This window comes from Pleurodeles waltl, chromosome 5, assembly GCF_031143425.1.
Source record: "Pleurodeles waltl isolate 20211129_DDA chromosome 5, aPleWal1.hap1.20221129, whole genome shotgun sequence".
NCBI lineage: Eukaryota > Metazoa > Chordata > Amphibia > Caudata > Salamandridae > Pleurodeles > Pleurodeles waltl.
Genome location: NC_090444.1, coordinates 1,133,943,748 through 1,134,520,463, shown reverse-complemented (window position 1 = coordinate 1,134,520,463; position 576,716 = coordinate 1,133,943,748). Strand labels below are relative to the sequence as shown.

General features: G+C 45.6%; 1 protein-coding gene across 1 annotated transcript; it reads left to right on the top strand.

Annotated features, from left to right (window-relative positions):
- Positions 1–201,712: 201,712 nt before the first annotated feature.
- Positions 201,713–565,525, top strand: LOC138297360 (amine sulfotransferase-like). The gene is made up of 8 exons (XM_069236753.1): positions 201,713–201,869; positions 277,992–278,200; positions 353,619–353,673; positions 396,734–396,766; positions 411,773–411,814; positions 472,930–473,024; positions 478,299–478,482; positions 565,270–565,525. Exons 1-8 carry the CDS (start codon positions 201,713–201,715, stop codon positions 565,377–565,379), a joined length of 885 nt encoding a protein of 294 aa, XP_069092854.1. The 3' UTR covers positions 565,380–565,525.
- Positions 565,526–576,716: the final 11,191 nt, after the last annotated feature.

The window sequence follows — 576,716 nt, the reverse complement described above, 5'->3', positions numbered from 1 at the left end:
ACCAGTGGAGTATCACATCCACTAACTCAGTCCTTGGCAGGATGAAGCACTCTGGGCACCAGGCCCCCTCCAGAACCAGTGGATAAAGGCATCCACTACCTCAGTCCTTGGCAGAATGAAGCACTCTGGGCACCAGGTCCCCTCCAGAACCAGTGGAGTATCACCTCCACTACCTCAGTCCTTGGCAGGATGAAGGACTCTGGGCACCAGTCCCCCTCCAGAACCAGTGGAGAAAGCTATCCACTACCTCAGTCCTTGGCAGGATGAAACACTCTGGGCACCAGGCTCCCTCCAGAACCAGTGGAGAGATACATCCACTACCTCAGTCCTTGGCAGGATAAGCACTCTGGGCACCAGGCCCCCTCCAGAACCAGTGGAGAAAGGCATCCACTACCTCAGTCCTTGGCAGGATGAAGCACTGTGGGCACCAGGCCCCCTCCAGAACCAGTGGAGAATCACATCCACTTAAGAGACTGTGGCTTTGCACTCTCCCGGGTAAAGCAGTGGCAAACCCACCCACTGGAGAGGCTTGAGAGACTGTGGCTTTGCACTCCCCAGGATAAAGCAGTGGGCAACCCACCCACTGGAGAGACTTGAGAGACTGTGGCTTTGCACTCCCAAGGATAAAGCAGTGGGCAACCCACCCACTGGAGAGACTTGAGAGACTGTGGCTTTGCACTCCCCAGGATACATCAACTGGCATGGAGCCCCCTCGTGCAGCATTGGTGTTGTGCGTTCATCTGGCTGAGGTGCCCCCCTCCCTCTCCCCCTGAGGTGCCTGTTTCCTTTTGATCTAATGCCCCTGCAGTGTTCTTTCCGTTTACAGTCAGGGATCAAGTGTGGGCTTCGCCCGTGCATTTTGGACCCAATGGTCCACAGACAATGATTGGTGCACTATCTGGACTTGTGTAGTTGGTGTACATAATTGCGTTTACTGGATTTTGAACTTTGACAATGAGATTTCACCTGATTATATTTGTTCAAATCAATTCCTTTTGTCATTGCGTTCTTCCAGGGGGGTAGGTGGGGTGTGTGTGTACTGTTGCTGCATGTATTTGTGTGTATGGTGTTGTGGGTGGGGGTGGGGGTGTTGCATGTTGTGTGTGTGTGTGTGTCACTCTCTTTTCCCTCCCCACTCCCCTGTGTTGTAGGTGCAGTACTCACGTGGTTTCCACCGCCATCGTTGGTGTTCCTGATAGAAGAGAAGGAAGACCAGCATTGGCAGTATCTGCAATTCGGGCTCCATGGCGTCCTGGTTCCTCTTGGGGTGTGGAGAGGTGAGTGTTTTCCCTTCTATGTACTGTTTCTGCCGTGTTTTTGTTCGTGTTGGTTCCACCCCGGAAAAGATGGCAGATAGGCACCTTGTGATAGGGTGGGCGGTACATTGTCTTCCGCCTGTCTGTTGGCGGTTACCGCCGCGCAGTTTGTTTGTACCGCCATGGCGGTCGCAGTGTTAAAGTGGCTGTCTATGTTGGCAGTTTCCGCCACGGTCGTAATCCCATTTTTTTTCCACCAGCCTGTTTGCGGTATTACCGCCGCTTTAACACCGAGCGCCAGGGTTGTAATGAGGGCCTAAGTCTTTTTGGCCCTGAGACTTCAGAAAACAGGAGGCAAGCTCAATCCAAGCCGTTGGAGAGCACTTCTCAGCAGAGCCAGAGGTCAGCAAGGCAGCAGGGAAACAGAAAGGCAGCAGTCCTTTACAGCAAAGCAGTCCAGGTGACTCCTTTGGACAGCCAGGCAGCTTCTCTTGGCAGGTTGCAGGTTCTGCTGCAGAATGTCTTGCCAAGAAGTGTCTGAGTTGGTAGGGTCAGGGACCCAGTTTATATACCCAAAAGTGCCTTTGAAGTGGGGGAGACTAGAAAGAGTGGTTTTGAAGTGCACAAGGTCTCCTTTCAGAACAACCCTGTCTGCCAGGGTCCCAGTAGGGTGTTTGGTAGTCGTTTGTGTGAGGGCAGGACACTGTCCTTTGAAATGTAAGTGTCAGACCCTCCACCCTTCCAGCCCAGGAAGACCCATTCAGTATGAAGATATGTGCAAGTGTGACTGAGCATCCTGTGTTTGTGGTTGTCTGGATGAAATGCATAAGGGAGCTGTCAACCAGCCCAGCCCAGATGTGGATTTTAAGTGCAGAGAAATGCTCACTTTCTAAAAGTGGCATTTCTAAAGTACTAATATAAAATCCAACCTCGCCAATCAGCAGCATTGTTCATTACCATTCTGGCCATACTAAATATGACCTGTCTACACCATTCTGACCAGAATCTACCACTCAAACAATATATGAGGGTAGCCCTAATGTTAGCCTATGAAAGGAGCAGGCCTCACAGCAGTGGAAAACAAATTTAGGAGTTTTCCACTACCAGGACATATAAAAGTCACATGTATATCTCCTGCCTTTTACCTACACAGCGCCCTGCCCTATGCGTTACCTAGGGCCTACCTTAGGGGTGACTTATATGTAGAAAAAGGGGAGTTTAGGCCTTGGCAAGTACTTTTAAAGGCCAAGTCGAAGTTGCAGTGAAACTGCACATACAGGCCTTGCAATGGCAGGCCTGAGACATGGTTAAGGGGTTACTTATGTGGGTGGCACAACCAGTGCTTCAGGCCCACTAGTAGCATTCAATCTAAAGGCCCTGGGGACATGTAATGAACTTTAAACAGGACTTGTAAGTAGATCAAATATGCCAATTGGGTGTAAACCAATGTTACCATGTTTTAGGGTGAGCATATGCACTTTAGCACTGTTTAGCAGTGGTAAAGTGCGCAGAGTCCTAAAGCCAGCAAAAACAGTGTCAGAAAAGTGGACGAGGAAGGCAGAAAGTAGGGGGATGGCGACCCTAAGTCTGTCAGGTCTAACACTCTCACACCCAGTGGCACCCTCTCACCCCTATTCTCACACCCAGAGAGACAGGCCCTGTGGCCAACTCCCACAGCACACAGCCAAAGGCCGTGCACAGCGCAGGGTTTGGTGGTTATGGGTTTGACTGCAGGGACTGGTCACGACATGGGGTTAGGTGGTTATAGGGGGTTGGTTGCAGGGTATGGCTGTAGGCAAAGTCTTGCAGACATCCCCCACTGTGCACGGCCAAAGGCTGTGCATGGCGGTGGTTAAATTAACATGTAGTAATGAAAATTAGTTTACATTAAAAAAACATAGATATTCACAGAAAAAAACAAAGGTTACACGGGCTTTATAGTGAGGTTCTGAATTTACTCTCACAAAACCAGAGAAATTCAGCAGTTATAGTTAGAGTAATTTCAAGTAACTATAACTCGCACACAGGGTCATACTTATACTTTTTGATGCAAAACTGAGCTAATGCAGTTTTGCATCAAAAACCTTAGCGCCATTCCTGAGCACAAGCTGGGCACCGTATTGATGGAATGCCAGAAGCATGCGCAAAGGATCGGTTAGTGTCAAAAGAAAAGACGTTATCCGGGTTTTGGCGTGACTGTAGGAGAAAATGGCATTTGAGCACCAGAAATGACGCTAGGCTGGTTAACGCCAATATATATGGTTAACCAGCCTAGCTTCATATCTTGACGCAATACCACCCAAAAATGACTTCTGTCTTAGTAAGGACAGGAGTCATGCTCACCATCCCAATGACCATGCTCAGGGCACCAGTGTCCTCTGGGCATGGCCATTAAACCCAGTGCCATGCAGGGGGCCACATATAAGGGGCCCCCTATGGCACAGTACATTTGTTTTTTATATACTGACCTATACTTACTTGTATTTACCCAGGATGGGGTCCCCCATTCTGTGGTGTCCCTCTGGTGTGGGTGTTGCTGAGGCTTGGAGTGGGCATCTGTGGGTCCATTCCATGGTGTTTGGCCATTGAAATGGGTCCACAGGCCCCCTACCACCTGGTACGGCCCAAGCATTAAATAATGGCGCTAAGCAGGCTTAGCACCATTATTTAACTTTGCTACTCCGTGCTCGTCTTTTTTGCGCCGGAGTATAAATATGGTGGTAGGGGGTTAGCATCATTTTTAGGACAGGAACGCCTACCGTGAATCTCATTGACGCAAGGTGGGCTCACGCATCCTAGAAATGGTGGTATATATATTTTGATGCTAGACGAGTCTAGCATCAAAATATAAATATGGAGTTAAGCTTTTGCCATGTTAGCTTAAAAAACGTTGATGCTAACACGGCGCAAACCAAGTATAGATATGCACCATGGTCTTTTAACTTATGTAGAAATTGTCATGCTTGCTCGATTCTGTTTAATAACTCACGGCTGCTTGCAAAGGTTCATATTACTACATAGAATATTTCTACTGTGTAAAACTTTTGCTGCTGTACCATAAACCTTATGTGGAACATAATGAACACAAGTCATCAGTTATCACCTGCACACCGAGTTACTCTTGAATACAAAGGGCATATTCATACTCTGTTTGTGCTGAATTTGCATCATTTTTTTCACCCAAACATAACTCCATATTTATATCTTGACGCTAGACCCATCTAGCATCAAAATATACGAGTTAACGTTATTTTTTGGATGCGTGAAACCACCTTGAGTCAATAAGATGCAAGGTAGGTGTTCCCGTCCCAAAAATGACTCTAAGGTGGTCATTACGACCCTGGCGGATTACTTTCGCCAGGGCCGCGGGACGCGGTGGCACCGCCGACAGGCCGGTGGTGCCCCGCGGGGCATTCTGACTGCGGCGACTTAGCCGCGGTCAGAGAAGGGAAACCAGCGGTCTCCCGCCGGTTTCCCGCTGCCCCCAAGGAATCCTCCAAGCCGGCGCAGCTTGCTGCGCCGGCTTGGGGATTCCGACTCCCCCTCCCGCCATCCAGTTCCTGGCGGTTCTCCCGCCGGGAACCGGATGGCGGGAGGGGGAGTCGCGGGGCCTTGCAGACAGTGAAATACGCGACGGGTGCAACAGCACCCGTCGCACCTTCCCACTCCGCCGGCTCTATTACGAGCCGGCATCCTCGTGGGAAGGGAGTTTTTCCCTGGGCTGGCGGGCGGTCTTTTGGAGACCGCCCGCCAGCCCAGGGAAAAACTCATAATACCCTCCGCGGTCTTCTGACCGCGGAGCGGTATTATGGAGGGCGGAATTCTGGCGGGGGGCCTCCGCCGCCCGCCGGAATCGTAATCAGGCCCTAAGTCTGTAGTGCCATATTTATCCCCCATGCTAAAATGACGCACGGGTGGGAGGCGGACCCAAAAATTATGTTAACCCCAACCATTCGTTAAAATGAGGCACATACACCACTACATAAGGAAAATTTACAGAAAGAACATTTGCTACCTCCAGGACAACATGGAAGTTGCCCTGCTCCAACTAGGGACACGAAGCAGATATCCGCAATGACAGCAGCTCCCTCCACAACATCAACCCCAAACACCACCGCAGCACCCAGAAAGGCAATGCAGAAGGCACAAGAGGATATTTCAGCAAAGGACAACCCTCTTTGGCCTCAGGGAGCAAGACATCATCAGGACTTACCGTCTCAACTGGGAGTCCATTCTATGCCTGCTGAACCAGATTGCACCAGACATTACAGCCAGGCTGTAAACTCCCAACAACATACCACACATCACAAAGCTCCTCACTGTTCTGCACATACTGGCTTCTGGATCCTTTCAGACAACAGGGGCACTAGTGGCTGATGTCTCCCAGCCATCAATATCACTTTTCCTGCCTAAGGTCCTAGATGCCATCATCCGCCTCACACCCCACCACATCTGCTTCCCAAAAACCCAGCAACTGCAGCAGGAGACCTATCAAGGTTTCTATCAGATTGAAGGCTTTCCGCATGTGCTGGGTGCAATGGACTGCACCCATATACAACTGGTGCCACCTGCTGACACAGAACAACTCTACAGGAACCGCAAGCACACACATTCAATCAATGTGCAGGCCATCGTGGACCATCGTGGCTCTTCCCACACATTAGGCCAAACCAACAAAAGCTCTGCCATTTCAATGACCTATGGCATGGCCATGTAAAGAAAGTTACACCTAGGCACACCACACCTCATTCATGGCGTGAAAGACTCAGGCACAATCTTCATCAAATGCCACCCAAGTGGTGCCAACAACAACTACATCTTACCTACACATACCTGACATACCTGTAGGCTGCACATACATCTGTCTAATGCATTGTATTGCATACATAGGAAGACTAATGTACCCGCCATTAAAGACCATGGGGCAGAATCATGAGAAATGGTGCCACAACTACTCAACTGACACCTCACATGCCCCACTTAGCACCTTCTAACACCATCATGCCTGTACTGTAGACTATCAATAGTTCACCATGGTGCTGATTCACTGCTAAACTGTAATGTACATTGATGCCATAGTAGGGCCCTGTAGGAGTATGGAGGACATGATTGGGCATACATGCACCTTACTGTGTGACACTTCAGAAAAATAGCTGGCCAACCTCCCAAAGTCTACACTGTGCATGTATAGTAAGTCTGGCTAAAAATACAATTACTAAGAAGCTAGAACATACACCTGTACCAAATGTGATCATCATACTAATATGTGATATACACCTTTGGATACCTGGGCACTCATCATGAGCTTGTTGTCCGGCGGAGGTCGCTCGGCAAACTTCCACTGCCGTAAGACCGCCATTGTAGTCTAAACCCTGCCATCCCTATTAGGAGAACACTGATAGGTTCCGCCATCTCTGGCCCAGCTGCGAAGAGGGCTAAAACATCACAACCAGTTCATAATTGAGCCAGCTGCAATGTGGCATTGGGGCTGGTGCCGCAGCGCCGGTTGCGCTTTCTACTGCCTGTAATTGGTGCAGTGGAAAGCACTACAGGGCTGTCCATGGGGGCCCGCCACTGCCCATGCCAAATGCATGGCCAGTGAAGGGGCCTCAAGGGGGCACCTGACACCCGCATTCCATTCTGCCTGCAGGCGTGCCCTGGCAGATAAAGACCGCTGGGACTGCCAGGCTGCTGTCTGGTGGCAACCTGCCTATGTTGGCGGTCCAATCGTGGTAGGTCTACCATGGTCATAATGTGGCAGTCATACTGCTATGACTGCAGTGGTCCAACTGCCACTCTGAGTCAAGCATTCTTGAGGCCGCTGGATTTGTAATGATGGCCCAGATGGCTGACACAACCATAATCCACCACTAAGGCCTAAGTGTTGCACTACATGCGTAATGCCACATGCCAACATCGATGGAATAGGCTGGCTTTGTAGGGCAACTATCGTGGCTACACATCTGACACCATTGTGCTGCAAGGTGATGGTAGCCTCCATCTAATATAAGGACCCTGCTACTAATATGGACTACACAAAACATGTTACATACATGATGAGCATACGTATTGGAATCCAGATGGTCACATACAGGTCCTTGAGTCACTACCCAGGAATGTCATGTACATCAACACAGTCAAATTGAACCATATTACAGGACCAGGAACATACATAATACCACAATCACCTCTGATTCACCACTCAAAGTACAACCAACTACTGCCATGGAATATTCCAGATCCCTCTCAAGTCATCACTAAATTTCACCCTTTTATCTTTGCAGCTGACCAAGGTTATGTCCTACAGCAGTGGGTCATGACCCCATTTGCAAATCCAACAACCAATGAACAGCGTGCCTGCAACGAAGCACACCGGAAAACATGCAATGTGGTAGAGAGGACTTTTGGCCTTCTCAAATCCAGGTTCAGGTACCTGGATATGACAGGAGGAAGCCTCCTGTATGCTCCCCCGCTAGTATGCAAGATTATACTAGTGTGTGCTATCCTGCACAACATGTGTGTAAGAAACAATGTCCCCTGGGATAGACAAGTTGATATCCACAATGAGGAGGAGGATGATGGGGCTGAGGACCACGAGGTGAAATAACCAAACACAGCGGCAGGAGTTTGCAGGAGTCTGACCATTGTTCAGAACTTTTTCACCTAGTCAACGAAAAAAGTAATTTGTAATTGCCACCAATAAAATATTGTTTAACAATAGAATCCTTGGCCTACTCATTGTCCAATACATACACCAATGGAACATAACTCTAACCCCAGGGAGTGTGTCAGAAACACAAAAACAACAAGTATGGTACACACATCTTTGTTGATGTAGGGGGTTCTACAGACTCCATCTCACATATCAGTGACACCCAAATTCCTGGTATGTGACTTCTGAAGGCCTAGCTCCATGCACCACTACATATATTGTGCCATCATGTGGGCAAAGTACAATTTTATAGGCCATTCACCATCACAACACCATGCCTAACAGGTTGTATGCAAGGGGGCCACACATAAGAAAGGGGCTCTCAGGAAATGGAGGTTAAGCAAGGTAAGAACTGAACATGGTCACTACTCTGTGTGATTGTAGTTTTGCCTGCAGGGTACATGTGTGTCTGGGGGGACATCATAGGTAATGATGCTCCTTCAGTAATTGCTCATGGAATGTGACCAATGTTGGAAGCTGAGCCTGAACTGTGTGTCCATGGGAATATGTTCTGGCACTGCATTTGGCCACATCCCTGACACATGGAAGACTGTAAATAATGTATGGCTCATACACATTGGCTTGGGAACGGCCAATGGATTGAAAGTGACACAAAGCAGCTAGGGCTGGTGAATCCATATACAAACACATAACAGATTGTATGGTTCCATGAATTTTAAAGGGAGAATGCATCAGCCAAATGATAGTCTGGCTGGAATGTAGGCAGACACTCTATCTACATAGGATGCCCACCTATCTACATAGGTGTCACACAAATTGGCTTGATTCACACATGGGTACTGCTAATAATGAGCAATATATGAAGACATATGTATGGATGTCAGACCTTGGTAGCAATGGGTATACCATTATCCACAATGATTGACTTGTGTCTGCATGTGTACACAGTATGCCCTGTATAACAACATTACACAGCACATAGCAATACTAACCACTCATTGTCACTTACATGACAGATCCATTGTATGGTACCAAATGTAACTAAATAGCTTATACATGTACTTGCCTCCAATATCACAATCAGGTGTGGCATATGCGAACATGTACAGCATTGCTCTATACTGTCAGACACCCACATCACACTGAATGGGAGTAGACACAGCCATATCGGTAGCATCTGGAAAAGGATATATACAGAACTAACTAGATAATACACCTCAACATCATGCAGTCGTGGTAAGAGTCAGCTAGGTTGTGGCATGCTTGGAGAATTGCTTTGCCATGTTCAACGGTGGATGTGGATAGACAGCTTTGAGATACCCACAAATTCTTGCTGATACAGCACGCCATGTAATGTGGAGACTACTCAAGTGCTGTGGCATGTGTAATGTCATGTGTGTCTGAAGCTCATTACATCTCACTAATATCACCAATGGGACATCAACTACTAAGTTGACAGTTATAGGAGAAGGGAATATCTCCACATTCAACAAGTCACATGTTGTATCCTGTTCCTATATCGCCAGACAATGTTGCTGTAGAAGATGTGTACAAGGTGCTAGCAGACAAAAGACTGGGAGCAATGGAGGACACTATACATACCTCACCAGTGAAGGCAGGAAAAAGGGATAATGACCAGACATACACCAAAACAGACACTGTAAGACACCAATGTCTAGATGTCAAACTTTAACTGATGTACAGAGAGGGTGGCCACATTCGTACATGACCCAGACATGTTTGCCACTAGCATACCATGGTATTTGCCCTTCGCATGGTACCAGAAGAGGAGGCAACTCCATCTGTACCATGTCATTTGTCCAACCTTGACATCACAAGAGTTGTACAACACCTAAGCAGGCTGAACATGAGTACAACTTTGGATTCCAAACATACATACATTTCCTACATGTCTAAGGACACCACCGCTGTACCTGAGAGGGGAAGGCTGGCATCAACTACTGCATTGGAATTCATTACAACCAGGTATGTATTGCCACATTTGTGCATGTCTCCATCTAGTAAGGAGTGTGCACTGGCTGGAAATTAGCTATCATTAATGGTAGAGATCCCAGCTTAATAAACCCACGTACCACTGCTCTGACAACATCAACGTATGATAATGTCAGATGCTTCATGCATGTGCACATGGGGCAGACTAAAGTGGATTACCATTTACCTGCACCCTCTTATGCAACCATGGGTTTATGTTGGCCCACAAACTCACACATTGATAAAGATGAGTAGGCCTGCCATCTATGCCACACTGCAACACAGTGGTATGGCATTCTATGTGACAGTCATGACTAACATGATGTTCTCAAATCTGAATATACATTTGGAGGCAGGCACACATATTCCAATGATCTCTGCACACATGTAGCACCATAATGGGCCAGCCATGGCAACGTGAATTGATTCAGTAAAACAGCTAACCTAGCAGCAAAATAATTGCATATGTATCCCAAAAACCTGTAAGAGTAAACATTTTCTCATCAACTGTGTAATGACATACAGAATATAGGTGCCAGAGATGTGACTACACAGGCAGCAGAAACAAACTTCTGTCTAAGCAGGAAGATATCAATGTGAGCTTGCACATCCCCTTGACATAGCAATGTTGTTATGTATGACACAAATGACACAACACGTTTATACAGACACATGGCATATAGCGTTGGTCACCAACACCCGTGTCCATAACATCTGTAGCAACTAAGATGCATGGGAAACTCCATAGCACATGTGTAGCTGACCTACAACTAGTTAAATACGATAAGTAGCTAGTGAGTAGACACACATGCACACACAACTTGACAGAGGATACATGATGTCAGTGCAGTCCCAGTCCACTGCATACTCTGAGTACAAAATGTTATGGTTGGCACATGATTTAGCATGTGTTTGAGACAGAGCCAAAATACAAATATGTTTGTAGGTATGTAGACATATATTTCCCACAGACATAACTATGTACTCCCCCTGCTACTCACTAGTCAAAAAAATATGTATACACATAGCACACATGTGCCTACCCACATGTGGACACAGTGTAGGGACACATGCACATATGCCCAAAGGATGAGTGAGTGCCTACAGCTGACACATGAATACACATATAGGTTGCACATGCCAATGACACCGTAATGACATTCGTGCATAGACTTGCATATGTAGCCAAAAACATATACCACATAGTAGGACAGCCGATATAACATGTGAATTGAGACAGGGCGCATTCAAGGGCTAGAATGAAAAAAATGACGCTAATCCGGAATGTGTAAAAAAAATGACGCAAATGCATTAACACACCCCAACGTAGAGAAGATGGCCCCTGAGCAGCAATTCAACGTTACCACTACTCTCAGTGCACCATGGAGAAAAATGGACACATGACTATCATGCTTAAAAAAACACTCATGACACTAAAAACATGATGCACACGGCCAGGAAGTGATGTACCAGGATTTCCTGCCTATAAGCATTGTACAGTAAGTGTACATTCACTTCACAGTCTGTTCCCCTGTGACTGTGTGTGGTTGTGTTTTGGAGGTGCTGGTGGATTTGTGGTGTGTTTGGAGGTCTTCTTGTGCCCCTTGTGCTGTGTTTTTTGTGTCTAAGTTGTCTATGTACTTGTGATTTGTATTGATAGAGTACTGTTTTTGTCATTGTATTGTGGGGTGTCTGTCTGGGGTAGTTTAGTTGTTGGGGTAGTATGGGGAGTTTGAGGTAGTTGTTGTGCTTAAGTTTCATTTCACATTTTATTTTGGGTGACGTCCTTTCCCATTGGAAATGTCTGGGAAGGGTAGGATGGGGAGAATGTTGTCTGATGAACTGGGGGGTTCATTTAGTTGGTGGCCTATTACCTGTCTCTGATGATGCAACTGGGTGGCTGGGTGATCCTTGGCTATCCCACCAAGGACAGGCGAGTGCTGTGGAGCAAGGTGGTCTAGCATCTGGGACACATATTCAAGTCCGGACGAAATGAGCACCAGCTCAAGCATCGGTGGGCAGATCTGATGGCAAGGGAGAAGGATCTGCTGGACCATTTAAGAATCGAAATCGGCAGAACTGTTGGTAAGTCTCCCTTTGCCATACTATAGGCTGCATTAAGCATTTGACTGACAGTTGCAGATAAGTCTGAATGCTGCATGTAATGGTTCTGAACATGTTGTATGCAACCTGTATGAAGAGTCTCTACGCCGCTTGAGGCCTGCAGTTCAAATGTAAAACAATTCAGCCAATGCAGTACACATGTATGATGACTCCTGCATAACCATCATGAAGAGGCAGATGTAAGAGCCCCTAGCGCATCCTTTGCACTGCCATAGTGCCATATTATTGGCGGTATGGTGGCACAGACCTGCCATTTACCCCGCATTGTCATTACAAAGTGGCGCAATGCATTCATTGCACCACTGTGGAAAGGCTTGGCACACATCATGGCTGTGCCAGGTACAATGTATGCAAGGGGGTTGTTCATGCGCAAAGTGGGCCTCCAAATTAGCATACAGAAGTTAAGGAGATTGCTGAACCCCATTTGTGGCTGATTTCTGAATGCCTGCTCTTTGCAGGCTTTGAAAATATGCTCTCATAATGATAAATGGGTGCCTAGCAGAACTAGCAAAAAAACGTTTGATGCTAATCCTGCAAAGCTCCTGACTACTGGCACACAATTGTGGCACTACTCCCCCTAGCAACTGCCATGGTGCGCAGTCTATTGGAGATGGCGCACACATAGTGGTATCAGGAGTGCGCTAGGGCCCTCAAATCAACAGGCGTAGCAATAGGTGCTGCGCCACTTCCATATATGTGGGCCCAAGTGTAGTGATGCATGCATAGTTAGATTTATCAGACAACAGCTAGGAATTATGCCTGTGCCATGAAACAGGCATGAAAGGGTGTGTAAAAATAAGACAGGGAGGGCAAATTCCAAACCTCAGAGTCACAACATGTTTTCCTATGTATGAATTCTATACAATCTGTAAGGCTAGTGAGTGCAGGTATGGAGTTTGGGCATAGATATATATGAGAAGGGCACCTATGTACTCAGCTGAAATTTCTGTGATCTGTAGTATCTCCTGCCAAGTGCATAATTGGCCTCTACATGTATACATGATGTTGGACCACACTGCCATCATGCTGTGACTTAAGTATGACTATGCACACACATGGATGTGAGTAAGGGGTGCACTAAGGCCCACAAGGACAGTATATATGCAATAGGTGCTACAATACTGTAGTCCTATAGGCTTCTTTGTGTCATTATACAAGGCCTTGTTAGGGAGCTTGACCATGCACTGGGTCCAGACTATTGGCAGTTACATTTCACCTTTGCATTGTGTATCAGAGTCAGCCTATACAATCATTACCACACACATGTGCTGGTCTGTTCCACTGGCCTGCTGCTCCTCACTGACAGTATGGGGCTGCACTGCTTCAGCTCCATCACTGGCACATCACTCACTAACCTGCAACACCAGATGCATCCTCTGACCACTGAGCAAGTGTGCCTATGTTGAGCCATGTTCCTATGCCCATATACTCATCCCTCACTGGTTCAACAATGGTATACCATGGCAACAATGGCAGGGCACACACCATTGGCAATACATCCATGTTTCAGATCAGTCAATGTGCAGGTCGTTACAACTATGTTCACAGGAGTCCACTGCCATTGCAATTATCATAATGTGAGTGCCTTGTGATGGCACACACATTTCGCTTACATGACTAAAGGATGTTCATTGTCAATCCTCAACACCTTGGAAAGCCCACGCAACCCAAGGGTAGCAGTTCATCAGTTTGCTTTAACCATGACATAGATGTATACCACATCTGATGCAGGCTGGCATGCTATGGTTGTGATAGTGGGCCAGCCACTGCAACAACTATAGCATGGCCCTCAGGTGGGATACACAATTTCAAGCTGGCCCAAATGGTCATGGAGGTGCTGTGCTAACAGACAGCTGCATGACAATGCCACGTAGACATGGTGCAGTAAAGTGCATCACAGGAGTGTCATGGACAGTGATGGTTTGTAGATGTGTGGTGTTGGAAAATGGGTTATTGGTAAGGGTAGGTAAGTACCTACCCTTAGCAATAGGGGACTAACTTCCACTTAGGTCCAGTTAAGTCTCAGTAAATTAAACCCAGCTCAACCCTTTGTAGCTTGGCAACGAGCGACAAGGCTTAACTTAGGAGACAAAGCGTAAAACATTCAAATATCACAAAACAGTAATATAATAAAACACAGGAAACAGTTTAAAAATCCAAAATCAATTTATAAATATAGATTTTATCTTTAAAATGACACCAAAACAAATAAAATCAGATACGGGGAACCAGAGATATTAATTTTTAAAGGATTAATGCTTTCTAGCGCATAGAAGCAACTAGCGCTCAAATGGTTAAAAAAGGTCACACTGGAAAAGGAACAAAGTCCAGAGTTCAGGCCACCCACGAGGTAACACTGTCACACTTACTTTCAGAAGTGTTTGATTCAGGAAAGTGGTCCACAGCACCAGCCAAGGCTTCAGAGGCTCTGGTATGCCTCTTGGGGGTCTGGGACTACAACTCCTACAATGCACCTCTTCAATTTATGGAGTTGCTCCAAATGTCTCCAAACTTCTGGATCTTATTCCAGAGGTCCTTTTTTGTGTCCTTGAAGTGTCCACAACTTGATCCAAGGTTCCAGAAGCTCTGAGTTGCTCCTTGGGAGTTGGGACGACAATTCCCAGAATGCACCTGGTCAGAATCCTCAAATGGCCACTGGACACTGGTTAGATGGGCTCTGCTTGCAGGACTTGATGGAGGGGACTCTGGGAAGCTCCTTTGTACCTGTAGCAAACAGAGAGTCCCTTCTTGAAGCAGTAGAAGACAGGTAAAGTCCTTTTAGTGGTAAAGCCCAAGTGTGAAGCTCGTGCAGTCCTCCAGAGTGCAGTGTCCAGATGCAGGTCAGGGGTCCAGCAGGGCAATCCTTCTTTTCCTGTACTTCTTCCTTGTTGGAATCTGGTAGGGAACTGAGGTGTGGGTGCAGGTCTGCCCGTTATATCCATGCTCCTGGGTGAAAAACAGGGGGGTACCTAATTGTCTGGGTTTGCAGGATGTAGGGGTGTTGCTGGGTTGCTCCAAATGTCCTTCTCTGCCTTTGAAGACCAGTTTGGCAGCCCTCCCTCTTCCTGCCTCACCATCTGCTGAGGGGAGATCTCCTCCCACAGGCACATCTCTTTGTGTGAAGCCAGGCCACTTTACAACTCATCAAGGCAGCCTGTCCAGGCTGCCAGAGGCTGGCCAATCAGAGCACAGCAGCAAAAATACTGCAGGGCTGAAGTTGGCAACTTTTCAGGTAAAGTTTAAAACTCTTTACCTGAACAAGTTATATTAAACCCAACAACTGGAAGTTGTGGTATTTATTATAACTAGTAATTTGATACCAAAACTCTGGTGTCTGTTACTTAAGGGGACTTTTAAAATTAAAACAAAGTCTCCCCATTCTATGCTATGGAGGCCATTCACTACAATGAGGGAAAAATGAATTTGGCTGTTTTTACCTCACCAGGGCTTCAAAAGCTATTTTTTTATAAGGTCCCTGCTTATAGTTACATGGCACCCAGCCCCAGGGGCACATAGGGCACACCTTAGGGGTGACGTATATGTAAAAATAAGGTAGTTTAAGACTTTGGAACTACTTTTAATTCCAAAGTCGAATTTGCATATAACTTTATTTTTAAAGCAGCCAGCAAGGCAGGCCTGCCTTTAAAATGACACTGGGCACCTCAGCAGTGCATCTATGGGTGCACTGCCTATGCTGGGGTCCCTAAACCTACATGCCCTATCATATACTAGGGACTTATAGGTAGGTTGACTTAGCCAATTATAATTAGCCTAATTTGCATACTGATTTTACACAGAGCACAGGCCCTGGGACTGGTTAGCAGTACCCAGAGCACCATCAGAGTCAGGAAAACACCAGCAAAAAGTGGGAAATGGTGGCACAAAGTTAGGGGTCCTGTGCGATCAGCCCTGTTCTCTTACATGTGGGTCTACCTCATCAGAGAGTACGTGTGATTGAGTGATCATAGTAGTCTGTCATATCTACTGATCTTCCATTAGGATGACTTCTTCACACAGCCTAACAAGTTTACACTGAACTATGATGTCCATTTGCTTTAACTAGGACTTACACTAAGCAATTTTCAACATTCATGTCTTACAGGTGGACCTGCTCCATACACCATCGGAGAGGTGGAGAGATTCAAAGACCAGTAAGTGTCATATTGTGCCTCATGTTAGCTACTCCAGGGTTGGGTGTGAGTCAGTCAGAAGTGTGGAATGCAATGAGTGAGGTAGGTTTCTGGACCTATGATCAGAAATCATAGGAGGATGGATGGTGACATCATGGGGCATGTGAAAGAGGACCAAGCACCACCACAGCTTCAATATTTGTGAGGCTCTGGGGACTCTATGCCCTGCACTGTGTATACAAGGTGGGCTTAGGACACACTTTGTAGCTTCACATCAACTTGTCAATACGGCCCTTTACATGCAGTAATTTGCATGGAAGGAGCGTGCAATGGGTCTTGCTGTGGCTGTGCCATTGCAACAGCCATAGCAACTAGACTGTGTCCCAGATCTACACATTTTCTTACACTAGAGGCTGTTGCAAATCCTGAAAACACACCAAGGTGTGGCGTTAGCAGGCCACAACGAGCTAACATATATGCTGTTGTACCCTCCATATTTTGCTCTTTAAATGGGTGCTGAATTGGGCAGCACACACAAGGAAAGTGCAATGACCCTTTGAAGATTTTGTTGTGTAGGAAGGTGTCCCTCCATGCACAATGACAATCTCCACCTCAACGCAGCCAGCTATGCACCATGAGGTAATGGTGGCTGGGTCAAGTTCTGGAAGCAATATTAGCGCCGTTGTAGGTGACAACACAGTGATGTGCCCTCTCCTATTAAATACGATGCATTTCTGAATTGTGAATATGGCAGAGTGCTGCGCTGCCAATTGTTCGTCAGCATGGTGCTCTGTCACATTCTCATCATGTATGTTGTGGGGTTGTGCAATGAGATTGGCTTGCATGTAGTTCTAAGGGCAACATGTGCTAGCATGGAATTGTATTCATGGAGGTCATAGGCCAGCTGTATGTGTACATAGCATGCCTGATGTAAACAACCTTGTCACAGCACCATAATCAGCAATGTGTACCACACATATCTCACACTTATTGACAAGATGGCACAGATGTTTGGTTCCAACTGCATTACGCTCTAGGGGGATTCTGTAGGAGACATACCCAAACCACAGGTGCCATAGTACCCTCCAGAGATGATGAGGTAGTGGTACAGCAAGGAGCCATAATGCCCAGAACTGCAGTAATCAGTGTATACAATGTGTGGACAACTCCACTCAAGATGTTTCAGGTTAAAGTCTATTAATATCCTAATGCCAGATGTCAGCAGTGTAACCAATATGGTGAAGCCACCATGTAAATGGTGACTGATGTAGGTCACATCACAGATGCATAAGAAGGCAGTGCTGTGTGTGTAGCTAGTGCTGTGAGGATATCTGACATGCATCGGCTGATAATGTAAGGCGCTACTGGATACAGTTGCAGCACCCAAAGCTGTGAAACAATTACTGTGGCTATCAGGGCATCCATACAGCCACCATGTGTGTACTATTGAGCACACATAGGACTACATGGCACAGGGTAGGGGGCTCCAGTGCTGTTATGTCTTGACAACAGTGATGTGCAGCTCAGGGTTTGCCCAACCTTTCTCATGGCAAGATAGCATCAGTTGTACATGTGGCCACAGCCTGGCAAATGCAGCTGCACCCTAGTAAAGTAGGCTCTGGCCTGGTTTTACACCTGGACACATGAATGTAGATATACTACAACATAGAATACCAGCTTTGTAGTTAGTTGCCCCCCTAACAATTGCCCCATTCCTTCACTCCATGATGAGTGCTCAGGCCTTGGTGCATCACCAGGGGAGTTGAGCTGATGGATTGCATGCCCAACCCCCCTTCTGCTCAGGGAGACAGGAAATCCAAACTTATTGAGACACAGTATAGATGTGAGTGATGTTGAGCATTCCATTGTTAGTCACTATCAGCTGTGGCCCCTCTTGATTTACAATGGATTGACGTCATTCCACTGACATGTGCAATATACTGTTGATGAATGGTTGGACATAGACACAGATGAGGAGCAATTCAGTTTTTGGAGGAATGTGTGTAGGACTGTATGTGTAATCAGTTGTAGCAGTGCAAGTTACAAATCTGCACATACTCCACCCAGTGCTGATACTGATGGTTGTTTGTCCTCATTTTACAGCTGCCAGCATGACCAATGATGAAAGGCATCAGTTCAACCGGAGGTCCAAACGCTACAGCCTTCATCCTGGAGGTGCACACAGGATACCGCCACATAGCACACCATTTCCATGCTCAAAAAGCTTCTGGGGAATGGCAAGCATTCCCACACGGGAGACCCACACAGCCACCCAAGAAAAAGGATGGAGCAGGGACATCAACCATGCAGGGGCACCCAGCTGCGTCCACCAAATTCACATCTGCAGCACCAGTCACCACACAGGCACCACTGAACTTGACCTATGTTGGGACAACAACCTGATCTGCAGGTGTTTGGACAAGTTGGAGGAAGATTTGGCAGACGACTGTAAACTGTTAACATACATAAAGAAGAAGGTGAAAAAGTCCAGGAAATGAACTTGTACAGCAATGGACTACCTCTCAGTTCCTCCACTCCCTTTTAAAGTTGTACCATATTTTAGTTTGGGTTTATGTAGTTAGTGGTAGGTTAGTGTAGTGTAGCTATTAGTTAGGATAAGTGTAGTGGGGGTGGTTTACTATTCTTATGTTTTTATTGGTTGGTTGTTGGGTGGGGGGGTCATGTTAGGTTTTATATGTGTTTCTACTTAAAAAAAATTATACAAAAAAATAATATATATATATATATATATATATATATATATATATATATATTTGTTTAGGACATAGGATTAGTTTGTGCATGTGTAGTTGTAGTAATTGTTGTCCTACTTGTTTCTTAAGTGGGGTGGGGGGCCAATGTTTGGAGTGTGGTGTTTTATGTGTAAGTTAAGTTTAGCATAGGTTTGAGAGATGTAGTTGTATGATAAGTATAGTTAGTATAGGTTAGTTTAGGATAGGGTAGGTTTTCGTTTTTTTAGACAGATCATTTTAATAACAAATATCTTGTTATATTTGCATACAGTTTGTGTAATTAGTGTGAGTCTCAGAGTTCTCCCCATGAGTACAATGGGTAAATTGGGGAAATGGCCTAGGGAATCTGTCCTGCCTTCAAAACCCTCATTTACCATGTGCTACCCCTATTGACAACGGAGCTGACCCATTGACTGCAACATCACATCTACTAGTTCACGCATCTGCCATCTAGTGTACCCACCATTCATGATGACTATGTATTCTTTGTATTGGACAGGAAAGTATGGTACTTCAGCTGTCAGGGTTGGGGTCCTGTAGTGACAATTTTGGGAACTGTGACACATCTGACAATAGCCACAATTGGAACTCTATCCTGCGAGACTGCCCGTGGCATGAGGTTAGCTACCTCTGTACCACACCAATAAGTTATTCTGGTACTCCCAGATGAGGATATTGGCCTAGACTTGCTTTTCAGCCATTCCTGCTGTATATTGTAATTGTATTTGTACTTACATAGTGCTTACTACCTCTGACGAGGCGTCAAATCGCTTTTCGGTGAGTAGCACGCTAATCCGGAACCCAAGAGGAATCAGTGGTGGATTAATATAGGGAGATATGAGTACAATATTAGTATTATTATGAGTTAATTTGAGCAGAGGATATGTGAGTTTGTTAGTCGGATTCACTGGAGTAATGGAGGGATAGAGGGGGAACAATCAAGAAGTGTTAATTGGGAGTTTATAGTAATAGGATGAGGATAGGGATGAGAAAAGGAGAGATAGAGGAGGGAAGAGTCTGTGCGAAAGGTTCGAGAGATCATTGTAGCAGGAGGGGTTTTGGATTAGTCAAAGGTGAGATAAATGACGGAGAATTTAAAAGGATTGTTGGGAGATCATGGTAGTAAACTGAGGTTTGGGGTGAGCTAGCTGCGGTACAGGAGGGAAGAGCTTAGGCAGGGTTATTTTGGAGATGAAGGTAGTAGAATGGGTGTGGGATACGTCAGAGTGGGGATGGAGGATAGATTGAGAGAGACATAAGAGAGTAAATTTAGATTGTTTTAATTTATTTATTATTTTATTTATATATATATATATATATACATATATATATATATATATACATATATATATACTTTTTTATTTTTATTTTCATTTTTCTTTCATTTATACATTATCGTTTTAATTGAATTTAATTGTATATCATTTTAATTTTATTTTTAGATTTTATTTAATTTATTTTTATTAAATTTTTCTCTAGTACAGTAGGACTAGAGTAATAGATATGTAAATACATAGTAAGGGATTAGATGTGCAAGGAATATAATAATGGGTATAATCATATGAGAAGAAAAGTAGTATTCTATGAACAGACTTTCAAGATTTGTAATATTTGCACTTAATTAATAAGTGTACTTTTCTAACATTTATTTATCTTTCCTCAATTTGTGAATAGTGAAATGCTTATGATAATAAAACATTTGATCATTGTGATATAAAAAAAGAAAGCAGGGATTCTATCTAATATAACAACTTATCTAGGAACTATGCAATGACCTATGAACATATTTTAACCATAGAATAATAATATACCCATATATATGTATATACACACACACATATATACATACACACACACACACCAACACACACACACACACACATATATATATATATATATATGTATCCGTGATTCCATTGCTGTTTGAACATGGTGGTTATGAAGGAAAGAGCCAACTCTTGAGTAGTCTTCTGAAGGTAAGATAGTTATCCATGGACCTTATATTTGGGGGTAATGAATATCATAGTTGGCTGCTTGAACGGAGAAGGATGAACCACCTATTGACTTTTTCTTCTATGGTGGTGTTCTAAGGCCGGGTGCCAATCTTGAGCGCTATTTCTTTGTTGAATTTCTTTGGTTATTTTGTTTCTGATAAAAAGCGGTCCTGTTCCATCTATAGCTTTGTGGGTGATACAAAGCAGCTTGAAGGTGGATCTTCTGGCAACGGGTAACCAGTGTAGTGTAGTATGATGAGGAGTTTGAGCTGAGTTTGCGCAGTTTTGCATCAAAAAGTATAAATATGGGCCAAAGTTTTATAACATGTTCAATACCTTTACAAACCTAATTGCATTAGGAGTAGATTTGTTTTGTAAACAGTTACACCTATTAATAGGACCCATGTTGTGCAAAGTTAGGTAGACAAGTAGTATAGCACTTACCCACCACTGTGTAAACTATGAAACAAACTAGCACACTCCTTGGATGAGGGCATCAGTGAAATCATAAGTGATGTCATAAATAATGTCATCAATTATGTCACTTGAGATATCATCAGTGATGTCATAAATTATGTCATAGAACATGTTTGATGCCATGTGAGTTTTTTAAGCAGTGCTTGGTAGGACGCAAGTTATAGTTGGCACTGCTAACTATAACTGGTAGATGTCTGTGGTTAGCGCCATTATTTAGGCCCGCCTCTCTCCTGTGCACCTTTTCTGCACGGGAGGATAAATAAGGCAGTAGGGCCTTTGAGTAATTTTTTGCCCGGGAATGGCTACCTTGCATCTCATTGACGCCAGGTATTTTTCCGCAAGCAAAAAATGACTTTAACTCCAATATTTTGGCGCTAGACATGTCTAGCACCAAAATATAAATATGGAGTTAAGTTTGCGCTGATTAGCATGAAAAAAAGGATGCTAATTCAGTACAGAGTATAAATATGCCCCTTTGTTTTCCAGATGCTTGTAATGTGATTTGTGTCACATGCATGGTTTCATGCCTATACTCGTTGTTTTGTTATTTGTAGAGGTGCCTTCACCATCTTCATGTGAGCATTTCAGAGTTAGGATATTGGCAGGTTTGTAATGCGAAGTGGACATGGATTATTCCAGGGAATCTGGGTCACAGAGTTTGGGTGTAGGAGACCTCTGCCAAGACAGCTTGCAGATTGGTGAGATGAAAGTTTAGAAGACTTCATTGGACATGTTTCATGTCCTGTGGAGGCCTTGATGCATGATGTGCTCTGAAAATACCTATTGCTAGGCCACAATCATGTCAGTTACCCTTCAGACTGGCTAAAAACTCTTTTTGTATGACCTGTACGTAGCTGTTGATGTGTTTCATCATTGTAAGCCACAGTGCCTGTACCAAATAACTTGTAAAAAGAACAAATGATGGATGGAATGCCGAACAATGTCAATATTCACCCCCAGCACAGAAATCTGGACATAAATCTATTGGTTGTTTTTGCTACCCTTGTCATTCCATTATGGACCCAGCCATATGTAAATCAGTTTTGACCTACTCCCTATAGGAACAGTCCTGCCCAAACTGCTAAGCCAGGTCTTCTCAGGACTGAAAACCACCATCCTAGAATAAGTTTCAGAATATCACCCTTCATCAACCAGGCTAGCTTGACTCAAGTGGCATGGGTGAGCAAGGGGCCCACGTCTGGGCATACCCTTCCCACTTAGGGCAACAAATGCAAAAAGAACAAATGATGGACAGAGTTTGGTCCTAGCCATGTGCAAATCAGTCTTGACCCTGCTCCCCATGAGAACAGTCCAGATTGAGCAGCCAAGCCAAGTGTTCCCTGGACTAGAAACAAACATCCTGGGACCGGTTTCAGGAAATCACCCATAATCAGCCAGACTAGCTTAACTCCAGTGGCATTGGGGGGTGAGGGGGGGGGGGTAGCAAGGGACCCAGTTCTGGGAATACCCTTCCCACTTAGGGCAACAAATGCAAAAAGAACAAATGATGAAACCAATGCTAAACAATGTCAAACATTCCCCCCCAGTACAGCAGTCTGGGCCTAAATCCATAGTTTTTTTGCTACCCATGCCATTGCAGTTTGGACCCAGCCATATGCAAATCAATCTTGACTCTGCTCCCAATGGGAACAGTCCAGCCCAAACTTCCAAACCAGGTCTTCCCTGGTCTGGAAACAAGCATCCTGGGTCCAGTTTCAGGATACCACCCTTCATCAGGCAGGGGGCATACCCTTACCACTTAGAACAGCACACGCAGAAAGAACAAATGATCAACAGAATGTTGAACAATATCAGACATTCACTCCCAGTACAGAGATCTGGGCCTAAATCCATTGTTTTGTTGCTACCCACCCATACGCACATCAGTCTTGACCTCTGCTCCCTATGTGAACAATCCAGCCTAAACTACCAAGTCAGTTTCTCCCTGGACTGAAAACAAACATACCGGAACTAGTTTCAGGATATCACCCTTCTTCAGCCAAGCTAGTTTTACCCCTTTGGCATTGAGGAGCAAGAGACCCACGTTTGAGCATACCCTTCCCACTTAGGACAACAAATGCAGAAAGAACAAATGATGGACGGGATGCTGAACAATGTCAAAGATTCACCCCCAGTACCGACATCTGGGCCTACAATCTATTGTTTTGTTGCCACCCATGCCATTCCAGTTTGGACCCAGCCATATGCAAATCAGTCTTGATCCTGATCCCCATGGGAAGAGTCCAGCCCGATCTGTCAAGCCAGGTCCTCCCTGAACTGGAAACAAGCATACTGGGACCGGATTTAGGGCATTTTTGCCTATTCTACAGGACAACATCTAGAAAATCCCTTCCTTCCATGTTCTGGAAGTATGTACCTGTAAATATGTTTATTTACTCAGTATGATTACATCATTTATGATTTGCAATATTTCAGACATATTGACAGACTATGTGCTAAACGCTGTAATAAAATTTGTCTACATGCAACATATCCCATCTTGAACAAGCACCTTGGATCATCACCGTATAGTACACATGATCTGACTTATCTACATGGATAAATCTGAAATTAAAAACAACAGACAATGAGTAAGTGATAGGTGATTTTTTTGGGAAGCTACGGCTAACAGAAAATATATGACATGACTGAACAAAAAAAGAAATGTGAAGGGATCATTCATAGTAAATAAAATCATTGGCCAAGATGCCTCACCATTGGATTGGGTTATTTGACATGCCATATGTGAAGCATGCCTAACCTATTTGACTCAAGCAGCTGATGAGCTGTGCAGATCAGTGGCACTTTGGAAGATGGCCTGAAAAGGACATCTTACCACCAGTGGAGCCAACACAGTGGAGTGTCAACATGTGGCTTTGACCATTTGGAGGCCTTGTTGAGTGGGATGCTGGCAAACAGAGGACTTTGTTGTATATGTGACTGGAGACATCATGTCTACAGTGCTGTGTCAATGTGTCTGCTGCCAATACCAATCTGGCGATGCAGCTTGAGGCCTTAGGAATACTTGTTGTACACAATTGGTAAGGTGTCATTCCTGTCCTCAAAAGTTTCATCTTGGGTTAGCAGGTGAAGGTGGAGCTAGGTAGACAGACACATCTCTGAGTTGAACATGATCTGTGTCTTGGTTACTCCCAGGTGAGTAAACTTCAATTGTGAGATACCAAACAAGGGTATTTGGGCAAATGACCACTGGGCTGGTGGTTGGAATTATAGAAACATGGCCTCCTGGGAGTGGCAGTCAAGTGAATCTCTCAACTACACACACTCTACACAAATGGTATCCTCCCAAGTGAGTACACTTCAATCAAGAAGTACCAAACAAGGGAATTGGACAAGTGCACAGTGGGCTGATGGTTGGAAATACAGAAATGTGGCCTCCGGGGATTTACAATCAGGCCACTACCTCTGCTTCCCAACACTTGACATATGGTATTTTCCAAGATGAGCAAACTTAATTTGAGAGTTCATTAACGGATGTATTGGGACTAGTGACCACTGGGACGGTGGTTGAAGTTACAGGAACAGGGACTCCTTGCAGTTGAAATCAGGTCACTAACTCTACTTCCCAACACTTGACATATGGTATCCTCCCAGGTGAGCACACTTCATTTGGGAGTTCACTAACAGATGTAATGGGGCAAGTGATCACTGGGCTGGTGGCTAGAGCTCTAGAAACAGGGCCTCCTGGGAGTTGGAGTCAGGTCACTACCTAGACTTCCCAACACTTGACATATGGTATCCTCCCAGGTGAGTACACTTCATTTGGGAGTTCCCTAACAGATGTGTTGGGGCAAGTGACCACTAGGCTGGTGGTTGGAGTTACAGACACAAGGCCTCTTTGGAGATGCAGTCAGGTCACTCCCTCTATTTCCCAACACTTCGCAAATGTTGGCTATTATATATTTGTAAACAGACTACATTTAGTTTTGAGCATACATTTACATTTTGGGACATACCATGAATCCTGGAATGTTTTTGTTATTGTGAAAATTACAGGTACCATTTGGACATATGGTATATGATGGCCCTTGGTAGCTGTGATGCTGGGTCCAATAATACACATTGACAGTGTTAAAACTCAGATACTCTGAGTACTAAATGTTGGTGAGGTACTTGAACAAGACAGTGGTGGCAAAAGCTGAGCTGTGAGCATGCATGACACTGCATTTTTGTGACAGTTTTTGTGTTGTAACTTATCAGGCTTCACTCCACCAGGTATTCCTGTCAAGCCATCTGGATGTAGCATGACCAAGACCTTCTTCTCCCAAGGAAAGATTCTTAATGGGACATGGAAGGGCCACTGCCAGTCTTCTTGGCCTCCAGCTGCTGCCTGGAGACCAGTGAACGGACCCTGTCTCTGAAGTCATTCCACCTGTTCCTAATGTCCTCCTTTGTGCGCTGTGTGGTTCCTACAGTATTCACTCTTTCAACTATCCTGTCCCACATTTCCATTTTCCTACTGAGAGAAGTGTGCTGGACTTGGGCTCCAAACAGTTGTGTCTCTACTCTTATGATTTTGTCAACCATGACTCTCAACTCATCTTCAGAAACACGGGAATTTTTGCAAGTGATATGGTGGACAACTAAAGTGGCTGATTGGGACTTACTTAAATGGGGAAGTGCAATAGGGAATGAATGGACAAAAGTGTGTGTAGGGTGTTCTATGGGATGGTGGAAAAAGGGGTGCCTAATCTATGAAAAATTCAATAAATGGTGGTTGGGTTCTTTGGCTCCCTTTGGAAATGCAAAGGATTGTGGTCTGTGAAGGGGTGTGTTTTATAGTGAGATTTGCAGGTGTGTTCATTGGACCAATGTGTATCAGCAATGTTGTTTTTGGATTCATCTAATGTGTACTTGTTTGTTAGTTTGTTGGATGCGTACAGCGGTGGTTGACCACCATTGCCTAACACCTGCAAGTAGACCGCCACAGCGACTGTGTGTTTGTAATATGCTCAGTGGGTGGCCGGGGCACTGGTGGCACTGGAGATCATACCGCCTGGATACAAGCCACCGTCCGCTGATAGTCTGCCTTTTATGCTTGGCGGTCCAGCCTGTTTGCATTGTAATACGGTGGTCTGGGAACCCCTGGCGCAGTAGTCTTTTTAGGACTGACATGGCAGTCTTGTGGTTCGACTGCCAAACTCGTAATCAGGCCCTCACTCATTTATGGGGATTTGTTGGATACTAAAGGGGTCACATTTACTATTCCCACTCCAATCTAAACTAATGTGGGGAAGATGTTTGACACTAAAGATATCAGATTCTATATTCAACAGTCCATTATAACAAATATTTTACACTTTCAGGACCAAATAAAAATAATTTAATATCAAATATAATTAACTTATATGAAGGAAAACCAAATGAATTCAATTGAATAATATAGCTTGCAAATTACAAATATACATTAATGATATAATATCTACTACTAATAATAATGAAATAATAAATATATTTAAAATTTAAAATTAAATAAACACCAGACGTGTTAGCACAAAAAAAAACAGTAAAACATGGAACTAAATATACAGTAAACTATAACCAACATAACAATAAAAGTCTAAAATATTTTGTTCTAAAACATTTTGGCCCTGATGTATACTTTTTGATGCAAACCTGCGTTAGCGTTCATGTTAGGTAGTAGAGACACTAGTATTATGCTGGAGATAGCACACCCGAAGCCACCAGTGAACATCGATTCACTAGCAGGGGGTTACTCACTGGCTCGTGGGAGCTCTCCCATCATGTAATGAATTAGCGGTTGGCAAGATGGGCAGAAATCATGGCCTCCTTTAGTGCCATGTCGGGAGGTCAGTGCTTCAACACCTGGAATGGAGAAGTGAACAAAGCGCCCCCAGATTCCAGAGTTATCTGGGCAGGAGGAGTGGAGTAAACAATGTATGACACCGCAGGGTGCAGTCACTCAGATTCGGGTTGCAATAGCCCAAGGGGTCCTTGGATGTCCCATACAATTGCCCCAGTAAGTCCATGGGGCATACTGCCCTATATTGTACCCCCTCCAGGCACACAGAGCATTCGGGCTGGGTGAGGGCATTTAGTGCTGCTGAAGCAATTATAAATGGGTCCAGGTGGGGCATTGAAGCAGGGCATAAGGTGAGTGCCTCCTCAGCCCCAAAAGTCATTTACACAGAGATCGGAAGCACAGCTACCAGCCCTCAGTATCAAATAATGCTTTCAGTAGTAAGTCCCCACCGGTAAGTCCAGCACCAGGATGTCTGGGCCTATGGATTCCTGGGCAGCAGTGAGGTCTAGAAAACATTCAGGCAAGCAAGCATGCTGCCAATGCTGTGCTTGGAGGATCTCCAGCAGCAAAGTCACAGAAAGAAGGGGAAGCGTGCATCTCATGTGGAATACACAGCAGTTCGAACTCACCAGCATTCCAGGATCGAGTGCCGCATGGCAATGTGCAGTGTCCTTAAGGAGCCTATGCATGATCACTGCAGGCCCAACAGTAAAAGGTGCCCGTACAGGCATGACTAGGCTCCTGCGCGGGGTGATGTTTGATGGCACCTTGTTCTGTCCGCAGTAGTGATTGCAACCAGAGGGTTTCGAAGGCCCAAACACTGAACCGTTGCTGGAGAAGTGTCTCACATCAATGGTCCTGGCCACTATGGCCCCAAAAATATTTTCCATCAAAAGGGTGCACAGGATTCAAGGGTGACCACCCTTCCCCCCCCCCCAGAGCACTGATGCACCCCATTATAGCACACCTGCTTACCCTTAGAGACCGTGACCTACTGCTGCAGATGTTCAGGGTAAAAGGTCCCTGGACTAACAATGGCAAAATGATAACTGCATATCCTGACAGCAGAGGTTCCTAGGAGATGAAACACCTTCAGAGCAGTCAAGGTGCAACTTTGCACATTAGGGCTCTCCTATGCCTTGCTGTTTCTGGCCTGACTACAAGTGGTGGACTCAGCTTCAACTCATTTCTTCCCGACCCTGGACGAGGCCTGGATATGGTTGTGCTCTAAGGAAATTGTGGAGCAGCTGGAGTCATTCTGAGATGCCGTGCAGGTTTGACCTGACGGGAGACTCAAGTGCTGGTGCCACCCATACAAGATTCCATCCTGCCTGACTGAGAAAGAGGCTGCCCAAGAGCAAGTGTGGGATGTTGCTGCGATCTCTACGTGCAGTACAAACAGATTTCAGGTGCTGGCCCTGGACACAGATTGCACTCTGAGCAGGGAGCCCCCGATACGGCCACCTCTGAGGAGGGATCCCTGATTACACCATTCGGTTTGCCTTGAAGGGAGATGCCGGATCCTTGATGGACTACAGGCAGAGAGGGCATAAGGGCACAGGGAAGTATATTGAACATGGAGCTGGTTGGCTGACAGTCTCCTGGCTGGGCCTAGGTGTGGTTGTTTCAGGGAACTTAGCCTTGTTCACTGGGTATGACCCGCCCTCACAGAGACTTTCACACGGACTTATCAGTGATGCAGGTGTACTATGCATGTTGGTTCACCTACATGGGACTTTGTGGCATGATGCCCGTTGGCGTCCAAGCCTGACATAAGGGAGTTTCTCCTAAGTTTCTGTTTTTCACTCATGTTGGAATGGAAGGGCAGCAAGAGAAGGGTTGGGATGCAGTCCATTCAAGTGGTAGGATGAACTGGGGACTTTATACATCTGGACTTCTTTAGGTACACATGGCGACCTGCTATATTGAACTGACATGGAACGCCCAGGGTATCGTGACTCCTGTGCAATGGCACAGAATTTATACATTTCTTAGGTGCAGGTATATACACATTGCTTGTCTCCAGGAGACACACCTCACTAAGGGAGAGCTAGAGAAGACGTGCAGGCACTTTAGTGGGTAGGTATATGGTACAGGAAACTCTGCATACATGCAGGTTTATTTTTATAAGGGTAGCTCCTAGAGTACCCTTTGTAAAAAACAGGGAGGTCATTGACAGAGGAGTCCGCTGTGTGATACTGGAATGATCCCTGGATGGGCAACCCATTTAATTGATTTCATTGTACTCGCCTAACTCACAAAGTTTCTTCACATGCTCTGATCTACATTACTGCGAAATCCATAGGCCCCAGGGTTATGGGAAGTAGAGTTTAACTGTGTGCACAATACCAACTTCACTTCCGGGAACTCAGGGTATTCAGGCCGCTAAACATTTTCAGCAATGGTGACAAACACTAAGGTGGTAATTAAGAGTCTGGCGGTCCTTGGACCGCCACAGTGGAGGTGGCAGTCGCACCCCCGTCACCTCAGCGGAATGGACCGCCATATTAGGAGCAAGAGGAGAAACAACAGAACAGAGCCAAGTCGCTGCCTGAACCACCACTGCAGAGGGACCGCCATGGCCAGCAGTAGGCATATCCAGGCCGGCGGTGAGGCTGTATTCCACTACCCTGTTACGAGGTTGCACACCAACAGGATTTCCGGGGCAGTCGCGCTGCCATGAAAAGCCTGGCGGAAACAAATAATTCAAAAGGGAACACTCACCTTCAGGAGCACAGGCACGTCCGCAGGCGTCATGGCACACGAATTGCACGTCTTCCCAATGCTCCTGCTGGCCATTGAACTGCAGGACCAGCAACGGCGATGAAGACACCAACTGTAAGTACACCTGCCTAGCAAACACTGGAGGGAAGGACATTAGTACATACACACAACACACACACAGCACTGCAAGGCACACCCGCACACACGCAAACACTGGTACTAACACACACACACTCACACATGCCAAATCGCATATATACCACACATGCATGTGGAAGGAAAGCCAGGACAATGTTGTTACCATCGACACCAACTGTGCAGTGGTGTAGATATATTAAAAAGAATAGTAACTGAAATAAATAACTATGTAGTAAGGGGCCCAAGGGCTAGTCCAAAATGTTCATATTGCCCCTTGCAGGTGGGGACAGAATAAGGGCCCAACTTGACTCCTGATTGCAAACTGCCAGCCTCCAGTGGACAGGGGCATCAATGGGGCATGCAGGCACCTCAGAGATGAGAGGGGTGGGTTTGGAGGGGGGTCCTTAGGTTTTGTTTTGGTGGGGGGGCTTTAGGCTTGGATGGGGGGAGGTTTGGTCTTTAACTTAGATTTGGGGGGAGTGGGCTTGGGCTTGGGAGGGGTGACTGTGGACTTGATGGTGGTGGAAGTCTTAGGTGGGGGAGGGGCATGGCGACGACCAGGGGAGGACTGAGAGGTGAGAGGCAGTGGTGTGTGGAGGGTAACAGGATGCTTGGGGAGTCAGGGATGAATTCACAGGTAGGGAACAGAGAAAATTCTCAAAGGAAACATTTCTTGAGGGCACGGGGATGGTCATGGCAGAAATGTTTGGGAATGGAGGGAGAGGGGGTGGTTGAGAGGTATGTACGTGGAGGTGATTTGGGTGCGTGTGCATGCTTGGATGCCATATGTGCGCTGCATGACTGTTGGGTGGATGACGGTGGGCGTATAGATGTAGTGTGAGGAGGGGAGGAGATTCAGGGAGATGGCAGGGGGGATGTGTGAATGAATGTGTTGTGATGGTGTCTGCAGGTAGGGTGGGTATGCTGCCTCTGGGGATGTTGACAGTTGTGTTGAGTGCGCATGTGATGTGTGGGGTGCATGAATGTGGGTCTGATGTTGTGGTGGCGGTGGACGTGACTGCACTTGTGGCAGGATCTGGGACTGATGAGATGGAGACTGCAGGTGTGAGTGGGGTAGTGCGGTTCTCAGTGTAGGGAGTGGATGTTGTCATGTCTGCATCTGAATGCTGTGTGTGTGCATGGCGGTGGTGGTGTTCGTGGTGCTTATGTTTGTTCTTGTGTACCGTAAGGTGTGCCTTGGAGGGGAGAGGGATGTGGGATTGGGGACAGCTGGCTTGTAGGGGAATGGAAGAAGAAGTGACTGGCTACCGTCAATGAGGAGGCCAGAGCCTGAAACAATCCCTGCAGGTCTGCCAGGGCACAGTGAAAGCCTTCCAGGAATGCATTGATCTGCAATGCCAGTCCCTGGATGGCATTCACAATGGTTGACTGTCCCACAGAGATGGACTTCAGGAGGTCAATAGCCTCCTCATTGATGGCAGCAGGGTTGACTGGGGCGGGGTCAGAGGTGCCTGTGGCAAAGGAGATGCCCACCTTCCTGGGTGAGTGGGCACAGGCAACTGGGTGGGGTGCCACAGGGAGGGCAGTGCTGGAAAGAGGGGTGGTGGACAAGGATGTAACTGGAGTGGTCCCAAATGGTTCCTACCATCGCCAGGGAGCACCCATTGGAGGGGGAATCAAAAGATGGTGTGGTCGATCCTGTCTCTTCCGTGGCACTCCCCTCGCCCTCCATCCCACTGGTCCCCTCAGCTTGGCTGGATTCAGCCTCCTGGGTCCCGTGGGCTGCAGCTTCCACACTCACCGGTGCCCCTTCTCCTTCGTCAGATGATGATGATGCACACAAAGACAGAGGGGGAGAGGGAGGCAGGGAGGGAGGGTGACAGCGGCACGATGCAAAGGGTCAATGCCAGCACAACAGTCACACAGAGTAACAACATCATTATCTGCTGCCATGCCATGCCACGCTGTGCTCTCACCTATACATGCTACAACAGTGGGACACCTTAGAGGGAACTACATCTATGCTGATGTGTACTGCTGATGGTGGTACAATGGTACCCATGTACTTGATGTTGTCGCGTAGGCTCTCATTATTCTAATGACACTACTGGATTTTGAGCAGCAAGATCGTCCACAGTGTGGGGGACTGAGTCTGACCCACGGTGGGTAACCCCTGACACTCCAAATCCGGGCTTTGCTCCTGCTAACTAGCAGTGCCTCATCTCTCCCGAATGGTAGGGATGATTGGGCAGCCAAGCGCATGACATATCGTACTTCTCAGGGAAGTTGTGGTCACTCAGGTTGCATCCGGTTCTCTCATTCACAATTCGGTCTCATATATAAATGACAATAAAAGCAGTATACGTTTTAAAGATTGGTTTAATAAAACGACTGCATTTTAGATAGCAAAGCGTGAGCTGCAATAACCAGAACGACACAACACAACAATATTAAAATGGTGACGATGAGAGTGAAGCATAAGAATAATGCTATCATATTGCCACTAGAGTCGATGGACTATTTCCCATCTAAATCATATTTTGAGCAAGGCATGTGAAGCTCTAATCCTGCCTTTCAGGTTCCCTTGGGAGGGCAACAACCCTCATACCTGAGCAAAGGCCTGTAATCTGTGTCAGCATCAGAAGCAAAGCATTCAGCATACAGTTGTGGTTCCCTGGCTGGAATCTCCCTCTTGATGTGTAATGGAACTAGAAAGTGTTTTAATAATTAACACAGCAGATGTTCTAAGAAAATGTCCCTACGTAAGGATGTGTATTTTCTACGAATGTTGGAGACTAAACTTCTACCACGTTTACCGGCAATGTACCAGACTGTAGCCTTGACTGAAGCAAAGAGTGATCAAGAATGTGTTGTTTGAGAACACAATGCTGAACTGAGCAAAACAGTTAGATAGAAGAAATTAAAACAATACAGTAAAACTGGTTATTGTAAAAATAACAATGCAAAGCTGAATAAAATATATCTAGGTTGAGGTGCACAGCGGCCTAGTGTATCAAACTCACGTGCATGGAGCTATAACTAAAATGGCTACACAACAATGTGAGACACACTACTCAAACTTGCCCAGTACTTTCCAAATCCACATGGTCGTTTAGGAAATCAATTCCTGGACTCCTGTAACAACTGAATCCTGCATGGGTAGGTGGCATGCCTACTAAGCCATTGACAATTAGAACACTGACATCTTGCCCCACTTTGCCTCACTACACATACAGTACATGGCAGCAGAATTTGGACTCACAAATATCCCCTGGCACAGTGGTAGGCAAATACAGGTGACAATGCCCTGACACCTCAGGTGTAGTGATGACATTGGCAAGAGCTGGGTACCAAAATTTGGTTCAGGGTGACCACACAAGATACACATTGGAAGTACTTGCTCCATAAGTTACTGCCTGCATGGTATGGGCACAAATCTGTGATACCAATCCTGCCTGGGTGATTGATACCCATAGTGGACAGGCATCTACCTAGTACTTCTGCTACAGCTACCGACTAGTCCTCAACCCAAACCCACCTAAGCAACTCATTATAGAGGTGAAAGTGTGTACTTACCACCTTGTGGCTGCTGTGCTGCCCTCAAGTGCCCATCCACCTAAGGGTAGGCCACCACCAAAATGTGGGCCATTAGGGGGGTCAGGGTCCGACAGGCACCCCTTCCTCGTTGGGAGGACGTCCCCAGCTGGGCCTCTGGTGTCTTCTGGGCCCAACATCTCAGGTCCTCCCACCTCTTTCTGTATTGGGTGCTCGGCCTGACATGGAGGCCCCAGGGTCCGCACTAGTTTGCCGATGGCCTGCCAAATCCCCTTCTTCTGATGGGTGCTGATCTGCATGGGTGATAAAGACAGAAGGGCAAAGTCATGTAGAGTGACATCACAGGGACAGCAGTGGACAGCACACATCTCACACATCTCATACCCACACTTGCATGTCTTCACACCACTAACGTTCTGACTCCTCACCCACCTCCATGCATCCACTCTATCTGCCTCGTCCCAAAGCCTTACATCCACATACACATCACTATCAGACAGGACGGTGACATTAGACTTACCTGCTGCTCTAGTGCCCCATACAACTGTCCATTCAGGGGTGGGACCACGTCCACAAGCTTCTCGAGTTCCTCCTGGGAGAAGGCTGGGGCCCTGTCACCTGCAGGACATGAGATCTTGGCTACCAGAGTCACAACACAGCAGCACACGCAGTTGAGATCTTGTGTGCGGTAGTGTCAGGAGTCAAGTGAGAATTGCCACATGAAATGGTGGCCACATCTGCTGCAGAAATCACAGTCACCATCGGCAGAGATCACCATTTGCTCCAGTCTCCCATAGACAACCATTTTATCCAATGAGGAGTTGCACGGCCGGTGGTATTAGGTCACTTACATCTGTCCTGTGCATGCAAGACAAACAGCTGCCATTTTACATGTATTTAGTGAATAGTGACTGAATGTTAGTTGCGTCATGGTTGAAATGTTGTGACTATTGCACAGCTTTACTATATTCACACAGTCAATGCAGTTTATTCTGACTTCTTCCTCTCCAATTCCCCGATATGGTGCGGTGTTGAGGATGAGACATGCACCTGTGTACCGGCCCCTAGTCGACCTTCCCACCCTGGAAAAGCGTTATGTCATTCAGATGTATCACCTGGATGGTCAGACCATTATGGATCTGCTGTCCCAGATGGAGCCTGATCTGTTGCCTGCCATCCGTCATCCCACTGTCATCCCTCCCACAGTACAGGTATTGTCAGTCCTCTACTTTTTTGCCACAGGGTCATTCCAGATGACTGTGGGCGTGGCAGCAGGGATCTCACAGCCGATGTTCAGTAATGTTTTGACGGATGTACTGTGTGCCCTGCTAAGACATCTGCTCTGCTACATCAGGTTCCCCCAACGCGATGACTTAGTCACTGTCAAAGCTGCCTTCTACAATTTGGCACATGTCCCTCACGTGATAGGGGCCTTAGATGGCATACACATTGCCTAGGTACCACCCAGGAGAAATGAACAAGTGTTCAGGAACTATAAAAAGTTTTATTCGATCATTGTGCAGGTGGTATTTCCCGCTGACCAAAGCATCTCCCAAGTTACAGCCAAGTTCCCTGGTTTTGTGCATGACTACTTAATTCTGCGGAACAGCAACGTCCCACACATGATGGCACCGCTACAGAGGGACCGGACCTGGCTCATTGGTATGTATACATTCGTCTGTGTACCCCTGTACACACAGCTCTCTTCACACCCTACCCTATATCCCTCTCAGTCTTGACATCGGTCCTACCTCTGTGCACACAGGTGACTCTGTCCATCCAAACCTTCCCTGGCTACTGATACCTGTGAGACATCTAACTACAGATGCTAAAAACTGTTTCAATGAGGCCCATGGTAGGGCAAGGCATGTGAGTGATAGAACCTTTGGGTTACTGAAGGCCAGATTCCATTGTCTACATATCTCAGGAGGTGCCCTACTCTGCAAACCACTGAAAGTGTGCCAGATCGTAGTTGCCTGCTGCATGCTACACTATCTGGCCCTGAAATGTCCCATCACATTGCTGGATGTAGAGGAGGTGGCAGCTGGACCAGTGGCTGAATAAGGAGACATTGGGAGTGATGAGGATGAAGATGATGAGGATGCACCTGACTCCAGAGCATAGTTGATACGACAATACTTCAAATGAGCTACAGGTATGTGTCAGATGTATGGTGTGTGACCTGTACTCCTGGCTGCCTTGTGACATAGATCCTCCTGTTGTCTGTTAACACTGGTGGAATTGGGTGCAGCTTTGCCTCTGGGTGGGTGTGTGGGGGTCACATTTCCTCATAAGTGGAGTTGTTACTGTACAAATTTCAGTTCAATTATCAGCCTGCTGTTGTGTTGCTTCACATGTGACATGTTTGTGCTTTTACATTGTTCCCTGCACTGCCATATCAACTGCAATATGTGTGCTATACATTGTGGTGTCAACAGTATTGCTAACTATCCTAAGAGCGCACAATGGGAGGGAGTGCAACATTACGGTTTTATTATGGGGCATGCCTTAGGTTCAGCTTTGTCTGCTGTGATGGAAGTCCTATTGGGGATGGCTGTTTTGGGAATGTGGGTCTGACATGGGCATTTGGTTAGAGCTGACACTTGCCACCTCACCCTTGGGAGTATGTAATTGTAGTGCATGTGTTGTGTGGGCATTTTTGACTCCTATAGTGATTGTTGTCCCTGTCCTGTTCTTCTTGCAGGGTATTTGTCTGGCGCAGTCTGGTTCCTGCATCATCTGTTGACTCCCTTGACACATGTGTCCAGTCTCTGCCTGCTCCACCATCATCCATGCTGTATATTGCTCCCCCTTCTGTCACTCTCACAAACTTTGATGAGACAATGGGTTGACAGTTAAACATGTTATGCCACAGTAAATGGTACTTCTTGCAATAAAGGATGAAGGCAGTAGCTGTGCTCAATAGTGTTTATTTGTGACTGACACGTGAAAGGGGTGATGAGTGTGGTCATGGTGGGTGAACTCATCAGTGTAGTCAGCACACCTGTGTGTAGTCTGGGTCCATCATAGGGGGCCATGGGAGAACAGAGACATGACAGTGGACAGTCAACAGGGTGTCTCCGTGGCACACAAGGGAGGATGTTCAGGAGAGGGTCACTGTCTGGTTGGATGTCCTTGTTTGCATTGGGTCACTCAGCTGCAGGGGGAGGGGTGCTGGTGGTCTGTGGGTCCTCAGGCAGGGCGTCCATTCCACCAGCTGCTGCTGTAGTAGAGGGTTCTGTTGGGATGTGGCTAGTGAAAGGAGTTTGCTGGTGGGTGGAGGACTCATGCAGGATGTTGGTCAGTTCCTTCAGCACCCCTGCAATGGATGCCATGGTGGCACTGAGGACCTGCCACTGCTGCACTGGCTCCTGATGGTGTTCCCTCTGCAGCCTCTGGTTCTTCTTTACGGTCATGAGTATGTGGCCCATCGTGACCTGGGTTTGGTGGTATGCACCCGGGACTTGGGTGAGGGCCACCTGGGCAGTCTGTTGTTGTAGCTTCCCCATCCCAGGACCCCTCCCAGTATCCCCTGGTTCCCTGTGCCTGTGCCCCTGACACAGTGTGCCCACTCCCAGTAGTACCTGGACCCTCATTGTCTTGACTGTGTCCCCTTGACTGTGGCCCCTGTACTGTGGGGCACATTTCTGATTGACCCATCCGAAGGGCACTGGTTTGGGTGTGTACGGCTGGCTACGGTGTCGTTGCCACATGGGAGGGGAGTCTGGTCTATCCAAGGTGGTGTTGCTGGGTATGGACTGACCAGTCATCCCTGTTGGGTCAGGCAAGTCGTCACTATCTAGACATCCACTGGGGCCTTCATTCTGGGAAGGACTGTCTGACCCTGGCAGCCGCTGATGGTTGGCAGTGGCAGCGGGACCTGTGGATAGAAAGAGAGTGAGTACCATTTAGGAGTTTTACTTGTCGGCCACATCGTGTGATGCATGGTGTAGCATGACTTGCTTCCCAGTGATGGCAATGACAGCTGCAGTAATGCAGAAATTGATTGTACTTGTTGGCCACATCGTGTGATGCATGGTGTAGCCTGACTTGCTTCCCAGTGATGGCAATGACCGCTGCAGTAATGCAGACATTGATTGGGGGATGCGGATTGTGCCATTGTTTCAATGTGCCATAGAGGGTTGAGGATAGTGGATGACATTGCTGCCATTGCCATGTGCTGGAATGCAGTTGAGGTTGCCAGTTGGTGTGGCATGTGGTATGGTTTTCTATGCAGGTGTTCCACTGTGTTGTGGGACTGTGATCCTCTGATGTGTAGCGAGTGTTGCATTCTGGGAGTTGTGGTGCTTGGCATTGTGCTTGGTATGCATGCATTAGGGGGTCACTGTGTGGGGATGGTGACAGTGGGGTGGTGTGGCATGCAGGGGAGGGGTGTAGGGTGCCTGGGGGTGCAGAAGTGTGGGACGAGGTGGATTCGGTAGTGATGGGTGGTGGGGACGCATGCTGGGCAGGAGTGCTTGGTGGCTGGGTAGTGTTCTTGACTCACCAGAGTCGAGCCCTCCGATGATTCCAGTCAGGCACTCAGGATGCCTGATGTCCAAGACCTTCTCCTCCCAGGATGCTAACTAAGGGGTGGAGGTGGGGGCCTACCGGCAGTCTTGTTCAGGGGGATCTGGTGCCTGGACATCATGGAACGCACCTTCCCCATAGGTCATTCCACCTCTTCCTGTTGTCTTCGCATGTGCATGGGTGTGTGCCCACTGAGTTGACCCTGTCAATGATCTTCTGCCATATCTCAGTTTTCCTTGCCAACAATGCTTGGTGGACCTGTGCTCTGAAAAGGTGTGGATCTACCCTAACGATTTAATCTACCATGACCCTCAACTCATTGTCAGTGAAACGTGGGTGCTTTTGACATGTCATGTTGTGGGGGGGTGTAGTGCGTGTAGGGTGCATTGTGGGGTGTTTGGATGTGGGTGCAGGTGGGTTGTGATGTTGGTGTGTGTGTGTGTGTGATGTGTGCCTAGTTCAAAATGTGCAGTTTTGTGGTGTGTGCTGAGTGTGCAGGTCCCTATGGTGTATGGGATCTGTGTGAATGGGTCGTCACTATATGTGCTGTTCATAGGATTCACAAGGGATTGTGGGTATGTGTGGGGGGGTGTTTTATAGTGCCGTGAGCAGGTATGTGTGGTGTGTGTATGTGTCTCAGGTGTGGGGTATTCAAACTGTCCAATGTGGTGTTTCCTACTATTGGCGGTACCTTTTGGAACTGTGGCGGTGAGCACCGCCAATCGTGTTCTCCCATGCATGGACCACTGGTCAGGAAACTGATTAATAGGGCAGATGGAATGGTGTCGACGTGGCGGGACTGGTGGTTAGACAGTCTGTTTTTTTACATTGATCGGCCTATCGGAGTTGATTTGTGGCTGTATTTTAGCTGTTTCCACTTTGGGACTCATAATACGGCGGCCACTGTACCGCCAGTACTGGTGGCATGGTAGCAGTGTCTGCACTGCAATCTTGTCTGAAAACCACCAAAGTTGTAATGAGGGCCTAAATCTTTGCAATATCTGGTGCATAGATCACCCCAGGGAGGCTAGATTCTTCTGGCCATCAGACTCAACTATTTATTCTTCAACTCCAACTTTTGGTCCCTCATCCAAGACTATGAATACTTTGGCAGAACCTCTCTGGACATAGCCCCCTTAATGTTACGTTTCAATGGGGTACTTCCTGAGTGGCTGTACTGACATGGATTTTGTGGCAGAAGTGCTCAGTGATGTGGCTTACAGGGATGCTGTCGATACCCACCTAACATAATACTTTACGGAAAATGTTGGCTCGGGGGCACTCGAGGGCTAGAATAAAATGCCATGAAGGTGGTCATGAGGGGACACTGCATACATATGTTATGGGGATAGGGTTCTCACTTCTCCCCTGCATGGTAGATCTAGAATCACGCTTGCGGAGTGTGGAAATCGAGGTGATGACAGTGCCAGGCACATGACCTCACTTAACAGAACTCTATTGCCCATACTGCGAGGAGGTGACACGGTTGAGCGACCTCGAATATAGGACCTGCCTGACCAACCAGCACACACCTGGGCACATGCTGGCTTGGTTACTGCAATCGTAGATTCCTAGAACTGTGGTTGGCATGGTCTGTGACATGGCAGGGCACCTAGTCAATACACACACTGACATCAATGAGGTGTTTGTTTGGTTATACCAGGACCTGAACTCTTCCCCCCACTCCCCCCCTGAAATCTCCCTGAATGCTATCAGGAACCTCCTATGGAAGGTGATGCTTCCTCACCAGTCTGCACTGCAATTATTACAACTGGATCACCCCTTGTAGTTAGAGGAGATACAACTGGCAATTTGCCAGAGGACGCAGGGTAAGACCCTGGACGTGGTTGGGTTTCCCGTGGAATATAATGCAACGTATTGAGTCATCCTTGCCCCGAAGTTGCTGGAGGTATTTTAGGAGATCCACCAGAGAGGCATGCTTTCGGCGTTGCTCCATGAAGCACTCATTGTAGTGTTACCGTAAACAGGCAAGGACGTACTCTTGAAGGGGGCGACCGACCTTCTGGTGGTTATCTCTTTGAATTTTGAAAAGGTCTTTGACACTCTGGGTTGGTTGTACCTGCTTGAAGTGTTTGAGGCCATGGGGATGGGCCCGGCATTCCTTAACTAGATTAGACTTCTATACAAGGAGCCACGAGCCAGGGTGCGCACGGGACAACATATCTCACAACAGTTTACCATAGGACGGAGAACCTGCTAAGGCTGCTCCCTCTCAATCATAATCTTTGTGTTAGCTATGGAGCCTTTGGCTGCATTATTGCATGCTAAAGGCCCTGCTTGGGGCATCTGAGTCTATGCTGACTGGCATGCAGTCTCACTCTACGGCAATGATGTCCATACAACAGTCCTTGGCCTTCTGGATGCGCAATCCGTTTGTCTAGCATAGCTGCAGTTACCAAAATGTTAGTCCTCCTTAGGTTATTATTTTTCATTGTGGATTTAACAGTGATGCCATCTAGGCATTTTTTTCAAGATAATGAGTGGACTGATGTCTGACCTAGTGTTGGGACCTGTCCGTAAATGAGTTTTGGTCCAAATGCTCCAACGTCCGATGACAGAGGTTTGCCTGGAGGTACCTGACCTTGAATTCTATTTTGCAGTGGTGCAATTGCAATGGCCCCATGAGCTGGATTGCGGGGGACAAAATACGAGAAGTGCTGGCTTCACTAGGTAACACAGGCCTACTAGAGTGGCTGTTCATGCCTGGCGGGCCATCGAAAGACCTTGGGAAGCTTACGTGGGAAGCCTTGCTGTTTGGAATAGATACATTCAGCCCTGATGTTAACAGGTCTTGTATGCACCACAACTCCTGATATGGGTGGTTCCCACTGCAAGAGTGTTACTAGAGATCCATGATATGATACCATGGCAAGAGCCTGGGATAACTCCTTTGAATGACCTATATAATGAGGGGACCCTGCCCTCGTTCCAGGACCTGCAAAACCTCTATGGGTTAAAAGTGAGCTTCTTCCTCTCATGTCATGTACTCACACAGACCCTTTGTAATACATGGGCAACAGGCGCAGATGAGATGAGTTTACGCCAGGGATTGCAATGTTTCCTCATGAATGACATAGGGCGTAGGGTGATAACGGCACTCTACTCAGCATTGTTCGTGGGGGGCTGAGTGGGCTATTCGTAGCTAACCACGCTTGGATAATTGGGAGTTGCACTCACCACCAAGCAGTGGGGGATGGCTGTGGATCATGTGAAGTGAATAGTGACAGTTTAATCATGTACATCAAACATACATCACACCACACAGGCTCAGCATGATGTTTGCAACAGTCTCCGCGGCCTGCCCTAGATGTGGGTATGGAGGCGCCACTTATTTACACATGGACTGGGGCTCCACGCCTTTAGCAAGTGCATGGAACCAAGTAACAACAAATATATCTGAGGTGGTTAAAATCGAAGTACCCCCAGATCCCCTTCTATGTCTTCTGGGGATCACAAAATGCACCAAATGCTTCAAACACTACTTGAGAATGGTGGAACTTATACTGGCCCTGTTTAAATGCTTGGTACCCATGGAATGGAAAGCCACACAGCTGGCCAACATTAACAGCTGGCTTCAGGCAAAACATATATGTGTACGTGCAGATGTGGATGCCATGGAGTTTGACAAGCAGTGGCATGGTGGCGAGGGTGCTGCCACAATTTGGGAAAATTATTTTCTAAGGTGGTTGGACAAAGTGAAACCATCTCCTCCAGAGCCTGTTTCACTCAATGGGGAGACATACTCAGTGATGTAAATTGTATACACAACAGGCTCCTGATGTGACTGAGTGTTGCAGTCAATACCCCTACATGACACTGTGTCGTGGTCCAAGCACCTTATCCATCCTACCATTCTTTTCTTCCCCTGTTTTCCTCCCCCATGAGGACCACATGTCACTGACACATATTGCAGTTCTCCTACACATTCACACCCTTGGTACACAGTGCACCACATACCTCCACTCAGTTGTTATTGTATATGTAGTATTGGGTTTTTAGAAATGTAATACTGACTACTCTTCTGTTGGGTAGAATGCAATGCCTCAACTTAAAATGTCTCTTGCTTCCACTGCTATGACACATGACAGTCTTTTTGTATGTCATCACTGTGACATTACACACGTAAGTTGTTGTAATTTTTATGAGTATTGGGCTATTGAAATCACCGGAAATGCACCTATCCCTATACAATGTTTAAAACCAATAAAGAAATGTGAAAAAAAAGTATAACAAGGCTTCTCAAAACATAAAAAGTAATAATAATCATTAGAAAGGAAACAATATTACATTTTAATTGAAAAACATTATCAATAAATATTTTTTAAAGTAGCATACACATTTTAGAAATTATTACAAAAACCTATACTAATTACTTCTAATTCGACAACAACATAAACAAATACTTCAATAGTCATAAAGCAGTTTCAAAACAATAAAACATAATTTACATAAAATCAGCCCTTAAACAATTTATGCTACATAATAAGCATATTAACATATTTTTCTCAATGTTCTTTATAAAAATCAACAAAAACAAGCTATATAAAAATCCAAATTAAAAGATGACAATATAAATCAATCACATGTGATAAAAATAATTAAAAATGAGAAAGATTCCTAATATACTAAGTTATAAATATATCAAACATACATAATATATATAAACAATGAAATATAATATTTAATACATTTTCAGGCAATGTGAGATATAAGATATTCAAATACAAAGTTAAACAAGTATATAAAATGTTTATTTATTCTTACAATAGTCACATAAAAATAATGACAACAAACATTTTGAAAATCTCCCCACCCTTTTCCCCTGGAAACCCAACATCCTGTTCCTAATAATTAAAAAAACAGAATTAATTCCCTAAGGTAACTATAACTTGTGCCCTCGCCAAGCACTGCTAATGACCCCACACATTACAGCACTCATGACATCTTCTATAACATCATTGATAATATCAATGTAATATTTGCACTGACATTTTGAATGAAAAAACTGTGCATGGTGAGGGTGCGAGTTATAGGTACCTTAGGGCATGAGTTATAGTTACTTGAGGTAACCCTAACTATAACTGGTGAATTTCTATGGTTTCATACGTTTAAAATCTGAGCATAACTATAACGTCCCTGTAACTTTTGGCTTTTTAAGTGAATATATATATACACATATATTTGGTTTTAATGCAAAAAATAAAGGTTTAAGGGATGCTACAGTTATGTGAAAATGTTAGTTAAAGCATACCGTTTTAAACAAAATCACTGAAATTCACCAGTTACACCTATCGTAAATAACCATTTTGAAGTTTTTTTTTAATGCACAGTAAAATACTAATACCATACATAGCTATAATCAGTGCGAATGGAATTATGCAACTGTGCAACTACTGCGTTTTTCACAATATTATGGATCTGCTGTATTGTGTACATAATCCATCATCTGCTGCTTAATCTGCAGATTTCATCAAAAAGAATTTGGTTTCTAGCTGAAATGGTTCAAAAGTTACTAAAAATGCAGCAACACTTAGGGTTGATTACGAGTTTGGCAGATAGAAAACTCTATCTGCCAAACTCCTGACAGAGTGGCCTTTGCATACGTGGCGACCTCCCATTGGAGCTAATATGGGTTTCCTGCTAGGTCGGCAGAAAATTTAGGTCTAACGGGAAGCAGGCTACAGCATTGTCTCTGCCTCGTAATCGAGCCAGCGACAATGCTATTGCCTGCAGGATACACCAGCACCATTGCAAAGTAGACAGTGAACAATGCGATTGTGATGGACAGGGGAGCACCTATACTGCCCATGCCAAGTGCATGAACAATTCAGGGGCCACCCTGTGGATCCCTGCACCTGTTCTCCACCAGCCTTTTCATGGCAGTGCTACTGCCATGAAACCACTGGCAGAGAACGAGTTTGTAATCCCCAGGGCAGCACTGACCTGGCGGATTATGACCTCCGCTGGTGGAGCTGGCGGTTCCCTGGCAGTCTGACCACCAGGGATGTAATGTGATTGTCAGACCGCCGCATTGACAGCAGTCCAGACCACCACCGCAAGTGTGGCATTCTATAGACTGCCACACTCGTAATGAGGTCCTTGTTGTTGCGAAGTGGAATGCCCTTTGCAAAAGTTCACTGGTCACCATCTGCTTATTTCTATATTTGGGTGTTAAACTGGTACTAATGAGGTGCAAGCTATGCCTCACCAGTGTTAACAAGTGAAAAATGTAAGAAATACACAAAATGTGCTGTATTATGCACATAATGTGCCTTTTTTGTAGCATAATTTAGTCAACTCTGCCGCATAACTTGGCCCTCTCCTGCTGCATAACTATAGTGGCCGTGACTATAAAGTAACTTTGACTTTTGTTTTTTTCAGCGAATTTCTAGTTTTTTTTGGATAAAGTAATATTTTATTACCATACATAAAGCCAACACTCGCCCTCTACTGCTCTTGTTCATGCATGGTCTGGGCTTGGCTGCCAACCACTCACAAGCAGCCCACCCACGCCGTGCATTAGTTGGTCTTATAGGTCCTTGCTGAGTTGAGTGAGACTTGTTGAGTTATAGCGGCTCCTCGCATACACCCTACCCAGGTGCATTGCTCATGCCTGAAGGGAACGGGTGTTTTTGATGGCTCCCACTGGGCAAAAGCGATTTAAGTTTCCTTGCCCTTTAGAGCATGTGCAGGGAAATATATGTCTGCTCCTACCCAGCTGGAGTGCTTTTTAAGTTCCCACCGGATGGGAGCAGACATGTCTTCTCTGCTGACGCTTCTGCCGGCAGGGAAATTACAATGTAGAGTGATGCCCCTGTTAGGAGGGTAGCCTCCAACCGAGCATACCCAACACAGAGAAACCAAGATGTGTGAGCTTTCTGGACCTAATGTAATTAGCCACACTGAAGAGTGATCAGTGGAATTAGAGAAGGCTTCCACTGTCTGAGAGAACGCCCTCACCTCCATTTCATGTTCAATGACAGGCTAGAGGTATCCAATACGGATTTCACAAGCCTCCATTTACTCTGGTTCATCTCACTATGCATTATGTGTGTACAAAACAGGTGACACACGCAATCATGCACAACATTCACTTGGATTGTTAGAGCTAAATTCCAATTCAGCACATAAAATCCAAACTTTACATGGTTGAATCAGTATGCCTCCCTCCTATGGCACAAATATAAAAAGAACAGGTCACAACTATGGATTCACAAAATATGATACTCTGTCATCACTGATCCATATGCTAAACCCATGAAAGTGGTGGTAGTTCATTGTTAGTTCAATGAGGTCCTCTTGATGTGCCACTCCACATCAATCACAGGATAGATGCAAGACTTCACTCAATTTAAGGAAAGGTTTAGGCCTATGCCACAGACTGGGTTAGTGTGAGTCTTAGGCAAAAATCAGAAATCAAAAAATCAAAAATCACAATGCAAAATGCATCCAGTCAGGCACTCAAGACAGGGAACATAAGTGTACATCGTGCAAGGGATATTCTATCACAACATCGCTCAAACTGTTTCTTCTAAGATATTCCACTCCATCCATGTTGGCCTGCAGCAAAATCTGTAACTACAGCAAGCAGGAACACTTGACAAGCATGGGTTTGGCCAAAGTGTTTCTTATGCTCCTGCCACATTAAGTCAAAATCCATGAATCTGGCCTGTTTAGCAAAACTCACATTGCATAAAAGAGGGCAGTCAAAAGCAATTTGAAGAAGCAAAATTGGAGTGCCATGCCAACTACCATGCCGTCACCAAATTTGTGTTCTCTATTGTCATCCCCTTCTTTCTTTTTCACACCCGCACTAAACTACAACTTTAATGTTTATTGTTTTTAGGCTGTTTTTTGCTCCTAACTGAACTGACTATCCCTACAGACCACCACTGGTTTTCCTTTTCAATTCATTTTATCTATTTCTCACCCTCTATTTTTGCCCTCCAATTGCTCTATGCGCATGTGCTCGTTGCCTTTGTCATCTTACATTGCCAATTTACATTGCTCCTTGCTGTCAGAAATGTCATTTGAGTTGGCTTTTTTTTTACTCCAGAATGCTGCACCCCTTGATTTAACTTTTTTACATTAGGATCCCCTGTATTATTGTATTATTCCTTTAATTATTTATCATTTACTTGCTTCTTGAATTTATGCCCATCCTGATGTTGCTTGACCCAGTGGAAATTTCCCTGAAAGTAATATGTAAAATCACCATCTTTCACTCAGAGACTACGTGTATAAATAACTTTATGTAATGAAGAAGTACCGGACTAGCCCCATATGCAGTACAGGTACTGAAAACTGATCTGCGGCTGAAAGAAGAGTGGAAGGTGAAGAGACAAATGATAAATATGATCTAGCTTTTAAGTTGAATTAGGCTACTTGACAAGCCACAAGAAATATCCGCCAAAAATTCTCCCCCAAACAATACCAATACAGACGACAGTTTTATACTGTGTTGATGCTGTACTCTGAAAGTCTTGTATATTCCTAGTTTTAATATGCACTGAGTGTGTTTTATATTTCCTTTGTGATGAACACATCCTGTGCAATGTATGCTTCCTTTATCTTCTTTGAACTATTTTTTGTGCAAAAGCTCTGTTAAATTGAATGGAATAAAACTGAAATTGAAATTGAGAAGCTCTTCAAAATATAGGTGGATGGGCATGCTGATAGGCGAACAGTGCATGGGTGAGTTGACACTTCACACAGTCTGGGGCCGATTCACAGTGGGCCTCCACACTCGTGGTAGAGGGCCCACATTGGTGGCAGAGAGGCCACACCCATGGTGGGACCTCTGCAATCAGTAACTGCAGTGAGGAGGTCCTGCCACAAGTGCGGGCCCTAGTATTACTGCAGGGCCTCTGCCACGAGTGTGGAAGCCCTTTGTGAATCAGCCCCTCTATGTTTTCTGCATTCTCTATTTCTGTTGCATTGTTTCCATTTGATTATGCCCCCATGCTGCCATGGATGACAGTCATCTAGTGAAGCAACCGGACCAGCATCCACAAATATTGGTCTTGCCATTACCACCTTATCAGCCTATGTGCAACCACAACCCCACTGACTTCAAAGGGGACAGTATTGTTGTGGTGCCAATTGCAAAATATGCATCAGGTGTGCTCAATCGACGTGGAGAATCTGGATCTTGCATTAGCAGTGAGAGGAAAGGAGAGCATGCTCAGTTGCTTTAAGGTGAATACACAACTGCACAGGAATGCAGATAAACAAATGCAGACAATGGCTTCTGAAGTCTTGGTAAAACCCCTGCATAGGTTCTGATAGGGGTGGGTCTCTGTTTTTTGTGTATCACTGATTGTACTCAATATAGAAGTGAAGGAGATCTGAAAAACAACCCCGCCAAGGCTGTTTGGGAGCTGACAGATCGAATAAACCAACCTCATGACCCTGAGTTAATGATCATTTTTAAACTATGCCTGTTACTAGAAGCACAAAAATGGATGTGCCACAGAATGTCTTGCTGGATCAAGTGGACTCTGAACACTACTGTGATATTGTCAAGGTAATAAGTGTACGTGCAAGATATTTATAGCCACAAATAGATAAGAAACCTGGGCCTAGATCATCTGTAAATATGGTATCAATACTTGCACCACAGGCACCAATAGACTCAAGTTCAGAAACGGCTATAATTGCACTAGCAAAAAACATCAAAGTGCATGTTTCCTCAAACACATGTGCAGCTGATAACCATCCATTAGATGGGATGAGGGGTGCATGAGGGAGGTAACTCCCAAGCCTACAAAGTGAATAAAGAGGATAATAGTGTGACTTACGCTAAAGACTGGGATTCACAAGTTCTAAGTGGAACAACATCTGTAGTTCTGCCATTTGCATGTAACACTGTATGGCCTTGCAAACAGCTTCAGGGGACAAAGACTGACTCCTTGTATACCAAAACCATCCCCACTATAACAAGTATGCCTCTTGACCAATGGACAAAGTGCTGACCATCACAGCTCACACCTAGGCCTTTCTGCTTTTGTCCACCTAGATTGGAGCCAAACCAAGGAAAAGGGGAATGTTAGGCAAAGGGGGTATCCCCCTCTAACAGACTGGCACTGAACATAAGAATGGCACACTCAGAACCTTCCATCAGAACACTCTGGACATGTGGAAGATTCAGATGAAGGACTGTCCTGGTGTCTGAAGAAGGAATGCTTAACTTGCTTGGCTTGAAACCAGAACCCTGAGAACTGACCTTCTTTTCGAGAGGACACAACAAGCTTCTAGAGAACTTCCCTGCAACTGCCCGACTGAACTGCACCAACTGGACCTACTTGAGCCCTGTGAAACTTTGGCTGGCATCAGAGTGCACTTCCCCTGTCTTAAATCTAAACTGCAGGTAAAAACCCAGAAATGTGAGGCTCCTCACAGCTGCAATCAAGCTCCTCATATCACCTATGATTAGTACATTTCCTCCAACATGAATGTTTGATGGCGACCTGCTCTTCTCGCCAAACAGCAGGCACTGTAAAGAACTGAGGAGGTTCCTTTGTGATGTCCTAACCAGCTGTACTTGTAAACCTATTTTCCCTCATAGATGTGTTCCAGGCGGCCAAGCTTGGGGGAATAGTGACTCTGAAATACAGGTACAATGGAGAACTTTTTTACAGCTAAGATAAAACGGCACACTGTAGAGCCTGCATTAAATGCTGCCTACAAGTTTGTGTGGTGTGATACTTTCAGACTTCTGATGTGTTTCATTTGGCATTTTGCTGGATATGTTAGGAGTCCACTTGTGTCAAATGTTACATTTGTAAGTCCACAAGATGTCTATTTGGTAGAAGTCTAAAGTGAGGTGGTCTCAAGTGGATAAGAGAATTGCAGCAGACACGGAGAATGACTTGGCAACTAGCACAATGGTCTCACTCAAGATAGTTGAAAGCACACTTGAACTAGAAAAAAGGCATAGCAACAAATGTTATCAGATAGGATCACTGGTAATGAATATAACTTGACAGCCCCATCCTACAGTACAAGAACTACAGATCCAAGTTAGGCCCCTGAAAGGTATACCTTGGAGTGTACTTTGGGGAAAGACAGTGCAGGAATACCCTCAGACAAATGATTGTTACTGAATTTTAGGCATTGTGATCTAATACTGGCTACTGCTCAGGAACATGCCCACAGGATATTGGGAACTCCAAAGGCAATATTTTTCCAGACTATATGGTGCTGGTGCAACAAAAGCGCAGAGTTTATTAGGAAATCAAACTATGTCTGTGAGAACATGATGTCCAATTTGAACTCCTTTAACCAGTTAGGTTGCTAGTGGATCAGAATAACAAAGCACCATTCTTTGAACCCCAAGAGACTGCATGGAGCAGAATAGAGATAGAGGAGATTTTGAAACCAGAGACACTAGCAGGTGAAAGCAGAAATTCCAGGTGATGCAGAAGAGACTGTGTGGTGCTCTGGGGAGTTGCCCCACCCATTACTATTCTACTTGAATGTGCCTTTTTGTAAGATACAGAGGTTTCAATAGTGCCATGATAAAGGGACTCTAGTGTGATTTAATGGTAGGACAGGAGCAAGTCAGAGTGCAAAACTGTTTTGTTATGTTTTTTTTTTCCTGATTCACACGCTCAGTACGTCGAATTGGTAAACATTGTTCAAGTTTGCTTTAGGGTAATATAAGGGCAATGGCAAGATAGTTCTACATACCTCATTGGAGGGTTGGTTTGCACTATTGTCCTAAAACACAAGCCGTCAGTTGCTTATATCATGGATCGTAGTACTCATGAAAGCATTGATTGTGGAGCTCTGGACTACCCCTCATTCAGTGTCCTACATAGCTATAAATACCTTAGTACAGAGTGAGTGCTGAATTGGATTGTTTGATTCTCTTAGTATACCGATTAAGCAACACAGAGAGTTAACTTACTTAAAATGAAGGATTAAATTGCATTCCTGCAGGAAACTAACAAGTCCAAAGTAGAGTCAGAGAAACTGGAAGGGTTGTCAAGAGTACTAGCATTTGGCAATGTTTGTTTGGTGTTTTTGAGGGGAGCGCTGATATGACTCTCTTTTGAGGTGATGAAAATACATGCAGATACTAAGGGATATGTCATTGTTCTGCTTTCCTACTTATCTCATATCAGAGCTTACAGAACCTCTCTGGAATGCACTTCTGAGTTCAAAGAAGACCTTTATTGTTGTTAATTCTTCCCCACCCACAAGTTCTTGAGAGACGAATTAATAGATTTCAAGCACAAAAGTAGTCGCAGCAAGAAAACAAAATATATCACAGTACTTCTCAGTTGCAATGTACACAGCATATATATATATATACCTTTATATGATTATACTAGCAAAGCATGAAAATCAAAATTCATCACCGTATGAGCTAGTAGGACCTATCTTCAGCTTCATCTTTCTGGGGTCTGCAAGTTGATGACTCCGGTCAACTGCGAGAAAGAGATTATCTACCCACACGGGAGACTGGCAACTGGCGCCTAGTTCCAGCCTGAAGTCAAGCAGATTCGAATCTAACTCACTGTAGCCCCGAGTCATCCTTACAATAGCGTGCCCCCTCCTCTCAGACTCGGGAAAACTACACAATCCTTTGGAGACTGGCCAGATCTCCTAGACTTCTCCTCTTCCCAAGCCTGAGCAAAAAGGAAAACACCAAATGTACTCTCTCTTATCAGGTCTAGTCTGGTGTGAAGAAAACAGCTTGGTTCATCTTGTGGAAAAACACAGCTTGGAAGAATACAGCTTGGATTCTCAACTGCAATGTCTAACTCCACGTTAAAGGCAATAGGCAGCTAACCTAAATATCAAATGTAATGTCTAATGTCATGTCAAAGCCAATAGGCAGTTGAGCTGAATACAAAATGTAATGTCTAATATCATGTCAAAGCCAATAGGCAGCTGAGCTGAATACAGAATGTAATGTCTAATATCATGTCAAAGCCAATAGGCAGCTGAACTGAATACAGCATGTCAAAGCCAATAGGCAGAATACAGAATGTAATGGCTAATGCCATATCAAAGCCAATAGGCGGCTAAACTGAATACAGAAAGTCATTGGTCAAACACAATTAATAGCATCACAGTCATCCTAGATGGTATTATGAAGGGTAGGTGCCTAATAAAAGTGAGTATATATGACATCAATACTAATCATTCTCAAGGATAGGCCTCTACCCCTGTTGCATGGTTTGACATGTATATGGCATTTCCAGCATTTTGCTGATTGGAGAGAACACTGGGAGTAAGTAGAGTCTTGAAAGGAACCTCAACCAGATACTACTGAATCCTCATTTTTTTCCCTAGTACATGGTATACCTACACAGCTTGATATGTTTCTTGTGAGACTGGGAATATTTATGGAAATTGGTGAAACTGAATGCCTCAGACATTCTTTTTCGTATCACAAGACACTTGTGCTTGTGATTGTTGTGGATGAGAATAGGTCAACTATCTCCACTTGGCAACTCCTCTTGGAAGTAGGTCATGCTGTAGATCACTATTTTGGGGTGAATGAGGATTCAAAGGTTAAGCTGGTGATTGAGTGGGAAGCATATCAGAGGCATCTGTGTTGAGACAATGTATGGAGTCAAAAAGGTCAAACCTCGCCAAACCGTTGAACTAAAAGAACTGGAAAATTATGCTATCTGAGATTACACTGCTCATGCTGAGAAGATAAGAGATGTAAAGGTGCTGGCTGAGTTTGAGAGCGTATTAGTAGGGCTTCAATATAAGGAGCACATAGCCAGATAGCACTCTGAGTCAGATAGGGCTGGTAGTTTGCTTGCGTGATAACTGCGTATTGAAATAGAGGAGAGGCAGATATGTGCTGATAGAACATTGAGAGGGGATTTGGTGCAAACACAAACAGAAGTAAACAAAGGGGCATATTTATACCTGGTTTGCACTGAATTAGTGCCTTTTTTTAATGCTTATTCAGCGCAAACCTAACTCCTTATTTATACTTTGGCACTAGACCCGTCTAGCGCCAAAGTTATTGAGTAACTGTGATTGTCTGGACGTGAAAACCTACCTTGCATCAATGAGATGCAAGGTAGTCTTCCCCGTGCAGAAAATGACGATATGGCCTAAACGTCATATTTATCCCCGTGCTAAATTCAAGCATGGGGGCCTTAAATAATGGCGCTAAGCCTGCTTAGCACCATTATTTAATGCCTGGGTATGGGCAGGCGTTAGGCGACCTGTAGGCATATTTCCAAGATCAGAGACCATGGAAAGAACCCACAGGTGCCCTTCCCTGGCCCCAGGGGCACCCCCACCCACACCAGAGGGACACCACAGGATGGGGACCCATCCCAGGTAAGTCGAAGTAAGTATTTTTTTTGTTTGATTTTACCTGCTTGGGGGGGCCTGACTTGGGGCCCCCTGCATGGTGCTGGCCCTAATGGTCATGCCAGGGGGCATTTGTCCCCTGGGCATGGCCATTTGGGTGGTGGCCATGACTCCTGTCTTTACTAAAACAGGAACCATGTCCATGGGGGTTGTGTGCCAGGAAACAGCGTTACTCTGCTTAGAGGCATTTTTTTGCCACTGAACAGTGAAGCATCATAATCCGGCGCACAACCTCCAGTTCCCCCTACGCCTCCACCACCTAGTTAGGGTCATCTAAAATAACGCTAACCAGGCATTACCGCCAGCTAGCGCCATTCCATAGATGTGGCACCCAGCTGGCATCCAGGAATAGCGCTAGCCATCGCCATACTTCTACACGCAAAACTGAGCTAACTCAGTTTTGCATGTAAAAGTAGAAATATGGGCCAAAGTGCTTGTCACTTTTTATGGACTCTTATACTCTGTCACTTCTCTGTAAAATACTCGGACAGTAGCACGATATCTGGAGATGGTGAATATGGCTAAATTAAATACACTGCAAAGGGAAGATTTGGATCAGCCATTGTCATCCCAAGAGGTTAGTGCTGTAAGAGATGAACACGCTAAGAGGAAAACATGAGGTACAGATGGTGTTCCTGTGGAATTTTATGCTATATATAAAACAAAATAAATTTCCATGTTGCAGGTAATGAGACCCATTAGATACAACATCCTATAGGCCACTGTCTTTGTCAAATATATGTATGCATTCTTGGGCAAGGTAATTGGTATTGGAGATGAAGCTGGAACCTCTAATTAGGACTCTGGTGCCATGGACTAGAATGGGCTTATCCCAGGATGAAATATTATTAATTATTAATTATTCTTATATAGCACCACCGGCACCTTTTAGGTATCCTAGTTCCAAATGAACCTTCTCAGAAACTTGGAAAACTGCCAGGAGACCCATCCCTTAGTTTTAGTTCCCTAATGCACAGCCAGCTTTTTGGGAAAGAAACAGGTTTTCAAGTCTTTCCTAAATTGAAGGAGGCTCTCGCTGGCTCTTAAAGAGGCTGGCATTTTAGCCCTCACTGAGAATGGCAGGCCTCCATATCTAATTTTCTGAAATTTTGGAATGCATAATAAATTAGCTGAGGAGGAGTGTAGATTCCTTACTGGAATGTAGTGTTTAAATAGTATTTGTAGCAGCCTAGGTCCTGTTTCCTTTATTGCCTTGTACATAATACACATTGATATAAATGTGGTCACTGGGAGCCAATGGAGTTCCTTAAGAGTGCCAGAAGAGGAGGCGTGTCTGGGTTTATCTAGTGCAAGTTTTGTCACTGCTGCCTGCACTCTGTAGAGCCATTATATTAAATAATCTGGAAATCCATTCAGCAGCGCATTGTGGAAGTCAAGTCTACTTACAACTATACTTTGCACTACTAGCTTTCTTGCTGGTTGTGGCAATATTGGTAGAATGTTACATAAATCCCAGAGTAGTCCAAAGCAGGTAGCTGCTCTCTTTTTGACACATGTCTCTATTGAGAGCATGTCATCTATATGTTCTTCTAGATTACACACTGAATTTGACGTCTCTTGAATGCCTGTGCATGTCCAAGGCCAAAAATGATTTGAGAGTAAATGAGGGTTTTTTGAAAGTGAGCAGCATAAGAAATCTGTTTTCTCACCGTTGAATTTTAATGAGTTCAACCTCTCTGCTACCTTTCAAAAACAATTATGTAATGCTTCGAGTGACATATGCCTATCTCAATCTAGCAAAAAGATCAGCTGTCTTTTATTGGTGTAGTGCACAAATGCTGTACCGCAGAATAATTTTCAGCAATGGACATAGGTAAATATTAAAGAGGATATGAGTAAAGGGCAGAACACTGATGTAACCCATGTTCTACTTTTTTAATTCTGAAAGGAACGGGGGAGGGGAGATTGCTTGTTCCGATTAGAGTTAGGATTCTATCCATTGTAATAATGTCCCATCCACTCCTATATCCTCTAATCTACTTAGAACTATTGGATGGTTAACAGTGTCAACCATAGTTGATAAGTCAATCAATATCAGAACTTCTGTTCGACCTCTGTTAACCATCACCTGAAGCTCACCCATGGCCAGAATCAATGCTTTCTCCATTCCATAAACAGGTCAAAAACCAGTTTGTTCTTATTCTAGGAGGTTATGATCTTACAAATAATTTGAAAGTTCTTTGAGGATATTTTTTTCTACTATTTTTACCAGGTAGTGGAGTTGTGATATTGGGCGATAATTAATAAGTACTGAAGGATCAACTGAGGATTTTTTAGTAGATGTGTTATTAGTGCTTTCTTCCTCATCTATGGAACTCTGCCTGTAGTTAAGGACTGACTACATATGTTTAAAAGTCTCGTGTATAGCTCATTTATTCTACATTTTGGGAGGCACTAGGTCCAGTAATGACCTTGAGGAGATACCTTTTTCAACCTATTTTTTGAATCTACAATTGCTTTAGTATAATAACATTCTTTAGCTTTCCTTATCACTATTTTATAGGTATTTAATGCCTTCTTTATTTGTTGCGTATCACTGGCCAAATAAAGCCTCCACCATTGTCTTTCTAGTTGTTTGTAATTTATTTTAATTTCTTTTAGGATTTTCCTGCACCACGGTGCTGATGGCCTTTTTTTTTAATCATTGCATCTAATGTTCTAGTGATTCTTTCCTCGCAAGTTATCATAGTTCTCATCGACTGTCACCCTTTCACTAAAGCAAGTCTCTATTTCAAAGAGTTTTCCCACCTGGTTACTATATAACTTATGTCACACTCTATTTTGTGTCATTTTTCCTGCCTGCCTATCTTTGCCTGTCTCTCTTCACCTGTGGTGCTAAAGGCTTTTTATTTCAAAAGCTATCAATGTGTGATCTGACCAACTAATACACATGTGAATCTGCGTGTGTTGCCTATAACTCAAATAATTCCTACTAGGCATAGAGTGGCCTCCTTAGACATAAAAAAGTCTTTGGCACCCTTCTGTGGCCTCTCATATTTGAGTTTATCAGCAAATTGGGGATAGGTGGTATTTTTGTAAAGGATGGTAAATGCTGTATTGAAAACCAATGGCAAGACTAAGAAATGAAAGGCAACATAGGTGGTCAATGGCAAAAAGCTGACTCTTGAAAAGTAGGGGAATTCCAGATATTACAGCAATACAGAATCTATAACATGTGGTATCTCTTTAGTAAAAGATGTTCGAAAACACAAGGAAAGGTGCTATTTGGCTGACACATACTATGCTCACCCAGCCAGCAAAAGACCATGTCAGATTGTATCCAGTCAAGTTCTAACCAAGAACCATAAGAGATACCAAATATCATAGCCCATATCAGCCATTATATTTGGCATCCCCCAAAAGAACCGGCTGTGAAAGCTTGTGGAATGAAATAAAAAATATGATAAGATACTATAATCTGCTATAAAATGGATTGCAACTTCAGTTTGCTAATGGTTAAAAGGTGACCCTTGAAAAATAGGGCATAACAGATATTACAACACTTCAGGAGTCGTATTATGTGGTATCCCCATAGTAAAAGATGTTGGAAAACACAAGCAAGTGTGCTATTTGGCAGAAAAATACTATGCTCACCCAGGCAACATAAAACCATATCAAATTACATCTTGTCAAGTACTAGCCTGTGAAACATAAGAAATACCACATATTATAGCCCATATGAAGCGTCATATTTGGTATCCCCAAAGTAACTGGATGCAGTAGCTTGTAGGATGCAATAAAAAAAGTGAAAAAATACTGTCATCTGATATGAAAAAAGGGCAATTTCAGTTGGTCAATGGCTAAAAGGTGACCCTTTAAAAGTAGGGGATACCAGATATTACAGGAGCCGTAATATGTAGTATCCCTAAAATAAAATATATTGGAAAACACAAGGAAGGGTGCTGTTTTGCAGAAAAAGACTGTGTTCACCCAGCCGACATAAATCCATGTCAAATGGATTCCTGGTAAGTTCTAACACGAGAAACATAGGGGATACCAAATAATATAGTACATATAGGGCATTATATTTAACACCCTCCAAAGGAATTAAATGTGAAACCATGGGAATGAAATTAAAAATTTGACAAGATACTGCAACCTGGTATCAAATCAAAGGCGACTTCAGTTGGTCAATGACTAAAAGGTGACCCTTGAAAAGTAGAGAATAGCAGATATTACAGCATAGCAGGAGCCATAATAGGTTGTAGCCCCATAGTAAAATATGTTGGAAAACACAACGAAGAGTGCTTTCAGCAGAAATAAACGCTGTTCACTCAGTCCATTTAAGGCCATTTGAAATTAAATCCTGGTAAGTCATACTGAAAAACATAAGGGATACCAAATATTATAGTCTGCTTTGGCCCTTACCTTTGGTATCAAATCAAATACAACTTCAGTTGGTCAATGGCTAAAAGGTGACACTCGAAAAGTATGGGATACTAGATATTACGGCATTGCAGGAGCCATAATATGTGGTTTCCCCATAGTAAACGATGTTGGAAAACAAAGAAAAAAGGTGCTATTTGGCTGGCAAATACAGTGCTAACTCAGTCAACATAAGCTCATATCAAATTGTATTAAATATCGCAGTACAATATTAGGCTTTAAATTTGGTATCCCACAAAGGAATCAGGGGCCAGATGTAGGTTGATATGATTTTGCGACTCGCAATTTGCGACTCGCAAAATCATATGCAGAATGGTGTCCATGACACCACCTGTGAATCGCAAGGGGGTTGCAAAGACCCACCTCATTAATATTAATGAGGTGGGTTGCAATTTGCGACCCCCTTGCTATTCCCTGCATTCCCAGGGATGGTGGCCTGCTGGAGACAGCAGACCTCCATGTCTGTGACTGCTTTTTTAATAAAGACATTTCTTTTTGTATTGCAACCCGTTTTCCTTAAAGGAAAACGAGTTGCAATACAAAAGAAAAAATGAAACCATTTGGTTTCATTTTTTCAGAGTAGGCAGTGGACCATTTTGCGAATGAGTTAGCACCCAATTCACATGGGTGGTAACTGCGAATTGCTTTGCGACCGCATTCGCGGTCACAAAGCAATTCTGCATCGCGTGCGAATCGCACATAGGAAGGGAACACCCTTTCCTATTTGCGAGTTGCATTCCCATTTTGCGAGTCGGTATCAACTCGCAAAATGGGAATGTGCATCGCGATGCCCGTTTTGCATGGCACAAACTGCTAATTTTGCAGTATGCGCCATGCAAAACGGTTGCTACATCTTGCCCCAGGTGTGAAAGGTTGTTGAATGAAATAAAAATGTGAAAAGATACTGTATTCTGGTAGCAAATCAAAACCAACTTCAGTTGGGCAATGGTTAAAAGGTGATCCTTAAAAAGTAGGGGATACCCGATATTACAGCAATGCAGGAGCCATAATATGTGGTATCCCCATAGTAAGTGATGTTGGAAAACACAGGGAATGGTGGTATTTGACAGGAAAATGCTTTGTTCACACAGAAGACAGAATGCCACGACAAACTGAATCCTGCTGAGCTCTAACCTTAAAAGCAAAGGGGATACCAAATATTCTAGCCCATAGGAGGCATTTTATTTTGTATCCCACAAAGGAACCGGATATGAAAGCTTGTGGAATGAAAACAAAACTGTGAAAATATAGTGTAGTCTGCAATAAAAAAAAAGGCAACTTGGGTTGGCCAGTGGCTAAATGGTAACCCCTGAAAAGTAGGGGATGCCAGATGTTACAGCAGTGCTTGAGCCATAATTAGTGGTATCCTCATGGTAAAATATGTTGGAAAACAAAGGGAAAGGTGTTATTTGGCAGAAAAATACAGTTCTCACCCAGTCAACATATCATGACAAATTGTATCCTGTCAAATTTTAACCTGAGAAACATAGTGGATATTAAATATTACAGAACAATATCAGGCTTTATATTTGGTATCCCACCATGGAAACAAATGTGAAATGTTGTGGAATTAAATCAAAGATTGGAAAAGATACTAAATTCTGGTATCAAATTAAAGCCAACTTCAGTTCAGCAATGGTTAAAAGGTGACCTTTGAAATGTAGGGGATAGCAGATATTACAGCAATACAGGAGCCATAATATGTGGTTTCCACATAGTAATAGATGTTGGAAAACTAAGAGAAAGGTACTATTTAGCAGAATAATACAGTGCTCACCCAGTCAACATAAGACCACATCAAAATGTATACTGTCAAATTTTAATTCCGAGAAACATATGGGATGCTAAAAATTATAGTATAATATCAGGCTTTATAGTTGGTGTCCCACAAAGGAAGCTGAAGTGAAATGTTGTGGAATGGAATCAAAAATGCGAAAAGATACAACACTCTGGTATCAAATCAAAGCTAATTTCAGTTGGACAATGGTTAAAAGGTGACCTTTCAAAGTAGGGGATACCAGATGTTACAGCACTGCAGGAGTAGTTAAATGTGGTATCCCCAAACTAAAAGATGCTGAAAAACAGAGGGAAGATATTTGGCAGGAAAATACTTTGTTCACCCAGACAACAGAATGCCATGACACACTGAATCCTGATAAGTTCTAACCCAAGAAACAAATGTGATATCAAATATTATAGCCCATATGAGGCATTATATTTGGTATCCTTCAAAGTAAACAGATGTGAAAACGTGTTGAATGAAATCAGAAATGTGAAAAGATAGTGTAGTAAAAGGCGTTGGAAGACACGTGGAACAGCGTTATTTCTAAAGAAAACGCTGTATTCACCCAGCCAACAGAAGCCATTGTGAAATTGAATCCTGTAAGCTCTAACCTGAGAATAATAGGGAATACCAAATATTAGAGCCCATATGAGGCATTATATTTCGTATCCTCTGGAAGGAACCGGATGTAAAAGCTTGTGGAATGAAATCGAAATTGTGATAACAGAGTGTAGTCTGCTATCACATAAAAGGCAGCTTGAGTTGGTCAGGGGCTAAATGGTAACCCCTGAAAAGTAGGGGATACCAGATATTACATCACTGCAGAAGCCCTAATATGTGGTATCTCCACAGTAAAATATGTTGGGAAGCATGTGGAAGGGTGGTATTTTGGCAGGACAACAGAATGCCACGACAAACTGAATCCTGGTAAGCGCAAACCCGAGTAACATAGAGGATACCAAATATTATACCCCATATGAGGCATTATGGCCCTCATTATGACCTTGGCGGGCGGCTACAGCCGCCCGCCAAGATCTGACTGCCGGGCTGCCGGCAATGCGGCTGCACCCCCGCCGCAGTCATTATGAGATCCCCGCCGGGCCGGTGGGGATCTCGCCGCAACATAGGAGCCGGCTCCAAATGGAGCCGGCGGTGTTGCGGCCGTGCAACGGGTGCATTTGCACCCGTCGCGCTTTTCACTGTCTGCTATGCAGACAGTGAAAAGCTGCATGGAGCCCCCAGGGGCCCGGCGACTCCCCGTACCGCTAACCTTTTCCTGGCGGTTCAAACCAACAGGAAAAGGCTGCCCGTAGGGGGACTCGTAATCCCCTGGGCAGCGCTGCTAGCAGCGCTGCCCTGGCAGATTACTACTGCTGGGGCCATTGTGGGGGGAAACCGCCGGCCCAGGCAGTGCGACCGCAGCACTTCTGCCGCGGTTGTAATGACCAGGGAAGCACCGCCAGCCTGTTGGCGGTGCTTCCATCATTTCAGCCCGGGCGGTCTTGTACTGCCAGGGTTGTAATGACCCCCGATATTTGGTATCACCCAAAGGAACTAGATGTCAACGATTCTGGAACAAAATCAAAAATATGAAAAGATAGTGTGGTCTGCTATCAAATAAAAGGCTAATTTAGTTGGTAAGTAGCTAAATTTTAACCCTAGAAAGTAAGGGATAGCAGCAATGCAGGTGTCATAATATGTGGTATCCCTATAGTAAGTTATGTTGGAAGATACAGAGAGAATCTGTAAGGAAATACTGTGTTCACCAAGTAAACAGAAGGCAATGTCAAATTGAATCCTCCTAGTAAGGTCTAACCTGTGAAAAATAGGGGACACCAAATATTATAGCCCACATGAGGCATTATACTTGGTATCCCCTAAAGGAACTAGATTTGGAAACTTGTGAAATTAAATAACAAATATAAAAAGATAGTGCAGTTTGCTTTCAAATAAATGGCAACTTGAGTTGGTCAGTGGCTAAATGCTAAACCCTGAAAAGTAAGGGATACCAGATATTACTGCCCTGCAGGAACTGTAAAATGTGGTATCCCCCCAGTAAAAGATGTTGTAAAACACAGAGGGTAGTATCTGTCAGGAAAATACTTTGTCCACTCAGACAACAGAATGCCATGACAAAATTAATACTGGTAAGTTCTAACCCAAGAAACTTAGGGGATATCAAATATAGCTCAGATAAGGCATTAATGCCCTCAATATGACATAGGTGGTAAATGCCCCCTACCACCACTGCGACGGCCGCCAAAAGACCGTCGCCGCGGCTACCAGCTGACGTCCATATTATGACCGTAGCTGGAATTCAGCCAGAAGGCTGGCGGAATTCCAGCTACGGTCATGGCAGTGGACAGTGGTAAGGTGGCGCTACTGCCAGCAGCAGTGCCACGCCAGTAGACCACTGTTGATCATATCATGATCCATAATACAGCCTGGTGGTGTTCTGCTGGCGAATGCTGCTGCTGGCAACAGCGCCCGTCCCGTCTCCTACCGGAAGACCCCCTACAAGCAGGTAAGTCGGGTGCTCTGACAGGGGAGGGGGGTGGGGGTGTTTTGTGTGTGGTGGGGATGTGTGTGTATGTATCTGTGTGTGTGCATGCGGGTGTGGGGCACGTGGAATGCGTGTGGGCATGAATGGATGTGAGTGTGCATGTATGTTGTGAATGCGTGTGTGCTTGTATGTATGCAGCCGCACCCCCGCCGCTGCCATTTGGAGATCCCAACCGGCCCAGCGGGGATCTCGGCCGCAACACAGGAGCCGGCTCCAAATGGAGCCGGCGGTGTTGCGGCCGTGCGACGGGTGCAGTTGCACCCGTCGCGCTTTTCACTCTCTGCATAGCAGACAGTGAAAAGCTGCACGGGGCCTTGTCAGGAGGCCCCAGCACTGCCAATGCCAGTGGCATGGGCAGTGCAGGGGCCCCCAGGGGCCCCGCGACTCCCTGTACCACCAGCCTTTTTCCGGCTGGCGGTAGGGGGACTCGTAATCCCCTGGGCAGCGCTGCTAGCAGCGCTGCCCTGGCAGATTACTATCGCCGGGGTCATTGTAGTGGGAAACCGCTCGCCCCGACGGTGCGACCGCAGCGCTTCCGCCGCGGTCGTAATGACCTGGGAAGCACCGCCAGCCTGTTGGCGGTGCTTCCGTCATAACAGCCCTGGCGGTCTTCTACCGCCAGGGTTGTAATGACCCCCATAGTGTAGTCTGCTATCAAATAAAAGGCAACTTGAGTTGGTCAGTGACTAAAAGGTAAACCTAGAAAAATAGGGGATACCAAACATTACAGCGAAGCAGGAGCCCTAACATGTGGTATCTCCACAGTAAAATATGTTGGGAAACACAGGGAAGGGTGGTATTTGGCAGGAACATGCTTTGTCCACCCAGACAACAGAATGCCATGACAAATTGAATCATGGTAAGTGCTAACCCGAGAAACATAGAGGATACCAAATATTATAGCCCATATAAGACATTATAATTGGTATCCCCCAAAGGAACTGGATGTGAACAATTGTGGAATTAAATAAAAAATGAGAAAAGATAGAGTAGTCTGCTATCAAAAAAAAAAAAAAAAACTTTATTTGGTCAGTGGTAAAAGGTAACTCTAGAAAGTAGGGGATAGCAGATATTGCAGCAATGCAGGAGCCATAATATGTGGTATCCCATAGTAAAAGATGTTGGAAGACACAGAGAAGAGTGGTATTTCAAGGCAAATACTGTGTTCACCCAGCCAACAGAAGGCAATGTCCAATTAAATCCTTGTAAGCTCTAACCTGTGAAAAATAGGGGATAACAAATATTATACCCATGTAAGGCATTACGGCCCTCATTACGACCCTGGCGGTTGTTGATAAAGTGGCAGTAATACCGCAAACAGGCCGGCGGTAATTACCGCCAAATTATTACCATAGCAGAAAGATCTCCGAAAGACAGTAAATGTACCACACCGACCGCCAGGGCGGAAACAACAGGCCCTATGGCGGTAGCTGCCTACAGCCAGGCGGAAGTCAAAGTTCCGTCCACCATATTAAGACCAGACAATCCGCCACCTTTTCCAGGGCTGGTACCAACAACATCAAAAGCCTGGCGGAAACAGGGCTCAGAAGTGAAAGGACTCACCATTGGAGACACAGGGAAGAACCAGGCCGCCATGGAATCCGAACTGCATGTATTTCCGATGATATTCTACGTTCTGCTCCACCACGAACACCAATGCCGGCGAAGACAATGATGGTGAGTACAGCCACCTAGCACACAAGAGGGGGGCAGGAAAACGACAGTGACACACACATGCACAACACGCACCCCATACACACACACCATACACACAACCAGATGCGCAAGAAAACAAGTCAATCCCCTTAAATCGGGAGAATAATGCAAGGACAAGACAAATTTACTAAAGCGAGTGTAATAATATTAACACAGTATAAATAATAATTTAGCCAATCTTGCAGATACCTACAAATGTACATAAAAAGGGACACTGCCCAGTCCTCAGTTCACGTGGGCCATATGGCCACAGGCCAAAATCCAAGGCCCCAGTTGTCACCTGCATCAACATGGAGAGAACACTACAGGGGCAAATAGGCAGGCAACTCAAGGGGAGGTGGTGGGCACCTCAGCTGGGAGCAGAAACAAGACCACTGGTTCTGGAGGGGGCAAAATGCCCTGTGCTTGGTCCTGGGGAGTGCAAGCCAACAGTCTCTCAGGTGGGTGACTTGCCCACTGGTTCTGGATGGGGCAACATGCCCTGTGCTTGGTCCTGGGGACTGCAAGTCCACAGTCTCTCATGTGAGTGACTTGCCTACTGGTTCTTGAGGGGCAACATGCCCTGTGCTTGGTCCTGGGGAGTGATAGGCCACAGTCTCTTATGTGGGTGACTTTCCCACTGGTTCTGGAGTGGGCATGCTGCACAGCAGCCCATGGAGGCAGGATTACAATGCGTCTGCCGGCGTTGATGGCTGCACTGTGTTGGTGGTGGTGGGAGGCTCCTGCACATCCCCTGCATTCTCAGATGGATGCACTGTGGTGGTGCTGGTGGTGGTGGGAGGCTCCTGAACATCCCCTGCACCCTTGGATGGATGCACTGTGGTGGTGCTAGTGGTGGTGGGAGGCTCCTGCACATCCCCTGCACCCTCGGATGGATGCACAACTATGATTGGTGGTGGGGGCTCCGTGACAGCTGCTGGCGCAGGCTCCTGGCCCTTCTTGCCTGCTGGTGTAGGCTCCTTGCCCTTTCAGGAGGCAGGTGCAGGCTCCTTGACCTTCTTGCCTGCTGGTGTAGGCTTCTTGACCTTCTTATTGCCTGCTGGTTCAGGCTCATGGCCCTTCTTGCTTGCTGGTGCAGGCTCCTTCCCCTTTTGGCTGACTGGTGCAGGCTCCTTCCCCTTCAGTATATGTGGTGTGGACTTCTTTCTACCACGAGTAGGTGTGGATGGAACTGGGCCCGTAGACTGTGCGGCTGAGGTGCTTGGCTGGGTTCATGACACCCTGGCCATATGTGCAGGACGGGGGAGGGGTAGGGAAGAGTTCAATGGTGGATAAGAAAAGTATCTTAGGGACATTGGGGTGGGAAGAGTGAGAAGAAATGGGAGTGGAGGATGAGGGAGTGGTTGTAGGAGGTGTCTGTCTGCTGGATTTGGGTGCAGGTGCATGGGCTGTATGCTGTTGTGAGGTGGATGGCTGTTGGGTGTCTGAGTGCTTGCGTTTGTGTACTTTAGGAGGGAGGGACAGACAGTGGGAGAGGACACAGGGGACGTGTGCATGTAGCATGGCTGTTGTGGAGGTCTCTGACTGTGAGGTGTGTGTTCTGCTTGGTCTGGTGATGATGCTGTTAGTGGATGATGATGTAGTGCATGCACGTGTGAGTGGGGACATGACTGGGAGGGAGGTGGTGGTGGAGGAGGGGGAGACAGTGGAGGCAGTGGATGTTGTAGTCTCTGCAACTGTATGGTGTTTGTGTGTGTGCTTGTAGGATGAAGTGTGGTGCGTGTGTTTGCCTGTGACACTAGTGGGTATTGTCCTGTGTGCATGCTTATCTTGCTGTGTACTTGGGATGGGTTCGGGTAGAGGAGAATGGGACTGGGAAGTGAAAGTTGGAGGGGGATGGATGAAACAGGGACAACGGCTGCCATCAGAGAGGATGCCAGAGCCTGAATCGATCTCTGTTGGTCCGCCAATCCAGTGTGATTGCCCTCCAGGAATGTATTATATTGTTGCATCTGGGCTGCCAGCCCCTGGATGGCATTCAAAATGGTTGACTGCCCTACAGAGATGGATCTCAGGAGGTCAATAGCCTCCACCAGGGAGCTTCCTTTGAAGGAGGTATCTGTTTCTGAATTGTCCCCTCCAGTCTCTGCTGTGGTGCTCCCATTGCCCTCTGTCCCACTGGTGCCGTCAGCGTCGGTCGACTCTGCCTCCTGGGTCCTGTGGGATGCAGCTCCCTCCATCGCCGGTGCCTCTGCTCCTCCACCAGATGATGCTAATGCACATAAGGACAGGATGACAAAACAAGAAAGGGGGGAGAGAGACAAAGGATACACTGGGTCAGTGGCTACACCAACACCACCGTTGGTGTACACAGCACCCTCACACAGAGGGAACAGGCCTTCGCACTATGCATTATACTACCACTGATCCTGATACCCACTAAGGCATGAGGAGGGGCACACACTGCCAACCGCAGCACACCTGAGACCCACACAGCCCTGACCAGTAGTGGATGCTTACAAGTTAAGTAGACAGGATTATCCCTTCAGACCCTAGCCACTAGAGGACCTATGCTGCTATGTCAGGCCTGGCATAGGGACACTTTGGTTGTAATCTGTGTGACAATAGCATGATGATATTTCCCACTTCTATGCCCACTTACTGTTCCCTCTGGCAATTCATTTTGCAGTTGTTGGTGACTTGACATATACTTCTGGTGTGATCACTACAGCCAGTTACAGGTCAATAATCTATGATCATTCTATGTACAGTTAATTTGGAATGTTTGTACCTGTTTCAAAGAACATATATTTGATATACATGACATACTCTGAGTGGATATTTTTCAAAGTGTGTTTATTGAAGTGCTAACATATAGGGGGTAAGTGCAATGGGATGGGTGATGATGGAAGAAAGTCCAGGTTATTGTTCGAGTCTGTTTGTAGCACAGGTGCATTGTCCAAGGGGACATAGGAGGGGAGTAATGGCAGTTCAAGGTGGACAGGGTGACTGAGTGGGACACAAGGGTGACATTCAGGAGAGTCTCATTTCCTGGCAGTGGTCTTGGCAAGTGTCTCTGGCTTCTGTCAGGATCGCGGGGAACGTTTGCGGGGGGAGGGTTTACTGGTGGCCTGTGGGTCCTATAGGGGGGCCTCCTGGCCACTAGCAGCAGCCGAAGTGGAGGGCTATTCAGATGTCTGGCTAGTAGGGGTCTACTGCTGTGAGACTGCCTCGCTCATTATGTTGGCCATGTCTGCCAGCACCCCTGCTATAGAGATCAGGGAGTTGTTGATGGCCTGCAAGTCCTCCTGATCCCCTGGTACTGTCCCTCCTGCAGCCATCTGTTCTCCTGCACGCTGTCCAGGATCTGGCCCATCGTGTCCTACGAATGTTGATAGGTTCCCAGGATCTCTGCGAGTGCCTCCTGGAGAGTCAGTTCCCTGGGCCTATCCTTCCCTTGGCGCACAGCAGTCCTCCCAGTTTCCCTGTTGGTCTGTGCCTCTGTCCACTGAACGGTGTGCCCACTGCCACTGACCCCAGATCCCTGATTGTCTTGTTTGTGAGGTATGGCCTGTGGTCCCTGTAGAGGTGGACATACTGCTAATTGATGTGTCCTGGGGACAGAGGTGTGGGTACGCTGGGTGGGTGCTGTGGGGGTGTTTCCTGATGGGGGAGGCTCTGTGGTGGTGTGTGACTGGGCTTGTGTAACCGGCTGTCCAGTGGTCCCTGATGGGCCAGGTAGGTAGTCCAGATCCTGAAGGCCAGAGTTTCTGTCATCACTGTGGGTCCTTTCAGTTGGGGGACTGGATAGTGCTTGCACCTCCTCTTTGTTGACATTGTCTGGGGTACCTGTGGGGATGTAAATGATGTGTTATGGTTTAAGTGTCTGACATATTGTACATCCATGGCTTCCCCTCTATGGTTGGTTTTGCCCTGCCAGCTTACACTTGTGTATGTTAGGGTATGGTGGGAGTGTTAATTCTCTATGGTGTGCATGCTTTAGTGAAGAGTGTCCATGCAGGGCTGTGAGGGGTGTCCATGCATTGGTACAGCATGCAGGGCTTGGCTTTAGGATGAGTGAAATGTGATGGTTTAATGTGTGGGATGTAGTGGAGTGATGGGAGTGAAGGTGAGGGTATGTGATGGCATGCAGGTATGGGGTTGATAGTAGTAGAGAGTTGACTTACCAGAGTCCAGTCCTCCTCCGACTCTAGCCAGGCCGTCAGGATGCAGTATTACCAAGACTTGCTCCTCCCATGCTGTGAGTTGTGGGGGAAGAGGTGGGGTCCACCGCCAGTCCTCTGGATACTGTGCTGGTGTCTTGCTATGGAATGTACCTTTCCCTGTAGGTCATTCCACCTCTTCCTGATGTTGTCCCTTATTCTTGGGTGCTGTCCCAGGGCATTGACCCTGTGGACGATTCTCCGCCATAGCTCCATCTTCCTGGCTATTGAAATCTACTGCACCTGTGCTCCAAACAGCTGTGGCTCTACCCTGACTATTTCCTTCACCATGACCCTTAGATCCTCTTCTGTAAAACGGGGGTGTCTTTGTGGTGCCATGGGTGTTATGTGTGGTGTGTTGGTGAGGGTGTGTGGGTAATGTGTTGGGGTGTTTGATGTGGAGTGCGTGAGTGGTGTATGGGTGTTAGTAGTATGTGGCTCTAGTTGTGTCAGTGGTCTTGGTGTCTCTCTGGTGGCAATGCTTTGTAGTCGTAAAGGGTTGTGGGTAATGTGAGTGTGTGCTTTATAGTGTGTGTTTTAATTCTTTAAAAATCATATCTCCAGTCCCCCTTATCTGATTTTATTCGTTTTGGTGTCATTTTAAAGATAAAAATATAATCTGTTTTTATAAATAGATTTTGGATTTTACAACTGTTTCCTGTGTTTTATTTAATTATTGTTTTGTGATATTTGAATGGTTTATGCTTTGTCTCCTAAGTTAAGCCTTGTCGCTTGTTGCCAAGCTACCAAGGGTTGAGCTAGGTTTAATTTACTGAGACCTAACTGAACCTAAGTGGAGGTTAGTGGCCTATTGCTACGTGTAGATACTTACCTGCCCTTACCAATAACCCATTTTCCAACATAATGGTTTACCGGTGTTAAGTGTCCGCTGTGGTGATTCGTGGGTCATAATGTGATAGGTGTGGTTCTGTTGGCGTAACGGTGTGGGTTTTGATACCACCACTTTATCACTGACCTTTGGTCTGGCGGATTTCAGTATGTGGCTGTATTCTCTCGGATTGGTGGGTGTGTTTCATAATATGGTGAACGCATATCCGCCGCCGCTGCAGTAAGTTGGTGACCATCAGCGTGCCAGTAAGTGGGATTTACCGCCAATGTCATAATGAGGGCCTATATTTGGTATCCCCCAAAGGAACTGGATGTGAAAGCTTGTGGGATAAAATCAAAAATGTGAAAAGATAGTAGTCTGTAGTCTTGAAATGATCAGTGGCTAAACGGTAACCCCTGAAAAGTAGGGGATACCGGATATTACAGCATTGCAGGAGCCCTAATTTGTGGTACCCCACAGAAAAATATGAAACACAAGGTAGTGTGGTATTTGTCAGGAAAATGTATTGTCCACCCAGACAACAGAATGCCATGAATCCTGGTAAGCTCTAACCCGAGAAACATAGGGACACCAAATATTATAGCACATATGAGGCATTATATTTGGTATCCCTCAAAGGAACAAGATGTGCCAGCTTATTGAATAAAATCAAAAATGTGAAAAGATAGTGGAGTCTGCTATCAAATAAAAGCAACTTGAGATGTTCAGTGGATAATTGCTAACCTTAGAAAAGTAGGGGATACCAGATATTACAGTAATGGAGGTGCAGTAATATGTTATATCCCACAGTATAGGGCATTGGAAGATAAAAGGAAGAGTGGTATTTCCAACGAAAACACTGTGTTCACCTAGCCAACAGAAGACAAAGTGAAAATGAATCCTGGGAATCCCTAACCAGAGAACAATATTGGATACCAGATATTATAGCCCATATAAGGCATTATATTTGGTATCCCCCAAAAGAACCGGATGTGAAAGCTAGAGGAATAAAATAAAAAAATGTATAACATAGTGTAGTATGCTATCAAATAAAAGACAACTTGAGTTGGTCAGGGGCAAAACGGTAAACCTAGAAAAGTTGGGGATACCAGATATTACAGCACTGAAGGAGCCATAATATGTGGCCTGCCCATAGTAAAAGATGTTGGAAGACACAGAGAAGAGTGGTATTTTCAAGGAACATACTGTGTTCACAAAAGCAAACAGAAGGCAACTGCAAATTGAATCCTTGGAAGCTCTAACCTGTGAAAATAGGGTATACCAAATATTATAGTCCATATGAGGTAATATATTTGGTATCCCCCAAAGCAACTGGATTTGAAAACTTGTGGAATTAAATCAAAAATGTGAAATGATAGTGCAGTTTGCTATCAAAGAAATGGCAACTTGAGTTGGTCAGTGGCTAAATGGTAACCCCTGAAAACTAAGGGATACCAGATATTACTGCACTGCAGGACCTGTTATATGTGGCATCACCACAGTAAACGATATTGGAAAACACAGGTGTGCCAAGTGAAGCATCGGAGGTACGGCACAGCAGTACCCCGGGGGCGTCATCAGGTCTGGCCAGGTTGACCCGGATATAGATGATACAGCAGCCAATGAGGAGACGAAACCTGAAGGAGGAGGGGTTTTTAAACCCTTGAAGACCTCACAAGGGGGGTCTGTGGATTCTCCCGGGGAAGACGGCGAAGATGGGCAAAAATAGCAGAGGAGCGGAGCGGAGGTGTTGCGCCGGAACGAAGACGACGAAGCCCGCAGCAGCTCAACAACCCTTGCGACCTACTGTGGGACGGACAGGAGGTGACGAGGCGAGCAGACCGGCCACGCTCTGGTAAGGGCGTGGCCCAGTAAGGTACGGTCCTAAGTCAGGACGGGTATCAGGAATAGCGGGAACGTTGGGAGGAGGGCTTTGGGATAGAGGGGGGGAGAAAGAGAGAATGGAGTGAGCACAATAGGATCACAACCACAATATAGTTACGTTCTGTCTTACAGTTTAGTTTAGTCTTGTTTATGTTTTTTTAGTATTCTCACACTATCTCACGGTCACCAAGGAAATAAAAGACCGAGCAGACTATTTAAAAAAAAAAGGCAGAAACGGCAAGCAGAGAATGTAGAAGAGAGAAAGACTATACAAACAAGAGGGAGAACCAGGGAAACAGGAGAGAACAAAAAGAAGAAGAGAGAGAGATACAGTGAAGAAAGAAACCGGAAGGAAACTATAACACAGAAAGAGAAAGATAAAGCCAGCAAGAAAGAGAAAAGAAGACCCAACGATGGGAAGAGAGGGACAGACCAGACAAAAGGGAAAGAAAGAGAAAGTATATCAGTAGTAATACTTATCATCCAAAACCAACATTTATGTATTCTTCTTTCCTTCCATGTGCCTCCTGAGTGAACTGCTGGGGAAAGAAGAATAAAGAGGGGGAAGACCGTACAAGAGCACAGAGAAAAAAAGGAAAAGCAAGTGAAAGACAAAGAGGAGAAGAAAGGAATTGTAGAACTGTTACTTACTTATGTTAAATTAATAAACACCATACACTACAGTATCGCCTGTGAGCCTCCATTACTGTGACCCTGTTACAACAGAGAAGGATGGTATCTGACAGGAAAATAGTGTGTCCACCCAGACAACAGAATGCAATGAAAAACTGAATACTGGTAAGCTCTAACCCAAGAAACATGGGGGATACAAAATATTAGAGCCCATAGGAGGCATTACATTTGGTATCCACCAAAGGAACTTGATGTAAAAGCTTATTGAATAAAATCAAAAATGTGAAAAGATAGTGGAGTCTGCTATCAAATAAAAGCAACTTGAGATGTTCAGTGGTTAATTGGTAACCTTATAAAAGTAGGGGATACCAGATATTACAGTAATGGAGGTACCGTAATATGTTATATCCCACAGTATAGGGCATTGGAAGATAAAAGGAAGAGTGGTATTTCCAACGAAAATACTGTGTTTACCTAACCAACAGAAGACAAAGTGAAAATGAATCCTGGGAATCCCTAAACAGAGAACAATATTGGATACCAAATATTATAGCCCATACGAGGCATTATATTTGGTATCTCCCAAAAGAACCGGATGTGAAAGCTAGTGGAGTAAAATAAAAATTGTATAACATAGTGTAGTCTGATATCAAATGAAAGGCAACTTGAGTTGGTCAGTGGCTAAAAGATAACCCTAGAAAAGTAGAGGACACCAGGAATTACAACATTGCAGAAGCCCTAATATGTGGTATCCCCACAGTATAAGATGATGAGAAACACAGGGAAGGGTGGTATTTGGCAAGAAAATACTTGGTCCACCCAGACAACAGAATGCCATGACAAACTGAATCGTGGTACGGTCTACCGCGAGAAACATAGTGAGACCATATGAGGCAATATATTTGGTATCTCCCAAAGGAACCATATGTGAAAGCTTGTGGAATGAAATCCAAAATGTGAACAGATAGTGTAGTCTGCTAACAAATAAAAGGCAACTTGAGTTGGTCAGTGGCTAAAAGGTAACCCTTGAAACATAGAGATACCAAATATTACAGCAATGTATGCACTTAATATGTGGTATTCCCTTAGGTAAATTTGTTGGAAAACTCAAAGGAGGATTCTATTTAGGGGAAAAACTAATGTTTTCATCCAGCCAACATAATGCCATGTTTAATTGTATCCTGGTAAGTTCTAGCCCTATAAAAATAGGGATATCAAATATTATAGGCCATGTGGGCCATTATAGCTTGTAGAATTATATAAAAAATGCAAAACAGAGCTGTAAACTTCTAGCAAATAAAAGACCATTTGAACTGTTCAGTTGATAAAAGGAATCCTTTGAAAAAAGTGAGGACTAAGATCTATAAGTTCTTGTGCAGTTATCTTTGGTATCCGCATACAAAAATATATTGGTTTATCAGAAAACACAAGGCCCTCATCCCAACTTTGGCGGTCTTTTCCAAAGACAGCCGAAGCCGCCAGCGCCGAAATACGACTGATCTCTGGCAGTCTGGCAGTTGGTGGTGCAGAGCCGGTACCGCCCCTGGTACCGCCACGTCAAAAACTAACTGCACACCATATTACAACCCGTAATATGGTATGGCAGTGTCCAGATGGCGAGGCGCTGCAGGCGGTGGAAGCACCAGGAACCGTCCCCTTCCGGACAACCTCCTCGACGGACAAGGTAAGTGGATCGTCCAACAGGGGAGGGTGTGTGCATGTGTGTGTGCGTGTGTGAGTGTGTGAGTGTGTGTGTGTGTAAATGTCGTGAATACAGGAGGAGGGAATGTTTGTGGGTGCGCGTCTGCGTGTGTGAGTGAGTGTTTGTGATAGGATGGGGTGAGTGAGTGTTTGTGGATGGGTGTGGGGGGTGAGTGAGTGTTTGTGGATGGGAGTGGGTGGTGAGGGATTGTGGATGGCGTGGGGTGAGTTTGTGGATGGGGTGGGGGTGAGTGCGTGAGTGCATGAGTACGTGTATCGTGTGCATGTGTATGTAAGTGGATGAAAAGGGTGTTTGTGTAAGTGGACGGGGTGAGTGTGTGATTAGATGGGGTGCGTGTTTGTGTGAGTAGACGAGCAGAGGGTGAGTGCGTGTATGCAGTGCAGGGGGTAGGGAGGTGTGAATGTATGTATGCTCTGGGGGGGAGTAGGGAGTGGTGTGTGAATGTATGTATGCACTGGGGGCAGGGGGAGGGGGAGGCGGTGTGAATGTATGTATGCGCTGGGGAGGGGGTGTAAATGTATGTATGTGGTGCAGGTGGGGGTGTGAATGTATGTATGCGCAGGGAGGGGGTGTGAATGTATGTATGCGGTGCAGGGGGGGTGTGAATTTAAGTATGCGCTGGGGTGAGGGGGAGGGGGTCTGTGAATGTATGCATGCACTGGGGGGAGCGGGTATGAATGTATATATGCGCTGGGGAGGGGGAGTGAATGCGTGCGTGAGTGCGGTGTTTCTGTATGTATGTTAGTGTGAATGGGATGTATGACACCAGTGTGTGAGTGAGTGGGGGTGTGTTTGTGTGTGGGAGTATGTGAGTGCATGTGTGCGGGTATATGGACGTGTGTGCAAGTGTATGCTGGTGACAGGAATGCTTAATCCTGTTGTCAGGGTGCAAGACCGCCAGCTTTTTCTGCCGGTGCCACCGGCAGAAAATCTAGCGGTCTCACGCCTTCTGCCAGGCTGGAGGTGCATACCTCCAGCCCGGCGGAACGCGGTAATGTGGCGGGAAGGGTGGAGGCTCAGCGGTTTGACTTCGGCCAAACCACCAAACTCCTAATTTGGCAGTATTCACCACTGACCTGTTGGCGGTGACACACCACAGCGGCCCTGGTGGTCTTCGGACCGCCAGGACTGTGTTGAGGTCCAAAGTTTGGTGGACATTTTTAGAAAAAAATATTGTATTCACATAACCAATGTGGATATGTTGTGTTACTTACCCATTTTTGTTTTCAAATTGTGAAATACAAAATAAGATAGAACAAGCATGTGCTGTTACTTGAGGCACCATAGCTTGGCTGCTGGTATCTAGCACATGAACCAAACCAAGTAAAGGGCCTTTCCACCAGCAAGACCTGATAACATATTAAGTCAAAGGATATTTTTTCATTTTTAGTTCTTTTAACTTGAAATATGTTCCCTTAAATTTGGCATGCCCTTCACTTGGCACCTGAAACAACCACCTAGTACACCTATGTTTGTAACTATAAACCCTGACAGTAACTCTTATGTGTTAAAGTGAAACTGGCGCTGCAAGTACAGAAAGGTCGAGATTCTCTGTGGGTTGTTGACTTCTGCACTCTTGATTCCCACACAGCACTTTTAGTGTTACCAATCCCAGATAGTCTTCTCCTTTTACTTTTTTTTATTTTGTCAATCTTAAAAGAGAAACTACAAGTCCCAGAATGCTCGATCTAGACTAAAAAGTGAAGACTGACATATCTCACAATATAGAGCCACTTGACACTGGGGTTGCACCAGACATAAACATCATTTGGTATTTTTTACAATTCTGGAACAGCCAAGAGTTGGCACATGAAAAGGTATTGGTGTCAAATGCCCTAAATTCATCTGTAACAATCAAGATTCCTTTTAATAATCATTGGAGGAAATGACCATATTTTATGTGGTGTCCCTCCCGATATTTTTCCATATCTGCTTTGCTGACTTTAGAACTCTGTGCAATTTACTCCTGATAGTAGACTGCCTGTGTGCCATTCTAGATATGGTTAATTTGACTTATTCCTCAAATGCTTGGTGATGGTAATATTGTATTAATCGATGTCGATGCACTCAGCAATATATTCATATGTAAGAATCAAGTTGCATTACCATTATTACATTTCCCCAGAGTGAACTCCCTGCCAACCCCGACACGTAGGTACATGATCAGGCAGGCTCTGAGACCTAGGTCTGAGGTTACAGACTGACAGGTCACAGGTGCAGTGACACGTAGCCAGCAGACAAAAGCACAAACAGGAAACTTAGATAAAAGCCCACAGATAGGCACAGAGACAACACAATGGTCCCAGGAGATTGGGCCTAATAAAACACACATGGCAGGAGTGGTGCGTGCATTCCCAAAACACCAAAATGTTAGATGCAACATCGAGTTAGAAATACTTACCAATCAGAACACAGCACACACAGCACATGCAGTGACCACACACCCCTCGGTCCGGACATCTGGACACCTACTCGCTGGCCCCATTGTTCCCACGCAAGGTCAAGGTCACATGCATTTGTTATCAGGACATTATTTATGACTCCATGACAACTGTTCCCATTTTTAACCAACAAAGGAATATTTTTGCTATTCAGTGGTACTCAGAGAAATGTGTAACACCACACTCCAAACAGATATACATTGAGAGACAGTCCTCAGACCCCGGTTTTGTAACTGCGCTCCCATGCGTAATGTTTAATTAAAGGAACTGTTTCTGTTTTGACAGACACCTTTTGCCTTTTTGTTCATCAAGATAAATTTACATTCAAGCAATATTGAAACCTGGAAAGGTCCCAGCTTTTGTCCTCCTAATCAGGCTGGTACCAGCACACAGTGGAGGGAAAGCTAACTCAATAATTTGTTAGGGTGACCTCAGAGAAGGAGAGTGTTTATTAGCCTTGTCATACCTCTGGGTGGGCACACTGGATCTACACAAAGAGTAAAGGATTTCAGCCATCTTGAATCTTAACAGTGATGGGGCACTGTGGGATTGTTTACAGAAGCGCAAACAAGAGCAGTTTTAAAAGTGGGTAGGGTCACCCCTGGGAACATTTATCCATTCACTCAGGGGGAATCCAGGAGTAATACACTAGTTGGTGCCAGGCATAAATATGGCACCTCCAAACTCCCACACTTTCTGGAACTGTAGAAGAAGAGAAGAGGAATGGACCTCCAGTATGTAACCAGAGAGGAGCCTTGAAGAATTGGACCTGCTTCCCCTTGTAACCAGGACAAAAAAGTGGACTCCAAGTGTCAGTTTACTGACCTGTGTAGCTACAGGGCCAAAGCAAACTGTAAGATGACTTTTCCTTGAAGTGCTCAGGTGACCAATAACAATTGGTCCTGTCATGGAACCTGCTTATGGCCTTTGCTAGAAACTTGGGTTATGTCTAACTGCACGCATCACACTACCACTGAAAAGCTGGAACTTACAAATGTCTTGGATTTCCAGACACCTGAAGAGCTGAAACAAACAAACAAACCCAGTCTATCCACCCAAGACACAGCATTGCTGATTTTGCTGATTTGAAAAAAAGTGTTTTCACTCACTCAGAGCTTCTCGGCACCAGCAAATCAATGGGCTCTCTGCTATTAGGTGCCCTGCCTCATGGAACCCATAGTCAACACAGTCTGGAGGCTTGACCTACTGAAGAATTTTGAAGTAAATTTCCCAACATAAAACTCAATTGTGACCATAGACTATCATTGGCACATGATTGGTTTTGATGTTCTTCTCACTTTAATCTTTAAAAATTCATATCTTTGGTACACCTTGATGGATTATTCTTGTTTAGTGTCATTTTACCTATTATATTTTACTGCATTTTTCTAATTCTGTTTGGAATTTTTCTTGCTTGGTGTTTTGATTTTATTACTGTCATAACAGTAGGTAAATATGTCACACACTGCCCTAAGTTAAGCCTGCCTGCTCTGTGCCATTGATATCAGGGGGTGGAGCTCAGGTTAATTAGTGACTTTGAAGACTAACTGCTCTTATCTGGCCCAAGCTATTGTCCTGATAATCTGTCACAGCACGGGCCCATCTGATTGTAAAACGGCCTGTGGAGTGTTTAGGCTGATGTGGGTTGTCAGGACATGTGCATGAGACTGGCTCCACTACGAAGTAACTGAAACTGAGTAAAATGAAGAGCTGGGCCTTCATGATGGGCTAGACTGGGCCTGCCACGAAAGAGGGAGAAGCTCCAGGTGGTCCTGTGGAGGGCCTGGGAGCACCCTGAATGCCCTGTCACATGTTGCTCCAGGCAGAAGGAGGGGGGCTGACGCTCACAGAGATGTCAGCAGACCGTGCCTTCAGTGGCTGAAAGACAGACAAAGGGCGGGGTGATGCCAGTGGTGGCTTCGCAATTATGGTGCCTCTGGACTGCGGCACCTGGAATGGCAGTGCCTGCTGGTGTTGCTTACCTGAGGCTGTAGGCATCCTTCTACCGCTCCTGGAGGCAGGACGCCGCTGTGCCTAACCACCCATGTGGTGCAGCCTACTTACCTGCGTGACACTGGGCTTCAGGTGGCTGTAGCGAGGTGAAGCTGTTGGGACAGAGACACTTGGGCCTGGTCACCATCCACACGTAATGTAACCTGCAAGATGAATATCCTGGAACCCTGCTCTTTCAGAGGGGGATGATGGGGCCAAATACTGAGGGGTGTCCCCCCAACATCTTGAATCCTGGATGGTGATACTGGATACTTCATTACAATAAGTTGGGTGTGTATTCGCAGTGTGGAATGGGAGCCACTCCTGAGTCTCTGCTTGAGTCTTTTGATATAACACAGCGTTTTCACAAGCAAATAGTACCACTGCAGCAAACCTTACTTGATGACTTCCCCATTAGGCAACCAGACTGATGGAAGCGTGGTTTAATACAGTGCAAATCAGGCAGACTGGCACAGCAGTCCTTATGGGTGATGTCAGTGGCATTGGACTGATCCTATTTAATGTCAAGGCTCTGGAGTGGAGGTGATTACCAGGCAGGGCTAGAGTCTTAACAGCAGGAGTGTCAACAGTGCCGACTGAGACTGAACAGTGGACTCTGCTCTGTTTTGGCAGCCCAAATGAATATTCCCCAGCTTGGATGCTAATCTAACCTACTTTCCCTGCCTAGCTGGAGAAAACATCCCCATCCTCACCTGTGTGACATGCCACGAAGTGGGTATAGGGAAACCCAGGGCCAGACAGGCTATAGCCCAGCCTGAGGCAGTATACACTGTGCCAACTGAAAGAGGAGAAATGGCAGACACTGAAAAAATAGTTCCTTCAATGCAGTAGCAATTCACCACAATACTGGCTGTTATTATTGAGATGAAGACTGTCTTGCAACAGGATATAGGTTCGGTCTCGGGGGCCTGGGCCTGCTGAAGACAGAACACAATGAGCTTGCTGATAGGGTGAAAGGTCTGCATTGCAGGTTCAAAGAACTCTGACCATCACAGCTGGAGATGGCTAGGTAAATTAAGGCATTGTCAGATGGAGTGCGCACTCTGGAACACTGAGCTGAGGATGCAGAACACCCAATAGATGAAACAATATCTGAATTGTGGGCCTCCCAGAGGGAGTTGAAGGCAAGGATATGGTACACTATCTTGAACACTGGATGAAGAAAGAAATTGCCCCAAATCAACTAATGCCCTTCTAAGCCGTTGACCGTGCCCACAGGGTGCCCACCAGAACCCTAGCTCCTGGTCTGCCACCCTACCCAGTGGTGGCCAGACTACTTCCTTTAGGAACAGAGATACACTGCTGCAAACAACGAGGGCAAAGGGCCCGTATTCTATCAACAATGGCCTAGTGTCACTATTCCCAGACTACATGACCTTTCTACAGTCCTTATCACCCTCACCGGGATCTAAAATGGGGGCAACATATGAATAGGTGGAGACTTTAACTGTGTTACTGATGTGCATTTGAACCATTCTACACATCCACATCCAGGGGCATTAGCTCACAGGGTAGCACTGGCCTTCAGGGAATGGGTACGACACTGCAAATTACTAGATGTATGGTGTACACCAGTGGTTCCCAACCTGTGGTCTGCGGACCCCCAGGGGTCTGTGACACATTCCCAGGGGGTCTACAGGCCTGAGATGGCAGGAAGACACTTCTCCAGCTGGGGCCTCTCAGAAACACATGCATGTTTTTCTTTTCATCACTTTATTTATGCAGCAGTTTAGAAAGCACTGCAAATTCATCCACCATCTTTCACGCAAAAAATAAAAGCGTAAAGATAACTCATGTGATTAATGTTCCTGCAGAAGAGAGATGGGAGTTTTGACTAGTGGCAGTTTTGACTCATCTAAGGTAGTGCAGAGGGTTAACGTGCCTGCTGCAAAGAATGTATATCATGCAAAGAACAGTATTTTATGTGCATAGCACAGTGGTTTACTGCTTTTGTGACAGACATTATCTTGTCACTGTGCATTTCATAAATTACAATCGTAATGTAGCACAGTGAGCTATGAACTGAGGTCAAAAAGATGCATGCAACCTGCATGGCAGAAATTAGAAAGTTATGTTTTTACCCAGTCTTTCATTATCCTAATGCTTGTAAAAAATATTTGCTTGCACAGACATACATTCTTATTATTAAAGTCAACGTTAACCACTGTGTTATGTTCTGAATCCCGAGTTTGCATGTCTCCAAACCAAGCACTCTTAGAAAATGCCTACCAGTATAGATTACATGTGAATCTTACACTGTGTAGTCCACTGTAAAGTGCTCCGACACCCTACACTGGTATGAGAGGTGCTATAAAACAAAATAATGACATGTGAAAGAGAGGTTAAGGAGAGAAGAGAGGCCCTTATGGTTTTACTTCCTTTCCCCACCACATTTATATGTGAAAAAGCTTCTCAGATCTTATGTACCTAAAAATAGAAACAAATGACTTAGGAAATGTAGAATCTGACCTGAGGAGTCTGCTTCCCTGAGTAAAACCAAACATTTAAAAGTTAGTCATCGAGATGCAGTGTCGACCTTCCCATTATATTTTGTCAAGTTTTTGCATATTTTCAAAATAAAATAATTATATCTTTAGTAATTTGAGTATTTGTTTGGTGTGTTCTTGTTTGTGTATTTTTTGCGAATTACTGTTTTCATTCTTGAAATTTCAATTGTACAAATTGCTTGGGGGTCCCTGGCTTCCAACAGTGATTCAGTGGGGGTCCTCGGGAGTCAAAAGGTTGGGAACCACTGGTGTACACAACATGGGGAGGAGTGGCCTATACTCCCTACACACCAGGCTGGACAGATTTAGGTGAACTACTACTTTCTGTCAATATGCCACCTTCACAGAATATTAATGGCAAACACTATCTGACCACTGCCCATTGCTATTGGTGGTTAGGTTGATGGATGATAGGTCAGTGATCCCAATGTGGCGCCTTCTGCCAGCAACATTGGAGTACACCTGTTATAAGGAAGTGCTGCATGCAGCTATCAGGGAATATTTTAATTTAAATTAGAACATGACATACTCTAAACTCACAGAATGGGAAGCCTTTAAGGTGGCCGTTATTGCATGGGGCAATCCGTGGGTGTCAACAGGAGCTCCTGGAGAGTTGCGCTCCCTAGATGCCACTCTTCACTCAGTTGACAACTCCTTAGGGTTGGTCCATCTACTCACAGACTCCTGATAGATACAAAAGAGTGTTATAATGCCATACTAGGAAGGTTACGCAGTTATGATTACTGGGCCACAATTCATAAGGCAAATGGGGATGACTATTTGCATGGCTGATTCGCCCTGAACTATGAGGATCCCGAATCATACAACTGACGTTGGCTGCCGGCACACATATATGTTACCCAAGACAAATAAATGATCAGTTTCAGAATTACTATGAAACCCTATACACTAGACCTGTAGCTCTCCGAGATGATGTGCAGGACAAATTCCTGCATCATCTCACCCTCCCATCATTGGCACCAGAAGCACAGAGGACCTTAAAGGCCCTGTGACTGCACAGGAAGTCAGAGAGGCCATGAAAGACGTAGTCACGAGTAAGATCCCAGGCCCAGATGGGCTCCCAGTGGAGTTCTATAAGACCTTTGCAGATATCCTAGCCCCCAGACTGGAGACATCATATGCTGAGTCACTGAAAGAGAACCGCCTCCCCGATACAACACGAAGTGCAACCATTGCCCCGCTTCCTAAGACCACAATCCCTGCCACCCTGGTCCCCATGTTAAGCCCACGTCTATGCTCAACTTAGAATTTAAGATCCTGAGAAAAATATTAGCAACCAGACTCCTCCCGCAAATGCAGGCCCTAGTGCACTGAGATGAGAATGACTTAATTCCACACCGTTGTCCCTCTCTCAACCTCAGGAGGCTTTATCACATTCACACTTGTTGTTATAGTTGCCCTAGGTGGGAAGGGTATGCCCAGACGTGGGTCCCTTGCTCACTGTGCCACTGGATTCAAGCTAGCCTGGCTGATGAAGGGTGATACCCTGAAACCGGTCCCGGGATGCTTGTTTCCGGTCCAGGGAGGACCTGGCTTGGGAGTTCGGGCTGGACTGTTCCCATGAGGAACAGGGTCAAGACTGATTTGCATGTGCCTGGGTCCAAACTGGGGTGGCATGGTGAGCAAAAGAACAATGGATTAAACCCAGATCTGTGACTGGGGGTGAGAGTTTGCTTTGTTCAGCACTCCGTCCATCATCCTTTTGTGTTGTTAAAGTTGCCCTAAGTGGGAAGGGTATGCCCAGACGTGGGTCCCTTGCTCACTGTGCCACTGGATTCAAGCTAGCCTGGCTGATGAAGGGTGATACCCTGAAACTGGTACCAGGATGCTTGCTTCCAGTCCAGGAAGGACCTGGCTTGGCAGTTCAGGCTGGACTGTTCACATGAGGAACAGGGTCAAGACTTATTTGTATATGGCTGGGTCCAAACCGGGGTGGCATGGTGAGCAAAAGAAATGGATTAAACCCAGATCTGTGACTAGGGGTAAGTGTTTGCTTTGTTCAGCACTCTGTCCATCATCCTTTTGTGTTGTTAAAGTTGCCCTAAGTGAGAAGGGTACACCCAGACGTGGGTCCTTTTCTCACTGTGCCACTGGATTCAAGCTAGCCTGGCTGATGAAGGGTGATACCTTGAAACCGGTCCCGGGATGCTTGATTCGAGTCCAGGAATTACCTAGTTTGGCAGTTTGGGCTGGACTGTTCCCATGAGGAACAAGGTCAACACTGATTTGCATATGGCTGGGTCCAAACTTGGGTGGCATGGTAAGCAAAAGAACGATGGATTAAACCCAGATCTGTGACTGGGGGGTGAGTGTTTGCATTTTTTAGCACTCCATCCATCATCCTTTTGTGTTGTTAAAGTTGCCCTAAGTGGGAAGGGTACGCCCAGATGTGGGTCCCTTGCTCACTGTGCCACTGGATTGAAGCTAGCCTGGCTGATGAAAGGTGATACCCTGAAACCGGTCCCGGGATGCTTGTTTCCGGTCCAGGGAGGACCAGGCTTGGCAGTTCGGGCTGGACTGTTCCCATGAGGAACAGGGTCAAGACTGATTTGCATATGGCTAGGTCCAAACTGGGGTGGCATGGTGAGCAAAGGAATGATGGGTTAACCCCAGATCTGTGACTAGAGGTGAGTGTTTGCATTGTTCTGCACTCCGTCCATCATCCTTTTCTGTTGTTAAAGTTGCCCTAAGTGGGAAGGGTATGCCCAGATGTGGGTCCCTTGCTCACTGTGCCACTGGATTCAAACTAGCCTGGCTGATGAAGGGTGATACCCTGAAACTGGTCCCGGGATGCTTGCTTCCAGTCCTGGGAGGACCTTGATTAGCAGTTTAGCTGGACTGTTTCCATGAGGAACAGGGTCAAGACTGATTTGCATATGGCTGGCTCCAAACTGGGGTGGCATGGTGAGCAAAAGAACAATGGAGTAAATCCAGATCTGTGAATGGGGGTGAGTGTTTGCATTGTTCAGTACTCCGTCCACCATCCTTTTGTGTTGTTAAAGTTGCCCTAAGTGGGAAGGGCATGCCCAGACGTGGGTCCCTTGCTCACTGTGCCACTGGATTCAAGCTAGCCTGGCTGATGAAGGGTGATAGCCTGAAACCGGCCCCGGGATGCTTATTTCCGGTCCAGGGAGGACCTGGCTTGGCAGTTCGGGCTGGACTGTTCCCATGAGGACCAAGGTCAAGACTGATTTGCATATGGCTGGGCCCTAACTTGGGTGGCATGGTAAGCAAAAGAACGATGGATTAAACCCAAATCTGTGACTGGGGGTGAGTGTTTGCATTGTTCAGCACTCCGTCCATCATCCTTTTGTGTTGGTTATCACATTCTTTATCACCCCAAGGCTCCCCAACCACAATGCTCATGTCGGTAGACCTCAAACAGGCTTTTGACTTAATACAGTGGGATTTCCAGATGAAAGTATTGCATGATAGGAATAGGGGAACAATGGATGAAATGGTTGTCCCTCCTTTATAGCAAACCCACTGCGTGGGTTAGGGCAGGTAGGGCCACCTCTGATGCCTACAAAGTCTCCAGAGGTACGCAACAGCGACTTATTTTTACTTACTATTTGCACTGGCCATCGAGGCACTGGCAGAACTATTTGAGGAGAAGGGGAGAGAGGAGCTGTAACACTAGATGAACACACACATGTCATCTCCCTCTATGCAGAGGAGCTCCATCTATATCTGGCTGGAGACGTGGGACCAGGAAATGATCCGCCACCTTGACATATTCTAGAACTCTCCGTTTTAAGAATTAACTGATTCAAGACGTGCCTGTTCCCCTGTGTCCAGGACACTCCCCAACTGCCTGTTCTACCTGAAGGGCTTACCCGGTCACCTGTAACCTTTAAATATATAGCCATTCAAATATGCCACAAGTTAGGAGACCTGTGGAAGTCAACCTGGGCTGAACAATGTGCTCCCTCCGCTCCAACGTTAACTTTTGGAGGTCCCTGAAACTACTACTTATGGTCAGAGTGTCCATCTGTCACTTGCAATTCTGAGGTGCCCCACTGTGAGAGGTGACCTTGGTGCCCCGACTTCAAGCTGTATTATTTGGCAACACAGCTGTAGTGGGTGGCTAGGTGGCTGGATAATGCCCACACAACCTGGACTTAATAGGATTGCCACCACACCAGGGGTTTTAGTTGGCTATGCTACTAGCTCTGATTTGGCCACCTCACAACTGAGTGTTTTATTGCAGGTGGCAGTATATAGCTGGCGCTGTTGCAATGTGAGGACACGGAGAGCAACACTGTACGTGCCGGCCCTGCCACTGGTGGGACCATCATATGGTACCCCGGTTGGCAGCTTCATAGCAACTCAACTTCAGGCTTAGACAGAAGTATAAGTGCTCATGGTGGGGGACTGCTTCTTGATGGGCACCCTGATGCCCCCTGGAGGAGTTGACAGATCAATGTTCTGTGCCGCATGGCGAGTTCCAGATCTATGAGGCAGTGGTGCAGACATATGCAGACCTCTGGACCGCAGGGTGAGAGGAGCCTCTGCAACATGCAATGCTCCAGTGGCTGCTCTTACTGGGCTTGGTACGTAACCTGGTGATGTGGTTTTATCGCTCCTTACTTGAGATGGGACAGGACCACTGATGGCACTCAGGCCTCAATGGGATGGCATCTTGGGTCGGGCGACTGATGACAGGGATTGGATAGGATGCTAGCCTTCCTGCACAAAATCTCCCGCAACACGAGGCTGAAGTAAATACAGTTCAACATATTGCATATAACCTACCTCACTATGTACAGGTTGCAAGGTATATATGGAAGGGAGCCCCGTGAACACCCCAGATGCTGTTGGCTTAATACAGACTTTACGCATGTGATGTGGGGATGCTCGACACTACAGACCCACTGGTTTGAAATGTTGCACTGACTCCATGTGACCCTGGGGCACTCTGCCCCATGCTCCATAGAGGTGCACCTTCTTGGGAACTTCTCCAGACCCAAAATGCAGAGAGTTGGCACTAGATTCTTCCATTTTGCCTTTGCACTGGCTAGGCAACAAGTTGTGCTAGGCTTGAAATTGAGGATGGGACCTGCAGTGGGGAAATGGGCCGACGACCTCACCCAATGGGTCATAGCCAAAGAGAACATACTCCACATAGAAGATGCTTGAGGTATTAGGAGACACCACATAGCGGGTCTGTGGACTGAGGTTTTAAAGAGCTGAGAGCACCCAGAGGGAGACACAGATTTGGAGCAGGGTGATGCCGGAAGTGGTGGAGAAGTGACTGTTGAGTAAGGGGTGGCTCCAACAGGGTGCAAGTTGGCAAATACAAGGTCACACCTTATCACACATGGGCCAGCAACACCCTCATTTTGATTAATGTTGTGCACTGTACACATAACACCGACAGTAGGCAGATTGCTATATAAGCTGTACTTTCACCTTCCCGATAGGTCAAAATAGGTGCCTGTACACATGGATCCATTAGACGCGAACATGTGGTAAAAACACATACTGCCCCCCTCACACTATTAAGTACCATGATGTTCTAACCACCATAGCACAAAGACCCTCTTCTTTTGATATATTAGTTCTGGGTCTTGGCTCTTTTTCTTGATTCTTTTATTTCTCTGTTTCAGTTACTTAAATGTTCTTTGTTTCACTAAGTTGCCTATTTCTTGCTCTGGCATTGGCCAATGTTTTAGGTCATCCTTCAATATCTACAACCAACGAAGGCTATTTGGGAACAGGACTAAAACAATACTGCATAACTTGATGAGGCCTTCATAACTAGACTGATAATCCATGCTCAGATTAGAAACTAAGGTCATTAGTGCTGCGACCCAATAGGATAACTAAAGTACTGATGATCACTGCAGTACTGATTAACAACTATTCACCTCTAGAAAGTACTATGGGCCTCATTTACAAGAAACTGATGCATTGGCCCTGATGCATAAGATTTCTTGCACTGACTAACGATTCCCTTATGATGCCGTAGATGCACTGTATTTAATATTCGGATCTCCATGGTGCACTTTTTCACAGATGCTTCAGAAATTCTGATGCATCTGTGGTGCTACACTGACACATTGCTGGACTATCGTAAAAAAAAATGATACTACTCCAGCAATACGAGGAAGGCTTCCATTAGAAAAATCCCTGCGTCAGTTTAACACCTGCTCTGAGCAGGTGTTAAAATTCTGACACAGTTAAGTTGCAGAGTGACACAGTGAAATGTACATTTCACTGCATCAGTTCTGCGTGGCTTTTTGCCCAGGAAAGTCTACCTTGCATACATTATACCTGGCGCAGGTATAATGTGAAACAAGGCTTTCCAAACTGACGCATTGGGCTCAATGCGTCAGTTTGTAAATATGGAACAGTGTAAAACACTACTGAGCGCCACCGCTGCGTCAAAAAGAATGACGCAGCGTTGGAGCAAAGGCCGTGTAAATAAGACTCTGTATTTGTAAACTACCTACCTGATCTGCAAAAATGAAATAATACATGACATGTAATGTTATTGAAAAAACTATAAATGTAAAAAACGATATATTAAAAAAAAAAAAACGGTTGCATGAATCTAACCAAACATGCACTGTTATTTAACCTACTGTGCAAGTTATGTTTCTCAATAACATCTTATAACATATCTTTATACAAAGACCAAAACACTTTACTTCCAGTGGTGGCTGCCACTGAACAGGGGGCAGCGGGACAGACGGGATGGGATTAGGGGTAAGTTAAAAAAATATATATATATATATACCTTCTCCTTTGGGAGACGTGGTTTGTCTCCCCTCTGTCCCCTTCCCGGCAGCACAGAGGCTCCCAGCCAATCCCAATGCTGCTATCACTAGCATGACAGCAGTGTCATGATTGGTCTGAACGGCCCACTTCGGTGCTCAGATTGGGAGTGGGAGCCTGTGCATGTTCTACACTCGGCTGTTCAATACCACCGGGTAAAGAACATGCAAAGTGTGCATTTCTGTTTGGCCGGCCCAACACAGCCGGCCAAATAAACATGTGTACTTAATGGTGCACATACCCCTCCTCCAGCCCTCTTACGGCCCTCTCCAGCCCAGCCCTGCACCCCCTTTTACTCCCAGGAAAAATAAAATGATAATAACATAGCGCTATTATCAATTTATTTGTCCTTTTGTTAAAATCCAGTGGGGAACGATCGTCTGCTGCGCAGTTGCTTATTTCCCCGTTTTTAGGTCAAGCCTAGGCAGCGCGCATGCGCTGTCTGCAAGACCTCTTGTCTTAATCCCTCCTGCTGCATACCATAGGCTGACTGCAGTGTCACTCTCCTTTGCAGCCTCCACACTGGTACTAAAGCCGATACCTCACTTCCGTTCTTGGCTGAGGAGCACCGGCTAAGTTCAGTTTCCTAACACAATGAATTGTTTGCCTGTTGTTTGGTGGAACTCTTTTTCTTTATTTAATTGCTTCCTACCTCCGCTTGTGTTCACTTTACTTTCTCTACCCTCATTTGCAGTTTCCGTTTCGCCATTGTTAACAATTATAATGTACTTCATTTTTTTATTTCGACAAAGGTGACACCCAGACTCGAAGCCTCGGCTCGCGCTCGCTTTACTTTCTCTACACGTGTTTGCAGTTTCCGTTTCACCATTGTTTTTTTATAACAATTGTAATGTATTTCATTTTTTGATTTAGGCACCGGCGTCGCCGTGACTCAAACCTAGCTCCCCAGTTCCAAAGTGAGCAGCTCAGCATGTTACGCTACACCCTCTCTCTACGTATTGCTGGTTTTGGAAAAAATTGGGGGCTGGCTTTCACATGGCTCTCGCCCTCAATTAATCCCTGAGACAGAGTGTAAAACAAAAACTGGTTCCGAACCACACATGTCTCTCATCAATGTGCTTTAAGATATGACACAAACCCGGTATCTGAAGCAACAACACGCTGCTTATTGCCACTATTCAATTATTAGATTGCCCCTTAAATACATCAGGTTTTTATAGAATACTGGATGAGAAATATATTGAAATTGCCCCTATTTATTTTTCATTAAAGATTTCTTGGAAACATATTCATGAGAATGTTTCAGTGATGACAGTGTAAAATCATTCTGTCGTCCATTTTCTCTCCCCACAGCAGTGGTCACATCTGTGGCAAAACACAGCCTTTGTTGTTATATATCCTGAATACATATCATATATTTTTCCTACTTGTGATGTGCGTTCAGCATCATATATTTGGAATAATCAGTTGTAAATGCCAGTACTTTTGCTCTTCGTGTCTGGTCTACAGAAAACACTACTTAAATAACAGAACACAACATATCTCCTTTGGCTTGAATGGGATCATCCCCTGTCATGGGCTGAAAACTGTAAGACTTATTCACGCTTCAGACCTGTGTGCAGTTACTTCAAAGACACACAGCCACACCCAAGCGCCCACCCCTCGCTCCCCTTCCTGCTGTTTCAAGAACCCTAAAAACTACTTTGAGGGGACAGCTGAGGGGAGTGAAAGCGGATGCCAGCTCTTGTCGGAAGATGTGTGCTTGCTCTAAACGTTTCCAGACAATTGTTTGTGGAAGGTGTTGGGTATCAGTGCTGCACTCAGCATGCGGATAGCTGTGCAAACTTTAAGTGTGTATGAACAAATCATAGGCGCTATTACAGCAGAAAGCACAAGCTTGGAACATCACGGTGATGATGTCTGACATGCAAGTTTTGTTCATTACTCTTAAAACCCATCACAAAGTGAAAAATCGAGCAATTGGTAAAGTTGCTCAGTGAAGTAATATGTTCTTTTAACACCTCTGTCTGTGACCTAGAGGTAACTTGTTCTAATCTCACCGGGTCTGTTAAACTTTTCATCCTTCCGATGTGATAAAATGAGTACAGTATTGTTGAGTTGTGTTCGCTTTACTTTCTCTGCGCTTGTTTGCAGTTTCCGTTTCGCCATTGTTAGCAATTGTAATGTATACATTTTTTATTTAAGCACCGGGGACCGGAGGCTTAAACCTGGCTCCCCAGTTCCACATCCTCTCTCTACAATTTGCTGGTTTTGGAAAAAATCACTTTGCCAGCTTGTTCTGGCTGGGGGTGGCTTTCACATCGCTCTCACCTGCCATCAATTACTGAAACAGAGCGCACAGCACACTGCCCCTGCAGCCTTTTCCAGCCAGCTGTTACTATACCACACTGGTAGTACTTTTATTAAAGTTAGTGTCTTCGCCCTTCACGTCTATCAACTATGACAAATTAGCAAAACCCTTTCTCCCTTGACTTGAAGGGAATCACGCCTCTGAAAACAGACCTCTCAATCAATAACATTTTTAACATAGGGTCTTTCAATGGCTTGGCCCACAACAACTACTTCAAAGGCTAAGTGTTATTTACCTGGGGTTTGTTTTGTTTTGGCTTTGTGTAAAATGTCACCTTCTTGCATCCATAATTGGTCACTTTAAGTGCGTGGCCTACTATATTCCAAAAGGTGGTTTGGGGGAAGGACTTTTTAAAAGCAACACCAACAGCTCTTAACTCTCGCAAATGCGAGATCTATTGCATTGCAAATGCTTGTTATACCTTACTTCTCATTGTCTCCTTTCACCGGCACCCTTTAATCTTTCACACCTTTTGATTTTCGTTATTCCCTTTCTTTAGCCCCTGGCGTTGTTTCCATTCTCTTTCATTCTCCTCCTCTTTCATTTAGTTCCTTACGATTCCATATGCCCGACCCAATATTTTCCTTGCTTTCACCACGTATATTCACTTAATTGCTCTTTATAATGTTTTATTCTTTGTTTTTATCACGCTTTCTGTCACCTGCAGCAATGATGTGCTACAACATTAGACATGTTGCAGGTGATTTATAGCCATTGGTGAATTTCCACTTGAATCATGCATGACTCAACTGAGCCCGAGGAGAGGTCCGCTGTGTCTCTTTGAACCAGCCGGGGCGGAGATTTGTTTCTGAAAAAATGCCTAGGAGCAGGGGATGCACGATACAAGATATTACACAAATGTGTTGACAACAGTGTTCTAAAAGTAACGCTGTCAATCAACAGTCTCTGCCTTTGTCTCAGTTCGAAAAAAAATCTACTGGGTCTGTATGAGAAATCAGTACCTGCTTGAAGGAACCTGGTAAGGAGGTATTGTTGAAAAACCTATTGACAGTACACACGAGGCGCGGGGTAAAAAAAGGGCAGGGCCGGCTTCAGGGCGGTGCGAGCGGTGCGACCGCACCGGGTGCTGACCTGGATTTTAGGGGCAACCTCAGGGGGCGCAATGACTTACGAATTTTGCGATTTAAATCCAGCTGCCAAAAGTTCCTTGTGAGTCCAACCTTCAGGAAACAATTAAAATATCAATATACCTCTTGTGATTAATGTTCTTGATAGAGAGAGCGATTAAGTTTTGTCCAGAGGCAGTTTTGACTCTCCCTAAAGTAGCGCAGAGGGTTAATATGCACAAAAAAGACTGTCGCACAGGGTGCCACCACGCTAAAGCCGGCCCTGCAACAGGGTGAGCTAACATGAGGGAGGGAGCTGGGGTTGTCTAGAAGGCAGTATGACCCGCTTTGTAAGGAAAAGCTTGAGAGGAGAAAGAACAGCGATCAAGCTGAAAGGAGGAAGCATAACTGTCAGAGATTTTTGACGGTTTAATATGGATGGTCCCCTCTGCCCATTACCTTGATGATACTTTTGTGATCCTAAAATGTCGAAAAGATAAAAGCAAAGTTTGGTTGGTGAACAGAATGAAGGTCTTTTAGCAGGATTTAACCTTATACTATTTTAACTCGGAATTTAAGGCGTAGAACAGACTCTGGGGGTCATTACAACATTGGCGGTAAAAGGCGCTTACCGCCGTGCAGAAGACCGCCAATACACCGCCGCCGCCGCGGGAGCCCGCCACAGCTATTATGACACACATCATGGAATCCGCAGAAATTGATACACCCACACAATACCGCCACACCAAAGGTCAGCGATAAACATGCGGAAACAAATCCTCCACCTCCACGCCAACAGAAACACGCCCATGCCATTACGACCCACGAATCCACGCGGCGGTCTTTCAACTGCGGTATTCCATTGGCGGTACACACCGCCGCGCTCAAAATACACACACAGCTCCAAAACACCGCCACATTGGACAATTCCAAATACACACACCTGATACACATACACACACCACTCCCACACATCCAACACAATATAAAACACACACCCACATCACCCACACACCCCTACTACCAAAAAATCAGAGAGAAGGCAATAGAGAGACAGCACAGAATAGAGAACCCCATCACACAGAGGCACACTACACTATCACCCACACAACATCCACGCACAAAACACCACATACCACTACACTCATCACACTCATCACCACATACACCACCCCACACATCACACACACCACCGCATGTCACGCCAAAGACACCCCCGATTCTCTGAGGAGGAGCTCAGGGTCATGGTGGAGGAAATCCTACGGGTAGAGCCACAGCTATTTGGCTCACAGGTACAGCACACATCCATAGCCAGGAAGATGGAGCTATGGCAAAGAATAGTGGACAGGGTCAACGCTGTGGGACAGCACCCAAGAAATAGGGAGGACATCAGGAAGAGGTGGAACGACCTACGGGGGAAGGTGCGTTCCACGGTATCCAGGCACAACATCGCGGTACAGCGGACTGGCGGCGGACCCCCACCTCCTCCCCCACAACTAACAACATGGGAGGAGCAAGTCTTGTCCATCTTGCATCCTGAGGGCCTCGGAGGAGTCGTTGGAGGAACGGACACTGGTAAGTCAAATCTTCACTATCATATCCCCCACCCTACTTGCATGCTATCACACACCCCCACCTTCACACCCTCCCCTATCACCCAAACTCCTCACTAATGTACCCATAACACCAACCACCCATCCCAACCCCAAGACCTGCATGACACAACTAAGCATGGATACCCATCACTAAAGCATGCCCACTGCACATACCCAGAACACCCCCAACCATCAGCACACAAGCCCCCACACAGGAATGCCTGCACTGGGGTTCACGCACACCCAACCATTGCACACCATAAAAGACACACATGCAATAATCATGTACTTATACCCCCGCAGGAACCCGAAGGAACGTCACCACACCAGAGGGTCCAGAGAACACCACTCCACCCCCAGAAGAGGCCCACAGTGACAACAGCAGCTCTGCCCTACTGGATCTTGATGACCAGCCCGGACCATCGTGGGCCTCAGGACAGTCGGTTCCCCTTGCCCAGCCACAGCCCAACACCGAGCTGCCACCCTCTGGTAACACCAGCACATCACTCACCCAGCGGGCCCATACCTCCGTCCCCAGGACAGGTCAATCAGCGGTGTGTCCACCGCTACAGGGCACCCAGGGTAACCCACCACCCCAACAACAACAGGGACCTGGGGGCAGTGGTAGTGGGCACACGGTCCGGGGACGGAGGCACAGGAACATAGGGGAACTGGGAGGGCTGCTGTGCGACAGAGGGAGGACAGGCCAAGGGAACCTACTCTCCACGAGGCCCTCTCCTCCATCATGGGAGCCTACCACCACTCCCAGGAGACGATGGCAACGGTCCTGGACAAGTTGCAGGAGACCCTGCGTCTGCAGGAGGAGCAGTATTTGGGGTTCAGGGAGGAGCTCAGGACCATCGGCTCCACCCTGGGCACCATAGTAGGGGTGCTGACGGACATTCAAAAGACCTTGAGGGACACCATGGCACTCCAAGGGGCCCCTGACACTAGCCAGGACGATGAACTGCCCACCACCTCCGCCGGCACTAGTGGACAGGACGCCCCGCCACAGGACCACCACACCAGCACCCCACCCCCTGCAGACGGACAACCACCACGAAAGCGGGCCCTGAGATCCAGAACAGGACAGAGCAAGATGGCAAGACCCCCGCCAGGAAATAAGACCACCCTGATTGTCCCCCCACTGTCCCACTTGGTTACCCTGTCCAGATTGGAACGGCCCAGCTCCACTTCCAATGGCCAGATGTGCAATGTACCTCTGAGACTAATAGACTGGACTCTGCCATGGACATTCCTCCACCATAACCCATCCCCATTTCACAACCCCCCTTCATTTTTTAGCACTTAAATAAACACCCTTGAAACACTAATAAAACTGGAGTCAGTCTATGATTTTGAACTTCGTATTGTCAATTACAGTGTCAAAATGGGTTACCCATTGGAAGGCTAACATACCAATGTCACACATCACAAGCCCTTCAAGGGTGCAAGCTGTTAACACGTAGGTTACCACATTTGTGAAACTGAAATGGAAGGGGACAACTAAGTTAGCAAATAGTGAGTGAAATGTAGGTACAGGATAGAGGTAGACATGTGAAAGTTAAGATATTGTGAAACCAGAAAATGTACTCACCTCTGTTTCACTGGAAATATTGCTGTATGACTGACTCCCTGTTGTCGTTTTCTTCTTCCTCAGCTTCATCCTCATCACTGTCCACAGGCTCCACCGCTGCTACAACACCGTCATCTGGATCATCCTCCTGCAGAAAAGGCACCTGGCGTTGCAATGCCAAATTATGGAGCATGGAGCAGGCGATGATGATGTCGCACACCTTCTTCGGTGAGTAGAATAGGGACCCACCTGTCATATGGAGGCACCTGAACCTGGCCTTCAGGAGGCCAAAGGTGCGTTCGATAACCCTCCTAGTCCGCCCATGGGCCTCATTGTACCGTTCCTCTGCCCTGGTCCTGGGATTCCTCACTGGGGTCAATAGCCAGAAAAGGTTGGGGTAACCAGAGTCCCCCAATAGCCATACACGGTGCCTCTGGAGTTGACCCATCATATCAGGGATGCTGCTATTCCGCAGGATGTAGGCGTCATGCACAGAGCCAGGGAACATAGCATTTACCTGCGAGATGTACTGGTCTGCCAAACAGACCATCTGGACATTCATCGAATGATAACTCTTCCTGTTCCTGTACACCAGTTCACTCCTGCGGGGGGGGACCAGAGCTACATGGGTCCCATCAATGGCACCTATGACGTTGGGGATATGTCCAAGGGCATAGAAGTCACCTTTAACTGTAGGCAAATCCTCCACCTCAGGGAAAATGATGTATCTCCTTACGTGTTTCAGCAGGGCAGACAACACTCTGGACAACACGTTGGAAAACATGGGCTGGGACATCCCTGATGCCATGGCCACAGTAGTCTGAAATGACCCACTTGCAAGGAAATGGAGCACTGACAGCACCTGCACGTCAGGGGGATTCCAGTCGGATGGCGGATTGGTGACATCAGGTCTGGCTCCAACTGGGTGCATAGTTGCTGGATTGTGGCACGGTCAAACCGGTAGGTCACGATCAAATGTCTCTCTTCCATTGTCAACTGGTCCACCAGCGGTCGGTACACCAGCGGATTCCGCCATCTTCCCATATGTCCAGCTGACGGTGCCTAAGAAGGACAACAGCGAAGAAACAGTCACCATTCCTCCAGGTATGTACCCACAGTCACACACAAGACTACAACAGACAATTAACCATTCCTGGATATGTTTTGAGTGTAGGCCTCGGTATGTGTGACGCAGTAGTAAATGAAGCCATATGGGCCCCTGAAATGGTGGCTGCCTGACCTCTAAACTGGGACAATGGAATTGTGGGGTAACTGCGCTGGCGTTGGACACCGTCGCGGTAGGCGGTCGTAGACCGCGGGGCAATGCTGCATTGGTTAACATTGGACCCTATGTGTCCCAGGAGCCAATGAACAGGTGCGCCGCCGGTGATGATGTGCACCGCAGTGGATGTCACCGCCGTGGACGTCACCGCCGCGGACGTCACCGCCATTTTCTATCTGTTCAATCACTAGATACCTGACCTTCGACAGGAGAGGACCTACACTGCCAGTGCTGCTGTGACCTCGGTCTGGAAGCGACGATGGCTGCTGCATCTGGGGAAAGGGCCCCTGCCTTCACTGCACAGGAGTTGGAGAAACTTGTGGATGGGGTCCTCCCCCAGTACATGCTACTCTACGGTCCTCCAGACCAACAGGTCAGTACACAGGGAGCACGTTGGATGGGCTAGGCCTGGGTGGACAGGGCTGGGTGGGAGAGGGAAGGGGGCAGAGTTCTAAGAACAGAAATGCATGGGGATGAATGGGCAGAGTTGGGAGGGGGCCACTCACATTGACGGTGCAGTAGGTAATGACTGTTCCTCTTTCCTTGTGCATGTCATGTAGGTCAGCGCCCACTAGAAGAGGGACATTTGGTGTGGTATCGCCAAGGAAGTCCGGACCCTGGGGGCCCACCTGAGACGGGGCACCCACTGCCGTAAGAGATGGGAGGACATTCGCCGCTGCAGCAAGAAGACGGCGGAGGCTCAGCTGGGGATGGCCTTTGTTTGGTAGTCAAATGTAAATTTGTTCCAAAATTTTCAGAATATTAAGCACAATTCTGTGATTAAGATGAAGTGCATTTCTGGGTGTCTTAAAAAGTTACCCAGAAGTGTAGAAACAGTCATTTGAGACAGTAGCAAGAACTGTTGCTTACCCGGAGTTGGATGGGAGCTTGAGGACATCACAGCAGACACAAGGGGGTGAGTATAACCTCATTCTGCAGACTTTGCGTGCAGTGGAGGGATCTGGGTGGGGGAGGTGGGCTGTGGGTGTCCCTAGGCCAGGGTGAGTTAGGTAGGCAAGGCCCCTCCGTAATGTAGGCCATGTGGCACTCTACCCCAGCTCAGAACAGTGGCAAGTTGAGGTATAGTTGCCCCTTTGCCATCCATGTGCGCAGATTTCTACCATTGCCATGTAGGCCATATCCCAGAAATTGCATGTGCAGAGGGCAGGAGCACGGTATAATGCATGGGGCTGCTGCGTCTGTCTTGTCCGCCAATGGTAGCGGTATGCCATGCATTAAAACTCTCTTTCTTCTGTCTCCCCCCCTTTTCCTGCTCTCCCTGTCCTTTTGTACATCAGCATCATCAGGCGGAGGTACAGTGGCACCGGAGCACAAGGGAGCTGCATCCCACATGGCCATGGAGGGCCACACCACAGACTCTGAATGCACCAGTGGGACGGAGGGCGAGGGGAGCTTCACGTCGGCCACAGGATCACCAACCAGCGATACTGACTCGTCCGCCGATGTGAGCTCCCCTGTGGTGGCGGCACCATCTGTGCGCCCCACTTCTACAGGTACAGCCGCCACCTCCCCTACCAGCCCCGCCCTCCCAGCAGCACCTCAGCGTTCGCCCCGTGCCCGCTCACCCAGGAGGGTGGGCATCACCTTCGCCCCAGGCACCTCAGGCACTGCACCAGTCACCCCTACTGCCCTCAGTGAGGAGGCCATTGACCTCCTCAGGTCACTCACTGTTGGGCAGTCTACCATTGTGAATGCCATCCAGGGTGTAGAACGACAGTTGCAACACGGTAATGCATTCCTGGAGGGCATTCATTCTGGTCAGGCTGCCCTTCAGCGAACCCTGCAATCTCTGGCCTCAGCACTGATGGCAGCCATTGTCCCTGTGTCCAGCCTCCCCCCTCCAACTTCCTCCACCCAGACCCAATCCCCTGTACCCCAGCCCATCCCAAGCACACCTACAGACCAGCATGCACACAAGTCAACACCCAAAAGTAGCTCAAGCAAACACAGGCACCACGCACACCACAGGCACTCACACAAGCATCACACCCATACAGACACAGCAACATCCACTCTCTCCACTGTGTCCCCCTCCTCCTCTTCTCCCTCCTCCCTCCCAGTCTCGTCTACACACACACCTGCATGCACCACATCTACAGGCACTAGGTCTCGCACCAGGACACCCAGCACCACAAGCCGCTCACCTGCAATCACCACCTCCACTGCCATTTACACGTCCCCTGTGTCCTCTCCCAGTGTGTCGTTGACGCCCCCTCCCAAAGTACACAAACGCCGGCAGTCACTCACCCAACATCCATCCACCTCACGACAGACTCCAGTACCTGCACCTGCACCCAAAACACCTAGGCCCGTATTTATACTCCGTTTGCGCCGAATTAGCGTCGTTTTTTTCGACGCAAATTCGGCGCAAAACTAACGCCATATTTATACTTTGGCGTTAGACGCGTCTAGCGCCAAAGTATGGGCAAATAGCGTCATTTTTTTGCGTGAACGCCTTCCTTGCGTTAATGAGATGCAAGGAAGGCGTTCCCGTCTAAAAAAATGACGGCGACGCAAATGCGTCGTATTTATACTCCCGGGCAAAAGTCACGCCCGGGAGGTGGCGGGTCAAAAAACCCCGCATTTGCGCCACTATTTAACGCCTGGGTCAGGGTAGGCGTTAAGGGGCCTGTGGGCTCAAAATGAGCCCACAGGTGCCCTCCCCTGCCCCCAGGGACCCCCCCTGCCACCCCTGCCCACCCCAGGAGGACACCCAAGGATGGAGGGACCCACCCCAGGGACATTCAGGTAAGTTCAGGTAAGTATAATTTTTTATATTTTTTAATTTTTTTGGGGTGGCATAGGGGGGCCTTATTTGTGCCCCCCTACATGCCACTATGCCCAATGACCATGCCCAGGGGACATTAGTCCCCTGGGCATGGCCATTGGGCAAGGGGGCATGACTCCTGTCTTTACTAAGACAGGAGTCATTTAAATGGCGTCTGGGCGGCGAAAATAATGGCGCAAATCGGGTTGAGGCGATTTTTTTGCCTCAACCTGACTTGCCCCATTTTAAGACGCCCTAACGCCATTTTCCCCCTACGCCGGCGCTGCCTGGTCTACGTGGTTTTTTTCCACGCACACCAGGCAGCGCCAGTCTGCTAGCGCCGGCTAACGCCATTCCATAAATACGGCGCCCGCATGGCGCTTCAGAATGGCATTAGACGGCGCTAAATTTTTTGACGCTAAACTGCGTTAGCGCAGTTTAGCGTCAAAAAGTATAAATATGGGCCCTAAAGTGACACCTCCTACAACCACCTCCTCTTCCTCCACTCCCAGACCCCCTCAAGCTACCCATCCCAGTGTCCGTCAGAAACTGTCCCTATGTCAAATTGACCTTTTGTGCCCCCACCCCCCCCTCCAATTCATCAGTCCCGTCGTAGCGCCTCAGCCAAAAAGACTCCAGTACCAGTGGTGCGTGTTCCAGGTTTTTAGAGTGCACCGTCCACCAGGGCAGGCAGTAGGACCCGGAGCCAAGGCACTGTCAGCCCACCCCCTGTAAAGGCTCTGAAATCAGAGAGTGGACGACAGGACCGTGTCAAGATTCCTGGTGGGACAACAAGTGAAATGGGATCCAAGGTGATTGGTGAGTCAGCTGTAACTCCAAAGAAGGTGGGGAAGGTCCAGAGGAAGTCTCCCCAGCCTGTTGTGAGTGTCACGGCGGAGAAGTGCGCCATCATTTTCGGCGGTCCAGACACAACCGCCAGCACCGTCGTTGCTGTTAATTTAATCTAATGAATACAGTGACCCCTTTTTTCTTAATCTAATTAGATTTTTTATTTATTTTTATTCCATTGGTTCCTCGTCTGGTTCGTTGTTTATTGTATTTTTCTTTGTGGTAAAAATTATTTTTTCTTACTATGCAAATTGTGGGATAAGTCTGGCTGTTAATGAACATAATTTCGGGTTACGGGGGAAGCGCGCGTTCATAGCGTTCCCCCTACAAAGATGGCGCTTGAGTTCTGCCAGCTTGACGCTTGGAATGTCTTAAACGTGGCGGTCGCGCTCTAGCGTTCAATGCGCGCCGCACACGATGCGATTTAAAGAATGGCGGCCCTATGGAGTGTTTCTTTGGTTTCCGGTCATCGGAGCTGGAAATTTCTGCTCCGTTTTAGAATGTATTTGTTACAAGTTTGGACTCAGGTGAGAGCTTTTACGGGACACTATTATTCCTGCTGATATCACAGCCAATACCATCAGATGGCAATACCAGTATTTGTTTACTTATTGACTTAACGGTGTTTAATTTATTGCTTTAGGTATTGAGGACACTTATCAACTCTAGATGTAGTCACATTTAGAGGATTATCGGCGGGTATGTGTTCTATTTTGGATTTGGGAGTAACTCAGGGGTGTCTATATCTTTCCATTCGTTATTTCTCTTATATGTTGTACACGGTTTGTTTACAGAGTGGTTTTCGCTAATTGATCGAGTACTATGGGATACAGATGGTTTCCGTATCTTACCTTATTGAGGTATGATATAATTTGTTTTGGGTCACTGTAGATACACCTTGGAGTTTTGGTACACAAATGGTGTTTATTTTGGGTGCGCACCGCTTCGGTTTTGAATTTTGGCTCTTTAGTATTTTACGGTTATTATTTTGCTTGTGATTGCAATTGTCTGGATTCTACTTTTAAATAACATTACTATTATATGTCTTTTCGCGGGTTGTGCCTTGGTTTCTTTTATCTCACTTTAACACTGGGAGGGCCAATACATGGGTATATGTGACTATTAGTTTGTTGCAAACATACTTACTAATGGGTTCTGGATTTGAGTTTTGAAATCGATAATATAACCATTTATTTTTGTTACTTGCTATTTGTACGATGTCAATTGTTAATTAGTCCTGTTATTTATGTATATTTTGTCGTGATTTCTGTTATATATGTATATGTCTTATGTTTTGGTGTGTTTTTCAGTCTTGAAAAAGTCACAGGGAGCACTTACTCCCATGACGAAACACGTGTTGGCTGTTTCATGTTACATTAAAGGATGGATTCTTCACTCAAAAACGAATTCCAATGGATTCTGTTCACTTGCATGGACAATGTGATCTCTAATTTCTGAAAATATAGTCTACAAATGTTTGTAATATTGAATCTTATAGTCTTGAACTCCTTTCGAGTGCCTAGGTCTCTGTCATATAATTTAGCACCGTCGTCACTGGTCCGGAGACCACCGCCGGAGTCACAGCCCAGGAGGGCCCAAGTATCGTTACTGGTCCAGAGACCACTGCCAGAGTCACAGCCCAGGAGGGCCCAAGTATCGTTACTGGTCCAGAGACCACCGCCAGAGTCACAGCCCAGGAGGGCCCAAGTATCGTTACTGGTCAGGAGACCACCGCCGGAGTCACAGCCCAGGAGGGCCCAAGTATCGTTACTGGTCAGGAGACCACCGCCGGAGTCACAGCCCAGGAGGGCCCAAGTATCGTCACTGATCAGGAGACCACCGCCGGAGTCACAGCCCAGGAGGGACCAGGATCCCACAGCCCAGCTGGCCAATGATGGAACGTCATGCCACACACCAATGTCCAGTATGCAATTCGGCATGCCACACTCCAATGTCCAGTATGGAGTTCGTCATGCCACACACCAATGTTCAGTGTGGAGTTCATCATGCCACACACCAATGTCCAGTGTGGAGTTCGTCATGCCACACACCAATGTCCAGTTTGGAGTTCGTCATGCCACACACCAATGTCAGTATCCAAACCGCCATGTCAAAGCACCGCTGAACAGTCCATAGACCACCATGGCAAAGCACCGCTGAACAGTCCATAGACCGCCATGGCAAAGCACGGCGGAACAGTCCATAGACCGCCATGGCAAAGCACCGCTGAACAGTCCATAGACCGGCATGGCTAAGCACCGCTGAACAGTCCCGAACCACCATGTCAAAGCACCGCTGAACAGGGCAAAGACCGCCATGGTGAAGACCGCTGAACAGGGCAAAGACCGCCATGGCAAAGCACCGCTGAACTGTCCATAGACCGGCATGGCTAAGCACCGCTGAACAGTCCTGAACCGCCATGTCAAAGCACCGCTGAACAGGGCAAAGACCGCCACGGTGAAGACCGCTGAACAGGGCAAAGACCGCCATGGCAAAGCACCGCTGAACAGTCCATAGACCGGCATGGCTAAGCACCACTGAACAGTCCTGAACCGCCATGTCAAAGCACAGCTGAACAGGGCAAAGACCGCCATGGTGAAGACCGCTGAACAGGGCAAAGACCGCCATGGCAAAGCACCGCTGAACAGTCCATAAACCAGCATGGCTAAGCACCGCTGAACAGTCCTGAACCGCAATGTCAAAGCACCGCTGAACAGGGCAAACACTGCCATGGTGAAGACCGCTGAACAGGGCAAGCACCGTGTAGGTATGAATAGGCCGCCACATCAGGCATCCCTATCCCATGTGCAGCTGGGACAGTGACAGGACATGAACTTTCACGGGGAGACTCATCCAGTATGGGGACCAGTCCCACCCAGTACCAGTAGAGAACTGCATCTACTTGCGAAAATGTGGCTTTGCATTCCCCAGGATGGTCTAGTGGGCAACCCACCCACTTATGAGACTTGTGAGACTGTGGCTTTGCACTCCCCAGGATGGAACAGTGGGCAAACCACCCACTGTAAAGACTTGTGAGACTGTGGCTTTGCACTCCCCAGGATGGCACAGTGGGCAACCCACCCACTGTAAAGACTTGTGAGACTGTGGCTTTGCACTCCCCAGGATGGCACAGTGGGCAAACCACCCACTGTAAAGACTTGTGAGACTGTGGCTTTGCACTCCCCAGGATGGCACAGTGGGCAAACCACCCACTGTAAAGACTTGTGAGACTGTGGCTTTGCACTCCCTAGGATACATCAATGGGCATGGAGCCCCGTCGTGGATCTGGCTTTGCATTCATCTGGCTGAGGTGCCCCCCCTTCCCTTCCCCCTGAGGTGCCTGTAGTGTTTCTATCTGATGCCCCGGCTGTGTTCTCTCCGATTTTGGCCAGGTATCTATTGTGGGCCTCGCCCATGCATTTTTGGACTGTTGGTGCACGGACATTGTTGTGTACATATCTGCATTACTTCTTGTATTGTATATATAATTATGAGTTATTTAGAGATATATATCAGTATATTTTTGTATGACATGTATATTGGCACATTACAATGTTTGACCACAATTTGCTTTGTCTTTGCATTCTTCCGGGGGGATTGTGGGTTGTTAATGTGATATTTTTGACTGCATTGGTGTGTCTGTTGTCTAATGCGAGGGTGGGGGTGTTTGGTGGGTGTCCCCCTAACTTTTGCCTCCCCGTGTCGTAGATGCAGTACTCACCGGTATCTTCTGCGCCTACGTTGCTGTTGGTCGTAGAGTAGCAGAAAGACAAGGGCAGGTAGTATTTGGAGTTCCGGCTCCATGGAGTCGTCGTTCCTCGTGGAGTGTGTTCAGGTGAGCGTTTTCCCATTGCAAAAGCTGTTTCCACCATGTTTTTATCCACGGAGAATCCGCCCCGGAAAATGTGGCGGATTGGTGTGTTGTGATACTGTGGGCGGTACATTGTCTCCCGCCTGTCTGTTGGCGGTGACCGCCGCGCTGTTTGTCTGTACCGCCGCGGCGGGCGGTGTGTTAAAGTGACTGTCTTTGTTGGCGGTTTCCGCCAATGTCATAATTCCCTTTTTTTGTCCGCCGGCCTATTTGCGGTATTTCCGCACCTTTAACACCGTCCGCCAGGGTTGTAATGACCACCAATGTAATTTCATGTAATGAAATCCACATAAGAAGTAGTTCAGAATGCAGTATTGTAAGCAATCACATACCCGCAATTTACTCGCGCTCATGTAGAAAATTCCATACTTGCCGTAGCCATTGATATATATTTCTCATAAACAAACACAATTTTGGGAGTTTGCTTGTCAGAAATAAAAAGAATGACGAATGAACTGCAGTGTCATGGTAGCCCATCCTGCATTACAGTTTTGAAGAAAGCACCTCCGCCACATCTTTTGCCAAAATTATCCCCTCAAAGCCAGAAGGGATCATTAGATTGGGGATGACGGGCCGTCCACCCTACTTTTTAGTCCATTATTCATTCCACACAAAATAGTAACAATAACAATTCCTGCTTCAGTGCTAGTGTTGAGAATGTTAACAAAATTAACGTTACTTATTTTGTGCTATGTTTGCCCCGGTGGGAGTATTGTGTGCTTTATTTAGTATCACATGAACAGAAAAAAATGTTGCCAAAACATTTGTCTGATTCTTAAGTCTGGCTTCACAGCAAAGTCTGCCAGAGAATGTGACACTACTCCTCTATAATATAGACACACAGTGGGCTTCAGAAAATGACACATTCCATACGCAGTGGCGTACCAAAACTGGAAGAGGTCCCCCTGCAGAGTACCCCCCCGGCCCACTACCTACCACTTTGAGGGGGCTCCACAGGGCCTGAGGGGGCCTATGTTACTTCACTGTTCACACAACAATAGGGTTAGCTTAACAGCCAGGGGCCTCATTATGGAAAGTGACCCGAGGGCGCAAAGGGCATGTTCGCCCGCTTTGCACGCCCTGGGGCACTTTTGTGTTACAGAAAGGGACACAGGCGCTTATGTTGCTCTTTCTGTAATACAGATAGCACTGGTGCACATATATCACCAGCGCTATTACCAAAGGGTGTTCCCTCATTTGCATGGTGGTGTGGCCCCATGCAAATGAGGGAATGCCTTTGTGCACCTAAACGGTGGCGCACTGTCAGTGCGCCACCTGATGACAGTCCTCTGGAGGAGGGAAAAGGGAGTCCTGTGGACCCTTCAGACATCCCCTTGCAGGCAGGTGCAGTCACTCATTGCACCCGCCTGCAAGGGGATCTGTAATTCCCCTTAAAACAGCAGGCGGGTTGCCACTAGCACAGTGAAACACTAAGGAGGTCATTTTGACCCTGGCGGTCATGGACCGCCAGGGCCAGGGACCGCGGGAGCACCGCCAACAGGCTGGCGGTGCTCCCAAGGGCATTCTGACCGCGGCGGTATGGCCGCGGTCAGAAACGGAAAACAGGCGGTCTCCCGCCGGTTTTCCGCTGCCCTGAGGAATCCTCCATGGCGGCGCAGCTTGCTGCGCCGCCATGGGGATTCCGACCCCCTCACCGCCATCCTGTTCCTGGCGGTTTTGACCGCCAGGAACAGGATGGCGGTGAGGGGTGTCGTGTGGCCCCTGGGGGCCCCTGCAGTGCCCATGCCAATGGCATGGGCACTGCAGGTGCCCCCGTAAGAGGGCCCCTAAAAGATTTTCAGTGTCTGCCAGGCAGACACTGAAAATCGCGACGGGTGCTACTGCACCCGTCGCGCCCTTCCCACTCCGCCGGCTCCATTCGGAGCCGGCTTCCTCGTGGGAAGGGGTTTCCCGCTGGGCTGGTGGGCTGCCTTCTGGCAGTCGCCCGCCAGCCCAGCGGGAAACACAGAATAACCGCGGCGGTCTTCTGACCGCGCAGCGGTATTCTGGCGGCTCCCGCCGGCACCGCGGTTGCCGCGGTCGGCGGGAGTCAGAATGACCCCCTAAGTGGCTTTGAAACAGCCACTCCATTTGCACTTGAAATGCGCTGCCCCCAGGGCAGCAAGAGTTTGTGGCTTCCCTGAGGGTAGTGCATTCAAGGTAAGAAGGTGCGCTTTCTCTGTTTGTGCCCGGTGTCCCTGATTTACAGTGTGCCGGGTGCAAACAGGAGATCAGCGGGCAGAGCCAGAACCTTAACAACAGGAGTGCCAACAGTGCCGACTGGGACTAAGCAGTGGACTCTGCTCTGATTTGGCGCCCCAAACAAATATTCCCCAGCTGGATGCTAATCTAACCTTCTTACCCTGCCTTGCTGGGGAAAATATCCACACCCTCACCTGTGTGACACTTGACGAAGTGTGTATAGGGAAACCCAGGGCCAGACAGGCAGTAGCCCAGCCTGAGGCAGTATACACTGTGCCAACTGAAATAGGAGAAATGGCAGACACTGAAAAAATGGCCTCTTCAATGCAGTAGCAATTCAACAATATACTGGCCGTTATTGTTGACAAGAAGACCGCCTTGCAACAGGATATAGGTGACGTCTTGGTGGGCCTGGTCCTGCTGAGGGCAGAACACCACAAGCTTACTGATAGGGTGAAAGGTATGGAATGCATGTTCAAAGAACTCTGACCATCACACCTGGAGATGGTTAGGCAAATTAAGGCATTGTCAGATGGAGTGCACACTCTGGAACACTGAGCTGAGGACGCAGAACACCCAATAGATGAAACAACATCTGTATTGTGGGCCTCCCAGATGGTGTTGAAGGCAAGGATATGGTACAATATCTTGATCACTGGATGAAGACAGAAATTGCCCTAAATCAGCTAATGCACTTCTAAGCCTTTGAGTGTGCCCACAGCGTTCCCTCCAGAATGCCAGCTCCTGGTCTGCCACCCCACCCAGTGGTAGCCAGACTACTTCCTTTAGGAACAGAGAAACACTGCTGCAAACGTTGAGGGCAAAGGGCCGTATGCTATCGACAACGGTCTTGTGTCGCTATTCCCAGACTACACAACCTTTCTACAGTCCTTGTCACTCTCACTGGGATCCAAGGTGGGGGCAACATACTAATAGGTGGAGATTTTAACTGTGTTACTGATGTGCATTTGAACTTTTCTACAAGTCCCCATCCAGGGGAATTAGCTCACAGGGTAACACTGGGCTTCCAGAAATGGATACGACACTGTAAATTACTAGATGAATGGTGTACACAACATGGGGAGGAGCGTGATTACTCCTTCTACTCTTACCTATACTCCCTACACACCTGGCTGGACAGATTTAGGTGTACTACTAGTTTGTGTCAATACACCACCTTCACAGAATATTAATGGCAAACACTATCTCGCCACAGCCCAATTGCTACTGGGGGTTAGGTTGATGGATGATAGGTCAGCAATCCCGATGTGGTGCCTTCCGCCGGCGACATTGGAGTACCCATGTTACAGGGAAGTGCTGCATGCAGCTATCAGAGAATATTTTTAGGTAAATTAGAACATGACATCCTCTAAACTCACAGAATGGGAAGCCTTTAAGGTGGTAGTTAGTGCATGGAGCAGTCCGTGGGCGTCAACAGGAGCTCCATGGAGAGTTGCGCTCCCTAGATGCCACGCTTCACTCCGTTGACATCTCCTTGGGGCTGGTCCATCTACTCACAGACTCCTGACAGATACAAAAGAGTGTTACTATGCCATTCTAGGAAGGTTACACTGTTATGGTTATAAGGCCTATATAACTAGGACCCACAATTCAGAAGGCAAATCGGGATGACTATTGGCATGGCTGATTCACCCAGAACTATGAGGATCCCCAATCATACACCTGACGTCAGCCACCGGCACACATATATGTTACCCAAGAGAAATAAAGGAGGAGTTTCGGAATTACTATGAAACCCTATACAATAGACCTGAAGCTCTCCCAGATGATGTACAGGACAAATTCCTGAGTCATATCATTCTCCCATCATTGGCGCCAGAAGCTCAGAGGAGCTCGAAGGCCCTGTGACTGCACAGGAAGTCAGACAGGCCATTAAAGACCTGGCCAAGAGTAAGATCCAAGGCCCAGATGGGCTCCCAGTGGAGTTCTATAAGACCTCTGCAGATATCCTAGCCCCCAGACTAGAGACATCATATGCTGAGTCACTGAAAGAGAACCGCCTCCCCGATACAACACGAAGTGCGACCATTACCCCGCTTCCTAAGACCACAACCCCTGCCACCCCTGTCACCTTGTTAAATCCCCTGTCTATGCTCAATTTAGACTTTAAGATCCTGAGCAAAATATTGGCAACCAGACTCCTCCCGCACATGCAGGCCCCAGTGCACTGAGATGAGTATGACTTAATTCCACACTGGTGTACCTCTCTCAACCTCAGGAGGTGTGATCACATTCTTTATCACCCCAAGGCTCCCCAGCCACATTGCTCATGTCGGCAGACCTCAAAAAGTCTTTTGACTTAATACGGTGGGATTTCCAGATAAAAGTAATGCATAATGGGAATGGGGAACAATGGATTAAATGGGTGGCCCTTCTTTATACCTAACCCACTGAGTGGATTAGGGCAGGTAGGGCCATTTCTGATGCCTACAAAGTCTCCAGAGGTATACAACAGGGGTGTCCACTGTCACCCTTACTATTTGCACTGGCCATTGAGCCACTGGCGGAACTCTTTTGGGAGGAGGGAAGAGAGGAGCTGTAACAGTAGACGGACACACACGTCAGCTCCCTCAATGCAGGTGAGCTCCACCTGCATCTGGCTGGAGGCATGGGACCAGGAAATGATCCGCCACCTTGACATATTCTAGAACTCTACGGTTTAGGAATTAACTGATTCAAGACATGCCCTTTTCCTGTGTCCAGGACACTCCCCAACTGCCTGTTCTATCTGAAGGGCTTGCCCGGTCACCTGTAACCTTTAAATATCTAGTCATTCAAATAAACCACAAGTTAGGAGACCTGCAGAAGTCAACCTGGGCTGAACACTGTGCTCCCTCCGCTCCAAGGTTATCTTTTGGAGATCCCTGAAACTACTACTTATGGTCAGAGTGTCCATCTCCAAAATGGTGATGCTTCCCCGACTACTGTACTTCTTTGCAAACCTCCCAGTCAACCATGATTCCGATAGTTGGGTATCCTCTTTTGGGAGCTCATATGGGATGGCAGCCGCCACAGGGTGTCACTTGCGATTCTGAGGTGCCCCCGTGAGAGGTGGCCTTGGTGCTCCGTCTTCAAGCTGTATTATTTGGCAACACAGCTGTTGTGGGTGGCTAGGTGGCTGGATAACGCCCACAGAGGTGCTCTGGACTTAATAGGATTGCCACCACACCAGGGGTTTTTGTTGGCTATGCTACTAGCTCTGATTTGGCCACCTCACAACTGAGAGTTTTATTGCAGGTGGCAGTATATAGCTGTCGCTGTTGCAGTGTGTGGACACAGCGAGCAACACTGTACGTGCCGGCCCTGCCACTGTTGGGACCATCACATGGTACCCCGGTTGTCTGCTTCATAGCAACTCAACTTCAGGCTTGGACAAAAGCAGAAGTGCTCACAGTTGGGGACTGCTTCTCGATGGACACCCTGATGCCCCTGGAGGAGTTGACTGATCAATTTGCTCTGCCGCATGGCGAGTTCCTGACTTATGAGGCACTGGTGCAGACATATGCAGACCTCTGGACCGGAGGGTGAGAGGAGCCCCGGCAACATGCAATGGTCCAGTGGCTGCTCTTACTGGGCTTGGTACGGAACCAGGTGATGTGGTTTTATCACTCCTTACTTGAAATGGGGCAGGAACACCGATGGCACTCAGGCCTCAATGGGATGGCATCCTGGGTCAGGCGACTGATGACAGGTATTGGATAGGATGCTAGCCTTTTTGCACAAAATCTCCCGCAACATGAGGCTGAAGTATATACAATTCAACATATAGCATATAACCTACCTAACTCTGCACAGGTTGCAGGGTATATATGGAGGAGAGCCCCGCGAACACCCCAGATGCTGTTGGCTTAACACAGACTTTACGCATGTGATGTGGGGATGCTCAACACTACAGACCCACTGGATTGAAATGTTGCACTGACTCCATGTGACCCTGGGGCACTCTGTCCCATGCTCTAGAGAGACGCACCTACTTGGGAACTTCTCCAGACCCAAAATGCGGAGAGTTGGCACTAGATTCTTCGATCTCACCTTTGCACTGGCTAGGCAACAAGTTGTGCTGGGCTTGAAATTGAGAATGGGACCTACGGTGGGGAAATGGGCCGACGACCTCACCATATGGGTCATAGCCGAAGAGAGCATACTCCACATAGAAGATGCTTGAGGTATTAGGAGACGACACATAGCAGGTCTGTGGACTGAGGTTTTGAAAAGCTGAGAGCACCCACAGGGAGACATAGATTTGGAGCAGGGTGACGCCGGAAGTGGTGGAGAGGTGACTGTGGAGTGGGAGGTGGCTCCAACAGGGTGCAAGTTGGCAAATACAAAGTCACACCCTATCACACCTTGGCCAGCCACACCCTCATTTTGACTAATGTTGTGCACTGCACACATAACACCAACAGTAGACAGATTGCTGTATAAGCTGTACTTTCACCTCCCTGGTAGGTCAAAATAGGTGCCTGCACACATGGATCCATTAGATGCGAACATGTGGTAAAAACACACACTGATCCCCTCACACTATTAAGTACCAGGACATTCAAAACACCATAGCACAAATACCCTCTTCTTTTGCTATATTAGTTATGGGTCTTGACTCTTTTTCTTGATTCTTTTATTTCTCTGTTTCAGTTACTTAAATGTTCTTTGTTTCACGAAGTTGCTTATTTCTTGGTCTGGCATTGGCCAGTGTTTCAGGTCCTCCTCCATTATATGCAACCGACTAGGACTATTTGGGAACAGGACTGAAACACTACTGCATAACTTGATGAGGCCTTCATAACTAGACTGATAATCCATACTCAGACTAGAAACTAAGGTGAATAGTGCTGCGACCCAATAGGATATCTAACGTACTGGTAATCACTGAGGTACTGATAACAACTATTCACCTCAAGAAAGTACTATGGGCCTCATTTACAAGAAACTGATGCATTGGCCCTGATGCACAAGATTTATTGCGCTGCCTAACGATTCCCTTACGATGCCATAGATGCTCTGTATTTACTATTCGGAGCTCCATGGTACACGTTTCCACAGATGCTTCAGAAATTCCGATGCATCTGTGGTGTTAAACTGACACATTGCTGGACTAGCATAAAAAAAGTGATGCTACTCCAGCAATATGAGGAAGGCTTCCATAGGAAAAAGCCCTGTGTCAGTTTAACGCCTGTTCTGAGCAGGTGTTAAAATTCTGACACAGTGAAGTTGCAGAATAATGCAGTGAAATTTACATTTCACTGGATCAGTTCTGCATGGCTTTTTGCCCGGTAAAGCCTACTTTGCATACCTTATACCTGGCACAGGTGTAATGTGAAACAAGGCTTTACAAACTGACTCATTGGGCGCAATGTGTCAGTTTGTAAGTATGGAGCAGTGTAAAACACTACTGAGCGCCACCGCTGCGTCAAAAAAAATGACACAGCAGTGGAGCAAAGGCCTTGTAAATAAGACTGTGGGGGTCATTCTAACCCTGGCGGTCGTCGACCGCCAGGGCTAAAATGACAGGGGCACCGCCAACAGGCTGGCGGTGCCCCGCAGGGCATTCTGACCGTGGCGGTTGGGCCGCGGTCAGAAGTGGAAAACCGGCGGTCTCCCGCCGGTTTTCCGCTGCCCTTTGCTGCGCCGCCATGGGGATTCACACACCCCATACCGCCATCCTGTTCCTGGCGGTTCGCCCGCCAGGGACAGGATGGCGGTATGGGGTGTCGTGGGGCAATGGCAATGGGCACTGCAATGTCATGGGCACTGCAGGGGCCCCCGTAAGAGAGCCCCACAAAGAATTTCACTGTCTGCATTGCAGACAGTGAAATTCGCGACGGGTGCCACTGCACCCGTCGCACCTTCCCACTCCGCCGGCTCCATTCGGAGCCGGCGTCCTCGTGGGAAGGTTGTTTTACACTGGGCTGGCGGGCAGCCTTTTGGCGGTCGCCCGCCAGCTCAGTGTAAAACCCAGAATCACCGCAGCGGTCTTCCGACCGCGGAGCGGTATTCTGGAGGGGGAACTCTAGCGGGCGGCCTCCGTCTCCCGCCAGAGTTGAGAATCACCCCCTGTATTTGTAAACCACGCATCTGATCTGTAAACCTGAAATAATACATGACATGTAATGTTATTGAAAATACTATAAATGCAAAAAACAATATATTTAAAAAAAACAAAAAAAAAAACGGTTGCATGATCTAACCAAACATGCACTATTATTTAACGTACTGTGAACGTTATGTTTGTCAATAACACCTTATAACATATCATTATACAAAGACCAAAACACTTTTTTGGGGGTGATTCTTACCTTGGCGGGCGGTGGAGGCCGCCCGCCAAAGTACCCCCGCCAGAACACCGCACTGCGGTCGTCAGACCGCTGCGGTGATTCCGGGTTTTCCACTGGGCTGGCGGGCGACCGCCAAAAGGCCGCCCGCCAGCCCAGTGGAAAACAACCTTCCCACGAGGACGCCGGCTCTGAATGGAGCCGGCGGAGTGGGAAGGTGCGACGGGTGCAGTTGCACCCGTCGCGAATTTCACTGTCTGCAATGCAGACAGTGAAATTCAAAGTGGGGCCCTCTTACGGGGGCCCCTGCAGTGCCCATGCCATTGGCATGGGCACTGCAGGGCCCCCAGGGGCCCCACGACACCCCATACCGCCATCCTGTTCCTGGCGGCAGAGCCGCCAGGAACAGGATGGCGGTATGGGGTGTCAGAATCCCCCGCCGCCATGGAAGATTCTTTCGGGCAGCGGAAAACCAGCGGGAGACCGCCGGTTTTCCACTTCTGACCGCGGCCAAACCGCCGCGGTCAGAATGCCCTGCGGGGCACCGCCAGCCTGTTGGCGGTGCTCCCGCCAACCCTGGCCCAGAATGACCCCCTTTACTTCCAGTGGTGGCTGCTGCTGAACGGGGGGCTGGCGGGACAGACAGGATGGGGCTAGGGGAAAGTTTAAAAAAAAATAACAAACGTACCTTCTCCTTTGCGAGATGAAAATCTACTCCCATTTGTCCTCTTCCTGGCAGTACAGAGGCTCCCAGCCAATCGCAATGCTGCTATCACCAGCATGACAGCAGCGTTGTGATTGGTCTGAGCGGCCCGCTTCAGAGCTCAGATTGGGAGTGGGAGCCTTTGCATGTTCTACACTCGGCTGTGCAATACAGCCGGGTAGAGAACATGCAAAGTGCGCATGTCTGTTTGGCCGGCCCAAATACAGCCGGCCAAATAGACATGTGCACTTTATGGTGCACATACTCCTCCTCCAGCCCTCTTACGGCCCTCTCCAGCCCAGCCCCGCACCCCTCTCTTATTCTTAGGACAAATAAAATGATAATAACATAGCGCTATTATCAATTTATTTTTCCTTTTGCTAAAATCCAGTGGGGCAACGCTGGTCCGCTGCGCAGTTGCTTATTTCCCCGTTTTTATACCTTACTTCTCATTGTCTCCTTTTACCGGCAACCTTTAATCTTTCACACCTTTTAAATTTGTTTTTTTCCCTTTTTTAGCCCCTGTGGTTGTTTCCATTCTCTTTCATTCTCCTCCTCTTTCATTTATTTCCTTACGATTCCATATACTCGACCCAATATTTTCCTTGCTTTCACCACGTATATTCACTTGATTGATCTTTATAACGACTCATTCTTTGTTTTTATCACGCTTTCTGTCTCCTGCAGCAATGATCTGCTACAACATTAGACATCTTACAGATGATTTATAGCCAGTGGTGAATTTCAACTTAAATCATGCATGACTCAGCTGAGCCCTAGGAGAGATCAGCTGCTTCTCTTTGAACCAGCCGGGGTGGAGTTTTGGTTCTGAACAAAATGCCTAGGAGCAGGGGATGCACGATACAAGATATTACACTAACGTGTTGACAACCGTGTTCTACAAGTAGCGTTGTGAATCAACATTCGCTGCCGTTTTTCAGTTCGATACAATTTCCATTGGGACTGTACAAGAAATCTGTGCCTGCTTGAAGGAACCTGGTAAGGAGTTATTATTTAAAAACCTATTGACTAACAGTACACATGAGGCGCAGGGTAACAAAAGGCCAGGGCCGGCTTTGGGGGGGGGGGCGAGCTGGATTGGGGAGCGTTGACCTCAGGGTGCGAAATCTGCGATTTAAAACCAGCTGCCAAAAGTTCCTTGTGAGTCCAGCCTTCAGGAAAAAAATAAAATATCAAGATACCTTTGTGATTAGTGTTCTTGCTAGAGAGAGAGAGGTGAAGTTTTGTCCAGTAGCAGTTTTGACTCTCCCTGAAGTAGCACAGAGGGTTAATATGCCTGCTGCAAAGAAAAAAAACTATATTTTGTGTGGATAGCCAAGTTGATTAGTAAATCCAGCATGGGCTTTAAAACAAATGAATTATGCGAAGGTGGGGCGCCAAAAAAAGACTGTCGCACAGGGCGCCACCAGCGCGAAAGCCGGCCCTGCAATAGAGTGAGCTAACATGAGGGAGGGAGCTGGGGTTGTCTAAAAGGCAGTATGACCCGCTTTGGAAAGAGAAGCTTGTGAGGAGAAAGAACAGCGATCAAGCTGAAAGGAGGAAGCATAACTGTCAGAGATTTTTGACGGTTTAATATGGATGGTCTCCTCTGCCAGTTTGCCTTGAGGATATTTTTGTGATCCTAAAATGTCGGGAAGATAAAAGCAAAGTTCGGTTGGGGAACAGAATGAATGGCTTTTAGCAGGATTTAACCGTATACTATTTTAATTCGAAATTTAAGGCATGGAACAGACTCTGTACTTTAATGTAATTAAATCCAAGTAAGAAGTAATTCAGAATGCAGTCTTGCAAGCAAACACACACCCGCAATTACCCCGGGCTCTGGACAGAAAATTCCGTACTTGCCGTAGCCATTGATATATATTTCTCATAAACGAACACCATTTTGGGAGTTCGCTTGTCAGAAATAAAAAGAATGACAAATGAACTGCAGTGTCATGGTGGCTCATCCTGCATAACAGTTTTGAAAAAAAGCACCTCTGCCACATCTTTTGCCAAAATAATCCCCTCAAAGCCAGAAGGGATCATTAGATTGGGGATGACGGGCCGTCCACCCTACCTGTTTAATTCGTTATTCGTTCCACACTAAATAGTAAAAATGACAATTCTTGCACCAGTGCTGGCGTTCAGAATGTTAACAAAGGTTTACCTTTGAGAAGTGAAGAAATTATATTTTCACCAATACTTATTATGTAGACACAGCAAACATAACGTTACTTATCGTGTGCTATGTTTTCCCAGGTGGAAGTATTGTCTGCTTTCTTCACTATCACATGAACAGAAAAAAAATGTTGCAAAACATTTACCTGATTCTTAAGTCTGGCTTCACAGCACAGCCTGACAGAGTTTGTGACACTACTCTTCTATAAAATAGACACACAGTGGGCTTCAGAAAATGACACATTTCATACCCAGTGGTGTACCAAAATTTGAAGGGATCCCCCTGCAAAGTACCCCCCCCCCCCCAGCCTGCCACCTACCACTTTGAGGGGGCTCCTGGAGCTTGGGGGCTCCCTGTCACCACCGGGCCTGTGGGGGCTTATGTTACACCACTGTTCACACAACAATAGGTCTAGCTTAACAGCCCAGGGGCCACATTATGGAAAGGGCCCCGCAGGCGCAAATGGCATGTGCGCCCACGTTGCACACCCTGGGGCACTTTGGTGTTACAGAAAGGGACGCAGATGCTTATGTTGCTCTTTCTGTAATACAGATAGCACTGGCGCACATATATCACCAGCGCTATCACCAAAGGGTGTTCCCTTATTTGCATGGGGGTCTGGCTCCATGCAAATGAGGGAATCCCTTTGCCTCTGCACACCTAAACTGTGGCGCACTGTCAGTGTGCCCCCTGATGACAGTACTCTGGAGGAGGGAAAAGGGAGTCCTGTGGACCCTTCAGACATCCCCTTGCAGGCAGGTGCAGTCACTCACTACACCCACCTACAAGAGGATCTGTAATCCCCTTAAAACTGTAGGCGGGTTGCCACCAGCACAGTGAAACACCAAATGGTTTTAAAGCAGCCGCTCTGTTTTTCACTTGAAATGTGCTGCCCCCAAGACAGCTCGAGTTCTTGGCTGCCCTGAGGGCAGCGCATTCAAGGTAATAGGGCATCCTTTCTCTGTTTGCGCCCGGTGTCCCTGATTTACAGTGCGCCGGGCGCAAACAGAGAAAGGGCTCCCTAAGTGCAATCGGGCCCGAGATGTCTGCCATGCTTTTGACAGTACTCTTCTAATAATTAAACATATAGGGGGTCATTCTGACCTCAGCGGTAAAAGGCCCTTACCGCCGGTCAGAAGTCCGCCATTCTACCGCCGTGGCCGCGGTAAACCGCCACGGTCATTCTGACCACCAATGTGAAACAGCCAAAAATCCGACATCCAAGGAAGGCCGCCTCATCAGCGGGCCGCAGAAAACTGGAGATGACCAAACCTCCACCGTCACGCCAACACAAACACGCCCATGCCATTCTGACCCACGAATCCACACGGCGGTCTTTCAACCGCGGTATTCCATTGGCGGTACACACCGCCGCGCTCAAAATACACACACAGCTCCAAAACACAGCCACATTGGACAATTTGAAATACACACACCTGACACACATACAAACAACACTCCCACACATCCAATCAACTATAAAACACACACCCACATCACCCACAAACCCCCACAAGTTGGAAATCGGAGAGAAGGCGATAGAGATAGAGATAGAGAGAGCGAGCACAGCAATCGAAAACCCCAACACACACAGGAACCCAACTTCATCACCCACACCACATTTACGCACACATCACCACATATCACCACGCACATCACCACAAACACCACCCCACACCTCATCCACACCACCCCATGGCACCCCAAAGACACCCCAGGTTCTCGGACCAAGAACTCAGGGTCATGGTGGAGGAAATTATAAGGGTTGAGCCCCAGCTCTTCGGCACACAGGTGCAGCACACCACTATAGCAAGGAAGGCTGAGCTATGGCAAAGGATCGTAGACAGGGTCAACGCTGTGGGACAGCATCCCAGAAATCGGGAAGATATCAGAAAGCGGTGGAACGACCTACGGGGGAAGGTGCGCTCGATGGTGTCGCGACACATCATCGCTGTGCAGAAGACTGGCGGCGGACCCCCACCCACTCCACCCCAATTCACAGCATGGGAGCAAGAGGTAGTAAACATCCTGCATCCTGATGGCCTCGCTGGAGTACACGGAGGAATGGACTCTGGTAAGTCGAATCTCAACTACTTCACCCCCCCCCAACCACCAGCATGCCAACCCCCCCCTCACCCCCAATCTCAATCCCCCAGCACACAACCTCCCTGCCAATGTCTCACCAGCACAGCCCACCCTAAACAACACCAACCCCTGAATGCCAACACAAACCATAGACAGCCACCACCAAAGCATGACCATTGCACATACCCATACACCCCCTCCCCCACCACCCTCACAACACCTCCCACAAGGGAATGCCAGCACTGGGGGACAAGGGCACTCAAAATGCACGCCATGGCACACACAGAAACAATAACCATACTCCTTTACCCCTGCAGGGCCCGAACGCCAACACACCGCCACGGAGGGTCCAGATTTGTCCATCCCACCCCCAGAACAGCCCCCCAGCGAGGACAGCAGCTCTGTCGACCTAGAACCAGATGACCAGCCCGGACCATCGGGGACCTCTGGACAGTCGGTTCCCCACACACAGACACAGGCCACAGCAGACCCAACCCCCTCTGGGAACACCAGCACAGCTCCCACCCAGCGGGCCCATGCCTCTGTCTCGCGGACGCGTCAATCAGCGGTGTGTCCGCCACTACAGGGCACCCAGGCTGACCCAACACCCCAACAACAACAGGGACCTGGGGGCAGTGGTAGTGGGCACACCGTCCAGGAGACAGAGGCCCGGGGAAACAGGGCAACTGGGAGGGCTGCTGTGCGACAGGGGGGGGGAGGACAGGCCCAGGGAACCGACTCTCCAAGAGGCCCTCACCACCATCATGGGAGCATACCATCACTCCCAGGAGACGATGGCGACGGTACTGGCCAGGTTCACCGAGATCCAGGCACAGCAGGAGGAACGGTACATGGGGTTCAGCAATGAACTCAGGAACATCGCTACCGCTATGGGGACCATAGTACAGGCCCTCAACCGGATAGAAACCACATTGCGGGACCATGTGGCACCACAAAGGGCCCCTGTCACTAGCCAGGAACAGCCTACCACCTCCGCCGGCGCTAGTGGTCAGGAGGCCCCCACAGAACGACGGCCCACCAGAACCCCACCTCCTGCTGAAGAACAACCACCCCGCAAGAGGAACCTGAGATCTCACAGGAAGACAGAGTAGGATGCCAAGACCCCCGCCAGCATAAGATACCCCCTGATGTCATCCCACTGACCCACAGTGTCACCTTGTCCAACCTTGAACTGCCCCTGCTCCATCCTCCCACAGGCATATGGAAAATGCACCTGTGAAACTGAGAACTGGGCTCTGCCATGGACATAACTCCACCCTCACCCATCACCGTTTTAATATCATGTACCAATATCTAGCACTATAAATAAATCACTCATTGCACTGAAATCATTCAGGAGTCAGCCTGTATTATTTACAAATGTATAACACATTACTGATCAATAATGTTCTGTTATTTTTGTGATGACAACATACTGATGTCAATAAGCATTAGTCCATGGGCTAACCAAGCAGAAGTCACGCAGTGGGTCATACAGCACTGAAAAGGGAAGGGAAAATCAAACATCAGTTTAAAAGAACTGGGGGGAAATACACAAAGTAAAGATGCAGGGGGCTTTCAGTAAATGTTAAATGGCGTGGGTGATTCTTACCTGTGTGCTACTGAAAATACTGTTGGATAACTCTGTCCCTGTTGTCTGGGTCGTCCTCTTCGGCTTCCTCCTCTTCACTCTCCGCAGGCTCCACAGCTGCTTCAACACCACCATCTGGACCATCCTCCTGCAGGAAAGGCACCTGACGTCGCAATGCCAGATTGTGAAGCATACAGCAGGCCACGATGATCTGGCACACCTTCTTTGGTGAGTACATCAGGGATCCCCCTGTCATATGCAGGCACCTAAACCTGGCCTTCAGGAGGCCAAAGGTTCTTTCTATGATCCTCCTAGTTCGCCCATGGGCCTCATTGTACCGTTCCTCTGCCCTGGTCCGGGGATTCCTTACTGGGGTCAATAGCCAAGGCAGGTTGGGGTAACCAGAGTCACCAATTAGCCACACACGTTGTCTCTGTAGCTGTTCCATCACATAAGGGATGCTGCTATTACGCATCACATACGCGTCATGCACTGATCCAGGGAACTTGGCATTCACATGGGAGATGTACTGGTCAGCCAAACAGACCACCTGGACGATCATAGAATGGTAAATTTTCCTGTTTCTGTACACCTGCTCATCGTCTTTTGGGGGTACTAAAGCCACATGGGTCCCATCAATGGCACCAATTATGTTGGGGATATGTCCAAGGGCATAAAAATCACCCTTCACAGTGGCCAAATCAACCTCCTCAGGGAATACAATGTAGCTCCGCATGTGTTTCGTCAGGGCAGACAACACTCTAGACAAAATTTTAGAAAACATAGGATGAGACATTCCAGATGACATGGCCACTGTTGTCTGGAATGAGCCACTTGCCAAAAAATGGAGGACTGACAGAACCTGCACTAGAGGGGGAATTCCTGTGGGTTGGCGGATGGGGGACATCAGGGCTGGCTCCAGCTGGGCACACAGTTCATGTATGGTGGCTCGGTCAAGTCGGTATCGTAGTATGATATGGCGTTCTTCCATTGTCGACAGGTCCACCAGCGGTCGGTACACGCGAGGATTCATCCTTCTCCTCGCAAGTCCCAGCGGACGGTGCCTAGGAAGGACAACATGGAGCACAGAGTCAAGCAAATCACAGGTACGTTCACCACAGCATGCCGAGCACACGATTATCTATGTATTGAAAGGCGTGTATGTGTGGCAATGCAAGGCCTAGGCCTGTGTGACGCAGTACAAATTATGCCATGTGGGCCCTTGAAATGGCGGCTGCCTGACCTGTGAAGTGGGTCAATGGGATGTGAGGTCAATGCGCTGGCGTGGCACACCGTGGCGGTAGGCGGTCGAAGACCGCTATACAAAGCCGCATTGGCTAACATTGAAGCCTATGGGTTTCAGAAGCCAATGACGAGGTGCGCCGGCGGTCGCGGTACGCACCGCCGCGGTACGCACCGCCGCGGGCGTGACCGCCATTTTCTATCTGCTTAATCACTCGAGACCTGATCATCCACAGGAGAGGACCTATACTGCAAGTGCTGCTGTGACCTCGGTCTGGAAGTGACAATGGCTGCTGCGACTGGGGAAAGGGCCCCTGCCTTCACGTCTGAGGAGTTGGAGAAACTTGTGGATGGGGTCCTCCCCCAGTATGCGCTACTCTACGGTCCTCCAGACCAACAGGTAAGTACACTGGGTGCGCATTGAATGGGCTATGCCTGTGTGGAGTGGGGTGGATGTAAGTTGGTGGGGTGGGGGGCGAATGAGGAGTGCAACGCACGACAGATGAGAGCATGTGCCATATGGCAAGGTTGGGGAGGGGGGGCCAATCGCATCTAACATGCAGAAAATTGATGAATTTTTCCTTCCCACCCTGTACATGTCAAATAGGTCAGCGCCCATCAGAAAGTGGACATTTGGTGTGCCATCGCCAAGGAAGTCCGGGCCCTGGGGGTCCACGTCAGACGGGGCACCCACTGCCGAAAGAGGTGGGAGGACATCCGCCGCGGGACCAGGAAGACCGCCGAGTCACTGCTGGGGATGGCCTCCCAACCTAGGAGGGGTGCCAGTCGTACCCTGACCCCCCTGATGTCCTGGATCCTGGAGGTGGCCTACCCTGATTTGGATGGGCGCTTGAGGACATCACAGCAGACACAAGGGGGTGAGTATCAGCACATTCTGCTATCTCTCTGCGCAGTGGAGGCGTCTGGGTGGGGGAGGAGGGTTGTGGGTGACATTAGGCCAGGGCGCTTTCTGTAGTGTAGTCCCCTCCTTTAGGCATGGCCCTGTGCTCCCGGCCCCCACCTCTGTAGGGTGACAAGTACAGCTATCGATGGTCCAGCATCACACATGTGCGCGTTTGTCGTCTCTAGACCTGTTGTCCTAGTCAGAAGTACTGAGTAGTGTACCCCGAATGCGCGGCTTAGTGCATGAGGCTCCTGTGTCTGGTCTCTCCGCCAACGGTGTTGACATTGCATGCACTCAACCTGGTCTTCATTTTTCTCCCCCCACCCTTCTTCTTCATCTTCTTGTGCATGTGTGCATTAGCATCATCAGGCGGAGGAGAATTGGCATCGGAGCACGAGGGAGCTGCAAGTCACAAGGCCCCGGTGGGCCCAGGAACAGACACCGAGGGCACCAGTGATCCGGAGGGCGAGGGGAGCACCACAACGGGGACCGGTGGTGACACCAGCGACACCGACACGTCCTCGGATGGGAGCTCCCTAGCGGTGGCGGCAACATCCGGGCCCCCACCTCTACAGGTACAGCCGCCACCCAGCGCACCTGCCCCGCCCTCCCAGCAGCCCCTCAGCCTACGCTCCGTGCCCGCTCGCCCAGGAAGGCGGGCGTCTCCTTCGCCCCAGGCACCTCAGCGACTGCCCCTGTTACCCCTGCTGCCCTCAGTGAGGAGGTCATTGACCTCCTGAGGACCATCATTGTTGGGCAGACTACCCTTTTGAATGCCATCCAGGGGGTAGAAAGGGAGGTGCATCGGAGCAATGCCTACCTGGAGGGCATTCATTCGGGTCAGGCTGCCCATCAACGATCGTTCAATGCTCTGGCCTCAGCACTGACGGCAGCCATTGTCCCAGTTTCCAGCCTCCCTCTTCTGACTGCCTCCACCCTGTCTCTGTCTCCTGTTCCTCAGCCTATCCCATCCACACCATCAGACCAGCCTGCACACACCTCAACACCCAAGGGCAGCTCATCCAGACACAAGCACCACAGAACCCACAAGCATTCACGCAAGCAACACCCAGATGCAGACATTCCAACAGTCACTACCACCTCTGTGTCCCCCTCCTCCTCGTCTCCCTCCTCCCTCCCTGTGACGTCTACACTCACACCTGCATGCACACCACCATCAGCCAGTGCTTCCATCACCAGCACACCCTCCAGTACAGTCCGCACACATGCAGTCACCACCCCCACTACCATTTACACATCCCCATGTCCTCTCCCACTGTGTCGTTCACCCCCTCTTCCAAGACACACAAACGCAGGCAGACACCCACCCAACAGCCATCCACCTCACGACAGCCTCCAGCACAAGCACCTGCACCCAAAGACAGCACACCTGACTCTCCTACAACCACATCCTCTTCCTCCACTCCCATCACCACTTCTCCTACCCTTTACCTTGGTCCTAAAAAACTTTTCCTCGCTAATCTTAACCTCTTTCCCTCCACTGACCCACCCCCTCCATCTGCAAAGAGTCCCAAGAGCACCTCAGCCACCACCAGCCCAGCTTCGAGTGTCACTGTGGTGCATGGGTTCTGGAGTCCACCCTTTGCCAGCAGTGACACTTCAATCAGCAGCAAGGGGACAGCCAGCCCCCCCCAGGCAAGAGGACCAGGAAACTAAAGGGCCGCCGTGAGAGGACTGACACGGCTGCCCCCAAGGAGCAAAGTTCGCCCACTTCACCAGCCACAACATCTAGGGGAGGCAAGGGCCCGAGAGCCCCATCTAAGGAGCGAAAGGGCAGCACGGCGGAGAAGTCAGCCAGCAGGAGCGCGGAGCAGGAGGGGCCCACAAGCCCCATCCTGGGTGTTAGGGAGGACACCAAAGGGCCCAGGACTCCGTCACCGAAGGGTCCAGCAACAGCACGGTCGGAGGGTGACTGAGCAGGGAGTCCAGGCCAGGTCTGGCTCCCTTGACTCACTGGACGAGCACCGCTGAACAGGGCCCCGCCGTGCAGAAGGGCACCGCTGAAGAGGGCCCCGCCGTGCAGAAGAGCACCGCTGAACAGGGCCCCGCCGTGCAGAAGAGCACCGCTGAACAGGGCCCCGCCGTGCAGAAGAGCACCGCTGAACAGGGCCCGCCGTGCAGAAGAGCACCGCTGAAGAGGGTCCCGCCGTGCAGAAGAGCACCGCTGAACAGGGCCCCGCCGTGCAGAAGAGCACTGCTGAACAGGGCCCCGCCGTGCAGAAGAGCACCGCTGAAGAGGGCCCGCCGTGCAGAAGAGCACCGCTGAAGAGGGCCCCACCATGCAGAAGAGCACCGCTGAACAGGGCCCCGCCGTGCAGAAGAGCACCGCTGTACAGGGCCTGCCGTGCAGAAGAGCACCGCTGAACAGGGCCCCGCCGTCTCAAGCACCGCTCCGCTGGGCCCTTCCTGTCAAGCACCGCTCCGCTGGGCCCTTCCTGTCAAGCACCGCTCCGCTGGGCCCTTCCTGTCAAGCACCGCTCCGCTGGGCCCCGCCGTCTCAAGCACAGCTCCGCTGGGCCCTTCCTGTCAAGCACCGCTCCGCTGGGCCCTTCCTGTCAAGCACCGCTCCGCTGGGCCCTGCCGTCTCAAGCACCGCTCCGCTGGGCCCTTCCTGTCAAGCACCGCTCCACTGGGCCCTTCCTGTCAAGCACTGCTCCGCTGGGCCCCGACGTCTCAAGCACCGCTCCGCTGGGCCCTTCCTGTCAAGCACTGCTCCGCTGGGCACTGCCGTCTCAAGCACCGCTCCGCTGGGCCCTTCCTGTCAAGCATCGCTCCGCTGGGCCCTTCCTGTCAAGCACCGCTCCGCTGGGCCCCGCCGTCTCAAGCACCGCTCCGCTGGGCCCTTCCTGTCAAGCACCGCTCCGCTGGGCCCCGCCGTCTCAAGCACCACTCCGCTGGGCCCTTCCTGTCAAGCACCGCTCCGCTGGGCCCCGCCATCTCAAGCACCGCTCCGCTGGGCCCTTCCTGTCAAGCACCGCTCCGCTGGGCCCCGCCGTCTCAAGCACCGTTCCGCTGGGCCCTTCCTGTCAAGCACCGCTCCGCTGGGCCCCGCCGTCTCAAGCACTGCTCCGCTGGGCCCTTCCTGTCAAGCACTGCTCCGCTGGGCACCGCCGTCTCAAGCACCGCTCCACTGGGCCCCGCCGTCTCAAGCACCGCTCCGCTGGGCCCCGCCGTCTCAACCACCGCTCCACTGGGCCCTTCCTGCATGCACTGTTAACGGTTCACAGTGCCCACCATGCCTCCTCCTTGACCAGTGGAGACTGTAATCCACCTGATGGACTGTGGCTTTGCACTCCCCAGGATGAAACAGTGGGCAACCCACCTACTGTATAGACTTGAGAGACTGTGGCTTTGCACTCCCCAGGATGGCACAGTGGGCAACCCACCTACTGTATAGACTTGAGAGACTGTGGCTTTGCACTCCCCAGGATGGCACAGTGGGCAACCCACCAACTGTAGAGACTTGAGAGACTGTGGCTTTGCACTCCCCAGGATGGAACAGTGGGCAACCCACCTACTGTAGAGACTTGAGAGACTGTGGCTTTGCACTCCCCAGGATGGCACAGTAGGCATGGTGGCCCCTTCGTGGATCTGGCGTCGTGGACTCATGTGGCTGTGGTGCACCCCCCTTCCCTTCCCCCTGAGGTGCTTGTAGTTTTTTCATCAGATGCCCCTGCAGTGTTCTCTCCAGAGGACTCAGGTCTCCTGTGTGGGCTTTGCCCTTGTGTTGTTACACTTTGGCCCACGGACACTTCGATTTTCTTTTGATGTGCAGGACTAATTGCCTCGGTTATCCATTGCACTGTATATAGAATTATTTTGATATTGATTTTTTGGCTAGTTGACCATTACTTTTCAGAGCCTATTTTGTACATAAATTTTTATTCACAATTTAATTATGTCTTTGCATTTTTCAGGGGGGTTTGGGTGGTGTCACTGTGACTTGTTGCTCTGCATTGGTGTGTACATAGTTTGGGGGGGTGGGGGTCGCATATGTGTGTGCCGTAAGCTTTCCTCCTCCCCCCTCCCGTGTGTCGTAGGTGCTGTACTCACCGTTGTCGTCTGCGCCGGCGTTCGTACTCGTGGTAGATGAGCAGGTAGACGAGAGCAGGTAGGATGTTTAATTCGGGTTCCATGCTGTCCTCCTTCCTCGTGGAGTGCGTAGAGGTGAGCGTTTTCCCGTTCGTAGTCTGTTTCCGCCGTGTTTTTATCGGCGGGGCTCCCGCCCCGGAAAAGGTGGCGGATTGGTGAGTTATGATACTGTGGGCGGTACATTGTCTGCCGCCTGTCTGTTGGCGGTGACCGCCGCGCTGTTTGTCTGTACCGCCGTGGCGGGCGGAGTGTTAATGTGGCGGGCTGTGTTGGCGGTTCCCGCCAGGGTCAGAATTCCATTTTTTGGACCGCCAGCCTGTTGGCGGGTTGGCCGCCGCTTTATCACCGACCGCCAGGGTTAGAATCACCCCCACAGTGGGTTTCAGAGGAGTAAACATCTCTCACTACATGCAAATTGACTGTTTGATTTATCATTCAGACTGCTAGTGAGCATTTTCGTTGAAATGTGTAAAATGCATCGTCTTCAGCTTATGATAAGATCTATTTGGTGAATTCAAGCAAAACATTTTTCATGCAAAAACTGTTAAGCTACCTCTCAGTTTTTTATGAACAGACTATTTAAAGTACTCATTTCACACCTTTTAAAACACATGATGCTCTCTATCATTTTGTAAATGAGTGAAACAAAAACATTAATAATGATGTTGAACAAAATCTCATACTAGTGTTAAATAATGGTGGCTGGACAACTTTGAAATTGGTTCAGTGCAAATCCCATCCTTGAACTGGAGCAAGCCCGACTACCTTTAGAATGGTTCAGATGGTGCTTTCCTTGGAAATGTTTGAAAAAACAGGGCCCAAATTGTATTTCAGCACTTCACATAATTTAAGTACAGTTCATAGAGTTGGAAAGGAAAGACAGGAATAACATATTCCAAAACGTTTGTGGCGTGTTAGACAAACTTTAATTTCCACAGGGCTATTGGGACTCCCCCACCCACAACTCAAGTATACTTTGAACAATTAAGGCGAATTGTTTCACATGCTGTCCTAGAAGAATGGGCTTGAAAACTACAACTATTAAAGGCTGTTAAAATCTGTTTATGCATGGTAACACGAGCTTTCAAAGATCACAAAAAGCACAAATCAGACACCAGAGCTTGACAAAATCTACAAGCTTAGACCTACTTCTCAGTAAGTTAGAGATCACAAGGTCAGATAGCAGATAGACTGCACATAGACAGGACACAGAGAGCAGTAGTAATGATATCACAAAAACATTAACATTATACTTAATAGAATGCCTCCACATATGTTATGGTATAATAATTGTAGGCCCTTTAGCACCAATGACTCAAAATCAGATCTCTTAATGTACCAAGTATCTCACCTTTCTGGTTTAATGGAGAAGCTGGGATAGCATCTATTTAACCAGGACATCCAAACACCAAACTCAAGCACTACTATACAACCTAGATCTCAGATATTTTGCTCAGATGTGTCTATGCAAGATATTAAAAACGTCAGCATATAGGGGATCATTATGACATTGGCAGTGACTATTAAAGTGGCGGTAACTCCACCAACAGGCTAGCGACAATTACCGCCAAATTATGTCCATGGTGGTGATGCCTCCCATTGACATCCAAAGTACCACACCAACTGCCAGGACGTAAACACCACTGACCACAGCGTTAGCCATCAACAGCCAGGCGGAAGTCAAGATACCACCCACCATATTATGACATAGCAAACCGCCAGGATTTCCGGGGTGTTACCAACTCCATCAAAAGCCATCAAAAGCCTGGCAGAAACACTTCACAGAAGATGAAAAACTCACCATCAGGGACACCGGGAATTCTGCCATCGCCATGGAACCCGAAGTATAAGTCTTTCTGAGGCTCTACCATGCCATGGCCATCCTGGAACACCAACACCGATGAAAACCACAACAGTGACTACAGCTGCCTAGCACACAAGGGAGAGAAGGAGGGAGGAAAAGGAGAGTGACACACACACATGCATCCCAAACACCATTCACACACACACAATACACAGAACCAGCTGCAGAGTAAAACGAATGTCACATGACCCACATTAAATTAATGCAAGGACAACAATTAGAATGTATGAACACTGTAGTTTGCTGCCAACAGCCACCATAATGTAAAACTAAATAAATGTAAAGCAGGAGTCATGTCCAGATCGGGCCCATTGCCAGTCCAAAGTCCAAGGCCCAACTTGACTCCTGACACAAACCGGACTCCACTGCTCAGGGGCATCATGTTGGAAATGGGCACCTCAGGGGGAAGGGGGGCACCTCAGCTGAAGTGGGTAACATGCCCGCTGGTTCTGGAGGGGGCTCCTTGCCCAATTATCTTTGGAGGGGAGTGAAAGACCACAGTCTCTGAAGTGGGTAACATGCCCACTGGTTCTGGAGGGGGCCCCTTGCCCAACAGTCCCTCAAGGGTGGCTTACATGCCCTCTGCTGGTGGAGGGGGCTCCTTGGCTGCCTCTACTGGAGGAGAGGGCTCCCTGCCCTCTGCTGGTGAAGGGGGCTCCTTGGCTGCCTCTGCTGGTGGAGGGGGCTCCTTGGCTGCCTCTGCTGGAGGAGAGAGCTCCCTGCCCTCTGCTGGTGAAGGGGGCTCCTTGGCTGCCTCTGCTGGTGGAGGGGGCTCCTTGCCTTTCTTTGGTGGTGGAGTGGGGTCCATGTGTCCCCTCTTGTGACAGACAGGCCCCCTTGGCCTTTGACATGTGACTTGTGTCCTTGCCTCCAGGACTAGGAGGTGCCTCTACTGTCCCGCCCTCTGTCACTTGGGTTTCGCCACCCTAGTCCTCCTTTTCTGAGGCGGAGGTGTGCTCTTACTAGGAGTGGCTGTCGTCACACTCAGGGGCCCCTTTGTGCCAGCAGCTGATATTTTGGTGGGAGCAGTGACAGATTATTTGGCTGAGGTGCTGGGCTGGGTCGTTGGGACCCTGAACTTATGGGCAGGATGGGGAAGGTAGAGGGGGAGGGAGAAGGTCAATTTGGGCAGGGAAAAGCTTCTTAGGGATGTTGGTGCGGGATGTGGGAGGAGGGATGGGAGTGGAGGTAGAGGGAGTGGTTATAGGAGGAGTTTGTCTGCTGGACTTGGGTGCAGGTGCATGTACAGTGTGCATGTGTGAGGTGGATGGCTGTTGGGTGTCTGAGTGGGAGTGTTTGTGTGTCTTAGGAGGGGGCAGACAGGGTGGGAGAGGACAAAGAGGACACATGGATGGATATTGTGGAGGTGTCTGCAAGTGAGGTGTGTGCTGCATGATGTGGTAATGGTGGTTGTTGATGTAGTTCATACAGGTATGAGTGCGGATGTGACTGTGAGGGAGGAAGAGGAGGAGGGGGAGACAGTGGAGGTAGTAGATGTTGTTGTGTGTGCAACTTTTTGTTGTTTGTCTGAGTGCTTATGGCATGAAGTGTGCTGCCTGTGTTTGTCTGTGCCACTCTTGTGTGATATTTTGTGTGCATGCTTGTCTTTATGTGTGCATGGGATGGGTTGGGATTGAGGAGACTGGGACTGGGAAGTGGTAGTTGAAGGGGGACAGCAGGAACAGGGACATGATATTGTCAAACCAGGGCACACCATAAAAGTCCATTCCTTCTTGTCGTAGACATCAAAAACAATAGTTTGAGGTAAGTGTAAGGTAGCAATTCTTTATTATTCCTTCCAATAGTTCATGAGGAAAGCAGTCCAGGAATGCAACAGCCAACACGTATTTCGTCGACAATACTTTTTCAAGGCTGTAAGATGTACGTGCAAAAGAAAACATATGATTCCTCAATCAGATATGACAAACAATGAACAGAAGATCTAGTTTGCTCAAGTCAACAGAGAACAGTGCTTGAGGTGCTGCAGGTGCATGAAGCATGTGCATGCAAAAATTACAAAATCAGTGGATACACACAAACCCACATGCATAGAAAAAAATCCCGAGTGATATCACAGAAGGCAGATAGAGTTAAAAACACCAGTGACCATAGTTCAAAAATGTAAAATAAAAAAAATATAAAGAAAGAGTAAAGCCGACTCCAGGAGTCATGTCTCTATATGTACGTCACACAATATCTAAAGTAAAAGAAGAAAAGTGAAAAAGGGTAACCTACCCTGAGATTTGGTATATATGAACACGTAGTAAACTAGGTTGATAAACTGTCCCGATAAAAAGATCTATAAAACAGTGTAAAGTAGTACAGATATCAATGTGAAGATTGCGATCCAAATGTGTAAATGCCACAGAAAACATTCTCAAAGAATTTGTGTTTGGAAAACCTCTATCAAGTTCTACTTATCTACTGAGAGCTATTGAGCTCTATCAAGCATAAAATAGTCACGCCCCCTGAAATATGTATTTAAAATTAAAAACCCAAATGTAACAGCAATACAAAAGAACAAGCGTGCGTCTTACCTTAGGGCATGAGAACTAATGCATGTGAGGCAAAAATCAGCTGCACGGGTGCCGCCATTTTGTCACGTATTTCTAGAGAAATGATGAACACAGAAAGAGGACTGTGAGCATCCGTTAGAAACAAGGAAAAGTCAGATATTTTGTTTTTTAAGCATACGGAACAGCAACTAAAATATACAGAAGGTGTTTGTGGGACCAGTAGTTCAGAGACGGAAATGCACCACGTGATGTACATACGATCACTAAGTGAGGAACGCACAAAGCACGTTAGCAAGGCCAGAGAGTCAAATAACGCTCCACGTAATAGAAAGAAGAACATGTAGTGGTGCATCCACTTGAACAAAATTGGTTAATCACATGTGTGCATGAATCATGAACAACGAATGAGGCATAAAATGAACCACTAAGAAAAGGACAGTATGTAATATTTACGGGAAGCATACTACAGAAGCATACATCACACGTGTGCACAAATCATGAAAAACAAATGAGATATAAAATGGTCCACTAAGAAAGAGACAGTTTATAATATATTAAGGGAAGCATACTAGAGAGACATAATTATTGGTGACCTAAAGAAACATATTTTTTGCCTAAAATAACTGGCCAGCAAATGGCTTAAACTATATACCTGTACTGATAATGAACGCAGTTGAAAAGAATGATAACAACGTGGTGCAATAAAAAATATTAACCAAAAAAATCACATGAAACATTAAATCGGATGTATTCATTATACCACGTGATCACATCATATAAATAAACACAAATATAAAAAAATTAACCATGTGGAATTATTAGACAATTGCACATGAATTATATAGCATTACAGAAAGACATGTAAATCCTTTTCAGTATTCAGCCCTTCCTCCGCCACTCTCAATTTCAAAATCCATTTGCTTTCCATAGGTTTTTACATCAATGTCTTATTGCCACCACGTGGGCAAGTTCCCAATGTGTCAATACCATGCACCAAAATTTCCAAAATCTGTCTTTGTCCATGTATGGAATTACAATGAGCTGCGAAAGGGTAATCTGTGTTGTTATGTCTAATGGCCCTAATGTGCTCCTGAATTCTTTCTTTAAAAGGCCTAATGGTACTACCCACATAGATGAGTTTACAAGTACATTTTATACAAAATACAATATATCTGGTGTTGCAGTTGCATGAATTTCGAAATCATGTATGATGATTTGGTGTTATACTGAAAGGTCAACATTTTATCCTGTACATGGCAACAGATATTGCAATGTCCACACTTATGGAAGCCACTTGGTGGTTTAGATAACCACATTTCTTTAGTTTCAGGTGGCATGAAACTATGACATGCGGTTGCGTAATGTTCATCCCCTTCTGTGTACGATTTTGAGTCTGTTTGTAATTCCTTTTTTCAGGGTATTAACAGCCAGTTAAAGAGACCAATCTCTATTGAACATTTTATAGATTTGGGAGCTGAGAGTACTGTATGGAATGATAGGGGCTAAGTTATTATGTTGTGACATTTCCCTTTTCTGGAAGCAGTGAGGAGAGCATGTCGATCAATCTTAGCTAATCTACACTTTGTTTTTCTGAGAAGGGTTTTGGCATAATCACGAGTGGCTGACCGATCTTCCATTCCTTGTAGTTCATTAAAAAAAATGTCGTCTTGGCTACAATTACACCTAATCCTAATGGCTTCCCCGTAGGGGATGGCCTGAACTTGTGATTTAGGATGGTAGCTCGTAGCATGTAGTATGGAGTTGCAGAATGTTGGTTTCCTAAACATTTTGGAACATATTTTGTCTTGTTCAATGTATAGAGTAACATCCAAAAAATGAACACTGCTATCACTATGTGTACTTGCAAATTTGATATTGAAAGCATTGGTATTCAGATGTTGGATAAATAGACTTAACGACAGAGCATCCCCTGACCAGAATAATAGTACGTCATCAATGTATCTACCCCAATATAGAACATGTTGGATACGTTCTGCAGGGCAATTCTGCCATAGATGTTGTTTTTCAAAAACACCCATGTAAAGATTTGCAAAGGAGGGGGAAAATGTAGCCCCTATAGCTACTCCTTGCACTTGACGGTACCATGACCCATAGTGTATGAACATTATTATCTAGAACAGTCTGTATTAGATCAACAAGCATATTAGAGTACTGAAAAAAGGTGGCATCCTGTGTGTCCAGAAAATGTTTTACAGCCGTCATGCCCTGAGCTCTAGGGATGCTAGTATAAAGTAACACAACATCAAGGGTAACCATGAGATGACCTTTGGTCCATTTAAAATCACTTAGTTTATACAATAAGTCCTTAGTATCCCTGACATGCGATAGTAGATTTCATACAAAAGGCTGTAGGAAAATATCAATATATTTTGATAATCTCTCAGTAGGGGATCCTATCCCTGAGATGATTGGTCTGCCTGGTGGAAAAGCAATGGTTTTGTGTACTTTAGGGAGAATGTATATGCATGGAGACTTGGGAGTAGGATTATACAAATAGCGATACTCATAGTCAGTCAAAAGACAACTATCCCTCCAGTAACAAAGTTTATCATGAATGATTGTGTTGACTTCTTTTAATGGATTCTTGGAGAGTTTGCAATATGCCAAAGTATCAGACAATTGTCTATCAATCTCGTTGATGTAATCCCCTTTGTTCATCAGCACAATATTGCCACCTTTGTCCGCCTCCTTGATAGCTATATGATGTGCCTTGGAAAGAGAGCATATGGCGTCATGTTCATGTTTGGTAATGTTGTGTGTAATGTTCTTGCGTTTAGAAACATATAGGTCTTCCAGTTTAAACAGTTCCAAGGTGCCACGGTTATGAAAAATGTCAACTAGATTATCCAGTGGTAAGGAAGGAGTAAATTTAGAAGTAGGTTTAAGTCCACTATCAACACCAAGATAGGGGTCAATATTTAAATCTGATAGAATCTCTACCAAGGTTGGAATGGGATTCAAATTGGTAGTGTGTTTCAAAGTTAAGAGTGTCTGAATGTCTTTAGCATCCTTGATTGTAAGGTCACTAGATATGTGAATGTCTGAGATAGCTGTGATATTTTTTCCTGAAAATAATTGAACAATTTGCATTTACGAATGAATTTATATACATTAATGTGCAAGTCAGAGAAATCAGACAGTGAGGTGGGAACGAAGCCTACTCAAAATCTTTATTTGGTGTTCATCAAGTATCATATTGGACAAATTCATAATCAAGATTTCAGACCCACGTTGAGCACAGCCTAAAATGCTAGAGTTTAGTTCACTTGATCCGAGAGGCTGCTCTTGTGGTCACACCCTCCCTTTCTTACTCTCCTACTTTTCCTTTTCCTTTTGCCTCTCCTGGGTCTCTTAAATGAATCTGTGGATCTGGCCGCAATGGTTTTTGGCCCTTGCGATATCTCTGCAATTCCAACTAAAAAGGTGACTCATTAGTAGCAACAGCGGATTTCTGTTGGTTGGAGCTAATATCATCTTCGCTCATTGTACTCGAAATGCTAGAGACCTCACTATCGCTGGTGGAGGAAATAGATGTCAAATTTTCACTATGTGTCTTGTGGATATCCACCTGTTTGTTTATTTTGATGTTATCATATTTACGTGCATAAGTAAACTTCTATGATCATTGGCATCTATCCTAAGTTTACGCAATTTTTTATCTTTGATATATTGTTGGTGTTTCTGGAGAACATCCTTAAGTATCTTGTAGTTTTTCTCCATAGCCTCTGTTACGTTGGTTTCTTCAATCCCCTTTTCCAAAATTTGGATCTCCTTTAGTAATTTATCCCTTTTTTTTATAGCATCCCTAATCAGGATGTCCATCATTCCATAGGAGGAAGTAATCAAAAGTTGTTCCCACTCTTTAAGGAGTTCAGGACTCAAATCATCAAAAGAGGGGAAGAGGATCACACTAAGTCCTCTTGGTATTAGTTTGTTTTCTATATATTTCTGTAGGATTGTGTAGTCCCACCACCTAGACAACTCCTGTCTTTTCAGGTGTTCTAACCTTACAAATTTAATTCTTAATCCTTCTTTATGAGGAATGTTAGTATTCATAGAAACAGTCTCTTGTGTGTTATTGTTGAAAAGTTCTTGCAATAATCTGTCCCTGTTATCATCGACTACATCCATTGTTACGATTGTCAACTAAAACAAATGACAACAATAATAATACACTTTCGTACGAGGAGTGCAGAACCAAACAAAATGTCAAATTACAAAGAACAAGGTGGCTGTGCAGTGGGTTTGCATTTCCTATTGTATAGGTAAATTAAGAAACAGCAGAAAAAATTTACCAATATATGAAGGTACTATAGCGGGTGCCAGCACTAGTAAGCATCTAGCCACCAGGAGTGTGGTTGTGTCAGTTGGAGGCTCCAAAGACACTTGGAAACATGATATTGTCAAACCAGGGCACAGGGACACTGGCTGCCATCAGAGAGGAGGCCAGAGCCTGAAACAATCTCTGTAGCGCCGCCAAACCACCATGGATGCCCTCCAGGTAGGCATTGCATTGCTGCATCTGGTATGCCAGCCTCTGGATGGCATTCACAACGGTTGACTGGTTCCTTCAGAGATGGATCTCAGGAAGTCAATGGCCTCCTCACTGAGGTCAGCAGGGCTCACTGGGGCAGGGCCTGAGGTGCTTGTGCAAAGGAGATGTCCACCCTCCTGGTTGAGTGGGCACGGCCAATTCATTGGAGGGCTATTGGGAGGGCGTTGCTGGTACGGGTTGACGCCTGTACCTGTAGCTGGGGTGATTCCAGAGGTCTCTGCCACCACAAGGGAGCTTACATTGGAGGAGGAATCAGAGCCAGTGTTGTCACCTCCTGTCCCCGCTGTGGTGCTCCCCTCGCCCTCCGTCCTACTGGTCCCCTCAGTATTGGTGGACTCTGCCTCGTGGGTCCCGTGGGATGCAGCTCCCTTAGTCACCGGTTCTCCTGCTCCTCCGCCAGATGATGCTAATGCACACATGGACAGGATGACAGAAGAAATGGGGGGGAGAGAGAGAAAGGGATCACTGGGTCAATTACAGCGCAAACACCACAGATGGCATACACATTACCATCAGACACAGAGAACAAGATTGAGTACTATTCACCGCACTGGTATTCCATCGGCTAGGTACCACAGCAACCGCCAACCACCGTCACCTGCACCCCTCCTAGGACCTACTAAGCCTTGTCTGACATGGAATGCCACCTAGCTAGTCAACAAGATTTTGCCATACACCCATTTACCCTGAGCTGGACCATGCAGCAATGTCTGAGCTGGCATTAAGGGGCACCCACTAACTGAAACCCACCACCAGGATCCCATGCCAGGCAACAAAGATGGTTGTTACACACACTGGACTCACCCTCTTGTGGCTGCTGTGCTGCCCTCAAGCGCTCATCCAGCTCTGGGTAGGCCACTGCCAGTATGGGGGCCAGGTTCCGACAGGCACATCTCCCTCGGTGGGAGGCCATCCCCAGGTCCTCCCATCGTTTCCTGCAGGGGGTTTTCAGCCTGCTATAGACCCCCAGAGTCCGCACATCCTTGGCAATGACACACCACAATCCCTTCTTCTGACGGGCGCTGACCTGCAGAGGAAATACAGACAGGAGAACACCATTAACCATACAATTCAACCTGTCACTCATATGGCCCACAAATACAATTTCCCCTAATCTGGCACGCACATCACCCAGAGCCCTGCATGTAAAGTACCACCAGACATACCCCCCACCCAAAATACACACTGCCAGCACATACATCTCCAAGCAACCTTGTTGCATGCTTCGTTGTATGCTCACCTGTTGGTCTGGAGGCCCATACAGCTGTCAATACAGGGGTAGGACCCCATCCACCAGGCGCTACAACTCCTCTGAAGTGAAGGCAGGGGCCCTTACCCCTGTCACACGGGCCATTGTAGGTTCCAGACTCAGGTCACAGCAGCACACGCAGTGGAGGTGTTGTCCTGTGAAAAGTCAGGAATCAAGTGAAGTTATTGACAGAAAATGGTGGTCATGTCCGCGGCAGTGTAAACCGTCACCGCCGCAGGTGATCCTCATTGGACACTGTACTCCATAGAGCCCCATGGAAGCCAATGAGGAATAGCACTGTGGTGCAAAACCACCTTCCACCATGATGCCTAACGCCGGCGGAGTTACATCACTTCCACCTGTCCCCACATACAGGACAGGCGGTCACCATTTTATGGTGGTGGTCAACATTATTAAATTGAAAACTGCGTCATTGCTGTCCATTGTACATACATTGCCATTTACATTGTCAAATTACATACAAGCTCAGTTACACTGAGGTGGTGGTCCCATTGTTCAGTTTGTCACTCCCTTCTTACTCTTGTGTCCCTTAGGTACCTACCACTGCAGAGGAATAGGAGGAGGCGGCAAGCCCCCATGTACAGACCCCTTGTGGACTTGGCTACACTGCAGGACAGGCACATAATACTCACCTATAGACTGGACAGGGCCACAATCACAGAGCTGTGTTCTCAATTGGAGCCTGATCTGATATCAGCTATCCGTCATCCCACTGGGATCACCCCTCTTGTGCAAGTTCTATCTGTGCTCCATTTCCTGGCAACTGGCTCTTTCCAAGTGACAGTGGGCTTGGCAGCAGGAATGTCACAGCCAATGTTTCTCAATCACGCTGGAAACGGTTTTGTCTGCCTTGCTCAAACACATGTGTAGCTACATCGCTTTCCCCCAAGTGGAAGACTTGGCCACTGTGAAGGCTGGATTCTATGCAATGAGACATATCCCAAATATTATTGGGGCCATTGACGGAACACATATAGCATTTGTCCCCCTCGTCACAATGAACATATGTTTAGGAATCATAAGAGTTTCCACTCACTCAATGTGCAAATTGTGTGCCTGGCTGACCAGTTCATCTCCCACGTCACTGCCAAGGATCCTTGGTCTGTGCATGACGCCTTCGTTTTGAGGAATAGCACCATCCCAAATGTGATGGCACAACTACAGAGGCACAGGATGTGGCTAATAGGTGAGCCTGAGTCCCCACCAAATGCATGTCAGTATATGCCTTCAGGAGTCATCCCCCATTCCATTGTGCAGGGTAATGTATGTTCCTCAATTCTTGCAGGTGGCTCTGGCTACCCAAGCCTGTTGTGACTCTTGACCCTTGTAAGAAATGCCAGGACAGTGGCTGTGAGTAGGTATAATGATGCTCATGGGCGAACCAGGAGGATAATAAGCGGACCTTCAGCCTCCTGAAGGCCAGGTTCAGATGCCTCCATCTGACAGGTGGATCCCTCTGCTACTCCCCTGAGAAGGTCTGCAAGATAGTCGTGTGCTGCATGTTGCACAACCTGGCCATCAGATGACATGTGCCCTATCTGCAGGAGGAGGAGGGTGAAAATGCTCCTGAGGCAGCAGTGGGCCCTGAGGACAGTGAGGATGAGGAGGCAGAGGATGAGGATGTAGACAACAGGACATTAGTCATACGCCAGTACTTCCAATAACACACAGGTAAGACAGTGGAATTGGCCATTCCTCTGCTCATTTATCTTTTCAGTGTGGCTGTAGCATGATGGCAGACACTGCCTCACCATCTCAACTCACCTATGCCTTCTCATTTTTCAGATGTTGGGGTGGTTACAACTGTGTACTGATGTGCTGAATACAGATAGCTACAGGCCATTTTTTGTATGGAATCACAAAGTTCAGGACAATTGCACAAGATGAAACAGTGAAAATTATTGCACATTTTTTGTCTCATAAAGTAGTATAACTCAAGTTGTGTTCAAGGGCTTTTATTGTAGTGAAAAATATAGAAATAATAGTGCAATGAAATGGAGTGATGGTAGAGGAAAGTTCAGTGTATTGGTCCAGTCTGTTTGCAGCACAGGTCCAGTGTCCAAGGGGCCATAGGAAGGGGAGCAATGGCAGTTCAAAGTAGACAAGGTGACAGAGTGAGACACAAGGGGGACATCCAGGAGAGTCTCATTTCCTGGCGGTGGTCTTAGTCTTGGTTAGTGTCTGTGGCATCTGTCTAGGTTGCAGGGAATGTTTGCGGAGTGGTTCACCTTCTGCAGGGGGAGGTTTGCTGGTGGCCTGTGGGTCCTGTGGCAGGGCCACCTGTCCACTAGCTGCAGCAGATGTGGAGGGATGTTCAGTTGAATGGCTAGTGGAAGGGGCCCGCTGGTGTGATGTGTACTCCTTCATGATGTTGGCCATATCACCCAGCACCCCTGCTATGGAGACCATTGTGTTGTTGAGGGCCTGCAATTCTTTACCGATCTCCTGTTGGTGTTCCTCCTGCAGCCGCTGGTTCTTCTGCATGATGTCTATCACCTAACCCATCTTGTCCTGGGATTGTTGTAACCCCCCAGGACATTAGTGAGTGCCTCCTGGCCAATTGGTTCCCTGGGCCTGCCCTCCCCCGGCGCACAGCTGTCCTCCGAGTGTCCATGTCCAGAGTCCATGTCCCCCTGTGCCTGTGTCCCCTGAACAGTGTGTCCACTGGCACTGACCCCAGGACCCTGATTGTCTTGGCTGTGAGGTGTGGACTGGGATCCTTGTGCTGGTGGACAGACTGATTATTGACTTGTCCTGGGGACAGAGGTGTGAGGATGTTGGGTGGCTGCTATGGTGTTGAATACTGAAGGGGAGGCTCTGTGGTGGACTGGGTGTGGGCTGGGGTATCCAACTGACCAGTGGTCCCTGATGGGCCAGGGAGTTCATCCAGGTCCAGAAGTCCAGAGTTACTGTCATCACTGGGGGCATCTTCTGGTGAGGGACTGGGTAGCTGTGGCACCTCTTCACCCCTTGGATTCACCCACATAAGAAGCTCTGTAATCATGTCTCAGACCTGCCACTGCAGTGTCTGTGTGTGGAGTTTTTAACTGTAAATTTGACTTGGCAAGTGTACCCACTTGCCAGGCCGAAACCTTCCCTTTTCCTACATGTAAGACACCCCTAAGGTAGGCCCTAGGGAGCCCCAAGGGCAGGGTGCAGTATATGCTTAAGGCAGGACATAGAATAATGTGTTTTATATGTCCTAACAGTGAAATGTTGCTAAATTCATTCCTCACTGTTGCAAGGCCTGTCCCTCTCATAGGTTAACATGGGGGCTACCTTTAAAACTGATTAAACTGTAGATTCCCTTTGGGAGCGGATGGACAGGTGGAGTTTGTGATCTCTGAGCTCAAAATTTAAAAATACATCTTTTAGTAAGGTTGATTTTAAGATTGTGTGATGGAAAATCCCACTTTTAGAAAGTGTGCATTTTCTTGCGTATACAATTCCATGACTCTGCCTGTTTGTGGATTCCCTGTCTGGGTCAGTTTGACAGTTGGGCTGGTTGCACCTCTCACTTGACAGTGACACAAAGGGAGATGGGGTGTAGTCTGCATTTCCTGATGAGCCATCTGTGCTCAGAGGGACAGGAGGAGTTGTCACTCCCACCTGACAGTGCTGTGCCTGCCCTCACACAATGCAGTCTCCAACCCCATTGTGAGTGTCTGGGGCCTGGCCTGGGCAAGGCAGGATTTCACTTTCAAAAGAGACTTTGGGCCTGATTACAACTTTGGAGGAGGTGTTAATCCGTCCCAAATGTGACGGATATACCACCAGCCGTATTACGAGTTCCATAGGAAATAATGGACTCGTAATACGGCTGGTGGTATATCTGTCACTTTTGGGACGGATTAACACCTTCCTCCAAAGTTGTAATCAGGCCCTTTATTTTGAAGTAGGCCTACTTCAAAGGAGAAAATGGGTATAAGAAGGGCACCCAAAACCACAGACTTCAAAACACTTCTGGAAACCAAGAGGAACCTCGGCCTGGAGAAGAGCTGAAGAGCTGAGGAAGAAGAGTTGCCCTGCTTGTGACTGTGCTTTGTGGAGCTTTCCTGCAGTTGCTGCTTCTGCCAGAGTAAGAGGGCAAAGATTGGACTTTGTGTGCCTTCCATCTTGTGAACATCTTGATTTAGAGCTTGCCTCCTGTTGTTTGAGGTCTCAGGGACAGAAAAGACTTCTCTCTGCCAGCACCTGGAGTCCCTGGAGAGACTCCTACTCTGCCCTGTGGTGCCCATCTAGTTCCTGGGACCCTGAAAGGAGAAGCTGGCAGCCTAAGAGGAAGAAATCCACGCACCGACCCCTGTACAGGGAAAGGATCGAAGCAACTCTGATCTGCGGCTGAAAAATCGACGCGCCACAGGCTTCACTGCTGAAAATCGCTGCTTGCCTGCAACGCGACCGGAAGATCCCTCCCCGCGGCTGGAAAAACAATGCGCAGCATCGCTGACGGAGGTTGGTGAGATCGCAACCAGCAGTGCGTGGTTTTCATATCATCTTGCGGCTGGATTTCTGATGCAAACACCGCTGGGTGTGTAAAAACAACGCAAGGCCTTCCCGACCGAGAGTGCTGACCTGATCGATGCATCGCTCTCCTGTGGAGAGAAGAAACAATGCACCCCGACCTGACCAAAGGAGAAACAACGCAAGGTCTCGCTCGTTAGTGAAACTGACGCATCGCAAGCCCTTTTTGACACACACTCACCCGTGTGTGGTTATTTGTGATGCACCCAAGGTACATTTTCATACTAACAGTGTTAGTGTGTGTTTAAAACTACATGAAGACTCTTTTTGCATTTTAATTGATAACTTGACTTGTGTATTGTGGATTTTTGTCATTTTGGTACTGTTTTGTTTAGATAAATATTCTCTATTTTTCTAAACCGGTGTTGTGTCAATTTGTAGTATTTTCATTAGGTTACTGTGTGTGTTGGTACACATACTTCACACCTAGCACTCTGAAGCTAAGCCTACTGCTCGTGCCAAGCTAACAAGTGGGTAAGCAGGTTTAGCTGAGGGTGATTCTCTTTTACCCTGACTAGAGTGAGGGTCCTTGCTTGGACAGGGGGTAACCTGACTGCCAACCAAAGACCCAATTTCTAACAGTGGGATAAAGATTCCCCCTATCACGTAATACCAATTAGATCCCAACCCAACCTCAACCCAAATATCCAATAAAGCATAAAGCAAAAGCACCGGTGAGGGAAATCCTCACGCAGCTAGAGTACCAAGGCATAATCAAACCCTGTGTCTCACCAATGAACAATCCATTGTTCCCCATAGCTAAACTGGACCATTCATATAGAATATTCTTAGACTGCAGACATTTAAACAGTCATACAAGCACAATGCTCATAGCACTTATAAATAATATAGTGCGCAAAAAATACGAAACAACCTTGGATATTTCCAATGTTTTTTCTGCCAAAATATAGCACCTGAAAGTAGGGACTTAATAAGTTTCAGCGCTTTAGGCTCCCAGAAACAATTTTCCCAACTCCCACAAGGGTACATGAAGAGTCCAGGACTGTTTTCAGCTTGTGTTACTTCTATAATGTTAAGCTAATGGGAAATTTCCAGGAGTACTATGGTGCTGCCTGTCCACTGTGTCCAAGTCAAATGCAGTAAGTTCTCAGACAGTGCACTGAGCAGGGCAAACACACCAAATCCCAGTGGTCAGCAACAAATTGCTGATTGAAAAGTTCTGTAAACACAGGCACACATCCAACCAATGTAAATTAATAGTCCATCACAATTCGTAGTCCATCTTCAATTTTATTGCATGATGCTCATCTCTTCATAGCATGACTTTCAATAGGGTTCTGATATTATCACCAAGCGTTCCTGCCAACACGTGTTTCGTCAGGGAAATCTCCCATAGACTTAGTCATGGCTGCAATTGCACATAAGATATTTCATGATATGATATATCCTGACACCCTAGTGCCCATTAATGTACCTCTGTGTATCTTGTGGAAATCCGTACATCTTCCAAACCCAATTTTTCTTAACCTCCCAGTGAATCAAGTGATCAATATGTAATCCCTTAAAATGATAACCACTAGTAATCCAAACGTACACCTTTCTTCTTCGTGTAAATATGCCTGTAATTCTGTCACATGAATTCCTTTCAATCTGGTTATCTAAAATCGCAATTATCAATATCCTAGTATTATTAAGCGTCCGCTTTACCAAATGCACCAATTCAATAATCTTATTTAATCATATAACTTCAATTGTCAAAATAACATTGACTAGTAGTAGTTCACTTATGATACTGATATCTTTCCCTCTTTTATCTTCCCCATGACACGTGCCCAATCGTACTCTTCATTATTCTGTTAAACTGATAACTATACCCACTACAAACTAACTTCTTCCACGATTATTTATTTATACTCATTATTATGGTTAGTCTGATAAATATTCACCCCCTTAAAGTAATTTCCTGCATCATTTCTATTTTATACTCATAATTATTATTCAATTATTTATCCAAAAGTTTCCATGCCGCTCCTATCGCCCGAGCCAGTATAGCATTGGGAAATAGTTAATCAGCTTAACTGCCTCAAGTCACTTGCCTGCCTTGTTAATAAAATTCCGCAAGTACAAAAAGCTTCTCCGTTCCAACGAGAGTATGCTTCCTGTTTTCTAACCCGTCCGTACTCCCACTCTTCTCTTAAATATCCACCTGAGTGCATGTGACGCTAGCTACACTTCCTTTCCTCTCAGGGAGTCCTATTTCTATGCTATCTATTCCTCTTTAGACTATGAACATGAAAAGAGGCCTACTTAGCCATAGCCTCTCTACTCGTTTCATAATCAGCCCATATTTTGTGTAATTCGTAATTTTTATATTGACCAAGAACGCCTGGTGTTAATATCAGAACCCTATTGAAAGTTATACTATGAAGAGATGAGCATCACCCAATAAAATTGAAGATGTACTACAAATTGTGATGGACTATTAATTGACGTTGGTTGGATGTGTACCTGTGTTTACAGATCGTGTTACTTCTATTTTACACAACATTGACCCTGAGATGCTATCCTACGTAGATAACTTTTATCTTACCGATGATGACCTAATACAATATGTAAGATGGGCTTCCTGTATTGCTGAATTATACCACAAATTCAATTAAACAAAATAGCCTTCCTTAGTGTCCTGTTTTTTGGATACGAATTATCAGATGAAGACAAGAGCCTAGCACCCACATTTTTAGAAAAATGCGCACAAATACAACCTCCAAACACTATCAAAAAGCTCAAGTTGCTGTTGGGCTTTTAAAACTTTGGCAGAACATACATTCCAGACTATGCACAATGCATTAAACCATTATATGACTAAATACGTCCTGACTTTTCAAGTAAATATTGGACAGTCGAACACACATGCATTCTCAGAGCATTGCAACAAGACATTCTTGCAGATAAACACTTACACACAAGGGACAACAAAAAACCCTTGGTCATCAGAGTAATTGCTGGTGCCATTGGTTTCACTTATGTAACGTTCAATGAGGGTGAGACCATCTGGATTACATACAAATCGCATTTATATTCTACAGTAGAACAACGCTTTGCTCCCACAGAGAAAATTATCACTGCTGTTCAGATGGCTGTCATTAAAGAGAGACCTCTGGCCCATGGGAAACGTATCATTGTTGTCTCTCCGATCCCAGCCCTTGAGGCTGTCACCAAAGCTAGCGTTCCTAGCATTGGATTCACATTGGATTCAATGGACAACTTCTCTGAAGGCCAATGATGTTGACTATATTTTTGACCCAAAATTACAAACTCAAGCAATATGAACTTGAATACCCTGTTCCTGTAAACACATTGCCTACAATATCAAATAATTATGTACGCTGTGGCCCAGCCCAAACCGCAGTAGGCATAAAACATCAATACTCCACTGCTTGCGCGGTTGTGAGTGGCTACATGAAGGATGGTGGATTCCATCCTCAGCATATTCACACGCAGGCTTTAGGGGACTGAGCTGCACAATTAGTAGAGCTCAAGGCCCTGGTGATGGCTCTGAAACATACGGATCCAGAAAAGCTAACATTAATCATCTGTGATTCGTACTTTTGTGTCCAGTCCTTCAATGAATATCTCCATTACTGGCACCAGAATGGGTTCAGAGATTCAAAAGGTAACACTATCAAACACAGACTCCGTGGGGGGAAAGTAGCAGATCTGAAGGAAACACTACCCAATGTCCATATGGGACATCAGCGTGTTGGAATACACGTGGCTGTCAATACCTTGGCTGATGAAGCAGCCAAGTCAGCAGTAGCTATGGCTTCTGTTGCTGCAGTAACTCATTTTAGCACAAAATTGGATGATGAAACGCTGGCTGCAGTGAAAGCTTCGGCTGATGGCAAGCCCTTGCCAAAGGCATATCCTGCCAAATATTCCTACTGCATGTCAAGTCTCATTACTGCCCTGGTAACAATACCAGGGGTGGGTGATCGAGTGATCCCCAACCAAGATCAAAGACCAGAGTTGATCAAAGCAGCGCATGAGGGTGTTGCTTCTGCCCATGCTGGTGTAGCGGCTACAATATTATTGTTACAAGCACGCTACTGGTGGCCAGGTCTATATAAACAGACCAAGCAGTATGTCTTTTGCTTTGACATCTGCCAGCAAATAAAAGGGTCCACCGTCAGATGCCCACTGCAGACACCTCTCCTGATTTCCAACAAACCTTTACAATGTGTGTACTTTGGACCATTGTGGTCCCCTGACACCAGATAGTGCATACAAATTTTCAGTCGCTGTTGACTTATGCTCCAGATTTCTATGGGTTTGGCCACAACACTCGGCTGACGCTCGAACTGTTATTAAAGATTTGCAAGTCTTTATCAGCACATATGCAGTTGCGACTTTCCACTAGGACCAGGGTCCTGCTTTTGCTTCAAGGGCTTTCAGGGATGCCATGGCCTCATTGGGGGTTCAACTGTATTATTTGTCTCCATTTCATCCCAAGGGAAATAGTGTTGTGGAGCGAAGAAACCAGGATTTAAAGCAATCCTTAACAGCTAGAGTATTAGGCACGGGTTGTAGTTGGCTTCATCACCTGTCTTGAGTCCAGAGAGCACTTAATAATCTGCCCAGCAGGTCCCTGGGGGGGCGTACCTCATATGAATGCCTGTTTGGAACACAAATGTATGTTCCAGATCTTCATGGTCCTGGTGTGGAGGCGGCAGAAACACCTTTTGACATAAATTAACGTGTCATTGTCTTGCAGGACTTACAACAGTTCAGTGACGACAATGCATCTGCCAGTGCCGTTTCCTTGTGAATAAGGGGTGCACCAATAACACCTACCAGCTGGATTCCTAAAGTTGGGGATCTAGTGCATGAAAAGATTGCTGTGGAAAAGGAGTTCGGACCTTCCTATGGTGCACCGGTTCCAGTTCCGGGAATACAGAGTCCCAGAACTGTCATTCCACCACCGTTGCTTGGTTCTAAAGAAAAACGCTTTGTCTCCATCGACAATATCAAGCTTCACCGTATGGCCAATCATGCACAGCAGACCTAGAGGACCACTGGGTAGTACTCGAATCCCTCTTACTAAAGACCAGAATGTTCCTCTACAGGTTTTAGGCAGCAATGCGGACACCTCTGCGAGCTTGGGGAGTGTGAAAAATGATATTTCATTAGTCCCATTAACTTCTTCTGCATCAAGTAATTTCAACAATATTGAGTGGTTATACTCAAATTCAACACAAACAAATGCAATAGTCTACTATGAACAACCGAGGTAGACTTATGCCAGCTCTCCCATTTCTAACACGGCACGACTGCTTTTGGATATTTTGCCAATATCAATAACATTTTCACTGACTCATCTGCCTCTTCTGCAACAGAACTGTCAAGAGCACTTAAGCTGATAATGTGGCTCAGAATTAACTATTTTATTCTTCTATTGAACTATCTGCGGCTCTTATTAACTGTACTTGGCTTCCCCACTTGGATTGGGTTTGTCATTATCTTATTTTTACTAATACATGGTCACTACCTTCCTGAATGTTCTACAGTTGAACTGGTAAACGAGGTCCTAAAACCACATTTTTCCTCCCATAAGGTCCGCAGAGACTTGTCCCTAGTGAATATTTCAGACATATCAATTCCTGATAGGCTTGTTTGAGATAAAGTATTATTTTATATATATGCCAGACAGAGGTCATTCAAATTCCATATATGTTTAAACTTTCCATGAATGATGTAATAACACCCAGAGTTGTTTCTGATGATTGGGATGTAAAAACAGTTGAGTCTATGATGTGTGATTTGCAATATTTCACTGTATTTGAAAGTGAGGATGTTTATCCATCAAGATAAAATTATGGAGCTATGTTCAGTTATAATTATTATTGACATTATTTAATTCACAGAGCAAGTACCTAAAATACTATTTATAATTATGCACAATGGGAACACTGTCCAACTCCGCTAGTGGGGAGTTCCAAAACGTATTCTGGAAAGTTTGCATATTTTTGCTGAGCACAATGTGAAAAATGCTGAATTTTATTATTTTAAATTGCCAGTGATTGAAAGTCAACATATTTTATTAACTGATACAAAATGTATTTATTCTGATTCCTTTGTTTCCGGGTTGGCTGTAGAGGCTATGACTATTGGCTGAAGTCAATTGACTTAAAACGTGTGTGGGGAACTAAGAATTGGCAAAAAAGGGGAAAGGAAGCTTTATTTAGAGCATGCCTGATACCTGTTCAAATGATATTTTTAAATGAAACTGTACAACAGACAAGTTGTTTAGGCTTAGCAAAAATTAAGGACTTGAATGCGCCCAGTATCCCTGACCCTGCTAAATTTTACAAATGGCAAAAATACACTAATGCAACTGATTAGTTCAGCTCTATGATCGTGTGTACATTGTTATACTGGAACCACTCTCAGTAGCGCAGTCTGAGCTTACAACATTAATGAATCATAAATACAAGTTCAAAAATCATTAGTGCAGAGTCACAAATATTACCTCAACTGCAGATGTTTTCTTTCCTTTAAACTGACAGCAAGAGGGTTTGTGTTATAGAGGTTTGGGCCCTCTTGTCCCAAGTACAAACTAAATATGAAAACATGTTATCTTTGACCCCAAACAATATGTCCTGGGCATTAGGCTACAGGAATTCTACACCCCTGTGTATGTACGTATATGTGTATACAGTATATATATATATATATATATATATATATATATATATATATATATACTTCTTCACACCAAGTTGACACTTAAGTCAGGGATGCAGCACTCACAGGATTGAATCAGAATTCTTTTATTCCATAACAGGACCCTAAACAAACTGACACCAACGCGTTTCGACCTTCCCGGTCTTGATCACGGTGAATAACCAATCCATTGCAAGTACTATTTATACTATTCCTCTAAGACATGCCCTTATGTGGCATTCTGGGATATGTAGTCTTTATAATGTATACTATATCTAATCACACCACCATGCCCTTTTTGGACATCCCACTTTGTACCAAAGAAAAAGCTGAAAAATTATAACAATTAACCAACCTAATGAACATAAAGGACAATGAAACAATAAACAACAAACATAACCACAGCTACTCTACTAATCATGAACTTTGTTACTATGTTGCACTATTTACAATGTTTGTATTTCCAACTCCGCAATATCTGTTACCATTATTCAAATTTTCAACTTATATTCTCTCATTTGATTGTGGGGATACACCTCCCAATTGTTTTTGAATAAAGCAATTTGACTTATTTCACTTGATAAGCTTCATTGTTGTTTTTTTGTTGGTAATGAGAGCTGGTCCATACTATTTACCCAAGCTTAGAGATGGCAATACAGTTCCTCGTCATTATTAATCCCATATGGCATCTTGGTCTTCAACCTAATGACATATCTCGACTCCAAACGGCCTAATCTCTGAACCCTGTCGCCACCCCGTTCATGCTTTTGTATTGTTGCAACACCATAATATGTCATGGGTAGCCAATCAAATGCTGAGTGAGTTTTTAAGTGTTTAGTCATTGCATACGTAGTGTCCTTGTTTCGCACTGCCCTTATATGTTTCAAAATGCGCTTTTTCAAAGGGCATATAGTGCTGCCTACGTACCTAAGACCACATCGACATTCCAACACATATGCCACATAAGATGTTTCACATGTAATTCTGGGGGTTATTACAACTTTGGAGGAGGTGTTAATCCGTTCCAAATGTGACGGTAAAGTGACGGATATACCACCAGCCGTATTACGAGTCCATTATATCCTATGGAACTCGTAATACGGCTGGTGGTATATCCGTCACTTTACCGTCACTTTTGGGACGGATTAACACCTCCTCCAAAGTTGTAATAACCCCCATTGTCTCTAATCTCTATTTCTCTTCCTCTAAAGTCTGTTACGACTTTTTGTTGCATCCGATTTTACATGCTTTACATTTCCTGCAGCAAAAGAAAGCCTTACTGCCTTCTGATAGCCAGATTTTGGTATCTCTAGATGACTTTTAACTAACATGTCTTCCAAAGATGGTGCTTTCCGATGTGTAATTGAGGGGTCAATTTGGATCAAATGCCAGTATTTATTCAATATTTTCACAATTTATTGGTTCTCTTTGCTATAATCTAAAATTAATCTAATCTCATTCTTTTCCAACGTTGATTCATCTGGCACATTTCTGTTCTTCATCATTACCTGTGCTCTAGTCTTATTCCTTGCCTTAATCTCTCCCTGTTTGATGCATTTCAGTGTATATCCCCTATTCAGGAATCTCTGTCTGGTCTCATCAAATTTAACATTCATATCTGGTTCATTTGAGCAGTTTCTTTTAATACGAATAAACTCTCCATAAGGAATGCTTTTGATTAATGAGCTTGGGTGAAAGCTAGTTCCATGTAGGATACTGTTAGTTGCTGTGGGCTTCCTATGTAATGTGGTCTGTAATTCTCCATCTACAATGTACACTAATACATCTAGGAATTCAATAGAGCTTTCACTAATTTTATGTGTAAAATGAAATCCAACATCATTTTTGTTCAATATACCAAAGAATTCCTCAAATTCTTCCACGGTTCCCTGCCAGATTAGGAACAGATCATCTATATATCGTATAGTATAATATAATACACTGTTCCAAGAAAGAAAAAAATATTAGGGAGTCCTGATCACTAGGAGCAAGAGTCCTCACACACCATATTTGGTGTCATGCTTCATCATCGGACAGCTCCTCGTCAGACCGGTGCTGCAATGTCTGACGGGCACCCCCAAAGGGGGGCTCTTTGCCGGAGATCTTTTGTTATCGATGATGCCGCGGAGCCAAATATGGTTCCGAAGGGAAAGGAGAAAACACAAAAGTAAAGAGTAAAATTGGCTCAAGACCCTCACTAAATATTCATTTATTCTTTGATGTTGGGAAATGGCCAAGATAAAAAAATGACTAGGGAGTGAAATAGAGTTAATGCTCTAGGTAATAACTCCAACAGAGTCAAAAGAGGCGCGCACAAATCACGTTGGTGCCTGCAACAGGGAGGGACCTACTCCCATCAATATTCTTCACACCAAGTTGACACTTAAGTCAGGGATGCGGCACTCATAGGATTGAATCAGAATTATTTTATTCCATAACAGAACCCCAAACAAACTGACACCAACGCGTTTCGACCTTCCCGGTCTTGATCACGGTGAATAACCAATCCATTGCAAGTACTATTTATACTATTCCTCTAAGACATGCCCTTATGTGGCATTCTGGGATATGTAGTCTTTATAATGTATACTATATCTAATCACACCACCATGCCCTTTTTGGACATCCCACTTTGTACCAAAGAAAAAGCTGCAAAATTATAACAATTAACCAACCTAATGCACATAAAGGACAATGAAACAATAAACAACAAACATAACCACAGCTACTCTACTAATCATGAACTTTGTTACTATGTTGCACTATTTACAATGTTTGTATTTCCAACTCCGCAATATCTGTTACCATTATTCAAATTTTCAACTTATATTCTCTCATTTGATTGTGGGGATACACCTCCCAATTGTTTTTGAATAAAGCAATTTGACTTATTTCACTTGATAGGCTTCATTGTTGTTTTTTTGTTGGTAATGAGAGCTGGTCCATACTATTTACCCAAGCTTAGAGATGGCAATACAGTTCCTCGTCATTATTAATCCCATATGGCATCTTGGTCTTCAACCTAATGACATATCTCGACTCCAAACGGCCTAATCTCTGAACCCTGTCGCCACCCCGTTCATGCTTTTGCATTGTTGCAACACCATAATATGTCATGAGTAGCCAATCAAATGCTGAGTGAGTTTTTAAGTGTTTAGTCATTGCATACGTAGTGTCCTTGTTTCACACTGCCCTTATATGTTCCAAAATGCGCTTTTTCAAAGGGCATATAGTGCTGCCTACGTACCTAAGACCACATCGACATTCCAACACATATGCCACATAAGATGTTTCACATGTAATTCTGGGGGTTATTACAACTTTAGAGGAGGTGTTAATCCGTGCCAAATGTGACGGTAAATGACGGATATACCACCAGCCGTATTACGAGTCCATTATATCCTATGGAACTCGTAATACGGCTGGTGGTATATCCGTCACTTTACCGTCACTTTTGGGACGGATTAACACCTCCTCCAAAGTTGTAATAACCCCCATTGTCTCTAATCTCTATTTCTCTTCCTCTAAAGTCTGTTACGACTTTTTTGTTGCATCCGATTTTACATGCTTTACATTTCCTGCAGCAAAAGAAAGCCTTACTGCCTTCTGATAGCCAGATTTTGGTATCTCTAGATGACTTTTAACTAACATGTCTTTCAAAGATGGTGCTTTCCAATGTGTAATTGAGGGGTCAATTTGGATCAAATGCCAGTATTTATTCAATATTTTCACAATTTATTGGTTCTCTTTGCTATAATCTAAAATTAATCTAATCTCATTCTTTTCCAACGTTGATTCATCTGGTACATTTCTGTTCTTCATCATTACCTGTGCTCTAGTCTTATTCCTTGCCTTAATCTCTCCCTGTTTGATGCATTTCAGTGTATATCCCTTATTCAGGAATCTCTGTTCGGTCTCATCAAATTTAACATTCATATCTGGTTCATTTGAGCAGTTTCTTTTAATACGAATAAACTCTCCATAAGGAATGCTTTTGATTAATGAGCTTGGGTGAAAGCTAGTTCCATGTAGGATACTGTTAGTTGCTGTGGGCTTCCTATGTAATGTGGTCTGTAATTCTCCATCTACAATGTACACTAATACATCTAGGAATTCAATAGAGCTTTCACTAATCTTATATGTAAAATGTAATCCAACATCATTTTTGTTCAATATACCAAAGAATTCCTCAAATTCTTCCACGGTTCCCTGCCAGATTAGGAACAGATCATCTATATATCGTATAGTATAATATAATACACTGTTCCAAGAAAGAAAAACATATTAGGGAGTCCTGATCACTAGGAGCAAGAGTCCTCACACACCATATTTGGTGTCATGCTTCATCATCGGACAGCTCCTCGTCAGACCGGTGCTGCAATGTCTGACGGGCACCCCCGAAGGGGGGCTCTTTGCCGGAGATCTTTTGTTATCGATGATGCCGCGGAGCCAAATATGGTTCCGAAGGGAAAGGAGAAAACACAAAAGTAAAGAGTAAAATTGGCTCAGGACCCTCACTAAATATTCATTTATTCTTTGATGTTGGGAAATTGCCAAGATTAAAAAATGACTAGGGAGTGAAATAGAGTTAATGCTCTAGGTAATAACTCCAACAGAGTCAAAAGAGGCACGCACAACTCACGTCGGTGCCTGCAACAGGGAGGGACCTACTCCCATCAATATTCTTCACACCAAGTTGACACTTAAGTCAGGGATGCGGCACTCACAGGACTGAATCAGAATAATTTTATTCCATAACAGGACCCCAAACAAACTGACACCAACGCGTTTCGACCTTCCCAGTCTTGATCACGGTGAATAACCAATCCATTGCAAGTACTATTTATACTATTGCTCTAAGACATGCCCTTATGTGGCATTCTGGGATATGTAGTCTTTATAATGTATACATACTTTTTCACTGAAAAAACAAAGGTTATAGGGACGTTATAGTTAGGATATAGAATTAAAGTAAACCTTAGAAATTCACTAAAAAAACAATGGTTACACGGACATTGTAGTTAGTTTCAGATTTTAGACACACAAAACCATTGAAGTTCAACAGTTATAGTTATCACAAGTGTTAGAAATGGGTTCTTTGGTTGGCAGTCAAGTTACCCCCTGTCCAAGCAAGGACCCTCACTCTAGTCAGGGTAAAGGAGGATCACACTCAGATCTCAGATAACGCCCGCTCACCCCCTTGGTAGCATGGCACGAGCAGGCAAGCTTAACTTCAGAAGCAATGTGTAAAGTATTTGTACCAACACACACAGTAATACAGTGAAACACTACAAAGTGGACACCACACCAGTTTAAATCAAACAAGACCAAAACGACAGAAATCCAACATACACAAGTCAAGATATGAATTTTCAAAAGAATAAGAGCCTTAATCCTTTGAATACAGTGACAATGCTGTTGTTACACAAATATACTTGGTTACCGTCGGAAATAAAGCCTCACAGGCGATCGTGCATCAGAAAAGGGTAGCAATGCCTCGATTCCTTACTCACAAGTGAGGCCGTGCATCGTTTCCTTCTCCGATCAGGTCGGCGTGGCGTCATTTTTCTCCCTCGCAAGAGAGCTATGCGTAAATTTCTGAACGGGGCTCCTCGGATTCGCGCAGAGTTGGGTTGACTTGGACTCCCAAGGACGATGCATGGAAAATCCAGTTGCATGGTATCATAAAAACGCGCTGCCTGGGGTTTGCGTCTTTATCAGACTCCGGAAGTGCGTGTTGCATGTAGTTTCTCCAGCCGCGATGCATCGATCTCCCAGCTGCAATGCAGGTGGAGTGTCAATTTCAGCTGCAAAGCCAGCAGCGCGTCGTTTATAAGCTGCGTTGCAGAAGGTGCATCTAAATTTCCCAGCACAGCAGTCTGTGCATGGATTTTCAGTTCTTGTCTGTCAACTTCACTTTTCAACGGCTCAGGGACTGGATGGGGATCCACTTGGCAGGGTAGGAGTTTTAGCAGAAAGTCCTGGTGCTGGCAGGGGAAGTCCTTGATGGCCCTTAAACTTCAACAACAGGAGGCAAGCTCAGTTCAAGCCCTTGTAGATTCTTCTCAAGCAGGAATGCACAACAAAGTCCAGTCTTTGTCCCCTTTCACAGGCAGAAGCAGCAACTGCAGGATAGCTCAACAAAGCACAGTCACAGGCAGGGCCAGCACTTCTCCTCAGCTTTTCTCCTTGGCAGAGGTTCCTCTTGATTCCAGAAGTGATCTAAAGTATGGGGTTTTGGGTCCAATACTTATACCCCTTTCTGCCTTTGAAGTAGGCAAACTGTAGAGTAAAGTCTCTAGTGTCTGTAAGTTCCTTTCATGTCCAGGCCAGGCCCCAGACACACACCAGGAGGTTGGAGACTGCATTGTGTGAGGGCAGGCACAGCCCATTTAGGCGTGAGTGACCACTCCTCTCCTCCCTTCCAGCATAGATGGATCATCAGGATATGTAGGCTACACCCCAGCCCCTTCGTGTCACTGTCTAGAAAGAGGTGCAAACAGCCCAACTGTCAAACTGGCCCAGATAGGGAATCCACAAACAGGCCAGACAGACTCACAGAATAGTTTAAGCAATAAATTGCCTACTTTCTAAAAGTGCCATTTTCAAACACACAATCTAAAAACCAACTTCACTGAAAGATATATTTTTTAATTGTGAGCTCAGAGACCCTAAACTCCAAATTTCTATCTGTTCCCAAAGGGAATCTGTGCTTTAATGACAATTAAAGGCAGTCCCCATGTTAACCTATGAGAGAGATAGGCCTTGCACAGTGAAAACCAAATTTGGCAGTATTTTTCTGTTAGGACATATGAAACACATTAGTATATGTCCTACCTTAAACATACACTGCACCCTGCCCAAGGGGCTAACCAGGGCCTACCTTAGGGGTGCCTTACATGTACGAAAAGGGAAGGTTTAGGTCTGGCAAATAGGTACACTTGCCAAGTCGATTTGGCAGCTTAAAACTGCACACACAGACACTGCAGTTGTAGGTATGAGCCATGTTTACATGGCTACTAATGTGGGTGGCACAACCAGTGCTGCAGGCCCACTGGTAGCATTTGACTTACAGACTCTTGGCACCTCTAGTGCACTTTACTAGGGACTTACTAGTAAATTAAATATCAGGAAAGCCAATTAAACATACATTTTACATAGTAGTGCTTGCACTTTAGCACTGGATAGCAGTGGTAAAGTGCCTAAAGTATCAAAAACAGAGTCAAGCACACATCAACAACTTGGGGAACAGAGGCAAAAAGTTAGGGGAGACCACGCCAAGGGTGCCAAGTCTAACAATAAGAAACTATAACTTGTGCCCTAAGGTAACTATAACTCACGCCTCTGCCATGCACAGTTTTGTCATCAATAATTTTATTGAAAATGAGGCAGTGGTATTATCAATGATGTTATAAAAGATGTCATGATTGATGTATTATGTGGGATAATTAGCAGTGCATGGTGAGGGCGTGAGTTATAGTTACCTTACGGCACAAGTTATTATATAACTACTGTATAACTGCTGATTTTCTATAGTTTTTTGTATGTAAAATCTGACCCTAGCTACAATGTCTCTGTAAACTTTGTTTTGTTAGTGAATTTCTGAGGTTTTTAAAAAATTATTTTCCCTTTTCCTGAATTTCTAGGTTTCTTTTTTAACGTTAAGTAAGGTGCCAATTACAATGCATAGTGGAGGAAAGTTTGGATGCAGTGCCTGGCCTGGTATTGTGCTTCCTCCACCCAAGCGTGCTGTTCCTGCCCCCCTCCTTGCCATCCCTTGCCCAAGTCCATGCCCCTGCTCCCTGATTACATCGCCGTGTGGCAGTTTTTCTGCCATTGCCCTTCCTGTCTGCCTGCAGCACCATCCACCTCTTCCCTACCCTCTGTTCTTCAAATAAATGAACCAGCTCATTCCCTCCTGCCCTGCATGGTCCGATGTGCTGCCACTGCCCTCCATTTAGCTTGATGTCCCTCCGACTCCTCCTACGCTCCATTGCTCAATGCTATGCCCCGTCATTGCCCTCCTGCTGAGCCTTTGTGCTTAGCTTGTTCAGCCACCCTCCTCCCTCTGCTCCAATGTCTATGTGCATGCTCCTGCCCCCTCCTTTTCCATGGAACTGCCACTGCCCTTCCTATCTACTCTAAGTGTTCTGTTGAGCTGCCACAGCCCCTCTCATCTGCCTAGCATGGTCAGATGGCTGGAGCTTGTCCCTGACACCTCTACCCTGCTTGTCTGAGTTCCCTGCTCCCATCCGCTCCCTCCTGTCCTCCATGGTACATTTTGCTGCCACTCCCTTCTGACCTCAATGCTCTTTTGTATGGCAACTGCTCCTTCTGCCTGCCATGTACAGTCTATTGTGAAGCCCCGTCCCCTGCCCTCTCTTGTCTGTGTCCAGCCCCTACCCCTCTCTTCTGTCCTCTATGGTCCTTTGTGCATGCCCCGCCCCCTCCCCCTCCTCTTGCCCACCATGGACGTTGTGCTGCCACTAACTCTCTTGCTTGCCATGCATGGTCTTCTGTGCTGCCACTTCACAGAAGAAAATTCACTGAAAAGAAACAAAGGTTAAAAGGGTGTTATAGATAGGTGAAAATGCCACAACATTAAAACATACCATTTCACATCAACATAACCAGATATAGTTTACTCAAGCAACTATAACTTGTGCCCTTGCCATGCACTGCTAATTACCTCACATATTACATCACTCATGACAAATTCTATGACATAATTGATATTACTGTAAGATCTAAAATGGCATCATTGTTGACAACAGTATGATTGGCTGGCTATGAGTTACAGATACTGAAGGGCATGAGTTATGGTTACTTGGAATAGCTATAACAGGTAGATTTCAATGGTTTTGTTTGTTTAAGAACATATGTTTAACTGATATTTTCACCTGCCTAAAACGTCCATTTAGTTTTTGTTTTTTTCAGTGAATTTTCAAGGTTTTCTTAATGTAAATTAATATATTATTACAATTTGTAACTATAACATCACCTTATCCTATGTTTTTTTTAGCAATTTTGTCAGTGAGTTGATAAGGTTCTTTAAATAAAAGTAACATTGTATTACACACCTAACTATGCCGTCACTTTAGCCATTTCTTTTCTTCTTTGAAAATACATATATTTTTGGGAAAATTGTCTTTAAAGAGGAGGCCATGAAGGGGTTAAAAAATTAATATATCTGGTCTGTTGGAATACAGATATGCTTCAATTGGTCACTTTAAATGAGACTAGTGAATAATGATTGGTTGATCACAACCTGAGCAATATGTTGTGGCAACCATTACAGGACTCAGGGACATGGCCCCTGTGTCCTGAGAATGAATTGAAAAATATTCACAAGGTTGGCAGGATGAGCAAACCCTGACCCCAAAGGACATGTGGGGAATCCCAAAGGGTCTCTTGATTGACTGGCCACACCATGGAATCAATATGTTGCAGCAGCCATTACAGCAGTCGGAGTCATGAACGTTGTTGAGATGCATTGTATTGAATGACTGGTTTTGAGTGTCAGAGTGGTACCATATTTATTTTAAGAATTGTAGTTTGTTCTAAGGTACTTTTAGCCTGTGAAATATGGTAATCTTCTGCTGGCATTTGACAAATCATATTTGAGAGATAACTGTTTCTCTCATAGTTATCTCATATAGGTTATAGAAGCTGATGCAGAAGCTAAAATGAGAGCTCATTTTTTGCAAACTCACACTATTCTCCTCATGCATGTGAGAATAAAGGGCCTCATTACATCCCATAAAAAAATGGAATCATGACCATGGCGGAAACCGTCAACATAGACAGCCATTTTAACACTACGACCGCCACGGCGGTAGCAACAAACACCGTGGCGGTAACCACCAACAGACAGGTGGAACACAATGTACCGCCCACCTGATTACAAGACACCAATCCGCCAGCTTTTCCAGGGAGGTACCAACGCCATCAAAAGCACGGCGGAAACAGTCTGTGGAACGGAAACCACTCACCTCTCAACACCCAACGAGGAACCAGGACACCATGGATCCCGAGTTACAGGTCCTGCCCATGTTGGTTTACCTCCTCTTCTATCAGGAGCAGCAAAGACGCCAGTGACGACCATGGGTAGTACTGCACCTAGCCCACAGCGGAGGGGAGGAGGGAAAAGAGAGTGACACGCAACACGAAACACCCCCACCCTCCCCCAAACACCATACACAAAAATACATGCATCAACATTACATTTACACCCCGTCACCCCCTGGAACAACGCAAGGACCAAATTAAATCATTGTAACAAGTGTAATCATCAAAAAATCAGATAGGCCAAAATTTAAATCATCAGTATATACAAATATGTACACCAACTACACAAGTCCGGATAGTAATGAAATCATTGCCCGTGGACCTGTGGTCAAGTGGTCCCAAAATGCATGGGCAAAGGCCACACATGATACCTGACTCGAAATGGAGAGAACACTGCTGGGGCATCAGATCAAAAATAAACAGGCACCTCAGGGGGAGGGGGGGCACCATGAACGGACAACGCCACTGCTCCACGAGGGGGCTCCATGTCCACAGTTTGGTCCTGGGGAGTACAAAGCCACAGTCTCTCAAGTCTCTCCAGTGGGTGGTTTGCCCACTGCTTTGTCATGGGGAGTTCAAAGCCACAGTCTCTCAAGTCTCTCCAGTGGGTGGTTTGCCCACTCCTTTATCCTGAGGAGCGCAAAGCCACAGTCTCTCAAGTGGATGTCAGTCTCCACTCAGAGTGATTCATCCTGACACGGATAGGGTGAGTGGATGCTTTTCTCCACTGGTTCTGGAGGGGGCCAGAGTGCTTCATCCTGCCAAGGACTGGGGGAGTGGATGCTTTTCTCCACTGGTTCTGGAGGGGGCATTGTGCCCAGAGTGCTTCATCCTGCCAAGGATAGGGTGAGTAGATGCTTTCCTCCACTGGTTCTGGAGGGGGCATTGTGTCCAGAGTGCTTCACATGCAGTGTGGCAGGTCCCATTCCCTCACCTGGGTGTGTGTGCCACGAGATTGCCTGGGAACAGGTAGCATGATACTCCATGGAGGCAGAGACACACTCCACCCTGCTGCGACTTCGCCTGCCACCTGCAGGTACAAACAGTGCTGGGTGTCGTGCCTCATGTACTCTGTGCAGGGTCCAGGACATCTCCTGCAGCCTCAGATGGCTGGCCACTGGAGATGATAGTCATGTCAGCTGTGGTGGCACTGTCTGAGCATGTCGCGGGGCTGGTGGCGGTGGTGGCGGTGGTTGCGACAGTGTCTGTGGCAGAGATGCTGGCGGTGGTGAATGTGTCAGCACCTGTGGAGGGACACAAAAGGACGTCTCCTGCAGCCTCGGACGGCTGCCCACTGGGGATGATCCTGGGGACTGTTGCTGAGGCAGCAGACGTGGAGGTTGCCGTGCCGATGGCAGTGTCTACCACCGTACAGGTTGCTGTTCTGGTTGCCAGAAGGGGTGACTCTAGTCCCTCAGCCGGAGGCTCCGTGCCCTGTCCTGACTTGCACTTCGCCTTGTGTCCCTTCCCCACTTTTGATGTCGCTGCTCGTCCCTTGGCACTGTCCCTTTTTGGCTTGGAGGAGCCCTTGCTGGGTGGTTGGTGCGACTTCTCCCTATGGCATGTGGGCACCTTCTTCACCTTGGCAGGTGGCAGAATGGGCTGATCCTTGGCCTCGCTAGGTGCACACTGGCAGCCCGGATGGGTGCCGCCCGCAATGTGACAGGACTTGCTGAGACCACAGTGCTGGAGGATTTGGTGGCTGAGGTGCTGGGCTGGGACATGGGCATCCTGTCCCTAGGGGAAGGACAGGGGTGGGGGGGTGTAGGGAAGAGGGCAATGTTAGCCAGGAAGAGTTTCTTAGACACACTGGGATGGGAAGATGGAGGGGGTTTAGGAGTGGAGGAAGAGGTAGTGGTTGTAGGAGGTTGCTGAATTTGGGTGAAGGTGCATGGGTCGGAGGCTGTTGTGAGGTGGATTGCTGTTGGGTGGATGTGTGCCTGCGTTTGTGTACTTTGGGAGGAGGGCCCACAAACACACTGGGAGAGGACACAGGGGATGTGTGAATGGTAGTGGGGATGGTGATTGCACGTGAGCGGTGTGTGGTGATGGGCGTGCTGATGATGGATGTAGTGCATGCAGGTGTGAGTGGAGACGAGACAGGGAAGGAGGAGGAGGACTTGGAGGAGGGGGACACCATGGAGGCAGTGGATGTTGGTGTGTCTGCATGGGGATGGTGCTTGTGTGAGTGCCTTTGGGATGTGTGGTGCTTATGTTTGCCATGTCCACTCTTGTGTGTTGATGAGTGTGCATGCTGGTCTTAGGGTGTGCTTGGGATAGGCTGAGGTACAGGGGATTGGCTCTGGGTAGAGGAAGTTGGAGGGGGGAGGCTGGACACAGGGACAATGGATGCCATCAGTGCTGAGGCCAGAGCCTGAAATGCTCTCTGTTGGGCCGCCATGCCAGAATGAATGCCCTCTAGGTATGCATTTGTTTGCTGCAAATGCCTCTCAACACCCTGAATGGCATTCAAAATTGTTGATTGCCCAACAGTGAGGGATCTCAGGAGGTCAATAGCCTCCTCACTGAGGACAGCAGGGCTGACTGGGGCAGGGACTGTGGTGCCTGGGGCGAAGGAGATGGCCACCCTCCTGGGTGAGCGGGCACGGGGAACTCGATGAGGGGCTGCTGGGAGGGCGGTGCTGGTAGGGGGTGGCGGCTGTACCTGTTGTTGCTGTGGGCACAGAGGAGCCCCCAACCGCAAGGGAGCTCCCATCAGAGGAGGAGTCACTGTCACTGGTGTCTGCTCCTGTCCCAGTTGTGGAGCTCCCCTCGCCCTCCGTCCCACTGGTGCCTTCTGAATCCGTAAATTCACCCTCCAGGGCCATGTGGGTTGTAGCTCCCACCTACTCTGGTGCCAATGCGCCTCCGCCAGATGATGCTAATGCACACAAGGACAGGGTGACAAAACAGAAAGGAGGTGAAAGACAGAGGATACACATGGTCAATGCCTGCAACACCACTACTGTTGGCGGACACAACACACAGGGGGCAGCCCTAAGCACTACGCCATGCACTAACAGTGCAGGGGGAAAGCACATGCCCATGGGGGAATCTGTCTTGGCCCATTTCATGCACAGCTGGAACCCATAGGAGCCTGACTAGGTGTAGAGGGCAAATACCACCTTTGGGGTTGAAGTGGGACAGAGCCTTCAAATCAATGGATCTACCTTTGCGCGTCTGCCCTGGCCTAGGGGAACCCACAGCCCACCTCCCCCACCCAGACACCTCGTCAAGAGCGCAGAGTCAGCTGAATGAGAGTGTACTCACCCCCTTGTGGCTGCGGTGATGCCCTCAAGCGCCCATCCAACCCAGGATATGCCACCGCCAAGATGTGGTACATCAGGGGGCTCATGGTGCGACGGGCACCCCTTCCATATTGGGAGGCCATCCCCAGCTGGTTCTCTGCCGTCTTCTTGCTCCAGGGCACAGGTCCTCCCATCTTTTCCGGGAGTGGGTGCTCCATCGGTAGACCCCCAGAGTACGCACTCCCTTGGCGATGGCACACCAAATACCCTTCTTCTGGTGGGCGCTGACCTAGAGGAATAGTGAAGTAAAGAAGGATGTTACTCCCCCGTACAGTTCTTCTCACACATTGGCCACAAACCTCCCACCCTGTCCCAGAAAAACAAACACTCTCCATCCTCACATGTTGGCCTGCCCCTCCCCCGTCTCTTCCATCCACGACACTCCATACAATCATGTCCCATCCACCATGCACACTGTTCACTCACCTGTTTGTCTGGAGGACCATAGAGTAGCGTGTACTGGGGGAGGACCCCATCCACCAGTTTCTCCAACCCCTCCGCAGTGAAGGCAGGGGCCCTTTCCCCAGACACTGTAGCCATTGTCGCTTCCAGAGGCAGGTCACAGCAGCACTTACAGTGTAGGTCCTCTCCTATTGAAGGTCAGGTATCAAGTGAGGGAACAGATAGAAAATGGCGGTCACGTCCGTGGCGGTGCATACCGTCACCACCGGCATACATCGTCATTGGCTCCTGGAACCCATAGGGCCCAATGATAACCAATGCTGAATTGCGCAGCGGTCCTCGACCGCCTACTGCGGTGCTGCACAACGCCAGCGCAGTTACCTAATTTCCCCATGTCCCTCCTTACAGGTCAGGCAGCCATCCTTTCAGGGGGGCCACATGGCAGGCCAACTAACTGCATCACAGCTACTTTGGCCAGGAATATGAACAGACAAAGGCACACAGAGATAATTTCACGATTGTGCTAAACAGCCTTGCGAAACCTATGTGGTGTATGACCCTCTGCTCACCCTTCTCCTCCATAGGGCATGTCTGCTGGGGCAGGTGATGAGATGGCGGCATCCTCCGGTGTACAGACCCCTGGTGGAGCTGTCGACAATGGAAGACAGACACATCATTATCACTTACAGACTTGATCGTGCCACAATCCAGGAACTGTGTGCCCAGTTGGAGCCAGACCTGATGTCAGCTATCCGCCAGCCCACAGGAATCCCCACTCTAGTGCAGGTCCTGTCAGTGCTCAATTTCCTGGCAAGTGGGTCCTTTCAAACAACAGTGGCCATGGCATCAGGGATGTCACAGCCAATGTTCTCTAGCATGTTGTCCAGAGTGCTATCTGCCCTTCTGAAACACATACGCAGCTACATCGTTTTCCCTCAGGTGGAGGATCTGCCCACAGTGAAAGGTGACTTTTATGCCCTGGGACATATCCCCAACATCACTGATGCCATTGATGGTACACATGTGGCATTTGTCCCCATCCCGCAGGAATGAACAGGTGTACAGAAACCACAAAAGCTACCATTCTATGAATGTGCAGATGGTGTGTTTGGCAGACCAGTACATCTCCCATGTGAATGCCAAGTATCCTTGCTCAGTGCATGACGCTTACATTTTGAGGATTAGCAGCATCTCTAATGTGATGGGGCAACTCCAGAGGCACAGTGTGTGGCTAATAGGTAAGCCCAAGGTCACCCCACACAGTTTAAATAGGTGTCTGGGTATGATAGATTCCATACTGTTTGGAGGATGTCTAACAGTTGTCCCTCGATATTTGCAGGTGACTCTGGTTATCCCAACCTGTCATGGCTTCTGACCCAGTGAGGAATCCCAGGACAAGGCCAGAGGAACGCTACAATGAGGCACATTGGTGAACTAGGAGGATAATAGAGCGCACCTTCGGCCTCCTGAAGGCCAGATTCCGGTGCCTCCATTTGACAGGTGGCTCCCTATACTACTCACCGAAGAAGGTGTGCCAGATAATCATGGCATGCTGCATGTTGCACAACCTGGCTTTGCGACGCCAGTTGCCTTTTCTGCAGGAGGATGGGCCTGGTGCTGGTCTTGTGGCAGCTGTGGAGCCTGTGGACAGTGAAGAAGAGGAGGCAGAAGAAGAAGATATAGACAACCGAAACAACATCATCATGCAATACTTCCAGTGAGACACAGGTAAGAGGATGGCACTGCTTCACATATATCATACTACTGTAGGACATAGCATAAATCTGCCTTTTTCCCTCTCTATATGGACCCTGACATGTCACTTTGCCTTTCCATTTCACAGATCTGGCTCCCACTTTGTGCCCTCTGCTATGTTTACTGCTGCCCAACCACTGTGTAGCATTGGTATGTGAACATGAACATTGACATTGCTATATTTCAGAGAGGTTGCAATACACATTTGTGAAAGTACAGACTGACTCCAGATTGATTTGTGATTCAAGGGTGTTTATTTCTGTGCTATTAATTGGAGGGGGGTGTACAATGGGCTGGGGTGATGGTGGAGGAATATCCATGGTAGAGTTCAGTTCTTGGTCTCACAGGTGCATTGTCCATGGGGGCATACGAAGTGGAGCAATGGCATTTTAAGGTGGACAGGGTGACAAAGTGGGACAGAAGGGTGACAATCAGGAGGGTCTTATTTCCTGGCGGGGGTCTTGACAATGTTCTCTGTCTTGTTCCTGGATCTCAGGGACCGTTTGCGGGGTGGTTCTCCTTTTGCAGAGGGAGGGGTGCTGGTGGCACGTTGTTCCTGTGGCGGTGCCTCCTGTCAACTAGCTCTGGCGGAGGTGGAGGGCTGTTCATCATCCAGGCTAGTGTCAGGGGCACGTTTATGTGCCACTGTGTCCCTCATGGTGTTGGCCACGTCTGCCAGCACCCTGCAATGGTGATCGGGGTGGTGTTAATGGACTTCAAGTCCTCCCTGATCCCCAGGTAGTGTTCCTCCTGCAGCCGCTGGGTCTCCTGAAACTTGGCCAGTACCGTGACCATGGTCTCCTGGGAATGGTGGTATGCTCCCATGATGGTGGAGAGTGCCTCGGGAGAGTGGGCTCCCAGCTTCCCTGTTGTCCTGTGCCTCTGTCCCCTGAACCGTGTGCCCAATGCCACTGACCCCAGGTCCCTGATTGTCTTGGGTTGGTGGGTTTGCCTGGGGTCCCTGTAGTGGTGGACACACTGCTGACTGACGTGTCCTGGGGACAGTGGCATGGGCCCGCTGGGTGGGTGCTGTGGTGGTGTTTCCTGAGGGGGGAGGGTCTGTGGTGGCCTGTGACTGTGGAAGGGGTCCCTGATGGGCCGGGCTGGTCATCTTGATCCAGGTGTGCAAAGCTGCTGTCATCACTGTGGGCCTCTTCTGTGGGGGGACTGGATATGTCTGCCACCTCCTGTCTGGTGACGTTGGGTATGGGTCTTTTTAGGGTGTAAATGCAGAGTTTTAGTATCTGTGTGTGCCATCTTGTGCATTGGGTGAGTTACCCTCTACTCCTGTGCTTGCATTATTGTGTTTGCCCTTGTGTGATTAGTGTTTTCGGGTCAGAGTGGGTATCTGTACTGGACATGCTTTGCCAATGGGTGTCCATGCTTTGGTGTTGCATGCAGGGCTTGGTATTGGGATGTTTGGGTTGTGATGGGGGCATATGTGAGGTGTTGGAGTGATGGGGTGAGTGGGTTGGTGGGGGTATGTGAAGGCATGCAGGTAGGGTGTGGGGGATATTGTAGTAAAGATTTGACTTACCGGAGTCCAGTCCTCCTGCTACTCCTACGGGTTCTTCAGGAAGCAGTATTGCCAAGACTTGCTCCTCCCATGTTGTTAGTTGTGGGGGAGGAGGTGGGGGTCCACCGCCAGTCCTCTGTACAGCAATATGGTGTCTGGATACCACTGAACGCACCTTCCCCCGTAGGTTGTTCCACCTCTTCCTGATGTCATCCTGTGTTCTTGGATACTGTCCCACTGCAGTGACCCTGTTGACGATTCTCCACCATAGCTCCATCTTCCTAGCAATGGAGGTGTGCTGCACTTGTGATCCGAATAGCTGTGGCACGACCCGGATGATTTCCTCTACCATGACCCTCAGCTCCTCCTCAGAAAACCTGGTGTGTCTTTGAGGTGCCATAGTGTTGTGTGGGTGATGTGTGAGGTGATGTTTGTTGTGCTGTGTGATGTGTTGTGTTGGGGTGTGTTGTTTGAGGTACGTTGATGTTGTATGAGTGATGTTGTGGTGTGCCGCTGGATGCTGGTGTTGTGTTTGCTATTCTCTCTCTCTCTGCTTTTTGAAAAATATGTTATTGTAAGGGTTTGTGGGTAATGTGGGTGTGTGTTTTATAGTGGTGTGAGTGTGTGGGTGTGGTGTGTGGATGTGTATTAGGTGTGTGTATTTCAAATTGTCCAATGTAGTTGTGTTTTGTAAGTGTGTGTGTACCTCCAATGGATTACCGCGGTTGAAAGACCGCCGCGTTGATTCGTGGGTCATGATAGTGTGGGCGTATTCTTGTTGGCGTGACGGTGTGGGTTTTGGTATCGTCAGTTTATCACTGACCTTTGGTGTGGCGGACTTATGTGGGTGTCTGTATTGTGGCGGATTCTATGATGTGGGTCATAATACCTGTAGCAGATTTCCGCCACCGCCATGGTATGTTGGCGGCCTTCATCACGGCGGTAAGCGGGATATACCACCAGGGTTGTAATGAGGGCCAAAGTCTCATGTTCTGGGTAAAACATATACTTCCAACAGAAGCCTGCTATTTGATTCCCCAGTGTTATATTGCAGCCACTCAAAGTATTATAATGAACAAGTAGAGTGCCAACATTCTGTATTTATGACAGATATATATGGCACAACTGAAGCCGGCTTTATGGATCCAAAGTAGGCCTGAGTGAAATTTTAATTATGCTGGAGTAATTGGAGTAATTTTGATTCTTTCACGTTACTCTTTTGAGGCCAACTTACCGAAAATTACAAAATTACACCTCTTAATTATGAAGAATTTGGCTGAAAAATCCTACTGCTGAAGAACAGGAACAAATACCTTGAACAGCACAAGAGACTGGTGGATGCTGCTGTTCATATTTTAGTTGCATTTTATGCTGAGAAAACAGCACTAAATGCTGGGCTACTTTCCTCACATCATTCAGTGTAATGCTGTAATTTCAACTAATTATACTACAGCAAATTACATGAGTTACACCCTCAATCCAAATCTGTAAAACCTACATGATTTGCTCTAGAAATGAACAGATGAGGGGGGGTCATTTTGTCAAAAAAATTCTGGTAAGGTCTCTCACAAGTATAAATGAGGATACATTTTCTACAAGTTATCAAATATATTCCTCATCTATGTCTGTAAAACATTCTGACATGCAGATTGAAACATACTTTCAACACCAGCAGCATCCTTTCAGTTAATTCCCCAGTGTGGTATTGCAGCTTCCCACAGTGTCCTTATAAACAACCAGAGTGCTAAAATGTATTTATGATAATAATGTGTCACACCTGAACCAACCTGGATGCAATACAACATGTAAACCTAACACATTTCAATTAGAAATTAGCAATGTGAGGTGTTTTTTTCTTTCATAGACATTATGGGTAGTGAACTAGAAAGCTAAAATGAGGACAAGCAAGTGGCATGGGCTGTGGTGGCACAATGGACTGCAGAGGGAGGAAGGGCAGGAGAGCATAGGCACACACATGTAGGGCAGGGGAGGGGGAGAGGCAGCAAGTTAACAAGGGAGGGTGGGTGGCTGTTGTAGTAGTAGCACAATGGACCTTGGCAGGACACAAGGGGCACACAATTGGACAATAGCAGCAAGGGGGAGGGGGCAGAGACAATAAGCTAACTAAGCAGGAAATACAGTCGGACGGTGGCAGCATAACTAACAATAGAGGGCAGGAGAGGAAGGGGCGGGACTGGCATATGGGTAATAAAGGGCATAGAAGGGCGGGGCAGAGGAAGGAGCAGTAGGCTGACCAGGTAGGGCAGGTAGGCCTAGGCAGGGGAAGATAGCTGACACCCGAGGGAAGGCAGGAAGGGGCTAGGGCTTGTAGACAGTGAAGAGAGAGCAGGCAAGCGGGGCAAGAGCAGCATGTTGGTCATGGGAGGCAGACTGACCTGTGTGGGCAGCACAAATGACCTTAGGAGGCGGGGACAGGGAAGGAGGTAGCAGGCTGACTATAGAGCGCAGGCGAGATGGGGTAAGGGCACGCAGACAGAGAACAGAGGAGAGGTGGAAGGGGCCATGGCATGGACAGCCAGCTGACCACAGAGGCCAGGCTGACATTGACAGGAGAAGAAAGCTGACCACAGATAGCAGAAGGGAGGCAACGGGGGCAGAGGCAGATGGTTGATGAAACAGGGCAGGCTGGCATTGGCTGGGCAGCAGAACAGACCATGGGAGGAGGGTCAGAAAAGGCAAGGGAACTCACACTAAGGGCCATATTTATACTTTTTGACGCACAACTGCGCCAACGCAGTTGTGCGTCAAAAATTTTAACGCCGGCTAACGCCATTCCAAAGCGCCATGCGGGCGCCTTATTTATTGAATGATGTTAGCCGGCGCAGCTGACTGGTGTGCATCAAAAAAAATTACTCACACCAGGCAGCGCCGGCGTAGGGGAAAATGGAGCTTGGGTGTCAAAAAATGGGGCAAGTCAGGTCTGAGGCAAAATTTTGGCCTCAACCCGATTTTCGCCATTTTTTTGTTACGCCCAACCCCCATTGAAATGACTCCTGTCTTAGCAAAGACAGGAGTCATGCCCCCTTGCCCAATGGCCATGCCCAGGGGACTTATGTCCCCTGGGCATGGTCATTGGGCATAGTGGCATGTAGGGGGGCATAAATCAGGCCCCCCTATGCCACAAAAAAATTACGAAAAAAATACTTACCTGAACTTACCTTAAGTTCCCTGGGATGGGTCCCTCCATCCTTGGGGGTGCTCCTGGGGTGGGCAAGGGTGGCAGGGGGTGTCCCTGGGGGCATGGGAGGGCACCTCTGGGCTCCTTCCGAGCCCACAGGTCCCTTAACACCTGCCCTGACCAGGCGTTAAAAAATTACGCAAACGCGGCTGGACGTCATTCTTTAAGGCCCGCCCACTCCTGTGCGTCATTTTTGCACAGGAGTTTAAATAAGGCGCACATGCCTTAGAGTCATTTTTTAGAAAGGAACGCCTACCTTGCATATAATTAACGCAAGGTAGGTGTCCACTCTAAAAAATGACGCAAACTCCAAGATCTTTGGCGCTAGACGGGTCTAACGCCAAAGTATAAATATGGAGTTAGCTTTGCGTCGGATTTGCGTTAAAAAAAAACGACGCAAATCAGGCGCAAACAGAGTATAAATATGCCCCTTAGAATAGAGGATGGGAGGCAGGGGTAGCAAGCTGTTTGTGGAGGTGGGGCAGGCATAGGTAGGATCCGCAACTTAACCACAGACAGCATGTAGGGGGGCAGGGGCCTACAGATAGAGAGCAGAGGACAGGGGTAGGGGTAGGAAGACAGGGCTAGCAAGCTAAACCTGGAGGGAAGGCTGGCACAGAAAATGTGGTGCTCTCTATCTGCTTTATCACTAAAAGCATGTATAATGCTTCCATTTGTTGCAATTGTTAATTGTGTTGTGGATAAATTATAAGTACTGAACATGGTTGACTCTTTTATAAGCTATCATGGCACTTTATCCCTTTTCAAAGTACGAATTCCTAATTTAATTATGTTATTCCCTTCATTTAAGACTGCCCTTCTAGTAAAAGATTCACATCTTCCAAAAGATTAAGAGCAGAAAAAAATGATGGTTAAGAATGTATATATGCACTTTGTGATGGATTGAAAACCATTGGCAATCGGTTTCAGTGTGATTTTCATTATTTCTCCGAAAGTTTCTCAAATTCTTTCTACAGCTTCTCTTTCAAAACATGCTTGATCCTTTTTTCATGGCAGCTTTAAACAGAGTATATATACATTGTTTATTTTTATGGGATGAGGTCCCAGAAGGAAATACGTTACATTCTTATTTTCTCTAAGCTTAGACAGTTCTTTAAAAGCATTCAAACTAAAGTGCGTTAACTATTTGGCACAGCTTACCAACACTATACTTGGTTACCATCGTAGGGGAATTTATGTTAAATTGAGGTCTGGTCTATTCAATATTGGACTAGCATACTTAGAAATAAATATATTCAAACCCACATCAGTGTCTATTGCCCACAGCGCAACTCCTTCTGAATTAAACACAGTCAATTATAAATTGCATTTGACACCACTTCAATGAATTTATGCCCAGTGATATCTTTTTTTGCTTTTGAGACGGAAAAGTGTGTGAAATGTATTTTTGCAATTGATTATGTCTTTACAACTCTAATAGACACCATTCTCATGAATTATGTTTGCTACTCTTGTTCGAAAATATAATTTATCTGGGAATCATGCAGAACACTAAACAGGGTATCTGTGCCCTAAACTTGCCAAGATTTGGTTCCCCATACATTTTTTTTAATTTATATTTTCCTTCCATTACACATAATCATGCTCCAGAACTAAATTGATACACAGAGTAAAATAAATAAATCTGTGACTGGTAATGAAGATAATTTTCAGTGTCACTGAATCTTGAAAATAATTAAAGGAGATGGGTCAGATGGGTCAGACACGTCATCAAGATGAATGTAAGGAAATCGTTTTTGAAAACTCCTAGGACTATTTATGGGTGGGGCCCTACAATGTTGCTAATATGTGTATGTCTGGGGTTGTTTGATCGATGAATGTAATGATGTCCATAATTATGAAAACAGAACAGCTCCTAATAATTTTTTCCATTGAATTGTGGATCCTCACAGTCTAGGAGGCATACGAATGTAGGTTGGTTATCATCATTTATGTCCCATAAATTTGTGAAAAGGTTAGTAATTGTAATGTCCTCTATGGAGAAGTCTAAAACTTAGAGGATCTGAGTGATTTCTGCTCACCCATAATCTCATAAGGACCATTTCCAAAAAAACATTGTCCAGCACAGGCTACAAATTAATGTTCACAGCACAGTTATCCTATTGTGCTCTGTGAGAAGAATATGGCTGCAACTCAACTCTGGAACCATAGTAAATGGTACTGCTCTGTGACTGTCGTATTCCCCATATAGTAAATGTAAAGCCATTTGTAGCATTTTCTGACTTGAAAGTATTTCTTGTCTTTCAAAATCTGCATCAAAGTAATTTTTCTATAACACTGTTTCTTGCAGTGGTATCATTTTAATTGATTTAGGATCTTTTGGTGGTTCATAATAAATCACAGTTTCAGAAGTTAGAATTGTCAATATGTCAGCATCATGTTGGTTTGTTGCAGTTAGCACTTTTTAAATATATTTTTTATTAGCATTTCATCAAACACAGTTGCATGTACAGTATACCTAAACATAACACATTTGTGTCGGGCATCTTTTTGTTCCAACCATATTAAGTACAGTACTTTAAACACACCAAATACCATGACATAGTAGCATGCAGTACATATCAAAGGTATATAAGTAAACAATTGCAAAAACAAGTAATTAAACTGTCCCCTCCAACACCCTTCCCCATGTTTCCAATCATCCTTCTGGTTAATGCATTCAGAATACCTTCTGAGTCCAGCTACAGGTTATCCACAGTCGGACATAGCAAAAGTGTCTCTTATTTCACCCATGTTCCCGGACCTCCTTTCTCATAGACATTATTACATTGTCCCAACTTTTGACATCGACCTGGCAAGGTCTAGTATGATCCATCTTCAGGGGGTTCTATGAGGGCGTGTATCATAACTTCCCAGGAGAGCAAGCCGTCCATCAACCTCTCATCTCTATGTGTCCTTCTCATGTGTGCCTCCTCCGGCCCTGCCCACTACAGTAGATCCCTCCTTCAGTCTAGGTGCAATGGGGGTTGTGGGCTTAACCAGCTAAAAGCAATACAACTTTTGGCTAATATGAGACCTGTCACAGAGCAGACCCAATAGACATTGCTTCAACATTCAAGGGACTTTCCACCCTGTTATTCTCTTGATTTGGGCTAATACCTCCACCAAGTAGGACCAAATAACTGCACTACATGGAAGATATCCACCTCTATAATCCCACATCGTGCTCATGTCTGGTCCATGGTTGGGTATATGGCATGCAGTCTCTTAGGATAGAGGTAGGCTGTGTGGACTAAACTGTATTACATCAGTTTGAATCTCACATTTATCAACACCTAGCGGACACAGTCATGAATTTTGAGCGAGTCTTTAGGGCTTATGGGCAAGTTGCTAATGCACTGCCAGTCCTCTTCAACTCACAATGGTGTCAACCGGATATCTGCACGTAAAGTGCAGTGAATTGTGTGATCAATTTATGGCCTCCCTCTAGCAAGAGCATGGCAACCAACGTCAGTGCAGGCTCTAGGGTGTTTGGAAAAGAGGGCTGCACCTCAGGGGGCATGGCTGCTATTTTTGCATACTTGAGGAACCACCCAGGGCCCTATCCAATGAGCTCAAAAACATCCTGCATAGTTATAAAGCAGCCTGGAGGACAGAGATCAGACAACATGGTTCATCCTCCAGCTTCCCATTGGCCAACCGCCATAGTCTAGACTATTTGTGCAAAGGGTTGTACTATCCACAAGTCTAACCCTGAAGCATACACTGCCAGTTATATCACTCACTGGACTGCTCATTCCCATAGCCAGCATACCAAGTGGATCACATGAGGGAACAAAGCCAGTACTTTCCTCCTCCTCAGCAGTGGGGCTCCAAGGTGGTAGTAGCCATATGTGCCACCAAGGAGTGCCTTTTCCCAGTTGCCATTGTCAACTAACCAATGTACCGCATGTTGGAGGTGAATAGCCAGATATTAGAAGCTCCATCCCATCCTTTTCCTGTTCTCTCTTAAGAATATCTAGTCCTACTTGACATAATTTTCCAGTCCATAGGAGCTCCACCATCATCTTACAACATGATCCAATTTCCAAAGCACCCAACGGGGAATCTCATACATGTCTCCCTGGAGGATGTAGAGACACCTGGGTAGCACTACCATTTTGATGAGTGCTATTTTCCCCATCAGGCATAATTTCAACGTGTTCCAAAAGATCATCTAGGGATGTAAATTATGGACCACCTGTCTCAGATTAAGGTCAATTGTCTGTTGTATATCTTGCGCTATGTGCATGCCTAGATATTTGGCACTATCCACTCTCCAAGGCAACCCCAAGGCAGCAGCGCAAACGGTATCCCCTTCAGCTGCCCCAGTGGGAACAAGACTAACTTGGCATGTTTAACGCAGTATCCAACCAGGTCCCCAAATTTGCTCTTGATGTTCAATAGGATCAGGACAGACAAGGCAGGTTGATGCAACTATATCATCACGTCATCCGCAGTGGAACAGCGTGTATTGCCCGACCCACTGTTATTCTCATCTCAGGAGTATCTGCCGAAGTCTGCAAACTAGGGGTTCCATCGCAGGGATGAAGATCATGGGCAACAGTGGGCATCCCTGTAGTGTGCCCCTTCACAGTAATTTCTCAGTTGAGACGTATCTCCTGGTCTACACTCATGCCAGAGATCGTTCATATAATTATTTCTTCTATTGGTTATATTGATGGACTAGGCCCATCCTGTTCAATACTTGCCAGACATATTCCCAACATACAGAGTCAAAGCCTGTTCTACATCCAGGAAGGCCAATGCATATTGGTCTTGTTCTAAGTTAGGGACATGCAGGGAATGCATCAAATGACACAAATTGCACAATGTATTGCAACGTGGGATAAATCCTGACTGATCTTTGTGTACCAATTGTGGGAGATGGGGCAGGAGCCTCTCTGCAAGGACATGGCTGAGAATCTTCTGATGTACGTTTAACATAGATGATGGAGGATACAAGACTACCTCTTTTGAAACCTTCTCTGGCTTTGGTATCAGGGCAATAAGTGCCTCTCATAGAATTTGGGAGCACCTCCATGGCCAGTGCCTCTGCGTAAATTGGAAGCAATTTGTCTATCAGGGCCCTAGAGATTGCATTATAGAATTCAGGTGGGAAACCATCCCCTCCCGGTTTCTTGCCAGTAAAGTAGTTCCTGTTTGGTCAGTGGGGCTCCAAGTACTTCATGCTCCTCCGCAGAGAACCGAGGCAGTGGTTAGTCTGCCAGGTAATCAGGGAGTAAATGTGTTTTGAGGCATTGGGGCATAGCATATACCCGCAGTAGGGGTTCAGCAAAAACTTTAGTCATTGCCTGTTGGGTATAAACTACTTGCCCCAACCGATCTGTCCCAACCAAAATAGGTGATGAGTTTGTTTCAGTTGTAATCAACCGAGCCACTAGGTGCCCCGCCCTGTCTCCCACCGTGTACAGTCTCCTCCGACTTGAGAGCCTCAGTTGTTTCCACAGTTGGTCCCATAGTATATACACCTGGTGTTGTGCTCTGTTCCAGTCCTGCAAAGTCTCCAGGCAGGGCCACTCATTCTGTTTCTTTTTGCATCAATTCCTTTTCTAGCATCTGCCGTAGTCCCACAGATGTTGCCAAGCAGACTTCCCTTAGAACAATTTTCATGGCATCCCACTCTACTGCACTGCTCCCTGCACTACCCCAGTTGGCTTCAAAGTAATTCTCTATGGCATTTGTCTGCATCCCAGGAAAAACCTGGTCAGTCAGAACCTCTACTTGAGTGTCCATAACAGTATCCTTGGTGTCAGTCTAGTCAGGGAGTAAGTGATCAACAAAGAGGAATTGTCTGATATATATCAAGGTAAGTAGGCCGAGTCAACCACTTGCGGTGCCGCATCTGATAGTGTTAAAAAGTAGTCCAGCCTGTTGTACATAGCAGCCTGCCGGAGTATAAGAGGAGTATGCCAGTGTCTGCAGGTGATGTCCTCACCATATCCACCAAACCCATACTTGCCCCTGCCAGAGCAAGATCCGTCGTCATGTATGTTTAGTACCTGGCCTAGGTGGCGACCTATCCAGTGTACCGTACAATACACCGTTAACGTCATTGACCATTGCAACTTCTGCTTCTAAGTAACCCTGCATTGCAGCTAGCATCGGACCACAATAAGCACCATCATTGACATTAAGCACAAATATATTAATGAGGCATAACTCAGGTGCATCAAGTGTGCCTACCAGAATGACATACCTTTTGTTAGGATTTACCTAGAAGTTTGTAATTTTAAAGGGAACCTTTGGGGCAACCCATATCAATGCCCTCCATACATAACTGGTGTAGGATGTGGCAAATACCTGGCACCTCCATCTTCTCCTCAGGTACTTAGTGCAATCCCCCATAGATGAGTTGCCTGAAGAAAAGCCATAGCAATCCCATACTTCTATAAGTATGCATGCACTCAACTGTTTCCAGGTCTATTCAGGCCTCTTACATTTCAGGTTAGGAATTTATATTTAGTCTTCATAGTCACCATAGGGGTCATGGCAGGGAGCCAATCACCAGGTGCTGCTCGCCAGCTCACTGCTGTGGAACACCAGAAGGTGGTAGAAGCTCCCAACCAGTACTCAACAACAAATCACAACATTCCCCTAAGTGAGCCCCCAAACCCTTTCCATAAGCAGAATATACATGTAGGAGGCTGGCCTGGTTTGTAGTGGGTACCTTGGGTACTTACACATTATATCACGTCCAGTTATCCCTTATTAGTGAAATGTAGTTGTGTTCTAGCAGCTTAGGCTGATAGAGGTAGCTATAGCAGAGCAGCTTAGGCTGATCTAGGAGACATGCAAAGCTCATGCAATACAATTTATAGTTTCACAGTACTTATACACATGTAACGACAATACTCAGTGTTAACAAAAATAAAGGTATTTATTTGAGTGACACAGTACCAAAAATATCTTAGAGACAATACTCCTTCTGGAGGTAAGTATTATACACAATATATACACTAGACACCAAAATTAGACAAGTAAATAGTCATAGAACAATGCAAACAGTAGGAAATCCTATAGAATGCAATGGGTGAAAATAGGTCTAGTGGCAACACAAACCATATACTAAAAAAGTGGAATGTGAATCGCGAATACCCCCCTAGACAAGTGTAGTGTGTGCAGAATCGCTGGAAGAGTAAGAATACAGTAAATGTAAGTAAATTACCCTACCCCAGAGCACAGAAAAGCAGGATAAAGTACTGCCAGTTTCCCAAGGACAACCTACACCTCGTTTTTGGGATTTTGCAGCAGCCAACCAAGTCTGAAAAGAACAACTGCTTGAAAAGAAGAGTCCCTGGTTAGTTGAAGACTGCAGAAATGCACCCTAGGAAGATGCCAGCAGGTTCGGTCATGATGCAAAAGATGTCATATGGCGTGAAGATTGTTGCAGATGAGATTTCGTGTTGGAAGGCGCCAACAAGCCTTGGCTATGACAAAAGTGCGTTTTTCATCAAAATGGCACTGGATGTGCTGGACAGGAGGGACCTGGGGGCCTCAACTCTCTGTGAGGAGGAATAGGGGGCTCTCATTACTTTAGAGAGCCCTTGGGGTGCCAGCCAGCACCCTTAGAAGCTGCAGGATCTGGGTTCAAAGGAGGTGCAAAACACAGTTGATGCAGCACAACAAAAGAAGGTTCCACGCAGCCGGAGAACAACTCAGCAAGTTGAGTGCGCAGGATGGAGTGCTGGGGCCTTGGCCAGACTGTGCATGAAGGAATTTTACAAAGAGTGCACAGAGGCCTCAGGAGCCAAAGAAGATACAATACACAGGGGTACCGTCGTTCTCGGGGAAAGCATGGTCTTACCTCCTCCAAATTGCGTCAGCAGGACCTCAGGACAGCCTATGTCAAGGATGTCCACCCTCTGTGTCCTTAGGAGCAGGCTTGTCGCCATGAGAGGAGTCCCAGTGCACCGGTCGTAACCTTGGAAGGTGCCTGATTGGAGCAGGGGAGTGACTCAGTCACTCCACAGGAGATTTCTTCGGTCTTTCTGTCTTCTGTTGAAGACAGGTAGTCCCCAGAGCATGCACACTGTGGAAGCTGTTGCAATTGCTGACCTGGAGCTGAGGTTGCTGAAGAAAAGTGTCTCTTGTAGACACTTTGTTGCAGTTACAGCGTTTTTTGGAGCAGGTTGCGGTTGATCCGAGGTCAGAAGAGTCTGAAGTTGTTGCAGTGGATTCCTGAAGGAAACTTGCAAGCAGAATCTGAAGAGAACCCACAGTAGAGACCCTAAATAGCCATGAGAGGGGTATTGGCTACTTTATCAGGTATGGACCTATCAGAAGGGGTCTCTGACATCACCTGCTGGCACTGGCCACTCAGAGCCCTCCAGAGTGCCTCCACACCTTGCAAAGCAAGATGTCTGAAGTCTGGGACACACTGGAGGAGCTCTGGGCACCACCCCTGGGGTGGTGATGGACAGGGGAGTGGTCACTACCCTTTCCTTTGTCCAGTTTCCCACCAGCCCAGGGGACAAGGGGTGCCCGTACTGGTGTAGACTGGTTTATGCAAGGAGAGCACCATCTGTGCCCTTCAAAGCATTTCCAGAGGCTGGGGGAGGCTACCCCTTCCCAGCCTGTAACACCTATTTCCAAAGGGAGAGGGTGAAACACTCTGCTCTCAGAGGAAATGCTTTGTTCTGCCTTCCTGGGACTGGGCTGCCCAGACCCCAGTGGGCAGAACCCTGTCCGTGAGGTGGCAGCAGCTGCAGCTGCAGTGCAAGCCTCAGAGAGCTGGTTTGGCAGTACTGGGGGTCCATTGTGGAGCACCCAGGATGCATGGAATTGGCTCCCCAATACCAGATTTGGAATGGGGGGACAATTCCATGATCTTAGACATGTTACATGGCCATTTTCGGAGTTACCATTGTGAAGCTACATATAGGTGTTGACCTATATGTAGTGCACGCGTGTAATGGCGTCCCTGCACTCACAAAGTCCGGGGAAATGGCCCTGAACTATGTGGGGGCACCTTTACTAGTGCAAGGGTGCCCTCACACTTAGTAACTTTTCACCTAACCTTCAGCAAGTGAAGGTTAGACATATAGGTGAGTTATAAGTGACTTAAGTACAGTAAAAATGCCTGTGAAATAGTGTGTGCACTATTTCACGCAGGCTGCAGTGGCAGTCCTGTGTAAGGGTTTGTCTGAGCTCCCTATGGGTGGCAAAAGAAATGCTGCAGCCCATATGGATCTCCTGGAACCCTAATGCCCTGGGTACCTAGGTACCATATACTAGGGACTTATAAGGGGGGTCCAATATGCCATTTGAAATTGGTAAATGAAGTCACTGGCCTACAGTGACAAATCTAAAAGCAAAGAGAGCATAAGCACTGAGGTTCTGGTTAGTAGAGCCTCAGTGGCACAGTTAGACACTACACAGGCATACATATTAGGCCATAAACTATGAGCACAGGGGACCTGGCTAGCAGGATCCCAGTGAGACAGGCAAAACACACTCACATATAGGTTTTTAACCATGAGCACTGGAGTCCTGGGTAGCAGGATTCCAGTGACACAGTAAAAACACACTGACACACACTCACAAACAAGCCAAAAGTGGGAGTAATTATGCTAGAAAGAGGCTACTTTCCTAAAATACAGGACCCCCTACAACTCAATTCTCGGCCAAAGGGGCCTGAACCCCTCCTAAATCTCCCTCCCCTCCCTCCCATACCTATGGATTACTATAAAGCTCTAGTTGTAAGCACTGCCCGAAAAACCAGGACCTCGATGAACAGCAATATCAGTAATGGTTCTCAGCAGTCCGGAGGAAGTCAAGCTCTCGGCCGTTCCAATGCGTAAAGTAGAAACAAGTTTGTTATGCAGAATGATACCTGCAGGCCCAAACTGAATATGGAAAATATAATGTCTCTCTATTCAGACTATCCTGCCATAGCCTTTTGCCTTTCCCTTTGCACAGACCCATCTATGTCTCCAGGTTATTGACAGGCTTCCTAACATCGATGTTGTCACTTAAGATATCCAGGACAATTCTGATCTGAGAAAAGAAGTTCTAGTCTGCCAAGTCCAGTGAAGTGCTTTGCAGGGTTCCATCCAGACGGACCAAGATGTGGCCTCTGTCTGCTGTGTCCTGAGACTGAACTGCACAGTTCAAACGGCACACACCACTCACCCTAAGCCCCACTCCATTCACTGCTCCTCTGCTCATGACTCAGTCTGAGGGATTCCAGCCATTCTTCAGCCTCCTGCAGCAATTCATTGCAGTGGACCTAGCCGTCATGCTGAATCCTGAGTTCAGCTGGGAATATTAGACTGTACTTGATGTTGTAAGCCTTCTTATACCTTGGGGGGCTGTGTCTGCACCCATGCTAGAGTATGAGTCACGGTCCCTTTAATCAAATAAGACCGTAATCAAATAATCGGGCTATTAGCACTCTGGGTGGTGCACCAGGACGTGGCACTGCTGCCAGCGTCCTATGCGCTCATTCAGTTGAGAAGGACTTGGAAAGCCTCTTAGGTCTCAGCTTGTTGATAATCCAATCCTCCAACAAAAGTTCGGCAGAGAGGCCTTCTATCCACTTCGGAAAACTAATAAGATGTATTTTATTTCTCCTCAAGCACCCCTTAGAGTCCTCATGTCTTTTCTCTCTGTGTGTTGCACTACATTTAAGGCCCACCAATGTGGCTTGAAGGGACTTAGGGGCATATTTAAAAGCCCCTACCACTGCCTTGCTGTACCCTAGCACAATTCTTTTTACGCTAAGGTGGCATTAAGGAGGCCATTGCCCTGTGCCATATTTACTAAGTGGTGCCATGCATTGCACTAATTTGTAACCCCTTGTGCCACATTATTCCTGCGCAAGGTATAATATATTCAACGGGGGTGTTCTCCTGCAGGGAGGCCAGAAAAACTTAATTTTTATCTTCTGCCAAAGGCAGGCATTAAAGTGGCCCTCCTGTACTGGCCTATGGGCATCCCTGTGCTTTGCTGCACTAGCACCAAAGATTTTGATACTGTCGTGGTAACGACCGCCATAGTGCACTATATTCTAAATATGGTGCAACCATGGTGTTGTTATGGATGTGCGGGAGGACGCAAGTAAGGTGCCACATCAGGACCAATGCGCCACTTTCTTGTAAATATTTCCCTTAATTTCCTTTTTGAGGGTGGCTCTGTCTTCCTCTGTGCTTGCAAATCTGTTGGCCAGTTTGTGCAAGTCTGTGCAGAGACGGTTTACCTCTATGCGCCATCATGTCCATCTTGTTTTCAAGCTCAGTCCTCGTCCCCTGTTTTGCGGCCAGTATTTCTGCCATTGCCAGGGCTTGTTCCCAGGATTCTGGGCTAGATCCTCCTGCAGTTTCAGATGCCAGAGGTCCATGCCAAGAAACAGTGTACTGGTCCATTTTATTAGTTTGACCAGCCCTCGCACGCTTCTCCCTACCTATCTTGTGGGCAGTGCAACTAGGTCTTGTCTCCCAGTCTCAAAACAACTGTCACCGCCATGTCCCAGAGGCACTCAGGAGCTTATACGTGTTTACGGCTAACCACTCAGTGGTCACAGGTCACTTTCAAGCCATCCACTATACACTCTTGGCTGTAGTGTTACACAGCCAGTGGGTGCTGCCTATGTAGTGTTCTACCGCTGCACTGGCAATTTCAATCATACATTGTGCCCAGTGCATCAGGCATGTAGTTGATCAAGCACTGGTCCCCCCCACCAGATCTGATCTTCTTAATAACCACCACAGATGTCCCTCAGTGCCTCTCTGGGTACATAGGAACTCTCACTGTGCCACTGGTTAGCAGGGGTTCCTGATAATAATCCTTCCCTCACTGACATGCAATGACTCAGGCCGCCAGGCCTCCCCATCCACAGTTTCCCCTTAGCTCCAAGCCTGGGCAGTGCTAACCATAAGTCTTTGCTGGGGCCTCACACAGTTGTCCTTATAGTCTGGGCTGCCTTGCGGGGAGGCTCCCCCACCTAAGTCCTTGTTTTCTCAAAGAATGCCACCATTCCCAGCACGTTTCACTGGTATGCCTCCCATTGTATGCACTGTGTGGCTTCCCATGTCTTCATTTCTCATCAGACCGTGCCCCCAGAAATTTCTACGGGCCCCAGGCTGAGGGCACATTCTCTGCAGTCTCTCCCCCTTATGTGCTTCTTGCACAATGCTCCATTGCAGCCCAGGTCCTAGTCTTCTAGGTCAGGCAGTCCCTCACACTGCTATGTCAACTGCACACTTCGCACAGGGCTCAGACTTTGCCCCTCATGTCTGCGCAGCTCTCGGAGTCCCAGGGACAGGGTCTGAATGGAAGTGGCGATCGGCTGCAAATTAATCAATGCTGCAGCAGCAGGTGTTTTATGAGCATCCCACCGCTCATGGCCGCCATCTTGTATTCAGCCAAGGAGGTTGCCAGCACCAGCCAGGGCCACCCTCACATGTTGCTTAGCTGCCATATGGGAGCTGGAGGGGGTGCGTTATCTTCCACTGCACTGCATACAACAAGCAGTGCAATCACCTCAAAACCACCTTACAGCAGGTGCAGTGTCTGAGTCTTTGCTGTCACCCAGGGCCACAACTGCTCCCAAAGTTGCAGCACCTCAGGCCCAGTACAGGAGTTTTCATGGAAAAATATTACAAGCATTTGACAAATGACACCACAATATACCTTTGATTTTGGGATGTATACTCCCAATTTGCATTTTCACTTCATAAATCTTGTTTGTAGATTTTACATGTCCATCCAGTGTTACCATCTATAAATATTCTTTGGTTGGAGTCACCAGTAGATGTTCCTGGGTAAACTATTGTCATTTCTGCTGCACTGTTCAGAAGCACTATTACCAAGTATTGTTTCGCAGAAGTATCCTTAGTTTTAGAGCATGCTTTTTTTATTCTATTTTGCTATTTTTTTTTTCTTCAAGTGAGTCTTTGAATCTGAATCTTTCTCCTCCTTCTTTATGCTAACTTAAAATTCATGCGTCGGTTTAGTTTTCTGTTTGACATACTCATTGTTTCTATGACACTCAGTCCATCCACTCCTCCTCAACTTCTGCATTGCAGGGATCCATTTCTATTGTTTTGTCTCCCCTTCTGCTTCTTCTTAATCTCCAGCAGAGCTTTCTCTTTGCCAAAGCCCTCATTCTCACTTTTTTGCTTTGAGTTAAAGCTTTGAGGCTCACGAACGAATAAGTATCACAGGCCACAAAGGTTTACATTTCTGGAATAATCTTTGGAAGTTGGCATTGGTAATTATGGATAGGAACCATTGCTAGCCTCTGGTGTACTGTCAGAACTACGGTTTATTCTCAAATGTTACTCAGGACTATAATGGATACTGTCTCAAGATTACCTATGACTTTCACTCCTAAATCAAGACTCGGTGCGAATCCAGCTCCATGCCTCATTTTGTATTTGTTTCAACACATCTGGTAAAAACCACTAATGAGGGTACTCAACAAGTAGTAGTAAAATTACTCACAAATATTGTCCCTCAAGTCGTACACTATTCTACAAGTGGTACAATGACAAGTTGAACACACATAGTTAACATTCTATTTCTATCCTGGGGGCTGTGTAAGTACCTATTCTAGCTGATTTGTTTCGCAAGCAGTCCAAAATGGAATTTTAACTTTGTGAGTTCTTTGCCCCTTGTGACATTAATTCATAGACAATGAGCTGATTGCTTGCCCTGCAAGATGCACTATTAGTGTAGGACCGGGAACAAATCAGGCACCTGAAAAACACATTGCAAAAAATAAGCACTATCTGCAATGAAGGTGGCAACCAATGTTACAAAGAATATCTCAGCTAATAGCAATTATTTACATCATGAGTGAGTCATACAAATTACTCAAAGATTTAGAGGATTGAGACCCTACAAGGGCACCAATGACACATTTCCCGGATTATCTTTCCAGAGCACTTCCTGGTATTAGGCTTTCTAAATCCCCGGTGCTTCTTTCTAGCATGGTTACCCCCACTTTTGGCCTGTTTGTGAGTGTGTGTCAGTGTGTTTTTACTGTGTCACTTGAATCCTGCTAGCCAGGACCCCAGTGCTCATGGTTGAAAACCTATATGTCAGTGTGTTTTGCCTGTCTCAGTGGGATCCTGCTAGCCAGGTCCCCTGTGCTCATAGTGTATGGCCTAATATGTATGCCTGTGTAGTGTCTAACTGTGCCACTGAGGCTCTACTAACAAGAACCTCAGTGCTTATGCTCTCTTTGCTTTTAGATTTGTCACTGTAGGCCAGTGACTTCATTTACCAATTTCAAATGGCATATTGGACCCCCCCTTATAAGTCCCTAGTATATGGTACCTAGGTACCCAGGGCATTAGGGTTCCAGGAGATCCATATGGGCTGCAGCATTTCTTTTGCCACCCATAGGGAGCTCAGAGAAACCCTTACACAGGACTGCCACTGCAGCCTGCGTGAAATAGTGCACACACTATTTCACAGCCATTTTCACTGCACTTAAGTAACTTATAAGTCACCTATATGTCTAACCTTCACTTGCTCAAGGTTAGGTCCAAAGTTACTAAGTGGGAGGGCATCCTTACACTAGCAAAGGTGACCCCACATAGTTCAGGGCCATTTCCCGAAACTTTGTGAGCACGTGGACGCCAGTACACATGTGCAGTACATATAGGTCAATACCTATATATAGCTTCACAATGGTAACTCCTGAATATGGCCATGGAAGGTGTCTAAGATCATGGAATTGTCCCCCAATCCCAAATCTGGGGAGTCAATTCCATGCATCCTGGGGGCTCCACTATGGACCCCCAGTACTGCCAAACTAGCTCTCTGAGGCTTGCACTGCAGTTACAGCTGCTGCCACCTCATAGACAGGGTTCAGCCCCCCTGGGGTCTGAGCAGCTCAGTCCCAGGAAGGCAGAACAAAGCATTTCCTTTGGGAGGAGGGTGTTACACTCTCCCCCTTTGGAAATAGGTGTTACAGGATGGGGAGGGGTAGCCTCCCCTATCCTCTGGAAATGCTTTGAAGGGCACAGATGGTGCCCTCCTTGCATAAGCCTGTCTACACCGTTTCAGGGACCCCTTCTCCCCTGCTCTGGCTCAAAACTGGACAAAGGAAAGGGGAGTGACCACTCTCCTGTCCATCACCACCCTAGGGGTGGTGCCCAGAGCTCCTCCAGTGTGTCCCAGAATTTAGCCATTTTGCTTTGCAAGGTGCAGGGGCACTCTGGAGGGCTCTGAGCGGCCAGTGCCAGCAGGTGACATCAAAGATCCTACCTGATAGGCCCTTACCTGATAAGGTAGCCAATCCCCCTCTCATGGCTATTTAGGGACTCTCCTGAGGGTTCTCTTCAGATTCTGCTTGCAAGTTTCCTTCAGGAATCCTCTGCAACTACTACTTCATCCTCTGACCTAGGATCAACCGCAGTCTGCTCCAGGAACCGCTGTAATAGCAACATAGTATCCACAAGGGATACTTTTCCTATGCAACTTCTGCTCCAGCCAGCAACTGCAACAGTTTCCACAGTGTGCATGCTCTGGGGACTCCATGTCTTCATCCTGCACCAGAAGGACCGAAGAAATCCCCTGTGGGGTGACAGAGTCACTCCCCTGCTCATGCAGGCACCTTCCAAGATGGGGACCGGTACCCTTGGACTCTATTCACAACAATGAGCTTGCTCCTAAGGACACAGAGGGTGGACCCCCTCAACACATACTGTCCTGAGGTCTACTGATGCAATTTGGATGAGGTAAGACCTTGCCTTCCCTGACAGCAACGGTACCCCTGTGTACTGCATCTTCTTCACCTCCTGAGGCCTCTGTGCACTATTTGCAAAATTCCTTTGTGCACAGCCTGGCCCAGGTCCACAGTACTCCATCCTTCAATGCCTTTCCTGTAACTTCTTTCGACTTCTGGACTTAGTCCCCTTGTTTTGAAGGCTTCAGGTCCAGGAATCCAGCAGTTGTTGTTTGCAAACTTGGTTGGTTACTGCAAAATCCCAATCACGAGGTGTAGTGTGTCCTAAGGAAACTTGCAGTGATTTACTTCTGCTTTTCTGGGCTCTGGGGTGGGGTAATTTACGTACAGTTACTGTATTATTACTCTCCCAGCGATTCTGCACACACTACACTTGTCTAGGGGGGAATTTGTGATTCGCATTCCACTTTCTTAGCATATGGTTTGTGTGGCCCCCAGACCTATTTTCTCCCATTGCATTCTATAGCATTTCCTATTGTTTGCACTATCCTATGTCTAATTACTTGCCTTATGTTGGTGTCTAGTTTATATATTGTGTATAATACTTACCTCCAGAAGGAGTATTGCCTCTGAGGTATTTTTGGTACTGTGTCACCCAAATAAACTACCTTTATTTTTGGTAACACTGAGTGTTCTCTTTACTTGTGTATAAGTACTGTGGAACTATAAGTGGTATTGCATGAGCTTTGCATGTCTCCTAGTTCAGCCTAAGCTGCTCTGAAATAGCTACCTCTATCAGTCTAAGCTGCTAGAATACTACTACCTCACTAATAAGGAATAACTGGACCTGGTATAAGGTGTAAGTACCCAAGGTACCGCCTACAAACCAGGCCAGCCTCCTACACCTGGCACCAAGGACTTTGTCAATATGCCAACCTGAGATAGAAAGCCAATTGTCTGCAACCTTCCCACTGAACACTATTTGAGTGATATCCATTTTAGGCTATCTCAATCTATCTCAAGGATATTCAGTGAAACTCAAACCATTTTCATCTCTATAAAGGCGTACCCAAGAAAACTAGGAAACCATATATATTTTTAAAGATTCATTTCCAAGATCAAAATCCTATCCTAGTGTTATTCAATGTGAATAGCTGCTATTATCAAAATAAAAAATAGTGGCAATGATGTTTGTAAAAAGTCTGAACAATGAATAATATCCTATCATTGTGGAAATATCTAAAAGGTCTTCTTTATGTCAATATCTCCAACTGATATGCACTTCTCTAGGTTTACTCAGCTAATCATTAGCACAACAGTAGGCTTAATTTCAGTTTCTAATCTGGTTCACTGCCGCACACCTCCTCTGAACAGAAGGATTCATTTTGAGCAAAGTAACAGAATTTGATAATCATGTGTGTGTTGGCAGGCAGGCAGATAAGCCCACCAAGAGAAGGCTAGATGTGCCTCCAGGTAGCCTTCCTGGAAGGAAGATGATTCTGTACGGCTTTTGGATCAAGACACTTGTGCAAAGTTCCTCTTTATTTCATTACACTCTGTTTATACAATGTATCTAAGCATCATTGAACATTTTCAGAATACCAATTAGCAGAAAGGACCTGGAACTTTCCTTTTACTTACATTCAGTGAAACCCTGCTGGTCGTTCAAAAACCAAAGCTGTCAAGTTATCAGTTTCTGCATAATGTGCTCAGTGGATTAACAGTGGCACAATGTGATCAGCTGGTCAACAGAGGTATATCCTCAAGTTTTATTCCATTCATAAGCCTAATGGATCTCCCTGTGCCACTATCTCTCCTTATGCATTCACTCACAATTGTACAAAATTGTTCATGAAAGAAGTTGTTTGAATTGAAAAGAACCTTCATCTGGAGCTCATCTGTAGAAATAGTGTATTTTACATTTAGCCTTCTGGACTTTTTGCTACGAATCCCATTTCTGACAAAGTTGTCATCTACAATTTTCAGGTGAACAATACTATCCTTATGTTTCTCATATTCTCATATTCAGACAACAACATTGGTACACATAGAGATGAGAAAATGCTCTCAAGATTGGTCACAGACCTAAATGCTCTTCATGTTGTGAAAACACATCATCAGCTTTCTATAAATTACTTAGGCATTATTGGTCTAATAAACAATAATCTCAAAATAAATTATTTTCAATTTGTACAACTTATGTGTCATCCAAAACTTCCAGAACCACAACATGATATAATTATGACCATCATTTTACTTAAAAACTATGGCTACCTGGTGCTAAATTATCTCACTGTATTTTTAGATATGCATTTCTAACAATATTTTAGACCGATTTATCAATTTTATACCTTCATCATATATCTTGTAATGTAAAACTGCCCCTACATTTCTTCATCCTATGGAATATTTTATACTGTATCAGCATTCAGCAATATATACATCTCAAATCAGGCAAAAGGTGCAAGTGATGTAGCTATGGCTAAATACTGTAAATTCAGGTGGGATATTTCAGTAAAAGAAATCAATCAGTCCTGCTCAACTTACATTTCATGGAACTCTGTAGCCAGCGACCTTATTTCTAGGTCTGCAGGATCTCATCACTTTCACCTCTAGAACTCCAACAAAACAATTCTTCATTATGTGGTCCATTGTAAAATGTTTAATAAAACAGCACTGAATATTTCTTAATTCGAGAAAAGCTGCTATCAGCACCCTGACCCCCCCCCCCCCGGTAACCACCAACACCACAGATTCACCTCCGACAACCACCTGCTCTCCTGGACCCCCGTCAATGACAACGACACCATAAAAATCATGAACACCATCCACTCCAGCTCTCCATCTGACCCCTGCCCTCACCACATCCTCAAGAAAGCAAGTTCCGTCATCGCACCCCAACTACAGAAGATCATGAACAGCTTCTTCGAGTCCGCCACCTTCCCGGAGAGCTGGAAACATGCCAAGATCAATGCCCTCCTCAAAAAAACCAAGGTAGACCCAAAGAACTTCTGCTCTATCTCCCTGCTCCCCTTCCCGGCAAAAGTCATTGAGAAGACTGTCAACTGACAACTAACCCGCTTCCTCAAGGAGAACTGCACCCTTGACCCTTCCCAATCCAGATCCCGCAGCAACTAGAGTACCGAAACCACCCTCATCGCTGCCACCAACAACATCAGAACCATACTGGACAACGGCGAAACCACGGCCCTCATCCTCATGGACCTCTCGGCCGCGTTCGACACCGTCTGTCACCACACCCTACAGTCACGCCTCAGCAATGCAGGAATCCACAACAGAGCCCTGGACTAGGTCTCTTCCTATCTCACTGGCAGAACCCAGAGTGTCTCCCTCCCCCCATTTCGCTCGGAGGCCACCAAAATCATCTGGGTTCGTCCCTCAGCCCAACCCTCTTCACCGTCTACATGGCCCGCTTGCTAACATCGCCCGATCCCACAACCTCAACATCATCTCATACGCCGACGACACCCAGATGATCCTCTCCCTCACCAAGGACTCAACCAAGACCTACCTCCATGAAGGAATGAAGGCCATCGCCAAATGGGTGAAGAGCAGACGTGTCAAACTCAGTTCCGACAAGACGGAAGTCCTCATCTTTGGCTCTACCTCATCCGCATGGGATGATTTCTGGTGGTCTGGCACTCTTGGAGCCACACCAACTCCCACCGACCACGCACGCAACCTAGGATTCATCTTGGACTCCTCATATTCCATGACCCAGCAAGTCAACGCCATCTCCTCCTCCTGCTTCAACACCATCTGCATGCTCTGAACGATCTACCCACCGAAACCAGAAAAGCAGTCACCCAAGCCCTCATAAGCAGTAAACTGGACTACGGCAATTCCCTCTATGCAGGAACCACGGCCAAACTCCAGAAGAGGCTGCAATGCATCCAGAACTCCTCTGCACGCCTCATCGTGGACATCCCCGCCACTGCCACATCACAGACCACCTGAGAAACCTGCACTGGCCCTGAGTCAACAAGAGAACCACCTTCAAACTCCTCACCCACGCTCACAAAGCACTGCACAGCACCAGACCAGAATACCTCAACAGACGGCTATCCTTCTACACCCCAACCAGGCATCTCCCCTTCACCGAACTCGCCTTCGCAACCGTCCCACGCGTCTGCAGAACTACAACCGGCGGTAGATCATTCTCGCGCCTCAGTGCCAAAACGTGAACACTCTTCCCACCCACCTGCACCAGACCAATGACCTCCTTACCTTCAGGAAACTTCTCAAGACCTGGCTGTTCGAGCAGTAGCAGAACCTCCCACCTTCTCCCCCCCATCCCCCTCCTCAGCGCCTTGAGACCCTCATGGGTGAGTAGTGCGCTTTACAAATTCCTTATTGATTGATTGATTGCTATTAATGTGGTTAGGCATCACTAGTGTGTACTCAAATTAAACACTTCAATGTTATCAAGCAGTCACTGGATTTCCACCTCTACTTGGTATACTTATCTTCTCCAAAGTTCGTAATTTGATCTGGTTATTGTTGTGTCTGGGGCCTAGATAGTTGTAGCGGATAGGACATCGCAGTACATTAAAACTAGCCAGACTGGATGATAATATTGAATAAACATGCTTCATCTGAAAACACAATAGTAATGTGCAACCTCATTAATAGCACCTTTATTATAATTCAGAAGTGTAACTTGCTGTTTCTTTAAACATTTCAAGATGGGCACAAAATGCATTTGGAAAATACAATTGATCACTTTCATCCTGAACATAAGGAATGAATAAGAACTCTGAAACAGACATGCTGGAACAATATTAAAATTGAAATCAAAATATTAAAGGAAGTCTAAAAACATGAAAGTGGTTTCATTTAAACATTCTTCAGATAAGTGTACCAAAAAGATTGAAGATCACATTTGAAAAAGTTACTAGTACACAAGTGGACTTCTCAGAAAAGCAAGTGTAACTGGGTGTTTAAGATTAGGAATCCATGGTGTTAGAAGTAGTGATACTTGCCAGGTACCAGAGAATTCCACCTCCGCACCCATAACTATACTGGAACAATTATAATAAATTGAAAAGAAGGAAAAATAAAAAATAAACCAGACTTTAGGTGAAAGAGTGAGAATACTGCTATCTGGTTTGTGTACTAAAAGTGACAATGACAAGCTGTAACTCTGAGCTGGAGCTGTGTAGTATCTGAGGCACAAATTGTGCATCTGCTAAATATCAACATGGTATACTGTGTTTACTGGGTGTATAATTTATGCCCAAAACGGATTTATGCACCTTGGAAAAGAGGATTATCTGCTACTATTTTAATTACTACCACTCTGAGCTTTCCTATACTCTGACTACACGCTACATACCACTACTATTTGCACTAAGTTTTTTCTGGCAAAAATCATGTGAGCAAAAACCATCAGAGTTTGTGTTTTGCTCCCAGGTTGTAAACTTAATTTGGGCAGAAATGGGAGTCTGCATCCGAATAGGGGTGTTTTCTGTGGTGACTTGAAATGAAAGCCAAAGTTTGTAGTCAACCTACATTTTTGTATTTATGCACAGGTGAAAAACTACCTAGACCCCTCTTTCAACATGAATTAGCGGAGTATTTCTGTTGAGTCAGTCTATGCCGGTGAATATATGTTTTCGCAGTACATGAGTGGCTGTTACGGAATGCAAGATTGGAATGGTATTACATGCCTCTGTAGCTTGGTGCAAGGGATATATTAGAGTGGTTTTACTCACCTTTCTTCTCTACTTTACCAGACATGTCACTCTACCTCTTATCTGCCTCTCAGCTTATATATGGTACCTGTTGTTAGCTGAGCTCTGATTGGATGTCATGGGAACATTCCATGTTCCATTATGATGTGGATTTCACAGTGAAGGGAATGTGAAGGTTGGAGATTAAAAAACTCGGAGAGGTGGTGTACACTGTGCTGCAGCTTGGTGGAAATAAGGACCTGAACCCAGTCATTGAGAGTGGTGTCTTAACTTGACAATGGTGATAAGTAAAGCGACCTGTGAGGGGTAGGTGACATTTCCATCAACACTCGTCATGAAATTGAAGAACTCAATGTGATAAAGGCTGCTATTTATCGCACTCCTGAATGTAAATGATCGTCTAATTTGATGTTGAAGGTTGCATTTCAAACAAGTTACTGATTTTTCTGTAAGAGTTTTGCTTACCCGCACTTGTAAGGTTGTAATGAGCCTTAGCACTCTAACTGTCAGTTTGGGGCTCGGGGAGTACTTTGCTCGCACGATCGCAGCTTCTTTCTTCACTTTCCAACCAAGGGTCATAACTGTTGCTTTGTAACATCACGAAGCTTTGTGACATGATCTTTCAACTGAGACAACTAGCTGCCTACTGAGTGTTGTGTTCTGCACGATGCTCCAATATGCCGTGCTTAGCCACATTAAGGGGTCATGTGCGCAAATTTAGACTGTGCACGCGTGCTGATGGCGTTTTCTTTACTATGACGCATACAAGGAGCCCGGATGAAAAACTTCATGATGCTGGAGATCTGAATGACAAAAAATCATCAGCCACCAAGGGTAAAATGATAACCCCTACCAAGGATTCCCTAATGAAGTTTAATCTACGTATGAAATTGAGTTACATTTATTGCAAGTATTAATCAACTATTTCAGGAACTACGATTAGAAGATGGGGTTGACTTCTCAGAGTGATTTTCTTCGCACTCTTATTAAGAGTTCAACACAGCTGAGAGAATGTTAGTACTGAGTTGTTGTGTTAAATTTTTGTGTTAGTTTTGTAAATTTAGTTATTTATTATTGTCAACAAGTTTTTTTGTTTTTTTTGTTGTTTCCACAGGAAGGTAACATGGCAGTTGCAAACATTTCCCAGCCACCACAATTTCTGGTGAGCCATTGTTACCATGGAGGTGAAGGAAACAGTTGTTTGATTTGTATTTGATAAATACTGGGGAGAAAAATGCTCCATTGTAAGAAAACAAGGAGTACTGATCAATAATTTAGGTGTAGAAGGACAAAATATTTATGAAAACCTTGATGAACTTTTTATAGGCAAAGGAGAGGGAATTGATCTATCCGATATGTCTATCTCGATTGGAGAAACATTTTGGAGCTAGGTTGAATGTAATATTGGAAAGGTATTCATTTTTCACCCATAAGCAGACAAAGGATGAAAGAGAGGCAAATTACATGGCTTCCCTGAAAAGTCTGGCTCGCACATGTGATCTGGCGAACTCCCAGATTCTCTCATCAGAGATTGGTTAGTGTGTTGCACCTACAATCCTAAGGTGCAGAAAAAACTACTGGCCAAGTATCCCACCCTTAAAAAATCAGTGGAAAAATTCAAGACCGTGGAGCACATTTCCAGGTGGGTAACGGAGACGAGGGGTGGTACATCACACCATAGACAGGGTGACGACATCTGTAGAAGGTAAAGATATGAATGAGTGTTCATCAGAAAATCCAGTTAAAAAAACATGCATGATGGTTCACAGAAAGGCAAGCCAGAGAGGACAAAGGACTCCAAATTGAAGTTATTTAAATTTGAGAGTGTTTTTCATCTGTCCAGCAGTTTGAACTTTAATGCCCACAATTCCATTTGTCATAATTTCGGAAGAAAAGGGCATTTTGCCCATAAGTGGAAAATAAACTAAGTACATTAAGTGACAGAGGTGTGTGGTATACCAGAGGTGAGTCAGGAAGCAATCTTACAAGTAGTGCCTGTAAGGGTTAAGTCTGAAGGAGGCCTCGTTGGTGCTGGTGTAGCATATATATTTAACTTTTACTTGTAGTTGCCTATGCTTATTATGTGTCTCATTTATTTGACCTACCTATGCTTATTTGTTTTACCTGGTTCATTCTCCACTTACTTATTGTTATTTAAATTAGTTAGTTCCACACCGTTATGTTAGTAGAACCCTTCTTCTGAGGTTCTAGATTCCTGGTTGTGGGCAGTTGCTGATTGACCTTCGTCCTGTTCAGTCATGTGTATGTCTGCCGTGGATCCTTAATAAACATTTTTCTTGAAGAACGACTTAACCTCGTCTGCCAAGGATTTCTTCAGTGTTTCCTTAGTGTATCACTCTACATATTTGGTACCAGGAGTGGGGTGAAAGAAGATCTCAAGATACATCGCGTTTAAGGAAAAAAAAAATACTACGGAGCAGTTTCATTTCGGAGCCTATACCTTCTCGAGGGATCCACCGACAGGCACACAGCTAAATATTCATACTGGTAACGTGCGCGCTTCGCACTCATCCTTGTACTTTGCTGTTCAATTCCGGCGCTTACCTTTCCTTGTGCTGTTGAGACTTGTTGTGTTTCAAGACAACGCGCGCTGTGTGTCTCGAGCTCTGACAGCCGTCCCGTGCTGCGCTGAAGGAACACAGGACGCGCGCTGTCAGCGACGTAGTTGCCTAGGATACAGACGCGCTATAGACGTTGTCGCCTAGGAAACTGACGCGTGTGCGTACAACTGCATTTAAGAAAAAAAAAAAGAGGAAGAGTTGAGAGTCAAACTTTTACGGATGCGTATGTGCATTTCTACGCTTGCAAAAGGAGTCAACATATCAAGTTACACGGACGCGTATGTGCATTTCTACGTTTGCGAAAGAAGTCAATCTGTCAAATCGCACGCACCGCAATGTTTTTTTTAAAAAAAGGGGGGGGACACAGTTTTACTCTACTTTTAATCAACCTTTCAATAGGAACATTGACATTTCATCAACGGAACAAATACTTTATATTTTCAAAAAAACTGTTTGTTATCTCTTCATGGCTTCTAGTAACCTGGTAGTACAACCTCCACCTTTTTTAACCAAAACTGGTAAACCGGACATTAAGTGGAGGGAATGGATTAGAATTTTTGAAAATTACTTAGTGGCAATTGATGCCAATGATTTTTCTCCCTCAAGGAAGTTAGCTCTACTGTTGAATCATTTAGGGGTGGCTGGGCAGCGTGTCTTTGACAACCTGCCTGTAATTTCTCCACCTGATGGAAGTGGTGGTGATAACGTAATGTGGAATGTTTATATTGAAGCAAAAGAGAGGATTGGGAAGCAGTTCTCAGATGAGTACAATGTATTATTGGAGAGATTCAATTTTGCTATGCACAAACAAGCTGTGGATGAGTCAGTGGAGGAGTTTGTGGCTAATTTGCGGGTGTTAGCTGCGAGTTGTGATTTTGGTGCTCAAGTCGACATGCATATTAGGGATCAGTTTGTGTTCCATTGTTATTAAAAAAAAATTCAAGAACGTTTGTTAGCATGTCGTAACCCTACTTTAGAGGAAACACTAGACATAGCTAAAGCTGTCGAGAGATCCATTGTTACCTCTACAGTAGTGTCTGGACACATAGAAGGTCTGGGAGTCAATCAATTAGGAGACTCTGAGGTCAATTATAGTAAGGAACGAAACACAAAATTTAACAAGAGTATACCACTGTGTTTCCGATGTGGCTCACGCAATCACTTGGGAAACAACCAGTTGTGCCCAGCATTGGGCAAGAAATGCTTGAATTGTCAGAAACTTGGCCATTTTCAGGTTGTTTGCAGGCAGCCTAACCGTATTTACAAACCCCCCACTAACAATAGTATGAGAGTGAGAGTTAGTAATGTGTACTCCAAAACTGAACAGGCGGATGATGGAGTGAATGATTGTACTACTAACTTTTGTAATGTTGTTCTAACAGTGGATGTTACCACAGTTAGGAATATCAAGGGGCCTGTATGTCAGGCAGTCATCGATTCTGTTGAAATTTCGGTCATGGCTGATTCCGGTTCACCCATCACCATTATTGCAGAGATTACTTACCGCAGGTTCTGGCCCTCTTTTAAAGTTTTGATTGATGCTGACATTAGTCCCAAAGCCTTTGGGGAGCATGACATTGAACTTTTAGTGTATTTTTCATCTACTTTATCTATCTTGGGCAGGAGCACAGTGACAAAAAGTTATGTAGCAGTGGATGGCAGAGATTTAATAGGGTGGAAAGATCTTGCGAAGCTAGGCATTATACTACGTCCTGGTTTTGACAATCCGATAGTCTTAGGAGAAATGCCCCTAGAAGTGTCAAAAATTAGCTTACCTGCTACCAATATCTCAGATTCTTTTACAATGAAATACCCTGAAGTGTTTGCTGATGAAATTGGTGTAGTGAAAGGTTTTGAACACTGCATCAGACTCAAAAATGGCGTTATTCCTGTGGCTCATAAAGTAAGACCCATTCCTATCACTGTAAAACGGCAACTCAAAGATCTTTTGGATAAACTTGTTTTTGACGGTATTATAACCCCTACAGACTCTTCTGAATGGGTTTCGCCCATTGTTCTTACTAAAAAAAAAAAATGGGGACTTGAGATTATGTGTGGACCTAAGATCACTTAATAAAAACATAATTGTTGATTGTCATCCTCTTCCTCGTATACAAGAGATGATTGCTAGTTTGGGCACTTCAAAATTTTTCTCCACCATTGACTTGCACTCTGCATATCATCAGATTGCTCTTAGTGTAGATTCTCAAGAACTTACTACTTTCGTGACTCCTTTTGGTCCATACAAGTATCTCAGACTTCCTTTTGGTCTAGCTTCTGCAGCGAGCGTTTTCCAGAAATTAATGGATTCTTTATTTGGTGATTTTGTCAGTGTATGTGCCTTTCAGGACGACATTTTAATCCACACTAAAGGCATGGAAGAACATTACATTTTGCTAGACAAAGTGTTTTCTATTCTCAGAGACTATGGTATCACAATTAAAAAGGAGAAATGTAAGTTTTTGGTCCAGAAAGTAGAGTACTTAGGTCATTCTATTTCTGCTGATGGCATTAAGCCCAAACAAGGAAATCTGGATGCCATCTCTAATGCGCCCTGCCCATCAAACAAAGATGAGCTTTGTTCATTTTTGGGCCTATGCGAATATTACTCTAGGTTCGTTGATGGTTATGCGATGATAGTACAACCCCTTAGAAATCTGTTGAAGAAGGGTAGTAAGTTTGAATGGGATGAACAAGTGATGGGGGCTTTTAACGCCATTAAAAAACTCGTATTGTCTGCTCCGGCCTTGAAGCCTTTTATACCATCTGCTAAATCTTTTGTAGCGGTGGATGCTAGCATGAAGGGTTTGGGGGACGGTATTTGGCCAATGGGTCGATGGTCGTGAACACACAATTGCATTTGCGTCGAGATCCCTTTCAGATACTGAAGTCAATTACAGCACATTGAGAGAGAGGCCTTAGCCTGTGTCTGGGCAGTACATAAGTTTAAGACCTATACTTGGGGTATGGCCTGTACTCTCTACATGGATCACAAGCCACTGTAAGTTTTGTTGGATGGGAATGGATTAGGTAAAGCCTCTTCAAGATTGGTAAGACTGTTGTCCAAGTTACAAGAATTCAATCTAGATGTGAAATATCTTCCTGGAGGAAAAAATGTTAGGGCGGATTGCCTTTCTAGGTTGCCTTTACCTCTAACTGATACTGAACAGGAGGATATAGAGTGTGTGATTGGTGCGTTGGTTGTAGTTTCAACTTCTGAAGGTTTATTTTCTGAGCAAGATTGGATTTCTGCGATGTCAAGAGATTCAGTTCTCTCAGAAGTGTTGTTTCATATTACTCATGGTTGGCCCAAGAATCAGAAATTCTGTGGGGAACTCAACACTTATCGTCAGCTAGCTGCTGAGTTATCGAGTGAGAACGGTGTGTGCATGAGAGGTCCTCTCTACATTCCTCCCTTTGATTTAAGGCCCTTGCTTATAAAGGACACCTAGGCATATCAGCCACTTGCAGAAGGTTAAAAGAAAAATACTGGTGGCCATGCCTTGATAAACAAGTGTCGGATTTTGTGGACCAGTGTACCTTTTGTGTAGTTTCTGACAAACATTGGAAGTGCCACGTTAAACCATTACATAATATTCTGTTTCCCAATGGTGCTTGGGAAAGTATTGCTCTAGATTTTTCTGGCCCTTTTACCATCCTGCCTAGAAACATGAGGTACATGATTGTTGCCATTGATTACTTTTCAAAATGGATATATTACGACTTTGTTGAACATACTGACACGGAATCTGTTATTTCATTTTTGTCATCTCTGTTTTACTTAGAAGGCCCACCGTCCAACATTGTCACTGACAATGGGGTTCAATTCATTTCCAGTAAGATAGAAAACTTCTTATTCAAGTACAATGTTAAACATTCATGTGTAGCTTTGTACAGTCCTTCTTCCAATGGACTGGTGGAGAGAGCTAATCGTATTCTCAAAGAAGGGATTCAAACGGCTGTGGCTACCAACTGCAATGTGAAATAATTTTTAGATGAAAAATGTTGGGCATATCTGAATACGCCGCATTCCACTACAGGTTTTTCGCCCTTTGTGCTGGTCAGAGGGTGGGAATCTAGATCTAAGTTAAAACCTTCATGGTTGGCCCCCTCTCATAAGGACGTGAAGGTGGATGTTAAAGAGTTGAAACAGAGTCTCTGAAAAACAATTTGTTCAAAAACGCGATTATGATTCTCGTAAAAATGTGAGTAAAGTGATGGTTAATGTGAATGACTGGGTCCTGATTAAGAAGCCTTGTAAAGTACCCAAGGGAGTGTCAGCATATTACTTACCTGTAAAGGTTTTAAGAGTTTCCAAATCTGCTGTATTACTTGAAGGTAAGGGGTGGTGGAATAAAAACTCTATTATTCCAATTTCTTCTTCACAAGCTGACATTTTCAAACAGGTATATGCTGGACGTGAGGAGGAGACCAGTTCTGGTGCCACATTTATCGACAGACCTACCAATAGTGAAGACAAAATGTCCAACCTCATGCAAAGTAATTCCAGAGGTCAAACAAGCATTCCATATCATCCGGAAAGAGTGGATGTTCCCTGACCTTTCCTCGTCAATTGACCCAGCTTTATCGTGTACACGCAGTCATAGGATTGTTAAACTCCCTTCAAAATACAATGATTATTGTTTATATTAGTGTATGTATTTTGAGCATATGTATTTAGCTTTTACTTATAGTTGCCTATGCTTATTTGTTTTCTTTTGTTTGGGGAGGAGGAAGATGATGTAGCATATGTATTTAGCTTTTACTTGTAGTTGCCTATGCTTATTATGTGTCTCATTTATTTGACTTACCTATGCTTATTTGTTTTACCTGGTTCATTCTCCACTTACTTATTGTTATTTAAATTAGTTAGTTCCACACCGTTATGTTAGTAGAACCTTTCTTCTGAGGTTCTAGATTCCTGGTTGTGGGCAGTTGCTGATTGACCTTCGTCCTGTTCAGTCATGTGTATGTTTGCCGTGGATCCTTAATAAACCTTTTTCTTGAAGAACGACTTAACCTCGTCTGCCAAGGATTTCTTCAGTGTTTCCTTAGTGTATCACTCTACAGCTGGCCATGTGATTATGCCAGATTGTAAAGTTGTGGTAGGCAGAAAGCATATCACTGTATTAGTGGATTCTGGATCTCCTTTCACCAATGTAGTGACAAACATAGGGAGAAAACCTACGGTCAGAACAACATCACTCTGCTCGCACCAGACATAATCCTGAGGGGTATGGTGGTTTAAAAATTGATTTGCAGGGATATACAGTGATTATTATTATTAACGTAAAAGAAAGAAAAACAATAGGCAAAATCTATGTTGTCAAAAGAGGAGACAATTTACTAAGGTAGAGGCATCAGCAAGATTTGAGGATTATTCTTAGTGCCAATTCTCCGAATCAAGTGATGACAGTAACCAACATGGAAGAAGACCTTAGTTTGGTTGCAGAGTTCAAGGTATTATTTAAAGAGGAGCTTGGCTTGTTGAAAGACTTTGAGCACCAAATTATTTTAAAAAGGGATGCAAATCCAGTTATACACACAGCAAGGAAGGTACCCAATCTCATTTTGGGACCTTTAAAGGAAGAACTGGACCAATTGACACAAATGGGGGTTATAGAAATGATAGAGTTGTCAGAGTGGCTTATTCCAGTTTATTCTGGCTTCCAAATATGGGGTATCTATTTGTGTGGACCTTAAGGTCCTTAACAAGAACATTTGGGTTGATCTCCAACCCCTACCAAATATTATTGAGGCCTTAACCATGCTGAAGGTTGAAACTGTTTTTAGTTTCATGGATCTTTTTGCGGCATACCACCAGGTCAAATGGCATGAAGAATCTAAAGCTTTCATGCCATTTGTAATAACTCTAGGGGCATTTAGATTCAAGAGATTGTTGTTTTGTTTAGTCTTGGCTGCGACACGTTTTTCGAGACTGATGAAGGAAATGTTCAGGGGAATTGAGTGAGTAAGATTTCTCAAAGATGACATTCTGTTGTATGGGAAGGACAAACAAACAACAAGACGATATCTTGAAGCAAGTGTTAGTGAGACTGGGAAACAAGGGAATCACATTAAAAAAGGAAAAGGGCAAGTTTGGGGTGAGCTTTGTTCTTATTTGGGACATGATATTTTGTGTGAAGGGATTTGTCAGAGATTGGATCTGGCTAATTCCGTTATGGAGGCACCATTTCCGACCAACAAGGACCAGATAAGGGGATTTTTAGGGTTGGCAGATTGCTACTCAAAATTTGTTCCTAACTTTGCAAGTGTGGTGCAACCAATTAGGGTCCAGTTCAAAAAAGGGGAGCTGCTTGAGTGGACCAATGAATGTGACAGTGCATTTGTACACAACAAAAAGGAAATTGCCAAATTGCAGACTCTAGGTCATTTTGATGTCACAAAGAAATCTATACTTAAGACTGATGTAACTTTGTAAGGCCTGGGGCAGTACTACATGAAATGGTAGGTGGGAAGAGAGCGTGGTCACTTTTGCATATAGTTCTTGAGGGCGGCTGAAGAGCGATACTCAGTCATTGAGAGAGAGGAGCTGGCATGCACATGGAATATACACCATTTCAGGTTTTCCTTTGGGGTACCGTTTATTTTAAGAAGAGACTATAGGCTGCACAGTTGTTAAGCCGGAGCAGTGTAGAGACCACTATACCATGTATCAAGAAGTGGGTGGAAGGATTATTTGAATTTAACTACCAAGTGCATTTCCTACAGAGAATGTCCTAGTGGATTGTATGTCTAGATTGAGGTTGACTGATACAACGGAGATGGACAAGGTGAGGGAAAGTGGGTTCCTACGTGTTTTGTAAGTTCTGTAACCATAAAAAATGTCATGGAATTTCTCAAAATGGTTTTGCCTCAGATCAGAATGGGTGTCCAAGGTTATAGTTGGAGACAACGGAGACAACGGGAAGCCAAACCTCTGAGCCTCCACACGTCCTGCCACATTACCGTGTTTCACCGGGCCAGAGCCGAGCATCTTCAGCATGGCAGAATGCGAGATATCGCTAGTGGTACCACGAGGCGGGAGACCACCAGCATTTTTTTGCCGGTCACACCGCCAGAAAAAGCTTGATGTCATGCACTCTGGCGACAAGAATAAGCATTCCTGTCACCAGGATACACTCGCACACACATCCACATACCTGCACACATGCACTCACATACTCCCACACACAAATAAATACATCCCCACTCACCCACACACGTTGTCACACACCCCCATTCACACTAACATACACAAAACCACACTCATGCATGCATACACTCCCCTCCCCTCTTCCCCAGCGCAAACATACATTCACTCCCCCAGCACATACATACATTCACACACCCCTCCCTGCCCCAGCGCATACACACATACATTCGCCCCCTCTCCCCTGCACCACATACATACATTCACCCGCTCTCCCCTGCACCGCATAAATGCACTCACCCGCTCTCCCCTTCACTCACACAAACACGCACCCCTTCCCGTTCACTTACACAAACACATGCACACACATACATGTCCATTAACACAAGTACACGCATACACATCCACCTACACAAACACATGCACACGCATACATACACACACCCCTTCCAACCGCTCAATCGTACTCATGCACTCAATCGCTCACACCTGCACACATGCACCCACAAACACCCCCCAACTTCCCCTGCATTCACTACATTCACACATGCACTCACACACGCAGACACACACCCACACACACACCCTCCCCTGTCAGATGATCCACTTACGTCATCCGTTGAGGAGGTCGTCTGGGAGAGGACAGGTCCTAATGCTTCCACCGCCGGCAGTACCTCGCCATCTGGACACCGCCACACTGTATTACAGGTTGTAATATGGTGTGTGGTCTCCTTTTGAAATGGTGGTACCAATGGCTGTACCGCCTCTGCACTGCCGACCGCCAGCACAACTGGTCTCGGAATTCAACCCAATTTCGAGCCGAATACCAAAATCAGTTGTAATAGGGCGGTCTTAAGACCACCAGAAAAACAAGGCCGAAGTCGTGGCTTGCCTTTATGTTTTTCCCAAGATTTAAGTGTTATATTGTTAACCTTTCATCTTTGTTTCTTTTCTATATATTCTATTTTTGCCTGTACTATTATGCAATAGTGCAACTATAATTAGTCATGTTGTTGTGCTGCATAAAGGGGAAGATGTGTCGTAACTTGAGCTCTGATCGGGTTTCATGGGACCATTCCATGTTTCATTATGATTTAAATTCCACGGTGAGGGGTATGTGACGGTTGGAGAGGGAGGTGGTCTAAACTGTGCCACATGTTGGTGGAAATAAAGACTTGAACCCAGTCATTGAGAGTGGTGTCTCAATTTAACAGTAACATTCTTTATTCATGTGTGTCCCTTCATTTACAACTCCTCTCCAGGCCTCATTCACTATCACTTCTTCAGTTACATTTTCTCTGACCTTCTTTTTCCTTCATCATTCTCCAGTATTACACCCCTCAATCCGAGTTCCATCCTGTCATTCCAGGTTGCCTGTACAGTACTATTTGCTTGGAGACATTTGGGAGTACAGTGGCTTGTTAGAATCCACAGTGAAATGTTGGTGGTGCTCTGTGTCATTGCATTCTTCATCACTGTGTTCATCTGCCCTCTGCTTATTTTGCTTTGCCGGTGTTTCTCACTTTGTCCACCCTTTTTGAAATCACATTGATGCTGCCTTGGCATCAATGTGTGTCAATCCTCAGATGCAGTATGCTGCATTAAGTCACAGTGAAGTTGTGGTATTCACCTAATCCCATTTGCACCAGTCTACAGATTAGTCTGCACCACAGAGGTGCCTAAGATGCAAGAATGAGGTGCAGATCTAACATGTCACATATGACTTGTGCATTTGTTTTGCAGTCACCATAGTGCTTCACAAAGATGTGTAGATTTATACCTTGCACACAAAAGAGATGTGTGTAATGTATATTGTCCTGACTGAATTAGGCAACATATATATTATGCAAAGGGGCATATTTACAAAAAAGTGGTGCATCAACTATGATGCGTCACTTTTTTTTGCACCCCCCAACATTACCATGGTAGCGCCTCATTCACAATATGACACACGTTAGCACAATAGCATCAACATTTTGGACGCTATTGTGGTGCATTGGTCGACTAGCGTCCAAATTAATTGCGCTAGTCCAGCAATGCATGGGAGGCCCATTGGAAACAACGGGAGCGTTACTTTAATGCCTGCCATGGACGGGCATTAAAAATTATGGCAGAATTGGCACAGTGAAATCTCATAAATTTCACTGCACCATTTTTCTGGGCCTCCTAACAGGGGAACACCCCCCCCCCTTGCATTCATTATGTCTGGCAAAGGCATAATGTGGCACATGGGGTTACAAAGTGGCGCAATGCTTGCATTGCGCAGCTGTGTAAAACTGGCATTGGGAAAAGGCCTCCTTGCCACCACAGCGTAAAAAAATTATGCTTGGGTGGCACAAGGAGGTACTAGGAGCTTGTAAATATGCCCCATAATTTTGTTCAGATGATGTTTTTTCAATCTGTGTGACATAGGAGATAAGGTGAAAGTTCTAAGTGACAGGAACTAAATTGTAATACTCAAAAACAATTGTATTTAAAAGAAGAAAGTAAATACTTGAAACATTATTTCAGTGGTACTTATGGCTATTATTTTGAAATTGTATCTGGATAATGCGTTAAAGGTAGCCCTTGCTAAATGCTCACCCTCAACCCTGAATAAGGCCTACTGCTAAAATTGATCATAAACATATCCTTGAGTCTAGACCATGCTTCCCAAACGTTTTAGAACCTCAACCTACTTTTTATATGGATAAATCTTCATGATCCACCTACCTTTAATGGACATGGGGCGTGAGATTTTTTAACACTAAAGCATCATATGGTAGGACACTGTCATTTACAGGCAGCACATTTTCTATTGAAATTGCCACTACATTTCACAGACATTTTACTGAAAAAAACCTTTATTGCACACAAATGACAATATATGAAAATGGGGTCTTAGTGAGCATTTGTGCATTACCAAGTAAAGTGTCTTGGTTTGTTTTCACTTTATTAAAATCTTTATTTTCATCACACTTCTGAATTACAAAAAATGTACTTAATTTTAGCTTTCGTAACTGCTGAATTTGTACAGTTCATATCAGGTATTCACACTTTGTTGTGCGTTACAAAAAAAGGACAACATACAGCCTGTCCTTTCACAAGCTGCACCCCAGCAAGATTCTCACAGAATTCACTATTCTTTCTGCAAATCAAGAGAAGCCAGTGACACCAAGCTTCATGTTAAAAATAAAATGCAACAATTTGTCAAAAGACATATCCTGGCATTTGACCTCTGTCTGTGGAGCATAGAAAGTGTAATTAGATAAATAAAAAAAATAAGTACATGTTTATTTATTGCTTGGACTTTCATGACCCACTAAAAATCGGATCGCGACCCACCACAGTTTTGGAAGCACTTGTCAAAGACCAACGCTGACCCTACAGATTAATCTATGTCTGACCCTATGCCCAATTCTAGCCCTAAAATGATCTATAACCATCTGACTCTATGACTAACTAAACCACAGCCCTTAAACATAAGGCACTTACCAAGCCTTAATGACAGAACGAAGAGGTCTGCTGAAACAGCACTTCATTAGGAACAGAATACACACATGTCAGCAGGCACTCAAAGCCTGTCTTCAAGGAAAGGCCCTAATGCTCTGTTGGATATTTCTTAAATGTATGAGCCCAGCTGAAACAAAAACTATGTAAGCTAGTTTCATATTGAGTGGTTAGCTTTCTTATGCCTGCATGTGTTTGCACATTACCTATGTGCCCTAGAAGAAGTATCTTCTTTGTAGTCTTTGTCCTATGAACCAATGCCTTTTTTGACTCAGTATACAGCATGTGATGCACTTATTTCTCTGTTAAAGCAATAAGCACTTTCTAGCACTAACCAAGTAATGATGTTTTATGAGCCTTTCTGTTTTCTGTTTTATCTTTTAAAGGGGCTTTAGGTGCACCAACCTTCTTTTAACTAGTGAGTGATCAACACATAGAGAAGTGTTTATAGCTTGATCTCTTTAATTTGTGTTCCTATTTGTGTCTTATAAATTGTAAGTTTTAATTAACTCAATTATAAAGATTATTCTATTCTATTATATTCCTTAAACATGAATTCACTTGTACCCTTTGTCTTAAATGTTCATTAAAAAAAGTTTGCCAAAAATAAATGCTTTTCAACTTTACATACTTTCGTTGGAATTTGTGTTGTGGATACTTTTGTTTTATCTAGCATGTCTGTGTAGCATGACAGGCGGCACTTCACTGGCCTTCATCAAATGCTGCAAAAGCACACTCACAGTGAATTGGTAGATGCTAGCTCATTGGCCTTTTGTATTTTGTAAGTAGCTCAGAGTTAATATACGAAATATAACAGATTTCCATTAGGGTGGTATAGTGTATCTTATCTGCACAGTAGATGTGTTGTCACATATTATGAGATCCATTGTTTCTATGGTGCCTTCTAGATGAAGTTGAAGAGGGTGTACATTTTGCTCTCCACTCATTACAAACACATTTATCCTACAGCAACATGGGCAATCATTTTCTGTTGACACTACTTTATGACTATAACCCAACCCTATGCATCAGGAAGCATTCACTAGCAATCCTGCAGTAATTTGAACTGTTACCTTGATGTTTGTCACAAGTGGCAGACAACAGTTATGTGATGGGCCCATATATATTCTACAGCTGGTATTAATGTCTATTGTTATAACCATCAGTTCCAGAACTAAAAGGGGCCTTTGGGGACTCCCTTGGTTAGGTTATGCCAGCCAAATCTGCACTGAAAGCAGCTGACTAGCCTCTGGCACAGTGGGAAAACGCCAGAACTGACAGAATGGCCTGTCCAGCCTTGGATAGGCAGTATCTTCTGTTTGTTGCCCACAGTAGCAATTCTGTTCTTTCTATTCGGGCCTAAATGATTACTCAAACTTGTGAATCAGATCTCTTAGGCCTTTATTAGGCACGTCCTGGTACACACCATGTGTGCAGTAAATCCTGTTACACAAGGGCGTAGCTTGGTAAGTAAAATGAGGGATGTGAGCTTTAGATTTTCCAATAATCACACTGGCATATAATGTTACAACACATTTAATGACAAGCAGGGCGCAGAAGTGCATGGATGTCATTTGCGACCCCTATCTTGCCCTTTGCTATCCCTGACACTGCCTTTGTGACCCCAGAGGTGGCAAATTCCATGCCAGGAATACAATGACAGCTCATCCTTATGGACATCAGTTGGAACTCCACTCTCTTTGTTTTCTGTCAGTTTTTGTTATTACACTAATATTGAATAACAAATTATTACTCTCTAGTAGAGCAATGAAAATAAAGCCTAATTAGCAGGAATATTCCCTTCCATGGCAGCAGAGGTTAATAAAAATGCTTTTAAATGTATGTTGTGTGTGTGCTTGCGGGTGAGATTGTAGTTATGTGAGAGATATGTATAAGTGTGAATTTGTGTGTTTGTGTAAGTATGTGTGTGTGAGTGAAAGTGCAGGTCAAAGGGTGTATGATATCACTTCCACTACCCCAGGCATTTTAGTGAATTGACGTCCATGTATAAGTGGGGCTTAAGGAGTAGTGGAAAGGGAGAAGAATGCAGATTGGTAACGGTACTAAGTGAGAGAAAACACAATATTTTGTAAAACAGTCAACATTTTTGAGAACTTTCAAAAGAGAGAGGGAGAGTGTGTGTGTGCTTTTTTTGTCTTGTGTATGTAAACATTTCTGGTGAAATCCGACAGATAGCTCACAATACCCGACTGAAAGCACCTGTATCCAGCTATTTATCAGTATATGCATTTATTAGAGGGGTGTAACACCCCAAACACCCCCCACCCCCGAAGCTATGCCACTGCTTCTGCACAGCCCTGCTAGTGCACGTATGGGTTTTGTGATAAATATCAGCATATCAAGCCTGCTGATATTTATCAGGGAAAAGGGCCCATTTTTCCAGAACACACAGATTTTTGGCAGTAAACACCAGAATCCACACTATTCCTAAAAACTTGTGTGAAAGGTGATAAGTATTGCACACGATAAATAGTATCAGGGTGTTTTCGGATGTGATGCAAGCACCTCATAATGAATGCATTAAAGTTTCTAGAAGGGCAGTGGCAAAGGCTGTTTTCAACACGAAGTAATGTAGAAAATGAAAATTTGTAGTGGAAATCTAAATGTATTTTATGTGTCTTAAAATGCTTATATGGTAAACACAGGTGAGCGTGCTTTTTTCACACAACTTAGCTGGTGTTTTGACAGTCCTCTATCTAAAATTATCCTGTTTAAGTGAGGCACTCTTTGAATGTCTGTACAACACAGTATTCTGTATTTTAAAAACGCTGCTAAATTTACTTTCTGTTTCTATTTCAGCTCCTTAAATTATGGCTGAGGAGGCAGTTACCCGATCTCTTGGCAAAGTATTTCTGCACAGAGGAATCTATTTTGTGGAAGGGTTGACTACACCAGAAGAAATAGATTCTCTAGAGAACTTTTCAGTTAGGGACACTGATGTATTTCTAATCACTTTTCCAAAATCTGGTAAGACCAAATTCTCACTGTTGTTGATTGCTGAAATAATGGAAACATTTATAGGCATCTCTAAATCTCTAAATTGTCCTTCTTTTATTATTACGGACACATGAAGCCATCCTAGACTGCATCACAAGTTATTTGGTATACAGCCTAAAACTCATATTCATTTTATGCAGTACACAGAACTGTAATGTAATAAAATTAGTAATAAAAGTGTAAAAAGTCCTAGATATCAGGAAGTAAAGTTCGTATTCTATTAAGAACAGGGAGTCAAGGGATGTGCTCAACTTTCTTCTTTAGGTCAGAATCAGCAGCCAAATAACATACCAGGACAATTACAGGGACTACATATCACATCAGTCACAGAGAAAAGAATATTCAGTACTAGTCTCTCAGTCCACAAATAATGGATATCAAGAAAGTCAAACTTCCTTCTCTTTGTGCAAGAGCAGCTGATAAATATTCCCTTTTCTGCCTTCAAATTTTTGTTTCTGGTCTGACCTAAGTTAAACCCAAGTGACCAAATAAATGATGTAATAATATAGTCAAACAATACAAGATAATTATTGCTGAACCTGAAAATCCTAACTATCTAGTCATAGCAGACCAGACAGCAGATTTCATACTCTAGGCCGATGAACAGAACCTGATCTGCTTTAAAGAAAACGTCATAAGGAATACGTCATAGACAATGTAAAGTAAACATACATTAATCAATTAGTACGTTCAATAACCACACCAGTTTATTAAGAAGTTAAAGAAGATTTATTTACCTATATTAACAATGCTGAAGTCACGAAAATCATTCTTAAACTCAAATGATACATGTGTAGAAACAATAATGGCTGATTTAGATTGCGCATGAATCTAAGTTTAATCAATGCAAATAAACACAATATCTCAATGGTTATTACACAAAACCATAGCAATAGAATTTAGGCAAGAGAAATTGAATACATACTAAGAAAGGAAATCAAAGACCATTCATGAATATAAGAGTATCACCTCCCTGACCACTAATTAGCATCAACATGTTGGACTTCATGTAAAAGAATTTAGTAACATGAATTTAGACAACATCTAGCTTAGGTACAATACAAAATAGTAGCAATGTTTTTATATAAGCAGTTGGTACCTGAAAAAACAAAAGACAAATAACAATATGCATTTCAATCACTAAGGCATTCAGCAAAAATGTCTACTTCATCGGGGAGACAGCAACATCAGACATCAGGATCGGAACAGGAGTAAAGTGAGGGGTATGGTTTAGAATTTGGACTATAAGATTACTAAACCGTTAAAGTATTTGTTCAGTAGTGAACAGACAATGTAGACTCAAAAAAATAATAAACACCAGCATGTCAGTAGACTAGCTGGCAAAGCTTGAAATGTCAAAGTGACAGATTGTAAGAATCTCTAACACTCAGGATACACGAAAGTCCTAAAGAAGAATGAGCAAAAAAATAATGACCCCAAATTAATGGTGACTGAACATTAAATTAAACTTGTTAAATCTACTGATTGGTCCAAAGAAATATGGTGAGAAAGTTATGTCCAATCAGAACACTAACACATATCAAAATTATATAAAATGTTAGCTCAAAGTATTTCTATTTGCTGTTATTCCATTGACAAAACTCAAACTATATACATTAGTAACTTGACTTCTTTTCGTCCGCTGCATCTGTGGACTCTCTGTTCTATTACTTCAAATACGTTTACAACGGATAGTGATCACAAAATATGGAAACATTTTATATTGCTTCATTCTCTCCTCAAGGAAAAGGAACAACGATTAGAAACATAACTACAAGCAAAATATACGAATACAATGAATGAAGTCTGTTAGACACGGAAATGCAGCTAGGAAACAGAACACACTAGAAACATTTTATACAGATAACATTGCACAATGGCCTTGAATTTGCTTCTGCCTTAGACCGGCAGAGGTCACTGAATACACATTAGTTCTGACATTTATTTTAGCAAAGAAACATACTCTTTTGAAAAGACAAAATAATTTGATCATCTTGATATTATTTTCAGTTGTTCTTCAGTTGAGCTCTGTGCACTGATAAAAGCTTGTAACATGCAGGAGTCTATGTTTGGGTTAGTAAACTCAGTAATAGGTCAAAGCCCATTATTTGTGGCAACCTGCCTCTAAAGCAGGTAGTGGTTTATGTTGGAGAGAGGGTGGAAGAATCAGCACTGGAATAAAATCAAAGTAAACATCAAAACTCACATTATGCTCCACGATAACAATACCAAGGAAATAGCATTTAACTAGCTGCTTAACCAGTGGAGAAAGAGAAAGGTCTATTTCCTTGATGTCCATAATATTTGAGATGAGAGACTTTTATTGCATATTTTGTCTCAGGCACTAATGGGAGATAAAACAGCCATATATCCTATTATGTTGTTGCTGAGTCTGAGGAAAAGAAGAAAGTTAAGTTAATACAAAGCTTCTGGTCCTAACATATAATTCACAACCATCTGACATTTGTGAAATATTAAAGATCCAAGTCTTCTAATACTGGATGCACTTGTAAAGTTCATAGATCAGAAGCATTCTTAGTATGCATGGGTGGCGCATCAATGATTTATTATTGACACTTTGAGTGCCATCTTTTTATGTTGACCAAAGGAGGTTTGTCCAGGTAATTAAAATCAAGTAGAGTCATGACCCCCCTTTTGTAAATGTGATTGTCTAGAAACTGCCTTAAAGAAAATTTAGCACTCATGAAGTGCATATACAAAGTGTAGAAAAAGGCCTCTTTTTGCATGATCGGCCCCATTTTTATGAACTGATGCTATTGGTGTTTGGATTCTGTATCCAGAGATGCTGTTCACTAGGATCCAGTGCAAGTGTTCTGGCCCCTAAAAAACTTGATGATTTGGTTAACATTCCTCATTGGCACATCTATCTCACCAATAATTCCATTGTATATGGTATCTCATGTGCTCAGGGCCTGTAAATTAAATGGCACTAGTGGACTACAGCAGTTATTCATCACCAAAAGTGACCATTTAAAACATGGCTATAGACCTGCCACATCAGCCTAGTTGGGCTGTTTTAGAGATGCCATTCAACCTGTCCAAATAACCCTTTTCTAAGCCTAAGCCTTCATTTTAAATAGTATTAAGTCACCCCTAAAGTAAGCTTTATCAGCCCTAAGGCAGGGTGCCTAGTATCTATAAGCAGGATAAATGTATTTAAAAATTTTACATGCCCTTACATTAAATGAAAGGCCCTAACCTGACCTTTTTTCTGTAACAATGCTTGCTGTGCCAAGGAAAACACTGGGTTACTTTGTTACAATTAATAAATCTAACTTAAGAATAACACTAGCTAGAAAAATACTTCAAACACATATTTTCATAGTTTAACAAAATCCAATTTAATGCTAAAGTTGAATTTTGAAATATTGACTGAAGAAAGTCACTATTTTTTCTGCCTAGCGTTTTCAGAGCTAATCCTCAACAGTCACCTGGCAGCCTGATGGCACCTAGCAAGGAGGTGTGAATGGCTTTAAGGAAAGGGCACAAAAGGACCTTCTGTGGAAGGATGTGTGTCTTCCTCCGGACAGGATGGGTTCAGGGATGTGCCCACCAACTGCGCAAGCATAAAAGGGGGCCTCTCACAGGAGACGTAACTCACTTCTAGGTTTGTCCTTTCCATTATCCAGGTAGTCAGGATGCTACCATTCCTAGTGTAGGTGAAACCTGTTTCAGAAATGGCTTGCAGGGGGAGTTTTTTATATTTCCTAGACACAACTCGGAGGTGTGCCCAGAACTCTGCCCCTCGGAAGAAAGGTTGTGCCTTGTTGGGTTTTGTCAGAACAGTGCACTGTGAACGTGTTTAGGGCCCAACCCGCAGGATGTGATGTGATTGTGGGCAGGGTGTTCCCTGGGAATGTTTTCCCTATTGATCAGGGAGTTTCCCCCAATCACAATCAAATCCCATCCATAAATGTGGCACCCCTAGATGCTTTCTTCAGATTACATCTGAACCTGTAAAAGACCGAAGAAAGACTGCACCTGCTGTTGAACCAGTGGAGAGACATCTCAAGTGTTGGACCTGCTGCCACTTTCTAGGACAGAGAAGTTGACTCTAGGGGTCAGTTGGCTGACCTCCTGTTAAGCTATCAGCCACCAAAACTTCAAGAAGTCTACGTTTTCAAAGAGCATAGCTCTCCATTTCCAACTGGATTGAGCCTGGACCTTGCTGGTGGCTTCTGTGTGAGTGAATCCTAACCCTCAAGTGGAACCCACAAGGTCCTGGATCCTTGGGTGGTATTAGAGTTTGGTCTTTTGACACTATACTTTACAAAACAGGACACTTAGAATCTTTTTCTGAACTTTTCTCTACAGAAGCAGTATTGGCCAATGCCAGAACTCTAGCTGCCAACTTTGAATCACAGGTCGGACTCGACTTGCAGTTTTCACCCTGCTGAAAGGATCTGGACTTCCAGAAACTTTTCTATAATTAAGTTTGGATAGGTTGAAGACTACAAGGAACTAGGTTATTAGTTGAGAAAGGTGGAGGCCACACTCAAATAATACAAACAATCCTTGCCAAAGTGAAACACAAAGTCACTAAAAAAAACTGTACTTAAACCTATGGTACCTTGTCACATAAGCAGTAAGGCCTAATTTTGAGGTAAGATGTAAAGTCTTTATGCAGCACTCAAACAGCAATAAAGTAAAAACACATTCCAAGAAAAATTCCGAACCAATTTAGAATAATGAAAACATAATGAATAAAATGAAACCAAAATGTCAAAAATCCAATCAATAGAACCAGAGATAATTTTATTTCCAATTTTAGATGAAAATAGCACCAAAAACACAAAGTGCCACTCGTTATCTGGCTGCGCAGGACTGGGGGAAAGTCACAAGTCCAGACCGACTGCGATGAAATGCAGGTAAGATACAGAGTACAGGTCTCTCCCACTGATGAGTTGCCTTGTCAAGTCCACACGAGGAACTATTGTTGGTGTTGGCAGGGGCCACAGGAGGTCATTGTTGGTGCGAGGAGCAGGTCAGTTGTCGTGAACAGTCGCTGCTGTAGCAGAAAGAGCCGATCACCCCTCGATTTTCACTTTGGCAGTCAATGTGGACTGAAACTGCTGGTGGGAAGAGCAAATCTCGATGGAACTATGCATTGGGGTTTGTCATGTACAAAGACTAGGTCCCACAGGAGCTTCACGTTGGCAGTCATTTCGGGTGGTTGATTCTTGGCACAAGAATGCCACTTTGAAGTCGCAAGGAGCCCAAAACCTCTGTAGCTTTACATTTTCTTCAGGAGAAGTATCCTCTGATGCCAGCCAAGAGTGCAGGACCTGGGAGGCACCTCTTGAGGATCAGGCCTCAATCCAGGAGAGGTCAGCATCAGGGCTCAAGCAGGTATAGTTGGTGTTGATCAGTTGGCAATTACAAAGAGGGCTCTGGAAGCTTGTTGTATCCCTGCAGCTCAAACGAGAGGTCAGCCAACTGACCCTTGGAGTCTTCTGAGGAGCCTGGTTTCAAGGCAAATAGGTCCAGTCTTCCTCCTTCAAACAGAAGGTCAGTCCTTCTTCTGAATCCTCCACAGATCCACACTTTCATCCCCAGCTCGAGCCTGTGGGTGAGGGATCTCCCTTGTCTAATCTTCCCCCTTTCCTAGGTTTGGCTCCAAACTGTCTAGAGTAACAAAGGTCAGGCTGACCTAGGTGTGAGTTGCATTTGTCAGTGGCAGGGTAGGCAGCCCTTAGAAGTCAGGGAGGGGGTGGACAAGCTCTAACGCTACTTTTTGAAGCTCAGGAAGGGTTACGTATATTCCACCAGAACATCCTTCTCAAGAGAGCAACTTCCTGCACTATCCCCAAGGACCTTTTGTCCCTATGTCTGGAAGGAATACACAAAACATCACAGGAGAGCCATTCACAGGCATGTGACTCCGGACCATGGCATAAAGGCACATTTGGTTTAGGCAGAAAAATTACAACTTTCAAGGAGTGTCAGTTTCAGAATAGTAACTTAAAATCTGAATTTGCAAGTACAGAAAATTTCACATTACAGTTCATTTGAGTGGAAACAGCATTTCTCTATCTGACACTAAACGGAAGTTATCACATATTAGAGGACTGATTTAGGGTAATGTGAAGGATATTGAGCCTGCCTTATTATGATTTCATTATGTCCTATGGACATCATAATGCGGTGCATGGGATATCTGTCACATTTGTGACGGATTAACACGTCCGCCAACCTCTAAATCAGGCACTAATGGGGTCATTCTGACCCTGGCGGTAAAATCCGCCAGGGCCAACGACCGCGGGAGCACCGCCAACAGGCTGGCAGTGCTCCCATGGGCATTCTGACCGCGGCGGTACAGCCGCGGTCAGAAACGGAAAACCGGCGGTGTACCGCCGGTTTCCCGCTGGTTTCCCGCTGCCCTGGGGAATCCTCCATAGCGGCGCAGCTTGCTGCGCCGCCATGGGGATTCCGACCCCCATACCTCCATCCTGTTCCTGGCGGTTTTGGCCGCTGGGAACAGAATGGCGGTATGGGGTGTCGTGGGGCCCCCGTAACAGGGCCCCACAAAGATTTTCAGTGTCTGCCATGCAGACACTGAAAATCGCGACGGGTGCAACTGCACCCGTCGCACCCCTTCCACTCCGCCGGCTCCATTCGGAGCCGGCATCCTCATGGAAGGGTGTTTCCCGCTGGGCTGGCGGGCGGCCTTCTGGCGGTCGCCCGCCAGCCCAGCGGGAAACCCAGAATACCCGCGGCGGTCTTTTGACCGCGCAGCGGTATTCTGGCGGTCCTCGCCAGGCCGGCGGCTTCCCCCGCCGGCCGGGGTCAGAATGACCCCCTAACTGTAAAGATGTAAACTGGTGTTAATCTATGGGAGAGAGAGCCTTACAGCAATGAAAAATTACTTTAGGAGTTTTTCTTTGCCAGCATGGGTAAAACTGATATACACATCTCCTACTTTTTAAATACCAGACCCTAAGAGTAGTTAGAGCCTACCTTAGGCATGACTTATAAGAACTAAAAAGGAATTTTCAGGTCTGCAAAAGGTTGAATTTGCCAGGTCAAAATGGCAGTTTAAAACTACAATATAGGCTTCAGTGGCAGTAAAATATTTTAAGAGGCTACTTTAGTGGGTGGCACAGGAATTGCTGATGCTCACTAGTAGCATTTAATACACAGGCCTGATGGACCTACAAGTAACTTGAATGACCCAATTAGGTGTAGACCACTTTTACCATGTTTAAAGAGAAAGCACAAGCCCAAGCAAATTACCACTAGTTATCAGGGAAAAAATGCAGTGTCTAAAAAAAGCCAACACGTGGTCCTGCAAAGGAGAGCAAACATCGTGGATGACCCTGCAGAAAGGACCAAGTCCAACAGAAACAATGACTTCAGATTGCTTGTTCCTTTGTCAAAGTTTCTTTATTCAACTAAGAACAACGCCTCAGCCACCAGCAGCATTCAATGTAAAAAGCGTCTGCTACTGATCTGACACTCCACTTTCTATTGTAACACTCTCAGCTTCCTTCATATTACATCATTAAATGCAACGTTAACAATACTACAGTTTCTAAGTCCGAGCAAAGAGGGGGCTCACCAAGACCGACATGGAACAGCATCCAACCGCCAGTGAGTCCTATCTGTGTGCTGACTTAACCTGCTCTGACCCCTTTCCTCTGTCAACGCAGACCATGCCACGTTTTCCACCAGGGCTGAGATTCATACTGAGGACACGTGCTTCATCAGGCCATTGTCATCAAACCTGCCTTCAAGTCAAGCTTGCAACCCGTTCTGCCGAAGACCCACTCAGTCTTAGAATATTGAGACCTAACTAGACCTGGTACGGAATTGTGACCTTATTACTTGGTGAGGACTCACATCTCCACCAACTATTAATCCACATTCTCATACAAAATAACTATCCTAATTCCATTTTCTAACTTGATGGTGCTTACCATTTTTGTGGCATAATAATACACAGTTTCGTTATGGTCTCCATTAACCATTCATTAAAGCAATTTGCCTTTTGTTTTCATCTCAATTCTAATATCCCAGTTGGGCTTCAAAATAATTTAGATTTTCCAATATTTCCGATATTTTCCAATATTTTGCAATTTGTAATGTGCCTACATTCTTGTTTTATATGTCATACAATTGGGCCTTGAAATACCATTTTCTACAAATATTGTATAATTATCCTGATTCCCAGGATACCAGGTTGCCCCACCTTTTCTTTTTACACAAACAATTTACAGCACAGCCATCTCTTTTACACAAGTTACCAGCAATAGCATTAGAAAGCAGACCTATCCTTCAGGTTACACAGATCGTGCAGGCCTTAATTTCACTCAGTAAAGCTGTAGCTCAGGTCTCACAAGCTTAGGTATAACAAACTAAAGACTCCAGCAACCAAGCTCTCTTTCACTATGTTATACAGCAAGGCTATTACTCAGGATGCATTTTTCCTAATATATAACCAGTCATCCATGTCAGAACCCAGTTCAGAGGGGCAAGTTTTAAATACTGGGTCCAACCGTGGGGGTTGAGGCATTTTACTCCAGATGTGCTGGGTCCTGACCTACTATGGATCCTGAGTAGGAGTGGGCAGAACTCAAGAAGTTCCACTCCACAGAATTCTGGGGAGTTACATGAAATCTCCAAGAGATTCCAAGGAGTTCCCTAAACAGGGGGAAATTGGCACATCATGATGCTCACACTGATTTTTAGCTCCAGGAGTTTGTTCAACTCTGAGAAGTCAATGTGAACAGCACCCCATATAGTGCCAGATGGCACTACTTCTTGAGTTGGTTTTGCTTCCACTTGAGTAGATTTCCTACTCAAGTAGCAGCTTTCTCACCGCAAATTGAGGGTATCACCCAGGTTGGGAAAATCTCACTGGCTGCCCTACTAGCACCCAAAGGTCGCTTTAGAGGGTGCTCATGCTCGCCATCCTATCAGTGATGAGCCGCATGAGAGATAAAACTCTGCCACAGGGCTATTCGCACAATTTGACCAGAACTCTGCGTTACAAGCATAAAGCAGAGTGGCTGAAATTCCGCCAACTCTGCCAGCAGAGTGAAATTTTTAGCCCACCCTGAATCCTGAGCAACTTTGCCAAGTACTCCTTTAACACTTGACTCTCAGTGGCAGCGTGGGTTAAGCAGTTTAAGGCTTCTCTGGGTGGAGAAATAAGGACAGGGGTTTGAAGAGGGGCTCACAACTCAAAATATGTTCAGCAGCAGCAATAAATCATTGTTCAGTAAAATACTTGCTTTTACAAAACAAAAGGAGTATTTATATATGAACACAAGTTAAAATATGACTTTCACAAACAACACACAGTCCTATGAGGTTAGAGCTACATTGTTTTATAGGCGGTTCCCTGAGTCCCACTCCACTTGCGCTAGAGGTACTGGTTATTCCCCATTCTCTGTAGGAGACATTCTGGTTAAGCCCAATTAGTTGTCTGAGTCTCAAAAGTCCCAGTCCAACTCTTTATAAAAGTAAAAAAAAATCCAGTTCTGAGGCACTGTATGACAAGCAAGTTCTCCCAACCCTGCCTGCCCTTAAATCAGTCTTACCCACGCTAGTAGGATCTAAGCAACTGGAGTTGCAGAGTGTGTCCTGCTTTGTGGGCACAGAAGCTGCAATGGCTGTCTCTGGTATGTTCCTCACTAGCGGCAGGGAGGAGTAGCAGTCTGGTGTCCTTGAGTTCCTCACACGACCATTGCCTGATAGGCACATCGGCACTCCCTCACGGCTTCCCCACCTGATATAAGGGGTTGCCAAGTTGCACACAGGCGATGAAATGATCGGTTCCACAACGCTTACAGCTCACTTCACAGCAGCCTACCTCTAGCATACGGGCATTGCCAATTTGTCCCTACACATGCGCAATATCTCAATCGGTGCAGCAGGTAGCTCCTTAAACCTTACTACAGGGATTCAATTGACACGATTCCTCTCTGGACCTCACTGCCTCCAGTGCTCTCCTTTTACTCTCAAGGCACACAGGTATTGGCAGGCAGGTGGGTACTGGTGCTTCAGGCTCCATGGACAGGCAGCCTTAAAGTCTTTGGGTGATTTTTACTCAGCCAGCTGAGAGTTTGACAAGCCTTGGACCCCTGTCCTAGTCAGTGGCAGATGTCTTACAGAGCTTCTCCTCCTCACACTGACCACCTGGCTGCTTGATAGTTGACAATTTTAGGGGCCTGGAGCTCCCATGCTTATAGTCCATTTCCATCCACCAAATGTGATTTATGGTCAGAGTCTTCGAAGTTTGTGTAGAGGGTCTACTTCCTTTTCAAGTGCCTTCGTATATGCTCTGCTGTTCCTCCAGAAAGCAGTCTGTCATGGCAGGAGTGACTCCAAATCTCATAGTCCCACAATACACACCATGGGAGAGACTAGAGGTTCACCTGGATGACAGTTCTATTGATATCAATTGGTTACTACACGGTCTCAGCCCTAGTCTTTATGAATCTATTATCAGCCCCATCTCCTTCCTCAGATATATATCAGACCCCTTCCCAGTGGCCTCTCTCTGGAACAAAGTCCACCTTTTTAAGTGTACTGAAGAGTCTGGCTCTCTCTTCCTCCAGTGTGTCCCACCTAGCTCCCATGAATGCAGCAATCCACATATCTGTCTGAGATTCTTCTACCTCCTTATGTTGATAGTCCAGGTTTCCCAAAATGGAACCTAGAATCTGTCATGCATTGAGCCATGCACAGGAGCATATACACCCAACACATGCATATAGCATACACCCACTGCACAGCACTACAATCTTCATACATTGTACTGTTCACAGGCACACATACACCTAGCACACATATACAATATATTCCCTGCATATCACTGCTTTATCCCTGTATTGTACCACTGACAGGCACACATACACATAGAACATGTATAACGCTCACGCACTGCACAGCACTAAACACCAAACTTATGTAGGTGAAGGATTAGCACAGAACTTTAAATGAGTCAGCCTGTAGATCGTACTCCACTGGCACAGGTAAAAAGGTCTGTTCACTTCTATTGATCACTAAATGGTATGCTGCCACCACCGCACTCTTGCTGCTTAACTCCTGCAAAGGAAGCACCCCGCCTTGTTTAACTCCTCTGAAAGAAGCACCCCTCCTAGACTACAATCCCTGAGACAGGCCTACGTCATGGAACGCATGCATGGTCTGTGTTTGCCCAGGACAACAAAAATCAGCATCAGGGATGTAGATATCATTACATTTGGGGCACTTTGGGTAGGGGTACATGTCCATCACGATATGATGTCCCAACAATCCATAATATTGTTCTGTAGCCATTTTAGCTATAGCTCCATGCACGTTAGTTTAATACACTAGGCCGCTGTGCACTTTGAGCTAGATATATTTTATTTGACTTTGCATTGTTATTTTTACAGTAACCAGTTTTACGGTCTTGTTTTAATTTCATCTAAGTGTTTTGCTTAGATAGATGAAAGCAACTGTGCACTGTGTTCTCAAACAAGACATTCTTGATCACTTTGCGCTTTAGTCAAGGCTACAGTTTGGTACATTGCCGGTGAAGTCTCCAACATTTGTAGAAAATACACATCCTTACGTAGGGACATTTTCTTAGAACATTAGCTGTGTTATTATAAAAACACTTCCTAGTCCCATTACACGTTAAGAGGGAGATTCCAGCCAAGCAGGGAACCATGACTGTATGCCAGTTGCTGAATGCTTCGCTGCAGATGCTAATACAGACTACAGGCCTTTACTCAGGTATGAGGGTCGATGTTCTCCCGGGGGAACCTGAAAGGCAGAATTAGAGCTTAACATGCTGTGCTCAAATTATGACTCAGATAGAAAATAGTCCATCGATTCTTGTGGCAATATGATAGCGTTATTCTTATGCTTCACTCTCATCATCATCATTTTAATATTGTCATGCTGTGTTGTTCTGGTTATTGCAGCTCACACTTTGCTATCTAAAATGCAGTTGTGTTATTAAACCAATCTTTAAAACTCATACTGCTTTTCTTGTCATTTATATATGAGACTGAATTGGGAATGAGAGAACCGGATGCACCTGGGTGACCACGACTTCCCTGAGAAGTATGATATGTCATGCACTCTGCTGCCCAATCATCTCTACCTTTTGGGAGAGACGAGGCACTGCTAGTTAGCCAGAGCAAAACCCGGATTTGGAGCGACAGGTGTCACCCACTGTGGGTCAGACTCAGTCTCCCACACCGTGGACAATCTTGCTGCTCAAAATCCAGCAGTCTCATTAGAATAATGAGAGCCTACGCGAAAATATAGAGCAACCAAGTAAGTAGCCCACTATCAGATTGACCGTTAACATGGAACTGAGAACTCTTTACTTCAGGTCTGACCAAGGAGTCATCTGTTTACTGGACAGCCCTCTGTTTGCTGATGGAAGTTGCAACAGAGAATACTAGGGAGGCACAGGGTGCGTAAGATAACACCATAGACAAGACATTGATCCAGATGTACTAAAATATTGTTTGCAAAAGTTTGGAAACAATTTGTGACTAGTATTTTTGTAATCAGCATAGAATGTTAAGAACCAATGTATGTAATATTAGTTTGGTTCATAAATTTCCAATTCTGAGGGGGTTGTTATCAGACCTACATCAAGAAAATTGATGTAGATTTGAAATTGTGACAATGGCTTTCCTCATGCACACACAACTGGCTGTTAGGCATGTTAGGCATGCAACCTCATCCCCAGAGCGGTTAGGAGGAATCTGCTGCATTGATACTCCTTCTCTGGTTTCTACACCCACCTTTCCCCTCAATTATGATGGCTCCTCTGCTGTTTTCTCTTCACTTGTGTCTTGCTTGCTAAGCAGCCTGAAAACACAGAAGTATTACCAGCTCCCTGAAGTAATTTAAGCTGCTTGTTCTTCTGTGGCACCTGAGTTTGTCAGGAATAATGAAGGGTAAACAAGGGGCTAAGCAGAGACATCATGCAGACTCCTCTTCATAGGAAGAGGGCTCTGCTCCTATTCCTCCTGTTCATGGGGATTCTTGATCTTTTAGAGTCCATAATAAACAAGGCTGTATAGGCAGTTTTCACAGCTCAGGAGCATCAACCTTCAGCTAAGATACCTAGGCCCATATTTATACTTTTTTAGTGCCGCATTTGCATTGTTTTTTTACGCAAAATCGGCGCAAACTTACAAAATACAATTGTATTTTTTAAGTTTGCGCTGCTTTTGCATCACAAAATGACACAAATACGGCACTAAAAAGGTATAAATATGGGCCCTAGATTTTCCCGTCATACAGACCCAGGCACCAAGACTTTTGCTTCTTTAGGTGGGAATCATCACTCTATGGGGCTGCTGGTTTTCCCCTTCCTGGATGACTGATTGATATGTGCCTCCTCTCTCTCCAAGGGTCAAGAACTGGTCCTTGTTCTCAATTTCAAGAAACCTTACCGGCTGCCTTCCCAACAACTACAGGTCATCAGGACTTCAATACCAAGTTTGGAGAGTGGTTCTCCTTCTCTCACTACAACAGAGGTTGATGGAATGTTTGAGTTCTCTCCTGGATTTTACATCTGCCACAGGGAGAGAATGGTTTCGAGTTCAGGGGTACATGACAGCGGCTCTGTTTCTGATGCCCTCGGTCTATCACATTCTCTCGTTCTGTAATCTGAGTTATCAAAATTACGACATCCAAGTTCCTATTCTGGCTCTGATTTCTTTCCAGCTTGGCAAAGTGTGTGCACAAGCCATGGTCATGGTGCAATGTAAGTATGAATGAATACGTGAATGCTTGAATGTTATTTGTGACTCGTTCATTGCAATTTTCCTCCCAGTATCTGTACTACTTGTACTACTCAATAAACAGATTCTGAGAAAAAAACTGCAGTGGTGGCTCAATCCTTTGAATCTCATTAAGGAAACTCTGCAGTATCCTCCTCTTCCTTGGACAATCACCACAGATGCGAGTACACTGGGGTATGGAGCAACCTGAAAGGAGCACTCAGCACAGGGTCTTTGGTCTCCTGTGGAGGCCATGACATGGTCAAACTGGAAAGAGCTGGCAGCTGTCTAGAAAGCGCTGTTGGCTTCTCCTGCAGAAATCAAGGACACAACAGTCCACATCAGGACAGACAATCAGACCACACAGGACTATGTGAACCATCTGAGGGTGAGGGGGACCAGAGCTCCTTCCTTAGCATTTCTGGCAGAGCAGATTGGGATATGGACAGAGAGCAATCTGTTGTCTCTGACAGCGATTAATCTACTGGGTTGGGAGAATGGGCGTGCGGACCTCCTGAGCCAATCGTTTTCCTTTTCAGTAATAATGTCCCTCTCTCCCATGACCTTTCAGGAGATTGTCTTTTGTTTCGGGGTCACTTTTGCTCACTTCAACTATGCCGGCAGACCTTGCAATGGACATAAAGGGATCCAGCGGGCTGGAAGGGCTTCTTTTCACTTTTCCATTGTTTCCCTTGATCAGCAAAGTCCTTTCAAAGTTAAGGAGGGAACGAGTGGACACCTTGCTGGTAGTTGTCCATTGGTCTGACCAGCACTGATTCCCTTTGCTGGAACATCTCTTGATTCTTTCTCCTTGGGTATTTTCAGGGGTTCCATCACCTCACAGCTATTGAGGTTATTGGAGGGCCTTCAATCGTGATGTTTGTTTTTTTGTTGTTTCGTTTGCTCAGGAGTTATCATCTCAAAATGCAATTTTTTCAAGCTCCAGGTTCCCTCATGGGATCTTCCCCTGGTAATTATAAGCTTAGAATCTCAGCCCTTTAAGCCTTTAGCTACTGTCTAGTTGTTGAAGTTCTTGATGCAAAGTGTTTTTTCTGGTGACCATTACATCTGGGCATGGGCTGGGGAAGAGTGGAGCCCTTCTCTCACATCCTCCCTTTTTGGGGTTCTTTCAGGACAAGGTGTTCTTATGTCCAGATCCGACCTTTTTTCCAAAGGTTTTGACTTCTTTCCAGTTGTCATAGGATTTCATCACTCCTGTCTTTTTTCCTTGTCCCTTTACAGAGCAGGAGACCCTTTGGCAATTCTTGACGTTCTTAGTGTCATCTCCATCTACATTGACAGGACTTCTTCTTTTAGCAAAGTGGACTTTCTTTTTGTCACTTTTGTTTTGTCTAATAATGACCACCACTCTACTACAGTGACTTTAAGTTACTTGGTTTAGGACATTGACTTCCTTGACTTATCAGTTTTCCCGAGGGCTCTTCCTTCTAATATTTAGGGATGCTGTATGAGGGGTATATCATCTTCTTGGGCTGCTTTCAGGAGCACCTCTTTGAATGATATTTGTGCTGCTGAAACCTGGTCTTTCCCCCACATATTAATTTCTCACCACAAATTGCGAATAGGGGATGTGTTTTCTTTAGAGTCTGGAGCAGTGGTTTTGTCATCTGTACATTGATTCAGTTGCTGTTTTTTTCAATAAATTACTTGAGTGTGGCATTGCATCTGGTAGTCTGTGTCAATTTCTCCTTTCTCAGCTTGAGTATGTGCTCCATGGTAAGGACCTGGACATGAAAGATGGACGAGTTAGCTAATGACTCTGTTACTTACCGGTAATATTCATTACTCCGAGTCATAGTGTCCTCTTGCAAGTTCTGGGTTTTCCCCCTGAGGAAATGAAAAGAATGAGAAACATGTTTTTTTGCCATGTTACAACAGGAAGTGACATCATTTTATAGGTCATAGCTGGTTCATTTCCTGGACAGCCATATTGGCTGGGTTATAACTTGTATATTTTAGCTTTGGGTGAATTCTGTGTGAGTGACACAAAGTGTACCATGGTAAGGACTGGCATGAGGAAGACTTTGGTTCAGACTAATGAAAATTGCCTACTGCTAATTAACCAAGTCATTATTGTGTGTAAGAGTGAGGTGGAGCTAGTGGGGAACTTTCATCATCCGCAAACTCTGGCTTCTAATCTCATTTTGTCAAAGTTCAAGCTTCTTCCAGAGTAAGCCACCCACGAAGCAGCAACAGCCAGCCTGGATTTTGGTATTGCATTCAGTGACTCAACCTAACCTGCAGGCGTCATCCTCAGCTGTTGATGTAACAATCATACACTTACAGTAGCAGCAAGGATTAGTTGTTTTCAATCATGTGCAATCAAGGTATTATGGGTGTGCTTGTGGACCAATATTATTTTCTCTTTTCCCATCTCTCCTTGCTTCTTTCCATATTACTATATTTCTTCCTTGTTCTCTACCTGTCGGTCTCCCCTGTTTCCCTATCTCTTCTTCTCTAATCAAATTTCCTATTCTTTCACTCTTTGTCTTCTTCTTCTTCCTCCCTCTCCATCACCTAGTATTTGTTCACTGTAATTTCAGGTTGCCTCATGCCAGCATAATTACTTCATCCATTGCAGATTTCTTACAAGAAAGTGCTGGATCAACAACGCATTCCTGTCTTGGGAAAAACATAAAATCTATGATTATCTTCCTCCTTCCCTTCTCTCTTCCTTCCTCACGGTTCTTTGTCCATCTTCCCTCTTTGACTATTTACTCTGCCTTCCCAATTTTTATTAGAGCTTTGTCTTACTCTCCATCTTATTCTTCCATTCTCCGCCTAGTTATTCAAATTACTATTGTTTATCTCCCACCAGCATCAAAATTTATGAAATCCCCAAAGCTTGATCATCCCCTTTGCCTTTTGTCTATCCACTGGGGCCAATAATGAAGCCCAAACATTTACAACAACGACAAGGTGCCTGCAATATTGAAATTTCCATTTTCTTACTAATATGATAGTCACTATTATGGGAGGGATGCCGTCAGGAACTGCTGGTGCTCCAAACAATGCAACAGTGCATGAAAAATGTAGAGATTGGTGCCATTACAATATTTAATCAAACTTCAGCTCTCCCTCTTTTGGATGTTTTACTCATTTGCATCCTCCAATCAAGTGAGATGCCCTGTTTACCTCAGTGGGATAACCAATCTAATAAACATTCCCCACCACCCAGAAATTGTATTTTTACTTTTCATTGATTTCTGTGAGCTCACTTGCCAACTCATTTTCCTCTGCATGAAGGCTCACAAGAGGTATGGTGCATGCTGAATGCTCCTTTTTAGCTTCATGTTTGATGAGTGTCAAATTATCCACATTATTGCTAGGTTAAAATTTAGCAGACACTGACCCATCTCTCCAGACCACCTTGGCACACCTCAAGAGAACAATGGGGGTCATTCCGACCCCGGCGGGCACCGCCCGCCGGGCGGAAACCGCCCAAAGACCGCACCACGGTCAAATGACCGCGGGGGTCATTTTAACTTTCCCGCTGGGTCGGCGGGCGATCTCCAGAAGATCGCCCGCCGGCCCAGCGGGAAAGCCCCTGCAAAGAGGAAGCCGGCTCCGAATGGAGCCGGCGGATTTGCAGGGGTGCGACGGGTGCAGTAGCACCCGTCGCGATTTTCACTGTCTGCTAAGCAGACAGTGAAAATCTTTGTGGGGCCCTGTTAGGGGGCCCCTGCACTGCCCATGCCAGTGCAGTGGCCCCCAGGGGCCCCACGACACCCGTTCCCGCCAGCCTCTTCCTGGCGGTGTAAACCGCTAGGAACAGGCTGGCGGGAAGGGGGTCGGAATCCCCATGCAAGCAGCGCCGCCATGGAGGATTCCCTGGGCCAGGGGAAAACCGGCGGGAAACCGCCGGTTCCCCTTTTCTGACCACGGCTTTACCGCCGCGGTCAAAATAGCCCAGGAAGCACCGCCAGCCTGTTGGCGGTGCTTCCGTTGCCCTCCACCCTGGCGGTTTGAAACCGCCAGGGTCGGAATGAGGGCCTTTGTCTTGAATGAAATGATTGCATCTTCGATAATTTTTACTGCTGCAAAATGATGGGGGTGCACACACAATTATTTCAGTTTTAGATTATGATGCCTTCAAAACTGCCTTTTTAAACCTATGGCTTTTTAAAGGCATTCCATAATGAAAACATTCAGTAAAATGCACTATTTGGCCTTCAACTTTTCAACATTTTCTGGGTGAAGAGGAAACTACATCCACAACCCTACTCAAAACAGTTGCGCTTATCCACTTCTATTGCTCGCTTCATCAAATTTGGGATAGGCATTTATGCACCACCTTTTTCAGATGTGACCAGCCACCTCTGATTGTAGTGGAGTGCAAGGCTGCTCTCTCTCCTGTTCCACCGACATCATTCTGTATCTTCTATCACACAGCAAGTACAGTATTTATGGAGAGTACACATGCACAATGGTGAGCAAAGCGAAAGAGTTCAAAGCTTGTGGATGTTGAGCTGACAGTTGAAAAATGTAAAAGCCATCAGGGATTTCAGCATGTTCACTAATGATATTTTGATTACTTAGATAATAGCTGACATTTCATAAGGCAAGTGAATATAGATCTTCAGCTGAATGGGGCCCGGCCCAGCCATGTTACATCTGGCACTGGTCACTCTCAGGAAATGGCAGAGGAGGAAGAAGTAAAATCATGCCATGGTGAATACTTCAAAAAGAATTGTTCAGTCATCCTCTATGCTACTGACATTGATATGTCACAAAAGGTTTTGAGCTGAGGTTTAAGTGAGTGAGCTCTGATTACCAGCATCTCATGCACTCAAACCAATCTATTATTTGCCATTATTACAAGTTTTCCAGAGTGGCCAGAGATAATTAATTCTCTTGATAAAATAATATACCAAACAGTGATAACTATCACCAAAATCCACCTATCCTAGTACTTACTGGGCCTTTCCTCCCAGGGTATATTAGCGGGGGCACAAACCAGTTGTAGTAAATTTCACACTCATTTAAGATACCACTCCCTGGGGATTTGCTCAGCATGTAGATTTATCTGACCTACTTGTAATCAGGGCCTACAATGCTTCCTGGCCCTGTGTACATACAATTACTTTCCCTCAAAATTCTGGCATGTCTCATTAAGCGTCCACTGTAAAGCACTAAACTGCTTCTAGAGCCCAGTTTTGCAACACCTAAGATTTAAAACAAGTAAAACTATATAAAGAAGAACTTGAAAAGCCAATTAGTCATCTCACCTTTTAAAATAAATATGTATCTTTTAGCTTTGCTACTGATTTTTGGCACCGTGGTTTCACATAACAACGAGAAAAAAAAATTGTGCCTTAGACTTCAGAGCATCGGCAAAAGTTTCTAATAAAACAATGCGCAATGGTGTGCAAATGAACCTGAGTCATGATACTACAGTGCACTTACACATGTCAATACATGTATTACTATGCATGAGAGTACATACATTGTGACACAGCTGCCAATTTTTTAATTTACTGTTCAAAGATGGCAAATGAGTGACAGCTTTAATCTTTGCATATACCCCTGCCAGCACTTGTTGTGGATCTTTGGAGATTGGAAGGAAGCATTCAACTGATATTCCTGAAAGAATAGCAGTAACTTTTAAGATGTTTTCTTGGCTCAATGCCATCAAACTTGATAATGTTTCTATGTTGCAGTCAAATATTTAAGACCTTTAGAGGCTTTCGACATAGTGAGGAACTTTGGCAGAAAGAAAGGTACCACATACCCAAACAACCAGCCTCTTGTGGGTGTCTCTGACTTCTCTTTGAGAGGAACTATAGTCCAAGTGAAGTTACCACATCAACTCACACTACTGGCATCTTGTGGGATGTCTTGCATTTCACTTTCAAAGGTTGATTTGGGTAGTAACTCAAATACTGGAGCATTAGTTCTTGGTACATATGTGTATGCCATGCTAAGTGGACAGTTTAGATACAAACACCATATTTTCCAAGAATGAAGTCACCACTGTCACTCATTACTCTCCCCCCAACCACTACTTTCCTCACAAACTCTGCAGCACACAGTCACTCTGAGATAGAATGGTTTATTTTCACTATTAGTATCTTTCTGGTCTCAATGAACTTTCAGTCACAACTAAAACATTTTCCAAGGTCCATCAGTTGGTTCACTGTGACTATTCATTCGTATAACACATTACTGTTCTTGTATCTTGTTTTGTTCTAGCATCTACTGATGGCATTAGCATAGATGGTGTTGAATAATTATTTATGTAATTGAATAGTGCTTAGGTCTTAAGTTACATGACACATTTTTCTTATGCTCTGATTTGCTGATAAAATGCTATATTTGCTCACACCACAGTGAGTCTGCAGATTCTGTAATTTCATACGCAAAAATAATGTAAAAAACCCTTGATTTTGAGGGTGAGCCAGTGAAGAGTTTCTCTTTCTACTAGAGAGGGTCTCCATTACTTTCTTGATTTTGCTGCCCACTTTTTGCATTGTCTGTGTAATTTTCATTGAGAGCCTTCACGGCATTGACTCTGTAGTGCTTCATTTTTGAACTCTGTAATGAAATCCATTCAATTTTATTTTGATCTGCAACTCAGCTAATGGGTAGACTCATTTCACTTGAAATTGTATTTTCTGATTTTTGGTGCTTTGGGTGGTACTTTAACTGGGGAAGCATTGCCACATTGAATTGAGGCTTACCAATGTCTCCAATTCAGTAAAATGTGGCAACTCTGTCGTAAATTTTGGGGTGTCTAAATCTTTGAGTGCCACTTGCTTCTACAATGTTGGCAGCAGAGGATGGTTGCATGTTAAAGAACACAACCCTGCTTAAGTTGCTTTTCTTGTCCAGTCCTTGGTCATACTAGGTCTTCCAGTGTGGATTATCTTGGTGGGAATTGCAGACAACCTGACTGATAGTGCTTTTTCTTAATCATTTGGATTGTATGTATGAATGGAGTGGAATGATTGTGGTGTGTATGAGTGTTTAGTGTGGTGTAGAAGTGTTGAGTCTTCAGCTGAAAGATAGATTGTCATGGTGAACATGAAGCATTTGAATATGTGATGTTGATTTTGGGTTCAATTAGTGGAGTGATCACTGGTGTTTTGTTCATATTTGTGATTTATATTGAAAAGGTTTTTGTTTATTACTGGTTGTCTTGGTTATCAGATTCATCAAAATCTAAGATCTTGAGAAATTGTGTTTTTACTTATCTGCATAAGGTAGAGTTTTGCTAGGAGGCGAATACACACATAAGGATTTCTGAATTAAGAAGTGCATGGGAGCAGGTACATAATTTGAGGATGCACTGTTGCTGGAAGAGGGTCTGCTTAGTGTGAATTGGGGTTAACCAGTGCCACAAAAGTGCTGCTCTTGTTTAATTGTTTGTGAGATTTGTCTTATTTTAACTTGAGGATTTTCACACTATTTAGGTTGAACAGACTCAGTTTAGTTTAATTTATTTAGTGTAATCTTATTGAGAAAGGCTTTGCAATTGTTTTCCTTATGCAAGAAAAAGTTGTTCTGTGATTGGTTAGTCACCCAAGGAGTCATGCTAGGATTGCTGAGACATCATGCTGTGATTGTTTGTTTGATAACAGAGCCACACTGTGACTGGTTCAACTTTGACAGAGCAGCCCTAGAATTGGTTGTCATCTACTAAGTTTATTCTGTATGATGTTTGGTTTGTTTTGAACAAAAATGAGTGCTGTGTTTAAAAAAACTAAAGGCCCTGAAGTACCTTTTACAGAGGATGAGAAATTACCTGTCAGGAGAACATGTGCCTATGAGATGATGATAGACTTTGGGTTTCAAACCTGTACCCTGAATGAAATGAATATACCACTTCAGAAAAAAGGTACCTTTAACATTAGAAAGCTAGATTTCAGGAGACAAACCATGAATGATAGAAAGCTGTTACCTAGACCAAAACAGTTTGAGGCTTTGAACAAATGGGATTTATTGGCTACAGAGAAGGAGAGAAATAAAATGTTGAAATAGCCAAAAGGTTCATTTAGACAATGGCTTAAATGTAGGAGGGATTGACAGGAAAGATGCCGAAGGTATGATGGAGGAAATAAGAGTTTTTCATCCAGTAGTCAAAGAGACCATAGATAAAAAGAAAAGAGAGGAGAGAGCCAGTGAAAATATCAAGATTGAGATGATGAGGATAACTTTTTTAATGATTTTTTGAATTCCAGACCTCTTCCATATACCAATGTAGTACCTAGGCAGAGGCCCGGTTATGTTTTAGTACCAGATACCGGAGCAGCAGGAGAAAGTGGTGTAGGTGTGCAAACACAATGACCAACTACATCTGCAGATCTAAATATAATAACTTGTTCCCCAACAGAGATTGTACTGACAGCATTGACAAGTACTAGTGTACATACTACAATTGTTTCTCAAGTTCCAATTGTTTTGTCTGTTACTACTGCTGTCATTGAAGAACCTTTTAAAGTGAGAGGTATTAATAATGGGCTTTTACAAATTGAATTTGGAGAAATTGTACAAAGAAAAATTGACCCAAACACATTATTGACATATAGGGGGTCATTACGACCTTGGCGGTCACAAGACCGCCATATTGGCAGCGGCAGCGATTTTACCTCCAACAGGCCGGTAGAGAAGACCACCAAATTATGAGCATGGTGGTCTTCCTGACTGAATACAGCCAATCTACAATTGCCACCGCCATTGCGATCAACCCGCCATGGATGTCAGTAGCCACCTTCCGGCCAGCGGAGACCATGTTTCTGCCGGTCAGATTACGAGGCTGCACACTGCCAAGCTTTCTGCCACGGTCACACCACCAGGGAAACTCAGGTGGAAACCAACTTTATAAAAGGAGACACTCACCTACATGAAGCCATACCTGTCTGAAGCCGTCATTGAACTTGAACTACACGTCTTCCTGCTACTCCTGCTCGTACAACAACTCCGGAACCAGCGACGAATAGAACAACCATAAGTAGACACCCTTATCTGTCACTGTAGTAATCTGTGAATGTATCTGGGAACACACAACATACACATCCGGGACGGGTGGCGAGGCCGACACACACATGTACCCTCACACTGATACGCACATTCACACACAGCCACATACACAAACGGACACACATATTACACATACCAAGGCCAACACACACTACCAAAACACACATCAACCCGCAGATACACAGGACCGGCACAATTGAACACCACAATACACAACCCTAGCAATTCACACAACTACGCTACAGCTGCAACACCCCAAATGCATCGTCAAGCAACCACAATACACACCTCTAGATGACATTATATACATACTACAACACACACAATCACATACCACAAAGCATACATCATACCATGCAAACATACCACACAACGCTAGAGAAATACAAATCACCACACACACGTACGCACACAGAACAACCACACAAGGACACATCACGAATAACATGTCAGCACAAACAATACACACCACATCAGCAAACATGCATGTCCCAAACACAAACATTTCCTACATACAATACACAGCCATTATTGCGGGACAACTGCCAAGCCCAAACCCAGACATGCTGCCCATACACAACTGGTAGCACAACCAACACACACACAAAAGGTACTCTCACACACACACCAAAGCACGCAAGACCAAAACAGTCATGTTGAAAGAAAGGCAAGACAAACATGTGACCATGGAACCAACAACTGGTTGGTCCAGATATTTTAGATCAATAAAAAAGCAAATTAATATATATTTATGTACAAATTAAAGACTATAAGCCAGTCCATATAATAATGTGCACAATGCATGTATGGCACTACAGTGTGCCCCTACATGACTCCTGACTACCAAATGACCTCCACAGGGTAGGGGCATCAAGGGGACAGGCAGGCAACTCAGGGAATGTGGGGTGGGGAGTTTGGGCTTTGGTTTGGGAGGGGACTCTTTGGGCTTGGGCTTGAGAGAGGTGGCTGAAGGCGAGGTTTAGGGGAGGGCTGAGAACACTTGGGAGGGGTCAACTTCTTGCCAGGGGGAGGGGCATGGGTACTAGCAGGGGGCGCAGGGGAGGACTTGGAGGTGGAAGGGCTGGACTTGGAGAGGGACACAGTGTATTTGCGGGTATCACAGGGTGGGAGAGGAGTAGGGAAAAAGGACAGCTCTGAGAGGAACACCTTTTTGGACACATGGGGACAGTCATGGCAAAAGGGTTTGGGAGTGGAGGGAGAGGGAGTGGTTGTAGGAGGTCTTAGTGGATGTCTTGGGTGCATGTGTGTGTGAGGAATGTTTGTGGGTGCTGGGTGTCTGTAGGGTGGGTGAGTGTGGGTGTTTATATGTCTTGGGAGGAGTGGGAAGGATGTGCTGGGAGATTACATGATGGATGGTTGACTGTCTGTTGTGGTGGTGTCTGCAGGTATGGACGATGTGCTACATGGGAGTGTGTTGGTTGCAGTGGTGGCTGCGGATGTTGTGATTGGGGTGGCTGTCTGTGAGTCTGCTATTGTGCTGAATATGTGTAGGATTGGAGTAGTGGCTGTATCGGAAAATGTTGGTGTAGCGTCTGCAGGTGTGTCCAGTGTAGTGTCTGTGAAGAAGGGGGCATTTGGGGAGTCTGTGCAGGTAGTGGGTGTTGGTGTGTCTGCAGGTGGGTGTTGCTTGTTTGCATGCCGGTGGTGGGTCTTGTGGTGCTTGTGTCTGTCTGTTCTAGCTTCGAATGTTGAGGTGGGTGCATGCTTGTCTGTCTGTATACTCTGGCTGGGATGGGGAAGAAGGTTCTGGGATTGGGAAAAGGTAGGTGGAGGGGGGATGGAAGACAAATGGTGACTGGCTGCCGTCAGTGTGGAGGCCAGAACCTGAAAGGATCTCTGTAGGCTACCCAGTACACCTTGAATGCCCTCCAGGAACGCATTATTCTGTTGCACTTGAGTTGCTAGTCCCTGGATGGCATTCATTATGGTTGACTGACCCACAGAAATAGACCACAGGAGGTAAATAGCCTCCTCACTGAGGGCGGCAGGGCTGACTGGGGCAGGGGCAGAGGTGCATGCAGTGTAGGAGATGCCCACCATCCTGGGTGAGCGGGCACGGGCAACTGGGTGGGGAGCTACAGGCAGGGTGGTGGTAGTAAGGCGGGTGGCAGACAAGGATGGTGCTTGGGTGGTCCCAGAAGGGTCCGCAACCACCAGTGAGCGTCAACTGGAGGAGAATTCTGAAGATGAAATGGACTCACCTGCTCCTTATGTGCCACATATAGCTGTTCATACAGGGGTAGGACCTCCTCCACCAGCTTCTCAAGTTCCTCCAAGTTGAAGGGAGGGGCCCTATCACCTGCTGGACGTGGTATGATGGCTCCCAGAGGCAGTACACAGCAACTCTGATCATGGAGGTCATGCTAGCAACATTGTCAGGAGTCAAGTGAGTAAGGCTGCAGGAAATGGCAGTCAAAGCCGTCACGTACAGGACCTTCCCCGCCATTAGTCATCGCCATTGCCCAAGTTAACCAATGACAATTTGTACAGCGGTTGTGACTGCCTATAGCCATGAAGACTTCCGCTGGTGGACTTAGGTCACTTCCAAATGTCCACTACAGCAGGACAGGCAACTGCCATTTTGTGCACATGTAATCTATGGATGAGCCTAATTAATTGCGCCATTAATATACTCGCTCCTTTGGTGGTGTAACTCTATATTGTGCCATCATGGCAGTGCTTCAAATTGTGACATTAGTGACACAATGACGTGTTGAGGCTCTATGAATGTTGATAGCTATGTTTAGATACTCAGAGGCACGCATTAGAGGGCTATATATGGGTTGATTCCAATAATATATGTGTGATTAGTGCAACACAGCTCAGTCAGCCATAGATGTACTATTACTCAGGTGACATTTGTCCTAAACGACTTATATATCAACCAATGTGCAGCAATGAGGGAGTAACATGCAGATTAACTTGGTCAGTATTGTATATGGCAGCTGTGCAACGCATCCCCTATAGAGTTAGGTGTGAGCTGATATATATCGTGATGCTAACATGTGCAAACTGCTTTACTCATTATACAGTCTCTCCTCTCAACATAGATATGCTGCCATGAGGAGATTGAGACAACCATCAGTATACTGTCCACTTGTTGACCTTGCAGCCATGAAGGACTGGTGTTAGAAACAGGGTCTCTGGTTGGCAGTCAGTTTGCACTCTTTCCAGGCAGGGACCCTCATTTTAGTCAGGGTAAGCAAGTTACACTCCTAAGACAACCCTTTCTTACCCCCTTGGTAGCTTGGCAAAAGCAGTCAGGCTTATCTCAAAGGCAATGTGTAAAGTATTTGTACCAGAACACAAAGTAGTACAGTGAAAACACTACAAAATGGACACCACATCAGTTTAGAACATTAGGCAATATTTATCTTAATCAAACATGAACAAAACGACAAAAATCCAACATACAAAAGTCAAGATATTAACTTTTTAAATAATAAGAGTCTTACTCCATGGAAAACAATGGAAACATTGTTGTTACACAAAGTACCTGGTTTGCATCAAAAATGCATTGGAAAAGTCAACGATGCGTTGATTCCTTACAATTGAGGCCATGCGTTGTTTCTTCTCCAGTCGGATAGGCAATGCGTCATTTTTCTCTCCCGCAAGAGAGTGATGTGTTGATTTACAGATGGGACACCTCTGATCGGCGCAGGTTCACATTAATTTTGATGTCCAGCAATGATGCGTGAGAAATCCGGTTGCACAGTGATGGAAAACTGTGCTGCATGGGGTTTGTTTTGTTTTCAGCAGCCGCAAGTAGGTGCTGTGTTGTTTCTCCAGCCGCGATGCAGGTTATGCGTTGATTTCCCAGTTGTGATTCAGGTGGTTCGCCGATTTCAGCCACGAGGGGGGTGGTGTGTTGTTTTTGCAGCCATATTGCAGGCGATGCATCAAAATATACCTGCTCGGCTTCCTGTGTGTGGATTTCAGTCCTTGTTCTACCAGCTTCACCTTTCAAGGGCCCAGTAACTGGATAGGGCACCACTTTGCAGGGCAGGAGTCTCAGCAGAGAGTCCAAGTGCTGGCAGAGGAAGTCTTTGATGGCCTTGAGACTTCAAATCAGGAGGCAAGCTACTGAGTCTAAGCCCTTGGAGATTCTTCACAAGCAGTAATATACCACAAAGTCCAGTCTTTGTCCTCAGGCAGAAGCAGCAACTGCAGGACAACCCAGCAAAGCACAGTCACAGGCATAGGGGCAATGCACCTCCTCCAGCTCTTCTCCTTGACAGTGGTTCCTCTTGATTTCAGAAGTAATCTGAAAATCTGGGGTTTTGAGTCCACTACCTATACCCTTTTCTGCCTTTGAAGTAGGCAAACTTCAAAGGAAAGTCTCTATTGTTCAGAAGATCCTGCCTTACCCAGACCTGGCCTCAGACACAAACCAAGGGGTGGGAGACTGCATTGTGTGAGGGTAGGCACAGCCCAGATGGCCCACCAGGATATGCAGGCTACACCCCAGCTCCCTTTATGTCATTGTCAAGTGGGTATTTCAAACAGCCCAACTGCCGGTTTGACCCAGACAGGGAATACACATGCAGACAGAGTCACAGAATGGTTTAAGCAAGAAAATGCTCACTTTCTAAAAGTGGCATTTTAAGACTGACAATTTAAAAAACAACTTTACCAAAAGATATATTTTTGAATTGTGAGTTCAGAGACACAAAACTCCATATTTCTATCTGCTCCAAGGGGAAACTACACTCAAAAGATATTGAAAGGCAGCCCCCATGTTAAACTATGAGAGAGATAGGCCTTGCAACAGTGAAAAAGGAATTTGGCAATGTTTCACTGTTAGGACATGTAAAACACATTAATACATGTCCCACCTTTAACATGTACCACCCACTGCCCATGGGTCTACTTAGGGCCTACTTTAGGGGTGCCTTATATGTATAAAAAGGGTAGGTTTGGGCCTGGCAAGTGGGTGCACTTGCCAGGTTGAATTGGCAGTTTGAAACTGCACACACAGACACAGTAGCATTTTATTTACAGGCCCTGGACACTTCTAGTGCATTTTACTAGGGACTTACTAGTAAATCAAATATGCCAATCATGGAAAAGCTAGTTACACAGACATTTTACATAGGGAGCACTTACACTTTAGCACTGGTCAGCAGTGGTAAAGTGCCCAGAGTACCACAAACTGCAAAAACAGAGTCTAGCGCGCATTCAAAATATGGGAAGCAGAGGCAAAAAAGACAGGAGAAACCACAACAAGGATTCCAGGTCTAACAACAGGCATGTAATCAGATATATATCGTCAGGATCATCAGACCTTCATGGATCTATGTACACAGTTCGAGTCAGATCTCTTGCCAGCCATACGCAATTCCTATTGCATCCCTCTCATTGTACAAGTCTTGCCAGTGCTACACTACCTGGCCAAAGGCTCCTTTCAGAATACAATGGCCTTAACAGCAGGGATGTCTCAACCCATGTTTTTGGACTCCTGAAAGCCAGATCCAGGCGCCTGGACCTATCTGGATGTGTCCTCCTCTACTCACCCCAAAAGGTATGCCAAATCATTGTTGCCTGCTGCATACTTCACAATCTAGCCCTGAGACATCAGATACCGTTGCTAGCTGATGAGGGTGAGGCAGCTGGTCCAGTCACCAGAGCTCATCAGTACTTCTAGTGACATACAAGTATGTGGAGTGGGGTTTACCAAGTCTTGGATGTCCAAAATCAGAGGTGATTTGGTGACAATAGTCCTGCTGACGTGATTGATCGTTGGGGTTGTAATGTGGTCTTTTCCCTATCTGTGAGTTGTGGAAGCTGACTGATAGGTTGTAAGGCACACTGTATCAGTGTTTGAGCTCTGACATATGTGTACACTGCAGTTACCTACATTTACTTCTCAAATGAACAGACCAGTTTTGAGCTATGTTTGCTAATTCTCCTGCACTCATGTAATTCCACCCACTGACTGTGGTTTATAATCTCTGCCTCTGCTACCTATGGCTTGAGACATTCATTGTCATTATCCATTGCTAAATGATTCCAGACATGAGGGTTGTACATGGCAGATGGCAGATACGTGATTTGTGTGATAAGTCTGTGACTGGTGATAAGTGGTAATATTTGGGGGACACTGCCTAGGAGGTGTTCTACACTGGGCACAACATCTATGACTTGCATATGTGCTTTGAGTGGCTGCATGCCTTCCATCCTGATGGTACTCTCTGTTGTGGTCTTTTTTTAGGTTGGAATACTAACTTTAGTCTTGTGTGGCCCTGGATTACTCCCTCTCTGACTCCTGTCCTGGGACATATGAGTATTTATTTTGTCTCCTGCAGAGGGTTCCACCCTCTGCTGTCCATTACACTGCATGTCCGATGAAGGAGGGGCATACCCAGACCACAGTTGGCAAGCATGACAAGTGTAGATGTTTTATTAAAGACACATCTACAGTAGTTGTGTTCAATGGTGATTTATTGTGCATATTATGATTATGAAAGTAAAAATAAGGTGCATAAATAGAAATGAGGGTGATGAGTGAGTTAGTGGGAGATGGAATCATCAGAGTAGCAGCTACAGCAGTTGGTTGCACAGGCCCTGTATCCAAGTGCCATGGGAAAATGGAGTAAAGTCTCAGAACAGTCAACAGGGTGTGTCAGTGGCACACAACGGAGACAAATAAGGTGTGGTTCACTTCCTGGCAGTGGGTTTGGTCTTGGCATCTGCTCCAGCTGTATTTTTGGTTGGATGTCCACATTTGCAGGGGGTTCTTCTGCTACAGAGGGAGGTTGTCTGATTCCTGTGGTTACCCATCCCACTAGCTGCTGCTGATGTAGATCGGGTAGATGTCAGGTTGCTATTGGAAGGGCCCTGCTGGTGGGTCGAGGAAGCATGCAGGGCGGTGTTTATATCACTCGGTACCCATGCAATGGAGGCCATGGTGGCACTGTGGGCCTGCCACTGCTGCATGACCTCCTGGTGGTATTCCCTCTGCAGCCTTTGGTTTTCCCCAACATTGTGATAATCTGTCCCATACTGTCCTGGGAACTTTCGTATGCTCCCAGAACTTGGGAGATGGTTTCCTGGTCATGCAAGTGTCTTGGGGGCCCCTCCTCTCGCCCACAGCTTGCCTCCCACACCAACTGCCCCCAGGTGCCTGTGCCCCTGCCATGGTATTCCCAGTATTAGCAGTCCCTTCATTGTCTGGAGTGTCATGGATTGATTCAGGTCCCTGTACTACGTGGGACACAATAGTTTGAACAGTCCTTGGGACACAGGTTTGGGGATAAAGAGTTGGCTGTGTTGTAGCAATAGGGGAGGATTGATGTGGGCAAGGTAAGGCATGGCATTGTAGACAGACCATGTTTCCCAGATGGGCTAGGTAAGTCGTCACTGTCATCAAGATAAGTTTTCCTCACTGGGACCTTCATCCTGAGGAGGGCTGTCAGTCTCTGGTATTATCTCCATGGTGGCAGTGGCAAGGGTACTGTGGATGGAGTGAGGCACTGAGTTAAATATAGTAAGTGTGTTTGGTTATCTCTTTGTCAGATGCATACAGTGTCTTCCCATGCTACGACAATGGCAGATGCTGCACAGCATACCTTTGGTGGTACATACTAGTCAGTGACATGTGAGGCCATACTCCATGTAGAGTACTGTTATTCATGTCTTGTACATATGGTACTATGGATGGGTTCAGGTACTGTCTGATACTTCACATACTGTATAGCACTGTTACCTAGTGTATAGTGAGGCTTGCTAGATGTGACATTGCACCATGGTGTCCCAGTGGGAGAACAGCATGTGAGTATGCAAGGTTAAATGTCATGTTGTTCATGGAGTCTGCCATCTTAATTTCCATACCATGCTCTGTCCATTTGGAGATCTAACTGAGTGGCCATTTGGATTTGTCACAGTGCTGTAGCAGTGTTTAGGCTTGGTTGCCATTATGGTATGCCATTGCAATGTGCTTCTATTTGGTGTAGCTCGTACAATAGTCATACATGCAAGAGATGTGATGTGATGTGCACATTCCTGGTTTTCACGTATGGCTAGTGCGTTGTGGGAGTCATAGTGATAGTAATAGTATTAGCTACTGATCTCTGTGCCTTTTGCAAGGGGTGAGTGAGCAGTTGGTTTGGGTGGAGGTGTGGCATGCAGGAGAGGGGCATTAGGTGATTTGGTGGGAGGTGTAGTGAGACATATAGTGAAATGAGGAGTATTTGGGTGGGGAGGAAGCATGCAGGACACAACAAATTTGTGACAGGGAAGTTGTGGGTACTTACCAGAGTCCAGTCCTCCAGGTATTCCAGTCAGGTCCTTGGGATTCAAGATGCCCAGGACCTTCTCCTCCCAAGATATGAACTGTGGGAGAGGAGATGGGGGCCCACTGCCGGTCTTGTGCACGGCGATCTGGTTTTGAGATGCCATGGAACGTATGTTCCCTCTAAATTCGTTCCACCTCTTCCTGATGTCCTCCCTTGTGCATGGATGGTTGCCTACTGAGTTAACCCTGTCGACAAATCTTTGCCACAACTCTATTTTCCTGGCAATCGACGATTGTTGGACCTGTGCTCCAAACAGTTGTGGCTCTACCCTTACAATTTCATCCACCATGACCCTCAACTCATCGTCTGTGAACTGTGGGTGCTTTTGTGGGGACATGGTTGATGCTGTGTTGGGAGGTGTTGTGTGTGTGTATGGGTGCAGTGTTGGGTGATTGCTGGGGTGTGGGTGGGGTGTTGTGAGTGATAGATGCCTGTCATGATTTGTGTGTTCATTATGGGGGTCATTCTGACCCTGGCGGTCACCGACCGCCAGGGCCAACGACCGCGGAAGCACCGCCAACAGGCTGGCGGTGCTTCCATGGGCATTCTGACCGCGGCTGTACAGCCGCGGTCAGAAACGGGAAACCGGCGGTGTCCCGCCGGTTTCCCGCTGCCCCAGGGAATCCTCCACGGCGGCGCTGCTTGCCGCCATGGGGATTCCGAAGCCAGGAACAGGATGGTGGTAACGGGTTTCGTGGGGCCCCTGGGGGCCCCTGCAGTGCCCATGCCAATGGCATGGGCACTGCAGGGGCCCCCTAACAGGGCCCCACATTGATTTTCAGTGTCTGCCAAGCAGACACTGAAAATCGCGACGGGTGCCACTGCACCCGTCGTACGCCTTTAACTCCACCGGCTCCATTCGGAGCCGGCTTCCTCGTTGAAGGCGCTTTCCCGCTGGGCTGGCGGGCGGCCTTCTGGCGGTCGCCCGCCAGCCCAGCGGGAAAGCCAGAATGGCCGCCGCGGTCATTTGACCGCGGTGCGGTCATTCGGCGGCTCCCGCCGCCGCCGGGAGTCGGAATGACCCCCTATGTGTGTTAGTTTTGCTGGTTTGCGGTGTGTGATGCGTGTGGTGTATGTACCTATAGTGTAAGGGTGCCCTCTCTTTGTAATTGCCTGTTCACAGTGTCTCAGAATAGCATATTAGTAGCAAAGGATTGTGGGTTGTGTGGGAGTGTGTTATATAGTGCAGTATGTAGGTGTGTCGGGTGTGTCGGGTGTGTCGGGTGTGTCGGGTGTGTCGGGTGTGTCGGGTGTGTGGATGTGTGTCAGGTGTGGGGCATTCAAACTGTCTAATGTGGTGTGTTCTGACAGTAGTTGGTTCTGACCGCGGTGGTTCGCACTGCCAATTGTTTTTCTCCATGGAAAAACCCCTGTGGTGATTTGTGGCACGTAATCTGATGGGTGGATTTGTGTTGGGCTGGCGATGCTGGTGGTAGAACCACTCCTTTCCTGACCTCCAGTGTCCTGGCGGTCTCGATTTTTTGGCTGTCTTTTGGCTGTCTTCAGTGTGTGACTCTTAATACGGCAGTCGGATGACTAACAACTTGGAGGTCTTATGGCAGCCACCCCTGAGGCAGTCTTGCCAAAAGCCCGCCATAGTTGTAATGAGGCTCCTAATGTTGATAAAATGGGATATTTGATCAAGGAGGCAGCAAGATGTGCAATTGAAGCACATCATACATTTTAAGAGTTGACTGATGAGTGTGAGGTTTAATAACCTTAAAAGCTAACATTAGAGATTTAGTTGAGAAAGTAAGATAATGCAGTGACTTAAAGGAATACAGAGAGAGATGGAAGAGAAGATGTATGAATGAAAAGAAAGATTCAGACACAGAAAAGAAAACAAAAGGGTCAAATAACAGTGATTTGGAAATAAGAACAGTTGCAGCATTTCCATTAAGATAATTACAAGAGGGAATTATGTGCATCTGCTTTGGACCAGAGATGATCTTTAAGCTTTTATGACACATTTTTTCCAAAATTGCAAGAGGAACTTTAAAATTGGTTTAAGGAGATTGATAGGTTAAGTGCCATTTTGAAAATGCTCTGGACTAATTTGAATGTGTTGTTTGAGATTGTAGTTCCTAGTGATTTGTGGTTCAAGTATACAGTTGCTGTTGTTTGACTGACTGAGGAATGGACAGGGGTTGTGCCTAATAATACTCCTGATGTGGTTGTGACGAAACTGCCCAAACATTTTGAGATTCCCATAAGGGCAAAATGAGTCAGTGCATGCCTACTATGACAGTCTTATGTAGAGTTTTAAGAAGCACAGAGGAGTTGAAGATCCAGAGATAAATGGTGCAAGTAGTTTCATTTCTGCTTTTGCTATGTATGTGTGTCCAGAGCTTAGTACTCATAGTCAAAATTGTGTGTTGTGTTGGCAAACAAAGAATATGGATGAAATATTGAATTTTGAAAAATACTGCATTGCTTGTTTTGATGTGAAGGAGAAAAGTATCAAAGAGAAAGTGATGGTTGAGGGGCGTGGCGAAGATAGCTGCCGGAGCGGACGCTTAACTGAGGAGCTCCGCTCACGGCCCACCAACGAACTAAGATCCTGTGCCCTGCCGTATCCCAAACTGTGTCAGAAGGGAGTAGGGACCTCGCCTAACACCAGTGGACAATTTGGGGGAGCTTCGGACCGGAGGGAGCGGCACACGCGGAGGAGCCGGAAATGTGGAGACGGCGCCGCCGCCATATCCCGGAGCCGCGGACCTCGTCTGAACGCATCGAGCGTCGAACCGGGGTAGGAGCGAGTGGACGCCCGGACCCGTGGGCCCCCTGCTGACGCTCCTCAGCTTGTTGCGAGGTCCGCGGCACGGGGGACACCCCCATCCTGGTGGGTGTGCTCCATACTGGCCGAGCCCGGCCGGGTGACCCAGATGAGCGCCTGACTGTCTCGGGGGCGGCTGAGCGTGGCGACCAAGGCCCGCTGCTGGCCCCACCTGATGGATCGGTGAATCCATCTGACGGGCGCGGAGGAACCCCGGACCCGGTGCCCACTGAAGATTCGTTGACGCAGGGGCTGAAGCGACAGCGCAGCCCTGTTGTGGAGCCACGGGCCTCACTTGATTGTGCCGTGCGGGTTCGCTGCGGATCCCCTCGGCCCCCCGGACCTCCCACTGAAATCTCCGGGATCACTGGGGAGCCTGAACCACAGGTGTTCCCCCCCGGAGAGGTGTACTACGCGTCGTGCCCGATCCAATCGGGTCCTGCTTGGCGAACCGAGCGCTAGCTGGAGCGAGGTAAGGGGCGCCTGGGAACTGGACAAGGCCTATGCCCGCTAGAACGGAGTGACTCTGGGGGTGCTATGTGGACACCGTTTCCGGAATTAGACGCGACCCCTCCCTGATCCCCAATTTGAGAGTACTTGAGAGCGCATTGGGTTGAATTCGGGGGGGCCTAGTGGGTAATATTCCCCACCACGGCACAGTTGCAATGGTGGACCAATTGTATAAGTGCACCATTTCACCACCAAGATCGGAAGTGATTTAATCCCAACAAGAGACAATAATAACAGAAATAAGGAGGGGAAAGGGCGGACACCCCCAGTAAATACCCGGCTATCAATCCCAACAGAACGAACAGGGCGGATCCCCAAGAAGGACATGGTCAAACCAAAACACCCCAAAACGGGGACACTGGGAGATGGAGACCCTCCTTCGCTAACGGGTCACGTGGCCATGCAATCAACCACACTTCTCCAGCGGAACGAAACATTATGTGTGCATTCCCTCCAATTTGATAAACTCATGCAAGCAATAATGGACACTAAATCATCACTGGAAGGGAAAATTGATGCCGCGGTATTGTAAGTCTCATTGCTGCACGCTGACCATCGCAAATTAACAGAAAGGGTACACGATACTGAAACGACACTAAAAGTGATCCAGCCAGAAGTAGCAGATATGAGAACTAAAATGGAACAAATGGAACTGGACATAGCTCAACTGCAACGCAGGGCTGAAGACGCTGAAGGGCGGTCCAGACGTAACAACATCAGATTCCTCAGCATCCCAGAGCGAATTGAATCCCCCAAAGCAGAGGCGTTCTTAGAGACCTGGCTGAAAAATACACTTAAAGAACAGGACCCTGTTACAACTCCAGTGATAGAAAGGGCACATAGAATCCCGAGCAGACCACCTCGCCCTGGAGCGCCACCCCGCCCGCTAATAGCACGTTTCCTAAACTACAGGGACAGAGACTTGGTCCTCCAATACTTTAGAAAATCTAACCAGATCACTCTGGAAACCACAGGGTAATGGCCTACCCAGACTATACGACGGAGGTACAGCGTAGGAGAGTCGCTTATGTCAAGATCAAACAATTGCTACGAGAAAATGGCATCACTTACTCTCTCATGTTTCCAGCACGCCTGCGCATAGTCATGGATGAAAAGACCCTAATGTTTCCCACACCTGAAGATGCATGGACATGGATCCATGCTAAAGGATTGGTCGACCCTACCAAGGAAGACACACTAACCGAAGAATGGTCTACCGCTAGCTCCAGAAAGAAGAAAAAGTCTAAAACCTCCTCCCTCCCCACAAAGGCACAAATGGTAATGGATCAAGCACAAATCTTAAAGATACAAACTCATTTGCTCGTGCATTGCTGGATGCAGGAGTGAAACGGATACTAATGACACCGCCTCACATGGGGAGACTCAAGCCCATCCCCCTCCCCGTTGCTGGTGGGGCCGGACCTCACACCGCGAATGGCAGACGAACTTTAGATGATTATGACTGGCGCCGGTGGCGCCACCTCTGGTCGCCGCGGCAGCAGGGGCGTGGCTGCCCCTCTACCTCAGGGTTTTCTTTCCGAAGTCTACAATGGATATCGGAGAGGAAGAAGTTGCAATTAACATCGGAAATGTTGACTGAATTTTTGAACACTGAACCAACACACATGGGATCGCAGAGGCAATGAAACATCCTGAAGAAGGGCCACCCAAGAGCCCGACCTTGATTAATCCACGTCCCCCTACACCTGAACGGCATCCGAATGGAATTGACTTCCATGGATGCCACTTTAGGCACCGGTTGTGCCACTTTGTTTAACAAACGGACACTGTCCGGAGTATCCTTTTGGTTATTATATTTTCCTTTTTTTTTTTCTCTTCAAACCCACTATGGGCTTCCTCTTTCCCCTTCGGTGCGCGGGTTGCTGGTGGGTGGGTGGGGGGGGTGTCTTGGGTGGGCTGGCGGGGCCGTGGCGGGGAGGGTGCGGGGACACAGACTGGTAAGGCGGGAATTGCTCAGATAGCTCCTTATGGCACTACACAACACAATGAATAAGGAACCCATATATAATATAATAACTTGGAATGTGAAGGGTATGGCCGGAACTAATAAATGCAATAGAATACATTCACACTTAAAGCGCCACCATATACACATAGCAATACTCCAGGAAACACACATTACGCCTGCAGACGTTGATCGGTTGGAAAAGTGCTGGGCGGGTTCAATACATAGCTCTGGTGACTCGTCCTTTGCCAGAGGGGTGCTGATCTGGATAGCTCCGGGTGTCCCTTACACAGTACAACACAGCATAAAAGACAAGGATGGTAGGTTTGTACAACTAAAGGGACTGTTGGATGGGGAGGAGCTCGTGATAAACTGGCTAATTGTTCCGAACATTAAACAAGGTGAATTTTTACAAAAAAGGTATCACAATTAACCAATGACCTAACTACACCCTGTATATGGGGTGGAGACCTGAATTGTGTCCCGCACGTAGATAAGGATAGATCACACCCCCCACTAGTGGCCGCCCCACCAGCGAAAAATTCTCAAATGTTAGGCATATGGATGAAAGAGCGACGCCTGACTGATATATGGAGGCACATGCACCCACATGAAAGAGAATACTCCTACTATTCCCCAGTACATCTACTACATACCCGAATTAACCTCATCCTCACCTCGCAGAACCTAATACATAAAATAATGAGCGCAGAGTACACTGCCAAAGTAATCTCAGATCATTGCCCACTTAAAGCACAATTAAGATGGGGCAGGCCCCGCTCCTGTATTCCAACCTGGCGACTGCAGACTCAATTATTACAAGACCCCCCTTTCAGGAAAGACATAGCCACGCACATCTCAGCATATTTCAAGTCAAACGCTGGGACAACTAGTTCCAGGGCCATTGAATGGGATGCACACAAGACAGTTATAAGGGGGGTATGTATATCAACGACAGTAGGAGTACGTCAAACATTAACACGCGAACTCCGAGGGTTAGAACAAGAAATCCACTCCTCCGAACGCGAATTCGCAAATGGCACGAAAACCCAACGAAACTCAATAGTATACGCTCCAAATGGTCAGAGACAGACAGCCGACTCAGACATTTTGACTACCGACATTACATTATTAGTATGGCTCAAAATAATGAACGTCGGAACCCTCCCATAGGCGCTATTTGGCTGGAAACCGGACTGATAGTTAATACACAGGCAGAGATAAATAATGCTTTTAGAGAGTACTACAGCTCATTATACCAAGCACGGCCTCCACCCACTAACGCCCAACTGAATGACTTCTTCAGCGGCATCACCCTGAACCGCCTAACTGCCTCACAGGTGACAGAGCTAGACAGACCGATAGACATAACTGAAATCCAACAGCACTGCAGCAATTAACACATGGCAAAGCACCCAGCAGTGATGGTATACCCATCGAATACTACTGCACGTTTCCATCCGAGACATTAGCCCCATACCTAGCAATGCTAAAGGAAGCTCTAGAACGGGCCGGCTCCCTGACACATGCCGCGAGGCGCTGATAGCAGTACTGCCGAAAGCAGGCCGTGACCTATTGGATGTTCGCTCGTATAGGCTGTTATCATTGCTAAATACAGATTGCAAACTACCCGGCAAAATACTAGCCAACCGCCTGCTCCCATGTGTTTCGGAGTTGGTCCACTAAGACCAATCGGGATTCATCCCTGGTCGCGGCACGTTTAGTAACATCAGGAACTTACTGCGCCTGATGGGAAATTCTCCTGAAGACGATTGGCACCAAGTAGCAGTTTCATTAGATATAGAAAAAGCGTTTGATACGCTGGGATGGCCGTTCCTAACAGAAACACTTAGTCGTATGGGCTTCGGGCAAACTTATATTGGCTGGGTGAGAGTGTTATACTCTGGCCCAACGGCTAGAGTTAAGATGGGCGACACGATCTCCGAAACATTCAACATAGGAAGGGGCACCAGACAGAGATGCCCGCTATCCCCGCTCTTATTTGCACTAGCTATCGAACCACTGGCCGCCGTCCCCGCACAATGGCCCCTGCCTGGGGCGTCCTGGATGGCCGGACACATCGGATAGTCTCCTTATATGCAGACAATGCGCTGATTTTTCTTCAAGATCATGCTGTGGCCCTCCCAGGCCTATTGGATCTCTTACAAAAATTTGGCTCGGTGGCCGGGTTAACGGTGAACTGGGCAAAATCGTGCATATTCCCTATGCGCCCGGTCCCCGAAGTACTCAGAACGCTATCAGACTGAGTGATCTGAAATGGTGCTATACCACATTTAAATACCCGGGTATAAATATATACCATGATAGTCATGATTTAAGAGATGGTAACCTCAGCCAAGTGATTAGATCAACTAGGGGCTCCCTGCCCTTCTGGTGCTCACTCCCACTGTCCCCAATGGGCAGAGTAGCCATAGCAAAGATGATAGTTATGCCGCGCCTCCTCTATTTCTTCATGGCACTGCCGCTGGTATTGCCTGGCTCCTTTTTCAAACAATTGAACAGTTTACTAACGGATCTAATATGGAGCAATGGCCGCCGACGGGTCGCGTTAACTAAAGTGCTTCAACCGCTTAAATTGGGGGGACTGGGGGCCCCCAAATTCGAAGCCTACTATGCAGCTGCCCAGATACAATGGATATCTAATTGGATTGGAAACCCCACCGGCGCGGAAGCACAGCGGGTGTTATGGATTTTGGCGGTACTGAGGTTCTACAATACCTCATGAACGGCGTCGGCCCCAGACACACATGTAATATGCTGCTGACCACTGCGCACTGGGCTTGGGGCCGATATGCACTGCTACGCGATAAAAACCCACAATACTCCCCGAGGATCCCACTGTTGGCTCAACCGACATTGGCGAAAATAGCGACCAAGGTGGGTCTGAACACATGGGGAAGCAGAGGCATACACACATTTGGGGACATCTACCAAGATGGGCAACTCCAAACATATGAGGCATTAGCTGACAAACATGCGTTGGGTCAAGGGGGATTCATAGCTTACAGAGCAATCCGACAGGCAATGCGAGCATGGTGGAAAAGCGGCAATTTAGAACCTGATGTATCCCCTTTGCTCCACGAGCTGTTGGGGAGCATCTCTGTCCCAACAAGCATATCGAATATATACAACATCCTCGCTGCCCAGACCGAACACAAACAGGAACGGGCAAAAAATAGAAGGGATTGCGTGTTACCTGAACCCCTAACACTAAACTCATGGGAACAGGCTATGAAAATGACTTAGGAGGTTTCACGTAACCCTGCTTCCGGTACACACAGTTTAATTATGTGCACCAGACTTACTTATCACCGCATCGCATAACGCATATGTTCCCCCGATCGCCGCAGACATGCCCACAGAAGAGGCCACTTTCTACCATATGACATGGGAATGTCTCCCAATTCGAAACACATGGATTGACATAATAGCGTTACTGGCTGATAGGACAGACACTACACTATCCCCCAGCCCTGACTTATGCCTACTGGGCATAGCACCTTGTCCTAAAAAACGCAAACAAACATATCAGTGTATCGCCCTGGCATTGGTGCTGTACAGGCTCCTCATAGCCATGCAGTGGAAAGCACCAGGAGCTCCCAGCGTCGCCCGAAGGCGGCAGGAACTGATACGGTGGGCTAAAGCAGAAGCGCAGACCCTGCTGAACTTATTGGATAAAGGTATCCTAGTTTAAGGCCTAGATACATGGAATATGTTTGTGATTGCGGCAGAAAACAAAGATGATGAACGCCCTCCCTAAATTAACAAGAAAGAGACATCACCTGACACTTCAGTAGTAAATCTAAAACACTACTATAGATGCTCACCGATACAAATAGAATAGGAAGTAAACCAACAGAAACACTGTAATATGCCTTGTGGGAATGCCCAGATGCATCGCTGGGGGGCTGGAATGCGCGGGCACGAGATGGACCCTGGGGGTGCGAGGTGCCGCTGATCTCCCCCTTGCGATCCGCTGTCCCTGCGCTGTTGCCCACATCTCGAACGTGGGGTGGACCCCTGCTATTTCCAAGTAATCCCGTTGAGCGCGGGGGCGACAGCGACGCTTGGGTTGGAATACGGGCATGCCGCGAGGCTGGAGATGGTGGCCGTGCTCCCCCTGGCGCCTGGCCCTCCCTGCCTCATCTCCTCCCCCTTCACCCCCCGCCTGCGCTCACCTGAACCGCTCTAGCTCTTATCCTTAGATCCTCTCCCTAGATCTCTTGTTTTTTTAAATAACCTTGCACATGGCGAACCAACTGCGTACCGTAAAAGTACACTCAGTCGTACCCCCGTTGGGAGACAGAGTGCTTACATAGGTCTTGTAGAATGTGCAAACAAAACAATTACTATGTATAATGTACGCTGAAACACAATGTAACCACCTGTACCTTTCTTGAATGTTGCCAATTGGCTGATAAAGCAATAAAAACATATTTTAAATAAAGAGAAACTGATGGTTGCCCAGACAAAGCAGTTTGAGAGGAATGGTAGTAATCAATTGATGGATTAAGATTTGTGATATTTGCCATCAGACAATGCTGGAATGAATGTGATATCATGAGTACAAGGTGTGAAAATAGGAAATGGGATGATGCAGATACAGGGTCATGGAAGAGTGGCTGGAATGATTCTAGAATGAATACAAATGTTCACATGCTGAAGAAGAGCACTGTTTGTTATTTCTGTGGAAAAATCAGACACTGGAAACAGAAATGTTGATTAAATCCAGATTGAATATAGAATTTTTCGTCCTCTAGTTGCAATGAAATGTGAATCAGACATAGATACATCAATGGCCCCCGCCGAATGACTTCCAGTACAGAATATACGTGATCAAAGATAGTTTTGTATGAATCTGCCTGCAAAATATGAAAACAAATGCCATACTATGCAGGGTATCAACAGAATTAATTGATTAGGAGTAAATCCAATTTTCTCCAGAAAAGAATTCACAATGATGGTACCTGAGAGAGAAGGAAGATTGGTAACTCGGGGCAGTCCCGAAGGTAGATCAGATTTTCCCATATAATGATGGGAAAGTGAATGGCCACCCTGCTTCTTTCATGATAGATACGCATGTTACCCACTCTACAGTGCATTATGTGGAGGTTCCAAATCCACACCTCCCGTGAAAAGAAGTCTGAGTTGTAAGAATGACTAGTAAACAGATTGCTAAACAGGTCACCCCGACTGTCACTATTAAAATAGGGTCAATGGAAAATAATCATCAGTTCATTCTGTGAGATTCAAGTTCTGTAAACTTGTTGGACAGAGACTTGCTTTGCAAGATAAACTGTGTGATGTATCTATATTTAAAATAAATCATATGATTCAAGAGTTCCACTGTTACCAGTATTGGCCAAGGGTGATTTACCTCTTGATTTAAGACACAGTGTCAAAGAACAAGTACCACATTTTGTCTGGTAAAGAAATTGTGTCATCAAATCAAACCAAATCATTAACATTTATAAAGCGCGCTACTCACCCGTGCGGGTCTCAAGGCGCTAGGGGAAAAAGGGGGGGGTTATCGCTGCTCGAACAGCCAGGTCTTTAGGAGTCTCTGGAAAGCGGAGTGGTCCTGGGTGGTCCTGAGGCTGGTGGGGAGGGAGTTCCAGGTCTTGGCCACCAGGAAGGAGAAAGATCTCCCACCCGCCGTGGAGCGGCGGATGCGAGGGACAGCAGCAAGTGTGAGGCCAGAGGAGCGCAGGTGGCGGGTGGGGACGTAGAAGCTGAGGCGTCTGTTGAGGTATTCCGGTCCCTTGTCGTGGAGGGCTTTGTGTGCGTGGGTGAGTAGTCGGAAGGTGATCCTTTTGCTGACTGGGAGCCAATGCAGGTGTCTCAGGTGTGCGGAGATGTGGCTGCTGCGGGGTACGTCTAGGATGAGGCGGGCCGAGGCGTTTTGAATGCGTTGCAGGCGATTTTGGAGTTTGGCTGTGGTCCCGGCGTAGAGGGTGTTGCCATAGTCCAGGCGGCTCGTGACGAGGGCGTGGGTCACGGTTTTTCTGGTGTCGGCGGGGATCCAGCGGAAGATCTTACGGAGCATGCGGAGGGTGAGGAAGCAGGCGGAGGACACGGCGTTGACTTGCTTAGTCATGGTGAGAAGAGGGTCCAAGATGAAGCCGAGGTTGCGGGCATGGTCTGTGGGGGTCGGTGCGGTGCCGAGGGCCGTGGGCCACCAGGAGTCGTCCCAGGCAGACGGGGTGTTGCCGAGGATGAGGACTTCCGTTTTTTCAGAGTTCAGCTTTAGGCGGCTGAGCCTCATCCAATCTGCGACGTCCTTCATACCCTCTTGTAGGTTGGTCTTGGCGCTGGCGGGGTCCTTGGTGAGGGAGAGTATAAATTGGGTATAGTCGGCGTAGGAGGTGATGATGATGTCGTGCTTGCGTACGATGTTGGCGAGGGGGCTCATGTAGACATTGAAGAGTGTCGGGCTGAGTGATGAGCCTTGAGGTACGCCGCAGATGATCTCGGTGGGTTCTGAGCGAAACGGAGGGAGGTAGACTCTTTGTGAATGGTTTGCGAGGAAGGAGGCGATCCAGTCCAGGGCCTGGCCTTGGATCCCGGTGGAGCGGAGGCGGGTGATTAGGGTGCGGTGACAGACGGTGTCAAAGGCAGCCGAGTGGTCGAGGAGAATGAGGGCGACTGTTTCACCGTTGTCCATCAGGGTTCTGATGTCGTCTGTGACTGAGATGAGGGCGGTTTCAGTGCTGTGGTTGGTTCGGAATCCGGTTTGTGAGGGGTCGAGCAGGTTGTTGTCTTCCAGGAAGGTGGTCAGCTGTTTGTTGACGGTCTTCTCTATTACTTTGGCTGGGAAAGGCAGAAGAGAGATGGGGCGGAAGTTTTTCAGGTCGCTCGGGTCAGCCGTAGCTTTCTTTAGTAGGGCGTTGACTTCGGCGTGTTTCCAGCATTCGGGGAAGGTAGCAGAAGAAAAAGAAGAGTTGATGACGGTCTGGAGGTGCGGGGCGATGATGTCGTCGGCTTTGTTAAAGATGAAGTGCGGGCAAGGGTCCGAAGGGGCGCCGGAGTGGATGGAGTTCATGATGGATTTGGTTTCTTCCGTGTTGATGTGGGTCCAGTTGTTGAGGGTGATGGGCGGGGATGCGGGTTCGGTGGTTTTTGGTTGGGTCTGGTGTCCGAAGCTGTCGTGGAGGTCGCTGATCTTGCGATGGAAGAAAGTGGCGAGGGATTCGCACAGATCCTGTGAGGGCGTGACGGCGTTGGCGTTGGCGCTGGGGTTGGAGAACTCCTTGACGATGCTGAAGAGTTCTCTGCTGTTGTGACTGTTTTTGTCCAGTCTGTCGGTGAAGAAGTTCCTTTTGGCAGCGCGAATCAGGTGGTGGTGTTTGGGGGTAGCGTTCTTGAGGGCGTTCATGTTGTCAGCGCTGTGGTCCTTGCGCCAGGCTTTCTCAAGGGCGCGACAAGTTTTCTTTGATTCTTTGAGGGTGTCAGAGAACCAGAGAGGTTTTTTGGTGTTGGTCTGTCGATGCGTGCGTTTGAGGGGAGCAAGGTTGTCTGCGCAGTTGGAGATCCAGTTTGTGAGTTTGAGGGCTGCGTCGTTGGGGTCGGTGGTGAGGGTGGGTTGGTTGGCGGCTAGTGCGGAGAAGAGTTGCTCTTCAGGGATCTTGTTCCACTGTCGATGAGGGATGGGTTGAGTGCGGAGGTGGCGGGTCTCGCGTTGGAATGTGAAGTGGACGCAGCTGTGGTCGGTCCAGTGTAGGGCGGAGGTGTGGCTGAAGAAGACGTGTTTGCTGGCGGAGAAGATAGGGTCGAGCGTGTGTCCGGCGATGTGGGTGGCGGTGTTCACCAGTTGTTTGAGGCCGATGTTGGCGAGGTTGTCGAGCAGGGTGGTGGTGTTGGGGTCGTTGTTTTGTTCCAGATGGAAGTTGAGGTCGCCTAGGAGGATGTAGTCCGGTGAGGCGAGGGCGTGCGTGGAGATGAAGTCGGCGATGGCGTCGCTGAAAGGGGCGCGTGGTCCAGGAGGACGGTAGACGAGGGATCCTCTGAGGGTGGTCCTCGGGTCGGTGCGAATCTGAAAATGCAGGTGTTCAGCGGCGAGAGGGGTGTCTTCGGTGGAGGTGGTGACGCTGATGGAGTCTTTGAAGACGATGGCGATACCTCCTCCTGCTTGGTTGGTGCGGTCTTTCCTGGAGATCTTGTAGCCTTCGGGGATGGCGGTGGCGATGTCTGGCGCAGAGGAGGCGTTCATCCAGGTCTCCGTGATGAAGGCGACGTCTGGTGCTGTGGAATCCAGGAGGTCCCAGAGTTCGACGGCGTGTTTGTAGACGGAGCGAGCGTTGACTAGGATGCACTTGAGGTGGTTGATGGCGCGTGGGCTTGTGGTCGTGGTAGTAGCGTGGTGGAAGATGCGTTTGCAGGAGTTGCAGGCGAAGGGTCCATGGGTGCGTTTGGGGTGAGCTTGGAAGCAGGTGTTGGAGCGTCCTGGGTTGAGGGCGTGGAGGGTGGTGGGGTCGTAGCGGATCAGCGGGGCTTGGGAGAGCTTGGGACCAGGGGTCGTGGCGCTGGGCGCGGGCCAGGCACGGACGGGCGCAAACGGGCTTGCCTCTGGCGCGCCTCCGGCGCGCCCGCTGCGCGGACGCGCCACGGCCGCCATATGAGGTAGGAGGGGGGAGGGGTCAGCTGGGGGCGAATGGGAGCTGGGGGGCGGGGGCGTGCAGGAGGTCGCGGCGGGAAAGCGCGAGGGAAGGGGGACAGGTAGAGTGAGAAGAGCTGGGGGAGGGGGGTTTAAGGGTGGAGGAGGGTGAGTGTTAGGAGGTTTAGGAGATTAGGGAGAAAGATAGGAGTAGGGTTGTGAAGATAGGGGAGGGGGGGTTGTAGAGGTGGGTGAGGGTGAGAGGTAGAGTGAGAGGATAGGAAGATAGGTAATAGAGGGGGTGGCGGGAAGGGGGGGAAAGATAGAGAAGTAGATAGAGAAAATAGATAGATAGAGAAATCGATAGATAGGGAAATAGATAGAGAGATAGGAAGATAGGAGGAGGTGGAGAGTGAGGGAGTTAGATAGTGGGATAGAGAGATAGAGAGATAGGTAGATAGGAGGAGTGAGGGAGGTAGATAGTGAACGTGTTAGATAGGGGAGAAAGAGAGGGGGATGCGAGTGAGGGAGGGGGATGAGGTAGGAGCAGGAGGGCAGGCGCGGGGAGAAGAAGACGGAGGAGGCAGAAGAGCCGAAGGCAGAAGATAGAAGACCAGAGGACCGGAAGAACAGAAGAACAGAAGAACAGAACACAGAAGAACACAGAAGAACACAGAAGAAGATACAGAAAACGAAGAACAGAAGGCAGAAGACCACAGAAGAAGATGAGGAAGAAGAGAAGAAGAGAGAAGACGGGGAAAAGAAGAGTACAGCAGAAGATTACAGACGAGGAGCGAGGAGGAAGAACAGAGAAGAAGAAAAGAAGAAAAGAAGCAGGAGAAGGAGAGAGGGTGAGTAGCGCGGGGCAGAGCGAGGGGCTGGGAGGTGGGGGGTACTTACTGTTAGGTGGGTCTCAGGAACTCAGGAACCTGGAGGAGCTGCAGCGGCAGGGGGAGCGACCTACCCTTGGGTCAAGGGTCGCTACCACTGTCGCGCAGCGGCCGCCATATGAGGTAGGAGGGGGGGAGGGGGGGAGGGGTCAGCTGGGGGCGAATGGGAGCTGGGGGGCGGGGGCGTGCAGGAGGTTGCGGCGGAAAGCGCGAGGGAGGGGGGGACAGGTAGAGTGAGAAGAGCTGGCGGAGGGGGGTTTAAGGGTGGAGGGGGGTGAGTGTTAGGAGGTTTAGGAGATTAGGGAGAAAGATAGGAGTAGGGTTGTGAAGATAGGGGAGGGGGGGTTGTAGAGGTGGGTGAGGGTGAGAGGTAGAGTGAGAGGATAGGAAGATAGGTAATAGAGGGGGTGGCGGGAAGGGGGGAAAGATAGAGAAGTAGATAGAGAAAATAGATAGATAGAGAAATCAATAGATAGGGAAATAGATAGAGAGATAGGAAGATAGGAGGAGGTGGAGAGTGAGGGAGTTAGATAGTGGGATAGAGAGATAGAGAGATAGGTAGATAGGAGGAGTGAGGGAGGTAGATAGTGAACGGGTTAGATAGGGGAGAAAGAGAGGGGGATGCGAGTGAGGGAGGGGGATGAGGTAGGAGCAGGAGGGCAGGCGCGGGGAGAAGAAGACGGAGGAGGCAGAAGAGCCGAAGGCAGAAGATAGAAGACCAGAGGACCGGAAGAACAGAAGAACAGAAGAACACAGAAGAACACAGAAGAACACAGAAGAACACAGAAGAAGATACAGAAAACGAAGAACAGAAGGCAGAAGACCACAGAAGAAGATGAGGAAGAAGAGAAGAAGAGAGAAGACGGGGAAAAGAAGAGTACAGCAGAAGATTACAGACGAGGAGCGAGGAGGAAGAACAGAGAAGAAGAAAAGAAGAAAAGAAGCAGGAGCAGGAGAGAGGGTGAGTAGCGCGGGGCAGAGCGAGGGGCTGGGAGGTGGGGGGTACTTACTGTTAGGTGGATCTCAGGAACTCAGGAACCTGGAGGAGCTGGAGGAGCTGCAGCGGCAGGGGGAGCGACCTACCCTTGGGTCAAGGGTCGCTACCACTGTCGCGCAGCGGCCGCCATATGAGGTAGGAGGGGGGAGGGGTCAGCTGGGGGCGAATGGGAGCTGGGGGTGGGGGCGTGCAGGAGGTCGCGGAGGGAAAGCGCGAGGGAGGGGACAGGTAGAGTGAGAAGAGCTGGGGGAGGGTGGTTTAAGGGTGGAGGGGGGTGAGTGTTAGGAGGTTTAGGAGATTAGGGAGAAAGATAGGAGTAGGGTTGTGAAGATAGGGGAGGGGGGGTTGTAGAGGTGGGTGAGGGTGAGAGGTAGAGTGAGAGGATAGGAAGATAGGTAATAGAGGGGGTGGTGGGAAGGGGGGAAAGATAGAGAAGTAGATAGAGAAAATAGATAGATAGAGAAATCGATAGATAGGGAAATAGATAGAGAGATAGGAAGATAGGAGGAGGTGGAGAGTGAGGGAGTTAGATAGTGGGATAGAGAGATAGAGAGATAGGTAGATAGGAGGAGTGAGGGAGGTAGATAGTGAACGGGTTAGATAGGGGAGATAGAGAGGGGGATGCGAGTGATGGAGGGGGATGAGGTAGGAGCAGGCGCGGGGAGAAGAAGACGGAGGAGGCAGAAGAGCCAAAGGCAGAAGACTGGAAGAGCAGAAGAACAGAAGAACACAGAAGAACACAGAAGAACACAGAAGAACACAGAAGAACACAGAAGAAGATACAGAAAACGAAGAACAGAAGGCAGAAGACCACAGAAGAAGATGAGGAAGAAGAGAAGAAGAGAGAAGACGGGGAAAAGAAGAGTACAGCAGAAGATTACAGACGAGGAGCGAGGAGGAAGAACAGAGAAGAAGAAAAGAAGAAAAGAAGCAGGAGCAGGAGAGAGGGTGAGTAGCGCGGGGCAGAGCGAGGGGCTGGGAGGTGGGGGGTACTTACTGTTAGGTGGGTCTCAGGAACTCAGGAACCTGGAGGATCTGGAGGAGCTGCAGCGGCAGGGGGAGCGACCTACCCTTGGGTCAAGGGTCATAGTTATTAAAAAGTGCAAAAACATGTTAAGATAATTGCCAAGCCTCATGCTGTTTCCCCAAAACTAAGCAAACTTCCAAGAGAAGCAGAGGAAGGATGCCTTCCACTGAAAAATTAGTTGAACAAGGAATTCTTTGGTAAGTGCTTGGTAGAATTTGCAACTCTGCTGCGATAGGAATTGAGAAACCAAGTGGTTAATGAAGAATAGTGCAAGATCTGAGAAAAAAAATAAAACAGTAATCCCTAGTTGCCCAGTTGTACCAAAACCTGCAAACCTCCGATTCCAATTTCCATCCGATGCAAAATGTTATACAGTCATTGACTTTTGCAAATCATTCTTCTCCCTTTCACTTCACAAAGTCAGTCAATATTTATTTGTGTTTCAGTTTCAAAATAAATGTCTTATTTGGTGGCAGATCCCACAAGGGTATCCCAAATGTCCTTCAATATTCAGTCAAATTCTAAAGAAAGATCTAGAAAATTCAAGGTTGCCCTTTAACTGATCCCTGGTCACAAGGTTTCCCCCACAAAACTGCATTATTGTAAAAAGGACATGGTTTACATTGAAAAAGGAACAAGGGAAGTCTCAAAAGAAAGTGCTTCGGCAGTTCTTAAAATTAAAACTGCCCCCCTACTCCAGAAGGAGGTGAGGATCTCCCTGAGAACTTTTTACTTCAGTTTTATGTGGATACCAAACTATTCCTTGATTGCAAAACCTTTAGCAAGGCTAACCCATGGTGATTTCAAGGACCAGGTACCATTTGATGAAGAATGTTCACAGACCTTCCAGGTATTAAAATAAAGTGTATGTAATGCACCCATTCTTGAAATGCATGATAATAATTTGGAGCTTTACCTTTTCTGCCATACAAAATGCAGCTGTGCACTAGCATTTTTAGCACAGAAAAACAGAGGAATCATGAGGGCAATAGTTTATCTGCTGTGTTGCACCTCGTATCTATAAGGCTTTCTGGTTGTTTGAAAACGGTTGCAGTCATTTGCATGGAATTTGAATAAAGTGAAGGAATTGTGATAAGACATACGTTGATTGTGTTTGTTCCACTCTTTGTTGAGGTGTTGCTGACTCTTTCTCAAACTCAGCACATGACATTTAGTCCACTGACCAGGTTTGAACAAGTCGTACTGGTAGCTGAAAACATCTCAATCACAAAATGTAATTTCCTAAACCCTGTATCATTGCGGCCTGTTCCAAACAAAAGCTGTGATGATGAAAACAGGAGTGACAATGATGATAATGATGAACCTGAGAATGACTACATCAGTGTAACAGAATTACGTACCAAACCAGGGCAAGTTATTGAAATGGCTGATCGGACTTTGTTTGTTGATAGTTCCTCTTTAAAAGATCATTTTGGAGCACTAAAGGCTTCTTATGCTGTATATTCCATTTCTGAAATTCTTGAAGCATCACATCTGCCAAATGTAACTTTAGCACTAGTGGCAGAATTGGTTGCATTAAAGAGTTTGTTGCATGCCAGAAAATATAAATGTGACGATTTATAAAGGCAGCGGGTATGGTTTTGGAGTGGTCCATGATTTCAGGCAACTGTGATCACAAAGGGGATTCATGATGTCTTCTGGAACTCCTATCAGGAATAGCCTCTGTTTACTTGATTTATTGAAAGCAATACAACAACCAAAGGAAATTTCTGTAGTCAAGTGTGCTGCCCATAAGGCTAGAAAAGATATGGTCACTTGTGGAAATAAATATGCCGATCAAGTGCCCAGATATTGTGCATTTGAAAATGAAATAGTGATTCAATGAACAGAACAAGATGAAACAAGAATACATTCCATGGTAAACACAGAAGATGTGAGTTGATTCTTATTACGCCCAGTTCAGACTTCTTCTTTTTTTTAAAACAAAACACTTTTTATTGCAGTTTTAATAGAAACAGTGAGGTACCTCGAGAGCTCTACAATGGTATTTTCCGCTCAACATTAGTCAATTATTGTCAATATATTGCATAATGTACAGATTTCAATATTTCACATTAATGAAGACAATCTTGCACACTATTCATAACATCAATCAATGAATAAGAACTGGTCTCTGAGTCTCCATAGTGTCTGTCAATGGATCATCTTTGATGTATATGCTCATATAGGAGGATACTTCTGCTCTGGAGCCTGTCCTTATTCCCTCCCCCCCTCCCTGTGTGTCCACTGCCGCCTTAAGTCCTCCATGTGTTCCTGGGTCTGGTCTCATACTCTTTACAGAGTTCTCCAATAAGCTCTAATTCTACAATCCCATTTATCCCTGCAGGGTTTATTCCTCATGTCAACTTTCAGTACTTACTGCTGACTAAAACCATATAACAGATCATAGAGGTCATCAATGAAGGGGATAGTATATCCTGATTTGGATATTATCCAACTCCTCCATGCTACCCACCAAGGCGCTCCAGGCCTGAGCTCTCTCAATCAACCCGTGCCCTCATTTAATCTCTCGGTCTCGCACCACCTCCTCAGCTTTTGCCCTCTTTATTACCTCCCTCCACCAACTCTTGGTCTGGAGGCGCCTTAAATACTCCCATTTTCTGGTTATCTCCTGTTTGGCTAACAAGAATGCCAGGTCCTGGAACTGGTTAGATACCTTTTGCTTGGGCGTATGGGGATAATCACTAAGGAGATAGTGTTGGGGGTCATAGGGGACCTCTCGTTCAATAACTTCTATTAGCGTACTGACCACTGAGTACCAGAAGTCCCCCAGTCTAGGACAGGTCCACAACATATGAAAAAACCCCACTGTTTCCTCTCCACATCTTGTGCATTTGGCTTCCATAAAATTAAAATGACACCAAAGTCTCCCAGGTGTTAAGTATGCCTTGTGGAGTATATTTAGGTTAATGAGCTTGAACCGGGCATTTCTAAACGCCTTGAGGAACCATGTCAGTATGTTTTCCCATTCCACCTCCATTATCTCCGTGCCCAAGTCCTCCTCTCACTTCAATTTAAGGCCCGTGAGTGGAGGATAAAGGACTTCTCTTATCTTCCCATTTAAAAAAGTTACAGCTTTATATGTGTCTGCAATACTGGTCAAATATTGACTAATATTGGATAAGGGAGGTTCTGTTCGTCCAGTGTGCCAGTGTTTAGTGATTGCCTCTGTGCTCTATGGAGCAAAAAATGACCCCGTGGTAGGTCATATTGCTTTCTAAACTTTTCAAAGGGTAGTAGTACGTGAGCTTCGAACAGTGTCCCCATGGTTGTTGTCCCCCCCTCTACCCAGGCTGCAATTCCACCCCAATCTCCTCCATGCAGTAAAACTGATAAAAATAGCATTGGGGGCATAAGTACATGTGCTGTATGAAGGTAGCACAGCCAACAGGAGTGTAACACCCTGAGTTCCACTAATAGCGTCTTAGTTGGGGGGCTGTGCCGAAGAACCACTCGTGCCAAGGTCTCTAGGTCTGGGGTAAAAGGTGTCACCAGCCTGTCTGGCTGCTGCCAGCTGGCTATGCACCGGGTCAGCCATTGTAGCTGGCCCGCAAGGTAATAGGCCTCAAAGTTGGGTACCCCCAGGCCCCTGCCATTAGTCTGCCTCTGAAGATGCTCAAGTGCCAGGCGGCATCCGTCCTCTCCCCTTAGGAACCCAATAATCAATTAATTCAGAGTCCTAAAGAACGGCCGGGGTATCAATAAAGGTAGTGAAACAAAGTAATATAGCAATCGTGGCAGTGCGATCATTTTACCTAGTGCTGCTCGCCCTGCAACTGTTAGAGGCAATCATCCCCAAAAGTTCACATTACTATTAAGATCCCACAACACTCGTCCTATACTGCCTCCATAGAGGTCAGTCTTGTTATGATAGATACGCACCAGCAGGTAAATCAGACAATGCTCCTCCTACTGTAGGCCCCTCAGAGCTTGTGGGGCCTTTCGGCCTAGGGTCATGGGAAATAGACTAGATTCCCCCCAGTTAACTGGAAGGCCAGATAATGATCTGAACCGATCTAGTAGTTGTTGCGCCCCTCTCAATGCAGCATCTGCATCTGCTAGAAATAGTAGTAGATAATTTGCGTATAAGGCCATATAATGGATGTCATTCCTTAACCCCAGTCCTCTATAGGGGACATAGCACAGAGCACAGAGGAAAGGACAAAGTGGACACCCCTGTCTGGTGCCCAGTTCTACATGATCGTCTCCTGATATGGTGTTGCCTGTAGAAACTCGCGTTCATAGTTCAGCATATAATAAGCGCGTCCAGGCTATAAAATTCTCACCCAGGCCAGCACTTCATATAAATAGGGCCATTCTGGACTATCAAACGCTTTCTCTAGGTCTACCGCAAAAAACACTGCGTCTGTCCTCTTATAGGTACTATCTTCAAGTAATGAGAAAAATTGACAAATATTTACGGCCATGCATCATCCTGGAATAAGCCACATTTGATCAGTATGGATCAACCTGGACATATATGGTATGAGGCGTGTCACAAGTATTTTACTAAGGATTTTATAGTCCACAGGTAACATAGACTGGGGTCGATAAGAGGTTACCTTGGTGGGTGGCTTCCTCGGTTTCAAGAGTGGGACAATGACAGCCTCCCGTGCTGACGAAGGGAGGGCCCCAGGCGACCTAGCCACTTCATACATGTAAACCAGTCGGTGTCCCAAGAAAGTCATAAACGCAAACTAAAATTCGTCAGGTAGACTGTCCAAACCCGGCGTTCACTTCCGTGGCATACTATCTATGGCAGCCTTCCCCTCATCCTCCTGTTTGGAAACCGTCAGAAGGTTGGTATGTGATAAATACTCTTGGATGTCCATAACTGTGGTGTGTGCTTTACTTTTATAAAGCTCTAAATAATAATTATAAAACTCCTGATTGATTGCAGCTTGACCTGTTGGCTAGTAGGTGTATCCAATTCCACTATGCTCGACCCCCTTTTTGCCGGGTTCGCCAGCCATGCCAGTAGTGAACCTGTGTGGTCACCCTCAGCATGCGTTTTCGCTAGGTAGTTTTTGTAGGTGTGGCAGTGGAGTCTTTCAACTCCTACTGCAACCCTCTCCCATGCGTCTATAATGGCCGTTCGGAGTCCTGGTTGTCTGGGATACTCTCTCTCCATTTCCCTCAGTTCTTGCTCCACCCTCTCTATATCTCATTATAATACATATTGAACCCCTTTTGCAACTAAGATACATTTCCCCCTTATGACTACCTTTAGGGCATCCCATTCTAGAAGTCTTGTGCCTGTAGTACCTTCATTATCATTAAAATAGGCAGTTATTTCAGCTGCTATGTCTCTGCTAAAGACTTGGTCCTCTAGTAGTTCCGATTGAAGTCGACACATGGGCACTGGAGGACGGGGGAGTGCCCAGCACAGTTTCAAGAATAGGGAGTTATGATCTGAGATCGTTCTACTCAAATACTCAGTTCCGCTGGTCGATTCATGGACATCCGAGGAACAGAGAAAGGTATCTAATCGCACAGGTATGTCATACAATGGGGAATAAAAAGAATAATCCCTCTTATCTGGGTGGTGAGTGCGCCAAGAATCTATCAATCCCCATTCCTGTTGCCATTCCCCAAGTTCTTTAGTGGTGCATCGAATGGGGGACTCCTCCAGAGGGGGGGGTGATCTATCTAGTATCGTATCACAGATGTAGTTAAAATCCCCTTCAAGCAAAATGGATCCCATAAGATAGGAGGCCAAATGATCAGACAACATCCTCAAGAATCTGGGTTGATCAACATTGGGTCCATAAATACTCCCTATCACTATGTCTCAACCATCTAGCCTCCCTGCTATCAGGATATATCTACCCAATGGATCTATGACAGATGCAGTGTGTTGAAACGGCATTCCAGGCTTAATCCAGATAAGGACCCCCCTGGGATAAGCAGAGTAGATAGTATAATAACCTTGTCCTCTCCATTTGCGTTGCAGTGCTCACCCCTCTTTGGCATCTAGGTGTGTCTCTTGTAATAGGGCTCTATGAATCCCTCGTCTAGTGAGGTAGGACTATACTTTGTGCTGCTTACCCATTGAGTGTATCCCCCTGATATACCATGTGAGCACTTTAAGAGTAGCGGGATCAACCATTAAAGAAGGGTTGGGCAGATTGTGGGCACCGCAAAGCACCCAAGTTTGTCTCTATCTAGAGTTCCTCCCAGAATATCACTAGCAAATACAGACATACGTGGCAGTGGACAATCCCCAACAAAACAAACAGAAACTTCACCCAACTCACACTCCCCAGGGCAAACAGTGTGAGCCGTTCACCCAAACAGTCAACCATAACATATTAACCATGGCCATGCCCTCTAATGCTCGGGCCTTGGTCAGCAGCTCCATCTGCTCTCAGTCCCGGGCTCTCTAGGCACCCACCAGAGTCATCAAGATATGGAGTTAGAATAAGATGGCATAATCTGTGCAAGTAAGGGTTTCCTTCCGTTATCTACAGATTAATTTGTAGACAAGTAGGCCTCGTCTGTGCTGCCATATTAATAGTAATATCTATTGTTCCGACGGGTCTCAGATTAGATAATCTCGTCTGCGGTTCATGGGGTGACCACCGGTAAAATCTCACTGGCAGTTTTCGAACACATGAGTCTCTGTCTGACTCTGCCATCGTCACTCACTTCCCACAATGGGGGTCTGGGGTTAGGTGATGATCCCCCCAAGGATGCTACCGCAGTTACAGCCTCCTGTCGACCTCTTTGCGCCTCCTGCGCCGTTGGTGACCCAGATGGCGTTGCCCGGTCTTGTCTGCATGTGCGAGGGAGGCGCTACCTTTTCTGCGGACGAGGTGGTCCGCTCAGGCCTGGGATGGGCTGTCCTCCCACCCAGTTCCAGGCCTCTTGGGGCGTAGCGAAGAGTTGAACTCCTGTGGTGTCACTACTCATTGTTGTGTAGGGAATTGCATAGAATAGATGATTACTGTATCCCTCAGCTTCTTTTTCAGTGATGTAAAGGCCGCACTTGGCGTTGCACTTCCCTCGTGAAGTCAGGAAATATGGACACTTTATTGTTGTCCACTGTTAGGTCTCCACCTCTCCAAGCACATTGTAGAATATGGTCCCTGTCTTTAAAATGAAGCAGCCTCACCACCACTGGTCTTAGAGGGGCTCCCGGCGGCCTTTGCTGAATGGGGACCTTATATGCACACTCCAAGGCAAAGAAAGGAGAGAGACCCTCTGGGGCCACCTCCCTCCTGATCCACTCCTCCAAGTATCGTACCATATCAGTCCTCTCACTTTTCTCTGATAGCCCCACAATTCTGATGTTATTGTGGCGTGCTCTATTTTCCGCATCTTGTGCTCTGTTCTCAAGGGCGTGCAGCCTAGTTTCCATAGAGTCCATCCGCCCTCCTGCAGCTGCCACTGTATGTAGTGTTTCAGAAATTTCCCTTTCAGTCGCTGTGACTCTCTCTGATAGACGTCTATGGTCATCGTGCAGCAATCCCTGATCCACGCTAGGAGTATAAATCTTAACTTCTAATGCTTCCCGCAACAGTGCTATAGCATGTAAGACATCCTGAAGTCTGGGGGCAGAGGGTACTGTCTTTGAGGGCTCATCTAAGGTTTGCTCCGGCTTCCCTCCAGTGGTCCCCAGGCGCTGGGTTCTACGCATTTCCTCATCTCTCTTTTAAAGCGCTTTCCCTATGGTGTAGTTTTATGCAGCAGTCTTTGAATCTCATTACTCTTCTGGTTCCGGCGAATGCTGCATAAGGATCCACTTATTTGGGCACTTCGGAGGATCTTTAACTGTCCCACTTTCAGCAGTTTGTCTGGCCGGGCTATCTAGGGATATCCCTAGATAGCCCGGCCAGACAGGGCTCGCATGGGGTTCCGTGTATTCACTCTAAGCTATGTTTCACTGCTGGGTAGTTCAACTGTCGCCAGCCCCCAGGAATGAGGCAATACTCTCACCAATGGGTGCCAATTTGATGTAGTTGGGGACATACAGCCTCAGGTCCTGGTGCGCGCTCACAGGTCCTTTCAGTTCAATCTCAATCTTCCCCCGTAGTGGCCACTAGTTTCGGCGTGTTAGAAATTGTTTTTATGTCTGATCAATCAGTGAGCACACTGTGGTAGGCGTCTCTGTGCCCCTATGGAGTCGCTGAGATATCCTTCGCCCTCTGGAGATTGCGTGTTGGACTGGGCTTTCTCTTCTCGGTCTCCGCCCGGCTATTATTTAATGCCTCCTCATAGAGTCATATAGGCACTGTTTTCAAGGCCCCCGGGGGATGACACTTTCACCCGTCATTCATCAGTGAATGGGCACCTCATTGCCTCCTACAACAGGACCCTGCGGGTCTCCCTCAAGGGTCTCTACCAACGAGGTGGTGTTCCTCCTGAGATCTGATACCCGGGGAGGCTGCCGCCATCCAGCACGAGCTGCGGCCCCACCGCCGTCCCCAGAAGTCTCCGCTCGCACCGGGTAGCTGCAGCCAAAATAATTATAGTCTTGCCGGCCACGTGCAGTTCCCTCAGCACAGCCGGCACTGCAGAGTTCCCCACCACATAGGGAGAATTTCTGGGGTACCCCAGGGGAAGGGGGGCCCCTCCTGCCTCTTCACCACTCTCACGCCCGGAGCCCAGTTGCCACCGCACTCACCCCCAGGACCTTTATCCAAGGTCAGCAGTGCTCAGCTCCCAACCCCCTCGACTCCTCACCGGTGTTTGAGGTGGTGGAGTTGCCGCCAGCACGCACCAAGATGGTTGATGGTGTCCTCTCCTCCTGGGCCACCCTCTCTCTTATCTGGCGCCGCACGCGTCCTTCTGTAGCCTACAGCGTAGGCCCTGCCACCATCTTGGCAGGGCCTCGCCCCACAGCATAGTCCTCTTCCGTATGGCTGCCACACGGTCTCCGGGCTCAGATCTCCTTCAGGGGAGTTCTGTCCGGTCTCATATGCTCAAGACCGGCTGGGTTTCCCGATCTTGATGGCAGGATACAGGTCGGGTGGGGCACGGAAACCCGGAGCTCCGGAGTTCGACGCCTAGTCCATGCGCAGCCAAGCCCCCCCCAAGTTCAGACTTCTTTAAGTAAATTTATAGATCGTCAGGATGAAGCTCTAGAAGATAAGAAAAGAAAATGAGAAATGTTAGGTCATAGGAAAATCAAAGTGATTTATACATCATTTCTGAATATAAATATGTATTCCCTGGCACAGCATTATAGCCTATGGCCAGATATATCCATAATCAATCACATTCAGGGCGAAATTCCACGATGAGGACTTTCACTATGTTGTGGGAAAATTCAAAATTTATAAATGTTGCAGAAGGTTTATGAATTTGTTGTTTGACATGTCAAAAGAATAAGCAAGGTAAAATAAATAGTGTATCTATGAGTCAGAAAGCCCATTTCCTTTAGGCAGATTTTGTTAAAATGGCAGTATACAATTGCCTTAAATACATTATTGTGATTGTCTACCTGTTTTCTAAATGGGACGAGGCCTATCCCATTATGAGTTCAGACAGTCTGACAGTTGCCAAACTCTTGTTGCGAGCATTGATATGGATATTTGACCTGCCATCTATCAAGACAGATCAGAGCTCACATTTTAAAAATGAGAGTTTACAACTGATTTGTACAGCTCTCCTAATTGAAGAGAGGTTCCATCATAGTTATCGTTCTCAAACTTGTGGAGTATTTTAGAGAAGGAATGGGACCAAAAAAAGAAACAACTAGTGATTCACAGAGTCAAGTTTAAGTTTGCTGAAGCTTGCAGTGTGGGTACAGGGGTTGGGGTGAAAAATGTGAAACTGGTAAAACTGATGAAACTGGTGAACACGTCACTGTAAAAGTTATTGTTGATGAAAAGTGAAGATCATAGTGAAGGTATTAGCAGTTTCAAAGCAAAGGTCAGAATGAAGAGCTGTTACAATGTCAAAGTCAAAAGCATTGAGTAGCCGCAAGAAGTAGTCTTTTACCTAAACAGTGAAGGACTCTAATTGAAAATTCAAGGCACAAGAAACCCTACAGAAAGAAAACACTTTACAGTGAATCATGCTATTTATGCTGAAAAAAGTTCAAGTTCATCAGTAAGTAAAGAAGATTCGACAGTGGTCACAAGTGAAGATACAAGGGCTGAAGCAACCAGGTCACTGAAAAGAACCTATAAGCGAAAGCACGGGCAAAATGGGAGACTAAAGCCAGTCAATGAGGAATCTGAAGTAAATAAAGTTGGCTCAGAGAATCATGAAAGTGAATCACCAATTTCTAAAAGATCTATGAGAAAGAGAATTCCTAACAAAAAGTATGCGTCACCTGAATGGCCACATCTTGCATCTGTATCTAAAGTGGGTCTGCAGATATTATCATTTCATATGTAAAAATAATTGATTTTGGGTCTGAACCAGAGAAAACATTCCTGTTCTACTATTTTGCTGCGCACTTGGGACAAAGAATAATTTCTGTTTTCTTCCATTTTCTATATAGTTTTCCTTAAGAGTCTTCATGATGTTGACTCTGTACTGCTTTATTTTTTAATTCTGTAATAAAATCCTTTAATTTGTTTGCTCTACAACTCAGATATTGTGTGGGGCCATTTCACTTAAAAATTTATTTTCTATTTTTTTATGCTTTAGGGGGTTCCTTCTTATTGGGTCACACTACAAAACAAAATAAGGTTTAACACTGCCTCTGATCCTGTAAAATGTGTAAATTCTGATTGTGGTTAATTTTGGGCTATCTAAATGTTTGGGGTAGCCATTGCTCCCCCAGAGTTAGTTACAAAAATGTTATAATTGTTTCTGTCTTGCAGTGAAATATTTAAGATATTTAGAGGCGTTTGGGTCAGTGAAGAACTTTGGCTGAAAGGAATGTGCCAAATAACCAAACAACCAGTCTCTTTTGGGTATCTCTGACTTCTCTTTGAGAGGAACTCTAGTCCAAGGGAAGTTACTACCTTAAATCACACTACACTACTGGCATTCTGTAGGATGTGTCGCAGGTTGATTTGGGTATTATATTGAGTCTAAAACATGAGGTCTTGGTGTAAATTTATGTGCCTTCCTGAGTGGAGGACTGGTGATCATTTTCTTTATTTATATAGTTTTATAGTACTCTGTCAGATGCAAAATGTATCATCCCCATCATTTTCCTTTGATCTACCAGGGGACAAAAAATATGTGCCAGAAGTGGAAAAAGTAGTTTGAGCACTAGACCAGAGTATGTGGCATTTCATTAAGTACTTAAAGAAAGGCTTGTTTACTCCTTTATAATCTTGGCACTGAAGATCATAATGTTCAATCCTTTACCTAAACTAAGTCATGAGGATTGATTAGGGTTCAGAGAATACAAAATGTGTATCAAGATACTGGATCTGCATTACCTTCCCAAGGTGAGCACCCTTCTAGAGCAGTATCATTTTGGGAAGCGGAGATACATAAAGTGGCATCTGCATGTAGGTTTGGAATTACATTAGAAGAAAGGTTGGATGATCAATTTATGTGAGACGGCAATATGGGAAAGGTTAGAGATGAACTAGACAGAAATAGAACCCTGGTATAGATGAGGTCATTAGGATAGTAAAAAAAAGATTGGACATTGAACTGTGCTACAAGTACAAGGGAATAAGGTTGAAAGTCTCTTTCTTGTTAAAGTGGAAGGCATGTACATTAGCATGTTGTTTGACTCAGAAGTAAAAGTTACCCTGCAGCCTAAAAAATACATGTTTATAAGAAAACAACATCATTTTAGCTATTTATAAGACCTCTGACCTATGGGAGAAACCATTAATTGAAGAAGGGTACTTTATTGAAAATGTTGAGTACAGATGAAGAGTAAAATTAGTTGGACACATCAAAGGGAGATGGGACTAATTTTAGATCCCAATACTATGATGCCGCGGAGACCAGCGGTGTCCCACTTCTGGGCCGTGGTCAGATAGGTGGTCCGTGTTTCTTCCCTGGGCCGCTTTTTGAGCAGCGACTTGCTTTCGGGGCTGCAGCATAATCTGGAAGTCTTCATTTGGGCTTTGGTTCACGCTGTGCCAACTCTTTGCCCTCATAGTTTTGCTTACCTGTTTTTTTCTCGCCTTTTCTTCTTTTTTCTGCCTTTTCTTTTTTCCTCCTCGGCCATATCTTCTTCTTCCCAGGAGTCTGTGTTCACTTCCCTGCATGCCTTGCTCACCATTTTTGTACTATGGCTATTTTCCCATTCACATTAATGTAGCCTTTCCCAATCCAAGATGATGTCTTTAATACTTCCTGCATGTCACTTCCTGTTTGTCAGTATATAAGGACAGTTAGTTTTCTGTTCCTTGCATTGCAAACACTTAGGGCCAGATGTAGGAAAGCTTTAGCGACTCGCAAACGTCGAAAAACGCCGTTTGCGAGTCGCTAAAGCCCATTTGGTATGTAGAAATGCATTTTGCGAGTCGCAACCGACTCGCAAAATGCATTTCAGAGTCGCAAATAGGAAGGCGTCTTCCCTTCCTATTTGCGAGTCGCACTGGTATGCAATTCCATTTGCGACCGCAAAAGCGGTCGCAAATGGACTCGCAGTTACCATCCACTTGAAGTGGATGGTAATCCAGTCGCAAACGGGAAGGGGTCCCCATGGGACCCCTTCCCCTTTGTGTCTGGCACTAAAAATAATTTTTCAGAGCAGGCAGTGGTCCAATGGACCACTACCTACCCTGAAAAATACCGAAACGAAAGGTTTCGGTTGACTTTTCAAAGTGCAGCTCGTTTTCCTTTAAGGAAAACGGGTTGTACTTTGAATTAAAAAAACTGCTTTATTTAAAAGCAGTCACGGACATGGAGGTCTGCTGTTCCCAGCAGGCCTCCATCCCCGTGTGTGCCCTGAATCGTTACCCCATAGCGACTCGCAGAAGGTGTCTGAGACACCTTTCTGCATCCCAAATTGCGACTTGCAATTTGCGAGTCGCAGGAACTCGCAAATTGCAAGTCGCAATTTGGGAAGTTGCTACATCTGGCCCCTAGATCCTTGTGGTCCTCCTCGCTCCTGTATCCTGTGATTTTTGGATATCTCCTGTTTTTTCTTGACTGCAGTTTTGTTGTCCCAGACTTTTCTTGTGCTTCTCTTTTTTCTTTTACATCCTTTTAGGAGTTCCTTTGATCTGAGTTTTTTCCTAAGATTGGGTTTTCTCTTCTGGACTCCTTCTGGAGGTTACGGCCTGCTTGGTGTTATACTATCAGCAGCACCGTGGCTACTGGAAAGGGTCACCCTTACCTTGGCCAAAACAGAACAAGAAAGAAACCAGGTGGAGCCCCGAGACTGGCAGATTACAGCGGTAAGGAGCGTTCAGATCCTGACAGATTGCAAGATTACAAGATGATGATGGCCTAGAAAATCCTGTCTTTTATCTATCCCAGTTGTTGTCAGACGCAGAACAAAACTATTCCGTGTTGGAGAGGGAATTACTAGCATTAAAAGCTGCCTGCAAGGAATGGAGGCTTTTTCTAATGGGTTCCCAAGAAACATTTGAAGTTATAACTGATCATCACAATCTACAATGCCTCCACAGCTTTCAATGCCGAAACAGTCGTCAAGCCAGATGGGTTTTCTTTTTTAGCCAATAAGATTTTGTAGTTACACACATACCTGGATCCCTAAATGTTGTGGCAGATGCTTTATCCCACCGATTTCCGGAGAGCACAATTACTACTTTTTCACACATCATAGAACCATGTCCAGTTGTGGGAGTCGTTCAGTCCTTTTCTCGGCTGTATGAAGACAGAGTATCAGAACTTACCCATGGAAGAATAGAACGCTTTAAGTCCCAACTTACACAAGCATCAGTAATATTACTATCATAAAAACACCTTATTTATGCCTACTAAGAAACTGCAAACTGAAGTCTTGCAAATGTGTCATGACTCCCCTATTGCTGGACATCGTGGAACTAAGAACACACAGGAACTGCTTCGCCATTCCTTTTGGTGGCCCACGTTAAAATCTGATTGTTAGACTTTTCATCCTTGGCTTGGTCTCCCGTAACCTTTTTGTTACTCTGGGCACTTTACCACTGCTAACCAGTGCTAAAGTGCAAGTGCTCCTATACAAAACACATATGTAATTGGTTCATCCATGATTGACATATTTGAATTACTGGTAAGTCCCTAGTACAGTGCACTAGAGGTGCCCAGGGCCTGTAAATCAAATGCTGCTAGTGGGCCTGCAGCACTGGTTGTGCCACCCACCATAGTAGCTCTGTAAACATGGCTCAGACCTGCCACTGCAGTGTCTGTGTGTGCAGTTTTAAACTGCTAATTCAACTTTGCAAGTGGACCCACTTGCAAGGCCTAACCCTTCCCTTTTCTTACAGGTAAGACACCCCTAAGGTAGGCCCTAGGTAGCCCCACGAGCTGGGTGCAGTGTCTGTTTAAGGTAGGACATATACTAATGTGTTTTATATGTCCTAACAGTGAAATACTGCTAAACTCAGTTTTCACTGTTGTAAGGACTAACCCTCTCATAGGTTAACATGGGGGCTGCCTTTAAATAGGATTGAAATATAGATTCCCTTTGTGAGCGGATAGAAATGTGGAGTTTGGGGTCTCTGAGCTCACAATTTAAAAATACATCTTTTAGTAAAGTTGATTTTAAGATTTTGTGCTTGAAAATGCCACTTTTAGAAAGTGAGCATTTTCTTGCTTAAACCATTCTGTGACTCTGCCTGTTTGTGGATTCCTTGTCTGTGTCCATTTGACAGTTGGGCTGTTTTCACCTCTCTCTGGACAGTGACACAAAGGGAGCTGCATATCCTGATGAGCCATCTGTGCTAGGAGGGAGGAGTGGTCACTCACACCTGAAAGGGCTGGGCCTGCCCTCACACAATGCAGTCTCCAACCCCCTGGTGTGTGTCTGGGGCCTGGCCTGGGGAAGGCAGTATTTCACAAACAAGAGAGACTTTTCTTTGAAGTAAGCGCACTTCAAAGGGCAAAATGGGTATAAGAAGGGCACCCAAAACCGCAGACTTTAGATCACTTCTGGAAACGGGAAACATCCTTTTTTACGACTTTTTTTCCCCGAATGTCGTGGTTAACGAAAGCGCAACAACGCTTTTTTTAACCACTACTCCGTTTTTTTGTGCCTTAACTACGTTTGTTCTGAACAACGAACATGCGTGGTTAAGGTACAAAGAAGGGAGTTGGAGAAGGTAAGTGGTGGGTTTAGGTTTTGGGGAGGGGGTGGGGGTTAGGGGGTTTTAGGTTTTGGGGTGGGGTGTTTTTGGTTTTGGGGACGGGGTGGTCGGTCAGGGGGTTTTAGGTTTTGGGGTGGGGTTGGGGGGTGGGGCATTTTTGGTTTTGGGCCGGGGGTGGGGGTCAGGGGGTTTTAGGTTTTGGGGTGGGGTTGGGGGGGTGGGGCGTTTTTGGTTTTGGGGAGGGGGTGGAGGTTAGGGGGTTTTAGGTTTTGGGGTGGGGTTGGGGGGTTGGGGGTTTTTTGGTTTTGGGGAGGTGGTGGGGGGTCAGGTGGTTTTAGGTTTTGGGGTGGGGTTGGGGGGGGTGAGGTGTTTTTGGTTTTGGGGAGGGGTTGGGGGATGGGGTGTCAGGGGGTTTTAGGTTTTGGGGTAGGGTTGGGGGGTGGGCGTTTTTGGTTTTGGGGAGGGGGTTGGGGGTCAGGGGGTTTTAAGATTTGGGGTGGGGTGGGGGGGTGGGGCGTTTTTGGTTTTGAGGAGGGGGTGGGGGTTAGGGAGTTTTAGGTTTTGGGGTGGGGTTGGGGGTGTGGGGCGTTTTTGGTTTTGGGGAGGGGGTGGGGGTCAGGGGGTTTTAGGTTTTGGGGTGGGGTTGGGGGGTGGGGCATTTTTGGTTTGGGGGAGGGGGTTTTAGGTTTTGGGGTGGGGTTGGGGGGTGGGGCGTTTTGGGTTTTGGGGAGGGGGTGGGGGGTTAGGGGGTTTTAGGTTTTCGGGTGGGTTTGGGGGGTGGGGCGTTTTTGGTTTTGGGAAGGGGTGGGGGTTAGGGGGGTTTTAGGTTTTGGGGTGGGGTTGGGGGGGTGGGGCGTTTTTGGTTTTGGGGAGGGGGTGGGGGTTACGGGGTTTTAGGTTTTGGGGTGGGGTTGAGGGGTGGGGGGTTTTTGGTTTTGGGGAGAGGGTGGGGGGTTAGGGGGTTTTAGGTTTTGGGGTGGGGTTGGGGGGGTGTGGTGAGGGATGTAGGGTGAATGGTGCCTATTACTAATGCTTTTATCAGGAATGCCTTTACAATGAAATATCGTTGTTAAGGCATTCGTGGTAAAATCATTAGGAGTAGCAACGAGGTCGGTGTTCTGACCTCGTTGTTAAGGCAGTAGTTGTTTTTAAAGTCGTTGTTTCGTCGTACAATCCTGGAAACCAAGAGGAACCTCTTCCTTGAGAAGAGCTGAAGAGCTGAGGAAGAAGAGCTGCCCTGCCTGCTTGGTGTTATTGTATCAGCAGCACCGTGGCTACTGGAAAGGGTCACCCTTACCATGGCCAATCCAGAACAAGCAAGAAACCAGGTGGAGCCCAGAGACTGGCAGATTACAGCGGTAAGGAGCGTTCAGATTGTGACAGATTGCACACCAAAAGATTCTGCGTTCCCGTGGAACCATGGAAGGACCACCTGAAGATGTCGTGGAAACTGCACATTCCATGCTTCATAACGTACAACAACAGGCCCAGGAATTACAACAACTACGTGCCAAAAATACGGCTCTGAGACAAGCTCTGGTGTCTCGATCAATTGATGTACTTTCTATCTCCGCCTCAACACCACGTTATTCTGGAGATCCAAACAATTTAAAGGAATTTCTGGACTCTTTAACGGTATACTTTGCATTTCGACCCTCTCAGTTTACCCAGGATAAGACCAAGGTTGGTTATTTGATAAGTGCCCTGTCTGACCCAGCCCTAGCCTGGACAACCCCTTTGGTAGCTGCTCATGGCTCTTTATTATCCAACTATTCAGACTTTCTTCAAGCCTTTAAACAAATGTTCGAATTACCTGGACTGAAAGCCGCTGTAGAAGAGGCATTGGGGGTCATTACAACCCGCTGTTTTGACGGAAGCACCGCCAACAGGCTGGCGGTGCTTCCCATGGCATTACGAACGCGGTGGAAGCGTCGTTTAATCCGCCAGGGCAGCTCTGCAAGCAGCGCTGCCCAGGGGATTACGAGTCCCCCTACCGCCAGCCAAACCGCCAGGAAAAGGCTGGCAGTACAGGGAGTCGCGGGGCCCCCTGACAGGACCCGTGCAGCTTTTCACTGTCTGCTATGCAGACAGTGAAAAGCGCGACGGTGCAACTGCACCCATCGCATGGCTGCAACACTGCCGGCTCCATTTGGAGCCGGCCCCTGTGTTGCGGCCGAGATCCCCGCTGGACCAGGGGGCAGAAACTAGGTTTCTGCCTGCCGGTCCAGCGGGGATCTCCAAATGGCCCGCGCGGGGGTGCGGCTGCATTGGCGGCCGCCCGGCGGTCCGAAGGTCGTAATGAGGGGCATTATGTGATATACAACAAGGGAATCAGGATGTCCTGACTTACATAAACTGTTTCAAACAACTAGCGGCTGAAACCACATGGGTGGACCGCACCTTTGTGACCCTCTTCCCTCGAGGGTTACGAGATGAAATAAAGGATGAACTGGCGCATTCCACCCAGGTAGAGTCATTGAAAGAACTGCTGAATCTGGCACTAAATATCGAGCACCGTTTACAAGAACGTAGATTGGAGAAACGAAGGTCCAGGTTTCAGTCCCAGTCAGTAGCAGTGCGCCGTTCTGCACGTCGCCCTGAGGAAAACCGATCAGAGAACCCAGCTTCTACAGAAGAACCCATGCAAATAGATGTTGCTCGTGGACCATTATCTGAAGCAGAGCGAGAAAACAGATGACAAAAAGGCTTGAGTCTTTATTGAGGCTGTGCAGGTCATCTAATTCAAATGTGTCCAATCCGTCCCATCAGTCCTTCGGGAAACGCTAACTCCCGTCCCCTGTGAGAAGGAAGGGGATGGGAGGCATTGAGATACCTTCAATCTGCTCCCCCAGAGAAGATACAACAGCTCTTTTTATATTTTCAGTAATTCTACCGTGCCCTAACCAGGAAGAACAAGTATTCGCGTTATTGGAGCCAGTGGAATGTTCCTAGATGAGAAATGGGCTAAAGAAAAAGGAAAACCTCATATTCCTAAAGAGATCCCAGAACATGTCCAAACAGTAGATGGCTCTCCTTTAATTTCCCGACCAGTGGTTGATACCACTCCTACCCTTTGCCTGCAATACGAAAGACATAAGGAATACGTTGCTTTTGACTTGATATCTTCCCCTAACCATACAATTATTCTGGGTATTCCTTGGCTAACACGACATTATCCATATATAAATTGGGAGATATGGACTATATCGCTTTCATCCCACTTTTATCAACTACATTGCTGTTTGACAGACTCCTATTGGACTCCGAAAGGGTCCATCTTCTCTTCCAACGAAGCAAGCATTACTATTAATATGATTCAAGGAATACCCAGATGCTATCAAGGATACTCTGACGTGTTCCAGAAACCTCAAAAGCTCATTTTGCCTCCTCATCAGGAATATAACTGTACTATTCCTTTGATACCTGGGGAAGTGGTCCCATTTGGAAGAATGTATTCCTTATCAGAGCAGGAAAGGAAAGTACTTAAGGAATACATAGATGAAAACATAAAAAGCAGATTGATTGTTCCCTCTTTGTCACCTGCCGGGGCGCCTCTTTTATTTGTACCAAAGAAGACTAAAGATCTCCGCCCCTGTATTGACATTCGAGAGTTGAATAAGATTACCATTAAGGATAGGTATCCCCTACCCCTTATTAAGGATCTTTAACAAATTAAGGAAGGTGATGAATGGAAGACAGCTTTTCATACTCTGTTAGGCCATTTTGAATACCGCATCATGCCTTTTGGTCTGACCAACTCACCTTCCATATTCCAAAGATTTATGGATTCAGTTTTGTGTGATCTTTTGAACCAAAGTGTTGTAATCTATCTAGATGACATGCTGGTATATGCTTGTTGTCCCGAACAACATACTAAGCATGTTCTTCAGGTTTTGGAAAGATTCAAACAAAACAATCTGTACTTTAAGCCTAAAAAATGTGAGTTCAACAAGACCGAGGTTCAATATCTTGGTTTCTGTATCAATCAAGTTGGTATTGTCATGGACCCAGGAAAGGTATAAGCCATTCTAGATTGGCCTTCTCCTGTTTCTGTGAAGGAGACACATGGGGTCATTCCGGCAGGGCAAGAATGACGGAAGCACCGCCAACAGGCTGGCGGTGCTTCCCTGCCCATTCTGACCGCAGCGGTAAAGCCGCGGTCAGAAAACCGGGTCCGGCGGTTTCCCGATGGATTTCCCCCGGCTGGGCGAATCCGCCAGGGCGGAGCTGCAAGCAGCGCTGCCCAGGAGATTCTGACCCCCTTCCCGCCAGCCTGTTTCTGGCGGTTTTCACCGCCAGGAAGAGGCTGGCAGAACAGGTGTCCTGGGGCCCCTGGGAGCCCCTGCACTGCCCATGCCACTGGCATGGGCAGTGCAGGGGCCCCCTAACAGGGCCCCAGCCTGCTTTTCACTGTCTGCCTAGCAGACAGTGAAAAGCGCGACAGGTGCAACTGCACCCGTCGCACACCTGCAATACCGCCGGCTCCATTCGGAGCCGGCTTCAGTGTTGCAGGCCCCTTTCCTGCTGGGCCGGCGGGCGCTACCTTGGCTAGCGCCCGCCAGCCCAGCGGGAAAGTTGGAATGGCCCCAGCGGTCTTTTGACCGCCGCCCGCCAGTGTTGGAATGAGGGCCACCGTGCTTTCTAGGGTTATCCAATTTTTATAGACAGTTTATCAAGGACTTTGCCCAACAACAAGGTCATATAACCAAGACCATCAAAAGAGAAAGCCTACAGAAGGCTTTCATTTGGACAGAAGAAGCGTAAAGGGCTTTTCAGAATCTTAAATGTGCCTTTACACAAGCCCCGGTACTACGTCATCCTGACACTACAGAAATTTAGAGTGGTCACTGATGCATTAGATAGAGCCATTGGAGCCGTGTTACTACAAATACAAGATGATGATGGCCTAGAAAATCCTGTCTTTTATCTATCCCAGTTGTTGTCAGACACAGAACAAAACTATTCCGTGTTGGAGAGGGAATTACTAGCATTAAAAGCTGCCTGCAAGGAATGGAGGCTTTTTCTAATGGGTTCCCAGGAAACATTTGAAGTCATAACTGATCATCTCAATCTACAATGCCTCCACAGCATTCAATGCCAAAACAGTCATCAAGCCAGATGGGTTTTCTTTTTTTAGCCAATACGATTTTGTAGTTACACACATACCTGGATCCCTAAATGTGGTGGCAGATGCTTTATCCCACCGATATCCGGAGAGCACAATTAGTACTTTTCCACACATCATAGAACCATGTCCAGTTGTGGGAGTCGTTCAGTCCTTTTCTTGGCTGTGTGAAGACAGAGTATCAGAATTTACCCATGGAAGAATAGAATGCTTTAAGTCCCCCACTTACACAAGCATCAGTAATATTACTATCATAAAAACACCTTATTTTTGCCTACTAAGAAACTGCAAACTGAAGTCTTGCAAATGTGTCACAACTCCCCTATTGCTGGACATCGTGGAACTAAAAATACACAGGAACAGCTTCTCCATTCCTTTTGGTGGCCCACGTTAAAATCTGATTGTTAGACTTTTCATCTTTGGCTTGGTCTCCCGTAACTTTTTTGTTACTCTGGGCACTTTACCACTGCTAACCAGTGCTAAAGTGCAAGTGCTCCTATACAAAATGCGTATGTAATTGGTTCATCCATGATTGACATATTTGAATTACTGGTAAGTCCCTAGTGCAGTGCACTAGAGGTGCCCAGGGCCTGTAAATCAAATGCTACTAGTGGGCCTGCAGCACTGGTTGTGCCACCCACCATAGTAGCTCTATAACCATGGCTCAGACCTGCCACTGCAGTGTCTGTGTGTGCAGTTTTAAACTGCCAATTCAACTTTGCAAGTGTACCCACTTGAAAAGCCTAACCCTTCCCTTTTCTTACAGGTAAGACACCCCTAAGGTAGGCCCTAGGTAGCCCCACGAGCAGGGTGCAGTGTCTGTTTAAGGTAGGACATATACAATGTTTTATATGTCCTAACAGTGAAATACTGCTAAATTCAGTTTTCACTGTTGTAAGGACTAACCCTCTCATAGGTTAACATGGGGGCTGCCTTTAAATATGATTAAAATATAGATTCCCTTTGTAGGCAGACAGAAATGTGGAGTTTGGGGTCTCTGAGCTCACAATTTAAAAATACATCTTTTAGTAAAGTTGATTTTAAGATTTTGTGTTTGAAAATGACACTTTTAAAAAGTGAGCATTTTCTTGCTTAAACCATTCTGTGACTCTGCCTGTTTGTGGATTCCTTGTCTGTGTTCATTTGACAGTTGGGCTGTTTGCACCTCTCTCTAGACAGTGACACAAAGGGAGCTGCATATCCTGATGAGCCATCTGTGCTAGGAGGGAGTGGAGGAGTGGTCACTCACACTTGAAAGGGCTGTGCCTGCCCTCACACAATGCAGTCTCCAACCCCCTGGTGTGTGTCTGGGGCCTGGCCTGGGGAAGGCAGTATTTCACAAACAAGAGAGACTTTTCTTTGAAATAAGCGTACTTCAAAGGGCAAAATGGGTATAAGAGGAACCTCTTCCTTGAGAAGAGCTGAAGAGCTGAGGAAGAAGAGCTGCCCTGCCTGTGACTGTGCTTTGTGGAGTTATCCTGCAGTTGCTGCTTCTGCCTGTGCAAGACGACAAAGACTGGTTGTTGTGTGCCTTCCTGCTTGTGAAGAACTTTCCAAGTTCTTGAAACTGAGCTTGACCCATGCTGTTGAAGGCTCAGGGACAGCAAAGGATCTTCTCTCTGCCAGCACCTGGAGCCCCTGCTGAGACGCCTGCCCTGCCAACTGGTGCCCTATCCAGTTCCTAGGGCCTTCACAGGTGAAGCTGGTAGACCAAGGTTAGAAATCCACGCACAGATTGCCATGTGGGGAAATTTCACGCCCAACCTTCAAGAGCAGCTAAAGAAATGACGCGCCGCCGGCTCCGTGGCTGAAATCAATGCAGTTCGTGCAGCACGGAGAAGGAGAAATGACGCACGACCTCGCTTGCGGGTGAGAAATCGATGCACTGCTTACCTTTTTTGACGCACACTCACCTGTGTGGGTTATTTTGACGCGACCCAGGTACATTTTCACACTAACTGCGTTAGCGTTGTGTTTAAAAGAACATGAAGACTCTTTTTGCATTTTAATTAATAACTTGACTTGTGTGTGGTGGTTTTTTGTCATTTAGCTCGTATTTTGTTTAGATAAATATTTTCTATTTTTCTAAACCTGTGTTGTGTCATTTTGTAGTGTTTTCATTGAGTTATTGAGTGTGCTGGTACAAATACTTTACACCCAGCACTCTGAAGTTAAGCCTGCCTGCTCGTGCCAAACTACCAAGGGGGTGAGTAGGGGTTAGCTGAGGGTGATTCTTCTTTACCCTGACTAGAGTGTGGGTCCTTGCTTGGACAGGGGGTAACCTGACTGCCAACCAAAGACCCAATTTCTAACACTAATGTTGAAACATATGTAAAATCTTGCCCAGTATGTACTCAAACGAAGACACCTCGGACTAAGCCAGCAGTTTTATTGATGCCCTTGCCTGTGCCATCCATTCCATGGCATACATTGACCACAGATTTTATATGTTCTTTGCCATCTTCTGCAGGTTATCAGGTCATAATGGTAACGGTTGACTCCTTTACTAAGATGGCTCATTTTTCAGCCCTAAAGAAATTACCCACTGCCACGGAAATTAGTCAAGTCTTTCTACAAGATATATTTTGATTGCATGGCCTCCCTCAAGTAATCATTTCTGATTGAGCACCTCAATATTTGTCCTGTTTTTGGAGAGCTTTTTGTAAGTTTTTACACATTGATGTGACTCTATCATCCGGATTCCATCCTCAGACCAATGGTCAAACAGAACACCTAAATCAAGGACTATAAATATATCTATGCTGTTTTTGTAATGCGACTCAAGATAATTGGTCTTCATATCTATCATTGTCTGAGTTTTCCTATAATAATACAAGCTATAGTACAACAAAGTCCACACTTATTTTTTGTACTTATGGTTTCCATCCTACTGCTTTTCTTAACGTCACTCATAAGGACTCCTCTGTTCCCGCAGTTACCTCATTTGTTCGAAGTCTCTGTCATGTTCAGGACCTGATACGTAACAATCTCCTAGCTACAAAACATTACATGAAGAAGGTAGCTGATACTCGGTGTAGTCCTGCACCATCTTACCAGCCTGGGGACAAAGTATGGCTTTCCTCTAAGATTCTGCCTTTTTGCTTTTCCCAGAATAAGTTCAAACCCCATTACTATGGTTATTTTAGAGTTCTGCATGTGTTAAATCCAGTCTCTGTTCATCTTCGTCTACTATTGGGTTGAAAAGTTCATCCTGTTTTTCATGTATCTCAACTTACACCTTTTGTTTCTGATCCCTACAAGAGAAATGCCTTTTGTCCTCCTCCTCTTTTGATTGATAGCCATCCTGAGTATGAAGTACAGGAGATATGTGATTCTCAAATTTTTCGGAATCGTCTCTAGTTCTTGATTCACTGGAAGGGATGTCCCCTTAGTGATTGTTCTTGGGAGGATGCTTCCTCAGTCCATGCTCCTCGCTTGGTCCGCACATTTTTTCATCATTTTATGGACAAGCTTGGGTCTTCAGGGAGGGGACCTACTGTGACACCGCGGAGACCAGCAGCGTTCCACTTGTGGGCTGTGGTCGGATCGGCGGTCTGTGTCTCGAGTGGCCGTTTCTGCCACGGGCTGCATTTCGGGCCACGACTTGCTTTCTGGGCCGCAGTGCGATCTGGAAGTCTTCCTTTGGGCTCTGGTTTGTGCTGTGCCCGCTCTTTGCCCTCATAGTTTTGCTTATCTGTTTTTTGCTTATCTGTTTTTTGCTGTTTTTCTTCTTTTCTTCTTTTTTTTCCTTTTCTTTTTTCCTCCTCGTCCATATCTTCTTCTTCCCAAGAGTCTGTGTTCCTTTCCCTGCATGCCTTCCTCACCACCTTTATACTATGGTTATTTCCCCATTCACCTTAATGTGGCCTTTCCCAATCCAAGATGGTGTCTTTAATACTTCCTGCACATCACTTCCTGCTTGTCAATATATAAGCACAGTTGTTTTTTTATTCCATGCGTTGCGAACACTTACTCCCGTATCCTGTGATTTTTGGTATCTCCTTTTTTTTCTTGACTGCAGTTTTGTTATTCCAGACTTTTCTTGTGCTTCTCTTTTTTCTTTTACATCTTTTTCAGGAGTTCCTTTGATCTGAGTTTTTTCCCAAGATTGGGTTTTTTCCTCTGGGACTCCTTCTGGAGGTCACGGCCTGCTTGGTTTTATACTATCAGCAGCACCGTGGCTACTGGAAAGGGTCGCCTTCACCTTGGCCAATCCAGAACCTGCAAGAAACAAGGTGGAGTCATGAGACTGGCAGATTACAGCGGTAAGAAGCGTTCAGATTGTGACAAATACTTTATCTCCCATCAAATTTGGAAAAGATATCGGAGAAGTATTGAGGAATCAGAGGATGTTGTGGAAAGCCAGGTAAGTAGTTCCTGAGATACTTTCAAAATATCTAGGATGTTAAAGGCCTACGTGCTTAAAATCTTATTTTAAGAAAACCACCAACCACAGGTCTGTAACGTTAGGGCAGTGCCATCATAGTAAAGGACCCACTGGGGAAAGAGCTGAGTAGATTTAAAGCATAGGAAATAATAGACTAGGTAGAATAGACAGACTGGTTGACTCCTGTGTGCACAAAACCTGTGGTGCTGTAAGACTTTGTATTGACTTGTGTGAATTGAACATATATGTATAAAGGATAGATACCCACTGCCAAACAAAATAGAAATTATGATATTGTTGAAGAGTGCCAGGAGGTTTTCTATGCATGACTTCTCCATGTCTTATCATCAAGTCAGGTTAGATGAAGAGTTCCAAAATGTAACTGCATTTATCAATCCATGTGGTACCTTCAGATACTAAATAATACCATTTGGGTTCATCTTTGGAACTGCTGTATTCCAGAGATCTATGGAAAAGATTTTGAGAGCATTTAGTGGGGTTAAGAGTTTCCTGGGCGACATCTTAGTTTTTGATTCTGCTGCTGTAAAACATTTATTGACTGGAATGTGCAAAAACACATTTGTATTTTTTTAATTTGGCAAGCTTATGGACAAATTATGCAAAATTACCCATAATTATGCCAAATGGAAAACTGGCATTTGAGGCCATATTTTAGTAAGAAATGTGTCATGGCCTTCATTTTGAACACAAGGGCACCTTTCACACTAAAGAAATACCGCAAAACACATGCACAGGGAACAATATCTGCTTGCTTTCTATCATTGACGCCGTTCAAATGAGCTCACAATAAATGTTTACAGTGAATGGCATGAAATTATGTAGCATATCAGTGTAAGTTTGGAAATTGCCATAATTATGTAACATTATGCCGATGTAACACAAATCTTCCCGAAGTCTAGTATTAAACAGATTGACAACAGACTCTTGTTAAAGCAGGAAAGTATAATTTTAATAGAGATGAAGTATCTTATTTGGGTCACAACTTCACCAGTCAAGGCAAAAAATTGAAACGCAAATTAGTGAGGACCACGAAGGTACTGACACTTCAACAAACAGAAGAACTATTTTAGTTTTAAGATGAGTCACATTATTTTAAAGAAAACATATTCATCATTTTACTGATAGGACTAAAGACATAAGAAAGTTCTGAAGAAAGATGCAAAGGTCATATGGACTCTAGAGTATGATAAAGACTTTTTATGCATACTAAATATTTGCTCCATGCTCCCAATTTTCATGGGTCTGACCCAAAGGTTTATCAATGATAATACCTGAAGTAAGTATGAAAAGATTGGGTGCAAGTAATGGTGAAAATGAAAAGGCTGTTATGCTTATTTTGTTGCTTAAAGGGATCATATTTAAGGTACCACGTCCAAAGAAAGATGTCATACCGATTTTTTGGATGATTAGGAAATTTAAAAAGTTCATTTGGGAATTACAAACCTATGGTGAAGATGCACAACAACATTCTCAGAGAGGTCTTTACAAAGAAAAGAGTTGACTGTGTAAGTACTAGGATCTGTAAATGTGTTGTCCCTGCCTAGTAATTTCATTTTGAGGTAATGTACTTTTCTGGGTCAAAGAATAGTGTGGTTGAGTGTGTCTCAAGTCTGGTTGTGCCACATGGTGAGAAGAACATTTATTCAATGTATGTATGATAAAGGAAGGAACAATTAAAGAAAAAGAGGAAAAATGAATTTTACAGAGGGTGATGTGTGTAAGAAGTGTTGAGAAATATAAGATGTGGATATTGGGTGAAAGAAGCTTTGGGATCCAAAGATCAGTTATCTGAAGCAGTTGAGCTAATTTTTAAGAGACCAGACTAATATCACAGAGTGTTTTGAAATAAACTATCTCCAAAGCCAAAGAGAGACTGAGGTGAAGCTACTGGTATTCAGGTATTGATGCACAGAATGAAAGAGTCATCAAGGAGTGCAAGAATGTGCAAGTAGCAATAAAATACACAAGCTCAGGGAACAATCAGTGATAGCAAGGAGGTTCCCAAGTCAACTCTGGGAGGATGAGGCATTAGACATCATGGGCCCATTATATGGATCGAACAATGAACAGTATATATGCTCCAGATGGCCCGAAGTATGCCTAGCTAAATAGGAGCATGGGAACAAAGGCCATTATTAGATTTCTGTGTTAGATGTGCCAGCACAGAAGGCACCCCTGGCATATTGTTAACTGATAATGGTGTTTAACATGAGTCTAGGGAGTTCTTAGATAAAAAAGCAATCAGACATAAACAGTGTTCTCTACACCATTCCGAAGCCAACAGTATGGCTGAATAACTTAATAGTACCTATGTGTTAGGTATAGTAATAAGGTGCTGAAACCATAGAATGTAGCAATTCTAATGGGAAATATTGAAGAGAGGAAGTAAAGCTTAGAATGGATATTTATAGGTTAACTCCACACTCTACCACTGTTGATATTCTGTTAGTGTTTTCAGGCAAAAGCAGCCTAACATGTAATTAATCCCAGCATGGATAAATAAAAGAGGGGTGACATAAATACAGGATATTATATAAGGAGACAAATGGAAGAGAACAATGTAAAAGAAAGGAATAGTTGTGTTGGGAACCAGGTATACTCTTGTAAAGTTTGGTGATACAGTAAATATTCAGAACACTTTGCTTAAAGGTGGTTATTCATATTATTTCAGACCAATGAGAGTAGTGATCTTCAGGATGTGGAATGAGGGCAGGGTAGTTGTGGTGATGAGAAGTGAGACTGTCCAGAGTGAACATGCTCCAAGGGAGGAACAGAGAGCGTGGTGGGTCATATCCTCTTAGAACAGAATAATGTGTGAGAATAAAGTGACAAGAAAGAGTGAAAGATTGACAAGAGGAAAAGACATTTAAGAGAATTTGTTTACTTTTGTTCATTTGTATTTTAACTTTTGGTAGCCAATAGAACGAGATAGACTAAGCCCAGGCTTAGCTTTAGGAGGCATACATTTTGGTAATGTGTTAGGGAGGCTGTTTGCCGTATCTTATTATAGTGGAATTTGTTATGTAATGGTGTTCTGGAACACGTGGTGCGCACAGTGTTCACCTACTTTGGAATGTAGGGTTATGAATCTTTCAAAGCAGCTGGAGAGATGAAGTGCTAAGGTAATGGTGGCTAAGACATTTACTGATGACGGAAGAATACTTTTGTATCTACTGAACACTACAAATGTTTCTTTGTTTCAGCTATCCTTTCTACACACACATGTATTGCCATAGTCTACTAGAAGAAAAAAAAAAAGCTAGCTCCTTGAATGCAAGCAGTGGAAAGGCACAAGTCATCCAGTCAGAAAACAATAAGGAAAATATACTCCAGAGGCGACACAAAAATAAAATAGGGAAGCAGAGATATGAGTTAAACAAGAAAGTTATCTAATCAAGAACACTGATCCGAATCCCACTGTATGTACACAATGTATTAGTGACAATAGAACGTTGACAGTAGACAGGTAAGGATGTCTAGAAGTGAGCCCCAAAAAAAGAAATAAATAACATAATTACATATTGAGTAAACCATTTTATTTTACGTTTGAAGGGACTGTGTGGATACAACAGATTCTAAGTCTGATTTATCATAAAGGGCATCTCAACAAAACCGAAAACATTAAAACAGAAGTTCGTATTCCATGGATTGAATATAATATAAAAAAAGTGGATTTTGAGCGGCTTCCATCGCCACGCCTTTGGACAACGCACCTGCCACATTATTTGGCTCCAAAAGACCTGAAAAAAAAAAAGGCAAAGGTATGAAACATTACCTTATATACTGTATAATCCTTGTTATTGTCTTAAGTGCCTTATAAAAATCATGATGCTTCCTTGAGTATGTACTGCCTAGTGTTTCCTTTTGAGTATGGACGTCTTTTTTCAGTTTCACTGTAATAGCATTGGCCAAAAGGCAAAAGATTATGTGGATATTCCTGAAAATAGGTGGCCTGTAGTATTGTAGTGAAAATGGGTGGCCTGTAGTGTTCCCACAGAAACAATATACCTGTTGCTATGCAGAGGAAGGAAAAAAATATTTCTAATATATTGCATGGAGTGAAAAAGAGTGCAGGACTGTGACTGACAAGAGAAAAAAAAGAAGCCTGATGCAGTCGCTAGTGGCTTCAATGAACAAACCTGCCCTCAGGAGGGTCATTCAAAACAACCTTTGTCCAGTGGAAGAAACTCCGGACAATGATCTAAAAGCATTCCTGTCTGTCCTCCTACAGACCACTCGAATCAGTGTTGCTTGCTCCCTCTAGCCAGACATGTCTCATTCCATTGGCTCCTACCCCTGATGGACTTCTGTTTAATGAAAGTAATGTAATGAAAGTTTGGTTTGGAATGTTGGGGAGTTCACAGGTACACCCAGAAGAATAAAGATGTGTGATTTACAGTTCCGTGTGTGGTATAGTCATAGGCAGTCACCTAGGTTGGGGAGGATGCTACATCTGTTGACGAGTTAGGGGATAAGTAACCTGAAGAAAGAAAGTACTCTTCCAGAGATTTTGCCTTGGTCCAAGCAAACTGCTCATGCATGCCACATGTACCTGTCGTTGAAGTGCTGAGTCAACACTTGGCATATGTGGAGTCAAAGCTGAACTCCAGCCAGTGTGAAGCATTGGAGAATAAAGAAAGCTTTACTGAGAAGTCTATACATCATTGGTCAAGAAACTACGACCATGGCCATACTGAGAGGTATCATGCTGCCACACAAAATAATAGTACACATTGTACGTAACATTAATGCTGAAGGCGATTACAACCAGGTTTACAATGAGCATCAAAGACAATCATCATTTACAAAGTAACACTGCGAACAGAAGTGCTGCAAGGTGGAGATCAACCAGGTGTCAGAACATGCAAACTGAAGGGTCAAACTAGGAAACAAATAATTTACTGACTCCACTAAAGACAGTCATTGTGCCATAGCATTTGATGAAGTGGCTCAAGGAGGAGTGCAGAGGAGGTATGGAGTCGTTAGAGGGGCTCAGGACAACTTCATTGGTCTTCAAAGAGTGGAGAGTTGGAGGCAACTGCTGGAATCAAGAAATGTTACAATGGCAGCTAAAAGAGAAGGCATAGCTCCAATAAATGTTAAAGATGATACGGAGGCTCACACATCAAAAACTCTTCGAGAAAATGTGGATAAACATGCTCATTGAACAGGAGCACGGTACTCTCAATGTCAGTAAGTTCCACACTGGTTTACAATGCTGCCACCTTCCTAAAACCACCACCACCTTTTGATACCACCAAAAACCATGATATTGGTGATAGATGATCTGCTTGGATAAAGACATTTGAAGATTTAATTGATGCACTTGAAGAGACTGATAACATAAAGATTATCAAATATCTCAAAAATCTTGATGGTATGAAAGAAGTCATAAAGAAAATGTGGAGAAGTGACGAATAAGTCACATACCATCAAATTAAAGAAGCATTCAATCTCAACTTCAGTCAAGTACCAACCATGGATTACGAAAGATACATTTTCAGTCAAGAATGTCAATCAGTTGGTGAAACAATTGAAGAGTTGTGGAAAGACTCGATGCGCTCATCAAACACTATAAATTTAATTAACTTAATGATGAAGAAGCTGTGCGTCTTAGAGTTATTGATAGATGCTTGTCAGATTCATTCAAATGATGTATCTTGAGAGAAACTCTTAGTCTGCAGCGAGGATTAATGGATGCCAGAGTTTAGTAGTGTACTGAAAGACAAGCTGCTAACATGGAGGCTGGGGTTGCCCAGAACAAATCAGTCAAGAGTGTGGAAAGTAAGGCGAAACAAAAAACTGAAGGACACAAAGTGATGGCTACATATAAAAAAGAAGGTTTGCTTTAGATCTAGAATTTCTTTTCCACAAAAAGAAAAATGTCCCGCCATTGGACAGATATGTAAAGGCTATGGGAAAGGGAACCATTTTCTGATGGCGTGCCAAGCGAAGGAAAAAGTAAGTGCAAAGACAAAATGGCCATCAAAGCAACGTTCGATGCATGCCCGCAAAGCCAAGTGGTGACATCAGTTGAGGGAAGTATATACTTAACCAAGCTGATTGTGATCTAAATCATTGTCTAATAGTTGTCCCACCTCAATATCAAGTGAAAGTGAAGAAAGTGATTGGACCATGTTGATGTTTACCTCAAAAAAATGTGCGCATGTTGGACTGGTTGTATATGAAGAAAAATGTTAGTCAAAAACAGTTGAAACGCCAAAGCACCAAAATCATATATACACTGTTCAAAGATTACATTGAAAGTAACTGGTTGTTCGATACCTTTCATTATCAATAGTGTTGCATCAATAAATATAATGCCTGAAGAGAAATACAATGATCTATCTCCATTACCACAGCTTACGTCATTGAGAACCAAAATGTAAACAAGGGCTGCATTGACTCCCATAAAAAGTCAAGGTTCATTTGTAGCTACAGTGAAACAAGAAAATGAAGGTACAAGCACCCATCCATGTGCTTCAAGGTACAGCATCAAGCCCTGATTTATACTTTTTGGCGAAAAACGGCACCAATGCAGTTTTGCACCAAAAAGTTTAGCACCGGCTTGCAACATTTCTGAGCACCAGCCAGGCATTTATGGAATGGTGCAAGCCGGTGCAAAGGGTAGGCTAGCGTAAAAAAAAAATGACGTTAGGCAGGTTAGAGTAAAAAAAAAAAGACTCTAACCAGCCTAGCGTAATTTTCTGACGCAAAACCATCCATACCACATGACACCTGTCTAAGAAAAGACAGGAGTCATGCCCACCACCCCAATGGCCAACACAGGGGACCAGGATCCCCTGGGCATGGCCATTGCACCCGGTGCCATGTAGGTGGGCCCACTTCAGGGCCCCCGATGGCACTTTAAAAAAAAAAAAAATACTTACCTGTACTTACCTATACTTAGCTGGGATGGGATCCCCCATCCTCCGCTGTCCCTCCGGTGTGGGTGGGGATGTCCCTGGGGGGAGCACCTGTGGGCTTATTCCATGGTGTTCCACTGTGGAAATAGGCACACAGGTCCCCTAACACCTGCCCTGACCCAGCCGTTAAATAATGGTGCAAAGGAAGCTTTGCACCATTTTCTGACCGCTCCTCCCCCCATGCCTGATTTTAGCACAGGGATAAATATGGCGCTAAGGCCTATAGAGTAATTATTTACACAGGAATGCCTATTTTGCATCTCACTGACGCAAAGTAGGTTTCCTCATCCAAAAAATGACTTTAACTCCATAAATGTGGTGCTAGACGGGTCTAGCGCTAAAGTATAAATATGGAGTTAGTTTTGCACTGAATGTGCATCAAAGAACATGATGCAAATTTGGCGCAAAACAAGTATAAATGTGCCCCAAAGTGTCTGTTTACATAGACATCGACGAATTGCATTCCATTTACAAGAAGCTGTTGAAAAATAACTTTAATAACTAAAATAACTTTAATTGTTACTTAAACATGACATTATTGAGCGTTCCATTGCTCCAGCAACAAGAGCTTCTCCCATAGTAGTAGTGCTGAAAAAGGAAAGTGAAGGAGCTGTACTTATCTGAGTTGACATGCCTCAGGCAAACAAGGCAATTGAACAAGAACGTTAGCTAGTTCCACACCGTGCTCACATGATAGTGCAAATAAATGGTGCAAAGGTTTTCTCTTGCCTTGATTTAAATAAAGGTTATTCTCAGAAAGTTGCAGGTACATTACAACCTTTTCTACACTTGTTGGTTTGTTTTGTTGCAAAAGACTTAGGGCCTGATTTAAATCTTGGTGGTGTTACCAATAAACGTCCTTGGTGCCAGACCCGAGAGGAACATCAAGTCAACAGTGTACCGCCTGCCATAGTTAGATGTATTGCGGTTGAGCCGCCGACTGCCACAACGGAGTGCTCTTCAGGCCACTGTGTTCTCACCATCCATTTTTAAATGTTACAGTCCTGCAGGCGGTGTACTAGTGGTGGTTTGCTGAGGGAGGGAGGACATTGCTGGGCCCAATGGACATCGTACAATGGCAGTGGCTATGAAATAGAGGTAAGTCTCACACACAGGGCCCGATTTACAAAGGTAAACTTAGACCAAAAGTCTAAGTTTAGAACCAAAGTCTAAGTTTAGACCTAAAGTCTAACTTTATTCATAGTAAAGTTAGAGTTTTGGTCTAACTTTAGACTTTTGGTGTAAGTTTTCTCGTAGTAAAGTTAGACTTTTGGTGTAAGTTTAGACTTTTGGTCTAAACTTAGACCAAACGTCTAACTTTACTAGTAGGAAAGTTAGACTTTTGGTCTAAGTTCAGACTTTTGGTCTACACGTAGACTTTTGGTCTAAGTTTACTTTTTTGAATCAGGCCCACTCACTGTACATTGTCCACATGTGTCCACCTCCCACACACAACATAACCACAACAACCAATACAGCTAAACACTCATCGACACAAATACAGTCACACAAAATCAAACTACCACATCATGACCGTCAGACAACAACACTCACCTGAATGTTGCATACAGCAACACAACACACACCACAACATACACAACAACATCAATGACATATGCAAGAGGCACATATACTGACACAACCACAGCACCCACTCCACCTCCCTCCACCTCAACCACCTAATTGCACACACATATACACATACTGACGCACACACACAACTCAAAGCACAATATGAAAGATACAGGTCCCCTTGCAATCTGTACACATTGACACAGTTGATAGGAGTGATTGTACTGTCATTGGGCTGCCAGCATTCTTTTGGCAATGAATACTGACACCATTATGGCAGTTGTGTATGTGTACGTTATGTGTTGTGTACCAGTGTGTCCCCATCCTGTGTCTGACCCACATGTGTCCCTGACATATGCATGTCACAGTAATTTAAAAAAAAATAACTGTGACATGTATATGTCTGCACTGGTCTTGAGCTCATGTGTAGTGACCCCCCCCCCAACAAACACATCCAATGCGGGTTCTCTACCTTCATGTCTAGCAATGGGGGGCTGTGTTTTCTCTGTGGGCCACTGGCAGCAGTGACCAGAGGGTATTGTCCAATCATCTCCAAACGAAAATGGAAGTTGAATCGGGAAGAAAGGTGAGTTTTCACCACTTTCCTCCAATCCGCCAAGTCAGAAGTGGAGGTCAAACTGCCCCGTTTTGCTTGGCTGTAAGGTACATCCAAATCTGCATGGCGGGAAGTGTGGCTGGAGTCCTGCCACCAGCCACTATTTCCAATGGTGCTGTGGCAGTGGATGGGAATCCTTGGCTGAATCGACGGGTCTTGGGCAGATTATCATCTAAATTTGGTGGTCAGACCGCCAAGTTGGAAGGATGGAGTTTCTGTCAAAAAAGTGCTGGCGGACAACCTACATCTTACCGCCAACATCTAAATCAGCTGCAGAACTTTTCCAAGACGGCATTCAACATATCATAGAGCCTGTTCAGCTATAGCAATGACAAATTCGTTTTCAGAGCTACACAGAAGGACCACGATAGAGCTCTTACACAAGCATGCTGTTTACTCAGTGAGGCAGGTTTGGCTTTGAATGCAGACAAGTCTGAGTTTAAAAAGACAAAATTAAAATTCTTTGGTCATATCTTTTCTGATAGAGATAACACACCTGATCCTGCAAAAGTTCAAGCTCTGTCAAATGCTGATACCGCCACAAGATGTTTCAATGGTACGTTCTTTTATTGGGATGACTAGTTACTGTTCCAAATACATACAAGTCCTTGCCACAGTTAGTGCTCCATTACGGGAGTTGACAAATATTTTTTTTTCCTTTCAATAGTCACACAAATGTGAAGAGATTGCCTTTCAAAATGCTACTAAAATGGCGTACTTCCAGCCAAAATTTCATAAAGAGGTTTTCATTGGTGCGAGCCCAGTAGGGCTAAGAGTTATCCTTGCAAAGCACAGTGGACGAACAAATGCTTGATGGCATATTATGGGATATGTTAGTAGGCGTTTGTCCCAAACAGAATGTGCTTACTCACAACCTGAGAAAGAAAGTTTTGCCATGGTATGGGTTTGTGAACATTTCCATGTATTCCTCTATGGAAAGACTTTTATGCTGGTAACTGATCATCAAGCCTTAATGACCATCTTTGGTAACTCAAAAGCCAAAATGCGTCCTCGCATTGAAAGATGGGGACTATGATTGCTGGAGTATGATTAACAAATGTGCATTGTCCAGGAAAGGATCGGAATCCTGCTGACTACTTTTCGAGAGTGCCTATACATGGTCACAATACTCCATCCAACACCACTGAAGTCTACATTAATTTTAACATTGAATACATTAAACCAGCTGTTATTTTGTTAGCCCAGATTATGACTGCCATGAGCCATGACAATGAAGTTAAAAGACATATTCACACATCAGTAGTGGAGAAAACACACTCTGCCTCTTACCAATGATGGTGAATATGAAAAATGTCAAAGATGAATTGTCTATAACTCAGGAAGGAGTTATACTGCAAGGTTCGAGAACCCTGATTCTGAAGAGCCTGTAAAAGAAAGAAAATGAAGTGGCTTACGAAGCACATATTGGGATCAATGCACAAAAAGAGCTCTCCGAGACAAGGTCCTCATTAACAAGGCCTTTGCACCACTATTGCGTCATTGTTTTGATGCAGCGATGGTGCTGGCAGTGCATTACACTGCTCCATATTTACAAACTGATTCATTGGGCCCAATGTGTCAGTTTTTAAAGCCCTGCATCACAATATACCTGCACCAGGTATAATGCATGCAGGGAAGGTGTTCCCAAGGAAAAAGCCATGCAGATGTGATGCCATGAAATTTACATTTCAATGTGCCATTCTGTGACTTCACTGCATCACAATTTTACTGCGTGCACAGAGCAGGCGCAAAATTGACACAGGGCTTTCATCTATGAAGACCTACTTGCATTGCTGGATTAGTGTCGTTTTTTTAATACTAGTCCAGCAATGCGTGGATTTAGTGCCAACATATGCATCAGAATTTATGATGCATCTGTGGAAGCATGCACTATAGAGCTCTTTATTGTAAGCATGGTTCATCCATGGCGTCATTAAGGGAGCATAGGCAATAAATCAGATACATCAGGGCCGATGCGGCAGATTCTTGGAAATGAGGCCCTACACTTGGTTTCCATATTTGGATGAAAGAGTTGAAAAGAACTCAAGTCCTGTCATATATGCAACTGTATTTCTACCAGTTTTACTCATCATACTCTGAACATGTCAGGACTCCTTAAGCATGCATAGGAGTGAATAGCAATCAATGTTTTTGGTCCACTTGTTAATGGACATCACTTGATGGTGATTGTAGATGAATACTCATGTTTTCCTTTGTTTGAAGATCTCTCATCCATGACTCACAAATGAGTCATTGTATAACTAGATTACATATTCACTACATGGGGCTTTACAACCATTGTGAAAGTATAGAAATGGCCCACCCTTTAACAGTAAAGAATTCAAAGAGTTCCTCAAGCATCAGAACATAAAGCTTTGTGGCCACAGTCCAATGGACTTGCTGAGCCTTTATTAGTGTGCTAGAGAGCAGTACAGCTTGCAACTCTTAAAAAGCTCAGTTTGAAAACAGTACTAAATTTTAATCCAAGAGCTTATCATTCAAACACCCCACTAAACCACAGATGAGAGTCCTGTGACTCTGATGTTCGGGCTAGCAATGACAACCAACTTACCTCAATGGAACACCAAGAGGGACAAAAGTGAAAACATGATTTGTACAAGGGATTTGAATAACAAGTAGAAAATGAAAGCTTATGCAGACAAGAGGCGACGCAAAGGACATCTCATTTAGCAAAGGAGATCTGGTGACTTCCCGGCAGATGTGCAAAAAAAATCTTACAAGTGATATCATGCTAAACCTTTCCAAGTGGTGTCTCTCAAGGGACACATGGTGATGGCCCAGCGCCCTGGGATATATGTTACCAGAGACGTTTCTCACTTTAGGCCTATGATTCACCCGTCTTCAACTCGAGATGGTGAAAGAAAGACTGACCCTGAAAACTCAGTGACTGCTGCTACCTCTTCACCATCTTTAGCATTTTCTGACATTGAGGATGACAGCTTATAACTTCCAGTAACCGGATGAGGTCAAATGAGCAAAGCGCTAGGAAGATTGATAAAAAAGATATAGTTGTACATGTATATATATATATATATATAGATATATATATATATATATATATATATATATGAGTGTGTGTGTATGTCTACTGATTTTATTAAAAATAGCAATTTTTCAGTTAATAGAGGGGGAGATGTAGTATCTTTCATGTTTCAAGGCAGAAAATGTTTGGCTCCAAACAGATTCCGTATCAGTGTGACATAATTGCTAGAAGAGAATGTAATAGAAGCTTGGTTTAGAATATTGGGGAGATCACAGGCACCCACAGAAGAATAAAGAGGCAGGATTTACAGCTCCCTGTGTGGCATAGTCATTGGCTGGTTCCAGGCTAGGGAGGACACTAAACTCCCCTCAGCTACTGCTGAAAAGTGTCAGACTGAAGTCAGTCAGTCAGTGAGTCAATAAACTTTTTTTAAACTTAAAAATAATCATAACAGTACATATTGCATGCATTATTAAATTGGCACAGAAGTAAGATCACAGGATTTAAGTAAATATACATATAAAACAGTATTGAATTTCAATAGCGAGCTGCAGCTTTTAAAATATATTCCACCGTGAAAGAAACTTCCTTTGTAGTTAACAGTTGTAAAAAAACAGAGCAAGTCTACATATAACAAATCCATACTTCTTCAGCACCTACAATAAAATACAACTTGTGAACTGATGATAAAACTCACCAAAAAAAAATCAAAAGTATCAGCACAGATGGGCAATTTGATCACAGAGACAACTCAGAATTGAAACAGTGGCATACTGGCCAAGAGGGAAACAAAGCTATCTGCAGATAAAGCTTAATTTAAATCTAGTTAGAAGTGCTCTCTCTCAGGAATGAAGCTTCAGTGCTAAATATGGTTGCAGGCCTATAGTAGTTTGAGAAATTGAGTAATGTCTTGTTGAGGTTTTATTAAACTCATCCCCTTCTCTTGAGCAGTGTCTCATCTCCTCAAAGGCATTCTTTAAGCAACATATTTCATTTTCAGAAATTAAATGAGGATTAAAAAATAGGTATGGTCTGTCTAATTCTTTCACTATGATTTCAAAATATCAGAGCCATGGAACTTGTAAGCCATTGTCACATACAAGACAATCCTCAATAATCTATCTGTTTATATTAGCATAAGTATTATTCTTGACAAATATCCACAAGAAGACAATGGCTAACTTTATAAAATCTTTTACGTAACTAATGCCTAATTGCTAATGAATAAAAAGGTGTGGTGTATATGGAGACAAGGATAAATGGTGTCTGCAAAAGCAATTGCACTCAGATGATAGAATGGACACTCAACTATAGCCCTAGCTAGCAGCAACATAAGTTAAAGTAGGGAGACACTTTCTTCTCCATTCTTCCAGAAGAGGGGTATAGGTTTACTACTTAAATTTGAGGCAACATTAAGTTCATAACCCAAAGTTTAGCTACATTTCTGTCTCCTAAGAGTAAGACAAGTAAACTATGAGCTCTCTGAATTGAATGCTAACTCCAAATATGGAAACTCAGAGACCTTACCAATTTGTGTTCCTTTAATATGTATGGGTTTAGTCTTCAAGTTCGTAGGTCCACAGGTCACATCCAATGTTTTGGTCCGGCTTGTCTCTGGGTCTAATTCACACATATAAAATAAAAATATATTTTTTTGATGTTTGAGTCCTTTAGGGGCCATGCAAGGTGGCTTGACATGGGTTAGTAAATCTTAGTTAAGGTATTGCGTTGCCTTATGTTGCCTTGCATAACGCAAGGCCCTAGTAAATATGGCTCTTAGCACTTTTGCCATGTTTGTATGTGATTTCACAGATAAATGATTTCATGGAATTTTTCTGAATGAATGGCATTCACCATGTCATAGAATCCAATTCATAGATATTTCTTTTTGATCAAAATTGGCTTTTGCATACTTATTTTTTCAAGTGTAAATACATTGGTTCCACCCACTCCTGAACCATAAACTCCCCTTCTACCTCTGCACCTCACCGATCCCTGAACTGTAAAACCCCTCACTACCTGTAAGCTCTAAGCATTGCTGAACCCTAAAACACCCAATTTACCCCTAATCTCCAACCATCTCTGACCACTTAAACTCCTTACAACACTGAAACTCCACCCACCTCCAAACCCTAAACAAAACTGTCACTGTCCTTAAACACCACTCATCCTTAACTTCTAAAACACCCAACAACCCCTAGACTCTACCGATCCCTGAACCCTAAAGAGCCCTTTCTACATCTAAACTGGACATATACCTGAATCCTTAAAAACCGTAACCAGCCTAAACTCCACCCATTCCTCTACCCTAAAAACTCTTTACAACCCCTACTGATCACTGAACCTTAAAAACCCTCAACAACACTAAACTCTACCCTTCCATTAGCCCTAAAACCCCTCAACACCCTTATTCTCCACCGATCCCTGAGCCCTGAAAACACCTCATATGCCTTAACTCCACTCATCCGCGAACCCTAAAAATCCTTCACCAGTCCAAAACTCCATCCATCCCTGATACCTAACAAACCCTCACCACCATTAAAACGTACCTGTCACTGAACCCTAAAAAACACTTTCTGTGCCTGAACTCCACCCATTTTTAACACCTAAAATCCATGGGCATTTGTAAACATTAGGCATCCTGGAACCCAGAAACCTCTCACTAGTCCTACACTCCACCCAAGTAAAATGTAATTTTGGATGTTTCCTTAAAAGTATTTTTTCCTTAAAATGTTTCCTTTAATATTTGATTTATTTGCATTTCCTTAAAATTGTCTTTCCTTAAAATTGGTTTTCCATCATTTGGTTTCCTCCAACATGGTTTGTCAGTTTTGCTTTTCTATTAATTCACATGCATCAGTTCACCACACCTTACAGAGGCTGAACCATCTCTATGGAATGCCCTAAGAAAATCGGCCAAAAATTGATCTAGACCAATACCGAATAATAGACTCCAGAGCTCAGACTGATTCACATGGTCAAAAACATTACTGAGGTTCATAAGCATTAAAAACATCACAACCCACTTCACCACAACATACTTGCTCAGTATTACGTTAAGGTTGAGCCATTGTTACATGGTTCCAAACCCCTCCTGAAATCATACTTGCCTTCTGAAAAAAAAATCAACCTGATCCGCCCAAAAGAAAATGTGTTGCAGCACTCTGTGTCCCACCACCTTAACCACTGAGACTACAAGTGAAATTGGTGTATAGCATTGTGGATCTTGGCTTTTGCCCTTTTTAAGTACCTGGACCATGATATGTTTATTCTGGAGTAGGCTCTCTAGAAGACTACTTCTCATCATTCAGGTAACAATAAATCTTTTAAAAATGTGATGCACACCGATCAGCTGGAATGTGCACTCCCAATGAACAAGTTTGATCATTAGTAAATTGACTGGAATTAATGATCTTCCAAAATAGCTTATTTCCTTTAAGACTACAAGAAGCAACCAATGTTTTCCATGTCTCTTCCTTTAGATCAGCATTTCTTTTCTTGAGAATATGCTTATATTCAGCTCTCTACCTTGCAGTTTCCCCCCTATCCACAGAGCTACTATTAAGAGCCCTTTGTAAATTTTTAATGGGCCATGAGCACACTGGAGAGCACTTCAAGAGTGAATTATTGATGAAACTTCACAAATTAACAAAAGCATCTTTAAGATCGTCTGAGCGGCCATCCACTGAAAGATATAAAGGAATATATTCAGAATTCTTCCTAATCATGTCAATAAAAATTTGTGGAAGATTGGCTGAAGAACATAATCTTAACCCCTTGTCTTTGATAGTTAGATTTGTGACACTCTTCATGTCTTGGCTTAAGTATCTCAGGTGACAACCGAAGTAGCCAAAACTGCTACAAGGGGATTGTGGTTATTGTATCCAATCATACAATATCCCTCCATCCTGAATAATATTATGCAAATTCTTTTATATAAAACATAAATTAGGAATTGTCCCATATCCCCTTCCAATCAAAGTTAGAATCTGCTTATTTACCTCACCAACAATCCATTTGACATTGCACAGGTCATGATTCACCAGATAACTATATAGGGTTTCCCCTGTTGGATCAGATGTAAAAACTGGATCGGATGATTCCTCCCATAAAAGGGCTTATTAAACAGCATTTCTCCCCAATAATGTAACTCCGAAATCAGTGATCATCTGCCTAGCTCAGTAACTAAATTCAGTAATTATAGAAAATAAACTAGGGAAGTTGTATTTATTTTCTGAAATCAATATTAAACATTATCAAAAAGAAATGTAAGTTCTTATTGGGAACCTTAAATTAGATACATGACATTCTAATGAAACCCTAAACCAAGTGGATGGCCATGTTTGACTGCTGGATGCTGAAAGTGTGAAACATCCAGAATAGCAATTGAAGCCCTACACAAAACTTCATTAAAACCCACGTGTACTGTAACATCATAATGTCATATCCCCTTATATATCTTAAACAGAGGAAATGTACAGCAATGGCATGACAAATAATATTCATTCTTCAATAGATTCAAATGGATCATTTGCCTTATTCATGAGCACCTCTGGAACAACCTGTCAATCTAAATGTTGTATGTCCATGTGCAGATTAAATTGATTGGTGACTGATACATTGACTCTTGACAAAACTTGGAACTAGAATCAGCCACTAGCATTCATTAAGTTTAGACTAGGTCAACAGTGTTAGTAAAATAAAATGCTTGCAGTAAACTATTGATTGAACCAAGGTAGACTGTTCTGTGAGTAGCTGAGGATAAAATGCTCCTTGCCATAGTGGAATGCCTAAAAGAATAGTAAAACGGTCCCCTTTATATATTTTTGGTGAATTCATTTGAGATGTCATCAGTGATGTCACTGACCATGTCGTGAGTGATACACTAAGTGAAGTCATAAGCAGTGCCCTGCGGTGGCGTAATTTAAAGTTAAGTCAACAAACTATAACTGCTGAATTTAATTGGTTTTGTATGAGTAGAATCTGAGCCTAAGTATAAGGTCTGTTAACCTTTGCTTTGTTCTGTGAATTTCAAAGGTTTTCTGAATCTAATTCTCTCTGTAACCTTTGATTTCTTTCAGTGAATTTCTAATTTTTTTTAAATATTATTTCCTAACTATCTCATCCCTGTAACCTTTGTTGTTTTTCAGTTTCAAGGTTTTTTTTAAATTGTACTTCCTGAGTGTAATCTGTAACTTTTGACAGTGGGTGTGCAAGTGCCTGCTTAGGTCAGTGAATTAGTATGTAAGTATCTGTATGGGTGTATGATTGGGTGTGTGAGTAGTTTTGAGGGGCTGCGAGTGAGAGTGTCAGTGGATTTGTGAGTTAGTGACTGGGTGTGAAACGCTGTATGGGTTTGTGAGTGGGTGGCGTCAGTAGCTGTGTGAGTGTTTGAGTGGGTTTATCAGTGTCTGTCTGGATATGTGAGTGGGTATGTGAGTGGCTATATGCGTCTGTGAGTGGGTCTGACAGTCTCACCATAGATCTATCAGTGGGTGTGTAACTGTCTGAATAGGTCTGTGAGTGGGTCTGTGAATGGGTGTGACAGTGTCTGTGTGGGTCTTTGAATGGATGTCTGAGTGTCTCCATGGGTCAGTGAGTGGGTGTATGAATGTCTGAGTGAGTCTCTCAGTGTGTGCCTAAGTATTTCAATGTGGGTGCGTGAGTGTCTGTTTGGGTCTCTGACTGGCCATCTGAGTGCCTCCGAAAGTGTCTGAGAGGGTCTGTCACTGGGTGTAAGAGTGTATGACTGGGTTTCTGAGTGAGTGCATGAGTGTCTGAGTGAGTGTAAATATTTTTTTAATTTTTCGACAGTGAAGTCACACGGAGGGCAGTGCTGAGCATCACAACGCATTTGTGAATCCCTAAATGTGAAAAAAGTGTCAGTGGGTGCATAACTCTCTGAGTGGGTATGTGAATGGGTGCAAGACTGTCTGAGTGGGTGTGAGAGTGGGTGTGAGAGTATCTGACTGGGTTTGGGAGTGGGTATGTACATGTCTGAGTGGGTTTGTGAGTAGGTGCATAACTGTCTGCGTGGGTCTCGAAGTCAGTGCATGAGTCTCTCAGTGTGTGTGAATGAGTACTTGAGTTTCTAAGAGAGTGTGTGAGTGACTGCATGAGTGTCTGAGTGGGTATCTGAATGGGTATGTAAGTGTCTGAGTGGGTCTGTGAGTGGGTGCATCAGTGTCTTTGTAGGTCTGTGAGTGTGTACATAATGTCCAAGTGGGTCCGTGAGTAAGTACATGAGTATCTGAGTGTGTCTCTGAGGGGGTGCATGAATGTCTGACTATGTTTGTACGTAGGTGCATAAGTCTCTCAATGGATGTGTGAGTGTGTATATGTGTCTGAGTGGGTCGATGAGTGGATGCATTAGTATCTGATAGGTGTATGAGTGGGTGTGTGGGTATCTGAGTGGATCTGTGAGTGGATGCATAAGTATCTGAGTAGGTCTGTGAGTAGGTACTACAGTGTCAGAGCAGGTATAGCTTTGGGCTAATAACTCTCTAAGTGGGTCTGTGAATGGGTGCAACAGTGTCTGAGTGGGGCTGCCATAGGATGTGAGAGTGTCTGAGTGGGTATGTGAGTGGGTATGCAAGTGTCTGAGTGGGTCTGACAGTTGGTGTATGAGTCTCTCAGTGTGTGTGTGAGTTTATGTGTTAGTGTCTGAGTGGATCTGTGTGTAGGTACATGGGTATCTGATTGAGTCTGTCAGTGTGTATGTGAGTTTCTGAGTGGATCTGGGAGTGGGAGCATAAATGTCTAAATGTGTCTATGAGTGGCTAATTGAGTGTCTCACTGGATCTGTGAATGAGTGTATAAGTGTCTCAGTGGGTCTGTGCATGGGGTGCATGAATGTCTGAGTGGGCCTGTGAGTGGGTGCATTAGACTCTCAATGGGATAATGAGTGGGTGTGTATGTGTCTGAGTGGATCTCTGAGAGGGTACATAGGTATCTGAGTGGGTTTGTAAGTTGTTGCATTAGTGCCTGAATGGGTGTGTGAGTGGGTTCATAACTCTGAGTGGGTCTGTGAATGGGTGCAACAGTGTCTGAGTAGGGCTGTCAGAGGGTGTAAGATTGTCTGAGTGGGTATGTGAGTGGGTATGCAAGTGTCTGAGCGGGTGTGTGAGTTGATGCATGAGTGTATGAGTTTGTCTGTGAGTGGGTGCAAGAGTTATTAAGTGGGGCTGTCAGTGGGTGCATGACTGTATGAGTGAGTGTGTGAATGGGTGGAAGAATGTCTGAGTGGGCCTGTCAGTCCATGCATAACTGTAAAAGTGGGTGTGTGAATGGATGCAAAAGTGTCTGATTTGGTTTCTCAGTGGGTGTGAGAGTGTCTGACTGGGTTTCTGAGTTGGTGCATGAGTACCTGATTGTGTGAGTGTACATATGTATTTTTTAAATTTTTGGCAGAATTTGCATATCCGCCGCTGAGCTACACAAGGAGGGGGCCTCGCTGAGCATTGTGACCATTCGCAACTCGTTGCACATGGAAAAAGTGTTTTTGGGCGTTATCTTTACATCAGAGGGTCCTCACAGACCCCTATATCACAGCCAGGGGGTCAGTACCGCTATCTTGCCCACTTCTACTACAGTTCATCTTTAGTTTTGCTGCTGGGGACCATTCCCCGATGTCTAAAATGGTGGGCGCAACTTTCCACTAAGGTTGCAGACAGCCAACCAGGACCTTTCTGTGGCTTGAGGGTACGCTTCTCCTAAGGATGGAAACCAAGTACCCAATTTAGAGATAGAGTTTTGGCAGCCAATCAAATATCAGCACGGGCACAGTTGCATCCACGGGGGATCCACTTCCCTAGATAGTTACAGTTTTGAAACTCTAACATCTCCAAAACTACTGAATGGATTTACACAAAATCACAAAAGCACAATCTGAAGGAACAGGATCTAGCTTTCTGTCAAATTTGATGTAATTCCATTCAGTGGTTTGAGCTGTAGGCGTGTCTAAAGACCCTATGGAAAAATGAATGGGGAAAACATGTTTTTTGACCCCCTTTTCTCAGTCCCACTAGATGGATTACACTACATTTCAAGACAGCAGCTGAACTGACTGTCATTTTAGTTTTGAACATTTTGTGAAGATTCATCAGACGGCACCAAAATTATTGGCAAAACAAAAAACACTCTTCCTATGGAAAGTAGGGCCTAACTATAACTAATTACTGGTGACTGGCAGTGGGTAATATATTTATATATTTCCTAGTGGCAGCTGCCACTATGTAGTTATAGTCAGAACGATGTTTCCGTAGAAAACACATTTTTTGACTTACCTATATATTTGGTACCATTTAATGAATCTTCACTGATTTTCTAAATAAAAAAGTGTGCTGTGATTCTTGTGCTTGTGAAGTTTTGGGGTGATCCATCAAGCGGGGGCTGAGAAAAAAGGGGGATCAAAAAACAAATGTTTCCAGTGTTAATTTCCATAGGAGTTTTGAACATGACTACAGCCAGCTAAGACCGTGCATCCTGTCACTCTCTCTCTCTCTTAGGGAGAGATTGTTAATGCAATGGTCTCTCCAAACAATGACTTCAAAGAGGAGAGATGCTTGGTTGGAATTTTATAGCTACATTTTGATGCACAGCAGAACAAAGTTACCTCTGGCCTACTGGCAAAGCTCTTGGACTGTCACTCAATAGGAGGCAATTTGAAATCCTGATATCTCATGGCAGTGTGTCTGTTTATTTACTTGTGTTTTGATTGATAAATATTCCTAGTGATGGAACATTTACATCTTTTTCTCATCACCATCTTTAGATTGAATGTCAAAGAGATGTCTGGATACTGCACATGAAGGAGTCATCTGTGGCCTAGTGGTTAAGGTCTCAAACTCTCACCTACAAGTTTGAGGGTTCCTGTCTAGGTGTGTCAGTTGTCATTGCTCAGCTTTAAATTCTTTCTCATTTTAAATATTTAAGGTACATACAGAAAGGTGATCTCACTCATTGTACTTGTCAAATATATTTTTTAAATTTGTCAGTACATTTCTCATTCTAAGTGGTGCGGCGTTGGGTGGTGTTAGGGGTGTTGGCTTCAGGCTCTGCGGCTAATCCCTGCCAAACATGGCCTTAGGCTGTGTGTGGTACGGGGCTGGGTGGTTTCAGGGGGGTTGAACACAGGGCCTGGTTGAAGATCACTATATATATATATCTCACGAACCAAAGGGTCAACAATTACGGTGCACTCTTACTGCTGGTGCATATGTTTGGGGATGGACCATTCCCCACAATTAATTGATAATCAAACAAACACTGCTGCACTCCCAGGAACATCCATTTGCAACTCATTTAATGGCAGATCATATCCATGTTGTACCAAACACCGTCACAGACGTGTTTCAACAACCTTCGTCTTGTTCACGGTCGTTTCAGGTGAATGAGTTCTCCCTTTCAATTAGTCACTTTATACCTTTCATCAAACATAAGGCCTTATGGGAATTGTTGTCCAACGTACCATCAGCCAATCATATTTTTTTTTTTTAAATCACAAATCAAAATGATGTTATTTACAAACATTTCCAACATATTAGCTTCACGTGCACTGACTTAATTAACTTTGTAATTCTCTCACCACTTAGTGCAATCAAATGTTTGATTTAACCACTTCTTCTTTCATAGTAGCGACTCACTTGCTAGGAGAAATCAGGTAGTCCTTTATCATTTTATTGGAATAATGTTGTACCTGGACCCATTATTATTGATTTATTGATTTGTACTATGTTCGACCGCATCACTCCACATCACATTTGGACAGAATGTGTGTGTGTATATATTGAAAATTAGTGAAATACGGCACCCTTCACAGTTGAAAAAGGCAAATGACTATCCGGAAAGCATTTTGTATGGAGGCTAATAATGGAATAAACATTGTGATTCCCTCGCTAGAATGCCGGTTTCCTTTTTCATTATAAGGAAGAAGTATTGAATATAGTTACCAAGGGATGAACTGAGAGAACTGGTTTTATCATAGCAACAGGCGGTTTCTACTATTATTGCATTCCAAAAATTGGAATCCCACTTGGGAATTATTGTGGAACTGAGAGTGTTTGACTGTATTAAGAAACTGAGAAATGCTGATTTGCTTTATTTTTAAAGGCACAGTGACTGTAATTGCTCCTATTGTAGGAAAGAAAGACATTAGTGTATTGACCATTTTGGTCAATGGATACCGGTGTCAAGCGTTGAAATTGAGTGGTCTAGGGCACTCTTCACAGTTTAAAAAGGCTAATGAATAGCCGAAACATGTTCTGTATGGTGGCTGCTAATGAATAAACATTATGAGTCACTTTCTAGAGTTGCGTTTTCTTTTTTCATTATAAGGAAGAAGTACTGAATTGTAAGGCATGGGCGGAGCGCCTCACCAAGTACCACCAGCGGTCTGGAGCACACCGCACCCACAACTTTGGAATGTTGATATGTATATATATATCTTCCAAAATGATGAGTTCCACTCCTCATACAGCTGCACCACAGTTAAAATCCACAGCTTCAACCATGCAACACGAAGAAAAGGCAATATTTAAATTCTTCAATAGTTGTATTGTTTATTGTAAAGAAAGTGCTGCTCCCAGACAAACTAGAATGTCAGCGCATTTCAGCTGACTCCGTCTACTAGACACTCCCATGAACAGAGCTACCTCAAGTAACACATAAGTCCTTTGTCTATTATTGCAGCTACACCCTAAAGGCTACTAGAGCTGCCATCTTATAGTGTAGAAAGTGCAGAGTTAGTAATCATCGCCTTTCACATCCTCTATTGTTCACAGTTGTCATAGTGATTTAGACGTATACAATATGTTAAATAATGATCACATAAACCATGATTAGGCATATATATAACAAGTAATAATAATATTGAACTCAATATGATTTCCATCAATCAATAATACATAAATTCAAATATGTCCATATATATGAAATTGTCTGTTCTGTATGATGTATATACGTTAATTATGTGTCTTATTGAGATAAAGTGATGTATGCATGTATATAATATTATAAGCTTAAAATCTGGTAAATAAATTATTAAATAACATGCAGCATCACAGGCTGAAAGGTATGTCTATCCTAGTTATCTGATATGTAAGGTTTTTGGATAAAGTGACCTCATGCATCTTTTTCGTTAAAGCACACTGGAACATGTCATAATATACAAATAGGCATCTAACTTCCATGAATTATGCGTTCATTATGTATCTTATTGAGCAAAGTGACGTATGCATGTATATAATCCTATAAGTTTAAAATGTAATAAATAAATGAATTAATAACATGCAGCATCACATCCTCAAAAGTATGTATGCCTCAATCGACTGATATGTAAGGCTTATGAATAAAGTGACCTTGTGCATCTTTTTAGTTATGGCACACTGGAACATGTCATAATATATAATTAGGCATGTGACCTCCACGATATTAAAGACTGTTATACAAGAGTTCCAATTGGCAACACCTCATTGTGCTAAGTGTAGCGTAATATGATGTTCATAGACATTTGACTTTAAAAGAAACACCAATATAAATATAGTGCCCTGTGTTAAAGGAATCTGTTCACAATCTAAAAAGTGTAATTTTAAAACTATGACAAGTCTCAGTGATCATAATTCATGCTATCAGCATATAAAGTGTTTTAGTGCGATATTAACATGGGATAGCAACCTCTATACGGCATAATACATCTTATATAAAGTGCACCCATAAAACAATGTAACAAATCTATAGGATAGAAATGTAAATGTGCAGACACATGTCAGGTTTCTATTTCTCAGTATCATACTAAAAGCCTCTCTTTCAAAATCCTTCATTTTTTGTAAAAGTACATACAGTTCAATATACAGAATTATGTCCCCACGATTGCTCTGAGCCCAGTATGAATTATCCATCTTTTATAGATGCACATGTAGATCAGCATCTAAGTTGTGTCCCCATGGTTTTTCTGAGTCCAATAATAAAATCATCTTCCATAGAAAATGCATTTTTTGGCTTGTATATATCTTCAGCGCCATTCAACATATCTTCATGAAATTGTGAAAAACATGTGTACCTGTGATTCCTCTTGCTCATGGAAAGTTTCTGGGTGATCCTAAAGGTGGGGGCAGAGACAAAGTACAGGTCAAAAACATGTGTTTCCTATGTCAATTCCCTTAGAAGTTTTCAACAAGACTACAGCCCGAACCGCTTGATGGAATTACACCAAATTTGGCAGAATGCTAGATTTTGCTCTGTAGATTGTGCTTTTTCTTTTTTGGTGTAAATTAATTTGGTAGTTATCAGGAAATTCAAGGATATCCACATATGTATATCTCTTGCTGTGACAACTTCTTAAATAATGACAAGCTCATGCATGGAAATGCAGAGCTCTGATTGGCTGCTAATACTTCAACCAGGAAGTCCCTAAAAAAACAAAAAAAAATAAGTGAAAAAGAAGAAAAGGGGCCAGGGTACAGACACCCTGACCCCTTAGCCCAGGTGCTGGGGAGGGAAAGCGCTTATAAAAAAAATGTTTAGCCAATGCAAATTTGTGGTAAAAATTGAAAAAAAAAAACACGTTTTGTCTCCCACCCTTGTTTGATTAAAGCCCTGGGTGGGCCAGGTGCCAGGGGCATGTTTAAAATAAAGGAGAGGATCGTCACCTCCTTGGATTAATAGTGAAATAAATGTGGGTAGCCCCTCTCTGCAGCCCCAAGGACCACCACCTCTTGGAGGCTTAAGTATTGATGAATATGGGGGGGCCCTGCAGTCCCCCACAGTTCTGGAGGCCACCAACTCCCAGGGGCAATTTACTTAAATCATGGGTAGCTATGCGGTCCCCATGCAGCCCAGGTGACCACCACCTTCCTGGGGAAATTTACTTAAAATATGGGGGGCCTGCAACTTCCCCTCCGCAGCTCAGGGACCACCACCTTCCCAGGGCTCTTTACATGATGGAGGGGGACTGCGCGGCCCACCTTAAGGAGCTATTAATGCCCCTGAGTACCGCCGTTCCACAGGGATGGTTCCTGCTATGTTACAAGGTGCCCACCTCCGGAACATAGCTGTTTGCTCTGAGTTGCCAGGAGCTTTGGCAGCTCTCCCCAAATCAGAGCAAACAGGGTTTCTCTGTTTCCCTGCCTGAAGAGATGCAGACAGGAAAACAGAAAAAACAATTGCTTTTGCAGACAGGGAGCTATATCTTTAGGTACTTCCTGTGTGCAAAAGCAATGCCGGCTCCCACAGGAGGCAGCCAGGACTGCGGGGGCCTTCAGGCTCCCCCTGCTGTCCTCAACGCACACTGGGTGCCCTGTGGGCCATCCAGGATTGGTGGCTATGCCCCTGGGGATGAGGTCCCCGAGGCCAGGATCAGCTGTGAGAGGGGGGATGTAATTGTGTTTACTCTGTGAATTTATATTAGAAAACAATCTGAAATTCTTCATGGAGGTGAATGGATCTTTAATCTTTTAGAGCGCAATGAGACACTCTCACACCCAGACAGACACCCTCATAGCTAGTCTCACACCCAGACTCACCTATTCTTACACCAAGAGAGACAGGCCCTGCGGCCATCTCCTGCGGGTGGTTAGGCGGGTTGGCTGCAGGCAAGGACCTGTTGCCAACCCCTACCGCACACTGCCAAAGGCCATGAATGGCATGGGGTTGGGTGATTACAGGCCTTCAGCTGTGCACAGAGCTGGTTGGATTAACATATAGTAATGACAATTACTTTATGTTAATAAAAAACTATAGAAGTGCACTTTAAAAAACAAAGGTTACAGGGACGATATAGTTAGGTTCTGAATTTACTCACACAATAGAAATTGAGCAGTTATAGTTGGAGTTATTTCAAGTAACTATAACTCACGGCCTAAGGTAACTATAATTCTCGCCCTCGCCATGCACTACTAATTACCCTAGATATTACAGCACTCATGACAACTTCTATAATGTAATTAAAAATATAAATGAAACATTACCAGTTTTTAATGATAACTACATATATATATATATATATATATATATATATATATATATATATATATATATATTATATATATATATATATATATATGAAAGAAAACAACACTAGGACAGTGTTGCCTAGTGAAGACGCACACTCAGGAATTTGCAAACTAATAGTATTTATTCACACAACGCGTTTCGGCTGTCTAGCAGCCTTGTTCACGTGTATAGCTCCAACAATGTAAACCAGATTTAAATACACATCTACATATAAACAAAGAAACAGGACTGCATATACTATAAAACTAGAAATAGAAACAGGACTACATTACTTCAGATATTCAAGTATTGGTATTTGGTGATAACATCTCTAGAAAACAGGAACAATAAGGGATAAATCAACCTTATTCTCCATACGTAAATACATGAATACATAAATACATAAATGAATAAATAAATCTCTATCCATCTGTAAAACAATAATATTAATAGATATTAAATATTAAATATTTAAATATTTATCCATCTATAAAAACTCATCGATGGCATCTTATTGCGATATATCCTAAAATCATAATTTCATAATTGTACTAGATGGTAATAAATAATTAACTCATTGTAAGTATATAAATAGGTATAAAATATCAATACAAATACGGCTCAAATATATATATTTTCTATCATAAACCATTCACTATTTAATACAGTCTTATTTTTTACATATATATACAATACAGAGACCTTTATTTCTCCTACTTACAACGTACTAATTTCCATGTATCTTTTTCATAACCTGATTTCACCACATTATCGCTACTATTTTCTATCTTCATATCATAGACGGACACAAAACCCTTTTTCCCCTGTTCCAATTCATAATACCAAAACGTAATCAGTACTGATTCTCTATAGCTCCTGTCAACGTCACCCAAGACCAATTATAAGCTGGAATCAGGAATCCATCCGGACCCCTCCATTCTAAAGAAAAATTTAAAATAAATAGAACTCAATCCATTACAGTGTAATCATTAATAGAAGGAACATTCAGACCAAAATATCAATACTAACCAAAAATTAAAACTAAAAACTGACATTTCTTATATCCTAATCAATTCTCCAACTTAATCATCAAATAAGTGAGTATTCAGCTCCTCCCCAATATTCAAACCCCCGGTGTCTTCGTTTCTAAATCTAAAATGTATTTGGATTCTTTTGTACGTAAAATCAACTCTCTATTCCCACCTCTATGGTGTACTGGCACATGTTCAATACCAAAATAAGACAATAAGGTAACATCAGAATTATGGAAGTCTTGAAAGTGTCTGGCTACTGGGTAGTGAGGATCTTTCAATTTGATAGCACGCATATGTTCAAGAATACGTTTTTTCACTGCGTGTTTTGTACTTCCCACATACCACAACTTACAGGGGCATTCCAATACATAAATGGTAAATGGAGTACCACATGTTATGAACTGTTTGATGTGTCTATTCATCCCTGGCTTTCTTGTGGAATACTCCTTTCTACTTACACTATTTTGACAGGCTTTGCAATGACCACAGGGAAAGAATCCTTGTAAATTATGTTCCTTAACACGAGAAATAAGAGAGACATCATTTGATCTCAACATATCATGAAGGTTGCGACCTCTTCTATAAGTGATCGAAGGCCTTTTCTGAATTTCTTTGACAATGATGGGATCACTCTTCAAAATTTTCCATTGTTTAGAAATAATCTTCTTAATCTGGGTAGTGTCCTCATTATAGGTTAGGCTCAATCTGATGTCATCATTATTTTCATTTACCTCTTTAACCTTCTTGTCAAAAAGAGTCTGGATTCTTTCAACCTTTTTAATTTTTTCAGTAGCCTTTTTGATTACCCAATTCGGATAACCTCTTTGTCTAAACCTAGCAACCATGTCTTTCTGTTCTCTTTCAAATGTCTCATCTGTATTGCTTATTCATTTAGCCCTCAACAGTTCTCCATACAGGATACTCCATTTTAGTTTGTCTGGATGTCCACTCGTGGCCTGTAATAAGCTGTTTCCTGCTGTAGTTTTCCGGAAAAGTTCAGTATGAATCATCTTATCTCTAATCGTAACTTTAGTATCCAAAAATTCAATAGAAGAATGACTTATATTATATGTTAGTCTAATATTATAATCATTGTCATTGAGTTTCTTGATAAAATGTTTAGCCTCATTCTCAGAGCCTTTCCAAATTATAAACAAGTCATCGATATATCTAAGCCACAATGTGACCTGATTAATCTCAGCATATTTCTCTTCATCTTTAAAAATGTCTTCTTCCCACAGGCCTAAGAACAGGCAAGCAAAACTGGGAGCAAAGCAAGTTCCCATTGCGGCCCCTAGAACTTGTTTATACAGCTGACCATCAAATAAGAAAATATTATTTGTTAAACAGTATGTTATCATCTCGAGGATCATATCTGTATGTGCTAAGTATCTTAAAGACCTTGTATGTAAAAAATGTCTACACGCTTTGACACCCATTTCATGATCAATGATGGTATATAATGAATTAACATCTACTGATATAAGTAGAAAGTCGTCTTCCCAAACAATGCCTTCCAATTTGCCTAAAAAATCCTTAATATCTTGCACATAAGAGGGTAGACTCATAACAAAATCTCTCAAAAAGAAATCCACGTATTTGGATACATTTTCCAAGGCATTACCACAAGAGGATACTATTGGTCTTCCCGGAGGATTAACTATGTTTTTATGTATTTTGGGGAGAATATAGAAGATTGGTAATTTATGAAAATCCTACTTCAGGAAGCAGTATTCTTCCCATAGTAGTAAGCCTTTATCTTTCCATTCTGCTAAAAGCTGCCATATTCCTAAAATACTATTGGTATATACTTCTTTGCTCATGACTTTGTACTATTGTTTATTACTCAATTGTCGCATGACTTCATCAATATATCTTTGTCGTTTCCAAAGGACTATATTACCTCCCTTATCTGCTGGACAAATCATAGTATCACCATCTCTGCTAATCGTCTAATAGTCTCACTTTGGTTATGTGTCATATTGTTGTTACTTCTAGGTTTGAACCATGTTCGATGTCGAAAATGTAAAAGATCCTGAACTGCCATATCATAAAAGGTATCAATACTGTCATGGTTCATAATCGGAAAAAATGTCGACTTAGGTTTGAAGCCAGACGAAATTGCTTGATCGTATACAACACCCAATTCATCTAAAGTCTGATATAAATTATTTTCTTTATTCTGTATACTCTGTTCCTGTTCTAACTCATGAAGGGTTACCAAGGTATCTACATCACTGATAGTTAAGCCATGTTCATCAATATCATGACTCATAGATGGTTCTACACTAATGCCAGTATTCCCTTTCAATTTAAACCATTTTTTTAGTTTAAATTTTCTGATAAACTTGAATAGATCAATACGAGTTTCAGCATAATTGAATCGTGTAGTTGGACAGAAGGAGAGACCTAAACAAACTGTTTTCTTATCATCCTCGGTTAGATGATGATCTGATAGATTAATAATCGTCTTATTTATCGTTTTAGTATCCATTACAATACTACATTGGAGCCGCTTGTTATTGTTGCACCTCGCTCCAAATTTTGATCTCTTCTTATTGCAGTTTCTAATTCTCTCTCTCCTCTTCTGACTCCGGCTCGTCTTCCCCTTCGACCTGTTCGGCTGCCTCTGTAGTTCTGTCCCTCTCCTTTCTGTTTGTATGATACCTGCCTGCCACGCCTTAACAGGCGGTATTCGTCTAAAAAAGTGGCCGGTTTACTGGTGATTTCAACACTAGAAACTTCACTATTTGTTGAACTCAGAGAGTCAGATTCCCGAACACTATCATGTTCACTTTCAGAGGCTGAAGGCTGCACCACAGGCAAAGAAGAATTTGAGCCTGATCTGTACAGGTGGTCGTATTTCCTACTAAATGTTAGGATCCTTCCGCTTTCATAGTCACATATATCCATATGAAGTTTTTGTTGTTTTTTAATATTTATATCATCTTCATATTTCTTCAATTTAACTTTCATAGATTCAAGGAAACGCAAAATGATTTCTTTTTCTTTTCCTAGCCTACTGGCAAAGTCCTCTTTTATTTTCTTAATATCAGTTAACAAGGTTTCTCTATTACGCCATGCATATTTAACCAAAATTTCAAGCATGTGTTTAGAGCTAACTGCCGAGTTATCCGCCCATTCTTTCAACATTTCAGGTTTGGGTGACTCATATACAGGTGTAATAAAAATTCTTAGACCTATCAGGACCATACCTTGATCAATGTAATTCTGCAATGACGTGGCTTCCCACCATTTAGATATTTCCTGTTTACATAATTTTTCCAACTTATGTAGTGATGTATTTAAATCACTATTACCCCCATATCATTCACCTCTCATAGCAGTTTTGGCAAATAATGCCTGAGCACGTTACGTTACTCATACCACTGCTGTGCACGGACTTAAGCCGTGCATGGCATCAGTTGGCCACAGGTGGCCAACCACCTATAACTGCTCAACCTAGCATTGTGCACAGCCTTCAGCCATGCACGAGGGGTTGGGTACTCCACGACATAGCAGGACCTGGCCCTGGGGAGTGGTGATCCGCAGGGCCATCTATGACACCTTGAGGGGTGCCATGCAGGCCCCTCCAATGTATATTTCCTCCAGGAGCTGCTAGGGTCCAAAACTGACCCCGCTCTTTATTTCATGAAAGCCCTGGAGAGGTGGCAGACCCTGGGGCTGCGGGGGAGTGTGCAGTCCCCGCTCTTTATTTAATTAAAGCCCTGGAGAGGTGGTGGTCCTGGGGGCTGTGGGAGGGCCATGCAGCCTGCACTGTTTTTAAATAAAGCCCCAGGGAGGTTGCGGTCCCCAGGGCTGCAGGGGTCCAAAACAGACCCCCCCTCCTTATCAGGGACTGCGGGTGGGCTACATGGCCCCCTGTTCTTTATTTAATTAAAGCAACGGGGAAGTGGTGGTTCCTGGGGCTGCGGGGTCAGGAATGGACCCTTCATTAATGTACAGTAATTTAATTACTACACGTTACTTTAACCACTGCTGGCCACAGGGCCTGGACTGCAGCAAGGCCCTGTGGCCAACCCTCTATAACCACCCATTAGCTCCCCAGGGTAGTAGTGGTCCCCGGGTTTACAAGGGTCCGAGCAGTCCCCCCGCATCCAAAATATGAATACCCTCAGGACGTGGCCCATCTGGGGTCTTGTAAAAAACAAGTGCAGGAGCCCGCTCTTGTTTTTGTTTTTTTAGTTTTCCCTAAATTTGTAACGTCATCGCAAAATACTGCAGAAATTTTTTTAAAGTGTTTTTTAGCCCTTCTGCTGGTCCCTCTAGGATCCCTGCACCATAGCTAAGGGGTTAGGATGACTCTAGCCTGACCCCTTCTCTTTTTGTGTTTTTTAAAACTTTTTTGTAGGACTCAGCTGAAGCCAAGCCCCAAGATGGCTGCCAACTCTTCCTGGTTGAAGTATTGGCAGGCACTCAGAGCTCTGCATTTCCTGCATAAGCTGTTGCAGCCAGAGATATACAAATTAAAATTTCAGAGCGCTACCTCACCTTTCGTCGTATAATGAAAATAATATGCCAGGGAGGTGTTCCCTCTCAAAATATGACGCTAGCTCCATATTTACAAGCCAACGGAAAAACAACACACGCATAGGACTGGGTCCAAAAAATGACGCTGATTCCGATTAGCGTCATAATGTTAACGCCTGGTCAGACCAGGCGTTAAAAAGAGGCCCATCCACAACTACACAAGGGAAACACACAGAAGGAACACCAGCAAGCAACTGGACAACATGGACCTGTTACTGCTACAGCTTGGCACCCAGAGAAGATGACAGCAAAGAAGACAAGTGCCACCAGCACCACCTCAGCAACCTCAACCACTACCACAGCACCCACAAAGGTGGGGCAGAAGGAGGGAGAGGATATTTCGCAACGTGGATCCATCCTTGGCCTCAGGGAAGAAGAGGTGATCAGATTCTACTGTCTGAAGCGTGAGTCCATTAAACAGCCGCTCCACCACATTCTGGATGACATCACAGCAAGCGTGGAAAGCCACACAACCATACCACCCATGACCAGAATCCTTGCTGGCCTACACATGCTGGCCTGTGGATCATTCTAGACCACTGCTGCACAAGTGGGTGGTGTCTCCCAACCTTCTTTTTCTGCCTTCCTTCCTAGGGTCTTGGACTCCATCATCTGCCTCACACCCCACAAAATTTAGTTTCCCAATATCCAGAAAGGATTTAATCAAATTGCTGGGTTCCCAAATGTGCTGGGAGCAATGGACTGCACCCATGTTCAACTTCTCCCTCCTGCTACAACCGAACACCTCTACAGGAACCTCAAATATACACACTCAGTCAATGTGCAGGCCATTGTGGACCACCATTGAATATTCTCCAACATCCTTGCAAAATATCCCAACAGCATCCATGATACCTACATCTTCAGACACTCAACTATCAACCAACTATTTCAGGATGCACAATATGGCAATGGCCTACTCATAGGTAAGCCAGCATACAATTCATACCACAGACAACACACCAAATTTGTGGGACAAACAATACATACACCACACTTAACACATATGGACAGGGAAATACAAATGTTTAGACAGCAACACATATGTCACATGCCACATTATACCGCATTCAATGCACATCACACTCACATATGCCCATATAAGGTCTTTGCACCACCTGACTGACACTTCACATGATGGACAGGTGGAGCTATGTCCCCTTTGCATACAAAAGCTGGGGGTCAAACCACTACATCTTGACAGGTTGACAACAAAATACAGATCCTTCACACATAACACTTATCAAGGAATAACTCAGATATGGGCAATTCCCCACATTTACCATGCTGTAGAAACCTGAGGCAGCACCAATATTTAATGCCACCCAAGTGGTGCCATCACCATTTACATATCACCAAAAGAAACCTGATATACTCATTGTGTATACCTTTCCCTTCTGTGGTGCATAGTGCAGCACACATTGAAATACAACATTGCCATAATTGAAAGAGCGTTTATAGGAATGGACACCTCACAGCACACCAACAAGAAAAGCCTTAAGTCTCACATCCCCTTAGCATGATACAACGGTACCAACAGTGGCCTGTGGCAGCTGAACTACTGACAATGTACTGGTAGATGACGCATATGATTGAGGAGACATGGGACTAAGCAGAGCTAGACTGGTGATGCAGGGCAGTGCAGAAAAGCACATCATGCCCTGTCCTGTCCCACAGGCATCTTCAAACCCTTTCATACATCACAACACATCCCCTACAACTGTGCCACACTGTGCATATGAACTTCATGTACATACTCATGGCAGGCAGAAATTGGCAACAACAACACTTTGTGCAAGGGAGGCATTTCAAGGTCAAAGGGTTGGGGTTCACATGCAACACACAGGGCGCAACTCCTGGTTCATGGCACACAACACACAAAATAGGTGCAAATTTACCCGACATCACTCTTCTGCAGGTCTTAAGTGAAGGGACTAAAGGCCACATGTTAGAAAAGTGGTGCAGCATCCAAAGCAGTGCCACTTTTCTTGCACCCCTTAGAGCCCCCCTACCGCCACCATGTGTGTAACATATTCAATATACGGCACACCATGGCGCAGAGTAGGTGCAATAGTGTCCTGATAATTGATGCTAATGATGTACTACGTAGAATTAGTGCTAACATTTTGGTGCAAATCCTGCACAGTACATAGGGGTCCATTGAAAGCAACAGTGTGCCCCTCTTAACGCCTGCTTTGTGCAGACATTGGAAGTAACCGATAAAAAAGGCGCATTGGAACCTCTTAGATTTCTCTGAATCACTTTTTCAGTCCCAGTAACAGAGGAACGCCCCCCCCTTGCATACATGATGCCTGGCAAAGGGATAATGTGGTGCAAGGTGTTACAAAGTGTTGCACTGCATGCCTAGTGGCACTTTGTAAAAATGGCGCAGTGATTTTGCCATTGGTAGGCCACATCGGCATCAATCAAACTGATTCTATTGTGGTGCAAGGAGGCACTAAGTCCTCCTAAATTTGGGCCTCAGTGTCAAATATAGACAAACACCACACATATTCGGCATGGGTGAACTGTCATTCCAGAAATTAATTAACAATCACCAGGTCCCTGAGGCACAATCCATGACTGGAAAGTGCACCACAACACAGCAATACAACTATCCATCCAGAAAGGAACACTCACAATACCAGATGCAAGTCTGCATCACCACTCCACTTAAAACAAATATGTGCCATGGCACATAGCAAATAACAAATATGCATGTCTGGCACATTTTCTCACATTCCTTCGCAGCGGACCAAGGTTACGGCATCCAGCCGTGGGTCATGACCCCTTTTGGAAATCCAACTCCTGATGCTGAGCAGACTTAGAATGAAGGCCACAGAAGGACCAGGGATGTGGTGGAGAGGACATTTGGCCTCCTAAAATCCAGGTTCAGGTGCCTAGCTCTTACAGGAGGATCCTGTTAAATGCACCACCCCTTGTCTATAAAATGATACTTGTGTGTGCTATTTTGCATAACATTTGTGCATGCACAAATGTACCCTTGGACGAACAGGTAGATGTCCCTAATGATGTGGATGTTGACAATGATGCACAACAGGAGGAGGGGGAACAACCAAACTCTGCTGCTGGAGCACGCGGAAGAGAATTTGTGCACAGCTTTTTTTCATAGACACTGTACTCCAAGATTCACCATTTAAATATTGCAATAAAATCACTTTAACGCTGATTTCTCATGGCGTACTCATTATCACCATCACATATCATTTTTAACTTGCCCATATCTCAGAGAGCATGATTACACCACAAGAGTTGCAAATAACTTTAGAACATAGGACCAGATTTAAGAGGGTCTAGCATCTCCTTGTGCAACATTAGAGTCATTTTTTTATGCTAATGTGGCCCAACAAGGCCAAAATTGATGCACCAGAATTACAAAGTGGTGCAATGCCCCTTGAACCACATTATACCTGTGCAAGGCATCATGTATGCAAGGGTGGCATACCCCGTGAGGGGGCTGCAAGAATGGCACAGTGGAATTGAAGATCATTTTTTTGCGGCTACTTTTAACGCCTGCTCAGAACAGGTATTAAAAGGTGACACAATATTAGTTACAATGGGCCCCTATGTACTGTTCAGGGTTAGGGCCAAAATTTTGGCTGCTAAGTCTGAACAGTAAATCTACAGCGTAAAATAATTAAATGATATTGCCCCCTACCCTGCCCCATGGTGCGCCTTATTTTAAATATGGAGCAAACATGGTGGTGGTAAGGAGGCGCAAAGGAGCGCAAGAATAGTGGTTCTGCACTTTTAATAAATCTGCCCCATAGTCTGGAACTAAAAATAAATTAGAAGAATGCACTACCACGTAAATGTGTGAGTGGAATGCAGGCATAGTCTGTAGCAATTACAATTGACATTGTCACACACATATCACACAAGTGTGTTGGCTTGACATATGCCTTCAGCAATCCTGCAAATAAATGTGAAGACTGCTGAACTGATGTATGGCCTAGGTAGGAAAAGGGTAGCAATTACACAGAATGGCATGTTTATGTCTGCTAGGTAACCAACCAAAGTCTGAATGACACTCACATGTGATAACTGAAAACATACTCCTCAGTGGCACTCACATGTTTGACCAAGAGAGAGTGACTTACAGGGACAAAAACCCCTAAATGTCTAGGTCTCTCACACTCAGTCCAGTTTGATATGCGCATGTAAGTCAAGCAATGTCCAAACCAGTCACAGCCCTTGCCAAATTGTACGTGTGATGAAGGAGACAGATAGATTGAATATTGTATCTCCTCCACTCATAGCTGTCATGAGTAATCACACTTACAAAATAAACTCATGGTGAATGTGACATAGGTTGGGGAATGCAGATGTGAGTGCATGCCCATGTTGAATAAATGATGTGAAAGGACAGCTGAGAGACCCCCTTACTTCACTTTGAGATCCAGTATGTGGAGGTCACTCAGACGCTGCACAAGTGATGTGGCTGCTGTTCTGTAATGTGTGGGGGCAGTCATGTGATTTAGCAAAGCCTGGAAACAGGAGGGTTACTATTGCTTAGCCTGTAGAAGAAGCTGTGTCCACCTACAAAGTACACAAGTCTAACTTACTATGCTGTGCATGAATGAAGGGACAATGTTGATGACGAAGATGGGTACTAAGGGTAATCAGCAGAAATTTTGCCAGCAATGTTGAACTAAAACCATACATGACAACATATGCCATCAATGTGTGTAAAGGAACACACATAGACTAATACTCACTGTACAACACAATAATGTTTCCAAGTAACACTAGACACATATTCACAGAGAATGTGTAGGTCAGTACATATTCCAGTCACATTGGCACTGACTACAACTGTGTGCTTGGCCAGCACAAACAAGTGTGACAGAAGCTAGTGACAAATGACAGTATCTGTACCTTGGGTCTAAAGACATGACCCAGTTCCACAATCTATCAATGACCTAACCAAGAATCATAGGAGGAATCTCACCTATGTATGCCAAATCATGCCAAACCATAGCAAATGATGAGACATGTCCAACACAAACATGCTGCCAGTTCCCAGTATATAATTGGGCAAGCCTGACTTCAACAACCCCAAAGGTAACAAAACATACTTGGGCATGGGACCACAAATGTGCAGGTGTGTGTCTGCAGGTGACTGTGCAATGCAGTGCTGATGATCGATCATGAAGATGACAGATTCCTACCCAATGCACCCCCATTTCCCAGTGGAGGCTATGTTGTCTCTTGAAACAGTCAGGGGCCTTCTGCCTGTGCACAGTGAACTGAGCTGAGGTGCCCACAGTGTGTCTGTGTTAATACATGCATCAATGGCCCTCTGTGGGCATACAAAGTGCCACTGGAGCACTGATGACTAGACTGCCATCACTGCCTGAGAGCAGCCCTGCCATACAGATTGTATGCAATTATGTAAATCTGGCAATAAAAATAAAGTTTCAGTCATTGTACATTCCAAGTGTATGTGCTAAACATGTACTTCCTAAATCGTAACATACATGTTCCACCTAGGTGGACCCGGCTTGGTGCCGTCTAGTTGAGTGTGGACAAAAGGGAACAATTCACATGAGAAAATGTATATGTGTCACATAATTACTCACAAACTTATATGAACAGTACAAATGTTCTCACATAGTGAAACATAGTTAACACAGATATGACTACACAGCCTTGAGACAGTGACCTACATATATCCATGCTGGAATAGAGAATTGGTATGTGTTGAATCCCTAAACACACTACTGTAGTATGCATCACTTATTATACATGAAACATATATTTTCTCACACAAACAGCTCACATATAAACCAACAATGCCACATGTCATCACACCATCTCCAACAATTTGCATGCATGGGGAACTATACGTTACACGTGTTGCTATGCATCATGAACTCTGGCCTTTAGAACACACCAGAATGTGGACATACTTGCATTCACATTGTCATGGGTTACCGGATCTTAACCTAGCCTTAGTCAACAGCATCCTTTGCTATAGATTTGTCAAGGTTATCATATGAATGAACATGTTTTGCACATGGCCCGTCCAATCTTATGCTGTGTTGTGAAACGTATAGTGGGAATTCACACATGACAATGTGGTAGACCCACTCATGTGGAAACCTGCATGTGGAAAAGAGTCTTCATACACATACACATTTGCAAACAATATCAGTCCTCCCATGCATAACACATACCTACAAACATATGGTAACACATTCCTTTGTTATCGGTACATAGTGAAACACACATACATAGACATGTTGCCCTACCATACAAACAACAAATATGCATAGCCTTTGTAACTAGAAAAGTGAAGCTGGGTGCCCTGCCAGCCATCCCTCTAAAATCCACGCATGCCCGTCATGCGGCAAAATAAATGACGCATACAGTAGTTCTCCATGCATCGCAAATCACTAAAATTATGCCGCTCACCTGCACGTCTAAGCTAAGTCCTCATGCCTTGTCAGCCTTCATGGAGAAATCTACTCATGGCCGTCTTGTGTCAAACAAAGTTGTATACCGTAGTCCTTCAAACATCGCATTTAACAAAAATGACGCCTCGCACCTGCATGTCTAATCTAAGTCGACAGGCCTTGTCAGCCTTCATAGAAAAATACACTCATCGCCGTCATGCATAAAAAAACCTGACGCATATCAGAAAATGTGACGCATACCCCAGGAAGTAATGTAATAGACCTTCCTTGCTGCACACATGAAAAAGTGAATTTACTTTCACTTTTAGTTTACCGTCGTGCAGTCTGTGCTTGCGAGAAGTTGTGTGGTACTTGTGCTGGTGTGAAGAGTGTCGGATTGAGATTGTTTTGTGCTGAGTCCTGTCTGTATCTTGTTCATCTTGTAAATGTTGTAATTGTATTGTACATTGTTGTCCTGTTATTGTGAAAGTATGGTCAGGAGTTTGTCTTGGGGTAGTTAAGTTTGTTGGGTTAGTTGGGGTTAGTTGAGGAATAGTTTTCTTATTTTTGGGAGTAATTAGGTTGCAGTGGAGGGAAACTGCAAGATGCCAGAGATGGAAAGGGCACAGATGGATGGACTGGGACGGTTCATATGGTTGGTGTGCCACTAGTTCCCCAACATGGTGGCTATTGGTGGCCGTGTGATCATGGGCCACCCAACTGAGGCAAGTCTACCAGCTTTGATGCACCTCTTCTGGGTGGAGCACATGGACCACCACTTGAAGCACCGGTTGGCAGACCTAATTGCCCTTGAAATAGATCTCCTGGATCACCTGGAACTGTTGGTAAGTACCCCTTATACATAGCAACATCCTTATTTGCATATGCATGACAGTAGGACATAAGGATTACTGCAGCATGTAATGACAAAGGTGAGGACATGAAGTTTTGTGTCTCAGCCAACCTGTCAGCAATGCACCGTTTTCAGACAATTTGCACATTCCTCTTTTTGTACCTTGTGTATCGTATATACATATTGAAGTGCCGAGAATGGAATACACATGTGCAGTGGTGCAACTGTTCATGTTTCCCAGGCACAGATGTACATGTACATCATGGGCTTCACAACTGTGGAAATTTGTAAAGTATTGTTTAAGTGATGACAAACATGATGCTGGAGTATTGGTAGTTATGGGTGTGACTGTTCCTTGAGTCATGTAAGTGCAGAGTGACACAACAAGGGCGCATGTAAAAAGGACTTACTGGCTCCTACTGCAACATCAGTGTCATAGTTTTTGAAGGCAATGTGGCTGTTGGAGGCAAGTTACAAAAGTTGCACAATGCAAGCATTGTGGCTGTTTTAAACCCTGGTGCCACATGATGCCTGCGCCAGGCATGATGAATGCAAGGTGTGTATTCCTACAGTAGGAGGCACACAAAAAATGGGCATTTAAATCTACTAGATTCTACTGCGCCATTTTTGAAATGAACATGAATGCGTGCCTAAGGCAGGTTGGTTAAATGACAATCCCATTGTTTTCAATAAGCCTAATTTCACTTAGCAGGTTTGGCACCTTCATGTGTGGTGCAAAGCATGCTAAGTGCCTACATGATGTCATAGTTTACAACGTCAGTGTCCTAACATGCACCATGGTGTGCCATATGTCAAATAAGGAACACAAATGGTGGAGTTACATGGAGGTAGTAGGGGGTTGAAAAAGTCAAGCATCTAAGTGCTTGCTCCATTTTCACATAGATAGTACTACAAAGTACTAAGCTTCTGTCGATTGACAGTATCCTGTCCCCTAGAAATTGTAACATATGTACCTGAGGCATGTATGTATGGATGAATACCAGTTCTATAAATATGTTTGTATGCTAACTATGTCTGTCTGACTGACATGTTATAGATGCCAGTTGGTCATACCTAATACTAAGTTGACTAGGTCACTGAGATAAACAAGTGGAATGTGTTACAGGTGTCCATGCATTTCCTTGTTCAACAATCACACTGCTATATCTTTCTGTCATTTCTTGCAGGTGAACCTCCACCCTACACTATTGGCGAGGTTTCCCTTTTTGAGGACCCCAATGCAGCCAATAAGTGTTACCTTGTATGTCACATGTGCAGATCAAAGGTTGTGTGTGAGAGAGTATGATGTGTGCAATGCCATGTTCAAATGGCATTTGTGTCAGTAAAGACACCATCATCTATCCCTGGGTATCGACATCATGTCTGATGGTATGTTTAGGAAGTGGAATGAGTTGAATGGTGTACAGGTGCCAACGTGTTCTGCAATGGATTTGTGAGTCTTTGGAAAAGATAATTATTCCCACAAACACAGTGATGTCAGTCAAGATATCTGTTAGAGGTGCTGGCTTTCATAAATGCATGGATGTTGCCAACATATTAGCCACAGCACATGTTAGTGCACTGTGTGCCAGATGTTGCACAAATTAACTCTGGACATGGTACAATTTATGTACATATGTTGAGGTGTCCACAGGGCTTATCAATGAGACATCATGATGATTATGAGCGTGCATGGTCACATCACATTTGTATGAGATGTGCATGGTGAGTGTTTACCTGGTACTTAGGAGATGTATCAAGCTTGTGCACTGATAGTGTGCAACATTGGATAACTGATATCCCTGCGACATGAACAATATATTGTAGATGTTTGGGAGGCAGAATGGTATAGACCTGGGTCTTGACAGTGTGTTAGGATGTCTGGTGGACAACATGTGTCATCTGAAGATGCTCTTCCATTGCATGCTAGTTTTTCCTCCATCCAACGCAGATTTGATGACATGTTCACCTCACGTTTTAGCGGATACAATGACGCCAGCACAGAAGTGTGCCTTTAAAAAGAGGGCAGAGTGATAGAAGCACATCTGCGAGGTCCTGAAAGGATCCAGCAGGATGGGCAAAAGGTACAGATGGGAGAAGACATTGGGGTCATGGCTGGCGTTTCCACATGGGGGACCAGCAAAACAGCCTGCAAGAATTGCCAAGAAGAGTGTGACCTCAATCCAGAGGGTTATGGGGACCTCAGCAGGTCCCACCCCCCCACATGCACGGCCCATAACTAGCATCACAGCAACAGCCACCACCAGCTGCCACTGGCTCAATCATTGAAGCAGATATGTGAAAGGACATGGTGGAAGTGAAAGCAAGGCTGGCCAAACTGGAGGAGGACAATGCACAGAACTGCAAACTGGTAAAATACATTAATAGGAAGCTGAAGAATCTCTAAGTGTGGACAGTGTCATCTTCCCAGTACCTTCCCTTGCCCTAGTTTTCATTGTAAATAGTTTTAGTGGTTTTTAGGTGGGTAAGCAGAGGTTAGGTAGCAAAGAGTAGGTTAGTTGTAGGACATAGTATAGTTAGGGGGTGATGATTTAGGAATCTTTTTTTTTCGATATGTTGTGGGTATGTAAAGGGATATATGTTTAAAAAAAAATCAAAAATACCAAACATATATATTTGTTTAGGCAATAGGTTTATTTAGTCTCTGTTTAACTTTAGTTCATGTTTCCTACTAGCCTTTTCTCTCTTAAGGATGGCTGTGGGGCAAATATTTATTGTGTGGCATTACATGTATAAGATAAGTTTAGATTAGGATAGATAGCTGTAGGAATAAGTTAAGATAAATTAGTCTAGGTTAGGTTAGGTTAGTAGAGGCTAGTGTATAGTTTAAGTTTTTTATATGTAGTGTTAATAAATCTTATTATTTTTCTACAATATGGTGTCCATAATGATTGACTGTCTGGGTGTTATCATTTCTGCACTGGCCACGTTAGACAAATGCCTTTGGGTATGCATTCAGTATTGATTTACATGTGTGGCTATGTGTATCCCCTATGACCAAGGACCTGCATGATACCTCGGTATGACATCAGCTACTCAATACACTTTTTCAGCACAACTCCTGGCACTCAGATTGTGTATGGATATAAATTCTAAGACAGGTAATCATGCAACATCTACTGTTTGTGCTAAGATCTGTAACATTCATTCTTGAAAGGTTTAGCACATTGCACTGGACCTCATTTGGGGAGTGGATACTGGCACACAAACACCTGCCCTTCACAGTCCTACATACGCCTATTGTTTTGGTCACTTTAGTGTTGTACTGGTACAATCATCAGGGATACATCCAGACACTTGTGTTCTGAACCACTCATGCCATATGTGAACTTGTATGTTTCCTGTTTATCACATGCTTGGAAGTCTCAGGCATTTTATCATAGTCCACAATGCTATCAGTCACCTTAATCATGTTAAGATCTATGTGTGTGGCATTGTGTCAGACAGCAGAAAGCCACACATGGCCTTTTGTTCTGTGGTCATTGTCCTAGCTTTACACAATGCATACATTTGAAACAGTTGATGGATCACAGCAAAAAAACTGTACATATGTGATTATAGTAATTCATTTACATGTGCAGGTTTTGTACTAGATGATATGCAATGTACAATTCACTGACCCCATGGGAGATTCCAAGATATTGAATGTCCAGTAAGAGTCCAGGGAGGTAGTCCCAGCATGATGAGTCAACAGTAGTAGAGTTAAGAGGGCATGTTGGCAACTGTCACTACACTGCCATGATCTTAAGCACACAGCTAAAGATATACTGTCCATGTGACATAGTACGAGGTGGTTTTTCTAGTGAATGTTGTTTCTTCCACATCTTCATCCTGTCACATAAGTTCTCATTAGGGTAATGAGGCTACTGGATTTGGGTGGTAGAATCGCCTGGGTTGTGGGTACTGGGCACAATTTCACACCAAGTGACACCTGTCGGCCTATTTGTTGGTTTCCGGCTAACTAGCAGTGCCCCATCTCTGACCGAGATGATTGTGGCAACTGGGCTCATGGTAAGATAGACTCTCCAGGGAATTGTAGTACATCAGATCGCACCCCTTTCTCTCGGTTTCCAAGATCTTACTCAGGCAAAGACAACGAATGCAGAATATATTTAAATAAGCCTTTATTAAAATATCTGCATCTTAGATAAAAGCATGTGCGTGGCAATAATGACAATTATAAAAAAAGAGGAGCAGACATGTGACTTAAAGTGTAAAGAGGTCTAATAAGACACAGTCCCCATCCGGATCAGGGACGGTCGTCTAAGCAAGTAGCTGTAGCGAAGCTTGAGGCAATTAGCATACACTAGTGGTCATCTGGCTAGAATCTCCCTCTAACGTGTCTGTGACAAAGGTTTTTTATTATAATAAAACAGCTAACATGCTAAGAAATGGTCCCCACATATTAGTTTGTGTGTTTCTGTGAATGCTAGAGACCCAGCATTCCACATATGTCGGTAACCCTATCAAACTGTAGCCTTGAAGAAAGCACAAAGTGAAATAAATGTCCTACTAAGAACGTGATGCTTTCCTGGGCGAAAGAAAGAATAACAAGATAGAGAAAGTAATATAGCACCGCTAAAATAGCTATTGCTAGAAAAATAAAGCAATGCTGAAAAAAACGTGACTATATGAAAGTGCACAGCTGCAGGCCTAGTTAGCTAAAACATCGTGTTTAAAACATGGCTAAAATAGCTACACAACAATCCTCTGATGTGTGTAGTGCCTAGTGTGCCATGGATGGTGTTGTTGTTGAAGTTGAGGTGAGCACACACACATCAGGGCATAGAGATGTGGAAGCAAAGGTCTCATCAGCTGCCATTTGTGGGAAAGTGAAAGGCATCACTGCAGCAAAGAGGAACTACTGGTTTCTCAACACAGCTGCTACATCATGGTGGTAGGCAGCCATACTTTCCATGAGTAAGGCCAGAACCCCCTGAATGGACTCAAGGACATTTTAGATGGCCCCCAGCCTGTTGTCAATCATGCTTCTGCCACTTTGGGAGGGCAGTTGTTCTAGGATCTGCCTCAGGACAGCAGCTATGTTGGCCAGGGGCTGCTGGAGTCCACATAACGGACAGTGGGAGCCTCTGATGGCAGCAGAGTTGCCTTATTTGGACTCGGGCACCTCTGCACTCCCTTTAGGCTACCCGCCATGGTCTCCATCCCCAACCGCAACTGCTATGCTAGCTCCCGCTGGACTCCTACTGCTGTCCTCTGAAAGGTAATGTCTGGGTCCCCAGAGTCCAGGTATGTGGCTGGACTGGTTGGTGCAGTGTGTTGATTGTTGAGTGGTTCATGTGGACACCCTGCATGTTGGAAAGTGGATTATTGGTAAGGGCAGGTAAGTACCTACACTTATCAGGTAAGGGCAGGTAAGTACCTACACTTAGCAATAGGCCGCTAACCCCACTAGGTCCAGTTAGGTCTCTATAAATTAACTCCAACTCAACCCTTCGTAGCTTGGCAATGAGCAATAAGGCTTAACTTAGGATACAAAGGTCCTCATTATAATAATGGCGGTAAAAACCACCTACCACCACGGTGACAGCCGCCAAAATACCGTCACTGCGTCTACCATCCATCCGCTATATTATGATCACTGCCGGACTTCCTCCACAAGAAGGGTGAAAATCCAGCAGTGATCATGCTGGTGGACAGTGGTAAGCCCCTTTCTGCTCCCTGCCGGATGACCCCCTTGACAAAAGTAAGTCGGGCTTCTGACAAGGGAGGGGGTGGGTGGTGTTGTGTGTGTTTGTTTGTGTGCATCAATGTGTGTGTGTGTGAATGCGTCTGTGTGTGTTGTTTGCATGGTTGTATGCATGTGAGTGTATGCATGTAAGAACGGTGAAGTGAGTGCGTGTCCGCATGTCAGTGTGATTGTGTGTAAGAATGTGTGTGAGCATGTCTGGAAGTATGCGTCTATGAATGCATGTATGCCAGGCTGAGTGATTGGGTGTCTGCGGGTGTGTGCGTGTATAGTGGGGAGTGTGAGGATCGGAGGGGGTGGGTGAGTGGGGGTGATGATCTGAGGGGGTTTGGATGGAGGGGGGTGTCAGGTGTGTGTTGGGGGGGTAACACGAAAACCATGGTGGTAGGCAGGCTCATAATGCCGCCAGCATAATGCCACCAGGGGTACTATGCTGGCCGGCGGTCTGGAGATTGGCATCTTCGGCCCAGAGGCTTTTACTGCCATGGCGGTATGACTGGAGAAGTGGCTGCAACCAACCTGCCATTCTCATAATGTGGCGGTATGTACCGCCAGACTGTTGGCGGTACTACATCCACAGTTCCACTCACCACGGGGGTCATAATGACCCCTAAAGTTTGTAAAGCATTCAAATAACCAAAAACAGTAATTAAATTAAACAAAGGAAACAGTTTAAAAATCCAAAAAACATTTATAAAAATAGCAAATATGTGTATCTTTAATTTGACACCAAAATGATTAAAATCAGAAAAGGGAAACCAAAGATGTGAATTTTAAAAAAAAATATGTTTTTTAGCACATAGAAACATGGGGCCAGATGTATCAAAGACCTATTTTGAATTTCTTAAATTTTAAGAAATTGATATTTGAGAAATGCAAAATGGGATGTAAGAAAATCGTGAATTCCTAATAGAGATTACTGAAAATGTGCAATCGCTATTAGGGAATCGATATGAGGGAATGGGACTCCATTCATCTCTATGGGCCTGAAGGCCCATAGGTGCGAATGGTTGTGCATTTACTAATTTGTGAATTCCTGTTACGAATTAGCAAATTAGGTAATGGAAATCCAAGGGTGCTGGGGGCCTAAGGCCCCCTTTGATGCACCCCCTCAAAGAAATTATGCACAAGTAAAGTGTACACATGCCCTAGGGGCAGGTGTGCGCTACATGGCACTTTTAAAGATGCAGTTTTGAAAATTGCACATGGGTACCACCAAATTGGAATTTGTGGTAATTGCATTTCCTAATTGCCCATTTCGCATTCAGGAAGTGCTTGATACATGTGAATAGATAATCACAAATAGATATTCCCTATTTGCAATTACCTGTTCAAGGAATCACAAATTGCAATTCCCTCAATAGAGTCATAATTTCACGGAATCGCTATTTTAGCGATTCCTTGAAATTGCACTGCGAATGCCTTTCAAACATCGTGAAAGGCATTTTTGCATTTGCAAACGGTGGAATTTTGCGATTCGCACCATTTGCGAATGCAAAATTGTTTGATACATCTGGCCCTAAAAGTGCCAATCTGGACATCTGGTCTCATTTGACTGGGGCAAAGTCAAAATTTGAGGCCAATTGCGATAGAGACCTGCTCGGCTACAGCAAGCTGGATTCCTCTGTCAAAAGTTTACCTTTGGACTTAGTCTTTTTCTTGAAGATTTACTTCACAGAGACAAAGTCACAGATTGGATCCGACCTGCCTGGAGCCCTCTTCGGATACACATTGCAGGAGTCCTCTGTGAAGACTTCGGACTTAGTCTATTTTTCAGGACAGAAATCTACATCTGGGCCGAACTTGAAATTGGAGCCCTCCTCAGATATGCTGCTTGGGAAGCCTCGTCAACTTTTTATGTTCAAACTTTGTCACTTATTTGGAGCTTTTTCTCTCTGACGTTGATCAACCCTCCACAGCAAGCAAATTTTGAGTCAACATTGTCAGATTGCTTTCCAGAAGCCCCCAGTGAAATTCTAGAAGTCTGGGTCTCTGGAGCTTTTCAGCTAGACAAACCCGCAAGTCAGGCCAGGTCTCAATCAACGTAATCTGGCTTGACTCACAACCTTGGGTTGGTCCCTTTATGGAGCTTTTACCAAAAGTTCTCCAATCTTCTCAAAACTTCTGGATATTCTTCTAGAAGGTTTTTGAAGGTCCTTTAGGAGTTCACAACTCACCCCAAGGTTCCAGAAGCTCTGAGCTGCTCCTTGAGGGTTAGGACTACAACTCCCAGAATGCGCCTGGCTCGAACTCAAAAATTACCACTGGACAGTGTTTATCTGGTCAGTTTCTTCAGGCTTTGATGCAGGGGACTCTGGTTAGCTATTTTCTACCTGTAGCAAACACGGAGTCCCTTCATGAACCAGTTGAAGCCAGTTAAAGTTCTTTTTGTGGTGAAGTCCAAGTGTGCAGCTTGTGCAGCCCTTCAGAATGCAGTGTCCACGTGCAGGTCAGGGTTCCAGTAGGGCAGTCCTTCTTCTCTTATTCCTGGTAGGGTTCTGAAGTGTAGGTGCAGCACTGCCATATTTATCCTTGCTCCTGGGTTGGAAACCACGGGAGAGCAACTGTCCAATTATAGGCAGGCCACCACCCTCTGGGAAGTATGGAAAAAATCAATCCCAGGGAGCAACATTCCTCAAAAATCCAACATGGCAGAAATTCAATCTTGGAGGTTAGGTCTGGCTGAGCCCACAAACTGCCATGGCTAAAATTCCTTAGCACACCCCCTTCTTGCCCTCTCCTAATCTAATCAGGGGGTCACATCGTTGTCTGGGTTTGCAGGAAATGAGGGAGGCCCTGAGCTGCTCCAAATGTCCTTCACTCCTTTGAAGTCCAGTTTGGCTGCTCTCCCCCATCCTGTTTTACCATCTGCTGAGGTAGATCTCCTCCCCCAGGCATTTCCTTTGTCATCCCAGGCAACTTTACACCTCATCAAGGCAGCCTGGCCAGGCTGCCAGAGGCTGACCTTCAGAAAAGGGCCCTCACTACAGAGCTGAAGTTGGCAACTTTCAGGTAGAGCCCTAAAACACTTTCCCTGAACAGGTTTTTATATTCAACAATGGCAAGTTGGATTTATTATAACAATAAGTTTGATACCAAACTTGAAATATTCAGCTCCTTTTCAGACTTTATTACTTACAAATAAAGTCTTACATGTTAGTCTATGGAGCCCATTCACTATAGTGAGGGAAAAACAAATGGGACTACTTTTCGCTCATCAGGGCTTATAAAACATCTTTTTACATTGCACCCATCCCTAGAAGTATTTAGGGCACACCTTAGGGGTGATTTATACGTAAAGATAAGGTAGTTTAAGACTTTGGAAGCACTTTTGATTCCAAAGCTGAATTTTAAGGCAACTTTAATTTAAAGGCAGCCAGCAAGGCAGGCCTGCCTTTAAAATGACACTGGGCCCCTCTTATAATTAGTCTAATTTGCATATTCACTTTACACAGAGCACTGGCCCTGGGACTGGTTAACTGTACCCAGGGCACAGTCAAGAGTCAGTTACCCCCAGTATCTGTCCAAAACGTTTGGGGATGACCAGGCAAAAAGGATGACTTTCCTATACTGCAATGCTGTGTGTCCTCCCTGTGACTGGAGATGGTGTCTGAAATGAACCCAGGACCTCCTGGAGAGTGTCAGCATTGATGGACGGCAGCTGGTCATCCCGATCATCAGGAAGATCCAGGACAGGCAACTCTGCAGGAGGTAAAGCTTCATCCTGTGCAATGGAATAATGAAAGGTCAATTTTGGACTGTGGTGGCTGTTGACACGAGGCTTCATTTACTTGCTACTGTTGGTGTTGTGACATGGTACAGACCTACACATCAAGGCACACATTTTTGGACCCTTAGTGACACGGTATTCCATCTGAGCATCATTTCAATGGAGCCACCATTGGCACAATCTGCCAGTCCACATTCCCCATTGTGTTACCCCAACCTTGATTGCTTTATCATGGTCTTCTGCATATGTTCCACTTACATTGATTTGACTGTGTTACCTATGCATGCCATGGGTGTTGTTAGGGATTTGTGCACACACCACAAATGGGGATGTACAGAATATTTAGCATTTAGCTTTAGAGATATTTGAGTGAGTAAATCACCCTTTGTCACCCTACGTGTGTTGTTGGAGTGATGGAAGGGTCTGAGCTGTCAACATGCATCCTCCTAGCCACTTTGAGTCATGTGTCCAGCATCCTGCACCACCCAATGTGAGATTTAGCCACTTTGTGTGTATGTGTGCAAACAGGATTTTCTCTCTTCTTGCAGAACAACACTCTGAAATGAGTGTTGTTTTGCTGGATGGTAGACCTTCCTGTTTGCACACATACGCAAGAGGTGGTCCATCATTATGTTGTGTTTTGCAGGATGCTGAACACATGACTCAAAGTAGCTAGGGGGATGCTTGTGGAAAGCCCACCCACTTCCATCACTCAGACAACACATGTGAGGTGGCATGAGAACGTTACACATTTTGAGGCTTGTTGATGTGTGGATAAATCATGTTTGGACACCACATCAGGGGTGGCATTATAGTCGTTGTACTTGTGACTGACATTGTTGTAATTCTTTTGTGGACTACTTTCAATGTGTGTTGTTATCATCATCAATCATTGTAAGTGGCAGACAGCATTCCTGTTATTTGAATATGCAGGATGTGTACCTTCCTGCACATGTGCATTAGGACCGGCAAGAGGGACGTCCCTACACCATGCAATTTGTGTGGCAAAGTTGGTATTGTCCGTCATATGTTGTGACATAAACAAGGTTAATAAAAGGATGCATTGACTATCTGTAATAACTACACACCCCTGCACAATTGACATGATGCAGCACAGCACAGAAAGCTGCACTGCATCTTTCTCATAAATGGGTACATATGTGACAAAAAGTCCAGACACAGACATCATAGTGCTCTACCAATGCACCTTTTTTTACCCTACACTCAAGTGGTGGATAGTAGTAGCTCATGAGAACCATGCCAAGGTAAGGCACCTTGCATACCTTATCCATTCCTAAATCTCATGTTCCCCTCTCACACCTGACACTGCATGTAGGAGGCATTCCATCTGTATATTTGGGATCTTCCCATGCAACACATATGAGACCTACCCAGCTTCTGATGCCTTTACAAATATTGCACGTCTGTATTTGGTTCAGTGTAGGCCAGGAACTCAAGGGTGGTGTGTGAGTGACAAGTGGGTGTGTGACAAGGCTGTAACTCCAAAGACTGTAGTTGTTCACTGTGTGTTGCATTGCGCATCACACATAGGGCAAACTTTCTGTGTATTTGGTACACCGATCCCAGACCACCATTTTCCTAGCAGCACCCTTGCCCCAGCCAACAACACTATGGAACCTCTGTATTTACATTACTGGTCACCATGGTGGACATTTCCCCAGTCACCTCATGCTTTTTGTCACTATTGTGGTGCTTTAATGCATTGGCACCATATATGATGTAATTGGTGCAGCAAAGCACAGGGAGGTCCATTACGTGTGTATCACTTTCACATATGCCTTTGGCAGGCCTCACAACTTAGGTTTATAGATATCACAGTGCAATCTTTATGGAATGTCAACCCCATTTGTTCTTCCCTCCCGGTGTAAGAAATATTACATGTATGGCACAGGCATATTGTGGTGCAAGGATGTCCAAAGTGGATCTATGCATGTATTCTGTGACTTTGTTAAGGTAGTCCAAGAGGGATGGGCGGCTTGAGCCAACGTTGGCATTGTTTGATTAATGCTAATGTTGCAGTAGGGGCTTGTAAATATGGGCCTCTAGTGAGACAGTGAGACCACTTCTAGCTGATGTTATGCATGAAGCTGTCCCTTTGTGGACGACACCAATCATTCCCAGTACACAGGCAACCTTGCTACTTAGTGACAGGAAAGTTACTTGTACAGCAGCACAGATGATTATCGTAGACATGCCCCATATGTTGTGTCTGATCACTTTTGTGGCCAGTCCCAAAGGTGCATGGAGGCGTCTTATAGTTCTTGTTAGTCCACCCTGTACAACAAGCGTTGTACATATTGCCCAATGAGGGTTACACATGGGCATGTGGTTCAGTTGCTATCATGTAGGGCTTGATGTGTGGGTTGGGTAGTGTTCTGTGCATATCGGGGGTAAGGTGTGAGTGCATTAGAAGTGTTTGGGCATTATTGTGTCCTGATGTGACCCTTTTGCATGCATTCAGTGAGCCTATGTGCCTCCCCTTCTGCCATTTGATAGTTTCCAGATTGCACCCACTGCACCTTACCCCTCATTTGTGGGTAGATCTTGAAAGGCTGCGCTGTCCTGCAACTTGGGTAACCAGCTCCCCCGGGATGACCGCTGCCACCATCTCAACTTATCCAATTCCTCCTGGTATGCAGGACTTTTACCTCCAGTCTACAGTGCTACCTTCGGTTCCTGGCCAATTTCTCTTCAGTTCTGTGCTTGCAACCGTGCCAGCACTTTTTACAATCAATGACAGTCCTCTTCACTGCTGCCACACTGTTGACTTTATTGACGATTGGCTGCCATATGGCCTCCTTCCTACCTATTGGCAATTTGGAGGTGACAAAGAGCTGGTGTTCGTACTCCGTCACCTCTCTGACCAAGATATATTTCTCCTCCTCATTAAAGTAACACTTCCTTTTCTTCTTCTCCTGGGATTTTGTGGGTCATCCTGGCCTGTGCTGGGCTGATTGGGGGTCTCACTGTGGTCTCTACTTTCCTGCCTTCTCCATCTTGGGTCCTTGTGTTTTTTTTTTATTTCTCATGGGCTTTTTTATGCTAATGCTGCCAAATATGGCACTATTGTTGAAGTTTGACTCCTGCTCTAGACAACACTGCTGGTTGATGGATGACTTTATTTATGTTTGTAGGTGACAAAGCCAACCCTACAACAAGTTGCAACTATCATCCCAACCCTCCCAGCTCACAAGCAGTACCTCACCAAAAGCTACGTAAATAAAGATAATACACTGTTCCAGTTAACGAAAGATAGGATACTAGGCAGTATGTCCTAATCTTTAGGAGCAAAAACCTCACACACCCAAAAGGGTGTCATGCTTCATCATCGGAGTTGCTCCTCGTCAGACTGGCACTGCAATGTCTGACGGGCACCGCCCCAAATGGGGGGGCTCTTTGCCGGAGATCTTAAATGATGATGATGCCACGACTCTACATAAGAGTGTGAAGGGAGGAGATCAAGAAAGAAAAAGGTTTAAGATTGACTCTCTAAATCTAGAAGAAAATGATCTATTTAATAGTCTGCACGAGGATCAGAGGCCAAGATTAAAAATAACGGGAGTGAAACAGAGGTAATGGTCAATCACTCTACAATAAAAATGAGAAAAGAGGGCGGGGAATTTCCAAGCCATCCCTCGTCAGGGTCAACATGTTTCGCGTCGCTAGTGGCCCAAGTGGGTCCGGTGACGCTTCTTCAGGACCAGTTACCTATATGTATCTCCTAATCATAAATACCGTGGGTAATTACGTGCTAAAATATGTCAGTACAAGAGTATCCAGTCACTTACACTAGTGTGTGGAGGAACTACTATTCCTATCTGTCGCCCTGTAATACAGAAGTTAAAACAGGTGAAATATCAATAGGTATGTTCAAAGTGACATATTCATCAACATCAAAATAGGGAAAGAGGGGTGTCGGACCAAAAGTGGAGGCACAGTGACAGTGTCAATACGTGACTGTGCAAGTGCATGCACAAACATGAGGGCAGGCTTACCATCCCTGTTTAAGGAAGGCGCTACATGGGACAACATGGACCAGTCATCAGGTTCGAAATTTATCTAAAGTGAGAGTGTAAAAATGGTAAAATAATAATACACCAATTAGTAAAAGGTATTGCTTCATACAAGTACAGTACCTAACATCCATATATTCAGAGAAACACATACCTCACCAAAAACCCAAGACAGTGAAAGGTGATTTGTGGCAGCCTTTACGCATGGAATTAAGAGTGCGACATCCCACGGAGTGTCGAGCTTAAACAGAGATTACCCCTTTCTCACATAAGCAACATGTCTTAGTCAAACACACAGGCAATAAAAGAGATGCAGTTTGCAGGTTTTGTGAACAATACTGCAATCTACAATAAATTGCATGGGCTGCAATGATAGGGATAATGTACAGTGCAAGGAACAGAATTGGGAAAACGAGAATCATGTATACAAAGACTACCAACATCTCGCAATAACATAAAATGACATAAGATATGAAATACGTCCTAATACCCTAACATGATGAACTTAACCCCTAACCTGTAGAGAGATAGGTGTGATAAACCTAATCTGCCAATACCATGTCAATGGAAGGAGCCCCCCCAACTCTCGTTACCTTGGAATGAGGTCTCTATATCAGACTCAATGGGGACACGAAGACTGGGTCAGCATCAAGACAGCGTCCATCATCAATAGCGTCAATGACATCTGGTAGGAATACCTCTGACTATCTGTCTGTGTGAGGTGCTTTTATACAGATCTATGCGGACCCCTGAGGTAGTTATGTTCCTAAAACAATAGATAAGAAGACATGCTTGGGGCGACAATTACATAACCAATTCCCTAGAAAGTACAAAGTGGAAAAGTACCTATTGTGAATACCTACATCTTTTTTATCTTTTGTGCTGATAGTGACGCCTTAGTAGAGTGGCACTGAGAACATGAAACTAAAACATCTTCCTAATTATAAACAATGCAGCCATCTTGGGAAGATATAATTCAATAATTGTGCTAAAACAGAGCAAGCTAAGTAGGGTAAAAGCCAGTAGGTGACAGGGGCACAAGTCTGCAAGCCAGAGGGATAAGCTAACTCCTGATTCCCATTAAAACAAGACAGGATTCACTACAATATCATGATTAGCTTCATAAAACGTGCCGTTAATTAAGCTAATGCCACTTTTGCAGCATTAGTGTTGTTTTTTTCTTACGATGAGTCACAAAGGTTAGCATAATTTTTTTACGCTAACGTTTCCTTAGCGCCATCGTATATCATTTTCTAAATCTTGCGCACTGATGGTGCAAGGAAACGTCGCTAGGCGGCGTTTAATTTTTTGATGCACAACTGTGCTAGCGCAGTTGTGGTGTCATTTTTCTTAAATCTGTCCCTCAGTGTTTAGGTTTGGGGTGAGGTTCTGGCTGGCAAGGATATTTTTAGGGTTTGGGGTCAGTATAAGTTTGGTGGTAACGTAATTTATGGTGGGTGTGGGTTTTTGAGTGACAAAGATCATTTTAGAGTTTACAGGTTTATGGTGGGTATGGGTTTTTGGGTGCCAAGTGTGATTTTTAGGGTTTAGGTTGGGTATTGGTTTTTGCATGACAAGGGTAATTTTAGCATTCAGGTTGGGTGTGTTTTTTTCAGTGGTAAGGTTAATTTTAGCACTGAGGGTGGGCATGGGTTTTTGGGTGGTAACATTACTTTAAGGTTTTAGGGTGGGTATAGGATTTGGGTGGTAAGGGTAATTTTAGGGTTTAGGGTGTCTGTGGGCTTCTGGGTGGTAATGGTAATTTAAGTGTTTAGGGTGGGTATGGGTTTTTGGGTTGTATAAATATTTTAGGGCTTAGGGTTGGTATGTTTCTTTTGGGTAGCAAGAGTAATTTTAGGGTTTAGGGTGGGTATGAGTTTTGGGTGGTAAGGGTAATTTGAGGGTTTAGGGATTGTGAGTAATATATACATTTTACCTAGTGGTGGTCGCCCCTAGTAAGTTATAGTTAGGAAAAGCGTTTTTTGACTTGCCTATATCTTTGGCACCATTTGACGAATCGTAACGGAAGTTTCCAAAAAACAGTATTACAGTGATTCTTGTTGCGCATGGAAAGTTTTGGGGTGATCCGTCAAGCAGGGGCTGAAGAAAAGGGGGCTGAAAAAAGGTTGTGTTTGTCATGTTAATTCCCAAAGGATTTTTAGACACAACTACAGGCCGAACCACTGGACTGAAAAACACCAAGTTACACCAAATTTGTCAGAAAGCTAGCTGTCTTTATGCAGTCACGCTTTGTTTTTTTTCAAGGAATTTTTTATGTTTTTTTTCTATTCTCTAACTATAGTGTCCCTGTTATCTGAATTAACAATACATCTCTCAACATGTAAAAGTAGATAGATAGATAGATAGATAGATAGATAGATAGATAGATAGATAGATAGATAGATAGATAGATAGATAGATAGATAGATAGATGGAAATGGGGTTAAACTTAACTATTAATTTCCTACCATGCATATGCTTTTACAATGTTTGCTTTTACCACGTAAATGTAAGTATTTTATATGTAAGTACAAACCCATTGCAGACACACAAGTTTCATATATATATATATATATATATATATATATATATATATATATATATATATATATATATATATATATATTCTTATTTTTTAATTATTTTTTTTAACTGGTGAAGACAGAGATACCCTGTTCACTTTATTGAATCTGAGTGATGCCAATGAAATGGACTATGCAGTGGAGGAGAAGGAACTGACACCACTGTGGGCAGGATTAAGTAGCAAGAAATCAAAATCTGTCTTTTGCCCCATCCTTCCACCTGGAAATAAAATAGACCAATTCTATGAAATGGTGATACACGATCTATGTAAAATTAATAGTAAGAAGTACAAAGATAACATATCAATGGAGGAAAAAAAGCATTTATGTATTTACAGAGGGATGATACCATAGAAATAAACCCACTGATAAAGAGGGAAACATTGTAGTATTAAATAGGAGCGACTATGAGAAAGAAGCTAATCACCAATTATCGGATGAAACTTACTATAAACAACTGACAATCAATCCAACTGAAAGACCTAAAGAGCAAGTACAACAAATGTGGAAACAGACTTAATTGACCTGGATGAAATGAAATATATGAGCGTGGAACATCATGTAATTCCAACTATGGGGCAGATTTAAGAGCCCCTTGCACCACTTTAGCACCACCTTAGTGTCATTCATTTTTTTGCGCTAAGGCGGCACTAAGGTAACCTTTTTCCCCATGCCATATATATAAAATGGTGCAATGCATGGGCCAGGCATAATGTATGCAAGGGGCGCGTTCCCCCATTAGAATGGCGCAGTGACATTTCAAAGATTTCACTGAGCCATTTTTTCTGTAATTTTTAACGCTTAACGGTTCAGAGCAGCTGTTTAAATGATGTACCCGTTTAAATCAATGGGCCTCTTTGCACTCTGCTACACTAGTGTCAAATTTGTGATGCTATTGTAGCAAAGCGCCACAAAAGAGTCAAAGACGTTTACGCTTTTGCTCTAACTACCGCCATGGGGCGCTGTACTTAAATATGGTGCACACATGGCGGCGTTAGGGGGGTGCAGGGGATGCAAGAAAAGTGGTGCTGCATTGGATGCAACACCACTTTTCTTAAATTCAGCCCCATATATTTTTTACCCAAAATACACAAGAGTCAACAGAATTTGCCTGGTGAGCCCATAGTATCAGCAAAAGGATCTTTATTGGAACTATTTCAAACTATGGGCCTCATTTAAAAGAAACTGGTGCACCCTGATCAATGCACCAGTTTTCTTGCGCTGCCCTACGCCCCCTTAAAAATGCCATGGGAGCACTGTATTTATGATACAGTGCTTCATGGTGCAATGTCCACAAATGTGTCAGAAAATCTGACATAGGTGTGGCGCTAAACCTTAGCATTGCGGAAAACAATATTTTCTTGTTCAATAAATGGTTATACCAACAAATAAAGGGCACCGTAATTAGTTTTTCCTTTTCACCGAATTTTGCAAACCTGACCATGGGTTGGTGGGAGCAGAAATATGCACGGACAACTGAAAATTATATCTATGTAGAGAAAATAATAACATCTCTGCTTCAGTGATGATTTTGTTTATCGTTTGGGATGGAACAGAGGAAGAATTTGAATGCTACTTCAACATTCTAAATCAAAATCCACCTAACCTGTGATTTACATATGGAATCAGAGACACTAGTGCCATTTGTTTGGGCACAGAAATTTATGTAAAAAAATTGTAAGTCCACACCACACTGAGTAGGGAAAGTACAGCAAGTAATTCACTGCTACATGGCAACAGTTTTCACCAGCCATGCCTGAAATGGAGTATCCCATATGGGGAATTCTTAAGAATGAAAAGGAACTGTTCTGAAACAGAGGAAGAAGAAGCACATAGTGAAGAAACACAAAACCATTTTAGGAAGAGAAGATACCCCAGGAAAGTGATTCAAACAGGCTTAACAAAGATGAAGGAGTACAACTGGAATATATTGTTACAAAAGAAAGATAAGCAACACTGGTTGACGGTAAAAAGGTTCTATCACATCATTCTCGCTAGAATACCACGAAGTAAGAAAAATTTTAATGAGACATTGGAGAGTGCTACAGTTGGATCACACACTGAGAAATATAATAGAAGACCATCCAGAGATAACGTACAAAAGAGCATTAAACATAAAAGATAAATTAGTGCACAGTTACTATATGAGTAAACAAAAATCGTGACTTGACAAACTTGGATTTTGGAAATATATAAACTGAAAAGCATGCAAGATTGCAATTACCAAGCAGGAATATGATAAAGCAAATGGCCACAAACATAAAATACTGAAGCACATAACATCCAAGAGCAAATACAAAATTTATGTTATTGAGTGCCCAAGCAGGCAAAAACATTGGGAGCACTGTTTGTGAAAACAAAAAAACAAAATTTGGAGCACATCAGGGACATTGTTAACAAGGATAGAAGCAACACATGGCCAAACACATGGAGCAGAAGCATGTTGGTCAGTGGGAAGAAATGGCATATTACGCAATAGACAAAGTTGCAAAATCTGAGAGAGGAGGCGATAAAGAAAGAAGTTTACGTCAGAAAGAATCCAAATGCATATTGTCAATAAGGAAGCTCGCTTCATTAGTATTAAATCATGATGAAGAGTGTCTCTAATGATCTTCATAATCATGAGCACCAGCAGCAATAGGAATGAGTTCAGCTGGTAAGTCAAAGTGAAAAAAAAACTGAGGCCTCATGCTGGTTAAAAGTCTTAAATCATGAGCACCAGCAGCAAAAGGATATGAGTCGAGGTGGTGAATCAAAGTGAAAAAAAACTGAGGTAGTCACCTCATGCTAGTTAAAAGAATTATTAAAATGCAGGACATGTCACAGCATTGATGAATAACTCAAGTTACCAGCATTCACCTGAGTAGAATTGTAAAACAGGGAGGATTGACTACATGGAAGAGAAGTACAGATAGGAATGGTATTAATTAATCTGGCGAATTCTCAAACATAATGACACCCCAATAGGGGTACTGGAAAAAATTACAATCCAAATGGTGAACTCATCTATTTGAGAAGAAGGTGCGGCTGGTATGCATTATTAAACTGCACATTTGGAAGCACCAAAAAAACAAGTTAATCAAAGCTAAAAAAACAAAAACAAAGTGACATTGCCTGAAACAGCATGGGTGAAACATTGTGAATCCTTAAAAATCGCGGATGATTAAGGATTGAGCAGGATTAGAGAAATCATGACAAATTAGTCGAATAAAGTGCACTGTTTCTTTCAACACCAGTGACAACAGAAAAATGTGATAGGTGTCACATTACGGATAGATTTCACCATGCACCTTGACTCAATCACAATACATGGATGCAATGGTCACCACAATAGGAGTGTTCTAAGGACACTGGTTTCCAACCACATCAAAACGGCAAAAGTGGTGTGGGAGCGGTTATAGGCTCAACCTACCAAAATGCATCTGGGCCATAATAGAATACATGGATATGATGCACACAAAAATGGAGTGATTCAAGAATAATTTAACAAGTGATTGTCAAACATGACATAAGAACATTTAGCAATTCAGACTGTCAACGTGGCTGTGCTTCCTATATCTTACCCCAATAACTTTTATATGGTTAAGAGGATTAATTTCGCAAGAAAGAGTTTTAAATGTGGTTTTAAAATATTAAGTGGGATTCACTAAAATATGATAATTTTTCAATGATTTGCACATACTGGGGAAACACATTGTAACAGAACTATAATGAAAATGAACAAGATCGGGTGTAATCAAAAGTGGTGCAGGATGAAATCACAATATTCTGTGATCAAGGTCGTGTAGTCTGAAATGCATCAGAAGTACTGACAGCTGATTTCACATTTAAGCAATAAATCAGTTAATGCCACTGGAGAGTGCATTTGCACTTGTTCTTCATGGAGAACATACTTTACAACCAACAAAGGTCGTGAACTCACTGAGAACTTGTGTCTTCCAATTTTTATTTAGCCATACAACAAAAGAAGCTTTGACAGACGTGTTTTGGTGCTTGGCCTTTATCAATGTCAAAGCTACCAGCGTCATTCTTTCAATTAAATGCATAGATCAATTTCCTCTGGCTGCAAGTTCATTGTGTTGACAGAGAGGACATACTTCCTTCGTTGACCGAAAATGCACTTTGAATGTACAATGGCGGCCATCTTGTAATACAATTACATATCTTAAGAAATCACCCCTCTAGTGAAAAAATATGCCCCTATCAATTTAATTCACACCATAATATACAGTATATTTCAATAAGCATGACAATCAAGGAATATTCGTTTTTTCATGATCCACAGGGCATAAGTATCCCCCTTATAAAATATCCACCACCATTTAATATTGAAAACACATCAAATTATTCCATATTATACAGTTCCATATTCAACATTCTGAATCTCCATCAATATAAAAATGTTATATCGGAGATGATTTTCATTTCGTATCAATTCTTATTATTTCTGCCAAGAGAGCTAGAGAATTGCCCTGAATGGGCTTAGCAGTCAGCTGTATTGATTGTGACATATTTTAACATGTAATGTTTATAACTTCCAGGAGACTAAAGATGTGTGTCCAGTAAATCAAACTATCAAGCACTGGATGGGCATTATATGTTATTGATGTATGCTAGAAGGCCGTAGTCTAATTGAGTGGTACAGGCTCATGATCTAGCCAATGTGTGTTCACATCTCCTTGTCAGTGTTCAACCCACTTACGGTACTGGTTTGCATCTCAATGATGTACTGGAATTTAAGTTGCTTCAATTTGCATACTCTCTCCCCTCCCATGTCTTGTGCCCTGATCCACAAGGAAAATATGTAAGAGAGATTCCTATTGCTCCTATGATTCATTTGAAAATGTTGTGCTACTGGATGTGTGGGATCGCCATTTGTTAAAGCGCGCATGTGATCTAAAACTCTCTTTTTCTCTACGTGTACTGTGCCCCCCACATAGTTCATACCAAAGGGACAGATTAAATAGTAAACCACATGTTCAGAACTGTGATTCAGCAACTTGGTGATACGTTTCCTCAACTTTGTCCCTTGCACTCCCTGGCAATTCATAGCCCTCACTTTCATGCTGTGTTTACACGCTTTACAGTGCATACATGGAAAGAGTCCTGTAATCTCAAGTTTTTCAGCCAATATACCAACATAATGGCTATGAACCAACATGTCCCTCAGTGAGGTACTCCTCCTTTATGTCACCTGTGGAGAACATGGTAAACTGATGCCTATGACCTGATGACTCTTTGAAATTCTCCAATTCTTTTTCAACATTTTATACAAATGTGTGGCATCAGCTGAAAAACATATAATTAGCCTCACTGCTTCCTCTTTCTTTCCTGTATTGGTAGTATGTTGCGTCAGTGATCAATGTCTATCCAATGGATGTACTCTCCTCACTGCACGGTTCAATATTGGCTCAGTATAGCCTTATGATCAAAGTCGCAACAGAGCATCTTAGTCTGCTTGCTCATACTCACTAGCTAAGGAACAATTGCACCTAATGCACAGTAGTTCCCCAAAGGGGATGCTTTTGATCAGATTGGGGGGGGTGCTCGCTTTTGGCTTGTAAGTTGGAATTGCCAGCTGTTGGTTTTCTATAGTGTTGTGTGCAGTCGACCACCCTGCACATAGATCCACATGTCCATAAAGGATGCTGCTGTTTCACTAATTTCACTAGAGAAGCGTAGATCCAAAGTATTATTGTTGAGTCTCTTAATATAACTCTCAGCTGCCTCTCTGGTGCCCCTCCACACCAGGAATAAGTCATCAATATAGCACACCCAAAGAACAACATTATCTACCCATTAGTCATTTTCCTCCACCCAGGCCACATGCTTTTGACTCCAGCCCACAAATAAATGTGCGTAGCGAGGGGCGAAGCATGTGCCCATCACTTCCCCCTTTTAACTGACCTACAAAAAATAAAATATTGTGGTTCAAGCAAAATGAAATCAAATCCAATATCATTGTGGTATGTTCGAGGAATTTCAGCGGTCTGCATTTCAAAATTAAATTCCACTGATTTTAAACCCTGCTCATGCTCAATACATGTATGCAGACTTTTTATATTTAGAGTTATCAGAAAATTCTCCTCCCATTGAATGCCTTCAATAATTATCATGTAGTCTGTAGTATCACTAATATAGGAACTCAAATCCTTGACAGAAGGGAACAAAAGTTGATAACAAAAAATGTAGCAGTTTCTAAAAGGATTCCATTAGATGACACAATCGGATGCACTGGTGGTACTTTGGCATTTTTGTGTACTTTTGATAGATGATAAAAGGTTAGAATGCATGGATACTCATCATACTCAGTAGTTCCTCATTTCCTCCAGCCCTCCATGAGGTCATACAATCTTGAATGCTCATCAAGTATTTTTCCCTTGTGACAGGTTGGTAACATTTTGACTCCCTCAGTAGTTTTAATGCTTCTTTCACATATTGCTTGTTGTTCTGTAGAACAATGCCCTCCCCTTTAGCCGAGGGGTTTATCACTATGTTTGGATCATTCATCAAGTCCAATATGGTTCACCAATGTTCCTTTGTCAAGTTGAAATTGGATTTATAATGCCAATATTTCAGAAATTATCAAGGTTCCTGATTACTGCCCCATGAAAACAATCAACTGCATTTTGCGCTGTCTGAGGAATTCACCTAGATTCGGGTCTCAGATTGCTTTTTCCACCATGTTGTGCAATGGTGGCTCTTTCCAGGAATGTTTCATCATCATCTAAACTATCCTTCCCTATAATCAGTGCCAAGTCTTCCAATTCCTCTAACATTCTCAGTGTTTTTAAAACATCCTGTGTCAGAATGTCAGTGGGTTCGAAGAACCCCTCTTCCATATTCAAATCTCTATTAGGATGTAGCAGATGAGCTTAAGTTTTCTAATAAATTGATATAGATCAATTCATGTCTGCGTATAATCAAGTCTAGATATGGGGGGGGAAGGTTAGACCGAGACATAAAACCTCCACCTCTGTGTCAGTTAAAATTCTATTTTTGAGGTTCACCACCATGAGGTTAGATTCACTTATCTGCCAATCCCCCCCACCTGCTTCTTGAAGCTCTTTGTGGTAGAGACTTCTTTGCGCCCTTTCTTCACTCTTCTTATTCTTTTGATGTGGGTTCAGGAGGGCGGCCACAATGAGGAGTGTTCTTTAGAGTCTCTCTTATTAGTTGTTATTCCTGGGAAATATTTATGCCTGTGTCCCTAGCAAATTTAGTCTGTTTGCACTGTTTAATTTGAATTTCATAGGCCAATAGCCTTGTTCTCATTTGTTGGTGCAGTGTTTCTGCTGTTGATTTTTCTGGGTACTGCATGATGACTTCCTTAATCCTCTTAATTTCATCCAATAATTTGACTCTGTCAATAATGGCATATTTCACCAATATTTTCACCATGCCCTTTGCTGAGGCTGTTGTGAATTCTGCCCATTCTTCTAAGAGCTGCGGGTCAGGGTTTTCATATGAGGGGACAGTATAGATACTTAAGCCCCATAGTACTCAATCCACATCCAAATACTTTTGCAAAGAAGTAGCTTCCCACCATTTCCTGATTAATTTTTTATATGTTTTTTTCTAATGACCAAAAACTCATTTAGGACTATTAGGGGGTATTGGCACTACTTCCCTGTTCCCCCACTCTATTCCCTGTATTAGGAGATGTGTTTCCAAAGATACTCGCTGCAGTCTCACAATACTCAGCCTCACTGAACATACTGTGAAATTGTTATATGGCTCCCATATGAATCCAATATCTACAACTGTCAGAATTATCCTCGCTGTTGCCAAGTAGTTAGTACAAGCACATAACAAGAAAAGAAACACTTACCACATTGGTCTGTCTGTGGACCCGGGTCTTCCAACTCGGTTCCCCAAATGACCCAGACAGCAGCAGTGGTGTTATCTCCTCAGCCTGCTCTCTTTTACTGCAGGGCTGACAGATCTTCTGGCAATGCTGAATCCTGATTAATTGCACCACAGTAACCATGGCAGGGCAGGCAGCATAAGTATACTTGCGTTTCCATTTGTTCTGCTAGAAAAGGTGGAACAAAATGAAACGGATGTTTATATCTATCTATCTATCTATCTATCTATCTATCTATCTATCTATCTATCTATCTATCTATCTATCTATTTATCTATCTATCTATCTATCTATAGATAGATAGATATATTGCAATGTCCATAAATTTAGAAATCCCACTCCAGGAAATTATTACTCCCCAGCTTCTTTATTGTTATCACACAAAACAATACCACACCAACACTTTTCAACTACAAGAGTAATTTGTCTTTACTGTTTCTACCTTTTATATCCATTTAGCCATAATGAAGCCTTATGGGAGTTGAAGTTCCTTTTCCACCTTTAAAACAATGAATGTATACAATTTATTATTGTTATTGTCTAACGTTTGTTTGCTGCAATATCTTCCTTTTCACCTGACTTTCTCTTATTTTATTTTGTTTTCTTATTTTAACTTAGTGTTTGGTGTTCTCGTAGTGAATCTATTTTATAAGATTTATCCTCAGAGATAATAAGTCATATAGTCAATTATTACATTAATTTAAGCTCTTAGTGGCTATCTTAGTCAGTTTTTTATCTTGCTATTTATGACAAGGTACTATGTTTAGTTTGGACAGGTTTCACTCTGAATTCTTTCGATTTTTTCTTCCTGTACATGTCCACCCATTCTCTTATTTAATCATTTTTCCTGGCTAGATTTCACGTATATATAGATCTCTTAGTGGCTGTCGTGGCCCATTAGTTATCATTTTGATCAAATACTCCATGTAGGTTGGGTAGATATCATTTCAGTTTTCTTAGATTCTCTCAATTTGGTTTTCTCTTCTGAAATGAGGGTGCCCATGAATCGTTCAACTACACCATTGGCTTGGGAACAGATGGGTGTATTCTTTTGGTGTTTGGCAGTGACTCAGACGAGAAATTCTTTGATCTCTTTGATGTTAAAGGGCAGATCATTATCAGATTTGAGGATTTCAGGGATGCTCTATGTTCCTAATATGTCATCAAACCGTTTTATGACTTTGTCGTGGGTTGTCTAAGAATATCCGTCCATGACTACCATGAAATGGTGTTCATTTCCTAAAGGCCCAAAGAAGTCAACTGCAACTCTCTCCCAGGCATGGGAGGGAAGATCAGACATTGTCACAGGGTGATGCTTTACCTTGGGGGACAAACAATTGCAAATGTGGCTTGCCCTCAGCTCTTTCTCGACTCGTTTGTCTAGCCTAATGTGAACCACACTCACTCTCTTAATGCTCTTTTGGTGGCTACAACAGCACAATGTCCTTCATGGGCCACCTAGATGACCCAGTTCTTCAATCATGATCATGTCTTTATCTGCATTGGTGGCAGCAATTATATTTTCCACAGACAGAGCAGCTGGTTTGCAGGATGTCACAAAATAGTTGAGATATGCTTCAGCTGTCTTGGATGTTAAACTGTGATGATGTTGCAGTGATCGTGAAAAGAAATCTGCTGGATCAGACAGGCTTCGACTTGCATAGGCCATGATGTGTCTCTCAGCATTCGGAAGGCCATTGTGTTAAAGCATGTGTAACAGGTTGGATCACTTAGTGAATAACATCCTGAAATATCTCAGCATCCAAAGATACTCCAGACCTCAATAATGTACCAGCAGTTCTTTTTCATTTTGAGTTGATGATATCCTTTAATTAGGTCAAGGCGAGAAAACACTTCAATTGCATGATAATTTCTGCTATGTGCGGACCAGGGTGTCTCTCCATCTCAATGGCTTTGTTTGCTTGCCGCATATCAATGCCAATGTGCACTGCTCCTCTACTGTCCTTTTTCGGTACCACTACTATGGGTGAAACCCATGGCGTGGGTCCTGCGGAACATTCCATGATGTAATGTTTTAAGAAGGCTTCCAACTCTTTTCATACAGCTTCTTGTAGATGAGAAGAAACTCAGGCCCTGATTTATACTTTTTGGTGCAAAACTGCACTAACGCAGTTTTGCACCAAAACATTTAGCACCAGCTTGCACCATTTCTGTGCACCAGCCGGGCACCATATTTATGGAATGGTGCAAGCCAGTGCAAATGGTAGGCAAGTGTTAAAAAAATGTATGTTAGTCGGGTTGGTCTGGCAGTATGGAAGAAGGGATTTCTACACCAAAAAATTACTCTAACCTGCCTAGAGCCATTTTCTGACACAAAACCATCCATACCACATGACTCCTGTCTTAGCAAAGACAGGAGTCATGCCCACCACCCTAATGGCCAGCAAAGGGGACCAGGGTCCCCTGGGCATGGCATTGCACCCAGTGCCATGTAGGGGGACCCTGTTTCAGGGCCCCCATTGGCACTTTAAAACAAAAATACTTACCTGTACTCACCTATACTTATGTGGGATGGGGTCCCCCATCCTCCCCTGTCTCTCTGGTGTGGGTGTCCCTGGGGCTTGAGAAGGGCACCTGTGGGCTTATTCCATTGTGTTCCACCATGGAAATAGGCCCACAGGTCCCCTAAAGCCTGCCCTGACCCAGGCGTTAACAAATGGTGCAAAGTAAGCTTTGCAAACTTTTTTGACACTTCCTCCCTCCCGTGCGTGATTTTAGCATGTGGGGATAAATATTGCGCTAAGGCATAAAGACATTTTTTGACCGGGAATGCCTACTTTGCATCTCATTGGCACAAAAGGAGGTTTCCATATCCAAAAAATGACTTTAACTCCATAAATTTGGTGCTAGACGGGTCTAGCTCCAAATTATAAATATGGAGTTCGTTTTACACTGAATTTGCGTTAAAAAAATGTAGCAAATTTGGCGCAAAACAAGTATAAATATTCTCCTCAGTGTCACTGATAAACGGGGCAAATATCTTAATTGATATGAACTTGTATTTTCATTTTCTTGAGTTATTCAAGGCTATGGAACAACAACGGGAATCAGTGTATGATATCCAACGGAGCACAGAGGCTGTAGTTGAACAATATCAATCCCATGTCAGCAGCAGTGGCAACATTGTGTTAACAGGCAGGCACTCAACGAAATCCCTTGTAGATCATGAAAGGTGGCTTGCATCGCTTGTATCGCATTGTCACTAGTAATGACCCTTGGCTTTCCAATGGGATAGAATTAGCCCAAGTATACACCTTTGCGCCTGATGGAGTGAGACGAGGCACAGAGGACAAGCTGGTAAACTTTTCTACTGGCATGATATTAATCGACACACCACTGTCTATGATGAAAGTTATTGTGATTGTTCACTTTCAACTTGATTTTGGGACAGTGTCCAAATGATATTTGTTCCTCTGTTTGGTGAGCTTTTTTGAACTGTGTCCTCTTTACAGGTAGCCAACCCCAAATGTGCATGCCATTTGTTAGTAGATATCATCAGGGCACCTTCATCTTCTACACTGGTGCTCAATACTGACTTTGAAGAAAGTTTGTACAATGAGCTTGACGGACTGATTTAGCCTGCTTTACGCTTGTCGTAAGTAATGTTGCTCTCTGGTTTTAGAGGGATGTTGCAATTGCTTCTGGAACATTCTCACGGTCATTTCCTCTTGCCGTCGTGATGCACTTGTTTTCTGTTGGTTCATCACACAGTTTTGAAATGGTTTTCTTTCCTCCAGCCTTTGCAAATTTGTCCTAGAAGTGGACATTTAACTTCATCAGGAAAAGAAAACCCACATCGGAAGCATAGCTTTTTTTTCTTTGAAAGCTGTGACCTAATTACATCTTGTTTATGCTTGTGCTTGCTTTACACGATCACTGATCATTGTTGATTCATGGTGTGCCGTTCCTGCTTTCATGTCTGTCTGTTTCTCTTGTGCCTTCCAAACAAATCTGGAAGGCAGCCATCAATGATTCTGAGGTGCATGGCTTCTTTGTCAGTGAAGTCACAGAACTTGCAATGTTTAATGAGTGCATCAAGTCTTCAAAAAAAATTCATCCATTGTTCCACCAACCTGTTGTCACGCCATTTTGAAGCTATACCTTTCATATTCAATATTCAGCATTGGATTGAACTTGGCTTCTGATGCTTCTTTTATCTTTTGGTACAATTCTACAACAGATTTTCTTTAGCACTTCTTTCATCTGCAAGGTTTTTAAAGTATTTTATGATGTTCTTGTCATCTTCTTCCTCTTGTGCATGTTTCGATTCATGCAGCCCATCTAGCACCAATGTGATGCTTCTTAGAAATATCGAAAGGCAGTGGTGGCTTCAGGATCACAGTTGCATTGTATTTTGCACTTCTTTTTGCCGTCATTGAGAGCACATTATGTTTTGACAACTTTTGCCGCACTGGGCGGCTCCGCAACTCCTACAAGTAGAAGTTTCTACAGTAGTATGGCTTGCCGCATGCTTCAATCACAGTTGATGGTGAGTAAGTTCTCTGGGGCATATTTACAAGAAACTGGAGCATCAGTGCTGATGTGCCAGTTTTCTTGCGTCACCCCTGCCCCACTTCACGTCACCATGGGTGTACCGTATCTACAATATGTACAAAAAAAAACAGATGACGGTCGGAATGCTGAACAATGCAAACATTCACCCCCAGTCACAAAGATCTGGGTCTAATCCATTGTTTTTTGGTCACCACGCCACATCAGTTTGGACCCAGCCATATGCAAATCAGTCTTGATCCTGTTTCCCCATGGGAACAGTCCAGACGAACTGCCAAGCCAGGTACTCACTGGATCGGAAACAAGCTTCCTAGGGCAGGTTTCAGGATATCACCCTTCATCAGCCAGGCTAGCTTGAATCCAGTGGCACAGTGAACACAGGACCCAAGTCTGGGCATACCCGTCCCACTTGGGGCGACCAATGCAAAAATAAAATTTACAATATGGGACACCATGGCGCACGTTAGGCCAATAGCTTCAAACCTTTTGACTCTATTGTGGTGCTCTGCTGCACTAGCATCAAAAAATTTGACAATACTACAGCAAAGTGCAAGAAGGACCATTGATTAAAATGGGTTTGTCACTTTAACATCTTCTTTGAGCAGGTGTTAAAAATGATGTCAAGAATGGCACAGTGAAAACTTGTAGATTTCACTGTGCTATTTTTGTGGGCCTTCTAATGCTGGAACACCCTCTTTGCATACATTATGCCTAGCACAGGCATAATGTAATGAAAGGGGCTGCAAGGTGACTTAATGCATGCATTGCGCCACTTTATAAATATGGCACGAGAAAATTGCCTCCTTGAACCACATTAGCGTAAAAAAAAATTACACTAGTGTGGTGCGAGATGGCGCTAGGGCCTTGTAAATCTGGCCCTCTGTTTCTCATACCTTGATGACATGATCATTATTTCTTGCTTCATCTCAACAATCATTCTGCATTTTTAGGCATGGAAAACCTATCTGTCAACCACCTCAACAGTGTTTTTGTGGGAATTTGAATGTGTTATTAAGCAGGGCCATCAGTCTCTTCTGCAACTGTGTACAGGCTGGAGTAGGGCTTTGACTCCACATGTGCAAATCACAGACCATTCTGTATCGATTCTAGGCACAAGTGGCACTCACAAGCAGTTTGCTGTACTGTTGCAAACTCTTCGCGAGAGCAGTCTTGTCTTCTTGGGCACGTAACCCCTAATCGTTACCAGTTGTAGTTTCTTCCTCAGCCTGGGATCATGCAGATGAATTATGCAACAGGAGCTGCGGTTAAATATTCCTATTTTCTTCATCATACACTTACACATTGTGCATTGCATCATACCTTCTGTTAACCACACCCTAACACCCTAGGTATAGCATGAGAGTAGCACCAACCTTTCATGGGGAGCCTGTGCTGGTGTCCCAGGGACTGCTGGGACACCAACACCATAAACGGAAGAGGAGTGAGGAGGTGGCTGCAGCAGCAGCAAAGGTACTTTAAAAAAAAAAAGTTATTTCCCCCATCCCCACTTTTGCCCCCTGCCTTCCACTGCCGCTGTCCCTATGTATGTGGTATACCACTCTACATAGGACGTATAAATAAATTAAATATGCCAATGAGGTGTAAGTCAAATGAATCATGTTTAGCGGATTGAGCATAAGCACTTTAGCACTGGTTAGCAGTGGTAAAGTGCACAGAGTTCTAAGGCCAACAAACGTATTTCAGCAGAAAAATGAAGATAAGTAGGCAAAATGTTTGAGGGGAGACCATTTTACAGGTGAGAGGTCTGACAAATTCTTGCTCAGAAGTTATTTGTACTATTGACTGTATGTGCCTGTTTGTCTGCATTTGGGAAGGGATCAAGGAGGGAACTGGCACTTTTTAATGGGGACGGAGATCTAGAATTACCACCTGGCTTCCTTGAAGGTGGGTTCAGGAAAATCTTTGGACAATTTTGGATTCCAGGCTCCAGTTTTTTGCCAGAAAATGAAATAACTAATGAACGCCAGCAATGGATGAGCATGGCTTTCAATTTTTTGCATTATAATGTTTTACCATGAATAAAGAAAAGAAATCAACATTTTAGCATTTCCAAACATCAAGGTTGAATTCAACAATGGATAGACCTAGACAAATATAGGAACCCTTTAGGTTTGATTGAAATCATATTCATATTTTATTCAAATATGTATGCATCAATGTATTTAACACAGCACGTTGAAACAACTGACACCTTTGAGGTTAAAAGGGAGAATTTATTTACTTAATGCTATCATTAGTTAATTAAATGATAAATCAGTTAGTTATGAGTGAGGTGGATTGTCCACTGGAGAACAACATTAGGGTTCTGTCTCTCCTATGTGTGGATGGCATTCTCTTATTGTCTAGAACAGACATTGTTTTACATATATTACTGTCTTCTTTTAAGGATTATTGTTTCATCGAGGAACTGGAATGCAATGTACAAGTAAAGTTTTTTTGTTTTAGGCAAGACCTTTTCTACAGAAACACCATTTTACATAATATCGAGAAATTAGCTGATTACTCACCTTTTCTTTTTCAAGGGTATGAGAAGAAAAGTGAATGAACTTTATGCAAGATTGGTCAAATTTTGTTTGCACTTAGCAATTATTTGGATTTAGTGCTTTTGTTTGCATCATTGGAATCTATGGAGCCAAGACTCCAGCTAACGGGTAATATATTGCAGAACCATGGAGGCAGTTGGAGTTGAATACACTTTATAAAGTAGCCAGTGAAGTAGACTGCCAAAATTATCGATGTTATAGTTGGATACTGAGGCTATGACCAATATAGTTGCCATGCACAAAGAGTCGTCTTTATTATTGGCAGAGGGTTGTTCTGCTAAGGTCTCTCAAAACGCCATATTGGACCTATTGAAATTAGAACGTGTGGGTAATTTACTAGAGGTAATGAACTTTAAAATAATATGGCTTGACCAAGGACTGAACTTTGTATGGCAATCGTCATTACTTTTTGCAAAAATGCAGGTCAATATATTAGAAGAAGTACACAAAACTGTTCCTTTTGAATGCAACCCCGTGAAATCTCTATGTTTGCAATATTTTAGTATATAGAGTGCTAATACAAAACAAACATATATACACATAATGCTATGCCCCCTTGTCAGATCATTATATATACAAAAAAAATTCTAGGCTTGTAACCCTTGAGAAGTTTCTCAGCTAAATGTTCATCCATAAAAAGCAAAGTGAGTGACTGTATTCTTGGTAATGTTGAAAACAAAATTAATTTGTTTTTTATGCGATCTTTTCGGAAGTTGCATAGAAGACGGTTGAACCCCTTGTTATTGGAGTAAGGGATTAAGGGCCAGATGTATGAAACTTTTTTGCACTCGCAAACAGTGCGAATCGCAAAAATCTCCGTTTGCGAGTGCAAAAAAGTGGTCTGCGATGCATGAAAGGCATTCGGAGACCAAAAAGAAGGAAATCGCAAAATTCGCTATTTTTTGCGTTGCGACCTGGTTTTGCGACTCGCAATTTGCGATTCGATATTTCCAGTAGGAAACTGCGAGGTGCAAATTGCGAGGTGCAAAATCCGAGTCGCAAATCAATGCATAAAAAAATCGCAAATTTCGATTTTTCGCAGAATGGCATTTTGCACATGCAAAATACCATGAACTGAAACCAGGTGGTAACCAGGTGCAACCTATATAAAGAGTCCCAGAATGCCTCAGACTCTTTTCCACAATGGCTGCACTCTACGTCATGGCGAGGAGGATGAGGATCTTAGCAGGTTTGAGGAGAGGGAGGAGGATACAGGAGCGCATTTTCAGAGTGCGCATTACACTTTTTAACCTGACAGAGGAGGAAATATATGAGAGGTATAGGTTGAACTCAGCTATGATAGTTGATCTGATAGCTGAGCTACAACCCATACTGCAGCGCAGAACACTAAGGACTCACCTCATACCCACCCATGTGCAGGTATTATGCTCCCTCCACCTACTCGCCTCAGGGAGCTATCAAGGGGTCATAGCAGCAGCTGGAGGGTTCTCACAGAGTACCCTCTCCAGATTTTTCAATGCATTCATCAACCCCATGCTGAGCAAACTACAACAGTACATCAGATTCCCCCACCCCCCACAGGAATTACAGCAGACCAAAATAGATTTTTACCAGATAGCACAGTTCCCCCACGTCCTAGGTGCCATAGATGGGACACATGTGGCAATCTGTCCACCATCAGCCACAGAGTATGTGTACCGCAACAGGAAATACCAACATTCCATGAATATACAAGTGATATGCAATGCCTCCTACATCATTACTGATCTCGTGGCCAGGTACCCAGGGAGCACACATGATTCGTACATCTTTCGCCACAGCAGGATTCACACAAGACTACTGGCTGGGGAGTTTGGTGAAGGATATCTACTAGGTATTGTCCCTCTGTACACTGGCGCATTGATGGCGTGCTGATGTCAGATGGCTCAGTTACTCATCATACCCTCTGTCCCTTCCAGGAGACAGTGCCTACGCAGTGCGCACCTACATGATGACGCCCTACCTCAATCCTGCAACACCTGCTGAACGGAGATACAATGCAGCACACAGGGCAACCCGCAGTGTGGTGGAGCGCACATTTGGACTGCTGAAGAGTCGCTTCCAGTGCCTCCACAAAAGTGGAGGGGCACTACAGTACAGCCCAGAGATGACATGTAGAATAGTGGCTACTTGTGCAATCTTGCACAATATAGCTACCACCAGGGGCATACCTGTAGAAATATGTGATACTGAATCTGATGAGGATGATGATCCCATACCACCCCTACAGCCAGCAGACAGGACCAGTGGAGCAGAGGGAAGGCAAAGGCGTGCCGACATCACACACAACCATTTCAGACGTGAGTATAAATGACACAAATACTTTGACAACTGTACCTGTAGTGAAATAAATGTATTACCTTAAGTCAGGTAATGTATGTGTGAGTAATAACAAAAAACAGGTTATGTGAGAAACTCAAAAAAATGAAGGACCAGAGTAATGCACTATTACTTCATAGTGTCAACAGAAGTCCACTGGCAGCTAGAGTCATTTTTTGCACCCACGCACACCACTCGGGTGCCCAGTTACATCACTGGCACCTCTATTGTCACCCTCAGTGGCAGTGCTGTGCCTGGCACTGCGCCGTCTGGTGTCCCCTACTGGTACAGCAACACTGCTGAGGCTGGAACTGTCCTCAGTGTCCCCCAGTGCTAGCTCACTCAGAGTGGCTGACCTTGGTCCCAAAATGTGTTCGATCACATTGGTGATCTGCACAAGTCCATTCACAACGTCCCTGCTGCTGTGTACTGCCTCCACTTGTGCAGCCACTGCACGACGGGCAATCAGTGCTGTTGAATTTGCCACCCTGTTAGACGAACAACAGAAGCTGCCAAACATGTTACGAAATCTGCGCTCCTGTCTGCGCTGGCGCACCCTCTCATGTGCAGCTCCTGGCAGAGTTCACGGACAGCACTTGTGAGGTCCCTGGTGTCCTGTGATGCCTGCACCTGTCCCTCACGCAGCTGTACAATGTTGTTATAGAGGGAGTGAAGTTGCTGATGCAGGCCCACCATGTTGCGGTTATGTTTGCGCAAGTTCTTATCTAATCCGAGGATCCGCTTATTTTGTAGACGCTGCTGCTGCAACATAGCAGCTTCCAGGCCACCAAATAAGGAGGGACCCTCACCTGCCTCATGCTGCTGTGCCCAGGAATCTGTTGCCATCCTGCGTGGTGCTGTGGTCTGATGACTCCTGACCTCCTGCATCTGGCTGCGCCTGCCTGTTGCTGATGTGGTACCTGGCCCTTCCTGCTGCTCATCAGAGACGTTGCTGAGCTCTGGCAGTGGCAGTGCCCTGGGCCTGCGTCGGACAGTTGCAATGTTGAGGGACCCACTTGTGTTTGAATTGGAGGCCAGATGGGTGTCTGTCTCGCCTACCCGTGCTGATGCTGTGGCTGCTGGGGGTGGCCCACCTGCAACAACAACATGCAGCATGTCAGTTATGTATGTTACATTTACGGTCAGACAATGGTAATAAAGGTACAGGTACTTCTCTACACTGTGTTGTGTGTGTTGTGTTCCTCTGGGTGTCACTCTACTTAAATACATTGTATGTGCTACGTTCAGTTCTGGGTTGTGGACTGCCACTCCCATAATGCATTGTTGTGCTGCTTCTATGATGTGGACTGGACTACTTCTCACACTGTATAACATTACTTGCTAATTCCTGAGGGGCTTTTGTGCATACACATATGGGGTTACAAATCAATATTGCACTTACCTTGGCTGGTACTTGGTGTGTCGAATGTGTCGATCTCTGTGACTCCAGTCACAGCTTCAGGGAGGAGTGTGGACTCGACTAGGTCCTCCAATGGTGTGGATGGTGCCTCTGTGGGTGGACCGCCTCCTGTGCCCCTGGCCTCCGCAAGTCTCCTTGCCACCCTCTCCTTCACACGGGACCGCAGGTCATACCACCTCTTCTTGATCTATTCAATGGAGCGCTGTGCCACTCCAATTGCGCAGATTTTTGACTGTATGTCCGCCCATAGTCTCCCCTTCTCACTCTCAGGCACCTGGAGTGAGCTTTTTCCAAAAAGGCGGTCATGGCTCCTGACCACCTTCTCAGTCAGCACCTCAAGCTCCTGCTCGCTGAATTTCAACTTGCGCTTTCTTTCACCCTTCTCCTGTGCTTGGCCTGGGGTATCCATCCTTGCTCAGGTGTGCTGGCTCCTTCTGAGTGCTGCTCTGTGTGGCTGGGCTGCTCTCTCTCAGGATGCTGGTTTGGGTGTGGCACCTGAAACTGCCTGGGATGACTCATTTCCTGCTCGTGATGTCATCAAACTCCTCCAGGTGTGCTTTCTCGAACTTTCTCGCAATTTGCGATTCTTTACAGAATCGCAAAAAAATAGCAATTTGCGAAAATGCAAATTGCGATTCGGTAAATGGGCCTCGCAAACCACAAATAGCGATTTTTAAGAAATTGCTATTTCCGAATCGAAATATTGTTACATGGCCAATTGCGACTTGGAAATAGCGATTTCTTAAATATCGCTATTTGCGATTCGCATGCCACTGTTTTCATACATACGGCCCCAAATCACACAAAGATGATTATATGCAAAGGTACAAATGCTGTGGAAGTTTTCATTTATGATTGTGATGTATTTCTTTAATGTAGATTGACATATTAAGAAAATTAAAATATTGATTTAAATGAGCTTGGAAAGACAATGGCATAGAATGCAATACATATAAAGAAATTGGCAAGATTACAATGTTAATTATATTACTGTGACTTGGGATGGCACTGGTACTCTATCCCATATCTGCATCAGTTTATATGGAGTTAAAAATAATTGTATTAATATTCTCTTGTCGACTAGATAGCTTGAGGGGCCAATCCATTATACTCATACACCAACTCTTCATTCATCACTATCTGCATTTTATATGTTTATATTCTGACTCCTACCCAAAGATGACTGACAATTCTTCAATTCTAGCGACGCAATGGGCAGACTAGCATTATATACATATCACAATATAATCAGCATATGCTATTGCCTTAGTATATATGATTGTTTAACTTCCCTACGGTATGTTCTCATCATGCTCAACAAGAGATAAAAAAAATGCCAAAATGCAGAGCAGAAAGTAAAGGTGAGACAGGGCAGACTTAACGAGTTTTACATGATATTGGATAACAAAGGTGATTGTTCCATCATATAGACTTCGGCTCTGTATGAATTCAGGTAATTAATTTGGTTTCCTACCCTAACATGGGATGATGTTCAATAAATTGCTATAAAACTCCTTATCAAATGTTTTCTCCGTCCATACAGGGATATCCACTGGTGATTTCATAACTGTAGTCAGATCAGATATAAAAGTTGCACAATTTACACATGCCCCCATATGCCAGCCTCGTACAAAGTTGTGACGATGAGCTGAGGGTTCTTAATAATGTATTGCTGGGGATAGTCTATGTCAGTATTTTTGCAAATATCTTGACATCTGCGCTCCAACAGTTCCCCAAGCTTTTCTACTAGCACCGATCTAGCATGTTTATTAAGTGGAAAATAGAGGCTGCGAGGGACACCCATTAATGATGTACCTCCAATAGGTCGTTAGAAATTGTGTCTATGAACACATTGAATTTCAATTTGGAGGTTCCAGTCACCAAGGTATAGGAAAATCTTTGTGAACAAATATTAACAATTAAGTTCCCCTGGTCTGCATGTTTCGAAGTTTCTACTAAGACAAGCACTTTCAGGCTGTTGTGACACTCCCTATTTTCTACGATGCCAAGCTTTACACACTTATTGAATGACTGGCTAGAATGTTGTAGGACTGTTGGACAAGTGTTCGTCATCAATTCCTAACTCTCCACTACTATGCTTTCCATATTACACCTCCTGCATGCAAAATATGCCCCAGTCCTTAATTTTACTCAGTATGTCCTATGTTTTCAGACTATTGCATTTCAAGCAAGAAGTTCCGAATGCATTTTCTCACTCTGCCTTTTCTATGGAGTATAGATTGCAGCCATTATAGTTTTCTTATCCACTTCTAGGTAAAGCTTTGGATTCCCCTTTGATGTCACTAAGAAGATATATGCTTCTAAGCTCAATGAGTGATCATAATTGCTCAAATGTTCATGGGTAAATTTGTCCCAGCTCAATACATCTTGTTGTTCATTTCTGACTTAGCAGGGACCAGTACTGTCTCACTATCTCATCCCCAATGTGGCAAAGGGCCGGATACCATAGAATCATTTTTACTGTTATTTCATCTAAAGATTCAGCGCTGTGTAGCAGCTGCTCACCTAGAGATATTAGAACTATACAGGCATTAACGACTGGAAGGGTGCTTTGGGAATCACTGTGTCTGCATTATAAGGCTCTGGAAATGTATTTGTTCTCTACACTTTAACCCTTTTGACATTCCAAAACATTCTGAAGGTCCAGGCAAGTGTCTAAATACGGCCTCAGTGTGAACATACTCAGAGATGACTTTTCATTCTATATTTCCTCATTGCATGTCCTAGTTGTAAGCACCGGCCAACATGTAAGCAACAAGTTTAGGTAGAACGTTAGGTGAGGTGGCAGGAACTAAAGTGAAATCGTAGGACTTGTGCTAAGATTATTTGAAGGTAGATCCTGTAGGGCAAATAGCGGGACAGCACAGAATATGCAGACATCATGACCAGGACCCGTGCCTCTTCAGCTGAACTGCAACCTTATCTAAGACAGTGTCTTCAATCCAGTTTTAGAGACAGATGGGCATATTTACAAGAAACTGGTGCATCATCTCTGATGCACCAGTTTCCTTGCGTCACCCTTACCCCCCCGATTTACAATACAGCACACCATGGTGTTTCTTATCACAATAGGGTCATAATTTATAATGCTATTTTGGCGCTTTGCTGGACTAGCCCCAAAAATTATGGCGCTAGTCCAGCAAAGGTCAGGGAGGCCCACAGGATACAACAGTAGCGCCACTTTAACGGCTTGTAGATTTCACTGCGCAATTCTTTTTGGGCCTCCCTGCAGGGGAACACCCCCCTTGCATACATTATACTTGGCGCAGGTATAATGTAGCACAAGGGGTTACAAAGTGGCTCAATGCTAGCATTGCACCACTTTGTAAATATGGCGCAGAGAGGCAGACTGGTTGACGCCACCTTAGCGTAAAAAAAAATTATGCTGAGGTGGCACAAGGCGGCACAAGGCGGCACAAGGAGCATATAAATATTCCCCAGAGTTTTATGCACCTGAGCTAAGTGCATCGTCTGTAGGCCCCAATTTAGGTTGGCCCAAAGTTTTAAACCAGCGCCCTTATTGAGTGACTTTGTCCACAAAAAGGCACCAAGCAGCTTGAAAGGAGTTTGAGAAGGTAGTTACCTTGAAGAAGATCTTCAGTGGCTTCACTGATTGACCATCAATCTCGGAGGTACCTTTGGCAGGCCACCACCCTTTTTCTTCCTCCAGCACTAGCCTGAAAAATTACTGCATGTTTACTTTCATCTTGGAGTAGCAATCAGCTCTTAAGGATTTCTGTGTCATCCAAATTTACAGCAGTGTTTTTATCAGTACTTGTTAGCTATATTCTCTTTATTTGGTCCCCAAGACTAGACCGGAAATTCTCTTTCATGATCTTTCAGGTTGCAATATTACTTCTAGGCATTAGGACAAGCACCAATGATGTGGCCTTATTTTTATGCTGCTGCTGCCCCAGTGTTTGTTCAAATTAAAATACTGCTTTGGGCTGCTGATACCTGGCTCCACCACCAGAATAGACAACTTGCCTCCCCTTCACCACTTTGGGAATGCTTCCTGGAAATACAGCCCTGGGCACCTACTCTCAACACATGCTGGCATCAAGCAGATCAGAGGGCCATGAAAGGCTGGCTGGGACGAGAGTGCCACTGGAAATCACTCTAGCAGGTGGCAGTCAGTAGAAATTATGTTGGTGCATGGTGCAGCTTGATAGTAATGTCCATTGTGTTGTCCCATCAGTAGCAATTAACCACCTGTACAGGTCTCACTCAGAATTCTAAAAGATAACTGCAGGACAGCAAACGTGATCCACTTAGGCAGCTGCATCAGTCGACCACCAGCCTTTTCCATACTAATATTTTCCTCAAGCATTCTAAAACTGGGCATTCATTTAGCGAACTAAACTGTTTTGAAATATTTTGGGGAGAGATCACTTCCCTATTATCCTGCAGTCATAGTGCCTATGTTTGTTGGAGCCTGTATTGATTAGTTAAGGGTTTCTTGCATTGCATTGCCCTCTGGGCTCCGTGTTTAACACTGACTATCTTATGGCATGATGTACGAAATTCAGTTTTTGTATTTCCAAAATAGCGAATCCTAAGAAATCGCTATTTAGGAAATGCAACATTGAGATTTCCTAATAGCGATTCCTACAGAGTAGGTATGGCTATTAGGAAATCACTAATTAGGAAATGTTACACCAATCATTCCTATGGGCCTAAAAGTCCCTTAGCAACAAATAGTGTTGCATTTCCAAATTTGCGATTTCCTAATAGGGTGCCTATGGGCCTATGGGCCCCTTGATGCACACCCAAAAGAAGTGGTGCACATGTAAAGTGCACAAATGCCCTAGTGGCAAGTGCGTTCTACATGGCACTTTAAAAAATGCATTTTGGGTGCATTTTTTAACATTGCATATGATTACCATCGACTTGTAGTCAATGGTAATAGCATTTCCTGAATGCTCATTTCGCATTTAGGAAATGCTTTGGACGTGTGCTTAGAAAATCGCAAATAGGCACTCCTTATTTGTGATTCCCTATTTAGGGAATCACAAAATGTGATTTCTACTGCGTAGAAATGGCATTTTGCGATTCCCTATCTGCCTTTGTACATATGGAAAGGCAACTTAGCACTTCTTAACAGACTGAAAATTCGATTTGGTCCGTTAAGAAATGCTAAATCCTTTCATGCATCTAGCGCTATGTCCTTTGAATAGGGTGATATTAACATTCTAGAATCATTGTAAAATACATGCATTTTGTGGCCCTTCTTTCAAAACTGGGGAATATTTCTGAAGACATCCTAATATCAAAATATCAAAAGTAATGTCAATGTCAAAGTAATATCAAAAGTAATGTTTTTGCATGTCACGTGATATACCAGTTGCTCCCGCTCCATAACACTGTCATTTAATTCTTTGACATATGTGTTCAATTTGTTTTTTTCCACACAGATTATTTATGTAACAAGAAATCCTAAAGACAATATGATTTCTTCCTATTACTTTGGTAATATGTTACGAGAGACTAGTGAAGAACCTTCTGTAATGTTTGAAGAACACATTCAGAACTATTACAAAGGAAAAGGTACTGTTGTTTATGTTACATGTTCAAGTGATTATGAAAAGAACAGCTTTTTGCAAAATAGTTTCAGGCCATGTCAAGTTATCAGAGGTGATGTGGTTTAGTCCAAAGAATTAGGGGGCATATTTATACTCTCTTTGCGCCGGAATTGCGTCTTTTTTTTTTACGCAAATCCGACGCAAAGCTAACTCCATATTTATACTTTGGCGTTAGACCCGTCTAGCGCCAAAGATCTTGGAGTTTGCGTCATTTTTTAGCGTGGACACCTACCTTGCGTTAATGATAGGCAAGGTAGGCGTTCCCTTCTAAAAAATGACTCCAAGGCATGTGCGCCTTATTTAAACTCCCGTGCAAAAATTACGCACGGGAGTGGGCGGGTCAGAAAAAATGACGTCCAGCCGCTTTAGCGTCATTTTTTAACGCCTGGTCAGGGCAGGCGTTAGGGACCTGTGGGCTCGGAAGGAGCCCAGAGGTGCCCTCCCATGCCCCCAGGGACACCCCCTGCCACCCTTGCCCACCCCAGGAGGACACCCAAGGATGGAGGGACCCATCCCAGGGAACTTAAGGTAAGTTCAGGTAAGTATATATATATTTTTTTTTTTTTGTGGCATGGGGGGGCCTGATTTGTGCCCCCCTACATGCCACTATGCCCAATGACCATGCCCAGGGGACATAATTCCCCTGGGCATGGCCATTGGGCAAGACAGGAGTCATTTCAATGGGGGTTGGAGTAAAAAAAAATGGCGCAAATCGGGTTGAGGCCAATATTTTGCCTCAGACCTGACTTGCCCCATTTTTTGACGCCCAAGCTCCATTTTCCCCTACGCCGGCGCTGCCTGGTGTGGGTCACTTTTTTTGACGCACACCAGTCCGCAGCGCCGGCTAACGTCATTCCATAAATAAGGCGCCCGCATGGCACTTTGGAATGGCATTAGCCAGCGTTAACTTTTTGGACGCACAACTGCGTTGGCGCAGTTGTGCGTCAAAAAGTATAAATATGGACCTAGGTGTCTTTGGGCACATCCATTTACCAACCTTAGCCACACATTGGAATATGTGAATTCTAAAATATTTGGAACTGTTTAGTTCCACCTTAGGGATGTGATGCTGTTTATCTGCCTGTGGCATGGTGAACAGAGCCGCCCATCTTGGAAGTAGGGATCCTGGTGTCCGCTCAAACTCTTGTGATTTTAGGGAAACTACTTAATCTCCCTGTAGCCCAAAAGAAAAAAAAATCTGACCTAGAGCAATGTAATTTGGTGCTCATCTCGAACACTCTAATGCCCTTCATACAGGTTTGCACTACATACAACAAAACAAATGTATGGACACAGCCTAGATAGGTGAGAAAATCTACTGTTTGACCTGCAGCCATAAAAATAGTAAGTAGATGTCACTATTTGCCAAGAAGTTGAATAAATAGCTGATGATGTGCTATTTGGCTAGCAGTGGCATAAATAGCAAGTAATGTCACTATTCACATGACAAGCAGCTAAATGATATCGATTCTTCTATACTGATCAATCTTTAGCCATGCTGGTGTGGGGAGTGTTTCAATTAAAGTCTCAGTTTAACATCACCAAGGCCAAACTCTTGCTGCCTTACTCCTCCTTAGGCTGATGGGCCTTTGATGTTGATTGAGATTAATCAGGAGCTATACATGACACTGAATAATCGCAATTTTCTAACTGTATTAGTCAATAAAGAGAGTTTAGTATGACTTAAATGGTTTTACTATTCAACTCTTTTAGTAAATCACCTTTAATAAAGTTACAAGTTATACTTCATTACTCTCAGTCATTGGTTTTGTCAAATATCAGTAATCAAAAATCATTAATCAATAAATCATAATAATAATAAAATGCATTAAGCGCATCCATAAAGGAAAGAATCCCTATTCTAGGAATGAGAAGAAATCAAAGGTGCCAACTCAGCAACTCATAAAGAGTTCTGGAATTACAGAGAAACCATCAAGCATAAAGCTTTGATATCAAAGTGAGCTCAATAAATCAGTAATAGATCAAAGCAGAACTTATCATGAGGAAAAGTTTCATGTAGTCAGTAGAGTCTCAGAGCAACATGGAACAAGGTGTAGCAGTAAAGTAGGATAAGTGAAGGAGTAACTTAGTATAGGAATATGCACTATTGTAGACTGACAAACATATTAATGCAATCCCATGTAGCTGCTCCTTCAGTTGATCAATCAGCTTCTGATGCACCCATGGAAACATGTTCACTCCCCATCTTCTCACAGGAACACAATTTTCTTCAGACAGCAACATCTAAGAACTTCTAAGACTGCAACTGTGTATTATTGTATAAGAACTTTATATCTTGGCAAATGGAATACTGTGTCACAAACATGATGGATATCTTGTCCACCGTATTACAATCCTCATAGGATATAATGGGATTGTAATCCGGTGGAAGGGATATCCTTCAAATTTGAAATAGAGTATTCCCCTCCGCCAAGATCCGTTTATCTGGAGTCACATGATTAACCCTCCCATTCAAGTCTACATTCCCACGTGTGATACTTCATATCTAATCTTCTGAATAACAAGTCAATTCTTTAGGTGAACCATGGTTTTTTTAGAAGTAGAATAATCTGTATATAAAAAAAGAAAACAGCCATTCATTGTGAAAGGTCAGGAACAAATTGAATGCTGAATCTAAAATTTCTTAGCTTTGTTAACTTTAATATGGTAGTGTCTCAGCTTTTCAGGCCTAGAACGTTTGAATATGTTTCCCTACTGCAATTTGCATTAGATTCATGTTTTAAGCATCACTAGATTTGCACTTAATTTAATATTATTTTTCAACAATTTTAAACACATCTTCAAGTAGACCCCCTCTGATGATTATCACACCATCACATTTCCTTAATAAATAAATATTTAGATTTTACTCCTACCCTTAGTGGAGCCAGTTGTCTTTCTTTTCAAAGTCCCACATGCTTTTAATCTCCTGTATTTTGTATTCTCAACTTCTTCTACATCTAATTATTTTATAATCTGCATGTTTCTTTCTCTGCTCTTCCTTTTATGAAAATGAAATCTACAACTTTTTCAAAATGCATAGAAGGTTAAAAAGCAAACCCCAACTTTTAGTGCTGGTACAAATATTTTTCTAAAATCCTCCTCCAGTGGTTGCAAACAAATTACCAATAGCAGAAACTTCCTTATCCAAATTCCTTAAAACACCAGGTGTTTTTAATGATTCTAGTTCAGGCTTTAAGTCAGAAATGTTGTTTGTGAATTCTAAAATCTACTTACTGTAACCAGGAATGTATGAGCAGCAATGCTGAGCTTTCAACATGTTGTAGACTCCTCGTTTCTCTGCAAGCAGAATGTCTAATACCAAGTGATTGTGTAAAACCATTGAACTATCTACCACTAATTCTGTGTTAACAACTAATAAAGCTCCAAAAGTACTGATTGCCAATTTATCCACTACTGTTGAAAGTACTCTCACTTTCTCAACATTTAAAACAACTTCCACAGGTGGTATGATTGCTCAAAAATGTCTCCAACCAATTGTGTACTAGGCGTATGTTTGTGTGATGATGTAACTGTCAAAGCTTTTACACTATTACGTGATACATTTTACGAAACACCAAAGCTAAATAGAAAACACCCTCCCAATCAGCTGGTAACTGAAAATAAGCATCCTGTCCATAAACAAATGGATGGGCTAAGATAATACCATGCTCTGTCCATTTCTTTTGCTTGTGGATGTAGGTTCATGCTATTCTGCAAGGGAACGTTTGAGAGAATCATGTCATAGTTTGAATAATGTTCTTGCCTATATATTAAGCTATGCAAAATACTATGGCACATATTTAAGGAAAAGTTACGGAAAATTGGTAGCGCCGCACTCCGTCATTTTCCCAACGCAGGGATGTGCCATATTTAATTGAATACAGCACACCCCTGTGTTGTCACCTGCACTAAACTTAGCTGCCAACGCTGGCATCCTTGCAACATCGTGCACGGATGTCTGCGCTGAGAGGTTTGATTGTTTATGTGTGGGAAGGAGTCCCTTCCTGCACATAAGCAATCACTAATGCAATTTGTCACTTCTGTGTGTGCTGCAGAGGTGCCAAAGCATCATTTTGAAATGATTGTTTATGTGCAGGAAGGGGCACCTTCCCACATATAAACAATCAAACCAATCATGTCTGGCATTTTGCTCTTTCTATGCGTGCTGCTGAATGCAGCACAAATAGAAAAAGCAAAAAATGAGAAGAATAAAAGTATTCCTCCTCGTTGCGCCTTGCTAATGCCACCCCTGCGGTGGCATGAGATTTTGGTGCTGCCTCAAGTTTACAAAAACTTGTAAATGTGAGGCAGTGTCAAAATGCAATGGGTGATGCTGCGTGGGAAGGGGTCATATTTACAAGGTGGTGTTAAGCCACAAAAAGTGGCTTAACACCACATAGTAAATACGGTGCTGGGCATAGCGCCACTGAAGCGTCACAAAAAGTGACGATCCAGTGGCACTAGGGGCTCATAAATATTCCCTTATGTGTGATTGCATATGGCAAAGGTATGTGATGGTTTCTCATCTCATGTGCAGCTGACGAAGGTAAGTGCGAATAGATGTAGCAATATTTTGTGTCTGTGTATATTCTTGAATTAACCTGGAGTATACTATAGTTGTTAGTCTTCTTCAATGTAATTCACAAGTGACACTTTAAATTTTGGCTGCCACAAACAGGTCATCAATATGTTCCATGAGAACTGATCTGTAAGGCATCTGCAGAAGCTTAGGATTCTTTTTCAAGATGTGATTGAAGATAGATGGGCTTGCTGTATAACCTTGGAGAACTTGGCACCATGTCAAAACTCTATCTCTGAACATAAGGGGGAACAAGAACTGGTTGTTGTCATACAATGGGATGAAAAAGAATGTCTGACAGAGACACACAATGGTAAACCATTCTGCAGTGCATGAAATTTGAAAAAGTATAGCAGCTAGATTCAGTAGCACGGGACAGCGTGAAACAACAATGCTGTTAATCTTTCAAAGATCTTGCATACTCCAATATTTATGATTGGGCTTTTGCAGACCCATGATCAGAGAGTTGCAAGGGCTTTCAATAATTTCTTTTAGAATCCCTTTCCTCAGCATTTCTTCAATGACTGCTGTTATTCCTGCCACTGTTTCTGGGGTCAGATTGTATGGTAGTGTTCCCGTATGTACTATATTGGCCTTTACCGTGATTTGTACTGATTCTACACTTTTGAATAGTTTCATATCTTTCCCATAACATTCCATTCTTCTGGGTTCACGATGTCTTTTAATTCAGGTGGTCAATCATCTACTGCTCTCCCTGGATACAGTCCTACAGCTGCTCCTTGTCAGGCAATTTTACATTCAACATCTTCATCATGCGTTTGAAATTTGACAACATCGTGTGCACAGTAAATTGTGAAATTAAACTGGTGCAACAGATCTCTCCCTAATAGATTTATAGGGCTTGAATCACAAACAACAAATTGATGGTTTTCCTCAAATAAGCCTATTTTGACAGGGACCTTTTCTGGAACCGGGTAGGTTATTGGTTTATTTGTAACTCCTACAACTTGGATCTTCTATCTAGGGAGGGTTGATCTGGGACTGCTACTGTTCTAAAATTGGAACGGGTAGCTATGGTGTCAATAAGAAATGACACTTGGTTGCCATTAACTTCTCAATCCACAAATGCTCTACTTTGGTCTACCACTAAGAATGTGCCAAGTACTCAATCATTCTCCAGCACCATCTTCGAAAGTATTGGGTTCAAAGCTATCACTGTCCAACATGAGGTACTGTTGAAATGGGTTCTGGTCTTAAAATGTAGCCACATTTTCTATCAGCATCGGATTCCCATTAAATCTAGGGGTTCCCATATTTTGTGGGACCATCTGGATTGGTGGAACCTGCCTCGTTGGAACCTGTGTGTACAATGGCACTTGCGTTTGCTGATCAGGTACATTCTGCATCTGCACTTGATTTTATTCTTACAATTGACCATCTCTGCTCATTCTATTTGGATTCAGCCTACACTCCCTTTTCCAATGTCCAGGTTTGCTACAAAAAGAAAAAAGAGTTGCTTCTTCAATGTTACAACATCTATACCAGAGTTTGGATCGATCGGAACACCAATACCTCTTCCCTGTGAAACACCAACTCCTCCTTGGGTACCTTGAACTCCAGCTTGTAATACAATACCTTGCAATCCACTCTGATTTCCTGCCAATGGCTAATTCTGGAATCCTTTCTGAGCCAACCTCATCTGGACAAGTATACACGTCAGGATCTCATCAAAAGATGTTGGCTGCAAGGAAACCACATTCTGCTGTATGCAATACTAATCTCTGGTCTCAGCCCAAGAGCAAACTGTGACACAGAGAACCCCTTATCACTTTTCTCCGGATTTTCTTGTCCACTGCATTATTTAAACACCCAGAGCAAGTGCTAATAGTATGCATGCACTAACTCCTTTGCTTGCTGTGTAATTCCATTTTTCTTAAACTATATCTTTGGCTGGGACCTTGCCCTTCAGGAAGGTAATCACCTCTTTATATTTCATCATCATTAGAGTAGATGGTGTGCAAGTAGGCACATCTCTTGGAGGTTTAACACTTGGCCAATGTACAGTGATTTAACATTCAGCCCACAAATCACTTGGTAACAGAATATCAAATAATATATTCAAATCAGTCCACAACATCTTCAACATTTTCACAATACTGTCAACTAGTGTATACCACCATGTAGGATTCCCTCTCAGCTTTGGGAAATTGTTCATAAATGTTGCAAGATCATCTCTACTCCATGATACATGTACATACCTTCCATTTGGTATCGCTTTCATTGGGAATGTCAATGCGTCTTCTTTATCAGGATGACCTGGTGGTGGCTTACTATTTGCTTCAGCTGCATCAGATTGTCTCTTTTACTCTTCCTGTTTCTTTGCCCATTTGCTCTCTAACCCAGACATGGCTCGCAGGTGTTAAAGAGGGCAGGGCAGGGTGGCGCACGCGGGCGGGGATCAGGAGGGTGGCAGGGGTAATAATAATAAAATTTAAAAAAATTGAAAAATCAACTTACCTTGGCCCCCGCGCCCTGCGACGCTCCTCTGCTGGCTGCAGGCACAGGCTCCCAGCCTGCCCTGCGGCCAATCCTGATGCTGCTCAAGGCAGCATCAGGATTGGCTTGGAGCACCCAGCCAGGGCACTCCCAGGCAACAGTGTTGCTGGGCTGGAGAGAGCCCTGTGTGCATGAGTGTTTGGCCAGCCCGAGACTGTCGGCCAAACACACATGCGCTCTGAGGGGGAGTGCTGGGGGACTGCTGGGCACTCCCCAAGCACTCCCTCTCAGAGCATGCCACCCCCGTAGCCCTGCCCCTTTACAAGGAAACAGTAACAAACACTGTTTGTTATTGTTTCCTTGTAAAGGTTTTGCAGCTTTCGCTGCTGGCAGAGGGGTGACACTCCTCTTCCCTCATGGAGGAGCCGCCCCTGCTCGAGCCTCTCAAATTCACTCCATTTATGGATGCATTTCACTAATTCAGTGATGTGTAGTTCCATCCCTGACTAATGCATTGTGGCAATTGCTTCATTTTCTAACTGTGCCCTAAAGCCTCTCTGAAAGGCACACTATATGAAAGATTAGCATCATATTTCCATACAAAATCAGTTAATTTATCGTGTGTGGCAGCTGTTTGCTTTGTAATTTCTTTGCTCTGATAAATCAGTTCATTCTCTTAATTATTTTTGTTTTAATCTGTTTATTGTTGTTTTCAGTAAAGATATTGCATATTACATCTTTTACTCTTTTACTGCGCTTACAATAGCAGTATGAGTGTGGCATATATTCTTAACATATCAGAAACTAAAATTAGTTTAGCATAAATTACCATTTGTATGCTAACCATGTCAGGTGTCAATAACTTTTGCAGCATTCATACCCACTCGATTACATCTGCCAGTCCACTAGATAGTTTCGCAGGTTGAGGATATAAGCATCTTACTGTTCCAGCAAGCAAAATCGTAGCAGGAATAAGTATGTGATCTCCAGCATCAGCAACAACACACAGTACATTTTTATCTATAACCAGAGCATTTTGAACAACCTATTCCAACTGCTAATAGTATAGAAGCAAAATGATAACAATCATGACTAAGGGGGTTATTCTAACTTTGGAGGAGTGTTAATCCGTCCCAAAAGTGACGGTAAAGTGACGGATATACCACCAGCCGTATTACGAGTTCCATAGGATATATTGGACTCGTAATACGGCTGGTGGTAAATCCGTCACTTTTCCGTCACTTTTGGGACGGATTAACACCTCCTCCAAAGTTAGAATAACCCCCTAAATGTGTCTATTTACATTTCCTTTCCCTATTGTCTGATATGAATGAATTGGTGTAATCTAAATAATGTATGTCAACAACACCCAGTTTGTGAAAGAGTGAAGCCAAGCCATCAGGTGCGGAGGGTCTGGCAACTTCTACCTGCGTGGGATCAGACATTTAGCTAACAGGAGCCCCAAATCAATTAATCCAAATGTGAGCTTTTGTTTCTTGCTTCTGCGGTACAGGCCTAGTATACTCACATCCCATGTACTAGGGATGGTTCTGTCTGTGCAATGTATTAGGTGCTGCAATACCACATCCCAGTGTGACCGCAAGTGTGTGCAGCCCCATAACATGTTGACTATGTCCCCATTAATCAGTTCACAGGGCGGGCATACAGCATTTGAGGTGCAAAAGTATCTTTTGATTTTGAAGGGGGTGAGGTATGCCCTATGGAAAATATACAATTGTATTAACTTAAACCACACATTTCAAGGGATAGTTGTGGTGCTCTGCAATAGACTAGACCATTCTTTATCTGCACAACGGTGGGTAAGGTTCTGCTCCCATTTCTCGCACAGGAACTCAAGTGACAGCACTGCGTGCACATGCAGTGAGCCAGCAAAACACCGCATCAAGTGTCGACCCACTCCCATGACATGAAGGTATTGTATGGTTAGGTGCATAGATGTTTTGCTGAAGATCTTGCCCGGCTGCCGTTGCAACATGCCTATAAGGGAGGTGTTAGACCTGGCATCCTTGGCGTAGTCTCCCCTGTCTTTTTGTCTCTGCTTCCTGTGTTTTGACAGTGTGCTGGACTTTGTTTTTGCTGGTTTTGGTACTCTGGGCATTTTACCACTGCTGACCAGTTTTAAAGTGCAAGCGCTCCCTTTGTAAATTGTGTGTATAATTGGCTTTTCCATGATTGGCATATTTGATTTACTAGTAAGTCCCTTGTAAGGTGCACTAGAGGTGCCCAGGGCCGGTAAATCAAATGCTACTAGTGGGCCTGCAGTACTAGTTGTGCCACCCACAAGAGTAGCCCTGTAAACATGGCTCAGACCTGCCACTGCAGTGTCTGTGTGTGCAGTTTTAAACTGCCAATTCGACCTGATAAATGTACCTACTTGCCAGGCCCAAACCCTCCCATTTTATACATGTAAGGCGCCCCTAAGGTAAACCCTAGGTAGCACCATGGGCAGGGTGCAGTGTATGTTAGAGGTACGACTGATAGTGATGTGTTTTTACATGTCCTGACAGTTAAATACTGCCAAATTTGGTTTTCACTGTTGCAAGGCCTCTCTCTCATAGGTTAACATAGGAACTGCCTTTAAATATCTTTTAAGTTCAAATTCCCATTAGGAGCAGATAGAGATGTGGAGTTAGGGGTCTCTGAACTCACAATTTAAAAATACATATTTTGGTAAAGTTGTTTTTTTAGATTGTCAGTTCGAAAATGCCACTTTTAGAAAGTGGGCATTTTCTTGCTTAACTCCTTCACTGCCAGGCCTTTCCCCCCCTCAGGTCCCAAGCCTTTTTTTGATATTTGGGGTAGTTCATGCTTAGGCCCCCTATAACATTTTGTTCACATAAGCTACCCACGCCAAATTTGCATCCTTTTTTTACAACACCCTAGGAATTCTAGAGATACCCAGAGTTTATGGTTTCCTCTGGAGGAGACCAAGAAATTAGCCAAAATACAGCTAAAATGTCATTGTTGAATCAGAAAAACACATTTTTCAACACGATTTGGGCATTTTACTGGGACATACCCCATTTTTACTATTTTGTGTGCTTTCGGCATCCTTTAAACAATGGGTGTGAAACCAATGACTGATCCCAGACAGCTAAACATTTCTGAAAATTAGACAAAATTCTGAATTCAGCAAGGGGTAATTTGTGTAGATCCTTCAAGGTTTTCCTACAGAAAGTAACAGCTAAAATAAAAAAATATTGAAATGTAGGTGAAAAAGAGCCATTTCTGTCCACGTTTTCTTCTATAACTTTTTTAAGCTGTGGCAGATTTTTTAAAGTAATATACCGTTATGTCTGCTGGACTCTTCTGGTTGTGGGGATATATAGGGCTTGTAGGTTTATCAAGAACCCTAGGTACCCAGAGCCAATAAATGAGCTGCACCTTGCAATGGGTTTTCATTGTGTACCGGGTATACAGCAATTCATTTGCTGAAATATAAAGAGTGAAAAATAGGCATCAAGAAACCCTTTGTATTTCCAAAATGGGCACAAGATAAGGTGTTTGGAAGCAGTGGTTATTTGCACATCTCTGAATTCCGGGTGCCTCCTTACTAACATGTCAATTACAGGGCATTTCTCAAATAGACTTCTTTTTTGCACACTGTCTTACATTTGGAAGGAAAAAATTTAGCAAAAGACAGGGGGCATTAACACTTGTCCTTCTATTCTGTGTTCCCCCATGTCTTCTGATACAAATGGTACCTCACTTGTGTGCGTAGGCCTAGTGCCCGCGACAGGAAACGCAACATGGACACATCACATTTTTACATTGAAATCCGACGTGTTTTTTGGAAAGTACCTAGCTGGGGATTTTGGCCTCTAGCTCAGCCGGCACCTAGGGAACCCTAGAAAGCCTGTGCATTTTTTTAAACTAGACACCTAGGGGAATCCAGGATGAGGTGATTTGTGGGGCTCTCACCAGGTTCTGTTACCCAGAATCCTTTGCAAACCTCAGAATTGCAAAAAAACACTTTTCCCTCACATTTTGGCGCTGCAAAGTTCTGGAATCTGAGAGGAGCCACAAACTTCCTTCAACCCAGCATTCCCACATACCTCCTGATAAAAATGGTACCTCACTTTTGTGGGTAGGCCTAGTGCCCGTGACAGGAAATGCCCCTAAACACTAGGTGGACACATCAAAATTATCAATTACATAACTACTTGTTTTTGCAGGGGAGGGACCAGCTTTTTTAGTCCTTGGCTCAGCAGCCATCTAGGGAGACCTTCCCAATGCAGACATTTCTGAAAACTAGACACCCGAGGGAGTCCAGGGCGGTGTGACTTGTGTGGATCGCCAAGTGAGTTCTTAACCAGAATCATCATCTCAAATTTCCTACCACCCAACATTCCCCTCAGTCTTGCGATAAAAATTATATCCCACTTCTGTAGGTGGGCCAAGTGCCTGTGACAGAGAAGAGCTAAAAACATTTTGAAATTGAGGGGGAACCAAAGTGGGTCCAAAAGGGCAGTTTGGAAAAACGTTTTTAGGGTGACAAGTGGGGCAGAATTTTTATCGGTATGGATGCAACAATGCTGGGTGGTAGGAATTTTGTGGAATCCTGTAGATTCCGGATGGTTCCATCACGAAAATGTGGGGAAAACGTGTGATTTCAAGCAAAGTTAAGGTTTGCAGGGCATCGTGGGTAAGAAAATGGTGTGGGGTGGATGTGAAGCACACCACCCTTGACTCACCCAGATTTTTAGTTTTTCGGATGCGTCTAGGTCTCGTAGATTTTTCAAGAGGGCAGCGTCCCAAAGTCCAAAAAAGTGCAGCCCTCACCATTCCAAGTGGGATGATTTTGAGAGTTAGCCAAGCTCTCATGGCCCAAATATAAAATCAAAGCCCAAAATAATCAAATGTTCTCTTGCATACCGTTGAGATAAGATCTCTTAGTGTGAGGGGGAGAGCTGAAATACTGTTACTGCCTTCAGTTAGGGTGGGGGCATAACCATGCTCATACTGGTTAGTAGCCACCACCCCACTATTTTTTATTTTTTTTAAATTCCCTGGCATCTAGTAGGCTTTCTGCCCCCCGGGGAGTGGATCAGGGGTAATTGCCTCATTTGCCCATCGGTGGGCAGAACAACTTTGTCCCCTTTTATTTGGGATGGGGATATGGCCATACCCCCACTCTCTTTTTTTTAAAAGAAATCTTCCCTGGTGTCTAGTGGGCTTTCTGCCCCCACTTGAGGGCAGATGGGTCTAATAGAAATAGGGAGATTTGCCCCCAAGGGGGGCATAAATGTCCTAAAATAATTTGCCCCCATGAATGGCCCTTGCCCAAGCAGCCTCTCCCCTTAAGTAAAATAGTGCAAAAAAAAATCCCTGGTGTGTAGTGGTTTCCGCTTCCCTTGGGGGCTGATTGGCCTAATAAAAGTAGGCCGAAATGGCCTAAAATCAAATTGCCACCCAGGAGAGCGACCCTTGCCTAAGGGGTCCCTCCCCTTGCGTAAAATTGGCCCCAAAAAAATCCCTGGTATCTAGTGGTTTCTGCCCCCCTTGGGGGCAGATTGGCCTAATAAAAATAGGCTGATCTGCCCCCGAGGTGGGCAGAAATGGCCTAAAATAAAATTGCCCCCCAGGGGAGCAATCTTTGCCAAAGGGGTCAGTCCCCATCTGTTAAAAAAGAAAAGAAAAGATCCCTGGTGCCTATTGGTTTCTGCCCCTCTTTGAGGCAGATCGGCCTAATTAAGATTGGCCTATCTGCCCCCAAGGGGTACAGAAATCACCTTAAACTTAGTTGCAACACTTGGGGAGTGACCGTTGCCCAAGGGGCCACTCCCCTCATGTGTTTACATAAAAAAAAAACTCCCTGGTGTCTAGTGGGCATTCCTGCAGTACGATTGCAATGCAATCGTGCTGCAGGAATTCTCAGAGAGACATGAAAAGGAAAGGAAAAGCCTTTCCTTTCCTTTCTTTTTCATGCCTCGCAGACCTACCCTGTTGCTGAACCGAGGAGAAAATGATTCCAGTTACTCCTCGGATCACACTGAAGCATGTGCTTCCAGCGTGATGGAGGCAACCACTGATGTGGTCAGCGCGTGATTGCCTGCTGACGTCAAGAGATGTCACTGGGGGAGGGTTTGAGGGATTGGAATGGTATGGGAAGCAATTCCCCTTCCATCCCTGCCCAGGGGAGGTGGGTGGGAGGTCCACAGGGGGAGCGCCGTGGCCAAGGACATAACCATCATGTCTAAGGCACCCAAGGGGTTAAACCATTCTGTGACTCTGACTGCTAATGTATTCCCTGTCTGGGTCAGATTGACAGTCGGGCTGTTTCTGAATCTCCATTAGATAGTGACACAAAGGGATCTGGGATGTAGCCTGCATATCCTGGTGGGTCATCTGGACAAGAATGGAGGGAGGAGCTGACACTTACACCTGAATGTGCTGTGCCTGCCCTCAGACAATACAGTCTCCAACCCCCTGGTGTGTGTTTGGGGCCAGGCCTGGGAAAGGCAGGATCTTGTGGACAACATAGACTTTCCTTTGAAGTTTGCCTATTTCAAGGGCAGAAAGGGGTATAAGTAGTGGACCCAAAACCCCGGATTGTTAGATTACTTCTGGATTCAAGAGGAACCTCTGCCAAGGAGAAGAGCTGCAGAGCTGGAGGAGGAGTACTGCCCCATTGCCAGTGACTGTACTTTGCTGGGTTGGCTTGCAGTTGCTGCTTCTGCCTGAAAGAGGACAAAGATTGGAATTTACGGTATATTCCAGCTTGTGATGTGTCTCCAAGGGCTTGATTGAGCTTGCCTCCTGTTTTGAAGTTTTAGGGACATCAAAGACTTTATCTGCCAGCAGCTGGACTCTCTGCTGAGTCTCCTACCCTGCCAAATGATGCCCTGTCCATCCCCTGGGCCATTGAATGGTGAAACAGGTGGAACCAAGGTGGAAATCCACGCACAGGAGCTGTGCGGGGAAAGATTCAAAACACCACCTGCAACAAGGCTGTAAAAATGATGTACCAACTGCATAATAGTTGAGAAATCTACACACCACCTGCATTGCAGCTGGGAAATCGAAGCATCACCTGCATCGTGGCTGGAGAAATGACATAACGGCTTGCGGCTGCTGAAATCACCGTAAGCCACATGCAGCGCAATTCCGCATCACTGTGCTACAGGATTTCACACGCATCGTCGCTGGGCATCGAAATCGACGCAAACCTGCCCTGACCCAAGGTGTCCATCCGGAAATCGACACCTCTCTCTCTTGCCAGAGAGAAAATCAACGCATTGCCTACCTGACCGTAGGAGAAATGACACACAGCCTAATTTGCGGTTAAGGAATGGACACTTTGCTGATTTTTACGGCGCACGCTTGCCTGTGCGGCTTTATTTTTGGTGCTAACTAGGTACTTTGTGTAACATCAATGCGTCCATTGTTTCTTATGGAGTAAGACTCTTTATTTTGTTTTATTCTTAACTTTACTTGTGTATGTTGCATTTTTGTTATTTTGGTCTTGTTTGATTTAGATAAATATTGGCTATTTTTCCATACTAGTGTGGTGTCCATTTAGTAGTGTTTTGATTGTATTACTGTGTGGATTGGTACAACTACTTTACACATTGATCATGAGATAAGCCTGGCTGCTTGTGCCAAGCTATCAAGAGGGTGAGCAAGGTTTATCCTAGATGTGTATCTCCCTTACCCTGACTAGAGTGAGGGTCCCTGCTTGGACAGAGTGCATACTGACTGCCAACCAGAGACCCCATTTCTAACAGGAGGCATGCAGCATACAGCTTATATCGAACCACACGGCCTCTGGAGTTACCCCATACGAAGCATCTAATAATCTGTTCCATCGATTGAAAAAAGGAAATTCGGATGTATATCGGCAAATTTGTAAAATAATAGGAACCAGGGTAGGGCTACCATTTTTAACAGCGCCAAAGTGTCTGCTAGAAGGCCATCTGCACATGTAGGGAGGTTACAGCACACATTAGATTGCCCTCCAGGAGGTCTGACACTGCATGATAGATTTTTAATCCCAGATATCTAAATTTGTGCGGCTGCCAGATCAGCTGTGGTGTTAACTTGGATGCTTCAGGGTTTGGAGAGTGACGGGAGAGCGGAAACACGCAAGACTTGGTCGAATTGACCTGGAGCCCTGACAGCTTGTTGAACTGAATCAGTGTATGTATTATCGTTACTGGGATGCTAGAGGTGTCTTTTAGGTATAGCAGGAGGTCGTCTGCATAGAGCGAGGAAGCATGAATGCCATCTCCTAGGGGTATACCCCAATTGGGTCCTGATAAGTGCAGCTGGGTCACCAGTGGCTCCACTGCCAATGAGAACAGCAGCAGCGATAGTGTGAATCCCTGGCAGGTGCCTCTAGCCATGGTAATGAGCTCAGAGATCACTAGGCCTGCCCTCAACCTGGATGTGGGAGACATGTACAATAGGCACACAAGTCTCTGGAAACGCTCCCCAATACCCCATTGAGGCAGGACCTTGAATAAATATTCCCACTGTAGAAAATCAAATGCCTGCTCCACATCTAGGATGAGGCAGCCTGCCCTTGGCCACCTCTTTATGGCATATTCTATTATCAGGAAGAAGTGCCTCAGGTTGAATGGTGTGTTCCTGACAGGCACAAACCCATTTTGGTTGGGATGTACCAAGCCTGGCACCAATTGGGGTAGGCGTTCCGCCAACACTTTTGCCAGGATTTTAGAATCTGTGTTTAAGAGCACCAGTGGGCGATAGGAGTTCAATACTGTGGGGTCCTGATTTGGTTTTGGCAGTGGCATGAGGAATGCCTCATTTAGGGAGTCTGGAAGGCAGACAGCATCCAATGACTCCGTATATAGCATGAGTAGTTAGGGTGCTTGAAGCATGGCATAGGTTTTGAAGAACTCCGCCGGTCAGGACCCGGAGTCTTACTTGTCGCCAGCGTCTGTATTGCTTCACGATTTTCGCACACAGTGATCAGGACATCCAGCTCCTCTCTTTGTTCCCTAGTGAGGGAGGAGAGAGGTACAGCCGACAGATAAGAGGTAATGAAGACCGATGTGGCCGCTAGGCCCGAACAATATATTAAAGTATATCTACTCTCATGTATTTTGTGTTGTGTATATTTCATGTGCCTGTCAGAGGAGCAAAGTGCCACAATGGGGTTACCATGTGCATTTGTGCCTGATCAACCTCACCAGGAGGGTACCAGAGCAATCTGCTGTTGCATGCATTTAGCTGAGTGTGCCTCATAATTGTGATAGTGCAATCACTCAAGTAAGGCCAGATTTTCACTCTGTGGCTCAACTAGTCTGCTTCTGTTGGCTAGGTCAGTTATAGTCTCATTTTCCAGGCGCAACAATCTCTGTTCTATGTTTACGAACTCTGCTTCTAATTGCCACCATACGTTCCAGCGTAGGCCCATGCAGTGGCCTTGCAGTGTGATGTTAAAAGCGTCCCACTCCTTGGAAGGCTTCGCAGTTGTATCAGTATTGAGGCCAAAGTATTCAGTAATCTCTGTGGTGACTGAATCCCAAAAGGAGGGTCTTCCAAGTCTTTGGGTTGCAAGCTCCAGGTCGGGACAGGAGGAGGCCCAGCTCCCAGTCCAGTTGTACATATTGGGGGTTATGATCGAAATGAGTGAGTCTCAGTTAGTCTACTTCAGTAATGTTGGGAAGGATGTTTTGTGTGCACACTATCAGTTCATTCTCTTGATACAGGTTCATGTATCCTATATCCAAGCAACCTCTTATTATTTCTTCTAGTTCATCCTTCAACTTTGAAACATGTAATAATCTCTCTCTCTTTCATGTTCTGATGTTGCTGTATACTCCTTTTCTTTTTATAATCTGTGGTTTCTTCAAACCCAGTGGAAACATTAAATTTTCAAATAAATGTGTCTCTCCCTGTGCTATTGGTGTTGTAAAGACAATCCTTCTCCCTTCTCTGAATGACTGAATTATTTTCAGTGGTGTCCAGGCAACAATCAGTGTTGTCTGAGATGTAGAGATGTACCCTGTTTTAGGTGCTCCTCCAGCCTCTCCTTGAACCAAGTTATTTGGGACAATATTCATAGGTGCAGCTGTTGTTCAAGTCTCTATAGGCTGAGCAGTTATTACTCTAGTAACTGCTGCTGGTACAGTCAGAATATACCTGAAGCTATTACTGTGGGAACAGCCTCAATTTGTGCAGGCACAATATTAGTTATGACAGGTTGTACAGCAGGTTGTGTCATCTGTAAATGGTCACTCAATTTGAACCACATTTGGATCAATAGGGACCATAGCCACTATAGCACCAGAAGCCGAAGCACTTAAGTGTTAGAATGTGGTGAAGTGAATTCAGGTTTAGAATGTTAAGTTTGCTTTTGCACACAGACGAATGAAGGCATGTAGTACATAACTCTGTGTGTGGTGAATTAATTGGTGGCTACCCAGGCTGGGCAGTAGGCAACAACTGTTAACGAGATGGGGATAAGTAACCAAAAGACCAACAGTGCCCTCCTAGAGAGTTTGCTGTGGTCCAAGCAAACTGCTTGTGCATGCCACGTGTGCCTCAGTTGAAGTGCAAAATTGACAGTTGGCATTTATTCAGTCAAAGTGAACTGCCTGTATGAAGAGTTTGAAGATAAAGAAAGTGTCACTGAGAATTCTATGTGTTGTTGGCCAAGAACCGGCTAGCAAGGCAAAACAGAGAGGTACTGTGCTATTATGCAATATAAAGCTATACAGAATATAGAGCACTCTTGCTGAAGGACGATACAACCAGGTTTTGAAAGTGCAGCAAATGTAACAATAATGTTGCAGTCAGCAGCACTGAGAGGCAGAGATGAACCAGCTGTCAAAAAGAGCACAAGAACTGCTGAAAACACCACAATTCACATGCAAGGAAAGGACACCTGCTTACCCGAACAGATTAAACAGAGAGTCATCATACTGCAGCACTGGGAAGTGGGCCAGGGAGAAGTGCCCAGGGTTGTGCTTATGGAGCCGTCCACGTCTGAAGTGGTGAGAGGCACCATAGAAGGATGTTGTTCCAATTGAGACCAAGAAAGAGGCCACATTTCCTGCAGTTCTAAAAGATGATACCAAGGAAAGCACATCACAGGTCCTGGCCGATGGTATGAACGGAACAGGTCCTGATGGATGGCAGATGAAGCTGGAGAGACCTCCGATATCAATGTCAGTAAGTCCCACAAATGGTTATAATGCAGCCACTTGCCTGAAACTGCCACCACCATTCTATACCCCCAAAAAGCAAAATATTGGCAATAGATAGACTGCTGGTGAGAGACATTTGATAACCTCATTGATGTGCTAGAAGAAACGTTATCAAGTACCTGAAGAATTTTGCTGGTGATGGTGTAAAAGAAGTCATAAAGGAAATTCTGCAAGCTGATGAATCTACGTATTGTCAAAATAAAGAAGCTTTGAATCTCAAATTCATTCCAATGATGAATGTAGATTTTGAAAGGTACATTTTCAGTTAAGAACAACTGAGAGATGGTAAAACTATGGATGAATTTGTTGAGAGACTGCATATACTCATCAAACACTGTAGACTCAATTAAATTAAAGGTCAAGAAGCAATACATTTCAGAGTTATTGACTGATGCCTATCAGATTAATTCAGATGACGAATGCCTAGAGAAACTCTTAGGCGCAGATTTAGGATGGCCTAGCACCTCCTTCTGTCACATTAGCGTCATTTTTTATTACGCTAATGTGGACCAGTGAGGCAAAATTCACCACACCATGGGGCAGATTTATGGAAAGTGGCGCTGCACCGAGTGCAGCCCTACTTTCCCTGAGCCCCTTAGCATCCCCCTATCGCCACCACGTGTGTGCCGTATTTAAAATACGGTGCACCATGGCGCAGGGTAGCGGGCAATAGTGTCATTTCTCATGATGCTATTGATGTACTCTGCAGGAGTAGTGCCAAAATATTGGTGCTACTCCTGCAGAGTACATAGGGCCACATTCCAATGAATGGAATCCCCCTTTTAACGCCTGCTCTTGAGCAGGTGTTAAAAATGCTGTACAAAATGGCGCAAGGAAATCACATAGATTTCCTTATGCCATTTTTCCAGCTCCCTTAACAGGGGAACACCCCCTTTGCATACATTATGCCTGGTGCAGGCATAATGTAGCACAAAGGGTTACAGGGTGGCCCAATGCATGCATTGCGCCACCCTGTAAATACGATGTGGTGATTTCGGTAAAACATAATTATGTTAATGTAGTGCAAGGTGGCGCTAGGGCATTATAAATACGACCCCATATTTAGAAAGTGTCACAATGCATGCATTGTGCCACTTTGTAACCCCTTGATGCACATTAAGCCTGCGCCAGGCATAATGTATGCAAGGGGGGCGTTCCCCCGTTAGGAGGACTGCAGAAAAGGTGCAGTGTTATCTAAGAGATTCCATTGCGCCATTTTTAGCAGCTATTTTTAATGCCTGCACAGAGCAAGTGTTAAAAGGGTGCATACCATTGTTTTAAATGGGCCTCTATGTAGTCTGCAGGATTATTGCTAATATTTTGGTGCTAATCCTGCACAGTACATCAATAGTGCCACATATGTTGACGCTATTGCCCCTACCCTGCGCCAAGGTGCAACATATATTAAATACAGTGCACACATGGTGGCAGTAGGGGGGCACAAGTGGCCACAAGAAAAGTGGTGCAACATGTAATTTGGGCCTTAGTCTGGAGTGAGTTCTCATTACTGCCAGAGCTGAAGAGTGTGCGGATCGACAATCTGTTGACATGGACATGGACATGAAAATCATGCTGAAGGGCACAAGGTAATGTCTCCAAAGAAAAAGAAGTTGTGTTTCAGGTGTAGATTGTCATTTCCACACAGCTGTAAATATCCCACCATTGGACAGATATACAAAGGCTGTGGTAAGGAGAACCATTTAGCAATGGGTTGCAAGGTGAAGGAAAAAGTATGTGCATCACAGTGAGACGACAAAATGGCTGGCCGAATGTTCCAGAAGTGACGCATGCCCACAGAGCCAAGTTGGGACAAATCAATGCCACATGAAGTCAATCGTCATCTAAATCATCATCAAAAGGTTCATCAAGTGAAAGTGAAGAAGATGTTGATGTTTACCTCAGAAAAGTGCACATATGTTGGAGTGGCCGCATATGAAGAAATATACCAGTCAAATAAAAGTCAACATGAAAGAGCATTAAAGTAATTCAAATGTAGTCCGAAGATAACACTGAAAGTAAATGGTTGAACCAAACCTGTCGTGATCAACAGTGGTGCATTGATAAATATTATGTCTGAGGAGAAATATAATCAACCCTCTCTGTTGCCACGATTTAAGCCATCCAAAGTGTACACATGGGCTGCATCAACTCCCTTGAAAAGTAAAAGTTTGTTTGTGATGACTATGAAGGATACAAAAACAAAAGGGCCAGCACTGTTCCACGTTCTTCAGTGGATGGTGTTAACTCAGTTTCAGCAAAGCTGCTGATATGGGGCTGATCTCAGTGAACTACAACATGAATGCTCATTATGAAATAGTAAGTCCGTACCCTTCACAGTTTCATGGGTTAGGAAAACAAAGATCATGAAAGTATAATTGAATATTAATGAGGATGTCAGTGTTGTGGCTGAAAGACATAGAAGAATTACATTTCATTTACAAGCGGCTTTTGAAAAGGAATTAAATAATTTCTTAAGAATGATATCATTGAGACTCTATTGGTCCGAGGCCGTGGGTTTCTCTAATTGTGGTAGTGCCCAAACATTACAGTGAAGGAGCTGTACGCATCTATGAGGCTATGCATCAAGCGAACAAGGCAATTGTAAAAGAACAGCACTTAGGTCCACTCTTTGCTGACATGATAACACAATTGAATGGGTCAAAAGTCTTCTATCGTCTTGATCTAAATAATGGATATCATCAGTTGGAACTCAAAGAGAAATGTAGGTACATTACAACCTTTTCTACTCTTATTTGTCTGTTTTGATAGAAAAGACTCAGGGCCTGATTTAGAGTTTGGCAGATGAGGTTACTCAGTCACAAATGTGACGAATATCCTGTCCGCCGAAGTATGATTCCATCATATCCTATGGACATCATAATGTAGCAGATGGGACATCTGTTGCATTAGTGTCAGAGTAACCCATCAGCCAAACTCTACATCAGGCCCTAAGTTTTGGAGATTTTTCTAGATTTCAATAGACATCTACAGATGTCATTAGACATTTACAGCCTGTCAAGAATGGTTTCAAATATATGTCATATTAGTTTTTGGAGCTTCACAGAAGGAACACGATAAAGCTCTCATGCCAGTGTGTTGTACTTGTTGATGTAGGTTTAACACTAAGGCCCTCATTACAACCCTGGTGGTAAATCCCACTTACCGCTGTGCCGATGGCCGCCAATTTACTGTGTCCGCAGCAGAAATCCGCTACGGGTATTATGACCCACACTTAGAAATCCTCCACTATACAGCCACCCACACAAGTCCGCCACACCAAAGGTCAGTAATAAACTGGTGGTACCAAAACCCACACCGTTACGTAAACAGGAATACGCCCACACTATCACGACCCACGAATCAAGGCGGCGGTCATTCAACTGTGGTAATCCATTGGCGGTACACTCCACCGCGCACAAAATACACACACACTCACAAAACACAACCACATTCGACAATTCAAAATACACACACCAGACACACATACACACACCACACCCACACACTCACACCACTATAAAACACACACCCACATTACCCACAACCCCTTACAACGACATTTTTGGAAGAAGCAGAGAGACAGAAAAGCTACGACAACACCAGCATCCAGAGGCACACAACACCATCACTCATACACCATCCACGCACCTCAAAGAACACACCACAACCCATCACCCCACACATCACATCAACCATCACCTCACACATCACCCACACCACATCATGGCACCTCAAATACACCCCAAGTTTTCTGAGAAGGAGCTCAGGGTCATGGTGGAGGAAATCATCCGGGTAGAGCCATAGCTATTCGGATCACAGGTGCAGCAGACATCCATTGCTTGGAAGATGGAGCTATGGCGGAGAATTGCCGACAGGGTCAACGCAGTGGGACGGCATCCAAGAACACGGGATGACATCAGGAAGAGGTGGAACGACCTACGGGGGAAGGTACGTTCCCTGGTATCCAGATACCAGGTAGCCGTACAGAGGAATGGCGGTGGACCCCACCTCCTCCCCCACAACTAACAAAATGGGAGGAACAAGTCTTGGCGATCATGCATCCTGAGGGCCTCGCAGGAGTAGCAGGAGGACTGGACTCTGGTAAGGCAATTCTTTACTACTGTATCCCCCACCCTACCTGCATGCATCACAAACTCCTACCCCTTCCCTCACCCCATCACTCCACCACCTCACATGTATCCCAATATCACAACTCACACATCCCAATACCAAGCTGTGCATGCAACACCAATGCATGGACACCCATCACAGACCTGCATGGACACCCATCACCACAGCACTTCCAAGGGAGAGACTCACATAGGGCACACAATCACCATTCACACAAGGGCCAAGGCGATAATGCAAGCACAGTAGTAGAGGGAAACACACCCATTGCACAAGATGGCACTCACAGATACAATAACAATGCATTTACACCCTAACAGGACCCCTACCCAACGTCACCAGATAGGAGGTGCCAGCCATATCCAGTCCCCCCACAGAAGAGGCCCACAGTGACGACAGCAGCTCTGCACGCCTGGATCAAGATGACCAGCCCGGCCCATCAGGGACCTCTGGACAGTCGGTTCCCCTGCCACAGTCCCAAAACACCACAGAACCTCCCCCCTCAGGAAACACCACCACAGCACCCACCCAGCGGGCCCATGCCACTGTCCCCAGGACACATCAATCAGCAGTGTGTCCACCACTCCAGGGACCTCAGGCAACCCCACAAACACAGGATGATCAGGAACCTGGGGTCAGTGGGCACATGGTTCAGGGGACAGAGGCACAGGATAACAGGGAAACTTGGAGGACTGCTGTGCGACAGGGGGAGAACAGGCCCAGGGAACCCACTCTCCACGAGGCACTCTCCAACATCATGGGAGCATACCACCATTCCCAGGAGACCATGGGCACGGTACTAGCCAAGTTTCAGGGGACCCAGCGGCTGCAGGAGGAACAGTACCTGGGGATCAGGGAGGACTTGAAGTCCATTAACACCACCCTGGTCACCATTGCAGGGGCGCTGGCAGACATGGCCAACGCCATGAGCTAGACAGTGGCATATCACCGGGCCCCTGACGCCAGCCCCAACGATGAACAGCCTTCCACGTCCACCGGTGCTAGGGGACAGGAGGTTCCGCCACAGGAACAACAGGCCACCAGCACCTACCCCTTGCAGAAGGAGAATCACCCCTCAAATGGTCCCTGCGATCCAGGCACAAGACAGAGAACATTGCCAAGACCCCTGCCAGGAAATAAAACTCTTCTGATTGTCACCCTTCTGTCCCACTCCTTCACCCTGACCACCTTGAACTGCCATTATTCCCCTTCCTATGCCCCATTGGACAATGCACCTGTGATACAAAAAGATTGGACTCTACCATGGATATTCCTCAACCATCACCCCAGCCCATTGCACATCCCCCTCTACTTATTAGCACTTAAATAATCACCCTTGAATCACAAAACAATCTAGAGTCAGTCTATACTTTCACCAATGTATTATTACAACCTCTTAGACAAATATCAATGTAAGTGTTCATTTGTACCTACCAAAGTCTGACAGTTGATGGGCAGCAGTGAACATAGCAGAAGGCAGAATGTGGTACCCAGATCTGTGAAAAGGAAAGCCAAAGTGAACTGTCAGGGTCCATACACAGAGGTTAAAAAGGCTGACTTATACAATGTTCTACAGTAGTCAGATATGAGATGAGCTGTGCCAGTCTCCTAAGTGTGTCTCACTGGAAGTACTGCAGGATGATGTTTTTTCGGTTGTCACTATCTTCTTCCTCTGCCTCCTCTTCCTCACTGTCCACAGGCTCAACAGCTGCCACAAGACCAACATCAGGGCCATCCTCCTGCAGAAAAGTCACCTGGCGTCGCAATGCCAGGTTGTGCAATATGCAGCATGCAGCATGCCACGATTATCTGGCACACCTTCTTCGGTGAGTAGTATAGGGAGCCACCTTTTAGATGGAGGCACCGGAATCTGGCCTTCAGGAGGCCGAAAGTCCGCTCAGTAATCCTCCTAGTTCACCCATGTGCCTCATTGTAGCGGTCCTCTGCCCTTGTCCTGGCATTCCTCACTGGGGTCAGTAGCCATGAGAGGTTGGGGTAACCAGAGTCACCTGTAAATGTCGAGGGATATCTGTTAGACATACACCAACTCTTAGGGACTACCCCATACCTAGACACCTATTCATACTGTGTGGGGACCTTGAGCTCACCTATTAGCCACACACGGTGCCTCTGGAGTTGGCCCATCACATAAGGGATGCTGCTATTCCTCAAAATGTAGGCGTCATGCACAGAACCAGGATACTTGGCATTCACATGAGAGATCTACTGGTCTGCCAAACACACCATTTGCACATTCATTGAATGGTAGCTTTTTCAATTCATGTACATCTGTTCATTTCTGCGGGGGGACAAATGCCACATGTGTACCATCAATGGCACTAATGATGTTGGGGATATGTCCCAGGGCATAGAAGTCAGCTTTCACTGTGGGCAAATCCTCCACCTGAGGGAACACAATGTAGTTGCGCATATGTTTCAGCAGGGCAGATAACACTCTGGACAACACGTTAGAGAACATTGGCTGAGACATCCCTGATGCCATGGCCACTGTTGTTTGAAAGAAACCACTGGCCAGGAAATGGAGCACTGACAGGACCTGCACTAGAGGGGGGATACGAGTGGGATGACGGATAGCTGATATCAGTTCTGGCTCCAATTGGACACATAGGCGGTCATTCTGACTGCGGCGGTCGGCGGTCGCCGCCCGCCAAGCAGTTCCCGACGAAAGACCGCACCGCGGTCAAAAGACCGCAGCGGTCATTCCGGCTTTCCCGCTGGGCCAGCGGGCGACCGCCAGAAGACCGCCGGCCGGCTCAGCGGGACAGCCCCGTCAACAATGAAGCCGGCTCCGAATGGAGCCGGCGGAGTTGAAGGGGTGCGACGGGTGCAGTGGCACCCGTCGCGATTTTCACTGTCTGCTAAGCAGACAGTGAAAATCTTTGTGGGGCCCTGTTAGGGGGCCCCTGCACTGCCCATGCCAGTGGCATGGGCAGTGCAGGGGCCCCAGGGGCCCCACGGCACCCGTTCCCGCCATCCTGGTTCCGGCGGTGGACACCGCCAGAAACAGGCTGGCGGTAAGGGGGTCGGAATCCCCATGGCGGTGCTGCAAGCAGCGCCGCCATGGCGGGTTCCCTGGGCCAGCGGGAAACCGGCGGGAAACCGCCGGCTCCCCTTTTCCGACCGCGGCTTTACCGCCGCGGTCAGAATTGCCCAGGAAGCACCGCCAGCCTGTTGGCGGTGCTTCCGCCGCACTCCGCCATGGCGGTCATGGACCGCCAAGGTCAGAATGACCCCCATAGTTCTTGGATTGTGGCACAATCAAGTCTGTAGGTGATAATGATGTGTCTGTCTTTCATTGTCAACAGGTCCACCAGGGGTCTGTACACTGGAGGATGACGACATCTCATCAGCTGCCCCAGCGTATGGGCCCTATGGAGGAGAATGGTGAGCAGAGGGTCATGAACCACATAGGTAGGACAAGGGTTTTTGCACTAATGTGAGTAAATCGGTGTGTGGCGTTGTCTGTCCGTATTTGTGCCCAAATGTGCTGTGACGCAGTTAGGTGCCCTGCCATCTGCAACCCTGAAATGGCATCTGCCTGACATGTAAGGAGGCACAAGGGGAAATGAGGTAACTGTGCTGGCATTGTGCAGCGTTGCGGTAGGCGGTCGAAGACCGCCGCGCACTTCAGCATTGGTTATCATGCTTCAGCAGGCAGGTCGCTCCCCGCTCCGCCGTCCTGCAACACCTCCTCACCATCGTTCTTCTTTGCTTTCCCCAGCCGCTGCGTCATCGAGGCCTCCTCCGCCTCCTCCTCACCTCCATTTCTCTTTGCCTTCCCCAGCTGCTGTGTCCCCGCGGCCCCTCCCACCTCCCCCTCCTCTTCACTGTCGGTTCCTCTTTGCCTTCCCCAGCTGCTGAGTCCCCGCGGCCCGTCCCGCCTCCCCCCTCCTCTTCACCGTCCGTTCCTCTTTGCCTTCCCCAGCTGCTGCGTCCCCGTGGCCCCTCCCACCTCCCCCTCCTCCTCACCTACGTTTTTTTTTTTTATTTTTCCCGCCGCTGCCATCCCCTGCGGCCCCACCCCCAGCCTTCCAATTCGCCCAGCCCTCCCTCCCCCCCATTTATGGCAGCCGCGGCGCGGTAACGAGGAGCAACCCTTTACCCTGCTTCAGTAGGCAGGTCGCTCCCGAGCCGCTGTCCCGCAACACCTCCTCACCGTCCGTTCTTCTTTGTCTTCCCCAGCCGCTGCGTCCCTGTGGCCCCTCCCACCTCCCCCTATTCCTCACCTCCGTTTCTCTTTGCCTTCCCCAGTCGCTGCGTCCCTGCGACCCCGCCCGCCTCCCCCTCCTCTTAACTGTCCTTTTCTCTTTACCTTCCCCAGCCACTGCGTCCCCACGGCCCCTCCCACCTCCCCCTCCTCCTCACCTCCATTTCTCTTTGCCTTCCCCAGCCGATGCGTCCCCGCGGCCACTCCAGCCTCCACCCTACTCTTCACTGTCCGTTTCTCTTTACCATCCCCAGCAGCTGCGTCCCCGTGGCCACTCCCGCCTCCCCCTCCTCTTCACCATCTGTTCCTCTTTGCCTTCCTCAGCCGCTGCGTCCCCGCGGCCCCTCCCGCCACCCCCCTCCTCTTCACCGTCCGTTCCTCTTTGCCTTCCCCAGCCGCTGCGTCCCCGCGGCCCCTCCAGCCTCCCCCTCCTCATCACCTCAGTTTTTTTTTCAATTTTTCCCGCCGCTGCCATCCCCTGCGGCCCCACCCCCCAGCCTTCCCATTCGCCCAGCCCTCCCTCCTCCCAGCTGCCACTCCCACTCTCCCCACCATTTATGGCAGCCGCGGCGTGGTAAAGAGGAGCAACCTTTGACCCTGCTTCAGCAGGCAGGCCACTCCCCGCTCCGCCGTTCCGCAACACCTCCGCACCGTCCGTTCTTCTTTGCTTTCCCCAGCTGCTGCGTCCCCGCGGCCCCTCCCGCCTCCCCCCTCCTCCTCATCTCCGTTTCTCTTTGCCTTCACCAGCTGCTGCGTCCCCGCAGCCCCTCCCACCTCCCCCCTCCTCTTCACCATCCGTTCCTCTTTGCTTTCCACAGCCGCTGCGTCCCCGTGGCCCCTCCCGCCTCCCCCTCCTCTTCACCATCCGTTCCTCTTTGCCTTCCCCAGCCGATGCGTCTCGGCGGCCTCTCCTGCCTTCTCCCTCCTCTTCACCGTCCGTTTCTCTTTGCCTTCCCCAGCTGCTGCGTCCCAGCGGCCCCGCCCGCCTCCCCCCTCCTCCTCACCGTCTGTTCCTCCTTGCCTTCCCCAGCCGCTGCGTCCCCGCGGCCCCTCCCCCTCCCCCCTCCTCCTCACCTCCGTTTCTTTTTAAATTTTTCCTGCCCCTGCCATCCCCTGCGGCCCCACCCCCCCAGCCTTCGATTCGCCCAGCCCTCCCTCCTCTCAGCTGCCACTCCCACCCTCCCCCCCATTTGTGGCAGCCGTGGCGCGGTCGCGCGCCAAAGGCAAGCCCGTCTGCGCCCGTCCACGCCAAGACCGCACCCAGCGCCAGTCCCCCTGGCCCTCTCAGACAAACCTACTCCCCCCTCACCCTCCACTCACTCAACCCAGGACCTGCACCCTTTTCAGCCCCACACACACTCATGGCCCCTTCACCTGCCACACCTGTCATTTCTCCTGCTCCTCATCCCTCACACCACAAACCAACCATAGCGATCCCCAGACAACAAACACAACACCCCCAACGTAATACTCACCTGCTCTGCCCCCACCCCCACCAACCAGCCCAGCTGCACACCAGCCCACAACCAGAACACACCCCGCAACAACACCCTCATGCACCACACCAATACCACCCACCACAACCACCTCAACTGCCTCCTCCTCAACACCCGCTCCCTTCACAAACATGCCATAGAACTCTGGGACCTCATCACATCACACTCACCTGACATCGTCATCCTCATGGAAACCTGGACCAACCCCTCCTCAGAACGTGACATAGCTATCGCTACCCCCAAGGGATACAAACTCCAATGCAAAGACCGCCTCAACAGGTCCAGGTGGTGGCATCGCCATCCTACACAGGGACACCATCAAACTCACCACCAGCTCCCAAGACACTATTGACAACACAGAACACATGCACTTCCTGATCCACTTTAACAACAACTCCACCCTCAGAGGTACATTAATCTACAGACCACCAGGACCACGCCCTGCCTTCTGCGACACCATCACCGACACCATCCGCTCGCACGACCTTACCTCCACAGACTACATCCTCTTCAGTGATTTCAACTTTCACTTGGAAAACCTACAAGACCACAACTCTACCTCCCTCATAGACAACCTCTCAAACCTCGGACTCAAACAACTGGTCACCGCACCCACCCACTGAGCAGGACACACGCTCAACGCAATTTTCACCTCAAGCCAACCCATAGCCTACACCAACACTCCGAACTCCTCTGGACTGACCACCACTACGTCCACTTCTCCTTCACCAAACCCCCCACACACCACCATCACCACACCACACCCTACCGCATGTGGGACAAGATCCCCACAGAACACCTGAACTCCCAACTGGCTCACAAACCCCCCACACTAACGACCCACAACACAGGAGCACACAACCTCTCTAAATGGATCACCACCTGCGCAGACACACTAGCCCCCTTCATAAAACACATCGCTGCCCGCAACATCAAGAACGCCCCATGGTTCACCCCCGAACTACTAGCGCAAATGCCGCCAAGCCTGGAAAATATGCGACTAGAACCCTCTACAACCAACTTCTCCACCCTCAAAACCATCATTCTCACCCATCACCGCCAAAAGAGATCACTACAAGACACGCCTTGACAACAACTCTCAAAACAGCAAAGAATTCTTCACCATCATTAATGAACTTGCCAAACCCAAAGCCAGCAACATAGACCCCTCACACACACAGCCCCTATGTGACGCCCTCTCCAACCACTTCCACCACAAAATCCTGGACATCCACAACAGTTTCATACCACACACACCCACCACAAACACCCCTCACTCACCCAACTCAACCCCCCACTCATGACCCCCACCACACTCACCACCTGGGCCCCCACCACACACGAAGAAACCAAAAAAACATGAACTCCATCCACTCCAGATCCCCCTCGTACCCCTGTCCACATCGCATCTACAATAAAGCCAGCCCAACCATCGGCCCCATACTCCGCGACATAATCAATTCCTCTTTTGACTCCGCCACCTACCCAGACCCCTGGAAGCACGCGGAAATCACTGCTCTCCTAAAAAACCAAAGCCGACCCGGAGGTCCTCTCCAACTATCGCTCCATCTCCTTCCTCCCTTTCCCTGCCAAGGTTGCCCAGAAACTAGTCAATGCCTGCCTATCCCACTTTCTCGAAGCAAACAACACTCTTGACTCCTCACAATCCGGGTTCCGCAAGAACCACAGCACGGAAACCGCCCTCATCGCATGCACTGACGATATCAGGACCAAAGTTGACAAAGGCGAGACCGTCACACTCATCCTCCTAGACCTCTCCGCAGCCTTTGACACCGTCTGCCACCAAACACTCCGCACACGCCTCCACAACATAGGAATTCACCACAAAGCCTTAGAGTGGCTCACCTCCTTCCTCACTGACCGGACCCAGCGAGTCTGCCTTCCACCTTTCCACTCCACCGCTACCAAGATCATCTGCGGAGTCCCCCAAGGGTCCTCCCTCAGCCCCACACTCTTCAACATCTACATGATCCCCCTAGCCAACATCCTCCGATCACACGGAATCACTATCCTCTCCTATGCAGATGACACCCAACCCATCCTCTCCCTCACCCGCAACCCCACCACCGCCAAAATCAACCTACACGCTGCTCTCCTCGACACCGCCAACTGGATGACAACTAACCACCTCAAGCTTAACTCCAACAAAACCGAGATCATCATCTTCGGCCCCAACAAAACCACATGGGACAACTCCTGGTGGCCCACCACCCTAGGCCCCGCACCCACCCCCGCAAACCACGCACACAACCTCGGCATCGTCCTGGTCCCCTCCCTCTCCATGACACAGCAAATCAATGCTCTAACCTCCTCCTGCTTCCACACACTCCGCACTCCTTCAAATGGATTCCCCCAGAGACCAGGAAGACAGTCACCCATGCACTCATCAGCAGCAGACTAGACTACGGTAACGCCCTCTACGCCGGCACCACACTCAAACGCAAACTCCAGAGAATCCAGAACACAGCCGCACGCCTCGTCCTTGACCTCCCCCGCCACAAACGAATCTCACCACACCTCAAATCCCTTCACTGGCTCCCGATAGACAAGAGAATCATATTCAAGATCCTCATCCACGCACAAAAATCCCTCCACAACACTGGCCCAACCGACCTCAACGAAAGAGTGAACTTCCACACTACCACACCAACCTCCGATCAGCCGACCTCGCCCTAGCCACAGTCCCCCGCATCCAACGCACCACCACAGGAGGCAGATCCTTCTCCTACCTCGCCCCCAAAACCTTGAACTCCCTCCCCACTAACCTTCACAAAACCAAAGACCTCCTGCTCTTCAGAAAGAACCTCAAGACATGGTTGTTCGAACAGTGACCCTCCCTGCCCCCCCTTAAGTCCCCCCCAGCGCCTTGAGACCCTCACAGGTAAGTAGCGCGCTCTATAAATTTTTTGGATTGATTGATTGATTGATCATTGGGCCCCATGGGTTCCAGCAGCCAATGACGATGTACGCCGGCAGTGACGGTACGCACCGCCGCGGACGTGATGCCATTTTATACCTGTTCATTCACTTGATACCTGACCTTCAACAGGAGAGGACCTAAACTGCAAGTGCTGCTGGGACCTGAGTCTGGAAGCGACAATGGCTACAGTGTCTGGGGAAAGGACCCCTGCCTTCACTTCGGAGGAGTTGGAGAGACTACTGGATGGGGTCCTCCCCCAGTACACTCCACTCTACAGTCCTCCAAACAAACAGGTGAGTACACTGTGAGCATGAAGTGTGGGACATGAATGTATGGAGTGGTGTGGATGGAAGAGATATGTTGGGGGGGTCTGAGGACTGCATGTGCGGATGGTGAGTGTATGTGTATTAGGGCATGGGTGGGAACTGGTGGGCAATGAGTATGATGGGCCGGATGGGAGAGTAATTTCCTTTCCTCTAGGTCAGCGCCCACCAGAAGAAGTGTATTTGGCGTGCCATCGCCAAGGAAGTGCGGAACCTGGGGGTCTATCATAGACAGAGCACCCACAGCCGCCAGAGATGGGAGGACCTGCGCTGCTGGAGCAAGAAGACGGCGGAGGCCAAGCTGGGGATGGCCTCCCAACGTGGAAGGAGTGCCCTTCGCACCATGACCCCACTGATGTTTCGGATCCTGGCGGTGGCATATCCGGAGTTGGAGGGCGATTGAGGGCATCACAGCAGCCACAAGGGGGTGAGTACAGTCTCATTCAGCTGACTCTGCGCGCTTTACGAGGTGTCTGGGTGGGGGATGTGGGCTGTCGGTTCCCCTAGGCCAGGGCAAACCTGCTAGGGTAGGTCCCTTGTTCAGCTGACTCGGTGGCACTCCAAACCCAAACGTGGTAGTGGCCATCTACAACTAGTCAGGCTCCTGTGGGTTCCAGGTGTGCAGCAAATGGGGTTAGGCATATTCCCCCATGGGCAGGTGATTTTCCTTAGAAATGTTAGTGCATGGCCTAGTGCATAGGGCTGCTCCCTGTGTGTTGTGTCTGCCAGCAGTAGTAGTGTTGTTGGCATTGACGATGTGTCTTCTCTATCTTTCCCCCCCTTTATGTTTTGTCACCCTGTCCTTGTGTGCATTAGCATCATCTGGCAGAGGAGCAGAGGCACTGGAGACGGAGGGAGCTGCATCCCGCATGGCCCAGGAGGGTGAATATATGGAGTCTGAGGGCACCAGTGGGATGGAGGGCGAGGGGAGATCCACGACGGGACAGGAGGGAACACCATCGACAGCGACTCCTCCTCTGATGTGAGCTCCCTTGCAGTGGCGGGCACCTCTGTGCCCACCGCCACAACAGGTACAGCCACCACCCCTGTACCAGCACCGCCTTCCAAGCAGCCCCTCAGCGTGTTTCACGTGCCCGCTCAACCAGGAGGGTGGGCATCTCCTTCGCCCCAGGCACCCCAGGCCCTGCCCCAGTCAGCCCTGCTTCCCTGAGTGAGGAGGCTATTGACCTCCTGATATCCCTCACTGTTGGGCAGTCAATCATTTTGAATGCCATCCAGGGTGTTGAGAGGCATTTGCAGCAAACAAATGCATACCTGGAGGGCATTCATTCTGGCGTGGCAGCCCAACAGAGAGCATTTCAGGCTCTGGTCTCAGCACTGATGGCAGCCATTGTCCCTGTGTCCAGCCTCCCCCTCTAACATCCACTACCCAGACCCAATCACCTCTACCTCAGCCTATCCCAAGCATACCATCAGACCAGTGTGCACACACATCAACACACAAAAGTGGCTCAGGCAAACATAAGCACCACATATCCCACAGGCACTCACACAAGCACCATCCCCATGCAGACACACCAACATCCACTTCTTCTACTGTGTCCCCCTCCTCCACGTCCTCCACCTCCCTCCCAGTCTTGTCTCCACTCACACATACATGCACTACATCCTCAGCCACTACCTCCATCACCAGCATGCCCATCACTACACACCGCTCACGTGCAATAACCACCCCCACTACCATTCACACGTCCCCTGTGTCCTCTCCCAGTGTGTTTGTGAGCCCTCCTCCCAAAGTACACAAACGCTGGCACGCACCCACTGAACAGCCATCCACCTCACAACAGCCTCCAACCCATACACCTTCACCCAAACTCAGCAGACGTACACCTCCTACAACCACTACCTCTTCCTCCACTCTTCCGTCCCAGTGAGTCTAAAAAACCTTTCCTGGCTTCCATTGACCTCTTTCCTAAACCTCCCCCCATCCTTCCCATAGGTCCAGGTTGTCTAGAGCCCAGACCAGCACCTCAGCCACCAAATCATCATCTACTGTGGTCCCTGCAAGTCCGGGAGGATCGAAGGGAGCACCCATCAGGGCTGCCAGTGTGCCATATACTGAAGCCAAGGAACACCCTCTTCTGTCACCTGCCAAAGTAAAGAAGGGGCCAGCATGCAGGAGAGAAAAGCCGCACCACCCACCCAGCAAGGCCTCATCCAGAACCAAAGAGGACAGTGCCAAGGTCCCAGCAGCGACTGCCAGGTGGGGAAGGGACACAAGAGCAAAGGAAAGTCACCTCAGGGCACGGAGCCTCCAGGTGAGGGACTGGTGACCCCCATTTCTCAAGACAGGCTAGCAACCTGTACCGTGGTGAGCACCGCCGCAACAACCGCCACCTGCACCGCCACCTACACTGCCAACTGCCCCGCCACCTGCATGGCAGCTGCCACAACTACAGTCACCAGCAGCATCCCCAGTGGGCTGCGTTCCGAGGCTGCAGGAGACGGCCTGGTGTCTCCCTCCACTACTACAGACACCTGCAGCAGGGGCACCACCTGCAGCATCTCCGCCGCAGCCACTGCCGCAGCCACCTGCCCTGCGATGTGCCCAGCCAGTGCCACTACAGCGGACATCAGCATCATCCCCAGTGGGCAGCCGTCCCAGGCTGCAGGAGACATCCTGGACCCTGCACACACTACATGAGGCACCACCACCAGCACTGGCACTACCAGCAGTTTGCAGCCTAAGTCGTCGCAAGGTGGAGTGTGGCTCTGCCTCCATGGAGTATCATGCTACCTGTTACCGGAAAATTACGTTGCTCACACACCCAGGTGAGGGAATGGGAACTGCCACACCCCTGGTGCTGCAACACTGGGCACCAAGCCCCCCTCCAGAACCAGTGGAGAAAAGCATCCACTCACCTTATCCTTGGCAGGATGAAACACTCTGGGCACCAAGCACCCTCCAGAACCAGTGGAGAAAAGCATCCACTAACCCAGTCCTTGGCAGGATGAAGCACTCTGGGCACCAAGCCCCCTCCAGAACCAGTGGAGAAAAGCATCCACTCACCTTATCCTTGGCAGGATGAAGCACTCTGGGCATCAAGCCTCCTCCAGAACCAGTGGAGAAAAGCATCCACTAACCCAGTCCTTGGCAGGATGAAGCACTTTGGACACCAAGCCCCCTCCAGAACCAGTGGAGAAAAGCATCCACTAACCCAGTCCTTGGCAGGATGAAGCACTCTGGGCACAAAGTCCCCTCCAGAGCATGTGGGCAAACCACCCACTTGAGAGACTATGGCTTTGCACTCCCCAGGACCAAGCAGTGGGCAGTGGACCCACTTGAGAGACTGTGGCATTGCACACCCCAGGACCAAGCAGTGGGCAGTGGACCCACTTGAGAGACTTGAGAGACTGTGGCTTTGCACTCCCCAGGACCAAGCAGTGGGCAAACCACCCACTTGAGAGACTGTGGCTTTGCACTCGGCAGGACCAAGCAGTGGGCATGGAGCCCACTCGAGGAGCAGTGGCGTTGTCCCATCATCCGGCTGAGGTGCCCCCCCTCCCCCTGAGGTGCCTGTTTTTTTTACCCTGATGCCCCTGCAGTGTTCTCTCCGTTTTGAGGCTGGTGTCATGTGTGGGCTTTGTCCATGCTTTTTGGGACCAATGGTCCACAGACATTTAATGGTACAGTGTATGGACTTGGGTACTTGCTGGTAATATTTGTATGTACTGATGATTTTAAGTTATCTTGGGCTATCTGATTGTTTGATTATTATACTTGTTAAACTCATTTCATTTGGTCCTTGTGTTCTTCCGGGGGGGACGGGGTGTATCTGTGATTGCATATGTGTGTGTGTGTTGTTGTGGGTGGGGGATGCGGGTGTTGCGTGCCTGTGTCACTCTCTTTTCCCTTTTCCCCTCCCTGGTGTGCCAGGTGCAGTACTCACCGTCATCGTCGCCACTGTCTTTGATGTTCCTGGTTGATGAGGAAGTAGACCAGCATCGGCAGGACCTGTAACTCGGGCTCTATGGCGTCCTGGTTGTTCGTTGAATGGCGAGAGGTGAGTGGTTTCCCTTCCAAAGACTGTTTCCACCGTGCTTTTGATGGCGTTGTTACCGCCCCGGAAAAGCTGGCAGATTGGTGCCTTATAATAATGTGGGCGGTACATTGTCTTCCACCTGTCTTTTAACGGTTACCGCCGTGGTGTTTGTTTCTTCCGCTGTGGCAGTCGGAGTGTTAAAGTGGCTGTCTGTGTTGGCGGTTTCCGCCATGGACGTAATTCCATTTTTGTTACCGCCGGCCTGTTGGGCCGCTTTGTCACCGACCACCAGGGTTGTAATGAGGGCCTAAATGCTGAGAAACATAAATTCAGTTAGACAGAGCTAAAATTCTTTGAGAATATCTTTTCTGCTGGGGACATGACACTAGATCCAGCTAACATGCAAGGGCTGTCAACTGCAAGTCCCCCAGAAGATGTTTCCATGTTGCGCTCATTCCTTGGCATAGCCAGTTCCTGTTCCGGATACAAATGAGACTTTGCCACTGTAAATGTTCCATTGAGAGAGCTGATGAAAAAAACTGTTTCATCTCCCTGGTCACATGAATGCGAGCAAAGTTTTAAGAGAGTCAAATAAGCTTATGAAAATGCTACTGAACTGGCTTAGTCTGATCTAAAGCTACATACAGAAGTTGTTGTTGATGCCAGCCTGGATGAGTTCGGTGCAATCCTTTCACAGCACAAAGGACACCCAAATGCTCGAAGACATAATTTGGCATATGCAAGGAAAAGTTTGTCCCAGACTGAACGTTCATATTCACAAACTGAAAAAGACAGCTTAGCAGTGGTGTGGGCTTGTGAACATTTCCATGTGTTTCTGTATGGAACACATGTTATGCTTGTGACATATCATGAAGAATTCCTGGCCATCTTTGGCAATCCAAAGGCCAAGATGCCTCTGCACATTGAACGCTGGGCTAGACGATTCCAAGAGTACAACTACACAATTGTGCACCATCCAGGGAAAGATCAAAACCCTGTTGACTACTTCTCCAGAGTGCCTTTACACTGTCAAGGAGAGCCTTCGAAGACAGCTAGAGCTTACATACATTTAATCGTGAAATTAAACACACCTGCTGCCATTTTGTTGAAACAAATTGTCACTGCCATGAGTCAAGATAGTGACATGTTAAAACTGAAAGACATAACACATCCGCCATGGAACCAACATGCTTTCCCTCTCACCACTGACAGTGAATGCCAGAGGTTTAAAACCGTCAAAGATTAACAGTCCATTACACAAAAAGGCATTATCCTGGGGGTTCGAGAATTGTCATTCCAGAAAGTCTGTGACAACAGATAATTGAAGAGGCCCATGAAGGACATCGTGGAACTGTTGCACAAAACTAGCTCTCCAAAGTTGAGTTTGGTTTCCACATCTTGAGGAAACAGTTGAAAGAGAATTAAAGGCCTGTCATCTATGCAACTGCCTGTCATCGAAAACCACTTAACACCCCTTAAGCATGTCAGAGTTGCCAAAACATGCATTGAAAGAATCGCTGTTGACTTTTTTGGTTCACTTGATAATGGACATCACCTGATGATGATTGTGGATGAATGCTCCCATTTTCCATTAATAGAAGATTTCTCATCTAACACTCAGGAAAGAGTCATTCAGAGATCAGATGGCATCTTTCCAACATGGGGCAATCCTGCAATTTTAAAATCTGACAATGGTCTACCATTCAATAGTCGAGAATTCTGAAACTTTCTCAATCAAGTTAATATGAAGCATCAGAAGAGCACACCTCTTTGGCCACAGTCTAATGGCCTTGTTGAACGTTTCATGAGTACATTAAAAAAAGCTGTTCAGCATGCTACACTGGAAAACGTCAACTTCAACACTATCTTAAATTCTACCCTACTAGCTTAGCCTTTAACTCCTTACTCAACCACAGCTGAAAGCCATGCAACGTTGATATTTGGGAGAGCAATGACGACCAAGTTACCTCACCGGTCCAACACAAGATCCAGAACTGGGGAAGAAACCTGTCCAAAAGACTTTGATCGTATAAAGAAAATGAAGGCCTACGCAGACAAGAGACAACATACAAAAGACATTGGCCCTCATTATGACATTGGCAGTAAATCCCACTCACAGCCACGCTGACTGCCTCCAATATACTGCCGCCGTAGCGGATATCAGTTCACCATATTATGACACACATACACCAATTCGTCACTATTCAGCCACACACACAAATCGGCCACACCAAAGGTCAGTGATAAACTGGCGGCATCAAAACCCACACTGCTACGCCAACAGAACAACCCTGTTCACATTATGACCCACAAATCACCACAGCGGACATTCAATGGCGGTAAACCATTGGCGGTACATACCGCTGTGCTCAAAATACACACACTCAAACAAAACAGCACCACATTGGACAATTCAAACTATACACACCTGACACCCATACACACACCACACCCACACACCCTTACCACTATAAAACACACACCCACAGTACCCACAACCCCTTACGACTACAAATACTTGCCACGAGACAGACACCACGATCACAGACAAGACCAGAGCCACACACCGCAATCACCTGTACACCACCCACGCACCTTACAACACACACCCCAACACATCACCCTACACACCCCCACCCACAATACCCACACAACACCCATGGCACCACAAAGACACCCCTGATTTTCTTAGGATGAACTAAGGGTCATGGTGGAGGAAATCATCAGGGTAGAGCCTCAGCTATTTGGAGCACAGGTGCAGCAGATTTCCAATGCTAGGAAGATGGAACTATGGCAGAGGATCGTGGACAGGGTCAACGCAATGGTACAGCACCCCAGAACAAGGGATGATATCAGGAAGAGGTGGAACGACCTGCAGGGGAAGATACGTTCCACAGCAGCAAGACACCAACTCGCTGTACAGAGAACTGGCGGTGGACCCCCAAATCCTCCCAAGCAAGTCTTGGCAATCAAGCATCCTGAGGGCCTGGCAGGAGTAGGAGGAGGACTGGACTCTGGTAAGTCAACTCTCTTTTACTATCACCCCCTACCTACATGCCATCACATACCCCCACCCCACCCTCACTCCCATCACTCCATCACCTCCCACATACCCCACCATCACATATTACCCATCCCGGTGCCAAGCCCTGCGTGCACCACCAATGCATGGACACCACTCATAGCCCTGCATGGACACCTATCACTAAAGCATGCACACTAGAGAGAATCAGCTAGCCCACCACATAACAACTCACACAAGTTAAAGCTGCCAGGGCAAATACAACCATAGAGGGCAACCCACTGATGCACAATATGTCACACACAGAAGCAAGAACACTGCATTTACATCCCCACAGGTATCCCAACGAATGACAGCAGAGAAGAGGTGCCAGCAATTTCCAGTCCCCTCACAGAAGAGGCCCACAGTGATGACAGCGACTCTGGTTGCCGGGATCTGGATGACCAACCTGGCCCATCCGGGACCTCCATACAGTTGGTTACCCAGGCACAGACACACACCACCACAGAGCCTCCCCACTCAGGAAACACCACCACAGCACCCACCCAGCGTACCCATACCTCTGTCCCCAGGACATGTCAATCAGCAGTGTGTCCATCACTACAGGGACCCCAGGGCATACCCCATACCCAAGACAATCAGGGACCTGGGGTCAGTGGCAGTGGGCACACGGTTCAGGGGACAGAGGCACAGGACAACAGGGACACAGGGAGGACTGCTGTGCACCAGGGGGAGGACAGGCCCAGGGAACCGACTCTCCAGGAGGCACTCACCAAGATCCTGGGAGCATACCAACATTCCTAGGATACGCTGGGCCAGATCCTGGCCAACGTGCAGGAGAACAGGCGGCTGCAGGAGGGACAGTACCAGGGGATCAGCGAGGACTTGAAGGCCATTAATGCCACCCTGGTCTCCATTGCAGGGGTGCTGGCAGACATGGCCAATATTATGAGGGAGGTAGTCTTACAACAGCGGGCCCCTGCCACTAGCCAGACATCTGAACTGCCTTCCACCGCCACTGCCACTAGTAGACAGGAGACCCTGCCACAGGACCAACAGGCCACCAGCACCCCACACCCTGCAGAAGGAGAACCGCCCTGCAAACGTTCCCTATGATCCAGGCAGAAGCCAGAGACTATTGTTAAGACCCCTGCCAGGAAATGAGACTCTCCTGATTGTCAACCTTGTGTCCCACTCTGTCACCCTGTCCAACTTGAACTGCCATTGCTCCCCTTCCCATGTCACCATGGACAATGCATATGTGCCACAAATAGACTGGGACTCTACCCTGGACTTCCCTCCATCATCACCCCATCCCAATGCACTTGCCCCACTCCTTGTTATCACTTCAATAAATACCCTTTGAACAAATACAAGTATGGAGTATGTCAAATGATTTAAGTATGTATTCGTTTAACAAGGTTCAAACATTGCAAGTCAACTGTACAGTAATGTTCACATAGGATAGACCTGTAGTTGGCTGCAGTGATCACACCAGGAGCGATAGTGGGGCACCAACATCTGCGAAAAGATTTGGCAAAGGGTACAGTGAGTGGGCATAGAAGTGGAAATACAGTCTGCTAGTGACAATGTGAAACAAAGAAATGACAATGAAATGTGAAGTTACACTGTCTTACCTGTGTGTCATTGGAAGTATTGTCGAATCACTGCAGTTCTGTTGTCCTCATCCTCATCCTCTGCCTCCTCATCTTCACTATCCACAGGGTCTACTACTGCCACACGGCCATCTCCAGCCTCCTCCTCCTGCAGAAAAGGCACATGGCGTCTCAAGGCAAGGTTATGCAACATGCAGCATGCCACGATTATCTGGCAGACCTTCTTGGGTGAGTAGCACAGGGATCCACCTGTTATATGGAGGCACTGAAACCTGGCCTTCAGGAGGCCAAAGGTACGTTCAATTATCCTTCTTGTTTGTCCATGAGTCTCATTGTAACGTTCTTCTGCCCTTGTCCTGGGATTCCTCACAGGGGTCAGTAGCCATGATAGGTTGGGGTAACCAGAGTCACCTGCAAATATCTAAGGACAACATTTACCCACACACTATTCCATATGGCCCACACCATACCCATACACCAACATCCACTGGATGGGAACCAGGGCTCACCTATTAGCCACACTCAGTGGCTCTGTAGTTGGGCCATCACATTTGGGATGCTACTATTCCTCAGAATGAAGGCATCATGCACCAACCCAGGATACTTAGCATTGATGTGGGAGATGTACTTGTCCGCCAGGCACACCAGCTGCACATTTATGGAGTGAAAACTCTTTCGATTTCTGAACACCTGTTTATTTTGGTGAGGGGGTACAAATGCATTATGTGTCCCATCAATTGCGCAATGATGTTGGGGATATGTCCCATTGCATAGAAGTTAGCCTTCACAGTGGCCAAATCCTCCTCCTGGGGGAAAACAATGTACTTAATTATGGCAGACAACACTCTGGTCAGCACTATTGAGAACATTGGCTGTGACATTCCTGCTGCCAAGCCCACTGTCATTTGGAAAGAACCAGTTGCCAAGAAATGGAGCACAGTTAGCACTTGCACAAGAGGGGGGAACCCAGTGGGGTGACGGATTGCAGATATTAGGTCAGGCTCCAATTGGGCACACAGCTCCGTGATTGTGGCCCTGTCAAGTCTATAGGTAAGGATGAAATGGCTGTCCTCCATTACTGCCAAGTCTACCAGGGGTCTGTACATGGAGGTATGTATCCATCTCCTATTCATGCACAGCAGTAGCAATCTATGGGGCAAAAGAGTGAGTAGCCGGTCACAAACTGTACATCGTAGTCACAACAGTACATTGCATGATGCCAGTTTTTCATGTACATGTGGCATATGTCCTGCATGTCCAATTGTGTACTGTGATGCAGTTATAATCCAGGGCCTGACCCCTCCCCCTCAAAATGGCATCTGCCTGTCCTGTGTGGAGGGACAGGTGGAAGTGAGGTAATTCCGCTGACGTGCGGCATTGCGAGAGGCGGTCGGGAACTGCAGTGCAACCCCTCACTTGATAATATTGGGCCCTATGGGGTACAGTGGCCAATGGTGATGACCGCCATTTTCTATCTTATCACTCACATGCTACCTTGACCTTCAAAAGGAGAGGACCTACACTGCATGTGCTTCTGTGACCTGTGTCTGGAACCTACCATGGCTCGTGTGACTGGGGAAAGGGCCCCTGCCTTCACCTCGGCAGAGTTGGATCGACTGGTGGATGGGGTCCTACCCCAGTACCGACTACTGTATGGGCCTCCAGACCAACAGGTGATTACACTGTGAGCAAGATGCATGGGGCATGAATGCATGGAGTGGTGTGTGTGAAGGCCTTGTGAAGGGGGGTGGATGGCCCCTGGGCGGCGGACAGCTTGTGTGCTGGGCCCTGTGTGTGCAAATGGCGATGTGAAGGGGTATGGTGGGCCATGAGTGTAACAGGCAGGATGGTCTGACTAATACCTTTCCCGGTGTGTATTTCTCTGCAGGTCAGCGCCCATCAAAAAAAGGGTATTTGGCGTGCCATTGCCAAGGACGTGCGGACCCTGGGGGTCTACGGCAGGCAGAGCACCCACTGTCGGAAACGGTGGGAGGACCTGAGACGCTGGGCACGGAAGACGGCGGAGGCCCAGCTGGGAATGGCCTCCAAATGAGGAAGGGGTGTCCGTCAAACCCTGACCCATCTGATGGCCCACATACTGGCGGTGGACTATCCGGAGCTGGGTGGACGCTTGAGGGCATCACAGCAGCCACAAGGGGGTGAGTACAGTTCCCATCATTACAACGTACGCATGTACGGGGGTCCCCGGGTGGGGGATGTGTTTTAGTGTGTGCCCTTAGGCCAGGCCTGGCATTGCAGAGTCGGTCCATGTTGTCCAGGGTTCTGAAGTGATATTCCTGCTACCTAACTTGTAGGCATCCACTACTGGGCAGGGCTGTGTGGGTCCCAGGTGTGCTGCAGTTGGCGGTATGTGGCCATGCCCATGCCCTGATGGCTAGCATTATTACTGGTAGTGCATTGCATAGTGCATAGGCCTGTAGCCTGTGTGTGATGGTGGTGTGTACGCCAAAGGTGGTGTTGGTGCAGCCATTGACAAAGTGTATCCTTTGTCTCACCTCCCTCCCCTTTTTGTTTTGTCACCCTGTCCTTATGTCCATTAGCATCATCTGGCAGAGGAGCAGAGGCACCAGCGACGGAGGGAGCTGCATCCCACGGGACCCAGGAGGCAAAGTCCAGCGACGCTGAGGGCACCAGTGGGATTGAGGGCGAGTGGAGCACCACGGCGGAGACTGGCGGGACTGTTCAGACTCTGATACCAACTCCGATGGAAGCTCCCTGCTGGTGGCTGTAGGAGGCTTGCTTGGTTCGTAGCGGGTACCTTGGGTACTTACACCTTACACCAGGTCCAGATATCCCTTATTAGTGAAATGTAGTAGTGTTCTAGCAGCTTAGGCTGATAGAGGTAGCTATAGCAGAGCAGCTTAGGCTGAACTAGGAGACATGTAAAGCTCCTGCAATACCACTTATAGTTACACAGTACTTATACACAAGCAAAGACAATACTCAGTGTTACCAAAAATAAAGGTAGTTTATTTGGGTGACACAGTACCAAAAATATCTTAGAGGCAATACTACTTTTGGAGGTAAGTATTATACACAATATATACAATAGACACCCCAATAAGACACAGGATAGTGCAAACAATCGGAAATGCTATAGAATGCAATGGGAGAAAATAGGTCTAGGGACAACACAAACCACATGCTAAGAAAGTGGAATGTGAATCACGAATTCCCTCCTAGACAAGTGTAGTGTGTGCAGGATCGCTGGGAGAGTAAGCATAGAGTAAAGGTAAGTAAATTACCCCACCCCAGAGCCCAGAAAAACAGGAGAAAAGTACTGCAAGCTTCCTTAGGACACACTACAAGTCATGAGTAGAGTTATTGCAATAACCAACCAAGACTGCAAACAACAACTGCTAGATTCCTGGACCTGAAGACCGGCAAAGGAAGGAGACCAAGTCCAGAAGTCGAAAGAAGTTCCAGGAAGGACAAGAGCCCCTGCCAACCTAGAAGAGGGTGGAAAAGAAGGGTCCCTGGTTGGACAAAGCCTGCAGAAATGCACCCAAGGAAGATGTCAGTGGGTTCCCGCGTGATGCATTGGATGTCCCACGAAGAGAAGTTAGATGCAGGCAAGTTTTGGAGCTGGATTCCTCCGACAAGCCTTGGTTCAGGAAAAGTTGCGTTTTGAGTCACGTTGGCGCTACCTGGACCTAGGATTGACCTGGAGGCCTAAATTCTGTCTGAGGAGGAAGAGGGGACTCTCATCAATTGAGAGAGCCCTCAGGACACCAGATAGCACCCACAAGAGTCCCAGGATATGGGGACAAAGGAGGTGAAAAATGCGGTTGGTGCAGCACTACAAAGGAAGGTCCCACGCCACCGGAGAACAACTCAGCGAGTTGAACATTGCAGGATAGAGTGGTGGGGACCTGGGCCAGGCTGTGCATGAAGGAATTTTGCAAATAGTGCACAGAGGATTCAGGAGGTGAAGGAGACGCGGTGCACAGGGCTACTGTTGTTCTCGGGGAAGGCAAGATCTTACCTCCTCCAAATTTTGACAGCAGGGACTGGGGGTCCCTGAACCGGTGTATACTGGCTTATGCAAGGAGGGCACCATCTGTGCCCTTCAAAGCATTTCCAGAGGCTGAGGGAGGCTACCTTTCCCCAGCCTGTAACACATATTTTGAAAGGGAGAGGGTGTAACACCCTGCTGCTAAAGGAAATTCTTTGTTCTGCCTTCCTGGGACTGAGCTGCTCAGGCCCCAGGAGGGCAGAACCCTGTCTGTGAGGTGGCAGCAGCTGCAGTGCAAGCGTCAGAGAGCTGATTTGACACTACTGGGGGTCCATAGTGGAGCCCCCAGGATGCATGGAATTGGCTCCCCAATACCAGGTTTGGAATGGGGGGACAATTCCATGATCTTAGACACCTTACATGGCCATATTCGGAGTTACCATTGTGAAGCTACATATTGGTAGTGACCTATATGTAGTGCACATGTGTAGTGGCGTCCCCGCACTCACAAAGGCCTGGGAATTGGCCCTCAACTATGTGGGGGCACCTTTGCTAGTGCAAGGGTGCCCTCATACTTAGTAACTTTGCACCTAACCTTCAGCAAGTGAAAGTTAGACATATAGGTGACTTATAAGTTACTTAAGTGCAGTGAAAATGGCAGTGAAATAGTGTGTGCACTATTTCACGCAGGCTGCAATGGCAGGCCTGTGGAAGGATTTGTCTGAGCTCCTTATGGGTGGCAAAAGAAATGCTGCAGCCCATATGGATCTCCTAGAACCCCAATGCCCTGGGTACCTAGGTACCACATGCTAGGGACTTATAAGGGGGGTCCAGTGTGCCAATTGAAATTGGTAAATGAAGTCACTAGCCTATAGTGACACATTTAAAAGCAGAGAGAGCATAAGCACTGAGGTTCTGATTAGCAGAGCCTCAGTGACACAGTCAAACACTATACACAACACACTAATTAAGCCATAAACTATGAGCACTGGCAGGATCCCAGTGAGACAGGCAAAACATACTGACATACAGGTAACATGCCAAGAAAGATGGTACTTTCCTACAGTGGCGGATACCTCTGTGCCAACCCCAGATACAGGTACAGCCGCCACTCCCTGTACCAGCACCACCCTCCCAGCAGATCCTCAGGGAGTTGACCATGCCCTCTCACCGAGGAGGGTGGGCATCGCCTTCGCCCCAGGCACCTCAGGCCCTGTCCCAGTTAGCCCTGCTGCCCTGAGTGAGGAGGCTATTGACCTCCTGAGATCCGTCTCAGTAGGGCAGTCAACCATTGTGAATGCCATCCAGTGGCTGGCAGCCCAAATGCAACAAACAAATGCATTTCTGGAGGGCATTGACACTGGCTTGGCATCCCAACAGAGATCAATCCAGGCTCTGGCCTCCTCTCTGATGGCAGCCATTGTCCCTTTTTCCACCCTCCCCTCTCCAACTTCCTCTTACCAGTCCCATTCTCCTCAACCCCAACCTATCCCAAGCACACAGGCAGACGTGCATGCACAAAGGGCAACACACAAGAGTTGCACAGGCAAACACAAGCACCACACATCATCCCACAGGCACTCACACAAACACCATCCGTATGCAAACATACCCACATCCACTGCCTCCACTGTGTCCCCTTCCTCCTCCTCCTCCGCCTCCCTCCCATTTCCGTCTACACTCACACCTGCATGCACTACACCATCATCCACTGCAAGCATCACCAGAACACCTAGCAGAACACACACCTCACTGGCAGAGACCATCACAACAGCCATGCACACATCCCCTGTATCCTCTCCCACTGTGTCTGTCCCCCCCCCCCCCAAGGTACACAAACGCAAGCACTCAGACACCCAACAGCCATCCACCTCACAACAGCATCCAGCCCATGCACCTGCACCCAAACACAGCAGACAGACACCTCCTACAACCACTCCCTCTTCCTCAATTCCTAAACCTTCTCCCTCTTCCTGCCCCAGTGTCCGTAAAAAGCTTTTCCTCTCCATCGTTGACCTCTTTCCTACCCCCCCCACGTCCTTCACGTCTGGCCAGGGTGAGAAGAACCCAGCCAAGCACCTTAGCCACCCAGTCCACGGGCCCAGTGGTTTCCACACCCACTCGTGGTAGGAAAGGATCCAGGGCACCATCCAGTCTCACGGAAAGTGTGCCTTCCTCAGCTGCTGTGCGGAAGGGCAAGGAGCCTCCCCCAAGTGCTGCCAGGAAGGGTAAGGGGCCTGCAACAGCAGGCAGGAAGGACAAGATGCCCCCACCACCAACCATGGCTCTGCAGCCATCCGCGGCTGCAGGGGATGGGCTGGAGCCTCCCCCCACCACCACCAGTAGCAGCACCACCACCACCAGTGGGCAGCGGTCCGAGGCTGCAGGGGATGGGCTGGAGCCTCCCCCACCACTACCAGTAGCAGCAGCAGCACCACCACCAGTGGGCAGCCGCCCGAGGCTGCAGAGGATGGGCTGGTCCCTCACCCCACCACCACCAGTAGCAGCAGCAGCACCACCACCACCACCTGTGGGCAGCTGTCCGAGGCTGCAGGGGATGGGCTAGAGCCTCCCACCACCAGCAGCACCACTACCACCACTGAGCAGCCGTCACCGCCAGCGGAAGGTCTGTAGTCCTGCCTCCATGGGCTGTTGTGCGGCCTGCCCCTTCAAATCCTGTGGGAATGACATTGAGCGGAGAGACTGTGACCTTGACTTCCCCAGGAACAAGAGCACAGGGCACGATGCCCCCTCCAGAACCAGTGGGTAAGACACCCACTCACCTCATCCTCACCAGGATCAAGAACACAGTGCAAGATGCCCTCTCCAGAACCAGTGGGTATGGAACCCACTCACCCCATCCTCACCAGGAACAAGAGCACAGGGCACGATGCCCCCTCCAGAACCAGTGGGTAAGACACCCACTCACCCCATCCTCACCAGGATCAAGAGCACAGGGCACGATGCCTCCTCCAGAACCAGTGGGTGTGGCACCCACTCACCCCATCCTCCCCAGGAACAAGAGCACAGGGCACAATGCTCCCTCCAGAACCAGTGAGTGTGGCACCCACTCACCCCATCCTCACCAGGATCAAGAGCACAGGGCACGATGCCCCCTCCAGAACCAGTGGGTATGGCACCCACTCACCCCATCCTCCCAAGGAACAAGAGCACAGGGCACGATGTTCCTTCCAGAACCAGTGGGTGTGGCACCCACTCACCCCATCCTCACCAGGATCAAGAGCACAGGGCACGATGCCCCCTCCAGAACCAGTGGGTAAGACACCCACTCACCCCATCCTCACCAGAATCAAAAGCACAGGGCACAATGCCCCTTCCAGAACCAGTGGGCAAGTCACCTACCTGAGAGACTGTGGCCTTGAACTCCCCAGGACGAAGCTCAGGGCATGTTGCCCCCTCCAGAGGCAGTGGGCAAGTCATGCACTTGAGAGACTGTGGCCTTGCACTCCCAAGGACCAAGCACAGTGCATGTTGCCCCCTCCAGAGGCAGTGGGCAAGTCACCCACTTGAGAGACTGTGGCCTTGCACTCCCCAGGACCAAGCACAGGGAATGTTGCACCCGCCAGAACCAGTGTTCTTGTTTCATCTGCCGGCTGAGGTGGGGCCTTGGACATTGTCATGTGGCCCAGACTCCCACTCGCATTATTACACTCACTTTCATCTATTCCTGTGGTCCTTGCATTATTCCTGAAGGGTACGGGGTAAAAATGGTTTATTACTGCATCTGATTGTGTGTATGGTGTTGGGTGTGTGTGTGTTGGGTGTGGGTGTCACTCTCTTTTTCCTCCCCCCCCCCCCTGTGTGCTAGGCGGCTGTACTCACCGTGGTCGTCCTCGCCGTTGTTGGTGTTCGTGTTGGAGCAGGATGTAGAAGATCATTGGGAAAATCTGCAGTGTGGGCTCCATGGTGGCGTGGGTCTTCCCTGTGTCTCCAAAGGTGAGTCCTTTCCCTTCTGTGCAGTGTTTCTGCCAGGCTTTTGATGTCGTTGGTACCGCCCTGGAAACGGTGGCAGATTAGGCTGTCTTAATATGGTGGGGGGAACCTTGTCTTCTGCTGTTGGCAGCTACCGCTGTGGTGGCTGTTGTTTCCCCCCGGCGGTCGGTGTGGTAAAGTGGCTGTCTATCTGAGTGCTCACCGCCATTGTCATAATTTGATTGTAATTACTGCCAGCCTGTTGGCGGTATTAGCGCCACTTAATCACCGACCGCCCGGGTTGTAATGAGGGCCATTACCTACACAAGAGATTAGGAAATTACAATTTTTCTTGGCATATTACCCCCAATTTCTGCCTGTTTGTCAGTGTGTTTTTACTGTCTCGCTGGGATCCTGCTTGTCAGGACCACAGTGTTCATAGTTTGTGGCCTATATGTCAGTATGTGTTGCTGTGTTGTCAGTATGCTTTACTGTGTCACTGGAGTTCTGCTAACCAGAACTCCAGTGCTCATGCTCTCTCTTTGTACCAAATTTGTCACTATAGTCTAGTGACTCCATATTCCAATTCAGATTGGCACACTGAACCCCCCTTATAAGTCCCTAGTATATGGTACCTAGGCACCCAGGGGATTGGGGTTCCAGGAGATCCTTATGGGATGCAGCATTTCTTTTGCCACCCATAAGGAGCTCATACAAACCTTTTTTCAAGACTGCCACTGCAGCCTGAGTGAAATAGTGCACACACTATTTCATAGCCATTTTTCATTGCACTAGGTAACTTATAAGTCACCTGTATGTCTAACCTTCAATTCCTGAAGGCTAGGTGCAATGTTACTGTTGTGAGGGCACCCTTGCACTAGCAAAGGTGCCCCCACGTTGTCCAGGACCAATTTCCCAGACTTCGTGAGTGCGAGGACACCATAATAAGCGTGCACTACATATATGTCAATACATATATTTAGCTTCACAATAGAAACTCCGAACATGGCCATGTGAGGTGTTTAAGATTGTGAAATTAAACCCCCAATCCAAATCTGGTACTGGGGGGTCAATACCATGCACCATGGGGGCCCCACTATGGACCCCCAGTACTGCCAAACGAGCTCTCAGAGGTTTCCATTGCAGCCCCAGCTGCTGCCATCTTACAGACAGGTTTCTGCCCTCCTGGGGATTGAGCAGCTCAATTCCAGGAAGGCAGAACAATGCATTTCCTTTAAGATAGGGGTGTTACACCCTCTACCATTGGAAATAGGTGTTACAGGCATGGGAGGGGTAGCCTCCCAACGCCTCTGGAAATGCTTTGAAAGGCACAAGTGGTTCCCTCCTAATAATCCAGTGTACACCGGTTCAGGGACACCCAGTCTCTGCTCTGGCACGAAACTGGACAAAGGAAAGGGGAGTGACCACTCCCCTGTCCATCATCACCCCAGGGGTGGTGCCCAGAGCTCCTCCGGAGTGTCCCTGGTGTTAGCCATCTTGGATTCCAAGGTGTGGGGACCTTCTGGGAGCATCTGAGTGGCCAGTGCCAGCAGGTGACGTCAGAGACCCATACTGATAGATGCATACCTGAGTAGGTAGCCAATCTCCCTCTCAGGGCTATTTAGGGTTTCTCCTATGGTGTTTCCTCTGATTTGGTTTGCAAGACTCTACCAAGACTCCTCTGCATCCTCTGCTTCGGCTTCTGACCATCAGATCAACCACAGACTGCTCCAGGAACCGCTGTAACTGCAACAAAGTATCCAGGAAGGCTACTGTGACCTGCAACTTCAGCACCAGCCAGCACCTGCAACAGTTTCCAGGTTGTGCACGCTCTGAGGACTGCCTGTCTTCACCCTGCACCAGAAGAACCAAAGGAATCTCCTGTGGAATGACAGAGTAATTTCTCTGATTCAGCAGGCACCTCTCTGAAACGATGACTGGTACTCTGGGACTCTTCTCCTGTCGATGAGCGTGATCCCTGGAACACAGGTGGTGGACCGAAGTGATCCTGACTGTCCAAAGGTCCAGCTGTCCAAATTTGGTGGAGCTAAGGACTTGCCTCCCCGTGCCAGACAGTACCCCTGTGTATCGTGTCCTCTGCAGGTCCTTGGGCTTCTGTGCACTTCTTCAAAAGTCCTTCAGGCACAGCGTAGCCCAGGTCCCCAGCACTCTCTCCTGCGACGCTCAGATCCCTGAGTTGTTCTCTGGCGGCGTGGGATCCCTTTGTGTAGTGCTGCGATGACTGCACTTTGCAACTCCTTTGTCCCTGTGTCCTGGGACTCCTGTGGGTACTGCCTGATCTTCTGAGGGGTCTCTGAAGTGCTGAGAGCCCCCTCTGTTTCCTCAGTCTGAGTTCAGACCCCCAGGACCCTCCTGGGTCCGGGCTGCACCTCTTAGATGCAAAACGCGTTCTTGCATGAACCAAGGCTTGTTGGCGGAATCCAGTGATGCAAACAGCCTGTTTCCAACGACTCGACGTGGGACATCTCTTGCACTAAGCAGGAACCTGCAGCTGTCTTCTTTGGTGCATTTCTGTACTTTTCTTCCAACCGGAGAATCTACTTTTCTTCCTGGTGGGCAGGGGCTCATGTTGTTCCTGGACTCTTTATTGACTTCTGGATTTGGTCTCTTCTCTCCACAGGTCTTCAGGTCCAGGAATCCATTGCTGGTTTTTTGCATCTTGCTTGGTCTTTGCAAAATCATTTATCATGACTTCTAGTGTAGAGGAAACTTGCTGTATTTTCCTTCTGTTTTCCTGGGCTCTGGGTTGGAGTATTTTACTTACCTTTGTTTTTTTCTTACACTCCCAGCTCCCCTCTACACACTACACTTGCCTAGGGGAAAATTCGACATTCGCTTTCCACTAATTTAGTATATGGTTTGTGTTGCCCCTAGGCCTATTGCAACCTATTGTGATTTTCACTGTTTGCACTATTTTCTTACTGTGTACTTACCTGATTTTGGTTACTAGTGTATATATTGTGTATAATATTTACCTCCAGTAGTAGTATTGCCTCTAAGATAGTTTTGGCCTTGTGTCAGTAAAATAAAGTACCTTTATTTTTGGTAACACTGAGTATTATCTTTTATTGTGTATAAGTACTGTGTGACTATAGTGGTATTGCAAGAGCTTTGCATGTCTCCTAGTTCAGCCTTGGCTGCTCTGCTACAGCTACCACAAGACAGCCTAAGCTGCTAGACACTGCCTACATTTCACTAAGAAGGATCACTGGACCTGGTATAAGGTGTAAGTACTACTTCTACCCACTACAAACTAGGCCAGCTTCTCACAAAGAGGAGATCGAGAGCTTGTACATCAGCCAAGAAAACGTAAGTCTGATGCTCCATTTGATGTTGAACCACTCCGTGTCGTAACCAGCAAAGGACATATGGTGACTGCCCAACATCCTGGGAAATCCATTACACACGATTCCTCACATTTCAGACAGGTGGCTCATCACTTGTCAGGTACTGATGTCAACACAGAGACTTGTTCAGAAAGGACAATTGAAATACCTCAGACTAGTGTTGCTCTTACATCACCAACGCAGATCACGGGCACGCCTGTGCTTGATTCCCAGTTTCTGAAGACATGGTCAGGATGAGTACTTAAAGCACCAAAAAGCTTATTGAAGAGCTATGATTGTGTAGATGTTTGTAAAAGAACATAATTTTTATTTACCAGAGGAGGAGATGTAGTGTTGTGTGAGTATGAATGACGTGCCCCTGAAGAACTCTGTAGAGCTGTGACATAGAACGTGGTGAAATGAATGCAGGTTTAGAATGTTGAGTTCAGGGTTACACGAATAAAGATGTGCAATACATAGCTCCGTGTGCGGAGTCTCCATTGCTGGGTATTCAGGCTTAGGAGGATGCTATAATAGCTAGGTACATTCTAACTCCCTCAACTATGCATTTCTTCCACCTTTGCTGTTCTTCATCCCTTTGGGCATCTGCATAAGTTGAACAGCTCTTTTAGCTCTATTTTGGTACTTCTCTCTCTCTCTCTCCTTAACATGTGCTGTCTTCCCCTAAAAGTGTAATGCTTCATACTGTGTAAGTATAGGAAGTGGTTTCAACTCATATACATTTGTTGACAGACAGTGCACTGGTGTACCCGCGGGCAGTGTTTCTTTACGTTCCCGTACTGGGATTCCACTATTTCCTCTCATAAAACTCCTGAAATTCTTAAAACATTTCACATTGTTGAATAAATCAACAATATCAAGTAAAAACAGAACAAATCTTTCTTAATTAAAATTCAGTATATGTCAACTAGTTTGTCACCCAACCACAGCATGACATTTCACTCCAACCATCCAATATCAGCGCAGCTCTCTCAGATGAGATTCCTTACTCCTTGCAGTTCACCCTCCTTTATAATTTACTCGTATACAACAATTTCACAACTCAAAACAAACAGAATAACAACAAATAAATTGTCTACTTCTCTAAAGAAACTCAAGATAACTTATCAATTGGAATATTAAGGTTGTGACATCCTCTGACTGTTTCCAAACAGAAAGATTTATACACACAAGACTGAAATCTCGACCAGTTGGAAATCACCTTAATCAATGTAGCTTCACCTTGGTGCAATAGGTCTCACTAACATCAACTGTAGGAAAGTACCCTCCTTTTGGCATGTTACCCCCGATTTCTGCCTGATGTCAGTTTGTTTTTGATTGTGTCACTGGGATCCGGCTAGTCAGGACCCCTGTACGTATGGTTTATGGCATGCTTGTTAGTGTGTTTCACTGTTTTCTAATTTGTCACTGAGTCCTGCTAATCAGAACTCCAGTGCTCATGCTCTCTCTGTTTCTAAATGTGTCACTACATACTGGTGACTCAGTATTTCACTCCAAATTGGCATACTGCTCCACCCTTATAACTCCCTAGTATATGGTACCTAGGTACCCAGGGCATTGAGGTTCCAGGGTATCCCTATGGGCTGCAGCATTTATTTTGCCACCCAGAGGGAGCCCAGGCAAAGGCTTCTACAGGACTGCCAATGCAGCCTGTGTGAAATAGTGCATGCACTATTTCACAGCCATTTTCACTGCACTTAAGTAACTTATAAGTCACCTATATCAGGTCTTCTGACCCTGGAGGCTGGGTGCAAAGTACCTGTGTGTGAGGGCAACCCTGCACTAGCAGAGGTGCCCCCATGTCATCCAGGCTTATTTTCCCAGATTTCATGAGTGCGGGGACGCCATTTTACATGTGCACTGGACATAGGTCAATACCTATGTTTGGCTTCACAAAGGTAACTCCGAATATGGCCATGTAAGGTGTCTAACAACTGGGAATTGTACCCCAATATTGATTCCATTATTGGTTGCACAATCCCATGCCCTCTGGGGCTTCACTATGGCCCCCCATACTGCCATACCAGCCTTTCGGAGGCTTTCCAGGCATCCCCAGCTGCTGCCACCTCACAGACAGGCTTCTGCCCTCCTGGAAAAACAAAGCTCCAAAAAAGGAGGGGGTCCAGTACACTAGCTCTCTGTATGAAATGCCTAAATGAGGTAACTGAAGGGACTTAACCGGAGGACATTGGACCCTAGTCCTCCTAAAGTAACAAATATAAAGTCTGATAGTGGAAAAGTCCCTCTAATAAAATATTATGAGAGTCAGACAAAAGTATTATTGTTTCCGGGTTAATCCTCAAAATGCCTTATTCATTGTGAGCAATTTGATTCCAACATTATTAATATAGAAGAATGAGTCCGAAACAAAACATCCGGCCAAACACACAAGGTGAATCCGTAGTGGTTGTATAAAGAGTCAGTCTAGTCTTCTTATTTCAGGTTTATTGTGAACAACGTCAATCCAATGTAAATGCCGTCAGTTGTGAGTCTATTTACAGTAGCCTAGGAACATCGTCCTAACATCGTTGGTGAGTCTAAAGCAACGACACAAGACCATCAGCCAACACGTGTTTCGCCCCCTTACGGCACGTAAGCCGGGGCTTTCTCAAGGCTCTTGTGAAGAAAAAGGCGCATCTCGGGAGAACGCGTCCGTCTCCCAGAAACAGAACGGGACCTAAGAATCTGCAATTTCTTCAATGTCAGCTTTGCAGGGCTAGTACGTTTAAGAACAATTGCCTACTGCAATTTTGCATTAGTTTCACGCTTTAAGCATTACTAACTTTGCACTTTATTTCACATTATTTCTCAACATACCAGATAAATAGTGTAGTTTTGTCCAGGTCTGTAACCAAATAATATAGAGTCTCGATTATTGAAATTTGGCTGAGTAATTAGTGGTGTTTCTCTGTTATTTACCAGGCAGTTGCCAATACTCTCTGGCACTTTTGTAAATGTTTGAATTTTCTCTATTCCCACAACTTTTCATATTGGTGAAGGTTTCTGCCAAAAATATTTCTGTGATTACAATCATGCAAAAAGTTAAATTGTTTGCAGTTATTTCTTCCACAAAGTGTAATTCTGTTGCTATTTCCACCACAATGCCCCTTGTTAAAGCTTTGCACGCTCACAACTTCATAAAATGTACACATCTTTGCAACACTGCACACCCCTAGCACTTTCTCCATTTGAAATCGATCACCAATGTAGAGTATTAACAATGATATGTTTGCGATTGTACGACGAAACAACGAATTAAAAAACAACTACTGCCTTAACAACGAGGTCGGAACACCGACCTCGTTGCTACTACTAATGATTTTACCACGAATGCCTTAACAACGATATTTCGTTGTAAAGGCATTCCTGATAAAATCATTAGCAATAGGCACCATTCACCCTACATCCCTTACCCCACCCCACCCCCCCAACCCCACCCCAAAACCTAAAACCCCCTGACCCCCACCCACTCCCCAAAACCAAAAACGCCCCACCCCCCCCAACCCCACCCTAAAACCTAAAACCCCCTGACCTCCACCCACTCCCCAAAACCAAAAACGCCGCACCCCCACAACCCCACCCCAAAACCTAAAACCCCCTGACCCCCACCCACTCCCCAAAACCAAAAACACCCCACCCCCCAACCCCACCCCAAAACCTAAAACCCCCTGACCCTCCACCAACTCCCCAAAACCAAAAACGCCCCACCCTCCCAACCCCACCCTAAAACCTAAAACCCCTGACCCCCCACCCACTCCCCAAAACCAAAAACGCCCCACCCCCCAACCCCACCCTAAAACCTAAAACCCCCTGACCCCCCACCCACTCCCCAAAACCAAAAACGCCCCACACCCCCAACCCCACCCTAAAACCTAAAACCCCCTGACCCCCCACCCACTCCCCAAAACCAAAAACGCCCAACCCCCCAACCCCACCCCAAAACCTAAAACCCCCTGACCCCCCACCCCCTCCCCAAAACCTAAACCCACCACTTACCTTCGCCAACTCCCTTCTTTGTACCTTAACCACGCATGTTCGTTGTTCAGAACATACGTAGTTAAGGCACAAAAAACCGGAGTCGTGGTTAAAAAAAGCGTTGTTGCGCTTTTGTTAACCACGACTTTCGGGAAAAAAAAGTAGTAAAAAAGGATGTTTCCCATGTTTGCTTCTAAGATGCTGCTTCCCTGTGTATTATTGTGTACAGATCACGTGCACTACCCCTTCCCATTACTGATCACTGCCAAGACTTTCCCTACCGCCTCACAACAAACGTCCAGGTAACATCTTTGGCAGCATCTGCTAACATATCTCACCATTACATGTACCAGTGAGGGAAGAGGACAAACGTGTATAAGTGGAGCCTTGTTGCTGAGTCACAACAAGTGCTGATGTCATTGGCGGTTTAACTTTTGAGCATAATAAGACTGCGTGTGTTTCAGAATCAGTATGCAGACTCTCTAGTCATACCTGTTGATGGCTTGCAATCTATACATTTTATATGCACCCAGAAGCTATAGCACATTATACACTTCTAAATTATAAAGCAAGCTCTACACATTTCCTATCAATATTTTCTATCCTTTAAAATGGATTGCTTCTGTATAACAGTATTGATTTTGCTCAGCATAAGTCCAGGATTATAGTAGAATAACATTGTGTAGCCTGTAAAGGTAAGGGCCATATTTATACTCTGTTTGCGCCGAATGTGCATCAAAATTTTTGACGCACATTCGGCGCAAACCCTGCCCCATATTTATACTTTGACGTCCGACGCAGCGGGCGTCAAAGTTCCCCCATGTGCGACATTTTTTGGAAGGGGGAACCAGCCTTGCGTTAATTATATGCAAGGTAGGCGTTCCCTTCCAAAAAATGACTTTAAGGCCTGTGCGCCTTATTTATACTGTGATGTCATTTTGACGCACAGGAGTGGGCAGGCCTTAAAAAACGGCGCCCAGCCTGATGGGTGCTGTTTTTTAACGCCTGGGTCAGGGCAGGCGTTAAGGGACCTGTGGGCTCAGAAGGAGCCCAGAGGTGCCCTCCCATGCCCCCAGGGACACCCCCTGCCACCCTTGCCCACCCCAGGAGGACACCCAAGGATGGAGGGACCCATCCCAGGGAAGTTAAGGTAAGTTCAGGTAAGTATTTTTTTCCTTTTTTTTTTTGTGGCATAGGGGGGCCTGATTTGTGCCCCCCTACATGCCACTATGCCCAATGACCATGCCCAGGGGACATAAGTCCCCTGGGCATGGCCATTGGGCAAGGGGGCATGACTCCTGTCTTTGCTAAGACAGGAGTCATTTCAATGGAGGTTGGGCGTAAAAAAAAATGGCGCAAATCGGGTTGAGGCCAAAATTTTGACTCAGCCTGACTTGCCCCATTTTTTGACGCCCAAGCTCCATTTTCCACTACGCCGGCGCTGCCTGGTGTGAGTCATTTTTTTTGACGCACACCAGTCCGCAGCGCCGGCTAACGTCATTCAATAAATAAGGCGCCCGCATGGCGCTTTGGAATGGCGTTAGCCGGCGTTAATATTTTTGACGCACAACTGCGTTGGCGCAGTTGTGCGTCAAAAAGTATAAATATAGGCCTAAATGTGCAGCAACATGTAATAATATAGGGAAAGGGCTTCTGTAGACACTATGGGGCATATTTCTAATGCCCTAGCGCCACCTTGCACCACATTTACATCATTATTTTTTAAGTTAATGCGGCCCAACAAGGCCAAAATGCCCGCAGCTTATTTACAGAGTGGCACAATGCATGCATTGCGCCACTCTGTAACCCTTTGCGATACATTATGCCTGCACCAGGCATAATGTATGCAAAGGGGGTGTTCCGCCATTAGGGGAGCCAGAAAAATGGTGTAAGGAAATCTTTGAGCTTCCCTTGCGCCATTTTGTATGACACTTTTAACGCCTGCTCAAGAGCAGCCATTAAAAGGAGGCGTCCATTCTTTAGAATGAGGCCCTATGTATTCTGCAGGAGTATCTCCAATATTTTGGCACTACTCCTGCAGAGTACATCAATAGCGTCATGAGAAATTATGCCATTGCCCCCTACCATGCTCCATGGTGCGCCGTATTTTAAATACAGTGCACACATGGCGGCAGTAGGTGGGTGCTAAATGGCGCAGGGAAAGTGGCACTGCACTCAGTGCAGCACCACTTTCCATAAATCTGCCCCTACAAGACACAAAATAGATCTACTCCGCATGCCACCACATATCCTACCTACTGTAACACCGATTGGGTGTATAAGTGTCCCGCACTTTGTTGGGGATGAACATTGGGCATTTCAAAGAGAGGGTACCTCCCAAAAACGAATGTTCTTATGTATAGTTGGTCTTCAATCATTGACTGCAGATTTCCTAGCATGGGGTGTATGGTAGACCACCTGGAGCAATAAACAGGCAGGTTTCTTAATAAAGAAAATGTTGTGAACAGTCTTTCACAAAGCAGTACTCCCACAAAATAACAGAGGCAGGGTAGTGGTTGCATTAATATTGAACCCAATAAAGGTGATTAGATAAATGCTGACAAAAAGTCTGAAACAGTGGCAATTGATCTGGGTAACATTGAAATCCATCATTTTTTCACTCGGTCTGGACAAAGGCCCACTATATGCAAGTCAATACTGACCCTGCTTCTAATGGGACCTGCCCATCCCACTCTGCAACATGAGACCCTCTCCAGATAGAAACACAAGCATTCCCAGACTGGTTTTCCAGCCTATTAGACCTCGTCAGTGGAGAAAAATGTGGATCCTGTGGCACACTGTACAAGGGACGATATCTGGTTGTACTCTTGGCCACTTCAGGTGTTGCATCACACACACAAGAGCTGATGTGAGGGATACTTGCAAATAGTCTAGGCCCCTGGCAATCCTATTTAAATAATTATTTTGAAGGTTGGAAGCAGTTTAGGTTGCTTAAGGGAAGTCTTGGCTTCCTGGTTCAGATTCACTCTCAGATACAGTACATACCAACATTTTAGTCCTCCACCTTATGCATGCTACAGTGTCTAAATCAGAAGTAAAAGTTAATAAGTGCATTTTAACTACAAACAAAAATGTAACTCTCACAGTTAAGAAACTGGCAGTCACCTAAGTAGGTTAAAAGACTGCACAAGAGGAATCCTCAGATACTTTGAGATTGTCACACAGTTAGCAGGGACAATGACTGTTAACTACCTTCACTTGCGTCGGAAGACAAATCACTTAGTGAACACATTTAGTGGATTCTGTGAAGTACATTTGTGCCATTATTGTGGACCCATAAAAATTAGTTGTCTTCTTTCATTCTGTTTTCAATAAAAGTCAGCAATCAGTTAAGAAGGTAGGTCATACAAAACGTGCAACCCGAACATCACAGAAGGAGAAATTAAGCAGTGTGCAGCATCACACCTATTCAAATGATAATCTCTGGCCGCGGGAAGATTGAGAAAAAAGACAAATTACCATTTAGGAATTTCAGGCAGAAAAGGTAGCTTTCTCGAAGTTATTTTTTATAAATATTTATTCAAAAAATCTAAATTCACTATTTCATTTGATTTTAGAAAACAGTTGTTCAATTAATTTTCTAGCTTGTCCCATTCCTGAGTACAGTATTAGGATTTAAAATCTTTACTCTGGTTTTCTATGGAGGACAGTTAGGTCAGCTACACTGAAAAATAGCATTTGGTCTGTCACTGTAAGGACATGTTACCATTAAATTTCTATGTATACTACTTAAAAAAATTACGAACTCTGCCTTGTCGACTACAAGGCCAACATAAAGGTGATTTATTAATATTTAAGAGGGAGGTTTTGACCTGTCAAATTGGTTTATTTTAGATGGGTGAACTAAAGCTTTTAAATTGGTGCAGTCAGGCTGCAAAAGGCCTGAAGCCATTTCTTGCACTCTCACTGTACTGGATGGCCCAATAGGTGCTGCAGTCCACTGTTGACATTTAACTTACAAGGGATATATATATAATGTAAATATACCAATTACTACTATGCCATTTTCATCATATTGAAATGGATAGTACAAGCACTTTGCCACTGGTTAGCAGGGTTAAAGTAAACAAAGTCCTAACACTAACAGAAATATAGCGTCCTGCAAAAGGCAAAAAATATGGGGTTACTATGCAGAACAAGGCAGATTTCCTACAATGTGCTTAGCGTTCCCTGAAAGGCATTTCAATAATGCCTCGGTCCAAAAATTCAATTTTTGCACTCGCTTACTACCCCCTTTCCAGGTTGTAACAGTTTTAAGCATGTTTTGCTCAGCGTGTGCCCCAGGTACTCACCATCAGGTATGTTCAGCCTCATTACTTCATTGAACAGCATCAACTGAATAATAGAATGTACTTGGTGAACTGTAGAATAGAACAAGTATTCCCTTGACTAGGGGTTTCCACATCTCACAGAGTCACCTTCACTTCACCCATTTCTGAAAATGTTGCATTTACATAAGTCCTGCAATGTTTAGCAATGGCAGGCTAGAACAATTTGTAGGAGGCTGGATGGGTTTGTAGTGGGTATCTTGGGTACTTACACCTTATACTAGGTCCAGTTATCCCTTATTAGTGAAGTAGTAGTGTTCTAGCAGCTTAGGCTGATAGAGATAGCTATAGCAGAGCACCTTAGGCTGAACTAGGAGACATGCAAAGCTCATGCAATACCACTTATAGTTACACAGTACTTATACACAAGTAAAGACAATACTCAGTGTTACCAAAAATAAAGGTATTTATTTGGGTGACACAGTACCAAAAATATCTTAGAAACAGTACTTCTTCTGGAGGTAAGTATTATACATAATGTATACAATAGACACCCAAATTAAACAAGTAAGTAGTCAAAACAACAATGCAAACAATAGGAAATGCTATAGAATGGAATGGAAGAGAATAGGTCTAGGGGCAACACAAACCATAAACTAAGACAGTGGAATGCAAATCACGAATTGCCCCCTAGACAAGTGTAGAGTGTGTAGAATCGCTGGGAGAGTAAGACTACAGCAAAGGTAAGTAAATTAGCCCACCCCAGAGCCCAGAAAAGCAGGAGTAAAGTACTGCATGTTTCCTTAGGACACACTACACCTCGTGATTGGGATTTTACAGCAACCAACCAAGTCTGCAAAGAACAACTGCTAGATTCCTGGAACCAGAAGACCGGAAAAGGAAGGAGACCAAGTCCAGAAGTCAAAAGAAGTTCCAGGAAGGACAGGAGCCCCTGCCAACCCAGAAGAGGGTGCAAAAGTAGAGTCCCTGGTTAGGAATGCACCCTAGCAAGATGTCAGTGGGTTCCTGCATGATGCAAAGGATGTCTCATGACATGGACATAATTGCAGATGTGATTTCATGTTGGAAGTCGTCAACAAGCCTTGGCTACGACAAAAGTGCATTTTGCGTCAAAATGGCACTGGATGGACCCAGAAGGGACCTGGGGGCCTCAACTCTGTGTGAAGAGGAAGAGGGGGCTCTCAGCACTTTAGAGAGCCCTCAGGATGCCAGCCAGAACCCCCGGGAGTCACAGGATCTGGGGACAAAGGAGGTGCAAAACACAGTTGATGCAGCACAACAAAAGAAGGTCCCACACCGCCGGAGAACAACTCAGCGAGTTGAGCATCACAGGTCGGAGTGCTGGGGACCTGGGACAGGCTGTGCATGAAGGAATTTTGTAAAGAGTGCACAGAGGCCTCAGGAGGTGAAGAAGACGTGGTACACAGGGGTACTGTCGCTCTCAGGGAAGGCAAGGTCTTATCTCCTACAAATTGCATCAGCAGGACCTCAGGACAGTCGATGATGTCCACCATCTGTGTCCTTAGGAGCATGTTTGTCACTGTGAGAGGAGTCCAAGGGTACCGGTCGTCATCTAGGAAGGTGCCTGCTTTGAGCAGGGGAGTGACTCTGTCACTCCATGGGAAATTTCTTCAGCCCTTCTGGTGCAGGATGAAGACGGGGCTCAGAGCGTGCACACCAAGGAAACTGTTACAGTTGCTGACTTGGAGCTGTGGTTGCTGAAGAAAAGTATCTCTTGTAGATACTTTTATGCAGTTACAGCGTTTCTTGGAGCAGGCTGCGATTGATCTGAGGTCAGAGGATGCTGAAGTTGTTGCAGAGGATTCCTGAAGGAACCTTGCAAGCAGGATCTGAAGAGAACCCACAGGAGAGACCCTAAATAACCCTGAGAGGGGGATTGGCTACCTTATCAGGTAAGGACCTATCAGGAGGGGTCTCTGACATCACCTGATGGCACGGGCCACTCAGAGCCCTTCAGAGTGCCCCCACACCTTGCAAAGCAAGATGGCTGAAGTCTGGAACACACTGGAGGAGCTCTGGGCACCACCCCTGGAGAGGTGATGGACAGGGGAGTGGTCACTCCCTTTTCCTTTGTCCAGTTTCGTGCCAGAGCAGGGGACAAGGGGTCCCTGAACCGGTGTAGACTGGTTTATGTAAGGAGGGCACCATCTGTGCCCTTCAAAGCATTTCCAGAGGCTGGGGGAGGCTACCCTTCCCCAGCCTGTAACACCTATTTTCAAATGGAGAGGGTGTAACACCCTACTCTCAGAGGAAATGCTTTGTTCTGCCTTCCTGGGACTGGGCTGCCCAGACCCCAGGAGGGCAGAACCTTGTCTGTGAGGTGGCAGCAGCTGTAGCTGCAGTGCAAGCCTCAAAGAGCTGGTTTGGCAGTACTGGGGGTCCATGGTGGAGTCCCCAGGATGCATGGAATTGACTGCCCAATACCAGATTTGGAATGTGGGGACAATTCCATGATCTTAGACATGTTACATGGCCATATTCGGAGTTACCATTGTGAAGCTACATATAGGTATTAACCTATATGTAGTGCATGCGTGTAATGGCGTCCCCGCACTCACAAAGTCAGGGGAAATGGCCCTGAACTATGTTGGGGGCACCTTTGCTAGTGCAAGGGTGCCCTCACACTTAGTAATTTTGCACCTAACCTTCAGCAAGTGAAGGTTAGACATATAGGTGACTTATAAGTTACTTAAGTGCAGTGAAAATGGCTGTGAAATAGTGTGTGCACTATTTCACGCAGGCTGCAAAGGCAGTCCTGTGTAAGGGTTTGTCTGAGCTCCTTATGCGTGGCAAAAGAAATGCTGCAGCCCGTATGGATCTCCTGGAACTCCAATGCCCTGGGTACCTAGGTACCATATACTAGGGACTTATAAGGGGGATCCAGTGTGCCAATTGAAATTGGTAACTAGCCTACAGTGACAAATTTAAAAGCAGAGAGAGCATAAGCACTGAGGTTCTGATTAGCAGAGCCTCAGTGACACAGTTAAGCACTACATAGACACACACATTAGGCCATAAATGATGAGCACTGGGGTCCTGACCAACAGGATCCCAGTGAGAAAGGCAAAACAATACTGACATACAGGTACAAATGGGGGTAACAGGCCAAGGAAGATGGTACTTTCCTACACAATCCAGATCAGTATTACGTGTACAATTAAAGGACCTCCTCAGATACCTGGTGCCTGATAATCATGAACAAAAGCCAGCAACTGCGTGTCCAGGAATATAACCTGATTTATATTTGGTGCAAAGCTTCTCAGTGCTGCCAGCAGTTCCCCATGCAAGAGTCCCTCCACAACCACAAATGTGCCTTCTGGATTAATTATGGTGCAGTGCACCAGAAATGGGACCCACTAAAGTGATCTATATTGGAGGACTCCTTGCATACCCAAAGCACGAGTGCAAAGCACTTGCCCTTCCACCTTTTGGAAACCTTTTTAAGCTCTGGCCTGTGAGATATGTTTCCTCAAAGCAGGTCAGATGTATATTTTCAAGCTTTCTGTAGGCCAACACTCTGTCTTTTCATGGGAGTGGCCATCCTTCAGACATTCCATATTACAGGCCACTGTTTCCAAAATGTAACCTGCAGACATGGTCCACTCTAGTTCATTCATAGACTTTTACTGTGTGAATGCATCCAGGTGCTTATGTCAGGGAGACCAGATCCTCGGGGCCTGCACATGTTCCTAACATGTCCACCACAAGTCAGCTCCAAAATACCACAGAACCTGAGTGAGTTCAAGTGGGGGAAAAGGGGATTAGGTAGGGAACAGCTGGGAAGGAGACCTGTAGGAAGCAAGAGGTTAAACAACACAATGTCAAGGTATAATCACATTGACTTTCAAGAGACTATGGTTCTAAGAATTCTTATACTGTAATCATGGATAACTTAGGACATGACTATAACTAGGCCTCAAGAAATATAGGTACCTGGAAAAATCATGAATAGGTTAATACAATGTTTCATTTGAGGTTTTCAGGAAATATATACTGTCTAGAATACAAGAACCTTCTTTAAAATAGTTTCAGGATAAACATTGCATTTTTACAGGAGAACAAAGGCTATCTGAACATTCCATGAAAAAACAACAGGAAATGTACTAGGAGCTTAATTAGCACAAAGAATGCCACACTTTGAATTAAGCGTTTCGAGAAAACCAAAAGCTCAGGATAAATGTGTGCACCTCAACAAACACTGCACACCAAGGTATTCAATGCCATGAAAAGATCGCGCGCACAGCCGATATGAAAATCAAGAGTTTTACTGCCAGAAAAGAATTGCGCACCTTGCTGCTGATTCGAAGTTTCACAATGCTAATGTAATGAAATGATCCCGCACACTGCTGATCTGAATGTCAAGAGTTTTTATGTGAGGAAATGAATCGTGCACCTTGCCGATTCGAAATACACAATGCAAATATCATGAAATGATCACGCACACTGTTGCCGATCTGAATGTCAAAATTAAATGCCAGGAAATTAATCACGCACCTTGCCGATTCGAAATACACAATGCAAATATCATGAAATGATCGCGCACACTGTTGCCGATCTGATTGTCAAAGATAAATACCAGGAAATGAATCGCGCACCTTGCCGAGTCGAAATACACAATGCACATATCATGAAATGATCGCGCACACTGTTGCCGATCTGAATGTCAAAGTTAAATGCCAGGAAATTAATCGCGCACTTTGCTGATTCGAAATACACAATGCAAATATCATGAAATGATTGCGCACCCTGTTGCCGATCTGAGTGTCAAGAATCATATCCCAGAATGGCGCACCTTGCGGATTTAAACAAGAATATGTAAATGTCATGAAAACACAATCACGCACACAAGGAGTTTCACAACTAGGCCCAAAAACTCGAATGTCTTTGAAAACGGGGGTCGGGGGCCCAGCCCGACCTCTGCCTTACCGCCCTGCTAAAGGATCGTCAATATAATGAGGGCAGGCCTGGAGATATCATTGTAGGCCTCCGGGACCGAAGCTCAGGAAGTTGCTGCTGCTCTGCACCAGGACCTCTGAATAGTGAGCACGTGGAGCTGGGCTGACTCCCTTATATAGAGTCAAGCCCAGCCCACAGACCACACCCAGTCATGGGGCAGGGAGAGCTTCTAGAAGGTCCTAGAAAGGGACCACACCCTGACACACTCAGTAAGCCTGCAGCAATACCTTGTAAATGAACAGTTATTACAAACATCATTAATAGTGGTTTTAAAGGTTAAAATCTGCAATGCAAAAGGTTAACAAACTGCATATAAACAGAATGCATGAATTATGCCTTTGCATAAAGACTGTTTTTTTGCATTTTAGTCGCCCGTAGAGCGTGCACTGTCCTGATGTTGACAGTTTAGGATCTTGGTGCTAGGATTCAGGGTCCCTTGTTAACAGCAAAACATTTACACAATTGAGATAGTAAGCTCTTATTCTTGTGATGCAGGTAAAAATGGCTGGTCACACTAGGTTCACTCCAAAATACAGTATGATGCCACCACCATGTTAAATGCATGAACCTGTGACAGTGACAGTAGTACTCTATCACTATTGAATGCTTGTTTGGTGGATCCCTCCACGTCCAGGACAAGTCCAGGAGCAGACTATTGACAAAGTTAAGTCTAGGCCTTTGCACAGATGCTAGATTAGCTTGAGGCTGGAGCCAAAAATCCAGAAACCAAGAGACAAGATACTCACAGGTGGGCAAGTAGGGGAGGGGCCATGATTGTATCCCATGCAGGCAACATTCCCCTCCCAAAAGTTGCATTCTGGATACACTACACCCTAGAGAAGGAATGCATCACAAAATAGCTTGACTCTCAGTATTTTTATATCCCTTGCAGCAAATCAAATAGGGTCACAAACTTTGACTGACTACATGACATCCAAAATGTACCGGCTTTCTCAAATGTGCTTATGGTTTAATATGCATTTTGCCCATCTCTGTGTTATATAAAGTATATTGTAGGTAGTTCTTAAGGGACGCTTTGGTGGATTGCAGGCAGAGGCCAAGGACTTCAAGCCCCAGGCACATCCTCAGCAGGAGGGCCGCCTCCCCATTTTCGCACCCGGAGGCGCTTGCAAAGGACCTGCAGGCTCCTGCTGCACAGGACGTGCCCAGATGCATGCCTGGGCGAAGACCAGGTGTTAGAAAATGTCCCTCTCTGAACTTTTTCCCTTCCTCCTCCTCATTTTCTGACCTCGTTTTTTTTTAACTTTAGGATTCTGGGCACTTTTGCCCTCATTACAACCCTGGCGGTCGGTGATAAAGTGGCATTAATATCGCCAACAGGCCGGCGGTAATACATGTGGGATTATGACCACGGCAGAAACAGCTCAGACAGACAGCCACTTTAGCACACTGACCGCCATGGCGGAATCAACAAGCACCACGGCGGTAACCGCCAACAGCCAGGCGGAAGACAATGTTCTGCCCGCAGTAATATGCCACACCTAACCACCACCTTTTCTGGGGCGGTACCAATGACATAAAAAGCCTGGCGGAAACACTACTCAGAAGGGAAACGACTCACCTCTGGAGACCCAGGGAACAACCACGCCACCATGGAGCCCGAGTTGTATGTCTCTCAGATGTTGTTTTACGTCCTGCCCCACTGCGAACACCAACGACGGCAAAGACGACCTTGGTGAGTACAGCCGCCTAGCACACAGGGGAGGGGGAGAAAAAAGAGAGTGACACACACATGCAACACCCCGCCCCAACACCATACACACAAGCAGATGCAGTTACATAACTTATCCACCCCGTACTCTTCAGGAATAATGCAAGGACAACTACTATAGAGTAAAAAGTGTGTAATAAGATAAATATAGTTGAAATACGTGCATTCAAATAAAAAAGCATATACATATTTACAATGCAAGGGACACTGCCCAGTCCTCAATGTCTGTGGGCCAAAGGGCCACATCACAAAGTCCAAGGCCCCACCTCACTCCTGCAACAACACAGAGAGAACACTGCTGGGACATCAGGTCAAAAATAACCAGGTACCTCAGGGGAACGGGGAATTGGGAGGCACCTCAGCCGGAAGATGGTACAACGCTATTGGTCCAGGAGGGAGCAACATGCCTATTGCTGTGTCCTGGGGAATGCAAGGCCACAGTCTCTCAAGTGGGTGACTTGCCCACTGCCTCTGGAGGGGGAAGCATGCCCATTGCTCTGTCCTGGAGAGTACAAGGCCACAGTCTCTCAAGTGGGTGACTTGCCCACATGCTCTGGAGGGGACAACATGCCCATTACTCTGTCCTGGGGAGTGCAAGGCCACAGTCTTTCAAGTGGTTGGCTTCTCCACTGGTTCTGGAGGGGGCATCGTGCCCAGTGAGCTTCATCCTGGGGAGGATGGGGTGAGTGGAAGGCTTCTCCACTGGTTCTGGAGGGGGCATTGTGCCCTGTGATGCAGATCTTGGGGAGTGCAAGGTCACAGTCTCTCAGCTGGGGGTCATACCCACAGGATTTCCAGGGGCCAGTCTGCGCACCAGCCCATGGACGCAGGACTACGCACTGTCTGCCAGCGGTGACGGCTGTTTAGTCGTGGCAGTGGTGGTGCTGCTGGTGGAGCTGGAAGTGGACGGCTGCCCACTGGGGCTGCTGCTGCTGGTGGCGGTGCTGGTAGTGGTGGGGGAGGCTCCAGCCCATTCCCTGCAGCCTCGGATGGCTGCCCATTGGGGATGCTGCTGCTGGTGGCGGTGCTGGCAGTGGTGGTGGGAGGCTCCAGCCCATCCCCTGCAGCTTCGGACGGCTGCACCACCATGGAGTCCCAGCACCAGGCCCCTTGTTCTCCCTGTCTGCTGGTGCAGGCCCCTTGCTCTTACTGCCAGCAGCTGGGGTTGGCTCATTGTCCTTCTTTCCTGCAGCACTTGGGGCTGCCTCCTTGCCCTTCCTTCCTGCAGCACTTGGGCCAGGCACCCTTTGCATCTGGCTGGCTGGTGGCCAGGATCCTTTCCCACCTTGAGTTGCTGGGGACACTACCGTGCCTGTGGACTGGGTGGCTGAGGTACTTGCCTGGGTTTTGACCACCCTGGCCGGATGTGAAGGACGGGGGGAGGGGGAGGGAACAGGTCAACGGTGGAGAGGAAAAGCTTCTTAGGGTCATTGGGGCTGGAAGAGGGAAATGGTTTGGGAGTGGAGGAAGTGGGGGTGGTTGTAGGAGGTGTCAGTCTGCTGTGTTTGGGTGCAGGTGCATGGGCTGGATGCTGTTGTGAGGTGGATGGCTGTTGGGTGTCTCAGTGCTTGCGTTTGTGTACTTTGGGAGGAGGGGGCACAGACACAGTGGATGAGGACACAGGGGATGTGTGCATGGATATGAGGGTGGTGACTTCTAGTGAGGTGTCTGCTCTGACAGGTGTGCTGGTGATGATGGTAGTGGATGAGGATGTAGTGCATGCAGGTGTGACTGGAGACGCAACTGAGAGGGAGGTGGACGAGGAGGAGGAGGGGGCCACAGTGGAGGCAGTGGATGTTGGTATGTCTGCATCTGGATGGTGTTTGTGTGAGTGCCTGTGGGATGATGTGTGGTGCTTGTGTTTGCCATGTCCACTCTTGTGTGTTGTCCTGTGTGCATGCTTGTCTGCATGTGTGCTTGGGATAGGTTGGGGTTGAGGGGAATGGGATTGGGTAGAGAAAGTTTGAGGGTGTGACGGTGGAAGCAGGGACAATGGCTGCCATCAGAGAGGAGGCCAGAACCTGGATTGATCTCTGTTGGGCCACCAAGCCAGTGTGAATGCCCACTAGGAATGCATTGGTCTGTCACATTTGGGCTGCCAGCCCCTGGATGGCATTCACAATGGTTGACTGCCAAACAGAGATGGATCGCAGGAGGTCAATAGCCTCCTCACTCAGGGCAGCAGGGCTGACTGGGGCAGGGCCTGAGGTGCCTGGGGCAAAGGAGATGCCCACACTTCTGGATGAGCAGGCACGGGAAACTCGCTGAGGGGCTGCTGGGTGGGAGATGCTGGCACAGGGGAGCTTCCATCGGAGGAGGTGTCCGTGTCCAAACTGTCCCCTTCAGTCTCTGCCGTGGTGCTCCCCTTGCCCTCCATCCCACTGGTGCCCTCACCATCGGTGGACTTGGCCTCCTGGGTCCTGTGGGATGCAGCTCCCTCCGTTGCCGATGCCTCTGCTCCTCCGCCAGAGGATGCTAATGCACATAAGGACAGGGTGACAAAACAAAATGTGGGGGGAAGAGACAAAGGATACACATGGTCAATGGCGGCACCAACACCACCGTTGGCGTACACAACACACTCACACACAGGGAACAGCCCTACGCATTAGACAATTCACTACCAGTCACAATGCTAGTCACCAGGCTATGGATAATGACACCTAACGCCAATTGCAGCATATCTGAGACCCACAGAGCCCTGCCCAGTAGTGGATGCCTACTAGCTTGGTTGGAGGACTTTCACATAGGAACCCTGCCCATCATGGGACCTACTCTGCAATGTCAGGCCTGGTCTAGGGGCACCCACAGGTCCACACGCCCCAGCCGGATACCACCCCACCAGGCGTAAGTAGTACTGAAGGGCACAGTACTCACCCCCTTGTTGCTGCTGTGATGCCCCCATGCGCCCATCGAGCTCCGGATAGGCCACTGCAAGTATGCAGGCCATCAGGGGGGTCAGGGTTAGACTGACATCTCTTCCTCATTGGGAGGCCATCCCCAGCTGGGCCTCCGCTGTCTTCCATGCCCAGCGTCTCAGGTCCTCCTACCGTTTCCGACAGTGGGTGCTCCGCCTGCCGTAGACCCCCAGGGTCTGCACATCCTTGGCGATGACACACCATATACCATTCTTTTGATGGGCGCTGACCTACAGAGGAAATATTCAGAGAGAAAGGTGTTAGTCCGACCGTCCTGCCTGTTTCACTCATTGCCCACTATGTCACTTCCCATCCCCATTATCACAGACATGGCTCAGCATACATGCAGCATGCTTTCCAGGGCCCAATCACCCCCCCCACCTGAGTCCTGCACACATACCACTCCATATATTCACGTCGCATGCATAGTATGCACGGTATACTCACCTGTTGGTCTGGAGGCCCACACAGCAGTCGGTACTGTGGTAGGACCCCATCCACTAGTCTCTCCAACTCCGCTGAGGTGAAGGCATGGGCCCTTTCCCCAGTGACATTAGCCATGGTCGGTTCCAGACACAGGTCACAGCAGCACATGCAGTGTAGGTCCTCTTCTGTTGAAGGTCAGGTAGCAAGTGAGTGAACAGATAGAAAATGGCAGTCATGTCCGCGGCGGTGCGTACCGTCACCACCGGCGTAGATCACCATTGGCCACTGTACCCCATAAGGCCCTATGATAACCAATGAGGAGTTGCACGGCAGTTCTCAACCGCCTACTGCAACGGCGCACAACGTCAGCAGAATTACCTCATTTCCACCTGTCCCTCCATACAAGAAAGGTGGATGCCATTTCAGAGGGGGGGCAGGACATGGATCCTAACTGCGTCACAGTTCACAAATACACATTATGGACATATCCCACCACGATATTGCAACAATCACAAAATGCATTGCTCTGTAGTGGTTAGAATGTACAGATAATGACCAACTACTCACTCCTTTGCCTCATAGATTGCAACCGCTGCGGCTTAATAGGAGATGGAGACATCCCCCCGTGTACAGGCCCCTGGTGAACTTGGCAACAATGGAGGACAGGCACATTATCCTCACCTATAGACTTGACAGATTATCACAGAGCTGTGTGCCCAACTGGAGCCTGATCTTATATCTGCTATCTGTCACCCCATTGGGATCCCCCCTCTTGTGCAAGTGCTATCTATGCTCCATTTCCTGGCAACTGGTTCTTTCCAAGTGACAGTGGGCTTGGCAGCAGGAATGTCACAGCCAATGTTCTCAATAGTGCTGACCAGAGTGTTGTCTGCCCTGTTTACAAACATGTGCAGCTACATCGTTTTCCCCCAGGTGGAGGATTTGGACACAGTGAAAGCTGACTTCTATGCAATGGGACACATCCCCAACATCATTGGGGCAATAGATGGGAAACATATAGCATTTGTACCCACCGGCGAAATGAACAAGTGTTCAGAAATTTAAGTGGATGTTGGTGTATGGGTATGGTGTGGGCCATAAGGGTGAGTGTGTGGCTAACAGTTGTCCCTCCAGATTTGCAGGTGACTCTGGTTACCCCAACCTCTCATGGCTACTGACACCTGTGAGGAATCCCAGGACAAGGGCAGAAGAACGTTACAATGAGGCACATGGGCGAAAAAGGCGGATTATAGAATGTACCTTCGGCCTCCTGAAGGCCAGGTTTCAATGCGTCCATCTAACAGGTGGATCCCTGTGCTACTCACCGAAGAAGGTCTGCCAGATCATCGTGGCATGCTGTATTTTGCACAACCTTGCCTTGCGCCGCCAGGTACCTTTTCTGCAGGAGGCGGAGGCTGGATATGGCCATATGGCAGCAGTGGAAACTGTGGACAGTGAAGATGAGGAGGCAGAGGACGAGGATGAGGACAACAGAAATGCAGTTATTCGTCAATACTTTCAATGAGACACAGGTAAAACAGTCTAACTTCACTTTCCATTAATAGTTTATGGTTTCACATTGTCACTGGCAGGTTGTGAATTCCCACTTCTATGCCTATACCTTTTGGCATCTCTTTTTGCAGATGTTGGTGCCCCACTATAGCTCCTGGTGTGTTCAGTGTAGCCAACTACAGGTCTTTTCTATGTAAACATTACTGTACAATTGAATTGCAATTTTTGAACCTTGTTAAACAAATACATTTTGAAATCATTTGACATACTCCATACTTGTATTTTTAGTGTGTTTATTTCAGTGCTCTGACAAAAAGAGGTAAGTGTAATGGGCTAGGGTGATGATGAAGGAAAGTCCAGGTTAGAGTCCAGTCTATTTGTAGCACAGGTTCATTGTCCAAGGGGGCATAGCAAGGGGAGCAATGGCAGTTCAAGGTGGACAGGGTGACAGAGTGGGGCACAAGGGTGACAATCAGGAGAGTCTTATTTCCTGGCGGGGGTCTTGGCAATAGTCTTTGGCTTCTGCCGTGATCGCAGGGAACGTTTGCAGGGTGGTTCTCCTTCTGCAGGGGGAGGGGTGCTGGTGGCGTGTTAGTACTGTGGGGGGGTCTCCTGTCCAATAGCGTCAGCGGAGATGGAGGGCTGGTCAGTAGTATGGCTAGTGTCAGAGGCCCGCTGTTGTGCCACTCTCTCCCTCATAGTGTTTGCCATGTCTGCCAGCACCCCTGCAATGGAGACCAGGGTGGTCTGAATGAAGTTCAAGTCCTCCCTGATCCCCAGTTACTGTCCCTCCTGCAGCCGCATGTTCTCCTGCAACTTGTCCAGGATCTGGCCCAGCGTATCCTGGGACTGTTGTTATGCAACAGGATTGCGGTGAGTGCCTTCTGGAGGGTCGGTTCCCTGGGCCTGCCTTCCCCCTGTCACACAGCAGTCCTCCCAGCTTCCCTGTTGTCCTGTGCCTGTGTCCCCTGAACCGTGTGACCTCAGTTCTCTGATTGTCTTGGGTTTGTGGGGTGGGCTGGGGTCCCCGTAGTGGTGGACACACTGCTGATTGACGTGCCCTGGGAACAGATGTATGGGCCCGTTGGGTGGGTGCTATGCTGGTGTTTCCTGATGGGGGAGGCTCTGTGGTGGTGTGAGACTGTGCCTGGGTAACCGACTGTCCGGAGCTCCCTTATGGGCCAGGTTGGTCATCCAGATCTAGGCGACCAGAGCTGCTGTCATCATTGTGGGCCTCTTCTAGGGGGCGACTGGATATTGCTGGCACCGCTTCTCCGGTGACATTGGCTAGGGTACCTGTGGGGATGTAAAAACAGTGTAATTGTTTCTGTGTGTGACATCATGTGTATGGGTGGGTTGCCCTCTATGGGTGTGATTGTCCTTGCAGCTTTGCCTTGTGTGAGTTGTTATTTGGTGGGCTAGGTGATTCTCTCTAGTATGCATGCTGTGGTGATAGGTGCCCATGCAGATCTGTGTGTGGTGTCCATGCTTTTGTGCTGCATGCAGGGCTTGGCATTGGGATGAGTGGGTTGTGATGGTGGGGTATGTGTGAGGTGGTAGAGTGATGGGAGTGTGGGTAAGGGTGGGGATATGTGATGGCATGCAGGTAGTGGGGTGATAATAATAGAGAGTTGACTTACCAGAGTCCAGTCCTCCTCCTACTCCTGCCAGGCCCTCAGGATGCATGATTGCCAAGACTTGCTCCTCCCATGTTGCTAGTTGTGGGGGAGGAGGTGGGGGTCCACTGCTAGTCTTCTGTACAGTGAGTTGGTGTCTTGCTGCAATGGAACGCACCTCCCCTGTAGGTCGTTCTACCCCTTCCTGATGTCATCCCTTGTTCTGTGGTGCTGTCCCACGGCGTTGACCTTGTCCACGATCCTCCACCATAGCTCCATCTCCCTAGCAATGGATATCTGGTGCACCTGTGATCCAAATAGCTGTGGCTCTACCCAGATTATTTCCTTCACCATGACCCTTAGCTCCTCCTCAGAGAACCTGGGGTGTCGTTGTGGTGCCATTGGTGTAGTGTGAGTGGTGTGGGTGAGGGTGTGTAGGGTGACGTGTTGGGGTGTGTGATGTGGGGTGCGTGGGTGGTGTATAGGTGATGGTGGTGTGTGGCTGTGGTCTTGTCTGTGGTCTTGCTATCTCTCTTGTGGCACTTGTTTGTAGTCGTAAAGGGTTGTGGGTAATGTGGGTGTGTGTTTTATAGTGGTGTGGGTGTGTGGGTGTGCTGTGAGTATGAGTCTCAGGTGTGTGTCGTTTGAATTGTCCAATGTGGTGTAGTTTTGTTTGAGTGTGTGTATTTTGAGCGTGGCGGTATGTACCACCAATAGTTTACCACCATTGAATGTCCACTGTGATGATTCATGGGTCATAATGTGGTGGGCGTTGTTCTGTTGGCTTAACGGTGTGGGCTTTGATAGCACCAGTTTCTCACTGACCTTTGGGCTGGCGGACTTTTGTGTGTGGCTGAATATTGATGGATTGGGGTACGTGTGTCATAATATGGGTAGTGTAAATCCGCCGCGGCGGTGGTATGTTGGCGCAGTCAGCATAGCGGTAAGTGGATTTACCACCAATGTCATAATGAGGGCCTATATCACTGCTAACTAGTGCTAAAGTGCATGTGCTCTCTATAGGAAAGTACTCTCTGTTTGCTATGGTTACCCCCATTTTCTGCCTGATGTCAGTGTGTTTGACTGTGTTCACTGGGATCCTGCTAACCAGGGCCCCAGTGATTATGCTCTCTCTCCTCTAAATGTTGTCACTGCCTACTGGTAACCCAGTATTCCACCCAAAATTGGCATACTGGTGCTCCCTTATAAGTCCCTAGTATATGGTACCTCGGTACCCAGGGCATTGGGGTTCCAGGGGCTCCCTATGGGCTGCAGCATTTATTTTGTCACCTATAAGGAGCCCATGTAAAGGCTTCTGCAAGACTGCCATTGCAGCCTGTGTAAAAAGGTGTATGCACTCTTTCACTGCCATTTACACTGCACCAGGTCACTTATAAGTCACTCCTATAGTAGGCCCTCCAGCCCTGTGGGCAGGGTGCAGAGTATCTGTGTGTGAGGGCACCCTTGCACTAGCAGAAGTGCCCCCATGACCTGCAGGACCATTTTCCTGGACTTCGTAAGTGCGGGGAAGCCATTTTACACTTGTAAAGGACATAGGTCACTACCTAAATCCAGCTACATAATGGTAACTCCGAACATAGGCATGTTTGGTATCCAACATGTTGTAATCATACTCCCAATGCTTTTGCACACATTGAGAGTATGATTCCATGCACTCTGGGGGCTCCTTAGAAGACTCCCAATATTGCCATTCCAGCCTTCCAAGGTTTTCCAGGCAGCCCTAGCTGCTGCCACCTCGCAGACAGGTTTCTGTCCTCCTGTAGCTTGAGCAGCTCAAGCCCAGGAAGGCAGAACAAAGGATTTCCTTTGGGAGAGGGGTGTTACATCCTCTCCCTTTGGAAATAGGTGTTACAGGCTGGGGAGAGGTAGCCTTCCCAAAGCCTCTGGAAATGCTCTGAAGGGCCCAGATGGTGCCCTCCTTGCATAATCCAGTCTACACTACTTCAGGGACTCCCCGTCCATGCTCTGTGAAACTGGACAAAGGAAAGGGGAGTGACCACTCCCCTCTCCATCACCACACCAGGGGTGGTACTCAGAGCTCCTCCAGAGGGTCCCTGGGTTTTGCCATCTTGGATTCCAAGTTGGCAGAGAACTCTGGGAGCATCTGAGTGGCCAGTGCCAGCAAGTGATGTCAGAGCTCTCCCCTGATAGGTGTTTAACTGTGTAGCTGACCAATCCCCCTTCCAGGGCTATTTAGGGTCTCTCAGTAGGAGGCTGGCCTAGTTTGTAGTCGGTACCTTGGGTACTTACATCTTATACTAGGTCCAGTTATCCCTTATTAGTGAAGTAGTAGTGTTCTAGCAGCTTAGGCTGTTAGAGGTAGCTATAGCAGAACAGCTTAGACTGAAATAGGAGACATGCAAAGCTCATGCAATACCACTTATAGTTACACAGTACTCATACACAAGTAAAGACAATACTCAGTGTTACCAAAAATAAAGGTAGTTTATTTGGGTGATACAGTACCAAAAATGTCTTAGCGGCAATACTCCTTCTGGAGGTAAGTATTATAGACAATATATACACTAGACACCAAAATAAGGTAAGTAATTAGACATATGATAGTGCAAACAATAGGAAATGCTATAGAATGCAAAAGGAGAAAATAGGTCTACGGGCAACTCAAACCACATACTAAGAAAGTGGAATGTGAATCACAAATTCCCCCCTAGACAAGTGTAGTTTGTGCAGAATCGCTGAGAGAGTAAGAAAACAGTAAAGGTACGTAAAATACCACACCCCAGAGCCCAGAAAAGCAGGAGTAAAGTACTGCAAGTTTCCTTAGGACACACTACACCTCATGATTGGAATTATTGCAGTAACCAACCAAGACTGCAAACAAAAACTGCTGGATTCCTGGACCTGAAGACCTGCAAAAGAAGGGGACCAAGTCCAGAAGTCGAAAGAAGTTCTAGGAAGGTCAGGAGCCTCTGCCAACCCAGAAGAGGTTGCAAAAGAAGAGTCCCCGGTTGGATGAAGAATGCAGGAATGCACCCTAGGAAGATGCCAGTGGGTTCCTGCATGATGCAAAAAATGACCCACGACGTGAAGATGGATGCAGGTGTGATTTTGTGTTGGAAGTCACCAACAAGCCTTGGTTACAACAAAGTTGCAATTTGTGTCAAAATGGCACTGGCTGGACCCAGGAGGGACCTGGGGGTCTCAACTCTGTGTGAGGAGAAAGAGGGGGCTCTCAGCACTTTAGAGAGCCCTCATAATGTCAGGCAGAATCCAAAGGAGTCCTAGGACATGGGGACAAAGGAGGTGCAAAACACGGTTGGTGCAGCACTACAAAGAAGGGTCCCACACCGCCGGAGGTCAACTCAGTGAGTTGAGCATCATAGGATAGAGTGCTGGGGACCTGGACCAGGCTGTGCACAAAGGAATTTTGCCAATACTGCACAGAGGCCTCAGGGGGTGAAGAAGACACGGTACACAGGAGTACTGTCGCTCTCAGGGAAGGCAAGGTCTTACCTCCTCCAAATTGCATCAGCAGGACCTCAGGACAGTCTGTGTCGATGAGGTCCACCCTCTGTGTTCCTAGGTGCCTGCTCGTTGCTGAGAGAGGAGTTCAAGGGTACCGGTCGTCATCTTAGAAGGTGCCTGCATGAGCAGGGGAGTGACTCTGTCACCCCCACAGGAGATTTCTTCAGGCCTTCTGGTGAAGGATGAAGACAGGGAGTCCTCAGAGCATGCACACCATAGAAACTGTTGTAGTTGCTAGCTGGAACTGAAGTTGCAGAAGAAAAGAATCCCTTGTGGATACTTTGTTGCTGTTACAACGGTTCTTGGAGCAGGCTGCGGTTGCTCCGAGGTCAGAGGATGAAGTATTAGTTGCAGAGGGTTCCTGCAGGAAACTTGCAAGTAGAATCTGAAGAGAACCCAGAGGAGAGACCCTAAATAGCCCTGAGAGGGGGATTGGCTACCTTATCAGGTAAGGATCTATCAGGAGGGATCTCTGATGTCACCCACTGGCACTGCCCACTCAGAGTCCTCCAGAGTGCCCCCACACCTTGCAAAGCAAGATGGCTGAAGTCTGGGACACACTGGAGGAGCTCTGGGCACCACTCCTAGGGTGGTGATGGACAGGGGAGTGGTCACTCCCCTTTACTTTGTCCAGTTGCATTCCAGAGCAGGGGACAATGGGTCCTTGAACCGGTGTAGACTGGCTTATGCAAGAAGGGCACCATCTGTGCCCTTCAAAACATTTCCAGAGGCTGGGGAGGCTACCCCTACCCAGCCCGTATTGCCTATTTCCAAAGGGAGAGGGTGTAACACCCTGCTCCCAAAGGAAATGCTTTGTTCTGCATTCCTGGGACTAAGCTGCTCAGACCTCAGGAGGGCATAACCCTGTCTGTAAGGTGGCAGCACCTGTAGCTGCAGTGCAAGCCTCAGAGAGCTGGTTTGGCAGTACTGGTGGTCCATAGTGGAGCCCCCAGGATGCATGGAATTGGCTCCCCAATACCAGATTTGGAATGGGGGGACAATTCCATGATCTTAGAGACCTTACATGGTCATATTCGGAGATACCATGGTGAAGCTACCTATAGGTATTGGCCTCTATGTAGTGCACACGTGTAATGGCATCCCCGCACTCACAAAGTCCCGGGAAATGGCCCTGAACTATGTGGAGGCACCTTTGCTAGTGCAAGGATGCCCTCACACTTAGTAACTTTGCACCTAACCTTCAGCAAGTGAAGGTTAAACATATAGGTGAATTATAAGTTACTTAAGTGCAGTGAAAATGGCTGTGAAATAATATGTGCACTATTTCATGCAGGCTGCAGTGGCAGTCCTGTGAAAAGGTTTGTCTGAGATCCTTATAGGTGGCAGAAGAAATTCTGCACCCCATAAGGATCTCCTGGAACCCCAATGCCCTGGGGTTCCAGGTACCAGGTTCCAGGTACCATATTGTAGGCACTTATAAGGGGGGGGGTCCAGTGTGCCAATTGAAATTGGTAAATGAAGTCACTAGCCTATAGTGACAAATTTAAAAGCAGAGAGAGCATAAGCACTGATGTTCTGGTTAGCAGAGCCTCAGAGACACAGTTAAGCACTACTGACAACACACACATTAGGCTACAAATTATGAGCACTGGGGTCCTGGCTAGCACGATCCCATTGACATGCTAAAAACACACTGACACACACTCACAAACAGGCCAAAAGTGGGGGTAATCATGCTAGAAAGAGGCTACTTTCTCACACTCTCTCTTGGGTGGTTCTTCAGATTCAGATTGCATGACTCCAGCAGGAATACTCTGCATCCTTTACTTCACCTTCTCACCGAAGAAACTGATTCTGGACCCTCCAGGAACTCTACAAACTGCAACAAAGAAGCAAGGATGACTTGTGCAACATTGTATCTTCACCTCCTGCCAGCAACTGCAACTGTTTCCCGGTCGTGCATCCTCAGAGGACAGCCTGTCTTTAGCCTGCAGCAGAAGAACGAAGTAATCTCCCTTGGAGTGAAGGAGTCACTCTCCTGCTTCAGCAGGCACCTCTCTGCAACAACGACCGGCTGTGTGGGTCCCTTCTCCTGATGAGTTGCATGGATCCTACATCACGGGTGGTGGACTGAAGTGGTCCCAATGGTCCTAACGTCCAACTGTCGAACTTTGGTGGAGGTAAGAGCTTGCCTCCCCAGGGAAGACAGTACCCCCTTCCACTGCGTGTTTTGCAGTTGCCAATGCTTGTTGGCATCCTTCCATGAAGTTCTTCGTGCACTGTGCAGCTTTGGCCCCGAGCTCTCCTTCCTGCGATGCACAGCTTCCTGCGTGGTTCTCCAGTGGTGTGGGACCCTTTGTTGTAGTGCTGCATGGGCCTCCTTTTTCACCTTCTTTGTCCCTGGGCTGTGGAACTCCTGTGTGTGCTGCTTGGTCTTCTGTGGGCTCTCTGAGTTGCTGAGAGCCCCACCCTGACTCCTCCTCCTGGGTAGAGTCTACCAGGTCCCTCCTGGTCCTGGGCAGTGCCATTTTCCACTAACAGTGATCTTTGCGTGTGCCAAGGCTTGTTAGCAGAATCCAGCGACGCAAACCAGACTGCAATCATCCATCCAGCGTGGGATATCACCTGCACAAACCAGGGACCCATATCCGTCTTCTTGGGTGCAGTACTGACTGTTGTTCTTCCCTGGTGGTTCTTCTTTTGCACCTTCAACCAGGTTAGCAGGGGCTCCTGTTCTCCCTGGACTCTTCAGTGCTTCTTGGACTCGGTCCCCTTCTTCCATAGGACTTCACATCCAGGAATCCATTGTGCTGAATGTAGGAAAGTACCATCTTGCCTGGCATGTTACCCCCATTTTTACATGTATGTCAGTTTGTTTTTGCCTGTCTCACTGGGATCCTGCTCGCCAGGACCCCAGTGCTCATAGTTTGTGGCCTGAAAGTGTATACTTGCGTAGTGCCTAACAGTGTCAACAAGGCTCTGCTAATCAGAGCCTCGGTGCTCATGCTATCTCTGCCTTTAAATTTGGCACTATAGGCTAGTGACCACTTTTACCAATTTTAATTGGCACACTGGAACCCCCTTATAATTCCCTAGTATATGGTACCGAGGTACCCAGGGTATTGGGGTTCCAGGAGATCCCTATGGGCTACAGCATTTCTTTTGCTACCCATAGGGAGCTCAGACAAACCTTTACACAGGACTGCCATTGCAGCCTGAGTGAAATAATGCACATGTTATTTCACAGACCTTTTCACTGCACTTAGGTAACTTATAAATCACCTATATGTCTAACCTTCACTTGCTGAAGGTTAGGTGCAAAGTTACTAAGTGTGAGGGCACCCTTGCACTACCAAAGGTGCCCCCACATAGTTCAGAGCCAATTCTCCGGACTTTCTGAGTGCGGGGACACCATTAAACGCGTGCACTACATATAGGTCAATACCTATGTGTAGCTTCACAATGGTAACTCCGAACATGGCCATGTAACATGTCTAAGATCATGGAATTGTCCACCCATGCCAAATCTGGTATTGAGGAGCCAATTCCATGCATCCCAAGGGGCTCCAGCATGGACCCCGGGTACTGCCAAACCAGCTCTCTGGAGTTTTCTCTGCTGCTACCGCTGCTGCCACCCCACAGACAGGGTTCTGCCCTCCTGGGGTCTGGGCAGCCCAGTCACAGGAAGGCAGAACAAATCATTTCCTCTGAGAGAGGGTGTTACACCATCTCCCTTTGGAAATAGGTGTTAAAGGCTGGGGAGGAACAGCCTCTCCCAGCCTCTGGAAATGCTTTGAAAGGCACAGATGGTGCCCTCCTTGCATAAGCCAGTCTACACTGGTTTAGGGAACCCTCAGTCCCTGCTCTGGCGCGAAATTGGACAAAGGAAAGGGGAGTGAACATTCCCCTGTCCATCACCACCCCAGGGGTGGTGCCCAGAGCTCCTCCAGTGTGACTCAGACCTCTGCCATCTTGAATCCAGAGGTGTGAGGGCACTATGGAGGCCTCTGAGTGGCCAGTGCCAGCAGGTGATGTCAGAGACCCCTCCTGATAGGTGCTTACCTGAATAGGTGGCCAATCCTCCTCTGAGGGCTATTTAGGGTCTCTCCAGTGGGCTTTTCCTCAGATAACGACTTGCAAGAATTCACCAGAGTTCCTCTGCACCTCTCTCTTCAACTTCTACCAAGGATCGACCACTGACTGCTCCAGGATGCCTGCAAAACTGCAACAAAGTAGCAAGAAGACTACCAGCGACATTGTAGCGCTTAATTCTGCAGGCTTTCTTGACTGTTTCCTGGTGGTGCATGCTTTGTGGGCTGCCTGCCTTCACCCTGCATTGGAAGCCATGTAGAAATCTCCTGTGTATCGACGGAATCTTCCCCCTGCTCCAGCAGGCACCAAACTTCAGCGTCACTGGTACTCTGGAACCCCTCTCATCCTGACGAGCGTGGCCCCTGGAACACAGGTGGTAGACCCAAGTGACCCAGACTGTCCAGTGGTCCAACTGTCCAAATTTAAAGGAGGTAAGTCCTTGCCTCCCCTCTCCAGACAGTAATGCTGTGCACCTAGTGAACTGCAGCTTCAAGGCCTTCTGTACACATTTCCAGTAAATCCTGCATGCACAGCCAAGCCTAGGTACCCAGCACTCTGTCCTGTGAAGCTCATCTCCCTGAGTTGATCTCCAGTGTCGTGGGCCCTCTTTTGCAGGGTTGAGATGACTGTAGTGTTCAGACTTCTTGAGCACGTGTTCAAGGACTTCTGTGGGTGCCACCTTCTTATGAGTGGGCTCTCTATGTTGCTGAGGGCCCCCTCTGTCTCCCCTCCCAAGTGGCAACATCCTGGTCCTTCCTGTCCCCGGGCAGCACCCTTTTTCTTCAATCGTGACTCTTGCAGCTAACAAGGCTTGTTTGCAGTATTTTGCCAAGAAAACAACTGTGCATCCTCCAGCACGCCATGGGACATCCTTTGCATGAAGGAGACGTTCCTTGCCCCTTTCATTGTTGCAGAAACTTCAGCTTCTTCCATCCAGAGGCAGCCATTTTGCACCTTCACCCGGGGTTTAGCAGGCTCTTGCCCCCCCCCCTGGACACTTTCGCGCCTCTTGGACTTGGTCCCCTTCCTTTGCAGGTCCTGTGCTGCAGCGGTGCGAGCCAAACATTCGGCTCGGGCCACGGCACGCAGCACGGAGACACACCCGCCCCAGTCTATCGTGCAGCATACGAGGCCCCAAATTGGGCATGGGGCCTTATTTCTTTATAGCGTGGCACGCATTCAGACGTGTCTAACCCCCCCACTCACCTGCTATTGTTGTTCCTTCTTTCGGTCGCCCTCATTTGTGCCTCCCTTTCTGTTTTTTCCTTCTTTCCCATTATTCCCCTCTCTTCCCAGCATGCCTTTGTTCCCTACTCTCTATAGCTCCTTGTCCATTACTTTCTATGTGTTTTTCCCTATCTAATATGGTGTCCTTGCACTTCCTGTTGGTCGCTTATATTTACTTATTGATTTTTTCTCCTGTTTCAGGACATTTTCTTTTGGAGGTTTTTTCCCCTTTTTTAGGGTTTTTTTCCCCCGGCACTACTTCTGAAGGACACGGCCTGCCCTTGGCGTTCCTATCGCCTGCAGCACCATGGCTACCAGAAAGAGTCGCCCCTACCTGGGCCAAGGCCGAACATTTAGGAACAAGAACCTCGCCACTCGTTCAGCAGACTCCAGGTTCAAGCAGCGCGTAAGTCGTGACAGGTCCTCAGGTCCAGGAATCCATCTTCAGTGCTTTGCAGTCTGTTGTGGTCCTTGCAAAATCCTCTATCACGACTTTAGTGTGTTTCTGGGGAAATAGTACTACTTTACTCCTACTTTCCAGGGTCTTGGGGTGGGGTATCTTGGACACCCTTAGTGTTTTCTTACACTCCTGGCAACCCTCTACACACTACACTAGCTTAGGGGTCCGTTCGTGGTTCGCATTCCACTTTCATAGTATATGTTTTGTGTTGCTCCTAGGCCTATTGCATCCCATTGTGTTCTACAGTGTTTGCACTACTTTCTGACTGTTTTACTAACCTGATTTGGTTTTCTGTGTATAATTTGTTTTTCTGTGTATATTTTGTGCATTTTACTTACCTCCTAAGGGAGTATATCCTCTGATATATTTTTTGGCATATTGTCACTAAAATAAAGTACCTTTATTTTTAGTAACTCTGAGTATTGTCTTTCTTATGATATAGCATCTATTTGATATAAATGGTATAGTAGGAGCTTTGCATGTCTCCTAGTTCAGCCTAAGCTACTCTGCTATAGCTACCTCTATCAGCCTAAGCTGCTTGAACACTACTACTCTACTAATAAGGAATCACTGGACCTGGGACAAGGTGTACGTACCAATGGTACCCACTATAAGCCAGGCCAGCCTCCTGCATTGGTGGTGCAATGGTGGGATAAGTACTTGTAACTGCTTTACCACTTTGTCATTGGTGATTTTCATAAGAAAACCATATTCCAAATGCTTAAAAATATACACAAGTAAACTTAACAGTCTTACTTTTTCTCTAAAAGCTTTGTAAAAAGTTTCAAAAAAGTTTCAAAAAGTTTTTTCTTTTCTTTAAAAGTTCTCTAAAACTTTTTCTCTCTCTCCTAAACTCTTTCTTTCCATTATGTCTGTGGTAGAAACCACTCCAAAAGTTGTGCAGACATCTTATGATAATTTAAACTTTAAACGTTTGAGGGGTCTCTATATAGAAAGGAGTTTAAGGATTGGTAAGAACCCTTCCAAAGATCTCCTTTTTAGCCTTCTCCTTGAAAGTGACCAGAGTCAGACTGGTCAAACCCAGGATCAAGAGGTAGAGGGGGGTACCCAGTTAGTTTCAGGGGAGCGCCCTGAGGACTCTGCGGAGGATACTTCCAAGGACCTTTCAGTTATCAGGCCACCTAGTGAAGCTGGTAGTGGGAGGGTGTCACACACTAGTAGGGCACCTTGCACACCAAAAGGCCAGGTTACTAGGGTTCAGGTAGTTAGAGAAATGTCCACTTCTGCTAATTCCCACATTACCTCTGTGTCGGAGAATTCCCAATCCTCCCACCCTGAGGATAACACCCTAGACAGGGAACTCAGAAAGCTGAGGTTGAAAGAGGCCAGACTGAAGCTAAGACAGCAGCAGTTGGCCTTAGATAGGGAGTCTCTAGATGTAGAGAGGGAAAGAAAGAAGTTGGGGTTAGTTCCCCATGGTGGCAGCAACATCAATCTTGATAGTCATCCTGTTAGAGAAACAGATTCAAGAAACCTGCATAAGATTGTCCCCCCTTACAAGGAGGGGGATGACATAAACAAGTGGTTTTCTGCACTTGAGAGGGCCTGTATGGTAGAGTTGGTCCCTCAAAGGCAGTGGGCTGCTATCTTGTGGTTATCTTTCACTAGCAAAGGTAGGGACAGACTCCTTATTGTCAGGGAGAGTGATGCCAACAACTACAAAGTTTTTAAAGATGCACTCTTAGATGGAGTTGGCTTAACTACTGAACAATAGAGGATAAAGTTCAGAGATACCACAAAAGAGTCCTCTCAAGAGTGGACAAACTTTGTAGACTGTTCAGTGAAGGCCTTGGAGGGATGGTTACATGGCAGTAAGGTGACTGACAATGAAAGCCTGCATAATAATATTATTTTGAGAGAGCATATTTTGAATAATTGTGTGTCTGACTTGTTGCATCAGTACTCGGTAGACTCAGATATGACCTCTCCCCAAGAATTGGGAAAGAAGGCAGACAAATGGGTCAGAACAAGATTGAGCAGAAAAGCTCATACAGGTGGTGACAAGGATAGCAAGAAGAAGGATGGTAAGTCTTCTGACAAGGGTAGGGCAAAGACAACAAAAAATGCTGAGTCTTTATCAGGCCCAAAAAAATCCTCTGGGGGTGTTGGGTCCAAATCCTCTTCACACAATCAAAAGAAGCCATGGTGTGATTTATGTAAAAGCAAAGGCCATTGGGCAAGTGATTCCACTTGTCCAAAGAAAAACCCCAAGGCTCCCACCACCACAACCCCAACTGCGCCCACTAGTGCCCCTAGTAATAGCAGTGGGGATGGGAAGAACACTACAAGTAGCCAATCAAAGGGTGTAGCTGGGCTCACCATGGGTACTGTTGTTGGGGGATGGTCTTGTTAGGGACACCACAGAGGCTGTTTTAGTCTCTGATGGTGGTATTTATTTTGCCACCTTGGTTGCTTGTCCCCTTAATATGGGTAAGTACAAGCAACTACCCCTAATAAATGATGTTGAGGTTGAGGCCTACAGGGACACAGGAGCCAGTGTCACCATGGTGATAGAGAAAGTGGTTGACCCTGAACAACACCTACTTGGTCAGCAGTAACAAGTGACTGATGCTCATAACAACACTCTTAGCCACCCCATGGCTGTTGTGAATCTCAACTGGGGGGGGTAGGGTTACTGGCCCAAAGAAAGTTGTGGTAGCCACTGATTTACCTGTAGACTGCTTACTAGGGAATGTTCTAGAAACATCAACTTGGGCTGAAGTGGAGTTGGAGGCTCATGCAGCAATGCTGGGCATTCCAGGGCATATCTTTGCTCTCACAAGGGCCCAGGCCCAGAAGCAAGGAGGACAGGGAAACTTGGATCCTGGCAAAATAGACCAAGTGCTCCCAAACGCTAGGGGAAGAAAGGGTAAATCCTTGCCCACTATTCCTCCCTCTCCAGAAGATTCCCCTTTTGAGGAAGAGGAATACTCTCCCTATGCAGAACCTACACCAGATGAGTTGGCAGCAGACACAGCTGAGCTTTTGGGTGCAGGGGGGCCTGCTAGGGAAAAGCGGAGTGTGGCACAGCAGACCTGTCCCACACTAGAGGGTTTAAGACAGCAAGCTTTCAAACAACAGATTGCGGATATCACTGATAGCCATAAAGTCTATTGGGAAGATAACCTCCTCTATACTGAGTCAAGGGACCATAAACCTGGAGCTGCCAGGAGATTGGCCATACCTTTGCAGTATAGGGAGTTTCTTCTGGCTTTGGCTCATGATATTTCTTTGGCTGGGCATTTGTCCCAAAGCAACTCTTGGGACAGACGTGTTCCATTGTTTCACTGGCCTCATATGTCAGAGGACATCAAGGAGTTTTGTCGCTCCTGTGGGACCTGTCAAGCCAGTGGCAAGACTGGTGGCACACCTAAGGCCCCCTTAATTCCACTCCCAGTGGTTGGGGTGCCCTGTGAAAGGGTAGGGATTGACTTTGTTGGCCCCCTTGACTCTCCAACAGCTTCAGGAAATAGATGTATCCTTGTGGTAGTGGACCTTGCCACTAGGTATCCTGAAGCCATACCCTTAAGGACCACTACCGCTCCTGCAGTGGCAAAAGCCCTCCTGGGAATCTTTTCCAGGGTGGGTTTCCCTAAGGAAGTGGTAGCAGACAGAGGTAGTAACTTCATGTCTGCATACCTCAAAGCTATGTGGAAGGAGTGTGGTGTTACCTACAAGTTCACTATTCCTTATCATCCTCAAAACAATGGTCTGGTTGAGAGGTTTAATAAAAATCTCAAAGGCATAATCATGGGACTCCCTGAAAAACTCAGGAGGAGATGGGATGTCCTATTGCCATGCCTCCTTTTTGCTTATAGGAAGGTACCCCAGAAAGGAGTGGGCTTTAGCCCCTTTGAACTCCTCTTTGGGCACCCTATAAGAGGTCCCATTGCTCTTGCGAAGGAGGGTTGAGAACAACCTTTAAAAGCTCCCAAACAAGACATTGTGGACTATGTACTTGGCCTCAGATCACGGATAGCTGAGTACATGAAAAAGGCCAGCAAAAACTTTCAGGCCAGCCAAAAACTCCAAAGCAATGGCATGACCAAAAGGCTGTCCTGACTCAGTACTACCCAGGACAGAAGGTGTGGGTATTGGAGCCTGTGGCACCAAGAGCACTCTAGGACAAATGGAGTCGACCCCATCTCATTGTGGAGAAGAAAGGTGAGGTCACCTATTTGGTGGACCTGGGCACTGCCAGAAGTCCCCTTAGTGTGCTTCATGTCAATTGCATGAAAACTTATTATGACAGGTCTGACTTTACCCTGCTCATGGCCACTGATGAGGGGCAGAAAGAAGAGAGTGACCCTCTCCCTGACCTCGTCTTCACCACTGAAGCTGATGGCTTGGTGGAGGGAGTTGTGTTAGCAAATTGCTTTACTTCTGAGCAGGACAATTGCATAAATCTCCTAGATCTTTTCACTGACCTCTTTTCACTTGTTCCAGGTACAACTACATGGTGTGAGCACACAATTGACACTGGAGACAGTTTTCCTGTCAAAAGTAAAATGTACAGACAGCCTGACCATGTAAGAGACTGTATTAAACAAGAGGTAAAGAAAATGTTGGATCTGGGAGTGATTGAACCTTCTGAAAGCCCCTGGGCAAGCCCAGTGGTGCTTGACCCCAAACATCATAGTAAAGGTGGTAAAAAGGAAATGAGGTTTTGTGTTGACTATAGAGGTCTCAATCAAGTAACCAACACTGATGCTCACCCTATACCCAGGGCAGATGAGCTGATAGATACACTGGCTTCTGCCAAGTATCTAACCACTTTTGACTTAACTACAGGGTATTGGCAGATTAAGTTGTCAGAAGATGCTAAACCTAAAACAACATTTTCAACCATTGGAGGGCACTATCAGTTCACTGTGATGCCCTTTGGATTGAAGAATAAACCTGCCACTTTTCAGAGGTTGGTGAATACAGTCTTCCAAGGATTGGAAGCCTTTAGTGCAGCATATCTAGATGATGTCGCTGTCTTTAGCTCCACCTGGGATGATCACCTGGTCCACCTATGGAAAATTTTGGAGGCCCTGCAAAAGGCAGGTCTCACTATCAAGGCTTCAAAGTGCCAGATAGGAGAGGGGAAAGTGATTTATCTGGACCACCTGGTAGGTGGAGAACAGATTGCACCACTGCAGGGGAAGATCCAAACCATTCTGGAATGGGCTCCCCATACAACTCAAACCCAAGTGAGAACCTTCCTAGGGCTCACAGGGTAATACAGGAGGTTCATAAAGAATTATGGCACTATAGCTTCCCCTCTTAATGACCTCACATCAAAGAAGATGCCTAAAAAGGTATTATTGACAGCTAGCTGTCAAAAGGCATTTGATGAACTCAAACAGGCCATGTGATCTGCACCTGTCCTAAAAAGCCCTTGTTACTCCCAAAAATTCATAGTTCGAACTGATGCTTCCGAATTAGGGGTAGGTGCAGTTCTATCACAGCTAAATACTGAGGGTCAGGATAGACCTGTTGCTTTTATCAGCAGGAGGTTGACCCCTAGAGAAAAGCGTTGGCCTGCCATAGAGAGGGAGGCCTCTGCTGTGGTCTGGGCCTTGATAAATTTGAGAACATACCTCTTTGGTACTCACTTTATTGTTCAAACAGACCACAAACCTCTATTATGGCTTAAAGAAATGAAAGGTGAAAACCCTAAATTGTTGAAGTTGTCCATCTGCCTCCAGGGAATGGACTATACAGTGGAACATAGACCTGGGAGTACCCACTCCATTGCAGATGGACTCTCCAGATATTTCCACTTAGACAATGAAGACTCTTCTGGGCAAGGTTAGCATTATTGCCCCTCGTTTGTGGGGGGGTTGTGTAGCAAAGTACCATCTGTGCCTGGCATGTTACCCCCATTTTTACAGGTATGTCAGTTTTTTTTTCTTCTGTCTCACTGGGATCCTGCTAGCCAGGACCCCAGTGCTCATAGTTTATGGCCTGAATGTGTATGCCTGTGTAGTGCCTAACTGTGTCACTGAGGCTCTGCTAATAAGAACCTCAGTGCTCATGGTCTCTCTGCCTTTAAATTTGTCAGTATAGGCTAGTGACCACTTTTACCAATTTTAATTGGCACACTGAAACTACCTTATAATTCCCTAGTGTATGGTACCTAGGTACCCAGGGTATTGGGGTTCCAGGAGATCCCTATGGGCTGCAGCATTTCTTTTGCCACCCATAGGGAGCTCAGACAAACCTTTACACAGGACTGCCATTGCAGCCTGAGTGAAATAACGCACATGTTATTTCACAGCCATTTTCACTGCACTTAAGTAACTTATAAGTCACCTATATGTCTAACCTTCACTTGCTGAAGGTTAGGTGCAAAGTTACTAAGTGTGAGGGCACCCTTACCCTAGCAAAGGTGCCCCCACATAGTTCAGGGCCAAGTCCCCCGACTTTGTGAGTGTGGGGACACCATTAAACATGTGCACTACATGTAGGTCAATACCTATGTGTAGCTTCACAATGGTAACTCCGAACATGGCCATGTAACATGTCTAAGATCATGGAATTGTCCCCCCATTCCAAATGTGGTATTGGGGAGCCAATTCCATGCATCCCAAGGGGCTCCACTATGGATCCCGGGTACTGCCAAACTAGCTCTCTGGGGTTTTCCCTGCAGCTACCACTGCTGCCACCCCACAGACAGCGTTCTGCCCTCCTGGGTTCTGGGCAGCCCAGTCCCAGGAAGGCAGAACAAAGAATTTCCTCTGAGAGAGGGTGTTACACCCTCTCCCTTTGGAAATAGGTGTTAAAGGCTGGTGAGGAGTAGCCTCTCCCAGCCTCTGGAAATGCTTTGAAGGGCACAGATGGTGCCCTCCTTGCATAAGCTAGTCTACACCGGTTTAGGGAACCCGCAGTCCCTGCTCTGCTGTGAAACTGAGCAAAGGAAAGGGGAGTGACCACTCTCCTGTCCATCTCCACCCGAGGGGTGGTGCCCTGAGCTCCTCCAGTGTGTCTCAGACCTCTGCCATCTTGAATCCAGAGGTGTGAGGGCACTCTGGAGGCCTCTGAGTGGCCAGTGCCAGCAGGAGACGTCAGTGACGCCTCTTGATCGGTGCTTATCTGACTAGGTGGCCAATCCTCCTCTGAGGGCAATTAAGGTCTCTCAAGTGGGCTTTTCCTCAGATAACGACTTGCAAGAATTCACCAGAGTTCCTCTGCACCTCTCTCTTCAACTTCTACCAAGAATCGACCGCTGACTGCTCCAGGACGCCTGCAAAACTGCAACAAAGTAACAAGAATACTACCAGCGACATTGTAGCGCTAATCCTGCCGACTTTCTCGACTGTTTCCTGGTGGTACATGCTTTGGGGGCTTCCTGCCTTCATCCTGCACAGGAAGCCACGAAGAAATCTCCCGTGGGTCAACGGAATCTTCCCCCTGCTCCAGCAGGCACCAAACTTCAGCGTCACTGGTACTCTGGGACCCCTCTCATCCTGATGAGCGTGGCCCCTGGAACACAGGTGGTGCACCCAAGTGACCCAGACTGTCCAGTGGTCCAAATGTCCACTTGCCTTCCCTCTGCAGATAGTAATCCTGTGCACAGCGTGAACTGCAGCTACAAGGGCTTTTGTGCACATTTCCACAAAATCCTGCATGCACATCCAAGCCTAGGTCCCCCGCACTCTGTCCTGCGATGCTCAGCTCCCTGTGTTTACCTCCGATTTCGTGGGACTCTCTTTTGCAGTGTTGAGATGATCGCCGTGTTCAGACTTCTTGAACCCGTGTTCAAGGACTTCTGCAGGTGCTGCCTTCTTGTGCATGGGCTCTCTAGGTTCCTGAGGGCCCCTCTGTCTCCTCTTCCAAGTGGCAACATCCTGGTCCTTCCTTGGCCCGGGCAGCACCTTTTTTCTTCAACCGCAACCCTTGCTGCTAGCAAGGCCTGTTTGCGGTATTTTGCCAAGGAAACCATTCTGCATCCTCCAGCACGCCATGGGACATCTTCTGCACGAAGGAGAAGTTCCTAGAACCTTTCGTTGTTGCAGAATCTTCAGCTTCTTCCATCCTGAGGCAGCCATTTTGTACCTTCATCCGGAGTTTAGTGGTCTCCTGCCCCCTCGGACACTTTTGTGACTCTTGGACTTGGTCCCCTTCCTGTGCAAGTCTTCCAGTCCAGGAATCCGTCTTAAGTGCTTTGCAGTCTGTTTTGGTCTTTGCAACATCCTCTATCACGACTTTAGTGTGTTTCTGGTGAAATAGTAGTACTTTACTCCTACTTTCCAGGGTCTTGGGGTGGGGTATCTTGGACACCCTTAGTGTTTTCTTACACTCCCAGCAACCCTCTATACACTACACTAGCCTAGGTGTCCATTCATGGTTCGCATTCCACTTTCTTAGTATATGGTATGTGTTGCCCCTAGGCCTATTGCATCCTATTGTGTTCTACAGTGTTTGCACTACTTTCTGACTGTTTTACTTACCTGATTTGGTTTTCTGTGTATTTATTGTGCATTTTACTTACCTCCTAAGGGAGTATATCCTCTGAAATATTTTTTGGCCTTTTGTCACTAAAATAAAGTACCTTAATTTTTTAGTAACTCTGAGTATTGTCTTTCTTATGATATAACATCTATTTGATATAAGTGGTATAGTAGGAGCTTTTCATGTCTCCTAGCTCAGCCTAAGCTGCTCTGCTATAGCTACCTCTATCAGCCTAAGCTGCTAGAACACTACTACTCTACTAATAAGGGATAACTGGACCTGGCACAAGGTGTAAGTACCATTGGAACCCACTATAAGCCAGGCCAGCCTCCTACAGTGACTTGCAGTCTTCTGGTTCTTGCATAATCGTCTTTCTCGTGTTCTTGTGTGTTCTAGGAAAGTTAATGTTATTTACTCCTTCTTTCCTGGGCTCTGGGGTGGGATCTATTACTTACCTTTGGTGTTTTCTAATACTTCTGTGCCCCTCCACACACTACACATGCCTAGGCGGGAAACCGACATTCGCATTCGACTTTCTAAGTATATGGTTTGTGTTCCCACTAGGCCCACTTCTGACTATTGTGATTTTCACTATTTGCACTGTTTTCTAAATGCTTTTTACAGCTATTTCTGCCTACTAGTGTATATCATTTGTGTATTACTTACCTCCTAAGGGAGTATAGTCTCCATGGTATTTTTGGCATTTGTGTCACCAAAACAAAATACCTTTATTTTTGTAACACTGAGTATTTTCTTTCATGTGTGTGAGTACTGTGTGACTACAGTGGTATTACATGAGCTTTGCATGTCTCCTAATTATGCCTTGGCTACTCACCCACACTACCCCTAGAGAGCTTGGCTTCTAGACACTGCCTACATTTCACTAATTAGGGATACCTGGACCTGGTATAAGGTGTAAGTACCTTAGGTACCCTCTTCAAACAAGGCCAGCCTCCTACACTCTCTCCCTAAAACATGGTAACACTGGCTCATCCCTAATTGACAATATTTAATTTACTGATATGTCACTAGTAAAGTGCAGTAGATGTGCCAAGGGTCTGTAATTAAATGCTTCTAGTGGGCCTGCAGCACTGATTGTGCCACCCACATATGTAGCCCCATAACCATGTCTCAGACATGCCATTGCCAGGCCTGTGTGTGCAGTTTCACTGCTGCTTCGACTTGGCATTTAAAACTACTTGCCAAGCCATAAACTCCCCTTTTTTACATTTACGTCACCTCTAAGGTAGGCCCAATGTAACCCATAGGGGAGGGTGCTATCAAAGTAAAAGACAAGACATGTACTTAGAAGTTTTACATGTCCTAGTAGTGAAAATGTCCCAAAGTCGTTTTTCACTTCTGTGAAACCTGCTCCTTTCAGAGGCGAGCATTAGAAACTCCCTTATATGCTTTTAACTGGTAATTTCATATCTAAGAGGACTAGCCTTGTCATATTTGGCATGGTTGAAATGGTAGTGGGAAATCCTACTTACTGGTGAAGTTAGAGTTTGCATTACTATTTCAGAAATGCCACTTTTAGAAAGTAGGCATTTCGCAGCACTTACTGCCATCTGTGGTTTACAGCATGTCTCTGATCCACGTCTGGTCTCTGCTGGTTGACAGCTCCCACTGTGCATCACACCAGGACAGCCGAAAAACACCAGACACTCAGCTGCATCTGCATTTATCTGCATACAGATGGGTTTCCCTAAGCAGGAAGGGTGGAGGGGTTCTCTCTTTCACTTCAAAGGCCAGTGGCCTGCACTCATACAAAGGACTGATAACCCCCCACAGGGCTCCTGGCAGACAGGGCTGGGTTAAAAGAAGAACTTGTGTACTTCAAAACCACTCTTTGAGTTTCCTCCACTTCAAAGGAACTTTTGGGTGCATATATACTGGATCTGTGACCCCACCAAATCAGACACTTATGGACCTACAGCTGTACTTTGTCAGAGGGACTGCCTGGTTGTCCAAAGGACTCATGTAGATTGCTTGCTGGAAGGACTGCGGCCCTGCTTGTTGCCCAGCTGCCTGCTGATCCCTGACTCTGATGGAAGGACTCTGTCTTCCTCCACAAGTGGTCTCCAAGGGCTTGAGTTGAGCTTGCCTCCTATTCTGAGGTCTCAGGACTATCAAAGACTTCACCAAAGGGAAGAAAATCCAGCCCATTGGAAAATCGATGTAACACCTACAAAAATCAACGCAGGGCCTGCCCCCTGGCTGAAAAATTGCTGCCTTGCCTACCGGATTGATACAGCACCTGTTCTTTCCTACCAGCACATTCTGGATTTTCTGTGCATCGTCTGATGGGCGTCAAAATGTCCCTGCATCGCGGTGAGGAACCATGGCTGTGCTCCCCGAAACCGATACATCACCTTGCAGAGTAGAAAGAAACAACACGTCGCCTTTGCCGTACCAGAAAAAACAACACATTGCTTTACTTTTCAAGGCATCTCCTCCTCTGCAACCCCTAATTCGTAAGGATTGAGACTCATTTAAACCTTTTAAAAGTGATATCTTGACATAGGCATATTGGATGTTTCTCATTTTGGTCTTATTTTATTCAGATAAATATTATATTTTTTCCTAAACTGGTGTGGAGTACTTCTTCTGGTGTTTTCACTGTGTTACTGTATGAGTTATTGCACAAATACTTTACATAATGCCTTCTAAGTTAGACCTGCCTGCTCTGTGCCAAGCTACCTGAGGGTGAGCACAGGATTATTTAGTTTGTGTTGTGACTTAGCCTGACTAGGACTGTGGTCCCTATTTGGACATGGTGCTTACCTCTGTCAACTAGAGACCCAATTTCTAACACCCGGCCACAGGTGCTTCTGTGTGGGAACCTTGTAAGGAGGTGAATGTTCCAACCTACAGCCCAGCAGCAGCCAAATCAGTATCTGAGGAGGCTTTTTCACCTGGCCAGGGGCAGAGAGACTCTTTGATTACCCTAGCTGGGTGATGTTGTCACCAGGGCCTGGCAGAGAAACAAAAAAAACCTCTTACTGGATCGAGATCTAAGAGGCCTTTTGCAACTAGTCTTATCCCTGGTTCGCTTAAGGGGCCCCATGACGAAGGCCTAAGCTTGGGGAAAATTACTACGTTGTTTGATGACCTTAAAGTATCCATTTCAAGTAAATTTGACTCTATCTTTGCCTGCCTGGTGGCCATTATAGCTAAGTTGAACTGTCTTTCTACCCAGTCAAGTGCTAGTCAACTGAAAAAGAATAGCTTTTTGGAGGTGGGTGGGTCAGGGGCAGGTGTTGTTTCAAGCGATGTTGCTTCTGTATCCATTGCTCTATCTGATAGGGTATTCATGTTCCATCTGCCCCAGCTCTAGCTCCTTCTGCCCCTTTACCTGCTTCCCAGTCTGTGCAGTTTGTTGCTGCTAATTAAGGCCGATTTATACTTTTTGATGCAAAATTGCACTAACGCAGTTTTGCACCTAAAAGGTTAGCACTGGCTTGCACCATTTCTGAGCACCAGCTGGGCACCATATTTATGTAATGGTGCAAGCTGGTGCAAAGGGTGGGCTAGCATTAAAAAAGTGACTTTAGCCGGGAAGGGCTGATTGTATAGAAAAAGGGGGTTTTGCACCAAAAAAGGACATTAGGCAGGTTAGAGTAAAAACAAATGACTCTAACCAGCATAGCGCCATTTTCTGATGCAAAACCATCCATACCACATGACTCCTGTCTCAGAAAATACAGGAGCCATGCCCACCACCCCAGTGGCCAGCACAGGGGACCAGGGTCCCCTAGGCATGGCCATTGCACCCAATGCCATGTAGGGGGGGCCATTTCAGGGCCCCCAATGGCACTTTAAAAAATAATACTTACCTGTACTTACGTATACTTACCTGGGATGGGGTCCCCCATCCTCCGCTGTCCCTCTGGTGTGGGTGGGGGAGTCCCTGGGGCCTGGGGAGGGCACCTGTCAGCTTATTCTATGGTGCTCTACCATGGAAATAGGCCCACAAGTCCCCTAACGCCTGCCCTGACCCAGGCGTTAAATAATGGTTCAAAGCAAGGTTTGCACCATTATTTGACCCCTCCTCCCAGTGCGTGATTTAGCATGGGGGATAAATACTGTATGGTGCTAAGGCCATAGAGTCATTTTTTTAACAGGAACGTCTACTTTGCATCTTATTGACGCAAAGTAGGTTTCCATGTCCGAAGAATGACTTTACCTCCATAAATGTGGCGCTAGATGGGTCTAGCGCCAAAGTATAAATATGGAGTTAGTTTTGCACCTAATTTGCTTTAAAACAATGATGCATAATTGGCACAAAACAAGTAAAAATATGCCCCTTAGTCTCTAGGTATGGTGAATGCACTCGATGTCTGTGATCCAAATTACCCTGCCAAAGCTACATTCATGAAGGATGATTACACCTCTGTTATTGATTATGTCTTTGTAATCAGGACCTTGTTAGTTAAGGTGAAGGTGGCTTTATTAATTCATAGTATTTATAGTGACCATAATCCCCTCTGTTTACATCTCCATCTACCAAAGTAGGGGAGGGCTCCTAAGAGAATGGCAGGGAATACATTAACAGTTAAGACCCAGAGCCTGCGCTTGGCCTGGAGAAACGCAAATTTGAACACTCTTTTCTCCAGGTTGTCTTTATTACATTTCTCACTGATACCCAATTGCCCTAGCCAAACCAATGCTTATAGTGAGCAAGCTAATTCTTTTGTTCAGTTGAATGTGAAAATTAACAGGCTGCTTATGAAGCCTTGCAAACCAAGCTGATCGGAATCTAGGTGGTTTGATCCCCCTGTAGGCTGGCTTCAAAATTACTCCATGAAGCCCTTAAACAGTCCCCTCGAGAAATACATAAAATCAAAAAATGTAGAGCGCAATATAAGTTAGGCCTCAGGAATAGGACCAATGACTTGCAAAATTAGTTTTGGGGCAATCTGAATATGGCATGTAGGCTGAAGGATACCTGGGCCTTCTGGCATGAGGCAAATGTGGTCAGGTCTATAGAAGCCAAGTCTAACTCAATAGGCACATCCATTAACAAGGAGGCTTGGGTTGACCATTTTAAGGCAGTCTACAGCTTGAGAGCTGACCAATGCTATGGAGAGGAGAAGGTAGTATTCCCCTTAGTCATGAACTTTACTTATGTAAAAGTTCTGGAGGCAATATTGAGTAGCCCATCAAACAAAGCCCCAGGCCCAGACAGAGTTCCAATGGATCTTTATAAATCAGCCCTAGACTTTTGGGCCCTCTCTTATTTGTAATATCTTTAGTGCGAGTAGCCCTCCCGCCAACATTTCATACTGCAGTTATTGTGCCAATTTTAAAGAAGGGTGACCATTTATTACCTGGGTGTTATTGTCCGATATCGTTACTTAATTCTGCAGTTAAATTGACTGGGCGAGATGTCCTGGAATGCCTCCTCACCTGGCTGGAGGCGACTGACATGCTGTTGGAAGTGCAGAATGGGTTCCGGGAGGGGATCAGCATGATTGAACAATGCTTAGATTTACATCTTCTGGTTAGCAAATATACAATTGCTAGGCAGGGCTTGGTCTGCCAGGTCTTCATGGATCGTTCCTGCATTTTTGATGGAGTTGTCATGTCTAAATAATGGGAGATCCTTTCAGACCTAGGGGTGAAGGCTGACCTTGTGCAGTTTGTGAGAGCCCTCCTTTTCGTTCTGTTGGCCTCCGTGAGGTCTAGCCTGCTTGGTGAGAGAACTGACAGCTTTAGGCTGGGTCACGGGTGAGACAGGCTGCGTCCTGGCCCCTATATTGTTGCTTCTGTATATAAATGGCGTAGGTGCAGCGCTTTCTGGTGTTGCTTTGGATGCCCCTATGGAAGGCAGGAAAAAAGTTCTAGTTTTATTGTACGCATATGATGCAATTTTACTATCCATAACTCCCAATGGGCTTCATAACTTATTCAAGGAATTTGTATCTTTTATGTGGTCCCTAGGTCTGGTTACTAACCAGTGGAAACTTTTATCATGGTATGCAATCCATAAGAAAAAGAACAACAGGATGCGGTATATAGCGCTGAAAGGTCACCCTGCTGCCCAGGTTACTAAGTTCTCATACTTGGGGGTGGTAAGGGATGCCAGGTCCAGTTGGGGGCATATATAGCTAGGGCGAGAAACAAATTTGCTAGTGTTGTGGGCTGTGATTTTACCTTGGACAAAAACTTCGGCAAGAAACCTGTAGCCCCTCTTTTGGAAGTTTACAAGAAGAAATGTCTCCCTGTCCTCAATTATGGCGCTGGGATCTAGGGGTAAGGGAAATCTAGTGCCCTCCAGGTGGAGCATGACAAGGTTTTCAGGAGACTCCTTGGAGTCTCACCTCCATGCTCCACTTTTATTGTCCATCAGGGACTTGGGATGGAGAACTCGGAGGATGCTATTAAGCCTGCTCCTTTGCTTCTCTGGTGCTCCATCTGGGCCAATTCTCATGCTGCACTAAACAAGAAAATTATTTTTGAATGCCTTGGGTGTGATGAAGGCATGAAAATCCTGTGGTTAAGCTATATTTTAACTGAATAAACCAAGAAGAGTAGGCCACCTCTTTTTACCAATCCATCATCCATAAGTCTGATATATTATGGGTTAAATTTGCCTTCATGGACAGGGAAAGATCACCAAGGGAGCATCATGAGTTTGAAAAGTGGTCCATTAGAGATTATGCGGAGGTCCACCTTTCTTCTTCTACGAAACCCTATCTTAAATGGGTGGATAACTCCTGGGACAGGTGTTTGCTCACCAGATTTAGGCTGGGCTTCGTGAGGTGGAACCTTGGGTTTCCTTTGGGCCAATTTGACTCTAGAACGGTACTTCTAGGTCCATCTGATGAAACCTCCCACAAAGCCTCTTGCATTTTATCTTTTTTTGTAAATTATTTAATGATCTTACAATGCAGTTCTTATTTCCGATTATACGAAAAGCGGGATTAGAACCACAGGCGCTGCTTTGGTGCATATACAACAGTTGGAGTCCCCTAATTTTTGTATAGATATCTGTTCCTTTCTAAAATGTGCTTTCAGCAGAGGAAATCCTTACTGTTCTAGCATGGCGGTCTTACTTTTTGAGGGATTGATCATGCCTGCCTAGGAATTGTAATACTTGCTTTTATATGTTTTTATCTATTTATTATCTGAATTGCTGTACTGTGATGTTTTTATTGTGTATACTTTTATGACCACATTTGTGGCTGAAATAACGTTTTTTTTAATTGAATTGAAGTGTTGCCATTGAAAACTTGAACATTGCAAGTACCTACTCACTTGTCCTCCCAGTAAGTCCTTTGGTTTTTCAGAGAGGGTAGAAATGCACTATACACATTCCACAGTACAATACAACATGAAACATTTTTCAAGCAAGAAAAAGTTTGTGCAAATATTTTTTTTAAACTACATTCACTAAGCATTTATTCATAAACAGAAATGTTATCCTATGTACAACAACATTTACAACTTGTCACTAAATCCAAAATACAAAACCCATAACAACACACTCACTACTCTATGTATTCCAAAAACAACACTCCTATATTTTCTCTAAAGCCAAGCAAATCAAACTACAATATTGCTCCCAGCCACTCTCTATATGCCAAAAGTCCCTTCTGGGATACTCCCAGGCTCTTAAAAAAAACCCTATCCCTAACAACACACCTAACCACTCAGTAAACCTAAACAATCCAACCACAACATGAAACTCCTGCTGAGCCATGTCTGGCGGTATTAGGAGCCGCCTTTCCACAAGGGTTTCCATGGCGGTAGCACTGTCACGAAAACCCTAGCGGAAAGGCTACAGGTGACAAGGAATCTCTTCTCTTTCACTGGCAGACGACTCCCCCACCCCCGCAAGCCCATCTCGCCCAAACCCCCTCTCACCCCATCCCTCCTCCAGGTAGATCACCCCCCTACCTCCACACCCTCACTCCACCTCCCTGCATACATGCACATGCACACAGACACCCACAGGCACCCCACATATACTCATTCACCAACACTGACATACACGCATTCACTCACATGCATCCAACATGCTTTCACCACAACACTCATACTCGCATTCACACATGCATACAACCAAGCATATACACATTGATGCACACACTCAGGCAACACCCACTTACACACGCACACACCACCCTCTCCCCTGTCAGACAATCAACTTACCTGGTATGAGGAGGAGGTCGTTCGGCAGGGAATGGGCGCTTCCACCTCCGACAGCACCCCGCCAGCAGGACACCGTAGGTCAAATGACTAGAGTGGCACCACTTAACAGGACAGACTTACTGGAGGCAGAGTCTAGGTGCAGGAGAAGGGTGGATGGAAGTTTGATATGTCCCTGAGACTTCAGATCAGGAGGCCAGCTGACTAGCCCATAAAGTCACTCTAAGTTCTGGGTTGGACAGATGCTGGCCCAGTCCTTCTCACTTCCAGGCAAGAAGGCAGCAGACACAGATCAGCAAAGGAAAGCAGCAGTCCTGCTGTGTGGCAGGCCTACAGCAGCACATTAGTCCTTCTTCCAGGCAGTGTATTCACAGGTCCAGAAGTGTACTGAAGTAATTTTGTCTGAGGTGTAGTTCTTAAACCCAGTGGTGCATTTGGAGTGAGGAGACTTCAAACAGATGCCATTGAAGTGCACATATGTCCTATCCTTCCTGCCCTGGCTCCAGACTTAATAGAAGGGAGTAAACAGCCCTTTGTGTATGGATATGACAAAACCTTTTTAGGTGTAAGTGAGGCTTCTCCCTCTTACCCTGACCAGGGTAGCCCATTGGGTCTCAGATAGCTCATAAAATTCACATCTAAGCTCTCTTTGAATGTGGCTGTCTAGAGAGAATATAAAAAACCCAGCTGTTCCCCACCCCAGACAAGTGACAGTCAACAGGCACCAAAAGGCTTAGGCAACAAAAGGCCAACTTTCTAAAAGTGGCATTGTCAGATTTGCAATTTAAAATCCAACTTCAGCATATTCTAGGATTTTAAATTGTGATTCTCTAGACACCAAACTTGAAATGTCTATCTCTTCCATATTGTGAATTATATTTATAAACTGGAATAATGTAATCTCAATGTTAACCTATGAGCGAGATAAGCCTTGCAGTAGTGAAAAACGAATTTAAGAGTTTTTCACTTCCAGGACATGTAAAACTTAAAAATACATGTCCAACCTTTCAAATACACTGCGTCCTGTCCTTGGACTGTCTAGGGCCCACCTTAGGGGTGAGTTACATGTATTAATAAAAATGAGGGTTTGGGCCTGACAAAAGGTTTACTTTTTCAGGTCAGCATGGCAGTTTAAAAATGCACACACAGGCTCTGCGGTGGGAGGCATGTTTAAAGGGCTACTTAAGTGGGTGGTACAATCAGTGCTACAGGCCCACTAGTAGCATTCAATTTACAGGGCCTGGGCACATGTAGTATGCTTTACTAGGGACTTATAAGTAAATTAAATATGTCAATTGGAGATAAGCTAGTGTTTCCACATTTTAGGAAAAGAATACAAGCACTTAAGCACTGAGCAGCAGTGGTAAAGTGTGCAGAATCTGAATGTCAGCAAAAATGAAGTCAGGAAAAACAGCAGGTCTGAAGGCAAAACGTTAGGGGAAACAACACCAAAGATGCCAGGTCTAACAGTGATTTTTTTGCTGTTAGTTCACATACAGTGCAACACTCAACAAAATGATCTGTTAGCATAAGCCTGCTGAGCAATAGGTTTGAAGAAAACACACATGTATAGCATTCAATTGTTTTTTATCTTAGAGAATAAAGATAAACTTTTTGACAAACGTGCAAAAAATTGCCAATGGCTTGCAGGTCCAGGGAAAGATATTTCCAGAGGTGTGCATCAGGTAGTGAAAAGATTACCCCCTTTTAACTTACAACAGGCATCTTATGTTGTTTTGTGTTGGCAGATTGGAGGATGAGTTTGGGTGTGTAAGGTTAATTTCTAAAAAAAAAAGAGTCCACACATCGTGGACACGTTGATGAAGTCTACACAAGGCCTTAGGATTAGTATGTTTCTCCATAAATAAATATGAAAGCTGAATGTGATTTCTGTTGAATTCTTGTGATCAGCCCTTCTGACACTTTTGAGGCACTTGAATCTTTAGGTAAAACAGGTATTAATGCAGTGATATATACCATCACTCTATTCCACTCTCAACAGTACCAGGCAATTCATTATCCGAAGCCTTTATTATTGATGAACGTTTGAAAAATGTTACTTTACATGGACTTGATACGGCAAAACACATTCTAAATATTTTGCCCAATGTAAACTGAAAATGAGTAGTTTACAAGGGCACCCAGGTTGATAATTCTACAATGTTAACTCGCAGATCATCATCCAAGTACTGCCTACACAGGGATTAGTTAGGTCTGGTTCAGCCAGCTCATACCAATTTTCTGTACTTCCCACCAACTAAGGATGGCCCAGAGGAATTGAACCACAAGGGGCTTGGACCAGGTCCAGTGACAGACTACCTAGTCATTATGTTCTGATGGATTTTCCAGGATGGGGCTCTGGTCCTCTCCTGAGTCCCTCCAAAATTTTAACTTTTTTCTTGCAAATCACCGAAACAATGGCTTGGCCAAGCTTAAAATGCAATGTCACCATTTGTTTTTCTGTACAGACAATGCGAGGTCTAACTCTCTCTCGAAACTTCACTAACTGCATGTATTCTTCCAAACATTCATATCATCAAACTAGATTGCAGCAATCCCTGTCACCCATCCTGGCATCATCTTCCTGCATAAACTCTGTAGGAAAGTCATCCATTTTCCCTTGATCACCTCAAATTTATTGACTGATGCTGGTGGTTACTGACTCTTAAAATGCCATAGCCTCTCCTAACCAGGTCCAGGGCCAGTGCTCTATCCTCTAAAGGCTTATGCTGATTGGTATAATTCTAACTAGTAAGCCCAACCTACCTGTTAGACCCTACTTTATGGTAGGCCATATAGGTTTAGAGACCCCAGCTGCATTATTGCACTTAAGTGTTGAGGAAAGTACCATCTGGCCTGGCATGTTACCCCCATTTTTCACATGTATGTAAGTTTGTCTTTGCCTGTTTTGCCTGTCTGGCTGGGATCCTGCTAGCCAGGACCCCAGTGCTCATAGTTTGTGGCCTGAATGTGTGCATCTGTGTAGTGACTAACTGTGTCACTGAGGCTCTGCTAACCAGAACCTTAGTGATTATGCTCTCTCTGCCGTTAAAATTGTCACTTTAGGCTAGTGACCATTTTCTCCAATTCTAATTGGCACACTGGAGCACCCTTATAATTCCCTTGTATATTGTACCTAAGTACCCAGGATTTTGGTGTTCCAGGAGATCCCTATGGGCTGCAGCATTTCTTTTGCCACCCATAGGGAGCTCAGACAAATCTTACACAGGACTGCCACTGCAGCCTGAGTGAAATAATGTGCATGTTATTTCACAGCCATTTTACACTTCACTTAAGTAACTTATAAGTCACCTATATGTCTAGCCCTCAACTAGTGAAGGTTAGGTGCAAAGTTAATAAGTGTGAGGGCACCATGTCCCTAGCCAAGATGCCCCCACATAGTTCAGGGCAATTTCCTCGGACTTTGTGAGTGCGGGGACACCATTACACGTGTGCACTACATATAGGTCAATACCTACATGTAGCTTCACAATGGTAACTCCAAATATGGCCATGTAACATGTCTAAGATCATGGAATGGTCCCCCCATGCCAAATCTGGTATTGGGGTGCCAATCCCATGCATCACCGGGGCTCCACCATGGACCCAAGGTATTGCCAAACAAGCTCTCTGGGGTTTTCTCTGCAGCTACCGCTGCTGCCAACTCACAGAGAGGCTTCTGCCCTCCTGGGGTCTGGCCAGCCCAGTCCCAGGAAGGCAGAACAAAGAATTACCTCTTTGAAGGGCGCAGATGGTGCCCTCCTTGCATAAGCCAGTCTACATCGGTTCAGGGAACACCCAGTCCCTGCTCTGGTGCGAAACTGGACAAAGGAAAGGGGAGTGACCTCTCCCCTTTCCATCACCCCCCCAGGGGTGGTGCCCAGAGCTCCTCCAGTGTGCCTCAGATCTCTGCCATCTTGAATCCAGAGGTGTGAGGGCACTATGGGGGCCTTTGAGCGGCCAGTGCCAGCAGGTGATGTCAGAGACCCCTCCTGATAGGTGCTTTCCTGACTAGGTGGCCAATTCTCCTCTGAGGGCTATTTAGGGTCTCTCCAGTGGGCTTTTCCTCAGATAAAGACGTGCAAGAATTCACCAGCCTTCCTCTGCACCTCCCTCTTCGACGTCTGCCAAGGATCGACCGCTGACTGCTCCAGGACGCCTGCAAAACTGCAATACAGTAGCAAGAAGACTACCAGTGACATTGTAGCGCCTAATCCTGCCGGCTTTCTCAACTGTTTCCTGGTAGTGTATGCTCTGGGGGCTGTCTGCCTTCACCCTGCACTGGAAGTCAAGGACAAGTCTCCAGTGAGTCGACTGAATCTTTCCCCTGCTCCAGCAGGCACCAAACTTCAGCATCACAGGTACTCTGGGACACCTCTCGTCCTGACGAGTGTGGCCCCTGGAACACAGGTGGTGGACCCAAGTGAGCAAGACTGTCCAGTGGTCCAACTGTCCAAATTTGGAGAAGGTAAGTCCTTGCCTCCCCGTTCCAGACAGTAATCCTGTATACTGTGTGAACTGCAGCTGCTAGGGCTTCTGTGCACTTTTGCAAGGAAGCCTTCATGCACAGCACAGCCCAGGTCCCCAGCACTCCGTCCTACATTGCTCAACTCGCTGGGTTGACCACCGGCTTTGTGGGAGCCTCTTTTGTAGTGTTGAGATGACTGCTGTGCTCAGTTTTCTTGAACCCATGTTGAAGTACTTCTGCAAGAGCTGCCTTCTTGTGCATGGGCTATCTGTGTTGCTGAGGGCCTCCTCTGTCTCCTCTTCCAAGTGGCGACCTCCTGGTTCTTCCTGGGCCCGGGCAGCACCCTTTTTCTTCAACTGCGACCTTTGCAGCTAGCAAGGCCTGTTTGCGGTCTTTCTCCAAAGAAACAATGCTGCATCCTCCAGCTCTCTGTGGGACATCATTTGCACAAAGGAGAAGTTCCTGGCACCTTTCGTTGTTGTAGAATCTTCAGCTTCTAACATCCAGAGGCAGCCATTTTGCACCTTCGTCCAGGGTTTAGTGGGCTCCTGCCCACCCTGGACACTTTTGTGACACTTGGACTTGATCCCCTTCCTTTACAAGTCCTCAGGTCCAGGAATCCATCTTCAGTGCTTTGCAGTCTGTTGTGGTCTTTGAAGAATCTCCTATCATGACTTTAGTGTGTTTCTGAGGAAGTAGTACTACTTTATTCCTACTTTTCAGGGTCTTGGGGTGGGGTATCTTGGACACCCTTAGTGTTTTCTTACACTCCCAGCGACCCTCTACACACTACCCTAGGCCAGGGGTCCCTAAGTTGTTCGCATTCCACTTTCTTAGTATATGGTTTGTGTTGCCCTTAGGCCTATTGCATCCTATTGTACTCTACAGTGTTTACACAACTTTTCTAACTGTTTACTTACCTGATTTTGGTTTGTGTGTATATTTTGTGTATTTTACTTACCTCCTAAGGGAATATATCCTCTGAGATATTTCTGGCACATTGTCACTAAAATAAAGTACCTTTATTTTTAGTAACTCTGAGTATTGTGATTCTTATGATATAGTGCTATATGACGTAAGTGGTATAGTAGGAGCTCTGCATGTCTCCTAGTTCAGCCTAAGCTGCTCTGCTATAGCTACCTCTATCAGCCTAAGCTGCTAGAACACTACTAATCTACTAATAAGGGATAACTGGACCTGGCACAAGGTGTAAGTAGCATCAGGTACCCACTATAAGCCAGGCCAGCCTCCTACAAGTGTACATTGCTGTGCTGCCTGCTGTCATTTTAAAGGCAGGCCTGCCTTGTCAGCTGGTTTTAATATAAAACTATGTTCTAATTTGACTTTGGAATTAAAAGCAGTCTCAAAGTCCAAAGCTACCTGATTATTACCTGCACGTCACCTCTAAGGTCTGCCCTGGGTGTCTCAAGGGTAGAGTTTATAGTTATAAAAAGCAGGGACAACATAAGGAATGTTTTACATGCCCTGATAGGGAACATCAGGCAGAGAAAATTTCCCTGTGGTAGTGCTGCTGGCCCCGTAGACTAAAATATTGAGGACACAATTAAATTTAATAAATTCCAACAATGGATTGAAGCTAGCTAGAAATAGCATTCAAAGAATCAAATTAACCCCTTCCCCGCCACGGATGTAATGGTTACGTCCATGGCAGCGCCCGTGTGGCGTCATGGACGTAACCATTACGTCCTCCTACCAGCCCTCCCCCTTCAACCCCCCACCCCCCCACCCCCCCGTGACGTCAGCGCACGAGCGCATGCTGACAATCACAGAGCCTCCCCCATCGCGCTGGAAGCACAGCTTCCAGCGCGATCCAAAGAGAAATGCTCAGCATTTCTCTTTCGATCACGTGGGGGAGGCAAGGAGAGGCTTCAAAGGGAAGGAAATTTATTTCCTTCCCTTTGAAGTCTCTCCCAGGGTTTTAAAAGCCGGATTGCTTGCAATCCGGCTTTTGAAACCGCACTATACACCAGGGATTTTTTTTTTTGTTGGTGAAAGTGACATAAGGGAGCGACCCCTTGGGCAAGGGTCGCTCCCAGGGGGGCATTTTTTTTAAGGCCTGGCCTATTTTTAGGCCGATCTGTCCCCAGGGGGGGCAGAAACCTCTAGACACCAGGGATACTTTTTTTTTATTTATTTTTTTATTTTGTTTTGTGTTTTAGGTGTGGGGAGCGACCCCTTAGGCAAGGGTTGCTCCCATAGGGGGCAAATTATATTCAGGCCATTTCTGCCCCCCTTGGGGGCAGATTGGCCTATTTTTCTGAGGCCAATCTGCCCCCAAGGGGGTTAGAAACCACCAGACACCAGGGATTTTTTTTTTGCTTTTCACATAAGGGGAGCGACCCCTTAGGCAAGGGTCGCTCCCCTGGGGGGCAAATTTATTTTAGGCCATTTCTGCCCCCCATGGGGGCAGATCAGCCTATTGTAATTAGGCCGATCTGCCCCCAAGGGGGGCAGAAACCACTAGCACTGGGGATTTTTGTTGTTGTTGTTGTTTTACGGATGGGGAGCATCCCCTTAGGCAAGGGTCGCTCCCCTGGAGGGGCAAATTGTATTTAGGCCATTTCTGCCTTCTTTGGGGGCAGATCGGCCGATTATAGGTCATTCTGCCCCCATGGGAGGGCAGAAACCACTAGGCACCAGGGATCTTTTTTTTGCGCTTTCACGCAAGGGGAGCGACCTTGTAGGCAAGGGTCGCTCCCCTGGGGGGCAAATTTATTTTAGGGCATTTCTGCCCCCCATGGGGGCAGATCAGCCTATTGTAATTAGGCCGATCTGCCCCCAAGGGGGGCAAAACCACTAGGCACCGGGGATTTTTGTTGTTGTTGTTGTTTTACGGATGGGGAGCGTCCCCTTAGGCAAGGGTCGCTCCCCTGGAGGGGCAAATTGTATTTAGGTCATTTCTGCCCTCTTTGGGGGCAGATCGGCCGATTATAGGTCAATCTGCCCCCAAGGGGGGCAGAAACCACTAGGCACCAGGGATCTTTTTTTTCGCTGTCACGCAAGGGGAGCGACCTTGTAGGCAAGGGTCGCTCCCCGGGAGGGGGTGGGGGGCAAATTTATTTTAGGCCATTTCTGCCCAGGGGGGCAGAAACCTCTAGGCGCCAGGGCAAATTTTATTTTGTGTTTTTTGTTTGTTTGTTTGTTTTTTTAGAGATGGGGAGCGACCCATTAGGCAAGGGTCGCTCCCCTGGGGGGCAAATTGTATTTAGACCATTTCTGCACCCCTTGGGAGCACATTGGCCGAATTTAGGTCAATCTGCCCCCAAGGGGGCAGAAACCACTTGGCACCGGGGATTTATTCTAGGCCATTTTTTCCCCCCCGGGGGCAGATCGGCCTATTGTTATTAGGCCGATCTGCCCCCAAGGAGGGAAGACACCTCTAGGCGCCAGGGCAATTTTTTGTTGTTGTGTTTTTTTTTTTTTTGTTTTTTTTTTTTTTTTTTTAGAGATGGGGAGCAACCCATTAGGCAAGGGTCGCTCCTCTGGGGGGCAAATTGTATTTAGACCATTTCTGCCCCCCTTGGGGGCAGATCGGCCGATTTTAGGTCAATCTGCCCCCAAGAGGGCAGAAACCACTAGGCGCCAGGGATATTTTATTTGGCGCCAATGTCAAGCAGGGGGAGCGACCCCGTAGGCAAGGGTCGCTCCCGGGGGGGGGCTGGGGGGGGGGTGGGTGACAAATTTATTTTAGGCAATTTCTGCCCCCCCTGGGGCTGGCTGAGCTAGAGGCCAAAATCCACAGGTAGGCACTGTTTTCTATGAAAAAATGTGATGTGTCCACGTTGTGTTTTGGGCCATTTCCTGTCGCGGGCGCTAAGCCTACCCACACAAGTGAGGTATCATTTTTATCGGGAGGCTTGGGGGAACGCTGGGTGGAAGGAAATCTGTGGCTCCTCTCTGATTCCAGAACTTTCTGTCACCAAAATTTGAGGAAAATGTGTTTTTTTAGCCAAAGTTTGAGGTTTGCAATGGATTCTGGGGAACAGAACCTGGTCAGAGCCCCACAAGTCACCCCATCTTGGATTCCCCTAGTTCTCTAGTTTTCAAAAATGCACAGGTTTGGTAGGTTTCCCTAGGTGCCGGCTGAGCTAGAGGCCAAAATCTACAGGTAGGCACTTTGCAAAAAACACTTCTGTTTTCTTTCAAAAAATGTGATGTGTCCACGTTGCGTTTTGGGGCATTTCCTGTTGCGGGCGCTAGGCCTACCCACACAAGTAAGGTATCATTTTTATCAGGAGACTTGGGGGAACGCTGGGTGGAAAGAAATTTGTGGCTCCTCTCTGATTCCAGAACTTTCTGTCACCAAAATGTGAGGAAAACGTGTTTTTTTAGCCACATTTTGAGGTTTGCAAAGGATTCTGGGTAACAGAACCTGGTCAGAGCCCCACAAGTCACCCCATCTTGGATTCCCCTAGGTCTCTAGTTTTAAAAAATGCACAGGTTTGGTAGGCTTCCCTAGGTGTCGGCTGAGGTAGAGGCCAAAATCTACAGGTAGGCACTTTGCAAAAAACACCTCTGTTTTCTTTCAAAAAATGTGATGGGTCCACGTTGCGTTTTGGGGCATTTCCTGTCACGGGCGCTAGGCCTACCCACACAAGTGAGGTATAATTTTTATCGGGAGACTTGGGGGAACGCTGGGTGGAAGGAAATTTCTGTCACCAAACTTTGAGGAAAATGTGTTTTTTTAGCCAAAGTTTGAGGTTTGCAATGGATTCTGGGTAACAGAACCCGGTCAGAGCCCCACAAGTCACCCCATCTTGGATTTCCCTAGGTCTCTAGTTTTCAAAAATGCACAGGTTTGGTAGGGTCCCTAGGTGCCGGCTGAGCTAGAGGCCAAAATCTACAGGTAGACACTTTGCAAAAAAGCACCTCTGTTTTCTTTCAAAAAATGTGTTGTGTCCATGTTGCGTTTTGGGGCGTTTCCTGTCGCGGGCGCTAGGCCTACCCACACAAGTGAGGTATCATTTTTATCGGGAGACTTGGGGGAACATAGATTAGCAAAACAAGTGTTATTGCCCCCTGTGTTTCTCTACATTTTATCCTTCCAAATATAAGAGAGTGTGTAAAAAAGACATCTATTTGAGAAATGCCCTGTAATTCACATGCTAGTATGGTCAGCCCGGAATTCAGAGATGTGCAAATAACCACTGCTCCTCAACACCTTATCTTGTGCCCTTTTTGGAAATACAAAGGTTTTCTTGATAGCTATTTTTCACTCTTTATATTTCAGCAAATGAATTGCTGTATACCCAGTATAGAATAAAAACGCACTGCAGGGTGCAGCTCATTTATTGGCTCTGGGTACCTAGGGTTCTTGATGAACCTACAAGCCCTATATATCCCCGCAACCAGAAGAGTCCAGCAGACGTAATGGTATATTGCTTTCAAAAATCTGACATTGCAGGAAAAAGTTACAGAGTAAAACGTGGAGAAAAATTGCAGATTTTTTCACCTCAATTTCAATATTTTGTTTTTTCAGTTGTTATTTTCTGTAGGAAACCCTTGTAGGATCTACACAAATTACCCCTTGCTGAATTCAGAATTTTGTCTACTTTTTAGAAATGTTGCGGTTTCTGGGATCCACCATTGGTTTCATGCCCATTTCTGTCACTGACTGGAAGGAGGCTGAAAGCACAAAAAATCGTAAAAATGGGGTATGTCCCAGTAAAATGCCAAAATTGTGTTGAAAAATTGGGTTTTCTGATTCAAGTCTGCCTGTTCCTGAAAGCTAGGAAGCTGGTGATTTTAGCACCGCAGACCCTTTGTTGATGCCATTTTCAGGGGAAAAACCACAAGCCTTCTTCTGCAGCCGCTTTTTGCCATTTTTTTGAAAAAATCAACATTTTCCTTCTATTTTGGCTAATTTCTTCGCCTCCTTCTGGGGAACCCACAAAGTCTGGGTACCTCTAGAATCCCTAGGATGTTGGAAAAAAAGGATGCAAATTTGGCGTGGGTAGCTTATGTGAACAAAAAGTTATGAGGGCCTAAGCGTGAACTGCCCCAAATAGCCAAAAAAAGGCTTGGCACCTGAGGGGGAAAAGGCCTGGCAGCGAAGGGGTTAATAGTTACATTAAAATCCAACAGCTTTCCAAGATCTGATTTAATATCATTATTGCAGGAGAGTAGTTTTAGAACTTATTATCCTGAAGTTACCTAAAGCAGGCCTGTAGTTGCCTATTCTGATTAGTCAGCATTTGAAAGACTGAGACAGGGTGCTACCTGAATAGGTGTGAAAAGGCCTGGGGCTACAACAATACAGCCATTTGGTGGGAGGAGATCTCCTTCTTGGAGAAGCCAGGGAGATGATGGGGGCTGAGTAGATAAGCTGGGCTTCAAAGGCAGGAGCATCTATAGAACTCTGATGTCACAGGGCCCAGACCACCCCCACTTCCTTGATTTCCATGCAGATGGGTGCCCCAATCAATTAGATTAGGAGAGGGGCTGGAAGGGGAGTTTAGTCAGTTGTTAGCCACACTTCTGGGATGGGTTACACAGACACATACCAAGGAGAGATTCTCCACATTTTGATTTTTGGGAGTATGTAGTGGGTAAGAAGGTTGCCACGCTTCACAGGAAGTGGTCATACTAGCGGGAGGTAGCTTAGTTCCTATTGGTTAAGGTGCCCTTCTCTCTCAAGTCCAGAAAAGAAGGATAAATAAGGCAGCTCTGCAGAGCTTGCCGGATCATCTCCTGCAAAAGAAGAGAAGAAGGACTGCCCTGCTGGACCCCTGGACTGCACCAAAGAGAGGATTGCACTCTTAAAGACTACACTTGCTGCATTCACAAGTCTCCATAAAGAAAGGACTGTGTATGACTCCTAAAGGAAATGAGTAGACTCACTGACCCGCAACATGTACAATGGAGCTAAAGAAGTCACCTACAAAGCCAAAGAGATGACACCCCAGCAGACTAGTGGTAACTGGCTTTGCCCAGGACTGTGCAAATGCATTGTGGGAGAATGAGTCCTAGCCTCCAAGTGGTGCCCATAGCCTCTGAACTTTTGGCAAGTGCTAGAGGACACGTATCTCCACGAAGGAACCAAGAAATAGCAAGATCTGGATCTTGGAAACTTTCTGTAAATTTTTGCAGAAAAGCTCCAGGAGCAAACCAGTTAGAAACTGTGAGTGAAAGCACAGACATTGACTTGCTATTCAAACTGACCGCACAGGTTAAAACTGTTGAATAGCTCCACAGAACCTGGAAAGCTTCTAAGTCCAAATGTGAAAGAGAAGACCAGGACGTACCTGGAGAAGCAAGCCGGCGTCGACGATGCTTCCCCAGTCACGACCGTTGACTTAGCCCACTCAATGGTTCTAAGCACCATGAAGGACCTAACTGCCACCATTTCACAGAGCCACCGAGCTGCAGCAGGCCACTGTTGTTGACACGAACTTCGAATTGAACCTCAGGATCTGCCGAGGAGCCCATTGACGAGACAAACTAATCAAGAAAATGTCTAAGTCCAAAATTAAAACTTTGACCGGGACTTAGCCCACTGCCTGGCCGGCCCACGGTGCAAACAGAGTATAAATATGCCCCTATATTTTACTCTGAATGTAAATTGTAAATTGTAAATTGTAAATTGTAAATTGTAATCGTATTTATATAGCGCTTACTACCCCTGACGAGGCGTCGAAGCGCTTTTCGATGAGTAGCACGCTACTCCGGTACCCAACAAGAATTAGTGATGGATTAGTATAATTTAATAAGGAGTACAGTTTTAGTATTATTATGAGTTAATTTGAGTTGCGGATATGAGAGTTTGTTAGTTAGATTGACTGGAGTAATGGAGGGGTGGAGGAGGAAAGAAATCCAGAAGTGTTAATTGGGAGTTTATCCTTCATTTGCTCAATCCAAAGGCTTGAGATGAATAAAAGGGGGGCGGAGGGGAAAGAGGATGTGGAAGGGTTAGGGAGAGCATAGTAGCAGGGTGAGATGAATGCAGGAGAATTTAGTAGGGTTGTGTGGGAGGTCACAGAGGTAGAGTGAGGTTTGGTGAGTTAGATGTGGGGGTGGAGGGATGAGCTTAGGCAGAGATATTTAGGAGATGGAAGTGGTCGAAGGGATTTGGGATGAGTCCGAGTGAGAATGGAGGATAGTTTGATAGAGACATGACATAAGAGCGATGAGTAGATAAGTGTGATAAAAAGAGAGCAGAAATTCATAGAAACATGCCAGGCACAGAAACAACATATACACATATATATATATATTTATACACACACACACACATGACTATACACACACATCTGCACATACAATACATAATTAGAAACATGGGTAAAAAATACTTAGTCGTCCATCCATCATCCTGGTAAAAAGGCGGGAACTCCCCCACCTACCTCGAGGGTGGACGGGGCGTGGCCCAGCGGGCGGAGCCCACAGGTGCTCCACAAAGGGAGAAACCCTCCACTCTGTGTCTCCAGCAGAGGAAGACAGAAACCGCGCGTCCCAGTCAGACACAGACCACGCTCCAGCACATCATCAGCTCTACTCCAGGAAGGATTCCAGATCCCCTCCGCCATGGGATCTCTGAGCGCACAGCCCCGCCCCGCCCCATCCCTGCTAAGCCCAAGAGCCAGGGTGGGCCGTCCTTTCCAGAAGGTGAGCTTCAAACCGCGGCATCTGCCGCGTCCACATTGTACACTAGGGTACGTGATGGGCCACGGGGGCAAAACGTCTTCAGCAACCTTGTGTGCCCCCGGCAATGTCATTGCCACTAGTGCGTCCCCGCGGAGATGTCCTCGCGCCTCTGCGCATCAACGACGCACCACGCGAGTCGGCGGCAAACGCAGTGGGGTCACCTTGGAAAGCTGTCCATCATTCTGGCAAGAGGTGGGAATTCCCCTACCTATTTCGAGGGTTGACGGGGCGTGGCTCAGCGGGCGGAGCTTACAGGTGCTTCATAAAGGGGGAACCTTCTACTCTGTGTCTCCAGGAGAGGAAGATAGAAACCGCGCGTCACAGTCAGATACAGATTACGCTCCAGTACATCATCAGTTCACCTCCAGGAAGGATTCTGGATCTTCCTCTGCTATGGGATCTCTGAGCGCACAGCCTTGCTTTATCTTTGCCAAGCCCGAGAGTTAGGGTGGCTTGTCCTTTCCAGAAGCTGAGCTTCGACTGCGGCACCTGCTACGTTTATATTGGTAAGTGCTTCCTTTGAGGTTTAGTTTCTGTAAAATGAGCATCGTGGCCTACACAACCGGAGTATTTTCTACGAGTATGTCAGTAAGCGTTACCTAGCATGTTTTATACGCCCCGTTTATATTGTACACTAGGGGTACGTGACGGGCCACGGGGTAAACGTCTCCAGCAACCTTGTGTGCCTTTGGCAATGTTATTGTTACTAGTGCGTCTTTGTGAAGATGTCCTCGTGCTTCTGCGCATCAACAACACACCACCGGAATCGGCGGTAAAACGCAGTGGGGTCGTTTTGGAAAGCTGTCCGTCATCCTGGCAAGAGGCGGGAATTCCTTACCTACTTCGAGGGTGGACGGGGCGTGGCTCAGCGGGCGGAGCTTACAGGTGCTTCATAAAGGGAGAACCTTCTACTCTGTGCCTCCAGGAGAGGAAGATAGAACCCGCGCGTCACAGTCAGATACAGATTACGCTCTAGTACATCATCAGTTCACCTCCAGGAAGGATTCTGGATCTTTTTTTGCTATGGGATCTCTGAGCGCACAGCCTTGCTTTATCTTTGCCAAGCCCGAGAGTTAGGGTGGCTTGTCCTTTCCAGAAGCTGAGCTTCAACTGGGGCACCTGCTACGTTTATATTGGTAAGTGTTTCCTGTTGAGGTTTAGTTTCTGTAAAAATGAGCATCGTGACCGAACCAACCGGAGTATTTTCTACGAGTATGTCAGTAAGCGTTACCTAGCATGTTTTATACGCCCCGTTTATATTGTACACTAGGGGTACGTGACGGGCCACGGGGTAAACGTCTCCAGCAACCTTGTGTGCCTTTGGCAATGTTATTGTTACTAGTGTGTCTCTGTGGAGATGTCCTCGTGCTTCTGTGCATCAACAACGCACCACCGGAATCGGCGGTAAACGCAGTGGGGTCGTTTGGAAAGCTGTCCGTCATCCTGGTAAAAAGTGGGAATTCCTTTACCTACATTCGAGGGTGGACGGGTCGTGGCTCAGCGGGCGGAGCTTACAGGTGCATCATAAAGGGAGACCTTCTACTCTGTGTCTCCAGGAGAGGAAGATAGAACCCGCGCGTCACAGTCAGATACAGATTACGCTCTAGTACATCATCAGTTCACCTCCAGGAAGGATTCTGGATCTTTTTTTTTGCTATGGGATCTCTGAGCGCACAGCCTTGCTTTATCTTTGCCAAGCCCGAGAGTTAGGGTGGCTTGTCCTTTCCAGAAGCTGAGCTTCAACTGGGGCACCTGCTACGTTTATATTGGTAAGTGTTTCCTGTTGAGGTTTAGTTTCTGTAAAAATGAGCATCGTGACCGAACCAACCGGAGTATTTTCTACGAGTATGTCTGTAAGCGTTACCTAGCATGTTTTATACGCCCCGTTTATATTGTACACTAGGGGTACCTGATGGGACACGGGGTAAACGTCTCCAGCAACCTTGTGTGCCTTTGGCAATGTTATTGTTACTAGTGTGTCTCTGTGGGGATGTCCTCGTGCTTCTGTGCATCAACAACGCACCACCGGAATCGGCGGTAAACGCAGTGGGGTCGTTTTGGAAAGCTGTCCGTCATCCTGGTAAAAAGCGGGAATTCCTTTACCTACATTCGAGGGTGGACGGGGCGTGGCTCAGCGGGCGGAGCTTACAGGTGCTTCATAAAGGGAGAACCTTCTACTCTGTGTCTCCAGGAGAGGAAGATAGAACCCGCGCGTCACAGTCAGATACAGATTACGCTCTAGTACATCATCAGTTCACCTCCAGGAAGGATTCTGTATCTTTTTTTGCTATGGGATCTCTGAGCGCACAGCCTTGCTTTATCTTTGCCAAGCCCGAGAGTTAGGGTGGCTTGTCCTTTCCAGAAGCTGAGCTTCAACTGGGGCACCTGCTACGTTTATATTGGTAAGTGTTTCCTGTTGAGGTTTAGTTTCTGTAAAAATGAGCATCGTGACCGAACCAACCGGAGTATTTTCTACGAGTATGTCAGTAAGCGTTACCTAGCATGTTTTATACGCCCCGTTTATATTGTACACTAGGGGTACCTGATGGGCCACGGGGTAAACGTCTCCAGCAACCTTGTGTGCCTTTGGCAATGTTATTGTTACTAGTGTGTCTCTGTGGAGATGTCCTCGTGCTTCTGTGCATCAACAACGCACCACCGGAATCGGCGGTAAACGCAGTGGGGTCGTTTTGGAAAGCTGTCCGTCATCCTGGTAAAAGGCGGGAATTCCTTTACCGACTTCGAGGGTGGACGGGGCGTGGTTCAGCGGGCGGAGCTTACAGGTGCTTCATAAAGGGAGACCTTCTACTCTGTGTCTCCAGGAGAGGAAGATGTGAATCTATGGGCTTTAAAGATATATTAATTAGGGGTAATATTGTGAAATTACTTGCAGCCAATCAAGATCTAAGGCATTTAACATCACTCAAAATATCCACTATCCAATTTCGGCTGGCACAAACCCCAGGCAAGAATGAAGCAACCATTGTCACATGGACACCAGAGGCAATTCATTTGATTTAGCAAGACTTCACATAATGGGACTTCGAAGTATCTCAGTTGCTAGAGAAGCCACATCCTCTGTCCTACTTGAGGAAGATGTAACTGCCGCTTGCAGCCATTTCAAATACCCCCAGCCTGAAACCTTAAAAAAAAAAAAACCTCGACACACAAAAACGTAACCAGGTGCAATCATGGTAATCAAATGCCGACTACTGCCTCAATCATTAAACCTTGGAATAAATTGCATAGACATCACTGCGAAATGAACAATGTCAATAACCCTGAAACAGAAACAGCAGATTGGTTGTGGACCCCATCGGCTCTTCTTGGCAATAAAAACACATTAACTTACGACCCAGAACTATCACTGCAAACCATTCGTCCTCACTCATACTAACAACATTATTTTCATAATTTCCTGGTATTTAGCTGGAACCAGAAAATTGTGCCCAGATCCAGAGATCGAGCATTAACTAACTGCAAACAAGTTATTTTGCATCAAGGAAATCTGGAATGAGACAGAATTTCCAATCGTGGGCTACATCGAAATGTTTATCTCTGCAGAAAACCCTTAGGAAAAGGGTCACCCTAAAGGATGTTTATCCATTTATGTTACAGCCACAAATAGCTTCGAAATACAAATCTAACCCTGAATGCCCCTAACATGTTGGCAACAAGAGCTGAAAGTTGGGGATTAGGCCCAAAAAATGTTTTCCTTTCATTATAATAAACATTATATCAGCAACAAGAAAGACATCGTTAGCAAGATAGAACATAATCTCACAAACTTAGGGGCATATTTATACTCTGTTTGCGCCGAATGTGCGTCAAAATTTTTGACGCACAATCGGCGCAAACCCTGCCCCATATTTATACTTTGACGTCCGACCCCGCGGACGTCAAAGTTCCACCATGTGCGTCATTTTTTGGAAGGGGGAACCTGCCTTGCGCTAATTATATGCAAGGTAGGCGTTCCCTTCCAAAAAATGACTTTAAGGCCTGTGCGCCTTATTCATACTCTGACGTCATTTTGACGCACAGGAGGGGGTGGGCTTTTAAAAAACGGCGCACAGCCCGATGGGCACCGTTTTTTAACGCCTGGGTCAAGGCAGGCGTTAAGGGACCTGTGGGCTCGGAAGGAGCCCAGAGGTGCCCTCCCTTGCCCCCAGGGACACCCCCTGCCACCCTTGCCCACCCCAGGAGGACACCCAAGGATGGAGGGACCCATCACAGGGAAGTTGAGGTAAGTTGGGGGTAAGTATTTTTTTCGTTTTTTTTTTTGTGGCATAGGGGGGCCTAATTTGGGCCCCCCTACATGCCACTATGCCCAATGACCATGCCCAGGGGACCTAAGTCCCCTGGGCATGGCCATTGGGCAAGGGGGCATGACTCCTGTCTTTGCTAAGACAGGAGTCATGTCAATGGAGGTTGGGAGTCAAAACAAATGGCGCAAATCAGGTTGAGGCCTGAATTTTGCCTCAGACCTGACTTGCCCCATTTTTTGGCACACAACCCCCATTTTCCCATACGCAGGCACTCCCTGGTGTGAGTCATTTTTTTTTACGCACACCAGTCCGCAGCGCCGGCTAACGTCATTCAATAAATAAGGCGCCCGCATGGTGCGTTGGAATGGCGTTAGCCGTCGGTAAAATTTTTGACGCACAACTGCGTTGGCGCAGTTGTGCGTCAAAAAGTATAAATATGGGCCTTAATGTGCAGATGTAGAGACACTCCTTGGATAGTCACAGGAGATTTAAATCTGAACCTTGCTAATATTATGTGACACAATAGTTTAAACCACATAATTTATGCCAGGCTGACCATCCTGGATCAAGAAACAAAGGCCCAACAAGGAGTCCCGCAAGAAAATAGATTCCTTTCTGTCCTCGAAGCCCTGGGCCTTCGGACCCATTACAGCAGACTGCAAGCTGATCGTCAATTGTCCTACACACACGTTTCCAGTAGAAGGCCATCAGTTTTAGCTTACACTTTAGTATCCCTTACGATGTGTCATAAAATTAATAGCTTTAATATAGAACCAAGGTGTTAAAGCAATCACATGCCACGGAAGCTTATCATTGAAAATGACAGAATCCTACTATCACTAGCAGCTGTAGGCCTTCTCTAAGATCAAGAGTGCTGAAAAAGAGTGAAATGAGACTCCCAAATGTTAACAAATTACAACCGATGTAAACCAACTATAAACAATGTAACACTGCAGGGTAATAAATACATTTTTGAATGATCTCATCTTCCAGCCCAGTTAAAGCCTGACCTAATTGCTATAGTCACAGCATCACTCGGAACAAAATCCAATTTCAAACTAGATGGTATGGAAAAATTGTGCAGGTGCAGTGGGGGGCCCTAGATAGTGAAATTAGGAAAATTAAGTGGCATGATAAGAAGACATCGCCACCCAGTTACTTGACATCTCATAAAAACCATATGCCCTTACCATGCCCATAGAACTTTATCAAATGCAAATAATGGAATGCATCTGAAAAAGCATGCGGGTGGTGCTCCAGTACGAAATGGGCTAGCAGAGGCTATATTTAAACACGATCTTGAGCACTGGACAGTATGATTTTACAACTTATTTGATTTCTGCATAATACATGGGATTCTGTACTCCTTGTATAAACATCAGTCACTAATTTCTGTATAATCGGCAACTTGTGATACACAAGGTCATGGTTATAAGGAAAAGAAATCAACTATTATAAGGTTATCATAGTTGGGTTCTGAAATCACAATGCCTGCTGCCAGAACCAACAGCGGAGGGGAAAAGCAGATAAGATCAGGTCACGGACCATAATTAAAGCAGCTGTTTAAAGCAACTCAAGGAAAGGCTTTTCTTTCTGCTGATCTCATTTAATAGTCTACAATGACAAGCAGAGAGAATATGTTATTTGTTTCACTCCTTAAAGAGACAAAAGCTGAAATTTTGCATGATTCTATACTTTCCAAGTCTACTCCAGTTTCTTTTTTTTTACCTGTATTGAACTGTTTTTAATGTCTATTTGCAACAAATATATAACAGGTTTTTGATGTGTTTAATTTTGTAATAGAGGTTCTATTTTTATTCTTCATGCCTTCAAATATGCGCTCTCTTTCATATCAAAGATCTACATCCCAAAGTTTTAAGTGGTGTGTGTGAAAGGTGATGGTGTGACCTTGTATTATATGGGATAAAGTACCACCTGGAGTACATGATAAGGGTAGTGCAAGTCACTTCGGAGTTCCATAACCGCATAAAGGAAGTTGGCCTTCAGCCTTGTTCCTCTATATGGCTATAGAACTTCTTGGTGACTTGCATTTAAATGAGTTTTGAGCACAGGCACGTTTTTATTTGCAAATTAACCACTGCTTTGGCTGCTGCGAAGTAATGGAAAACGAAGTGCCACATCAATTCAAAGTCCTTTTTTGGTGGAGATGCTTCATCCGCAATCAATTATTATGGATTGGCTGCTAGTGCCTTTAACCTCCCTCATAAAAGTCATGCGGAAATTTAGCTCGATTGTAGAGTAACGGCTTAAATGACAACTTTTCCGCGATCCAGTCCCTGTCGCCACATCATTGCTTTTGAAATTCTCTAAATCATTGTACATATGCATTGTATTCCCCTGTTCCCGTTCAAGTTTAACCACATAGCTCCTTATTTGAGTGAGTAACCAATTTTAGAGTTTTAAGGTTAGTATTTCACGTGCACTTTGCATAGTGCACCATCAGCAATTATTCAGCATGCTTCAGTCACATTGCCATGCATCAGACATATATAGTTTGATCCACTTGAAGTTGGTGCCAACAAGATTTCTCTCTTCTAATCTGGTGAGCAGGATGGCATGCTTGACGCGACCGGGTGTAATGGGACTGAGGTGCTGCTATCATCTCACTCTACGACAGTCAACGAATCCACTCACTAAAACCACCTACATTTCCGTATACTACCTACTACAATTTTCAGGACGGACAGGAATGTTTGTACATTTTGTGCCTATCATACTGTGGGAAATAATTTAATGGTTCTAAAATAGTGATAGTTTGATATTCGCACTAATCCACTATTGTCTATAATGTTTCCCAGGTGATTATTCACCTGCTTTTTGATGTTTTGGTGAGTTGTGCACTGTTGAGATGAGACAGCATTTGTTTTTAAAGAGAAGTTTTATTTAGAAGAAATGCAGAGAAATATTATCCAATCACAAGCTCTGTAATAATGAGAGGAGGCGGCAGAGGGCATATTTTCGAAATGAAAACTAATATGCGCACGCAGGAATTAAATGTAACTGAATAATTAAGACGTATTTTCTGTTAACTTTTTAAACGGCCTCTGCCGATTGTGTGTCTGAAGTTAGGCATTGCTATTACATTTCTTTCTTTTCCAATACCACGTGTTATTTTTCCAACAGTGCTCGGTGGATTCTGGTTTGACCATGTGAAAGGCTGGCACAGTCACAAGGATGACTATAATATACTTTTTCTCCAATATGAAGATATGGTGAAGGTTCGTTATCTGAACATCTCCACAATTATTTTTGGAAATATTCACTCGTGTCAAAAACTATGATTTGTGCTAAAGTTCATTGTGCAGAGTGTTGCTATATAGCGTGATGTGGCCAATAATGTGGGCCTAATAGACAAAGATTTGATTGTGAGTATATGTTGCTTACTCTTGAAGTACTTCTGGATTACTCTTGAACACCAAGAATGAGACAGGGGACCCCAGTCTCATTATATGAATTCCAGGAATTAGGCAGTAGAACTGCAAGTGCCACTTTCTACCTAAGACGTACTTATGTTCCAGTACACAACATGTTACACAATAAAACACCATAGAAGGAATGTCCATGGCAAGCGGGAGGGGGATAGTGTCAAGAGGACATCTGCTCGCTCTATCTCAGCACCACAAAACCCTTGGAAAATGTCTCCACAAAGGTAAGCCTCAGGTCTTCTTGCTGCGTAGCAGCAATGTCCAAGCTGAGAGGTTTAAAATGTGTTAACAATCGAAATGCAATACAGTTATAAGATAAGACAATTATGATTTAAACTAAATGTATTAAAAAGTAAACATAAGTTAATTACTTACTACTAAAAGGTTGGAGAAATAAGGTGGTGTAAAAGGAAATAAAGATAGCATATCTGCTTTCAATACAAGTAGATATTTTCCATGCTTTACAGATGAAGAAAGTTACACATACGCAGTCAAAGATGTGGGTATGTTAACCAGATCCCCTTAAAACTATACTGTCGCAGCGATAAAGAAAATACAAGAATAGTGTCACATTACTACATCATGTCACACAGGCCAGCGTCCAAGTGAGATAGCAAGTGCAACAAGCAACACAAAGCTGGCACCCTGTCAAAAAAACTGAATGCGCAAGTATCCACTCCAAGAACACTAGGAAGCATGATCAGGAAACAGAAATTGTTATGCAACAGGCAAAGAAAATATCCTGAGAAATCTGCAAGAGAAGATGAAGGAGGAGACCAGAAGAAAATGTCACTGGCAGACACAAAAGAAGAGACATTTTCGATGACATATGTAAAAGGCAGCCTTATTCAGCAACTGTTAACTGATTTCTAAATAAGCTAACTTAGAGTTCTGCACGAAGGCTAAGGAGAAGCTAAGGCACCGTAGGTATAAGCATGAAGGACAGGCGGAGAAACTGAGGACTGAGATTGTATAAAATAATGGTGAGACAGGAGGAGAAAGATTAAGAGTGTGATAGACCAAATCCCAAGGACAGAATGCTAGTCATAACAGTAGCACGAGAAATTATTATAATAACATTGTATTACAGGAAGATTACTTTTGAAGAGTAGGGACGCTTCGCATTCGCATTTGATGAAGCACTAGACATTGGAGAATTGCCAATAGTGAGGTAGGATGGCCAATAACCGAGCACAAGGTCATGAACTCGGATGAGGCGTGTTGAATTGTAGAATAACTGTGTAGCTAAACCTGTAGTTTAGGATGGCCAGGACTATCATTACTTTCCTTGAAAATGTTGGGGAATGGTACAGGAGGATAACAGGGTATTAGGAGAAGACAAACTATTGTGAGTGGAGCACTGACAAGAGGCATGACATTGAACGCAGATATGTGGCTTCCTGGTGGAGAGTGTAGTATCAAGTCAATGAAAAAAGGAAAAAGACTGTCTGGCATTAAAGAGCAAGGATAGGTATGGTCCGTACTTAAAGTAAAATATAAAGGTGACAAACGCAAGACCAAATGATAAAAGTACAAGAATAGCACAGGCTGACCAAATCTATGGAAGAATCTTCAACTAGAGAGAATATTTATCATTAAGCATTCAAGAACCTCAATGCAGAATTATAACAGTAACAGATGTATGATAGAGACAGAATGCATTTACTATTGCATATTAATTTGTTTACAATCAATTTATATGAAACAGTTGAATTTAGATTGTGACATCCTTAACAATCGCTCTAATTTGATAAGCATGTTTGGATTTCATGCAAAAAGAAAAGAAGACAAAAATTAATTTAGAAAACATCTGACTATGGTGCTAAACAAAAATAGCGGTTGGGTTTCTAAAAAGAGAAAACATAAAAATCTGCAAGAAAGACAAATGCAGATTTGGTTATACCTTTCCTAAATGGATCAGCAAGCAGCTATGTCTTCATCAGTGGAGCATTTTCTGGTCTTGACATAATAGGGAATAGTTCAGCAATGTTTGGCCTTACTGTAGCTGAACTGTCAATGGCAGAAAGCTAAAGTTGTAATGCATCAGTACACTAGCTTAGAAAGCAGAACTCTACAGACAACTGAGAACAGCCAGGAACAGAGAAGAACTAAACTTACATCACTTGATTTTGTTATATTAAAGTCCCTGAAAGCAATTAGCTAAGTTTCTATTGGTCAGCCTACGAGGTGGTTTAGGTCAGAGCCAATTAACTTTCTTCCATGTTTTAGAAGTATATTTTCTTAATTTTCTGCATTCACGATTGGCTTATCTGGCTCGTCACTAGTTTCCGCAGTAGACTACAATTGTTGCAGGTGGCACATGACCACTGAAGACTATTTTTCCTGGGTACACATTATCTCGCCAGGAAGACAGACAAATGTTACAACCTAAGACCATAGCTTTTCCACAGTGAGCAAGTCACACAGGATGCTTAGAGAAACATCTTTTGCATCATTAATATTTTAAAACATTGCCTCTGGAAAATTACTAAAACTGAGGCCTTTTTAAAACCAATGCTAAAACATGAAGAATAAAAACAATTCATAATATTTAAACTATTAATCCTTTTAGTACATATTAATATTCATTTTCAGCACATTTATTTATGAATAAACAAAATACATTTTTTATTAACCAGTTATTTATTATTATTTCGAACCATATTGTGGATGCCACCAAGGTAATCACATTTTCCAAAACACACGTTTGCAATATAACTTTTAATACATGTTATTTCATTACGCTTTAGTGACACCATTTTTATTAGTAATGTTTGCACTCCAACAATGTCTACTCTGAACGGTGGGTTGCTTGGTATCAAACAACTCAAAGTAATAAATCCTCACTGGTACCAGTGTTGGATTTATTATGGAATGTACCCAGTGGCCACCTTAGAGGTGCCTCTGCTAAACTTACACCACCCTGGCACAGTATCAGCTAGTTCAAACCAGCCTGCCACCACCAGACAGGGGTCTTGATCCCTGGGGAGAGAGCCTGTGCTCTCTGAGACCAACAAACAAAGCCCTTCCTGGGCAGAGGTGTTACACCTCCGCCCCCAGGAAAGTGCACTGCCCAGCCAGTGAACTTCAAGGGGCTAGCCACCCTTGAAAGTTGACCCGAGCCCTGCTGCTAACAGCAGATGGCCACTTCCATTTCTAACCCCCACTTTTAGCAGGAGAAATGGCAGGACAATACACAAAGACCAGGAAGAGTGTCTGCCCTCAACCTGCATCACCCCTCAGGTGGGGGAGATGAGGTGGCCACTCAGTTTAATTTTCCTCCATCTTGGATGGCAGGAAAATAGCCTATCAGTGTTAGGGATGTTACAGGATGTGGTCACATAGTGGGTGTAGTCACCATAAGGTAAGTGAACCATTGGCACCTACCAGGTACTCCCCTAAACACCCTAAATGCATTATTTAGTAGGCATCCCTAGACCGGCTGATCAGATTCGACTGACACAAGAAGGTCAGCAACAAAGAGGACCCGAGGCTCAAGAACTGAAGACCTGCTGCACCAAGAAAGAGGCACCAAACCCTGCCTGCTGCACCCAGGACTCGACAAACACCACTGTGGGGTTGACTGGACATCAGATGGATTCTAAGAAACCCCAATGGACCTCCACCCTTCCATCAATTGCGAAGAACGTCCCTCCAGAGTGAAGGTAATACTCCGAGCACTCTGCAGGCAAGAACAGGTGAAGTCCAGTTCACTGAGTGGCTGCTGACCTCCAGTGGCTGAAACGTGCAATAGCCAGGGTTACTTGACCACTAACATTGGACACCCAGAAGAAAAGCCCATCCTGGATTCTCCAAGGACCTGGAGCAAGCACTAGTCGAGGGACTTCTGGACACCCAAGAATCACCCCCAGAGTGGCCCTACTGACTGGCAAACCACCCTCCAAGTAACCTGCACCTGGCTCAAAAGTCTACCTGACGTACGACCATTGGCTGACCTATCTGCTCTGCACCCGGCCTCCCTGGTCCCTGCATTGGAGAAGCAGCTGTGCTGTAGGGGCCCCTAACACCATGCGACCTCCATCCTCCAAGGGAACCCACTGGACTTACCTCTAAGTGAGTCCAGTGGCTCTGTGCAGTGCATTTCCAAGTGGCGCCCTTCCCTGTGGCGCACCAGCTCCAAGACATTCAGCCACTGCTCCTGCCAGAACCGGGAGCCACCCGAACGTCTCCGGCTGGTCCAAAGGACATCTTGACGACCTCAACATCAACCTGGAAACAAAAGGTGACACTTGTGAGAGCATTGCCTGATTTCATATGCAATTTTAACATTTTTTCCCATTGATTCCTATGGTGAGTAATTTCACGCAGAGACAGAACATTTTCTAAACTTTCAAAAATCATAACATAAAAATTACTTACACAATTTTGATGAACTTGGTCTTAAAATGTGTATACAAATCAGAAGTATTTGTGTAAATGGGTCTCAATTTATTCTTTCAAGTGTGTGTCCACATTTGTTGATACTATGAGTACATCAAATGCTTAGCACATCTCCTGGATTAGTCTAACTGCTCAACCAAGCTACCACAAAAATAGAGCATTACGTGATCTATTTTTGCTTCTGGTTACCAAAGTGTAGTTGCTCATACTCCCTACACAGTGTACATCATTTTTGCACTCAGAGAGCCAGCCTTTAACAGACACCAAATACTTTCATTTTCAGAACTGATATAAAGAATTGATCAGCCATTCTTATCCTGTGACTAGACCTTTAGAGTCAATGTTGCTATTTTGCTGCCCTACTCGGTCACAACACATAGTGTAGCCAAATAGACACATGTACTGTGTTACAAAAGTATTATTATGTTTCTGTATATGACTGGTTTCAGTTTCCCCACTCATCCTATAATTTGAAGATCTGCCAAATAAATGCAAATCTTTTTCCATGCTTTGTGAATATGGCTTGATTGTAAGTAACCAGATGCAAACAGGAAAGTGTTTAATCTTTGAGGGCTCTTAATAGGCAATATTCAATAAGTACTGTTAATTCTATTCCAAAGGATTAAAACACCTTAAAACACAATGACGGTATTGTGTTCATTTTAGGATCTGAGAAGTGCCGTACTGAAGATATGCAACTTTGTTGGAAAGGACCTGGATGACCAAACAGTGGACGCCATTGTGGAACGAGCAACTTTTAAAAACATGAAAAGTGATCCGCTGGCAAATTATGCGCATATTGGTCAGCAGCATAGAAAAACACAGAAAAAATCAAATTTCCTTCGCAAAGGTAATGCTCAAAATAATTTTAAAAAACTGGGTTTTTTAAATGGTGGTAATTCTAGCATGCTAGCAGAATTACCTGGAACATACCTGATGGCAGGATGTCAAGAGAACCAGTGTTCTAATTGTATTTTCTCCTTATGAGCTTGTATAGTGCATCCCTTCTCTCTAGTTGCCCCTTCTCTACTTAGGTACCAATATAAGCATACATATAATAATTTTGTGGCTGCAGTGGAAAAGCTACCTCAGAGGTAGGCCAACCACTGATGAACCTTGGATGGATTCACAGGCAGGCAGGTCCTGGGCCTTTGTGGGTTCTCATGCCACTTTTTTGTGAAACAATTTGTAAGCCCCAACTTTTGAGGTTAGGCAGAAGCAGCACCTTCAATACTACTTCCGAGGACTCACCACAAAAGAGGTCAGGTGCAAGGTTCAAGTTCTTTGGAGCTTTTCATGTCCCTGTAGCTCCCGCAGGAGGCCAGGCAACTAACCCTTGGAGTAACTCTGGTAGCCCTGGGATCAATCATCAAGGCAGTCCCCAAGCAGCAGGGCAATCCCATGGAAAGCGAGGCAGACCCCAAGCAGCAGGGAAGTACTTTGGTAACAGCAGGCCTGTCCTCTGGAGAGCACGCCTGGCATAAAGCTTCATTGCAGTCCTCCGGGGGTCTAGGCAGTCCTTCTGAAGTCTTCCACAGGTTCATGGGAGTACTAAAGAGTTGCTCTGAGGGTTCAATAGTTATATCTGGTGCCAGAAGTGAGGTAATCGTCTATGCTACCTCACATCTGGTTCTGGAAAGTGTCTTTTATACCTGACAAGGCTCAAAGAAGTCCATGGTGACATAAGGTTAGTGTCAAGTTACTTTTTGTGTGTGCTCGAGGCAGATCTTTGAAGTAGGGTATGGAAAAGCACCACCACCAGCCATCCAGGCAGGATGGTGCATCCTGCCAATGCCCAGTCCCCATTGTCACACTATCTGGAACACAGAAAGTTTAACAGATAAACCATTCACAGTTATGTGACCAAGGACACTGGCAGAAGGCACCAAATTGTTAGGAAAGTAAAAAAATGTAAACTTTCTAAAGTGGTATTTTCAGAACTGTGATTTGAAAAGTGACTTTACAATTAAAGATTTCAAATTATATTTTTTTGAGTCCAAATATGACTTTCCTCCTGTTCCCATTCAAAAGTTAGCCCTTATTAAATATAAGAAGGTAACACAATATTATCCTATGGGAGAGATAGGCCTTACAGAAACAAACAAGCATTGGTAAATGCATTAGATTTCGCATTTGTGATTACTTTGTGACTAATATTTTTTGGGAAGATTTAGCTTGGTGAGCCTTTTTAAGAGCTATGAGGTCACATCTCTAGATAATACAGTGTCTCCAATTAATATGGTAGATGGTATGATAGATTTCCACACAACACTCTAGAGTCAACAAACCAAGGGCATATGGGAACACTTTTTTGGCCTGGCAGATAATTTACTGACATCCACAACAGCAATGGCTGCTTGCTTCTATTAAACAGTGTCAAGCAGATATAATTAGTTTCCTTTAGCATGAACAACTTTTATTTGTATTAAATAAAAGTTCACAAAATTACACCCTGACAACAGGCCTACCACATTATCGATAGTGTGCTCACTAAAACGAATATTAGGGAGAAATTTGAACTAAATTTAATACATTGCCTGAGCTTAAACTTCCAAAAAACCCAAAACATCCTACATTTTGGAAGGCCAACTAGAAATAAGAGAAGTGCCATGCAAACAAATGTTAGAAATTGGCGACAGAGCGTTCTACATTTGAAAAAAATGCTCTGTAAGTACACATTATCAAGCTACCAGTGTTTTCAGAGAAATGCTTTCTTTAGAAAATTAAAGAGGCGAACTATGGGAGAGAGTGGAGTCAGTCTGGAAATAGGCTGGGGCGGAGCTCCCACGTGGTTATAACTATTTGGTAACCAAAGTAAAAGCATTTTTTTTTAAACAATCCTAATTTTGTAGAAACAGCAAGTTCTTCCTCACAGAAAAAGTGTTCAAGTAAAAAGCATGAAAGACAATCTCATGAAGTAAAAAATTAAAGCAATGACTCGGGGTGTAATTCTGAAACATGTGTTGTATGCAGGAAAATGAGGCAGCTATCATAAATGTAGCAATGACGCTAGCATTTAGTATTAGGTTAGTCTGCAGATTCCAATAATGAGAAACAGCACAGCGAGGTATGTGCTGTGGCATATTTCTTAGGAAGCTCTACCCCACAGAAGTCCAATTAGTGTATCAATAGGTGCTGGCCAGCTGAAAAGAGGGGCAGAATCCAAGCATCTCATGCCTTTTGAATAAAAAACACCCTGTGTACAAACTGTGTCCGGCCTCTCTTTGTGTTCTTGTTTACGTTATCTTTTGAAAAGAACAACAAAGCTTTCCCCAAAGTAAACATAGCAACTTTCTCTGTAAGGTAATACTGAGAGGATGTGGCATAACAGCCAGAGTTGACGAGTTTGGACCTCAGGATCCAAGTTCAAGTCTTGTTGTCAGCTCAACATCCTGTGATTCTGGGCAAATCATTAATCTCCCCATACCTATAAAAAAGGAATGTGTCCTTGTGTAACATAACTGGTGCTCATGTATAGCAGTCCAGTAACTTCACACAATATAAAACAAGTTACTGTGTGTTGGAGGGAGTCACCTACTTTCTCTCTGAAATCTTTAGGGCCATATTTATACTTTTCAACGCACAACTGCGCCAACGCAGTTGTGCGTCAAAAAAGTTAACGCCGGCTAACGCCATTCTGAAGCGCCATGCGAGCGCGTATTTATTCAATGACGTTAGCCGGCGTTAGCCGGCGGGGCTGCCTGGTGTGCGTGAAAAAAAAATTACTTACACCAGGCAGCGCCGGCGTAGGGGAAAATGGAGCTTGGGTGCCAAAAAATGGGGCAAGTCAGGCTGAGGCAAAATATTCGCCTCAACCCGATTTGCGCCATTTTTTTTGACTCCCAACCCCCATTGAAATGACTCCTGTCTTAGCAAAGACAGGAGTCATGCCCCCTTGCCCAATGGCCATGCCCAGGGGACTTATGTCCCCTGGGCATGGTCATTGGGCATAGTGGCATGTAGGGGGGCACAAATCAGGCCCCCCTATGCCACAAAAAAGATATATATATACTTACCAGCACTTACCTTAATGTCCCAGGGGTGGGTCCCTCCATCCTTGGGCGTCCTCCTGGGGTGGGCAAGGGTGGCACTGGGTGTCCCTGGGGGCATGGGAGGGCACCTCTGGGCTCCTTCCGAGCCCACAGGTCCCTTAACGCCTGCCCTGACCAGGCGCTAAAAAACGACGCTAAAGCGGCTGGACGTCATTTTTTTTGACCCGCCCACTCCCGGGCGTCATTTTTGCCTGGGAGCATAAATACGGCGCACATGCCTCGGAGTCATTTTTTAGACGGGAACGCCTACCTTGCATATCATTAACGCAAGGAAGGTGTCCACGCTAAAAAATGACGCAAACTCCATGAACTTTGGCTCTAGATGCGTCTAACGCCAAAGTATAAATATGGAGTTCGTTTTGCGTCGAATTTGCGTAAAAAAAAACGACGCAATTCCGGCGCAAACAGAGTATAAATATGCCCCTTAGTTTCTACTTTTTTCACGTTGTACATCAGTCTGGATTGTTCCAAGACGACCTCCTGGCCATAGAGTTGCTTCTATTGTTAAACACTGCTGGTGAATGTTCTGTTGCGGAATCTCTTTAATGCTTTCTTTGTTTATACGTCACCTGGGGTGTTTGGCTGTTTTTGTTTTAATGTGGAAGATGGTTCCACTTACACATTCATTAAAGGTGGACCCCTGCGGGGGGACGTCCATGGAAGGCAGATGAGTTCCCTTGGCACTGCTAGGAGAGATCCCACATGTGGTACCGTTATGATCGGTCTTTTCAGCCCCTGGCTGCCTGTTGAGTATGCAGATTACCAAAGTACCAAAACATCCTGTGCCATCCTTTCTGATCCGTGCAACGCAAGCTGTCTGTGTTTTTAAAGGCAAGTGGCGGCTTCAGCCTGAGTCCTCTTGAACTCTGGGACGTCAATTGCCTTAAAGGTGGCTTTTAAACTAAGTTATCCTGTGAGGAATTGGAGCAAACATTCGTAGAAACAGTAGCAATTCAACAAAAATACATACATTCCAGCAAATGAAAGATGAAGTTCTGTGGTGGCAAAGGAGAAGGAGAGGCGGTTTATTTCATTAGGGAAAAATCATAGATGATTAATATTAAAATATCTTGGACAAAAGGAGAGGGCACCAATAAATAAGACTAGCTGACATATATGCATGGTGCAGCAGTTAAAAATACGAATGCTTTCATTCTGTATTAACTACATTACAAAATGAGGTGTTAGTGACTAACAGCTTAATGTCCTAATTTTATTTCAACAGTAGTATTCCTCATGGAAATGCAACAGCACATACATTTAGCATTTCCAATAAGACAGACACTGCAAATGGTTGTAGTGCAAATGAACTAGCGAGCTGGAACTGTAACCAAGACAACCTCAATTTCATACAATGGCACACTGTGAGAAAAGGCCTCTTGTATCATGGTTAGCTCCCACCTTTTGCCTGGTAATTGATGTAGTCTCAAAGTTGTTAGTGCCCAGGGCCCCTGCTACTCAAATTCCCTGGGCCAGATTTCTTTCCCTAAAACTGTTGTGATGCATTGGCACAATTGGCAACACCTTTAGCGGCCACTATAAGTCCCTAGTAAATGGTACTTAGGTACCCAGGGCATGGGGTACTAAGGGTAGGCTCATGAGGGCAGCAGCACAGCTTGTTCCATTCTCAAGGGCCATGCATCTGGATGCACCTAGAACTGCATTCCTGGCTGAGTGTACTGGTGCAACCCTTAAAAGCAAACTCGAAATGGCACGCAGCCTGTGTGTCCTGTCCACTATACACTGCATGCAATATAGGTAAGTCACCCCTCTGGCAGGCCTTCTAGCCCTAAGGCAGGGTGCACTATATTTTATGTGTGGGCATAGATGCATGAGCAATATGCCCCTACCATGTCCTTTCCAAACCTGGGACATAGTAAGTGAACAAAATAGACATTTTAAATGCATGTGCTGGACACTGGTCAGTACGAGTTTCATAGCTACATGATGGCTACTCTGAACCCTGGGTTGTTTGGAATAAAACTACTCCAAATGATAAATCAAATCTGGTACCAGTATTGGCATTATTGTAAATGTACCCAAGGTCCACCTTAGAGGTGACCCCTGCAAAGCTAACCAACACTGACATGTTAGCTGGCCATTCCCAGGCAGCCTGCCAACACCAGACAAGATTCTGGAACGCAGGGGTGAGAGTTCCTGCTTTCTGGGTCCCAGAAAAAAGCCCTTCCTGGGTGGAGGTGTTACACGTCCTTCCTCAGGAATGTGCACTGCCCAGCTAGTGACCTTCAAAGGACTTACCACCTTTGAAACACAACCCCCAGGCCAGCTGCTAGCAGCAGCTGGCTTCCACATTGCAAACCCCCATGTTTGGCAGGAGCAACGATGGGAAAACACACAAAGGACAGGAGAAATAGTGAGCCCCAGCCTGCACAACCCCTAAGGTGTTGCCTGCGAGGTAACTCCTCCATTTAATTTTCCTCCGTCTTGCATGGTAGAAAAACAGCTAATCAGGGATAGGGAAGTTACCTCTGCCCACAGGAAGTGATCACTTAGTGGCTGTAGCCACCAAAATGAGATGGCCCATTTGTCACTACTAGGTACTCTTCTAAATTCCCACTAAAATTTAGTATTTAATGGGCACCCCTAGACCAGAGATTCAGATTCCAAGGACAAAAGAAGATCAGCAGCAAAGAAGACACAAGGCTCGAGAACTGAAGTCCTGCTGCATCATGAAGAAGGCTGCACCCAGGACTCGACAATCACCACTGAGGGGTTGCTCAGACACTAGACGGACTCTACAAACCAACAGAGGACCTCCACTCTTCTACAAATTGCCAAAGATATCCCTTCAGAGTGAAGGCATCACTCTCCTGCAACCAAGACCAAAAGACCAGTGAAATTTAGTTCACTGACCGGCTTCTGACTAAGGAACTGGACACCACAGCCTGACTAAATTTCACTTGACAGACCATGAGGACACAATCTACAAGTGTGTCAAGTTTGGTTATACTGCAACCTCCAGTGGCTGAACCCGTGGAATAGCCCAAGGTACTGGCCAGTACACATTAGACACCCAGAAGGACAGTCCACTCTTGACTGAAAAAGAACCAGGAAGAAGCCCCAGTTAATGGACTTCAGAAACCACCAGGATCTCCCACCAGAGTGCCCCTGCTGACCTGCAAGCAACCTTCAAAACGATCTACCCCCTGCTTCCAAGGGCACCTTTGTGCACAGCTGCTGGCTCACTGATTCGCTCTGCACCTGGCTTCCCTGTGCCGTGCACTGAACATCCAGCTTTGCCCTAAGGGTCCCCCACCCCTTTTGACCTCAACACTCCAAGGGAACCCACCGGACTCACCTTAAAGTCCACCTATGCAGAGCTTTTCCAAATGGTCCCCGCAGTGGCCTTGTACCAGCTCCAAAGTTTTTTCTGCAGCTGCTCCCACCGAAACCGGGAGCCACCCCAACTTCTCCAGCTAGTCCACAGGACCCACTGATGACCTCGACCTACAACTGAGAGAAGGCATTGGTAAACACATTGCCTGAATTTCTATACATTTTAAAGTATTTCTCCATTGATTCCTATGGTGTGTAATTATGCACAGAACTGACATATTTTCTAAACTTTGAAAATTCATAACTTAAAAAGTACTTTCCCAATTTTGATGATCTTGGTCTTAAAAATTGTATAAACGTCTGATGTATTTTTGTAAATTGTTCTCAAGTTATTCTTTTGAGTGTGAGTCCTGCTTTATTTTTAATGTGAGTACAACAAATGCTTTGTACTTCTCCAAGACTGCTTGACCAAACTGCCATGAAAATTAGAGCATTAGGTGGTCTAGTTTTTACCTCTGTAAACCGATGTGTGGTTGCCCATATCCTTTGCGCAGTGTGCCTGGTTTTGCACACTACAAAGAGGGCCTACCTCCTACATTCCCTGCAGGTCTGAGCATTCTTTACATCTGTTCCCTTCTCACATCACTTCAGTGGAAAGTTTTGTGGAGACTCGTCAAACAACACCAAAGTTATTAGCTGCAGGCCCCCTCAGGTGCAACCACTTATAAATGTCATCACAATCGTTGTAAGGAGGGACAACTTTGTGCAGATTCCTAAAGTCAAATGAAGGTTCCCTAACATTTGAATTTCTGAAACTGCTGCTGCCACCATGGGGAACTAACCCCAAACCCTACCTTTCCTTTTCCACAGCCAGGGAGTCCCTGTCTTAGGCAAACTGTTGCTGCATTAGCCTCAGTCTGGCCTCCTCTAACCTCAGCTTTCTTAGTTCCCTATCTAGGGAGTGGTCCTCAGGGTTAGATGTGTGGGATGCCTCTGAAACAGAGGTAACATTGGAATATGCAGAGGTAGATCTATCTGTAACAGGGTCCACCCTAGAGTCCTGGCCTCTAGAGGAGAAGGGAGCCCTACTAGTGTGTGAACCCTTCCTACTCCCAGTTGTTCTAAGGGGCTTGTTAACAGATACATCTGTAGAAGGACCCTCCCCGGGATTGTCGGTGTGCTCTTCTGAGCCTTCCTGGTTTTAATTATCCTCTACCTCTTCCCCTGTCTGATCTGGACCAGTGTTGAGTCCCTGGTCATCTTGGAGGAGAAGATTTAAGAGGAACTCCTTATTGGGGTTCTTCCCAATCCCTAAACTTCTTTCAATACAGTGACCGCTCAAACATTTAAAGTTTAGATTCATATAGGTAGTCTTGACAACTCTAGGGATAGCTTCTACAGAAGACATATTGAAAGAGAAAACGTTTAGGAAAGTAAGTACAAAGTTAGTAGAATAACAGAGAAAACATTTTAGAGAAAAGAAGAAAACTTTTCAGAACTTTGTAAAAACTTTTGCAAAGTTTAAAGAACTTTTTATAAAGTTAGAAAATTACTTCTAGGTATATATTATATATGCTCTAAGCATTGAAGCAAGCTTTTCTTGTGAAAAGCACTATTAACAAAGTGGTAAAGCAATTGCAAGTACTTATCCCATTGCTGCACCACCAATGTAGGAGGCTGGCCTGGTTTGTAGTGGGTACCTTGGGTACTTACACCTTATACCTGGTCCAGTTATCCCTTATTAGTGAAGTGGTAGTGTTCTAGCAGCTTAGGCGGATAGAGGTAGCTATAGCAGAGCAGCTTAGGCTGAACTAGGAGACATGCAAAGCTCATGCAATACTACTTATAATTACACAGTGGTTACAGTACTTATACACAAGTATACGACAATACTCAGTATTACCAAAAAAATCAAGGTAGTTTATTTGGGTGACACAGTACCAGAGGCAATACTCCTTCTGGAGGTAAGTATTATACACAATATATACACTAGACACCAAAATAAGGCAAGTAATTAGACATAGGATAGTGCAAACAATAGGAAATGCTATAGAATGCAATGGGAGAAAATAGGTCTAGGGGCAACACACACCATATACTAAGAAAGTGGAATGCAAATCACAAATTCCCTCCTAGATAAGTGTAGTGTGTGCAGAATCGCTGGGAGAATAAAAATACAGTAAAGGTAAGTAAATTACCCCACCCCAGAGCCCAGAAAAGCAGGAGTAAAGTACTGCAAACTCCCTTAGGAAACACTACACCTCGTGATTGGAATTATTGCAAGAACCAACCAAGTCTGCAAACAACAAACAGTGGATTCCTGGACCTGAAGACTTGCAAAGGAAGGAGACCAAGTCCAGAAGTTGAAAGAAGTTCCAGGAAGGACAGGTGCCCCTGCCAACCCAGAAGAGGACTCCCTGCCTTCACCCTGCACCAGAAGGACCAAAGAAATCTCCAGTGGGGTGACGGAGTCACTCCCCTGCTCACGCAGGCACCTTCTAAGTCGATGACTGGTTCTCTTGGACTCCTCTCCTGGCGACGAGTGTGCTCCTTGGAACAGTGAGGGTGTACCCCATTGACGCAGACTGTCCTGAAGTCCACACCGTGGAAACTGTTGCAGTTGCTGGCTGGAGCTGAAGATGCAGAAGAAAAGTATCCCTTGTGGATACTTTGTTACTGTTACAGTGATTCCTGGAGCAAGCTGTGGGTGATCCGAGGTCTGAGGATGAAGTAGTAGTTGCACAGGATTCCTGCTGGAAACATGCAAGCAGAATCTGAAGAGAACCCACAGGAGAGACCCTAAATAGCCCTGAGAGGGAGATTGGCCACCTTATCAGGTAAGGACCTATCAGGAGGGGTCTTTGACATCACCTGCTGGCACTGGCCACTCAGAGCCCTCCAGAATGCCCCAACACCTTGCAAAGCAAGATGGCTGAAGTCTGGGACATACTGGAGGAGCTATGGGCACCACCCCTAGGGTGGTGATGGACAGGGAAGTTGTCACTCCCCTTTCCTTTGTCCAGTTTTGCACAAGAGCAGGGGACAAGGGACTGGCTTCTGCAAGGAGGGCATCCTCTGTGCCCTTCAGAGCATTTCCAGAGGCTGGAGGAGGCTACCCCTCCTCAGCCTGTAACACCTATTCCCAAAGGGAGAGGGTGTAACACCCTGCTCCCAAAGGAAATGCTTTGTTCTGCCTTCCTGGAACTGAGCTGCTCAGACCCCAGGAGGGCAGAATGCTGTCTGTCAGGTGGCAGCAGCTGTAGCTGTAGCTGCAGTGCTAGCCTCGGAGAGCTGATTTGGCAGTACTGGGGTCCCTAGTGGAGCCCCCAGGATGCATGGAATTGGCTCCCAAATACCAGATTTGGAAAGGGTGGACAATTCCATGATCTTAGACACCTTACTGGCCATATTCGGAGTTACCATTGTGAAGCTACATATAGGTACTGACCTATATGTAGTGTGCATGTGAAATGGCGTCTCCGCACTCACAAAGTCCCGGGAAATAGCCCTGAACTATGTGGGGGCACCTTTGCTAGTGCAAGGGTGCCCTCACACTTAGTAACTTTGTACCTAACCTTCAGCAATTGAAGGTTAGACATATAGGTGACTTATAAGTTACTTAACTGCAGTGAAAATGGCTGCGAAATAACATGTGTTTTATTTCACGCAGGCTGCAGTGGCAGTCCTGTGAAAGGGTTTGTCTGAGCTCCTGATGGGTGGCAAAAGACATGCTGCAGCCCATAAGGTTCTCCTGCAACCCCAATGCCCTGGGTATCAAGGTACCATATACAAGGGACTTATAAGGGGGGTCCAGTGTGCTAATTAAAATTAGTAAATGAAGTCGCTAGCCTATAGTGACAAATTTAAAAGCAGAGAGAGCATGAGCACTGAGGTTCTGATTAGCAGAGCCTCAGTGACACAGTCAAGCATTATACAGAAACACACATTAGGCCATAAACTATGAGCACTGGGGTCCTGACCAGCAGGATCCCAGTGAGGCAGGCAAAAACATACTGACATACAGGTAAAAATGAGGGTAACATGCCAAGAAAGATGGTACTTTCCTACATTAGCACTACAAAAAATGCATTTCTTATAGAAACACAATGCTAACTGTAACTACCCAGTGTCGACCGCCAATGGGTAACATTAAATTCCCCCATTATATATTAACTATAACGTGTGCCCTACTATGCACTGCTTATGACTTCACATATTTCATCACTCATGGCATATTAAATAATATCATTGATGACATCACTGGTAACACCTCAAATGATATTCAAATAGCTCTATAAACTACATAATCACTTCAGAAAAGCAATGTAGGTTGTAAGGGGCCCATAACCATTGACTTTATGTGCATGTACTAATTAGAAATCGTCAATAATTGAAAATGAGTGATAGCTCATTGGAGGACTGTGCTGGTTCCAGTGTGAGCATTTATTTGACCCCTGGAGGGTTCCTTCTGGGTCCCTACCTATGATTGGCAGGGGGCAGGGTGTCCCATATGCTGCTCCCTTATATTTCAATTTTCTTACTAGTTCAGGACACTGGGGTTTGGTCCACATGTCCTTCTGTGGTGGTCTCAACATTTTTTATCAGGTTGCAGCCAGTCAATCAGATATTTTGGTCCTGGAAGACCAAAAAGGCAGATCAAAGAAAAAGGTCTTGTGGACAATTAGAAACTCTTACTTTTCAAAATTTGCGATTTGGTATAAATCCATTCAGCCATTTTTGAGAAACTACTGTAGCATTTAAAATGTGCTTGTGCTGGACACAAAGGGGTTAAAAAGTTCAGTATATGTAGACTGTTGGTGTCCAGATATGTTGTGACTGGCAATTTTAAAGAGGATTAATCAGTCATGATTGGCTAACCACAATATGGAATATATGCTGTACCAGCATTACATGACTCATTGACATGGTCCATGAATCTTGAAAATGAATTTAAAAAGTATTTATTGGGACCAGGTGAGCACACATTGACACCTAGGGGCATGTGAGGGAGTCCTGAGTTGATGCCCCCCCCCCTTGATTGGTTGGCCAGAACAAGGACAACATGTTGTGGAAACCATAAAAGGACTCCTGGACATGGTCCTCATTGATGTGCATTGTGATGAATGCCAGGTTTTGAGTGTAACAAAAAGGACACGTATTGAAGGGGTAGATTTTAGTCACAAACTGAATTTACAATACAAAGCTCTATGGCGCATGTTTTCACAGATGCGCAAGAAATTCTGACACATCTGTTGGCGCTAAAGTGACGCATTGCTGGAATTGAGTCGTTAACCCAATAAAACTCCATCAATGCGAGGAGAGTCCGATTGGAAAACAGCCCTGCATCAATTTTATGCCTGGTCTGAGCAGGAGGTAAAGTTTTGATGCAGTGAAGTCGTAGAGTGATGCAATGAAAAGTTGTAAATTTCACTGCATCCAGTTTACGTGGCTTTTTCTGTGGGAATGCCGAGTCTGCATACCTTATACCTGGTGAAGGTATAATCTGATACAGGCTTTACAAACTGACACATTGGTCCCAATGCATCAGTTTGTAAATATGGAGCAGTGCAGTGCACTGCCAGTGCCGTCGCTGCATAAAAAAAAATGATGCAGTGGCAGTGCAAGGGGCTTGTAAATGAGGCCCCATGTTTGACTGAAATTTATTTTCTCTCATAGAGGTTGTTGAAGTTACTCCAAAAGCTAAAATGAAAGAACATTTTGTATAGGTTTATGCTAATCTCCTCAGCCATGTTAGAATGAAGTCTGATGTTATTGGCAAAATATGTACTTCCAACATCAGCAGCACCCTATGTAGCATCATCACAGTGTTCAAATGGACAACTAGAGCACTAGCATTATGTATTTATTACAAAAGTGTTCACCTAAACGGCATCTTAATGTAACCAAAGCTCCAAAACTGAAAGTAATTTCATACAGAGGACGCTATAGTAAATTAAAAATAAGCCCTTTTGTTTTTTGTCAAAGAAATTATGGATAAGGGTCTACAAAGCAAAAATAAGGTCATAGGCCCTCATTACAACCCTGCCGGTAAATGCCGCCTACCGCCATGCTGACAGCCGCCGATATACCATGACGGTATTCTGCTACGGGTATTATGACCCACACTGAGAAATCCATCACTATACAGATACCCACACAAGTCCGCCACACCAAAGGTCAGTGATAAACTGGCGGTACCAAAACCCACACAGTTACGCCAACAGAAATACACCCACAGTATCACGAATCACAGCGGTGGTCTTACAACCGCAGTAAACCATTGGTGGTACACACCACTGCGCTCAAAATACACACACACTTACAAAACCACACCGCACTGGACAATTCAAACTACACACACCTGACACACATACATACACCACACCACACCCACACACCCACAGCACTATAAAACACCCACCCACATTACCCAAAACCTCTTACAGCAAAAAATAAAGAGATAGCAAGCAGAGAGAAACACGACAGGAGCACCCACTCAATCAGAGACACAGAACACCATTACCCATACACCATCCACACACCTCACACCACAACACATCACCCCACACATCCCCTCACACATCCTCACAACTTCCACTCGCACCACATCCATGGCACCCCAAAGACACCACAGGTTTTCTGAGGAGGAGCTAAGGGTCATGGTGGAGGAAATCATCCAGGTAGAGCCACAGCTATTCGGATCACTGGTGCAGCAGACGTCCATTGCAAGGAAGATGGAGCTATGGCGGAGAATAGTGGACAGGGTCAATGCCGTGGGACAGCACCCCAGAACAAGGGATGACATCAGGAATAGGTGGAACGACCTACGGGGAAAGGTGCGTTCTGTGGTATCCAGACACCAGATAGCTGTATAGAGGACTGGGGGTGGACCCCCACCTCCTCCCCCACAACTAACAACATGGGAGGAGCAAGTTTTAGCAATTATGCATCCTGAGGGCCTCGCAGGAGTAGCAGGAGGACTGGACTCTGGTAAGTGACATCTTTACTACTATATCCCCCACCCTACCTGCATGCCGTCACAAACTCCTACCCCTACCCTCACCCCATCACTCCACCACCTCACATATACCCCACCATCACAACCCACCCATCCCAATACCAAGCCCTGCATGCAACACCAAAGCATGGCCACCCATCACAGACCTGCATGGACACCCATCACCACAGCATGTACATTAGAGATAAACACCCAGCCCACAAAACCACCACAAACACAAGGCTAACAGGGAAATAACAACTATACAGGGAAACACACCCATGCACAAGATGGCACACGTAGATACATTAACACTGCATTTGCATCCCCACAGGACCTCTACTCAACGTCACCGGAGAGGAGGTGCCAGCTACAACCAGTCCACCCCCTGAAGAGGCCCACAGTGATTACAGCAGCTCTGCACGCCTGGATCAGGATGACCAACCTGGCCCATTAGGGACATCTGGACAGTCGGTTCTCCTGCCACAGTCCGAAACCACCACAGAGCCTCCCCCCTCAGGAAACACCAGCACAGCACCCACCCAGCGGGCCCATCCCTCTGTCCCCAGGACACGTCAATCAGAAGTGTGTCCACCACTACAGGGACCCCAGGCAACCCCACAAACACAGAAAGATCAGGGACCTGGGGTCGGTGGCAGTGGGCACACGGTTCAGGGGACAGAGGCACAGGACAACAGGGAAGCTGGGAGGACTGCTGTGCGACAAGGGGAGGAGTCAAGTGTGTGCTTGGCCCATGATAATTGGCCCAGTGGGCCATGGACATTTGCAAAGGACACTGTATGGCCTTCTGTACATGTTGTAAATATTTGTACATACTGTGTTTCTATTCGTTACGTATATCTGCATATTTCAAAAACATCACTAATTTAACTCAATTCCTTTTGTCCATGCGTTCTTCCAGGGCGTAACAGGGTGTAAATATACTGTTGTTGCATGTGTTTCTGTGTATGGTGTTGTGGGTGAGGGTGGGGGTGTTGCGTGTTGCGTGTGTGTGTCACTCTCTTTGCCCCCCTCCCCGTCCCCTGTGTGCTAGGTGCAGTACTCACCGTGGTCGTCGCCGCCACCTTTGATATTCCTCGTGTATGAGGAGGTAGACCAGCATGGGGAGGATGTACAGCTCGGGTTCCATGGTGTCCTGGTTCTTCATTGAGTGTCGAGAGGTGAGTGGTTTCCCTTCTGTGTACTGTTTCCGTCGTGCTTTTGATGGCATTGGTACTGCCCCGGAAAAGCTGGCGGATGTGCGTGTTGTGATGGGATTGGCGGTACATTGACTTCTGCCTGTCTGTCGGCGGGGACCTCCGCGGTGTTTGTTGCTACCGCCGTGGCGGTCAGAGTGTTAGGGTGGCTGTCTGTGTTGGCGGTTTACGCCGTGGTCGTGATCCCATTTTTTTTTACTGCCGGCCTGTTGGCCTTATTACCGCCGCTTTAGCACCGACCGCCAGGGTTATAATAAGGGCCATAGGGCCAGATGTATCAAGCGATTTTGCATTCGCAAACAGTGTGAATCGCAAAATTAGGCCGTTTGCAAATGCAAAAATGCCTTTCAGAATGTAAGAAAGGCATTCGCAGTGCAATTGAAGGAATCGCTAAAATAGCGATTCCTTAAAATTGCGACTCCATTTAGAGAATCGCAAATTGCGATTCTCTAAATAGGAAATCGCAAATAAGGAATCCTTATTTGCGATTTCTTAAGCACATGTATCAAGCATTTCCTAAATGCGAATTGGGCATTTAGGAAATGCAATTACCACCAACAAAAGTTTGGTGGTAACCATGTGCAAATTTTAAAAATGCATTTTAAATGCATTTTTAAAATTGACATGTAGCGCACACATGCCCCTAAGGCATGTGTGTGCTTCACATGTCCGTAAAAATATTTTTGGGGTCCAGCAGAGGGGGCCTTAGGCCCCCAGCACGCTGGGATTTGCATTTCCTAAATTGGGAATTCCTAACTGGAATTTGCAATTTAGGAAATGCTAAAACATTTGCAACAGGCCCATAGGTGCAAATGGGGTCAGATTCTCTATTTGCGATTCGGTAATAGCATTTGTGAATTTTAAGAAATCGCTATTACTGAATCGCAAAATTCATACATACCATTTTGCATTTCTTAAATAGCGATTTCTTAAAATTCGCTATTTAAGAAATGCAAAACAGATTTTTGATACATCTGGCCCATAGTGTTGTGTGTCCTCTGATATCTTCCTCATCCAGTTCAGTAAGTCATTCTAAAATGCAGGTTGAAAGAGTCATTCCTAACAACAGGAGCAGTCTGTCAGTTAACACAGGAACAACCAACTACAATATCACCACAGAGTTCTAGTGAGCAACTAGAATTCTAACATTTGTCAGTCAAGACAAATCTGAGGCACTCATGAACACAATTTTGTTGGAATTGGAACTGTTGAATCTAAAGCCTTTTAAATAAGGAGGCTGAAGTAAATGAGAATTGAAATGTTAAAGCAGATGTTAAACCTGGCATCCTTGAAGTGGTTTCCCCAGTCATTTTGCCTCTGCTTCCTATATTTTTGACTGTGTGCTGGATTTAGTTTTTGCTGGCTTTTGTTACTCAGGTCACTTTACCACTGCTGACCAGTCCTAAAGTGCAGGTGTTCCACGTGTATAGTGTGATTATGATTGGTAATATTTGATTTACTAGTAAGTCCCCAGTAGTGCTCAGGGCCTTTAAACCAAATGCAACTAGTAGGCCTGTAGCACTGATTGTGCCACACTCATGAGTAGCCCTGTAAACATGTCTCAGACCTGCCACTGCAATGTCTGTGTGTGCAGTTTTGCATTGCCCATTCGAGGCCCAAACCTTCCTTTTACTACATGCAAGTCACCCCTAAGGTCGGCCCTAGGTAGCCCCATGGGCAGGGTGTAGTATATTTGAAATGTAGGACACATACTGGTGTGTTTTACATGTCCTGACACTGAAATACTACCAAATTCGTTTTTCATTATTGCAAGGCCTGTCTCTACCATAGGCTAGCATGGAGATTACCTTTAAATATCTTTAAGTGCAGTTTCCCATTGGGATCAGATAGAGATGTGGAGTTTGGGGTCTGAACTCACAATTTAAAAATACGTCTTTTGGTAAAGTTGGTTTTTAGACTGTGAGTTGGAAAATGCCATATTTAGAAAGTGGGCATTTTCTTGCTTAACCATTCTGTGCCTCTGCTTGCCTGCTGAATCCACATCTGGGTCAGACTGACAGTTGGGCTGTTTGTAAATTCACTCTAGACAGTAACACAAAGGGAGCTGAAGTGTGTCCTGCATATCCTGATGAGTCTTCCTGGGCTAGAGTGAGAAGAAGGAGCTTTCACCTGCATTTGAAAGAATCCAAGAGATGCGGATGACAAGAACCAAACCACTTCCAGCAATACACCTCTTCCTTAATATCTTCCTTTGTTTGTCACACATACACTCTGTGGGCTGATCCTCAACCACATTCCATTTCTGATGGGAGGAGTACTCTGTACTTTGGACTTCCAATAGTATAGGATCTACTCCAATGATTTCATTCACCATGACTGGCCCCTTCACTTCACATTGTTGTTTATTTATGTGACAATTTTTGTCCTGTAGAATAGGCAAACATTAAAGTGGTTGATGTCATCAGCTGAAGCCATATCGTCTATCACACAAAAGTAATTCAACATGATGTAATGCAAGGCTTGGACACATGGCAGTAGAACAGTTTCTGATCACAGGGTCATTACAATCCAGTGATTCAGCATTTGGTGGTATGACACAAACAAATGTCAGTGATGTGTCACAGGCACTTTGGCCTACAATGATGAAATACATCAGCAACTACATACAGTTCATACAAAAAAGAGTGTTTAACCAATGTGCAGGTGGACTAGCATAAATATGGCCTAGGACTACATATTTTGTGACCACATGATGGTACACATGATGCATCAGGGCCACCACATGACAAGGAACAAGTCCAATTGAGTCTTCCAAACTTACCCTAAAAACAATGAAGCTATGACAGCGCTAAGGCGGTGGAAGGGGCATATCAATATGCCCCAAAGTACATTATAATAAACCTGACACAAACAAAGCGTCATCAGCAAAATGTAGATGTGTCAAAAGCATCCACATCAATCACCCTATGGCTGATTTTGCCTGAGCATCAGCTCCCTAACTATGTCCAATAATTAACTCCACACATTATCACAGATACAGTTTATTGTACAAAGTCATGACATCTCATGACATACTTACACTCTTAAGAAGAAGATGTTGATGAGATCTTGTCTTCACCACTTCACCATTTCTGACTAGAAATACATTACACCCAGTACACATGACTGCTGTTAACTACACAAGTGTCAAATGTGACCCCCATGGTTGTCTACACACGTGTCCACAACATGGTTTTGAGCAACACTCAACTATCTGCTCCACAAAGGCCCCTCAAAATTTAACAGTCTGTTCTGACTGCCAAAAATACCAGCAGCAGCGGTGGAGAGGCCACCACCACAATATGCCATCCGTGCCCAACAACACATTACACTGGTGATTGTATAGTAGAACCTACACAACAAGGCTGCTTTTAGAATGTTTGTGATGATCTGACACATATATTGGTGAGGTGATGCATTTATCCGGACCCAATACTGTACTTCCAATCCCCAAAATGGTGAATGCCTGACCTACTTCACTAGACATTAGGAACTGCCCACGGCCACCGGCGGCAGTTGACCAACCGCGGTGGACACAATCGTAGGCTAACTTTGTTGTCTGTGATGGTTGCGGCCAATGGATATGCTTGTGGTGGTGATAACCATGTAGGTGGTCTACATGTATGCCGTGTTTTGCAAATTTACTTACTTGACTTCTGGCACTGCTGCCATGAATACCTCCACCACTTCAGCTGCTGTGTGCCACCTCCGGGAGCAATCATGACAGGCCAAACAGGTGAAAGGGCCCTTGCCTTCCCTCCTGAGGAGCTGGAGATGACCGTTGAGGAGGTACTCCCCCTATATAATCAGCTCTATGGCTCACCAGAGGAGTGGGTAGGAACCTCATAGGCATATTTGCCTCTATTCAACACCATCCTTTCCTTCCTCATAGGCTGCAATTTGCCTCTGTGTGCTAGTTAGACTTTTGGGTGCCTGTTGTTACATTTTGTGTGCCCTACATGGGATGCCCATGGTGCAGGTAGTGGAGAAAAGTACTCTTTGTATTTCATATTAACATTGTGTTGTGTGATAAGGTCTAAATCCTCCTTGATTTGCAGTTATATATCTAGGCAAGGCAACTTTACAGCTATACTATGACATATCTTTCAGTATATTGGTTGTAAATGTCAAAACACACCTATGTTCATCACAGAATGAGCTGTGTATGTATACTGTTTGAGTCATTTGAGGATCTTGTAAGCAATGTATGTAGTGCAACAGAATGCTCAGTCTACATCTTACCTTGCCAAACTGTTGTATGTGAACCATATAAAAATCACTGTGCCCTTCAGAGTGCCACACAAGCCACAACTCACATAGAGGATGGGCGTATGATGTACTGTCAAGCATGGAAGTGGTGGAAATGTGAGTGCAATTTAGGTTCTGTATGCTCAGCCTGCAGATACCAGGGCCAGGTTGTGGTAAGGTTATTGTGGCTATGCAACTGTGGCACCATGCCCACTACCTGTAGATTTGTAGATCCTGGCATGTGGCCAAAAGTGAGTCTCCAGTGGCAAGACGTGGCCTGAAGGCCTTTGTCCATTGACTATATTAGGAATGGGTACTGAGGTGAATCCCTGACCTAGTACATTTGTGCATTGTGCCTCACTGTTAATGTGTGTCATTGACTTTATAACAGGTCTGTGGTTGTGTACATACATTTATCCAAGGGAATCTGTGTTTACATGACAAAAAGGGACAATGATGTGCCTTCCCATTTAGCAACATATTAAAGGCCTTTTACAGGTAGTTGAGTACCTCTGGACCTCTACAACATTCAAAGGACTATTGGCCTTTACTTATGCAATCTGAGTAGGGTATTCTCAGGAGTACCAATCAAAGAGGTGATTTCCCAGGGGATAGCTGAATCATTGTGGTGTGGATATTTGTAGACAAATCTCCCAGGCATTTTTTACAATTTGTCTCAAGTGTACATTTCTGCGCAAGATGTGAAATCTATCTGAGCAACACTAGTACAACCTCAATGTGTCTATTTAGACATATAGTGAAGTGACGATTGGGGATTTTTTCCAATGTGACATGGGTGTTTCCATGTCACCTTCTGCCAACTACTGTACTTCTTTCAGCAACATGGCTTGATTATTTGGCCATCATTTCATCATGATGTGGTATTGGGTATATTAAGATTAGATGGCTGCCTGACCGTGTGTGGGATCTGTGAGACTGAACTTGGCATTGCCATACTATTTTGTGACAACAGGTTACTGAGGGATGCTACATAAGACAAACCATTCAAAGTGATAAGGTCTCCTACTTGCTCCATGGGTATTGTGATTGCAGAACTTCACCCATGCAACTGGAGTTGTCTGTGATTCTAAATGTCCTGTGGCCAACTGTTGACCATTCTTGTAGCATGCATGCATATGGTGTTGCAAATGTTGGAGCCACTTTGCTGGAGCTTGTAGCTGGGTGCTACTGCACATTATAGTAATGTTTGGTAATCACAGCTGTTGTTCAAGTGTGATCAGGCACATGTGGTGACCCTATTTGTCTTTGTAATTATAGTATCAGCACCGGCAAGCAGAGAAGACAGGGCCGAACAAAGTGAGGAAGCAGCTAGCCACAGTAGCACCAGGTATGAGACATCTGACACGGAGAGGCCCAGTGGCCTGGAGGGTGAGAGGAGTGCCAGGAAGGACACAGGATCTACCTTATCATCTTCAGATTCTTACTCTAGTGGCCACTTCCTAGTGGTGGAGGCCCCATCAGGACCTGCTCTCGTTCCATACTTGTCCGCCACCCCCGGTTCCATCTCTACCCTTCCTGTTGCTCCCCACCCAGTTGGTTGTGCCCACTAACCCAAGAGGGTGGGCATCTCCTTTGCCCCAGGCACCTCACCGCCTGCTTTTTTACCCCTGCTGTCCTGAGTGAAGAAGCTAGTGACCTCCTGAGGAGCATGCCTGTGGGTCAGACTGCCATTCTGACTGCCATCCAGTTGCAGGGCAGCCAGCTCCAGCAAATGGTACCATACCTGGAAGGCATTCATAATGCCATGTCTGGCCTACAGAGATCTTTTCAGGCTCTGGCCTCCTCACTGACGCCAGCCTTCCACCCCCAATCTCCCCACCCCAATTACATCTTCCCCATCCAGTTTCTCTTTTCCCCTACCTGTTCCAAGCACACAGACACATCTGCACATACCCACCTCAACACACACAAGAAGCACACATAAACACAAGCACCTAAAGACACACCGGCATGTAAGCACTCAACAGTCACTCACACACACCTCAAAACCCAACATACCACTCCCACTGACCCACACACCACACCCACCATACCCACAGACACCACCTCCATTAGCCACAGGCCCACACACCACAGACACCATACCCCCAGACACCACCCCAGTACCCACAGATAGGGCCACCACACTCACCATATCCCCAGATACCACACCACTACCCACTGACCCACACACCACAGACACAATACCATCAGACACCACCCCAACACTCACAGGACCACACACCACACACACAATACCCCCAGATACCACCCCAACATTCACAGACACAGCCACAACACACATAATACCCCCAGACACCACCCCAAAACCCACAAACACATTCACCACTCCCACATTACCCAGCACCTCTACCTCACTGCCCCCCAAAAACTGAAAACACCCACACTCAGTCACACTAGACACCCTCCAAACTCAAGCATGCCTCAGACAGTTGCACATCAGCAGCATCAACACCCACAGCCAAAACAACCAGTTCCTCAACCTCCCAACCCCAATCCCTTCTGAAATCCCCTGCTCGTTTTCCCAAATAAAGTTTCCTTCTTGACCTTGCCCTTACCTCTATGATCCCTACCCAATCCCAAAACCATAAAAGTCCCTACCCACATCCCAACCCATTCCTTCCACAATCAAGTCCTTCCGTGTCGCGAATGCCCCCTCAAAACCAGCCATATCCCTTCCACCCCAAAGAAGAAGCCCACACCTCCAAAAGTTAAGCACTTCCCTCTATAAGTTAAGTTCTTCCTTCCCAAAGTGAAGCCCACCCCTTCCAAACCCAAACCCACCCATCCCAAATCCGACCCCCCACCTAAGGATGATCCCTGAGGTGCCTGTGTGCCCACTTGATGCCACCCCAAAGAAGAAGCCTGCCCTTCCCAGAGTGAAGCCAACCCCCCCAAACCCACCCATCCCAAATCCTACTTCACCCAAGGATGATCATTGAGATGCCTGCATGCCCACTTGATGCCCCTTCCTGTGGAAATTGTTTGGCAGTGATAAGAGTAAAGTTGGTACACAGCACTGTGCAAAGACTTTCTAATGGACTGGCCAATGGCCTTTATTTTTTATTACTCTTGAGTTAACAAACCCAAGCAGTTTTTTTGGGTACACATTTGTCCTGCCATTACTTTTCTACCTTTTTCTGTTCTAGAGTAATTTGTGATGTATGCCTACAGTTGTGTATGATTCACCCTGATTGCTGGTTCATTTGCTGTAGTTGTCAAGATCTGGTTTGGGGGGCAGTGCTGGTGTCAACCAGGACAAGGGTATATGTTCACTGGATGGATATGTCGGTGGTAATCCAACTGGGTGGAATTGCATTGTGTTTTGTTTGAAATTGTAAGTGAGAATTTGTGCTGTACAAATAACTGATTGATTGAGTGTCAAAATATATTGGGGGTTATTCTAACTTTGGAGGAGTGTTAATCCGTCCCAAAAGTGACGGTAAAGTGACGGATATACCACCAGCCGTATTACGATTTCCATAGGATATAATGGACTCGTAATACGGCTGGTGGTAAATCCGTCACTTTTCCGTCACTTTTGGGACGGATTAACACCTCCTCCAAAGTTAGAATAACCCCCATTGTGTTAGATTTGTCCCCCTGGTGTAGATTGGACATTCATATCATGTGTGCAAGCTAGAGTTTTGTTTGTCCACACATGGAGGGGGTACAATTGTGCTACCTTCCCATACATTTGACTGCCCTTGTGTCCATTTTCATGTGGGTAGCTTCCAGCTACTTCATCTACATATGTGATCCATGCTGTTGCTGTTGTATTTGCTTTCTTGACGTGCACTTAAACAATTGGCACATAAGCATGGCACATAACTCTATAATTGGTTGTGTGATACATTAAAGCCGGGTTCCTGTGCAACTAGTTTTTTATATGCATGTCCAAAATGATATGGGTACCAGGACTGTATCCTTCCTGGAGTCCCTATGATGCTGCCATCCCTATTCCAAGGGTGTTGTTCACTTTGTGAGCTTTGGATAATTTTCTTCCACAATATTGTGCATGCCATTTATCTTCCATTCTCGCGCAATGTGGATGCCATGTGTGGGTCCATTACAGATTTTGCATGGAAAGGGTGTGTTAGCGCATCAGACCTTATGTGGTTAATTGTCATTAATTTATAAAGGGACGCGTTTATAGGTCGATGAACCGTTTGACTGCGCTTAGAGTAGTTCCCACCATGAGGCCTTATACCAATACAAATCAATAAAAATAACAATCAATAGCATTAGCAGTCATAGAAGTCAGTAATTTCCATACACCATGACCTCTCGGCCATGAATAACCACACCTTTGTGTAAAAGTTAGAATGTTTATTTCCCTATAGTAACAATGCTAAAGTCATGTAACTTAGTCTCAAAATCAAATGGTAAGCATACAGAAACAATGCTGGCTGCCCGAATGTCCTAAAGAATCGCAATCTAATCAAGGCTTGGACCACTGCGCATTCTAAGGTTACAGTACAAATCAATAGCAAGAATAACTGCACAAGAGAAATTGCATACATTTAGATTCAGCAGAGAAAAGACATCAACTGTTATTACTTATAGCAAGTATAATCAGCGAGTACCCTAACTAACATTCAAATTAGAATAGCATGTTGGGCTTCATGCAAAACAATTTAGTCAACACAAATTTGTAAAAACATCTATGACTCTATCAAAATTAGCGGTTGGTACCTAAGGACAAAAGATATAGCAATCAGTAACATCGTCTTATACCTTGCCTCAGTATGTTTCAGCAAGGGGTGACCGTCTTCGTCAAATGGACATCGGTTCATTCTCTTGTGATAACAAAACACTCAAGATGGTTAAGACGAATATAGCGGAATGGCCTCTCTCCTCTCGGTTCAGTCTGGCTAAGTTAGATTTCCTAAAAACTACTTCCAACGTTGCTATTGGTCAAAGAGTTGTACATTTATGTTCAGTCCAATGAAAGTAGAACCCCAAATGTAAGAATTTGCCAGGACACTGTTCACATGTCGATGATTGGCTCCTCTTGTCCTGTTCCCATCAGCTTGTCAGGTAACAACTTTGTATCAGCTTGTAGTTCAACCAGGGCATCCATTGTCTTCTCCTGGGAAGGTCGCCTTTACACACACTAAGTTATACAATGTACCCTAGCTAGTACAGCATATTCTAGCAGTTCTCATGAGAAAGAATTTCAACTACCAACATCAGGTCTAAGCAGCCATTTTTAAAATTTGCCTAAGAATTGCAGCTTGACATGAAGCCGTGCAACTAGGCCCAAGACCTCCCTAAATTAAGGCCTATGATTAATAAAACAAATACATAATACATAACTGTTAATATGACATACTACTACATTAATCCAAACATGAGCTCAACAATTTAAATTAATAAACTGTTAATAAGTACACTTCGTGAACATTGGCAGCTACTCAAGTAGGCACGTTTTCAAATGCGTGCATTATTTCTCTATGTAAGCTCATTTTCCATGCAAATTCAGCACTCAGAATACATGAATATATCATCAGTAAAAAGTCAGCGTTAACAAGCCCTCCTCTGATGACTAAGTATAGCATCACATCTACATCTTCCCACACAAAATTTATGTTTCAGCTCAAATGTGTCATTTCTATACCTGTTAATCTTCGTTCCCTCTTTGATTTTTCCCTAAACGTACTTTCCCTTTTCATTTCTTCCCTCCTCTGATAATTTTTCATTTTCTTTAATGTAATCATGTGACACAATTTACATATCCCCCATGGTCCAATTATGCAAATCACAATAATCCATATCCCATGTATTTTTTTCAATATTATACCTTTCCCAATGTTGCTGAGCCAATTTCCCACTGAAGCAAAACCCTTGCCAACTTTCTCCCAAACACCTGCCTCTCTCTATTTTTTCAAATCAGCACTTTCATTAGTCCGATTAGTAAGTAAGCTTCCAATTTCTTTGCTATTATCAGGAATATATGAGCAGCAATGCTTCAAATTCAGCATTTTGCAAACTCTGCCATCCTTTGCTAAAAGAATGTCTAACGCAAAACGTTTCTGAAGAATCATAGATCTTACTGCGGCCATTTCTGTATCCATTAGGATCATGGCTCCTGAAAAATTTGTCAGCATGTTATCCACAATAGTATAGAATTCAAAACAACTCCTACTGAGGGAATCATTGCTCCAAATATATCTCCCACTATACCAGAAGGAGACTGCCTCTTTTGTTTAATGTGATGTAATTGAGTCAATTTCAGTAATCTTTTCAAGTCCTCAAGTTGGAATATCTTTGGGAAAACTATCCCTAAATAACGCGTGCCATACCATTCTCTTGGAAGATGGTAATAAGTGGTCCACAGATGTAATATATGCCAGGAATCGCTGGATCTTGTCCATTCAACATAAATGTCCATTTACTCTGAAACAGAAACACATGTCTACATTCACTTGTTCCCACAAACAAAGCGTCAGTATTAGATTTAGGCCTACATACACAAATGTTTTCCTACGTGTTACGCATCTAAAGCTAATTTTCCTTGTGTTTTTATTTCACTATGGGCCAGATATATCAAGCTCCCGGTTTGCATTTCTTAAATAGCAAATTTTAAGAAATCGCTATTTCAGAAATGCAAAATGGGATGTATCAAAAGTGCAAGTCGGTATTTGCAATTTTTTTTAATTTGCAAACGCAATTTGCTATTAGCAAATACCGAATCACAAATCATTTGCGATTCGGTATCTGAAAATCGTAAATTGTGAAAACGGCAACCCGGAACAGTCTGATGACATCACAACCAGGAAGTGTGTCAGTCCATGCTGTTTCCAGGAGCCACACCCACAGAAGCAGGCAGGGAGACACAGCCCAGCACCAGGGAGCCAGCTTTGTGATCCAGCCAGGACCAATTTGCAACATGACCACTGAGCAGGAATTGGAGGTGCTCACTGAGGAGGTTGTCATGAACCATGACAAACTCTTTGGGAAGGACTCACTACAGGTCCCTGAAAGTGAGAAATGGAACCCCTGGTTGGAAATCCACACAAAAATATGTGCAGTGGGTGGGTGTTGCGCAGTGCTCTGTGGAGGAAATTCGCAAGAGATGGTATGACCTGAGTTCCTGCGTCAAAGAAAGAGTAGCCACCAGGCTAATGGAGGCAAGGAGCACCGGAGGAGGAACACCCATCTAGACACCGTCCACACCAATGGAAGACATGGTGGAGTCCACACTGCTTCCGGAAGCTGTCAGTGGTGTCACTGACATTGACACCTCAGGGACACCCAGCACCAGCAAAGGTAAGGCCAGTAATGATGCGTATCCCCATTTGTGCAAGTACAAATGTCCCCTAGAAATAGCTATTAGCTTGATTCAGCGTGATAAGTAGTCCATGCCACATCTTACATACAACACAGCAATGCCTAATGGGAGTGAGAGGCCACAATCCAAAGGTGAAAAAAACCACATTAAAAACAACTTGGTGGTAAGCCACATAGAGAAACAACAGACACAAGTCACAGTGACACAATGTCAGAGTAGAACATTTACTATTGTGCTACGTATTGTGAGATACAAATAAATGACATGCTGCACAATGTTGTTGCAGATGTCCCGGGCCCTGCTGCAGCAGAAGGCGGAAATGTGGGGGATGTTGAAACACAGCCACAGTCTGACTCCAACACAAGTGAGTCTCTCAGTATTGCACCAACCAGACGCAGGGCAAGGGTGTTACCTCTCCCAGAGTACAACCTGGACTCAGATGAGATGCCGGAAAAACTCCCCACACCACCCCCGGAGGATAGAACCACTGGAACACAGCAGTCCCTTCCCCTAGGGTCAGTCAACTCCTCTCAGGAGACATCACAATGCAGGCAGACAGTGCACAGAGGAAAGAGAGGGCCCATCATTCTTTGGCGGACTTGAAGCTTCCATGCTGAAGGTGCAGCGCCTGCAATGCAAACACATGAGGCCAATGCACAGGCAGCTGGTGTCATTAAATCAGAACATGGCCACAATGAACAAACATTTGGAGTCACTGCATGAGGGACAGCAAACAGCAGCCGAAAACACAAAGGACTTGACAAATGCCATTAGGGACCTCTGCACTGAGATTCAGCGGGAGCGTCTCAGCCACCATAAGCGCCATCACCAATTTATGGGAAGGTTTGATGGGTTCTGCTGATCGGTCAATCAGCTTGTTAGCTCAACTGTCATGATGTCACAACATGCTGTGGGTATTCAGGTGGAGATGGCACACTGCAGTTGGGATGTTGCACAGGGCTTGGTGCAAATAAGCAATGTCCTGGATGCAATGCAGACAGCACGCAGTGCTACAAACAACGAACTGGGTGGTGGAGACAGTGAGGAGTTCTCAAGCCTCAGCAGTCTTACATCCCCTATGATGGACCCTAGGTGTTGCAGAACCAGACACAGTACTGCCAGTGAACCCGCTACAAGAGGTGCCAGTGAGGTCACTGAGCACTCAAGTGGAGTGCATGGACGTAGGAAGTAATGTGAAGGCCTACAGGAGACTACCGTAACATGTAGCTGTACAGTTATACTATGATGCTAATAGTGTGACACTGTTATTTGCACATGGTAGCCTATGCTTCATGGCTATGTCCTATTGACACATACGTTACCTGAGGTCAAGGTAATAAAGTTGCTTACTACAGAAAGACACAAAATTGAAGTGGTGTTGTCATTACTTACATTAGAAATGGTTGCATTTGATGTCAGCACGTCTTTTCCTGCCCTCTGCTACACTGGTCCTGTCTACTGGGTGATGGGGTGGTAAAGGGATCACCATCTTCATGTGTGTCGAGCTCCCTTGGTTCAACAGGTATGCCCCTTCTTGTTGCTATGTTGTGCAACATTGCACATGCAGCCACAATTTTACATGTTGTCTCTGGGCTGCAGTGTAGTGCCCCTCCACTCTTATGGATGCACCTGAAGCGGCTCTTCAGGAGACCAAATGTCCGCTCCACCACACTGCGGGTTGCCCTGTGTGCAGCATTGTACCTCCTCTCTACAGGCGTTGCAGGGTTCAGGTAGGTGTGCATTGCATAGGCACTGTCTCCTGGAATAAACAGAGGGTAAAATTAGTACTGTTGGAATCTGCAGTTACTATTTCTTCAATGCAACATAGTCATCTATTATTTTACCCAGTAGATATCCTTCACCAAACTCCCCAGCTAGCAGTCTTGCGTGAATCCCGCTGTGGCGAAAGATGTAGGAGTCATGTGTGCTACCTGGGTATCTGGCCACAAGATCGGTTATGATGTTAGAGGCATTGCTAATCACCTGCATGTTCAAGGAATGATGGTTTTTACGGTTGCGATAAACATACTCTGTGGCCGATGGTGGACAGATAGCTACATGTGTCGCATCGATGGCACCTATGACATGTGGGAATTGTGCAATCTAATAAAAATTGATTTTTGTTTGTTGTAGTTCCTGAGGGGTGTTGGGGAATCTTATGTGCTCTTGTATTTTGCAAAGCATGGCATTGAGAAATGCATTGAAAAATCGTGAGAGAGCACTCTGTATGACCCCTCCAGCTGCTGCTACGACCCCTTGATAGCTCCCAGAGGGTAATAGGTGCAGGGAGCATAATACCTGCACATTGGTGGGTATGCTATTGGTCCTGTGTGTGGTGCACTGCAGTAGGGGTTGTAGCTCTGCTATCAGGTCAAGTATCATGGCTGAGCTTAACCTGTGCTTTTCATAGATTTCCTCCTCTGTCTGGTCAAAAAGGGTTATGCACACTCCTATCACGTAGAGTGCAGCCATTGTGGAAGAGGGGCTGAGGCATTCTGGGCCTCTTTATATAGGCTGCACCTAATTATCACCTGATTTAAATTTGTGGTAAATTGCTTGTGCAAAAGGCCATTCTGTGAATTTTCACAAATTGCGATTTTTGATGCATCCCACTGCAACACAGTTTTGTGTGTCGCAATCAGCGTATCCCAATTTGCGCTATGATTTAGCAGATCGCTATCTGCGATTCGCTAAACTGTGTCACAGTTTGCATCTCGCAAATAGCGACTCGGTATTTCATGTAGCTATTTGTGATACGCTGATTGCAACACGCAAAACCATGTCATATTCGTAAAAATTAGCAATTTTTGTGATTCTGTTTTTTCACACTGCAGATGCCTTTCATACATCGCAGGGACCATTTTTGCATTCGCTAAAGGCCGATTTTTGCGATTCGCACGGTTTAGGAATGCAAGAAAGCTTGATACATCTGGCCCTAAATGCGCAATCATTTCTAAAAGCCCTTTTCTCTAAACCCTTTTCTACTGCCTCCTTTAGTTTCTTTCTCCTGCCTGATCTAAAAAGCTGTTTTCTAGTGGTGTAAGCAAGCATGTCAAGTTATTTTTATGCGCATATGCCGTGCCAAAGGTTAATGTAGGTTCAAAGAATCCTCTTACTAGTTCTATATTATTCTGCTTAGCTACTCTACTCAGGTACTTAACTATGAGGACAAACGAAAACACAACATCATGGCTAGAATAGAAATACTGAATGTACTCCTGGTGTTAGAATCTTGTTCGTAACAGACTACAACCTATCCCATAAGTGAGTGGCAAACTATTATAGGTAACTACTTCTTTGACTGCTGAAGGAATACATGCATAACAATTTCTCACATCCATTGTCTCAACATACTCACTCAATAAACAATAGAAAACATTAGAAGAAAGTTCTCCTTGTGCATTGTCTACATGCAGATATTCCTCATCTAACCTGAACTTCTCTACTTCTGTTAGTGCAGTAGTTGTCTCTAAAGCTGAAGTATGGTTGGCTCTACTCTTGTCAAGAACAGTAATTTCCACAATCAATATCAAGCACAATACCACGCACACAATTGCCAAACCAATTCTCATGTATTTACAGCACCTATTCTTCCTACCCTACTGGCTAAGGTTACTCATGAACTATAAAGAATCAGAAATTAGAAGAGAAAAACAGTAACTATGCAACAAAATCAAACACAAAATCTTCAATCTTCCTTCAGCAGTTATTTGTAGCTTTCAGTCTTACTTCCAGAATCCTTTAGTCAAAATCAGTTTAGCAGCTTGTCAAATCAGGTTATCTTGTTGAATCAGGTTTCAAAAGTCTTTTCCAGTTACTTTCAACAGTCTCTTTACTTTGTAGTTTTTTCAATTTGTAGTTTCAACAGTTAAGTTCATTGGTTTCCTTCAAGTGCCAAAATATTGCCCTGGAATGTCTCGATCAAAACATAAAGACAAATATTCTCTTTGTCATTCACTTGTTGCATACACCTATTCAGGCCCAGCGTACCTTCAAGTTGCTATTCTCTTTTTTTTCAACTTTCAATCTCCATTCAACTCTCCTTCACTTAGGGCTTCTCTCCTTGTCGTATCTACTTCTTCCTTAATAGTAGTCACTGGGACTGCTTCTTTCTTCTTCGCTTGTGACTCTGGCAACTTATCTCCTTTCAGTGGTCCCTTGGTTAATGCTCTTTTCAGTTTCGAACTTGAAACTTCTTGCTCTGTAGAATTTTCTCTTGACGGACCTGCGACTAGTTCAGGAGATTCAGATCACATTGTCTTTGATCCGCCTCAAATCTTTCCCCTTCGGGGTCTGGAGATTGCACTGTTTGTCTCTCAAAATTGTCTACTTGTGGGAGAGCCCTCCTCTGACTAGACTCTGTGGCTGCTTCAATCGAGATTGGCTCACTGTCACCCTCCTGAAGGTCTTCTCTTTCGTCTCTCACAGGAGACAAAACCGTTCTCAATGTGCTCATATCCGGTCTCAGTTCCTCTTTCTTTCCTTTCTGGCTCTGAGGCTGGTCTGGTTGTTGTTGGTACTCTTAACAACTCCTCTTCATTGTTCAGAGGACATGCAACTTTTCTCGCATGACTTGCATGGATCCAGTTTGGAACTCCAGCGCACTTCACAGCTGTGGTAGTGATCAGAACTACCTGTAAAGGGCCTTTCCACCGAGGCTCCAAACATGTCTTCCTCACGTGTTTTTGGATCACAATCCAGTCACCAGCTCTCAGGTTGTGTCCTTGATCTTGAGACGGTGTGGTGGCTTCCACCTGATGAGAGAAAGAGCGAGCCCCATCAGCCAGACCCTTGCAGTAGTCCAACACCATATCATATGTTATGTTATGTTCACAAGAGCATTTGCAGTTACCACTGGCAACCTTATCTCTCTGCCCATGAGGATCTCATGCAGTGACAATCCTGTCTTCCTGTCGGGTGTGTTTCTCATTGTCATCAGAACTAATGGTAGTGCATCTGGCCATTTCAAATTCGTGGAAGCACACATTTTCGCCATTCGTGATTTCAAGTTACCATTCATCTGTTCAACAAGTTCTGATGCTTCAGGGCTGTAACTACAATGGAACTTCTGCTCAATGTTTAAGGCTGCACATAGTAATTTAACTACTTCATTGTTGAAGAGACTTCCTCTATCGGATTCTAAAGAGATCAGAAACCCAAAACATGGTATCAGTTCTCTAAGTAGCAGTTTCGCTACTGTGAGGCAATCATTTCTTCATGTAGGGTAAGCTTCAATACAGTGACTAAAGATGCAGACAATCACCAACACATATCTCAATCTTCCACACACAGGCATCTCAATAAAATCCATCTGAATTCTGCTGAATGGACCTCCTGCTCTTCCAATGTGGCTCAAATTGACCACTGTCCCTTTTCCCGCGTACATTTGTTGACAAATGATGCAACAATGGTAAAAAGCTTCAGCAACTTGTCTAAATCTCGGATTGAACCAGTTCTGTTTGAACAGTTGAATAATGGCATCCCTCCCAACATGTGTTTGACCATGATTATATCTCGTCACTTGAGCCAACAAACTATTCGGCAAAACCAACCACTTCTGGAACCTACAGTTCTTCCTATTGACACGTTTCATTTTACTCCATGACCGTTTTTCCTCCCTGTCCACATCATTTTGCATAGTTAACAGTTCTTCCAATGTATCTATTACATGCAATGTATAGCTTGGACAAGTCTCATCTTCTTCAGGTCACAATTCCCACTTATCCTTGAACGATATACAGTTCAATGCGCAAAACCTTGCGACTTGATCCACATATCCATTTCGCATTGACACAAAATCTTACGATTTCAGATGTGCAATACATTTCACCACAGCGATCTTTCCAGGCATTTAGATAGCTTGCAACAACTCTTGAAACCTCTCACCATTTCTTACTGGTGAACCAGAAGGGGTCAGGAAACCTCTCTGTGACCACAACTGGACAAAATCATGCACTATTCCAAATCCATACTGGCTATCCATATAGATAGTAACTTTGACCTGCGCAGAGACATGGCATGCTCTAGTAAGGGCTAAGAGTTCCACTACTTGTGCAGAATATACTCTTCGAAGCCAGGGAGCTTCAAGTATACCAGAAATTGTGCACACAGCATATCCTGCTCTCAGTATTCCCATATTGTCCTTTAGACAGGAACCATCAACAAATATAATTTGGTCATTTTCTTCCAATCTGGTGTCTCTAATATCAGGTCTTGGTTTGGTGCACAGATCAGTTACTTCAAGACAATCATGCTCAATATCTTCCAATTTTTAAATTTCAACATTTTCATTTGGGAGTAAGGTTGCTGGGTTAAGCCCTGTACATCTTTTCAATGACACATTAGGTGACTCTAAGATGCTCATCTCGTAGTGAGTCAATCTGGCACCTGTCAAGTATTGCGTTTCGGTCCTTGTAAGTAAAACTTCAATGAAGTGAGGGACCATAATGGTCAGGGGATGTATGATCACGATGCCTTCACACTGTGCAAGGCTCTGTCAAACCGATGCAACTGCATGCAAACAGTCTGGTAAAGCTGTTGCAACTGGGTCCAAAGTAGCTAAAAAATATGCTACTGGAATGTTTACACCTCCGTGGACTTGAGTCAAGATAGACAAAGAACATGCATCATGCTCATGACAAGAACTTAGGCCCTCATTGTGAGATTGGCGGTAAATCCAACTTACCACCATCCTGACTGCCGCTAACATACCGCTGCTGTGGCGGATATCCGCTAGCCATATTATGGCACACACACACCAATCCGTCACTATACATCCACAGTCAAAAATCCGCCAGCCCAAAGGTCAGTGATAAACTGCCGGTATCAAAACACAAACCATTACGCCAACAGAACAACGCCCACAACATTATGACCCACGAATCACCACTGCGGACATTCAGTGGTAGTAAACCATTGGCGGTAAATACCGCTGCGCTCAAAACAAACACACACATACAAAACAACACCACATTGGACAATTCAAACTGCACACACCTGACACACATACACACACTACACCCACACACCCACACTACTATAAAACACACACCCACATTACCCACAACCATTAACGACTACAAACAATTGCCACAAGAGAGAGACTGCAAGACCACAGACAAGGCCAGACACACAGCACTCTCACCTATAAGCCACTCAGAGGTCTCCATTGTGCACTCACACCTCTGCATTCAAGATGGCAGAGGGCTGGGACACAGTGGAGGAGCTCTGGGCACCACCCCTGGGGTGGTGATGGACAGGGGAGTGGTCACTCCCCCTTCCTTTGTCCAGTTTCGCGCCAGAGCATGGGCCTTCCTAAACCGGTGTAGACTGGCCTATGCAAGGAGGGCACCATCTGTGCCCTTCAAAGCATTTCCAGAGGCTGGGGGAGGCTACTCCTCCCCAGCCCTTAATACCTATTTCCAAAAGGAGAGAGTGTAACACCCTCTCTCAGAGGAAATCGTTTGTTCTGCCTTCCTGGGATTGGGCTGCCAAGACCCCAGAAGGGCAGAAACCTGTCTGAGGGTTGGCAGCAGCGGTAGCTGCAGAGAAAACCCCAGAGAGTTAGTTTGGCAGTAACCGGGGTCCATGCTGGAGCCCTGGGGATGCATGGGATTGGCACCCAAATACCAGATTTGGCACGGGGGGACAATTCCATGATCTTAGATATGTTACATGGCCATTTTCGGAGTTACCATTGTGAAGCTACACATAGGTATTGACCTATATGTAGTGCACAAGTGTAATGGTGTCCCCGCACTCACAAAGTCCAGGGAAATTGCCCTGAACAATGTGGGTGCACCTTGGCTAGTGCCAGGGTGCCCTCACACTTAGTAACTTTGCACCTAACCTTCACTAAGTGAGGGTTAGACATATAGGTGACTATAAGTTACTTAAGTGCAGTGTAAAATGGCTGTGAAATAACGTGGACATTATTTCACTCAGGCTGCAGTTGCAGTCCTGTGTAAGAATTGTCTGAGCTCCCTATGGGTGGCAAAAGAAATGCTGCAGCCCATAGGGATCTCCTGGAACCCCAATACCCTGGGTACCTAGGTACCATATACTAGGGAATTATAAGGGTGTTCCAGTGTGCCAATCAGAATTGGTGAAAATGGTCACTAGCCTGCAGTGACAAATTAAAAAGCAGAGAGAACATAAACACTGAGGTTCTGGTTAGATGAGCCTTGGTGATACAGTTAGGCACCACACAGGGAACACATATAGGCCACAACTGTGAGCACTGGGGTCCTGGCTAGCAGGATCCCAATGACACAGGCAAAAACAAACTGACACACAAGTAAAAATGGGGTAATATGCCAGGCAAGATGGTACTTTCCTACAACCCCCCCCCCCAAAACGAGGGACAATAAGGCTAACCTTGCCCAGACGAGTCTTCATTGTCTAAGTGGAAATATCTGGAGAGTCCATCTTCATTGGAGTGGGTACTCCCAGGTCTATGTTCCACTGTATAGTCCATTCCCTGTAGGGAGATGGACCACCTCAACAATTTAGGGTTTTCACCTTTCATTTGTTTTAGCCAAAGTAGAGGTTTGTGGTCTGTCTGAACAATAAAGTGAGTACCAAACAGGTATGGTCTCCAATTTTTCAGTGCCCAGACGACAGCAAAGGACTCCCTCTCTATGGCAGACCAACGCTTTTCTCTAGGGGTCAACCTCCTGCTGATAAAAGCAACAGGTTGAGCCTGGCCCTCAGTATTAAGCTGTGATAGTACTGCCCCAACACCAAATTCAGAAGCATCAGTCTGGACTATGAAAATTTTTGGAGTAGCAAGGGCTTTTTAGGACAGATGCAGAGCACATGGCCTGTTTGAGCTCATCAAAAGCATTCTGACAGCTAGCTGTCCACAATACCTTCTTAGGCATTTTCTTACTAGTGAGGTCATTAAGAGGAGCTGCAATGGAGCCATAAGTCTTAATGAACTTCCTATAGTACCCTGTGAGGCCTAGAAAGGCTCTCATCTGGGTTTGAGTTGGAGTGGGAGCCCATTCCATAATGGTCTGGATCTTCCCCTGCAGTAGTACAATCTGTTCCCCACCTATCAGGTGGCCCAGATAAACCACTTCCCCCTGCCCTATCTGGCACTTTGAAGCCTTGATAGTGAGGCCTGCCTTTTGCAGGGCATCCAAAACTTTCCATAGGTGGACCAGGTGATCATCCCAGGTGGTGCTAAAGACAGCTATATCATCTAGATGTGCTGCACTAAAAGCTTCCAACCCTTGCAGGACTGTGTTCACCAACCTTTGAAAAGTGGCAGGTGCATTCTTCAGTCCAAAGGGCATCACAGTGAATTGATAGTGCCCTCCAATGGTTGAAAATGCAGTTTTAGGTTTAGCATCTTCTGATAATTTGATCTGCCAATACCCTGTAGTTAAATAATAAGTGCTTAGATACTTGGCAGAAGCCAGTGTATCTATCAGCTCATCTGGCCTGGGTATAGGGTGAGCATCTGTCTTGGTTACTTGGTTGAGCTCTCTATAGTCAACACAAAACCTAATTTCTCTTTTTCCATCCTTACTGTGAGGTTTTGGGACAAGCACCACTGGGCTAGCCCAAGGGCTTTCTGAAGGTTCAATCACTCCTAAGTCCAATATTTTCTGTACCTCTTGTTTTATACAGTCCCTGACATGGTCAGGCTGCCTATAAATCTTACTTTTGACAGGTAAACTGTCTCCAGTATTGATTGTGTGCTCACACCAAGCAGTGGTACCTGGTATCAGTGAGAAGAGTTCAGAAAACTGACTTAAGAGATTTACACAGTTGTCCTGCTCAGCAGTAAGGCAATCTGCAAGTACTACTCCCTCCACTAAGCCATCAGCTTCAGTGGTGGAGAAGAGATCAGGGAGAGGGTCACTCTCTTCTTCCTGTCCCTCATCAGTTGCCATGAGCAGGGTGAGATCAGCCCTGTCATAGTAGGGTTTTAGGCGGTTGACATGGAGCACCCTAAGGGGACTCCTGACAGTGCCCAGGTCTACCAAGTGGTAACCTCACCCTTTTTCTCTACAATTAGATGGGGTCCACTCCATTTGTCCTGGAGTGCTCTTGGGGCCACAGTCTCCAATACCTACACCTTCCGCCCTGGGTGGTACTGTGTCAGGGCAGCCTTCTGGTCATGCCACTGCTTTTGCAGCTCCTGGCTGTCCTGAAGGCTTTTACTGGCCTTTTTCATGTACTCAGCCATTCTTGATCTTAGGCCAAGTACATAGTCCACAATGTTCTGTTTAGGAGCTTTTAAAGGTTTTTCCCAACCCTCCTTAACAAGTGCAAGGGGACCTCTTACAGGGTGCCCAAAGAGGAGTTCAAAGGGGCTAAAACCCACTCCTTTTTGGGGTACCTCCCTGTAAGCAAAAAGGAGGCAAAGTAACAGGAATTCCCATCGCCTTCTGAGTTTTTCAGGGAGTCCCATTATCATACCTTTGAGAGTTTTATTAAACCTCTTAACCAGACCATTGGTTTGTGAATGATAAGGAGTAGTGAACTTGTATGTTACACCACACTCCTTCCACATAGCTTTAAGGTATGCAGACATGAAATGACTACCTCTGTCTGCAACCTCTTCCTTAGGGAAACCCACCCTGAAAAAGATTCCCAGGAGGGCCTTTTCCACTGCAGGAGCTGTAGTGGTCCTTAAGGGTATTGCTTCAGGATACCTAGTGGCATGGTCCACTACCAGACGGATTAACCTATTGCCTGAAGCTGTTGAAGGGTCAAGGGGGGCAACTATGTCAACCCCTACCCTTTTAAAGGGCACCCCAACCACCGGAAGTGGAATTAAGCGGGCCTTTGGTGTGCCACCAGTCTTGCCACAGGCTTAGCATGTCACACAAGAGCGACAAAACTCTTTTGTGTCCTCTGACAATAAGGCCAGTGAAACAGGGGAACAAGCCTTTCCCAAGTTTTACTTTGGCCCAAATGCCCAACCAAAGGAATGTCATGTGCCAATGTAAGAAGAAACTCCCTATACTGCAAAGGGATGACCAATCTCCTGACCGCTCCAGGTTTATGGTCCCTTGACTCAGTATACAGGAGGTTGTCTTCCCAATACACTTTATGGCTATCACTGACATCCCCATTCTGCTGTTTGACAGCTTGCTGTCTCAAACCCTCTAGTGTGGGACAGGTCTGCTGTGCCACACTCAGCTCTTCCCTAGCAGGCCCCCCTGCATCCAAAATCTCAGGAGTATCTGCTGCTAGCTCCTCTGGTGTAGGTTCTGCACAGGGAGAGGATTCCTCTTCCTCAAAAGGGGAATCTTCCGGAGAGGGAGGGATAGTGGACAAGGATTTACTCTTACTACCCCTAGCTTTTGGGAGCACTTGGTCCATTGTTCCAGGATCCAAGTTTCCCTGTCCTTTTTGGCCTGAGCCCTTGTCAAAGCAAAAATATGCCCAGGAATGCCCAGCATTGCTGCATGAGCCTCCGACTCCACTTCAGCCCAAGCAGATGCCTCCAAATCATTGCCTAGTAAGCAATCTACAGGTAATTCAGTGGCTACCACACTGGTGAACCAGTTTCTCTATAACCATAGTTACACTGGCTCCTGTGTCCCTGTAGGCCTCAACCTCAACACCATTGATTAGGGGAAGTTGCTTATACTTAACCATATTAAGGGGACAAGCAACCAAGGTGCCAAAGTCAATGCCACCATCAGAGACTAAAACAGCCTCTTTGGTCTCCCTAACAAGACCAACCCCAACTACACTGCCAATGGTGAGCCCAGCTACACCCTTGGATTGGCTATTTGTAGTAGACGTCCCACCCCCACTGCTATTACTAGGGGCACTAGAGGTTGCAGTTGGGGTTGCAGTAGTGGGAGCCTTGGTGTTTTTCTTTGGACAAGTGCCATCACTTGCCCAATGGCCTTTTACTTTACATAAATAACACCATGGCTTTTTTGATTGTGAGAAGAGGATTTGGACCCAACACCCCCAGAGGATTTTTGTGGGCCTGATGAAGACTCAGAATGTTTTTTATCTTTGTCCCCACCCTTGTCAGAATACTTACCACCCTTCTTCTTGTCATCCTTGTCAACCCCTGTATGAACGTTTCTGTTCACTCTTGTTCTGACTCATTTGTCTGCCTTCTTTCCCAATTCTTTGGGAGAGGTCAGATCTGAGTCTACCAAGTACTGGTGCAACAAATCAGACACACAGTTGTTCAAAATATGCTCTCTCAGGATTAGATTATACAGGTTTTCATAGTCAGTCACCTTACTGCCATGTAACCAACCCTCTAAGGCCTTCACTGAACAGTCTACAAAATCTGTCCAGTCTTGAGAGGACTTTTTTCTGGTGTCTCTGAACTTAATCCTGTATTGTTCAGTGGTTAAGCCAAATCCATCCAAGAGTGCATCCTTCAAAACTTTGTAATTATAAGCATCACTTTCTCTGACAGTAAGGAGCCTATCCCTACCCTTACCAGTGAAATATAGCCACAAGATAGCAGCCCACTGCCTCTGAGGGACCAACTGTACCATACAGGCCCTCTTAAATGCAGCAACCCACTAGTTAATGTCACCCCCTCCGTGTAAGGGGGAACTATCTTATGCAGGTTTCTGGAATCTTGCTCTCTAACAGAAACACACTGCTGCTGCCACCATGGGGAACTAACCCAACCTCTGCCTTTCCCTTTCCACATCCAGAGATTTCCTGTCTAAGGCCAGCTGCTTCTGTTTAAACTTCAGCCTGGCCTCTTCCAACCTCAGCTTTCTGAGTTCCCTTTCCAACAGGTTGTCCTCAGGGTGGGAGGCTTGGGAGTTGTGAGATACAGAAGAAATGTGGGAATTGGCAGAGTTAGACCTGTCCCTAACTGGCTGGACTCTAGTAACCTGACCTTTAGGAGTGAAAGGTGCCCTACTAATGTGTGACCCCCTTCCACTACCAGTGTCACTAGATGGCCTGTGAGATGCAGGTCCTTGGAAGACCCTCCCCAGTATCCTCAGGGGACTCCCCTGAGTCTGGCTGGGTACCCCCCTCCTCTACCTCCTGATCCTGGGATGAGCCAGAATGGTTGTGGTCACTTTCTAGGAGAAGGCTAAGGAGAAGATATTTTGTGGGATTCTTCCCAATACTTAAACCTCTTTCAATGCAGAGACTGAGGAAATTCGATTTTTAATACGATCGTATCGACCCGCCATTTTGTGGCCCGCCGCCATTTTATGTTGCCTTCACTCAGGCAGCACAGCGAACGAAGTCCATTCTGCCTTTTCTGCTTATTCTGCAACATGGTGTTCAAAACAGCCTTCTGCCTCTATCTTTACAAGGCTGGTATTAAGGTCTGACCGAGTACACTAATCCCTGTCTGGTTTTCTAATCCTTGTTTCAACTATCTGTAGGCTCACACTATTCTCCGCCGATCTTATCTTATCGTCTGGCCTTCGCTGTCCTTTGCTAGTAATCTCTCATTTCACAACTGTCCTCCAAACGCACACAAACTTATCACGCCACATGCAACTTCGTTGTGGATCGGTTAATGAATTAGTTCAAGGGAGGGGTGACAAACACAGCTGGAGGGGAGGCAACCTTAAGTCACTTGATACTTTGTTTTCCAATTCCTTCTATTGGTGCTGTCTTGTTTTCCGACATTTCTATTGGCTCTGTTCTATCTTTACATTATTCTTACTGGCTCCTTTCTATGTGTTCTGGGAGTGTATGTAGTTAATAAATGGTTTTTATACGGTATATAAGATTGTGCGCCACAAAGTAAAGTGGCAGTCTCCTGAGAACATACCTTGTGTACTTCTTGGACAACTGTACTAGCTGCAGCAAATAAAATCTGATCTTTTACGCCTGACAGAGTGTCCCGTGTCTCTGTTAGTTGAGGCAGGTGAATCCAAGGAGATTTTAGGCGTACCCTGCGCCGCCAGGCCCATAAGGTTCTGGTTCTTCAACTGGCGCCCAACGTGGGGCGGCTTCAGCGGTACCGGTTCTGCCTGAAGGTCGTGAGGAACCCCGCAAGAAAATTCTGGAGGAATCGCGAGCCACGTCAAGCGACCCCTGTATGTCGAAGTGGTCCGAAGGTCTTTTTCAGCGCGGTTACTCCTTCCTGACGGCTACTGACGACTGCTGCCCTGACTGCCGCCCTGCCTTGGCCCTTTCTTTGATGATGTATGGTAAAGCGAGACGATAGACGGGCCTCTGTTGGTGTAAGAAGACATCCTTAGTTAAGTATTTGGTGGGTCGCGCCCACAAATTTTGGTCTTTGTTTTGTCCTTAGGTCCTTAGATTTGGCCATTGCAGTGGCCAAAGCCGAGGGGTAAGTGCATTTGTGCTGTGTAAACTGAAAGTTTTACCCCCTTGATGTTTGTGAACAGCCAGTAAAAATCGTGAGATGTCTGGTCTGACTAAGTTTGGAAAACTTTGTTGCTTTGGTTGTAATAGGGACTCCCAGCTTGAGGACTCCTGTCCGATTCCTTCGGTTGGAACTCCCACATATGAGCTCTATTCTAAACATGGTGTTGGTCCTATTGCCTTTAATAAGACATGGACCCGATATACAAAGAAAGATGGTGTTTTAAAATGGCCAGAAAATGGTAGTTTCGAAACTGATGTGCTAGATAATTTAGAAGCAACGTTATTTAAAAGAAAAGCCCGGCCGGCAATGTTTGACTCTTTTCGCCTTTGGCGTAAGGAAGCCAAACAGAGAGAAATTAAACAAGCGAAACGAGATAGGAAAACACAGGGAATGACGATTATACAGGCTGCTCAGCAATTCAAAGATGATGAAATAGATAATGCCTTGGAAATTTCAGACAGACAGCATCGAATGGCAATAGATAAATGCTATCCGACGTTGCCTATCTCTTCCCTTGATAAGAGAAAAGATTTTGAGGAAGATTCCTTAATGTCCCACTTATTGAAATTGCCTCCGCCCTATGTACAAGGTGCTAATGCACCCCCGATGTTACAGCCTGTTCAGCCGCCAGTTGTGCTTCCGCCTGCTCCAGCTTTTCCACATTTGCCTCCTCAAGTATTGCCTATGCCAGCTTTGCCTTTAACTCCTTTGCCTTCTGCTCCTTTGGCAATTCCTAATGCTCCTTTAGTTAATTCACCTAATACCTTGTCCCCTATCCTTATGTCAAATTCTCCATCTATGCGTAAGCGATTTGCAGATACTGTCTCTGGTCTCTTATCACCTTTCTTTGAAGCTTTAAACGTGTCTCCAGCTTTTTCTCGAAGACAGTCTCGTAGTCAATTCCCAGACTCCGAAGAGCGAGAAAAATTGGACTCACTTGCTTGTAGATGGATTAAGAAGGGTCCCCAATATAGTACGTCTGATATTATGTCCACCTTTCTGCAATGGAATGCACCTACGCAGAGATATGTTTTTAAAGTTATGTGCGATACTCTCGCTAAAGAATGGGAGGATATGAATTTGGGTTCGGTCCCACAGGATCTGTTAGATGTTCAGGCTGACTTTGACAAAGGACTTATTGTGGGTCCTAAGGTTGAAAACGCTGTCAGAACACTTATTTCTTTCAGATCCCTATTGTTCTCACAGACTTTTCCTGATTCTGATCCTTCAGTTAGGACAGCACTGAAAAACTATCCCATGAGAGAGGTTTCTCCAATATGGAAGGAAGAAGTTGCAGCAGCAGGTGCTAATCCAGCTATTCCTGCGCATTTTCAGCGCATATGGATACATGTCCCCTGGAAAAGGTCTGAAGTTTTAGCACTTAAACAGTCACTACCAGATCCACGCAAAAATCCTGCTGGTTACTATAAAGAGTTGTCGCAAACAGTTGATGCATGTACTATGAATCTAGCAGATATTGACATGTTGATGGGAAATGTAGTTCCACAGACAATATGGGCTAAAATTCGTAGAGAGGATCACGCTCAAGAATTAGGCGGCGATTGGAACGCTATTATTGCCGCAGATAGAGGTCAAGTAGGTGGTGTAAAGCCCGACGCTTTGATCTCAGAACTCCCTGGTAGGATTATTACATTAATGAAAACAATGATGCCTGCTTTGAGAGTTAATTGGGATAAGCTAGCAGTATGTAAACAAAAGAAAGATGAAAGTGTTTCCGATTTCTTTACCCGATTCGAGGAGACATTCATTGATCACAGTGGTCAAGATATGGCTACAGAAGGGGGACAGCGATTATTTGTGGATAAGTTCGTATATAACTTGCTTCCTGAACTATCACACAAGCTAAAAGACTCCGAGAGTTCATGGGCAGTTTCTTCTTCCGCCCAGATATTGGCTACTGCACAATATTATGAGAATAGAGACAAAGAAGAAAGGGAAAAACAAGAGAAAAAGACGAAAGAATTAAAAACTAAAGTTCTCTTGCAACAGGCTTATCCTCCTCGTTATGTTCAGCCTCAGTTTCAACAGCCTCCGCAGTTTCAGAGGTTGTATCAAAAGCCTGAACCATTCATTCCAAGACCTTTGCTAGGTCCCAATCAATGTGCTTATTGTAGGGAGGAAGGTCATTTTAAGAACAATTGTCCGGCATTGTTGCAGCGTAATGGAGCAACATCTGCTTCACGAGGTCGTGGTGGTCTTCAGTCAGCAAATAGAGGTAGAGGTCGAGGTGTGTTAACCCAAGAGCAGCGTTCTTTTGTTCCTCCAAATTCCGGAAATTACTTTGACCAGCAAAATGTTAGGTCTACACAGTATTACAGTGAGGATCAGTATATTGAAGGAGGGAATGAAAGTCTTCATTTTGAATAGGACAGCCATGGACAAAGTAAGGGGGTTACGTCAATTCCAGTGGATCAGAATGGACCTTATGTTAATGTCACTACAATGGGTGTTTCAGAGCCATTTCTTTTAGATACTGGTGCCATGAGAAGCTCTATCATTCATTCTAAACTCCCTGGCGCACCTTTGTCTGGCTTAACGAATGTATCTGTAGGATTTTCTGGCGCCCCTGTTCGCAATCCAGTTTCTTGCCCTTTGCCTGTTTCAATAGGCCCTTATGATTTAGAAGCTCCGCTTCTTCTGACGAATGGTTGTGGTGAAAATCTGTTGGGTTTAGATCTATTAAAAAGAATGCATGCTACGATATATTGTTCACCTTCTGGTGTATACCTCACTCTAGGACAGAAAATGACTAGTCCAATGTACTTATCAAAAGATCAATTCCCACCTGAATTGCTTTCTCTTCCCGAAACGCTTTGGGCTACGGGTCCGAATGACGTTGGTTGTCTTGAGATCCCACCTTATGTTGTTACTCTTAAGCCCAATGCTGAAATGCCACGTATTCCGCAATACAGAATCTCTACTGAAGGTGAGAAAGCACTTCTGGAAATTGTCCATGATTTGATTCAGAAGGGTGTGGTTGAGGAAACGAGAGGAAATACATGTAACAGTCCTGTTCTTCCGGTTCTTAAACGCACTGATCCTTCTCAGCCTCCTGTTTATCGTTTTGTAATTGATCTTCGGGAGGTAAACAAGATTGTCGTACCGCAGTTTCCTGTAGTCCCAGATATCACTGCTCTGTTGACGATGATACCTTCTACAGCGACTTGGTTTTCAGTTATTGATCTAAAGAATGCTTTCTTTAGTATTCCCATCGCCGAAGAGAGTAGAGATATTTTTGGTTTTTCCCTCGGAGGCCGAAGCTTCCGGTTTAAACGCGCACCTCAAGGTTATTGTGAAAGTCCCTCTATTTACAGTCAAGCTCTAAAATGTCATCTTGATGCCTTTTCCTTACCGTCCGGTGCCGCTCTCATTCAGTACATGGATGACTTATTAGTTGCCGCTGATTCAGAGGAGATTTGCAAAAACGTGACCGTTGCACTGTTGCGTCATTTGTTTGATCTGAATCACAAGGTTTCTCCTTCTAAATTACAATATGTCTGTCGCGAGGTGACTTATTTGGGTCATCTCTTGTCAAAGGAGGGACGACGATTGACCCCCGAACGAATTCAGGCAATTGCACAAATGTCAGTGCCATCCACACAAAGAGAGGTATGTGCTTTTTTGGGCATTACTTCTTATTGTAGACAGTGGATTCCGAGTTTCTCTTTATTGGCTAAACCGCTGTTGGCGCTAACTTTAAAAGATACGCCTCAGCCTCTTCCGTGGACTGACGAATGTCAGAAGAGTTTTACTGATTTGGGTATTGCTTTGTGTTCTGCTCCTGTATTGGGTACTCCTGATTACAGTAAGCCCTTTACGCTCTATGTCCACGAAAGAGAGGGTTGTGCATTGTCAGTCTTAACGCAGCGTTTTGGAGATCAACAGCGACCATGCGCATATTTCTCAGCTACGTTAGATCCAGTAGCTAAAGCATTGCCTAGTTGTCTTAAGGCGACAGCGGCAGCAGCAATTTCTATTCGACAGTCTGCTGGAGTAGTGCTAGATAATACTCTCATTGTTATGGTGCCACATGCAGTGGATACTTTACTAAATAGGACAAAAACGCAGCATCTTACGAGTGCTCGGTTGTCCGGATATGAGCTGACGCTTTTGGCTAGTCACATACACATCAAACGATGTAATACCCTGAATCCAGCTACTTTGTTGCCTCTTCCAGAAGAGAGAGATGTCTCTGAACAGCATGATTGTTTTCTCCGTACTGAAGAAGAGACTAAGGGTAGAATTGACCTAAAAGACACGCCATTAGTGAATCCAGATGGAACACTATGGGTAGATGGTTCTTGTTTCAAGCTCCCGAATGGAGATACAGTTTCAGCCTACGCTATTACTACTTTGCATACGATTGTGGAGACAGCACGCATTAGACATAATTCAGCTCAGGCAGCTGAATTGATAGCCTTAACTAGAGCGTGTGTGTTATCCAAAGGAAAAAGAGTAAACGTGTACACTGATAGCCAATACGCTTTTGGTGTAGCGTTTAACTTTGGGCGTTTATGGAAGGAAAGAGGATTCTTTACTTCCCATGGTACTAACATACAACATGGTCAATTAGTGACTGAACTTCTTGAGTCACTTACAATGCCTACTCAGATAGCGATCGTGAAGTGTAGTGCACACAAAAAGATTGTGGACGATGTTGGTCGAGGAAATGCATTTGCAGATGAGGTAGCGAAAAAGACAGCCAGAGACAACACAAGTCGAATGTATGTTGCAGGTCCCGCAAACTGCGTAAGAGAAAAGGGAATGTGTGAAGATACAGTAGAGAGTGTGAAATCAATTCAAGGAGAGGCTACGGAGAATGAGTTGAGAAAGTGGAAGGAAAGTACAGGAATGTTAGATGAGATGGGATGTTGGGTTGAATTATCAGAACATCAACGTTGGCTGTTACCAGATGCTTATGTACTACCTGTAGTTACTATGGCACATGGTCCAGCTCACCTAAGTGCAAAAGGAATATGTAAACTTCTGGCTCCAGTGTGGCAAAATGAGGGGATCCCAAAGTGTGCAAATAATGTAGTAAAACATTGTATTGTTTGCTTGATGTACAATCCGGGAAAGGGAACCCCAACTCCAGCAGGTCATTTTGCTCCTCCAACATATCCATTTGAGGTGTTGCAGATCGATTATATTCACATGGAACGATGCAACAACCTCAAATATGTTCTGGTGGTAGTATGTGCTTTTTCTAGATGGGTAGAAGCCTACCCTCTGAAGGACAATACTGCTTTATCAACTGCCAAAATACTTTTGAAAGAATTCTTCCCTAGGTTTGGTTTGCCGCGCATTGTCTGGAGTGACAATGGGAGCGAATTTGTGGGTCAAGTCATGCAAAAAGTTTGTGCAGGTCTTGGCATAAAACAGAAGTTCCACACGGCGAATCACCCACAGTCGGCTGGTTTAGTAGAATGCTACAATGGAACCTTGAAGCTTAAAATTGCTAAGGTGCAAGCTAGCACAGGACTTAATTGGCCTGATGCTTTACCATTGGCTCTTCTGTCCACCAGAACAGCAGTACACTCTCGTTTGGGGCTTAGCCCTTACGAAGTGATATTTGGTCGCCCAGCTAATGTATGGGGAGTTCCTCGCCCTAAGAAATACTCAGACTTGCCATACCCGATGTTGATTGACTACTTGCATGACCTTACAACTAAATTGCGTGTTCTTCATCAACAGGTTCAGAGTGCTCTACCAGAGGCTTCCACAGACCCAGGTCATTCCATCCGACCAGGTGACTGGGTCTGCACGAAAAATTTCCAACGACAGAGAAATTTGGAGCCCAGATGGAGAGAGCCACGCCTGGTTCTTTTGACCACAAGAACAGCAGTTAAAGTCGAAGGAAAGAAAAACTGGGTGCATGCCGTGCACTGCAAGAAAGTGCCTTTGCCCTTGCCTTTCGATCAGTGGGTCCGTAGAGGCATCAGTGACTCTGAAAGTGAGAAAGTTCCGCAATTTGTACCATTCAGTGATGCGCGTCTAACTGGAACACTTTCTGAGAAAGAGGACGACGACATCCTTCAAGAAGCAATACCATTGCATCGTCGCTTGAACACGACAAATCCAGGAACATTGTTTCAAAACCAGACTGCCTCTGGACAGGAACGCTATAATTTGAGACCAAGACCAAAGAACTTGTAAATTTCTCTCCTATGTAGTACTCTATCCCGGTTGCAGGGTCACGGTAGGAGTCTTAGTTACGACCTGAGTAAGTGGCAATAGGCCTGCAGGACCTCACAGTGTCATAGGACGGTAGATAATCGTGACTACAGTGATTGAGGAAGATTGCCGTGAGCATCCACTTAGAAAGATGGAGGCTACATTAGATAAAAGAGAAAGTAAAAATGTAAAGAATAATTGTAAAGAAATATATAGTCGTTGTAGTATTGCTCTATGCGTCATTATATTGTCGTGTATTCTTTTGGCATCTGTAAACTGGATCATTATTACTCTGCAGCAAAAAGTTGTCTCTTCTCCTACCTCTACATCTTCTTCTACTATCTCTCCGCACCTATTTCACACTCTTCCCCAGCATGAACTCATCAGAAGAACTGAATACTTTAACAATTCCTTCGTCCAGTTGTTACATCAACATCAGTTAGTGATCAATACAACTGACTGTTGGGTGTGTGGACTCATACCACATACGGTAGAAAAAGGAATGCCATATTTAGTTCTTCCATTCTCCTATGAAGGTTCCGCTTGGGCTTATTTTGTCATTTTCAATAATGCATATCAAAGTAAAATTAAACAACCTGTCAGTTCACATAGTGTTGGTTCAGATTTCAGTCATAGTTTATTGATAAAGGGAATGGTAGCTATGGCTAAAATCATGGAAAAAAGTGAAGCTTCCATAGATGAAAGAAAAGCATATACCAATTGGAACATAACTAATTACATTTCCAGCCTCAATGATAAGGTTAAGCAAGGAAAATCTCCTCCGATACGGGTCATACCCCAACAAGGAAATTTCTGTCTGCAAATAAATGGTAGAACTCCAAACACCGGACAAAGAGAAAGTTTATGTTCCCATACATATGTTTATTCAGCCCTGAATTCACTGCCGTTAGTACCATCTCAAGGTACATACTTCGTTTGCCACGATAGGGCTTATACATGGTTGCCAGCTGATTTCTCTGGTACTTGTTATATAGCCTTTCTTCTTCCCCCTACATACACCGCTCCTGCGAACCATCATAAAAATAGATATGGCAGAGGGATTGTGGATTCGAAAGACACAGCAGGACAAGAGGGAGGAGATTTCCTCAAAGGATTTCTTCCCTTCTGGGGTCCAATGGCCAACAGCAGAAATATAAGGCAATTGGTTCGTGTCGTAGAAACCACCATAGACATCACTGTAGGAGCTTTAAGTAACATTACAGCTGAACTACAGGCTGATCGTCTTATGACCTTGCAGAACCGTGTTGCCTTAGACTTTGTTCTTGCGGACCGTGGTGGAGTATGCAAATTGATCGGATCAAGTTGCTGTATTTTCATACCTAATGACGCTCCGACAGTATACCAAGCTATCTCTAAGTTACACATAATCTCCGAGTCGATTCATCAGGACGAAGGAGATTGGTCCTTTTCAGAGTGGTTTTGGGAATTACTGTCCAAATGGGGTTGGAAGGTATTGACATTCTTTGGAGTAATTTTAGCTTTTATATTCTCTTGTTGTCTTTGTATGCACTGCGGTCCTGCCATCTGCAACCTATGTGCTACTGCATGTATTCCCAAACCCAAGTCACAAAGAGCAGAGAATATCAAAATGATGGTACAGCAACAGCTTGATGACCTCATGGCCATAGACATCGACTCAGATTAACATGAGTTTGTGTATCTTGCCTGAGTTCTGGCAAAAGGAGGGTCTGAGGAAATTCGATTTTTAATACGATCGTATCGACCTGCCATTTTGTGGCCCGCCGCCATTTTATGTTGCCTTCACTCAGGCAGCACAGCGAACGAAGTCCATTCTGCCTTTTCTGCTTATTCTGCAACATGGTGTTCAAAACAGCCTTCTGCCTCTATCTTTACAAGGCTGGTATTAAGGTCTGACCGAGTACACTAATCCCTGTCTGGTTTTCTAATCCTTGTTTCAACTATCTGTAGGCTCACACTATTCTCCGCCGATCTTATCTTATCGTCTGGCCTTCGCTGTCCTTTGCTAGTAATCTCTCATTTCACAACTGTCCTCCAAACGCACACAAACTTATCACACCACATGCAACTTCGTTGTGGATCGGTTAATGAATTAGTTCAAGGGAGGGGTGACAAACACAGCTGGAGGGGAGGCAACCTTAAGTCACTTGATACTTTGTTTTCCAATTCCTTCTATTGGTGCTGTCTTGTTTTCCGACATTTCTATTGGCTCTGTTCTATCTTTACATTATTCTTACTGGCTCCTTTCTATGTGTTCTGGGAGTGTATGTAGTTAATAAATGGTTTTTATACGGTATATAAGATTGTGCGCCACAAAGTAAAGTGGCAGTCTCCTGAGAACATACCTTGTGTACTTCTTGGACAACTGTACTAGCTGCAGCAAATAAAATCTGATCTTTTACGCCTGACAGAGTGTCCCGTGTCTCTGTTAGTTGAGGCAGGTGAATCCAAGGAGATTTTAGGCGTACCCTGCGCCGCCAGGCCCATAAGGTTCTGGTTCTTCAAGACCCCTTAAACTTTTAAAGTTTAAACTACCATATGTTGCTTGGACAACTGTGGGAGTAAGTTCTACTGCTGACATGATAGAAAGGGTTTAAGACAGAGAGAAAAAAAAAGTTTAGAAACTTTTTGAGAAAAAGAGTAAAAAATTTAAAACTTTTCTTAAAGCTTTTTAGAAAGTTTAAAGAAGGAAAGTTAAACTGTTTAGGTGGACTGTGTATATTCTGAAGTATTTGGTATATGTTTTTCTTATGAAAAGCACCAATGACAAAGTGGCAAAGCAGTTACAAGTACTTATCCCACCGCTGCCACCAATGTAGGAGGCTGGCCTGGCTCATAGTGGGTACCAGATGGTACTTACACCTTGTGCCAGGTCCAGTTATCCCTTATTAGTAGATTTGTAGTGTTCTAGCATCTTAGACTGATAGAGGTAGCTATAGCAGAGCAGCTTAGGCTGAACTAGGAGACATGAAAAGTTCCTATTGTACCACTTATATCATATAGTATTATATCACAAAAAACACAATACTCAGAGTTACTAAAAATAAAGGTACTTTATTTTAGTGACAATATGCCAAAAGTATCTCAGAGGATATACTCTGTTAGGAGGTAAGTAAAATACACAAAATATACACACAAACCAAAATCAGGTAAGTAAACAGTTAGAAAAGTAGTGCAAACACTGTAGAATACAACAGGATGCAATAGGAGACAATAGGCCTAGAGGCAACACAAACCATATACTCCAAAAGTGGAATGCGAACCACGAATGGCCCCCAGGCCTAGTGTAGTGTGTAAAGGGTCACTGGGAGTGTAAAAAAACACTAAGGGTGTCCAAGATACCCCACCGCAAGACCCTGAAAAGTAGGAGTAAAGTTACCCTACTACCCCAGAAAGACAGTAAAGTCGAGATAAGGGATTCTGCAAGGACAACAACTGACTGCAAAGCACTGAAGATGGATTCCTGGACCTGAGGACCTCCAAAGGAAGGGGACCAAGTCCAAGAGTCACGCAAGTGTCCAGGGGGGGCAGGAGCCCACTAAACCCCGGATGAAGGTGCAAAAGGGCTGTCCTCTGGGTGGAAGAAGCCAAAGATTCTGCAACAACAGAAGGTGCCAGGAATGTATCCTTTGGTCAGAAGATGGCCCACGGTGTGCTGGAGGATGCAGAGTTGTTTCCACGCAGAAAGACCACAAACAAGCTTTGCTAGCTGCAAGAGTCACGGTTGAAGATAATGGGTGCCGCCCAGGCCGAGGAAGGACCAGGAGGTCACCCCTTTGAGGAGGAGACACAGGGGCCACTCAACAACAGAGAAAGCCCATGCAGAAGCAGACAGCACCCACAGAAGCACTTGAACAGGCATTCAAGAAATCTGAGCATGGCAGTCATCTCAACACAACAAAAGAGGGTCCCACGAAGTCGGTGGACAACTCAGTGAGTTGGGAAATGCAGGACGGAGTGCTGGGGACCTGGGCTATGCTGTGCACAAAGGATTCCTGGCAAAAGTGCACAGAAGCCCTAGCAGCTGCAGATCACACAGTACACAGGATTACTGTCTGGTGTGGGAGGCAAGGACTTACCTCCACCAAATTTGGAAAAAAAGGACCACTGGACTGTCGGGGTCACTTGGATCCAGCTCCTGTGTTCCAGGGACTACACTCGTCAAGATGAGAGGGGACCCAGAGGACCAGTGATGCAGAAGCAGGAGGAAAATTCCGTCGACCCACGGGAGATTTCTTCTTGGCTTCCAGTGCAGGGTGAAGGCAGACAGCCCTCAGATCATGCACCACCAGTGTGGTTCTAAAAATTCTGGACCCATGTAATTTACTTTGCCACAGCAGTACGATTTTAGTATCAAAAGACCGATAATGACTAGTACACTAAGCATGAGCATTTTCGCTCAATTCCAGCAGCGTTTTCACCTCGAAATCGCCATTTTCGTCCTGCACTTGTGGCTCCCATTTTATACACGGCAGCCATTTTTTAAAGTTGCCCTCACATAGGCTTATAATACAGTCAGATTTGATTCCAAGGACACGTACACCTTGATTGACTTTTCTCTGACCTGGGCAAGATGGAACCATTGTCTCAGGCCAAACCTGTTTGGTCAGTCCCTCTCCCAGTGGCCGAATCAGATAGCATCAAGGCACACCATGCCATAAAACCCTTATTATCGCTCACACACCCTGCCTAATCTTGCTCACACCTGCACCTGCTCTTTTCTTCTTCTTACTTTACGAGGGGGAGGTGCCCGTTTTTATTGGGGGTCCACACTTATCTGATGTAAAAAATTAGGCCTTGCCGGGTAATTTATTATGGGTTGGATGACATGAAATATGAGGTTTCATCATGACACTGTTTTTTCCTTTGTAGTGAAAACATGTGAATGACCAACCAAAATGTCAAGAATGTTTGCCTGAAGCTTAAAAAACTGTATATAAGGAAACCTGACTTTGCATTGACACACAGTCTCCTGAGAACATACAAACCGTGCTGTTGTACTTCTAGGACGCTTGTTACTTGGTTGCAGCCAATAAATTCGATCTTTGACTTCTCCTAGAAGACTCTGAGTTTCTGTGGTCTGAATCAGGAAAGTACCCGAGGTCTTTGGGTGTACCCTGGCACCACTGGGTTACCGGATCAGTACCGGTTCTGAAAAACCCAGTACCTCAGTTGGCGCCCAACGTGGGGCGATACCAGCGGTACCGGTCCAAGCCTGAGGTCCGTGAGGAGCTTCGTGTGAGAATTCTGGAGGAAGGCCGCCACTTCATCGACCCCTGCATGTCGACGTGGTCCGAAAGTCTTTGCTGCGAGGTTCCCCACTTCCCGACGGCTACGAAGGACTGCTGCCCTGGCTATCGCCCTGATTTGGACCCTTGATGTTTGGTAGAGCGAAACGATAAGACGAGTCTTCTGGTGATGTCATCGATATTTTCAGTTAAGTATAAGTGGAGCGTCTCCCAGTCCTTAGTTGGACACTTGGTTTGGTCCTTAGTTGGACATTTGGTTTGGTATCCCTTCGGGATCACTTTGATTTGGAACTTGCAAGTACCAAAGCCGAAGGACTCGTGTATTCACGAGACTATCGTAAACGATAATCCTTTGAAGTTTGAAGCTAGACTATTGAGCGAAGATGCCTGGTCTTAGCAGACTTGGAAATTTGTTTTGTCTTGGTTGTAAATTGTAAAAGGGACTCCCGGTTGGAGGACTCATGTCCGGTTCCTCCGATTGGAACTCCAACCTATGAACTATATGTGAAGCACGGCGTGGGCCCCATCACGTTTAATAAAGTATGGGTCCGCTATTCTTGGAAATAAATGTCTGTGAGGCTGTTTTTGCAGTTTTTTGGAACACCATTGAGAAAAGTTTTCTTTTCTCTTGTAAATATGACTTACAACTAGGATCTGCAAACGGTTCTGTAAGTAAGTTGCGACGGCGCTATTTATGAAAAATAGCTAAAGCGCGCTGTATTGTGTGTCCTGAGTGTTTTCTGTTTATATCTGAAATTAGCTCAATGTGTGTTTGTGGGTCTTCTTGATGTTTTCAGTTTGTTAAGTAAAATGTTGGTTAATTAATATTAAGCAGAAACTTAGAAAAAATCCAGAAATGAACCATGTGATGTGCTAACATAGCTATATGTTGCTTTTTAATTTATAGAATGAGCAATTGTGCACATATACAAAACTGCAGTTAAATGCTTAATAAATTAGAAAACACATTCAATAGATATAAATAGGGGCCCAAAAAAAAAAAAAAAAAAACAAATGATCTATTTTTGCAAAAAAAAAAAAAACATTTACAGCATTTTTCTTAGATGCATTGTATTAGATGTTCACAGGAAAACTTTTCAACTGCAGTATATTTGATAGGAATGTTCAATTCAGCCAGCACTTTCCCAGTTAAACACGGGTGGAATTTTGCATAACCTTCCTTTTAAATGAAAGTGGCGCAAAAATGTGACGCATTTCAAGTTAGGCTTATGCGCTTAGGCTTGTGAGTTAATGTATCCCAAATAATAGGCAAGGGATGCAGCTTGCTTCTATATGTGGAATTATCACAAAAAAAAGAATAATGTTTTTTTTTTTTTTTTTTAAAGAAAATTATTAATTATGGAAAAATTATTTAAAAAAATAAGTGCCTTTCAAAATCGTTTTGCAATATTTATAAAGCTTAATACCTATACTATGACCTCCTAGCATTAAAATTTAATTTAAGTTATGTTGCACCGCTAAAATGACATTTGTATGTGCAATTTTCCGTTGGCGCAGGAGCAAACAAGCTCATTTCTATAAAGTATAAGTTAATATTTTCAATGGCTGACTCATGGATTGTGTAATAGACATTCTGGTAATGCATATTATGCAAGAAAATTGTAGGATATTGATTTTTTAATGCCTAAAATATCAAAGTCGATTTTGGGTAAAAGCACTGTTTAAACAGCATTTTCTTTCATTCAGAGTACTTTTTAAAGTGTCTCAGGCTTCAGTAAATGCATACATTTAGGTTTGATATATATTTGCAGGTTGTGCCTTCTTGTGATTCAATGAGTCAATGTGCCAGTACAAAGGCTTGTTTTAATATCAAGGTTGAAGGTTCTAACTTCAGCTGGGCCTACTGAGACGTTCATTCATTCGAGGTTGATGAAATATGTACCATTGCATGGGATTGCAACAAGCATTTATTCTAACAACTGGTATGTGTGTTATTAAGGTTTGTGAATTATTCACAGTAAATGTAGTTTAATAATCTGGAAATAGAGATAATTTTTTTTAGCGCCTAAAAAGGAAAAATTATTTTTTTAAATTGAGTGAATTATTGCAGGTTAGAAGGAAAATAGGAAGGCCTACTGTCTTTGACAGATTCAGAGTGGCAGAAGCTAGGAGAGCTACAGAGGCTGGCTCAAGTCATGCTGCTGAGATGCTATCTTTAGTTTTCCCATGAACGATGGAGGAGGCTGTCATGTTGACACTTGTGACCTTTTAAATTAGGGCCTTGTCTCTGTGAAATGCAGAATGACCCTACAGGCCTCTAAAAGTGGGATTTCTGGTTTCTCCAGAAGAACATCAATACAATTAAAGAACTTAATTCCAAAGGGAAAATATAAAAAAAAGGGGTTTCTTCGAAGGTCCCAACATCATGTTAAATGCTCTGCAGAACTGATACATTTGTGTCTCCGCTCTAAAAAAATAAAATGATGCCTGCTAGTTGCTTTTATTTGACAGAAAACGAAGTGTTGCATTAAGTCTTAGACAGAAAATAAGATGCAGCCCTTTTCTAAAATTTTGAAGGCTACATGCCTTAATTAGAACGATTTGCCAATTAAGACTTATTTTTCACAGTGGAAATTGTAGGTGCCAAATTAATGTGGAGTGTCAGTGTAACAATTTTTACTTTTAGAAAGGTAAAACTAAGGTGGCTTGATGTTGCGAAGTAACTGACAAGAGGGTAACAGTTAAGTAATGGAAATTTATTTTCGTGTATTTGGTCCTATCATGAATTGTTCTTGCTGGTCCTGTATGTTAGAAGAGAAACAGTAAAGTTATATTTGACAGCAGATTTTCATTGCCTGGTGATCTACTGTCAAAAGGAGGGTAAGGATTTTAAACCTGACAAATTAAACAGGCCCAAATATTGGGTTTTGGGCTGCAGGTTTACAGTGCATAAAGTACATGACATGGTGTTGTGTGTCACCGCTTATTCACACATGCTATTGTTTTGTCTATGCTTTTTGTGCTTGATACACAGCAAGTATATCTGATGGCTTGACGTTTTGTGCGTTTTTATTATTTTTTATTTGTTTTTTGCAAGATTTGTTGCTGCTTTTGATACTATTACAAGCTCCCCTGTGTTGTGAGGGGATGGTCATGACGATGCCCATCGCTACGCAACAGTTGGTTGAACTTGTTCTGGTTACTAAATTCCACAGATAATGATATTTCATGCTGTGAACATAAGAGACAACACTTCACCAGTGCATGTCTATTTGGCTATAATGGTATTGAAGGAAAATAAAAAGAGATATACAGGATCAAAGTGCGTCACCTGCAGTTAGTCACGTTACTGCCCCTTCCCTTAAAGGAACAGGCAGCCCTACATTTATGTAGCCTTGATTGGACCTAAGGATGAAATTATAGATCTGTGACTCAAAGTGGCCTAATTTCTATATTACATTAGTTAATGATGTTCTGTTTCCTAAGTAGCATATGGCTTTTGTTTCTTAAAAGAAAACCAGGTTTTCATTTTTTCCTGAAGAAGGAACTGAAACATTAGCTAGGAGTACCGTATATGGTGTAGTCGCCAACGGTAGAGTTAAAATTTGTGTAACTTTGGCCTTTGTGTATCACCCGTACTCTCGGGGTTGTGTCACATGCCTGACTATCACCCAAATAATGTTTTGTTCTTCCTATAGATTTTTTTCTTTTGTTACTTCCCCTGACCAATGTCGCATCATGCTTAGTTATTGAGATTTTAGCTATGTCCTAGTCCCAATTCTCTTTTTCGAATTCCTTTCACCAGTCAGCCCTTTTATTATTATTGATGTATTGTTCAGGTTCACATTTCCAGATTGCAGTGATGTACCAGGGACCCCCATGTTATGTATAATTCCCTTTGGTATGACCAGACTGGTTTTCAAGAATTTGCCTTAGGCCTGCTTCAATGTTTTCCAGCCTGACTGTCAGGGTAGCGATAGACTGGTTAACTGACTCAATATTATAGTAAGACAAGTTTTCCATCTCAATAGGAGATATCTTATGTTTACCTTTTTGAACATGACAAATTTTCAATGTCTATTTTAATTTGGTTTTCGGTTCCCCTCTGTTCCTGTTACTTTAATTTTTGGTGGGATCAGATGTGTCCTAATCATGCAAATATCAGGACCCTCTAGTTCTTGTCTTTTTGTTTTCACATTTGACTATTAGCCTGTGTATTGCATAGTGCACCTGATGCACAGTTTTTAAAGGAAGGTTTCTACATGTCCCTGATAATCGGTATCATGTGATTTCTCTATTGAGATGTTCTAAGATAAGGAGGAACACCTCGACTTAATCATTGAGGAAAATATGTGTTTACCGCATTAGACAATGCCACTGTGTGAGGAAATCCATTCAGATAGAATTCTCATGTAGCTATAGATGGCAGAGAATAATGGAAAGAACCCAATTAAAGATGCTAGAGACCCTGTTTTGCCCTTCTGCCTTTGTCTTGGTATTTTATGCCCATGGTATATGGCTACTCCTTTGAAGATTGCAGACCACCTGCTTGCAGTCCCCTTGTTAAAAACCATGAACTGTTTTTGAACTAAATTGAAGGAAACTAACAACTGTGGCACATTTCCTACGTCACTAGATTCTGCGGGTATCAAGTCATAATAACCTGCAGGACATTGGGCCTAATTCCCATCAGTGACAGCTACAGATGAAAGACGGACGTCTTGGCCCTACAGTCTCAGCACCCAGAAAGTAGCAAAGCTGGACAGCGATCGCCAGCGCATGGTATCGTACTTGCTCCATCAGACAGCGTTGGACATCACAAAACCAAAGTTTCAGTGTAAAAGAGCTAAAGAGAAGGATTCCTGATGTTGATGGCAGAGCTGTTTTGAGGTTTCATTTCTCTACCTGTCATGTGCTGGTAACCTCTGACAGTGTGCAATCCCTTGAGCCCCTTGGCCTGAGTTTTGGCCACACACCCCCTTTTCTTTGCTCCAACGGAAGAAGGGCAGTGCACCGGAGATTTCAAGTTTGGAAAAAGGCACTATATTGTGGTGCCCATGAAAGAGCAGCTTGAGCGTCCTCTGACACTAAATAATGAGTGTTGGAGTCTGAAAGTGCTGCTGAGCTTGAGCTATTTCCCAATTAATGGTGCTTGGGTCTGCACGAGATGATTTGTGCCCTTGATCAATGAAGAGCACATTGTTTGTAGTGTCTGCCACAGAGGAGAGACACTGGTGCATTGCTTTAAGACATTGAGACTTTCGAGTGAGCTGTGGGTGTTTGCCAGGAGGGCACTCCAACTAAGCAGTACTTTTCTCACGAAGAGGCCTGAATTGAGAGGCCCATGCGAAAGAAAACAACAAAAGAAAATTTGATGGACAATAGAAGCCTGCCAGAGAGGCTTTTTGAACGGACTCTGGGCATAGTTGGTTTCACAAGAGGTGTCCGTGTGATTGTATAGACTAGGTGTTAGGAGATTGAGGGCCTCATTATGACCCTGGCGGGCGGCGGAGGCCGCCCGCCAGGATGCCGCCCTCCAAAATACCGCGCCGCGGTCAAAAGACCGCGGCGGGTATTACAAGTTTTCCCCTGGGCTGGCGGGCGGTTGCTGAAAAACCGCCCGCCAGCCCAGGGGAAAACGACCTTCCCACGAGGATGCCGGCTCGTAATCGAGCCGGCGGAGTGGGAAGGTGCGACGGGTGCAGTGGCACTCGTCGCGTATTTCAGTGTCTGCAAGGCAGACACTGAAATACTTTGCGGGGCCCTCTTACGGGGGCCCCTGCCGTGCCCATGCCATTGGCATGGGCACGGCAGGGGCCCCCAGGGGCCCCGCGACCCCCCCTACCGCCATCCTGTTCATGGCGGCTTTCCCGCCATGAACAGGATGGCGGTAGGGGGGGTCAGAATCCTCATGGCTGCGGAGCGCGCTCCGCAGCCATGGAGGATTCACACGAGCAGCGGAAAGTCAGCGGGAGACCGCCGACTTTCCGCTTCTGACCGCGGCTGAACCGCCACGGTCAGAATGCTCGTTGGAGCACCGCCAGCCTGTTGGCGGTGCTCCCGTGGTCGGTGGCCCTGGCGGCCACCGGCCGCCAGGGTCAGAATGACCCTCTGATTGTTTTGCTGGCATTGTTTTAAAGTACTATTCTGTTTAGTAAAAGCAGAATAAAGTCCATTTTCTGTGGAAAGGGTACCCCCTTTTCACCTTAGAGCATTGATGAGAGTCACCACTGTTCCACCTGAACATACAAAAATTACTGAAATGCAGAGGAGCCCTAAAAATGTTACTAGATAATTTTAGGATTTGCTTTTTAGTTAGGGGTGTGAAAAATTATTATTTAATTTGTAATAGTGGTCACTACTTTCTCCCGTTGTCTATATGTTCTTAATAACGTGTTTTGACTTCTGCACCCACTTCCCAACCTATGTCTTTTCCTACTATTGTTTCTTTGCACTCTTTTCACCCTTTTCCTGAACATGAGCAGGTTAGAAGATCAGAATTCGTAAGCAATTCTTTTGTACAGCTTCTGCATCAACACTAGTTAGTAGTGAACATCACTAATTGTTGGGTGTGTGATCTTATGCCACCTACTGCAGATAGAGGTATTCCTTATTTTGTCCTGCCAAATGTGGCCTTTTGTGCTACTTCATGTTCGAGGAGACCTGTCCAGAAGAGAGTTACCAAGTACTAGAATTTTGCTCCAGCAACATCTCAACGACTTTAGAAACATAGACCTGGACTCAGATTAGCATGAGAATAGGTTTATTGCCTATGTAAGGGCAAAAGGAGGGTTTGTGGTTCTAAAAATTCTGGACCCATGTAATTTACTTTGCCACAGCAGTACGATTTTAGTATCAAAAGACCGATAATGACTAGTACACTAAGCATGAGCATTTTCGCTCAATTCCAGCAGCGTTTTCACCTCGAAATCGCCATTTTCGTCCTGCACTCGTGGCTCCCATTTTATACACGGCAGCCATTTTTAAAAGTTGCCCTCACATAGGCTTATAATACAGTCAGATTTGATTCCAAGGACACGTACACCTTGATTGACTTTTCTCTGACCTGGGCAAGCTGGAACCATTGCCTCAGGCCAAACCTGTTTGGTCAGTCCCTCTCCCAGTGGCCGAATCAGATAGCATCAAGGCACACCATGCCATAAAACCCTTATTATCGTTCACACACCCTGCCTAATCTTGCTCACACCTGCACCTGCTCTTTTCTTCTTCTTACTTTATGAGGGGGAGGTGCCCGTTTTATTGGGGGTCCACACTTATCTGATGTAAAAAACTAGGCCTTGACGGGTAATTTATTATGGGTTGGATGACATGAAATATGAGGTTTCATCATGACACTGTTTTTTCCTTTGTAGTGAAAACATGTGAATGACCAACCAAAATGTCAAGAATGTTTGCCTGAAGCTTAAAAAACTGTATATAAGGAAACCTGACTTTGCATTGACACACAGTCTCCTGAGAACATACAAACCGTGCTGTTGTACTTCTAGGACGCTTGTTACTTGGTTGCAGCCAATAAATTCGATCTTTGACTTCACCTAGAAGACTCTGAGTTTCTGTGGTCTGAATCAGGAAAGTACCCAAGGTCTTTGGGTGTACCCTGGCACCACTGGGTTACCGGATCAGTACCGGTTCTGAAAAACCCAGTACCTCACCAGGGAACAGTCGAGAAAGACGGCAGGATTAGGCGCTACAATGTTGCTGGTAGTCTGCTTGCTACTTTGTTGCAGTTTTGCAGGGGTCCTGGAGCAGTCAGCGTTCGATCCTTGGCAGAAGTCGAAGAGGGAAGTGCAGAGGAACTCTGGTGAGCTCTTGCATTCATTATCTGAAGAGAAACCCACAGGAGAGACCCTCAATAGCCCTCAGAGAAGGATTGGCCACCTAACCAGGTAAGCACCTATCAGGAGGGGTCTCTGATGTCACCTGCTGGCACTGGCCACTCAGAGGTCTCCATTGTGCCCTCACACCTCGGCATTCAAGGTGGCAGAGGACTGGGACACACTGGAGGATCTCTGGGCACCACCACTGGGATGGTGATGGACAGGGGAGTAGTCACTCCCCCTTCCTTTGTCCAGTTTCGCGCCAGAGCATGGGCCTCCCTGAACCGGTGTAGACTGGCACCATCTTTGCCCTTCAAAGCATTTCCAGAGGCTGGGGGAGGCTACTCCTCCCCAGCCCTTAATACCTATTTCCAAAAGGAGGGGGTGTAACACCCTCTCTCAGAGGAAATCCTTTGTTCTGCCTTCCTGGGATTGGGCTGCCAAGACCCCAGAAGGGCAGAAACCTGTCTGAGGGTTGGCAGCAGCGGTAGCTGCAGAGAAAACCCCAGAGAGCTAGTTTGGCAGTACCTGGGGTCCATGCTGGAGCCCTGGGGATGCATGGGATTGGCACCATAATACCAGATTTGGCACGGGGGACAATTCCATGATCTTAGACATGTTACATGGCCATTTTCGGAGTTACCATTGTGAAGCTACACATAGGTATTGACCTATATGTAGTGCACGAGTGTAATGGTGTCCCCGCACTCACAAAGTCCAGGGAAATTGCCCTGAACAATGTGGGGGCACCTTGGCTAGTGCCAGGGTGCCCTCACACTTAGTAACTTTGCACCTAACCTTCACTAAGTGAGGGTTAGACATATAGGTGACTTATAAGTTACTTAAGTGCAGTGTAAAATGGCTGTGAAATAACGTGGATGTTATTTCACTCAGGCTGCAGTGGCAGTCGTGTAAGAATTGTCTGAGCTCCCTATGGGTGGCAAAAGAAATGCTGCAGCTCATAGGGATCTCCTGGAACCCCAATACCCTGGGTACCTAGGTACCATATACTAGGAAATTATAAGGGTGTTCCAGTGTGCCAATCAGAATTGGTGAAAATGGTCACGAGCCTGCAGTGATAATTTAAAAAGCAGAGAGAGCATAAACACTGAGGACCTGTTTAGCAGAGCCTCATTGATATAGTTAGGCACCACACAGGGAACACATTTAGGCCACAACAATGAGCATTGGGGTCCTGGCTAGCAGGATCCCAGTGACACAGGCAAAAACAAACTGACACACAAGTAAAAAATGGGGGTAACATGCCAGGCAAGATGGTACTTTCCTACACACACCCCAACACACCACCCTACACATCCTCACCCACACCACTCATACTACACCCATGGCACCACAACGACACCCCAGGTTCTCTGAGGATGAGCTAAGGGTCATGGTGGAGGAAATCATCCGGGTAGAGCCACAGCAATTTGGATCACAGGTGCAGCAGATATCCATTGATAGGAAGATGGAGCTATGGCGGAGAATCGTGGACAGGGTCAACTTCGTGGGACAGCACCCCAGAACAAGGGATGACATCAGGAAGATGTGGAACGACCTACGGGGGAAGGTGCGTTCCATTGCAGCAAGACACCAGCTCGCAGTACAGAGGACTGGCAGTGGACCCCCACCTCCTCCCCCACAACTTACAACATGGGAGAAGCAAGTCTTGGCAATCATGCATCCTGAAGGCCTGGCAGGAGTAGGAGGAGGACTGGACTCTGGTAAGTCAACTCTCTATTACTATCACCCTCCCTACCTGCATGCCATCACATACCCCCACCCTTACCCTCACTCCCATCACTCCCCCACTTCCCACACACCCCACCATCACAACCCACTCATCCCAATGCCAAGCACTGCATCGTCTACCAATGCATGGAGACCACTCACAGCCCTGCATGGACACCTATCACTACAGCATGCACACTAGAGAGAATCAGCTAGCCCAACAAATAACAACTCACACAAGGCAAAGCTGCCAGGGCAAGAACAACCATAGAGGGCAACCCACCCATGCACAATATGTCACACACAGAAAGAAAAACACTTCATTTACATCCCCACAGGTATCCCAGCCACTGTCACCGGAAAAGAGGTGCCAGCAACATTCAATCCCACCACAGAAGAGGCCCACAGTGATGACAGCAGCTCTGGTCGCCTGGATCTGGATGACTAACCTGGCCCATCAGGGACCTCCATACAGTTGGTTACCCAGGCACAGTCTCACACCACCACAGAGCCTCCCCCCTCAGGAAAGACCACCACAGTACCCACCCAGCAGGCCCATACCTCTGTCCCCAGGACATGTCAATCAGCAGTGTGTCCACCACTACAGGGACCTCAGGCCACCCCACAAACACAGGACAATCAGAGACCTGGGGTCAGTGGCAGTGGGCACACGGTTCAGGGGACAGAGGCACATGACAACAGGGAAGCTGGGAGGACCACTGTGCACCAGGGGGAGGTCAGGCCCAGGGAACCGACTCTCAAGGAGGAACTCACTGCGATCCTGGGAGCATACCAACATTCCCAGGATACGCTGGGCCAGATCCTGGACAAGATGCAGGAGAACATGTGACTGCAGGAGGGGACAGTACCTGGGGATCAGGGAGGACTTGAAGTCCATTAACACCATCCTGTTCTCCATTGCAGGGGTGCTGGCAGACATGGCCAACAGTTTGAGAGAGGCAGTGGCACACCAGTGGGCCCCTGCCACTAGCCAGACCACTGAACAGCCCTCCACCTCCGCTGATGCTAGTGGACAGAAGGCCCAGCCACAGGACCAACAGGCTACCAGTACACCTCCCCCTGCAGGAGAACCACCCTTCAAATGTTCCCTGTGATCCACCCAGAAGCCCGAGACTATTGCCAAGACCCCTGCCAGGAAATAAGACTGTCCTGATTGTCACCCTTGTGTCCCACTATGTCACCCTGTCCACCTTGAACTGCCATTGCTCCTCTTTCTATGCCCCCTTGGACAATGCACCTGTGCTACAAATAGACTGGACTCTAACCTGGACTTTCATCCATCATCACCCCAGCCCGTTGCACTTCCCCCTTTTCATCAGAGCACTGCAGTAAACACACTTTGAAAAAATACAAGTATGGAATTAGTCAAATGATTTAAGTATGTATTCGTTTAACAAGGTTTAAACATTGCAATTCAACTGTACTATAATGTTTACATAGGAAAGACCTGTAGTTGGCTGCAGTGAACACACCAGGAGCCATAGTGGGACACCAACATCTGCAAAAAGAGATGCCAATTCGTACAGTGAGTGGGCATAGAAGTAGGAATTCACACCCTGCCAGTGACAATGTCAAACATCAAACTGTCAATGAAATGTGAAATAACAGTGTCTTACCTGTGTGTCATTGGAAGTATTGACGAATGTCTGCACTTCTGTTGTCCTCATACTCATCCTCTGCCTCCTCATCTTCACTGTCCACAGGTTCCACTGCTGCCACACGGCCATCTCCAGCCTCCTCCTCATGCAGAAAAGGCACATGGCGTCTCAAGGCAAGGTTGTGCAACATACAGCATGCCACGATGATCTGGCAGACCTTCTTGGGTGAGTAGCACAGGGATCCACCTGTTAGATGGAGGCACCGTCACTTGGCCTTCAGGAGGCCAAAGGTACGTTAAATAATCCTTCTTGTTCACCTATGTGCCTCATTGTAATGTTCCTCAGCCCTTGTCCTGGGATTCCTCACAGGGATCAGTAGCCATGAAAGGTTGGGGTAACCAGAGTCACCTGCAAATATCGAGGACAACTGTTAGCCACACACTAATCCTTATGGCCCACACCATACCCATACACCAACATCCACTGGGTGGGAACCAGGGCTCACATATTAGCCACACCCTGTGCCTCTGGAATTGGGCCATCACATTTGGGATGCTGCTATTCCTCAGGATAAAAGCATCATGCACAGACCCAGGATACTTAGCATTGACTTGGGAGATGTACTGGTCCGCCAAACACACCATCTGCACATTCATCGAGTGATAACTTTTTCAATTTCTATAGACCTGTTCATTTTGCTGGGGGGGACAAATGCAATATGTGTCCCATCAATTGCACCACTGATGTTGGGGATAGGTCTCATTGCATAGAAGTCAGCCTTCACTGTGGCCAAATCCTCCACTTGGGGGAAAACGATGGAGCTGCACATGTGTTTAATCAGAGCATACAACACTCTGGTCAGCACTATTGAGAACATTGGCTGTGACATTCCTGCTGCCAAGCCCACTGTCACTTGGAAAGAACCTGTTGCCAAAAAATGGAACACTGATAGCACTTGCACAAGAGGAGGATCCCAGTGGGGTGACGGATAGCAGATTTCAGGTCAGGTTCTAATTGGGCACACAGCTCTGTGATTGTGGCCATGTCAAATCTGCAGGTGAGGATAATGTGCCTGTCCTCCATTGTTGCCAAGTCCACAAGGGGTCTGAACGCTGTGGGATGTCTCCATCTCCTATTCATCCTCAGCGGTTACAATCTACGGGATCAAAACAGTGAGCAGCTGGTCATAATCTGTACATTGTAACCACTACAGTTCAATGCATATTGTGATTGTTACAATTTATTGGTGGCATATGTCCAGAATGTGAAATTGTGAACAGTGACCCAGTTAGGATCCATGGACTGCCCCCCTACCTGAAATGGCATCCAGACCAACAGGAGAGTACGCTGTGAGTACGATGCATGGGGCATGAATGAATGGAGTGCTGTGTGTGAAGGCTTCGTGTAGGAGGGGTTGGTGGGCAGCGTGCAGCATGTATGCTGGGCCATGTCTGTGCAAATGATGATGGGAAGGGGCATGGTTGGCCATGAGTGTAACAGGCAGGACAATCTGACTAATACCTTTCCCTGTGTCTAATTCCTCTGCAGGTCAGCGCCCATCAAAAGACAGGTATATGGCGTGCCGTTGCCCAGGACATGCGGACCCTGGGAGTCTACGGCAGATGGATCACCCACTGTCGGAAACGGTGGGAGGACCTGAGACGCTGGGCATGGAAGACAGCGGAGGCCCAGCTGGGGATGGCCTCCCAACGAGCTATGGGTGCCCGTCGAACCCTGACCCCACTGATGGCCTGCATACTGGCGGTGGCCTATCCGGAGCTGGATGGGCGCTTGTGGCATCACAGCAGCAACAAGGGGGTGAGTACAGTGCCCTTCATTACTACATACGTCTAGTGGGGTGGTATCCGGGTGGGGGATGTGTGCATGTGGGTGCCCCCAGGCCCGACATTGCAGAGTAGGTCCCATGTTTTGCAGGGTTCTGAGGTGAAATTCCTCCAACCTAGATAGTGGGCATCCACTACTGGCAGGGGTGTGTGAGTCCCAGGTATGCTGCAGTTGGTGGTATGTGTCCCTTACCATGGCCTGGTGACTAGCATTGTAACTGGTAGTGCATTGCCTAGTGCGTAGGGCTGTTTCATGTGTGTGAGTGTGTTGTGTACGCCAACGGTGGTGTCGGTGCCGCCATTGATGAAGTGTATCCTTTGTCTCTCCCCCCTTTTTGTTTTGTCACCCTGTCCTTATGTGCATTAGCATTATCTGGCGGAGGAGCAGAGGCACCGGGGACGGAGGGAGCTGCATCCTACAGGACCCAGGAGGCCGAGTCCACCGATGGTGAGGGCACCAGTGGGATGGAGGGTGAGGGGAGCACCACGGCGGAGACTGGAGGGGACAGTTTGGACATGGATACCTCCTCCGACGAAATCTCCCTGGTGGTGGCGGACACCTCTGTGCCCACCCAGCTACAAGTACAGCCGCCACCCCCTGTACCAGCACCGCCCTCCCAGCAGGCCCTCAGTGAGTTTCCCGTGCCTGTTCACCCAGGACGGTGGGCATCTCCTTCGCCCCAGGCACCTCAGGCCCTGCCCCAGTTAGCCCTGCTGCCCTGAGTGAGGAGGCTATTGACCACCTGAGATCCATCTCTGTTGGGCAGTCGACCATTGTGAATGCCATCCAGGGGCTGGCAGCCCAAATGCAACAGTCCAATGCATTTCTGGAGGGCATTCATATTGGCTTGGCAGCCCAACAGAGATCAATCCAGGCTCTGGCCTCCTCTCTGATGGCAGCCATAGTCCCTGTTTCCACCCTCTCCCCTCCAACTTCCTCCTCCAAATCCCATTCCCCTCAAGCCCAACCTACCTCAAGGACAGAGGCAGATGAGCATGCACACAGGACAACACACAAAAGTGGACATGGCAAACATAAGCACCATAATTCATCCCACAGTCACTCACACAAACACCATCCAGATGCAGACACACCACACCTGCATGCACTACATCCTCATCCACTACCTCCATCACCAGCACACCTATCAGAACACACACCTCACTGGCAGTCACCACCCCAACAGCCATTCACATGTCCCCTGTGTCCTCTTCCACTGTGTCTGTGCCCCCTCCTCCCAAGGTACACAAACGCAAGCACTCAGACACCCAACAGCCATCCATCTCACAACAGCATCCAGCCCATGCACCTGCACCCAAACACAGCAGACAGACACCTCCTACAACCAGTCCCTCTTCCTCCACTCCCAAACCTTCTTCCTCTTCCCGCCCCAATGTCCCTAAGAAGTTTCCCCCCACCACCACCACCACCAGCTCTGCCACCAGCACCACCACCACCACCACCAGCAGCAGCACCAGAGGGCAGCTGTCCGAGGCTGCAGGGGATGGGCAGGAGCTTACCCCCACCACCACCACCAGCTCTGCCACCTGCACCACCACCAGCAGCAGTAGCACCAGTGGGCAGCCATCTGAGGCTGCAGGGGATGGGCAGGAGCTTTCCCCCACCACCACTACCACCAGCTCCGCCAGCAGCACCACTACCAGCAGCAGCAGCACCAGTAGGCAGCCATCTGAGGCTGCAGGGGATGGGCTGGAGCCTCTCCCCACAGCTACCAGCAGCAGCACCACCAGCACCACCACTGAACAGCCATCATCGCCGACAGACATTGTGTAGTCCTGCCTCCATGGGCTGTTGTCTGCCTGCCCCCTGCAAAACCTGTGGGATTGACACCCGGCTGAGAGACTGTGACCCTGCACTCCACAAGATCTGCATCACTGGGCACGATGCCCCCTCCAAAACCAGTGGAGATGCCATCCACTCACCCCATCCTTCCCAGGATTAAGATCACTGGGCACAATGCCTCCTCCAGAACCAGTGGAGATACCATCCACTCACCCCATCCTCTTCAGGATGAAGATCACTGGGCACGATGCCCCCACCAGAACCAGTGGAGAAGCCATCCACTCACCCCATCGTCCCCAGTATGAAGATCACTGGGCACAATGCGCCCTCCAGAACCAGTGGAGAAGCCATCCACTTGAGAGACTGTGGCCTTGCACTCCCCAGGACAGAGCACAGGGCATGTTGCCCTCTCCAGAGCATGTGGGCAAGTCACCCACTTGAGAGACTGTGACCTTGCACTCCCCAGGACCAGGCACAGGGCATGTTGCCCCCTCCAGGACCAGTGGCGTTATACCATCTGCCGGCTGAGGTGCCCCCGTTCCCTGTCCCCCTGAGGTGCCTGCCTATTTTCGAACTGATGCCCCAGCAGTGTTCTCTCCATGTTGTTGCAGGAGTAAAGTGGGTCCTTGGACTTTGTAATGTGGCCCTGTGGCCCACGAACATTGAGGACTGGGCAGTGTCATTTGATTTGTAAATATGTATATACTTTTTGATTTGGATGCTCGTATTGCTACTATATTATCTTACTACAGTTGCTTTTATCTATTGGAGTTGTCCTTGCTTTATTCCTGAGGGGCACGGGGTCAATATGTTATGTTACTGCATCTGCTTGTGTGTATGGTGTTGAGGGTGTTACATGTTGCATGTGTGTGTCACTCTCCTTTTCCTCCCTCCCTCCCCTGTGTGCTAGGCGGCTCTACTCACCGTGGCCGTCTTCGCCGTCGTTGGTGTTTGTAGTGGAGTAGGACGTAAATCAACATTGGGAATATGAGCAGCTCGGGCTCCATGGCGGTGTGGTTCTTCCCTGAGTCTCCACAGGTGATTCCTTTGACTTCTGAGATCTGTTTCCGCCAGGCTTTTGATGTTGTTGGTACCGCCCCCGAAAAGGTGGTGGATTGGACTGTCATAATATGGTGGGCGGAACGTTGGCTTCCGCCTGGCTGTAGGCGGTTACCGCTGTGGTGCCTGTTGATTACGCCCTAGCGGTCGGTGTGTTAAAGTGGCTGTCTGTCAGAGCTCTTTCCGCCATTGTCATAATTTGGCAGTAATTACCGCCGGCCTGTTGGCGGTATTACCACCACTTTATTACCAACTGTCAGGGTTGTAGTGAGGTCCTTTGTGTAGTCAGGCATTCCCAAAGCTGGAGCTTTGCACAAACTCTCTCTCAATTCAGAAAATGCTTTCAAACAGGCCTGACCTAACACTAGGGGATCAGTGACCTCTTTGTGAGTCAGTTTCTGCAATGGCTTTGAAATGACTGAAAAACTGGGAATCCATTTGCAACAGTAGCCTACCATCCCCAAAAACAACCTAACATCTATCTGTGTGGCTGGGGGATTCAACTGCAATATGGTTGTGACCCTTTCTCTGGATATTTAACTTATTCCCTTCTCATTCTGGTGACCAAAATTTCACTTCCTGTTGACAGTATTGAAATTTAAGTGGGGAGACTTTATGACCATTCTCTCCCAAATGGTTCATTAAGGCAATCGTGTCATACTTGCACTCTTCCTTTGTTTTGGATGCAATCAACAAATCATCAATGTACTGTACCAATGTCAATTGGAAAGGCATTTCCAATGACTCCTGGTTCTTTTTCAAGATTTGATTGAATATGGAAGGTGACTCTAAAAACTGTTGAGGAATTCCACACCAACAGGAAACTCAATCCAAAAATTTGAACAGAAAAGAAATTGACTATCCTCATGAAGAGGCACAGAAAAGAAGGCTTGCAACAAGTATTTGACAGTGAACCATTTGACATCACATGGAATCTGAAACAGAATCACGGCTGGATTTGGCACTACATGGCGACATTTGATTACAATGTCATTTATTTTTTTCAGATCCTGAACGATTTCCCACAGGGCTTTTTCAATCCCATTATCGGTGAATTACATGGGCTGCTCAGCACTTCTTTCAAGACACCTTGGTTTACAAATTGTGCAATTATGGGAGCAACCTTCTCAATGATGTCCTGTGGCATGTAATACTGGTGAATCTGGGGAAAAACTGTGTTTGGCTTTTCAGGAACTTTAACTGGCTCAACTCCTTTTATCAGGCCAATCTCGTTCACTGTCAAATCCCACACTCTCTCCTTAACTGTTCCCTGTAAGTCAGGAGGAAGATCTTTTACTGTAAAAACTGGAAAAAAACTAATCAGAGGATACTCCTCATTTATTGTCTCACACTCTGTCTCTGGAGCTGGGTCATCCTCATCATCACTGTTTATCTGTATCTCGATTCCATCATTTGAGCAAGTTATCGAGCATCTTGTTCTATACAGCAAGTCTCTTCCCAACAGGGATACTAGACTTGAATCACAGACTATGAATTTATGTAATCCTTTAAAGTTGCCAGTTTTAACTTGAACCGGTTCTGTGATTGGATTGGTCATATACTGATTTGCTACTCCTACAATCTGGACTGTTTTTCCTAAAAGGGGCAGGTTTGGAACTTCCACAGTTCTCACTGTGGAGCGTGTAGCTCCTGTGTCAACCAAGAAGGAATCTTTATGACCCATTACCTTTCCCTTCACATTTGGACCTTTCTGATCTACCTCCAAGGAAGCTGCAAGCACATATTCCTCTTTATTCAAACTCTTGCTCACCCACTCATCATCGTTTATTCCATTCTCACTGTATAATGGGAATTGGTGTACTGTGTTATTACTCTGGTTAAACTTCTGACCTGTGACCTATTGAGAAAGCATGACCTGCTGCTGTTCCATTTGGGCTTGAGGTATTTTGATTTGCGTTTAGGTACATTTTGAACCTGCTGTGGCATTGTCTGCAACTGTGTCATTTGCACACGTGGCATTTGCACCAGCTGCATGGATTGAAAGCTTTGCATCTGATTCACATTATTATGAAAATTTGGATTATGACCTCTCATTCTCGGTCCTCTCATATTTTGGAAAGAATTGATGTCACTTGTTTGCTGAGCAACACCTTCCTGTACCATTACCTCGGGAGATGGTGCACCTGTAGTCGGATCTCTCTCTGGCTCCTTTGTCGGCCAATCCATACTCCTCTTGCACTCCATCCATAAATCAGCTGGAATTATTATCTCTAATAGAGAGTTCAAGTCTTCCCGCAGGCATTTTGCAAGTTTCAAGAACCTGTCTGTCTGCTGGTACCAGTCTACTGTTTTCTCTCTCAACCTGGGATAATCATTTGTAAAAGATAGAATATCACTTCTGCTCCAAGGGACATGGACAAAATTCCCCCCCGGAATCTCTCTCATTGGTAAAAAATGTACCAGCTCCTCATTACCAGCTGCACATTTGCAGTAAGGTTCGCATAATCCCTTTTTCTTTTATCTCTCTTCTTGACCCATCTGCCTTCCCACTTGTCTAATGCTCCCTATGTCTGGACACTTTTGAGAAACTCCCTAAGGTGTGCTTTCATTCCTGCAGATCTCATGTGTTCAAAATCTAACCTGTAACTCCTCTTCAAATGTTTTGTCTTCTCTATTTTTATGCTGTACCTCTCTGCCAGGTGTGCTAGCTTTTGATGCCCCTTTTCCCACTTCCCTCATAATTTTCGGGCACTGATACCTCAATTCTGCTTTGGTGTAAGATTCAAGTCAGGTTCACCCCCATAGTTTCTTCAATGAGCTCACCCACTTCCATTCCCAGTCTAGTATAGTTCAAGTATAACTATCCCTTAGGGGTACTCTGCGGGATATTCAGCTTATCTAACCACCCAGTCAATTGTTGGGCAGTCAAACCTTGCAGTGAAACGTTTTTGGGCTGAGTATTTGGCAACGGCTACACAACTACATTTGGAGACTGCGGTGTCAGAAATTTCAGGCTGCGACTAACGTTCGCCCCTATCACAGTGTTCAGAGGAACTCTGAATGGACTAAGGTCTAGCAATGATCTGGTTCCATCAAAAGGCTGTCCCACAGGAGTGACTATTCGAGTATTCTCAAGGAGTCCTCCTCTCATTGAATTCTGACTCAGGACTCCCTGTCCACTGCTACTGTTATTTTCCTGTGCAAACAATGGCATGACTGGACCAATGGTGACAGGTACAGACACAGCATCTGGGCTTGGTCTAGCACTCGTGTTCTGCGGGTGCATAATTCCCGTATTCTGGCTCATCAGCACATACATGTCTGTCTGTGTCCCTGTCATAGAACTGTACTTTGGCATTACTTGTGGCGGCACTGAGGCAGTAAGAGTGGAGTTGGCTCTGTCTGAACCAAAGTCAGTTTCTGGAAAATCTGTCTTACTGGCACTATTAGGTTTGTGGCAGTTTCCACAATAGGTGCATTGGGTAAATCCTCAGGACATTTGTCTGCCGCATCTGATTTTGTGCTACCACTATAGACAGATTTAGACTGCTCTGCATTGAGCTCTTTATCATGATAGTATTATTCTGTACTGGACTCATCTTTGTATTACCCGGTGTCGCTGCTGAAGGATTTACACTGGTGTTCGGACCGCTCTCTTGTGCTGCATATAGAGGGGGACGATTTCTCAATGACTGTAAATTAAACTCCTTGTCATCTGACTCTTCGTCAAGTGTAAAAGATCTCCTAGACATACTCTCGGAAGGGCTTCTGTTTGTCTTTCTAGTGGTTCCTTCTCCCTCACTGTCCTGAGTAATTGCGGGAAACAATTTAATCCCCTGAAAAGTCTTGGTTCTCCAGAATCTCTGATCGCTGTCCCACCTAGCTTCTGCTAGTGTCTTCTCTGCCTTTCTCATTCTCCTCTCAAATTTCTGTTGCTATTGCTGTCTAGCTACTAATTCCCAAATTGCAAATGCCTCAAACTGTGCTGGTCTCAGAGGAGGTTTCAAGTCATACAGTACCCTCCTCAAATCAAATGTTCCGTGTGCAGGAAACGCTAAGCTCTCATCTTTCCCTGTCACTTTACACCATTGTTTCAGCCAAGGACATGGCGAAGCACCCTTTTCTTCGATCACAATATAAGCACGCGTATCTTCTGGTGGTGCAATATCCCCTATACTCATTGTAATGTAAGTATCTTCCCTTAAAGCACTCTTTAAAGCTATGAAAAATATAATTTCTGCGGTCTTTCTGTTATTCTAAATCAAATCAGGAAGTGACTTTTGATCCCAGAATCCTCTTCACCAACCTTCTCAACCAATTGCTCTTCAGCCAATCTGTGCGTAACTTTTCTCACTAACCAACCTATCACAGCGCGGCTCCGATGACGTCACACTCACACGTACTGCACCTGACAAAGTCTTGTGGCTTGTCCTCCTAACCTCAGATTCACACGAAGCTCATGTAAAATTATTGCAAGCACTAAACAAAATCAAACCCCAATTTGTCAGTTTACTACAGGTAGGGTAACACAATCTCTTCAGAAACATTACAGATTTTTCACTGATGATGTTTCGCTCTAGCAGCTACCCCTTCTTTCTCAGTTTTCCTGAATTTTACTCTCAACTGATCAGTGGGTCTGTCCTGTTGCACATAGGACTCACCAGATCTCAGTCAAAAATTCTTTCACTCACTTTGACTCACACTCTGACTTGTCAACTATACCCGATCCACAGATTAAACCAGACTATTTACAATTAAAACCAAGTGTCTCATACACGTTTCAATATACTCCGGAGTCTTAGACCACACAGGGTCCGTATACCAACAACCACCAGGACAAATTTTTAGCGCAAAGCGCCACACACACGTGAAGTTTGCCGACTTCCCTACTCTCACACTTCAGAGTACGCACACTCCTGCTACAACTTCATTTCGGGTACGCAAACTCCCTAAACCCTAACAAACATCACAATTCACCTGTAATTTGCATAAGCTGTGCCTATTTCATTCTCACTGTCACTAAAACACCAGGAACATCCTCAAACAATCATTGGCAAACTGCAAGGTTCTGGGAAAGTCATTCTAAATACTTAGGGGCACATTTTCCCTTCACTTTGTATCATCGAATCTGAAAAAATCAAAACTTTCACAAATTTCTTTTACCAAATCTTTTTAGGACAGAGAGCTGCCAACAGCCATACTGGCGGGCGGCGGGGAAGTGGAGGTTGCTCCACCTCCACCGCCACGCCAACAGAACACCGCCCAGCGAATCATGTCCTGTGATTCGGCGCTGCAGTGTTCTGTTGGCGGTGTGGTGTTGACGGAGCAGCCCCCATGGCTCCTGTCCCCTCCCGGATGATCGATGGAACAGGTAAGTCGATTGTCTGTTAGGGGAAGGGGGTGAGGGGGTGTTGTGTGTTGTGTGGGTGCATGGGGGTGTGCGTCTGTGTATGTAGAGGGGGTGTGTGAGTGCGTGTATGCTTGCAGGGGTGTTGCGTGTTTAGGGAATGTCTGTATGTATGACTGTATGGATGTGTGCGTGTATGTCTGTACATGGGTGTGCGTGTCTGACTGTGTGTGTGGATGTAGGCATGTATGTCGGTGTGTGTGTTGGTGGTGCCTGCGTGCGTCTCATGTGTGTGTGAGTTATGTGATGTTGGGGGTCGGGGTGGGGAGGGGGGCCCTGCCACCTTTGGGCTGTGGCAGGGGTGGTGGGGGGTGTAGGGGAGGGAGTTGGGGTGGGGGTGGGGGGTGGGGGAGACCCCTATCAGTGCCAGGGAAAGAATTCCCTGGCACTGATAGTGCTTACCGCCATGGATTTCATGGCGGTTCCTACCGCTGGAAATCCACGGCGGTAAGCCGGGTCAAAATACCAGCAGCAGTATTGTGACGGCCCCGGGCTGGAGACCCAGGTCTCCATCCCAGCGGTCGTCTCCGCCCTGGCGGGCGGAACGGAGAAGCGGCGGATGACCATGGCGGTAACCGCCATGGTCATAATACTGAAAAAAAGACCGCCAGCCTGTTGGCGGTCTTACCGCCGCTTTACACCGTCCGCCAGGGTTGTAATGACCCCCTATATCTCTACGTAAGCTCCTTTTCTATGCAAATCCAACACTCAGAATACATGAATATTCTTTAGTAAAAATTCAGCATTAACAGGTGTTTGGGTCAATTGACACATCCATACATATGTGCCGTCAATGTGTTGACAATCCATGGCATGTGTGCAATGTGAGGGTGTCAGTTCAAATAGTAGGATGTGATATTGATGTGGTGTTGCTGTTGTGTGACACAATGTAATGTACACTTCACTGTCCCTGAAACTAGAATGTGCACACGTCTTTTTTTGTAGAGTGTGGTGGTGCAGTGTCAGTGACCTGCCCAAACGGTGCGTCTTGTTGCTGTGACTGGGTCATACATTGTGTTCACCTCCGACCCGAGACACACAAAATCATACTAGGTTTGCAGACCACATCCCCAATACCAGGACAATGGCAGCATGTCAATTTGTTGTGGTGTTTGGGGACATGGATAGGTTTTTTGTATTAATGTTGGTTGCATCCACGGTGGCATTGATTTTGGGCTCCATTTGTCAGCAGCGGTAGAAGGTGAAGGATCGTGTCCATGGCAGCACAGGATGTGTGACTCTGCCTCAAGTGAATTCTTGCCTTTTATGCCTCTGTTTCTGCCAGCTGGGACGTGGTGGTTAGATTGCCACATTTACATTGGTGGAAGGCAACATCATAATCTGTCTGGTGGAAACAGTGGCTCCGACTGCCTCATCAGCCTGTCTCGCAGCTGTGGCAGGCTGCGCTGCCTGGCAGTGTGGGCAGGACCCCAGAGGTCTTTGGTTTATGGAACTGCATGCATCGTAATACGGTGGTCCGAACACCAACCTGACGGTGGTCAGACCGCTGCCACGGCCATGGTTGTCCATGGACTGCAAAACTCATAATCAGACCCTCAATAATTTTGGGGAATGTGTGGACACTAATGGGGGCATAAATACTATTCCACACTCCAATCTAAACCATTTTGAGGAAGTTATTAGGCAGTCAAAGTCAGGTATACGTTGCTGTTTCCATAATAATCTAAACCACTTTCGGGAAAGTGCTGGACACTGATAGGGCTCCTCTCAAATTACTATCCACACTCCAGTGAACATTTTTTTGGGGGAAAGGTGTTGGATACTGAAGTGACTGGATTTACTATTCTGATTCCAAGATGAACCATTCTGGGGAAAGTAATGGACAAAGAAGGGTTGGGTCAGATTCACTATTCCAACTCTGATCTAAAACCATTTAGTGAATATGCTGGACACTGAAGGGGTGACCATTCATATTTCCATTCAAATGTAACCATTTTTGAGACGGTGTTGACCCTGAAAGGGTTGAAATTACTACACCTTCGCAACTCTAAAACATTTTTGGGAAGATATTATATATAGAACAAATCAATTCCCTATTATAAACCATTCTATATAAACCTACACCTTTAATAATCGTGATATTTATTCACTCCAAACAAACAGGTATAGATAATTTTTTTTTATTACAAATGTTGGATGTAATATAAAAACTAAAAATTACAGTTTGTGCTGAAAATATTACACTTAAAAATTCACACTAAAATATAAAAATCAATCTAAAAATAAAGCTAGTAAATTATAATCTTCAAAAAGTATATGTATTATTGAACAGTTTCTTATACAAAGCCAAAAAAAATTAAAAAATAGAATTGCTAAGCACCAAATGCTAAACATGTAATTAAATATTTTCATTTTCAGTTTCAGTTTATTTCAGATACAAAATCCATAAAACCATAATAAAAACAATCAATGGAGTTACGAGCTGTAACTGGAATGTCATATAGCTGCTTAAAAATACAATAAGTTAAAACATGATTACACAAAAATAACAACGCTAAAATTATAAAGTGCAATTAGACCTGGAATTCAATCTAAATATAATTTTCATAAAATAAAATGTTGAAAAAGTACATAAATCATTGAATGGATTCTTAGACAAAACCAATAAATTAAAAAGAATGGTATTGGCATGCACAAAGGGGCATATTTTGTGATGCTCTGGTGAAGAAAGCCTCTCATCCATATCTATGAGGCCATGCAAAGCCACTTTGCATTGCTTTGAATGACCTCATATATATGGAGTAAGATACACCAGTGCAAGTCGCTGCATTGTCTTACTCTGAGCCAGGGAAGCATTTCTTGGGCATTGCAGTGGGTTTTCCCATGTAACACCCAAAGATTTTGATGCTGCCCAGAATTACTTAATCACTTTAACTTGGGGCAGCACTAAAACCTTATGCCTCCCCAAAGCAGGCATAATGAGGAGAAATATTTTAATTTCTTCTCTTTTTTCGTCTTTCTTTGCATTCTGCTAAAAACATGGAAAGAGGAAAACGCCTCTTGGGATTGTTTTTATGCAGGATAATGCGCCTTCCTGTACATAACAATCCTACATGCAGCGAAGGCATCCTTGCACCATGGTGCAAGGGTGCCTCTGTTGGCTGCCATAATGGCACCTGCTCCAGATGAAAGGACAGGAATGCATGGTATTGCATAAATACAGTGCATTCCTGCCTATTCAGTTTGGCATAGGGCAGCGCAGTCAGATGACTTGCGATGCTGCTGTATGCCAAAACCCCCTAAATAAGGGCAAAAATGCTTAAAATGTAATTAAATAGTGTATTACAAAGTAACACATGTGTTCTTAATATATTGTTATATAATTATTAACCAACATGAAAATATTGTAAAATATAATAAAACTAATTTTAAAATATTAAATTAAAAATTATGAAAAAAATAAAACAATGTAAATATACATATATAAATTAAAAACAGTCAAATGCATCGCACAATATACACATTTATACACACAAAAGTACAAATTAAAGTGTTATCTAAATACATTATTTAAAAAGCTAAAAATAAAAATACTTAAAAAAATAATAAGATATGTAACTAAATTCTAATAACTTTAGGAAATTGTAATTTTTTAAAAAAACTTCAATATATACATCACCTATAAACCTTACATCCCACTAAAAAACATAAAAACCCAAATTACCATAAAAAATTAAATTACTTAAAAAGTTAAACATTCAATTATGACATTTTATTTAAAAAAAAACTTAAATTACAAAAAATAAACAATACATCACAAAAAACCTTACACTAAAACAAACACAAACATTACAAAAAACTTAGAAAAAACAATAATACTTACAAATATATTGGTAATTACATAGTCCTAATGGTCCTGTGAGAGGAGCACTATGGGTAGCTGGCAACAACATGAAGAGAAAGGTTGCAACTGCCAATTTAGGACTGGTAGGGTTACGTTTGTGGGTAGTTCTTGGGGTCAAATAGCAAAACATTTTTTTCATAAGCCCTGCCAATCGCCGTGGGGATACTGTGAATTTACAATGAGATTTCTGTGGGAACAAAAAAAAAAGGCAAGTAAAAAGGTGACTGGGTGTTCATTGGTGTTGTGCATCCATGGTGGTTAGGTCAGCAATGGGGGCTTGGCTGTCTGTGGGGGATGGACGAAGGTCATCTCCACAGGCCAGGCCCTTTGGTCGCCCCCTCTCCATGCGTGGCTGGATTTGGTCATCTACAGGGTGTTTGGAATGGCATAGGATCGGGCAGCAGGTCAGACAATGTAACTAACCCCCTTCCACAAACAGCCAAACGCCATGCACTGTAGAGGCTAAGATACTTAGGAATGGTAATAATATGTAATTCATGTTAAAAAAACAACCCTAGAACTTCACTGAAAAAATGGTCAACATAATGTTATAGTGCGGTAAAATGTCAGTTAAAAATACTTACTAAACTCAAACACTCAAATTCACCAGTTACAGTTACTTGAAGTCACTATAACTTGCACACTTACCATGCACTGCTTATGATCTCACATATTACATCAGAAATGAGATCTCTGTGATATATTTGATGACATCACTGATGATGTCTCAAATGACATCATTAATGACATCACTGTGCATGGCAAGCGTAGAAGATTTTAACAACATAATGACTGCCCCCAGCCACTTTGCAGAGTATGAAAATATCCCTAAGTTGAACGCACACATGAGAATCTGCAGCTCTCAGATATGTTCTGTGCATATCTGTGCCGGGAGACCCTAATTGGGTAGCTGTGCACTTTATAAAACCAAAATCAAATCAAATATCTAAAAGCATCATTGTTTGTTTACCATGGTGTGATATGCTCAACATGGAATATTGATCTATGAGACTGTTTCTTAGGTGTCACCCCAAAGTGTCTGTAAATCTCCAAGAAAATATCTAGGTAACTTTGAGAGTTTGTCTTCTCCCAGAGTGTCTGGGGTATTCAATATAGGTACGTGAGACCATATTGGGGTCTGAGAGTGTCTGCATATTCTCTGAAGTTTCTGTGACCCTAAAGGGTGTCTGGATTGGCAATAACCTGTGATGGTATTCCAGAGGGTATTTGATTGTTACGGGAGCATATACTATACCCAAGCAGCCTGCCCTTGCACCACGGAGTTTCCAAAGTGGCACATGGTCTTGCATTGTCTTAGTGGAATAGCTGGGAATCTCAGAGAGTATGTGCTATTATTAGATAGCAACTGGGGTTCTCAAAAGTCTGTGTGTTACAAAAGTAGTGAATGAAATGGGCATCTCATACTGTCTCTGTGTCTACACTGGTGAGCATCTATTTTTCTTCCAGGAACTTAGTGAGACTCCCAGGGAGTAGTTTATTTTCCAAAAGGCTGGAAAATCTTCTACATTATCTCTGTACTCAACAGAATTGTATGTGGCTAAGGTAGACAGTGGATCTCCAATGGAATGCTTGTCTTTCATGGACAACTAAATGTTTCCACATAGTCTAGGGATGCACTCAGATACTAACACTATTAATATTCCAGCGAGTTTGGTTGAGTATTAGGAAGTAAGCCTGTTGCCCAGTGAGTCGAAAGGTCCTGATTAGGGACACTGAGGGACCGATTAGGAGTCTGATGGTCGGACTGCCAGTCTGCCGTGGGGGTGGTCGGGAGGACGCTGACAAGCCGGCATCCTCCCCACTGCTGTATTATGACATCCCCATGGGGCTGGCATGGTCAGCGGTGCAGTCAGAGCAGCTGATATTTGCTCCGGTTGCTGGAGCCTGCCAACACCAATGCCGGCTGCACTGACTGCCCAGCCACAAGTTGGACGCACTGTGGCCATGCACTATGTCATGCATGTCAGACAGTGAGTGCTGCGACAATGCTGGCGGGGGGTCTGTGCAATGCCAACAGCATTGGTAATTGCCATCATGGGGCCCCCGTGTGGCCCCCTACTTGCCTTCCTGCTGAACAATTCACGGCATTGTCCCTGGCATGAAAAGGTCAGCAGAAAGGCAGGTCTGACTATGGACTGCGGTGCCACTGCCGGCCCCACCTTCATTTTCCCCAGCTCTGCCGACTGCCATGGTGAGGCAGGAGTTGGAGGTGTCTTGTGGCGTTCCGACCACTACCATCCAAATTGGGGCATCTGACCACTAAGATCAGGGTGATAGCGCCGCCAAAGTTGGTACAGCAGTCTTTACTCCTAATTGGCCCCTGTGTTTCGATAGTTGTGTGTCTCATTAACCTTTTGCATACATTGAAGTGCAGTGTCAGTGTGCCACTTTTTCTCCAGTAAAGTGATATATAGCACATCTGGATGCACTACACACAAAGCATGTACACTCACTAGATGAACTCATGTATAACTGGTATTTTGTCATGCACAGCTTGCATACTTTATCTTACCTGAATTTGTTGGTGGCAACTTCAGAACTTGCCTCTTTCAACTACTAGCACAGCAGAACAGGAAACCTGAAAAAATCTCAAACTACAGACTGCAGATTATGCAATTGATGATGGATTATGTGGCAAATGCAACAAATCCGTAATTATGTAGAAAATGCTTTAGCAAACTTATTTCAGTGGCCTTAGTTACAGCGTAAGTTTATAAATATAAATCCCGGGTAAAGCTTTCATTCCACATTTTCTGAACCCTCCCAAAGCGGAATGTGCCCCAAAAGTCATGGGGTCTGCACAAGGGGTAAAATGCATCACAGGTATGCACTTGCTCAGGCATCACAGGAAATATCAGGCAATCTTTATTTCACATATTTGCGCCTTAGACCAATGTCTTTCAGCTATTTAGATAAGGGAGTTATTTATGAAAGGTTCAATAATATGTTTAGTACCATTAACAATTATAAGCAGACTATATTAATCATGATGTGGACCAGTTTAATATTCCTAAAGACAACAAACAACACCACAAGAGGATACTATATACTATACAAACTATACATTAGTTTCTTCAAGCATATACTTTCAACCAAATGCAAACATAAAGAGAGTACATGTGGGCAGATTTTTTGTAGCACAGGAGTACTCTTCTATGTACTCTTTCATGACTTTGTTACCTGGGTCAAAAACTTCATCTCCATCTTAGCAGAAGTAGAAAGACGGTGCAGTCCTTCCTATTTGTAGTAACTGTATATGAATATGCTCTTGATTATTCCCATTTCAGATTTTTTGGGGTCAATTGCCTAAAGGCTGTAAGATTACAGAAAAGACTAATACAGGAGTACCAGTATGCATTCTCAAAATATCTTTGGGAAGAGGGCCCAATGTTCTCTTCATTGAAAGTGACAACTTAATTCTCATTTATGTTCTGAGATGATGCTCAGGATTTCTAGTCAATAACCGGTCCTATATTGCAATGGACAAACAGGTATCAGTCACAGGACACCCACCCCAAACTGGCGGAACTGAATGAATGGAAGAAAGTTTATGTTTTCATTACTTCCTTAGTGACGCATTCTCCGAGCTGTATCTGATTTATGTAACATCATCATAATTAAAAAGAGCAATGTTTGTTGGGAATTACTTTATATTGGTATGTCTGCAACTTTGTGATCGTTTTACAGACACAAGTTAAATTGAGTTGTACTGTATGGTAGGGCAGTGAGATGAACATCCAACCAGTGACCTGCAGGTCACTGATATCAATCTGAGGAGGAAGGACATAGCTCTTCATACAATGGCAAAGTCCTTCATAATTTTGATGGCAATAAAATCATTTCAGTTCAGTTGGGTGATAAAAAAATGTTATTCAAACTGCATAGGGAATATACACTGAATGAATGAATGAAATGGGATTTGTAAAGCTCATGCCAACTCCAAGGAGTATCCTGGCGATAAGCTTGCGCCCATCTGCAGAGTGCAGTCAGGCCATCAATTCTTGGAGAAAAAGGCAGGTTTTCAGCTTTGTTTTTAACTGTAAAGTATCATCTACTGAACACAGCTCAAGAGGGGGTTTCTTTCATGCAGTTGGTCCAATATAGGAAAAGACCTGTCCTCCAGTTCTGATGCAGAAAATCTTAGGGATTCTCACTAGAAGGCTGTTAGCTGACCACAGGTTTCTAGCAAGGGCATAAAAGCTGATTCTGGCCCTAAGATAGCCTGCACCTTTATGATGGAGTGCCCTATGGACCAATACTAGTGTTTTGAAGATGATTCTCTTCCTTATTGGGTGCCAATGAATGGCACGCAGGTGAGGGGACACGTGCGTTTTCGGAGCTGTCTAAGGAGAACGTGGGCTGGCATATTCTGGACCACCTGAAGACTGTTGAGCAGGTAGCCAGGAAGTCCCAGATATAGGGCATTTCCATAGTCCAGTCTAAAGATAAGCACCTGGATGACCACCTTTCTTGCAGAGAATGAGGAAATGCAAACACATTTTTAATATAAGCAGCAGCCTGAATCATGTGCCTGCCATTGACTTGATTTGAGTTTAGAAAGATAGGGAGTTGTCAAAACTTATGTGCAAGTTCTTAACTGTTCGCCCCTGAGGGCCTAGTGGTGGGGCGTCTTTAGGCCAAACTGTCTGCTTTTTTTCAGCAGGTTATGTCAGTGTTACAATTTAGTTGATTGGTGGTCATTCAGTGGGAAACCGCTGTAAGGCACATTTTGATGGACTCTCCAACAATCTCTTCTTCCTTCCCACAAGAGAAAAACAACTGAGTGTCATCAGTTTATCCAATCACTTGTGCCCCCAAGATTTCTGCTAGCTGCGCTAAAGGGGTAAGGTACACATTAAATATTGTTGGACTCAAAGTAGAGTCCTGCAGCACTCCCACTGTCAACTCACATGATCTTGGAGAAAAAGGAGGGACCAATATTTCCTGTTCTCTAGCCTCCAAAAAGGAGGCTAGCCAGTTCAAGGCTTGTCCACCTATCCCAATGAACTGGAGACACACTAGAAGACTGGAGTGAGGGACCATATCGATGCTGCTAACAGGTCTAACATAATCAGCTCGGCCTTCCCAAAGTGTCCAGAGTGCCTTTGATATATTCAGAGACTTGCATTAGCACCGTCTCCACACTGAATTTAGGTCTGAAGCTGGACTAGCTAGGATAGAGCAGATCATTGATTTTAAGATATTGGGAGAGCTGCTGATTTACACCTTAGACAGGGCCGGCAGCAAGGATATTAGCCTATAGTTAGACTGCACACTGAGATCTGCCAAGGGGTTTATTAACAGAGGCTGAATCTCTGCCTGTTTCCATAAAACAGGGACTGTTCCTGTGGACAAGGAGGCATGAAGCACCCTGTTGACCAATAGATTCAAGGTGGCTGTTTGGGTGGACAGAGATCTGATTGAGATCCTGATTTGAGGGCATGTATAGCTGCCAGTGATCACCAACAGGCGATGGGCTGAAAGCTAGAAAGAGTAGTCCCAATAGTAGTAGCTGTACTCAAGCATACCACATCCAAAAGACTCTTCTCCAACTTAGAGCAACATTTACAAAGAACTGGTGCAGCACTGTGCCAGAATTGGCAGTGCTGTACTGCGTCAGTTCTGAAATGCAGGAATGCGCCGTATTTACAAATATACTCCAAAACCCTGTGTTTCCCCTGTGCCAGAATTAAATTTTATTTTCTGCCTAGTGCCAAAGCAGCCACCCTTTCACCATGGTGCAAGGATGGCTGCATTGCGGAGGAGATTGTTTTGTGCAGAAACAGACACCTTCCTGCACAAAAACAATCTTCAATGGTGATTTGCTCTTTCTATGTGTGCTGTAGAGTGCAGCTTACAAAGAAAGAGCAGAAAACAAGAAGAAATTAAAGTATTTCTCCTTGTTGCGCCATGGTAACGCCACCCCAGGGGTGGTGTTAGATTTTGGTGCTGCTACAGATTTGCAACTTCTTGTAAATCTGGGGCAGCATCAAAATAAATGGGTATTGCTTTGAAACACCCACAGCAACACCCATTGCACGTCCCTTCCACGCAAAGTGCTGTGTGTGAAGAGGCCGTATTTACAAGGTGGCATTAAGCCATAAAACGTGGCTTAACGCTGCAATGTAAATACAGCGCAGTGCACAGCGCCACCAGAGCGTCACAAAATGTGACTCTCCAGTGGTGCTAGGCGCTTGCAAATATGCCCATAGTGCCTTAGGAAAGGCTAGCTTGGATAGTTGAAGTCTTATTTTGTAAATAAAGAGCCAGCTGGTCACACCATTCCACTGAAGGTTGATGGACTCTGGCATAGGCTTCCAGGGGCATAAGTTGTTTTAAACTCTGAAAATATGGCTTGATTTATTGCCTGCTTCTTCTATCCTATCCTTAAAGTATACTTTCTTAACTTTTTTGACTTCTGAAAAATATTTTTTAAGACCTGCCTTATAAATGACTAGGTCATTAGCATTATAATGTTTCAGCCATTTATCTCTCCAGTAAACCAGGGACCAGGTGACCTATTTCTGCAGGGTGTATAAGAGACTGGTGCAAGCTTATTGGATGTGTTGCAGATTCACTTGTCAAGCAGGCTGGCATCTTCCTTAACTGAGCCAGAGAGAGAGGGATTGCTCTCTTCCAAAGACTGAATAAATTCCAGTGGTTGGATACTATGAGACAATCTTGAGGCACATGAAACTTTGACTGCCAAAGATAGAATTTTACTATGACAGGCCAGCCAAACTTGATCATATAATGATCCATCTAGACTAGCGGAATAAGCTCTTCTAAATGCAGCATGGTGTTGGTGAAAATTTGGTCCAGTGCATGACCTGCTTGATGTATAGGGTTGAACATGTGTTGAATAAGCTCTAAGGATGGCATGGTATCTAATAGTGCAGTCACCTCACTTTCTTCTACTTTATCCAAATGTAATTTGAGATCCCCAATATTACAGAATGTGCATATCTTAGGGCCCAATGAGCAAGGGCATTGCCCAATAATTTAAGGAAGGGTCCTGCAGGGCCTGTGGGTCTGTAAATTAATACCCGGCCACCGATTGATGGGGTGACAGAGAGCGGCAAAAACCCAACACCTCAGATCCTTCAAGGTCATCTATAAGGACTGGTGTACAGTCGCAGTCTTCCATATACACCATAGCTATCCCACCTCCCCTTCCACTTTGACAGTCCTTCTTGTGTATTTTATAGCCTTTAGGAATGGTTATGGCTATTGTAGGGTTAGACGACAGATTGCCAAATTTCACTCATGAACAGCGTCAGCTTTTTTTTTTACTCAAGAAGTACAACATTTTGCCACCATTATTCAAGGCTGCAGAGAACTACATATTCCTTATCTTAACTTCAGGGATGGAGGTAATGACATTAGCCCATAGTGAAGGGTTTAATTGCCATTCACATTGTGGACAGAAGTAGCCGCCCTTAAGTGAAAGTTGAGGGTGCTAAAGGGTGAATCTCTATGCAGGGGTTAAACTAAGGATTAGATCCCTATTGTAATAAGTGTGCAACATACCTTCTGGGGGGCCCCGGGCAGAGTGGATGGCTCTGGCGGCTTCTGGGGCACTGACGGGGACTGATAGGCTTGCGCATCAGCACCGTTTCTCTCATTAGGTACATGCGGCCTAAAGAAGACTAGAGCGCGCACTGTCAAGAAATGTTGTCTCTAGCTGTCCTGAAGTGGGAAAAAAGGCCGACTTTGCTAAGGAAAGATTATTAGCTGCTCCCAACCCCCCTTTAGGTGTGCAAGAATCACAAATCCATTTCCCAACAGGAACACATATATATTAAGAAATTAGCTTTAAAACACGTTAAAAAAATCATGTGCTACTCGAAAAGACCTTATAGCTGCCGCATCCACGCAACATCTCTCATTAAGTACATGTGGCCAAAAGAAAGCTTGAGCACGCACTGTTAAGGGATGGCACCTCTAGCTGTCCTGACGTGCAAAAAATGGCCGAATTTACTTAGAAAAGATTATTCAACCTCCCTCTAGATGTGCAAGAATCGCAAATTCAATTTCAACACAGTAACACAGATATTTTTAAGAAACCAGCTTTAAAAAATCTCCTAAAAACAATCTTGTGCAACTCGCAAACAAGACAGTAGCCAGAAAACTAAAACACTTCCACTTCGAACCAAAACTCTTATGGCACCCTACAAATTAATCAAGTCATCCCGACCCTCCCCAGGAAGTGCTCTCTTGTCTCTTCCATCTAATTATCTATCAATTAATCCTTTCATCCTTCCATTTACCTTCTAATATCCACCAATTCACCATTACATTGTCATAAATTAATTCTTTCATCCATCATTCAGTCTTTCACTATTCCATCTGTCAGCCCATCATATTGAAACCTATCTATCCATCTCTAAACCTATTCATTCATCTGTCCATCCATCCACCCATTCACATATTGATCCTTTTAGTCTTCATTCAGTTATCCTTTCACTTATGCATCCACTCTTTACTCTATCCACCAATCAACCCTTTCACTCAGCCACCCATCCATCCACTCATCCACCCATCCATTTACCCTTTCACTCATCCACCTATCCTTTCACTAACTCATTGTCAATGCTTTCACTCATCTTCCCATCCATTCACCCTCCCTTTCACTCATACATCCATTCTTTCACTCATCCATTCACCATTGCCCTCACCCATCTATACTTTCGCTCACTTATACATTAATCTATCCAACCCTTCTCTCATCATCCAGCCATCCTTCCATCCATTCTTCCTTTCAGTACTTTCATTATTTCACTTATCCGTCAATCCACCCTTCAATCCTCCCTTTCGCTCATACATCCATTCTTTCGCTGATCCACCCTTACATCTATCTTTTCACTCATTTATCCATCTATCTATCCATCTACCCTTTCACTCACACACCCATCCATCCACGCTTTCACTAACATTCTCATCTATCCATACTTTCACTCACACACTCATCTATCAGTCCTTTCACTCACTCAGTCATGCTTTTTACGTTATTTGTCTGCCGAGTTGCAGACAGAAGAGGTGCCTCTAGAACTCCACCCCCCCCCCCCCTCCACCCCCCTTCAGCTGCTAAAGAAGGGGACTCACAACGCCCCTTCTCGCACATTACCTTATTGCTGGAATACAATATGACCTATGTGATATTTAAAAAAACTCATTTTTCCTATACTTTTCAGACACAAGGGTCACTTGCAAGCAATACATATGAATTGTTTCAAGTGACAGCCACGACGACACAGCTAGAAATATGTATGAATCCTATGTTACAAACCTCTCCAACTCAACAGGACACAGTGCAAAGCTATTGTTTACTAGAAAGCTGGGATACACCGCGCTACTATTGAGATGTTTGCCAACTTGTATGTTTTTAGAACTTATGTACAGCACGTTATCACCAATCTCGTTTCCGTGGTTCAGCTGCGAGGTTACTCGGGAATTTTCAGCTAGATTTATCACTGTGTTTCTTCCTATTGTTCCACAGATAAAGAGGTGAATTTAAAGGTCACTGTTGCTGCGATGTGTTTAATAACAATATGACCTTGTGGCAACATCCCACGCATACCTCTGCTTCTCCGTAGAATACCGGCACGTTCTGAAAATCTCACAATTTCTCTGTTCTCTGTCTCTACAGGAACCATTGGAGACTGGAAAAATGTCATGACTGTGGCACAAAACGAAAAGTTTGATAAAATATTTGGGGAAAAGTTGAAAGATCTGCCAATCAAATTTATTTGGGATTGAATGGAAATGTATGAGCGCATTAATACCATTACTTTAATACATTGCTCGAATGGGATGTTTGAGGAGCAGTCTGCCTGTCCCAAACCCTATTCTGTTTATCTAATAAATATAGCCAGTTCGAAAAATGATAACGCTTGGTTCGAGCCTGGCTTTTGAAGACAAATGGAATGAAATTCTGTATTACGCCGCTGTGATTCACGCAATAAATTATTTGAATTTTCCTTTGAGGAATCTGATTGAAATTTGTGTGTCGTCTCTTAACATGCTGAAATCAGGCGTTGAGTAAACCCCATTCAGTAGATGTAGCTTCGATGTCCGATGTGTAGAAGGTAGGGGTCACCAAATCGGATGTGCTATATTGCTTGAAAATAATATTGAATCCATTTAACCATTGCTTCACACAGTTATGTAAGTAGATTGAAATAATAAATCTATACTTTCCATACGATTGGTTGGATATTGAAGCGGTGGATGGTATATTACTGTAGGATGGTATTGTTGTTCCTAATAAAGTGACATATAACAGTCTAAGGAAGATGAATGAAACTACATTGACATCTTAGAACCTCTATTGCATCGTGTGTCACATTAAGCAAACATGCAGTGCAATCGATCGAACAAGATCCTGGTTGAGGTAACTGTATCTCCGTAAATTCCTGCTTTCCTTACGATCTCACTAACTATGTAGCTTTATTGCACGAGAGGTACCCTATACAGAATTTACTACCACACTAAGGGGCATATTTATACTCCGTTTGCGCCGGAATAGCGTCGTTTTTTTTGACGCAATTCCGACGCAAATCTAACTCCATATTTATACTTTGGCGTTAGACGCGTCTAGCGCCAAAGTCCATGGAGTTTGCGTCATTTTTTAGCGTGGACACCTACTTTGCGTTAATGATATGCAAGGTAGGCGTTCACGTCTAAAAAATTGACTCCGAGGCATGTGCGCCGTATTTACACTCCCGGGCAAAATTCACACCCGGGAGTGGGCGGGTCAAAAAAAATGACGTACGGCCGCTTTTGCGCCGTTTTTTTGCGCCTGGAAAAGGCAGGAGTTAAGGGACCTGTGGGCTCTGAAGGAGCCCAGAGGTGCCCTCCCATGCCCCCAGGGACACCCCCTGTCACCCTTGCCCACCCCAGGAGGACACCCAAGGCTGGAGGGACCCATCCCAGGGACATTAAGGTAAGTTCAGGTAAGTCATTTTTTTTTTTTTTTTTGTGGCATAGGGGGGCCTGATTTGTGCCCCCCTACATGCCACTATGCCAATGACCATGCCCAGGGGACAGAAGTCCCCTGGGCATGGCCATTGGGCAAGGGGGCATGACTCCTGTCTTTGCTAAGACAGGAGTCATTTCTATGGGGGTTGGGAGTCGAAAAAAATGGCGCAAATCGGGTTGAGGCGAAGAATTTGCCTCAACCTGACTTGCCCCATTTTTTGACGCCCAAGCCCCATATCCCCCTACGCCGGCGCTGCCTGGTGTATGTCGTTTTTTTCCACGCACACCAGGCAGCGCCGCCGGCTAACGCTGGCTAACGTCATTGATTAAATACGGCGCCCGCATGGCGCTTCAGAATGGCGTTAGCCGGCGCTAATTTTTTTGACGCAAAACTGCGTTAGCGCAGTTTTGCGTCAAAAAGTATAAATATGGCCCTAAGGGCCTCAGTTATGAGGCCCATGGCGCAGGGTAGCACAGCAAGAGCCTTGCTGTACCACCCTGCGTCACTGGGAAAGGGCAGAAATGCGGTGTATCTTGTAGATACACTGCGTTTCTGTCCGCTCCCCCTGCATTGGAGCACAAATTGCTACCATGCGCCAACACAGGCAACCTTGTACCATAGTGCAAGGGTGTCTGCATTGGGGGATGACTGTTTTTGTGCAGGAAGGTGCACCTTCCTCCACAAAAACAATCCCAAGAGGTGTTTCCTCTAGCACACATAGAAAGAGGAAAAAAACGGGGAGAAATAAAAGATATTTATCCCGGTTGAATCCTTCTTATGCCACCCCTGAGGTGGTGTGGGAATCTGATGCATTCCCAGACCTGTAAATCTGGGAATACATCAGATTCCTTCTGCTTCCATGAGTGTTGCATGGGAACACCCCAAACAACACCCATGGAATGCCCATTTCACAAAATGTTATGCATGAAAGGGGTCCTTACTTACAAGGCCATGAAAAGCCACAAAAGGTGGCTTTGCATGGCCTTGCAAATATGGGGTGCCACACTGCACCACTGGAGCGTAAAAAAAAAATGATGCCTGGTGTAGCAGTGTGCAGCTAGGGCCTGGTAAATGAGGCCCTAACTGCGTAGATTTTTCTTGCACAAGACATGTCATATATAGAAAATTTCCTACAGGAGCGGTGTGACCAAATATGTTCTGCAACCATGTGTCCTGTGCTAACAACATTTGACCAAGTGCAGAGTCAGTGTGGGGGACAAAAAGCAGCCCTGGCAACAATGATCAATCTAGCCATACTCCCTTCATGTCCTCTCACAATCTCTTTCTTTTCATCCATTAATCTCTTTCATTACTCTCTTCTCCCTTGCTGATCACCTTTTCTCTGTTTTCTTCCTCCCTCTCTCACTTTCTCCTTTCTCTCTATCTTGACACCTCCCCTTTCCTTCTTCAATTAACTTTGAGAAGCTGAGGAAAGTGACAGATACACATGAGCAGTCCTTGACTTTCAGAACCTGCCTCCAAGATCTCCAGCCCACAGAGGAAATGACCAGTTAATACAAGGCCTGGCCAGTCATGACCGTGTGATTTACAGAAACTGGCTTGCGCATACCCTTGCATCTGTAGGTCACTAGGCTTTGAACACAAGTACATGCCTTGTATGTGTTTCCATTGCAACTGACAGGACAGTGAACAGAAGTGAGGTAAAACTACATGTTGTCACTCATACTATTGAACACACAGTTAACGTGGAGACTGTGCAATGAAAAGCAATGCAAAAATACTGGCACTGGCCCCTCGGAGGTCTCCATTTTGCCCTCACACCTCTGCATTCAAGATGGCAGAGGTCTGGGACACAGTGGAAGAGTTCTGGGCACCACCCCTGGGGTGGTGATGGACAGGGGAGTGTTCACTCCCCTTTCCTTTGTCCAGTTTCGCACCAGAGCAGGGGCTGGGGGCTCCCTGAACCAGTATACACTGGCTTATGCAAGGAGGGCACCATCTGTGCCCTTCAAAGCATTTCCAGGGGCTGGGGGAAGGTACCTTCCCCAGGCCTTAACACCTAATTCCAAAGGGAGAGGGTGTAACACCCTCTCTCAGAGTAAATCCTTTGTTCTGCCTTCCTGGGACTGGCCTGCCCAGACCCCAGGAGGGCAGAAACCTGTCTGAGGGTTGGCAGCAGTGGTAGCTGCAGAGAAAACCCCAGAGAGCTAGTTTGGCAGTACCCGGGGTCCATGCTGGACCCCCTGGGATGCATGGAATTGTCCCCCCAATAACAGAATGGTTTTGGGGTGACAATTCCATGATCCTAGACATGTTAGATGGCCATGTTCGGAGTTACCATTGTGAAGGTACACATAGATATTGACCTATATGCAGTTTACGCGTGTAATGGTGTCCCCGCACTCACAAAGTTCATGGAATTTGCCCTGAACAATGTGGGGGCACCTTGGCTAGTGCCAGGGTGCCCTCACACTAAGTAACTTTGCACCTAACCTTCACTAAGTGAGGGTTAGACATATAGGTGACTTATAAGTTACTTAAGTGCAGTGTAAAATGGCTGTGAAATAACGTGGACGTTATTTCACTCAGGCTGCAGTAGCAGTCCTGTGTAAGAATTGTCTGAGCTCCCTTTGGGTGGCAAAAGAAATGCTGCGGCCCATAGGGATCTCTTGGAACCCCAATACCCTGGGTACCTAGGTACCATATACTAGGGAATTATAAGTGTGTCCCAGTGTGCCAATCAGAATTGGTGAACATGGTCACTCGCCTGCAGTGACAATTTTAAAAGCAGAGAGTGCATAAACACTGAGGTTCTGGTTAGCAGAGCCTCAGTGGTACAGTTAGGCACCACACAGGGAACACATACAGGGCACACTTTATGAGCGCTGGGGTCCTGGCTAATAGGATCCCAGTGACACAGGCAAAGATGATACTTTCCTACACAACCCCCCGCAAACAAGGGACAATAAGGCTAACCTTGCCCAGATGAGTCTTCATTGTATAAGTGGAAATATCTGGAGAGTCCATCTGCATAGGAGTCGGTACTCCCAGGTCTATGTTCCACTGTATAGTCCATTCCCTGTAGGGATATGGACCACCTCAACAATTTAGGATTTTCACCTTTCATTTGTTTTAGAGTAGAGGTTTGTGGTTTTTCTGAACAATAAAGTGAGTAACAAACAGGTATGGTCTCAATTTTTTCAGTGCCCAGATAACAGCAAAGGCCTCCCTCTCTATGGCAGACCAACGCTTTTCTCTAGGGGTCAACCTCCTGCTGATAAAAGCAACAGGTTGATCCTGGCCCTCAGTGTTAAGCTGTGATAGCACTGCCCCAATTCAGAAGCATCAGTTTGGACTATGAACTTTTTGGAGTAGCAAGGACTTTTTAGGACAGGTGCAGAGCACATGGCCTGTTTGAGCTCATCAAAAGCTTTTTGACAGCTAGCTGTTCGCAATACCTTTTTAGGCATCTTTTTACTAGTGAGGTCATTAAGAGGAGCTGCAATGGAGACATACTTCTTAATAAACCTCCTATAGTACCCCGTAAGGCCTCGCATCATCTGTATATAGGGACACTATCCGGTGTGCTCGTCTGTCAAGGACACCCCAAGCAGGGGCCATTGTACGGAGACGGGCGGCCAATGGTTCGATGGCCAGCTCGAACAGGAGCGGGGATAATGGGCATCCCTGTCTGGTACCCCTTTCTATGTTAAGTGGTTCAGAGATCGTGTCCCCTGTCTTAACCCTGGCCGTTGGGTTAGAGTATAGCACTTTCACCCAGTCAATGAAGGTCTGCCCAAAGCCCATGCAACAGAGTGTTTCAGTTTGGAAGGGCCACCCCAGTTTGTCAAACGTTTTTTCAATGTCTAGTGACACTGCTACCCGGTGCCAATCGCCATTGGGAGAGTTTCCTATCAGGCGCAGTAGATTTCTAATGTTGCTGAAAGTATTGCGACCTTGGTGGATCAAATCCGATATATATGGGAGTAAGCGATTGGCTAGGATTTTGCCAAGTAATTTACAATTTGTATTTAGCAACGATAATGGGCTATATGAGCGTACATCTAATGGATCGCGGCCTGCTTTAGGCAGTACCGCTATCAGCGCCTCACGGCAAGTGTCAGGGAGCTGGCCTCGTTGAAGGGCTTCCCTTAACATTGCAAGGTATGGGGCTAGGGTTTGGGATGGAAATGTGCTGTAATATTCAATAGGTATACCATCGCTACCAGGCGCCTTGCCATGTGTTAATTGTTGCAGTGCCTGTTGCACTTCAGTGATATCGATCGGTCTGTCTAAGTCCGTCATCTGCGTGGCCGTTAGGCGATTCAGAGCGATGACGTTGAAGAACTCGTCTAGTTGTGTTAGAGTGGGTGGGGGTCGCGCCCTATATTGTGAGCTATAGTATTCTTTAAAGGCACTGTTTATCTCTGCCTGTGTGGTAACTATTAATCCTGTGTCGAGGTGAATGGCACCTATAGGGGAATTCCGACGTTCATTGTTTATAAGCCATGCTAGTAATTTGCCGGATCTATCCCCTTCTGCGTGTGTACAGGCCATGTGGTGTCGATATTCAAAGTGTCTAAATTGATTGTCTGTTTCGTTCCATTTAGAGCATATACACGAAAGCTTAGCCTGTGTTTGCCGTACGCCTACTGTCGTTGATATACATATCCCCCTTATAACTGTTTTATGTGCGTCCCACTCGATAGCTCTAGAGCTTGCTGTCCCATCATTCTGGGTGAAGTATGAAGAGATGTGCTTGGCTAGTTCTTTTCTGAAAGGGGGGTCATGTAGTAGTTGAGTTTACAGGCGCCAGGTTGGGATACAGGAGCGGTGTCTGCCCCATCTGATTTGCGTTATAAGTGTGCAATGGTCTGATATTACCCTAGCGGAATAATCTGTGATCATTATTCTATGTGTTAGGTCCTGTGATGAAAGGATGAGGTCAATTCGGGTATGTAGAAGGTGCACTGGAGAGTAGTAGGAGTATACTCTGTCATGTGGGTGCAAATGCCTCCATATGTCAATCAGGCGACACTCTTTTATCCATTGACGTAGTGTTTGGGAATTTTTCGCTATTGGGGCGGCCACCAATGGGGGATGTGATCTATCCATATCTATTTGCGGTACGCAGTTCATGTCACCGCCCCATACACAGGCTGTAATTAAGTCATATTTTAGTTGCGATATCGTTTTTTGTAAAAATTCACCCTGTCTAATGTTCGGGACATACAGCCCGTTTATCATTAGCTCCTCCCCGTCTAACAGTCCCTTTAATTGTATGAACCTGCCATCGTTGTCTTTTATGCTGCGTTGCACTGTGTAAGGGACCCCAGGGGCTATCCAAATCAGCATACCCCTGGCGAAAGTCGAGTCGCCGGAGCAGTGTATCGATCCCGCCCAGCACTTTTCTGGCCACGCAATGTCTTCTGCGGTGATGTGTGTTTCCTGAAGGATTGCTATATGGATATGGTGGCGTTTTAAATAAGTGTGTATCCTACTTCGTTTATTTATTCCGGCCATGCCCTTCACATTCCAGGTTAATATATTATATACGGGTTCCTTCTTCATTGCGTTAAGGAGTATTTTAGGGAACTATCTGAGCTGTCCCCGAGACCTCATTTCTATGCACATCAACCCCCCACCGCCACGCCCCGCGCACCCATCCCAGCCGCCCCCCCGTCCAACGCCCACCCACCCACGCGCAACCCGGTCACAGAGAAGGAGAGAATAAGCCCAGGGTGGGAGAGAGGAAGATAAGTAAAGATAAAAAAAAGAACGACAAAAAGGATATTCCAGACAAAGTCCGGTTCTAAACGATGTGGCACAACTGGTGCCTAAGCTAGCGTCCAGAAAGATCAGTTCCATTTGGGTACCGTTCAGGTAGTGGGGGACGTGGGTTGGTTGAGGTCGGGCTCTTGGTTGGCCCACCTCCAGGATGATCTGCTGCTTGTGTGATCCCGTGCGTGACGGCTTTATAATCTAAAAGACAATTGGTGTTTCTGATGCAACTGTCCGCTGCCTCCCCTCCAATAGTTGCCGCAGCCCTTGGCATGTAACCACTGAAGTTGGTGAGAGGTCCCATTCCGACCGCCGCGATGCCCGGGGGGAGGCACCCCGGGCGTCCGCCACTAGTACCTAGAGTTCATCTGCCAATCGCGGGGTGAGGTCTGGTCCAACCAGCGATGGGGAGGGGGACGGGCTATTGACCCCACCGTGCGAGGCAGTGTCATTGGTATCCGTATCACTCATGATGTCAAACAGTGAACGGGTGAATGAGCTGGTTTCCTTTAGGATTTGTGCTTGGTCTGCCACCATTTGTGATTTTGTAGGGCGGGATGTTGCTTTAGCTTTTTTTTTTCTTTCTGGAGCTGGGGGTAGTCCATTCTTCGTTCGTTGTGTCTTCCTTGGCTGGGTCTGCCAATCCTTTCGCATGTATCCATGTCCATGCATCTCCAGGTGAGGGAAACATTAGAGTTTTTTCATCAATGACTATGCGCAGACGTGCTGGGAACATGAGTGAGTAGGTGATGTTGTGTTCAAGTAGTAATTTTTTGATCTTAACAAATGCGTTTCTCTTGCGCTGTACTTCCATCGTATAATCTGGGTATGCCGTTACCTTACTGTTTTCCAAGGTGATATGATTAAAGGTTCTGAAGTGTTGGAGGATCAAGTCTCTGTCTCTGTGATTTAGCAAGCGTGCTATCAGCGGGCGAGGTGGCGCCCCGGGCCGTGGGGATCTGCCCGGGATTCTATGAGCTCTCTCAATCACTGGAGCTATGGCGGAGTCCTGCTCCTTCAGTATATTTTTCAGCCAACTTTCTATGAATTCCTCTGCTTTTGGGGACTCAATACGTTCTGGGATGCCAAGGAATCTGATGTTATTACGTCTTGATCGACCCTCAGCTTCTTCGGCCCTGTGTTGTAGTTGAGCTATTTCCTCTTCCCTTCGTTGGATTTTGGTTCTCAAGTCAGCCACTTCTGGTTGGACGGTTTTTAATTAAGTTTCTGTGTCATGCCCCCTTCCTGTTAGTTTGCGATGGTCAGCACGAAGTAGTGTGACTTCCAGTGCTGCGGCGTAAATTTTCCCTTCCAATGAAGATTTAGGGGGTCATTACAACATTGGCGGTAAAAGGCGCTTACCGCCGTGCAGAAGACCGCCAATACACCGCCGCAGCCGCGGAATTACGCCACAGCTATTATGACACACAGCTCGGAATCCGCCAAAATTCAGACACCCACACAACTCCGCCACACCAAAGGTCAGTGATAAACTGGCGAAAACAAAACCTCCACCTCCACGCCAACAGAAACACGCCCATGCTATTACGACCCACGAATCCACGCGGCGGTCTTTCAACCGTGGCATTCCATTGGCGGTACACACCGCCGCGCTCAAAATACACACACATCTCCAAACCAATGCCACATTGGACAATTCAAAATACACACACCTGATACACATACACATACCACTCCCACACACCCAATACTATATAAAACACACACCCACATCACCCGCAAACCCCTACGACCGAAAAATCACGAACGAAGGCCAGAGAGAGAGCACAGAATAGACAACCGCATCACACAGAGGCACACAACACCATCACCCACACAACATCCAAGCACCAAACACCACACACCACTACACATCACCACACTCATCACCACATACACCACCCCACACATCACACACACCACCCCATGTCACGCCAAAGGCACCCCCGCTTCTCCGAGGAGGAGCTCAGGGTCATGGTGGAGGAAATCATCCGGGTAGAGCCACAGCTATTTGGCTCACAGGTACAGCACACATCAATAGCCAGGAAGATAGAGCTATGGCGCAGAATAGTGGACAGGGTCAACGCCGTGGGACAGCACCCAAGAAATAGGGAGGACATCAGGAAGAGGTGGAACGACCTACGGGGGAAGGTGCGTTCAACAGTCTCCAGGCACAACATCGCGGTGCAGCGGACTGGCGGCGGACCCCCACCTCCTCCTCCACAACTAACAACATGGGAGGAGCAAGTCTTGACCATCATGCATCCAGAGGGCCTCGGAGGAGTCGGTGGAGGATGGGACACTGGTAAGTCAAATCTTAACTATCAGATCCCCCACCCTACCTGCATGCTCTCACACACCCCCACCCTCACCCCCTTCCCTATCACTCCAACTCCTCACTAATGTACTAATAACACAAACCACACATCCCAACACCAAGCCCTGCATGACACAACTAAGTATGGTCACCCCTCACTAAAGCATGCTCACTGCACATACCCAGAACAACCCTCTAACCATCATCACACAAGCCCCCACACAGGAATGTTTGCACTGGGGTACACAGACACCCACCCATTGCACACCATCACACACACACGCAATAATCATGCTCTTATGCCTCTGCAGGAACCCGAAGGACCGTCACCACACCAGAGGGTCCAGACAACACCACTCCACCCCCAGAAGAGGCCCACAGTGACGATAGCAGCTCTGCCCTACTGGATCCTGATGACCAGCCCGGACCATAGTGGGCCTCGGGACAGTCCATTCCCCCTGCACAGGCACAGCCCAACACTGACCTTCCACCCTCTGGTAACACCAGCACAGCACCCACCCAGCAGGCCCAAACCTCCCTACACAGGACAGGTCAATCAGCGGTGTGTCCACCACTACAGGGAACCCAGGATAACCCACCACCCCCAACAACAACAGGGACCTGGGGGCAGTGGTAGTGGGCACACGGTCCAGGGGACGGAGGCACAGGAACACAGGGGAACTGGGAGGGCTGCTGTGCGACAGGGGGCGGACAGGCCAAGGGAACCCACTCTCCACGAGGCCCTCTCCTCCATCATGGGAGCATACCACCACTCCCAGGAGACGATGGCGACAGTCCTGGACAAGTTTCAGGAGACCCTGCGCCTGCAGGAGGAACAGTATTTGGGGTTCAGGGAGGAGCTCAGGACCATCAGCTCCGCCTTGGGCACCATCTTAGGGGTGCTGAAGGACATACAGAACACCATGAGGGACACCGTGGCACTCCAAGGGGCCCCTGACACTAGCCAGGATGATGAACTGCCCACCACCTCCGCCGGCGCTAGTGGGCAGGATGCCCCACCAAAGGACCAACACACCAGCACCCCACCCACTGCAGACGGACAACCACCACGCAAGCGGTCCCTGAGATCCAGGAACAGGACAGAGCAAGATGGCAAGACCCCCGCCAGGAAATGAGACCACCCTGTTTGTCCTCCCACTGTACCACCTTGTTACCCTGTCCATACTAAAACTGCCCCAGCTCCACTTCCTATGCCCAGATGGGCAATGCATCTGTGAGACTAATAGACTGGACTCTGCCATGGACATTCTTACGCCATCACCTATCCTCTTTTTACAACCCCCTCACATTTCTGAGCACTTCAATAAACACCCTTGAAACACAAAACAATCTTGAGTCAGTCTGTGATTCACTAATTATGTATTATCAATGACAGTGTCATAATGCGTTTCCCATTGTAAGGCTAACATACCTATGTCACACATCACAAGTCCTTGAAGGATGCAAGCAGATGACACGTTGGTAACCACACCTGTGAAACCGTAATGGAAAGGTACAACTCAGTTACCAAATAGTGTTTGAAATCGACAAACTGGATAGAGGTAGACGTGTGAAAGTTAATGTAATGTTAAACATGAAAATGTTCTCACCTGTGTGTCACTGGAAATATTGCTGTATGACTGACTCCCAGTTGTCGTTGTCTTCTTCCTCAGCTTCCTCCTCATCACTGTCCACAGGCTCCACTGGCACCGTCATCTGGATCATCCTCCTGCAGAAAAGGCACCTGGCGTCGCAAAGCCAAATTATGGAGCATGGAGCAGGCGATGATGATCTCGCACACCTTCTTCGGTGAGTAGAATAGGGATCCTCCTGTCATATGGAGGCACCCGAACCTGGCTTTCAGGAGGCCGAAGGTGCGTTCGATCACCCTCCTAGTCCGCCCATGGGCCTCATTGTAGCGATCCTCTGCCCTGGGATTCCTCACTGGGGTCAATAGCCAGGAAAGGTTGGGGTAACCAGAGTCCCCCAATAGCCATACACGGTGCCTCTGGAGTTGACCCATCATATCAGGGATGCTGCTATTTCGCAGGATGTA

Excerpts from the sequence above, each read along its gene's own strand:
- LOC138297360 (XM_069236753.1), top strand. The coding sequence starts at position 201,713 with ATGGCTGAGGAGGCAGTTACCCGATCTCTTGGCAAAGTATTTCTGCAC. Across the intron at positions 353,674-396,733 it reads GATTTCTTCCTATTACTTTG|CAAAGACAATACTCAGTGTT; the intron begins GTAATATGTTAC and ends CTTATACACAAG. Across the intron at positions 473,025-478,298 it reads AATATGAAGATATGGTGAAG|GATCTGAGAAGTGCCGTACT; the intron begins GTTCGTTATCTG and ends TGTTCATTTTAG.